Consider the following 562,893-nt stretch of genomic DNA (forward strand, 5'->3'; position numbering starts at 1 on the left):
TTTATTCATTCATGGGATATGGGTGTTGTTGCTTACCCTAATTGCTGTGTAGAAAATGGTGTTGACCTGCCTTCTCGAGCTGCTAGAATGTGCTGTCATGAAAAGAGTTCCAGGATTTTGACCCAGCAGCAATGAAGAAACAGTGCTATAGTTTCAAGCCAGGATGGTTTGTGGCTTAGAAAAGAATTAGCAGATATTCTTGTGCTTCTAGGTGGTAGAGGTCAGAGGATTGGAAGGTACTCTTGGGAGGGAGGTGAACTTGTACATGGTACACATTGCACATTGGTGCATGTTGAAAGTGATGCATGTGGTTCTAATCAAGCAGCAGTTTTGTCCGTGATAATGTCAAGCTTCTTAGAGTCATAGAGATGTACGGCACAGAAACAGATCTTTTGATCCAACTCACCATGCTGACCAGATATCCTAAATTAATCTAGTCCCATTTGCCAGCATTTGGTCCATATCCCTTTAAACCCTTCCTATTCATATACCCATCCAATGTTGTAATTGTACCAGCCTCCACCACTTCCTCTAGCAGCTCATTTCATATACGCACCACCCTTTTTTGAAAAAGTTGCCCCTTAGGTCCCTCTTGAATCTTTCCCCTCTCATCTTAAACCTATGCCCTCTAGTTCTAGATTCCCCCACCCCAGGGAAAAGACTTTGTGTCTATTTATCCTATTCATGCTCATGATTTTATAAACCTCTATGAGATCACCCCTCAGCCTCTGATGCTCCAGGGGAAACAGCCCCAGCCTATTCAGCCTCTCCCTATAGCTCAAAACCTCCAACCCTGACAACATCCTTGTCAATCTTTTTTGAACCCTTTCGAGTTTCACAACATCCTATAGCAGGGAGACCAGAATTGCACACAATATTCCAAAAGTGGCCTAACCAAGAGTGTTGTTGGAAATGCACTCATCCAGCAAGTGGAAAGTATTCCTTCACATTCCTAACTTGTGTTTGATAGACTGTGGACAGGCATTGGAGACAAGAGGTGAGTTATTCACTGCAGAATTCCTCACCTCTAACCAGCTCTTGTCCCAACAGTATTTTTACAACTGATCCAGTTCAGTTTCTTGTCATTGGTAACCCTCAGGATGTTGATAGTGGGGGAATGTCAAGAGAGGTTAGATTAGATTAGATTACTTACAGTGTGGAAACAGGCCCTTCGGCCCAACAAGTCCACACCGATCCGCCGAAGCGCAACCCACCCAGACCCATTCCCCTACATTTACCCCTTCACCTAACACTGCGGGCAATTTAGCATGGCCAATTCACCTAACCTGCATATTTTTGGATCGTGGGAGGAAACCGGAGCACCCGGAGGAAACCCACGCAGACACGGGGAGAATGTGCATGGACAGGGATAGAAATTATAGCTCTTGATGTTTCTAGCAATCACATTGCCTAATACAGAGAAAAATAAGAGAGATTTAATTAAAGTCAATTTTCTATAGTTTATTAAAAATAGCAGCAAAGTTTAACATGATGATTTAGTGCATTTTTTTAAACATCAAACTCAGAATCAGTTTAGCCCTTTTTAAAAACAAAAACTTGTTAAATTGCTTTGCTTATTCATCTGAGACAACAAATTCTGTACAAATATTTACAACTGATGTTTCTAGTTTACATATTGACAAATTACACAAGCATTTTATACATATTCACCATTCCGTATTGTGAAAAAGAACTCAAATCATTTCTGTACTATAATTAATAGCAATTACTAAAATTAAAGTATATTGTTTGTTTTTATAACTTGCTGGAATACTCAAGAAAGAAAACATGTAAAATAGAAAATGTTTAAAAAATAATACAAAGTAAAAGTTTTTCGTCCTTTCCACATGTAGACTGGAATGTAAGAAAACCAAAATTTGCCTCTCAGTTTCCACGAGTGCAAAACAAAAAGCTTTAATCTTGTTTCTCCTTTTACCAATGTTTCCATTCTGTATACTGCCAAGCAAAACTTGAAAATCTGAAAAGTTGTATTATTGCTTAGTTTTGATAAGTATCTTTAACCACCATATCTCATTTCTACACCACCATCTAAATAGTGCCTAGCCACAGAATAATAGTTAGTTATTTGATCACTCCCTCAGTAGTGATTTATTCCCACAGTTTATGTCCAATTCAGAATCAGCATAGTACAGGCTTTGAAAAGAAAGAGAGTAAAACTGGAGTCAGGGCTTTTATCAAGCCACTCTTTACTTTGTCATTACAAAGTGCACATGTTGAAACTATTATCATATACTGTCTTGGCTAGAAACGTTACTGTAAGAAATGATGGTCTTAGGGCCTAATAAATTATACAAAAATGAGCATTATTAAAATACTTGGCTCACCTCTCCCCTTTCTGACTAAACAAATCTGTAACAGTTCCACAGCACTGCATGGAATTCAAATATGATATATCAAATATTGGAATTCAAATATACCATTATCTAATCAAGACATAACCCTTAAATGAATCTTATGGAAAATCATTCCAAAGCCTGATAGTATGTCTCATGCTCACTGAACTAAAGACAGTCTGGGTAAATTTAACAATATATCCATACAAGAGGTAAGCAAATGAGGGCCAGAATGGAGAGGTCTCCTTTGGATACCTGTACCATGGTAATTGGACATTTGAATGCAGCAACTGAATGAGATGTCCACCAACCACAGAGATCAGATGTATCAACAGATAGGAAGGGAAAATTACTTTGGAGGGGACAAGCTATAGAGCTCAAACCACCTTACCTCATCCAATCGAGTCAAACTGCTCATCTTCCATGGGTCATGAGTCCATTGCCTTTTCCGATACTGTTCTGTTGGATTTGTACTGTTGTTGAAAAAACTACATCATCTTTAACCATCTTGAGCAATTTGTCAACTGTGATTAAATAAATAACTGTACAATATAGCAAATAAATCTGAAGAACATCAAAACTAGCTGAGCTATTCCATCAATTGGTTATCAAAAACTATTGCAGTGCATAACTAAGTCAAGACCATTTTGGGTTTTTATTTCTGGAAAGTGACTTAAATTTGCTCTAACTAAAGCAGTAGTGTGTAACATGATGTTCAGAAATTAGCTGGCGTTTTGCATACCCTTGTCCTAAATTGCACTAAATCCTATTCATTCATTATCCCTGTATTCACTCAATTAAACAATGCGTCAATTTTAAAATTAATATCCTTGTTTCCTGATCCTTCCAAGTACTCAGCTCTCTCTCTAATATCTGTAAACACCTGCAACCCTCCAAGATATTTGCACTCCTTTAATTTTGGCCTCTTGTGAAACCTTTATGTTCATCATTCCACTGTTGGTAACCTTGCCTTAAGGTGCCAAGGTGTTAAAGTATGGAATTCCTCAGATAAACCTCTCCTCCTTTCTTCAAAAATGTTCCTTAAAATCCATTCCATTGATCAAGCTCTTTATCACCTGTTCTAATCTCTCCTAATGTGGACTGGTGTCAAGGTTTGTTTTATAATGCCCCTGTGAAGTATTTTGGGATGCTTTATAATGTAAAAGCTGCTACATAAATACAAGCTGTTTATATATTTGCCAAAGGAAAGCACACTAATATGGTCCCTTTTATACATAAACAGCAGCAGCCAACTACCAACACTACAATAAAGTAACCATGTGCAATAAAAAATTCATTTCATGCAAAATTTTATACAAGATTCAAGTTTCTTTCTAAATATTCCATAGGTTAGGCCCTCTGTAAAGATTATGCTCAATAGAATTTGGTAGATTGATTTTGTTAGCAATAGCAATAATGAACCTGTAGAATGATTGGCATATGGTTTCACAGCTCCGCTCATGGGAGACTGCAAAGTTGCATTGCATTGTTCTCCCTATACACTATCCTGAATGACAATGACAGTGAAGGTCTCAAGAAAACAAAACCATAATAAACATTGATCTCTTGATACAAAGAATGTTGGTAAGTAAGGGAGGAAAATCTATGAAGGCTTCATATAAAAAGAACAGAACAGATAATAGCACAGAAATTGGCCATTTAGTCCAGCACATATATGTTGTTTATGCTCCACAGCCTGTTCCCAATTGACTTCACCTCCATGCAAAAAAAATCACCTCTTGATTTGTTGTTCTCATGTACCTATCTGGCTTTACTTTAAATAGTATTCATCACAACAACTTTACATGATAGCAATTTCCACATTCTAAGCTTTCCCCTGATTTTGATACATGTGGCAAAGTCTTCATTGATATTTCTGCTGTTTCGTGGTGATGAAAGCAATCTGCAAAGATGATGTCTGGCATTGCTACTGGTTCCACTGCACAGCCTGTAGACCAATGTCGAAGCTTGATGCTTTTCAATTTAGTCTGAAGAAATATGAAGCATAAAGATTTCACCTGCAATTCCTGCTTTGTGCATTCTTGTACAAAACTGTAATCAAAACACAAAGAAAATGTTCATTTGCTGTGTTCCATTTGAAGTAAAATTAGCTTGCCTCACTGGAAAGACGAAGACAAAAAAGGAAGGAAAGATGGTATTGGTTAGGACATTGAACTTCTAGGATTAGACATATAAACCAGCCCAGACATCTTGATTCTCTGCCTGCTGTAATGATTCCTAGTGGAGCAGTTTTCAATGCTTTTAACTCCATTCAAACTGAGTGCACATTTGACAGAGTCATAGAGTTGTACAGTATGGAAACAGATCCTTTGGTCCAACTTGTCCATGCTGACCAGATATCCTAAATTAATCTTTACTCATTTGCCAGCACTTGGCCCATATCCCTCGAAACCCTTCTTATTCATATACCCATCCAGATGGTCTTTAAATGTTGCAATTGTCCCAGCTTCCACCACTTCCTCTGACAGCTCATTCCATACACACACCACCTTCTGTGTGAAAAAGTTGCCCTTTACATTCCTTTTAAATCTTTCCCCTCTCACCCTAAACCTATGCTCTCTAGCTCTGGACTCACCCAACCCAGGGAAAATATCTTGTTTATTTACCTTATTCATGCCCCTCATGATTTTATAAAACTTTATAACATCACCCCTCGGCCTCTAATGATCCAGGGAAAACAGACCCACACTATTCAGCCTCTCCCTATAGCTCAAACCCTTCAACCCTGGCTACATCCTTGTAAATAATTTCTGAACCCTTCAAGTTTCACAACATCCTTCCTATAAGAGGGAGACTAAAATTGCACGCAATATTCCAAAAGTGGCCTAACCAATGTCCTGTACAGCTGCAACATGACCTCCCAACTCCTGTACTCAATACTCTGATCAATAAAGGCAAGTGTACCAAACACTTTCTTCACTATTCTCTCTACCTGTGACTCTATTTTCAAGGAACAATGAACCTACACTTCAAGTCTACAGCTTGGTGGTTGGGGAACACTTTCAAAGTTTGTGGACAAGACAAAATTTGAAAGAATTATAAACTGTGAGGATTGGTGCAGAGTTTCAACACAACATTAACATGTTGGTGGATTGGGAGGAGAGATGGCAGGTGAGTTCAATGGAGAGAAATGTGAGGTGATACCTCTTGATGCATGTTACAACATGAAGATTCAATATAAAATATATACTCTAAAGTGTGTGCAGGAGCAGAGAAACCCGAGTGTTTATATGTGCATAAGTCATTAAAAATGGTAGGACAGTTAGAGAGAGAGTTGTTAATATTTATATAGTATTCTAGGCCCTATCAGTAGGGGCATTGAGCACAAGAGTAGGGAAGTTATGCTGAACCAATCTAGGAGGCTGGTTAGACCACACCTGGAGTACTGTTCAGAACATCATACTTTAGCAAGGAATGTGAATGTATTGGAAAGAGTGCAGAATGCATTTACAAGAGTGCTTCTAGGGATGAGAAACCTCATTATGGAGACAGTTTGGAGAAGGTGGAGAGGAAAAGATGAGGGGAGATTTAGCAAAATTCTAGAATACTAGAATTTCGTTCCATTATCTAAGTAAAGATATACTTGCATTAGAGGCAATCCAGAGACGGTTCAGCAGGTTGATTCCGAATACAGAGAGATTTTGGAGAGACTCCTCTCTTCCCTTCCTCAATACCCCTGTTTCATTTTGGGATAGACTGGCCACTATAAACTCACTCCCTGAGTTACATGGACTGTACATTCTCGCACCCTGCTTCCTGTAAAAACTCTGTCGCATTTGTTCCGATGATGCCAACTTTGACAAGGGGGCTCTGAAATGTGCACCTTCTTCCTCAACTGAGGATTTTCAACACCTTTGTTCTCAGGGCCCTCAACCGGGTCTGACCCATCTCCTGCACTTCGGCCCCCACCCCCTCTCTTCACTCCCACAATGGCGATAGGATTCCCCTTGGCCTCACCCACCATCCCACCAGCATCCACATCCAGAGGATCATTAGCTGGCATTTCTGCAACCTCCAGTGTGATGCCATCACCAGATACATATTCCCATTTCCTCCCTTGTCAGCCTTCTGCAGGGATTGTTCCCTCTGGGACACACTGGTCCATACTTCCTTCACTCCCAACACATCCCCGACAGCCCCATGGCACCTTCCCCTGCAACTGCAGAAGGTGTAACACCTGTCTGTTTACTTCCTCCCTCCCCAGTATCCAAGGGCCCAGACATATTTTCCAGATGAAGTAGCACTTTACTTGCACTTCACACAATCTAGTTCACTGCATTCGCTGCTCACAATGTGGTCTCCTCTACATTGGGGAAACGAAGCATAGACTGGGTGACCGCTTCACAGAACAGTTGCATTCTGCCCGTAGTAAAGACCCTGAGCTTCCAGTTGCCTACCACTTCAACAGTCCACCCTGTTCCCTGTCCAACGTCTCTGTTTCAGGTTTGCTGCAGTGCTACAGCAAAGCTCAGCTCAAGCTGAAGGAACAGCACCCCATTTTCTGCCAGAGGACCCTGCAGACCTCTGGACTCAATATCAAGTTCAATAACTTCAGGGCTTGAGCTCTCCTATGTCCTTACCCCAACCCACACAAACAAGACCTTGTAATCACACAGTCTGGTATTACACACCACCCATTACAGTCACCATTAAAAGCTATTAAATCTTTTAGCCAGGTTGTTATCCACTTCTTTGTCTGACCAACTGTTCTTCTCTTCCTTTGGGCTCTATCCCAATCTATCGCTTATTCCTTACCCCTTCTCCCCACCCTACCTTCTACACATAAATCAGCATTTTTCTAGCTACCAGCAGTTCTGAGGAAGGGTCACTCGACCTGAAAAATTAACTCTGATTTCTCCCCACTGCAAAACTTTCCAGCAATTTTTGTTTTTGATTCTTTTATGGAGAGATTTTTTTAGGATAGGTTTAGTGGTTTGGGCTTGCATTCATTGGAATTTAGAAAAATTAGAGAAGATCTTATTAAAATATACAAGATTCTTTGGAGGCTTGATAGGGAAGATGTGGAGATGTTATTTCCTTCAGTGTACCAGCACTGACAGTAGGCAAGAAACCATCCACAAACCAGATGCTCCCTGTTTCTGATTGAAGCATTCCATTGGGAAAGTCTGGTGCTTCTTCTTCAAAATGGAAAGTGGGTGTCACTGGCAAGGCCAACATCTGTTGCCCATCCTAAAGTGCACTTGATCTAAGTGACATGCCAGGCAATTAATGCTGAGGGTGTAAAGTCACATGTGGATCAAACTAGGTAAGGACAATAGATTTAAACATATCATATTTTAATTATATAGTTGTCAGGATCATTGGTGTTAGATTTATATTCCAAATTTGTTGATTGACTTAAAATTCCACAAGTTGCCACAATAGAATTTGAAACCAGATGTCCATTAGCCTGGGTCTCTCGCTTGCTGGATTCATGTCCATCTCCCCTCTAAAGTAGCAAGGGCATAAAAACTAACAACAAAGGACACATTTCTAAATGCTAGCTTCCAAGTATAAATTATGTCATAAATAAGAAGAATGCTATTGAGAAGAAATAGTAAGGAAAGTCATCAAACTCTAACTAACAATTAAGTATTAAAGAGAAGAGAAATTGGTACACTTACTTGAGACTTTACCTGAGTATTAAGAACTGCCTACTGTAAATTAATTCGAACATCAATCTGTTGAATGTGTTCTGACATCCAGTGTGTAATTGTTGGGCTCCATAGCCTGTAGAATGAGAACAGATAGCTGTAAACCATAACACAAACTCCCTCACTGTCTAGCGGGTAAGAACAATGTTCAATGTAACATTTGGGCACACAGATAACAAAGGCTTATCTTAACTAACACGGCAGGATGGCTACAATTGATTTCAACCCCCACTATGAATTCTGTTACTGAATGTTAGGAGTTGTGTGCATCAACAAAACAAAGACACTTGTGCAGGTAAATGTGAATGCTTTCAGTCAAATTGGTTGGTTGATCTAAGCATTGAAACACTATGACTGGGCTCAGTGTCCCTGAGCTGGGGACAGAGAAAAGATCACTGCAGATTTCCTTCCTTGCACAATATCCAATGATCTGTGCCGACGGTTAGGGAAGATCGAGACAGCATGTGGGTGTGAGGGTGAGACAAAGCAGGACCCTAATGACTAGATCATTTTTCTGGATCCCAGCCCCAAAACATGCTCTGGCTTTGGACAGTATTCTGAATGCCCATTCAATGCCCAATTAAGGAGTGAGTTCCTGAACCTGGAAGACCAATAGGAGCCCCTCCATTAGTCTTTCAAAAGAGTAAGGAAGGAAATTAAATAATTATTCAGATCAACCCAGTTTTGAAAATAACATTGTTGGAAGTTCAAAATGCATGGAGTAATGGTGTACTTACCTAATGTACATCCCAAGTATAAAACAAAGGGAAGATTTTAAGAGGGATAGTACAAATTAATCATTTATGAAACTTTGTCAAACTTACCATATTGTCTCAATATGGGGACAATCTTTTAAACTCTGAGTCAGCCTCTGGGCTCCAGTGTCTGTGATTTTATTAAATTTAACACTACAGAAATAAAATAAAAGGGCTCAGTTAACATTACTGTTTGAAAGCCAAGTCTAATTCAAACAAGTAAAACCATTACACTTATATACAGGGCCTCTAAAATGTAATTTCCAATATATTTCACTGTTTTAAAACAAAATGTAATGCTATCAGTCTCACATCTGCTCCTACGTCTTATGGTCTTATTAAGAGCAATGTGGAATACAAGAGCAGGGAGGTTAAAGGAATGGAGAAAAGGCAAGAAAGAGTTGGAAGTTTATCAGATCAGCCATGATCCCACTGAATAGCAGAGCAGATTAGATGGACTGAATAGCTAGTTCTGCTTCTTAGTTTTACGGACTTGGGAACTGCAAATGGACAGAATGGGGTAGAAAATCATTTAAGCTTGTTTTTCAATCCAAAACAGGCAGATGGAGTGCTGTAAACCTGTGCCACAAGTCAGGTGGATGCTTTAACAATAGCGACCATCACATTTCCAGAAACATTTCACCTGAGACTGAGGATCAAACCTGGCTCATGGGCCTTGATCAATATCTCATGTTAACATCTTAGCCTGCACAATGGGTCAAGATCAGGTCAGCAGTGACCTGCTAGGAGGAACACACTTTCCCAATCCCAGCTCTCCAATGGAGAGGGATGTGACAAAGACCCACCTTGTCATTTCTTTGGCAGCATTCAATAAGCATTCCCTTTTGTAACACTCAAGTTGCTGTAGAACTTGTAAACAAAGAGGATCTTCACCAGGTTCACACATAATCACAGATTTAACAGAGTCTTTGGAAACAGACCCAAGATGCTTCTGTGTATTTATGTTGATCCTACACTGCTTCATAATGGAGATACTGGGGTGATCCAAAGCAGCAAGGATCAGAATAATGAGAGCTGTACTCTAGATCACAGCTCAGATGCAGGACTTCAGTCTGTAGAAATCTCTTTATATTGTGCAATTTACACATACCAATTTCGACAATAATTTCAGCAAGGAAGGATCAGTATAGCTAGAAACAAAGAGAGGTGCAAGTAATTACCCCCAGACTTGTTTTTACATAGTTATCACCAACTTGATACTTACTCTAGAACTTTCAACGACTTCATTATCGGGAGTATTTCTGCTAATTTTTCTGCCCCTTTGTCACCAATGATATTGTCATACAGACTGTAAAATAAAGTGAAATGGGATCAGACAAAGGACGGATTAGTAATTAGTTGTATTTTTGACATGGCAGAAGAGGCGACTGAAATTAGTGTTAAATTAAAATAATTAACTTAGCTTGATGCAACCTCAAAAGTATTAGTATGAAAAGAACCCCACCAAATAAAACACTCAAATGATAAAATATTACAGGTGTACAAAGCAAACAGGTTCATTTCAGGATGTTTATAGGTGAAGTATTAAAATCTAATTTCTAATTAACGGTAGGTTAAAAAGCTTGAAATCACCAACTCCAGATTTATTTTCACATAAGGCAGACATATCTATGATCACATTGTGGCAGCAGTGGAGTGTTCTCTTGACATGACACTGTGGAATGGCAGGACAGACACTGGATCTCAACATTGAATGTTTTTCTATGAGTGAATGGATGAGTCAGAAAAACTCATTCACAAGCACTTTTGGAGGAGCAAGGGAACAGGTCACCTGAGAGATGGTTTCAGGACTCTTGAAAGAGGACAGGTTTGTGGGAAAATGTCTGGCAAGATTCAGCAATGTCCTTAAACTGACATGGGAAGTAAAGCAATTGCATGGAACAATTAAAACTGACTTAAATTTTAATAATATTTTTGCCAATTTGTGTTAAACAGATCCTTCCAGCATCTGGGACACATCACTGTAAACTTATGTGTTAATTTTAAAAGTTTAATTAAAATTCCTGGATGTTGCTGCTAGAAAATCCAAAGAGTAAGTTTGATTTGATTTGATTTATTGTTGTCAGATGTAGCTGAGTACAGTTAAAAGTTTTGTTTTGCAAGCAGTACAAGGACATACAGCTCATATGGTGTTTAGACAGAACGAGACATGCAAGGTTACAGCTACACAGGAGGTGCACCAAAGCAAGATCAATGTTAGATTTGAAATTAGAGAGGTCCATAACAGTGGGGAAGTTGTTCTTGAACTTGTTGTTTCATGTGTTTAAGTTCCTGTATCTCCTGCCTGACGGAAGAGATTGGAAGAGAGTATTACTGGGATTGGAAGGGTCTTTGATGTTGTTGGTTGCTTTTCCATGGCAATGAGAAGTCTAAATGGAGTCCATGGCTGGGAGATTGGCTTGCGTGACGAAAAATAAGGTTACACCTTGGGTGTAGGAGCTTCTATGACAAAGTTATTCTCCTAAAATACCTCAAAAAGTATTTACTTTAAAACCTACCTCAGTGTCTTTAAAAACTTCAGGTTGGGAAGTGATCTAGCCAGCTCCTGTGCTCCTCGGTCAGCTATTTGGTTCCGCGACAATCTGAAAAGCAAAATAAAAGCAAGTTACTTCAAAATAATTTGGATATTCAATCAATATTTAAGGATGATAAGAAAATACTGAACTAAGATAGTAATAAATTACGGTGTTGCAGTTTTCCATACTGCAGTTGTAATTTTGGAATACTCTGGAGCTAATCCATGAGTAAAGGCAAACTAGAAAAATGTACTGCTCAATGTACATTTATAATCTATTACTGAATCTGCTGTGACCTTAGTCAGTCAGAGAGAATGGTCCGTTAAGTGTTGTAACAAAGATTACCAAGTTTGCTTGGACTTTTCCTGTGAGGTGTGACTTCTCTTATTCCCTTCCTTCTCTCCCCCTGCCATACTCCTGCTATTTAGTCACCTGAAGAGAGAGGAGAAAGGCTAGGAAGAGAAGGAGGGAAGGAGATGGTGACAACAGGGAAGATGGAGAGGGAGGAGGCACAGAGAGAAGGAGAAGGGGAGGGTGTGGGAATAAAAGATACAAAAAGCAGACACAGGAAAGTTGAGGAGATGGAGAGTACAATGGAAAAGGATAATTGTAAAAGGTTGAGGGAACAGTGACAGGAACAACTGACCTTTAGGTGATTAAGTTTCAGGTACAGCAGAAAAACCTTGGCTTTTAAAATGGGCATTGCACGTAGACAGTAAAAAGTGCACCCAGTCCAGAAATGAATGTAATATTTTTTTTAAAATACACAAATATTGTAATCACTCGTATGTATGGTTTGAAATACAAGACACATTAACATATACAGAACAATCTCGGTTATCTGAACATCAATTAACCGAAGTTTGGATCATCCGAACAAGATCCCAAGGTCCCATAAGTTCTTCCTTTGTTTACGATCATATCCGAACAAAATACTCCCCGCCTGTCTCGTTCGGATAATCAAGGTTGTCCTGTATTTCAAAATGTTGTTGAGTAAATATTTTAACTTACGTCAGTTTTTCTAGCGATGTTAGATTAGACAACACCTTTGCTAGTCTCTCAGCTCCTTCATCTCCAATTTTGTTTTCACTCATTTTAACTTTCTGGGAGCTTGGACCTTCAAGACTAGAAGAAAATATCAGAAGATTTCAGTTGTAAGCGAACCATTCCAGTAATAAAGTATAAAGTTTGGCACAAGTTAAGAATTGTTATAGGTGGAATAGTTTATCTGCTTTTGGTGTGGTGAAATCTAGCCTGTGAACCTGCATTGCTCCAATAAGTGGAGACTTCATTTCCTGCAATGTATTCCATATACAATATTCCTATGGGTTATATTGCGATGCAGATAGGAGGAGATAGAGATAGCTAGACCTAATTATGTAAAGTTAAAGGATATGTTAACAACAGGGAAATTCAAGTCTCATAAGATGCTACATTCTGTTCACTTCCCTGTATGCCTCAGAAAGCTGGACAATAAGTTAAGATCTATGAAAGAACATAGAGGCCTTTGAAATATGAACACCAAGACATATGCTAAAAATTTCATACACAGATCACATAACAAGCAAAGAAGTGTTTGAAATTGCAATTCCTAAAATGTGACACTCAGAAAATAAAATGTCAATCTTTCACTGATGTGGTCAAAGTTGACAAGTGGCAGAGATCTCTTCTAAAAGATAAAGTGGAGGGCAGAAGAAAGCAGGGTCAGTCTAGGTATAGTTGGATGATGGATGTCACTGAACACTTGTGGATACGCTTCAGCAGATGCTTAAGAATGGTGCAAAACAGCCAAGCATGATAGAGTCATACATCACGGAAACAGACCCTTCGGTCCAACCAGTCCATGCTGAACATAATCCCAAACTAAACTAGTCCCACCTGTCTGCTCCTGGCGCATATGCCTCCAAACCTTTCCTATTCATGTACTTATCCAAATGTCTTTTAAACGTTGTAATTGTACCTACATCCACCACTTCCTCAGGAAGTTCATTCCACATGCGAACCGCCCACTGTGTAAAAGAAATTGCTTCCCATGTCTTTTCTAAATCTCTTTCCTCTCACCTTAAAATGTGTCCCCTTGTCTTGAAACTCTCACCCTAAGGAAAGGACAACTATCATTAACTCTATCTATTATTTTATAAACTTTTATCAGGTTACCTCTCAACCTCCTATACTCCAATGATATATCATGATCTCCTGTCATAGGTACAGAAGCAGCACTGTATTACTTGACCTAAGATTTTGCCTTATAGAATAACAGCATTTATGGGGCAAACATTTGTGTAAAAGACTAAATTATAGAACAGCCACCATAAAACCGATATAAAATCAATTAATCGTTCCCTTGGCGATGGACAAACCCAATGTGAAATTGCTTCGATTTTAGACACAATGCATGGAGCAAACACATGACAGACAATTACATTTGAGTCAATACTTCTTCCTACAGAATAATCATATCGCATTGTCTTTATAAACACACCACATTGTAAATAATACAAGTACAGTTCTAAATATAGATGCATTTTGAAATGCATTAATGAAATCCACCTGTGTGTTCTAATTCATTAGCCAAACATTATGGAATGATTCAGTTTAATGTGAAAATACAGCTTTATTATTTATCCAACATTAAGCTAGTTTCTTGTTTCTGTTTAACTCGCACACCAGATAAAGCTGTGATTTTCCAGTTTGATGAAGAATCAGTATGTTTTTATGAAAATACTGGAAATGTCAAATTGAGATTTTCAAATTGAAAATACCAACATTTTCAAATTGGAAATTTTGAATTAGAAATTTTGCAAATGTAAAATAGAAAATAGTGCAAGTTATTAATTAAAATACTAGAAATGTCAAATTGGAAATTTCCAATGGTGCAACAGATTAGATGCTATTAATTGTTTAGATTTTCACTTCAAATAGAGTGAGGTTAATTTATAAGACATACAAAGTAAACCATTGATAAATACATTAAATTTTTACTTACTCTAGATACTTCAAAAATGCCAGAGCTGGTAGAATCTTAGTTAATTTTTGAAACCCCTGAGGTCCATCCACTGGGCCAAGACTGTAAGATTGAAATAGCTATTTTAGTAAGCCACTATTTTGCGACTCTCTATAATAGTAAACAAAGAGTTTTAAAGAACAACATTTATGGGGCAACATCCAAGCAAAAGGCTAGATTACAAAACCGTGAATCATACTGACGACACTGTAAACAAAGTAAAGAGCTGAATGAATCATTGATGAAGGTGGCCAGGAGCAACAGTCAAGTAGCTGTTGATAAAAATGTTAAAAATAAACATGGGATGCTCAGCTTTATGATTAAATAGCGAATATGAGAGTGATGGTGCAATGCTGAATCTTTATAATTTACAGCAGAAAACTGGGATATACTTTTACTTAACAGTACGTTGGGAGTGAGAGAGCCAATTTCTGACCCTAGGGAAGTGGGACTGGAGATAGTTACAATAAAATCATAGACCCCCTACAGTGTGGAAGCTATTTGGCCCTTTGAGTCTACACTGACCCTCTGAAGAGCATCCCAACCAGACCCACACCCCAGCACTATCCCTGTAAACCTAATTCGCACACTTTGGTGCAATTTAACATGGCTAATCGACATAAACTGCACATCTTTGGACTATGGGAGGAAACATGTAGCACACAGTGGAAACCTATGCAGACAGGGAGAAAACATGCAAACTCCACACAGTCAGTTGCCCAAGGCAGGAATTTGAACCAGGCCTTTAGCATTATGCAGCAGTGGTGCTAATTACTGAGCCACTGTAGGGACCAACAACACCAAAGTGCAAACCAATCCCTAAACCTTTGACAGGGAGAATCCATTCCTGAAAGATGGGGAAGAGGGTCTGATCTCAGGTCAGGGTGTCGCAGTGGGAGGTTTGTGTAGAAGTTGGTCTGATGTTGGCCAAGTTTTGGGGTCTGGAGGCAGCTGGCCTCTAATGGCCACAAGCAGTACTGTGTTAGCATTCTCTTTTATTTGTTCACAGGTTATGGACGCTGCTGGCTGGGTCAGGATTTATTTCCAAAAGCCTAAACACCACAGGACAGTTAAAAGTCAACCAAATTGCTCTAGTATTGAATGTAGGTCAGAGCAGGTAAGGATGGCAGATTTCCTTCCTGAAGTGATGTTAGTGAACCTGATAGGCTTTTATGACAATTGTAGCATGGGCACCACTAGACCAGCTTTTAATTCCAGATTTTTAATGAATTCAACTTTCACCATTTGCGATGTTGGGATTCAAAGCCCATGTCCCCCTGAACATTAACATGCTGCTCCAGATTACTAGTCCAATAAAATTACCACTACACCATCCCTCCCCACTTGCTTTCCCCTTGAGGTTATCCGCACATTGCTGCGGCTGCTGGGTTTTCTCCAAGGTTGGGAAACCCAGGCTGTTCACATTTAAAGCTGGAAAGCAGGTTAAATCCGAGGCTTTGAATCTCAGCGACATGTTTAAATTATCACCCTGCCTACAGGCAGTGGGCTGGCCAGTCTCTCTTTACTACACCTCAGTAAAAGCCATAAGGTGATTGCTCAGGACCATCTTTCTGACATGCTGAAAAGGGGGCTCCACTCAAAAAGATGATGGTTGGGACTGGGAAAATGGTGTTGATTTATATGCTGGGTCAACATCTATGGCACAATCTACAAAGCAAAGTGAAACAACTCCACGAAGGCTAGTATCCCATTACCAAGTCACCCTTTACTTACAAGTGCGTAGTCCAATACACTGACCCAGCTAGCTCAAAGCCGGCTTCTAGAGCAAACAGAACCTCTGTTTTTTTTTGTTTATTTTTCTTTTTTTTTATTATCCCCACACTACCGCCTAACTGCGGTAGTGCTTATTTTTCACTCCTGTTTATATCTGTCAGCCAAGGCTCCGTGATTGGACCAGGTTAACAGCCCCATTCAGGAAACTGCTATTTTATGAGGTCCACCTGGCTGATCTTGTTACAATCAGTACACAAAGCAAGGGGAAAGAAAAAGGCAAATTGTTATGATGTCATTTTAAAGAAAAGGCAAATTGTTATGACGTCAAACATCTTTCAAATTAGGAAGAAATAATGTTTAAGAGGAAATTAGTTAAATATTTGAACAGAGATTGTGGATTGAAAAGGAATTCCATTGGGAAAACTGCAAACTGGACCAAACACACTAGTTCTGCACTGCAAGATTCTCTAATAACGGATTCAAAATATTTAGTATCCACCTAATTATAGCAGGCTTTTACTAAAAATATAGTCAAAATTATTCATTGAGAAATGTTATGTTATATTTTCTAAAGTTTGCACCAGCTGTATTCCTGGAGCTAAATTTGTTGTGAAAATTAAGGTATTTTCACAGTGAGTTCACCTGAAATAATTTTCTGGAAGAAGGTTTCTACTGTTCATGGTTAACAGGGAATTTGTTGCCTTGTCTTTGCTGCTTCATTAACAAATTCTGGTGTGAAAAATTTCAAAAATCTTTGTAAAGAAAATCAGTATTTTTTTAAAGGGAGCCAGTGGAAGAAATGCATTTCTTAAAGTATTCACAGAATTTCTTAGCTGAGTAACACAAAAAGATCCTCACTACAAGATTAGAATTTTGCTTTTGCTCTTATCACAGATACAGCAGTGAATAGACCCTCTCAATCCAAGGTTTACCATACAATGGCATAGCTGACTGGTATCACACTAGGACTGTCGTTTCTATCTGAACTGGATGTTCTAAAATGCTAAAGCGTCACTCCTTGAATAATACAGTAGTTTGAAACAAACAGATTTACAAATATTGTTGACAGTACCACGGCTTTCACACTTGTAACCAGCAACTTTAACTTTCTCCATTCAAAACTGGCTTTTTTTTCTCTTTTATGCTACTTAATAGGCGTCATTGACAAACAGAATCAGCTGGAACAACACAGGCTGACAGAGCTTTGTGGCCTCTTTACCTGTGCTGGATGTCCTATGAGCCTGTTACAATGTGGCTAAATAGCCATGGAAAGAACAGTAAGTACCAACTCACATCGCAATCCTCTGCAGGCACTTCCTGAGTTAACAGACACCTTAACCCTAGTCATTGTTATATTCAAACTGAAGAAGCAAGTCAATTCAGAATAATAAAATGATTACTCACGCAAACTCCAGCACCTGTAATGTCCTGACAGCAGGTAGCTCATAGAGTTCACTTCCTGTTGTGTCGTGTGTGCTGTTAGAGGAAAAAATAAGAAAGACAGAAAAGATGAAAATTTCTTTGTTGCACTTCATTACGCAGGGATACCTGTTTGAAATGACATCAGTTTATTTTCTTTCATACTACAGACCTGACACAAAAGCAGAACTATTTTACCTAGACATGTACTGCTTTCTACAAACTTCAAATTCAATTTTCAAATTAAATATCATAATTTAAACAGAAGTAGATGCTTCATGCAAAAAGAAATGAAACAAATAAACTTAGGGAGCAGCCTTCAGAGATCAGGAGCGGGCTACTCAGCCTGTTCTCCATTCAATTAGATCATGGACATCAGATCACCACTGTCTATGGAGTTTGCACATTCTCCCTGTGTCTATGTGGGTTTCCTCCAGTTGCTCCGGTTTCCTCCCACAGTCCAAAAATGTGCAGGTTGGGTGGTAGGCTATAGGAAAGGCAGGGTTACAGGGGTAGAATAGGCGGTTGGGTCTAGGTAGGATACTACTCAGAGGATCAGTGTGGACTTAATGAGCCAAATGGCCTGCTTCCACACTGTGGGAATTCTACGATTCTATGATTCTATGACAGGGTCCCAGGTTCGATTCCAGCCTTGGGTGACTGTGTGGAGTTTGCACATTCTCCCCGTGTCTGCGTGGATTTCCTCCCACAGTCCAAAGATGTGCAGGTTAGGGTGAATTGGCCATGCTAAATTGTCCATAGTGTTAGGTGCATTAGTCAGAGGGAAATGGGTCTGGGTGGGTTACTCTTCGGAGGGTTGGCGTGGACCTGTTGGGCCGAAGGGCCTGTTTCCACACTGTAACCTAAAAACCCGTCCACCCTGATTCTAATAGCCCTTCACTTCTCAGCTGCCCACCCCAACTCTCCCCAAAATCACTGTCTGTGGTGTTATGGTAGCTTTTGATCTTCACATTGGGGTTATGGTGGGAACAAGCTTGTGAAACATTGCCTTAAGTCATTCCCTTCCCCCTTGAAGCATCTCCCTTTTCCTGGATGGCACTGAAGGGCTCCATCTAAAGGTAGAAGTTGGTTACTGCAGGTAGTAGAAAGTGAGGACTGCAGATACTGGGGATCGGAGTCAAGAGTGGTGCTGAAAAGCACAGCAGGTCAGGCAGCATCCGAGGAGTAGGAAAATTGATGTTTCAGGCATGAGCCCTTCATCAGGAATGACTGATGAAGGGCTTATGCCAGAAACGTTGATTCTCCTGCCCCTTGGATGCTACCTAGTCTGCTGTGCTTTTCCAGCACCACACTCTTGACTACTAAAGGTAGTGCCAGGATGGATGAATGAAGTAGCTTTATTATCACGGTGCTGTGAGGCAGCAGTGCTAACCACTGAGCCACCGTGCCGCCCCAAGAGAGTCAAAGATTATTGGGAGTATGTGGGAAAGTGCCGTTGAGGACATAGTCAGATCAGCCATGATCTTATTGACCAGTGGAGCAGGTTGAATTGGTTGTATAGCCTACTCCTGCTCCTAAATTGTATGTAAAGTACAAAAAATATACGTTCCAAAGCAAATTACATTGAGGGGTGTGGGAAGAGAAGGCAGAAACTTTCATCGACTGTCAATTAGAAGTAAGAGGTGCATTTACTTACCTTGAAAGGAATCTTCTATCTTTATGAATTTGTACCAGTAAATCAAGGTCATCGATATCTTTCAAACTCTTAATCTCGAAAGGATTCACAGAAAATTTAAGAAGTGACTGACGAAGCAGCTCACGGAACCCATTTTGCTCCAAATGTTCCCAAAGTTTTATCACATCGCATACCGACACTCTGTTCAGGAAGAACGACAAATGAAAGAATGAAGAGCTCCATCAAATCTCCTCTCAACCGTCTCTAACCATGATGTGGTGGTGCCAGTGTTGGACTGGGGTGGTCAAAGTTAAAAATCACATATCACCAGGTTACAGTCCAACAGGTTTAAATGGAAGTACTAGCTTTCAGAGCACTGCTCCTTCATCAGGTTACCTGGTGTTGTGTGATTTTTAACTTTCTTTACCCATAAGGGTTGTACAATTGGGGATTAAAAACAGTACTTTTCAAAAAGGATAGGAATCAGGTCAAGGAGGTTTAGCAGAATGAGATTTCCACTAGAATTAGATCTCCACATTAACAGTAAAGTAAAGCTAAGTAGGAGGTGTAGGCAGGGCACTATATTCAGTGTACCAATATGGGAGACCTGTGGACAAACCTGAATGAGGTGACATTCCTCAACTCGACAAACTGCTGGATTCCAGGCAAGTCGATGTTTGTTTCCCTCAGGTCGACAGCAAAGTTATTTGGTGAGCTCTGCATCATGTAGAGCAGTACGAAGATGTCAGTTGCAGTCAGCCTCGTGCCTCTGAAGGACAACCTCTGGTCGAGTTTAGCAGCTACCCGTGCAGTCAGCTCAGCGCTCTGCGTTTCATAAACACAGTGACAGAGCTCCACCAACTTACTGGTGCTGAGTGCAGAGACGTCGAGTTCAGCCAAATATTTCTGCAGGCTCTTTTGCTTCTTGCCTTTGACGTTGGCCTTCGGATGATGGGAGAAGCCGTGAAGGAACTCATTTCCTTCCTGAAAAGCCAGTCCTACCAGGAACCTGCGAGCAACGTCGAGCCAGTCCTCCTGAGATTTCCGCTTTCTGTGCTCCAAGGAGATTAGCTTCATCAACCCTTTGCACTTGACATCTTCGGAAAACAACAAGTAAAGTCCCGCCAGGAAGTTCTGCAGACAAGAATGAGAGAAAGTCTTGCCGCACTCCTGCCCCTTTCCTTCGCTATTCATCAGGAAGGGTCTTAGAAGGCCGTGCTTCAAAGCAAAATTGGACATTTCTACTGCTCTGGAGGCCTCACACACACTGTAATGGCACTGGACCCCCGCAAACGCATGTTTGCTCAACTCCAGGATGTTCTGCCTGTGCAAAGCCATGATGTGTTGAGTTTTACCCTGCAACAGGATGTGAAAAATGTTCAGGAACAAACGAGTGAGAGTGGATGGCAATACCAAACGGCCATCTCCAGTCCGGCGCTTGGTTTTGAGAACAAAACAGATGAATCTGCATAGTAAAGGGGTGGAGCAGATGCTGAGCAGGTACCGCTGCTCCTGAAGACAAACCATGGCTTCAGCAGCTAAAGAGGAGTCTTCAAAGTACCTGTGCAGGAACTCCTGCACATGAAGCGGGTGAAACCCCAGCACTTCCACTATTTTGTCCACTCTCCCGAGATACTGGTTGAAGGTTTCTTTTGGCCTTGCTGTAATAAGCATCGTGCAACCCTTCAGCAACTTCCTCTGGAGCAGGCCTGCAAGCAGCTGTTTGACGGTGTGGGGTCTCTCTGCTGAGCCACACACCGAGGACTGCAGCAGGCCATCGTGGTGGTGCAAGTCTTCAAAGTCATCCAAAATGAGCAGGACTTTGCGGGAGTTGTGGCAGAGATACTGAAAGACTTCGTCCGTGTTCTTTAAGGTCGGAAGGAACGGCTGGAAAAGTAGATCTTTTAAAGTGTATTGCTTTGCAAAATTGAGCATCCTGCACTTAAACCAGAAAACAAACTCAAACTGCCTGAAGGACCCATTCACCCAGTCATGGCAGATTTTTTGGACAAGTACACTTTTACCGATCCCTGCTCTCCCCAGTAAGGAAACTATTTTGGTTTCTCTTGGTCGTTTTCCTGAAACATTAAGGAGATTGCTCAAGTTTACAGCAGCTCTTTCTCGCTCTGCTATATCATAGATTTTGCATTCCTTGTCCAAACACTTTGAGGCATTTTTTGCAGACTTATTTTCTGCTTGAACCTCAATCATTGTGACATCCACGTAAATGTCTTCAAGAAGCATTTCGTCATGTTCATGGCAAATATAAGAATGTTGGCTCATGTCTCTCAGATATTCTTTCACCATTTCTGTACAAGCTTCTACACCTCCTGTTGATACAAAAGAGTAAACAACATAAGCACCATCACCTCCACGATGTTGTAATTTCATGCATTTTTTACAGTAATAACCACTAACCAGAAGAGTCTTTGTTGCTGCATATCCAAATAAATTATTGTGGTTTGAACAACCACTTGGAGGTCTCCTGCTGAGAGTAAATAGTTTAGTGGGGATGGATTTAAACTAGTACGGCAGGGAGTGGGTTGATTAATGGAGAAAGTGAGGACTGCAGATGCTGAAGATCAGAGCTGAAAATGTGTTGCTGGAAAAGCGCAGCAGGTCAGGCAGCATCCAAGGAGTAGGAGAATTGACGTTTCGGGCATGAGCCATTCTTCAGGAATGAGGACAGTGTGCCAAGCAGGCAAAGATAAAAGGTAGGGAGGAGAGACTTGGGGGAGGGGCGATGGAAATGCGATAGGTGGAAGGAGGTTAAGGTGAGAGTGATAGGCCGGAGAGGGGGTGGGGGCGGAGAGGTCAGGAAGATGATTGCACGTTAGGAAGGCGGTGCTGAGTTCGAGGGTTGGGACTGAGACAAGGTGGGGGGAGGGGAAATGAGGAAGCTGGAGAAATCTGAGTTCATCCCTTGTGGTTGGAGGGTTCCTAGGCGGAAGATGAGGCGCTCTTCCTCCAACCGTCGTGTTGCTATGGTCTGGTGACGGAGGAGTCCAAGGACCTGCATGTCCTTGGTGGAGTGGGAGGGGGAGTTAAAGTGTTGAGCCACGGGGTGGTTGGGTTAGTTGGTCCGGGTGTCCCAGAGGTGTTCTCTGAAACGTTCCGCAAGTAGGCGGCCTGACTCCCCAATATAGAGGAGGCCACATCGGGTGCAGCGGGTGCAGTAAATGATGTGTGTGGAGGTGCAGGTGAATTTGTGGTGGATATGGAAGGATCCCTTGGGGCCTTGGAGGGAAGTAAGGGGGGAGGTGTGGGCGCAAGTTTTGCATTTCTTGCGGTTGCAGGGGAAGGTGCCAGGAGTGGATGTGGGATTGGTGGGGGGTGTGGACCTGACAAGGGAGTCACGGAGGGAGTGGTCCTTTTGGAACGCTGATAGGGGAGGGGAGGGAAATATATCCCTGGTGGTGGGGTCCGTTTGGAGGTGGCGGAAATGACGACGGATGATCTGATGTATATGGAGGTTGGTGGGGTGGTAGGTGAGGACCAGTGGGGTTCTGTCCTGGTGGCGGTTGGAGGGGCGGGGCTCAAGGACAGAAGAGCGGGAAGTGGAGGAGATGCGGTGGAGAGCATCATCGATCACGTCTGGGGGGAAATTGCGGTCTTTGAAGAAGGAGGCCATCTGGGTTGTTCGGTATTGGAACTGGTCCTCCTGGGAGCAGATGCGGCGGAGACGAAGGAATTAGGAATATGGGATGGCGTTTTTACAGGGGCAGGGTGGGAGGAGGTGTAGTCTAGGTAGCTGTGGGAGTCGGTCGGTTTATAGTAAATGTCTGTGTTGATTCGGTCGCCTGAGATAGAAATGGAGAGGTCTAGGAAGGGGAGGGAGGAGTCTGAGACGGTCCAGGTAAATTTGTGGTCGGGGTGGAAGGTGTTGGTTAAGTGGATGAACTGTTCAACCTCCTCATGGGAGCACGAGGCAGCACCGATTAATGGGTCGAGATTTGGAAGTACAGATACACAATCCTTTATCCTAAACCTTTGGGGCCAACTGGTTTTTGGAATCTGAAAATTTTCAGATTTTGGAATAAGTGACAGTTTAACAGTGAAATTTTAAAAAATCTTACCAAACAGCAGATGCACCTGTGAGTACCACGTGCCATGAGACAGAATTGATGCCTTGCCAATGCCTCCATGTTGCATCAGAGTGAGGTGGGCAGAGTGGGTGGGGAGTTGGGTTAACTGTTTGCACTAGGAGAAAGTGAGGACTGCAGATGCTGGAGATCAGAGCTTAAAAATGTGTTGCTATAAAAGTGCAGCAGCTCAGGCAGCATCAAAGGAACAGGAGAATCGACGTTTCGGGCATTAGAAGGGCTTATGCCCGATACGTCGATTCTCCTGTTCCTTTGATGCTGCCTGACCTGCTGCGCTTTTCCAGCAACACATTTTTGACTGTTTGCCAAACAACCTTGTTAATGAGAGAAAAACTTCACGATAAGCTCTTCAAGTTTCAAGATTTTGGAAAAGGGATGGTCTACCTGTACCAGTGAGGTCAAAAGAGAGAAGATGGGGAAAGGGGTAAGGAAAGTGAGGAAAGGCTTGAGTGTTGATGTGAACAAATAAATACTTGGCTCCCAATGGCAAGAAAAGATAAGGAGAGGATTTAATTGTAAATGCATTGGAGTAGAATGAACAAAATTGGAGAACTGGAAGCAGAAATTGCTTTGGGGGATATGACATAATAGTTTTGACAGAAACTTGGCTCAAGCCAGAATAAGGACTAGTTACTTAACATCCCAGGTTATGTGGCAGGGTAAGTAGAAAGAGAAGAGGTATAGCAGTCTCGGTCAAAGATAGTGTCACAGCCCTTGAATGAAGTGTAGATCCTAAATTAGAATCTATATGGTTGGAGGTGAGAACCAGGAAGCGACTGGTGACCTTGTTGTGTATTTATTATAGACCTCTACGACAGAAGACAGCATCTACTGGCAGATTGTGGGGCATTCTAGGATGAGAGGTCATAGTCTTAGGACAAGGCATAGCAAACTTAAGACAGAGTTGAGGAGAAACTATTTCTCCAAAGGGTTGTGAATCTGGAATTCGCTATCCCAAAGTGCAATGGATGCTAGGACAGTGAGTAAATGTAAGGAGGAGTTAGACAGACTTTTAATTGGTAATGGGGTTATGGGGAGAAGACAGGAAAATGGGGGTGAGGAGCATATCAGCCATAATCGAATGGCGGAGCAGACCTGATGAGCCGAATGGCCTAATTCTGCTCCACTATCTTAAGGATTTATGAATTATGGAAAACTGCAGGACAATTAGTGTTGTAATAGTTGTTTTCAATTACCCAAAAGGGTAGACTGGGAGAAAGGTGGAGTCTAGGGCATGGAAGGAAAGGAATTCCTGCAAGGTGTGCAGGAGAACTTTCTGGAACAGTACATTTTCCAGTCCCACCAGGGAGGAAGCTGTGCTGGATCTGGCCCTAGGAAATGATGAAGCAAACAAGATCCCAGACTGGAAAAGGGTAGATTTTGGGGGTTTAAGACGTTGAACCGGAGCAGATTGATTAGAAACACATTTTGGTGGATAAAGCAACGGGTGAAAAAATGGGGGATTTCAAAAGAGAGATGAATAGGGTGCAAGCTGGGTACATACCCCCGAGAAGTAAATTATGGGGTATCTTAAGCTAGAATACCCTGAACGACTGGGATATTGATGTGAAAATAAAAAAGACCAAGGTCACATATGATGCATATTGTAATAATAATAGAAATCAGGAAGAGTATCTCAAATGTAGGAGAAAGGCTAAGGCTGGGACAGACACAGTGGGTCGAATGGCCTCTTTCTGTACTTAAAAGTCTGTGATTCTATCTGCCAAGGAAAAGTTCCGCCTACTTAGCCAGAGAATTTCTCAAAAACAAAGGTTTCAGTGCAGTTCATAATTCTCAATTTAACACGAAACCCTCTCTGATCGCCATGATGTGAAGGTGCCGGTGTTGGACTGGGGTGTACTGAGTTGAAAATCACACAACATCAGGTTATAGTCCAACAAATTTATTTGGAAGCACTAGCTTTCAGTAGCTGTCCTGATAAAGGAGCAGCGTTCTGAAAGCTAGTACTTCCAAATAAATTTGTTGGACTATAACCTTGTGTGGTGTGATTTTCAAATCTCTGACCTTAACCTCAGGCTTGGGTCAGCCAATTTCAGTTCCTCTTTTCTCCTTGCTCTGTGTAGCAATGGACAAGGTTACAGCTGAAATCAGCATAACTACAGCTAAATCTAACATGCACTTCAATTTCTGACATTACTAAAATTAATCTGTTCATCCCATCCCAAAATCAAGAATAACAAAGTAAAATATGCGCAATAGCATTGGTACTGAGAAGCATTTTCAGTTTTTAATTTTGCAATTTACTTGCTAATTTAACCCATCAGGTAATAAACACAATATTGACCAGCATACAGAGTTTCAGCAGATGTTGATATGTGGAATTAAGTATTTACTTGTTTTGCTGTACGACTTGATTGTTGGACTTGATGGTCCTGATGATTCTTCACCAGATGACTCTGTTTCAAGATCTAGTGTGAAAAGTGATAGTTAGTGTCTTTCCAAGTCAGATATTCTGACTGATGTTTTCTCTCCATGCAGCCTCTTGCTTCTGTGAAGTTCTCACAATCTCTAAACTTCCCACAAACACTGCTAACCTCATTTGACAATAGACAATAGGTGCAGGAGTAGGCCATTCAGCCCTTCGAGCCTACACCGCCATTCAATATAATCATGGCTGATCATTCCTAAACAGTATCCTGTTCCTGCCTTATCTCCATAACCCTTGATTCCACTATCTTTGAGAGCTCTATCCAACTCTTTCTTAAATGAATCCAGAGAGTGGGCCTCCACTGCCCTCTGGGGCAGAGCATTCCACACAGCCACCACTCTCTGGGTGAAGAAGTTTCTCCTGAGCTCTGTCCTAAATGGTCTACCCCGTATTTTTAAGCTGTGTCCTCTGGTTCGGCACTCACCCATCAGTGGAAATATGTTTCCTACTGCCAGAGTGTCCAATCCTTTCATAATCTTATACGTCTCAATCAGATCCCCTCTCAGTCTTCGAAACTCAAGGGTATACAAGCCCAGTCGCTTCATTCTTTCAGTGTAAGGTAATCCTGCCATTCCAGGAATTGACCTCGTGAATCTACGCTGCACTCCCTCAATAGCCAGAATGTCTTTTCTCAAATTTGGAGACCAGAACTGCACACACAGTACTCCAGGTGTGGTCTCACCAGGGCCCTGTACAGCTGCAGAAGCACCTCTTTGCTTCTATACTCAATTCCTCTTGTTATGAAGGCCAGCATGCTATTAGCCTTCTTCACTACCTGCTGTACCTGCATGCTTGCCTTCATTGACTGGTGTACAAGAACATCCAGATCTCTCTGTACTGCCCCTTTACATAAATTGATTCCATTGAGATAGTAGTCTGCCTTCCTGTTCTTGCTGCCAAAGTGGATAACCATACATTTATCCACATTAAACTGCATCTGCCATGCATCTGCCCACTCACCTAACTTGTCCAGGTCACCCTGTAATCTTCTAACATCCTCATCACATTTCACCCTGCCACCCAGCTTTGTATCATCAGCAAATTTGCTAATGTTATTGCTATAACCATCTTCGATATCATTAACATATATTGTAAAAAGCTGCGGTCCCAGCACGGATCCCTGTGGTACCCCACTGGTCACTGCCTGCCATTCCAAAATGGAGCCGTTTATCACTACCCTTTGTTTCCTATTAGCCAACCAATTTTCAATCCAAGTTAGTACTTTGCCCCCAAAACCATGCGCCCTAATTTTACTCACTAACCTCCTGTGTGGGACTTTATCAAAAGCTTTCTGAAAGTCCAGGTACACTACATCTACTGGATTTCCCTCGTCCAACTTCAGAGTTACATCCTCAAAAAATTCAAGAAGATTAGTCAAGCATGATTTCCCCTTCATAAATCCATGCTGACACTGTCCTATCCTGTTACTACTATCCAGATGTGCAGTAATTTCATCCTTTATAATAGACTCCAGCATCTTTCCCACCACTGAGGTCAGACTAACTGGTCTATAATTTCCTGCTTTCTCTCACCCACCTTTCTTAAAAAATGGTATAACATTAGCCACCCTCCAATCCTCAGGAACCGACCCCGAATCCATTGAACTCTGGAAAATTTGACCAAGAGCCAAGTTGCCTGAATGCATCCTTCGGTTCAATTTCCCAGTGTTGTGGACAATTCCATCCCAGACAGAAATAGGCCTCTGCTGGGCTTGGGGAGAGAACTGAGGAAGTGAATTACTGTTTATTCTGGTACAACGCACGTTTCCTTAATGCGAATTCACTGTAACTCGATTGACGAACTGGAGACACTTTCTAAAGCACGAACTTTTAAAATGTGTGTTGACTGTAAAGCAATTACATTGCTCATGCTTTAAGCATTGTTTCTAAAGCACGATTTTTCTATAATGCAGGTTGCACAAGAATGCAACCATTGCATGAAAGCAGAACCAATCTGAAAATTTGTGGAACCAAACCAGATTAAAACGAGTGTCTTATGGTTTTTTTCCATGAAAATGGTCTCATTTATGTTGCAACTGAGAATTAAATATGACATCTTTATAACTTTGATAGAAAGTTACGCAAGAATCTGGAGTTGAGGTTGAAAATATGATCCACCATGGTCTTAATGAAAAGCGGAGCAAGGCCTTTCTTATGTAACTTTGACAATACAGTGTGCATGAAAATCAATCCAGCCTCAAATATTTTGATATGGAATAGCCAGCTGTGCAATAAAGGAGAAAACTGGACAATTTGCCAATAGTCTATAATACTTGATGATTCCCAATTTCCTCCCAGGTCTCCATCCAGATTACTTATTTCAAAAGTATTTCGAATGCCATGAATAACCAGAGTAACTTCATTCATCCTGCAACCCAATCCCTTTGTCTTCCTGCTGTTATCATATGTGGCTAAACCTGGCAGCTCAACTAAATAGAGGGCTCAGAATTGTATCCTTCTTCCATTTGAGATTGCAGGCTGGCTTTCCACTTTGCTGCATAACTGATCTTTAGCTAAATCTTCTCACCCCTCGCAGCATCAATCAAGCTAATGCCAACTTGATTGGTAACTGATTAGATCTCAGTGTAACATACCTAGTCTCTCACTGTCCAAAGAGACTGGAGAGGTTGGACTATCCACAGGCTGAGCATTGGTCACGGACTCTGGTGAGCTATGAACATTGACAGATTGAGGACTGGAGAAGCCTGGACCAGTTGGACTGACTTCAGGACTGGCAGTCTGAGAGTCTGTGTTCACAGTAAGAGCTAGAGCACTCCATGGGTCCACTGGAATATTCTTGGGAGTTGATTCCGGTATTGAGCTCCCTGAAAGACAGAACACATGGAGGTAAGATACCAGAGACCACTTTTCACTCAGTTAAACCTTCAGTTTGAAATCTTAATTTGACGAGCTGATGTCATCAGTAATTTTTAATCAGCAAGCCACTTGAGAATAGCAGCAAGAGAAGGTTGAAGAAATACCACAATGAAAGGCCAATATGTTCCTGATCTCTGCACCGCAAATGATATCTGGATGAAGGGTGGTATCACATTCTGTCCGCATCATAGTTAATTAGCTCCTACTTCAGACGTGCTAAATTCCCAATCTCAGGCAAACTGCTGTGAAGGTAATGAGTTCTTAGGTTTTATGATAGTGACGATGGTGATTTTTAGAAGTCCACTGCTATACCCATAGGACTTGTTTTGTGCAGAATGATCTAACACCTCTCCAGTGACTTCGCTCAGCTGATGCTTCAGTGTAGTAATGCTGGTAAGCTGCATTGTCACAAGTGCCAACATTGGCATGAAACATTAGCCTGGGAGCTTCTCTGCCAACTCAAATTGAAATATATTTCAAAATAAATCCCACCCACTATTCAACAAAGAAACTGGTTGGGATTTCCTGATGTCCAAGGCCATCCCCCACCAACCTACTGCTTTATTTGTGGCTGCATTACAAAGTCAATTCCAACCGTCTACCAGCATTTACGCGGGGAGCATTAGATAAACTGAGCTGGTAGCCCTAATAATAAAATGTTTCAGTAGAAATTGAAATATCCCCAGAATGAGGCTTGAGGCATTGTTTAGGTATTTATCTCATTGTTGAGTGTGTCGTGTGACTTGCAGATATGCCCAAATTATAACATTGGCTACACATCGAAAATTATTGACTGCAAAGTGCTTTGGGATATCTGTAGTTTAAGGGCCAATTTAATTGCACATTGTTCTGTGGTTTTAAATTTTCTCAGACATGGTCATATTTTGATTGATCAAATCCCACTATTTCGTCTGTGGCACAACCAGCCAAACATCTAGGTCAAATTTATCATTTTCCTTGCTTTTTACAAAAGGATACAAAGGCTGTTCGAGTTAAAGCCTCAAAAAACTTAATACAGCTACAACTTGCACCAGATGAGCTACAAACAGGCGCGCTGAAATGGTGGGACTCAGGCTAGTTCACACTAAGTTTTCTGCTTTCTCCTGTTGTTAAAGATGAGCATACTAATTATGAGCAGGAATACATAACTCAGCTTGTAAAAATTACTGTAAAAATGGCTTGTTCTGCCATTTAATAACATCATGGTTAACTTGATGATAACCTCAACACCACCATCCTATCTGATCCCCACTAGCCTTTTGGACTCCTCTTCAATAAGAACTGAAAACTACTCACGTGGTGAATGCAGAGGCGATGTCGATAGTGGTGTTGTAATCTCAAGAGTTGCCAAGCTCTCATTTAGAACTGGAAATCAAAAATATTTTACAAGTTAATTTTCAAGTATGTGTTCCATTGTATAAACAGTCATCTTGTATAATGTGAACAGCCTACATATTTCCTTAGTAAAGAAACACCTTACAGAAGACAGCGCTCACTCACCAGGATGTGCAAGGGCGTTAGCAGCAATGTAGCAGTCTGATGTCCAAGTGAGATTAAATCATTGCAAATCTCCACTGAGCCACAATGTGCCAAAGATGTGGTAAGTGTAGGAAGTGCTAAGATGGCTCAGCAACGTGTAAATGTCAGTAACACAAAAAGCTATCCAGACCAATAAGTCATTCCATTAGATGAGTAAAAGTAAAGTCACCACAGTCCCATTCTCTCAGTAAGCAGTGGTTTAACCTGGGGGTTATCACACCTCAGTAATAGGAGAGGATGTGAAGGGACTCTTTCGTGGTAACCTCAGATACTACAGGAATTGAACCCACACTGTTGGTATCACTCCACATTGCAAACCAGTTGAATTAGATGATCAAATAGATTACCAACACAAAGTGATGATATAATACAAGCCTGATAACATCTAATGAGCATGCACCTACCACTAGTTTGAACTGAAGGAAACAAAACAGCACATGATACTGGACACAGTCAGTAATTTGGAGAATGTTAGAATATTGCAATAACAAAGCAGACCATCTGCTCTCATCCCAATTTCCAGAAGTCTCCCATTAACTTTTCATATTCCCCTTCTTAATGAACTGCATGAATTACTTTTAAAAGTATTTCTTGATTCTGTTTCAATAATGGTCCCAGAGAGTTCAACATATAATCACCTTGTCTATAAGAATTTTTGTAAGTCTTACCTGTAACTCTTTGTGATTATCCTAAATTTTTGTTCATTGCTTACCATCCCTCAGACAAGGAAGGAGTTGAAAAGGAAATAATGTAATACTCAAAACAGACTCTGCTTTCTACATCTATCCAAGTTCACCTTTTATACCTCAAATATGGAGCCTGGATTCTGATCTCCAGAATCTTAGCTACATATATGATTGTTGTTGTAAATGTAAATGGTTCTGGGAGGTTAACGTTGGGGACTGCATTAAGCTCCATTGAATCTGATGATGTCTAAGGACTTGTGCAGGGAAAGGCAGAACACTTTGGCATCTCGAAGAGATCAGATCTGATATCCTAGGTCTCCCCACAGTCTTTGTAGCAACATCTATTTCACTAGTGTAACTTGTACCTGATGCTATCGTGCAAAAAGTTACACCCTGTTTACAATAACAGCCTATTCACATTGCAACTCACTAGTAGCTTTCTTCTACCACTGTAAACCAATGAGGCCCATCAATCCAGTCAAGTAAAGAGGTTGATGGCAGTAACGTACCTCAAACACAAGTTGGTAATGGTTGGCATCACAGGGCATACAACAGTCACCTTTATCAACTTGCCTATCTACATGCCAACAGCTTCTTTGGCTCCACTTGAAACTCAAATTTAACAAAGTAAATTTATTTTACTTATATTTTCTTTCATCTTTGTACCCCATCCCACCTCTCACCCATCAGCAAATCTCAGCAGTAAACCATGGAATGATATTCTTGAGTTATCTAAACTTAACACAAATGTGCTATCCTGATTCTATTTACTTGAAGATCTCTGATGGGTTTATTTACAATTAAACTAATGTCTATTGTACAGAATAATTTCTAGACACAGCTTTTGCCTAGAGTGCTACAGTACAGAGAACCTAATACTGTGGTCATGTGATAATATCCAGGTACATGATTCATCTGTATGTTGTGCAGTTAAAGGGGTATCACTCCACAGGTGATAACAAAACTTCCCTTTTCTTTCAAGAATTGCTCTTGTATAAGTGATAACACATCAACATTGGGTAATAACAAAATTAGATACACAGAGATAGCAATGAACAGGGTCTATATATGTTTCAGCAGTTTAATAACACTTGAGATTTCATATTCCAGATAACTCACATGTACAGTTTCTGAGAGAACCTCCAACGCAAGCTCCTTGGGAACATCACTCGTAATCTTAGTTCTTTTCTTTCTGCCCTAGAATCAGATGTCTTGATTTATTTGGCCCCACTCCCTTATCCTGTGCCATTCCCTTTAGATGACTAATGCAGTAACATTACCATATACCACCAGATGAGAGGCCTGGAGTAATGTCCTGCAGTCTTGAGTTCAAATCCAACTGTAGATGATGGCATTTAGATTCAATTAACATATTTGATTACCTTACAAAAATCTGGAATTGAAAGCTAGTCAGGCAACATGAAATTATCATTGATTTTCACAAGTCATAGAGATGTACAGCACGGAAACAGACCCTTTGGTCCAACTCATCTATACTGACCTGATATCCTAAATTAATTTAATCACATTTCCCAGCATTTGGCCCATATCTCTCTAAACACTTCCTATTCGTATACCCATCCAGATGCCTTTTAAATGCTGTAATTGTACCAGCATCCACCACTTCCTCTGGTAGTTTATTCCATACATGCACCACCCTCTGCGTGAAAACGTTGCACCTCAGGTCCCTTTTAAATCTTTCCCTTCTCACCCTAAACCTATGCCCTCTAGTTCTGGACTCCCCCACCCCAGGGAAACGATCTTGTCTATTTACCCCATCCATGTACCTCATGATTTTATAAATATCCTCAGCCTCCGACGTTCCAGGGAAAACAGTCCCAGCGTATTCCGCCTTCGCTATAGCTCAAACCCTCCAACAAGGGAAATACTGCAACATCATCTGTGACTCCAAACCCACAGCCCTGTGGTGGATTTTTAATATGTATCATGGCACTTCTGAACAGGTTGATTAAAAACAAAAGTGGGCAAGAGCGGGGCTATTCATCAATGGGGAATTGGCTTCAGGACAAAGAGTCATAGAGTCAGAGATATACAGCATGGAAACAGATCCTTCGGTCCAACCCGTCCATGCCAACCAGATATCCCAACCCAGCTAGTACCCGGCCCATATCCCTCCAAACCCTTCCTATTCATATACCCATTCAAATGCTGCAATTGTACCAGCCTCCACCATTTCCTCTGGCAGCACATTCCATACATGTACCACCCTCTATGTGAAAAGGTTGCACCTTAGGTCTCTTTTATATCTTTCCCCTCTCATCCTAAACCTATGCCCTCCAGTTCTGGACTCCCCCACCCCAGGGAAAAGACTTTGTCTATTTATCCTATCTATGCCCCTCATAATTTTGTAAACCTCTATAAGGTCACCCCTCAGCCTCCGATGCTCCATGGAAAACAGCCCCAGCCTGTTCAGCCTCTCCCGAGAGCTCAAATCCTCCAACCCTGGCAACATCCTTGTAAATCTTTTCTGAACCCTTTCAAGTTTCACAATGTCTTTCCGATAGGAAGGAGACCAGAGTTCATGCAATATTCCAACAGTGGTCTAACCAATGTCCTGTACAGCTGCAACATGTACCCTGAAATTTGGCCACAGAACTACCTATCTACTCCCCTCAGAATAGAATCCCCTATGACTATGGCCCTCCGAATCTTTTTCCTGCCCTTCTAAACAGCAGTGCCCACCACAGTGCCACGATCTTGGCAACTGCTTCCCTCCCCAGGTGAGCCATCTCCCCCAACAGTATCCAAAACGGTATACCTATTTTGGAGGGAGATGGCCACAGGGGACACCTGCACTGCCTTCCTACTCTTTTTCTGTCTTTTGGTCACCCATTCACTGTCTCCCTCAGCAATTCTAACCTGCGGTGTGACCAGTTCACTAAACGTGCTTTCCACGACCTCCTCAGCATCGCGAATGCTCCACAGTGAGTCCATCCCCAGCTCCAAAGCCATCATGCGGTCAAACAAGAGCTGCAGCTGGACACACTTCTTGCAAGTGTAAGAGTCAGGAGTGTCAGACACGTTCCTAAGTTCCTACATCAAGCAAGAGGCACATGCCATGAGTTTGAGGTCCCCTGCCATTGTAAGCTTAGCTTTATATGAACTAACTAAAACCAAACAATGCACTTAAATATATGAAAAAGAAAGATAAAGAAAAAATAAAAGCCTTACCTTACTGAGTCTTTTTCTTCCAGTTAGGGGAGAGGGGCAGGTGGAAGATACTACACATATTGTATCTCGGGTTTAGCCACTGCCCAAATATAAATTAAGCCCTTACCCTCCCGGCAGCCCTTGCTTCACTCCACCTTCTCTTCTAACTGCGCTATCAAAATGGAGACCCGACTCCCGAGGTAAGTGCCTTTTTAAGTGGGAAAAGTTACCCTTCCCAGCAGCCCTCGCTTCACTCCTCCTTCTCTCCTCACCACGCTGTCAAAATTGAGGTAATCTGAGGTAACCTTCTTCGCTGTCCACTACACCTCCAATTTTGGTGTCATCTGCAAACTTACTAACTATACCTCTTATGCTCACGTCCAAATCACTTATATAAATGACAAAAAGTAGTGGACCCAGTACCTATCCTTGTGGCACTCCACTGGTCACAGGGCTCCAGTCTGAAAAACAACCCTTCACCACCACCCTCTGTTTTCTACCTTTGAGCCAGTTCTGTATTCAAATGGCTAGTTCTCCCTGTACTCCATGAGATCTAAACTTGCTAATCAGTCTCCCATGGGGAACCTTGTTGAACGCCTTGTTGAACGTTCATATAAATCACATCTACTGCTCTGCCCTCATCGATCCTCTTTGATACTTCTTCAACAAACTCAATCAAGTTTTTGAGATATGATTTCCCACGCACAAAGCTATGTTGACTATCCCGAATCAGTCCTTGCTTTTCCAAATACATGTACATCCTTGGAAAAGATCCAGCATGGAGAGGCAGAACCTCATGGGTCTCAACCAGGATCTTGGGTTCATGCCACACTACAGGTGACCCCACTGCATTATACACTCTCTCAATCACGTACACATACCCCATCACAATCACACACACAGTTTACCAAGCTTGCACACACGTGCATACTCTCTTATTGGCACTTCCACTCACACAGTCACATGCATACACTCACTCTGTTCCTCCTGCATACGCACATACACATAAGTTTATGGGGTAAATTTGTATTTTCAGAATTATTTTTGCAGATACATTCTATTTTGCTCAAAAAATGCAGAATCGATGTAATATTTTGTAAATTCCTACTTTGGAAATAGAAACAGTCGGACTCAAGATTGGGATACAGACAGACTCTAACCTCACTCCTTTAAGACATTGTCTGAGTTGAGATGTCATCTTTTTTTATAAAACCTTAAGTTATCTTGAGAATGTGACTTAAAAGAAGTTCTGGGATTTACATATTAAAAAACCGAAACCAGCAAACCCATTCCAAAAGACGAAAGACTTAACAGTCTAGGTTTGTTCATTATATCATTTCAGCTGTATGAGACTGTAATCTTTTGCTATAAATTCTGTGTCTTATGGTCCTGCTTCACAACCACCTGATGAAGAAGCAGCAGTTCGAAAGCTAGTGCTTCCATATAAACTCTCCTTCCTGGGGAAAAGACCTTGAATATTCACCCTATGTCTCTCATGATTTTAAAAATCTCTATAAGGTCATCCCTCAGCCTCGGATGCTCCAGGAGAAATAGCTCCAGCCTATTTAGCCTCTCCCTATAGCTCAAACACTCCAACCCTGGCAACATCATTGTAAATCTTTTCTGAACCCTTTCAAATTTCACAACATCTTTCCTATAGCAGGGAGACCAGAATTGAACACATTATTCCAAAGTGGCCTAACCAAAATCCTGTACAGCTGTGGTATGACATCTCAACTCCTATATTCAATGCACTGACTAATAAAGGGGGCATGATGGCTCAGTGGTTAGCACTGCTGCCTCACAGCACCAGGGACCCGGATTCAATTCCACCCTCAGGTGACTGCCTGTGTGGAGTTTGCACATTCTCCCCATGCCTGTGTGGGAAATGCAGAGTTATAGGGATGGGGTAGGTGAACGGGTCTGAGTGCAATGCTGTTTGGGGGGGTCTTTGTGGACTTGTTGGACTGAGTAGCCTGTTTCCACCCTGTAGGGATCCTTTTGATTCAGTACCAAATGCCTTCTTCACTACCCTGTCTACCTGCAACTCCTACTTTCAAGAAACTATGAACCTGGACTCTAAGGTCTTTTTGTTCAGCAACAATAGAAGTGGCAGCAAAAGCACAGTTTTGGAGACTGACCTAAAAAGCAGGTGGAGGCTCTTGAATGTACAGCTCCATTGACAGGCACCTTGACGACTTGCTGTGGTACTGCATATGATGGGAAAAACTGGAAACCAGCAGAACTGACAGCTGGACTGTTCATGATCGATTCATCACCTTTGACTGAAACAAAGCAAATACGAAATGCAGAGACTACAAACCTCATTCCTAATGGTTAATTTTCTTTTCACATTTCAACTTACTTTTCTTATATCTCCCTTCTGCTTGATGATCCAAACCCCAGTTTAATTCCCTGGCAGAGGAATGATTTGGAGATGCCAGTTTTGGACTGGTGTGTACAAAGTTACAAATCCCTGTCTGTGCCATAATGTTTAGACTGATTCTAATCTAAAAAGTGATTTAACAGAGTCTTACATGGATTCAGGGAACATGAACTCAGGGATTCATGGATTACAGGGAACACCGGGGGCTAACACCTTCAACATCTTATCTGCGCTGACACCAATTGTTACAGTTAACCTGAGAATGTAACTTTTAAAAAAAAGGTTTTGTGGTTTACATGTGAAAGAAGTGAAACTATCATGGTCATTCTAACAGATGAGAGACTTAACAAATAATCAAGGTATTTTTCAATGTATAATTTCAGTTACATCACACTGTAAACTTTGCTATAAATCCTGTGTCTTACAAATGTGCACTCCACAACCACCTGATGAAGGAGTGGTGCTCCGAAAGCTAGTGCTTCCAATTAAACCTGTTGGACTATAACCTGGTGTTGTTTGATTTGTAACTCTGGCAGAGGAAATTTGTCTTAGTTATTGCCATTCTGAGATAGGACACTGGATGGCAGACATGAGCAAAACTCATTTCTTCCATATCTCAGGGCAAGTGCCAATATTTGATTCAGTTCCAATCAGTTCACTTTATAGCAATTACAAGCATGAACACGCATTTCAACATTCCAAGGTACGTTTATTTGTTGCTATAACAGCCTTCCTGTGCAATCAACAATAACAATTTGTCATCACAAAGGAACTTTTGTGTTATGATTCATCCCAAAGAGCTTCAGAGGGATGTTTCTAAATAAGCTCCACAAGATGGTATTGGACAGATTAGCCAAAGACTTTGGACAATGAGTTAAAAATTAAAATTACAACAGTTTAGGTTTAAAGTGGAATGGCTGCATTCAAGGTGAATATTCAAATCCATATAATATCCTCATCAAGCAAAGAACAAGACCATCTGGTTGGATATAATTTGGTTAGACCAAGGGAAGACACAAATTTAATCTGACCAATCATATTGCAAAAAGAGTTTGCAGCTCTCCAGACCTGAGTTTAAGGAAGCGTCTGATCCAATCTGGGCAACATGGTTTTTCAGTTCCTTCAGATGGTTGATGTCCGAAAGGTAGATGGTTGGAGACAAGATGTCCGCTGAATTGTTGGAATGTTCTGGAGAAGGAGGTAGATTCTCTTCATCTAAAATTATAATCAAATGCATTGGTACGTATTTCTAGTTCTGGGGCAGTACAGAATTTGAAAACTGCTGAATCAGAATGGCAGAAGCGTTATGATGCAGATGGAGGTACACTGACCTATTGCCTCATGAAACGAACATCATTACCTTATAGGATTATAAGGCATAGCAGTAGAAGTAGGCCATTCAGACCATCAAGCCTGGGCAAGGGCAGTGTTTATGGGAAGACAAGCCAAAGAGTTCAGTACACTTCACACCTACACTTAGTGGTGAGAGGTCCCTGCTGTAGGATTAAACAAACAAGGATCCAAGAAGTGAGGGGAAAGTTTTAAAATTCAATTTCAATGATAATTTACTAGAAGTGAAATATTTTCCTCATGGTAGCATCTCAGGAATATTCAGTTTTTTTAAGCCAATCAGCAAAGAAATGGGAATCTGGATCCATTATGTCAGGGCTCCATCATCACAATGTTGCCCCAAGATTTCCAGTGCTTCTGCTCATGGACATAACTGGGACAACACAGGAATAGGGTGAGATAGTGATGAGACAATGGGAAAGAGCATCTCACTTTTCCGAAAGTGCCTCTCAGGCAACCAAACAGAGGAAGTTTTGTGACCGGCCAAAAGATTACTGATACCCATGTTCACTTTGGGCTTTTATCTTCTTTCTTATCCATTAAAGAAGCTTTTGCTGTCTGACTTGTTATTATTTGCTTTTTTATCCCCAAAGTTTATTTTCTCCTTTTTTTAGGTCTGTTTTTGTTGGTTTAGAAAGCTTTCCAATTCTTGGACTTTAGCACTAATCTCTGCCACATTGGATGATTTTTTTTCTTTAAATTTTATGCTACTGTTACATGCCTTAATAAACTACGGTTAGCTTTCCCCTTCTTACAATCTTTCTTTCTCATCAGGATATATCTTTGCTGTGAATCATGAACTACTTTCTTAAACGCCTGCTATTTTTGCATCCAATGTCTTTGCTGCTGAACCCTTTTGTCAGTCCACTCCAGATAACTCTACCCTCATTCTTTTTGTCACTTTTATTTACAGTTTATTTACAGCTTAAAGTTTATTCCCTCGCAATCCTGGTCTTCTGGCCTCAGTACCATTTGGCCCAACATCCCACAATGGGCCTACAGGAAAAATTGGTGAACTCCCTGATCGACAGCTCCCCCTCCTCCTGAAAGGATACATCTGTTTCAGAGAACTGAGGAGTGAGTGCCGAGAGGAAAACCCCTCCCTGCTTTGTTCAGAAACTGGAAGGAGAATTCTCGATCCAAGGTCTAGAATTCTCAAAAAACAAATTCATTTTATTATTCTTACAATGTTCACTTCGGATAAATCTTTGCTGTTCAACAATGTCTGGTGGGGAGTGGAGATTTGGTTTTGCACTTGTTTCATTATCTTTGGTTTTAGCTTCTGTTAAAAGATTTTTTTGAAAGGACGTCATATCCAAAAGTGGAAACTGTCCTGTACTTAAGCCAGCTAGATGGTGTTTCCCAACTGAATGTATTCACAACACTTCCGTACCCACCCCCAAACTATTATATCAACAGGAGCTGGATTTGCTCTTTCCAAGTCGCTCATTCTTGTAACCTATGCGTGACTGGTTGCACTGGGTAGAAAACTGGGGGAGTCATGATCAGGCCTTCAATTCTGGGTGTATTGCCTTAATGGTAAAAATTAAGGGACAGTGTGCAAAGATAAAGCATCACAGTGAGAGAAATAGAGGGAGACACGCACAGAGACAAAGAAAGATGGACAGAAAGATGGAGAGGCACAAAAAGAGAGAGACTCACAGAGAGAGAAAGAGTGAGAGAGATGCACATGGAGAGAGTGACAGAGAGAGAGAAAAAAAAAAGAGGGAAAGGCCATTATTCCTATGGACCACGGAATCAAAATTGGCTTTCAGCATGTCTCTGATATTGGGTGAGCTGCATTTGAAGGGGAGGTCAGTAAATTTGCTTCAGTGTGCCTTTGAGAACCTGTGACTGGTCGAGGTGTTCAGGATGGGGATCAGTTCCAATGTCACCCCCTACATTCAAAGCTGAATGACTCAGGTAAGGGTTTCCTTTGCGAAGTGTCCTCTGCAAAGCACTGATCCCTGGAAGTATTTTGTGAACAGTTGTTTTATGTTATATTGTCATGAAGCCCACTGCAGCAAGTTGTTCAAGTTGGAGTAGGGTTGGGTGGGGTGGCAATTAAATGTGGTAGGGGTGAGGGTGGGGAAGGGGGATGCGAATCAACAAATTTCACAAAGATAAAAGTTTGATATAACAGTGGAGATGAATTTCAGAAGAATCCATTTAAATGAGTAATTAATTAAAACGTGACCATCAAAAAGAGTCAAACAGCAGAGCTAACTAATAAAACCCTTTTTGTTTTTCTTTTCAGTTGAGAAGCAGAGGTAGAGAGAGAAAGAAACTGGGCCTTGCATCCTAATCACCAGGGGAGGAGTTGAGGGCTTGGGCCGAGTTAATAAGCCAGTTTTAAAAAGTGCTGATCCTGGTTAATTGCTGCTGGGGCAGACTCTAAATAGCTTTGGCAGAATCCACATGGAAGAGATGTCTGGAAATGGGTCGTCCTTTCAGTCTAGGTGTTCTGGCCTGCTTGATGGATGGGTTTTAGGGCTGGGGTCTCGGAGACAATGAGCATCTGCCTGGCCCCTCATTGTTCTCTTACGTCTCCTACCACCACCGCCACCACAATGACGGCTCCTATTCCCTGCTGCTCTCCGGCAACCAGCCTGTTGTTCCCCCTCCTCCTTCTCTCCCAGCTGGTGTGCCCCAATCACCTACCCCCGCAGCAGCTCCAGACCTCGGCTTCATCTGGCACTGCTCCAAAAATCAGGGACTGCTTCTTTCCTGCATCTGCTACTGAGTGGGCCAATTAGAAACAAATATGGGAGAGAAGAGGCGTTTGATTGGAGGAGTAACTCATTTCAACATCTTCTGGAGTGGAGAAGACTTAGTGATATGGTCGAGACCCAGCTAATGTTCCGGGGACCAGGGTTCGAATCCTATCACGACAGATGGTGGAATTTGAATTTAATTTAAAAATCTGGAATTAAGAGTCTAATGGTGACCATGAATCCAATGTTGGGGAAAAAAAATCCATTTGGTTCACTAATATCCTTTAGGAAAGGAAACTGCTGTCTTTGACCTACAAGTGACTCCAGACCCACAGCAATGTAATTGTCTCTTAACTGCCCTCTGGACAATTAGGTGCAGACAATAAATGCTGGCCTAGCCAGTGGTGTCCATATCCCACAAATGAGGTCTCTACCTCTGAGTCAGGAGGCCTGGATCCAAGTCCCACCTGTGCTATAACACATCTGAGCAGGCTGCTTAAAATATTGTAGCTCTGGTGTTTAGAAAAGATGGGCTTGATAGAGACCAAATTAGAAACTGAGCCAGTTTAAGGTTTAGATTTTAAAGACACATAATTGTGGGTTCCTCACCTCCTCTTAAACACTTGGCTCTCGGAGCATCTGAGAAACTAGTGGAATCTTGAGATGGAATTCCCGAAGCACTTGGACAATCTCCATTGGCCGCTGAAATAAAGGAGAGGAAACACAATATGGCTTCAAACAAATTGAAAAAAAAATTGTCAAACTGCAGCTTACTTAAGCAACATCCAAGATCAATTAGACATAAATAAATATTCTTTTTTTAAGGGCATATTTTTATTGTAAAAATTGATTTTTTAATATTACAAGTACAAAACAATACAATTCAAAACAGTACAAAAAACCCAAATAATAAAAAAAATCCCCAACCCACCTTCATGTACAAATGTATAAACATATATAGAAAAATATAGAATTAAAAAAAAACCTAGGCTGGCTATTTCACTAAAATAAATAAATAAATAAATAATCAACAACAAACTAATAAATAGTAATAACTCAGCCCAGCCAAACAGCTCATGCGTTCACAGTTCCTCCTCCCTGGATATCGGACTTGTAAAATACAATCCTTACGGCTATATAAAAGCCCTTGTTAGTGTGGCAGATAAATCTGTGTCAAGGTATTCGAAAAAGGGCTGCCATGTCTTGTAAAAATTCTCAGTTTTGTGGTGGACCATATTTATGAGAAAATCCAAGGCAATATGCTCTATAACAATCTTCCGCCAACCCGACAGACCCGGGGGGGTTTTCAGATATCCAACCTAGCAAGATATTCTTTCTTGCACAGAACTTGAGAATATTGAAAAGTTTTTTCTTATGCACATCTGCAGGAAATACAGTGGGCAGGCCCAAAAGGAGAGAGATAGGGTCCTTCTCCACCCTTACACCCAAAATCCTCTCCATTGTGCCTGCTACAGCACTCCAATATGTTTGAAGCCTATCACAAGACCAAAGACAATGGGTAAGAGTGCCTGTGCAGACCTTGCACTTGGGACAAGCTGAAGATACCCCTGGTTTAAATTTTGACAAACGGTCTGGGGCTAGGTGGACCCTGTGGAGAATCTTCAACTGTAAAGCATGGGTCCTATTGCAAATTGATACCTTCCTTGCATTCTCCCAAATATTCTCTCATGCCTCTGAGGAGATTTCAACACCGACCTCTCTTTCCCACATCTTGCAGAGTCGATCAGACTTATCTGGGGTGGCACCCCTCAATTGATGATATAAAGTACTGACAGAGAGTGTATTCTTAGTCCTTAGCACCTCCCCCGTCCATGTCAGATTTGCAGGGATCAGTCAAAAGTGTGGTCTGTTTTTGAATAAAATCCCTAACTTGAAAAAAAAACTAAAGAGGTCTCCATTAGATAACTCGTACTTCCGTACTAACTGATCGAAGGACATCATTACATCTCCCTCAAATAAATCGCCCATGCATGACACACCCCTAGATGCCCAACGTTTAACTCCTGAATCTATCATACCTGGTTGAAAACTTGGCATACCCACTAAAGGTGTAAACAAAGATGTTTTGCCAATATTGCCTTCCCTCTGCTGAATTGTCCTCCATGCTTTAACAGTATTGATGATTATTGGGTTATGGCAATATCCCCTAACTGTCCTCATCTTGTCCAAAAACAGCAAACTGGTAAGGGGGCACCATGCCTGGGAGGCTTCGATATCTAGCCATATTGAAAGAGGATCTCCACAAATCCAATTTCTCACGTAGGACAAAAGCAAGCTTAATTGGTAATATTTAATGTCTGGAGGTCCACTCCCCCAATCTATGAGGCAACTACAGTTTGGCTAATTTAATGAGGGGTCGCTTACGATGCCAAAAAAGGAGCCAAACCAGCCGTTCAGCCTCCTGAGTTTTTCCTTACTGAAAATCGGGGGAGCATCCGTATAGGGTATAGCAAAAGAGATGGTGGGAGACAATTATCTTATTAAGCGCTATCCAACCCAACCACGAGATTAGAAGTGCCTCCCATCTTTGAAGATCTTGTTTAATTTTTCCAAATCATTGAATAAAATTGTCTTTGAGTAGCCAACTCAGAACTGGAGTAATGAATATGCCCAAATACACAAAACCCCTCTATGACCACCTAAATGGGAATCTATAGTAGCCCTCAACAGCTAGCTCCCTCGTAAGACCACCTGTAGGCATAGCCTCTGATTTAGCAAAGTTAATCTTATACCCTGAAAAAGCACCAAACGCGTGAATACATTGTATCAGGCGAGGCACTGAAACTGCTGGATTTGTCAAAAAAATTAGGACATTGTCTGCATACAACAAAATCTTATGGAATTTTGACCCCACTTCTGGAGTTGATGTATTGAGATCCCCATGAATGGCCACCGCCAATGGTTCAATCACCAACGTAAAAAGCAATGGCGAAAGGGGGCAGCCCTGCCCCCTGTCCCTAAAAATATTAAAATTGCTTGATCATACCCCGTTGGTGATGACCGCTGTGAGAGGTACAACGTAGAGAACCTTTACCCATCTTATGAAGACTTTGCCCAAACCAAACCGCTCTAGAATATAGAAAAGGTATGGACACTCAACTCAGTCAAATACCTTCTCTGCATCTAAAGAAATCACCAATCCCTGTACTGACTGCTGTTGGCAGGCTTGAATTACATTAAGCTGCCTCCTAACATTATTGGAGGATTTGCAACCCTTTATAAAGCCCATCTGATCCTCTTTAATAATAGAAGGTAACGCAGTCTCCAGCCTTAATGCGAGAGTCTTAGAGAGGATTTTAAAGTCAACATTTAAGAGCGAGATGGGCCTGTATGAAGCACAGTCTTCCAGGTCCTTCTCTTTTTTTAAGGATAAGTGAAATATTGGCTTCTCTCAGAGATGGTGGGAGACAATCATGACAGTATGAATCATTAAACATATTGAGCATCGGGCCAGACAGTATACTTATAAATTCTTGACAGAATTCACTGGGAAGTCCGTCAGGACCAGGCATCTTTCCACTCTGAAGCTGCCTCACAGCTTCCTGCACTTCTTGCTCTGATAAAGGGGCATTGAGAAAGGTCTGCCGCTTCCTGTTGGTGGAATATGAAATAACTAACCCCCTCGCATAAGCTTTCGCAGTTTCCCAGAAAATGGATGAGCTATCAACGGAGCCTATGTTGATATCTAGGAACACCCAAAATTCCCAAGAGAAATACTCCACAAACTTATTATCCTTGAGGATAAAGGGATCCATTTGCCAGTATCTCAAACCTACTGCAGGGGTCAGAAAAAAAATCAATCCTCATGTGACATCTGTGCGAATTGGAGAAAAATGTAAAATCCCTGCCTGTAGGGTGGAGACACCTCCAGACGTCCACCAACCCTAACTCCACACACAGACCCACTAACTGTTTAGTTTGTACAGAGGGTATCGAGGGACCATTGGGCAACCTGTCTACTGTGAGATCCATGAGAAAATTAAAATCTCTCTCTATAATGATGTGCCGGGACTTGAGACTTATCAGTTTAGAAAAAACATCTACCAAAACTTTAAGGGGATGAGCTGGAGGGCAATAAACATTTAAAACACCGTATTCTTCCCCATTTATCAAGGCTTTAAGAACTACAAACATCCTGTGTGTGTCTTTAACACACTCCAACAATTTAAATGGGAGATTTTTCCTAACCAATATAGCTGTTCCCCTACTTCTGGTATTATATGATGAAAAATAGACTCAGTCACAGCCATTCTGCTGTAATCTCAGATGCTCCTTGTCATCCAAATGTGTCTCCTGTAACAAAGCAATATCCACCTTCTCCTTTCTAAGACTCAAGAGTACCTTCTTCCTCTTAACTGGTGAGTGACTTCCCTTGATATTCCAGGTATACCATTTAATCAAATCATTAGCCATAATCTTTTGCAAAAATATTTAAATTCCAGACAGGAGGAACCCAAACCACAAACTGCTGAGCTTTAGTGTCACATGATCCACCAAATATAAAAACTACATAAACTAAAACCACTACATTTAACAAACCTACAAAAGTATTGAGGATAAAAAAATAACAAAAAATAAACCAACATATAAAGTGCCAACAGAGCTGAGTAGGGGAACTCACTCCCTGCCCGGAGGGGGCAACTACCCATAAGAAGGCATCTAACCATCCCAACCACCTTCAGTTCTCCCAGCTAGAGGCGCACCACAAACACAAGCTGAAAAGAATAAACACCCCATAGAATATTGATATGAATTTAAAAAGTTTCTTTAAAAATAGGGGAATAAACACCCCATCCATCTTTTGGTATATCCTAACTTGGAAATTGAAAATGTACATCTCAACCACTGCCAGACATAGTTTAAACAAATTATTATCAATAGAGGAAAAAAAAAGAAAAAAAAAGCTCCAACCAGACTTCCTCCGTTTCTTTTACAATGATAAACACATACCCAAACAACACTATTCAGATGTACTGAAATTGTTCAAATTAGGTTAGTTTGTCCACAAAGTCTCTTGCCTTCTCCAACATATCAAAGAGATGTCTGGATCCACCTAATATGATCTGAAGCACCGCCGGATACCTCAAGGAGTACTGAATCCCAAGCTCCCTCAGTCTTCTCTTGACACTGTCATAAGATTTTCGTTTCTGGATACACCGCCACTGAGAAGTCCTGAAAGAACATGATCTTAGAGCCCTCATAAATTAGGACCTTTGGATCCTTCCCCTGGACTCTGAAAGCCTCCATGACTCTCACCTTATCCCGGTAATGATGAGGACGTTGACCCAGCCCTGATCTTCGCGCTGCAACCCAGTGAGCCCTGTCTATCTTCAATCCTCTCATGCCAGCCTCTCAAGTCAAGGAATTTTGGCAGCCAATCCTCAACAAATTTCGCAGGCCACTCACCTTCCTTACCCTCTGGCAGACTTATGATCCGAATATTTTTTCTCCTGCCCCTGTTCTCAAGATCATCCACTTGGTCACACAAATTACGGACCTGCATTTTCAGGGCCTGGATCTCAGCCTTGGATGAACTGGCATCAGCTTCCACCACTGTGACCCTGTGCTCCACCTCATCTGTCCTCTTCTCCAGGTCTCCCAGTTGCTGCTCATGCTTCTGCAGCATGAGTAGATTGGGGCCAGCTTCTCTTCAATCTGTTTCCCCAGCATTTTGCGAGATTTCAAGAGCTGGCTCACCCCCGGTCCTGGAGAGTAATCGGCTCCGAGGCTGCTGCAGGCTGAACTGCAGACCTGGCCTCGGATGCTCCTCCTCCCTTTTAGGCATCTCTGGACGGCTGGAAACACAGGTAAGTTAATTTTTAGAAGTTTCTTGGGAATCCACGATCTTTCCAGATTCCCAAGATATCATGATGGCCTGGGTTGGGCAGGTTAAAGATTGTCCTGCTTGTGCTGCGATGTGAAGCTCTGCAGTGCGATCTTCTCAGATCACCGCCATCTTGGATCCCCCATAAATAAATATTCTAATGGTTGAGGAAGCGCATCTGCCCAGAAGGTTACCATTGGGTAGGTGATTTTCCATATGGATTGGCTACACCAGCTCCGTCTCCGACAATCTACAGAGTGAGGGTTTAACAAGTCAGCCGTCCACAGGGCAGCAAACACCCAACTACAGAGCAGGTTTCTTCACCTTGCTCTGTATCAGCAGCACTGGGGTAATTCCACCAGCAACATCTCCATCGCATTCTCCAGATTCGATGGGAGCACTGTCTGACAAATGCCAGTATCCTTCTAGAAACCAGCTCTACAAGTACTCTGGCTAAACCCCTGCAAAAAGCCAACTTTGATGGACTGGACATTGCGTCCAAATGTCCTGCTGCCCAGATTCTAGTTTCTCAAACAGTCAGCATTCCAGGGGAGGAGAGAAAAAACGCTGCACAGATACTTTCATGCTCTCCATGAGGCGTGGCTCTGTTGGTCGTTAAACGATTGGGAGGAGCTCACTGACAATCGATCAAAAATGAAGACAACTTGCCCATCCAGCTGAGTTACTGATGAGGCAGAGCTGCGGCCGTCAGGGTCTCTCTGACTCCGGAACGTTGTGTCCCATGGGACACTGGCCTGCGGGTTCAGAATCGGCCTCTACATTCATAAGAGCAGCCGTGGCAGAAACATATGAGCTCAGCCTCGAATTCAGGGAGGCCCAGTGACAACTGGCTGAGATTCTGCATCTCTTCTTGCAATGGCACCTGTCCAGTTGTTACAGGTTTCTCCAAGAGCTTATCTAGAGTCATAGAGTCCTACAGCAAGGAGACAGGCCCTTGGGCCTGAGCTGGTCCATGCTGACCAAAATGTCCATCCACACTGACCCCATTTGCCTGCACTTGGTTCCTATCCTTCTAATACTTTCCTATCCATGTATTTATCCAAATGCCTTTTAAATATTGTTAATGTACCTGCCTCAACTACTTCCACTGGCAGCTCATTCCATATGCGTACCACCCTGTGTAAAAAAGTTGCCCGACAGGTTCCCTTTTATTCGTTCCCCTCTAACCTTAAACTGATGCCCTCTCGTCCTCAATTCCCCAACCCTGGGAAAAAGACTGAGTGCATTCACCCTATCCATGCCTCTCATGATCTTATATACTTCTATAAGGTCCCCCCTCAGTCTCCTATGCTCTACACAGCTTATCCAACCTCTCCCTATAATTCAGTCCCTTGAGTCCTGGCAACATTCTTGTAAATCCTTGTAGTTGGCTAAAATGAGTCATGGGACTTTCAGATGAGGAAGGCCACATCAAACGTACTGCACAGGAACAGGCCATCCTGCCTGTCTAATCATATACATTCTACAGCAAACCCTTCCACCCTTGAATTAATCTTCCACTTTATCTAACTCCGTTCAGAATCTGATACAAAGACTAGCTCCTGGTCAATTTGTTAATCTCATTGACTAACATTAGGGATGTGGTAGTTGACCATAAAAGTCCTGGATCAGGAAGATGACTGCTCCTGGCAAAGATCCAACAATTCTTGCTGAACTTTGGTGGAGGGCGCGATCAATGTGATGGTTCTCGTAGTTGAATGGAGTGCAGGCACTGTACGTTGGAAGCTGGAAAGGCACCTTGGAGATTTGAAAACTCAACTTTCAGTCAAGATTATGAAGGAACCTGAGGACCAACTTTCATGAGGAGAGTTTCAGAATTTTGGAATATTCAAACAAGGTTGGGTCGTAGTGTTTGAGTTGTGGTAAATTAAGGCAATGGACAGGAGGAGGGTTTGAGGAAAACTCAGCCCTGCCTGGCTCAGGCTAAATACAGAGGGCTGGAAGCAGATTGATGTGACGTGCTCCAATCATGCGTGGTACCAAAAGGAGATGCAGAGTGACTTGTACATAACTGTTCCTGTGAGGACAGAGCCTTTTTCACAGAGCCATAACACCACAGGAGGCCACCCATCGGTATTTCAAGTCTTATTTAAATTTGTCAGCAAATTGGTTGCTCTTCTGGACTAGACCTCCAATCAAAGTGGAGCTGGTGTGCATGGAGTGGGGGTGGTTTGAGTATGGGGGTGTTTGAGAAACCAAGCCACTCACTGTACTCTGTTGGTGGCACAGTTCAGAAATGTGTCCCTGGACACGGTTCCCTGAAATCCTCCACTGCTACTCCCACAGAGTGTAAAAACTACAAAAATAAACACAGTGAAAGAAATATCTCAAACACAAATAATAAAAAAGAGGAACAACACAAACCACAAGTTCTGCTCTTACTTTTGAAGCCATCAGTCAACTTCTTTATTCCAAGTATTGCATTGCATGATTAGATTAGATTCCCTACAGTGTGGAAAAAGGCCCTTCGGCCCAACAAGTCCACACCAACCCTCCGAAGAGTAACCCACCCAGAACCATTCCTCTCTGACTAATGCACCTAACACTATAGGCAATTTAGCATGGCCAATTCACCTGACCTGCACATCTTTGGACTGGGGGAGGAAACCCACGCAGACACGGGGAGAACATGCAAACTCAGGGAAAGATCATTTTATGTCCAGGAACTGTATTATCTACCTTTTCTCACCGGTAATCAATATTCTGGGATCTGATGGTCTCATTAACTAATAGCTGGACAGTGCTGAATGATGAACTTACATCTTTTTCTGCTGTATGTGTTCACCTCAGATGGAGAAACGGGACTCTGGCAGGTGGCTTTGGTGTCTGAAAAATGCATGCCACAGACTGATGCTAGAAGGTTAAAAAGCACAGTTTAAAAATAACCACGACAAGTGATCTATTTCTGTCCTGGTGCCCCACAAATCACATTAGATTCTAACTTCTAACACTACAAATGAGATAGTCACAACTAAAACCAACAAGGAATTCTAGAGAAATTTGAACCACACCAGGGGAGTGATTAACATGTGGAAGTATTTTGCTTCTGCAGTACTAAGTGAGTTACATTAATGAATTTAAGGGGAATCTAGATAAACATAAGTGAGGAAGTCGTGGAAGAATATGTTGATAGGTTGAGAATTCCCTGTATAGACGAATGAATGAAGTAAAACTGAATATTGTACAGGTCTGCATGATAGCATATGGAATCCTAGAAAAAAGACTGAATTTAGAGAGAGATATTCAGCACAGAAAGAGGCATTTGGTCCAAATGGTCTATGGGTCTGGCTGGTCCATTGACTGGAGAAGATCCAAACTCTATTGTCTATCCCCGAGCAAGCACCAAGTCCTATTCACCCATCAGCCCTGTGGTCACTGATTTACATTGGCCCTAAAGTCATAGAGTTTGTCCAGCTTATTGTGTCCACACTGGTCATCAAGCATTTATTCTAAACCCATGTTGTTTTTAGCAGTTGTCCCATAGCTTTGTATGTTATGGCATTTAACTCTTGTTAAACAAAGCCTTGGCGTTGAAATTCCAGTCTTGTTTTCATGGCCTTTTCCCCTCTGTACTTGTGTCTACTCTTACATCTCTCCATTCCACCCGGTCTGGAGTCTGAGCATCCCTGATTTTAACTGCCCCACCATCGGCAGCCATGCTTTCAGCTGTTAATTCCCTTCTTGTGCCTCTCTTCCACTTGAAGATGCTGCTCAAAACTTATTTCTTTCAGCAAGCTTTTGGCCAGTACAATTGCAACATTTAAAAGGCATCTGGACAGGTATATGAATAGATATGGGCCATGTGCTGGCAAATCAGACTAGATTAAGTTAGGATATCTGGTCAGCATTGATGAGTTGGACCAAAGGGTCTATTTCCATGTTGTACATCTCTGTGATGCCATGACTCTTCACATGGATATATAAATTAGGAGGAGGAGTAGGCCACTCATTCCCTCAAGCCTGCTAATGTGGCTCAATGTCCATATTTGTTTCAACAACCTCCCTTAAGATATTTAAGATCTACTTAGATGAGTGCTTGAAATGCCATAGCATACAAGACAATAGGTAAAATGCTGGAAAATTGGCTGGTGTTTGATGGCCGGTGCAGACACAATGGGCTGAAGGATCTCTTTCCATGCATCAAAACCTCAATGACTCAAGCTCAGTAGATGGTCCTGTAACTGAGTAGACTCTCTTTTGCCTCGACATCAGGGATTTCCAAACTGTGGATCAACGGGACAGGCAACAGGGCTGATGCCACAATGGTGGCTGTGGAGTGAAGACCGGGACTTGACAGTCTTGGGATTGGCTGCGAGGTCCCTTTAGATATACACGAGTTTATTTTATGCCAGTTAGAATGGCCTAATCCCTAAGGCCTGATCACTGACACCAAGATATCCTGCAAAATGATAGATATCTTGGTTGTTTTGATTACCCTGTGTCTATTGATTGCTTGCACTCCCTCCCCAATATCTCCCCCAATACTCTATGCCTATCCCTATAGGCCCCTACTCTCAGCTAGCCTCCTTAACCCGTACCCAATGTATTCCAAACCACCCCCCGCCCCTACCCCCCAACCTACCAACCCACCAGTCATCCTTCATACCCCTGCAACAAAATTTCAATTCAGGATCGCACTATATGTGAAGCCTTAAAATAAGAGTCACGACAAAAGACAATTTGGAAGCTCTGCCTAATGTTTGCCCCTGCATTTTCAATAGTAATGATGGAACTCACAGGCAGTACCCTTGAGTGGAGTGCTCTTGACTGTCACTTCCTGTGTTTCCAGTAATATTTCATCATCTATAAAAAGATACAATAAAAGGCATTATGAGTTCATTAATATTTAACTCTGTTTTGCCCAGGAAGGAACTCTTACCAGTGGTGTAATGGTAATGTCAATGGACTAATTAATCTCAAGTCTCAGGTCCATCAGTTCTGGGTCCATCAGTTCAAACTTCAGCATGGCAGCTGGTAAAGTCTGAATTGATTAAAAGCTGGAATAAAAGGCTAGCTCAATGGACAGTATGGTGGCTCAATGGTTAGCACTGCTGCCTCACGTCACCAGGGACTGGGTTCGATTCCAGCCTCGGGCAACTGTGTTTGCACATTCTCCCTGTGTCTGTGTGGGTTTCCTCCTTCAATCCAAAGGTGTGCAGGTCAGGTAAATTAAACATGATAGGTTGCCCAAAGTGTTAGGTGCATTAGTCAGGCATAAATATAGGTTAGGGGAATGGGTCTGGCTGAGTTATTCTTCAGAAGTTTGGTGTGGACTTGTTGGGCCGAACGGCCTGTTTCCATACTGTAGGGAATCTAATCAATGGCAATTGTTTATTGTTGTTGCTTAAAAAGCCACGTGGTTTAGTAACACCCTTTGGGGAAATCCACATTCCTAAATGTGTGACACAGTGTGGTTGACTCTTACTTGCCCTCTGGGGGATTGGGAATGTGTAATTAATTTCTGGATTAGTCATGGATAGGTGGAAAAGGAGATAGGCAGGTAGGACAAGTCCGGACAAATCATGGGGACAGTGCTGAGCTGGAAGTTTAAAACTAGGGTGAGGTGGGGGAAGGGGAAATGAGGAAACTGTTGAAGTCCACATTGATGCCCTAGGGTTGAAGTGTTCCGAGGCAGAAGAGGTGGTGAGGAAGAAGTCCCCATGACTTGTCCGGACTTGTCCTACCTGCCTATCTCCTTTTCCACCTATCCACTCCACCCTCTCCTCCCTGACCTATCACCTTCATCCCCTCCCCCACTCACCCATTGTACTCTATGCTACTTTCTCCCCACTCCCACCCTCCTCTAGCTTATCTGTCCATGTTCCAGGCTCACTGCCTTTATTCCTGATGAAGGGCTTTTGCCCGAAACATCGATTTCGAAGCTCCTTGGATGCTGCCTGAACTGCTGTGCTCTTCCAGCACCACTAATCCAGAATCTGGTTTCCAGCATCTGCAGTCATTGTTTTTACCAATGTGTAATTAATACTGACCAACGATGAATAAATCAATGAGTGTTCTTCTTAAATATCCGCATTTGGTAAAAATGCATTGAAATAATTGGAACAAAAATCAGTCAGATTCTATCAGAAATAATTGATACTTTTTACTTTAACAACGGTATTTTCATCAAGACCATTTTTGCTACTTGAACGTTTAATCCATTTCTGCACTTTCTGCTTCTTCCCAATCCCCTGCCATATATAATTACTGTTCTGTACTTTGATACGAGTAAGCAATACAGAACAACCAGGAACTCTTAATTATCGTTGTTTCCAGTGGATAATTGTACAGCACCCTGCAGCAGACAGATCTTTATATTCAATGTCTCTAAACTGTTAGAGACTAAAGTTTGAATTTTGCAGAAAACCAGGCACTCAAAGAGCTAGGCAAGCATGCTCACCAAAATATTGTTCAAGTTCTATTGCATTTAGTGGCCGTGGGTCCTGCAAATACTTCAAAATTCCTTCTGCAAAACAAAAGTCACACCTTTGTTAGCCTGGACACAGTAGAGTGTGTCTATTCCTAAGCTTAATGGTTCGTTTGCAGGCAAGAAAGTTTGAGTCAAGATAACAAAACCTACCAATGCCAACGTCGCATGGTTCATAAGTTCTATCCAGTTCACAAAAGTCCTCTAAAATCTCTTTGTAAAGGTCGCAATGATTACTGTCAAGACCTGCAACACATTGCAAAAAAGAACACTGAAATCATGGTATCGCAGATGTTGGAAAGATGTTGGATGTTTAAAAGTACAAAGCAGTGGGAATACTCAGTAACTGGCAGCAGCTCTTGGAATAAACATTTTGAGTTGAGGGCGACTCCCCTTCAAAACGGAAGATTTCCTGAAGTGTAAGGTAGCCAGAACGGAAAGCGGGTGGTGGGGTTTATGTCAGTGGATGTGGGGTAAAAACAACAGGAGTTCTGGGTTGAAAAGATTAAATGACAAAGGTGTCCTACAACCATTACATAAGACCATAAGCTATTGGCGTGGCAGAAGGCCATTCGGCTCATCGAGACTATTCCATTATTAGATCATGGCTGATATGTTTCTCAACCCCATTCTTCTGCCTCTCCCTGTAACCCTTGATCCCCTTACTAATCAGGAACATGCCTATCTCTGTTTTAAATACACTCAATAACTTGCACCCCACAGTCTTCTGAGTTCTACAGATTCATCACCCCCAGTGAAGAAATCCCTCCTTCATCTCAACTCTAAAGGGTCATCCCTTCACTCTGAGGCTGCGCCCTCAGCACCTAATCTCTCTCACTGGTGGGAACATCTTCTCCATCCATGTCCAGACCTCTCAGTATTCTGTAAGTTTCTATCATATCCCCTCTTAAACTTCTAAACTCCATTGAGTACAGACCCAGAGCCCTCAACTGCTCTTCATATGACGAGCCCTTCATTCCCACAATCATTTTTGTAAACCTCCTCTGGACACCCTCCAACATCAGCACATCCTCCCTTAGGTAGGAGGCCCAAAACTTCTCACAATGTTCCACATCCATATTTCAGAGAATAGGAAGTGATCTTATTCAGAACATTTAAGATTCTGAGAGGACTTGACAAAGTGGATCCTAAGAGAGGGCTCCCACTTGTGGCAGAAGGGCTCTGCCATTTTAAGATGGAGATAATGAAATGGGCTTTTCCTCAGAGATTCAATGGTCTGTGGAATTCTCTTCCCCAGACAGTAGGGGAGTCAGAATCATTGAGTATATTAAAGGCTGAGTGAGACAGATTTCTGAAAGGAAATTGCAACAGAAAACACAATCATTCAGCCATATATTATCGAAAGCAGAGCAGGCTTGTGGGGCTGAATGGTCGTCTCCTGCTCTCTTGTTTTCTTGTGTTGTGTCAGTGACCAAAAGGTAAAGGGAGTGGCAATGAATGTGTTCAAGAAACAAAACAGAATGACTGTGAATAGCAGAATAACAAGCAGCTCTGTCCAAAAGCACAACATGAAAAGCAAGATTAAACCTGGCACTTGGCAAAAGTGCACTATCAAAACAAGTTGGTGGTTGTGGTGGTGGTGTCGGGGTGTGCACATCATGGCCTGAAATTGCTGAACTCAATGCAAAAATGCCAAATTGCAAGATGAATTCCTGTTCCTGTCCAAATTGTTTTCCATTTTTGATCAGAGGTAAACCAGCTCAATTAAAATAGGTCTGATTCTGCTTATACACAAATGCTTTTAAAGAAACTGCCTGCAGATGTATATTACTGATAATACACAAGACTATTTTATTTCCAGACCTGTTCCACAAGTTACTTCTCCATTCTGACCGCAGGTGCTTGACATAGCCATCTGTGCTGAACAATGTTCCTCCTGAAGCAGAGCCAAGTAGCTGTGGTCTTTTAGTGATGGCAACTGTATGGTGCAGCTTTGGCTTCTCATGTCTGGTAACAGAAACAGAGGAGGCAGAAATTGAAGACGATGGAACAAAATATTAGCATCATGGAGACCAAACACTTGAGAGCAAAGCAACGCAAATTTGGTGAACTGGAACTTCTCTAACTTTAACACTTGGCAAAAGAACAAATGGACTTTCAAATATACGGATATGTAATGTAACATAAAACGATAAACAATATAAAATCCTCTTGGTAAAATAAAACTGAAACTAACTAAAGACAAAACGCTGTCGATCAAGTCAAGTTGAAACATGTTTTTCTCAATGAAATCAATAGCTAGCAAGAGAAGGGCTTTTGCAAATTTTAAACATAGCAAGTGACTGCAGAGTATGTAACACTTTATGCAAGAAATATTTAGTAATTTCAGATGCCAGCATGTAGGCTTTCGATTTGGGCAGTTCATTGCCACCAGTCCTCTGTCCATTCTGCTGAGTGTAGAGTTTGGTTAATTATCAGTAGAGGGAAGACCATTTGCCTTGGCTAACCATGTGGTTTATTGCTTCAAAATTGGAGATACACCTATTATTGGATGTAACGATTTATGACTCTCAGGAGCTGCACAAAATTTGCGAGATCCATGTGAAGGCCAGTGTGGAACTCAACTGCCTCCAAAGATGGTCTGGCCTACATGTGACTCCAACATGAATATTAACTGCTTCAGAGCATAATCTTATACAACAATATGTACTTTTGTCATGAGATGGCAACAGGAACTAGGACATATTTGTTGATAATCCTGCTTTTAGGGCTTTTGAGGTGCAGCGGTAGTGTGTCTACCTCTGAGCTTGGAGGTCCAGGTTTGCGTCTTACTTGCTCCAGAGATGAACCATCATTTCTCTGCACAGGTTAATTTTTACCCAAACATCTATTGTCATGTTCCCCTGGACAGGGGCATGTCACCAACAGAGAACCTCCGATCCAGCAGAGGTTATATTTTAACTCAGGAGATCAGAGTGGGTCAGACAGCATCCATGGAGAGAGAGAAAGCTAATGTTTCGAGTCTAGATGATGTCTAGATAAAGAGTCTTGCTCTCTCTCTATGGATGCCGTCTGACCCACTGTAATCTCCAGCATTTGTTGTTTTCAGTACAGATTCCAGCATCTGCAGTAATTTGTTCCTTATATTTTAACTCGGTTGTATTGACTCTTCCTCCACAAGTCTGTGGACAGGGCTGTGGAAAGGATTTACTCCAGCGATATCAGTAAATGTTGCGCATTGTTCCCTTTGGTGGCTGCATAGTCCATCGTACTTCAATCCGGACAAATTCATTCAGTACTACTGCAGTTCTGCTTTCCTGAGTTAACTGTGAAAGTTTGCCACTGTTACAAAGTATATCTGGTTAAAGTGATTCATCCGTACAAAGGCCTCCTTAGACCACACGGAGTATTGGCAGCAACTCAAGGTACTTCACCTTGAGAAGGCTGGATTCGATTTGGATGGAGAACAGCATGGTTTTGCCAGAGGATTGTGTTCCTGTGTGACACTGCACAAAGAGGAGCACTTTCTGTACATGCACAGATGCAGTTACAGTATTGTCACCTTGCTACTATATGCCACCCTCAAGATGGCCTAGTGGTATAATCACTAATCCTGAGACCCACATAATGTTCTGGAGTTCAGGGTTCAAATCCTACCATTGTAAATTCAATTTTAAAAAGTTTTAAATAAATATCTGTAATAAAGAGTCCACCGATGACCAGGAATCCTTTGTTGATTGTTGAAAAAACCCATCTGGTTAACTAATGTCCCTTAGGGAAGAAAACTACCATCCTTACCTGGTCTGGCCTACATGTGACTCCAGACCCATAGCAATGTGATTGGCTCTTAACTACCCTCTCTAACTACATGTAGGCCAAACCAAATAAGGATGGCAGCTTCCTTCCCTAAAGGGGATTTTGAACCAGATGGGTTTTCCAACAACAGTTTCCATGGAGACCATTAGACTCTTAATTCTGGATTTCTTTTACAGACTTCAAATTCCAAAATCCATCATGGTGGGATTGAAACCCAGGGCCTCAGAGAATTACCTGGTTCAGTGAATTAATAGTCTACTGATATAGTCTACTGTCCACTAGGCCATCACCTCCCCGATTGCCACTGGGAATTATGACCCTCTTTTCAAGACCTTAAATTGTGAACTTGTGTTGTGCCATTAGGAATCTTGCACGGTTAAGCACCCCAACATATTTTGCTTCTCATTCTCAGAAACAACACAAGATTGTGCCCAACATTATCATTGCTGGCGCTGTCCTATCATTCTCGTCAGCTATGTTAGGGATTTGCTATGCTGATCTTCATTTGTGAGGCACAGTAACAATTACAATATGATTAGTACTGCTGTCTCACAGCACTAAGGGCCTGGGTTCAATTCCACCCTTGGGTAACTGTCTGTGTGGGGTTTGTACATTCTTCCTGTGTCTGCATATGGGTATGGGTTGTGTGTGGGTGGGATGCTTTTCAGAGAGTCAGTGTGAACTTGTTGGGCTGAATGACCTGTTTCCATGCAGTAGGGATTCTTAAAGCAATGTTTTAAAATATTAGCAATGCTCCTGCAACTGGCCAGCACTGTTTGTTCAAATGCACCAAGGGGTGGAAGAGCGACTTGGCTCCAGTTTGGATGTGCATCAAGACACAAAAGCACTCGCACGCTCATAATCTTTTACAAGTGACCAGCTACACAATTTTGTGCACTGCAGGATGGGTGTCAGGACCTAGGAAGGGATTCAGAGAATATTTACCAGGGTGTTACAAAAGCGAAATACCACAAAACATGCAAATATGAAATGTAAAAACAGGAAATCCTGGAATTTCTTAGCAGGTCTCTAAGAGAAGTAAACATAACCAACATTTCAGATTAATGGTCTATCATCAGACAATACCGCACAAACTGATGACTGTCTCTAACATTTTACATCTTTACCAAAAGAAGGATTTTAGTTACACAGAGAAATTGGAGGAGCTGGGATTATTCCCCTTAAAACAGAGAATATTAAGGGGAAACCTAACACAGTTATTCAGAATTATAAGAGTTTTTTTGATGAAGACTCTGGGAGAATATTCCCCCTGTGAGTAGGTCAGTACTTGATTTAAGATAATTGGCAAAAAAGGGGCAGTAATGAGTTGTGACATCCTGGGGGAGCATTAGCTGAAAGGGTGATGGGATTAGATTCTATTGGAATGTTCCAAAGGCAACTGGATATATATTTGGAGAGAACAGGGGGAAAAGCTGGAGGTAGGGACTAAATTAGACAGCCATTTCAAAGAACTGGCATGGAGACAATGGGCCGAAAGGTATCCTTCTGTTACGTGAAGATTCTGTTTATCTCTGTGCTGCTTCAATGAAACTCTGTGAAAATGAACTGCGCTCATGGAGAGGGACTAATCGCAAGCATTTCTCACGTATTTTGTTCTGAATAATATTGCCAATTTACACGACATATGACCACAAACACCAAATGCAACATCAATCCTGCTCAGGATGGACGAACCAACGTCATGGGTCATACATGAACAAGCTGCAGCTGTAATCAAGTGCATCGGCACATAAAAGATGCAGCATTTGCTCGAAGAGATCACTGCAACTGAGTCACTGCTTGTCATGTGGAGATATCACATTCATACACAGAGATTAATGAACAGTATTGCATGAAAAATCTCAAAGGAAGCCAGAACTGAATTGACATTTGGATAAGGCCTACTAACCAATGGTAGGTAAATCCAAACACAGGATTTCCGGTTTGATTAAGTTTTACGACATCCAAGGACATAATACATAGCTTTCGTCTCCTCCAATCCCGTACCTTCAGCCTCAGTTCTGCCTGGTCATTTGCCAATTTATTTTAAATACTTGCCCAGCTGACCTAATGGTAATACAGGTAAAACAAATTAAACACTGCTTGAAATGTCAACTCCACTTTCTCTCCATTGATGCGGCCAGACCTACAGAGTTTCGCCAGTGTGTTTGTGTTATGAAAGTATGTAAATAACTGCAGATTTTTTCCCAACACTTGGGGCTGATGCCAATCAATTGGGACCTTAATGCATGAAAACAATTTATTTCAAAACTATCCGTCTCTGTTTATTCAAGACATTGAAAAGGTCTTACAACCACAGAATTAAGTGATTTCCTCTTTAAATTCAATACAAAGAGAACTTCCCAAGGTATGGTGCTTTGTATCCTCTGTTCACAGTTTCATTCAGTAATTCCTGAACTCTTGTACTTTATATCAACAAACATTCCCAATGACAACTTATTGGCAGTGAAATCCATTTTCAACCTGTGATATTATTGAGCAATTACATCCTTTAATGGACTTCAGACAGTTTCCGTCTACCCATTCAACCTCCACTTTCTGTGGATAGAATCACAGAATCTTAGAATCGCTCCAGTGTGGAAGCAGGCTATTCAGCCCATCAAGTCCACACTGACCCTCTGAAGAACATACCACCCAGAACCCCCTACCCTCAAACTCTGCAGTTCCCATGGCTAACCCACCTAGCCTGCACATCCTTAGACATTATGGTGATTTAAGATGGTCAATCCACCTAACCTGCGCATCTTTGGATTGTGGGAGCAAAGAGGAGCACTCAGAGGAATCCCACACAGACACGGGGAGAACGTGCAAACTCCACACAGACAGTCACACAAGGGTGGAATCAAACCCAGGTCCCTGGCGCTGTGAGGCAGCGGTGCTAACCACTGAGCCACTGTGCCACCCCAATGCCCATGATCAGCTAAAATGTGACTTAGTTACTGTCTTTACTGTGAAATCTGTATGTATTTTGGTTAAATTTCAAATGAGCCTCCTGCTTGCTCTCTTCGTTGCATCTTGTCAACTTGACATTCTCGTCCTTTTCCTTCATGTTTTTCATCAGATAGCCCTTAAATGAATTGTATAGATCTGGACTTCCCAAACCGTGGCTCGCAGGCCACAATGGGATGGTGAGACTTAATGCATTAAATGCATTAATATTGCTTCCCAAACCATTAGCCATCATGGTGTCATTGTTAGCTGTAAAGTCAGGGGAGGGCAAAGGCTTTAACTTTCAGGGGTTCTAACAACCCCCTATCGCTCTGGCCCTTTTGGAGCAGGATTCAGGCCTCGGGCCTCAAAGTTTCTTCAGTAGACCAGGCCTACCATTCAGAAAAGCAAGGATTTAAAGTGCCCGTTCGGAGTTGGTGACCCCAGAAATGAGTCTCACCATCCCATTGTGGCCTGCGAGCCACAGTTTGGGAAGTCCTGATCTATACAATTCATTTTAAAAACTCCTTCTTGTGGCAAGTTCCACCATCTAACTCCTCTCTGGCTACAGAATCTCCTCTTCAATTCCCTGTTGAGCCGATTGGTGATTACCGTAATCTGATGACCTCTAGTTCTTGATATTCGCACAATAGAGTCATTGAGTCATATAGGCTCTTCGGTCCAACCTTCTATAATCCCAAACTAAGCTAGTGAAAGTAACTTTTCTACTTCCACTCCATCAAATCTATTCATAATCTTAAAGACCGCAATCAGATCAGGGCTCAGCCTTCTCTACTCTGGAGGAGAACTAGCTTTCAGAGTGCTAATCCTTCATCAGGGAAGCTCCGAAAGCTAGTGCTTCCAACGAAACCTGTTGGACTATAACCTGGTGTAGTGCAATTTCTAACTTAGTTCACCCCGTCTAACACCGGCTCCTCCAAAGCATGGCTACTCTGGGGAAGAAAGCCCCAGTCAGTTCTCTCTCTCTCTCTCCCCCTCCTGATGGGGATAACCCCTTGCTTTCTGGTATCGCTCTTATAAAGAGGCTGACCACCAAGGATCCAGGTGAAACTCCTGTAAGATTCAACATACCACCCCCTCCACCACCCAAGCTCCAGGGCATTTCATTATCAATTTATCACCTCAATCCATTTTCAATCCAGCTGGCGAATCTGGCATCCACTTCATGGCAATCTAGCCAACTGAGCTGGCCAAGGTTACCATAACCTTTCCTGATGAAGAGCTTTTGCCCGAAACGTCAATTTTCCTGCTCCTCAGATGCTGCCTGACCTGCTGTGCTTTTCCAGCACCACTCTGATCTAAACTCTGGTTTCCAGCATCTGCAGTCCTCACTTTTGCCAAGGTTACCATGACGACCCTCCTTCTCAATCTCAGCTCTCGCCTGAGGCCTGGGGAGCCTCAGGTTAAAGCACCACCAGCCGTCTCTCTCTTTCTAATGAGAGAGCAACCCTTTACTGTTTTATCATAAAAAAGAATATCTTGAGGGAAATTAGTGCAAAATACTGTCCATTATATGTCATCATCTCAGGGCCTGACATTTCCATTGAAAGTTGGATAGAAATGAAATGCAGGGATATAAAAAATATAGGAGGAGACTGGCACTAGGTTAGACAGCCAATGTGCAATGGTCCTCTTCTGTGCTATAATAATTCTGAGGTTCTGTAAAGGGTGGGGTACCTGGATTAATGTGATCCAGGAAAGTTGACTCTCCATAATCATTGAAAGTAGGCACATAAGTGCAGCAGCAAAAGCCAAATGGAATGTGGTCCTCCACAGCGAGAGGATTCACATACAAGAGCTGAGGTGGCCTTGCTGCAATTATCCAGGGGTGTGGTGAGACCACACCCAGGGTAGTGTGTGCAGTTTTGGTCTCTGTATCTGAGGAAAGATAATCTGGCTTTGGGGAGCACACAAGGAAGATTTAGCAGATTGATTCCTAGGATGGGCAGGACTGACCCATAAAGAGAGGCTGGCTCGATTAGGGCCTTATTTACTGGAATTTCAAAGAATGATGGGGAATCTTACAGATGCTTATAAAATTCCAACACAACCAAACAGGGTAAATGCAAGAATGATGTTTCTGATGACTGGGAAGTCCAGACCAAGGGTCGCAGTCTAAGGATATGGGATGAGATGAGGAACAATTTCTTCACCCAGAGAGTGGTGAGCCTGTGGCATTCTCTACCACAAAGTGGTTGAGCCCAAAACATTGAATGTTTTGAAGAAGGAGTTAGATATAATTCTAAGGGCTAAGGGGATTAGAAAGTATCAGAAGAATGCCGGAAGAGGGGATTGAGCTGGATGATCCGCCATGGACATCATGGATGGTGGAGCAGGCTTGAAGGGCCGAAAGGTCATTTTCTGTGTTTCTATGTAGAGTACATGCTGCAATCATCTGGATTGGATCTTTCCCAGGGCTCAGCAGCCTGTACAAAATATCAGGCAAGTTTGAACTCCCCTCACCAAACCTTTTCAATGAAATAGCGACATACCTTCATTCAGTAAGACCACAGATCAACCGTGGAAGTGGAGACTCAATATAAAATGCTATTGATTTTTTTGAAAATCCTTACTGATTTAAGGAAGGACATATTAGCCATAGAGGGAATGCAATGAAGGTTCATCAGACTATCCCTGGAATGGTGGTATGGTCCTAAATTGAGAGAATGAGGAGACTGAGTCGACATTTTGTCTATAGTTTAGAAGATGAGGTGATCCCATTGGTGCAGATGAAATCCTTACACTATACAACAGCATAGATTGTTATGGACAAGGCCAGACCCCCCTCAAATTATTTTAAGAAGGTAGTCCAGACACTAACTATTTCTTATTTTAAAGACAGATGTGATGCAGCTGGTCAAACCACTCAACTTTAAGCAAAATAGAATTTACTTAAACACTACAGTTGAAACGCAAACAAAATAAAACAGAATTTAGAATAACTTAATTATTTGAAAACCCAACTGACTCGATGTAGCAGCTTAACCATGAGGGAGCTGTTTCAATTCCCGTTACAGCCCATAATCACATCCCTTGGCAAAAAGTAAATTCAAACTCAGGTACTGGGAACAACTTCCAAAGGAATTTCAGAGAAAAAGCCGAAGCTTGGAACCTTTCTTCACTGCAGTAGCTTCTGACCGTCTGCTAAAACCAAGCCAAACTAGAAAAAACCCTGAACCGGGAGAACTGGCCACTCTCCTGCCATGGTTAAAGTAGACATTTCAGCACCTCTGCCTTTACCACCTCTCTTGGACAAAAAAACACTGACAAAATGACCTTTTTAAAGTGACAGCGTCATCACAAGATACAGAAAGGATGATGTCCTTGGTTGGGATGAGTGTGGAGGGGTCTGGAACCAAGAAAACCAGTTTCAGATTAAAGAACATGTCTTTGGAATTGAAACACTCAGAAGGAGGAATTTCTTTACTCAAAAGATGGTGAATCTTTGGAATTGTTGACTCTGTAGAGCTATGGAGGTTCAGTCACTGATTACATTCAAGACTGATATCGATACATTCCTACATAGTAAAGATACCAAGGTTGCTGAGTTGAATATCAGCCATGATCCAGTTGAATGGTGAACCAGAGGGGCTGAATGGCCTACAACTGTGCCTATTTCCTATGTTCCTATGAACACTCCACTAGGTAAGCCTATAGGTCAGAGGTACTCCTCCACCAAGGATAATATCTTCAAGTTAACAATTTTCATAGCTCATTATACTGGAATACTCAGATATATCAAACACCACCACCTTAAAAAATTCCATTGGTTCAAGGATGGAATACACTCTGACCAAATACAACACCCACACACGATGAAAACATTTGTTTTAAAAATCCCTGCTACTGATTTCTCACCAAACAAAACCAATTGAAGGTCAGGTTAAACACCTCTACACTGATGAATCAAACTCTTGAGTTTAAAATTGATTACTTTATGACAGTGTAGGGGATTTTAAATACAGCGGCCAGTCATACTGGAAAGATTTGTGTAAGCTCTACCCGACAATATACGTCACATGACCTGAGGTCCACCTTTTTAAAAAGTACACATTCGTCAGGATCAAAGAACATGTGACATGATCATCATTACTACTGCTACACAAAATTAACATAAGTAATTGTCAACAATTACTTCATTTCGTGTATAATGTATAATGTTGTAATAATTACTGTTCTTTTACTGTCATAGAATGGTGACATTTCTGCAGTGTCAAAAATAATGTACTTTAGGAGATGAGTCAAAGTTTGGATACCTTCAACAGGAAAGCCTCAATATCAGATGACAGCATAGTGGGACTGCAGCATGAAAAGTACATATACATAGTTTCATTCATAAATTGCGTGTAGAATTGAATTGTGTAAAGATAAACAGAGTGCATGGCCCATACAGGACTGATACCAAAACCCATTAAATCAGCATTTAACCTCCATTGACCATACTTAGCCTTGATACCTCATGTGCATTATCACATCACTGAGGTTTTTTTTTTAAACCAGTCTAACCTTTTTAAAATCAAATTAAATCGAATCAAATGGATGAGTCGGACCGAAGGGTCTGTTTTCATGCTATATGACTCTATATGATTTATTTTCAAGCACAAGATTTCTACTTTGATTGTATGTTTAATTCAAATTATTGGACAACCTGAGTTCTTGGACCTTTTAAACATTGTAATTGTACCAGCCTTCACCACTCTGGCAGCTCATTCCATACACGCACCACGCTCTGTGTGAAAAAGTTGCCCATTAGGTCCCTTTTAAACATTTCCCCTTTCACACTAAGACCTCTAGTTTTGGACTCCCCAATCTTGGGGAAAGACCTTGTCTATTTACCTCATCCATGCCCCTCATGATTTTATAAACCTCTGTAAGGTTACCCCTCAGCCTCCGACACTCCAGGAAAAACAGCCCCAGCCTATTCAGCCTCTTCCTGTAGTTCAAACCCTTTGACCCTGGCAACATCCTTGTAAATCTTTTCCGAACCCTTTCAAGTTTCACAACATCCTTCCTATGAGCAGCTTCCTATTTGAGTCTCACTGAACAGCAGGGCAAGATAGAAGCAAGTCTGATATCTCTGGCTGAGGGAACAAAGTGCAAAAGGCAAAGGCAATGAAAATGCAACACAAGGCAGGGATGCTTGGGCATTCAGGTAGTTTCAGAGTGAGAAGCATTAGCAGAGCAAGCAAACAGCCCAGGAGATGCAAACCGAAAGAACTATGGATGCTGTAAATCAGAAGCCAAAACAGAAATTGCTGGAGAAGTTCAAGAGGTCTGGCAGCATCTGTGGAGAGAAATCAGAGTTAATGTTTCAGGTCTGGGGTCAGTTCTGAGGAAGGGTCACCCGACCTGAAACATTAACTCTAATTTCTCTTCTCAGATGCTGCCAGACCTGCTGAATTTTTCCAGCAATTTGTGTTGTTGGGCCAGGTGATGCAGCCTGGTCCAGCCCATAATTTCGACAGTGTCCTTCCTGCAGCATTACAACGGGAGCTACTGGTGCAGCACCGAAGGGCAGAAACCTCCTATAAGTGGATCAGAAATACGCCATGGTAAACCTTACAGGCTGGTACATATCAGATGCCAACATCTATGGATGTGGGGGTGCATATGGCACAGTTCCCATGGGTGTGCACTGAGTTGTTGGTGCCACTGTCTAACATTGAGGTCCTTTGGAGCAGATGGGTGTGCTGAACGTGCCAGGTACCTGGTCTGACTTCCATGTCGAGAATTCTCGATATTGAGCTTGTTTGGCAACTTTGGTAAAATAATGAGGTGAATATCAATTAGGCGAACTGAGTCATCTTTTGCGCATTTAACGAGTAATGATCCCACTTCACTGGCAACTTACTACTGTCTAGCAGGAATCTCGGCAAACCACTTGGAAAAGCATAAAGGATGGAGCAAGATGACATCTGGTGAAACTACTTCCTCCAGAAAGGCATAAACAATTCTACGCTGTTTCATAGGGTGTTAGGGTCACTCAATTCAGGTTTTCAACGTAACATTCTTCAGTTGGTAGCACAGCATCTTGGGCACTCCTTTCTCTATGCAACTGTTTAAAAAGGGTCAGTATGATACAACCTTTAAAACAACCTTGAGCCCGGAGATGGACAGATAGGCAGATGAGCACCTTACCATTCTGGGTTCCTGACCTGTATTCATTGGTTAGGATGATGATTGACATTGGGTATACCACCTATCCCTAGATAAACAAACAAGGAACAATGAACATTCCTGATGAAGGGCTTGTGCCCAAAACATCAGCTGCCCTGCTCCTCAGATGCTACCTGACCTGCTGTGCTTTTCTAGCACCACACTTTCTTGACTGATTCTCCAGCATCTGCCGTCCTCACTTTCTCCTAGAAACAAGAGTTGGCTACTTGGTCCTTCGAGCTTGCTCTACCATTTAATAAGATCATGGTTGATCTGATTTTAATCTTAACTCTACACTCCTGCATATCCCCGATAACGTTTCATCCTCTCGGTAATCAAAAATCTATCTACTGCTGCCTTAAAGCTAAATAAAGATTGAGCATCCACTACATTTTGATGAAGTGAATTCTAAACATTTTCAATCAACTGAGAGAAAATGTTTCCCCATCTCTGCTTTAAATGGCCACTCTGTATTTTTAAACAGTGACCCCTAGTTCTAGATTCTCCCACAAGAGAAACACCTTTTCCACATCCACCCGGTAAAGCCCCCTCAGGATCTTAGACATTTCAATGAAATCCCCTCAGACTCTTTTAAACTCCAGAGGATACAGAGCTTTCCTCATTTCTACAATCTTTTGGGACAGCATGATAGCTCAGTGGCTAGCACCACTGTTTCACAGCGCCAGGGGCTCAGGTTCGATTCCACCCTTGGGTGACTTTGTACTGTTTACACATTGTCCCCATGTCTGCGTGGGCTTCTTTCAGGTGCTCCAGTTTCCTACTACTGTCCAAAGATGTGGAAGTTAACTGGACTGGCCAGATTAAATTGCTTTTGTGCCCATAAACGCTCAGTAGATGACCCAATTCGCTTTATCGTTAGCCAAGGGAAATGCAGGGTTACATAGATAGGATAAGGGTAAGGGTGGGTGGGTGCCCTTCGGAGCGTTGGTGTGGACCTAATAGGCCGAATGGCCTGCCTCCACACTGTAGGAATTCTATAATTCTAAGGCAAACCACTCATTCCAGATAGAACTGTAGTAACCTTTTCTGAACCACTTTCAACACAATAATGTCCTTCTGTGAATATGGGAGCCAGTATTAGTAATAGTATTGATGTGATCTCACCACTGCCATGTGTGAACTGAACCATATATAAAGTATATTACGGAGTGCTTAGAGACAGGGGAGCAGTTTTTATCAGATAGCTGGGCCAGTCAGGTACCTTCCTCCTTCAGATGGAAGGTGGACCAAGAAAGATGGAGGAAGGCCACAGGAAGAGTTCCCTAAACAAATTGGCTGGGGAGTAACATGCTGTCATCATTGGTTAATATTCTGTGTTAACACCAACCGTTCATACTCTGGGATCAATGAACTATCAACCATCAACTATCACTGCATGTGTTGCCTGTCTACTTTGCTAATGTGTCATATCTAAACTTCTGCTTACGAATAAAATATCTGAAAATTACTGATGGATAGTCAACTGCCTTTTGTAGGTGCAAGAAGTGTCTCTCCCACTTAATACCTTACATTATTAACTGAAACCGTTTACTCAGTTTCTTTCAAAATGACCTGCTGAATTGTATCAGCATTAGCTGCTTTGGTTTCAGATTTCTCACAGCCACTATATTTTGCCTGTCACTTAAAGGTGTTTGACCACTTTTGTCAGTATTTGTGAAGTGGGGAATGATAACCAGGATACCATGGGTTATCCATATCTCTCTACGAATGGTTTCATCACATTTTCTTTTCACAGTTAGTTCAATAGGCAGACCAAATCTGGTTAGTATTCCATCAGAAAATGACTCCCTTCAATTGTGCAGCAAGCCCTCAGGGGAGTGTCTTCCAGTAGGGTTTTAACCTGTCACCTTGTTTTGGAAGAGAGCAAGCCAGTTAGTATTTACAACTGAATCAAATGAATGGATTTAATGTGTAAACTATTACAGCTAATGGATATGGAACAGTAGCCTGTGTAGTTCTTAGTAATTCTTCACTCTGAAGGTGACAGTATTCAGAATTAACTACCTCAAAGGATTGTGGAGTCTCTATTGTTGAGTATCCCACAGATTGATAGCCTTCTAGGTACTAAAAAGATCGAAGATTACAGGAACGGTACAGAAAAATGGTGTTGACGTAAATCAAGCGTTATCTAATTGAATGATGGAACAGATTTGCAGGGCTGAATGGCCTACTCCTGCTTATATTCTTTATTTTCTTATGATTATATGGGCATATTAAAAGTGTGTTGTTTGGCATATGATGTAAATTCTGCATATTGCTTCATGTTATTGTAAGCAGTACTTTGGAGTACTTTCATTGGTGACATGCAGATACAAAATGTATTTATTGGGCAATCTAAAGTTGGATGAATTTAATAGAAGTCTTATACTAACTGGTGTGTTTCATGTTTTATGATTATAGTTAGCACTTCTAAAGTTTAAATGCTTTGTTTCTAGAATATCTAAATGTACATGTGGAGTAATTTGGCATTTTGTTAGTCAGCTAACATGAACAGAAGCCTTTCATTAACCTTAATGCCCTTGCAACAAGCTGCTGAGCTTAAATAGTCTTCATTTTCCTGACACTTTCTTCAAACAGGAACAAATCCCTCTTACTGAATCCCACAAAAACTAGCAACAGCATATCGCTTTGAGCTGTATTACACTCAAGTGGTGCAATGCAATTAAACTGTTATTGTTTAATTACTATCATCAGGCATTCAACTAGCCATTGCTGCGCTAACAAACTTCAGGCAGTTTGCATCTGGGGTCACACTTCCTATTATAAATTTGTAGGAAATCAAAACTCTGTAAAGCATCTAATTCTTTAGGTCCCATTAATCAATCAATGTGCTGGATGGGGAATCATCAACTGGGCCTCAGAAACATTGGGGGTTAACTTGGTTCTTGTTCTCTATTACCAATGTGACACCACAAAACCAAGGTAATTCCAAAGATATTTCTTTCATTCTATTCCTTGCAACGCAGTCTCAAAGTTCTGACAACTTAGTGTCCCATTAAACCAAATGTAATCAACTGATAATCCACATTGAAATGTTATAGCATGTCAACTTTTGCCCTTCACTACATCAGAAGCACTGTATTAAATAATACACTCCTGCAGAAATTTGCTCTGAACACCTTTTATTCATATCAATGATTTGGATGAGAATGTACAAGGCATGATTAGTAAGTTGCAGAAGACACTAAAATAGGCGGTAGCGTGGACAGTAAAGGAGGTTATCAGAAGTTGCAGCAGGACCTCAATCAGCTGGGGAAGTGGGCCAGGAAATGGCAAGTGGAGTTTAATATAGCTAAATGTGAGGTCTTGCATTTTGGAAAATCAAATCAAGGTAGGAATTTCATGGTGAATAGTAAGGCCTTAAGGAATGTAGTGAAACAAAGAGACATAGGTGTTCAGGTACACGATTCTCTGAAAGTGGAGTCACGCGTACACAGAGCAGTGAAGAAGGCTTTTGACACACTGGCCTTCATCAGTCAGGGCATTGAGGATAGAAGTTGGGAAGTTATGTTGCAGGTGTACAGGACATTAGTGAGGCTACACTTGGGGTAACTGGAAAGAGTGCAGAAAAAAATTTACAAGAATGTTGCCTGGACTCAACAGTCTGAGCTATAGGGAGGGGTTAGACAAGCTAGCACTTTTTTTTTAGAGCATAGGAGACTGAGGGGGGACTTTATAGAAGTGTATAAGATCATGAGAGGCATGGATAGGGTGAATGCACTCAGTCTTTTTCCCAGGGTTGGGGAATTGAGGACTAAAGGGCATCAGTTTAAGGTGAGAGGGGAAAGAATAAAAAGGAATCTGAGGGGCAATCTTTTTAAACAGAGGGTGGTACACATATGGAATGAGCTGCCAGTGGAAGTGGCTGAGGCAGGTACATTAACAACATTTAAAAGGCATTTGGACAAACACCTGGATAGGAAAGGATTAGAAGGATATGGGCCAAGTGCAGGGAAATAAGGTTAGCATGGGTGGACATTTTGGTCAGCATGGACCAGTTTGAGCCAAAGGGCCTGTCTCTGTGCTGTAGGACTCTATGACTCTAGGCTGTAATTACTAAGATGTTTCAAAACGTAGGCTGCGGTTACCCTTTATAACTTTCTGAGACTGGGTGACAAAGTGAAATTTGCAGCTGGAAAGAGCCGTTACTTTTGATTTGGTGTAAAACTGCATCACCTTTCTTCTTCTGTGTTATCTGTGCACACGTCCACATACATATTAACCAACTCCGAACATCATTAAAACTGTCCGCACATGTTGGAAGATTAGTTTTCACAAAATGTTAGAGCAAAGACTTTACATCAAATTTAGAGATGCTTTGCGAGATTCAAAAAACATTTTATTAGCATAGTTTTTCATAAAATTGGATCTAAATTCACACCACACTAGCACCAGGCAATGATTAGCAAACAGAAAGATTTTAATCAGGTCCCTGTGACATTCAGTGCTATTATTATCATTAATCCCCAACTAACAGTGTGCTGGGGATTACCATTGACCAAAAACCAAACTGGACTAGCCACATAAATACCGTTACTACAAAAGTGGGCTAGAGGCTGTGAATTCTGAGATTAATAACTCAACTCTTTAGTCCAGCAAAGCCTGTCCATTTCCAATAATCAATACAGGAGTGTGATAGAATACACACTGGATGAGTACAGGTCCAACAACACTCATGTTTGACATCAACTTGCTTAACAGCCACTCCATCCACCACCATTTACTCTCTCCACTATCAGTGCACAGTGCTAGAGAGTATATCATGGACAAGATGTACTACAGTAACTTGCCAAGTTTATTGCAAAAGCACCTTCTCAACCTTGAAGGACAAGCACAGCAGAGGCACTGGCACACCACTGTAGTGGAAGCCAGCTAGGACTTCAAAGGATTAACTGAAATCACAAGTAAGTTGTGTCCATCAGAGTATAAAGGAATGTTTCTGGGAGGACCTAACCAGTTCTCCAAATATATGACTCAGTGATTATTCTTAGTGTGTTAGAAGTATCTAGCTGTAGTGGGTGATGTGTACTTTATCCTAAGGCATGCCTGAAGCCTAACAATCCAAAAATGTGCAGGTTAGGTGAATTGGCCATGCTAAATTGCCCGTAGTGTTAGGTGAAGGGGTAAATGTAGGGGAATGGGTCTGGGTGGGTTGCGTTTCGGCGGGTCGGTGTGGACTTGTTAGGTCGAAGAGCCTGTTCCCACACTGTAAGTAATCTAATCTAATCTAATCTAACAAGAGAATATCACGCATCTCAGATGCAGTGTAACTACTCATTAAGTAATACATAATAAACTTATCCACTGTTCACGAAGGTTGAACTAGTTTTCTGCATGAGTCATGTGGCCATGTTTTTGAATACTGCTCACTAGTTTAAACTAATACCAGCAAAGAGGAATGGGGGTGGCAAATCTACCCGAGGAATCCAGAAGACAGCTGTATCTTTATAAGACCATCACCGGCAATGTTCCCTTCTGAGCCACACACCAACATGACATGGGACTATATCTGTTCCCTCTCTGGCACTGGGTCAAAATCCAGGAACTCCCTCCCTATCAGCTTTGTGAATGTTCCTTCACCCAATGGGCAGCAATGGCTCAGAAAGGAGACTCAGAGGTCAGGTCCAGATGGGGCACAAGTCGGTGCCAGAATAGATTAAAAAAGAAACATGGAAATCACACAAATGATGGAGAGAGTTTTTACATCCTTTTCCAATTAAATCAACTTAGCCTCAGACATTTACAGCATAGAAGGGGGCCATTCGCCCCATTGTGTCTACACCGACTCCAGACTCTAACTACACTCCTTCTCCAACATTTGGTATATAGCCCTGGTGGCTATACCAGCGCAAGTGAATATCTAAACACTGCTTAAACGTTATGAGAGTTTCTGAATCTATCACACTTTCAGGCAGAATGTTTCAAACACCCACTACCCTCTGCATGAAAACACGTTTATCCTCTTCGCTTTCTACCGCTCTCCTTAAATCTACATATCTTGGTTACTGACCCTTGTACTAACAGAGATGTAATATTTCACAGTCCTCTGCCCTGCTATCTATACCTGTATCCTGCTTTTCTATTGTGAAAGTCAATGCAACATATCCGTTGAGAATTGTGCCTATGACTTCAGCACTCTGGGCTCTGGACCACACACAATGATGAAATAGGGATCATATTTTCTCTTCAACTGGGTGGTTGGGTTTTGAATGAGTTGAAGTCATATGGGTGTCTATTTCTACACAAACATAGATGATAGCATGTGATACTTCCCTTCAGATTCTGGGCAGGGTACATGTGCCTGCTCCTGTTCTGACAAAGGACGCTGTCTCAGAGACAGAATGTTAAATGTCAAGTAGTGGTGAACTTCTGATTACACAGCACTCTATTTAAAAATCAGTGATGTGGAGATGCCGGTGTTAAACTGGGGTGGACAAAGTTAAAAATCACACCTCAACAGGTTATACTCCAATAGGTTTATCTGGAAGTACTAGGCACGGTGGCTCAGTAGTTAGCACTGCTGCCTCACAGCGTTAAGGAACCGGGTTCAATTCCCATCTTGGGCAACTGTCTGTGTGGAGTTTGCACATTCTCCCCGTGTCTGCGTGGGTTTCCTCCCACAGCACCAACGATGTGCAGGTGAGGTGAATTGGTCGTGCTAAATTGCCCATAGTGTTAGGTGAAGGGGAATGGGTCTGGGTGGGTCGCTCTTCGGAGGGTCAGTGTAGACTTGTTGGGCCGAAGGACCTGTTTCCATACTGTAGGGAATCTAACCTACTAGCTTCAGGAGCGCTGCTCCTTTCTCACGTAGCTACCACACTTTCAGGCAGAATGTTTCAAACTCCCACTACCGTCTGCATGAAAAACAATGTATCCTCATCAGGTACCTAGTGAAGGAGCAGCGCTCGGAAAGCTAGTGTTTCCAAATAAACCCGTTTGGACTATAACCTGGTGTTGTGCATTTTTTTTTGTATTTTTAAAAAGTAAAAGACAGATAAATTTAGGAACCATTAACGAAAAGAGAAATTGCTGGAAAAGTTAAACGGGTTAACTCTGATTTCTGCTCACAGGTGCTGCCAGACCTGCTGAGTTTTTCCAGCAACTTCTGATTTGCAGCATCCGCAGTTCTTTCGGTTTAAATTCAGGAACCATTCCCTGGCAATTGGAAAAACAAGGTGACAATTGTGCGCAATATTATTGAGGGGGAGGCAGCAGGCGGAGACTCAGCGCAAGTCGCGGGGCATCTCTCTCTCTCTCTCAGTCTCTGATCAATTTCACTGGGGGCAAAAGCAGAAATTGCGCTCACCGCTGGAAAAGGCGGCAGTATTAATTCGTCTAGCTTCTGCAGATAACATGAAGCGTGGAAGTACGATTCTAGCCTCAGCTGGCCTTACTATCAGTTTCCCGGAATTCGTCACATGGTTTACAGTAACAGACTGCTCCAACACCAGTGCTCAGATTTCAGCGCTTCTCAATCCCCATTTCTGACGATATCTGCTTCTTTTTTTGGTCACGATGACTTATTTTTTTGCACAGACCTAAACCATCACATTGAAAGAACACCGTCTGTTCACTGTGAAAGTAAATACAAGGGAATCGATACTGGAGCTTAACAAAATAAACTCCCCCCGCTAAAGAACTGCGGATGCTGGAAATCAGAGACAAAAGCAGGCATTCCTGGAGAAACTGGCGGAAAGGGTCGTCCAATCGACTGCCATTTCAACATGATCCCCGTCCAACATCTCTGTCTCAGAGTCAAAAAAAAACCCTGCAGATGCTGGAATCCAAAGTGGACAGGCAGGAGGCTGGAAGAACACAGCAAGCCAGGCAGCATCAGGAGGGGGAGAAGTCGACGTGACCCTTCTTCGGGACTACTCCACCTCCTGATGCTGCCTGGCTTGCTGTGTTCTTCCAGGCTCCTGCCTGTCAACATCTCTGTCTCAGGCTCGCTGCAGTGCTCCAGGGAAGCTCAGCACAAGCTGGAAAAATAGCACCTCGTTTTCCGCTTGGGGACCCTGCAACCTTCAGCACTCAATTTCGAGATCATGAATCTTAGGGCCTGCACTTGTCCCATGTCCTGACCCCAACCCCCATAACACCAGGCCTTGTCATCACACCGACTGCTACCAAAAGCACCCCATTGTCCGTCACTAAAGGTCCCCATTAGCAGCTTTTCATTCTCCCAGTCTGACCCTTACCCATTCCTTTATCAAACTGTTCTTCTCTATATAATTCCTGAAATGTTCAATCTGCTTTCTCCCCACAGATGCTGCCAGACCTGCTGAGTTTTCCCCACAGCTATTGGAGCTGTCTTCTAGATTCTGCCTAATTAAAACAAACCCTCAGGCGATTGTCTGTGTGAAGTTTGCACATTCCCCTTGTGCCTCCGAGGGTCTCCCCCGAGTGCTCCGGTTTCCTCCCACAGTCACAAGATGTGCAGGTTAGGGTGAATTGGCCACGCTAAATTGCCCATAGTGTCTAGGGATATGCAGGCTAGGTGGATTAGTCATGGCAAATGCAAGGTTACAGGGATAGGGTGAGATTAGGTGATATGGGATGAGTCTGGGAGGAGTGGAATGAATCTGAGTGGGATGGGGTGAGTCTGGAGGAATAGGATGGTTTGGGAGGAATAGGGTGAGTCTGGGAGGAATAGGGTGAGTCTGGGAGGGATGGGGTGAGTCTGGGAGGGATGGGGTGAGTCTGGGAGGGATGGGGTACTAGCAAACGAGTCGCTCATCCTGCAGCGACTCGTTTGCTAGTACTGATCTCCACTTTAAAATAAACAATCAGTCAATTCCTGTCTGAACTGCACCCAACATTGAAGCGCATATGCCTCCATAGCTCCCTGCGAATGATTATAACAACCCATGCTCCCTTTCCAAGTCACCTCTTTCACTTGCTGTTTGTGTCCAGGAGAGACCTTTCGTTTCAAACAGGGCGTAGGTTTCTACACTTCGCGCGTTAACGACCGGCCAGGAGAGAAAATAAAACACACAGAATAAAAACCAAACGCAGGGCTGCCAAGTCTGCTGCTCTCCAAATTCAGCACCGTGTGCAACCTCTGCTTACCAGCTGTCCTGAGTCTTTATGTGTGGGTGTTTTTTTTAAAAGACTCTATAAATGAATAAAGCAGAGGTTCACAGGTGGCGATAGTAGCGCACCCACAGTCAGATTTAACCGCTCTGTGCTTTATTTTTAAATAAAACTGAACGAAATCTCTGGGAACAGGAGGATAAACACTAAACACAAAAGTCTAATTGAAAACCGCATACCAATGTCACCAATAGTTTGACCATCCAGAGCTCCTCACGCTCAATGAGTGCGGCGCCGCTACACTAATCCCCTCCTCTCAGACATCAGCACCAATTTTACACCAACTTACCAAGAGTTCACCACCGACCGAAAGCCATAAGGAACAATGTTCGAGAATGGGGAAAGCCCCTTTCTCAAGTGCGCCGGCGCACTGCCCGGGTTACACAGCAAGCTTCTAAAGAAACATTGGCGAAGTGCGCAAGGTAAAAGTCGGAGCGATCCTGCTGGAGCTAAGTTTCACTTTTGTTCTCTTGCTAAGCAGATACAACCGTCTCTCTCTCTCCTCTCAGCCTCATGCCACAAATACGTGGGTTTGTGAAATAGTATTAAAAATACATACACACACAGACTGGCCCTGTATTCTGAAGAAGGGTCTCTGGACTTGAGAAGTTAACTTTGTTTTCTTTGCACACTGTCAGACTTGGCGAGTTCCTCACTTGCTTTCACATCTCTCAGTGCAATGCCATTCTTAGTCATGACTTAGTGAATCCAGAACCTGATTAATTTCAGAATAATCCATAGGGTCTCATCGACAACATTGGCTGGATACTACCTCAGTAGCATCTGAACTGTGTCATGATGAAGAAAACATTCCTTATCTTGTAATCTTAGTCCATCATTATACTTAGCTTCTTTGGATTTCTCCCATTCCTGCCCCCACTCCACCACACACTCTCACACACACAAACTTGGCCCATGTACTGAAGGAGGGTCACTGGACTGGAAACATTAACTCCGTTTCTCTCTTCAGAGAAGATGCCAGACCTGCCAGCAATTTCTGCTTTATTTTTTCAGATTTCCAGCATCTGCAGTTCTTTGTTTTATTTTCTGGCCTGATCTCTCCCTTTTTGTCCCACAGTTGAAAGTGCTGGATCAGAGCACAACGAGGAGAGCAAGAGGTTCTGGGGGAGGGATGGAAAGCTTCAGCTTTTGGAGCAGGTTATGAGCAGACAGAGTCCTATGGGATAGAAATATGGTAAATAGGAGCATGAGTAGGCCATTCTAAGAGCCAGAGTCTTTGAGCCAGAGTCTTCAGATATCAAGGTAATTGGTGCAGGTTTCACTAATGGAGAGACTGAGGTTGTTATGGAGCTGAATGGAATTGTGCAATATTTGTCAAGGAGAGGGTGATGGGATTACGAAATGCCGGGAAATGTTCAGTGTTTGTGGAGAGAGAATGTGGAATTAACAGTGGGCTGAATTTGACTAGTCCCCTTAAGACGAGATGAGTGTCATGTCAAATGGCAGCACTGTATAACAGCAGATTGTTGATCCTGAGGTCCAGGTAATATTTGGGAAACCTCAGTTCAAATCAAATGGTGGAATTTGAATTCAGTAAAAATCTGGAATTGAAAGTTTACTGATGACCATGAAACTGTTGATTGTCAGAAAACACCAGTATTTGGTCTGGCCAACATGTGACTGGCCAACCTACTGGACATACAGAACAGACAACAAGACGGTGAACCTATCTACAAAGACTGCATACTCAAACTACTGGACCTGTGCCTCACAACACACTTCACATTCAATAACCAAATATGTGAACAAATCAACGGCACACCCATGGGCACACCCATCTCTAGACTCATAGCAGAGTCGATCACATCTTCTGATTTGATAAATTCTTCATTTGTTTTAAATGATTTAAGTTACAGTGACACCAAAAGCGCTGCTTTGTCTCTTTTAATTATTTTGTTTGATTTGGTTATTCTTTTTAAAATCTGAAATGCTCCCCAATATGGTGTGGATTTCAGGGAATCAGGATTCAGAAGGAAAATGTGGAAACTGATGTTGAGACTATACTGTAGATCTATCTCCAAAAGTTTGTAAATCTCAAAGTTTTCTGCTGCCTAATTCAACATGTGGTATCAGTGTTTGAAACAATGCACATGGTGAAATCTCAAATCTAGTTAAAGGGAGAATGCACTTGAAGCTAGAAGGTGTTAATGGTGGATTCCATCAGATTTAATTGTGCTTTCCTGGAATGATTACTGGGTGTACAGCAGGGACTTTGTTAGTCCACAGTGGTGACAGGAAGAAACCAGCAGCTCTCACCAAAAGACCATGATGGGAGGAACAAGGCAGTGGAAGTCAAGAGCAATGTCTGATTTTCTACCCTCTCCAGTATTCATACTCCTGGATTGGGATCAACAAAGGCCTCTCTACTCCATTCATTCTGGGCCCTAGGCAGGCAGTCACTGAGCCATAGAGATATACAGCGTGGAAACAGACCCTTCAGTTTACCTCATCCAGGCCAATCCGATATCCCAATCTAATTTAGTCCCATTTGCCAGCACTTGGCCCATATCCCTCCAAACCTTTCCTATTCATGTGCTCATCCAGATGCCTTTTAAATGCTGTAATTGTACTAGCCTCTACCACTTCCTCTGGCAGCTTATTTCATAAACACACTACCCTTTGCGTGAAAATGTTGCCTCTTAGGTCCCTTTTATATTTTTCCTCCCTCATCCTAAACCTATGCCCTCTAGTTCTGGACTCCCCCACCCCAGATAAAAGACCTTTTCTGTTTAGCTTATCCACGCCGCTCATGATTTTATAAACCTCTCTAAGGTCACCCCTCAGCCTCTGACACTTCAGGGAAAACAGCCCCAGCCTAATCAGCCTCTCCCTGTAGCTCAAATCCTTCAACCCTGGCAACTTCCTTGTAAATCTTTTCTAAACTCTTTCAAGTTTCACTACATCCTTCAGATGGGAAGAAGACCAGTATTGCACGCAGTATTCCAAAGTAGCCTAACCAATGTCCTGTACAGCCACATGTGACCTCCCAACTCTTTTAATTAATGCTCTTACCAATAAAGGAAACTAGATCTAAGGGGCAACGTTTTCATACAGAGAGTGGTGCGTTTGTCGAATAAGCTGCCTGATGAAGTGGTGGAAGCTTACAATTGCAATATTTAAAAGGCATCTAGATGGGTGTGTGAATAGGAAGGGTTTGGAGGGATATGGGCCAAGTGCTGGCAAATGGGACTAGATTAGGTTACGATATCTGGTTGGCATGGACTACTTGGACTGAAAGGTCTGTTTTCATGTTGTACGTCTCTATGACTCTATGCCAGGAGCAGGCTAAGGTCCTTTAATCGTCATTAATTGAGCACAGTTGCCCATGAACCTTCCCACACAGAATGTTATGAATGAGATGGCAAAAAGTGGAATGTTATTTCTCCAGTGCTAACCTCTCTGATTATCTGCCCTTCCCATCACCCAATACTAGAGGGGGTGAAACCCATCCATTGAGTTTAATTGCCAATTTGCCTATATCCCATGATGAACACTGACAACTTTGTCATAATTAGCATAATTTCCTCAAATGGAAACTGCAGAGTGGCTTCCTTTGAGTTCTCTATCAGTTCAGTTGTATGTTGAGTTATTAATAGGCACAGCAGTGCATTATACCATCTTTCCCTTCATATTTTATTTGCACCCTGTTAGGAAGCTTTGCTAGTTATTGTTTCTGTGACTTAAGTCAGGAAACGGCCCACTGGGAAACTGTAGGGGTAACCCCACAGTGTGACCCCATTTCCGTCACCTATCTTAGTAAATAGTCATTCAGCCTCACACCTACCCACTGCCCACTAAATCCTGTCACATAGTGACATGAGAAATGAAGCCAATGAAAAACTTGAGCTCGACAAGCGTCAATCACCGAGGCTCCACATTTCCACTTCATCGAGATTAGTGTATTCCATAATATCACTTAAATGTCAGTAGACTCCAGGGTTAACTTTCCTTTCATTTCTTCACTTATCCTCCCACCATTTCCATTCACCCTAATCCATATGCCATCTGACACAACTGATAACCACCCTCACCAAATCACCATCATGCTTATTTTCAACAGCCATGTTCTGACTTTATTCCATCAATGATGAAGTGGAACAGAGATAATTGAAATTTCTGAGTTTTCCAAAACTATTTCATATCCATTAGACCACAAGGCTGGTTAGGTTGGGATTTTTTACACTGGAGCATGGGAAGTTGAAAGGTGATCTTATATAGTCGAGGTTTATAAAATTATGAGGAATTTATGGTAGGGTTAATGTGAGGTATCGCTTCCCTAAGATGAGGGATCTTCAATACTATGAGGCATATGTTTAAGGTGAGAGGATAGAGATTTAAAAATGATACGAGGGGCAAATGATCTTATGTAGAGTTTTCATGTGAAATGAACTTTCTGAGAAAGTGGTGGATGTAGGCACTGTAACAATGCCAAAAAGACACATAGATACATACATGAATAGGAAAGATTTGGAGGTATAAGGGCCAGGAGCAGGCAGGTGGCATTATTTAGTTTGGAACCAAATGCGGCATGAACTGGTTGGACCGAAGGCTTTGTTTCTGTTCTCTGTAACTCCATGACTCGAAGACGTTAAGACCGGAAGAAGATATTTCGGTCCATCAAATCTGCTCTATCATTCAACGAAATAATGGCAGATAATTCTCAACTCCAATTTTCTACCTTCTCTACAAATCCTTTGATTCCCTTACTGATTAAAAAAAATCTGATTAATAATGATTAACAATGGACTCAAACTTTACTTTGTTTCTCTCCACAGATGCTGCCAGATCTGCTGTTTGCCCAGCATTCTACAAGTTTTGTTTCTAATTATGAACTTGCCTACTATTCTAATTTTAAAATTAAATGGAAAAGTTAGTGCTTTTAACACAAAAAGTGATATAAACTGAACTTCTTAGAGCCAAAACATCAAATTTAAAAGTATGGAGTCTCATTCCCGCAGGAAAATAAAATAGATTGCAGGGTTAAGAAAAATTTACTTCATTCCCATGTGCATGACCTAAGTTTTATTTAACTTCCTGAAAAGTAAATGAGAATGTAGTTTGTACCTCCTCTGTTAATAACTTCCTGATTTGATATCGCTGCTCCTCACAGATGCCACATATCCCCTCTAGAGGGTGTTGAACACAACGAGGATCCTGTTTCACTTAAAAGGCTGCAAAAACTTTGTGGAAAACTGTACTGGAGACAAATGGCAAAAGCAATTCATTTGTTATTCATGGCAACACCCAGGCCAATAGAGGGAGAAAATGCTAGACCCTTACAGAAGAAGAACAATGTTGCATTTGCTACAATGTCCTCTTCCGTAGTCATGATGTGGAGGTGCCAGTGTTGAACCGGGGTATGCAAAGTTAAAAATCACACAACACCAGGTTATAGTCCAACAGGTTTGTTTGGAAGCACTAGGTGGTTGATGAAGGAACAGCGCTCCGAAAGCTAGTGCTTTCAATTAAACCTGTTGGACTATAACCTGGTGTTGTGTGATTTTTAACTCTTCCGTAGTTTTTGTTTAACCAAAGAAAAAAGTTCTATTTTTATTTACTGCTTTTATTCAGCGGATATTACTGACTTCCCTCAATGTGGAAAACTTAAGGAGAGCTTCAATCGGCTGTATGCAATAGATAATGCTCTCACTTCAGATCCTCATTGCAGAGGCATTGGCACTGGCACATAATCTACACTGACACTAGCACTGACAGAGTGCTGCACTGTTGTAGATGACACCTTTTGATTGAAACATTAAGCCAAGCCAAAGAACACTCAGATAGAGCAAATGAGGTTTAGTCCAATGCACTATTTCACAGAAGAGCCGGGAATTATCCCTACTGTCCAAGCTAACGTGTAACAATCAATCAACATTTTATGCTCTAAACAGTTATGGCAAACACACAACTTTGATTATCACTGATCCACTTCATCATTGATGGAATAAAGTCAGAATGAGGCGGTTGAAAATTAACATGATGTTGGTTTGGTGAGGGGGATAATCAATATTACTAAAGCAACTTATCAGGCCATGCTGAAGAAGGGTCACTGGACCCAAAATGTTACTCTGCTCTCTCTCCACAGATGCTGCCAGACCTGCTGAGTTTCTCCAACAATTTCTGTCTTTGTTATCTGACCATTTATTGGCCGTAGTCCTTGAGTTACCAAGCAAATTGGATGCAGCAACATCTGTCACATTACAACAGTGAGTAGACTGCAAGAAGTAATCATCTGGGCTGTTAAAGTATTTTGAGAGCAGTTTGAGAATGTGAAAGTTTCTGCAGACATGTGCAGACTTTATTTTCTTTTAGCTGACTGGCTAGAAAAGGCACAACCCTTTCTCTTTCTTCAGAGTTGTGCCTTGCATTTTACAAACTAAAACATTTTTCAGCCAATAGGAGGCCATCTATTAAATGAGTATAACAGCATAATGGTTAGATTAATGGATTAGTAATCCAGCAACCTAGAATCAGCTAATTAAATAAACATGGAATTAAAAGCTTGTGTCAGCCTAATGGTGACTGTGAAAGTCCCAGATTGTTGCAAAATCCCACCAAGTTCAGTAAATATAATTTAGGGAACTAAAACTGGCACCCATGCCCATTGACTGTAGATCCCATATCAATTTGGTTGACTCTCAACAGCCCTCTGAAATAGCTAGCAACACAGTTATATCAAAACCTCTATGACAACTTACAAAGATTCAGAAGAATACCCAATACTGACCAAGGAAAGGACACATGCTCGGACAGAGGAGACCAATCTGGTTGGTCCAATGAGGAGGTAGCGGGGAGACCATGCCTGGAGCAACATCAGACAGGCAGTCCATGAGTGTGTGTCATCTACAAGGTGCGATGCAGAAATTCACCAAAGATCCACCAAGGGCGGCACGGTGGCACAGTGGCAGCACTGCTGCCTCACAGCGCGAGAGACCCCAGGTTCAATTCCCGACTCAGGCGACTGACTGTGTGGAGTTTGCACATTCTCCCCGTGTCTGCGTGGGTTTCCTCCGGGTGCTCTGGTTTCCTCCCACAGTCCAAAGATGTGCAGGTCAGGTGAATTGGCCATGCTAATTTGCCTGTAGTGTTAGGTAGGGGGGTAAATGTAGGGGAATGGGTGGGTTGTGCTTCAGCGGGTCGGTGTGGACTTGTTGGGCCGAAGGGCCTGTTTCCACACTGTAAGTCATCTAATCTAATCTAATCTAATCATCCTTTGGCCGTCCTAACCCATGGCTCCTTCCCTGGACACAGATGTATGGGAACACCACCAACAGCAGGTTTCCCTCCAAGCCACTTACCATCCCGACTTTTCTTTATTCATTCGTGGGATGAGGGTGTTGCTGACTAGGCAGCATCTATTGCCCATCCCTAATTGCCCAGAGGGCAATTAAGAGTCAACCCCATTGTTGTGGGCCTGGGGTCACACTTAGGCAGACCAGGTGAGGGTGGCATTTTCCTTCCCTGAAGGGCATTAGTGAACCAGATGGGTTTTTATGACAATTGGCAATGGATCCATGGTCATCATTAGATTTTTAATGCTGAAAATGTGTTGCTGGAAAAGCGCAGCAGGTCAGGCAGCATCCAAGGAGCAGGAGAATCGACGTTTCGGGCACAAGCCCTTCTTCAGGAATGAGCCCTTCCTCATTCCTGAAGAAGGGCTCATGCCCGAAATGTCAATTCTCCTGCTCCTTGGATGCTGCCTGACCTGCTGCGCTTTTCCAGCAACACATTTTCAGCTCTGATCTCCTGTTCTCACTTTCTCCTAGAAGCTTTTTAATTCCAGGTATTCTATTGAATTCAAATTCCACCATCTGCCACGGCAGGATTTGAACCTGAGTCTCCAGAATATTATCTGGGTCTGAGGGTTAACATTCCAGTGGTAATACCACTAGGCCATCGTCTCCCCTAGGGAATATATTGCCGTTTCTCCAGTTGCTGGGGCAAAATCCTGGAAGTCCGTCCCCAAGGATATTGCATGGAGACTGCAGCAACTCATGAAGACAGCTCACCACCACCTTCTCAAGGGCAGTTAGGGATGGGCAAAAACTGCTGGCCCACCCAGTGAGACCCACATCCCAAGAGTGAATAAAGAAACTGAGATGCTGGCGGGGTGAGGGAACAGAGCAGTACTACCTGCCTGCTAAACGTTGGAAGCTGCATCTGTGGACAGAGCTAAGCTAAACCACAACCAATGGATCAGATCAAAACCCAGTCACAAATGGTGGTGGGCGATTAAACCACTAAGGAGGAAGAAGGGATTGTGAATCCCTTCCAATGACTACAGAGACCAGTATAGGCACAGTGGGCTCAGTGGTTTGCACTGCTGCCTCACAGCGCCAGGGACCTGAGTTTGATTCCAGCCTCGGGAGACTGTCTGTGTGGAGTTTGCACATTCTCCCAGTGTCTGCGTGGGTTTCCTTCGGGCGCTCCAGTTTCCTCCCACAACTCAAAGATGTACAGATTAGGTGAATTGGCCATGCTAAATTGCCCACAATGTTCAGAGATGTGTAGGTTAAGTTTCCACACTGTAGGGATTCTATGATTCTGTAGGAATTTACATACGATCCATGTTAACTTCTTCCTGGATACTACCCCTGCAGTGTTGTAAATGTCAATCTTCAGCCAATTCTATTCATGTCACATGATCTCTACAAACAGCTGAAGGCATTGGATATCGCACAGACTATGGGCCCTGGCCACATCCTGGCAAGAACACTGAAGAATTGTACTTCAGAACTAGGTTCACCTCTAGCCAAGCTGTTCCTGTACAACTACAATATTGGGATCTACCCGGCAATGTAGACAATTGTCCAGGTATATCCCCAAAAGGCAGAACAATACAATCTGATCAATCACTGCCATAACAGGCTACTCTCAACCCGAGTGATAGAAGGTCTCTTTGATGGCAGGATCAAGTAGAATTTATACATCAGTAATTTGCTCACCAGTGCTCAGTTTGGGCTTTTAGATTTCAGTTCTCATTACTGCCTTGATCCAAGTATGGATAAAAGAGCTGAATTCCAGAAGTGAGTTACTGAGTGATTGTTCCTGACACAAAGGCAACATTTCAGTGAATGTGACTTCAAAACAAGCATCACAAAAAATGAAGTCAATGGGAAGCCAAGGCGTAGGGGATCTTTTCACTGCTTAGAGTTGTGTGTAAAATATGGCTGTAATTGCTAGAGACCGATCGCTTCAGTCCCAGGAAATTCCTCGGGGTAGTTCTTAGTTCCAACCATCTTGACATTATTCAGTTCAACTTGCAAAGAAGCAGTCTGCATTCACGCTCAGGAAGATCTGGTCTTGTTTGATAAGCAGTACACAGGTGTCAATCAAGGACAACCTCCAACAAGAAAAAAAATGTAACCACTCCATCTAACAGTCAACAGCATTTCCATTGTTGAATCCCCACCAGGCACCACTGATCAGGAATTGAACTGGACCAGCTACGTACATACCCTGGAAACCAGGAGGTTTGTGATAAATAAATTCCTACCCGTAAAGCAACTGCTGACTGTCCAAAATCTGCCTGCTTTCTACAGTGCAAGCAGAGTCAATCCCCTCTCCATGCTCAATGTATACATTTAGATCCATTTCTTTAAAACTAAAGCCACTGAAGATGGCTTCCACAGCTGTTCCTGGTCTGGCATCCAATTACTAGAAATTGCCTAGACACTTACTAGACACTTCTCTTTTGCAATTTGAACAGATTAATATTTCATTTCAGTGGAATTGTCTGTGTTTAAGAACAAAGACTGTCACAACAAATACAGGTATAAAGAGCTGGAAAACAGGAAGAAAGGAAAATAAATTAAAAATGAGCGAGTAGCCATTTTGAAAACAGAATTGCCAGAACTGGCAGCCATCAGTTTCTTCACTAGCTACTTCAAAGAGAAGCAACACTTTGAAAGTAATATAGCATTCAAAGGGATGATGCAGCAGTATTATAAAACAAGATAATACTGGGGCCAGTGGCAAGAAGTTTGGTCAAAGAGGTGATAGCCTAGTGGTATTATCACTAGATTATTAATCCAGAGACCCAGGTAATGTTCTGGGATACAGGCTTGAATCCCACCATAGTAGATGGATGGAAATTGAATCCAATTTTTAAAAGTCTGTAATAAAGAGTCTAATAATGACAAAGGGTCATTTGTTGGAAAAACCCATCTGATATATTAATTCCCCTTTAGGGAAGGAAATCCTTACCTAGTCTGGCCTACATGTGACTCCAGACTCACAGCAATGTGGTTGACTCTTAACTACCCTTTGGGGCAATTGTTGATGAACAATGAATCCCATGAATGAATTTTTAAAAAAGTATGTTTTAAGGAGGATAGAGAAATGGTGAGGTGGAGAGAGTGAATTTAATAGCTTGAGGATAAGGCAAGAGCTACCAACCATGGAATCATTATAATTGGGAATGCATAATTAGTGAATTAGAGAAATGTGTGACACTGTGATTCTGGGTCAGTCCCACTGTTAAGTTGCATTAACTAATGCTCTTGATGCTGAATGCTTTCTGTAACTCACTGTAATCATTATCTTTGACCACATGGTAGTCTGGATTTTCAGATTGCAATGAAAGCAAAACTGTCAGTGTTTTCCAGCATTGCAAGGTGAAACTAAGAGTGACTTCCAATGATCACATATGTAGTAAAATGTGAAAAACCTAAAGTCACTGCTCTTGTTTACAGTGTGCTGCTGAAATCTTCCACAGAAGGCAGTTTTTCAAAGTCACTTGAACTGATGGGAACATCCGCTTTTATGTTGTATAATTGTTAAGAAACCCTGAGAAGACACACTTTTTTGAATATAAATATAGCTAAGCTATTTACTAATGAACAACCCCTCTGACCTCAAAAATTAAACTAATTTTATAATTGTAGGACATCACATATCTTCATAAGATAGCTTAATTGGTCTTGAATTTATTTTTTAGAAGTGTGGTATTTTTCTTCTATCTTCTTCCTCTGTAAAATGCTCTGCAAAATATATGAAACATCGACAATAATCTGTGCATTTCACTCACTGGTGTACTCAGTGAGACTTCTTCAATGTGATTGTCTATTTAACTGGTTTCATTAATCACTGTTACTGAACATCTTATGATCCTTTGACTCAGCACAATCTAATTAAACTGGGAAAGTGGAACTTTATGCTAAAGCTCAGTCGATCTTCCACCAGGTTAATGGTGGGCATCATCACCTTACCAGTAACAGCAAAACACAGGCCACTATAATGGTGGGCATCATCACCTTACCAGTAACAGCAAAACACAGCCCACTATAATGATGGGCATCATCACCTTACCATGAACAGCAAAACCCAGGCCACTATAATGAATCAGTTGATTGGTTTATTATAATTTTGCTTATCATTTAATGAAATGATCACCCTCCTGAAATTCCACAGTAACAATTGCAGGCATTTAATTTTCTTTAAACTACGAGCAGTCCTCAGCAAGAAATGGAGATGCAGTTGTTACCATGGTGATCACCATTCATTTCAACATTACCATTTCCAGTCAGAATGCTATAACTGGGACAGTTGGTAACAACCAGGCAGCATTCTTGGGAAAGAGGAAGCAGCAATATTCCTGGTAATGTTCAAGGATGCCCTCCAAATCAACATAACGATAGATTTGGAAATGAGCAGTGAGGAAAATCAAGACTTGTACTCAGTAAGACATCAAGAAAACACTGGACAGGAGACATTGAATGCAATAGAACTGAAGATAGAACTTCAGCATCCATGGTAGATATGAAAGTTGGAGATTCACATCTTGGTTTCATTGTTGATCCAGCTGCAGCAGTATCTGTTACCTCAAAAGAAGGTACAATAAATATCCAACTCTCAATCCCTTATGCTGTTGTGAAACTGACCAGTTAACCCAGCAACTCAAGTCCCACATTAGTGACAGATTGGAAGGTATCTGCAGTCATTGTTTTTACCTACAGATTGGAAGATGATGATGCATCCTATTACTTGTCATTAGTCATAGGATGGACCAAAGCCTCCATGATCAGAAGGAAGTGGCTTAAGAAAATATGGTTAAACCTGACCAAGCTATTTACAGTAAGTCCCAGGAAGAGTCTGTCTGTTTGAAAAAGTGGTCATGAGAATGAGGACAACGTGATAAAATTAGACATCATGGGTCTGAAATCAAAGTAAGAGACACTGTATATCTGGCATTTTGCAAGTCTAAGCAAGTCATAACTTATACTGTTGGAAACAGTAAGCAAATAATTGGATTGATTAAAAAGAACAGAGGCAATAAAGGAAGCAAACATTTATAAAGTGTATCTCTGAAGTAGCATTGTTCCACACAAATTCCAGGCAATGACCATCTTCAATAAGTGTCAAGATTAGAGTGGTGCTGGAAAAGTACAGCAGGTCAGGCAGTATCTGAGGAGCAGAAAAATCGACATTTCGGGTAAAAGCCCTTCATCAGGAAATTGCAATCTTGACATTCAATGGAGATATGATCAGTAGTTCCCCATTATCAACTTTCGGGGGGGGGTTACCATTGACTAGAAACTCAACTGATTTGATTTGACTTATTGTTGTCACATGTACCAAGATACAGTGAGAAGTGTTGTTTTGCGGGCTGTCCAGCCAGTTTGTACCATATAAAGTGCATCAGGATAACAGAACAGAGTGCAGAATACAGTATTACAGCTGCAGATTAGGTGCAGAGGGAGAGAGAGAGCATGCGATCAATATTAGCATTTGAGAAGTCCATTCAAAACGCTGATAATAGTGGGGAAGTAGTTGACCCTGAGTTTGTTTGAACATGCATTCAAATTTTTATATCTTCTGTCTGACGGAAGAAGGTGAAATAGAGTATAACTGGGGCTGGAGGGGTCTTTGATTATGTTGATTGCTTTTCCAAGGCAGTGGGAGGTAGTGATGAAGTCAATGGTTGAGGTGGTTGGTTTGCGTGATGGACTGGGCTGTGGTTATGACTCTCTGTAGTTTCTTGCAGTCTTGAGAACAGCAGTTGCTATACCACACTGTGATGCATCCAGACAGGATGTTTTCTATGGTGCATCTATAAAAATAGGCAAGAGTCTTCATGAACATGTCAAATTTCTTTATCGCCTTTTAACATGCTGGCCACAACAGCAAGCCAAAGCTACACATCCACAAGAATTCACTTCCTGCATCTTCAGTGTTCAGGAGCAGCAGTGCGTACTATCTATAAGATGCATTGCAGAACTTCACCAAAGATCTCAGACAGCATCTTCTAAACCCACAAACACTTCCATCTAGAAGATAAGGGCAGCAAATACATGGGAACACCATCACTAGTAAGTTGTCTTCCGAGTCAGTCTCCATCCTGACTTGGAAATATATCACTATTCCTTCACTGTCACTGGGTTAAAATCCTGGAATTCTCTCCCTAAGGACAGTACGGGTCTACCTACAGCACACGGACCAAGAGGTTCAAGAAGGCAATTCATCACCACCTTCTCAAAAGCACCTAGGGACAGGCAATAAATGCTGGAGAGCCAGTGACACCAATGTCCCATGGATGGATAAAAAATTAGAAATGGTCCAACCGTAGTTCCTTTCATTTCATGGTCAAGCACAAGAAATACATTAGAATGGATAAATGTTTGAGGAGGAGGTGGATCACACTCTTCTTTTGGTTAGTAATTAGGAACTGCGTAAATGTTGCTCATGCCACAAGTGCCAAAACTATTCAGATTTTGAGAATTTGGTTTGCAAGTTTTGGCTTGTCAGAGATGTTAGTATGAAGTGGTGAATCACATTTTACATAAGAAGATTGGAAATATTTGATTAAGACTGCAGTGGAACAGTCTAAACCCATAATATCATTCAGCATGGAACAGTGCTGCAGAACGAATTGTACAAATTTTAAAAAGGTCATTGCAGAAATAATTGCTATGTGGTATTCATGTTTCTCTCTCACAAACCAGCCACACAGTCTATATCAGGTTGTTCATCTTAAGTACTAGTTTTTAAGCACACTCCTGGGACAAGGATTAGTTTGTATCACCTTGATGTCAATAGTAAAGAATAGTGAAGCAATAAAAAAAACTGACAAAATGGAGATGAGCCACCAGTTTATTGTTGGTGGGATGGTCATGATGAAACCACTGAGCTGGTTTAGAAATGTATATGATTGCAGTTACTGTCAAAGAGATTAGATGCATTCACAGATCCTAGTGAAGATTGGAAGGAATCTCCATCATGGAGACATACAACACAGAAACAGACCCTTCGGTCTATGCCAACATAGTCCCAAACTAAACTAGTACCACCTGCCTGCACTTGGCTCATATCCCTCCTAACATTTCTTACTCATGAACTTATCACAATGTCCTTTAAATGTTATAATTGTAACTGCATCCACCACTTCTTCTGGAAGCTGATTCCACACATGAACCACTCTCTGTGTAAGAAAAATGACCCTCAGGTCTTATTTAACATTTTTCTCCTCTTACCTTAAAAATATTTCCCCAAGTCTTGAAATCTCCCACCCGAGGGAAAAGACACCTGCCATCCATCTTACCTATGCCCTTCATTATTTTACAAACCACTATTTAGTCACCACTCAACCTCCTACGCCCCAGTGAAAAAGTCCCAGCCTATCCAGCCTCTCCTTATAACTCAGCCCTCCATTCCCAGCAGCAAACTGGTAAATATTTTATGAATAATAATATCCTTCCTGCAACAAGGAGATCAGAACTGGACATAGTACTCCAGAGGAAGCTTCATGAATGTCTTGTTCAACTTCAACATAATGCCCCAACTCCCATACTCAAAGCTCTGAGTCAGATGTCACCCTACACCAGGTTATAATCCAACAGGTTTATTTGAAATCACAAGCTTTCAGAGAACTGCTCCTTCATCACCTTGAACTTCTGACTGTGTCCACCCCAGTCTAATACCAGCACCTCCATATCAAAGATCTGAGCAATGAAGCTGCCCTCCAATGCATCTCGTCTACATCCCGCACCTCCGCCCTCAGACCCCACTCCTCCAACCGTAACAAGGACAGAACGCCCCTGGTGCTCACCTTCCACCCTACCAACCTTCGCATAAACCAAATCATCCGCCAACATTTCCGCCACCTCCAAACAGACCCCACCACGAAGAATATATTTCCCTCCCCACCCCTTTCCACAAAGACCGTTCCCGCCGTGACTACCTGGTCAGGTCCACGCCCCCTTACAACCCACCCTCCCATCCTGGCACTTTCCCCTGCCACCGCAGGAACTGTAAAACCTGCGCCCACACCTCCTCCCTCACCTCTATCCAAGGCCCCAAAGGAGCCTTCCACATCCATCAAAGTTTCACCTGCACATCCACTAATATCATTTATTGTATCTGTTGCTCCCGATGCGGTCTCCTCTACATTGGGGAGACTGGGCGCCTCCTAGCAGAGCGCTTTAGGGAACATCTCCGGGACACCTGCACCAATCAACCACACCGCCCCGTGGCCCAACATTTCAACTCCCCCTCCCACTCTGCCGAGGGTATGGAGGTCCTGGGCCTCCTTCACCGCCGCTCCCTCACCACCAGACGCCTGGAGGAAGAACGCCTCATCTTCCGCCTCGGAACACTTCAACCCCAGGGCATCAATATGGACTTCAACAGTTTCCTCATTTCTCCTTCCCCCACCTCACCCTAGTTCCAAACTTCCAGCCCAGCACTGTCCCTATGACATGTCCGGACTTATCCTACCTTCCTATCTCCTTTTCCACCTATCCACTCCACCCTCTCCTCCCTGACCTATCACCCTCATCCCCTCCCCCACTCACCCATTGTACTCTATGCTACTTTCTTCCACCCCCACCCTCCTCTAGCTGATCTCTCCATGCTTCAGACTCTCTGCCTTTATTCCTGATGAAGGGCTTTTGCCCGAAATGTCGATTTCGAAGCTCCTTGGATGCTGCCTGAACTGCTAAGCTCTTCCAGCTCCACTAATCCAGAATCTGGTTTCCAGTTGAAATTTAAGGTCAGATTTCACACAGAGATTGAGAATGCAGAGTCAAGCTGATAGAAATGGAAGATGATACACTGACAGAAAGTAGCCAAATGGAGGGAGGAAGAAGGAAATTATTTCTAAAAATTATTTCTTGTCAAATATTATTTTTTGTGAACTACGTTGGTATTAAGGGAAAAGAAAAAAATATGCTGGTAAATTTGGTCATATACATTTTGGTTCACATTGTATTTTGTCATATTTTATTCTGGAAATTATGTGTATATATTGTGCAAGTTGTTTAAATGTTTTGATGAACTGTTCTGATGAACAAAACATTAACTCTGTTTTTCTCTCTGCTGACCGACTGAGTTTCTGTAGCACTTTCTGTTTTTGTTTCAGATCTCCAGCATTTGTAGTTGTTTGTTTTATTATGCAAGATGCTTGATTAGGTTGGCAGGAAGTGCAATACATTAGCTGATCACCACCTTCTCCAGGGTAACGAAGGATCAGTAATAAGTTAGTCATAGAATCATAAGAGATATACAGCATGGATACAGACCCTTTGGTCCAACTTGTCCATGCCAACCAGATATCCTAAATAAATCTCATCCCAGTTGCCAGCATTAGGCCCATATCCATCTGAATCCATGTTGTAATGTTGTAATTGAACCAGACTCTACCACTTCCTCTGGCAGCTCATTCCATACACAATTGTAGCCTAACCAGCAATTCTGATATCCCATGAATAAAGAAATAAAAATCAAGCATTGTGTAGTACTACTCTTTCTGTTAAGGTGATGTAAATAAAGTTAGTTCTGGCTAATAGGTATTAGGCTTACTCAGTGCAATGCGCAACATGGGTACTCAGATAAATTGCAGGCCCCAATCCATCACTGTGCTGGGAGCTTCATACAACAGCAATGTTGCTTTGATTGGGCAATTAGAGTACAGAGTACACACTCACAGCACAATTAAGGACATCAGTTGGGCTGCCACATCAATATCATGTCACAAATCAAAACACCTTCACATGCATTCTTTCTATTTTCTCACACCAATTTATTTCAAGCTGGATTGAAAAAGACAAGTTACTTACTGCCTGGTTGTCCATTTCTCCATGTTTGATCCTTGTTGTTGGAAACTTGTTGAAACACCCCACAAATCCACGGAAAATGGGAGCAGAGAAGGGAGAGAAATGCTTGACAGTAACTTTCCTCTTTGCCAAGAACAGATACAAGGATGGTCCGCGGCAAGTCCTCGGGCTCACATTGGTTGTAATGCCGATAGCCATCCTTCGTTAAAAGGCCCTTTTCCAACAAGTCACTCAGTAAATCTTGGAATTTTGAAGGAGGTGCTTGCGAAAGTACATTAATCAAGCCAAGTAGGTCTTTTCTGGAGTGAATCATTCCTAAAAATGGAAGATGATTATTGGTCACAAAAATATCAAAATAGTTGAAATAAATGCTGGTGTTTTGGCTGGTTTGTTTCTAATTGCAAGTGTTAGCTCTTGTGAAATAATGTTTAGTTGGTTCAGCTTGAACGATTACCAAATGTATAAATCAATTGTGAACTATCAGGGTACTGTGTTGTAGGAATATAAAGCAGGGAGTTTTTTATTTGCAGTTACATCACAGCATAAAATATGTTTCTCTCAGAGGATTGTGTGCTCAGGAACTCTCTGACTCAGAGGGTGGTGCAGGTGGTATCATTGAATATTTCTACAGCAGTGGTAGATAGATTCTTGTCAGGAAATGGAATTGAAGGTCATATTAGGTAGTTGTGAATGTGAAACTCAAACCACAAACAAATCAGCCATGATCTTTTTGAATGGTAGAGCAGATTTGAGGGGCTGCTTTTGCTTCTAGTTCATACAATTATCATAAATGATCTATTATTTTGACAGAGATGGGAGAGATACACTGTCTTTCTCCAGTCCCAATACTCAATGGATCACAGCATATTTTAATTATTTGATTCCCAAAATAGCCAATTGTAGGCTTTCTCTATATTAGACTTAGCATTAAAAGCTCCATCAACCAGGTTACTTTAATGAACACAAAATTGTTGACTGACTGTAAAACAAAACTTATTCAATAAATTAGTTAAGTGATGAACACATTTAGCTTGGAACATGGAACAAGCACTGTCATCATCACCTCTTTATTGCTACCTTTGTTTCTGGAGCCATGACTCACCTTCTCTCAGCCTCGTATAAATACCTCCCTATTTCTCCCTTTTTTTTAGCTTTGACAAAGGGTCAGTTAGACTCGAAACATGAGCTATTTTCTCTCCTTACAGATGCTGCCAGACCTGCTGAGATTTTCCAGCATTTTCTCTTTTGGTTATGAAAATTTAAATGTTTACCCTTGAATATCACATACACATTGAATAAAAAAAGAGCAAAAGTGGATTTCTCTCTGCAGAATTTCACATTAAAAAAACATTTTTGGCCAATAAGCCCTGGTTCCTGGAGGCAAAAGGGATGAGTTTTCAGATGTTCAGAAGACTTTCAATCTGACGTTCAGGTGGACAAAGACTGATGTTGCAGAACATATGCAGTTGTCACTGGAGACTTTTGCAGCTGTAGGCATTATTGCAAACTCTGAGAGCCCCTGGACCAGGACAGCAAGGACGATGGATCCATAATCAGGATTCTTTCCAAGAAACATAAGAAATGAGACAGGGAACTTCCTTTTTTCCCCAGCATGCTTCTCTCCAGTGAGAATTCAAACAAACAGCCACAAAACCCAGAGGTAAAGACAGTCAGGTGTTTTCCCTTGTGTAAGCCCAGCACTTATCTGGAACCATGTGGTTTCCAAGAAATATCTTGTTAAAAAAAATTCCAATGTGTCTTTTCATTGACCTTTTAAGACGAACTATAAAATCCCAGTATTATCATAGAATTTCAAAAAATCAGTTTTTCCACAAGCCTTCGAAATGCAAGTCCAAACAAAAAATGAAGTCTTGAGAATACTATGGGGAGCAATAGCATAGTGATTAAATTATCGGACCAGTAATCCAGAGACCAGGCATAATGGTCAGATATATAAATTCAAATCCTACCAAAATAGATGGGGGAGGTATAAAGCTGAAACAGAAAGTTAGTATAGGATAGTGGGGACTGGGTGACAACTGGATTGTTTCTCCAGCACACCCGCACCAATCAACCTCACCGCCCCACGGCCGAACATTTCAATTCCCCCCTCCTACTCTGCCGAGACCTGCAGGTTCTGGGCCTCCTCCACTGCCACTCCCTCACCACCCGATGCCTCATCTTCCGCCTTGGAACACTTCAACCCCAGGTCATCAATGTGGACTTCACCAATTTCCTCATTTCCCCTCCCCCCACCTTATCCCAGTTCCAACCTTCCAGCTCAGCACCATCCTCTTGACCTGTCCTACCTGCAAATCTTCCTTTCCCCCCATCCGCTCGACCCGCCTTTCCGACCTATCACCTTCACCCCACCTCCATCCACCTATTGTACTCTTGGCTACCTTCTCCCCAGCCCCACACCCCTCCCATTTATCTCTCCACCCCGGAGGCTCCCAGCCTCATTCCTGAGTAAGGACCTTTGCCCAAAACGCCGATTTTCCTGCTCCTCGGATGCTGCCTAACCTGCTATGCTTTTCCAACACCACTCTAGACCCTGATCTCCAGCATCTGCAGTCCTCACTTTGTTAAAATCTGTTTTACTAATGTTCATTGGGGAAGGAAATCCACTGTCCTTATCAGCCTGACCTGGACTTCAAACCCACAGCTTGACCCCTGACTGGAGAGTCATAGAGTCATACAGCACAGAAACAGTCCCTTGGGTCAAACTTGTCCATGTCGACTAACTAGTATCCCAAACTAATCTAGTCCCATTTTCCTGCATTTGGCCCATACCCCTCTAAACATTCCCTATTCATGTACCTGTTCAAATGTCTTCTAAATGTTGTAACTGTTCCTGCATCTATCGCTTCCTCTGGTAGATCATTCAACATACGAACCACCCTCTGTGTGAAAAGTTGCCCCTCAGGTCTTTTTAAAATCTTTCTCCTCTCCCCTTAGAAATACGCCCCATACTTTTGAACTACCCCACCCATCTTACACCAACTTTATGATTTTCATGAGTGATATGGTGAGCATCTCGCTAGGCAGTGGCACGTTGAGAATTATTGGGATTATTGCTTGTTAAATGCTTCGTAGATGGCTGAACTCACATCATTAATATCCAGCTTCCTACCTTCCCAAAGATGCCAAACAAGTGTGGAAGTCAGAATGGATACTTGGCAGATCCAGCTCACCAACTTGCTCCAAAGGACCTCCAGACTGGACATTGGACACCAACATCTCAACACATGCCCCATGGGCACTGGCCACTTACACCCCACCCAGAGACATTGGCATTCAACATGCCAGGCTCTAAGAAACCTCATGGCCCATCTCTGATCCACTTACAGGAGGCTATGCACTTTAACGCTGCACCTTGGGCTGTACCAGTGCAGGAGCAAGTGATGCCGGTGAGTTCAAGTAATAGAGATGTACAGGATGGAAACAGACCCTTCAGTCCAACTCGTGCATGCTGACCAGATATCCTAAATTATTGCAGTTCCATTTGCTAGCATTTGGCCCATATCCCTCTAATCCCTTTTTATTCATGTATCCATCCAGATGTCTTTTAAATTTTGTAATTATACCAGCCTCCACCACTTCCTCTAATAGTTCATTCCATACATTTGTGGGATATTTTCTGAGTTGCAAGTGTTTCTGGGGAATGGAACGTGGTAAAATGGAATTAGAATTAGACTGTAGGGGTAGGGTAGACAGGTAATGAGGCGAGTTTGATAAAATATGGTGAGGAATTTGGTAAAATATTTTGAAATCCCTCCAAAAGAGAAACTCCACACAACTCGGACTCAGCCAAAGAATGGTATGATTCAGCCCAATGTCATCTTAACATGGGTGGCACAGTGGCTGAGTGGTGTCTCAGAGCGCCAGGGACCTGGGTTCAATTCCAGCCTTGGGTGACTGTCTGCATGGGTTTCCTCTGGGTGCTTCAGCCTGTATTATTAGCCATGGGAAATATAGGATAATGTGATAAGAGGGTAAGTCTTGTTGGGGTGCTCTTCAGAGAGTTGTTGGGTCAACTGGCCTTTTTCCACACTGAAGGGATCCTATGAATGTTGCTGTGGAACTTTGTACATCCTGCACACTGCAGTGACTGTATTTCTCATTCAGAATCTGCCAACGCTGGTAAGCATGCTAACAGAACTGGTAATTCTGCTGCCTGCAAGGTGAAAACCAGAAACAAATGTCAAAAAGTATATTCTAGTAACATTAGCCCACTTTGAATGCAATCTCATTTGCTAGAGGGGTGTAGGGTATGAGGTTCACAGCTGATTTACCTTGGCACTTGCACCACATTGAAAGTAAAATCAACATTTATCATCTCTCTGCTGAGGGTCAGGTGTGGCATCTAAAATATGAGGAAGCAGCCAGCAGTTGAAATGTGGCCCTTTATGGAATGCAAATGAAATTACTTTGAAATGCACACATGCAATGTAACTGCAAATAACACGTCAACCTTTCATTATTTTAATGAGGAATAATTAATAACATCAATGGATTTGGTAATCTGTTTGTTGGTTAAACTAGTCGACAGGATCAAAACATTTCCTGAGAGTAATACAAATATTCAGACTGCCTAAACATTGATGCCAAAGCAGTACATTTCACAGAGCAGATGCATATGAGGAAGATTATCTCCCAGTTATACACTTCAATCACTCCATCATACTGAATCTTTAATAACTTGTCTCCCCTACAATTAGCTGCTCCATTCTCTGTGAAAATATTTTGTGATGTCCATCCTTTCTGCCATTTACTAGTTCACACTTGTCTCTCCCAGATCACATTTTGATTTGAAATCACAATCTTTTCTCAGTATGTATTAACGGTTTGTTATGACTATTATCTCTTAACATATGTAAATGAGCCATTTGTAAGTACAGAAAATTATGGTATGCCAGGTCTTTAAAATTACACTCCTGTATGGGATTGCGTTTGTAAATATCGTTTGTAAGTTCTATGTTTAGAAATTGGGAATTGCACTTTAAAAACAGTTGGAGCATATCTTCGGAATCCATGTACAATGCATGCCAGTGTATTGTTGAAAAGATGTTTGGATAATTACTAACAGCCACGGAATGATACATGGAGGAAGGCCGTTAGGCCCATCAGTGACTGTGTCCACCTTCCAATTCCTATTCCTTCCATACTCTTTCCCCAAAGCCTCGCAAATGTTTCCACATCATGTTCAGAAGTCACATAACACCAGGTTATAGTCCAACAAGTTTATTTGAAATCACAAGCTTTTGGAGTGCTGCCATCAACAGCTTTCTGCTTCTTCCCTTTGGTTCCACTCTGCTTCCATAGCCCTTTCAGGAAGTACGTTCTACACAATAATTTTCTTTGTTGTTATTCTCTTTTTAATTATTACTGTTGGTTCTTTTGCCAATGGCACCGATTGCAACAAAAATAAATGAGAAGACAAACCATTGTAGAGGAATGAATCAGATAGTGACTTGTGCTGTCTGCACATGCCCAATTAAATATGCCTCACTCCTTGAGAACATCACTATATTTCCAAGAGACACAACAATGACACGAAACACCTCAACCTGCCCATTAGGCACTTGCCAAACTGCCAGAAGCACTTAGTGCTTGACCATATCAAAGTGTAAGGAATTTTGAAGCAAATTAAGAAGACTTCATCAACAGCAAAAAAAAACAAAGTTAGCCACTGAAAACAAACTATTGTGTGTCAGTCATAGATCAGCTGGCAGCACATTCTCTCCTGTGTTCTCGAGTCATAGAGATGTACAACACAGAAACAGATCCTTCGATCCAACTCACCCATGCTGACCAAATATTCTAACCTAATCTAGTCCCATTTAGAGTGATAGAGTCATAGAGATGTACAGCATGGAAACAGATTCTTCGGTCCAACCCGTCCATGCCGACCAGATATCCCAACCCAATCTAGTCCCACCTGCCAGCACCTGGTCCATATCCCTCCAAACCCTTCCTATTCATACACCCATCCAAATGCCTCTTAAATGTTGCAATTGTACCAGCCTTCACCACATCCTCTGGCAGCTCATTCCATACATGTACCACCCTCTGCATGAAAAAATTGCCCTTTAGGTCACTTTTTTGTCTTTCCCCTCTCACCTTAAACTTGTGCCCTCTAGTTTTGGACTCCCTGCAGTGGGAAAAAGACCATGGACTCACCCTATCTATGTCCCTCATGATTTTATCAACCTCTATAAGGTCACCCCTCAGCCTCTGACATGCCTGGGAAAATACCCCCTGCCTATTCAGCCTCGCCCTCCAGCTCAAACCCTCAAACCCTGGCAACATCCTTGTAAATCAGTTCTCCACCATCTCCAATTTAACAACATCTTTCCTGTAGCAAGGAGTCCAGAACTGAATGCTAGTTTCCAAAAGTGGCCTCACCAATGTCCTGTACAGTCAGAAGGTTCCATCTCTGAATTCCATTCCAGGACATTGAACATCAAACACAAAAGAGGCTGACAGCCTAGTGGATTCCAAGGAAATGCAGCACCACTACATAGAATCCCTAGGGTGTGGAAGCAGGCCATTCAGCCCATCGAGTCCACACTGACCCTCTGAAGAGCATCCCTCCCAGACCCATCCTCATCCCTTCTAAAGGAGTCACACTGTGTCAGAGGCTAGGCGGAAGTGGGTACTGCAGATGCTGGAGATTAGAGTCAAGATTAGAGTAGTGCTGGAAAAGCACAGCAGGTCAGTCAGCATCCAAGGAGCAGGAAAATCGACGTTTCAGGCAAAAGCCCTTAGACCTCATTCCTGATGAAGGGCTTTTGTCCGGGACGTCAATTTTCCTGCTCCTTGGATACTGTATCAGAGGCTGAAAATGTGTTGCTGGAAAAGCGCAGCAGGTCAGGCAGCATCCAAGGAGCTCCTTGGATGCTGCCTGACCTGCTGCGCTTTTCCAGCAACACATTTTCAGCTCTGATCTCCAGCATCTGCAGTCCTCACTTTCTCCTACTGTGTTAGAGGCTGTCTACCAAATAAGATAACAGACCGAGACCCCATATATCCCTCAGGCAGACAACAGTATAGGCCCTGCCAGCAATGTTCACATCTCACAAGAGAACAGAAAAGACTTTCTAAAATGTCTGTCCCCAGTGGATTGGTCAACATTTACCTACAAATCAGAAAAAGAGATAATTTGTTTATTGCCACATGGTTTTTTAACGGGAGTATGCTGTGTGAAAGTTTGTTGCCATGTTATTACAGCACAACAGCAAGTATGCTTCCAAAATGTTTTCTTGACTGCGACCTTTGGACATCCACTAGTCATGAAAGGTGCCAAATACCTGCTGAGTTTATTGTCCACAACTGAGCCTAGAGATGTGGTAGCTCATTCAACTTTTATTTGTCATTGTTTTTAATCAGTTCTTCTATCTCTTAACCTCACCTTTGTTTATCACATTTTCTATACACCATCTGTCACTGAATGTATACTTCCCATTTTGGACTGTGCGGTCAAATATTTACTGTGACAAGTTTTTGGAGGGCAAGGGGAAGTGCTGTGATTGAGAAACTCATTCTTGTGCGTTTTAGTTTTAAGAACAGATTCTTGATTGGGAGGCCAGGCTGGTTGACAGGTGTGGCTTCCTGTGAGGCAAGGAACACTGAAACATAGGGAAGCCCAGGCCCAGGTAATTGTAGCAACTACTGGGGAGTGTTGGTGATCAGTCAGAGGGAGTGGATTGGCAGTGATTGGATAGTGCGAAGATCTTGATATTGGGATGCAAACATGCCTGCTCCTCCTGATCAGAACCATCCCTAGTGTATGATGAATCAGGGTCCCCCAATATGTGTACTTTGGGGGAACATAATTACCTGTGCTGAAAACATGCAATCACCTTGGAAAAGTCCCCTCTGGAGGTGTGTGTGTGTATGGGGGGGGGCAGCTAATCAGGGAAGAGTTACCATGGGTAAACAGAACCGTCAGAACCTGCAAGGAGATTTACATCCAATCAGAGACTGCTTCTGTCCCATATGTGCTGCTGATAGGCTCAATCTGTGATCAAGCAAATAACATGGCTATGAGCTTGTCAGCTGGGGACTGGAAATGAAGTCACAACTGGAGGGAGAACATCAAGAGATAGAGGTAGGGAGGCTGAAGAGCTAGGGACTGAAACTAGGGACACAGTGTGATTTACCCTGGGCCCTGCTCTCCCTATGGGTGGCTGGGCTCCTGACCCACAAGCAGTGCTGCAAAAGGTGTGTCAGTAATCGATCCAGCGCTGTTTACCTCTGTTTAACTGCTTCCTAATCTTCAAAAGGGAAGGAACGGATCCTCCTCCATGATTCAATGGCTAACCTGCTTCCTGAGAGTGAATTGGTTACTCACCCCATTATCATGACTCTTCTGAAACTGGAAGTGGCTGAGTTTGAGGTGGGTTAGGTTCCTCTTTCAGATTGTGCATGTTCTAAATTCTACTCAATCCAAACTAACCCATTGCTGTGAGTTAAAATGACCCTTCTATGTCCCCAATTCATTCTGATTCATGAGGGAAATCCAGACACCAGTGTGTGAGATCCTCTGTAGACTGCACCATGCAGCTTTGGTTTTCTTATCACCAGCATTCTACCATGCATTCTCATGACTATAAAGGGAGTAGGCCTCCAGATATTTGCTTGGTTTGACATCATTACAAGGAGCAAATTACACTTCCTGAAACACGTAACCATAAGCTAGTTTGTTTCACAGCCAAACAGGGGAGAATAGATGTCTTATTGAACAATTGCAGGAACAACTTCAGTAAACTCTGATGAAGAGTCATCTAGACTTGAAATGTTAGCTTGCTCCCTCTCCATTATTGCTGCCTGACCTGCTGTGATCGCCAGAATTTGTTGTTTCCAGCAAATGTACATACTGCAGCCCGAAATATTAGACTCTGAGCTTGCGTTCAAGTGTCTAGAGGCACTAGTTTCACATGAGACAATCTATGAAACATTGTGGAGTTTGTACATGGCATAGGAGTTGCAGGATGTCCTATATCTTGCTTATAAATTGAACTAAGTGGTCTGTATCTGAGCTTTAATATAAATGGGGCAATGGCCTATGGTATTATTGCTAGACTTTAATCCAGAAACTCAGCTCATGTTCTGGTCACCTAAGTTCAAATCTTGCCATGGTAGATGGTGGAATTTGAAATCAATCCAAAAACAAAAATCTGGAATGACCATGAACCATTGTTGATTGTCAGGAAAAACCCATCTGGCTCACTCATGTCCTTCAGGGAAGGAAATCTGCCTTCCTCACCTGGTCTGCCCTACATGTGACTCCAGACTCACAGCAATGTGGTTGACTCTCAAGTGTCCACTGAAATGGCCTCACAAGCTTCTCAGTTCTAGGGCAGCTATGGGTGAGCAATAAATGCTGGCCAGTGAATAAAAAGAATGGATGACATCCATCTACCTCAGGACATGAAAGACTGTATCAGTATCTGTGTCAGGAAACTGGTGACATATAGGTTACACCTGCAGTAAATCTCAGCTGAGGACACAGTTCAAATCACACCATATTGTAATTTAAATTCAACGTTTTTAAAAAAGTGTGAATTTTGAGTGAATGTAACACTGAAATTATCACCATTTTTGGTTAAAATCTTATCTGGTTCATTAATGAACTTGAGGGAAGGAAATTTGCCTTGCTTACCTTGTCTGACTTATATACAATTCCAGTTGCACAGCAATGTGGTTGACACTGAACTGGCCTCTGAAATGTTCTTGCAAACCACTAGTACAAGAAAAATTAATATTGGACAACACACACTGGTCTTGCCAGCAACATCCATGTCCCATGAAAAAATAAGGAAGAGGGAGGCACAGTGGCTCAGTGGTTAGCACTCCTGCCTCACAGCGCCAGCGACCTGGGTTCGATTCCAGGCTTCGGCAACGATCTGTGTGGAGTTTGCATGTTCTCCCTGTGTCTGTATGAGTATCCTCTGCATTCCCCGGTTGCCTCCCACAATCCAAAGATGTGCAAGTTAGATGGATTGGCCAAGCTAAATTGCTCACAGTATTCAGGGTTGCATAGGTTAGGTGCATTAGTCAGGGGAAACGTAGAGTGATAGGATAGGGGAATGGGTCTGGGTGGGTGACACTTCAGAGGGTCAGTGTGGACTTGTTGGGCCAAAGGTCCTGTTTCCACACATTAAACATTGTGTGCTGTCGCTGAGATTGATAGACAATAGTGTTGGGTATTAGAGTCATAGAGATGTACAGCACAGAAACAGACCCTTCTGTCCAACTTGTCCATGACGACCAGATATCCCAACCCAATCTAGTCCCACCTGCCAGCACCCAGCCCAAACCCTTCCTGTTCATATACCCACCCAAATGCCTTTTAAATGTTGCAATTGTACCAGCCTCCACCACTTCCTCTGGCAGCTCATTCCATACACGTACCACCCTTTGCATGAAAAAGGTGCCCCTTAGATCTCATTTATATCTTTCCCCTCTCACCCTAAACCTATGTCCTCTAGTTCTAGACTCCCTCACCTTTCCCTCCAGGGAAAGGAATTTGTCTATTTATCCTATCCATGCTCCTCATGATTTTATAAACCTCTCTAAGGTCACCCCTCAGCCTCTGATGCTCCAGGGAAAACAGCCCTAGCCTATTCAACCTCTCCCCATAGCTCAAATCCTCCAACCCCGGCAACATCCATATAAATCTTTTCTGAACCCTTTCAAGTTTCACAACATCTTTCCGATAGGAAGGAGACAGAATTGCATGCAATATTCCAACAGTGACCTAACCAATGTCCTGTACAGCTGCAACTTGACCTCCCAACTCCTGTACTCAATACTCTGACCAATAAAGGAAAGCATACCAAATGCCTTCTTCACTATCCTATCTACTGCGACTCCACTTTCAAGGAGCTATGAACCTGCACTCCAAGGTCTCTTTGTTTAGTAACACTTTCTGGGACCTTACCATTAAGTGTATAAGGAGGAAGTGAGGTCTGCAGATGCTGGAGATCAGAGCTGAAAATTTGTTGCTGGAACAGCGCAGCAGGTCAGACAGCATCCAGGGAACAGGAGAATCGACATTTCGGGCATAAGCCTGAAGAAGGGCTTATGCCCGAAACGTCGATTCTCCTGTTCCCTGGATGCTGTCTGACCTGCTGCGCTATTTCAGCAACACATTTTCAGCATTAAGTGTATAAGTCCTGCTAGGATTTTGTGGCTATTGTTGTACATGTGTGTCATTATCCCCAAATATTTACCTTTTCATCAAATTTGTAAAGTATGTTATTTAATAACAAATTTGAACTGCCAAGTAAAGATCAAAAATTCTTAACACAGTACACGACACTGTGAGGTGCCTCGCTACATTTGCAATAAGTCATATTTACATTTCATGCCAAACGCTCCCTAGCACCTATAACTCAACAGATCTAATAGAGGTACAGGTCCCTCAGTACACTATGGCAGAGAAATTTAAAACTGTTGCCTTAACCCTTTGAGTATCTACCCCAATCTTGAGAGTACCTCTGTGCTGGTACAGTACCTCAATGTTAATCTTGCTTTTAGAGCACCTTCCTTGCAGCTGAAACTTTATATTCCTCGTTTTGTTCAATCACTGTAAGATCTGCCTTACCGCACACAAAACAAAATTTTTACTGTGCTTAGATGAATGTGACATCAATAAATCAAATCAAATCAAATCAATTCTGGCATCCTCAGGACTAAGGCCATGTCACATTTTCGATATTTCTGGATTTTGGATCAGGTAGCTTTGACTATGGGTAGTTCAGGTTAAGCCAGACTGAATGGGACCAGGGGGTCACTTGGATTCCAGGATAGATTGGGTCTGGTAATGAGTTTGAAACCATGTTGTAGTGATGCAGCACATAGTTCAATTGTCTAGGTGTAGGAATCTTGTTAATTTTTTTATTAATTCATAAATAAAATGCTGGTAAGTCAGCATTTATTGCCCATCCCTAATTGCCCAGAGAGCAACCACCAAATCTGATATTAGCAGATTTGCTTCCCAAGGGACATTAATGAACCAGATGGGTTTTTCTTGACAATTGACAATGGACTACGCAAAAGTGAGGACTGCAGATGCTGGAGATTAGAATCGAGTGTGTGGTGCTGGAAAAGCACAGCAGGTCAGGCAGTATCCGAGGAGCAGGAAAATTGATGTTTTGGGCAAAAGCTCTTCATCAGGAATCAGACAATGGACTGTTGATTCCAGATTTTTAACTGAATCCAAATTACACCATCTGCCATGGCAAGATTTAAGCCGTGGATTAATAATCTAATGTTAATACCACAAGGTACTTTTACATAATTAAAATGCATGTAATAAGTGTTGAGTTTCTGGACAATTCTGGTTTTTAGTTAGTTGGATTTGAGTATTGTATTTGTACATGATATTTGATCACGAATAATTCTTTAGAACTGCAAGCCAGTCTGACTCATCTCTTTCTAAACTTTAAATAAAGAACCATATAACAATTGAATTTCATAACAAGAAGTGTCATTGCTGACTTGCTTAGTTAGTTTCTATATTACTTGATAATAAATAACGTGATTTATATACCAAATGTTAGCGAGAGAAAGCAGATGTTGTCATACTGAGAAAACCAGTACCCATCCTTCAACGACAATGACAAATTGGCAGTTCTCACCAAATGTCATATTAAAAGCATTAAGAATTTAAGGCAAGGAATTAATGTTTAAGACTTTTCTGACTGTATTTAAAATTAGTTTTGTTTATTATCCATTGGTTGCACACACCAAAAGCAATGAGCTATAACTGCAAGCATTTGCAAATACAAGCTGGATTTCCAGACAAAAGTTGGAGCAGTCATTTACACAGTAGTAACTGATGAACAGGTCGATGACCTCTGGAAAGATGTCCAAAGAGAAATAAAACTAGTTTCAAAACACAACATGTTACTGCTGAAATTCATACACCACATTACCTTCTTGTGTGATAAGGCCGAACATCTTTTTTGGCTTCACAGCAGCATCCTGTTGGTTAGCTCTGTTGACTGGGGTGCTGGTTTGAACTGCAGAGTGATGCCAACAATGTGGGCTCCTGCACCAGCTGAGGTCAACATGAAGATCCTGCCTCCTGCCCTTTGCCTGAGTTAAGGTGACCCTCAGAATAAACTCACCATCAACTGTCACTTTTTCTTACAAGAAAGTGAGACCACAGTGACTTCACCTCTACCTTCGTGGTAAAGTACTTCTTGTGTTATGACTGCATAGTAGCAAGTGAAACCACGAGCTTCAGCTGTTGCTCAAATGTTTAAGATATGTCACCCTTCAGGGTTACCTGAGGTAGACTGGGCAGTTCTCAGGACCAAAGCAATCAGCTTTAGGGCTATTCATGAGTTTGCACAAGATACGTATAATTGCAGTATAGTTTTGAGGTGTCCTATTTCAGTATCAGTCTTGCAAAGTAAGCAGGTGGCCCTTGCCCTATTTAATAGCAGGTGCTGCAGAGAGAAACATGGGACTTGCAATAACCGAAGAAAGAGCATGTCGAAGAGATGGAAAAGCATGGGCTAACACAGGATCATAGAGTAATGCAGAGGGGGGCAACTTAGTCTGCTGTGCTTGTGCCAGCCCTCTGAAGTCAGTTATACTACTCTGCTCTTTTCCTCAAGGTCCTGCAGTTATTTTAGATTAGATTAGATTCTCTACAGTGTGGAAACAGACCCTTTGGTCCAATAAGTCCACACCAATCCTCTGAAGAGCTACCCACCCAGACCCATTCCCTCACATTTACCCCTGACTAATGCACCCAACACTATGGGCAATCTAGCATGGCCAATTCACCTAACCTGCACATCTTTGGACTGTGGGAGGAAACTGGAGCACCTGGAGGAAAACTCACGCAGACGCGGAGAAAATGTGCAAACGCCACACAGACAGTGGCCTGAAGTGAGAATCAAACCCGGGTCCTGGCGCTGTGAGGTAGCAGTGCTAACCACTGAGCCACCGTGCAACCCCAATTTATTTTTTCCTTCAGTTATTTATTGTCATTTCTTTTCTGAAAGTTATTACATCAGCTTCCATCTCCCTTTCAAGCAATTTTACATCAATTTGTATGAACGGCAAATACTGGTGAGATCTGAAATAAAAACAAAAAGTGCTGCAGAAACTTAACAGGACTTAGAAGAAATCATACTGGACTCAAAACATTAACCCTACTTCTCTCTCCACAGATGAAGTCAGAACTGCAGAGTTTCTCTGTTTTTGTTTCAGGTAATTTTTTGTTTGTTATGTCACCTTTGGCCTTTTTTGCCAATGACCTTAATGTTGGTGTCCTCTGGTTACATATGCTCCTGTCACTGGAAGCATATGCTCCTGCATACACTGATCAAAACTCATGATTCTAAACATCTCTGGCAAATCTCCCCATAAATTTAAACTAGAGGCTTTTAAACTAGTCTGGCAGAGGGTGGGGACACAGAATATCGATGAAACAGGGACACGTCATGTTACATGATGGATCTGGTTCTAGGGAAAGAAACCAGACAAGTGATTGATGTGGCATTTGGAGGAACATTTAGGCAATAGCACAAGGTAAGTTCAAATTTGTCTGGACAAGGAAAAGGTTGATCTGCAAAAGATGGCTTTGGATTGGAAGAAGGCAGCTTTTATTAACATAAAACAGGCTCTGCTCACAGTAGACTGGGAACAGCTCCTTACGGGTAGGTTTACAGCAAAGCAATGGGAGGACAGTGGGCAGCTGGGGAGAGTACATATTCAACACGTACCCTTCAGAGGGAAATGTAGGAACAAAACATTCAAGGAACCTTGGATGTCTAGGACAACTCGGGACCGGGTAAAGAAGAAGAGAATGTCTTTTAGTAAGTCAAAAGGGAGCAATTCATCTGTGGTCTGAAAGAAATACAGGAAGTGCAGGAGGGAACTTCAGAAAGCGATTAGAAGATTAAAAAGAGGGCCTGTGAAAGGACTTGCGAACAGGATTTGGGAGAATACTAGGATATTTTATCAATACATTAAAGGGAAGAGGTTGACAAGGGAAAGAGTATGGTTCATTAGGAACCAAAGGGGGCAACGTGTCTGTGAAACCACAGGATATTGGAAGGATGTTGAATGAATACTTCCCTTTGGTCTTCTCTCTGGAAAAGGAGAACATAGGTAGAGAATTCAGGAACCGGGACTATGAGGAATTTGCACAGCTTGGTATAGGAAATGGGGAGGTACTGGAAACTCTGTCAGGCTTAAAAACAGATAAGTACCCCTGACCTGGACAAATTATATCCCAGGCTGCTGTGGGAGGCAAGAGAGGAAATCGCAGTGGCTCTGACGCAGATTTTTAATTCCTTTCTGGCCATGGGGGAAGTGCACGAATATTGGAAGATGGCTGAAGTGGTTCCATTTTTCAAGAAAGTTAGTAGAGATGAACCAAAAACATACAGACCCATGAATGTTACATCAGTGATAGGGAACCTATAGGAGAAAATTCTGAAGGAGTGAATTAATACTCACTTGAAAAGGCATGGGTTAATTAAGGATTGTCAGCATAGTTTTGTCAGACGGAGGTCATGCCTAACATATTGTTAGAAGTTTTTGAAAATGTGATGAAATGTGTGGATGAGGGAAGTTCAGTTGATGTGGTTTATATGGATTTTAGTAAAGCTTTTGACAAGGCCCCACATGGGAGACTGATTGAGAAGGTTAAAACACATGGAACTGCGGGAAACCTGACAAGATGGATCAGAAACTGGATTAGTAACAGGACATAAAGGGTAGTGGTAGAAAGCTGTTTGAGGGATTGGAGGCCAGTGTCCAGCAGTGAATCACAGGGATCAGTATGGGACTCTTATTGTTTGTTAGATACATAAATGATAGAGATGAAAATATGGGGGGTATGTTAAACAAATATGCAGTTAACACCAAGATTGGTTGAGTGGTTAATAGTGAAGACAATGGTTGCAGGTTACAGGAAGATATGGATGGGTTAGTCAGATGGGCAGATCCATGGCAGATGGTATTTAACCCTGATAGGTGTGAGGGTGATGCACTTTGGGAGGAGAAACAAGATGAGGTAGTCTTTAATGAACAGCAGGACACTGGGCAGCTTGGAGGAGCAGAGGGATCTTTGGGTAATTATTCACAGGATAGTTAAGGAGGCAGATGGGTCACTTACTTTCATCAGTAATGGCAATGAGCATAAGAGCAAGAAGTTAATGTTAGAATTGTACAGAGCATTGGTTAGGCCACAGTCAGAGTACTGTGTGCAGTTCTGGTCACCTCACTACAGGAAGAATGTAATAGCACTTGAGTGGGTACACAGGAGGTTCACCAGGATGTTGCCTGGGATGGAGATATTGAGTTTTGGGACAGACTAGATGGGCTTGGATTGTTTTGTTTAGAGCAGAGAAGGCTGAGGGAGGACATGATTGAGGTGTCTAGGATTATGGGGGGATTGACAGAGTGGAAAGATAACAGCTGTTCCCCTGGGTTGAGAGGTCAGTCACGAGAGGGCATAGTTTTGGGGTAAGGAGCAGGAGATTCAGAGAGGGTTTGAGAAAAATCTTTTTCACTCAGTGGATGGTGGGAATTGGAATGTACTGCCTGGGTAGTGGAGGCCGGAAACCTTACAACCTTTTAAAAATATTTGGATGAACACTTCAGTATCATAACATTTAAGGATATGGGACAAGTAGTTATGTTGGTGCAGACCCGATGGGCTGAAGAGCCTTTTTTTGCACTGTATGAATCTATGAATCTATAGACGTCTCTAATCTTTGGAGAACAACTGTGGAGTTTGTATAGTGACCCAGTGTGACAGAAATTCTTGTTTCCCGGTATCATTCTAGTAAATCTCTTCCACAACTTCTCAAAAGCCTTGCTAATCTTCTGACAATCTGGTCCTAAAGATTTATCACAATCCTACAGTTGAGGCTTAAGCAGTGATTTAGAACCAACGAGGATACGTTACTTGCTTTTTGCCCAAGTGATTCTATTTAAAGAAGCAAAGATCCTGGGGTTATTTCTAAGCGCCTTCTCAACCTGTATTCCCAGCTGCAAAGATATACAGGTTTCCATCTGTTTCTGGACACATTTTACAATTTCATTTATTTTGCATGTCTTCACTCTCCTTACCAGATAAATCTGTACACACATTTCTGCGTTAAATTTCATCCGACATATGCTTGAGAATATCACCAGCCAATTCTTAACCATAGAGGATTGTTTAGGCTGGGTCGCTAAACCTTATCAGTCTGTGAGCTGCAGATGCATCTATCCATGAGCGTATTGGTGAGAGTGACCATCACACTGTCCTTGTGGATCCAAAGTCCCACCTTCACATTGAGAATACCTTCCATCATGTTACTTGGTACTATCACTGTGCTAAAGTGGGCGGCACGGTGGCACAGTGGTTAGCACTGCTGCCTCACAGCGCCTGAGACCCGGGTTCAATTCCCGCCTCAGGCGACTGACTGTGTGGAGTTTGCACGTTCTCCCCGTGTCTGCGTGGGTTTCCTCCGGGTGCTCCGGTTTCCTCCCACAGTCCAAAAGATGTGCAGGGTCAGGTGAATTGGCCATGCTAAATTGCCCGTAGTGTTAGGTAAGGGGTAAATGTAGGTGTATGGGTGGGTTTCGCTTCGGCGGGTCGGTGTGGACTTGTTGGGCCGAAGGGCCTGTTTCCACACTGTAATGTAATCTAAATGGGACAGCCTTTGAAGAGATCTAGCAACTCAAGACCATGAGGTGATGTGGGCCATCAACATCACAATCTGTAACCTCATGGCCCACATATCCCCCACTCAACCATTACCATCAAGCCAGGGGATTGACACTGGTTCAATAAGAGTGCATGCCAGGAGTGGCACCAGGCATTCCTGAAGATGAGATATCAACCTGGTGAAGCCACCAAACAGGACTACTTGCATGCCAACAGCCGAAGGAGCAAGTGATAGACACAGCTAAGTAATCCCAAAACCGATAAATCAGATCTGAGCTCTGTAGTCCTGCTACATCCAGTCGTGAATGGTGGTGGATGATAAAACAACTCACTGGAAAAGAACTCCACAAATATCCCCATCCTCAATGATGAAAAAGCCCAGCACATCAGTGCAAAATGTAAGGCTGAATCATTTGCAGCAATCTTCAGCCAGAAGTGCCAAGTGGATGATTCATCTCGGCCTCCACCAGTGGTCCTCCACATCACAGGTACCGGTCTTCAGCCAATTCAATTCACCCTACATGACATTAAGGAATGGTTAGACGCACTGGATGCAAAGGTTATGGCCCTGCTAATATTCCAGCAATAGAACTGAAAACTTGTGTTCCAGAACTTGCTGCTCTCCTAGGCAAACTGTTCCAGTACAGTTACAATACTGGCAACTATCTGACAATGTGAAAAATTGCCCAAATATGTCCTGTACATAAAAAAGTCAAACCCAACCTCACTAATTACGAGATTAAAGTGGTGCTGGAAATGTGCAGCAGGTCAGGCAGTATCCGAGGAGCAGGAAAATCGACGTTTCAGACAGGAGCCCTTCATCAGGAATGAATGATGAAGGGCTCCTGCCCGAAACGTCGATTTTCCTGCTCCTCAAATGCTGCTTGACCTGCTGTGCATTTTCAGCACCACTCTAATCTTGACTCTAATCTCCAGCATCTGCAGTCCTCACTTTTGCCCACTAATTACTATCCCATTTGTCTACTTTCAATCATCAGCAAAGTAACTGAAGGTCTTTTTTTAATGACGAGTTGCTTGGATCTCATCAGCCTTGTTTTCCCACCATTTCCTGGTGATTTCTTGGGTGTGAGCATTTTGCATTTCATCTGGAAGCTTTGGATCTGTCTTTGTCGCTGTTGATCAAATAGTCTTGATACTTCCACTTAAAGTATCCTAGGATCTCAGATGCCATGCTGTAAGTAATATCCTTGAAAGGTTTCCAAAAATCTTCAATGGCAATATTGTCTTTTGGGTTATCAGCAATTCCTGTGACAAATTTGTTTTTCAGTTCCTGTCGGTCAGATCTTTAAGGATAGTTTTAGAAAGCTACCTCTCTTACATGACTCTGTGCCAAAGCATGTTAGGATTTGTCTTAAAAGATACAGTACACGTGAAGTAAATTCAGCTAAAATCACATAACTTATTGTAAATGCTGTTTTGAATCAGATGTTCTAAATGACTGTTGCCTTAAAAAAAGTCAAATCTTCATAGATTTGAAAATTAGAATCCATCTTTCCTCCAGTTTAAAACTCAAGTAACCAAATAATCACAATAGATTATTAATCTTTATCTCAGCATTGGCAAGCTAAACTCTAATAACCGACTCCTTTTCTCGAAGTACACATTGAGTTTTATCTAACAGTCACAAGCAGCCAACCAGAAATCAACATTGATGCACTCTAGAAATTAAATACTGGCACAAGTTGCACTGTGCTTTTGTACATCAGAGAAATCTCAAGGCGATAGACCGAAATCTGACCTAAGGCCCTCTCCCTTGAGCTTGTCAGAGATAATCATGACAAGTTTCCTGCACTAAAGCAAGGTAGAGGTACCGAGCCCAGTATCTCTGGGTAAGGAGAGTGCAACAAAGCAAAGCAATGTAAGGCAGCATTCAGGTGATTTCGAGTCAAGTGTGCACAAAGACAGCAAGCAAACAGCCATGAGATGTAGCCTGGTCCTCTCCCTGAGCTGGAAGTTTGTCCCTGCATATGTGAAGTGTCCCTACAGCAGCACTGCAATGTTAGTTGCATCTCAAGATGCACTTTTAAAGTGGAGGAGAGTTCTTTAAGTTGATCGGAGATGTACCATGATGATGCAGAGTGACCCAGGGTGGCAAGTGACCCAGGGTGTGAAAGACCACAGTGTGCCTTAGGTTACTGGTGATGGAGGTCAAGATGGAGGTCAGGATGAGTGAGTGGTCAGGGATCTGCTCTCACTTTCTTGTCAAGAATTCTTAGCGTTGTGTTTCCTCATGGTTGATGGTAGAATAGGGAGCAGTTAATGTGGCTGACAACAAGCAATATTCCTGGTTAATAAGCATCCCACCAATGCCTAAAGAGAATCGCATTTCAACACCTGGATCTTAGTTGGAAAATACAGCTTATTGTTACCAACATCAAGAAAGACCTCACTTGGAGCCCTGTAAAAATCTGTCCTTTTTATTCTTTTGTTAAAACTACATTGGCAGCTATTTATGAATGCATTAAGTGACTGACCTTCACAGTAATATAAATTAACAATAAAACTCATGGCTTATCAAACCAGATGTCATATTTGGATTAGCCGGGATGATAACAATACCATGGTGTCCTAATATTCCTTTCCATGTATAACAGACTGTGCCCAATCAGGTACAGTGTATTGGCATCACTAAGAATAATGAATTTACTCTGATGGCAACACCTCTAAATATCATGCTGACCAATCATTGATCATCTCTTTGACCTTATGCAGATTGCCATTGCTCAATGATAGGGAATACTGAGATTTCCATGCTGGTTATTGGCATGACTGAAATGAAAAACCACGATTGAAATTTACAAACTTAGAATGGGCATAATGAAAGACCAAAGTAGTCAGGTAATTGAATATGAGCAAATGGTAGAAAGAATATTTGGAAGATCAATACAATGTATCGCTACATAATGACAAATCAATTGGTTCTGGGATGCTACCCCACTCAAATGAAAGCGAATTGATAATCTATGGTATTCCAGACAAACTTGTCAGATTGGTATAATAAATGTTTGCTCAGTCCCCAAATTATGTTAGGGAAAAGACAAATAGTTTGATTCAACAGCAGAGTTAAGACAAAGATGGACACTGTTGTCTGATTTATTTGACTTAGAACTGGGAACAGCAATAATCACCTTCCCTTAAAAGCTTATCCTTATGTAACAAGATTTCGATGACATTGATCTTGGATAGTACCATCTATGACAGATTTGCAGAGACTGGCTAATAAGCTGTACTTTATGAGTACAGAATTTGGATTGCAGGTTAGCAGTAAAATGGCCAGGAATGTGTATCTGGAAAGTATAAGGAAAATGTACATGTTACATTTGGAGGGGTTGTAGTAGGACAGGCAGAAATTATTGTTTATACTTGGTAGGTTGGTGTCAGAAAATTTAAAACATTTTCCATGAAAGATATATCAAAATAAGGAGTGGACTTATTTCTTCAGCATTTTACATGTTTAAGTAGGATACAGAAGCCAACAGTTATTTTATTCCACTATTCTGACGTGTATCCCCTGTTTAGTTCATGAAGACTGTGTTTTTCACTGACGTTAACATTTTATACAGATGGTTCCCTTTTTTAAAAGGACAGTTGTTAACTTGTCTGAAAAAAAGAGGAAGGACTTTTTTCCATGAAGTATGATGTATCACAATATTTTCTTTTACAAAAGCTCTTTCTTTGGGACCTTTGGCATTATCCAAACCTTCATTCATAATAATCTTTTTAATTTTATCATTTTTAACCCTTAATTATCCCTTACTAATAGTATTCAGAACAAATGGAATTGAGACACTTTTAGCAGATATGTCATATAACTCGTGAGATTCGGGAATATTTGACACTTTGTTCGATACGTTATATTTTTCAGCAATAATGATATAACACGACAAAATAGAGTAAATACTTTGTTGGTTAGGGAGCAAAATTTTCTCTTAGAAAAGTGAACAAAGGTTTAAGTTGCAATAAGTAAAACAAGTGAATAAGTGAACAAAACCCAAGGCCATTTGAGCCTGTCGCACTAAATTTTAAACTCAGTACCACTAAGTGAGTGGTCAATGTGACTTTTGCATATCAGTCATTCTTTGTTCCTGCCAGGAACCTAAAAACAACTATGTACAGCGATAAAGAAAATCAATAGCCTCTACAATTCCTGACCATTACTAAAAAAACCATGGCATGCAAGAATTTGTTTTTTTATTCATTCACAGGATGAGGGCATTGCTAGCTAGGCTAGCATTTATTGCCCATCCCTATTTACTCAGAGGGCTGTTAAGAATGAACCACATTGTTGTGAGTCTGGAGTCACATGTAGACCAGACCAGGTAAAGTTGGCAGTTTACTTTCCTAAAGGGTATTAGTGAACCAGGTGGGTTTTTCCGACAATTGGCAATGGATTCAGGTTATCATTGGACACTTGAATTCAATTTTTAAAAAATGGAATTAAATTCCACCATCTGCTGTGGTGGCATTCAGATATCAAAGGCACAGAATTGATTATCCATTCCCAAGGATGTACTTTCCTGGAAAACCTTAAATCTTTTGCATTACAAATGATGAATTCAGGTAAATCTGAATATATGATAATTGATACACACATTGTCTAATTTTAAAAAAGAAAAAAATTGAGATGGATTATAAACTGGCCAATCAAAGTAGCACTTCCCCAAAAGTTATATCCAGAAATTCAAACTCACTCCCTGTTCAAGTTCAGCGAGGGAGACTATGTTCTGTCCAAGTTACTTGCCTTTCAATGGCAAACTATAGTATTTATCACCTAACTCATTCCCAATCTTTCTCTTCTCATTGCTTCCCATTCCTTTTCCTTTTCACTTTTATTGATAACTATTTTTCTTCCTCAGCTTCTTTTGCTCTACTTTCTCAATTAGGGATCACCTATCTGTCCCATATCTCTCACAAAAATACACTTCACTGAATGCTGCTGATGTTGGAAGTAGTCACCCATCCTGGCACAACGGGCTCAAATGGTTTTGTTCACTTCTTTTCCTGTTTTAGAGGATTTCACTCAAAAGCGAATCTGGACAAGAATGATTCACAGTAGCAATGAAGAGTGACATGAGTGTTGGACATTTTCCATAAATCAGTACAAGGAGTTCTTCTATAATGCAATGGTTATGTTGTTGTGCGAACCCGCATTGTAGAAAAATCATACTTTAGAAACAGCACTTAAAGTGCTGGCAATGTAATCGCGTTACAACCAAGACATGTTTTAAAAGTTCGCACTTTTGAAACAGTGTCCCCAGTTCGTCAATCCTGTTACAGTGAATTCACATTAACGAAACGCGCCTTATAGCAGAATGATCTATAGACTTAAATTCCATTGCCTGATTCAAAAAGTTGCATTGTGACATGAACCAATTTGTTACTAAGGATGCAAAACCAAACTTCTCTTTTGAGAGGTGAATTGAGTCTAGTTGTGCCTGTCTCCATCATCTTTACTCAAAAAGATAGAACAGCATAGCAATCAGCCAGTTGGTCTAATTGATCTGTTAAAGAAAACGTTTTGCTTACCAAGCTCCATGCAATAATAGAAAATTTAGGCAATAAAAGAAATTCATTTGCTTAATTTATATTCTATCAAAAATGGAAAATCTTTGCTGGGACTGGGACAAGTCTGCTTCTAAAGTCTGACTGGCTCTTAAAATACCAGCAAAAGATGAAACAGATATGCGAATATCAAGACTTCACCATTGCAACACATACATGGATCTCTTCTAATCAGCCCTTCAGAGATGTTAGAATACACCTCTGGAACAGGTGGAACTTGAACCCAAGCCTCTTGACTCAGTGGTAAGGGCAATAGCCTTGATGACAAGGAAACTATGGCAGGTGAGCACCTAGAACTGATCATTACCACTAAAGAGGTAGTGTTGGGCAAGCTAATTGGGCTAAAGGTAGATAAGTCTTCTGGCCCTGATGGAATATATCCCACGTTACAAAAAGAGATGGTGGGGAGATAGTAAATGTACTCGTGGTATCTTACCAAAGTTCGGTGGACTCTGGGACAGTCCTGGTAGATTGGAAAACAGCAAAAATGGACAAAAGATGGGTAACTATAGGCCTGCTAGCTTAACTTCTGTAGTGGGGAAAATGCTAGAATCTATCATCAAGGAAGAAATTGCAAGATATCTAGAGAGAAATTGTCCCATCAGGCAGACACAGCATGGGTTCTTGAAAGGCAGGTCATGTTTAACTAATTTAATGGAATTCATTGAGGACATTACGAGCACGGTGGACAATGAGGAACCAGTGGATGAGGTGTATCTGGATTTCCAAAAGGCATTCATCAAGGTACCACACAATAGGCTGCTGCATAAGATAAAGATGCATGGCATTACAGGTAATGAAGAAGATTAGACAGAAGATTGATTAACAGAAAGCAAAGAGTGAGAATAAATGGGTGTTTTTCTGGTTGGTGATCAGTGCTTAGAGGTGTGCCTCAGAGATCAGAGCTGGGACTGCAAGTGTTTATAATTTACATAGATGATTTAGAGTTGTGGACCAAGTGTACTGTGTCAAAGTTTGCAGATGACACTAAAATGAGTGGTAGAGCAAAGTGTGCAGACGACACTGAAAGTCTACAGAAGGATATAGATAGATTAAGTGAGTGGGCAAGGGTCTGGCAGATGGAGGACAATGTTGGTAAATGTGAGGTCATCCATTTTGTGAGAGATAACAGCAAAATGGACTGTTATTTAAATGGTGAAAAATTGCAGCATGCTGCTGTGCAGCGGGACCTGGATGTCCTTGTGCCTGGATGTTCTTGTGCATGAAGTTGCTTTGCAGCGGGTAACTAGGAAGGCAAATGGAATATTGTCCTTCATTGGTAGAGGGATGGAGTTTAAAACCAGGAAGGTTATGCTGCAACTGTATAGGGTGCTGGTGAGGCCACACCTGAAGTTCTGTGTACAGTTTTGGTCTCCTTACTAGAGAAAGGATGTACTGGCACTGGAGGGTGTGCAGAGGAGATTCATTAGGTTGATTCTGGAAATGAGAGTGTTGGTTTATGCGGAGAGATTGAGTAGACTGGGACTGTACTCACTGGAATTTCAAAAAATGGCGGAGAATCTTATAGAAACATATATAGTTATGAAGGGAAAAGATAGGATAGAAGTAGGGAAGTTGTTTCGACAGGCAGGTGAAACTATAACTAGGGGGCATAGCCTCAAAATAAGGGGGAGCAGATTCAGGACTGAGTTGAGGAGAAACTTCTTCACCCAAAGGGTGGTGTATCTGTGGAATTCCCTGTCCAATGAAGCAGTTGAGGCTACCTCGTTGAATGTTTTTAAAGCAAAGGTAGATAAATATTTGAGCAGTAAAGGCATTAAGAGTTATGGTGTGCGGGTGGGTAAATGGAGCTGAGTCCGCGAAAAGATCAGTCATGATCTTACTGAATGGCAGAGCAGGCTCAACGGGCCAAATAGCCTACTCCTGCTCCTACTTCTCATGTATTCCTGTACCACAAGAGCCCTCACATGTGTGGAATGGGACTGATTTTAACTCGCTTAACTCTCATAGAATTCAAATCAATCAATACTGGATGTGTAGGTATTTTAATTAACCTGTTCAGACATTCTGCAACACCCCTCCAGGGTGGATGGGATTTGAACTTAATCCTTTAGCGCAGTGATACGAGATACCACAAGACTCCAGCATCAGATGTGCACACTGAGCCTGATTTTAACTCACTTAATTCCAGGTCAATGACACAAAATTAAAATCAGATCAGTGCCCAATGAGGTCACCCATGTTATGTTGGTCCTTACTGACACTCTATCCCTCTGCTCATTTATGAAATGTTCAAATCACTAAGATATTGTTGTGTGCATTCCTGAGTAATTCTCTGTGGAGCCAGGCTTTCAGATAAGTGTGAAAGTTTGATTTGAAAGGATTAGGTGGAGATTAAACAGACACAGATTAAACAGGCAGGCAATTTAACAGACACACAGATTAAACAGGCAGATATACTGACGAAACAGACAACACAGATTAAACAGGCAGATGGAAGGATTAAACAGACAGGCATTTTAACCAGGCAAAAACACAGATTAAACAAACAAACAGATTTAACCGACACACAGATTAAACAGACAGACCGACATAAATGAAACATTGCTAACTGGCAGAAATGGCACCTGTATCGGTTCCAGTAATGTTTTAATGGATCGGCCAAAATGAGGATGCGGGAACAACTCTATAAATATAGTTACATTGATCCCTGTCAAAAACAGAGGCATATACATATTGAATAAATAAATACTTAAAAGCAGAAAACACTGTAGTTTCCATAGTGAGAGAAACAGAGTTAATGTTTTGAGTCCTATAGGACTCCTCTTCATTTGTCTCTCCACAGAAGCTGTTGAATTGTTCCAGCACTTTGTTTTCATTTTTATATCTCTGGGATCCACAATGTTTAATATTCTAACCATGTTCTCGTGTTCATCCTTTCAGATTTTTGTCAAAAGGTTTCTGACCTGTGAACTTCCTAAAATAATCAGTTACTCTCTTGGCTCTGTTTGGAGGAGCTGTAGATTGGGCCAGTTGTTCAAGCAGGAATTGGGACTCATTTTAATTGCCTTATGTGGATAAATTGTCACAAGCTACTTTTAATTTGGCTACTTAATAAGAAATCACACAGACAGTCAAGTACTGAACTAATGATTTAAACTTTATTGGATGTAGCAAACAAACCAAAACTCCTCGAGTAAGCAAGTTAAGCTTTAAAATGCAACTTGGCTATTACCCGATTAATGGTGGAATTTAGTGATGATTCGAACCAGCAATTATTGTTTCTGATGTCCAGGGTTTGATCCTTGTGCAGTCTTGTTCTTCAAAGTTCTGCTAAGGGAGAGTTCTGGGGAATTGTTTTATTACATTTGTTTTCATCCTTTGGGTCTATGCTGTAATATTACTGAGGATTCTTTAGATTCTTTCATCCAAAATATGAATTACTTATTTGGAGTCCTTGGGTCTGCAGCTTGTTTCTTTATCAGAAGTCACTCCTTCGTCCCTTATTACATGCAGTGTTAGCTGTCTGCTTGAAGATACAGCTTTCCTGTGATTAACTCCTTAAATTCTTCTGCAGGGCTAGCATTTGTCCCTGAGGCATAAGGCACCCAGTTATCAAGCAATTGATAAAATAATTCTATTTATGTAGCTTCGAATCCTTCTTCTCCCAAACATGGCTAACTGATTTTAATGAGCTTTGTAATAGAATAGAATAGATAGAACAGAAAAGTACAGCACAGAACAGGCCCTTTGGCCCATGATGTGCGGAAGTTTAATCCTAATGTAAAATATAGTAACTTAACCTACGCACCCCACAACTCACTGCTATCCATGTGCATATCCAGCAGTCGCTTAAATGTCCCCAATGACTTCGCTTCCACTACCTCAGCTGGCAACGCATTCCATGCATTCACAACTCTCTGCATAAAGAACCTACCTCTGACCTCTCCTCTATACCTTCTTCCTAATATCTTCAGACTATGACTCCTGGTACCAGTCAATCCTGCCTTGGGGAAAATTCTCTAGCTATTGACTCTATCTATTCCACTCATTATTTTGTATACCTCGATCATGTCTCCTCTCTTCCTCCTTCTCTTCAGAGAGAAAGGTCCAAGCTTATTCAACCTTTCTTCATAAGGCAAGCCTTCCAGTCCAGGCAGCATCCTGGTAAACCTTCTTTGCACCCTCTCCAAAGCCTCTGTATCTTTCCTATAGTAGGGCGACCAGAACTGGACACAATATTCCAAGTGTGGTCTCATCAGGGACTTGTAGAGCTGCAGCAAAACCTCGCGGCTCTTAAACACGATCCCCCTGTCAATGAAAGCCAAAACACCTTATGCTTTCTTAACAACCCTATCCACTTGGGTGGCAACTTTGAGGGATCTATGTACTTGCACACCCAGATCCCTCTGTTCCTCCACACTGCCAATAATCCTGTCTTTAATTCTATATTCAGCATTCGGGTTCGATCTTCCAAAATGTATCACTTTGCATTTATCCAGGTTGAACTCCATCTGCCATTTCTCAGCCCAGCTCTTCATCCTGTCTATGTCGTGCTGCAGCCTGCAGTAGCCCTCTATACTATCGACAACACCATCCAACCTTTGTGTCATCTGCAAATTTACTAACACACCCCTCAACCTACTCATCAAAGTCATTTATAAAAAACTACAAAGAGCAGAGGCCCAAGAAAAGAACCCTGCAGGACCCCACTCAACACTGACCTCCAGACAGAATACTTTCCATCTACAACCACTCTCTGCCTTCTGTCAGCCAACCAATTCGGAATCCAGATAGCCAAATCTCCCTGTATCCCATACTTACTGACTTTATGAATGAGCTTACCATGGGGAACCTTATCAAATGACTCGCTGAAGTCCATATACACCACATCCACTGCTCGACCTTTGTCGACCTGTATTGACGCTTCTTCAAAGAACTAATAGTTTGTCTTTATCCCTTAATAAATTAGTCCAGACAGAATAGTTGCAGATCTCTTCATGTGTGCAGTCAGTTCTGCTATAAGGCGCATTTCTTCAATGCAAATTGGCTATAACATGATTGAAGAATTTCGACCATTATTTGTAGAATGCAAACTTTCCTTACCTGTATTGGCTATAATGCGATTCTGGTCCCGTTGGTTTAAATGGTGCTGCTATTACACAATTTTCTTATAACACGGGATTGCATGGGAATGGAACTATCAGATTATATCAGAACAGACTGTAACAGTTTATCTTTCTTGATTCTTTCAGTCCATATATGATTGTTAAAATTCTGAAGTTTATAATATCACAGCCTGCATCTGGAAGCTAGCTCTGATAATTAGCTGAGCAGTTGCCAAGCCCTGTCTTTGCCGATGATTGAATTTTCTTTGAAGTTACACTGGGGTGATTCTAATACCATTTATAAGGGCATTGCTTCTGTGATGATGCTGAATTGAATTCTGAGTGGTTTAAGATTAACCATCAGATTATAATCCAAAACTTGTTCCAAAAAGTGCTTTAGATGCCTTCTAATTGACCTGTTCAAAGATAATCAGCAGTTCAACCTAGATAAATGCGAAGTGATTCATTTTGGAACAACAAATTTGAATGCAGAATACAGGGTTAAAGACAGGATTCTTGGCAGTGTGGAGGAACAGTGGGATCTTGGGGTCCATGTGCATAGATCCCTCAAAGTTGCCACTCAAGTTGATAGGGTTGTTAAGAAAATGTATGGTGTTTTGGCATGATTTTTCTGCAGCTCTATAAAACTCTGGTTAGACCACACTTGGAATATTGTGTCCAGTTCTGGTCGCCTCATTATAGGAAGGATGTAGATGCTTTAGAGAGGGTGCAGAGGAGATTTACCAGGATGCTGCCAGGATTGGAGGGCTTGTGTGATGAAAAGAGGTTGAGTTAGCTGGGGCTTTTCACACTGGAGAGAATAAAAGGAAGAGAGGTGGCTTGAAGGAGGTATACAAGGTAATCAGAGGCATAGATAGAGTGGATAGCCAGAGACTTTTCCCCAGGGCAGAAATAGCTGTCATGAGGGGTTGTAATTTTAAGGCGATTAGAAGAAGGTACAGGGGAGATGCACAGAGAGTGGTGGAATGCACTACTGGTTGTAGAGCCAGAGACATTATGGAATTTACGTGACTGCTGGACAAGCATATGGATGGCAGTAGATTGAGGTGTATATAGGTTAAGTTGATCTTAGATTAAGATAAATGCTTGGCACAACGTTGTGGGCCGGAAAGCCTGTACTGTGCTATATTGTTCTATGTTCTATATTATGCGGCACCTCTGGGACAGATGGGCTTGAACTGAGGTTTCTCAGTCCAGAGCTAGTGACACTTCAACATACCTCAAGGATGCTCATAAAGTGCTTTACATTGTACTTTCAAATCCTTGCTGTGTCAGGACAATGATTAATCATTGTCTTTGCCACCAACCCTTCTCACTTTATAAATTGTCTGCTCATCCAATGAAAGCTAATTTTTCTATTTGGCGGGACTTCTTAAATCCACCACCAACTTGGAGCAGGAACCATGAATTATAGACAGCTCCAAGGTGTTATGAGCAGTTAAGTGATCAATTCTTTCCCAGAATCAAAATCAATTCTACATCAGTCCAACTGTGCATGCAATACATCATATTTGTAATCTCCAGAGTTCAAATGTAAGAGAAATTAAACCACTCAATCAATATTGTCTAAACTGCAGAGTTGTTGGGAAGATACATCCTGCTATGTAATTGAGACAAAACACGTTCACCTTTTCGTCAACAATACCAAGGTTCTTAACTATCACATGACACATTTATTTTTAAGAATGTGATAAAATATCATTCCTTTCAGACTCTAAAGTCTTCTACCAGTCAGGAAACCTTTCTTTCTGCATTTTTCGGATGTGAGTGTCACTGGTTGTGCCAGCATTTATTGCCCATCCTTGGTTGCTTTTGAGAAGGTGGTGGTGAGCTGCCTTCTTGAACCACTGATGCAGACTTAATTAGATTAGATCCCCATCATTGTGGAAACAGGCCCTTCAGCCCAACAAGTCCACACTGACCCTCCGAAGAGTAACCCACCCAGTCCCATTTCCCTCTGGCTAATGTGCCTAACACTATGGGCAATTTAGCTGACCTGCACATCTTTGTGACTGTGGGAGGAAACCAGAGCACCCGGAGGAAACTCGCGCAGACACGGGGAGAATGTGCAAACACCACACAGACAGTCCCCCGAGGGAATTGAACCTGGGACCTTGGTGCTGTGAGGCAACAGTGCTAACCACTGAGCCACTATGCTGCCATGATTGGAAACATTAACTCTGTTATCTTCCCACAGACGCTGCCAGAACTGCTGAGGTCTGCCAGCAGTTTCAGATCTCTAGCATCCATAGTTCTTTGTTTTATAATAGATGGTGCTAGTTGTGCATTTGGAAGGTGCTGTCTGAGGATCTTTAGTGAATTTCTGTAGCACATATTGTAGATGATACACACTACTGCTACTGAGATGGCAGAGTTAATGTTTTTGGTGGTGGTGAAAGGAGTGGGTGTTTGTGGGTGTGGTACCAATCAAGCAGGGTGCTTTGTCCTGGATGGTGTCAAGCTTCTTGAGTGTTGTTGGAACTGCACCCAACCAGGCCAGTGGGGAGTATTCCATTACACCCCTGGCTTGTGCCTTGTAGATGGTAGACAGGCTTTGGGGAGTCAGGAGACTTGCTGCAGTATTCCTAGCCTCTGATCTGCTCTTGTAGCTTTTTTTTAAATGTGGTGAGTCCAGTTGAGTTTCTGGTCAATTATAACCCCAGGGATGTTGATAGTGGGGTATTCAGTGATGGTACTGCCATTGAATGTCAAGGGGTGATGGTTAGATTCCCCCATGTTGGAAATGGTTATTGCAATTGGAAAGAGATTGATGCATAAATGTATTGGGATGAAGGAAACTATATACTTCTGGGATCGGCTGAAGACCAGTGACGGTCCTCTGTTACAAATCCGGATATCTCACTGCGTGGTTCCATCAAAATATCACCAACCCAACTCCCTATAATAAACCGCATGCTTTCCCTTCTCTATGCCCACCCCAATGATTAGCGTGGCTCACACCACCAGCTATCCACACTAATTCGTCTATTTCCAACACACATTGCCCCGTTCAAACTCATTATATTGGATTTGGCGCAACCACGTTTTATTTTGTCAATACCTTAAGTCAACGATAACCTCAAGTCAAATCATCAAGTGCATTTTATAAAAAGATGTAATTGTCAATAATGGCTCCAGAAATGAAAATAAAAGAGCCTTACCTTCTCCCAATGCTAACGGCTCGGCTTCACGGAGTTAGTTCATATTCTGGATGACAGACCCTGCTGGTTCCGAGCGGTATGTTATTGGGTGTCTGTATTTGAGGCTGTGTATCACTGTGTGTGTTTGTCTGTGGGAGGGGTGGGGGTGTACTTGTGTCTGTAGCTGGCTGTGTGAGCGTACCTGTCTGTGTGTCACTGTATATATTTCTGTGTCTCCCTGTGTCTCTGTGTACCTATCTGTGTGTCGATCTGTGTCTCCCTTTGTCTCTCTGTGTACCTGTCCTGTCTCTCTGTAGTTTTTGTGCGTAGCTGCCTGTGTGACTCTCTGTGCACCTCTGTCTCTATGTGACTGTAATTATCTATATGTGTCTGTATCTACATCTGTCTTTATATCTCTGTGAGCATATGTGTGTCTGTTCCTCTCGGTGTCTCAATATGTACATCTGTGTGTATACCTGTCTCTGGATCTCTCTGTTCTGCCTGTCCCTCCCGGTGTCCCTGACTGTAGCTGTGATGTCGGCTGGGCAACTTCGGCAAAAGCTAACTTTTCCGGAATGACACGCCTCCTGAACTATTATTCTATTACTCTTTTGTTATTGGACCAAAAATACTCCCTCGCCTTTGTTCGAGAGTGATTTCCCTTTTTTTTTCAGACATGTCCCATGGCCTTAAAGGAAATCCCCAAATTGTCCAATCTGGGCACCAATTCAGAAAAAAAAACAAGCTCTGTGAGGTTAATTCAGCAAATATTTGTGTTATATTTAGCTCCCGTAAATGACTCGGGTCAGATTAAGAAAATCCCGCCATACACACGTGCGAATATGACTGATCTCAACTGTTGGGGAAAAAATTCCAAAACCTTTTTTTTGTCTCTTGTGAGAACAGTTTTCTTAGCAAATAAAAATAAAACTCAAGGTGGCTCTGACTCTGAGCAACGACAGTGACGGTCGGTTTGATCTGGAATAGAGATCGATATTAAAGATTGGTTACATTGTACCTGACTGTTACAAAGGTATTTCCCTAAAATACACCGGCTGGCCCTGAAATGACTTTCTAAACAATGTCTACTTCAGGCAAATACTGCACTCAATGTCACATTAGAGTCGGGAAGAAATGTCTGGCGTTGGAACTGTGAATGGCTTGCGGAGTTCGACTGAACAGGTAGCTCCCCTTGAGTTTCATGAACATTTGTTCTATCTGCACATTTGTTTTCAGTGAAACAAACAGAGACAAAAGAAAAACACAGAAAACAAACACCAAAACATTCTGAGATATGCTGGAGATCTCAACAGGTTGGAGAGACTCACGATCTGGCAGTATCGGTGGAGAGAGAACCCCAGATCTCCGATCGTTTCCGATTTCCAGCATCCGCTGTATTTTATTTCTAGTGACAGTGACTGTGGGAGATTTTGGACTGGGACACACCAGTTTAACTGCCTTTTTAATGAGGAGTTCTGCATTCCAGTAATGCCATTCAGCGTCTCCACCCTGGGCTGAGAACAATTATAATTGCTATGTCTTTTAATCTGACATAAATTTCAAATGTAAATTAAAAACTACAGTCTTACTCCTCATTTCAGCCTGCCTATACCCCTCACTCTTAGCCAAGCTGTTTCCCACCTTTATTTCTCTCTACTGAAGGATGGCTTCATTGTCTGTGAGGGACTTGCTTCCAACTGTCAAAATGGAGACAACTTGTCCATCAAATTGCACCATCCTTTGAGTACAAAGGCCTTATTGATGGAGCAGAGTGGTGGCAGAGGTAAGAAAGGGAAGTAAATCCTGCTCTCAGGCTCCCACTACCTCATGGGAGATCCTGCTCCACGTGTCTAAAGATCTGTGGGTTGAGAATTGGTCGATGCAGTCACACAAAGACCCACAGCAGAAACGCACTAATCTGAGTATACATCATCCTTAATTGAGGAACAGGTGATAACAGGAGATCTACTTTGACAATTATTCATTTTATTGCTGGGGAGGCAATAGCCGAGTGGTATTACTGCGAGACTATTAATTCAGTGATGATAACCGACAATCTGACCTGAACTTCACACATAGGTGCAACAGTCAAGAAGGCACAAAAGTGCCTCTTCTTTCTCAGGCAGCTCAGGAAATGTGGCATGTCCATAATGACCCTCACCAACTTTTACAATGCACCACTGAAAGCATACCAGCTGTGTGCGTAACAGCCTGGTATGGTAACTGCTTAGTCCACAACTATAAGAAATTAAGAAGCTTGTGTGCACAGCCCAGACCATAGCGGAAGCCAATCTCCCATCCATGGACTCCATTTACATGGCTCGTTGCCATGGAAAGGCTGCCAACAACATCAAAGATCCCTCCCACCCCAATAATGCTCTCCTACAACTTATTCTGTCATGCAGAAGATACAGAAGCTACAAGACACACATCAGCTGGTTCAAGAACAGCTTCTTCCCTGCTGTTATTAGATTGATGAATGACTTTCTAGCTTCAAATAATGCTGATCTTACTGATGTTGATATTACGTAGTGCACATCCTGTGCGATGTAATGTGAATGCTTCTGTCCAGGTTTTTTTTCACCCTATGTTCTTGCTCACTATGATCTGCCTGTACTGCTCATAAACAAAGCTTTTTGCTGTACTTAGGGACACATGACAATAAATCAATCAAATAAATCAAGTCAAAGCAGCTCAGCTAATATTCTGGGGACCTGAATTAAAATCCCATCATGGCAGATGGAATTTGAATTCAATTTAAAACAATAATATCTGGAATAAGGAAAAATCCATCTGGCTCATAAATGTCCTTCAGGGAAGGAAATCTGCTGTCCTCAACTGATCTGGCTTACATATGATTTCAATGTGGTTGACTCGTAACTGCCCTCTGAAATTACCTCGTAAGCTCCTCACTTCAAGGCAATAACATGCAAAAAATGCTGGCTAGCCAAAGATGCCCATATCCCACAAGTGTATTGAAAAAAAATTAAGGCCTATTGTGGCCAGTAGAAGTGTCTCTACTCCTGGACTAGGAGGCTTGGGTTCAAGTCCATCTGCTCTGGGGATGTATGACAACATTTCAGAACAGGATGGTTAGAAAAATAGGCTAAACTTAAAAAATAGTTCCTTCTATATTCACATGGAATCACAACTCTGCTAACTGATTATATAATATAGAACATAGATCATTACAGCGCAGTACAGGCCCTTCGGCCCTCAATATTGTGCCCACCTGTCATACCAATCTGAAGCTCATCTAACCTACACTATTCCATGTACGTCCATATGCTTGTCCAATGACGACTTAAATGTACTTAAAGTTGGCAAACCTATTACCATTGCAGGCAAAGCATTCCATACCCTTACTACTCTCTGAGTAAAGAAACTACCTCTGACATCTGTCCTATATCTGTCACCCCTCAATTTAAAGCTATGCCCCCTCGTGCTCGCCGTCACCATACTTGGAAAAAGGCTCTCCCTGTCCACCCTATCTAACCCTCTGATTATCTTATATGTCTCTATTAAGTCACCTGTCAACCTTCTTCTCTCGAATGAAAACAGCCTCAAGTCCCTCAGCCTTTCCTCATAAGACCTTCCCTCCATACCAGGCAACATCCTAGTAAATCTCCTCTGCACCCTTTCCAAAGCTTCCACACCCTTCTGTGCTGACCAGAACTGTACACAATACTCCAAGTGCGGCCGCGCCAGAGTTTTGTACAGCTGTAGCATAACCTCATGGTTCCGGAACTCGATCCCTCTATTAATAAAAGCTAAAACACTGTATGCCTTGTTAACAACCCTGTCAACCTGGGTGGCAACTTTGAAGGATCTGTGTACCTGGACACCGAGATCTCTCTGCTCACCTACACTACCAAGAATCTTACCATTAGCCCAGTACTTTGCATTCCGGTTACTCCGACCAAAGTGAATCACCTCACACTTGTCCACATTAAACTCCATTTGTCACCTCTCAGCCCAGCTCTGCAGCTTATCGATGTTTCTCTGTAACCTACAACATCCTTCGTCACTATCCACAACTCCACCGACCTTAGTCTTGTCTGCAAATTTACTAACCCACCCTTCTACGCCCTCATCCAGGTCGTTTATATAAATGACGAACAGCAGTGCACCCAACACCGACCCTTGTGGTACACCACTGGGAACTGGACTCCAGGATGAACATTTCCCATCAACCTCCACCCTCTGTCTTCTTTCAGCCAGCCAATTACTGATCCAAACTGCTATATCTCCCACAATCTCATTCCTCCGCATTTTGTACAATAGCCTACTGTGGGGAACCTTATCAAATGCCTTGCTGAAATCAATATACACCACATCAACCGGTTTACTCTCATCTACCTGTTTGGTCACCTTCTCAAAGAACTCAATAAGGTTTATGAGGCATGACCTACGCTTCACAAAACCGTGCTGACTATCCCTAATCAAATTATTCTTTTCTAGATGATTATAAATCCTATCTCTTACAACCTTTTCCAACACTTTACCAACAATAGTTTTACATTATTTCATTTTTATATCTATTGCGCTATATCAATTGATCTCTGACAAAAACATTGCAAATGTTTCTTTATTTAAAACTGAGGAGCTTAGAATTAAAACTGATGTGTTAAAAAAACTGGTGAAGGCCCCCTTGTGGTACAGTGGTAGTGTCCCTAGACCAAGAGACCCAGGTTCAAGTCCCACTTGCCTCCAGAGGTACATAATAACATTTCTGAACAGATTGATTAGAAACTATGTTAAGTAACAAAAAGACAACTTCAAAAACTTTTCTCTCTCACATCATAATAAAAAAACATTGAGAAAAGGCGCTTCGTGCAGTGGTAATATTCCTACCCCCTAGACTGGGACACCTGGGCTCAAGTCCTACCTGCTCTAGAGGTGTGTAAAAACATCTCCAAACAGAATGATTAGAAAAATAGGCTAACAGAAAAAAGTAGCATTTTGGAAGGGTGCTTATGGTGCAGTGATAGTGTCCTTACCCCTGTACCAGGAGGCCTGGGTTCAAGTCCCATCAACTCCAGACGCGTGTAAAAACATCTCCGAACAGGTTGATTTGAAAATGTTTACACTTGAATTGGTGACTCTGGCAGCACAGTAATAAAAAAAAATCTGCCATGGGCCCTGTTATGGCACAATGGTGGTGACCTGGGTTCAAGTCCCCCCAAAAATCTGTTGTGGTGTAGTGGTAATGTCCCTACCCCTGGAATTGGAGGCCCAGGTTCAAATCCCACCTGCTCCAGATATGTGTAATAACATCTTTGAAGAGGTTGATTAGGAAAAATAGGTTAAAAAAATGCAGATCTGAAGAAGAAAAAAAATCTGCTGGGGGCCCCCTTGAGGCACAGAGATATTGTCCCTACTCCTCTACCAAGAGTTCTGGGTTTAAGTCCCACCTGCTCCAGAGGTCATAGAGTCCTACAGCACGGAGACAGGCCTTTGGCCCAATATGGTCTATGCTGACCAAATGCCTGTCCACACTAACCCCATTTCCCTGCACTTGGCTCATATCCTTCTAATCTTTTCCCATCCATGTATTTGCCCAATTGCTTTTTAAATGTTGTTAACATACCTGCCTCAACCATTTCCACTTGCAACTCATTCCATACGGTACCACCCTCTGTGTAAAAAAAGTTGCCCCTCAAATTTCCTTTCCTTCTTTCATCTCTAACCTTAAACTGATGCCTTCTAGTTCTTGATTCCCCAACCCTGGGAAAAAGACTGAATGCATTCACTTTATCCATGCCTCTCATTATCTTATACACCTCTATAAGGTTCCCCTCAGTCTCCTACGCTCTAAAAAAAAGTCCTAGCTTGTCTAGCCTATCCCTATAACTCAGATAATTGAGTCCAGGCAACATCCTTGCAAATTTCTTCTGCATTCTTTCCAGTTTAGAAACATGTTTCCTATAGCAAGATGACCAACACTGAACACAATACTCCAAGTGCGGCTTCACTAACATTCTGTCAACTGCAACATAACCTCCCAACTCCTGTACTCAGTCCCCTGGCTGATGAAGGCCAGTGTGTCTAAAGCCTTCTTCACTGTCCTGTCTACCCGTGACTCCATTTTCAGAACTCCAAGATCCTTCTGTTTCACCACACTTCAAAATGCCCTACCATTCACCCTGAAACTCCTACCTTGATTGTCCAAAATGCAAGACCTCACACTTCTTTATATTAAACTCCATTTGCCATTTCTTGGCCCACTTCCCCAGCAGATCAAGGTCCTACTGCAATTTCTGATAACCTGACTCAATGTCCACAATAGCTCCTATTTTAGTGTCATCTGCAAACTTACTAAACATGCCTTGTAAATTCACATCCAAATCATTAATATAGATAACAAACAGTAACGGGCCCAGTACTGACTCCAAAGACACTCCACTAGTCACAGGCTTCCAGTCCGACAAGCATCCTTCCACTATTACCCTCTGCTTCCTAACATCAATCCAATTGTGTATCCAGTTTGCCAGCTCCTCCTGGATTCCATGTGATCTAGCCTTCCAGAGCTGCCTACCATGTGCAACCTTATCAAAGGCCTTACTGAAATCCATATAGACTATGTCTACCACTGAGAAATTCTATAGCCTTAAAACTTGTCTTTAAACATTTAGACTAAAACGTAATGTTGAATTATAGAACACATTTATTGTACTAGAAAATAGACAGGCAGTAAGGCTCAGAAAAAAAGAGGGAACTCAAGGAATGCAGAGGACAGGGACATTTGGGCTCACCAAGTGATAACAGGATGCTGTAAGGCAATTAAGAACATTTGTCTTAGCATCAGTGAATCTGGCTGAACAGGACACCAAGTGATTCATTGTCGTTCCCTTGTGAAATTAATGACAGTGTTTGATTCTGACCCTGAAACGAAACTCGGTACTATCAAAAGCTTTGTAATTAATGGTCAGATGCTGTTAATTATAATGGATCCTTATTTCCCCCTTGCAAGTGGGGCAGACACAGAGAGAAAAAAACTTTGCTGTTACAAAACCCTGACTTGAGAGTTCAAAAGGACACTAGAGAGAGAGAGAGAGAGAGACCATCTTAGTGCTGAGGCTGTTGAATGCAGTAGAAAATGAACTCTTAGTGCTTATCTGCTTTGGATTGAATTTAATTGCATTTTGAGATTTTTTGATGATTTTGAGTAGCCAGTTCTGGTTATGAAATGTAAACTCTGTAAAAGTGAATATTGGAGGAGAAAGTGAGGTCTGCAGATGCTGGAGATCAAAGTTGAAACTTTATTGCTGGAACAGCACAGCAGGTCAGGCAGCATCCAGGGAACAGGAGATTCGACGTTTCGGGCACAGGCCCTTCCTCAGGAATGAACAGAGAGTGTTCAGCAGGAGAAGATAAAAGGTAGGGAGGAGGGACTTGGAGGAGGGGAGTTGGAAATGTGATAGGTGGAAAGAGGTCAAGGTGAGGGTGATAGGTCGGAGTAGGATGGAGGCGGAGAGGTCAAGAAGAAGACTGAAGGTCAGGAAGGCGGTGCCGGGCTGGAGGGATCCGGCTGAGACAAGGTGGGGGGAGGGGGGATGAAGAAACTGGTGAAGTCCAAGTTCATCCCCTGCGGTGAACCCTCCAACCGCAGGGGATGAACTTGGACTTCACCAGTTTCTTCATCCCCCCTCCCCCCACCTTGTCTCAGCCGGATCCCTCCAGCCCGGCACCGCCTTCCTGACCTGCAGTCTTCTTCTTGACCTCTCCGCCTCCATCCTACTCCGACCTATCACCCTCACCTTGACCTCTTTCCACCTATCACATTTCCAACTCCCCTCCTCCAAGTCCCTCCTCCCTACCTTTTATCTTCTCCTGCTGAACACTCTCTGCTCATTCCTGAGGAAGGGCCTGTGCCCGAAACGTCGAATCTCCTGTTCCCTGGATGCTGCCTGACCTGCTGTGCTGTTCCAGCAATAAAGTTTCAAAAGTGAATATTGATAAAGCTTTAACTTACTTGCTGTTCTTGCAGACCACTCTACAGACCTTACATACTGCCCCACTGTCAATTCGAACTAATCAGATCTTATGTCTTCTTTGAATTTGAATCACAACCCTGAAAAGAAAGTATGTTAATTCAAAGACTAATGAGTCAGTTTAAATGCAACCTTATGGTAACATTTCAGCCTCAGGTACAGAATGATTCAGTGCTTAAAAAGCAGGAGTATTCTAAGTGTAATATTGAAGAGATTCTGGCACAATGCGTCAAGTAAACATTTTATGGTCAAAAGTTTTCCCTCCTTGCTAAGAAGCCATGTTGTAAAATACTTGTATCAGACGTGTGAACTGTGCAAGGTTACTTTATGAACTCTCCAATTAGCTTAGACTGGTACCTCTTTATGATAGTAGTTTATCTCACTAGCAGGTGCCTAACTCAGCTGGGTATGTTTTTCCCATCTGATGAATGGCTTAGGGTCAGTAGGAGTGATTAGTCAAGCGTACACAGACCTGTCAATTAACTTTCTGTCCTAACAAATTATTGCCTTCACTGTTATCTGTCTAATTAAGAATATGCAATTTAAAAAAAACTTTAGTATAAAGGACGCCACTTTGTATCAGTACATCGGGGTAGCCTGCTGTGGCATTTGAAGAGCTGGTACCCTACTCTCCTACGTTATTAGAACCTAGTTAGTTTAGTTTATAAGTATCAGTGTTGTGCTGTAACAATGATGCTATAAGTGAATAAAGAGGATGGCTAAAATTAAACTAAACTGTCTGTAAGAGGTTTTTATTCCAGACTTCCAAAGAATACGATCTCCGGGATGAACCAAGAGAGAGGCTTAACAGGTCTGAGTCCACAAGGGATTCTCTGGGCTGTCTCAAATCTGTACTTTAACACTGCCTTGCCCTTGTCAACCTTCCTGGTCACTTAATTAAAGAACTCTAACAAATTTGTGAGGCATGATCTCCCACTCACAAAGCCATGCTGATACTACTAATAAAACCCTGACTTTCCAAATGCATGTATATCTTATCATTCAGAATCTTATGAAGTAACTTACCCATGACAGATGTTAAGCTTGCTGGTCTATAGCTCCCAGGCTTTTCTTTGCAGCTCTTCTTGAATAATGGCACAACATTCACTACCCTCCAGTCTCCCAGCATGTCACCTGTGGCTAACAATGATGCAAAAATATCAGCCAGGGTCCCTGTTGGTGTGCAATAATATCTCTGAACAGATTAATTTGAAAAATTGGTTAATGGGAAAAAAAGACATTGTGAATAGGTACTTGTGGTGCAATGGTAATGTCTCTATCCCTGGACTGGGAGGCCTGGGTTCAAATCCCACCTACTCCAGAGGTGAGTATTAATACCTCTGAACAAGGTTAAGTGGAAAAACAGGTTAAATAGTAAAAATGCTGTTCAAGGCAGACTATTCCAGGAAATCACAAGTGAACAATAAACTGTTGTTGCAGTAAAAACTGGGCAAGTTCAATGTTTAGTTACCAAACGGGATTGTGCAGGAATATGAAAAAAAACACAAAGTGCCAAGCAGCAGATGCATGCGTTGAATTTTAACATCTACCTGTAGACCCAACCGATTTACCAAATCGAGATTCTTCACTCATATGTTTCAAAAATAGATCATTTGTATTTGTTAATAATTATTGCATCATCTCTGTTTACATAAAATGGGAAGTGAATTATAGAAACAATGGAGAAAACACATCAGGAGTGACTAACACTGTTTAGTGTTAAACAAATGGAACATTTTGAAATGGAAGCCTCACAAAGTATGCCGAGAGTATTATGAATGGTAGTTAAACATAGCATTTATTTATTTTATCATAATATCAACAAAAATATTATAAGTTGGTGTACCAAAAGATTATCACAGCCAGCATTTATAAAGATGCCTACCTTTTCAATGTATATTAGTTTTAGAAAGCACCAAAACATAATATTTTGAAAAAATGAAGTATATTGCTGCAATGATGTTTATAAAATTACAAAAGCATTTTTAAAAAGTCTTTCCTTCATTAAATTAATTTTACTCTTCCAATGATCCCTGTTTCCCTATCATTCCTGAAGACATGAACACCTTGGTAAGGTTCCATGCCTCTTGCTGCCCTCCTAAGCTTTAACAAAGTTGCTACTTTTTATATGTGACACAAGGTAATGTGTTAGTTTACAGTCTCATTGCACTATGTTTCACAGTAAGGCTGATTCTATTCTAGCTGAACTACACACTTTGGCATGCCGTTGTTAGATGATAACCTGGCCAGGGAGGTACAGTAGACTGGTTTTCCTCCTCACTAGCACAGAGTACTAAGCAATTGTAACACAGATACTGCGAATGAGGCTGAAATCAGCTAAATCATTCCTAGTTTGTTTATCTTTATTTGATTTAATTGTGTATCAGATAATCTTGTGGAGCCTTTGGGTGAGTTCATTTTTCCAATGGGCAAGCTGCCTCCCTTGTCTATTTTTCTTTAAAATTGTCACCAAAATCAACAATAAATCATAAACCATAAACTGGCAACTATAACTATCATAAAATCTTAGAATATTACAGCATAGAAAGAGGCCATTCAATCCACTGTGTGTGTGCTAGCCACCTGAAAGAACAATTAACTTAGTGCCACTCTTTTCTACTTATCCCTGTAAATATTAACTTTTCAGATAATATTTTATTTCCCTTTTGAAAGCTCAAATGGCTCAGGCTCCACTCTTGTGTAATATAGTGAATTCTAGATCCTAACTGCTCACTGTATGAAAATGTACTTCTTCATATTGCCGTTGCTTCTTTTGCTAATGCCCTTAAATCTACCCACTCATTCTTGATCCTTCTAACCAAGGGAACAGTTTCTTGCTATCTAGCCTGTCCAAAACCTTCATGACTTTGAATATCACTGTAGAATCCATCGCAACCTTCTCTTCTCCAAAGACAATAGTCCAAACTTCTGCAATCTATCTACAAAACTGAAGTTCTTCATCCCTGGAACCAATCTCATTAATCTGCTTCTGCAATCTCTCTAACAACTGTACATTTTTGGTAAAGGATGATGCCCAGAAGTGGATGCAGTTCTCCAGTTGCAGCTACCTGACCCTCTGACATTATTTTCCCGCAGAAAATACATACAGTGTTTTCTATAGGTTTAACATCACTTACTGATAAAAGCCAGGAGGCTGTAGATTTTCCTTTAGCTGCTCTTTCAACCTGCTCTTTCAAGCTGCTCTTTCAATTATTTATACACGTACACACCTTGATTGGGAAATGGTATTTTTGTGTTTTGAAAATTACAGTTGCTATTTATATATTTATTTTATGGCTGCTTGCAGTTTTTTTTTAATTTGCCAATTCCCTCCCTATCCATGCCATTCCTGAAGGTATATACCCATTTGTAGACTATGGTGCCATGCCCCTTGTTTGCCTCTGAGACTTTATCAAAATAGCTATGCAACTTGGTACAATGCTAGAATCCAGGCATGTATTTGCTTTGATAGATTATAATTAAGAAATCTGAGGAATTTTATTAAGTTAAAAATCACACAACACCAGGTTACAGTCCAACAGGTTTAATTGGAAGCACACTGGCTTTCGGAGCAATTCTCCTTCATCAGGTGGTACCACCTGATGAAAGAGCGTCGCTCCGAAAGCTAGTGTGCTTCCAATTAAACCTGTTGGACTATAACCTGGTGTTGTGTGATTTTTAACTTTGTACACCCCAGTCCAACACCGGTATCTCCAAATCATGAGGAATTTTATGATACTCTGAAGTAAATATGAAGGCTTATTGTTATTATTTTACATTGCGGACAAACACTTGATTCGTTTGTGATCAAGATTCTAAATTTATATCTAGTAATGAAAAACGTCACATGGTGTCTTATTGGAAGTTCATTCTTGTCAGATGTAAATCAATGTCTCATTGAGGTTTTTATATCAATAGCTTTCTGGCCAATTGGGACTGAAGCTTTGTTCATAGGTCACTTCCAAACTCAATCTTAATAAACTCTTGGATCTAAACAATGAATATTCATGATACGGCCGACATAGCACTGACCACTAAATAAAGGCAACACCTTGAAAAACTACTGCATGGTGATAAACATCATTTTGTGAGTTCACCATGTGAGAAACTATAGATCTGGCTAAATCCATGGCTTGCCTTTTATGAATTTATTATTTGTTCATGGGATGTGGGCGTCACTGGCTAGACCAGCATTTATTGCCCATTCCCCTGCAGGCAATTAACTACTTTGTTGTGGGTTTGGAGTCACATGTTGTCCAGACCATGTAAGGAAGGCAATTTCTTTCTCTAAAGGTCAGCAATCAACATGGTTGCCAGTAGACCAGAATTTTAATCCCAGATTTTCTTTTGTTGAATTGAAATTTTACCATCTATCCATGGTTTTGAACCTATGTCACAGGACGTTAGCCTGGGATTCTGGATTACCTAGTCCAGTGGCATTATGATTCAACACTGCCTCCCTGTTATGGTCCAATGTATTTTGATTTTAGCGCATCACATCACATGCTGGCCTTAAAGGCATTGTGGCTATGTTTTATGCTGAAAGAAAATTCAGTTTGTTATCAGGTTTAGAGGGTGGATTAGAGAAAAATTAATGTTACCCTAGGGAGAAGAAATAAACTGGGCTTTCTGTAAATTAATTGTGAATTTGCAAGAAAATCTAGCCGAATTTGTGCATAGAATGTTCAAGGAAGGTGCAACCATTAGATATTAGCAACTTCTTCTGGTTGAGTTGAAACCAAGGTCCCATCTGCTCCTTCAATTGGATATAAAAGATCCCAAGATACCATTTTGAAGAGGAGTAGTCCTGGTCTCATGATTAATCCCATTGTCCTTTGAGAGGGTGGTGGTCATGTGTTTGTAAGGTACTGTCTAAGAATCCTTGTTGAATTTCTGCAGTGTGTCTGCTAGTACACACTGCTGCTACTAAGCATAAGTGGTGGAGGGAGTTAATGTTTGTAGACATGACACCAATCAAGCAAGCTGCTTTGTCCTGGATGGTGTCAAGTAGTCTGCGTGTATTTGGAATTACATCCATCCAAGGGAGGGTAGGTATTCCATCTCCATCTCACTCCTCATTTGTGTATTACAGATGGTGGAAAAGCCTTGGAGAGTCAGGAGGTGAATTACTTGTTGCAGGATCCCTCACTACTGACCTGCTCTTTTAACATTAGCATTTATATGGATAGTTCAGATCAGTTTTTAGTCAGGATGTCAAAAGTGGGGAATTCAACAATGGTAATGTTATTGAATATCAAGGTGTGATGGTTAGATTCTCTCTTGTTGGGGATAATCATTGCCTGGCATTTGTGTAGTGCAAATGCTACTTGTCATTTGTCAGTCCAAATTGAATAGTGCCCAGGTGTTGCTGTATTTCTATATTGACTGTTTCTGTACCTGAAGAGTCATGAATAGTGCTGATGACCATGCGATCATTAGAGAATATCTCCACCTCAGACTTTATGATGAAGAGAAAATCATTAATGAAGGAGCTGAAGATGATTAGGCCTAGGACACTATTCCTGAGGAACTCCTGCAGAGATGCCGGGATCTAATTTTCCCCTGATTCCCATTGACTTTAGTTCTGATGAGGCTCCTAAATGCTACACTTGGTCAAATATGACCTTGATATCAAAGCAGTCAGTCCCAACTTAACTCTGGACTTGAGCTCTTTGACCATGTTTGAATCAACGTTGTATTGATTTCAGGAGCTGACTGATCCTGGCAGAGACCAGACTGAATGTCAGTGAGCAGGTTATTGCTAATGAAGGGCTTATGCCTGAAACATCGATTCTCCTGCTCCTCGGATGCTGCCTGACCTGCTGTGCTTTTCCAGCACCATACTTTTCAATTCTGATCTCCAGCATCTGCAGTCCAGACTTTCTCCTAGATTATTGCTAAGCAAGTGCTGATGACACCTTAGATCATTTTATTGATGATCAAGAGAAGAATGATGGGGTGGTAATTTCTATTAATGTCCCCAAATCTAAGGAAAGACATACTAGTATTTGAGGCAGTCCAGAAAAGATCTACTAGATAGATCCAGGGTATGGAGGGATTTTCTTGTGAGGAGAAATTAAGCAGACTGAGTCTTTACTCATTGGAGTTTAGAAAAATGAAAGGCAACCCAACTGAAACATATTAGGTTCTCAAGTGGTAATCCCCATGGAGATGCAGAGAGATTATTGCCCTTTGTAATAGAGTATAGAACCGGAAGATATAATCTCCGAGTAAGAAGTCAACTAATTAGGACAGCAGTAAGGAGGAATTTCTTTTTCAGAGGGTAGTGAATCTGTGGGATGCTTTACCACAGAGCGCTGTCAAGGTTGGGTCGTTAAGAATTTACAAGACTGAGACAGACAAATTTTAATCAGTAAGGGATTCAAGGATTTTGGGGAAAAGACAGAAAAATGCAGTTGAGGATTATAAAATCAACCATCATCTCATTCAATGGCAGAGCAGACTCAATGGGCAAATGGTCCACTTCTGCTCCTATGTTTTGTGGTCTTACAATATTCACCATTTATGAGAAATAGGCAAAAAGATAAAAGGAGGTGGGGTATTGCTAACAATAAGAGGTAGAATCAGAGTATATGTGACAGACAATATCCAATCAGATGTACATGATTTAGAATCAACTTGGGCAGAGCTATGGAATAGCAAAGGGCAACAAACATTAGTAATTTATAGGTCACAAAACAGTAGTAGTAATGTATGGCATGATATACATCAGGAAATTAGAGACACATATAGCAAAGTAAGTGCATGGGTGACTTTAATGTACATATTGATTGGATAAATCTAATGAGCTGTTTGCAATAGTTTTCTGGAGCAATAAGAGGCAATCTGTTCAGGAAAACCAACTAGAGCAGAGGTTATTTGAGATCTAGTTTATGAAATGAGAAGGAGCTACTTAATAACCTTGGTGTAAAAGTACCTTTAGTGATCATTGTATGATGGAATTTAAAAAGGTTCAATCTGAAGTAATTATGGAGGTATGAGAAAGAAGTTGGTTGTAGTAAATTGGAAAAATATATTACAAGGTTTGACAGCAGATTCTCAGTGCGTAGTATTTAAATAATTAATGCTTGGCTTTCAAAAAGAATACATTGTTTTAAGGCAAAACTGCTTGAAGGAAAAGGGTTTGAGACATAACCACCAAGGCAGTATGTACGACAATGACAGAATTAGATCAAAGGCAGAGGCTTGTAATGTTGGCAAAAAATGTTGTAAGGCTAAGAATTGAGAGAATTTTATCGTTCAGCAAAGAAGGACCAAGAAATCGATGCGGGAAGGGAGAAAGAAAGGAATGTAAAACAGGCCTAAATGTAAATATTAGCTGTAAAAGCATCTATAGGTACATAAAAGGGAAAATATTATCCAACACAAATTTAAGTTCATTTCCAGGCAGAGGCAAGAGAATTTATGATAGGAAATAAAGAAATGCCAGACATGCTAAATACATACTTTGAGTCTCACAGCAGAAGACACAAGAAGTCTCTCTAAAATAGTTAAAATCAAATAGTCTAATGACAGTGTGGAATTGAAGGAAATTAGTGTTTTAAAAAAAGTAGTTTCGAGGAATTAATGGGACTGAAAGTTGACAAGTTTGCAGGATCCAATCACCTTCACCTGAAATGTGAAGGTGCTGGTGTTGGCTTGGTGGAAAAGGTCAGAAGTCACATGACAGCAGGTTATAGTCCGACAGGTTTAGTTGGAATCAGAAGCTTTCAGAGCGCTGCCCTTTGGCAGATGACAAAGGGCAGCATTCCAAAAGCCTATTGGACTATAATCTGCTGTCATGTGACTTCTGACCTTCTTCACCTTAGAGTGTTGAAAGAGATAACTACTGATTTGTTAGTGATCATCTATCAAAATTCTATTAATTCTGCAATAGCATCTGCAAATTGAAAGGTTGGAATTGTAACCTTATTGTTTAAAAAAGGAGAGAGAACACAGAAAACCACAGAACTGTTAGCTTGATGTCAGTAGTAGAGTAAGTACTAAAAGCTATTATCAAGGATATGATCATTGGCTATTTCGAAAGTAATTATCTGATGGACAGAATTAACATGGATTTAGTAGAAGTAGACCATTCGGCCTGTCAAGCCTGCTCAGAAATCATGCTTGATAAACTTAATAGAGTTTTTTGGGGACGTTACTGACAGAGTCATAAGGGGGAACAAATGGATGTAGTATATGTGGATTTTCAGAAAGCTTTTGATAAAGAAGGTTAAAAACAAAATAAAGCTTCTGAAATTTGAGGGTAATATGCCAGCATGGATTGAGGATTGGTTAACAGGCAGAACGCAGAGTGTAGGAACATATAGGTCAATGTCAAGTTTGCAGATGATATAAAATTTGATAGGAAAGTGAGTCGTGAGGATAATACAAAGAAGCTTCAAGGTAATTTAGTCACTTCTGACACCTCACCAATGATGGCTTTGCTTTTGGCCATTAAAGCTCTAACACTAGAATTCCCTCCCAAAGCATCTCCACTTTTTTATCTACCTCAATATTTTTCAGCTAATTGTGCTCTTCTGAAGTGCTGTGGAATATTTTTTAACTACTTTCAAGGTGTTATATAAATGCAAGTTGTTGTTCTTAATATAAATAAGAATAGGAATTTAAACTGCCTCACTGTATCTTTAACTCATTTACATTATCTACTTCAACCGCCTGTTCTATAAAGCTATTCCATAACACTCTTTATGTACACTTGAATGAAAATATGCACATGAAAACTTTGGAAGTTTTATCTGTAGGGTGAGTAATAACGTGAATGAAATTACTGTCTGCTCCCTCCTGTTTTCAGCTCAGTTTTCAGTGCAAGAGCATCACCATACAGAAGTCTCTTTTTATTAATTTTGGCTAAGCCAGCACTAATCGCCTATTCCTAATTGCCCAAAAAGTAGTTAAAGTCCTGATTGCTGAGGTTCTGAAGTCACATTTAGGCCAGGTAAGGACAGATTTCCTTCCCTAAAGGAATGAAACAAATGGGCTTTTCCTGACGATCAACAATTGTTTCATAGTCATTGTTTGACTCTTAATTCCAGATTTTTATTGAATTCAAATTTCACCATCTGCCACAGCAGGATTCAAACCTGAGTCTCCAGAACATTATCTGGGTCTCTAGATTAATTGTCTAGCAATAATGCCACTAGGCAATTACCTCCCCTTAGTTAAATGATGAGAAATGAGCAGGAAGCACAGTATTAATTCTATCATAAACTCAGTGTAATTAGCGACGAGCAGGCTAATGTTCTTGGACATGGACTCGGATCTAAACACAGCAACTAGTGGAATTTAAATTCAGTGAATAAAATGTTGAATTGAATGGTAATGGTGACCACAAAACTATCATCGATCATTATCAAAACCCATCTGGTTCATTGATGTACTTTAGTAAGGAAATCTGGCATCCTTATGTGGTCTGAAGTACACGTGACTCTAGATCCACAAACATATATTTGGCTCTTAAACCGTCCCCAGAAATGGCCAAACAAGTCGCAGAGTTTAAGGACAGTTAGGGAATGGGCAACAGTTACCTGCATTATTAGAAATGCCTACATTTCATGAAAAATTAAATACAAATGTCTTGCTGTACACATTTGCCTTTATTGAAATCAAATATTAGAAAGGTTGAAGAAAGTTTCTAAAAGCAGATGGAAATTGGAACAGGAGATATCAATATTTAAATTATTCCTACTAAGGCCGACAATAATGAAGAAGGAACAAAAGTTCACTCAGTCTTGATAACTGAAATCTTAAGGACAGATGGATTTCTTCTCGGTACTTAAATTAAATTTAGATTCAGGATTTTGAGTAGTTTCTGAGAATTTAACATTTGAGATAGTAGGAACCTGGGAATCCACATAGTTCAACAAGCACAGGGGTACTGGGTAAGTGGGATGTGGTGGAGAATGGGATAATTTTCAAAAGACATTTGATTTGACTTAATAACATCAAAGTTTATTGTAAAAAATGAAAAGGTCAAAGTGCAGTGGATAGCATATTAGTTGCATGTATAGAAGGTTGGCCAGCTAACACTGAGCTGGAAGAAAGAATAAGTGGATCTTTTTCAGATTGGCAAGATGTAATGATTCTTTTATTCACTCAAAGGATGTGGGCATCATTAGGCAGGCCAGCATTTATTGCCTGTTCCTAGGTGCCCTTAAACCGAATGGCTTGCTGGGCTATCTCAGAGGGCAACTGAGAGTCAGCCACATTACTGTGGAGTCACATGTAGGCCAGACCAGGTGAGAATGGCAGATTTCCTTCCTTAAAGGATATTAGTGAGCCTAGATGGGCTTTTCCTGACAATCCACAATGGTTTCATAGCCATCAGTAGCTTCTTAATTCTTTTCAAATTCCACCATCTGTCATGTTGGCATTCGAACATGGCTCCCCAGAACATTAGCTGAGTTTTTGGATTCATAGTCTAGCAATAATACCACCACGCCATTGCCTCCCCCCAACTCTCCCGCAATGATTGGTGTATCAGAAGGACTTGTACAGGGACCTCAACTGTTTACAGATTACAAAAAAAAGATTAGGATTAAAGGATGGAAGGTGCAGTGCCAAATTTGCTGAAAACACAAAGATAGATACGAAAGTAAGTTGTGAAGAAGGTGCAAGGAGGATTCAAAAAAGTATAAATAAGTTAACTGAATGGGTAAAGGTGTGACAAATGGAGTTACATTGTGGAAAATTGTGCATTTTGGCAGGAGGAATAAAATAGAAATATTATCTAAATGGTGAGAAATTGCAATATCTGAGTTGCAGAAGAATTTGGCTGTCTTATTGTTAGAAACAAAATCAATAAAATTTTAGACGAGACCAACAAATTTGGAAACAAGACAATTTATTATGGGCTTGCAAGTACGGCTGCAACTGCACAAAGCAATTGAGCGAATTAGACTTGGGTTAGTTTACAATTATACCTTTGAGCTGAGTGAGGTCACCTCTCCAGACTCCTAATTACCCAATCTCTCTTACTAGGCTATACAACTGTCCATCTTCGCTCCACCCTTGTTACTTCCCCTTCCCCATGTTGGCAACTTTCCTCCCTGTTATTGCTGACATTCTCATTATTTTGTAGTACATCAAGATATAGTTTAACATTTTGTATCAATACTGCTGGTACGTTCCATTCTCCATACACTTCATCAATTTTGTATCATTTTTGTACAGCTCAGGCATTTTAGTTATCTCAGTTTTTTTGCAAAATTTATTTTAAAAGAGTTAACTTGCTTATATTATATTCCAGAATTAGTATTTAATTAACCATAATTAAAAGTGAAGATACACTTCCCTAAGTACCTGCAGAGTTAATATTTTTTCTGCTGGACCCCTTTCCTTCTTGTTTTTTTTATATCTGCAAAAACAACACTTCTTTTCATTTCTAACATTATGCATGAATCTTATAAGATTGGTGTATAGCTACAGCAAGTTATTAGGAAATCTAACAAAATGTTTTGATTCATCATGAGGGAAATTGAATATAAAAGCAGGGAGGTTATGCTTCAGTTATACAGGCCACTGGTTCATGATTATTTAAGGAAGATGTAAATGCATTGGAGGCAGTTCAGAGGAGACTTACCAGACTAATATCTGGAATAAGTGGCTTGTCTTGTGAGGAAAGGTCAGTTAAGTTAGCATTTTATCCACTGGAGTTTAAAAGAGGGGATTTGATTCAAACATATAAGACCCCGCGGTCTTGACAGAGTAAATTGTGAAGCGGATGTTTCCTCTTACGGGAGAATCTAGAATTAGAATGTAATCATTGTTTAAAAATAAAGGATCACCTTCTTAAAACATAGTCAACATGATTTTTGTTCTTTGAGTGTTGTGAATCCTTGGAACTCTCTTCCTGAAATAGGGAGGTAAGTTGAGTCCTTGAATATTTTGAAGGCAGAGGTAGATATATTCTTGTTAAACAAGAAGATAAAATGTTATCAGGGTAGGTAGGAATGTGGATTTGAGGTTACAATCAAATCAGACATGGTTTTGTGTCACAGTGGAGCAGGCCAGAGGGGGTGAATTGCCTTTTCCTGCTCCTAATTCATATGTTCAATTGTTTGTGACTGGGAGAACAGAAGAATTTGGATGAGTTGACATTTATGCAAGATGGAAGTTAGGAGGAAGACCAGAAGAACATTGCAAATCAAATGTGGAAGGGACAAAGGCATGGATGAGAACTTTAGCAGCAAAAGTGCTAAAGTAGATAGGAGATGGGCAATACTATGTCATTTGGTATCTTTAAGAATAGGAAGATCTGATGTTGGGAGTTCAGACTGATACCAAACAGCATTCCAAGGTTACAAATAATCAGAGAGAGTTAGTATGGAAAGGGATGGAACTAGAGGCATTTGCAGTTTGTGACAGTGACCAAAAATAATAGTCCTGCTTTTATTAATGTTTAATCTGACAAGTTTGTGGTTCATCCAACACATGATGTCAGCTAAGCAAACATAGAAGCAGTGGTAGTATACAAAGAAGCAATGGAGACTAAAAACTGAGGGTCACTGCAGTCCCATGTCTTTAGAAGCTGTCAATGAAGGACAGCAAGGAGCAGTATGTAGGTAAGGATGAAGAGAGGGCCAACTAGGATAACGCCTTGGAGACGTTCAGACCAAGAAATGGACAATTTGTTGTTGAAGATGCTGTGACTATGACTGGATAGGTAGTGATGGTGTATTCCACACCTGGACAACAGAGGAAGAAGTTGCTGAAACCTGAGAAGAGTACAAATTGTCAAAGGAAGGATAATGTATCATGGCTACAATTACAGAAGTCTGCAACATTTTTGACTTTGGTTCGAACTTTTTTCAGTGGTGCGACGGGGCAGACAATTGAATGATTTAAACGTAAATTGCAGAAAATATTTTTGGTAATTGTAGGTGATAATATATCATATTGACTGGATTATTCTATGCAATAATTATAATAATAATTTTCCTTTTCTAACTGCATCTTCATCAATGAAACAAGATTCCTGTTTGCTGTTTCAGTATGAATTACCCTATTTATCCACATTAAGAATGGTCTGCTGTTTTTTTTTTAGGAACCTATTTGCTCCAGATACTTCCAAATCCCATTAACCCCTTTTGTAACATACTCCCAACACATTGTTTAGTATTATTAGCAGATCTGACTAGTCAAATGTTATCATTTGAGAAACAGTCTTAACCATCTCAATGTAAAGTCCAAATTAAGACAACTGGCAAAAGGTGGGAGTTAAAAAAAAACACACAGCGAGCTGTTATGGTTTTAAGGTAAAGATAAAGTCACCATTGTCTGAAAGGATCAAAGTGCTACTCTTTAATTAGAGAGCGATGACTGGTGGTAATTTAACCGAAGGGTCACACCGAGGGGGACCTGGGACCTTCTTGGTAACCTCATGATTTTAAACATACTGACTGAAAGGATGGTATAAGTAGAATGGGAATGATAATCTTCCAAAAGGGGGGATGACTCAGCAGGTCTGGCAACATCAAAGGAGAGAAAGAAGATGTCTCCTCTCCACAGACATGCTGAGTTTTCCTAGCAATTTTTGTTCTTGTTTCTGATTTCCAGTATCTGCATTTAATTGTCTTTTTTAACCTTTCAAATGGGGTTGGATCAATACTTGGAGTGGGTAGAATCATCCCTTCAGTATGGAAGCAGGCCATTCAGCCCATCAAGTCCACACCGACAGTCCAAAGAACATCCCTCCCAAACCCAACCACCCACCATATCCCCTAACCTTACATCTACTATGGCTAATCCACTTTGCCTACTCACCCCAGAACTCTATGACAATTTCAGCATGGCCAGTCCACCTAACCTGCATATCTTTGGACTGTAGGAGGAAACTGGAGCACCTGGAGGAAACCCATGCAGAGTCAAAGAGTGATACAGCATGGAAACAGATCCTCAGCCCAACAAATCTACATCGATCAAAATTCCAAATAATCTAGTCCCACCTGCCTGTTCCTGGCCCATATCCCTCCAATCCTTTCCTATTCATATACTTTTAAATGTCTTTTAAATATTGTAGTTGTACCCACATCCACCACTTCCTTTGGAAGTTAATTCCACTCGTGAATCACCCATTGTCTAAAAAATTGCCTCCTATCGTCTTTTAAAATTCTCTTTCCTCTCGCCTTAAAAAGGCGCCCCCAAGTCTTGAAGTCCCCCATCCTAGGGAAGAGACAACCACCATGAACTATGTCTATACCTCTCATTACTGTGCAAACTCCGCACAGACAGTCACCCTGAGACTGGAATCGAACCCGGCTCCCTGGCACTGTGAGGCAGCAGCGCTGACCAACCATCTGCAGGGTTTGGGTTGGGTTGGGTGGCACGATGGGCAGAATGGCCAGCTCTCTCGGTGGTACAGTTCACTGGATTGCTGTGTTTTTCAGTGGTGAGGAGGCAGGGCGGGGAATGCTGATCATTTGGTTGCTGTGCTGGGGTCGATGTGAATGATAGATGTTGCTGCCCATGAGTTACGGTGAACGCTGCTCGTGCTCTCCTCTCCCCTCCCTCCCTGGGCTGCGCTCGCGCCGGATCCGTTTAACTGCCGTACAGGCCCCTTGGCAACCGGCCCCTTCCCTTGACAACTGGTCCCCCTTCGCAAACGGTCTCCCTTGACAACCGGCCATTGCTGTGACAGGAGGCGGAGGAGGCTTACGGCTCCGACACCGGGGATCATGAGGCAGGTGAGGAAGGCCCGGCATCTTTCTTCCTTCTCCTCCTCGTCGTCGTCACCGCGGCCCCGGCTCCTTCCAGACCCCACCCGGCCCTCTCTCCGTGTTTTTATTAATTAACCCCACCCCCTCTTAACTGTCTCCAGGCTCTCGTCGACGACACCGAGGACGTGTCCCTGGATTTCGGCACCGAGGAGGAGGAGGAGCTGGCGCTGAGGAAAAACAGGATCAGGTAAACGTGGCGCCGGGGGGTAACACTAACCGCTTCCCATGGGCTACAGGTGAGCTCAGGGTAACACTGACTGCCCACTGGGCTACAGGTGAGCTCAGTGTAACACTGACTGCCCACTGGGCTACAGGTGTGTCTGGGGTAACACTGACCGCTCTTAGGGCTTCAGGTGTGTCTGGGGTAACACTGCTCGTGCCTAGGGCTACAGGTGTGTCTGGGGTAACACTGCTCGCGCCTAGGGCTACAGGTGTGTCTGGAGTAACACTGACTGCCCACTGGGCTACAGGTGAGCTCAGGGTAACGCCAATAGCCCCCTGGGCTACAGGTGTGTCTGGGGTAACACTGTCCGCGCCTAGGGCTACAGGTGTGCTCAAGGTAACACTGACCACCCCCTGAGCTACAGGTATGCTTGGGGTAACACTGACAGCCCCCTGGGCTATAGGTATATCTGGAGTAACACTGACTACCCACTGGGCTACAGATGAACGCAGGGTAACACTGACAGCCCCCTGGGCTACAGGTGTGTCTGGACTGCCCACTGGGCTACAGGTGAGCTCTGGGTAACACTGACAGCCCCCTGGGCTATAGGTGTGTCTGGAGTAACACTGACTGCCCCCTGGGCTACATTTGTGGCTGGGGTAACACTGACCACCCCCTGGGCTGCAGGTATGCCCGGGTAACACAGACCACCTCCAGGCTACAGGTATGTCCGAGGTAATACTGACCGCTCCCTGGGCTACAGGTGTGTCCAGGGTAACACTGACTGCTCCCTGGGCTACAGGTGTGTGGGGGGTAACACTGGTAGCCCCCTGGGCTACAGGTGTGTCTGGAGTAATACTGACTACCCACTGGGCTACAGGTGAACTCAGGGTAACACTGACAGCCCCCTGGGCTATAGGTGTGTCTGGAGTAACACTGACTGCCCCCTGGGCTACATTTGTGGCTGGGGTAACACTGACCACCCCCTGGGCTGCAGGTATGCCCGGGTAACACTGACCACCTCCAGGCTACAGGTATGTCCGAGGTAACACTGACTGCTCCCTGGGCTACAGGTGTGTCCGGGGTAACACTGACTGCTCCCTGGGCTACAGGTGTGTGGGGGGTAACACTGGTAGCCCCCTGGGCTACAGGTGTGTCTGGAGTAATACTGACTACCCACTGGGCTACAGGTGAACTCAGGGTAACACTGACAGCCCCCTGGGCTACAGATGTGTCTGGAGTAACACTGACTGCTCACTGGGCTACAGGTGAGCTCAGGGTAACACTGACAGCCCCCTGGGCTACAGGTGTGTCTGGAGTAACACTGACTGCCCCCTGGGCTACAGGTGTGTCTGGAGTAACACTGACTGCCCCCTGGGCTACAGGTGTGTCTGGAGTAACACTGACTGCTCTTAGGGCTACAGGTGTGTCTGGAGTAACACTGACTGCCCCCTGGGCTACAGGTGTGTCTGGAGTAACACTGACTGCCCACTGGGCTACAGGTGTGTCTGGAGTAACACTGACTGTCCCTGGTCTACAGGTGAGCTCAGGGTAACACTGACAGCCCCCTGGGCTACAGGTGAGCTCAGGGTAACACTGACAGCCCCCTGGGCTACATGTGTGTAGCTAACTGATCTATAATTCAGGAAATTATAGACCAGTTAGTCTGACCTCAGTGGTGGGAAAGATGCTGGAGTCTATTATAAAGGATGAAATTACTGCACATCTGGATAGTAGTAACAGGATAGGACAGAGTCAGCATGGATTTATGAAGGGGAAATCATGCTTGACTAATCTTCTTGAATTTTTTGAGGATGTAACTATGAAGTTGGACGAGGGAAATCCAGTAGATGTAGTGTACCTGGACTTTCAGAAAGCTTTTGATAAAGTCCCACACAGGAGGTTAGTGAGTAAAATTAGGGCGCATGGTATTGGGGGCAAAGTACTAGATTGGATTGAAAATTGGTTGGCTAATAGGAAACAAAGGGTAGTGATAAATGGCTCCATTTCGGAATGGCAGGCAGTGACCAGTGGGGTACCGCAGGGATCCGTGCTGGGACCGCAGCTTTTTACAATATATGTTAATGATATCGAAGATGGTTATAGCAATAACATTAGCAAATTTGCTGATGATACAAAGCTGGGTGGCAGGGTGAAATGTGATGAGGATGTTAGGAGATTACAGGGTGACCTGGACAAGTTAGGTGAGTGGGCAGATGCATGGCAGATGCAGTTTAATGTGGATAAATGTATGGTTATCCACTTTGGCAGCAAGAACAGGAAGGCAGACTACTACCTCAATGGAATCAATTTATGTAAAGGGGCAGTACAGAGAGATCTGGGTGTTCTTGTGCACCAGTCAATGAAGGCAAGCATGCAGGTACAGCAGGTAGTGAAGAAGGCTAATAGCATGCTGGCCTTCATAACAAGAGGAATTGAGTATAGAAGCAAAGAGGTGCTTCTGCAGCTGTACAGGGCCCTGGTGAGACCACACCTGGAGTACTGCGTGCAGTTCTGGTCTCCAAATTTGAGAAAAGACATTCTGGCTATTGAGGGAGTGCAGCGTAGATTCACGAGGTCAATTCCTGGAATGGCAGGATTACCTTACACTGAAAGACTGAAGCGACTGGGCTTGTATCCCTTGAGTTTCGAAGATCGAGAGGGGATCTGATTGAGACGTATAAGATTATGAAAGGATTGGACACTCTGGCAGTAGGAAACATATTTCCACTGATGGGTGAGTGCCGAACCAGAGGACACAGCTTAAAAATATGGGGTAGACCATTTAGGACAGAGCTCAGGAGAAACCTCTTCACCCAGAGAGTGGTGGCTGTGTGGAATGCTCTGCCCCAGAGGGTAGTGGAGGCCCACTCTCTGGATTCATTTAAGAAAGAGTTGGATGGAGTTCTCAAAGATAGTGGAATCAAGGGTTATGGAGATAAGGCAGGAACAGGATACTGATTAGGAATGATCAGCCATGATTATATTGAATGGCAGTGCAGGCTCGAAGGGCTGAATGGCCTACTCCTGCACCTATTGTCTATTGTGTGTCTGGAGTAACACTGACTGCCCACTTGGCTACAGGTGAGCTCAGGGTAACACTGACTGCCCCCTGGGCTACAGGTGTGTCCGGGGTAACACTGACTGCTCCCTGGGCTACAGGTGTGTCTGGGGTAACACTGCTCCCTGGGCTACAGGTGTGTCTGGAGTAATACTGACTGCCCACTGGGCTGCAGGTATGCCTGAGTAACACTGACCACCCCCGGGCTACAGGTATGTCTGAGGTAACACTGGCCGCTCCCTGGGCTACAGGTGTGTCCGGGGTAACACTGACTGCTCCTTGGGCTACAGGTGTGTCTGGGGTAACACTGACTGCTCCCTGGGCTACAGGTGTGTCTGGGGTAACACTGACTGCTCCCTGGGCTACAGGTGTGTCCGGGGTAGCACTGACTGCTCCCTGGGCTACAGGTGTGTCCGGGGTAACACTGACTGCTCCCTGGGCTACAGGTGTGTCCGGGGTAACACTGACTGCTCTTAGGGCTACAGATGTGTCTGGGGTAACACTGACTGCCCACTGGGCTACAGGTGTGCTCAAGGTAACACTGACCACCCCCTTAGTTACAGGTATGCCTGGGGTAACACTGACAGCCGCCTGAGTTACAGGTATGCCTGGGGTAACACTGACAGCCCCCTGAGTTACAGGTATGCCTGGGGTAACACTGACAGCCCCCTGAGTTACAGGTATGCCTGGGGTAACACTGACAGCCCCCTGAGTTACAGGTATGCCTGGGGTAACACTGACAGCCCCCTGAGTTACAGGTATGCCTGGGGTAACACTGACAGCCCCCTGGGCTACAGGTGTGTCTGGAGTAACACTGACTGCCCCCTGGGCTACATTTGTGGCTGGGGTAACACTGACCACCCCCTGGGCTGCAGGTATGCCCGGGCTAACACTGACTGCGCCTGGGGTACAGATGTGTCTGGAGTAACACTGACCACCCCCTGGGCTACAGGTGTGTCTGGAATAACACTGACTGCCCATTGGGTTGCAGGTATGCCTGAGTAACACTGACCACCCCCAGGCTACAGGTATGTCCGAGGTAACACTGACAGCCCCCTGGGCTACAGGTGTGCCTGAGTAAGACTGACCACCCTCCTGGGCTACAGGTGTGTCCGGGGTAACACTGACTGCTCCCAGGGCTACAGGTGTGTCTGGAGTAACACTGACCACCCTCCTGGGCTACAGGTGTGTGCGGGTTAAAACTGACCGCTCCCTGCGCTATAGGTGTGTCTGGGGTAACACTAACCGCCTCCTGAACTCAGGTGTGCCTGGGATAACACTGATCACCCCCTGGGATACAGGTGTGGCCGGGGTAACACTGACTGCCCCCTAGGCTACAGGTGTACCTGGAGAAACACTGACTGCTCCCTGGGCTACAGGTCTGTGCGGGGTAACACTGACTGCCCCCTGGGCTACCGGTGTGTCTGGAGTAACACTGACCACTCCCTGGGCTACAGGTGTGTGCGGGCTAACACTGACAGCCCCCTGGGCTACAGGTGAGCTCAGGGTAACACTGACTGCCCACTGGGCTACAGGTGAGCTCAGGGTAACACTGACTGCTCCCTGGGCTACAGGTGTGCTCAGGGTAACACTAACCGCCTCCTGGACTCAGGTGTGCCTGGGCTACAGGTGTCACCGGGGTAACACTGACCACCCCCTGGGCTACAGCTGTACCTGGAGAAACACTGACCGCCCCCTGGGCTACAGGTGTGCCCAGGTAACACTGACTGCCCCCTGGGTTACAGGTGTGCCCAGTAACATCTTGGTTCTGGAAAGTTAGTCCAGTGATAATTTTCCTAACCCCTTATATATTAGAAAAACTGTATGAGAAGTATTACACTGTATTCACCTTTTACTTGGTATAAGGGCCAAGAGTTTCCAGGCCAAAAGTACCCTGACTGAGTGTTGTCATCCTGGCCAAACCTGGCTCAGGCAGCCAATGTCATGCAGGCACACCCAAGACTGTTTAATCCAATGGTCAATTTATGTATTTTTTTAAACTATGGGTCTTTTATGTTATTGGACTTCTGAATTTTTGTCATTTACATTTAAACAGCTCAGCAATGAAGCATGTCATGTGCGTGTTTCCCAATTTTAAATGTGTCTTGAAGAAATAACTGCAGTTAGAAAGTACTATTGTCATATCCTTCGACTTGACTCAGGAACTGTTCTGGATAACTTATAGATCGTATTTTACAGCTGAGAGAGGGACCTTTTAGTGCCTGTGCTGATATTCTGAAAGAAGTTTTAAACTAGACCCAGTCTACCTCGATAATACTTTGCTAATGTCAACTCTTTAAGAAGTAATCAAGAGGTCTACTTTGTGGGTATATTTTTCAATAGGAAAGGAACAAATGCAGGTAAACCGAGCAGAGCTGCACATCAGGCATGAATTTGAATGGCTTGTTGATATTTGGCTAGTTCCTATGTTGTCCTTTCACTTATGTATTTGGACTCCTGAGTTGCTCTGCTACTTTCTTTTTGATAGTTAGACATTTAGTCTAGAAGTCAAAATGAGCTGAAATTATTTGCTTAGAGATATATTAGTTAACTAAAGGCAGTTGGGAAGGATTTTTAAAAAATAAATAAAGTGAGAAAAATTTATTGGAGCAGTATTGCCAACAGATTTGTAGTGCAAATTAACTTTCAAATTTGATATGGTGGATGGAGTCTTACAGCACAGGAACACAAACTGATCCACACTGACCAGACATCCCAATCTGACTAGTCCTGTTTGTCAGCATTTGGCCCGTATCCCTCTAAACCCTTCTTATTCATAAACCTATCAGATGCTTTTTAAATGTTGTAATTGTACTTGCCTACACCATCTCCTCTGGCAACACATTCCATAAAGCACCACTCTTTGTGTGAAAATGTTACCCTTCAGGTCCTTTTTAAATCTTTCCTCTCTCTCCATAAATCTATGCAGTCTAGTTTTGACTTCCCACACTGGGAAAAAGTCCTCAGCTATTCACCCTAAAAATGCCCTCTCATGATTTTATAAACTTCTATAATGTCACCTCGCAACCTCCGATGCTCCAGGGCAAGTGACCCCAGCCTATCCAGCCTCTCCCAATAACTCAAACTCTCCAGTCCTGGCAGCAGCCTTTTCTGCACTCTTCCAAGTTTAGCAGTATGTTACTGAATTCGAGGTGTACAATAAAGGGAATGTGACAGAATGGATAAAAGGTTGGCTTTAGACTTAGAGTAATTGTTAATGGATGTATTAGGCTAGAGGAATGTAAGAATCAAATTTGGAACCATTTCTGTTTTTTTAATAATTTATGCTTTTAAAACAATACAAAAATTTAAAAAAATCAAATGATAGAAATATTCAAAAGAGTATGCATATTGTGGATGGAGAATATTAACTTTTTTAGTTAACATTTCAGGTTTTGTCAGAACAGTGGCTGCATGTAGGCATTGTGGTAGTTGTGATTATGTTTTAAAATAATTTTACAAGAGGGTCACAGGGTATAGGGAGTAGACAGGAAATGAAAAGCTACAATCACATTAGCTACAATAAGCTAAATAGGTGATACACCTTTTTCGAATGTTCAGATGATTGTCGTCAAACATTTCATGTAAATATTTATCAAAATTACTTGACATCTTTCAGCTTCCATGCGAAAGTATTGTAATTAACTTTAAGGTACATGGATTACGGAAGGGGCTCAATCAGAGTTCTTTGTCTTTCAGGTGATGGCAGAGGGAGTGGGGTGGCAAGGTGGGGAACCTCTGCATGAAGGTGATCGTTGGGTCAGAATGTAATCAGATTTGGCTGTATATAATTTTTTCCTCCCACCGTATCCATGAATTAGCCTAATTATTATCATTGTTCACCTCTATACAGCATACTAAAGGCTAACTATTGCTGACAGTTTCACCTTGAATCACTGCCCTAGGAAGAGGAGAAATCTGAGTGATACAGTCATTAATCTCATAGTATCTCTATGTTTTAAGACTGATAACTAGAAAGCCTTCTTGGTGTGATTTTTGATTCTTGAGCATTTATGTTAACTAAAATTCTTGTTTGTAATTTATTTTGTTTCTTGAGCATTTATAATGATGGAAATTCTTGTCTCTTTGGTGTATGCTTGCTCAGCCTCTGATATTCATAAGGGTACTACCAACATTTTCTCTCACACCTAATTTCAAACAGACAGCTGCAGCATAACAACAGCTGCTGAAAATTCTCTATTCTATTAAATCTGTAGGCGATTTAAAAGAAAAATCAGCATTTTATCTGATGCTGATTTGAATAAGCTAATTGAATTAAGTTGTAAGTAACCTAGCAGAAAATGTAATGTCTGTAAATTGTACTTTATGAATGCATTTCAGCCTCGATTTCCAGCATAACTCTGTGCGGAAGCATACTAAAATGGAAAAGGCAATATTTGTCTGTCTTGTAAAAGATTAAAATGCATGGAAACTATTGTCTTCTGAAAATATTTGCATTATATTTTCTCAGAAAATGATACTTCCTTATGGGTTGAGTGATAGAATAACTATGCACAAGTATCATCACAAATTTAATTAATAAATTTCTGTGTGGAATGTAAAAGGACACAGCTATTTTTAATGGACTATTTATTTTCAATACAAGTGTGATTGTAGAATGACAGAAAAATGAACATCACCCCTCACCATCTGATGTAATTTAGCACCTTGGAATTTCCCACATTTGTTTAAAACTAACAAAATGTGGATGATCTTGATCTTTGCCGTAATGGTCTTTTAAATGGTTATGGAACATAGAACAGTACTGCACAGTACCTTTGTGCCAATCTTTTATCCGACTCTCAGATCAAACTAAGCTACATACCCTTCATTTTACTATCATCCGTATGCCTATCCAAGAGTTGCTTAAAAACCGCTAATGTAGCTGACTCTATTACCACTGCTGGCAGTGCATTCTATGCACCCATCACTCTCTGTGTAAACAACCTACCTCTGACATCTCCCTAAACCTTCCTCCAATCACCTTAAAATTATGCCTCTTCATGAGAGCCATTTCTGTCCTAGGAAAAAAAGTGCTGACTATCCATTCTGCCTATGCCTCTCATCACCTTGTACACCTCTATCAAGTCACCTCTCATACTTCTTTGCTCCAATGAGAAAAGTCTGAGCTCCCTCAACCTTTCTTCATAAGACATGCCCTTCAGTCCAGGCAGCATCCTAGTAAATCTCCTCTGCACCCTGTCGAAAGCTTCCACATCCTTCTATACTGAGATGACCAGAACTGAACACAATATTCGAACTGTAGTTTAACCAGGGCTTTATAGAGCTGCAACATAACCTTCTAGCTCTTAAACTCTATCCCCCTGCTAATGAGAGCAAACACATTATATGCCTTCTTAACAACCCTATCAACTTGGATGGAAACTTTGAGGGGTCTGTGGATGTGGACCCCAAGATTCCTCGGTTGATCCACACTGCCACGAATCCTGCCTTTAACTCTGTAATCTGCATTCAAATTTGACCTTCAAAAATGAATCACTTCACACTTTTCCAGGTTGAACTCCATCTTAGCCCAGCTCTGCATCTTGTCAATGTCCCATGGCAACCTACAACAGCCCTCCACACTATCCACAACTCCACCAACCTTTGTGTCATTGGCAAACCTACCACCCCACCTTTCACTTCATCATCCAAGTTATTTATAAAAATCACAAAGAGCAAAGGTCCCAGAACAGATCCCTGCGGAACAGTACTGTCAACGAGCTCCAGTCTGAATACTTTCCATCTACTACCACACTTGTCTTCTATGAGCCAGCCAAGTCTGGATCCAGACAGCCAAATTTCCTGTATTCCATGCCTCCTTACTTTCTGAATAAGCCCACCATGGGGAACCTCATCAAACGCTTTGCTAAAATCCATTTACACCACATCCACTGCTCTCCCTTCATCAATGTGTTTTGTCACATCCTCAAATAATTCAATAAGGCTTGTGAGGCATGACCTGCTCCTCACAAAACCATGCTGGATATCTCTAATCAAACTATCCTTTTCCAAATAATAATAAATCCTGTCTCTCAGAATCCTCTCCAGTAATTTGCCCAATATAATAGAAGAGAAAGTGAGGTCTGCAGATGCTGGAGATCAGAGATGGAAATGTGTTGCTGGAAAAGCGCAGCAGGTCAGGCAGCATCTAGGGAACAGGAGAATCGACGTTTCGGGCATTAGCTCTTCTTCAGGAATTCCTGAAGAAGGGCTAATGCCCGAAACGTCGATTCTCCTGTTCCCTAGATGCTGCCTGACCTGCTGCGCTTTTCCAGCAACACATTTCCAATATAATAGAGTGCTTATCAATATAATTAGCGTGTTTTAGAGACTTAACAATCAAGGACTTGGGAGTCTGCATCTGTCCCATTATAAAAATAAGTTATTTCATATTTCTATTCCTTGGAAAGACTTGAGACTAACTGGTATGTGAATGTACACCTGTGGTGTCACATTTATGGCTGTGCTACAGTTAGGCATCGAGCACCAATGTGTCAAATGAGGAGAGCTGAATGAAATATACTTGGTGAAGCTGTAGTGTTTTGAGGGTAAAGGTGTATTTATTATGAACTTGTGAGGCCTAGAGAGGTAATATATAGTGCACATACGTTCTTGTGTTCAATGGATAAGAATTGTTCTCTGGTCACTTCTTTATCTTACTATGTCAAACACTCTTGTGAATGAGTGACTTGCTTCCAGTCCACCATCGATATTACTCATTAGCTAGCTTCTAAAGGAGTTGCACAAAGCTGACTTTCCATTGAAACCTTTGCCAATTTGCTCTCTCTCTCCATTAAGATTGTGAGCAGGAACTCAGCAGAAAGAGGAGTAAACTATTACATTTTTACCCACTGCTACTGTACATTGCTTTTGTAAAGAGCTGTAAAACTCTGCCTTGTGAAAGTACTCACCTTCCCCTCGATGTGGAATGGTGAACAAGAAATGAGGCGTGAGGAAATTAAATTCATAGACGTTTTATCATACAGCCATGCAATAATTAGCAATACATTTATGTTGTGGCATTGCAACTTAGCTGTGGCACCTTTGGTTTTAATAATCAACTATGTAAATTGGCCTGGGAACTGGTGCAGCAACGTTTTATTTTCAGTGCCAACTTCCGCAATGCAGTGAGTGGCATATGTGGAAATAAACCTGAAAGCTGCTTAATACAGCATGGATGACAACTTGGAACATAATGCTGCTTGGCTGCTCCATTATGTCTGTGAATGCTGCAATGTAATTTGGAGAACTAAATATTAATTTCTAAGAAGGAAAAAGATGTAATAAGTTGACATTGAAAAACAAGGTGGCTGGTCATCAAGCTGGTTTTAATCTTACTAAATCTCATACAGAAGCATTATATAAAATGCTGAAGTAACATTATTTACGTTGGCTAATGGTTTATGATTCCACTTCTTTAAAAATGCTCAGAATATCCATATGCACTATCTGTTTCTGCATTTTGTGAAATTGCGATAACCATCGTATAACAGTAGAAATTCCCCCTTTTGCTTGCACAGATGGCACAGAAACATAACATTCCGACCAACATTTTTAAGCTGGTGTTTTTGGTCTGCATGAGCCTCTTACAACCTTGCATCCTCTTGCTTTATCACTATTACCTGCTATTTTGTTTCTCTTATGTACTTATCCAGTTTTTCATTAAATGCACCTCTGCTATTAACCGCAAACATGCCATGTTTTATTGAGTTGTACACTCTTACTATCCCCAGAGTAAAGAATTTCTCCTCAATTCCTTTATTGAACTTATTAATAACTATATTGTATTTATTGATTTAAATATTAGGTTCCCCTATCAGTGGAAGCATCTCCATGTCCACTCTATTGAACCCATTTATGGATTTAAAGACTTAAATTAGGTCATTTCAGCCTTTCTTCTGTGGAGGAAAGAGCCTCAGCCTGTTTAGTTTATACTAAGTTGCACTCTGTCAGTTCTTGTGTCATTTTTTGTATATCGTGTTTAGATATTCTCCTTTGTTCCCATGACCTTTTGTAATATGGAGACCAGAACTATATGTACTAAGTGTGGTCTAACCACAGTTCTACACCTGTTTAATATAATTTTCAAACTCTTATCTTCTAGAAATGAAATACCAGAAGAAAAGTTGCATTCTTTCAGTTCTTGTGTCATCTTTTGTACATCTTATTTATGTCCTCTCCATTGTTTCCTTGATCTTTTGTAATATGGAGACCAGAACTATACTCACTAAGTCTGGCCTAACCACAATTCTACACCTGTTTAACATAACTTTCAAATTCTTATCCTTTAGGAATGCAATCTCAGAAGAAAGGTTAATTGTGTAGTGCTGCTTCAGACAGTACTACAGAGAGTAGATGATTTGACAGGTGGAGACAAAGCTCTTAGCCACTAGCTGTGTGACTAACACCTGTTTCTTTAATTATATAAATGAAGAAATCCACTAGGGCCCACAGGTAGCACACATCTCTCAGGAATGGGTGCTTGAAGTGGTACTTTGCAATCAAGATTGTCCTTTTGCAGTGCTTTATTTGCACTCTCTCTGACTTTACTAACCTACATTGCTATTTGTAATGATTTCTGAATCTGTACCCTGAATCACTTTGCACCTCTATTGCAATTAGATTCTTATTTTTCATTCAAAGTTGTGCCATTTCACATTAGTTTTCCATCTATATGTCCACTCTGAGTTTTTTAAATGTTGCCTTGTTGTGGCCTTCCTCTCAGAATTAATGTAAGCCAGATTTAACTCTTGCAACACTTGCAAAAGCATAATTTAGTCACTGATGCCCAGTTTGGGTTCTGCCAAGACCACTTGGCTCTTGACTTCATTATAACCTTGGTCCAAACATGGACAAAAGAGCTGAGTGCCAAACGTGAGGTCAGACTGACTGACCTTGACATCAAAGAAGCATTTGACTAAGTGTGGCATCAAGGATCCTTAGCAGAACTGGAGTCAATAAAAAAATAGAACAGAAAGCTTTTCTCTGTTAGAGTTATACCTAACACAAAGGAAAATAGTTTTGTTGGTGGCGAATCATTCCAGCCCCAGGACAGTACTGTAGAAATACTTCAGGATGGGTCCTCGGCTCAACCATCTTCAGTTGCTTCATCGATGACATCTCCATCAAAATAAGAATGTATGCTGACAGTACAACGTTCAGTACCATTGACTAGGCTTATGTGGACAGGAAATCTAAGCATCTCCCCTTGAGTTTCAATGGCATTATGATTGCTGAATCTCCCTCTATTGAACATCCTGGAGGTTACCATTAACCAGAAACTGAACTGAATTAGCCATATTAATACTGTGGCTATGAGAACAGATCAGGGGCTAGGAATCCTGCATAACTTCTCTCCTGATTCCTCAAAGTGTCTCCACTTTCTACAAATTGCAAGTTAAGAGTGTGATGAAATGCTGTCTACTTGCCTGAATGAACAAAGCATGCAACAACAATCAAGAGGTTTGACATCATCCAGGACAAAGCTACCAATTTGATTTACGCCTCACCCATCATATTACCATTCACTTCCTTCACCGCCAGCACACAATGGCAGCAGTGTTCCAAAGCTCCTTCAACAGCTCCTTCCAAACCCACAATCTCTACCACCTAAAAGGGCAAGGGTCTGGGTCAAAATTCTGCAACTCCCTTCCAAACAGTACTGTAATTGTCCCTGCACCCCAAGGACTACAGTTGTTCAAGAAGGAAGCTCACCACACCTTCTGAAGAATAAAGGACGGTCAACACCCAGCAACAACCCACTATCTATGTACAAGTACAATTAATCATTTGTGAATTTTTTATTAGATTACTTACAGTGTGGAAATAGGCCCTTCGGCCCAACAAGTCCATACTGACCCTCCGAAGAGCAACTCACGTGGACCCATTCCCCTAACACTATGGGCAATTTAGCATGGCCAATTCACCTAACCTGCACATTTTGGACTGTGGGAGGAAACTGGAGCACCCGGAGGAAACCCACGCAGACACTGGGAGAACGTGCAAACTCCACACAGACAGTTCCCTGAGGCAGGAATTGAACCCGGGTCTCTGGCGCTGTGAGGCAGCAGTGCTAGCCACCGTGCCACCCACAAAGTTGCATGTTGGTTTGCACAAATTAGCTCCAACAAGAATGAATTCACTGACTCCTGACAAAGGGCAGGACGTGACCAGAAACAGAAGTTGCTGGAGAAGTTCAGCAGGTCTGGCAGCATCTGTGAAGAGAAATCAAAGTTAACATTTGGGTCCGGTGACCTTTTCTCAGAACGGATGGTAGCTAGGAAAATGTTGGTTTATATGCAGAAGATGGAGTGGGGAGGGGGTAAGGAGTAAATGTTAAGTAGGAATAGAGCCCAAAAAGTGGGAAGAACAGTTGGATAGACAAAGGAATCGATAACGATCTGACTGGGAGGGTGAATGTTAGTGGCAGGGGGCGAGGTCATGGGGTAATTCAGGCCCTAAAATTATTGAACTTGATAGAGTCAAGAGGGCTTCAGGGTCCCCAAGCGGAAAACAAGGTGGTGTTCTTCCAGTTTGTACTGAGCTTCGCTGGAGCACTGCAGCAAGCCTGAGACAGAGATGTTAGCCAGAGAACAGGGTGGTCTGTTAAAACAGCAGGTAACTGAAAGCTCAGAGTCTTATTTGCAGGCAGAATGTAGATGTGGTCACCCAGTCTGTGAAGTGGTCGCCCAGTCTATGCTTCATTTACCCAATGTAGAGACCACATTGTGAGCAGCAAATGCAGTAGACTAGATTGTGAGAAGTGCAGGCAAAGTGCTGCTTCACCTAGAAGGTATGTTTGGGCCCTTGGATACCAAAGAAGTAGGTAAATGGGCAGGTGTGTTTGCTTCTGATTCCCAAGCCCAAATCATTTATGTCACCAGCAAACAACAGTAATCCAAACACCTCATCCCACCTTCTAACAAGTAATTTTTGTTACAATTACATTTTTGCTGGTTATTTTATTATTTTGATGTATTCTACTTTTAAATGAATGGAACAAATGAAACTTGAAACTAATATCAAGTTGCTTGCTATCCTTTCCAGAGTTTTTCTTTAAAAAATGAAAAACTTGGACTGAACCCAGAAGTAAAATTAATTTCTGTGAGTAGCTAAATGATTTAGTGGAGTAATTATTTGCCAAATAATCAACCATAGAAGGCTGGTGGTTTTGTCCAGTTCAGGTGGTAGATTAGCTCAGTGGTAACTCAGGGAAATAAATATTGATGTTTTCAAAACAGTTCACATTACAAAAGAGGAAGTGTTGAAAGTCTTAGAAAACATAAAGGTAGATAAATCTCCTGGGCCTGATCCTAGGACGTTGTGGAAGTTAGGGAGGAAATTGTAGAGACCAGCAGAAATATTTGTATCATTTGTAAACATGAGTGAAGCGCCAGGGTATAATATTGTGCCGTTGTTTAAGGAAGGTTGTAAGGAGAAGCTTAGGGACTAAAGACCTGTGAGTCTGACGTTGGTGGTGGGTACGTTGCTGGAGATGATTCTGAAAGGTAGTATTTACATGCATTTAGAGAGGTAGGATTGACTAAAAAGAGTCGAGAGGTGAGAAGGAGGAGCGAAGAACTTCTGGGAAGGTGAGTCTAATGGTTTAAAAACCTTAGTGCAGGCGTCGGGGCCTCCATTTGCCGAGAGGTGTGAGGGAGGAGCAAAGGACTTCTGGGGAGTTTTTAAGTGGGTGAGATCCTGCAGAATGTGGCAGGTGAGAGACATTTCACATGTTTCTGTCGACTACATCTGCAGGAAGTGCACCCAACTCCAGCTCCTCGAAAACTGAGTTAGGGATCTGGAGCTGAAGCTGGATGAACAATGGATCATCCGGGAGGCTGAGGGGGAAATTGAGAGGATGTACAGGGAGGTGATCACTCCCCAGACACAGGATAAGGATAGCTGGGTTACTGTCAGGGGGAGGAAAGGGAACCGACGGTCAGAGCAGGGATCCTCTGTGGCCGTTCCCCTCAACAATAAATATACCATTTTGGATACTGCTAGTGGGGACAGCCTACCGGGGAAAGCCATAGTTGTCAGATCTCTGGCACTGAGCCTGGCACTGTGGCTCAGAAGGGAAGGGGGATGGAATAGAAAAGCGCTAGTGGTAGGGGACTCGATAGTTAGACGGATTGACAGGAGATTTTGTGGTCAGGAGCGGGACTCCCGGAAGGTAAGTTGCCTCCCTGGTGCCAGGGTTCAGAATGTCGCTGATCAGGTTTACAAGATTCTGAAGGGGGAGGGGGAGCAGCCAGAAATCGTGGTACATATTGGCACCAATGATATAGCCAGGAAAGGGATTGAGGATCTGAAGAGTGACTACAGAGAGTTAGGATGGAAGCTGAAGAGCAGGATGAGTAGAGTAATGATCTCGGGTTTGCTACCGGTGCCACGAGATGGTGAGATGAGGAACAGTCAGTGAATGCAACTTAACACGTTGCTGCGAGGCTGATGCAGGAAGGAGGGTTTCAGATACCTTGACCATTGGGATATCTTCTGGAGAAGGTGGGATCTGTACATGAAGGACGGGTTGCACCTAAACTGGAGGGGTACAAATGTCCTGGGTGGGAGATTTGCTCATGCGATTCGGGAGGATTTAAACTAGTTTGGCAGGGGGGAATCGGAGCCACATTTCTGAGAGGGGGTCAGTTGCAGACAGGACAGTGACAGGATATATTGAATCTATCAGGAAGGTTTCTCGTGTGATGAAACAAAGGGATCAGTTAAAGTGTGTCTGCTTTAATGCAAGGAGTGTCCGGAATAAGAGTGGTAAACTTAGTACTTGGGGCTACGGTGTTGTGGCCATAACGGAGACGTGGGTTTCACAGGGTCAGGGATGGTTGTTTGATGTTCCAGGATTTAGAACGTTTAAAAAGAACAGGGAGGGTGGAAAATGAGGAGGAGGTGTAGCATTGCTAATCAGAGAGTGTATCACAGCTACAGAAACGAAGGTTGTTGAGGAAGGTTTGTCTACTGAGTCTACTGGGTGGAAGTTAGGAACAGAAAGGGAACAGCCACCACATTGGGGGTTTACTACTGACCACCTAGTAGCAGTAGAGAGATTGAAGATCTATCGGCGGGCAGATTCTGGAAAAATGCAAAAGTAGCAGGGTTGTTGTTATGGGTGATTTCAACTTTCCCCATATCAACTGGAACCTCCTAAGTGCAGATGGTTTGGATGGAGCCATTTTTGTCAGGTGTGTTCAGGAGGGTTTCCTTACTCAGTGTGTAGACAGACTGATGAGGAGAGAGGCCATTTTGGATTTGGTGCTCAGCAACGAGCCAGGACAGGTGTCATATCTCGCGGTGGGAGAGCACTTTGGTGAAAGTGATCACAACTGCCTCACATTCAGCATAGTCTTGGAGTGTGAAAGGTGTAGTTACTGAGGGAAGATATTTAATTGGGGAAAAGGATGCTATCAGACAGGAGTTGGGAAGTACAGACTGGCATCAATTGTTCCACAGAAAGGGCACAACAGACATGTGGAGATTATTTAAGGAGCAGTTGTTGCAAGTGTTGCACAAATTTGTTCCTCTGAGACAGGTAAGAAGGGGTAAGATTAAGGAACCTTGGATGACGAGAATAGAGGAGCTTCTCGTCAAAAGGAAGAAGGCAGCTTACGTAAGGTGGAGAAAGCAAGAATCCAGCACAGCTTTAAAGGATTACAGACTTGCTAGAAAGGAGCTCAGAAATGGACTGAGGAGAGCCAGGAGGGGGCACGAAAAAGGTTTGGCAAGAAGTATTAGGGAGAACCCAAAGGCGTTTTACTCATACGTGAGGAATAAGAGAATGATCAGGGAGAAGGTAGGGCCGATCAGGGATAACGGAGGGAACTTGTGCCTGGAGTCTGAGCAGATAGGGGAAGCCCTAAATGAGTTGTTTGCTTATGTTTTCACCAAGGAAGGGGAACTTGTTGTGAATGAAAACTTAGAGGAGCTAGGATACAGTTTTGACCAGGTCAAGATTGGTGAAGATGATGTGCTAGAAATTTTGGAAAACATTAAGATTGATAAGTCCCCAGGGCCAGACCAGATTTATCCTAGGCTGCTCTGGGAAGCGAGAAAGGTTGCTGAGCCGCTGGCGAGGATCTTTGCCTCCTCACTCTCCACTGGAGTCGTACCGGAGGATTGGAAGGAAGTGAATGTTGTTTCACTTTTCAAGAAGGGTAATAGGGAAATCCCTGGCAATTACAGACCAGTCAGTCTCATGTCTGTGGTCAGCAAAGTTGTGGAAAGAATTCTGAGGGATAGGATTTATGACTATTTGGCAAAGCATAGTGTGATTAAAGGCAGTCAGCATGGCTTTGTGAGGGGCAGGTCATGCCTCACAAATCTTATTGAGTTCTTTGAAGAGGTGTCAAGACAGGTTGATGACGGTCGAGCAGTGGATGTGGTGTATGTAGATTTCAACAAAGCATTTGATTGGGTTCCCTATGGTAGACTCATTCATAAAGTCAGGAAGTATGGGATACAGGGAGATTTGGCTGTCTGGATTCCGAATTGGCTGGCTGACAGAAGGCAGAGAGTGGTTGTAGATGGAAAGTATTCTGCCTGGAAGACCGTGTTGAGTGGGGTCCCGCAGGGCTCTGTTCTTGGGCCTCTGCTCTTTGTCGTTTTTATAAATGACTTGGATGAGGAGGTTGAGGGGTGGGTTAGTAAATTTGCAGATGACACAAAGGTTGGAGGTGCCATTGATAGTATAGAGGGCTGCTGCGGGCTGCAATGCGACATAGACAGGATGCAGAGCTGGGCTAAGAAACGGCAGATGGAGTTCAACCTGGATAAATGCGAAGTGATGCATTTTGGAAGGTCGAATTCGAATGGTGAATATAGAATTAAAGACAGGATTATTGGCAGTGTGGAGGAACAGAGGGATCTGGGTGTGCAAGTACATAGATCCCTCAAAGTTGCCACCCAAGTGGATAGGGTTGTTAAGATAGCATATGGTATTTTGGCTTTCATTGATAGAGGTATCGAGTTTCAGCTCTACAAGTCCTTGGTGAGACCACACTTGGAATATTGTGTCCAGTTCTGGTCGCCCTACTATAGGAAAGATACAGAGGCTTTGGAGAGGATGCAAAGAAGGTTTACTAGGATGCTGCCTGGACTGGAGGGTTTGCCTTATGACGAAAGGTTGAATAAGCTCAGGCTTTTCTTTCTGGAGAGAAGGAGACCTGATCGAGGTATACAAAATAATGAGTGGAATAGGTAGAGTCAATAGCCAGAGACTTTTTCCCCAGGGCAGGATTGACTGGTATGAGGAGTCATAGTTTGAAGATATTAGGAGGAAGGTATAAAGGAGACATCAGAGGTAGGTTCTTTATTTTTTTTTTCCTTTTTTTTCCCCCACACTACCACCTAAGTGTGGTAGTGCTTATTATATTTTTTTTTCCCAGCACCCATGGTGTGTGTGTGCGCAGGTGAGAGACACAAAGTGCACGAATCTTTATTCAATTTCCACCACCAGGAAGATAGGAAAACACCCGGGTGGCCAGTGACAAACACTGCCCTTCACATCAAAGGGCAGTGCTGTGTGATCAAACCAGTGAAGGGGAGGGTAGGGACTAAATCAAAATAGAATTGGAGGGAGAAATGATGCACTCCACTCCCTGCGGCGCCCACCTCTCCCTGAACAACTCCAGGGTGTTGGTGGTAGGTTCTTTATGCAGAGAGTTGTGAATGCATGGAATGCATTGCCAGCTGAGGTGGTGGAAGCGAAGTCATTGGGGCCATTTAAGCGGCTGCTGGACATGCATATGAGTTGAGGGGTGTGTAGGTTAAGTTACTATATTTTACATTCGTATAAAGTCTCGTCACAACATCGTGGGCCTAAGGACCTGTTCTGTGCTGTACTTTTCTATGTTCTTTGCTCTAAGAGTCAGCATGGTTTTGTGTAAGGAAAATCGTGTCTCACAAACTTGATTGAGTTTTTTAATGAAGTAACCAAAAAGATGGATGTAGGCAGAGTGGTAGACATGTTTACTTGGACTTTAAAGAACAAAGAAAATTTACAGTCCAGGAACAGGCCCTTCGGCCTTCCTGATAAAGGGCTTTTGCCCAAAACGTCGACTTTACTGCTCCTCAGATGCTGCCTGAACTGCTGTGCTTTTCCAGCACCACTCTAATCTTGACTCTGGTTTCCAGCATATGCAGTCATTGTTTTACCCTTCGGCCCTCCAAGCCTGAGCCAATCTAAATCCACTGTCTAAACCTGTTGCCCAGTTCTTAAGCTCCCCACCTACTCATACATCTGTCCAGATGCATCTTAAATGATGCCTGCCTCTCCTACCTCTGCTGGCAATGCTTTCCAGACACCTACCACCCTCTGTATAAAGTAATTGCCACATGCATCCCCCTTAAGCTTTTCACCTCTCACCTTGAAAGCGTGATCTCCTGATATTGAATCCTTCACCCTGGGAAAAGGCTTATCTCTATCTACCCTGTCCATACCCTTCATGATTTTGTAGACCTCAATCAGGTCCCTCCTCAATCTCCTTTTCTTGAATGAAAACAATCCGAACCTACTCAACCTCTCTTCATAACTGGCATCTTCCATACCAGGCAACATCCTCATAAACCTTCTCTGCAAGCTCTCCAAAGCATCCACATCCTTTTGGTAATGTGGCAACCAGAACTGGACACAATATTCTAAATGTGGCCGAACCAGTGTCTTATACAATTTAACATGACCTAACAGCTCTTATACTCAATACCCTGTCCGATGAAGGCAAGCATACCATATGCTTTCCTGACCACACTGTCCACATGTGCAGCAACCTTCAGGGGACAATGGACCTGAACTCCCAGATCTCTCTGCTCATCAACTTTCCCAATGCTTTTCCATTTACTGTATAATTTACTCTAGAATTAGATTTCCCAAAATGCATCACCTCACATTTGCCTGCATTGAACTCCATCTGCTACTTCTCCGCCCAACTCACCAGTCTATCTAAATTCTCCTGTATTCTTTGACAGTTCCCTCTGCTTTCTGTTACTCTACCAATCTTTGTGTCATCTGCAAACTTGCTGATCAGACCAACAGAGTCCTCTTCCAGATCATTTATGTATATCACAAACAACAGTGGCCCTAGCACTAATCCCTGTGGAACACCACTGGTCACCTTTCTCCATTTCGAGAAGCCTCTTCAACTACTACTCTCTGTCTCCTGTTGCTGAGCCAGTTCTTTATCCACCTAGCTAGAACACCCTGCACACCATGTGACTTCACTATTTCCATTAGTTTACCATAGGGAACCTTATCAAATGCCTTACTAAAGTCCAAGCATATGTTTAAGACCATAAGACATAGGAGCAGAAATTAGGCCATTCAGCCCATTGAATCTGCTCTGTCATTCAATCATGGCTAAGTTTCTCAACTCTATTCTCCTGCTTTCTACCCATAGCCTTTGATACCCTTGATACTCAGGAACCTACCTATCTCAGTCTTAAATGTACTCAATGACCTGGCCTTATAGAGTCTCAGAAATACATCCTCGTGAAATAAATGCCATCATCGCATTTGCCTTCCCAACTTCTGACTCAACCTGAAAATTTATCTTGAGAGAATCCTGGACTAGAATGTCCAAGTCTCTTTGCATTTCAGAGTCTGAATTTTCTACCCATTTAAAAAATAGTCCATGCCTCTATTCTTCCTACCAAAATGCATGATCTCACACTTTTCAGTTTGACTCCATCTGCACTTCTTTGCCCACTCTCCTAACCTGTCTAAATCCTTCTGCAGCCTCCCCACCTCCTCAATGCTACCTGTCCCACTATAGTTGTATTGTCTGTGAACCAAGCCAGAATGCCCTTAGTACCTTCATCTAGATTACTTAGTGAAGCTTTTGACAAGGTTCCACATGGTAAACTAATAGTAAAGTTAGATCATATGGGATTCGGGGTCAACTTGCAAATTGAATACAAAATTGGCTTTAAGGTAGAAGTCAGAAGTTGGTGGTGGAGGGTTGTTTTTCAAACTGGAGGCCTGTGACCAGCGGTGTTCCTCAGGGACTAGTGTTGATTTTGTTTGTTATTTATATAATGATTTGAATGAGAATAGAGGAGGCATGGTTAGTAAGTTTGGTGATATAGTGGACAGTGAAGAAGGTTATCTAAGATTGCAAAGAGGTCTTGATCAATTAGGTCAATAGGCTGAGGAGTGGCAGATGGAGTTTAATTTGGATAAATGTGAGATATTGCTTCTTAATAATACACACAAGGACAAGACTTACACAATTAATGGTAGGGCCCTGGGTAGTCATAGTCTTAGAATTATATAATCATACAGCACAGAAACAGTAATGATGTTTAAAAGATATTTCAGAAGTTCATAAGATATTGGAGCAGAATTAGACCATTCGGCCCAGCGGGTCTGCTCCTCTATTCGATCATGGCTAATATGCTCCTCACCCCCATTTTCCTGCCTTCTCCCTTAACCTTTCAACATATTACCAATTAAAAATCTTTCTAACTCCTCCTTACATTTATTCACTGTTCCAGCATCCACGACACTTTGAAGCAGCGAATTCCACAGATTCAGATTCCTTTGGGGGAAGTAGCTTCTCAACTCTTTTAAATTTGCTAGCCCTTATCCTAAGACTATGACTGCTCGTCTACAATTCCCCACAAGAGGAAGCATTCGTTCGATTAGATTAGATTCCCTACAGTGTGGAAACAGGTCCTTTGGCCCAACCGGTCCACACCGACCCTCCGAAGAGAAACCCACCCAGACCCATTTCCCTCTGACTAATGCACCTAACACTATGGGAAATTTAGCATGGCCAATTCACCTGACCTGCACATCTTTGGACTGTGGGAGGAAATTGGAGCACCTGGAGGAAACCCACACAGAGACTGGGAGAATAGTCAAACTCCACACAGTCACCTGAGGTTGGAATCAAACCTGGGACCCTGGTGTTGTGAGGCAGCAGTGCTAACCACTGAACCATTGTGCTACCCCTTCAACCCACTTCCCTGTCATACAAGTTTAAATCCATTCCCACTAAACTATTTACTGTCAGCCTTAGGTCTCTTTTATATCTTTCCCCTCTCACCCAAAACCTATGCTGTCAAGTTCTGGATTCCCCCACCCCAGGGAAAAGACTTTATCTGTTTATCCTATCCATGCCCATCATGGTTTTATAAACCTCTATAAGGTCACTCGTCACCTTCCGACGCTCGAGGGAAAATAGCCCCAGCCTATTCAGCATCTCCCTATAGCTCAAACCTTCCAACCCTGGCAACATCCTTACAAATCTTTTCTGAACCCTTTCAAGTTTCACAACATCCTTCCTATAGGAGGGAGACCAGAATTGCACATAATATTTCAGAAGTGGTTTAAGTAATGTCCTGTACAGCCACAAAATGACCTCCCAATTCCTATAATAAATTTAGGGCCTAATTGCCTTCTCATACGTCCTTACCCTAACCCCCAAACAGCAGACTTTGTCATCAAATAGGCTACTACCACAAACAACCCATTGTCAGCCACTAGTGGCGTCCACTAGCGGCTATTCATTCTCCCAAGCTGACCTCTATCCTTTCCTTAGTAAGCACAACTGTTTTTCTCTCTCTCTCTGGGTTTCATCTCCACCTATTGTCTAATTCTGCCCACTCCTACCACTGCACCTTCAGCATATATACCATGTTTTCCTAATTAAAATCAATTTTGAAGAAGGAACTCTGCTTTCCTCCCCACAGATACAACCACATCTGCGGAGTTTTTCCAGCAATTTTAGTTTTTGTTTCTGATTTTCAGCATCCGTAGTTCTTCAATTTTTTTTGACCAATCTAAGAGGCTTGCTGTAAACACGTTTGAGACTAAGTCATTGATATTACACAAATGAAAACACCTGTTCATTGAAACAGAATGCTGTACTCTGGTTTTTGAAATCCAATTTCCTTCTGGGCTGAAGTCCTTACAAGCAGTTAAAAATAATATCCGAAGCCTCCCTATATTTCCCTCGCTAGTCCAGGAAGCATTGAAGCTGGTTGAAGCTTATTGAGATTAAGTGTCAAGCATGGGTTTTTTTCCTTTTATGAATCATTTATTGACCAACTGAATCGTCAAGGAAACAACTTATTGCTTAAGAAGGGAAATGTATTCCGTTTGTATTCCTTGAGACGTCAAGGTGATTGGAACATCTAAGCAAGCACCTTTTATGAAACCCTCAGGAGTGCTATGAAATAGTGAATGTCTTAATCTTTTCTCAGCCGGTGCTATTTAGCAATGTGTGTTGTATTGTAGCCAACTATCTTAACCTCCTTCCCTTTCGTGGTTAACTAAGTTTTGTAATCTACAAACTTCTCATGAGAAGTAGAAATTAAAAGTCCCTGGTGTGTTCTTTAGTTCACTGAAATTGAATGTAAAGCATATTGAGTGGAAATATGAGAGAAAACAATGAATGAAAAGATGTGGAACCAAACTTTCCCAATGGAAATAACCTTGATTTTGGTTCATATTGGGGGTTATGGAGACTGGATTAGCAAGGTTAAGGTAGATGCAAATAGTTGAACTAAACTGGTAATCCCCTAATGAACTTTCAGCCATTGTCATAAGAGCAAAAATAGCCAGAATGTTGCAACGTTCTTCTGAATTGTTTTTAAAAATCCTTATTATTTGGTAGAAGAATAGTTCAATAAGTAAGTAATTGTTGAGAATAGAGGGTTTTGAGAAGATTTGTAGCTCAGGTTGAGGTTCTGGATGTAGGTTTGCTTGCTGAGCTGGAAGGTTCATTTCCAGATGTTTCGTAACCCTACTAGGTAACATCTTCAGTGGGCCTCCAGGCGAAGCATTGTTGACGATTCCTGCTTTCTATTTATATGTCTAACTTGATCTACCACCCCCTGAGAAAAAGAACAGGAAATGACATCACCAACCCAAAGCAATCCAAACATATAAATAGAAAGCAGGAATCATCAACAGTTTGTAACACTCTCTTTTTGTTCTCTCAGAGAGCACTTTGGAATTACTGAATTATCTTTGAAACGTAGTTCACACTTGGTTAGCAAATGCAGAATTGAATTGAATTGAATTTATTGTCATGTGTACTGAGGCACAGTGAAAAGCCTTGTCTTGCGAGTTATACAGGCAGATCACACAGTTAAATAGCACAGATAAGTAAATAATAGGTAAACAGCAGCAAAAACGAAGACACAAGTACAGGCGAATGCTAAGATTTTGTGAGTCTATTCAGTATTCTAACAATAGTAGGGTAGAAACTGTTTCGAAAATGGCTGATGCGTGTGTTTAGGCTTCTGCACCTTCTCCACAATGATAGAGGTTGTAGAAAAGCATTGTCAGGGCGAGATGGATCTTTGAGAGTGCTGGCGGCCTTTCCTTGACAGCGGGCCTGGTAGATGGATTCGATAGATGGGAGATCAACCTTTGTGATTGTCCTGATCGAGTTCACCACTCTCTGTAACCGTCTCTGATCTTGAATAGTACAGTTGCCATCAGTTAATGACCGCATCTAACAGAGGTCACTGATCAACCATCAAGTGATTATTGTTGAGATTTGTCCCAGGCAACTTCATGACACAGGACTCTGTGCTCTATGGGCTGTTCCCAGAACACACACTGTGACAAACATAGACTTCACCTGGTGTATACCATCAATTCAGAGAAACACGCTCTTCCGTCTGCCTAAAACTTGTTGGTCTTTCAGTGTAAAGAGTTGACCTCAATCAAACGTGACAGATTGGCACATTCCAAGGTCCAGGATTGTGTGTGGAGGGATGTGCTAAAGCTTGGGGAAAGATTGCTGTCTAGGGTCTTTCTACCAAAGTATAATGGAGGTCTGTTCAGTTGACAACCTCTGTTGGTGCCTCAAAATGATCATAATAGTTACATACATAAGTAGGAAATGCCTATTTATTTTCAACTGTAAAGAAACTTTGGAGCAGCACGATTGCGCAGTGGTTAGCACTGTTGTCTCACAGTGCCAGGAACCCGTGTTCGATTCCAGCCTCGGGTGACTGTCTGTGTGGAGTTTGCACATTCTCCCCATATCAGTGTGGGTTTCCACCGGGTGCTCTGGTTTCCTTGCACAGTTCAAAGGTGTGCAGGTTAGGTGAATTGGCCATGCTAAATTCCCTAGTGTCCAAGGATGTGTAGTTTAGGTGCGTTAGTATAAATGTAAAATAGTAGGGGAATGGGTCTGGGGGGGGTTACTCTTCGGAGCATCGGTGTGGACTTGTTGGGCCAAAGGGCCTGTTTCCATGCTGTAGGGATTCTATTAAAAAAAAACTCTGAGAAATGGGAATATTCCAGTGTTTTGTTTTATTCCTCTCTGCAAAGACTGTCCAGATATAATTTAGAATCTTTGCATGTACTTATAGATATTTTTATGAATAAAGTATATTTTTGAAATAAGTGTTTTCTGTAGTTTAGCTGATAATTCACACACACTCTTGTTAATACTCCTACTGCCACCCTGACAGAGATCATGTAAATTAGCGCAATCTTGGTCTGCATGGGTTAGTTCAGCACTGACTTAAACATCTGCAAAAGTATGCCTTGTATATAATTCTTATTTAAAGGAGTTTTGAATAGTCCTTTCAGTATCTGGAGAATTGCCAACTGAGTTTATGGAACATGAGCAAACTTCTTGAATGTGCTAATTCAATTAATTACCTTGAGGCTCAGTGCTACTTTAATTCAAGCCATCAGCATTCATCATTTTAAACAATTTTGACCATATTTTTAATGAAAATGGCAATTTTAAAATCAGTACACTGTTCCTTGTGATTCTTCATGATTTGAGTCACTTCTATTACTTCCCCTTATAAGAGGAAGCTAGTATTCTCTGGAATATTTATAGCTAGTTCTAGCAGCTCACTTTGCCTCTCTTCAATTGGAATCCAGCTACCTATTTAGGAATATTTAGGATGAAGGGACTGGGGGCGTTGTAGCAAAGTTTGCCGATGATACGAAGTGGGTAGGCGGGTAGTACTGAGGAAGTGGGGAGGCTGCAGAAGGATCTAGACAGTTTGGGAGAGTGGTCCAGGAAATGGCTGATGGAATTCAATGTGAGCAAATGCGAGGTCTTGCACTTTGGAAAAAAGAATACAAGCATGGACTACTTTCTAAACGGTGAGAAAATTCATAAAGCCAAAGTACAAAGGGATCTGGGAGTGCTAGTCGAGGATTCTCTAAAGATAAACATGCAGGTTGAGTCTGTGATTAAGAAAGCGAATGCAATGTTGTCATTTATCTCCAGAGGGTTGGAATATAAAAGCACCATTGTGCTACTGAGACTTTATAAAGCTCTCATTGGGCCCCATTTGGAGTACTGTGTCCAGTTTTTGTCCCCACACCTCAGGAAGGACATACTGGCACTGGAACGTGTCCAGCGGAGATTCACACGGATAATCACTGGAGTGGTAGGTCTAACATACGAGGAATGGCTGAGGATCCTGGGATTGTATTCATTGGAATTTAGAAGATTAAGGGGAGATCTAATAGAAACTTACAAGATAATACATGGCTTGGAAAGGGTGGACGCGAGGAAATTGTTTCCATTAGGAGAGGAGACTAGGACCCGTGGACACAGCCTTAGAATTAGAGGGGGTAAATTCAGAACAGAAATGCGGAGACATTTCTTCAGCCAGAGAGTGGTGGGCCTATGGAATTCATTGCCGCAGAGTGCAGTGGAGGCCAGGACGCTAAATGTCTTCAAGGCAGAGATTGATAAATTTTTGATGTCACAAGAAATTAAGGGCTACGGGGAGAATGCGGGTAAGTGGAGTTGAAATGCCCATCAGCCATGATTGAATGGCGGAGTGGACTCGATAGGCCGAATGGCCTTACTTCCACTCCTATGTCTTATAGTCTTACGGAATATAATTTTCCCTGAATACACCTAACCTGTGAGAGTGTGTGTAACCACAGCAACTTGGCCTCTCTAAGTTATCTGCAGCACTACCATCGAGGTAAAAACAATGACTGCAGATGCTGGAAAATGCAGCACTACCATAACAACCGGCTTCTGCAAAATTGCTTGTGCACTATTGTAGAATGATAATCAACTTACTGACTAATAAAATAGCAGACAAAAGTATTTTATATTATTATCATCTCACATAGTACTCGACCAAGCATTAAACTTTTCACTGTCTCATCAACAATAGAGGATCCAATGTTGCTTATGACCTTGCACTTGTGTTCACAAAACATATGCTTGACAAACAAATCACAACATTTGTTCTTGTAATTAACCAGATCAGAATAATTTTGGCTGACTATCCTGTTTCTTCAGTTTTACCATGATAATCAGCATTTATCTGGGACCTTATTAGGCGTAATCATTATATTTGCTCTGCAATATTATTAAATTAGTCACCAAATGAATGTTTCAGGTGAGAAATACTTAATTGTTTCAAAAGGGTAATGAAGAATGTTTACAGAGAAAAATCTGCTACTGCTGAAATATTGTAATAGCAAAATATACCAGGGAGTGTTGCTGTCAGCATTTAATTGATTTTAACTTGGCTCTAGTGTATCAAATTTATAACAGCTATGAAATATCTCAGTTCCCTAGTCCAACTTCACATTTCCTTAACAAAAATAGACACAAACAATCTCGAGGCACTGTGGATACAGAATCTAGCAAATGATGAGACTTAAAAGAAGCAACAAACATGAGAAAACTCAAATTGAAAATAAGAAATGTTGAAATTTTGCAGACACTTGGTTACTAATTCCAAACAGAATTTTTTCTTTCTCCACAAATGCTGCTAGACTTGTTGCAAAATTTCTGTTTTTATTATAATTATTGGAGTTTTGTGTGACTCTTCCATTATTCTTCAATTTTGATGATGATGTAGACACCAAAATGTAAACAACTAGTCTTTCCTCTCTACAATGCTGACTGATCAGCTGTATGTTACTGGTACTATCTAATTTAGTTCAGTTATTGTGGACATTTTTTACATTCATGTTTATAATAAATACTTAGGTTGGAAAGTGGCAACAAAATTAAAAACCTTGCTCTGCATCAATAACATTGTAGGTGCTCTTCATAAATTTTGTATGTTATAAATTATAACAAGTAGTATATAACATAATTTGGAATAATAGTCCTCACTATTATAGTAAATGATTGTGGTAATAGATATCCAGAGATTGAAATACAGAAATACATTTTGAATTTTTTTTTATTCTTTGAATCCCTGCTGTTAATATTTTAATATCTTGAACCTTTTTCAGACATCCACTGGCAACATTTTTCCACCTGTTTTTCCGTGTAAGTGCCATCATTACTTACCTCTTCTGTGATTGGTTCAGCAGAAGCTTTGTTGCCTGTTTTGTGATGATACTGCTCCTCTTGTCCTTTGACTTCTGGTCAGTAAAGGTAAGAAATATGGATCTGATGACTACATGCCACAGCTTATGTACTTATGTTAAATGTGATCTGCAGCTGTGGTGGTCTTTGGTAATCTGGTTTAAATAAGAATTCCTCTGTTACTAGCCAAAAAGAGAGATGTAAAGTTACATACTCTAACACGGCAGTAAAGTACCTTGCTGAGATTTTTATTTTTTTTAATGGGATGTAGGCATCACTAAATTGGTCAGTTTTTGCTTTGAACTGAGTAGCTTGCTAGGTCATCACAGAGGGTAGTTAAGGGTCAACCACGTTGCTCATGTAACATAGATGCCAAAGTAGATAAGGGCAACAGTTTTCTCTTATGAACCAGATAGGCGTTAGTAACAGTTGACAATGGTTGTATAGTAACCATTAGACTATCCTTTAATCCAGATTTATGTTGAATTCAACTGCCATGTCCCCACAATGTTATTCTGAAATTCTGGATCACCAATTTTGATTACAAGCCCAGTGTTCCTTCCCCTTCCCCACTCTATTTCTTTGTGTGATGAGGCCTCTGTCAGAAATATTTTGAATTAAAAGTATTCAAGATGAGCCCCCAGCATCGCCTTTCCAAAACTCTACCCTTGGGACAATGGGGACACGGACTATAACCATGGGTACTGCTGAACTGGAATATGGCCATCTTGGCTTTGTGATTGAGCATACTAGGCAAGACGTTCCTTTTATTTTGTAACTTCGCCTTAGTTTTGCTGCTTATGACATTCATGAAAATATGCCAGATGATCTTTTCTCATTGTTACTGCATAATTAGCTCTCACTGTCCATACATGGGTTGAAATATTCGACATCTGCCTTAATTTCTGGCAGGAAGTTCCATAAGTAATAACACAATTCCAGGGACAACTGTTCCTTGGCAGCCAGAAGCCACACCCAAAACATTATCCATACAGAAGAAAACACTGACCTCTGGTTTCTGGGTTCAAATACTGGCAGCTTGTTTGTGCTGACTTTGCTTTTGCCATGGTGAGGGGCCTGCTATTACTTATCCAGTTAGTAGTTTTTTTTTATTCCTCGATAAGCTGATATTTTTTGATAGGTGCAAAACTGACAAATTCTCCATTGTACAACAAGCCTACCACCTATTGGCTAAGCAGTAGATGACATGACTCAGTGATGAAAATAGACGCACCCACGAACAATTTTATCATGTTATTAGTTATACAGTAAACGGGCAAATGGATTGTAAAATTCTTGCCTTAATAACAATTTTTAAAAATCCATATTTTCAAATATTTAATTCAAAACTAATAATTCTTTCATAACTTTAGATTAGATTCCCTACAGTATGGAAACAACTCCACACCGACCCTCTGAAGAGCAACCCACCCAGACCCATTCCCCAACCCTATATTCACCTCTGACTAATGCACCTAACACTATGGGCAATTAAGCATGGCCAATCCATCTGACCTGCACATCTTTTGGATTGTGGAAGGAAATCGGAGCACCTGGAGGAAACTCATGCAGAGACAGGGGCAAACTCCACACAGTGGTGTTCAGTGGAATCAAACCCGGGTCCGTGGCACTGTGGGGTAGCAGTGCTAACCACTGAGCCACCTGTTCTGCCCATTTACTCACGGACTATTCATTGGGAGAAAAATGCAGTTTTGTGTTCTTTGAAAAATAACTTTTGATTTATATATTTCCTCTAGACAACATAACGGAATTCAAATATGTTTGTGATAACTTGTAATTATTTCTAATTCACAAAACCTTACCATAATCCCATCTTTTAAATCTATCCTGCTGGTGAATCTATGGATTTAAAGTTTCTTATATCTCTGCTATAAGAAGTACAAAACTTAGGATGCACTTTGTCAAAATTCTACAAAAATTATTAAAGTGCTTTGCATACTTCAAAATGCTGAGAGTATGTAACACTTGAAAGCTTTTTATGCACAGTAAGATTCCACAAAGAATAATGAGGACGAGTACTAGTTTATCTACTTTGGTTGAATTGGTTGCCTCAACTGCAATCTTTATGCCTCACCCAAATGTAACCCCCACAAAATCTTCCATTTACCTTGACTTGATCCTTCAGTTTTATGCCCACACTCTAATCTCTCTAAGCATATCTCTTTTGTAAACACAACCAGTTGTTCTCTTGATATCCCACTCAAATCTTGACTAAGTAACCAGTTTTCCTGACCTTCATACTTGCAAATGATTCACTGGTGCCATTCCTATTTCTTTCCAAACCACTGTGATCAATTTGCATCTCAAAAACCTCAATTCAGGTATCCTATATCCTGAATTTGAATACTTTTCTGCAGTCTTTGGCATGCTGGAATTTCCAAATCCCAAAGGAAGCTAAGGGGTGATTTTGATCCAAGCTGTCAAGAAATTGACAAGACCAGTTAAGATCAACAGTTTCTACATGTACTGGTTGGCAGCTTATGACTCAAAAACATTGTTTAAAAATTAAATTTCAGACATTACAGCATTGAAATTGGACTCTACTTCTATACATGAGGACAGGTGATTAATTTTAAAATAGATGGCTGAGTCTTTGTAAACATACTATTAAGAGGTGTGTAGCAAAGGCAGATACCTGAATTTACATCACAGATCAGCCATGATCTCGCTGAATCAGAGAACAGGCTCATAGGAGCAGGAGTTAGCCATTTAACTTTTCAAGCTGCTCTGCCGTTCCAGATCATGGCTGATCATCTACCTCAACACCATTTTCCCACGAGTACACTGTGATGTCATTAGTTTCCAGAAATCTATGGATCTTTGTCTTGAATATATTCAATACTGAAGCTTCCACAGCCCCCTCGGATTTGAGAATGCATCATGCTTTGAAGAATTTCCTGCTCATCTTAGTCTTTAATGGCTACAAGAACAGGTCAGCATCTAGGAATTCTGAGACTAGTAACTCACCTCCTGACTCCCCAGACCCTGTACATCGCCTACAGCTCATGTGAGGAGTGTGGTGGAATGCTTGTCATTGGCCAGGATGGGCACCTGGCAGCTCTGATAATGCTCCAGCTCAACACCGTGTAGGACAAAGTATCCTGCTTGATTAACATCCCATCCTTGGACATTGGACATTTATTCCACCACCTTAGTCATGCATCATCTTCAACATCGACACACTTTGACAGGAGTGTGTAACATTTACAAGATGCACTGCAGAAGCTCCCCAAGGCTCCTTTAATAGCATCATTCAGACCCATGACTTTGACAACCTAGAAGGTTGAGAGCAGCAGATGTATCGGTACACCACCAACTAAATTCCCCTCCAAGTCAGTCACCAGGCTGACACTGCATGGACCACAACTAAGAAGTAGGAGCAGGAGTAGGTAGTTCAGTCCCTTGAACCTACTCCGACATTTTGATACAATCATGGCTGATCTTATCTTGGCCTCAACTTGACTTCCCTGCCCACTTTCTATGACTCTTCAACCCTTTACTAATTAAAAATCTGTCTTATCTAATCTTTGGTGACAGTTCAAGAAAGCAGCTCACCACCACTTTTTCCAGGGCAATTAGGAATGGGCAATGGCCAGTGACAGTCACATTCTATGAACGAAAAAACGTGCAATGGTTCTCTCAAGTCTAAATAGAAACTGAATTTTAAGAGCCTCCTTGAAGTTCAACAGCCGAATGCAATCAATGGAAACTCGCAATAGTGATTCATCTGATCTTACAGTCGACAGAGCTGGCTTTTAGAAAATGTTTTTAAACTAGTGCAAAAGATTGCAGAAGCTCAATTTATGTGTAACTTGTACCTGTAAATTCGTTGGTATTTGCACTGTTTTTGCACTGATTTGGTTAACTTAATACTAAAATATACTGAACAAATTATACAACCTAGTGGAAACTACTGCTTTAAAATATTTAATATTATTTTGAGTTTTGAAAATAAAATTGTTTCTCTGCTATTATCAGTGTGTTAATATTTTGATTGATGTTGTGCAACTTAATAAAGTTAAGCCTGGAACCTCATGGTCCTATATGGAAAACCTGTAGAATTATTCACTGAACTACAAATTACTTGAATTAAGTTAATGTTTCTCTGCCAACTGCCAGATACAGAGCTACTTGTGGGAGTGAACAAATAATTTCTAAATACATTTACTGTGTATAGATACAAACCCTTTTCCAGCATTACTAACTGAATGAATCCTTCTGGCTGCGTCTCCGTATAAGATTAAGGGATCATAATGAAAAAAGGGATGAGTTTTTGTGAATTTATAATGTGTTGTTTCTGTAGAATATAACTGGAAGGCTCTTGGTTGGTTTACGCTGGTGGAACCAGATTGATGAAGATGGAAAAAGCCACTGGCTTTTTGAAGCCAAAAAGGTATACAGCTTCATCATAGTCCCATTGTGTAAGTAAGGATTCAAAGAATTACAGGATAATGTGAAATCCCAGCGCAGTACATTTACGATAGCGCTATTCTCTGGCACTCCAGGTAATTAACTCTAGCCAAATTGAAAATTAGGTTCTATTCAAGGATCTCTTTGTCAGCAATAAAATTGATGTTTTATGAAAAGATGATGGTGCTGTCGTTTTCTTGCATAGAAGAGAATCATTATAAGTAAAAAAGAACTATCCCTAGTCTTTTCTCCTTTGAATTACTTTCTGAAGAAACCCAATGGGTTTAGCAAGTATCCATTGTGATCTCTCGTACCACCCATCCTTGATCAATCAAGCCCTTTCTCTCCATCTTATTACACATTCTTGATATCTCTTTTCATGTCAACCCTCACCTTGGGATAGTCTGTTAATGTCACCTGTCCCCACCCTGCTCTCTCATCCCTCTTGCTTGATCTTTCTTCACTTCCTTGCGCTCGATCTCTCCAAACCCATGCTGTCCATCTTTTCTTCCCTCTCCTTGGCTCTCCTCTCCTCTTTTCCATTTCTGTATATGCTCCCTTTCTGTCTCTTTGCCTCCCTCAGGTATTCATTCTGTCATTTTTAAATTTGGGATGAGAAATATAGTCAATATACTAAACTCTTCTGTTTCTTCACAGACTACCCCTAAAAATAGAGCATCATCGACTGAAGCAGAAGCTCAGATCTTCTGGCTTGGCCTAATTGTCTGTCCCCTAATATGGACCGTGTTTCTTTTCAGTACTTTGTTCTCCCTGAAGCTGAAGTGGCTGGTAAGACATTCTAAAAGAAATGTTGGAGGAAGATGAACCAAATTATTTGTTATTTTTTCTTGTTCTTTTAAGAATGCAATTACCTTCTCTCATCTCTACTGGATAGACCCTACCTCTCTGTGTGGTCTGGCAGACAAATCAATAAGATTTGGTGGGCGGCACGGTGGCATAGCAGTTAGCACTGCTGCCTCACAGCGCCTGAGACCTGGGTTCAATTCCCGCCTCAGGCGACTGGCTGTGTGGAGTTTGTACGTTCTCCCCGTGTCTGTGTGGGTTTCCTCCGGGTGCTCCGGTTTCCTCCCACAGTCCAAAGATGTGCAGGTCAGGTGAATTGGCCATGCTAAATTGCCCGTAGTGTTAGGTTAGGGGTATGGGTGAGTCACGCTTCGGCGGGTCGGTGTGGACTTGTTGGGCTGAAGGGCCTGTTTCCACACTGTAATGTAATCTAATCTAATGTAATGTAATGTAATGATCACCTCCCATTTTTCTGAACTCCAATGAGTACATGTCCAATCTTCTCAACCTTTCCTCATTAAATAACATCTTTTAACTCCGGAATCAGCCTGGTAAATCTTCCCTGAATAGCTTCCAAAGCAAGTATTGCCCTCCTTAATGAAGGAGACCAAATCTGTGCAGAGTATTACTTCAGGTGCAATCTCCCCAAAACTCTCGATTCTTGATGTAAGACTTCCCTACTTTAATAAAAGGCTTCAATTCCATTTGTCTTCCTCATTACTTGTTATTTCTCTATGCTAACCTTTTGTGATTCATGTTTAAGGACACCTATATCCCTTTGTACTGTAGCATTATGAGGATTATCTCCATTTAAATAATCTTTTTAAAAATTTTATTGTTTAAGTGAACAGCGTCATATTTTCCCACATTATTCTCCATCTGCTAATATATCACCCCAAAACTATGAGCTCTTGCCTTGTGCAATAATCTTTTATGTGGCACATTATCAGATTTCAATTTAATTAGAGAGAATATGAAATATAATTGTCTAATAGTGGTAATGAAAATACTTGGTAGTCATAAAAAAACCAAGTTCATTGATGTTCTTTAGGGAAGCAAATCTGCTATCCAGATTTAGTCTGGTTCACATTCTTGGAAAGGAGACAGCCGGACCTGCAGGAGACACCTCTACTTGGGGCGATTTGGCAGCCGGTCTGATTGTGAACCGAAAACCAAGAGTAACATCATAGGAAAAATGTAGGTGTATCATTGCCGAGAAGTTGCTGTTGAGGACAGAGTTAAATAGTTTAAAGCTAGAACAATGTATAATTTAGAAAGAAGTAGCTGCTACTTGGGATTTCAGTAAGGAGCACCACCAAAAGGGAAGCAAAGTTAAATCAAGTCAAAACAAAATAATAAAGTAGACTGAAGGAAAATTGAGCAAATGTAGGTGGAGTTTTTTTTTAATTTACCATAAGAGTAGCCAATAGTGTTTAGAGTTATGGGATGGCAGCTCGGCTGAGCCAAGTTGTGAACATACCCTGTGTCCTAGGCAGACACATCTGCACAAAATGTCACTGACTGCACAAGATTGAGCTTCAGGTTTTGAAACTTGAGCAGTGGCTAGAATCTCTGTTGCACATCCATAAGGCAGAGGCCTATGTGGTTTGCAGGTATACAGAGCTGGTCACACTACAAGTCATACCTATGCGGGTAGAGATGAAATGGGTGACTGCCAGGCAGTCTCAGAGAAACAGGCAGGTAGTGCAGGCGTCCCCTGAGTCTGTTCTGCTTGCTAACTGGTTATTTCAGTTTGGTTACTGATCAGGGAATGGATGTCTCAACTATATGGAGAAGTTGGGGGAGGGATGTACAAAGAAGAATGGATGGACTGTAGTGCTATGGGATTCCACTGCCAGGGAATCATTGAAATGCTTTATGTGGCACATGACTCGAGGATAGTGTGTTGCCTTCCCTGGTGCCAGGGTCCAGGTTGTCATGGAGCAGCTACAGGATATCCTTCTTGGGAGAGGGAAGTCAGCCAGAGGTTGTGACCTTGACACAGTGAAACAGGGGGATGAGGTCCTGAAAACAGATTTTAAGGATTAAGGAAGAAAATTTTAAAAGCAGGACCTGAAGAGCAGTAGTCTCAGGATTTCTTGCAGTGTCCTATGTTAATTTGCATACTAGCAGGAGGATTGGTTGATTGAATACATGGCTGGAGACTGCTATAGAAGGATGGCATCAGATTTCGGGATGGCATCGGGACCATCTTTGGAACAAGTGGGGCTTGTACATTGTAACAGGACTGGAACAGATATCAGATATTCTTGCAAAGAAATTTGTTAGTTTAAACCCATCCCAACAGCACTATCTTGTCAGAGGGATGGGAGTCTGAGAAATAACTCTGAGGAAATAAAGTTGGTAACCGGAAATATAAAAGCTGCCATAGAGACTAGAACACAGGAGAAATAAAACCAAGCAGTGAGTATGCTTCGAAAGCAGAATGAAATCAAAAAGACATAGTTGAGGGCATTTGAATGCACACAACATTTATGACAAGGTAAATGATCTAGAGGCTGAAATAAAGGTGGATCTGATCTAATTGCTATTACAGAAACATGGCTGCATGGTGACTAGGAACTGAATAATAAAGATATTTAATGTTTATGAAGGAAACAATGTGTCAATCCTGTTTGGGTAGAAATAAGAAACAGCAAGGGCCAAGCAGGCACTGCTTGGAGTTATTTGTAGACCACTAATTAGTAGTGAAATTGTGGGAATGGTATTTATCAGAAGAGGAGAGATGTATATAGAATAGGCAACACAGTAATCATGGGTGACATCAATCTTCAAATAGAATAGGTAAACCAATTGAGCAATAAAGCTATGGAGGATGCGTTAATGGAATGTGTTAGGGATGGTTTTCTAGAGCATGATGTTGAGGGATTGACTAGGGGACACCTATTTTGGATTTAATATTATGTAATGTAAAAGGGCTAATTAACAATCTTGTTGAAGAAGAGTCTGATGTGTACAATGACCTCCTGCTAGGCACACTTCCCCCTTGAGAACATTCTGCACCCTCTGAGACATCCTTGATCCTGGCACCACGAAGGCAATACACCATTCTGATTTTTCACTGCTGGCCACAGAAACGTCTGTCTGTGCCTTGCTGTAGAGAGTCCCCTAACACAATCAATCTCTTGGAACCTGATGTACCCCTCATTGCATTAGAGCCAGTCTCAATACCAGAAACTTGGCTGTTCATGCTTCCCCTCAGAATCCATCACTCCCTACATTTTCCAAAACAGCATACTTATTGTAGAAGATTCCTGTACTACCTATCTACCTCTCTTAAATTTCTGGAACAACCATAATTCTATTAGTTTTAAAATAGTGATGGAAAAGGATAGACCAGATCGAAAAGTTGAAGTTCTAAATTGCAGGAAGGGTAATTTTGATGGTATTAGGCAAGAACTTTCAAAAGCTGATTGGGGGCAAATGTTCGCAGGTAAAGGGATGGCTGGAAAATTGGAAGCCTTCAGAAATGAGATATTGAGAATCCAGAGACAGTGTATTCCTATTAGGGTGAAAGGAAAGGCTGGTAGATGTAGGGAATGCTGGATGACTAGAGAAATTGAGGGTTTGGTTAAGAAAAAGAAGGAAGCATATGTCAGGATAGATTAGTGAATCCTTAGAGTACAAAGGCAGTAGGAGTATACTTAAGAGGGGAATCCGGAGGGCAAAAAGGGGACATGAGATCGCTTTGGCAAATAGGGTGAAGAAGAATCCAAAGGGATTTTACATATACATTATGGACAAACGAGTAATTAGGGAGCGAATAGGGCCCTCCAAGATCAGCAAGGCAGCCTTTGTGTGGAGCAGCAGGAAATGGAGAAATACTAAACAAGTATTTTGCATCAGTGTTTACTGTGGAGAAGGACATGGAAGATATAAAATGTGGAGAAATAGATGGTGACATCTTAAAAAAAATCCATATTACAGAGAAGGAAGTGCTGAATGTCTTGGAATGCATAAAAGTGGATAAATCCCCAGGACCTGGTCAGGTGCACCCTAGAACTCTGTGGGAAGCTAGGAAGATGATTGCTGGGCCCCTTGCTGAGATACTTGTATCATCGATAGTACAGGTGAGGTGCTGGAAGACTGGAGGTTGGCTAACGCAGTGCCACTATTTAAGAAAGGTGGTAAGGACAACCCAGGTGAGCCTGATGTCGGTGGTGGGCAAGTTGTTGGAGGGAATCCTGAGGGACAGGATGTACATGTATTTGGAAAAGCAAGGACTGATTAGGGATAGTCAACATTGCTTTCTATTTGGGAAATCACGTCTCACGAATTTGGTTGAGCTTTTTGAGGAAGTAACAAAGACGATTGATGAGGGCAGACTGGATCTATATGGACTTCAGTAAGGTGTTCGACAAGATTCCGCACGGGAGACTGGTCAGCAATGTTAGATCTCATGGAATACAGGGAGCACTAGCCATTTGGACACACAACTGGCTTAAAGGTAGAAGACAGAAGGTGGTGGTGGTGGAGGGTTTTTTTTATCAGACTGGAGGCCTGTGACCAGTGGAGTGCCACAAGAATCGGTGCTGGGTCCACTACTTTTTGTCATTTATGTAAATGATTTGGATGTAAGCATAAGAGGTATAGTTAGTAGGTTTGCAGATGACACCAAAATTGGAGGTGTAGTGGACAGCAAAGAAGGTTACCTCAGATTACAGCGGGATTTTGATCAGATGGGCCAATGGGCTGAGCAATAGGAGATGAAGTTTATTCCATTTGTGGAATATTGCATGCATTTCTGGTCTCCTTCCTATCGGAAAGATGTTATGAAACTTGAAAGGGTTCAGAAAAGATTTACAATGATGTTGCCAGGGTTGGAGGAATTTGAGCTATAAGGAGAGGTTGAATAGGCTGGGGCTGTTTTCCCTGGAGCGTCGGAGGCTGAGGGGACCTTATAGGGGTTTATAAAATCATGGGGGGGCATGGATAGGATAAATTGACAAAGTCTTTTCCCTGGAATGGGGGACTCCAGAACTAGACGGCATTGGTTTAGGGTGAGAGGGGAAAGATATAAAAGAGACCTAAGGGACAACTTTTTCACGCAGAGGTTGATATGTATATGAAATGAGCTGCCAGAGGAAGTTGAGGCTAGTACAATTGCAACATTTAAAAGGCATCTGGATGGGTATATGAATAGGAAGGGTTTGGAAGGATATGGGCTGGGTGCTGGCAAGTGGGACTAGATTAGGATAGGATATTTCTGATTGGCATGGACAAGTTGGACCGAAGGGTCTATTTCCGTGCTGTACATCTCTATGACTCTGACTCTGAGGATTGTAAATCTTTGGAATTCTTTACCACAGAGAGGTGTGGAAGCTCAGTCTTCAAATATGTTTAAGATAGAGATTGATAGATTTTTCATTACCAATGGTATAAAAGGCTATGGGGATAATGGAGGTAAAAGGAGTTGGGTCAGCCATGATTGTATTTAAAGGTGGAGAAGGCTCAATGAGTTGAATGATCAATGTTCTTGTTCCTATGGCCTACATGTGACTGCAGCAAAATGGTTGATTCTTACCAGTTTTGTGAAGTAGCCTAGCAGGCCACATGGGCAATTAGAAATGGGCAGTAAATACTAGCCTTTTGAGCAATGCCCATACACCATCAAAGAATAAAAAAAAGTACAATAGCTGGTAATTTGCCTTTTTTTTTTAATTCACTCTCCCATCACCAACCTTCAGTCATTGGCTGGCCATAGATGATGTAAAATTGTGAAATTGTTGTGTTCACCTTTTAAGCTACATTGCATCATTTAATGCTTATCACATTAGTCTGACCTTCTATCTCTTAGTAATCATCATTTGAAGTGTACTTGAGATATACTGTCCTGGGCCTCAAAGTAATTATCTTATTCAGCAAAGTGTAATTATGTCAAACGTTTTGTACTGGCATTCATGGATTTTAAAAAGTTAAAAACATTGAACAGCTTTCCAAATGAGCGCAGGAGAACTCAGGTGTTTGGCCATCTATTCTTATTGAAACAATTTCTAGGAGGCCTCTTTATGCGTACTTGACTGATCTCTAAGATATTCAAATAGATTTGCTAAGCAAGGATTCTGTTTAATTGTATTGCTGCATTTGATCTTCATATATTCAGAGGAAGAAATTGCATTGACTTTAATTAATGAAAGGAGGAATGAACTATTGTGTCCATTTGATTTTATTTAACATTTAATATGTTGCTATTTCATTTGACTTCTATATCTTCCATTAATTAATGTGCTTTTATCTTGTAGGCCTTGGTGATAGCAGGACTTTCCTTACAAGCTGCTAATCTATATGGATATATCCGTTGCAAGCTTGGGGGAAACAAGAACGTTACAAAAGCAGCTTCAACATATCTAGGCCAACAACTCTTCCAAAGGGTAAGGTTAAAATTATTAATTTTAATTAGCATTGATGGATGTTTTTAAAGAATTTTGTGCTCTCAGCAGAATTTCCTATTAAATTAGAAAAAGTGTATCATATTGAAAGCCAAAATATTCGAAGCCAGTAAGTTGAGAGTTAGAGATTATCTTAAACTGGTGAACATAAGCTTAAGCTCCAACTTCCAAGTGAGTTCCATTTTTTGGATATTTTATTATGTCAAGGGCATGACATAAGTTGTTTGTTTTCAAACAGTAACTTTTTGAGTTAAAGTGATTTATTGAAAACAAAAAGTCAAATCTTTTTCTCTGTTGAAGTATTTCTCCAGCTGTCTGTGACCTGAATAATGCTAACAGTGAGTGCTCAGACATGCATGGATCAAACTAACCTTTCCTTCCAACTAAATAAGTACTAGCCAAATACAGAGTTTAGTATTCCAGCCTTGGAAAAGCTATGGCAATTGGGACTAGATCATTTTAGAATATCTGGTAGTAAGGACAAATTGGACCAAAGAGTCTGTTTCCATGCTGTATGACTCTATGCAGTGTTTTAAGGTCCAACTTAGCATAATAACTGCTGGTTAGGTTAATAAGATCATTAAAAACATAGCTAAATATAAAGCTGATTAAATAATTAAGGATTAAAACACATTAGGTTGGCAGGATAGGTGATGTATCTCAATTGCCTCATGTTGGAGTTCCGGCATTCCAGTTTGGTTCAGAGCAGAGTATACAACATGTTTCACTGTATTTTGTAACAAAATGCACATGACAATGAATAAATCAAATTGAAGAGCATGCAAGTCTGCAGCAAGTGATTAAAGTTTAGTAGATTCAGCTCACATCTTGTGAACTCGAGACTGAACTACAGACATTGTGACATGTCGAGGAAGGGAAGGAATTACCTGGATTCTTGAAGCGGAGACAATCTCACAGTTAAGAATTGGATCCTTCAATTTGGTCAGTATTCAGGGACAGGAGAGTGTGAGGCAAGTAAAGGGACCCAGAGGGTAGGGGCACAGGAGCCTCAGTCTTTGAAATTGTTCCACAGGCTTGAGGTTCTTTCAGCTTGTCCGAATGACAGTTGGGACTACAATGGGGATGAGCTAACTTTCCATGGGATTGTGGTACAGCGAGCCCCTTGAGGGGGAAGTAAGAAAGAATGCAGTAACAGTGGACAGTATAGTGTGGGGTAGTGACATTGTTCTCTGCAGTAAGGAATGTGAATGAAAAACCAAAAGAAAAAGCAAATGCTGGAATTCGGAAACCAAAGCAAAAAACAGAAATTACTGGAAAAACTCAGCAGGTTTGGCAGCATTTGTGAAGAGAAGTCAGAGTTAATGTTTCAGGTCCAGTGACCCTTCTTCATAATGGAGTCCAGATGGTTGTTATGCCTGCCCAGTACCAGGGTTTAGGACACATACTTAAGTATGGAGAGGAACTTGCAAGAGGAGGGGTAGGATCCCTTTATGATCCATATAAGTACTAATAAAGGAGGTTCTACATAGTCCAGATGAGGAACAAGGCAATAAATTAAGCAGCACAATCATAAAGTCTTAGTCTCTGTGGTACTACCTGATCCAAGAGCAAATTAGGATAGGGTAAATCAGATTAGAGAGATGTCTGCATGACTCAAAGATTGGTGCATGAGAATTGGTTTCTGTTTGGAATCTAAGAGGCAACCATCAGGTAAGTCTAGAATTTACAAAGAGCAAGAGGAAAAACTAGGGGCTCCATATCTGAATGCACATGGCATTTCAAAACAAAACAGCTAAACAGAAATGAATAAGTACAATCTGGTAGCCATTACAGAGACATATCTACAGGATGAAATGAATTAGGACCTGAATCGAAGGGTGCAGGACATTTAGGAATGATAGGAAACTATGAACAAGTGACTCTGTGAGTTAATGATGGCATTAGCTCAATGAAGAGAAATGACTAAGTTCAGGAAACCAACATGTGGGAACAGTTTAAGGAGAAATGTGAAATGATAAGGATAAGAGTGACTTGTATGAGGTGTACAGACCTCCTAACAATAACCACACATTAGAGTAGAGCCTAAAGAAATAATGAAAGCTTGTCAGAAAGGCACATGAAAATCAAGGGAGAATTTACTCTGAATAGACTATAAAAGTTAGGTAATGTTAGCCTAGATGAGGAATTCATGGGATTTTTTCAAGATAGTTTCTTAGAATAGCATGTTCTGGAACCACCTAGAGAACAGGCTACTCTAGACCTGTACAGTGAGAAAGCACTAATTAATATTCCATGGTGAAAGTGCCCATAGGTAGCAGTGATCCTAATTTGATTGAATTTTACATTCAGTTTGAGAGAGAGAAGTGAGTCTGAGACTTTTTTTTAAGTTTAAATAAGGGGAATTATGAAGGCATTAAAGCAGAGCTAATTAAAGTGAATTGGCAAATTAAGTTAAAGAATAGGTAATTCATGCTGCAGTAGTGGACATTCAAGGGAATATTTCAGTATGAAGGAATAGATTTCAACAAGTAAGAAAAATTCCAAGGGACTGACTTACTGTCCATGGCTAAATAGAAATGTTAAAGGTAGTATCTAACTAAAAGAAAAAGCTTAAATAGGTGGCAGGACAGAATATAAACACAGAAAAGAATGACCAGAAAATTTAATAAAGAGGGAAAAATTAGTGTTTAAGAGAAAGCTAGATAGAAATATAACTGGTGGCTAGCAGGAAGCAAAGAATAGGCATCAGGTGCTGGGGCTGCATGTGATGTCAATTTACAAATGACTTTGATGAAGGGATGGGTCCTTTTGTCGCACAGCAGTAGTGTTCCTACCCATGGACCAGGAGCCCAGATTCAAGCTCCAGTTGCTCCAGAAGTGTGTAATGACATCTCTGGACAAGTTGATTAGAAGAATAGGTTAAAAAGAACAAAATTTAGATGAAGGAATAGAAGGTACGGTTGCTAAATCCCAAAATGATTGCAAGTGCAGCATGTAATTAAGAAAGCTTATAGAAGGCAATCATTGGGTGACGGGGGCCTGGTCTGGACGCTGTGGCAGGACATAGTGATCAGGGCAGTGGTAGACGTCCAATCCGTGGCCACTGCCATTCGACGCCTTAAAATGACGGTGCTTGGACCTGAGGTAGTGCATCAGTTGGCGGATGCTCAGGTGTGTGGTAGAATCCCATTTGCGCTCACCCCTGCCCGGACGGAATTTCACATTGGCCCAAAGGTCCCGTACTTCCCCCGGAAACCTCTGCCCCACAACCTGAGCCACCTCCGGAATTTTAGTTTTGTCCCTTTTAGGGGCATAAAATGGCGGGCCATGTACAGACTGCTGTTGCACACAGTCCACATCTTTTCCCTGATCCACCGCCCAGACATGCCTTGGCGTGCCCATTTACCACCGGGCGGTGGGGATCCCCAGTGGAGGGCTCTCTATGCGGGAGTCCTCCCCCTTTCTCTTGGAGATCTGGGGTGGAGGGTGCTGCACATGGCAGTCCCCTGCAACCGCAGATTGCAGTGGTTCACGGACCCCCGGCCCAACTGCTTGTTCTGTGGTGCTGTGGAGTCTGTGAACCATGTATATATTGGGAGTGGGCACTTGCAGTCCCTTTTTGATTTTCTTAAAAACCTCCTCTGTTTTTGGTTGCACTTCAGTCCCACGCTCCTGATCTTTGGGCACCCGGTACAGAGGGGGGAAGGCAGGTCTGAGGACCTTCTTGTGGGTCTGCTCCTGGGCCTGGTCAAACTGGCCATACACCTCCTCCCTCACCTCCATCCAAGGCCCTAAAGGAGCCTTCCACATCCATCAAAGTTTTACCTGCACATCCACCAATATCATTTATTGTATCCGTTGTTCCTGATGCGGTCTCTACATTGGGGAGACTGGACGCCTCCTAGCAGAGCGCTTTAGGGAACACCTCTGGGACACCCGCACCAATCAACCACACCGCCCTGTGGCCCAACATTTCAACTCCCCCTCCCACTCAGCCGAGGACATGGAGGTCCTGGGCCTCCTTCACCGCCGCTCCCTCACCACCTGACGCCTGGAGGAAGAACGCCTCATCTTCCGCCTCGGAACACTTCAACCCCAGGGCATCAATGTGGACTTCACCAGTTTCCTCATTTCCCTGCCCCCCCCACCTCCAAACTTCCAACTCAGCACTGTCCCTATGACTTGTCCTACCTGCCTATCTTCCTTTCCACCTATCCACTCCATTCTCCTCTCTGACCTATCACCTTCATCCCACCCCATCCACCCATTATATTCTTTGCTACCTTCCCCCACCCTCCTCCCTGACCTATCACCTTCATCCCCACCCCCATTCACCTATGGTACTCTATGCTACTTTCTCCCCGCCCCCACCCTCCTCTCATTTATCTCTCCACCCTTCAGGCACTCTGCCTGTATTCCTGATGAAGGGCTTTTGCCCGAAATGTCGATTTTCCTGCTCCTCGGATGCTGCCTAAACTGCTGTGCTTTTCCAGCACCACTCTACTCCAGAATCTGGTTTCCAGCATCTGCAGTCATTGTTTTTACCTACCAAACTGGCCATAAACAGGTCCAGAGAGGGGGGTCGTTAGGGCTGATTGCCTGCCCCCTCTTCTGCAATTACGTTAGAGTTCGGGTGTCTCTGGAGAAGGAGCACGTGGTGCCCACCAACACCCTTGAGCTGTTCAGGAAGAGGTGGGCGTCGCAGTGAGTGGAGTGTATTATTTCCCCGTCCAATTCTATTTTGATTTAATCCCTGCCCTCCCCTTCACTGTTCGATCACACAGCATTGCCCTTTGATGTGAAGGGCACTGCTTGTCACTGGCCACTTGGGTGTTTGTTTTCTTCCTGGTGGTGGAAATTGAATAAAAATTTGTGCACCTTGTGTCTTTCACTGTGTCTCGCACCTACACACACACACAACATGGGTGTGGGGAAAAAATAAGCACTACCGCAGTTAGACAGTAATGTGGGGGTAATAGAAACAGAAAGGGAAAAAAAATTAACTTGGGATTTAGAATCTCCTCAGTTCAGAGGACTGACTCTGCGCTGGCTGATCATAGCCAGTACACTGCACAAGTAAATAGAGGATGACTTGGTGGTTGTATGCTGGCCTGTTATTTCAGCAGGGGAAATGTACCTATATAGGTGGCACTTGCATCTGCAGGAGAAAGAGAAAAGCAAAAAAAGAAAAAGAAAAAAATGGAATGCTATCATTTATTGCAAGTAAAATTGAATATAAGAGTAGGGATGTTATCTGTCAATCATACAGGACACTGGTGAGACTGCATCTGGAATATTGTGTGTTGTATTTGGTTATCTTATTTGAGGAAGTATGGAGGCAGTTCAGAGAAGATTTACTTGAGTAATACTTGGCATGGGGAGGCTATTTTATATGGAAATGTTGGACAGCTTAGGCTTGTATTTGCTGGGCTTTAGAATATTAAGGTGATATGATTGAGGAGTCTTGACAGGGTAAATGTGGAGAGAATGTTTGGTCTTGTGGGAAAATCTAGAACTAGGGATTACTGTTTAAAAATCAGGGGTGGCTCATTTAATGCAGAAATGAAACAAAATGTTTTTCTCTTGGAGGGTTGAGTATCTTTGGAACATGTTTCCTGAAAAGGAAGCTTAGTCCATGAAACATTTTTAAGGCAGAGGTGGGCTGGCTACTTTTAAGTAAGGAGACAGAACGTTATCATGGGTAGGTGGGAATGTGGATTTACAATCAAATCAGCTATGATCAAGGGGCTGTTCGTCCCACTCCTGCTCCGAGTTCGTGTTTTTGTATTTTCTAATATGATGAGAAGCCAAGTTATGCTTAATGTATATCAAAAGCATCTAAAATGGAATACTGTACTTCTCTTAATTGATTAAACTGATCATTTTCCTGTACTACCTATTCAATTACTCAAATAGAATGCTCTGACTAACATTATACATACATGTTTGTTGGTGTTAGTGCAAGTGTCAAACGATTCAGGGACATTTGCAGAAAGACTTTGTACTTAGGTATGTAGCAAATTTGTCAGGAAGACTAAGTGTTCATACCCATAGTGAGTTTAAAGATTGTTTCAGTTCAATTATTTAGTCATCTACCATGCCTGAATGTGATTTTAGCAACACCACCTCAGGGTTTCTAACACTCTGCCTACCTGTTTTGAGTATTTGGAAATCACATTATGATTGTACTTACGTATCCTGCGAAGGTTGCTTTATTTGTGGGGATGTTGTTTATTTGTAACATCTTGATCAACATACAGTAGAGATGTTCAAGAGAGCCCCCAGGGTCAGATGCATATATGTCCTGCATTGATCTACCCATACTCCTCGTCGTTTATTCCTTTCTTCTTTACACACTTTGAGCAAGGTTGCTTTCAACTTAACTTCAAAAGATGGCGCACAAGAATCTGAAATGGGCAACAGAGTTATTGCAGGTGAAAAATGGTGCTATCCTTAATATAACTAACACCTGTCTGATTGTGCTTAGGAAGACCAGAAGTACTGGTTGCCACTAAAAGAATCATAAAGGGTTGTCATTAACAGGCAAATTTGTAGAATAGATTTCCCTGGAGGAGAGTGATTAATGTCTTTGTCAGCTTTGTATTGATGTCTGCATTGTATTCTGAATATCTTTCATAATATATAAACCTATGACAAAGAAAATTTCCAGAAGAGTGTTAACTAAATTCTTGTATCTGAACAGCCCATGTCACTAATTCTGATCATTTTTTTCAGTCGGACATCATATTTGGAGAGCTGTAAACTACAGGTAATGCACCAGTTAGTGTTGACATCTCACTTTTCTCTCAGGTGAAGCAAAGAATCAACTATTTTTAAAATAAAAATTTGGTTCAACTAATTTAAATTCAGTTAACATGGCATGATTTTGTCAAATGACTGATTACCTTTTAATGGGTAGCATTGTCCAGAACTCAAATGTGTATCTTATATTAAGCAGTGAGGATCATTTTTAGGTTAGTGTTGGTTTACACAATATTGCTTCAGTGAAATCAATCACATTGAACAAGTGAAAGATCTACTTTTCGGGAGAGCTTACTATATTTTCCAGTGTTTATGATAGCTTGAAAGAGTGAAATTTAAAATTTGCATTAATCTATACACCATCTTTCTGTGCTGTTCTCAACTTTTAACATTCCTTGCCTACATACTCTTGCCCACAGAGAAAAATTACAGAAAACAGAGGGGCTTTTATTTCCTGAATAAGATTCTTAATTGATATCACTTTCTCACCATCTTAAGTCAGAGCTTGCTTTTCAATTGTAATTTATAATTAATAAAAGATTGCGTCCAAAATACTTCACGATAAATGACATTCATGGGTTAACAAAAAATACAAGGAGAGCTTGCTATTGCTAAAGACTTTATTTTTGAGATTCTTCCTTACCGATATGAAAAACACAAAAGACTATTTGACCTATAGGAGCAACAAATGAATGGAAATTAGAAAAACAAGAGAACTCAAAAACAAATCAGAAGGGAAAGGGAGCTGCGGAGACTCACCGGGAAAGTAAAAAAACAGAAAGAACTCAAAGATATGAGTACTAGCCACAGTGCAACAACTACTTGCATTTTCATAGAATCCCAACAGTGTGGAAACAGGTCATTTGGCCCAACAAGTCCACACCGCTCCTCCGAAAAGTAACCCACCCAGACGCATTCCCCTATCCTATAACTCTACATTTTCCCCTGATTAATGCACCTACCTACACGTGCCTGAACACTACTGTGGGAGGAAACTGGAGCAACTGGAGGAAACCCACCAGACACTGGGACAATGTGAAAACTGTACACAGACAGTCGCCTGAGGCTGGAATCAAACCCGGGTCCTTGGTGCTGTGAGGCAGCAGTGCTAACCACTGAGCCACCATGCTGCCCATAAACAAAGGCTAGCACTGTCAGGAAATGCTCTTTTTGCCAAAATCTGGGATTGAACGAGGGACCTTTTACATCTTCAGTCGTCTTGGTGGATTATCCAAAGGTGCTTGATAGGATAACAATTAGACAGCAACTTAATACAAACCAAAGAAAGAGATATTACAGGTCTATTTTAAAGAACATCTAAAAGAAGCAGTGAAAGAGAGAGGTTTACGGATGGAATTTCAAAGCTTTGAGCTCTATTGAGTTTGTTTAGTGGAGAAACAGACCAGTATTAATGCAGAGTTGGATAAGGTACCAGTTTGGGTTGGCATTGGTCATGGAGGAATAAGTACTTTGAAAAGTGTCAAGTTTAAATCAGCAAGTCCAGGTGAGTGAGTGAGCAGGCCTCGGTGAGAATTATTATACTGGTTGAAGAGTCAGTTGGATTAGTTCCATCTTATAGAGGATAGAATATGTCATACTGATCAGGGCAGTATTGAGATAGTTGGCCATGGACAAGGCTGTCAACAGTAGATGTGTTGAGGCGGGGGTGATATGGAAATAGTAATGAGGAACAAAAACAGAAATTGCTGGAAAAGCTAAGCAGTCTAACAGCATCTGTGGAGAGAAATCAGAGTTCACATTTCAGGTTGAGTAACCCTTCCGCCAAAGGGTCACTTTGTGGTAATAAGGAAATTGGATTCAATTAAATATGATGTTGAGTTTGAAAATAATCTACCGTAGATCAACCTGAGATAGTGGCTAGGTCACAGAGTAGCACAGGGTTGAAGATTATAACTTGAGTCTTCCCAGTATTTAATTGGAAAATATTTGAATTTCTATTTAGAATTTTATCATTGGCACAAATGAGTTGAGCAAATGGTCTGTTTCTCTGTTGTAGCTTTCGAGATCAGACAAATCTGAGACATTGTAGTAGCTGAGAGAGATAGGTGATGAAACAGAACAGGATGTTACCAGCACACATGTAAACTTGGTCTGTTTTCTGATTGATTCTGTGAAAGGCAGCATTAGATAAGTGGCGAGGACGAGGTGGGGGGAAGCAAGGATAGATCTTTGGGTGACTTGGAGATAGTGAGGACTGGAGATGCTAGAAAGTCGGAGTCAATAAAATGTGAAGCTCATAAAAGCACAGCAGGTCAAGCAGCATTAGAGGAGCAGAAGAGTCGACATATTTGGCAGTACAAGAAAAAGTGATACCAAAGACAATTCTATTCAGCTGGACGTGGGGGATTTTGGTGTGAACAACAGTGTCAAATTCTGCAAAATAGTGGCAAGGATTTGGAGGGATAACACTCTGTAACTAGTTGCAGAGGATGTCATTTCTGACTTTGGTCAGAGCCACATCAGTGCAATGGGAGTGGTGGAGAGTAAACTGGAGAGGTTTAGGTATGAGATGGCATAGATTTTGAAGCTGACAACACATTTAACACTTTGGAAAGGAATGGGAGGTTGGTGATAAGGGTGATAGTTGGCAAGACTAGAGAATTCAAGGATGGTTTGCAAGGAGGGTGATAATTTAAATTAGAATCTGTACATGAATCATGAACTTTGAATGGTTATAACTATTTTCATAATTGTCAATAGAAAACAAGAGCCTGAATGATTATTGTGGTTTTACAGAGCTAATGAAGTGTAAGTTCTTAATCACAGAAGTAATGGTATTTTCCAACTATGTACAATAATGTATAAACCCATTAGTTATCAAGTGCACCATTTATTTTTGTTGTCTAATGTATATTTTTCATTTTAACTAATGCTATCAGTGATGTTAAGGTAAGAATCAATGTTTTCAAAAATTTTAGTCTAAGCCAAATACATGACTTAAAAATGTGAACCAAACCATTGAGTGCTTACCTTAGAATTCCCAGCAAGCTTAAATATCATATTTATGTTCACTGCAGTCTTTAAGTAATAGATAATGATATAATCTAATTGATTAATGATACATGATTCATTAAAATTAAATCACTGCATGGCTGGAGATATGAAATAAAAACATAAAATGCTGGAGAAACTCAGCTAGATTGGGGTCAGCTATGGTGAGAGAAGCATTTCTGTTCTCAGCTACTGTAGTGTTCCACTGAAGTGTAACACAAGCTGGAAGAATACAGCCTCATTTTCCTCTTAGGCATTTTATATCCTCAGAACTCAACATTTATTTCAGACCATGAACTCTGTGCTCAATTTTGATTACCATCCCCGCTCCCCACCTTACTGTTTTGATTGTATGGAAACAAAAGCAGAAACTGTTGGAAAAACTCAGCAGGTCTGGCAGCATCTGAGGAGAAAAATCAGAATTAAACTTTTAGGGTTCAGTGACCCTTCCTCAGAAGTGATGGTATCTAGGAAAACGTTGGTTTTATGCATAAGATAGGGTGGGGGGAGATAGAGCTCCAAGAGAGAGAACAGTTGGACAAAGGAGTGGGTAATGGTCAACCTTGGAGAATGAATAGCTACTAATGAAGACAATTAGTGGCCAGCAATGGGTTGTGTGTAACAGCAGGCCATGTAATAATAAGGCCTTGTGTGCAGGAATTAGGGTAAGGACATGGGAGAAGGTGCCTCATGTCCGAATATAGTTGAACTTGATATTGAGTCCAGAAGGCTGTTGAATTCTCAAGCAGAAAACTGTTCTTCTCTGCTTGGGCTGTATCTCCACTTAGTGCTTACTCCTTACTGCTCCCCCAACCTATCATCTGCATAAAAATTAACTTTTTTTCTTCGCTACCAACAGTTCTGAAGAAGGATCACTGAATCCAAAACGTTAACTCTTAATTTCTCTCCATAGATGCTGCCAAACGTGCTGAGCTTTTCCAGCAATTTGTTTTTGTTTCTGATTTACAGCACCTACAGTTCTTTCGATTTTTTTTTAGATTCCCTTAGATTAGACTCCCTACAGTATGGAAACAGGCTCTTCGGCCCAACAAGTCCACACTGACCCGTCGAAGCGCAACCCACCCAGACCCAATCCCCTACATTTACCCCTTCACTTAACACTATGGGCAATTTAGCGTGGCCAATTCACCTAACCTGCACATATTTGGACTGTGGGAGGAAACTGGAGCACCCGGAGGAAACCCACGCAGACACTGGGAGAATGTGCAAACTCTACACAGTCAGTCGCCTGAGATGGGAATTGAACCTGGGTCTCTGGCGCTATGAGGCAGCAGTGCTAAACACTGTGCCACCGTGATTATAATGGTTTGCACTTGGCAAAACTGAGTTATTTTTAATTATTAACACTGACTCTTCATCCATATATATTTATTACTAATCTCACTCCCTTGGCCTTTTGGTCTGGCATCTCACCACTTGGTCTTCCTGCCAACTATCCAACAGCATAAAAAGAAACTTTTCCAGCCTTGTCCAGTTCTGAACAAGAAATAGCAGACTAAACTTGCATTGTTTCTCTCTCTACAGATGCATCCAGGTTTGTGGAATATCTCCAGTATTTTCTTTCCAATCATGAAATAGCTGTTAATATCTGTTATGTACTCAGTGACTTCAGCATATGTGGAAACATAAATAACAAGAATGAGAGAATCATTTTTTAATGTGTATGGAAACTATTTTATTCTCCATCAAAAGCACCAGTATCAAAGTACAATAATCCATGTAGCCTAGATTAACCCTAGCTTTACTATTTATTCTTTTGTAAAATCATAATTCTTTTAAAAAATCTATTTATTTTGCAGATATTTTTCAAATAATATAGATTCTGGGATAGCTTTGTGTCACAATAGAAACTTAGTATAAAATTCTGTTCTGACACCCCAAAGGTATTTGGCAGCTAAGCGTTTTGGTTAATGTTTTCCAAATAGGAATTTTTTTATTAATACAAAACTATGTGACTTGAAATGGTTCCCATACAACATTGAAATAATAGAAAAAGACCAGAATGCAAGAGAGTATCATCTATTGATTGATATATTATCCCTGAGAAAACCCCAATAATAAATTGTGGGGGAAAAAGTGCTGGTGAGAATAGATAAACAAAAGGGACTAAGTTCATGTTTCATTCATTAGTGGAGACCTAGGAAAATCAGCTAAATCAAAAAGATGTAAATCAAGTAGAATTGTGTGCATACATCAATACATTTATATCCCCTCTCGACAGAACAATAGCATTATTGTTTTAACATTTTTTCTAATAAGTTTGGGGTTTAGTAGTAGCACTCTCAGCATTAAGAAAGTTGCGGCATCAAGTAACATTCCAGAGACTTGAACGCAGTCTAAGTGGACATACAGCTGACGTTTTAAGGGATTCTGCACTGTCAAGCATAATGTGCTTCAGATGAGCCATTAAACTGTCTGAAGTCTCATGTAAAAGATCCTAGGAGATTTAAAGAGCAGAGAGATTTTCCTGTATTTCTGGCCATTATTTATCTACACCTCTGAACAGGTTGATGAAAGTTTTTTGTTTCAATCTCATAATCACCGATTAAAACTGATTAACTGGCTGTCATCAGATTTCGGTTTTTGGGACCCCACTATACACAAACAAGCTACTATTTACAACAGTGACTAAGTCAGGTTCTTTAAGCTACTGTAAAATTCTTGGGATCTTCTCTGGCTGAGAAAAATGCCTTTGATATTTTCATAAGTTTGCCCATCAAAACCCCTGTGCTTTGTACTTCCTTAAGAATGTGCAAAGAGACCTTTGTTCTTCTATGCTATGCGTGGTGTTACTTTTGGTTTTATTGATGGGTGAAGCACTTCTCCAGTGACAGAGAAATAATTTTGCATCGAGTATTTAAATATTTTGGTTTGGTCCAAAGCTACAGAGGTTGCCATGACTTTTGGGACTAAAAGAAGTGGTGAAGGAGATAGTGGATCCATTGGTTACAATATTCCAAAGATTCCTTGAACACTGAAAACGTTCCAATAGATTGGAAAAATGCTAATGTAATGCCCTTATTCAAAAAGGAAGGCAGGCAAAATGTGGTAAATTACAGACCAGTTCGTTTAACATCTTGATGGGAAGTGTTAAATCAGTTATCAAGATGGCAATATCAGGACATGTGGAAAGTCAAAACGCTATCTTCAGAGTCAGCATGGTTTTATGAAGGACAAATCATACTTGACTAATTTGCTTGAGTTCTTTGAAGATGTTATAAGCAAAGTGGATAATGGGGATCCTGTAGATGTAATATATCTGGACTTTCAGAAGGCATTTGATAAGGTACCGCACAAAAGGTTAATTCACAAAGTTGCATCATATAAGATTGGGGTAATTTATTACCTTGAATAGATGACTGGCTGATGGACAGATGACAGAGAGTTGGGATAAATGAATTTTTTTCTGGATGGTAAGATATAACTAGTGGGGTGCTACAGGGTTCAGTCCTTGGACCCAAAGTGAATAGAATATAAAGGTAAGGAAGTATTGTTGCAACTATACAGGCATTGGTGAGACCACACCTGGAATACTGTGCACAGCTTTGGTCCCCTTATTTGAGGAAAGATGTAGTGGCATTGGAGGCACTTCAGACAAAGTTCCCTAGATTGAGGTTCACTAGATTGAGCTGAAAAATGTGTTGCTGGAAAAGCGCAGCAGGTCAGGCAGCAGCCAAGGAGCAGGAGAATTGACGTTTCGGGAATAAGCCCTTCTTCCTGAAGAAGGACTTATGCCCGAAACGTCGATTCTCCTTCTCCTTGGATGCTGCCTGACCTGCTGCGCTTTTCTAGCAACACATTTTTCAGCTCTGATCTCCAGCATCTGCAGTCCTCACTTTCTCCTAGTTCACTAGATTGATCCCAGATATGAGGGGTTTGTCGTATGAAGAGAGATTGAACAGTTTAGGCTGATACTCTCTGGAATTTAGAAGAATGAGGGGAGATCAAATTGAAGTATTCAAGATGATAAAAGGCAAGGATAAAATAGACATGAAGTGGATGCTTCCTCTTGTGGGACAGTCTAGGGCAAGAGGTCATAGACTTTGGTTTAAATTTGCTACTCCTTATCCTGAGTTGAAGAGAAGCTACTTCTCCCAAAGAGTTGGGAATCTATGAAATTTGCTATCCCAAAGTGCGGTGGATGCTGGGCTAGAGAGTAAATTTAAGGAGTTGACAGATTTTTAATTGGTAATGGGTTGAAGGTATTTGAGGAGAAGGCAGGAAAACGGGGGTGAGGAGCATATCAATCATGATCAAATAGCGGAGCTAACTCAACTCAACTAATTCTGCTCCTATATCTTATGACTTTTGGTTTTACCATTGTGTTCACTGCACTTGTGATGCCCACACCTACAAGGTTATGGACGTGTTGAAAAATAGAATTAAAATAGTTATATGGTTGTTTTTTACCATTGTGAATATGATGGACTGAAGGACCTTTTTCTGTGCTGTAGACCTCTTTAAAGTGCATGCTGAGGATAAGTAAATATTGCATAAATTACCTTTACTGTAGAATCTGAATTGTTAGTTAGTTTGGCATCTGATGGAATATAGGAGAAGCAGTTCTAAGTGATTTGCCTGTAGAAACAATAAACTTCATTTGAGGTCAACTCCAAATCAGTTTTATTCCAGTTTTACCCTCAATTTAAAATTACTTTCTTTTTTTTTACAACATTGCTTATATAATCAACATATTCGTGCAAAAGAATGTTAATCACATTTGGATCAAAACCAGTTCTTCTCTGTTTGCAAAGATATTGCATGGATAATGTGCAATTGATGACTAGTGTCTGATAATAACACTAAAGCACGATTAATTTATGAATTCAGAAATAAATTTATGAAATGTTAACATTCAGAAAAAGAAATGAAGCAAAATAAGTTGAGGAAGAGAAACAAACTGCATAATTTTCCTTTCTCACCTTTCAAACACCAGAGGATTTATAAACGAGAAAATTAGATTATTAGTAGATTGGCAACATTTTATATTGGGTACCAACTGCTTGTGTCTTGAAGCACTGGAAAGTTTTAAAGTTTTGTAATTCAAAGTAATGATCGTTAATGCAAAACCCCCACTCCAAATATAGCTGTAATTAATTCTATAAATGGAGCAAATACTTCCTATAAAAATACATTTATCGGTTATTCGTTCTCATGAAATATCTGTACAATACTTTAAGAATGACTTAAATATCTAAGAGTTTCCTTCTATAATTGGTCATCAGCTGACTTTCACATTTTCTCATCCTTAGATGTCAGCAGGGAAATTTAAGCTGCTCATGCCTAAAAATTAAATAACAATTAATAGAATGTTTGTTACTGAGTTCTAACCTCCAGGTAAATCATTAGAACAAAAATTGACCTTAAATGTTTACACAAAGTACTAACTCAGCTTATGCTTCCTGCTGATCGTTAATTGAATTGATTTATAACTTAAAAATTTGTTCAATACAAGTAAATTGTTAATGTCAGTTCAGCATCTCTCTCCTGGATCCCAATACTCAATCCAGCAAACTGGCCTCTGTTTGAGAGCTTCAAGAGTTGTGTTTTTTTACAGCTAGTCACAGGTAGGAATTCTGAAGAAATATGCAGAATTAGGATAGATATTTCTAATCAACCTGTTCAGACATGTTACGACACAGATCTGGAGCAGGTAGGACTTGAACCCAAGAACACAAAGTTAATGTGCATGTTTAGAAAGCTATTAAGAGGGCAACTAACATGTAACCTTATTGCAAGGGGATAGGTGGACATTAATAAGGACGTTGTGCCGCAATTGTGTAGAGTTTTAGGTTTCTCCACCTGAAATACCATACAATTTTGCTGCTGTTATTTAAGGAAGGATACACTTACCTTGGAATTGATAAAGCAGAGTCTTCACCAAATTGTTTCATAGGATGAGAGGGTTGTTCTAGGAGGAGAAACTGAACAAATTGGGCTTTTGCTCTGGAGTGTAATAGAATGAAAGGTAATCACCCTCATTGAATCATACAGGATTCTGAAGGGACTTTCATATGGAGGGTTGTTTCCCCTAGCTGGGATATTTAGAACACTGAGCACAGTCTCAGGATAATGTGTTGATTATTTAGGAGGGAGCAGAGAGTTTTCTTTGCTAAATGTTGTGAATCTATGAAATTCTTTGCCTTGGAGACAGGGTTACAGATACCCTATATTCAATACTGAGAAGTTTGGGGCCTCATGAAGTCAAATGTAGGGAAAGTGAGGTGGGGACATAGGAAAATGGCATTGAGGCATAAGATCAGCTACAGTCATAATGAATGACTGAGCAGGTTTATGGATTCTTATGTGACCAGGATTGAGTGAGAAGAGGGCAACACACTGCAGGGCTATTTCTGTTGGCAGAAAGGAAGTAATGGCAAAGATAACAATTCACTTGAAGAAATCCATTATCGTTCGTGGAAAATGATTTATTTAACATTTATTTCTATTAAGCTGCCCCAATTCCTCAAATGATCTAGGTCTTTCCTTCTTGCCCTCCATGATGTCACCTTAAAGTCTATGTATGTGATAACTGTGTATCATTGATAAAGATTGATTCCTGGTCCTGCAGGGTTCCACTTGCTACCCCTGTTCAGAGCCTGTTTTTGATCACTCACCCAATTTTAAATTCATCTTAGTACATTGCCAGCACTAGCAGCTGCATGGGTTTGCCATACTGATTTTTTGAACAGTCTGTCTTACTAAAATTCATGATTTGGAGATTGATGTTTGACGAAATGATAATTAACCAGACTGCCCTAATTTTATTTTAGATATGATAGTGTACTTGCTATTTTCTTAAAATATCTCTGCCACCGCTGTACTAGTTTGTCCAAAGCTGCTACCGGTAGGATATATACCCCAACCCCACTAGTGGCATTATTTACTTAGCTGGATATTTGAACAAGATCCATCAATTCAGTACTAAGGTTGATTTTATTCACTATCTTGAAACAACCGTATGTATTTTTCAATTGTAATCTGGATTAATGTTCTAGAGCACCCCACTTAGTAGCCAAGGGAATTTAAATTTAATTAAATAAATAAATCTGGAACAAAAAGCTGTCAGATTGTCGTAAACACTTATCTGGTCCCCATTGGGGAAGGAAACTAATTCCCCTTACCCAGTATGACCTATGGGGCTATATAGGACCCTGTGTACAAAGATCTGTAGAGAAATGGATTTAATCTCTTCATGAACTCCACTATATATTGGTTCTTTTCAAATAGTATAGCTGTAGTGTTGAGACCAAATCAGTTTTCCAACCAGTAGAAAAATATTTCAGGAACTCTTACTCCAGTGGAACCATTCTGTTGAACATTCTGTATTTAAAAAAACTATCTAGTTAGACACAGGTTTTCATTACAACATCAGCACCAATTCCATGGTCTGTTCTGATCAGAACAATGAGTCAATTAAAACTCATCACAAAGGGTCTAATCATTTTTGCTATTTCTTTCCACACCAGACACATTGGAACAGCAATGACAAGAAACAGAAGTCCTTCAAATAAGTTTTGTTTGGTACCATGGAGATTAATCTACTGCATCAACCAGATGGATTTGTTTCTAAATCGTCTGTAGTAGCCACAATGCATATGTTCTGAATGGGACTGCAAGTGATAATTATGCCAATGCCAAGAGTAGATATGTAAGCTAAAGATATTTTATTTATGTTGTAAATTTTGAAAAACACTTTGTTCTGAAAGCACAGTGCCTTTCTCACCTCTGAGGTCAGGTTTATTAAAGTGTCAACATACAAGTTCAATGTACATTACATTAATTTACACGATTACTATTATGATCTTACAACATTTTAACAAAACTGAGAATCCAACTTTGTCGTGTATCTTGCAGGATGGAGCACAGATTTTGGGATCCACTTAATCCGTCAGATTGCAGACTGGCTAATCATCTAATCTAAACACAAACAGTACACAAAATCAAAGATTTGGGCTTTAGCCTAATTGACTCAACATTTGGACAAAGTGAAAGTAACTGAAAATAGTGAGGACAGCGATAAAAGTGAAGCTTTTAATCATTATTAACACAATTATTTCCACATCATACTAACACAGATTTATCACGTGGAACTGCTTTGACTTGAGGTATCAAAATTGCATTAATCAAGTAAACAGTATTTAGCATTGACATCTGAAGAAAACTCCAAATAGTATTAACAATTTTCTAAAAGGATGTTGTCAGTTTGGAAACAAAAAAGCCACTATAATCAAATGAGTAATTTGGCTTTTATTGGAGGAGATTGAAGGAGACCAGAGTCTTCCTTTGGGGTTCAAATTAGCTCTTGAGGAGTTGTTTAAATATATAATTCACAATCAGAGACTCAGCAGCAATATCAAAAATTACTGGTGACGGAGAGCTGAAATGCAGATTTAAATGTGAAGATAACACATTGTAGCTAGAAGGTAGCTATCATGTAACTTTTTCTCTCAACACATCGTCACAAAACCCAGCAGAAAGCAGAGGAGTAAAATTCTGTGTTGTATTTGAGTATAGAGTTCCTGCTCGCTGAGTCAAAGGCTTGGTATGGTGATTCTATTGCTGTTTCCTGAAAGGGCATTATATCTGGGCAGCCCTGAGTACAATTTGCTTTTTCCTTCACTGGTTCCCCCCACTATACACTAGGGTATGGCTAAATAAGGGAAATAATTCTATATTTAACTCCCCTTTGCATCATGATTAGACCACTCAATCAAAAATGTCTTTCTCCACTGGCAGTGCAACAAATATAAAAAGACTCTTTATTAGAAATCCTTATGTCCATCATTCTATTCCATTAAAGTAATTTAAACAAATCTAAAATGAGAGCTTCACTGAGTATAGCAGTAGAGCCAAGATAGCAAAGAATTATCTTGAAGTTCAGAGATTACGAATGAAAACTGAAAATATGCAGTCAGAGTAAATTCAGCTTCAGCTGTGGTTTCCTCCACTGGCCAAATTCGCTCAGCAGATTGCAGAAAATCTTTTGATACATTAGGCGGTTGCTTCTACATCAGATTGATGAGTGGCACAGTGTTCTTGGATTCCTGTTTAGGAAGCAATTTCTTTCATTAATTACAAATTTAAAGCATTCAACATATCTTGTACTTCACTACAAGTAGAATCATAGACTAAATGGCCTCTTTCTGCAATATGTGGACTCTATCAAATCTGCACTGATCATCCAAGGAGCATCCCATCCATTCCAAGCCTACCCTATGTCTGTAACCCCACATTTCCCATGGCTAATCCACCCAGTTTGCACATCCCTGGACACTACGGGGTAATTTAACATACAAATCCACCTAACCAGTACATCTATGGGAGGAAACCGGAGCATCTGCAGGAACCCCATACTGACCGTCACCAGAGAATGGAATTGAACCTGGGTTCCTGGCACTGTGAGGCAGCACTGCTAACCACTGAGGCACCATGACAGTCCTAAAAAGTAGTTACCTTTTCTATGTGAGCAACATCCAGGACCGTTTCAAGGTTTAGTGGGGGTCTTGGATTGCCTGTGATTTTCCACCATGTGCTGGAAATTGGTAAGGAACCCCTGATACAAACTCAGGAAAATCTAGGCTTGAATGCTTTATCATTTGTCACTTCACTTCAGGAAAGGCGATTGTATTTAGTGAACTGGTGCAGCTGTTGTGGAGTTTGCTGTAAACATATTTCTAACCCTTCTTGATTATTTTTTTAAAATGAACATCCAGAAGGGATTTTCACCCAGTCAAAGCTTGCACACAGTTCCATTCCATTCTTGGTCCTTTTTGAACAGATTTCTGTATAAAAAGCATTGCCAGACAAATGCTCATCTAGTTCTTAGAGCTTATCCAATGCGCTTGGATAAACATTAAGAACATTAAACCAAATTTAGCCACTATAATCACTCCTTTCAGAAAAGGCTATATCAAAAATCAGCTTGGAGATAAAATCTAAATTGAACCTGATCCATTCAAATGACATTACTTTCATGCAGCTGATGAATTCTAAGACCAAATATAAGCCTGTAGAGCTATTCTGAAAGTAGGTATTACTTACGATGAATGATATCCTTGTAGACAACAGTTGCAGAAGAACCTGGAATTTCTGTCAAAAATGACTTGCCTTCATCACAACTCTTTCCTTTAACAAAAATAAAATAAAAAGGTATTAATTAAATCAAAAATTTCATGCGGCATAAACTTCAGAAGAATTTCACCAATTTCAAGTTTTACTAAATAGTCATTATGAACTGTGACAGTATAACTAACATGTTACTTTATTTACATTGTAATGCTGAACACAAGGAAGTTACTTAACCCTCTTTCCAAACCCCTCGGTTCAGACCGTTTAATCAGTTCCAACACCTATTATGCATCCTTTCAGTGGTTTAGGGAAGGATTTCCAACGTTACTGATTAAGACAATGTCATCAATGGTGGAGCAATATAATGGACCTATCCTATATGTAGCTGTTCAATGTTCAGTTATGCTGAGGATAAAAATCCTCAAAAGCTTTGTTCCAGTGTATTTTAAAAAGTAATCATTCATGGAATATGAATATGTTGGCAAGGTGAACAGTTACTGCCTCTCACTAATTGCCCATAGAAAATGATGGGAAACCATATTTAACACATAAATCTGATGATGCTTGATCAGTATCAGTCTCCAGGATCAAAAGCTCACTATTGAAAGTTGCTGTATAAGGCTGGTGTCTCATCTATGCAGGGCTACTCACCTCACCACACACACCCAAATCGAATTAGAAATGTCAGTTTGTTGTTTGGTGAATAAAGTTCAGTGGACTGACCATAGTTCATGGCTTTGTCTTTGACATAATTTTTAAATACAGGCAACCTCTAGATAGAGATCTCAGACTGGTTTCATGGCAGATGGAGTTTAATTCAGATAAATGCGAGGTGCTGCATTTTGGGAAAGCAAATCTTAGCAGGACTTATACACTTAATGGGAAAGTCCTAGGGAGTGTTGCTGAACAAAGAGACCTTGGAGTGCAGGTTCATAGCTCCTTGAAAGTGGAGTTGCAGGTAGATAGGATAGTGAAGAAGGCGTTTGGTATGCTTTCCTTTATTGGTCAGAGTATTGAGTACAGGAGTTGGGAGGTCATGTTGTGGCTGTACAGGACATTGGTTAGACCACTGTTGGAATATTGCGTGCAATTCTGGGCTCCTTCCTATCGGAAAGATGTTGTGAAGCTTGAAAGGGTTCAGAAAAGATTTACAAGGATGTTTCCAGGGTTGGAGGATTTGAGCTATAGGGAGAGGTTGAACAGGCTGGGGCTGTTTTCCCTGGAGCGTCGGAGGCTGAGGGGTGACCTTATAGAGGTTTACAAAATTATGAGGGGCATGGATAGGATAAATAGACAAAGTCTTTTCCCTGGGATCGGGGAGTCCAGAACTAGATGGCATAGGTTTAGGGTGAGAGGGGAAAGATATAAGAGAGACCTAAGGGGCAACTTTTTCACGCAGAGGGTGGTAAGTGTATGGAATGAGCTGCCAGACGATGTGGTGGAGGCTGGTACAATTACAACATTTAAGAGGCATTTGGATGGGTATATGAATAGGAAGGGTTTGGAGGGACATGGACCGGGTGCTGGCAGGTGGTACTAGATTGGTTTGGGATATCTGGTCGGCGTGGACAAGTTGAACCGAAGGGTCTGTTTCCATGCTGTACATCTCTATGACTCTAAGTACATCAGTTAGTAAAGTCAGTATAACAGTATTAACTTCCAAAGGTTCTTATTTAGCTTTGGACAATCAGGCTTGTTCTTTAGCAGTCTGTAGGACATACCTATCCTAGGATCCAAGGGCACTTTACCAAGGAAGGGAATGCTTAAATCTTTACACATCTTCATGGCACCTCCTGTAGTTGGTGGAAAAATCTGAGATTCATGCTGTAAATGTGCAAAATATAGAAGTAATTATATTCTATGCCAATAATTTGAAAACAAGAAAGACTAGAGGAATGTAAGACCTATTCAAGACTCAATTTATCCTACATTCTTTGGCAACTCAGTCCAGTGAAAGCCAATCTTTCACAGTTCCCATCCCAGAGGCCTTTACTGCACTTTCTGAAGTGATATGGTCATATGCATTGATGGCTACTCACTAAGCTCCTACATTAACACAAAACTAATCTAAACACAGCCACATTTTCACTGGAAGTTCTACTTTCTGTCCCTCCCTATTCCTCTGAACATTATTGTATATGACTAATAGGTGGGTTTGTTAGAGTTTTCACAGTTCTCCTCACAAATACTGTTGGAACAAATGTGCATATGACAAATTCATTTTGAAACTTATAAGGCCGCATGCGCTAGTGAGCTACTACCTTGCTTGGTTTTATCTCAATGTATGGTGACCAACAAAACACCATTAGGGTTAAAAGCCATTGACAACATGATTTCCTTCAACACGCAGTCATACCCAGTGCTTCCATGGGAAAGCAAGCAATTCCTACATCAGAGGGGAAAGAGTGACAGAACCTGGCCTATGTTAGTTTAGAAAACATTTATTTTGAAAGGAACATCTGCAATAAGCCTGAGAGCAAGCTGCTTGGTCCTCTTCAAGATTGTGGTTTAATACATCAAGAGCTAGAACAGGGATAAGAGGCTGAAACTGGCTTACAATTTTAAAATAATTTCATTCAGAATGAAACATCTCACCTGGCACTTTGGACACACAAAGCCACTCATATTTTCTACAACCCCAATTATAGGCAAATTCACTTTCCGACAGAAGTTAATTTCCTTTCTCACATCCTGTAGCGACACTTCCTATTATAGGATCAAAGTAAAATTTACAGTTGTGAGTATCAATAGCAGATTAGAAATTAACTTTTAAAGGCATTTAATAATAACACCAAATCAATTCAACATCCCTTCCATCAGATTTCAAAGTACCACATGTGGTACTTTGAAAACAAAGATGTTTTCCCAAAAATGTCTAAGCATTTCTTAAGAACAATTCAGAATTTTAAGAACTCTGCGGAGATTACACAGGCTCAATTCAAGGGCAGCGAAAGATCTTTCCACTTCAAGATTGGAAAGTTGCAGAATTTGCACTGCTTGAATATTTATAAACCTCAAAATGGTCTACTTACATTATCTCAGGTTCCAATGCACTACCACAAGTATACTTTCTTCATAAATATGTCCAAAATGGAGATTATGTAGCCCTAAGTGGAAAGTGCCAGTTTCTGATTCAGTTTCTTTCTAAAATTCCATATTATAAATGTTACAGTTTGGTGTCTGGACAACACATTTTGGAGCATTTGCTGTGAGTACTTTTCACCGAAAACCCAAGAAAAGGAACTAAATCCGGCTTACTCAGCTTACACTAAACATTTTTAAACCCACAGTCAGATCAGTCTGTGGTGCTGAAAGAAGGTTTCTCGTGTTTGAAAGCCAATTCAAAGGTAAGAACTCTAAGCTCCCTAAGCAATGACCAATCCACTAATCTTATGAGCTGGCCCACAAACTGGGCTTTCTGATTAACTGGAATAGTGGTGAAGTGAACACAGAGGATGCTGGAGAAGCTCAGTAAGTTTGGCAGCGTTTAGTGCCAGAGGTAAATTGTTCAGCAGTTGTATGATATACTTTAAATTGCCAGTTTAAACCTCTGATTATACAGACATCTGGAAGGAGACCAATGGTTTAACCAGCTTTTTCCAACAAAAATCTCAAGATTGCAGAAACATCCAACCATGACCTTAGTATCTTTCTGGGCAAGTTATGACTGCATGAGAAGGGAATGTTCTTGATTTCTTCACTCTCAGTGAAGACTTTTTAAAATTCTTCATTGCCTCTTGCAGGAGAGGGCATACTCCATATGGGATGGGCTCTGTAATGTGATAGGAGAAGACCACGTGTTGTGATGGATGGAGAGTGCACATGATGGCTGGATATATGCATTGTAATGCATGAGGCTTTTCTGTGTCAGGAAGCTTTTCAACATGAATTACATGCTTGTTTGAATTGAGCCAAATATGCAGAATTCAGATGCATTTGAATTGGATATGCTTTACAACACACACGGTAATGGGCAGAGTGTCAGTTAGACCCAAAGTCTCCAAAGTCGATTAATATAAAGCAATTGCTTCAAAACAATATAAAACAATATGAATATTAAGTGGTGAAATTCCTGAAGGTTTCATTGCATCACCAACTCTCACTACCAACCACCCCACCAGGCCTAAAGTCTTTACCACCCTGTCTCCACTACTAAGAAAAAACTTTAATTTTAATCTTTAACTCCTGGAGGCTTGACAACACTGGGGGTGTTCTGTTTTCATAATGCAGCCTACCTGTGGAGTGGTAATGATCACAGCTCCATCGACTTGTGTGGCGCTCAGGTACTGTACAATGGAAAGATGTTCATCAGAGGTACCAGGTGGTGTATCAACAATCAGATAATCTACTTCACCCCAGTCCACATCTCGTAAGAACTGCTTGATTAAACCTAAAAGAAGAAAAACTTTATTAATACCAACAAATGAGGATGGCAAACTAAAAATCATTCTGTCAGCTGATTTCCATGCCTCAAAGCATAAAATCTCTTGAATGTAGTTAAGGCCCATAACCCTGATTCCTCGCAGACCTGTGTTTCCAACCTGAAATCACAGGATTGCTAATATGTGTGAGGCAGAGCCCGGGTGCTTTCTTACTGTTAAGGCAGTGAGACATTAGTGAAACAATCACCCTTGAATATCTCTCTCACACAGCTTCAGTGGATAACTCCTAAGGTGCCTGCAAGTAGAGCCCATGCTGTCTCAATTATGGTACAAGGTGAAATGGGGAAAAAAAACTTTTAGAAAAGGAATATTACCAGAATATTAATGCAAACGTTCACGTTTAATACTGCTTGTGCTAGATCAAATTATATTCTATTTTACAGTGGCAAGAGGGAACAAAAAATGTTATTATTCTATCACCAAAGTTGATCTGGGCTTAAGATCATTTTACCTTTGAAGACAAGAATATAAAATTGCTCTAAACATTAAACTCCATTTGCCACCTCTTTGCAGCCTATCTATGTCTCTCTGTAACCTGCAACATCCTTCGGCACTATCCACAACTCCACCATAGTATCCACTTTAGTATCATCTGAAAATTTATTAACCCATGATTCTATGCCCTCATCCAGGTCATTTATAAAAATGACAAACAGAAGTGGTCCCAAAACACATCTTTGTGGTACACCACTAGTAACTGAACTCCAGAATGAACATCTCCCATCAACCACCACCCTCTGTCTACTTTCGGCTAGCCAATTTCTGATCCAAACCGCTAAATTGCCCTTAATCACATTCCTCCGTATTTTGTGCGACAGCCTACTGTGGGGAACTTGATCAAACACTTTAGTGAAATCCATATACACCACATCAACCACTTTATCCTCATCCACCTATTTGGTCATCTTCTCAAAGAACACAGTAAGATTTGTGAGGCACAACCTACTCTTCACAAAACAGTGTTGATTATTCCCTAATCAAATTATTCCTTTCTAGATGATTATAAATCCTATCTCTTATAACCCTTTCCAACACTTTACCCACAACCGAAGTAAGGCTCACTGGTCTATAATTTCCAGGGTTGTCTCTATTCCCCTCTTTGAACAAGGGGACAACATTTGCTATCCTCCAGTCTTCTGGCATTATTCCTGTAGACAATGACAACACGAAGATTAAAGCCAAAGGTTCTGCAATCTCCTCCCTAGCTTCCCAGAGAATCCTACGATAAATCCCATCTGGCCCAGGGGACTTACCTATTTTCACACTTTCCAGAATTGCTCACACCTCCTCCTCATGAACCTCAATCCCATCTAGTCTAGTAGCCTGTATCTCACTATTCTCCTCAGCAACATTGCCTTTTTCCAGTGTGAATATTGTCGAAAAATATTCATTTAGTGCCTCTCTTATCTCCTTGGACACCATGCACAACTTCCCATTATTACCCTTGACTGATTCTAATCTTACTCTAGTCATTCTTTTATTTCTGACATAGAAAGCTTTAGGGTTTTCCTTGATCATACCTGCCAAAGACTTCTCATGTCCCCTCCTTGCTCTTCTTAGCTCTTTCCTTAGGTCCTTCCTGGCTAACTTAGAACTCTCAACTGCTCTAACTGAACCTTCACATCTGATCTTTACATAAATCTCCTTTTCTGCTTGACAAGAGATTCAACTTCTTTAGTAAATCATGGTTCCCTCGCTTGACCACTTCCTCCCTGCTTGACAGGTACATACTTATCAAGGACATGCAGTAGCTGTTCCTTGAACAAGCTCATTTCAAATGTGCCCATTTCCTGCAGTTTCGTTCCCCATCCAACCTTACCTAATTGCATTGTAATTGCTTTTCCCCCGCTATAACTCTTGCCCTGCAGTATATACCTATCCCTTCCTATTGCTAAAGTAAATGGAACCAAATTGTGGTCACTATCACCAAAGTGCTCCAACTACCTCCAAATCTAACACCTGGCCTGGTTCATTATCCAGTACCAAATCTAATGTGGCTTTGCCTCTTGTTGACCTGTCTACATACTGTGTCAGGAAACCCTCCTGCACACATTGGACAAAAACTGACCCATCTAAAGTACTTGAACTCTAGTGATTCCAAACAATATTTGGTAAGTTAAGGCCCCCCATAACAACTATCCTGTCATTTTAGATAGATAGGTTTTTTAATATCAAGGGAATTAAGGATTACAGGAAGAAAGCAGGAGAATGGGGTTGAGAAACTTATCAGCCATGTTAGAATGGCATAGCAGACTCGACGGGCTAAATGACCTAATTTCTGCTCCTATGTCTCCTGTTCTGCTGTAGTCATGTGACCTCTATCATGAGGCACATCTCACTAAGCAGACATTTTAAGTTCACTTCAATGAAGATCATTATGTTGAACACATGGCCGTGTTGTAGATACAAAGCAAACATTTTGTACAGTGCCCTGGTCAGAGGACATCTTGAATAAAGTGAGACCATCAAGGGACCTTCAAGAAATCACCATTCCACTCAGTTCAGACTAGAGTGTCTTCAGGCTGATCGATAGTGTCAATGGGATGGGTTGATGAGGAAAAAAAAGAGAGAAATAAGGGTGGTTCAACCCTAAAAAGAGGAATCTAAGAAGTGGCCTTAAAGGTAAATAATATAATAAATAGTATAGGAACAGATAAATTTGGAAAATTACTTCAAAATAGTGAGTAAGGTAAAAGTAAAGTCAATATATTCCCCTTCATAGGGGTTGCTCTCTCATTAGAGAGGGACGATTCGTGGTGGTTTAACCTGAGGGTAAAGAGCAAGGGAGAGGTTCAGAAGGAGAATCCTTCATGGTAATCTTAACTAGTGCAGGAACTGAACCTACTTTGTTGGCTTCACTCTGCATTGAAAACCAACCATCCAGCCAACTGAGCTAACTGATCCCCCAAAATAGTGAGTAGACATAACTAAACACTAATTGAAGATTAATGAAGGACCAGCACATGTATGTTTTTCTTCAGCCAAATTTAAGATTCATCCTCAGAATTCCGTAAATAGTGAAGGCAGAAAACTCAGATTCATTTAAGAAATGGACAGTACAGATAGGTTGGGGATCCTTCTGAATGGGTCAAATAAAATATGCCAATTGGAGAGATAAATATCTTGTGATAGCAATGAACGTGAAGCAGCTCAGCAATCTGTATCAAACGAAGACAAACAGTCCCTTCACAAGTTCATTTCAGCAGAGGGTTCATAAAAGAGAGGTATTGCAACAATACTGAATTCAGCATAATATAGAACATAGAGCATTGCAGCGCAGTACAGGCCCTTTGGCCCTCGATGTTGCGCCGACTTGTCATACCAAACTGAAGGCCATCTAACCTACACCACTCCATGTACATTCATATGCTTGTCCAATGATGACATAAATGTACTTAAAGTTGGTGAATCTACTACCATTGCAGGCAAAGCATTCCATACCCTTACTACTCTCTGAGTAAAGAAACTACCTCTGACATCTGTCCTATATCTATCACCCCTCAATTTAAAGCTATGCCCCTTGTGCTCGCTGTCACCATTCTTAGAAAAAGGCTCGCCCTTCCACCCTATCTAACCCTCTGATTATCTTATATATCTCTATTAAGTCACCTCTCAACCTTCTTCTCTCTAATGAAAACAGCCTCAAGTCCCTCGGCCTTTCCTCGTAAGACCTTCCCTCCATACCAGGCAACATCCTAGTAAATCTCCTCTGCACCCTTTCCAAAGCTTCCACATTGTTCTTATAATGCGGTGACCAGAACTGTACACAATACTCCAAGTGCGGCCGCAGTGGAGTGGAGTTACTTGGAATAACTCTCAACACGTGGCTGCAATTCTATTCCCTCCAGTAGGAAATTTGGAGTTTAAATGCAATAGTCAGAAGCTGATGCACAGTTTGCAATCAATGACTGATATCAGAAATAAGTGCTTCTGCTTTTGGCACTCTGAATCTGATGTCTGAAATGACATCAGAAACCACAGGTTGGCATCCACATTATTAAATTGTTTCCACAGACATCATTGCTGTTAAAATAAAGTGCAAACAAGCACATGACTTCCAGTTAAATTACAGTGGCTTTTTTTGAGTTGTGCATGTCAAGTATACAGCAATTGATCTTTGGTCTATACTAAATTGGCTTCTCCTTTGAAACCACCAATTCAACAGCTACATGCATGACTGGCTTGAAAAGAGGAAGAAAATGATTATTTTTCATCCCTGTATCCTAAACCATGCAACATCTGACCATGACCAACATAACTAATGTCCCTCTGAAGATGGACAAGGGAGATCCAGTAGATGTAGTGTACCTGGACTTTCAGAAAGCTTTTGATAAAGTCACACGTAGGAGGTTAGTGAACAAAATTAGGGCGCATGGTATTGGGGGCAAAGTACTAACTTGGATTGAAAGTTGGTTGGCTGACAGGAAACAAAGAGTAGTGATAAACGGCTCCATTTCGGAATGGCAGGCAGTGACCAGTGGGGTACCGCAGGGATCAGTGCTGGGACCACAGCTTTTTACAATATATATTAATGATATAGAAGATGGCATTAGTAATAACATTAGCAAATTTGCTGATGATACTAAGCTGGGTGGCAGGGTGAAATGTGAGGAGGATGTTAGGAGATTACAGGGTGTCCTGGACAGGTTAGATGAGTGGTCAGATGCATGGCAGATGCAGTTTAATGTGGATAAATGTATGGTTATCCACTTTGGTGGCAAGAACAGGAAGGCAGATTACTACCTAAATGGAATCAATTTAGGTAAAGGGGCAGTACAGAGAGATCTGGGTGTTCTTGTATACCAGTCAATGAAGGTAAGCATGCAGGTACAGCAGGTAGTGATGGCGGCTAATAGCATGCTGGCCTTCATAACAAGAGGGATTGAGTACAGAAGCAAAGAGGTTCTTCTGCAACTGTACAGAGCCCTAGTGAGACCACACCTGGAGTACTGTGTGCAGTTCTGGTCTCCAAATTTGAGGAAAGACATTCTGACTATTGAGGGAGTGCAGCGTAGGTTCACGAGGTCAATTCCTGGAATGGCGGGACTACCTTACGCTGAAAGACTGGAGCGACTGGGCTTGTATACCCTTGAGTTCAGAAGACTGAGAGAGGATCTGATTGAGACATATAAGATTATTAAAGGATTGGACACTCTGGAGGCAGGAAACATGTTTCCGCTGATGGGTGAGTGCCAAACCAGAGGACACAGCTTAAAAATATAGGGTAGACCATTTAGGACAGAGATGAGAAACTTCTTCACACGGAGAGTGGTAGCTGTGTGAAATGCTCTGCCCCAGAGGGCAGTGGAGGCCCAGTCTCTGGATTCATTTAAGAAAGAGTTGGATAGAGCTCTCAAGGATAGCGGAATCAAGGGTTATGGAGATAAGGCAGGAACAGGATACTGATTACGGATGATCAGCCATGATCATATTGAATGGTGGTGCAGGCTCGAAGGGCAGAATGGCCTACTCCTGCACCTATTGTCTATTGTCTAACTGTACAAATTCAGTCAATGACCCTCTGAAGCAGGTATGGTTCAAAGAAATTCAATCTCTGTTTTCCTCTCTCCTTGTGGACAAACTCCATTTAGTTTCTATTCTCTTCTAATATTCAATTCTTATTTTAAAAGAAATGCCTATTTTATACTGATACATCCATGCAATTTTTCTTCAATGGCACTGTCAACTCTTCCAAAGCTATCAATCTAACTAGCGAAGAGCTGGAAGGGTACAAAAGCTCCCTGTCTTTAAGATGGAAACTCTTCAATTTCTCACACCAGCTACCCAAGTTATTCTGAGCAGAAGGAATTGAAGGTGCAATGTTTTCTTTGTGCAGGTAAAACCTAACACAGCACATTTGTTGGGAATGCATATATATTTACAGATTACGGGAATTAGAAAATGGACATTTGGAAATTACTGGGTTGCAAAGAATTTATCATCTGATTATTTAGAACTGGATAGCCAAGAGTTTGAATGAAACTATGATCAATTCAGTGTCTCCAACAAGTTGAGCAAGACAGAATTTTGTTGCTTTAATTGTTGAGCAAACTCATACTAATGGATCTATGTTTCCTGATGTTGCCCGAAACGTCAATTCTCCTGCTCTTCAGATGCTGCCTGACCAGCTGTGCTTTTCCAGCACCACACTCTTGACTCTGATCACCAGCATCTGCAATCCTCACTTTCTCCAGCTATCACCTCGCCGCAGCCTCTGGATTGAGATAACTGGTGCTTTTTCAGCACGCACTTAGAAACTCTGGGCAGTTCCTAGGGAAATTTGCAAGGGTGTAGCACTCACTCTCCTTTTCAGGCTACGAGAGTCAGAGCTTGAAGCTGAAGGCAGCATTCTCTAGATGTCTCTCAGTGAAGTAGTTTGGAAAACCTTACAAGGCTTCAAATACCTAACAATTTCTCAGCTGACTCTGAGATCTCTTCTGAAGATTTTCCATTATTCTGTCGCTGTTAGCAACTGCATCTCAGTGACAACAATTCAAAGGAGCTACAAGAAGTTGACCCATTTTTGTTGTCTGATTTTGCCCCTTGACAAACAGGGACATTGTGGTTTCATTCCCCTTTTGGCCCATTGTTTCCCATGCTTGACAACACTATGTCTTTGCCTGTATGAAGACATTTGGGATTAAAAGGGATATGGTTTCATTCACAGAGCAGCTTAGTTAACAATTAGTTTCCCACTTGTTTGAAGACTATGTTTGTAATAAACATGTTGAGTCACAGGTAGAATACTGAAAAAGGCATTTGGAATGCTTTCCTTTATTGATCAGAGCATTGAGTATAAGGGTTGGGAGGTCATGTTGTGGCTATACAGGACATTGGTTAGGCCACTTTTAAAATATTGTGTGCAATTCTGGTCTCCTTCCTATCGGATGTTTGTTGTGAGACTTGAAAAGGTTCAGAAAAGATTTACAAGGATGTTGCCAGCGTTGGAGGGTTTGAGCGATAGGGAGAGGCTGAATAAGCTGGGGCTGTTTTCCTTGGAGTGTTGGAGGCTGAGGGGTGACCTTTATAGAGGTTTATAAAATCATGAGGGGCATGGATTGGATAAACAGACAAGATTTTTTCCCTGGGGTTGGAAGTCCAGAATTAGAGGCATAGGTTTAGGGTGAGGGGGGAAAAATTTAAAAGGGACCTAAGGTGCAGCTTTTTCACACAGTGGGTGGTACGTGTATGGAATGAGCTTCCAGAGGAAGTGGGGGAGACTGGTACAATTATAACATTTAAAAGGCATCTGGATGGGTATACAAATAGGAAGGGTTTAGAGGGACATGGGCCAATTGCTGGTAAATGGGACTTGCTTATGTTGGGATATCTGGTCGGCATGGACGAGTTGGACTGAAAGGTCTGATTGCATGTTGTACATCTCTATGATTATATTACTTCAGAATTTATTGAGAAACATGGTGAAAAGTCTCTTTTATTCTCATTAATAATGAGGAGGAGGAACAAAGTGACTATTTTGTTGATGGAATAAAGCATTTACACTTTCATACAGCTCATCAAATAGTGGAGAAAGTTCCGACTGCAGATGCTGGCATAAGCCCTTCATCAGAAATGTCGGTGCTCTCGCTCCTAGGATGCTGCCTGACTTGCTGTGCTTTTCCAGCCCCACAATCTCAACTCATCAAATAGTGGAACTTGATTTCCAGCATATGGCTCCAACCAGAGTCATAATGTTCCAGAATAATATATTCATCCAATCTTTGACTCGTCCTTTGACCACACTGTGCCCACGTGTATTTTCATCTATGATATGGTTCTTATACCTTCCCATTCAGACTCCATAAAATACATTAGGAATGAGAGACATTATTGCCCTGAATGCTATACATGTCACAGAGGACACTTGTTAAGCCATAAAGGATAAACTCAACAAAAATAAACTAACCATTTTTCTTTGGCCCCCTCCAAATTACAGCGTCATCAAGGCTGCTGAGCAAAAATCCAATTGACATTATACCCAGATTTTCTTCCACATACTGTAAGAAACAAATCAAAAGAGAGAAACATCAATATGGCTTGTAGCAATGTGGTTAGGGTGAAGTTCAACAAATTTTCACAAATGCGCAGTAAAGCAATATTCTAATAAAATTGAGTTGGAGGCACAATGAACGTAACAAATATAAAATGGAGAACTTGTATAAAATCTCCAATGATGGGAGAATCCTGTGCTTATATTTGAAACCACTGTATAACAGAAAACAAATCAATAGGGGCCAACAAGGAAGCAAATTGAACACTGGGTGTGAGCGTCTCTTAATGGACCTGCATTTATTGCACATCCCCAACTGAGCAGAGGGCAGCTAAGAGTCAACCACATTGCTGTGGGTCTGGAGTCACATGGAGGCTATATCAGGTGAGGATGGCAGATTTCCTTCCCTAAAGGACACTAGTGAACCAGACGGGTTTTTCTGACAATTGACAATGGAATTAAGAGTCTAATGATCATAAACCCAGATTTTTCTTTTACTGAATTCAAATTTGACCATCTACTGTGACAAGATTTGAACCCAGAACCTTAGCCAAGTTTCTAGATTAATAGTCCAGCGATAATACCACTAGGCCATTGCTTCCCCTTTTGTGGTTGTCTGCAGGGAAATTCTGGAATGTCACATCCACATGGAGTCTGGGAAGCGATAATGAGACGGATGATTACCATCAGAGATAATGACGAGCTAAACTCCACCCAGCAGGAACCCATCTCCGGCAGACATGTTTGTGTTTTGCTCTACCAGAAATACGCAAAAACAGTAGTTTAAAATCAAGCTTCAACTCAGTCAGCATGCATTAGCGGCCTGACGTTCTTCTGAGTGGATTACTGTACTGTGAAGGTCACAGGTATGAGAACCGGAACTAAACATCCCTGCATTGCAGGTAAAGAAAGAGATAAAACATTCTCTTGAATGTAACACTTGAGTGTTATCAACCAGTCCCAAAGGAAGGAACAGGACAAAATAATTTCAATTAACTGCAAAGACAAGAAACCTGAAATAATCTGATCAACCACCAACCTTAATGCTATCAGTGATAATCACTGCAATGGCTGCAACATTCTACTATCTACTCTTCATGAATGACTCTCAGACACACTGTACATTTTCAAATTTTATTTTAGATTTATTTTTTATTCCAAATCTGTGTTTAGGTGTGCTGCATTATTATTTCTTCTCGCATTTTATAACTAACAAATTCACTTTTGTTAACTGAACACAGCCAGGTTAAATGGACTCCTTTTCAAACATACATCTCCGCAAGGTTAAGAGATACTTCTTAAATTAATCTTATTGCAACCAACAGACGGGTGGGGAGAGGGGAGGGGTCAGTAAAGGAGGGGGATTGGTTCATCCCTCCTCACTCAGGACCTTAAATAAATTGGGGTATTCCATATAGAACTATAATAAATTGGGGAACCTTGCCTGAAAACTGGTCTTAACAAAAAGCACTGAAATCGCAGCCGTTATGATATATTAGGTAAATTGATTCATTTAGAAGTGTTTGTTAATAATATTCAGCGTTTTTCAAAAGCCTCATATGATGGGGTCAGGGCTCGAAATGTTAACTCTGTTCTTCTCTCTTCAGATGTTTTCAAACCTACTGAGTTTCTCCAGCACTTTCTGATTTTGTTTTAGATCTCCAGTGCTTGCAGTTCTCTGTTTTATATTACCCATCCAACAGGTGCATTGTATGAGGATGGGATTAAAAACGGTAATAATTTCAGTTCTGCAAAGCACTTCCCACAAGCCTGGCTGCCTACATGTCAGAATGTTTAGACCATTCACAAGCCAGTGATTCAACAAAGTAATACATACCACTGGAGACCATCCTGACCCACTCTGGTGTACCTGTGAGAACAGAAGGGAAGGAAAAAGTTTAATTAATATAATTTCTTTTAAATCCTTAGCATACACAGATTGCTTACATTAAAGATTGGGAATATATATGTGGAAGAGAAGGATATTTGCTGCTGTAAATTGCATTCATGACCATGTTATTTTGTTGCTAAATCAAATGAAGCTCCTTTATAATATGACATTGGTTAATTGGTGTTTCTTCCCCCAATTAAATATTTCCCTGATATCAGCGAGCCACATCATTGTGGGTCTGGAGTCAAACGTAGGCCAGACCAGCTAAGGATGGCAGATTTCCTCCCCTAAGGGATACAAGTGAACTGGATTAGCCTTCATTACAGCAAGTGATGGTAATGTCATGGCTACCATTGTTCTAACTGTGACTAGCCTTAATTCCAAGATTTTTAATTGAATTTAAATGTCACCAGCTGTTGTGATGCGATTTGAACTTGTGCCTCCGAGTGTCAGCCTGTGGCTTTTGGTAATGTCCAGTGACATTATCCCCACCCTTTTTTTAAATAGAATACCTACAATCCAAAGATGTGCAGGTTAGGTGAATTGGCCATGCTAAATTGCCCCATAGTGTTCAGGGATGTGCACGTTAGGTGCATTAGTCAGGGGTAAATCTACTTTAATAAAATCTTTTAAAACAGGCACACATTAGGGGTTGTGTACTGTAAGTTTAGCGACGTTCAGCAATAAAGTCTGGATGTGTTATCAAAAAAGGTGAGTGTAGGCAGTGTACAGGACTAGGCTAAGTTCTGAGGAAAGGTCACTTGACCTGAAAAGTGAACTTTGATTTCTCTTCACAGATGCTGCTAGACCTGCTGAGCTTTTTCAGCAACTTCTGTTTTGGTGTCAGCTAAGATCCAGTGCACTGCTGTAATGGGGGGATGCAGAGAGACTGAAAGAGAATGAGATGTAACTCGCCACAGAACTTTCTTAAACCAAAGGAATCTTATGTCACAAGGACTGCCTCTAGCAACACAATGTACCAATTTTAATGTGATAATTTCTCATTTCTCTGCCTTAAAGTACGTAAACTAATTTGGCCACAGAGCACTTCTTGTCCTGGAGGCTGTGTAGTCAATCAATTTGTAATCTAATCTGCTGAATTAAAGTTTAACCAAGTTAAACATCAACTCCAATATAAGCATCTAACCAAAAATACAAAACAGCATTTTCACAGCAAACTACTCTTTGTACTGCAGTGGAACTATTAAAAAAAAAGTCCTTTTAATTTTATATTCCAGATGGTTGTAAGTAAATAGTCCCCATTTGATAGGGTACAGTAAAAGAACAGAAATATTAGCAATATTCACAAAAGCGGTTCATAAAATATTTTGGTGGAACGAAGTACAGAATTATGATTATCTCTGATCTACTGCAGTATAAGCAAGGTGCAGCAGGTGGTGCTGCTGAGCAGTCAATTTCTCCCTCAGACTCTAACACTGCAAATGCTGGAGATCACAGTGGGTCACACAGTATCCATGGGGAGAGAGCAAGCTAATGATTTGAGACTAGATGACTTTTCATCAGAGCTGAAGTGAAGTGTGGAGGGTACAGCATGTGTGCTATAGTTTGGAGGGGGGGAGCTGGGGTAGTGGGTGTAGGGTGCTGATGGAGAAAAGGCATTGATAGTTCAGATTAACTGATTGGAATGTGACAATAGCAGAACAATGGTGTGTCTCCAGTCCCCACTGGGATGAGAGGGAGGGGAGAGAGGACAATCTAAAAGTAAAGGAATAAATGGGAGCTGGTTCACAATGTGAAGGTGTTGAACTCAATACCAATATACAAACTCAATATGAAATCCAGAAGGCTATAAAATGTCTAGTCTGAGGATGTATTTGTTGCTCCTCCAGTTTGCGCTGTGATTCACTGGAACACTGCAGCATGCCGAGGACAGACAAATGAGAATGCGAACAGGAGGCTATGGGAAGGTCAGGATCCTGCCTGCGCAGACTGGAGGTTGCAAAGTGGTCACTCAGTCTGCGTTTGGTTTCTCCAATGTGGAGTCGGCCACAAGACTGGAGGAGGTACAGGTGAAATTCTGCTTCACCTGGAAAGACTGCATAGGCCCTTGGATGGTGAGTACCAAGGAGGGGAAGGGGCAGGTGTTGCACCATCCTCTGAGTGGAAAAGTTGCCCCTTAGGTCTCTTTTAAATCTTTCCCCTCTCACCTTATACCTATGCCCTTCAGTTTTGGACGCCCCCACCCTGGGGAAAAGACCTTGTCTATTTATCCTAGCCATGCCTCTCATGATTTTATAAACCTCAAGAAGGTCACCCCTCAGCCTCTGATGCTCCAGGGAAAACAGGCCCAGGCTATTCAGCCTCTCTGTGTATGCTCAAACCCTCCAACCCTGGCAACATCCTTGTAAATCTTTTCTGAACACTTCCAAGTTTCACAACATCCTTCCGATAGCATGGTCGAGTATGGGAGCCAATGACCCAGCATTATCACTTGATAATTAATCCAGAGACCCAGATCATGTTCCTGAAGTAGGGCTTATGCCCGAAACGTCGATTCTCCTGCTCCTTTGATGCTGCCTGACCTGCTGCGCTTTTCCAGCAACACATTTTTAAGCTCTGATCTCCAGCATCTGCAGTCCTCACTTTCTCCATGTTCTGGGGACCCAGGTTCGAATCCCACTGTGGCAGACTGTGCAATTTGAATTCAATTAAGTGTATAAACATGAAACCATTGCCAATTGTTGGAAAATCTTACCTGGTTCACTAATGTCCTTTAGAGAAGGAAGTCTGCCATCCTTAGTGTATGTCTGACTCCAGACTCACAGCAATATTAACTACCCCCTGGGCAATTAGGGACGGGCAATAAATGCTGGCCTAGCCATCCGTGATTAAAAACAAATTCTTAACAGAGGTCAAAAAGAAACGTTTAAACCAAATCTATGAAGAACAATTTCTTCAGATTGGAAATCAGGATGCTCTAAAACACTTGACAATGAACAAAGTACTCTTTGAAGTACTGTAGTTATTGTTATAATATAGGAAAGTTGGTATCGGATTTGTACATAGAAAGCTCCCAAAAACAGTAAGGTGCTAATGACCAGCTATTGTTTTTCAATGATGTTACTGACCAGGAATGATGTTACTGAACTCCTCTTTGAAATAGGGCAAGGGAATCTTTTATTTCAGCTCAGTATTGCACCGAGTTTCAGCCTAGACTTCTGTGTCCAAGTCACTGAAGTGGGGTTTGAACATATCACCTTCTGGTTTGAAGACAAACATGCTACTCACTGAGCCACCACCGATACACAGGGTTGCTGTAGGTAAGAAGTTGACGACGTAAAGCCATCACGGTTTCTGAACTAACTAAATATTCATACTGGCACCTCCAAACTTTCCTTTCCCCTCAATCTGAGAATTCCACCCCGACCATGATGGACAGAGTCATTGACTGCATCCATCCCATTTCCTTCATTTCTATTCCCATTCATTTTCCAAGACCACAATAGGGTTTTCCTTGTTCTCATGTTTACTCCACCAGCTTCCATTTACAATTGTCCTACACTATCACCAAGCACATCTGATTCTCTTTCAGCATTCTAGAAAGGTTTTAGTATAATCTCTATTTCACCTGTGTGGGCCTTGTCCACCTTAAAGCCTCTTTCAACACTCCTCCTCGTTCTCTTGCATCTTTCCACACAAGCAGGGCAGTAGTGGTGTCATGACCCGGTCTAGCTTACATGTGATGCCACAGCAATATGATTGGCTCTTAACTGCCCTCTGGACAATTAGGGACAGGTGATAAATACTGGCCAGTAATGCCCATGTCTATGAACAAATTTTACGAAGTGTACATGTGACACCAGCCCTTTTACCTCTTCAAGATCCAGAACACATTGTCCAGGTGAAACTTTCAACTTAGCATACATAGTTCGCTGCTCACAATGCTGTTCACAGGGGAGACCAAATCTGAATTGGATGACCACTTTTGTACAATCAAGGTCATTTATCCCTGCAATTCCCTGCTTTGCTCTGATACTGACCTCTCTATCCTCGGCTTCCTGTTTGCTCCAATAAAGTTCAACATAACGTCAAGGATATTCCAATGTAAACTGGTTCACTTTCTCAATTCAAACCTCCTAACATTCTGCTCACTGCACTATCCAGTTTATGATCCTGAAATTCAACATGTTTAATCTGTATTACAGAATCCAAGACCAGCTAACTTAAGTCAGTAAAATTCAATTCAAACAACACTATGCTTTTCTATGAGCTACACTGTAATCACTATACTGTACTGAAATATGCTGTGATCATTATAGTGTACTGACATACGCTGTGATCATTGTACCGTAGTGAAATACACTGTGAGCATTATAACATAGCAAAATACACTGTGATCATTACACTGTACTGAAATATGCTGTGATCATTATACTGTACTGAAATACACTGTGATCGTTATAACATAGCAAAATACACTGTGATCATTACACTGCACTGAAATATGCTGTGATCATTATACTGTACTGAAATACGCTGTGATCGTTATACTGTACTGAAATACACTGTGATCATTATACTGTACTGAATGACGCTATGATCACTATACTGTACTGAAATACGCTGTGATCATTATACTGTACTGAACTACATTGTGATCATTATACTATACTGAACGACGTTGCGATCGTTATATTGTACTGAACTACGCTGTGATCGTTATACTATACTGAACTACGCTGTGATCACTATACTGTACTGAACTACGCTGTGATCGTTATACTATACTGAACTACGCTGTGATCACTATACTGTACTGAACTACGCTGTGATCACCATACTGTACTGAAATATGCTACGCACATTATACTGTACTGAACTATGCGGTGATCACTATACTGTACTGAACAACGCTGCGATCACTATACTGTACTAAATATGCTGTGATCACTATACTGTACTGAACTACAGTGCGATCGTTATACTGTAATGAACTACATGGTGATCGTTATACTGTATTGAAACAAGCTGTGATCACTGTACTGAACTACGCTGAGATCACTATACTGTACTGAATTACGCTGTGATTGATATACTGTACTGAAATATGCTGCGAGCGTTATACTGTACTGAAATATGCTGTGATCACTATACTGTAGTGAACAACACTGTGATCGTTATACGGTACTGAACTACGCTGTGATCGTTATACTGTACTGAACTACGCTGCGATCGTTATACTGTACTGAAATATGCTGTGATCACTATACTGTACTGAACTACGCTGTAATCGTTAGACTGTACTGAACTACGCTGCGATCGTTATACTGTACTGAAATACGCTGTGATCACTATACTGTACTGAACTAAGCTGTGATCGTTATACTGTACTGAACTACGTTGCGATCGTTATACTGTACTGAAATACGCTGTGATCACTATACTGTACAGAACTACACTGTCATCGTTATACTGTACTGAACTATACTGCGATTGTTATACTGTACTGAACTACGCTGTAATCGTTATACTGTACTGAACTATGCTGTGATCATTATACTGTACTGAACTATGCTGTGATCACTATACTGTACTGAAGTATACTGTGATCACTATACTGTTCTAAACTACGCTGTGAACACTATACTGTAATGAACTACACTGTGATCACTATACTGTAGTGAACTACGCTGTGATCACTATACTGTACTGAAATACACTGTGATCACTATACTGTACTGAACTACGTGTGATCGTTATACTGGAATGAAATACACTATGATTGTTATACTATACTGAAACACGCTGTGATCGTTATACTGTACTGAACTACGCTGTGATCGTCATACTGTATGAAATACACTGCGATTGTTAGACTGTACTGAACTACACGGTGATCATTATACTGTACTGAACTACGCTGTGATCGTTATACTATAATGAAACACGCTGTGATCGTTATACTGTACTGAATTACACTGTGATCGTTATACTGTATTGAAGCAAGCTGTGATCACTATACTGTACTGAACTACGCTGCGATCGTTATACTGTACTGAAATACGCTGTGATCACTATACTGTACAGAACTACACTGTCATCGTTATACTATACTGAACTACACTGCGATTGTTATACTGTACTGAAATATGCTGTGATCACTATACTGTACTGAACGACACTGTGATCGTTATACTGTACTGAACTACGTTGCGATCGTTATACTGTACTGAAATACGCTGTGATCACTATACTGTACAGAACTACACTGTCATCGTTATACTGTACTGAACTACGCTGTAATCGTTATACTGTACTGAACTATGCTGTGATCACTATACTGTACTGAAATATACTGTGATCACTATACTGTTCTAAATTACGCTGTGAACACTATACTGTAATGAACTACACTGTGATCACTATACTGTAATGAACTATGCTGCGATCACTATATTGTAGTGAACTACGCTGTGATCGTTATGCTGTACTGAAACACGCTGTGATCGTTATACTGTACTGAAACAAGCTGTGATCACTATACTGTACTGAACTATGCTGCTATCGTCATACTGTACTGAAATACACTGTGATCGTTATACTATACTGAACTACGTTGCGATCACTATACTGTACTGAACTACATTGCGATCGTTATACTGTACTGAAATACGCTGCGATCACTATACTGTACTGAACTACGCTGAGATTGTTATACTGTACTGATATACGTTGTGATCATTATACTGTACTGAACTACGCTGTGATCACTATACTGTACTGAAAAAACGCTGCAATCACTATACTGTACTGAAGTATGCTGCAATCACTATCCTGTACTGAACTACGCTGTGATCACTATATTGAAATATGTTGTGATCGTTATACTGTACTGAACTACGCTGTGATCTCTATACTGGACTGAACTACGCTGCGATCATTATACTGTACTGAAATACTCTGTGATCGTTATACTGGACTGAACTACGCTGTGATCACTATCCTGTACTGAACTACGCTGTGATCACTATACTGTAATGAACTACGCTGTGATCACTATACTGTACTGAAATACACTGTGATCACTATACTGTACTGAACTACGTGTGATCGTTATACTGGAATGAAATACACTATGATTGTTATACTATACTGAAACACGCTGTGATCGTTATACTGTACTGAACTACGCTGTGATCGTTATACTGTATGAAATACACTGCGATCGTTAGACTGTACTGAACTACACGGTGATCGTTATACTGTACTGAACTACGCTGCGATCACTATACTGTAATGAACTATGCTGCGATCACTATATTGTAGTGAACTACGCTGTGATCGTTATGCTGTACTGAAACACGCTGTGATCGTTATACTGTACTGAAACAAGCTGTGATCACTATACTGTACTGAACTATGCTGCTATCGTCATACTGTACTGAAATACACTGTGATCGTTATACTATACTGAACTACGTTGCGATCACTATACTGTACTGAACTACATTGCGATCGTTATACTGTACTGAAATACGCTGCGATCACTATACTGTACTGAACTACGCTGAGATTGTTATACTGTACTGATATACGTTGTGATCATTATACTGTACTGAACTACGCTGTGATCACTATACTGTACTGAAAAAACGCTGCAATCACTATACTGTACTGAAGTATGCTGCAATCACTATCCTGTACTGAACTACGCTGTGATCACTATATTGAAATATGTTGTGATCGTTATACTGTACTGAACTACGCTGTGATCTCTATACTGGACTGAACTACGCTGCGATCATTATACTGTACTGAAATACTCTGTGATCGTTATACTGGACTGAACTACGCTGTGATCACTATCCTGTACTGAACTACGCTGTGATCGTTATACTGTACTGAATTACACTGCGATCGTTATACTGTAATGAACTACACTGTGATCGTTATACTGTATTGAAGCAAGCTGTGATCACTATACTGTACAGAACTACACTGTCATCGTTATACTGTACTGAACTACACTGCGATTGTTATACTGTACTGAAATACACTGTGATCTTTATACTATACTGAAACACGCTGTGATCGTTATACTGTACTGAACTACGCTGCGATCGTTATACTGTACTGAAATACACTGCGATCGTTATACTGTACTGAAATACGCTGCGATCACTATACTGTACTGAACTACGCTGCGATTGTTATACTGTACTGATATACGTTGTGATCATTATACTGTACTGAACTACGCTGTGATCGTTATACTGGACTGAACTACGCTGCGATCACTATACTGTAGTGAACTACGCTGTGATCGTTATACTGGACTGAATTACACTGCGATCGTTATACTGTAATGAACTACACTGTGATCGTTATACTGTATTGAAGCAAGCTGTGATCACTATACTGTACAGAACTACACTGTCATCATTATACTGTACTGAACTATACTGCGATTGTTATACTGTACTGAAATACACTGTGATCCTTATACTATACTGAAACACGCTGTGATCGTTATACTGTACTGAACTACGCTGCGATCGTTATACTGTACTGAAATACACTGCGATCGTTATACTGTACTGAAATACGCTGCGATCACTATACTGTACTGAACTACGCTGCGATTGTTATACTGTACTGATATACGTTGTGATCATTATACTGTACTGAACTACGCTGTGATCGTTATACTGTACTGAACTACACTGCGATTGTTATACTGTACTGAAATACACTGTGATCTTTATACTATACTGAAACACGCTGTGATCGTTATACTGTACTGAACTACGCTGCGATCGTTATACTGTACTGAAATACACTGCGATCGTTATACTGTACTGAAATACGCTGCGATCACTATACTGTACTGAACTACGCTGCGATTGTTATACTGTACTGATATACGTTGTGATCAATATACTGTACTGAACTACGCTGTGATCGTTATACTGGACTGAACTACGCTGTGATCACTATACTGTACTGAAATATGCTGTGATCACTATCCTGTACTGAAATACGCTGCGAGCACCATACTGTACTGAACTACATTGCGATCGTTATACTGTACTGATATACTATGTGATCATTATACTGTACTGAACTACGCTGTGATCGTTATACTGGACTGAACTACGCTGTGATCATTATACCGTACTGAAATACACTGCGATCACTATACTGTACTGAACTACGCGTGATCGGGATACTGTACTGAAATACACTGTAATCGTTATGCTGTACTGGACTATGCTGTGATCATTATACTGTACTGAACTATGCTGTGATCACTATACTGTACTGAAATATACTGTGATCACTATACTGTACTAAACTACGCTGTGATCACTATACTGTACTGAACTACGCTGCTATCGTCATACTGTACTGAAATACACTGTGATCGTAATACTATACTGAACTATGTTGCGATCACTATACTGTACTGAACTACATTGCGATCGTTATACTGTACTGAAATACGCTGCGATCACTATACTGTACTGAACTAGGCTGAGATTGTTATACTGTATTGATATACGTTGTGATCATTTTACTGTACTGAACTACGCTGTGATCACTATACTGTACTGAAAAACACTGCGATCACTATACCGTACTGAAATATGCTGCAATCACTATCCTGTACTGAACTACGCTGTGATCACTATACTGAAATATGCTGTGATAGTTATACTGTACTGAACTACGCTGTGATCTCTATACTTGACTGAACTATGCTGCGATCATTATACTGTACTGAAATACGCTGTGATCGTTATACTGGACTGAACTACGCTGTGATCACTATCCTGTACTGAACTACGCTGTGATCACTATACTGTAATGAACTACGCTGTGATCACTATACTGTACTGAAATACACTGTGATCACTATACTGTACTGAACTACGTGTGATCGTTATACTGGACTGAAATACACTATGATTGTTATACTATACTGAAACACGCTGTGATCGGTATACTGTACTGAACTACGCTGTGATCGTTACACTGTACTGAAATACATTGCGATCGTTAGACTGTACTGAACTACACAGTGATCGTTATACTGTACTGAACTACGCTGCGATCACTATACTGTAGTGAACTACACGGTGATCGTTATACTGTACTGAAACACGCTGTGATCGTTATACTGTACTGAATTACACTGCGAATGTTATACTATACTGAACTACACTGTGATTGTTATACTGTATTGAAGCAAGCTGTGATCACTATACTGTACTGAACTACGCTATCGTTATACTGTACTGAACTACACTGTGATTGTTATACTGTATTGAAGCAAGCTGTGATCACTATACTGTACTGAACTACGCTATCGTTATACTGTACTGAACTACACAGTGATCGGTATACTGTACTGAACTACGCTGCGATCACTATACTGTAGTGAACTACACGGTGATCGTTATACTGTACTGAAACACGCTGTCATCGTTATACTGTACTGAACTACGCTGCGATCGTTATACTGTACTGAAATACACTGTGATCGTTATACTATACTGAAACACGCTGTGATCGTTATACTGTACTGAACTACGCTGCGATCGTTATACTGTACTGAAATACACTGTGATCGTTATACTGTACTGAAATACGCTGCGATCACTATACTGTACTGAACTACGCTGCGATTGTTATACTGTACTGATATACGTTGTGATCATTATACTGTACTGAACTACGCTGTGATCGTTATACTGGACTGAACTACGCTGTGTTCACTATACTGTACTGAAATATGCTGTGATCACTATCCTGTACTGAAATACGCTGCGAACACCATACTGTACTGAACTACATTGCGATCGTTATACTGTACTGATATACTATGTGATCATTATACTGTACTGAACTACGCTGTGATCGTTATACTGGACTGAACTACGCTGTGATCATTATACAGTACTGAAATACACTGTGATCACTATACTGTACTGAACTACGCTATGATCATTATACTGTACTGAACTAAGCCGTTATCTCTATACTGTAATGAACTACGCTGCGATCACAATACTGGACTGAACTACGCTGTGATCACTATACTGTACTGAAATATGCTGCGATCACTATACTGTACTGAAATACGCTGTGATCATTATACTGTACTGAACTACGCTGCGATCACAATACTGTACTGAACTACGCTGTGATCACTATACTGTACTGAATTATGCTGCGATCATTATACTGTACTGAAATACACTGAGATCGTTATACTGTACGGAAACACGCTGTGATCGTTATACTGAACTATGCGGTGATTGTTATACTGTACTGAAATACACTGCGATCGTTATACTGTACTGAACTACACTGATTGTTATACTGTACTGAAACACGCTGTGATCGTTATACTGTACTGAACTATGCTGTGATCGTTATATTGTACTGAAATATGCTGTGATCACTATACTGTACTGAACTACGCTAAGAGCACTATACTGTACTGAACTACGATGTGATCGTTAAATTATACTGAACTACGCTGCGATCACTATACTGTAATGAACTACGCTATGATCATTATACTGTACTGAAACACGCTGTGATCGTTATACTGTACTGAACTACACTATGATGATTATACTGTACTGAAATACACTGTGATCACTACACTGTACTGAAACATGCTTGATGGTTATACTGTACAGAAATAAGCTGCGATCACTATACTGTACAGAAATACGCTGCAATTGTTATACTGCACTGAACTACGATGTGATCGTTATACTGTACTGAACTACGCTGTGATCGTTATACTGTACTGAACTACACTATGATGATTATACTGTACTGAAATACACTGTGATCACTACACTGTACTGAAACATGCTTGATCGTTATACTGTACAGAAATAAGCTGCGATCACTATACTGTACAGAAATACGCTGCAATTGTTATACTGCACTGAACTACGATGTGATCACTATACTGTACTGAACTATGCTAAGATCACTATACTGTACTGAACTACGATGTGATCGTTATATTATACTGAACTACGCTGCGATCACTATACTGTAATGAACTACGCTATGATCGTTATACTGTACTGAAATACACTGTGATCATTATACTGTACTGAAACACGCTGTGATCGTTATACTGTACTGAACTACGCTGTGATCACTATACTGTACTGAACTACGCTGTGATCGTTATACTGGACTGAACTACGCTGTGATCACTATACTGTACTGAAATATGCTGTGATCACTATCCTGTACTGAAATACGCTGCGAGCACCATACTGTACTGAACTACATTGCGATCGTTATACTGTACTGATATACTATGTGATCATTATACTGTACTGAACTACGCTGTGATCGTTATACTGGACTGAACTACGCTGTGATCATTATACCGTACTGAAATACACTGCGATCACTATACTGTACTGAATTACGCGTGATCGGGATACTGTACTGAAATACACTGTAATCGTTATACTACAATTAAACACGCTGTGATCGTTATACTACACTGAAACACACTGCGATCATTATACTGTACAGAAATACACTGCGATCGTTATACTGTACTGAACTACGCTGTAATCGTTATGCTGTACTGGACTATGCTGTGATCATTATACTGTACTGAACTATGCTGTGATCACTATACTGTACTGAAATATACTGTGATCACTATACTGTACTAAACTACGCTGTGATCACTATACTGTACTGAACTACGCTGCTATCGTCATACTGTACTGAAATACACTGTGATCGTAATACTATACTGAACTATGTTGCGATCACTATACTGTACTGAACTACATTGCGATCGTTATACTGTACTGAAATACGCTGCGATCACTATACTGTACTGAACTAGGCTGAGATTGTTATACTGTATTGATATACGTTGTGATCATTTTACTGTACTGAACTACGCTGTGATCACTATACTGTACTGAAAAACACTGCGATCACTATACCGTACTGAAATATGCTGCAATCACTATCCTGTACTGAACTACGCTGTGATCACTATACTGAAATATGCTGTGATAGTTATACTGTACTGAACTACGCTGTGATCTCTATACTTGACTGAACTATGCTGCGATCATTATACTGTACTGAAATACACTGTGATCACTACACTGTACTGAAACATGCTTGATCGTTATACTGTACAGAAATACACTGCGATCGTTATACTGTACTGAAATACGCTGCGATCACTATACTGTACTGAACTACGCTGCGATTGTTATACTGTACTGATATACGTTGTGATCATTATACTGTACTGAACTACGCTGTGATCGTTATACTGGACTGAACTACGCTGTGTTCACTATACTGTACTGAAATATGCTGTGATCACTATCCTGTACTGAAATACGCTGCGAACACCATACTGTACTGAACTACATTGCGATCGTTATACTGTACTGATATACTATGTGATCATTATACTGTACTGAACTACGCTGTGATCGTTATACTGGACTGAACTACGCTGTGATCATTATACAGTACTGAAATACACTGTGATCACTATACTGTACTGAACTACGCTATAATCATTATACTGTACTGAACTAAGCCGTTATCTCTATACTGTAATGAACTACGCTGCGATCACAATACTGTACTGAACTACGCTGTGATCACTATACTGTACTGAAATATGCTGCGATCACTATACTGTACTGAAATACGCTGTGATCATTATACTGTACTGAACTACGCTGCGATCACAATACTGTACTGAACTACGCTGTGATCACTATACTGTACTGAATTATGCTGCGATCATTATACTGTACTGAAATACACTGAGATCATTATACTGTACGGAAACACGCTGTGATCGTTATACTGAACTATGCGGTGATTGTTATACTGTACTGAAATACACTGCGATCGTTATACTGTACTGAACTACACTGATTGTTATACTGTACTGAAACACGCTGTGATCGTTATACTGTACTGAACTATGCTGTGATCGTTATATTGTACTGAAATATGCTGTGATCACTATACTGTACTGAACTACGCTAAGAGCACTATACTGTACTGAACTACGATGTGATCGTTAAATTATACTGAACTACGCTGCGATCACTATACTGTAATGAACTACGCTATGATCGTTATACTGTACTGAAACACGCTGTGATCGTTATACTGTACTGAACTACGCTGTGATCGTTATACTGTACTGAACTACGCTATGATGATTATACTGTACTGAAATACACTGTGATCACTACACTGTACTGAAACATGCTTGATCGTTATACTGTACAGAAATAAGCTGCGATCACTATACTGTACAGAAATACGCTGCAATTGTTAGACTGCACTGAACTACGATGTGATCGTTATACTGTACTGAACTACGCTGTGATCACTATACTGTACTGAACTACGCTAAGATCACTATACTGTACTGAACTACAATGTGATTGTTATATTATACTGAACTACGCTGCGATCACTATACTGTAATGAACTACGCTATGATCGTTATACTGTACTGAAATACACTGTGATCATTATACTGTACTGAAACACGCTGTGATCGTTATACTGTACTGAACAACCACGCTGTGATCGCTATACTGTACTGAACTACGCTATGATCATTATACTGTACTGAAATACACTGTGATCACTACACTGTACTGAAACATGCTTGATCGTTATACTGTACAGAAATAAGCTGCGATCACTATACTGTACAGAAATACGCTGCAATTGTTATACTGCACTGAACTACGATGTGATCGGTATACTGTACTGAAATACGCTGTGATCACTATACTGTACTGAAATACGCTGTGATCGTTATACTGTACTGAACTACGCTGTGATCGCTATACTATACTGAACTACACTATGATCATTATACTGTACTGAAATACACTGTGATCACTACACTGTACTGAAACATGCTTGATCGTTATACTGTACAGAAATAAGCTGCGATCACTATACTGTACAGAAATATGCTGCAATTGTTATAATGCACTGAACTACGATGTGTATATACTATAGTGAACTAAGCTGCGATCATTATACTGTACTGAACTACTGTATGATCATTATACTGTAATGAAATACACTGCGATCACTATACTGTACTGAACTAAGCTGCGATCGTCATACTGTACTGAACTAAGCAGCGATCGTTATACTGTACTGAACTACGCTGTGATCACTATACTGTACAGAACTGAGCTGCGATCGTTATACTGTACTGAACTACGCTGTGATCACTATACTGTACAGAACTGAGCTGCGATCATTATACTGTACTGAACTACTGTATGATCATTATAATGTAATGAAATACACTGCGATCACTATACTGTACTGAACTAAGCTGCGATCGTCATACTGCACTGAACTAAGCAGCGATCGTTATACTGTACTGAACTACGCTGTGATCGTTATACTGTACTGAAATACAATGTGATCATTATACGATACTGAAACACGCTGTGATCGTTATACTGTACTGAACTACGCTGTGAACGTTGTACTATAATGGACTACACTGTGATTGTTGTACTATACTGAAACACGCTGTGATCGTTATACTGTACTGAACTACACGGTGATTGTTATACTGTACTGAAACACACTGTGATCGTTATACTGTACTGAACTACGCTGTGATCGTCATACTGTACTGAACTAAGCAGCGATCGTTATACTGTACTGAACTACGCTGTGATCACTATACTGTACAGAACTGAGCTGCGATCGTTATACTGTACTGAACTATGCTGTGATCACTATGCTGTACTGAACTACGCTGTGATCACTATACTGTAATGAACTACGCGGTGATCACTATACTGTACTGAAATACACTGCGATCACTATACTGTATTGAACTACGCGTGATTATTATACTGTACTGAACTACGCTGTGATCACTATACTGTAATGAACTACGCTGTGATCACTATACTGTACTGAAATACACTGCGATCAGTATACTGTACTGAACTACGCGTGATCGTTATACTGTACTGAAATACACTGATCGTTATACTGTACGGAAACACGCTGTGATCGTTATACTGTACTGAACTACGCGGTGATTGTTATACTGTACTGAAATACACTGCGATCGTTATACTGTACTGAACTACACTGTGATCGTTATACTGTACTAAAACACGCTGTGATCATTATACTGTACTGAACAATGCTGTGATCATTATACTGTACTGAAGTATGCTGTGATCATTATACTGTACTGAAACACACTGTGATCGTTATACTGTACTGAACTACGCTGTGATCGTTATACTGTACTGAAATACACTGTGATCACTACACTGGACTGAAACATGCTTGATCGTTATACTGTACAGAAATGAGCTGCGATCACTATACTGTACAGAAATACGCTGCAATTGTTATACTGCACTGAACTACGATGTGATCGTTATACTGTACTGAACTACGCTGTGATCACTATACTGTAGTGAACTAAGCTGCGATCATTATACTGTACTGAACTACTGTATGATCATTATACTGTAATGAAATACACTGCGATCACTATACTGTACTGAACTAAGCTGCGATCGTCATACTGTACTGAACTAAGCAGCGATCGTTATACTGTACTGAACTACGCTGTGATCACTATACTGTACAGAACTGAGCTGCGATCGTTATACTGTACTGAACTATGCTGTGATCACTATGCTGTACTGAACTACGCTGTGATCACTATACTGTAATGAACTACGCGGTGATCACTATAGTGTACTGAAATACACTGCGATTACTATACTGTATTGAACTACGCGTGATTGTTATACTGTACTGAAATACACTGTGATCATTATACGATACTGAAACACGCTGTGATCGTTATACTGTATTGAACTACGTTGTGAACGTTGTACTGTAATGGACTACACTGTGATTGTTGTACAATACTGAACTACGCTGTGATCGTTATACTGTACTGAAATACACTGTGATCACTACACTGTACTGAAACATGCTTGATCGTTATACTGTACAGAAATAAGCTGCGATCACTATACTGTACAGAAATACGCTGCAATTGTTATACTGCACTGAACTACGATGTGATCGTTATACTGTACTGAACTACGCTGTGATCACTATACTGTAGTGAACTAAGCTGCGATCATTATACTGTACTGAACTACTGTATGATCATTATAATGTAATGAAATACACTGCGATCACTATACTGTACTGAACTAAGCTGCGATCGTCATACTGCACTGAACTAAGCAGCGATCGTTATACTGTACTGAACTACACTGTGATCACTATACTGTACAGAACTGAGCTGCGATCGTTATACTGTACTGAACTATGCTGTGATCACTATGCTGTACTGAACTACGCTGTGATCACTATACTGTAATGAACTACGCGGTGATCACTATACTGTACTGAAATACACTGTGATCATTATACTGTACTGAAACACGCTGTGATCGTTATACTGTACTGAACTACGCTGTGATCGTTATACTGTACTGAAATACACTGTGATCACTACACTGTACTGAAACATGCTTGATCGTTATACTGTACAGAAATAAGCTGCGATCACTATACTGTACAGAAATACGCTGCAATTGTTATAATGCACTGAACTACGATGTGATCGTTATACTGTACTGAACTACGCTGTGATCGTTATACTGTAGTGAACTAAGCTGCGATCATTATACTGTACTGAACTACTGTATGATCATTATACTGTAATGAAATACACTGCGATCACTATGCTGTACTGAACTAAGCTGCGATCGTCATACTGTACTGAACTAAGCAGCGATCGTTATACTGTACTGAACTACGCTGTGATCACTATACTGTACAGAACTGAGCTGCGATCGTTATACTGTACTGAACTATGCTGTGATCACTATGCTGTACTGAACTACGCTGTGATCACTATACTGTAATGAACTACGCGGTGATCACTATACTGTACTGAAATACACTGCGATCACTATACTGTATTGAACTACGCGTGATTATTATACTGTACTGAACTACGCTGTGATCACTATACTGTAATGAACTACGCTGTGATCACTATACTGTACTGAAATACACTGCGATCAGTATACTGTACTGAACTACGCGTGATCGTTATACTGTACTGAAATACACTGATCGTTATACTGTACGGAAACACGCTGTGATCGTTATACTGTACTGAACTACGCGGTGATTGTTATACTGTACTGAAATACACTGCGATCGTTATACTGTACTGAACTACACTGTGATCGTTATACTGTACTAAAACACGCTGTGATCATTATACTGTACTGAACAATGCTGTGATCATTATACTGTACTGAAGTATGCTGTGATCATTATACTGTACTGAAACACAGTGATCGTTATACTGTACTGAACTACGCTGTGATCGTTATACTGTACTGAAATACACTGTGATCACTACACTGTACTGAAACATGCTTGATCGTTATACTGTACAGAAATAAGCTGCGATCACTATACTGTACAGAAATACGCTGCAGTTGTTATACTGCACTGAACTACGATGTGATCGTTATACTGTACTGAACTACGCTGTGATCACTATACTGTAGTGAACTAAGCTGCGATCATTATACTGTACTGAACTACTGTATGATCATTATAATGTAATGAAATACACTGCGATCACTATACTGTACTGAACTAAGCTGCGATCGTCATACTGTACTGAACTAAGCAGCGATCGTTATACTGTACTGAACTACGCTGTGATCACTATACTGTACAGAACTGAGCTGCGATCGTTATACTGTACTGAACTATGCTGTGATTACTATGCTGTACTAAACTACGCTGTGATCACTATACTGTAATGAACTACGCAGTGATCACTATACTGTACTGAAATACACTGCGATCACTATACTGTATTGAACTACGCGTGATTGTTATACTGTACTGAAATACACTGTGATCATTATACGATACTGAAACACGCTGTGATCGTTATACTGTACTGAACTACGTTGTACTGTAATGGACTACACTGTGATTGTTGTACTATACTGAACTACGCTGTGATCGTTATACTGTACTGAAATACACTGTGATCACTATACTGTATTGAACTACGCGTGACTGTTATACTGTACTGAAATACACTGTGATCATTATACGATACTGAAACACGCTGTGATCGTTATACTGTACTGAACTACGTTGTGAACGTTGTACTGTAATGGACTACACTGTGATTGTTGTACTATACTGAAACACGCTGTGATCGTTATACTGTACTGAACTATACGGTGATTGTTGTACTATACTGAAACACGCTGTGATCGTTATACTGTACTGAACTACACGGTGATTGTTATACTGTACTGAAACACACTGTGATCGTTATACTGTACTGAACTACGCTGTGATCGTAATACTGTACTGAAATACACTGTGATCATTATACGATACTGAAACACGCTGTGATCGTTATACTGTACTGAACTACGCTGTGAACGTTGTACTGTAATGGACTACACTGTGATTGTTGTACTATACTGAAACACGCTGTGATCGTTATACTGTACTGAACTACACGGTGATTGTTATACTGTACTGAAACACACTGTGATCGTTATACTGTACTGAACTACGCTGTGATCGTCATACTGTACTGAACTAAGCAGCGATCGTTATACTGTACTGAACTACGCTGTGATCACTATACTGTACAGAACTGAGCTGCGATCATTATACTGTACTGAACTATGCTGTGATCACTATGCTGTACTGAACTACGCTGTGATCACTATACTGTAATGAACTACGCGGTGATCACTATAGTGTACTGAAATACACTGCGATTACTATACTGTATTGAACTACGCGTGATTGTTATACTGTACTGAAATACACTGTGATCATTATACGATACTGAAACACGCTGTGATCGTTATACTGTACTGAACTACTTTGTGAACGTTGTACTGTAATGGACTACACTGTGATTGTTGTACTATACTGAACTACGCTGTGATCGTTATACTGTACTGAAATACACTGTGATCACTACACTGTACTGAAACATGCTTGATGGTTATACTGTACAGAAATAAGCTGCGATCACTATACTGTACAGAAATACGCTGCAATTGTTATACTGCACTGAACTACGATGTGATCGTTATACTGTAATGAACTACGCTGTGATCACTATACTGTAGTGAACTAAGCTGCGATCATTATACAGTACTGAACTACTGTATGATCATTATAATGTAATGAAATACACTGCGATCACTATACTGTACTGAACTAAGTTGCGATCGTCATACTGTACTGAACTAAGCAGCGATTGTTATACTGTACTGAACTACGCTGTGATCACTATACTGTACAGAACTGAGCTGCGATCGTTATACTATACTGAACTATGCTGTGATCACTATACTGTACTGAAATACACTGCGATCACTATACTGTATTGAACTACGCGTGATTGTTATACTGTACTGAACTACGCTGTGATCACTATACTGTAATGAACTACGCTGTGATCACTATACTGTACTGAAATACACTGCGATCAGTATACTGTACTGAACTACGCGTGATCGTTATACTGTACTGAAACACACTGAGATCGTTATACTGTACGGAAACACGCTGTGATCGTTATACTGTACTGAACTACGCTGAGATCACAACACTGTACTGAAATACACTGCAATCGTTATACTGTACTGAACTACACTGATTGTTATACTGTACTGAAACACGCTGTGATCGTTATACTGTACTGAACTATGCTGTGATCGTTATATTGTACTTAAATATGCTGTGATCACTATACTGTACTAAACTACGCTGTGATCACTATACTGTAATGAAATACGCTGTGATCACTATACTGGAATGAAATACGCTGTGATCACAATACTGTACTGAACTACGCTAAGATCACTATACTGTACTGAACTACGATGTGATCGTTATATTATACTGAACTACGCTGCGATCACTATACTGTAATGAACTACGCTATGATCGTTATACTGTACTGAAATACACTGTGATCATTATACTGTACTGAAACACGCTGTGATCGTTATACTGTACTGAACTACGTTTGATCGTTATACTGTACTGAACTACGCTATGGTCGTTATACTGTACTGAAATACACTGTGATCATTATACTGTACTGAAACATGCTTGATCGTTATACTGTACAGAAATAAGCTGCGATCACTATACTGTACAGAAATACGCTGCAATTGTTATACTGCACTGAACTACAATGTGATCGTTATACTGTACTGAACTACGCTGTGATCACTATACTGTAGTGAACTAAGCTGCGATCATTATACTGTACTGAACTACTGTATGATCATAGTGTAATGAAATACACTGTGATCACTATACTGTACAGAACTGAGCTGCGATCGTTATACTGTACTGAACTATGCTGTGATCACTATGCTGTACTGAAATACACTGCGATCACTATACTGTATTGAACTATGCGTGATTGTTATACTGTACTGAACTACGCTGTGATCACTATACTGTAATGAACTACGCTGTGATCACTATACTGTACTGAAATACACTGCGATCACTATACTGTACTGAACTACCCTGTGATCACTATACTGTACTGAAATATGCTGCGATCACTATACTGTACTGAAATACGCTTCGAGCTCCATACTGTACTGAACTACCCTGTGATCACTATATTGTACTGAAATATGCTGCGATCACTATACTGTACTGAAATACGCTGTGAGCTCCATACTGTACTGAACTACATTGCGATCGTTATACTGTACTGAACTACGCTGTGATCACTATACTGTACTGAAAAAACGCTGCGATCACTATACTGTACTGAAATACGCTGTGATCATTCTACTGTACTGAACTACGCTGTGATCTCTATACTGTACTGAAGTACGCTGCGATCACTATCCTGTACTGAACTACGCTGTGATCACTATACTGTAATGAACTACGCTGTGATTGTTATAGTGTACTGAAATATGCTGTGATCACCATACTGTACTTAAATGCACTGCCATCACTATACTGTACTGAACTACGCTGAGATCGGTATACTGTACTGAAATACACTGCCATCACTATACTGTACTGAACTAAGCTGCGATCGTTATACTGTACTGAAATACACTGCAATCACTGTACTGTACTGAAATACACTGTGATCACTATAGTGTACTGAACTATGCTGTGATCACTATACTATAATCAACTACGCTGTGATCACTGTACTGTACTGAACTACACTGCGATCACTATAATGTACTAAAATACACTGTGATCTTTATACTGTACTGAACTACGCTGTGATCGTTATACTGTACTGAAATATACTGTGATCATTATATTGTACTGAAACACGCTGTGATCGTTATACTGTACTGAAATACACTGTGATTGTTATACTGTACTGAAACAAGCTGTGATTGTTATACTGTACTGAACTATGCTGTGATCACTATACTGTACTGAAACACGCTTGATCGTTATACTGTATACTGAAATACGCTGTGATCACTATCCAGTACTGAACTACGCTGTGATCACTATAATATACTGAAATATGTTGTGATCGTTATACTGTACTGATCTACACTGTGATCACTATCCTGTACTGAACTACGCTGTGATCACTATACTGAAATATGCTGTGATCGTTATACTGTACTGAACTACGCTGCGATCACTATACCGTACTGAAATACGCTGCAATCGTTATGCTGTAATGAACTATGCTGTGATCTCTATACTGTACTGAACTACGCTGTGATCATTATACTGTACTGAAATACAGTGATCACTATACTGTACTGAACTACGTGTGATCGTTATACTGTTCTGAAATATACTGTGATCATTATACTATACTGAAACACGCTGTGATCGTTATACTGTAATGAACTATGCTGTGATCGTTATACTGTACTGAAATATGCTGTGATCACTATACTGTAGTGAACTACGCTGTGATCGTAATACTGTACTGAAACACGCTGTGATCATTATACTGTACTGAATTACACTGCGATCGTTATACTGTATTGAAGCAAGCTGTGATCACTATACTGTACTGAACTACGCTGCTATCATTATACTGCACTAAAATACACTGCGATCGTTATACTATACTGAACTATGTTGCGATCACCATACTATACTGAAATACGCTGCAATCGGTATACTGTACTGAAATACGCTGTGATCACTATACTGTACTGAAATACGCTGTGATCGTTATACTGTACTGAAATACGCTGTGATCACTATACTGTACTGAAAAACGCTGCGATCACTATACTGTACTGAAATACGCTGTGATCATTCTACTGTACTGAACTACGCTGTGATCTCTATACTGTACTGAAGTACGCTGCGATCACTATCCTGTACTGAAGTACGCTGCGATCACTATCCTGTACTGAACTACGCTGTGATCACTATACTGTAATGAACTACGCTGTGATCGTTATAGTGTACTGAAATATGCTGTACTTAAATACACTGCCATCACTATACTGTACTGAACTACGCTGAGATCGGTATACTGTACTGAAATACACTGCCATCACTGTACTGTACTGAAATACGCTGCAATCACTATACCATAGTAAACTACGCTGTGATCACTATACTGAAATATGCTGTGATCGTTATACTGTACTGAACTACTCTGCGATCACTATACTGTACTGAAATACGCTGCAATCGTTATACTGTAATGAACTACGCTGTGATCTCTATACTGTACTGAACTACACTGCGATCATTATACTGTGAACTACACTGTGATCACTATACTGTACTGAACTACGCGTGATCGTTATACTGTTCTGAAATACACTGTGATCGTTATACTATACTGAAACAGGCTGTGATCGTTATAATGTACTGAACTACATGGTGATCGTTATACTGTACTGAAATATGCTGTGATCACAATACTGTACTGAAATATACTGTGATCACTATACTGTACTGAACTACGCTGCGATCACTATAATGTACTGAAATACACTGCGATTGTTATACTATACCGAACTACGCTGCGATCACTATACTGTAATGAACTACGCCATGATCGTTATAATGTACTGAAATACACTGCGATCGTTATACTGTACTGAACTACATAGTGATCGTTATACTATACTGAAACACGCTGTGATCGTTATACTGTACTGAACTAGGCTGTGATCGTTATATTGTACTGAAATATGCTGTTATCACTATACTGAAATATACTGTGATCACTATACTGTACTAAACTACGCAGTGATCACCATACTGTAATGAACTACGCTGTGATCACTATACTGTACTGAACTACGCTGCGATCACTATAATGTACTGAAATACACTGCGATTGTTATACTATACTGAACTACGCTGCGAGCACTATACTGTAATGAACTACGCTATGATCGTTATACTGTACTGAAATACACTGTGATCACTACACTGTACTGAACTACGCTGCGATTGTTATACTGTACTGAAATACACTGGGATCGTTATACTATTCTGAAATACACTGCGATCGTTACACTGTACTGAACTACACGGTGATCGTTATACTATACTGAAACACGCTGTGATCGTTATACTGTACTGAACTACGCTGTGATTGTTATACTGTACTGAAACACACTGTGATCATTATACTGTACTGAAATACACTGCGATCACTATATTGTATTGAACTATGCTGCGATTGTTATACTGTACTGAAATACGCTGTGATCACTATACTCTAAAATATGCTGCAAGCACCATACTGTACTGAACTACATTGCGATCGTTATACTGTACTGAAATACGCTGCGATCACTATACTGTACTGAACCAAACTGCGATCACTATACCGTACTGAAATACGCTGCAATCACTATACTGTAGTAAACTACGCTGCCATCACTATACTGTACTGAAATATGCTGCGATCACTATACTGTACTGAACTACACTGTGATCGTTATATTGCACTGAACTACGCTGCGATCACCACACTGTACTAAAACACGCTGCGATCACTATACTGTACTGAACTAAACTGCGATCACTATACTGTACTGAAATACGCTGTGATCATTATACTATACTGAACTAAGCCGTTATCTTTATACTGTAATGAACTACGCTGCGATCACAATACTGTACTGAACAACGCTGTGATCACTATACTGTACTGAAATATGCTGCGATCACTATACTGTACTGAAATACGCTGTGATCATTATACTGTACTGAACTACGCTGCGATCACAATACTGTACTGAACTACGCTGTGATCACTATACTGTACTGAAATATGCTGCGATCACTACACTGTACTGAAATACACTGAGATCGTTATACTGTACGGAAACACGCTGTGATCGTTATACTGAACTATACGGTGATTGTTATACTGTACTGAAATACACTGCGATCGTTATACTGTACTGAACTACACTGATTGTTATACTGTACTGAAACACGCTGTGATCGTTATACTGTACTGAACTATGCTGTGATCGTTATATTATACTGAAATATGCTGTGATCACTATACTGTACTAAACTACACTGTGATCACTATACTGTACTGAACTACGCTGTGATCACTATACTGTACTGAACTACGATGTGATCGTTATATTATACTGAACTACGCTGCGATCACTATACTGTAATGAACTACGCTATGATCGTTATACTGTACTGAAACACGCTGTGATCGTTATACTGTACTGAACTACGCTGTGATCGTTATACTGTACTGAACTACGCTGTGATCACTATACTGTACTGAACTACGATGTGATCGTTATATTATACTGAACTACGCTGCGATCACTATACTGTAATGAACTATGCTATGATCGTTATACTGTATTGAAATACACTGTGATCATTATACTGTACTGAAACACGCTGTGATCGTTATACTGTACTGAACCACGCTGTGATCGTTATACTGTACTGAAACACGCTGTGATCGTTATACTGTACTGAACCACGCTGTGATCGTTATACTGTACTGAACTACGCTATGATGATTATACTGTACTGAAATACACTGTGATCACTACACTGTACTGAAACATGCTTGATGGTTATACTGTACAGAAATAAGCTGCGATCACCATACTGTACAGAAATACGCTGCAATTGTTATACTGCACTGAACTACGATGTGATCGTTATACTGTACTGAACTACGCTGTGATCACTATACTGTACTGAACTACGATGTGATCGTTATATTATACTGAACTACGCTGCGATCACTATACTGTAATGAACTATGCTATGATCGTTATACTGTATTGAAATACACTGTGATCATTATACTGTACTGAAACACGCTGTGATCACTATACTGTACTGAACTATGATGTGATCGTTATATTATACTGAACTACGCTGCGATCACTATACTGTAATGAACTATGCTATGATCGTTATACTGTATTGAAATACACTGTGATCATTATACTGTACTGAAACACGCTGTGATCGTTATACTGTACTGAACTACGCTGTGATCGCTATACTGTACTGAACTACGCTATGATCATTATACTGTACTGAAATACACTGTGATCACTACACTGTACTGAAAAATGCTTGATGGTTATACTGTACAGAAATAAGCTGCGATCACTATACTGTACAGAAATACGCTGCAATTGTTATAATGCACTGAACTACGATGTGATCGTTATACTGTACTGACCTACGCTGTGATCGTTATACTGTAGTGAACTAAGCTGCGATCATTATACTGTACTGAACTACTGTATGATCATTATACTGTAATGAAATACACTGCGATCACTATACTGTACTGAACTAAGCTGCGATCGTCATACTGTACTGAACTAAGCAGCGATCGTTATACTGTACTGAACTAGGCTGTGATCACTATACTGTACAGAACTGAGCTGCGATCGTTATACTGTACTGAACTATGCTGTGATCACTATGCTGTACTGAACTACGCTGTGATCACTATACTGTAATGAACTACGCGGTGATCACTATACTGTACTGAAATACACTGCGATCACTATACTGTATTGAACTACGCGTGATTATTATACTGTACTGAACTACGCTGTGATCACTATACTGTAATGAACTACGCTGTGATCACTATACTGTACTGAAATACACTGCGATCAGTATACTGTACTGAACTACGCGTGATCGTTATACTGTACTGAAATACACTGTGATCATTATACTGTACGGAAACACGCTGTGATCGTTATACTGTACTGAACTACGCGGTGATTGTTATACTGTACTGAAATACACTGCGATCGTTATACTGTACTGAACTACACTGTGATCGTTATACTGTACTAAAACACGCTGTGATCATTATACTGTACTGAACAATGCTGTGATCATTATACTGTACTGAAGTATGCTGTGATCATTATACTGTACTGAAACACACTGTGATCGTTATACTGTACTGAACTACGCTGTGATCGTTATACTGTACTGAAATACACTGTGATCACTACACTGTACTGAAACATGCTTGATCGTTATACTGTACAGAAATAAGCTGCGATCACTATACTGTACAGAAATACGCTGCAGTTGTTATACTGCACTGAACTACGATGTGATCGTTATACTGTACTGAACTACGCTGTGATCACTATACTGTAGTGAACTAAGCTGCGATCATTATACTGTACTGAACTACTGTATGATCATTATAATGTAATGAAATACACTGCGATCACTATACTGTACTGAACTAAGCTGCGATCGTCATACTGTACTGAACTAAGCAGCGATCGTTATACTGTACTGAACTACGCTGTGATCACTATACTGTACAGAACTGAGCTGCGATCGTTATACTGTACTGAACTATGCTGTGATTACTATGCTGTACTGAACTACGCTGTGATCACTATACTGTAATGAACTACGCGGTGATCACTATACTGTACTGAAATACACTGCGATCACTATACTGTATTGAACTACGCGTGATTGTTATACTGTACTGAAATACACTGTGATCATTATACGATACTGAAACACGCTGTGATCGTTATACTGTACTGAACTACGTTGTACTGTAATGGACTACACTGTGATTGTTGTACTATACTGAACTACGCTGTGATCGTTATACTGTACTGAAATACACTGTGATCACTATACTGTATTGAACTACGCGTGATTGTTATACTGTACTGAAATACACTGTGATCATTATACGATACTGAAACACGCTGTGATCGTTATACTGTACTGAACTACGTTGTGAACGTTGTACTGTAATGGACTACGCTGTGATTGTTGTACTATACTGAACTATGCTGTGATCGTTATACTGTACTGAACTACACGGTGATTGTTATTCTGTACTGAAACACACTGTGATCGTTATACTGTACTGAACTACGCTGTGATCGTTATACAGTACTGAAATACACTGTGATCATTATACGATACTGAAACACGCTGTGATCGTTATACTGTACTGAACTACGCTGTGAACGTTGTACTGTAATGGACTACACTGTGATTGTTGTGCTATACTGAAACACGCTGTGATCGTTATACTGTACTGAACTACACGGTGATTGTTATACTGTACTGAAACACACTGTGATCGTTATACTGTACTGAACTACGCTGTGATCGTCATACTGTACTGAACTAAGCAGCGATCGTTATACTGTACTGAACTACGCTGTGATCACTATACTGTACAGAACTGAGCTGCGATCGTTATACTGTACTGAACTATGCTGTGATCACTATGCTGTACTGAACTACGCTGTGATCACTATACTGTAATGAACTACGCGGTGATCACTATACTGTACTGAAATACACTGCGATCACTATACTGTATTGAACTACGCGTGATTGTTATACTGTACTGAAATACACTGTGATCATTATACGATACTGAAACACGCTGTGATCGTTATACTGTACTGAACTACGTTGTACTGTAATGGACTACACTGTGATTGTTGTACTATACTGAACTACGCTGTGATCGTTATACTGTACTGAAATACACTGTGATCACTATACTGTATTGAACTACGCGTGATTGTTATACTGTACTGAAATACACTGTGGTCATTATACGATACTGAAACACGCTGTGATCGTTATACTGTACTGAACTACGTTGTGAACGTTGTACTGTAATGGACTACGCTGTGATTGTTGTACTATACTGAACTATGCTGTGATCGTTATACTGTACTGAACTACACGGTGATTGTTATTCTGTACTGAAACACACTGTGATCGTTATACTGTACTGAACTACGCTGTGATCGTTATACAGTACTGAAATACACTGTGATCATTATACGATACTGAAACACGCTGTGATCGTTATACTGTACTGAACTACGCTGTGAACGTTGTACTGTAATGGACTACACTGTGATTGTTGTGCTATACTGAAACACGCTGTGATCGTTATACTGTACTGAACTACACGGTGATTGTTATACTGTACTGAAACACACTGTGATCGTTATACTGTACTGAACTACGCTGTGATCGTCATACTGTACTGAACTAAGCAGCGATCGTTATACTGTACTGAACTACGCTGTGATCACTATACTGTACAGAACTGAGCTGCGATCGTTATACTGTACTGAACTATGCTGTGATCACTATGCTGTACTGAACTACGCTGTGATCACTATACTGTAATGAACTACGCGGTGATCACTATACTGTACTGAAATACACTGCGATCACTATACTGTATTGAACTACGTGTGATTATTATACTGTACTGAACTACGCTGTGATCACTATACTGTAATGAACTACGCTGTGATCACTATACTGTACTGAAATACACTGCGATCAGTATACTGTACTGAACTACGCGTGATCGTTATACTGTACTGAAATACACTGTGATCGTTATACTGTACGGAAACACGCTGTGATCGTTATACTGTACTGAACTACGCGGTGATTGTTATACTGTACTGAAATACACTGCGATCGTTATACTGTACTGAACTACACTGTGATCGTTATACTGTACTAAAACATGCTGTGATTATACTGTACTGAACAATGCTGTGATCATTATACTGTACTGCAGTATGCTGTGATCATTATACTGTACTGAAACACACTGTGATTGTTATACTGTACTGAACTACGCTGTGATCGTTATACTGTACTGAAATACACTGTGATCACTACACTGTACTGAAACATGCTTGATGGTTATACTGTACAGAAATAAGCTGCGATCACTATACTGTACAGAAATACACTGCAATTGTTATACTGCACTGAACTACGATGTGATCACTATACTGTAGTGAACTAAGCTGCGATCATTATACTGTACTGAACTACTGTACTGTGTGGGTGGCACGGTGGCACAGTGGTTAGCACTGCTGCCTCACAGCACCAGAGACCCGGGTTCAATTCCCGCCTCAGGCGACTGACTGTGTGGAGTTTGCACGTTCTCCCCGTGTCTGCGTGGGTTTCCTCCGGGTGCTCCGGTTTCCTCCCACATCACAAAGATGTGCAGGGTCAGGTGAATTGGCCATGCTAAATTGCCTGTAGTGCTAGGTAAGGGGTAAATGTAGGGGTATGGGTGGGTTTCGCTTCGGCGGGTCGGTGTGGACTTGTTGGGCTGAAGGGCCTGTTTCCACACTGTAATCTAATCTAATCTAATCATCTACACGTTTACTGTATGATCATTATAATGTAATGAAATACACTGCGATCACTATACTGTACTGAACTAAGCTGCAATCGTCATACTATACTGAACTACGCTGTGATCACTATACTGTACAGAACTGAGCTGCGTTCGTTATACTGTACTGAACTATGCTGTGATCACTATGCTGTACTGAACTACGCTGTGATCACTATACTGTAATGAACTACGCGGTGATCACTATACTGTACTGAAATACACTGCGATCACTATACTATTGAACTACGCGTGATTGTTATACTGTACTGAAATACACTGTGATCATTATACGATACTGAAACACGCTGTGATCGTTATACTGTACTAAACACGCTGTGATCGTTATACTGTACTGAACTACGTTGTGATCGTTATACTGTACTGAACTACACGGTGATCGTTATACTGTACTGAACTACGTTGTGATCGTTATACTGTACTGAACTACACGGTGATTGTTATACTGTACTGAAACACACTGTGATCGTTATACTGTACTGAACTACGCTGTGATCGTTATACTGTACTGAACTACGCTGTGATCACTACAGTGTACTGAAAAATGCTTGATCGTTATACTGTACAGAAATAAGCTGCGATCACTACACTGTACAGAAATACGCTGCAATTGTTATACTGCATTGAACTACGATGTGATCGTTATACTGTACTGAAATACACTGTGATCACTACACTGTACTGAAAAATGCTTGATCGTTATACTGTACAGAAATAAGCTGCGATCACTATACTGTACAGAAATACGCTGCAATTGTTATACTGCACTGAACTACGCTGTGATCGTTATACTGTACTGAAATACACTGTGATCACTACACTGTACTGAAAAATGCTTGATCGTTATACTGTACAGAAATAAGCTGCGATCACTATACTGTACTGAACTACGCTGTGATCGTTATACTGTACTGAACTACGCCATGATCGTTATACTGTACTGAAATACACTGTGATCACTACACTGCACTAAAACATGCTTGATCGTTATACTGTACAGAAATAAGCTGCGATCACTATACTGTACAGAAATACGCTGCAATTGTTATACTGCACTGAACTACGATGTGATCGTTATACTGTACTGAACTACGCTGTGATCACTATACTGTAGTGAACTAAGCTGCGATCATTATACTGTACTGAACTACTGTATGATCATTATACTGTAATGAAATACACTGCGATCACTATACTGTACTGAACTAAGCTGCGATCGTCATACTGTACTGAACTAAGCAGCGATCGTTATACTGTACTGAACTACGCTGTGATCACTATACTGTACAGAACTGAGCTGCGATCGTTATACTATACTGAACTATGCTGTGATCACTATACTGTACTGAAATACACTGCGATCACTATACTGTATTGAACTACGCGTGATTGTTATACTGTACTGAACTACGCTGTGATCACTATACTGTAATGAACTACGCTGTGATCACTATACTGTACTGAAATACACTGCGATCAGTATACTGTACTGAACCACGCGTGATCGTTATACTGTACTGAAACACGCTGTGATCGTTATACTGTACTGAACTATGGTGTGATTATATTGTACTGAACTACGCTGAGATCACAACACTGTACTAAAATACGCTGCGATCACTATACTGTACTGAACTACGCTGTGATCATACTGTACTGAACTGAAATACGCTGTGATCGTTGTACTGTACTGAACTACGCTGTGATCTCTATACTGTACTGAACTATGCTGTGATCACTATACTGTACTGAAATACACTGCGATCAGTATACTGTACTGAACTACGCGTGATCGTTATACTGTATTGAAATACACTGAGATCGTTATACTGTACGGAAACACGCTGTGATCGTTATACTGTACTGAACTATGCGGTGATTGTTATACTGTACTGAAATACACTGCAATCGTTATACTGTACTGAACTACACTGATTGTTATACTGTACTGAAACACGCTGTGATCGTTATACTGTACTGAACTATGCTGTGATCGTTATATTGTACTTAAATATGCTGTGATCACTATACTGTACTAAACTACGCTGTGATCACTATACTGTAATGAAATACGCTGTGATCACTATACTGGAATGAAATACGCTGTGATCACTATACTGTACTGAACTACGCTAAGATCACTATACTGTACTGAACTATGATGTGATCGTTATATTATACTGAACTACGCTGCGATCACTATACTGTAATGAACTACGCTATGATCGTTATACTGTATTGAAATATACTGTGATCATTATACTGTACTGAAACACGCTGTGATCGTTATACTGTACTGAACTACGCTGTGATCGTTATACTGTCCTGAACTACGCTATGGTCGTTATACTGTACTGAAATACACTGTGATCATTATACTGTACTGAAACATGCTTGATCGTTATACTGTACAGAAATAAGCTGCGATCACTATACTGTACAGAAATACGCTGCAATTGTTATACTGCACTGAACTACAATGTGATCGTTATACTGTACTGAACTACGCTGTGATCACTATACTGTAGTGAACTAAGCTGCGATCATTATACTGTACTGAACTACTGTATGATCATTATAGTGTAATGAAATACACTGTGATCACTATACTGTACAGAACTGAGCTGCGATCGTTATACTGTACTGAACTATGCTGTGATCACTATGCTGTACTGAAATACACTGCGATCACTATACTGTATTGAACTATGCGTGATTGTTATACTGTACTGAACTACGCTGTGATCACTATACTGTAATGAACTACGCTGTGATCACTATACTGTACTGAAATACACTGCGATCAGTATACTGTACTGAACTACGCGTGGTCATTATACTGTACTGAAATACACTGATTGTTATACTGTACGGAAACACGCTGTGATCGTTATACTGTACTGAACTATGCTGTGATCGTTATACTGTACTGAAATATGCTGTGATCACTATACAGTACTAAAGTACGCTGTGATCACTATACTGTACTGAACTATGCTATGATCTCTATAATGTACTGAACTACGCTACGATCGCTATACTGTACTGAACTACGATGTGATCGTTATACTGAACTGAAATACACTGCAATCACTATACTGTACTGAACTATGCTGCCATCACTATACTGTACTGAAATACGCTGCGATCGTCATAGCATACTGAACTATGCTGCGATCGTTATACTGTACTGAAATACGCTGCGATCGTTATACTGTATTGAAATACGCTGTGATCATTATACTGTACTGAACTACGGTGTGATCATTATATTGTACTGAACTACGCTGTGATCATACTGTACTGAAATACGCTGCGATTGTTGTACTGTACTGAACTACGCTGTGATCTCTGTACTGTACTGAACTATGCTGCGATCACTATACTGTACCGAACTACGCTGTGATCACTATACTGTACTGAAATACACTGCGATCAGTATACTGTACTGAACTACGCGTGATCGTTATACTGTACTGAAATACACTGAGATCGTTATACTGTACGGAAACACGCTGTGATCGTTATACTGTACTGAACTATGCTGTGATCGTTATATTGTACTGAAATATGCTGTGATCACTATACTGTACTAAACTACGCTGTGATCACTATACTGTAATGAAATATGCTGTGATCACTATACTGTACTGAACTACGCTAAGATCACTATACTGTACTGAACTACGATGTGATCGTTATATTATACTGAACTACGCTGCGATCACTATACTGTAATAAACTACACTATGATTGTTATACTGTACTGAAATACACTGATCATTATACTGTACTGAAACACATTGTGATCGTTATACTGTACTGAACTACGCTGTGATCGTTATACTGTACTGAAATACACTGTGATCACTACACTGTACTGAAACATGCTTGATCGTTATACTGTACAGAAATAAGCTGCGATCACTATACTGTAGTGAACTAAGCTGCGATCATTATACTGTACTGAACTACTGTATGATCATTATACTGTAATGAAATACACTGCGATCACTATACTGTACTGAACTAAGCTGCGATCGTCATACTGTACTGAACTAAGCAGCGATCGTTATACTGTACTGAACTACGCTGTGATCACTATACTGTACAGAACTGAGCTGCGATCGTTATACTGTACTGAACTATGCTGTGATCACTATGCTGTACTGAACTACGCTGTGATCACTATACTGTAATGAACTACGCTGTGATCACTATACTGTACTGAAATACACTGCGATCAGTATACTGTACTGAACTACGCGTGATCGTTATACTGTACTGAAATACACTGTGATCGTTATACTGTACGGAAACACGCTGTGATCGTTATACTGTACTGAACTACGCTACGATCTCTATACTGTACTGAACTACGATGTGATCGTTATACTATACTGAACTACGCTGTGATCGTTATACTGTACTGAAATACACTGCAATCACTATACTGTACTGAACTATGCTGCTATCACTATACTGTACTGAAATATGCTGCGAACGTTATACTGTACTGAACAACGCTGTGATCACTGTATTGAACTATGCTGTGATCACTATACTGTACTGAACTAAACTGCGATCGTCATGCTATACTGAACTACGCTGCGATCGTTATACTGTACTGAAATACGCTGCGATCGTTTTACTGTATTGAAATACGCTGTGATCATTATACTGTACTGAACTACGCTGTGATCATTATATTGTACTGAACTACGCTGCAATCACAACACTAATAAAATACGCTGCGATCACTATACTGTACTGAACTACGCTGTGATCATACTGTACTGAACTGAAATACGCTGTGATCGTTGTACTGTACTGAACTACGCTGTGATCTCTATACTGTACTGAACTATGCTGCGATCACTATACTGTAATGAACTACGCTGTGATCACTATACTGTACTGAAATACACTGCACTGAACTATGCGTGATCGTTATACTGTACTAAAATACACTGCGATCAGTATACTGTACTGAACTATGCGTGATCGTTATACTGTACTGAAATACACTGATCGTTATACTGTACGGAAACACGCTGTGATCGTTATACTGTACTTAACTACGCGGTGATTGTTATACTGTACTGAAATACACTGCAATGGTTATTCTGTACTGAACTACACTGTGATCGTTATACTGTACTGAAATATGCTGTGATCACTATACTGTACTAAACTACGCTGTGATCACTATACTGTAATGAAATACGCTGTGATCACTATACTGTACTGAACTACGCTACGATTACTATACTGTACTGAACTACGATGTGATTGTTATATTATACTGAACTACGCTGCGATCACTATACTGTGATGAACTACGCTATGATCGTTATACTGTACTGAAACACACTGATCATTATACTGTACAGAAATACACTGTGATCATTATACTGTACTGAAACACGCTGTGATCTTTATACTGTACTGAACTACGCTGTGATCGTTATACTGTACTGAACTACGCTATGATCGTTATACTGTACTGAAATACAGTGATCACTATACTGTAGTGAAATATGCTTGATCACTATACTGTAATGAACTACGCTGTGATCACTATACTGTACTGAAATACACTATACTGTATTGAACTAAGCGTGATTGTAATACTGTACTGAAATACACTGTGATCATTATACTATACTGAAACACGCTGTGATCGTTATACTGTACTGAACTACGCTGTGAACGTTGTACTGTAATGGACTACACTGTGATTGTTATACTATACTGAAACACGCTGTGATCGTTATACTGTACTGAACTATGCTGTGATCGTTGTAGTGTACTGAAATGTGCTGTGATCACTATATTGTACTGAAATATACTGTGATCACTATACTGTACTGAACTACGCTGTGATCACTATACTGTAATGAACTACGCTGTGATCACTATACTGTACTGAACTACGCTGCGATCGTTATACTGTACTGAAATATGCTGTGATCACTATACTGTACTAAACTACGCCATGATCACCATACTGTAATGAACTACGCTGTGATCACTATACTGTACTGAACTATGCTGCGATCACTATAATGTACTGAAATACACTGTGATCGTTATACTATACTAAACTACGCTGTGATCGTTATACTGTACTGAACTACGCTGTGATCATTATACTTTACTGAAATACACTGCGATCGTTATACTGTACTGAACTAAACTGCGATCGTTATACTGTACCGAACTACACAGTGATCGTTATAGTGTACTGAAACACGCTGTGATCGTTATACTGTACTGAACTATGCTGTGATCGTTATAGTGTACTGAAATATGCTGTGATCACTATACTGTACTGAAAAATGCTGCAATTGGTATACTGTACTGAACTATGCTGCGATCTCGATACTGTACTGAACTAAGCTGTGATCGTTATATTGTACTGAACTACTGTATGATCGTTATAGTGTACTGAAATACACTGCGATAACTATACTGTACTGAACTAAGCTGCGATCGTCATACTGTACTGAACTAAGCAGCGATCGTTATACTGTACTGAACTACGCTGTGATCACTATAAAGTACTGAACTACGCTGCGATCATAATACAGGATTGAGCTGCACTGATCACTATACTGTACTGCAATACACTGTGATCGTTATACTGTACTGAACTACGCTATGATCGTTATACTGTACTGAACTACACCGTGATCACTATACTATACTGAACTACGCTGTGATCACTATACTGTACTCAACTACGCTGTGATCGTTATACTGTACTGAACTACGCTGTGATCACTATGCTATACTGAACTACGCTGTGATCACTATACTGTACTGAACTACGCAGTGATCACTATAATGTACTGAACTACGCTGCGATCATTATACTGGATTGAACTACACTGATCACTATACATTACTGAAATACACTGTGATCGTTATACTGTATTGAACCACACTGTGATCACTATACTGTACTGAACTACGCTGTGATCACTATACTATACTGAACTACGCTGTGATCACTATACTGTACTGATATACGCTATGATCACTATACTGTACTGAAATACACTGTGATCGTGAAACTGTATGGAAATACACTGCGATCACTATACTGTACTGAACTACGGTGCGATCAGTATAATGTACTGAACTACACTTCGATCATTATAGTGTACTGTACTGAAATACACTGTGATCGTCATACTGTACTGAACTACGCTATGATCGTTATACTGTACTGAACTACGCTGCGATCGTTATACTGTACTGAAATACACTGTGATCACTACTGTACTGAACTACGCTGTGAGTTACACTGTACTGAAATACGCTATGATCGTTATACTGTACTGAACTACGCTGTGATCACTACACTGTACTGAACTAAGCTGCAATTGTTATACTGAACTGAACTACGCTGTGATCACTATAATGTACTGAACTATGCTGCGATCGTTATACTGGATTGAACAACACTGATCTCTATACTGTACTGAAATACACTGTGATCGTTATACTATACAAAGCTGCGATCGTTATACTGTACTGAACTACACTGTGATCACTATACTGTACTGAAATACACTGCGATCATTATACTGTACTGAAATACGCTGTGATCACTACTGTACTGAAATACACTGTGATCACTGTACTGTACTACGCTATGATCGTTATACTATACTCAACTACACTGTGATCGTTATACTGTACTGAACTACGCTGTGATCTCTATACTGTACTGAACTACGCTGCAATCTATATACTGTACTGAAATACGCTATGATCGTTATACGTAGTGGACTACCCTGTGATCACCAAACTGTACTGAAATACGCTGTGATCACTATACTGTACTGAACTAAGCTGCGATCGTTATACTGTACTGCACTACGCTGTGATTGTTATACTGTACTCAATTACGCTGTGATCACTGTACTGAACTATGCTGTGATCGTTATACTATACTGAACTACGCGGTGATTGTTATACTGTACTGAAATATGCTGTGATCACTATACTGTACTGAAATATGCTGTGATCACTATACTGTACTGAACTAAGCTGCGATCGTTATACTGTACTGAACTACGTTATGATCGTTATACTGTGCTGAACTACGCTGTGATCACTATAATGTACTGAACTACACTGCAATCGTTATACTGTATTGAACTACACAGATCACTATACTGTACTGAAATACACTGATCGTTATACTGTACTGAACTACGCTGTGATCACTATACTGTACTGAACTACGCTGTGATCACTATACTGTACTGAAATACACTGCGATCATTATACTGTACTGATCTATGCTGTGATAGTTATACTGTACTGAACTACGCTGTGATCACTATACAGTATTGAAATACGCTGTGATCACTATACAGTATTGAAATACGCTGTGATCACTATATAGTATTGAAACACGCTGTGATCACTATGTTGTAGTGTACTACGCTGTGATCAGTATACTGTACCAAAATACACTGTGATAGGTATACTGTATCAAAATACGCTGTGTTCATTATACTGTACTGAAATACGCTGTGATAACTATACACTGTTGAACTACGCTGTGATCACTACACTGTACTGAACGATGATGTGATCACTATACTGTACTGAAATACGCTGTGATCATTGTACTGTACTGGAATACACTGATCCATATACTGTGCTGAAATAAGCTGTGATCACTTTACAATACTGAACTACACAGTAATAACTATACCACACTGAACTGGCCTGCAATCTTTATAGTGTATTGAACTATGTTGTGATCATTATGCTATACTGAACTACGCTAAACACACTATGCTAGACTGAATGATACTATGATTACTATAACACACTGTACTATACTTTAATCACTATGTTATACTTAACGATGCTGCAATCGTGTGTTATGGGGTTCATTCTGTCCTGCAGGAAGAATGAAGAACTTTCCCATGGACACAATGAGCAGTTTCCTCTGATCCCTGCATGAATTCTCTCTCTGAAAGGGGAAAGCCATGATACTATGAATCTCCAATTCACAGTTATTTTATTAGTACAAGTGTATGCTGCTTACAAAATAACCTGAAAGTATCGATTATAAAAATGACTTGATTTACTAATCACAAGGATTTGAGAATTGGATGAACTCAGTGAGGGATTGTAAACAGATCCAATCTATAATGAAAGATTTGGATTAAGTTTTAATAAGTTGCCTATGGCTCTGCTGAACTTTTGACTTCATTCCCCCTCCACTAAGAGTTGATTTTGTTAATAATGACTATGGGTTTGGTTAAGTCCATAGAATTTGAAACTTTATTGCTGGAACAGCACAGCAGGTCAGGCAGCATCCAGGGAACAGGAGATTCGACGTTTCGGGCACAGGCCCTTCTTCAGGAAAGTCCATAGAATGTCAGGGGACCACTCACTAAGTGGATACAAACAGTGCTCCAATAGATGGGCCATGTTTAGTGACAAACATTCTGAATTGGATCTTGGTATATCATTAATGACTGTCACCGTGCCAGGCTGCACAACCAACAATCTGAACAGAAATAAAAAGGAGATACCACAGAAAGCCAGATGTTGTACTGTCAGACTACACCCCTGTTGACATTCACAATAAACTTTCACTTTTTAAAAAAAGTGTCTTCCATATGTGACACTGTGCACTGTGTTGCACTGAGTTGTGTGAAGTGATACAAGGAAATGGTTTACAACTGAGCTAGCAAATCCATCATGGCAACCAAGAAATTTAGTTGATTGAACAAATTTGGAAAGCTAGCATCGTTAATGGTGAAACCACTGGGTTGCCATTAAACATAAACAGAAATTGCTGATAAAGCTCAGCAGGTCTGGCAGCATCTGTGGAGAGAAATCAGTTCTGACCCGAAACGTTAGCTCTAATTTCTCTCCACAGAAACTGCCAGACTTGCTGAGCTGTTCCAGCAACTTCACTTTTTGTTTCTGATTCAAGCAGCCGTAGTTCTGTTGGTTTGCCATTAAAACCCATCTGGATACCCATACTAATGTCCTTTAAGGAAGGCAATCTTTTATCCAGTCTGGCTTATATGTGACTCTAAATTCTGGTTAACATAGGACTCGAGAACCACAGCCAAAATGTTATGAGATATGGCATCGTTGGTTAGAGCAGCACTGTTTTGCCCATCCCAAACTGCCATTTCTAGCTTATTCCCGGTGCAGTTAAGAACCAATCACATTGCTGTGGACCTGGAGTCTCCTGTCGTGCAAGCTGGAAAAGGGTGGCAGATATCCTTTTTGAACAGAGAACATAGAAATAGAACAGTACAGCACAGTACAGGCCCTTCAGCCCATGATGTTGTGCTGAGCATTTATCTTAATCTAAGATCAACCTAACCTACACAATCCCCCAAATTAATATAGTGATCACAGCGTGTTTCAGTACAGTATAATGATCACAGCGTAGTTCAGGACAGTATAACGTGCTTGTCTGGAAAGATCACTAGTGAACTGGATGGGGTTTTACAACAATCAACAATAGCTTCATGGCTGAGCCTAACTTTCAGTTCTAGATTTTATTATTAGAGTTTAATTTCCCCAGGGATTACAAGTCTGGTGACATTACACTATGCCACCATCTCCTGATTGGCTTTCTAGGGCATTGTGGAGACATACTCAGTTATCTCCTCAGTCTTGTTCACATCTGATAGCAGATATAGTAGTCACCCTAGCCAATTAGAATTTTGAAAAGCTTCCATTTAGTCCAATGTTCACAAAAGAATATTCAATCCCTCAACAATTGAGGAACTCCTCTCTTACTTGTTCACCTTCCACTCCCATTATTTTTGGAATGGATGGACCACACATGTCAGCGTCCAGAAGAGCAACCTGTAATCAGAAAAAATATAAAGAATGAAAACCGTGCTCATGTAAACCAGGGCCTTTTGAATTGCATTGCACAAACACAGAAATAAAACTACAGGACGAGGATACTATTTTTAATAAATCTACTGTTTAGCTTCTTCACTGCAAAATATCTCCCATTTGCTGTTCTCTAGAATAATGTATGCTCATCAAGACAAGCACAGGATATTTTTGAGCATGTCCTCATTTTGTTATAAAAGTTAAACATGAATAAAGTCTGTTGTTTATTAACAAAAAGGTGCAAATACATGGATCGACACGGTGGCTTAGTAGTTAGCACTGCTGCCTCACAGGGCCAGGAACCTGGTTCAATTCCACCCTCGGGTGACTGTCTGTGTGGCACATTCTCCCCGTGTCTGTGTGGGTTTCCTCCGGGTGCTCCGGTTTCCCCCCCACAGTCCAAATATGTGCAGGGCAGGTGGATCGGCTATGCTAAGTTGTCCCATAGTGTTCAGGGCTGAAAAATGTGTTGCTGGAAAAGCGCAGCAGGTCAGGCAGCATCAAAGGAGCAGGAGAATCGACATTTCAGGCATAAGCCCTTCTTCAGGGGCTTATGCCTGAAACGTCGATTCTCCTTCTCCTTTGATGCTGCCTGACCTGCTGCGCTTTTCCAGCAACACATTTTTTAGCTCTGATCTCCAGCATCTGCAGTCCTCACTTTTACCCATAGTGTTCAGGGATGTGCAGGCTAGGTGGATTAGCCGTGGGAAATGCAGAGTTACAGGAATGGGGTTGGGTCCGGGTGGGAAGCTCTTCGGAGGCTCAGTGTGGACTTGATGGGCTGAATGGCTTGTGTCCACACTGTAGGGATTCTAAATAAAATTGTTGGAGACACTGAACGATTCAATCTGTGTTTGTGGAGAGAAACAGCGAAGTTGATTTTATTTTTTTTAAGTGTGATCAGAATTTCCTTTATTTAAATAGGGAACACTGCAGGAAATTGATGCTCTGAGACAGAAGTATTATGGGTTGACTCAAGATGGGTCAGGGTTTCTATTCTTGATTGTGTAAGAGGATAAAACAGTAAAAGCGAAGAACCTATTAATATGCTGATATGCTAGCAGTCACCTCTGTAGGGATAGCTCCCGGGTACTTTGAAAATGCAAAGAAAAACAAACAACTTTGTACTAAGAGTTGTCTAAACGCAATCTTTTTTCTCCAATCTCAACCGCAGAGGGAAGCCTTATTGAATGGAATTCAGCAATTTCCCAGAAATGATATCAAGGAATTTTCACACCCAGAGTACTGCTGTGAAATGCCAATGAAAATCTAACCCTCTGCAGCAAATTTATTAAAGAACAGCAGATGGAGCTGGCTCCTCAGGACAACACTCGGCATTTTACTGAAGGCAACTTGAAGCAAGAAGTCCAGAACCATAAAATGGCTAGGTTAATTTAAAAATTATTTACAAACAGGACATTCTACAAACATTGTCAGCATCAAAACTAGGCATCAATCACTACTTCAAAAGACCAGATCAGCCTGAGAGAGGCAAACATTATTTTAAAGGCTGATTTAGCGTTCTGCTCTAAAGCAAAGCTGGTCAGGCGTGTGGGTGAGAGTGTCGTGAAGTTGATGTAGTTTATATAGATTTCGGTAGAGTCTTTGACAGGGTCCTAGATGTGAGACCTATCATGAAGTTGGGATCCAGTGTTACAGGGTAATTTGGCAAATTGGATGCAAAGGTGGCTTTGTGGTTGGAGACAGAGTGTGGTGGTAAAGGAACTTATCCATCCAAGGCAATATCCTGGTGAATCCCTTCTGCTCCCCCTCCAGTACAAACACGTCCTTCCTGATATAGTGCAGTGACAAGAACTGCACACACTACAGTGGCCAAACCAAAGTTCTATACAGCATCATCACTTCCTCCCTACTCTTATAATCTGTACCTCGACTGAAAAAGGCAAGTGTCCCATTTGTTTTTTCAACTACTGTATTAACTTGTGGTGCCAGCTTCTGGGATCTACAAACATGTCCTCCAAGCTCTCGGAGCTTCCTTGTGCACTCACTTTTCTTATTACTTCTTGCTATGTGCATCACTGCACGTTACAGAATTCAATTCCACCTGACCAGTCCTCCTGTAACCTAAGATCTTCTTCCTCTCTGTAAACCACACGGCCAATCTTCATGTCATTTGCAAACACACTTACCACCACCACCATCTCCTCCTCCTCCTCCTCCTCCTCCTCCTCCTCCTCCTCCTCCCCACCAGACCAATGCACACATATACACATTTAGTTCTATATTGTTTTTATATATCACAAACAGTAGGGGTCCCAGCATTGGCTCCTGTCATATGCCACTGGAAACAACCTCCAGTCACATGAACAGCCTACCAACTCTCTCTCTTTCTCATTCCACTAGTTGGGATTTCTTATTGGCAACACTTTGGGTGGTACGGTGGCTCAGTGGTTAGCACTGCTGCATCATAGCACCAGGGAGCTGGATTCAATTCTAGCCTCGGGCAAATGTCTGTGTGGAGTTTGTACAGTCTTCACATGTCTCCGTGAGTTTCCTCTGGGTGCACATGGTTTTCTCTCACAGTCCATAGATGTGCAGGTTAGGGTGGATTGACCATGAAAAGTTGGTCATGGTATTCAGGGATTAGATTAGATTCCCTACAGTGTGGAAACAGGCCCTTCGGCCCAACAAGTCCACACCAACCCTCCAAAGAGTAACCCATTTCCCTCTGCTACGGGCAATCTAGCATGGCCAATTCACCTAACCTGCACATCTTTGGACCGTGGGAGGAAACCGGAGCACCCGGAGGAAACCCACGCAGACACAAGGAGAATGTGCAAACTCCACACAGACAGTTTGCCCGAGGCTGGAATCACACCCGGGTCCCTGGCACTGTGAGGCAGCAGTGCTAACCACTGAGCCACCGTGCCGCCCATATGTCTAGGTTAGTTGGATTAGCTTGGGGATTTCAGAGGTACAGGGATAGGGTATGGTTAGGTCAGGACGGGATACCCTTCGGAGGCTCGATGTGGACTCAATGGGCCGAATGGCCTGGTTCCACACGGTAGGGATTCTACGATTCTATTCTATGATCAGTGGCATTGTTAGGTGGCCCACAGTGAGAGCAGACACAGTGTTCCAGGGCTGCATCACTGCCACCACATGTGCCTGTCACAAAAAAAAACATGCTACCCAAATATTCACAGGGCAGCCCTGGTAACATCATTCTTGCATTGAGACAAACAGCCAAGAATTGGCAAGAGTTTCTGGGAGTAATTCAGGAGACACAGCAGAGATTCATCCCAAGGGAAAAGAAGCACAGTATAGGGAGGATGAGGCAACCATGGCTGACTAGGGAAGTCAGGGTTAGCATAAAAGCAAAAGAGAAAGCTTACAATGTGGTGAAGGGCAGTGGGAAACCAGAGGATTGGGAAGTTTACAAAGACCAACACAGGATATAAAAAAACGAAATAAGCAGGGAGAAGATTAAATATGAGGGTAAGCTATCCAGTAATAAAAAGGAAGATTGTAAGAGTTTCTTTCGATATAGAAAGGGCAAAGGTGAACATTGAAAATGACGCTGGAGAGATAGTAGTGGGAAACAAGGAAATGTGGGCCCTCTGTTGGCATTTGTAAGATTCCCAATCTTCTGGTTTGCCACTGCCTTTCGCCACATTATATGCTTTCTCTTTTCCTCTTCTGCTAACCTTGACTTCCCTAGTCAGCCATGGTTGCTTCATCCTCCCAGTACCATGAGGAACTGAATAATTACTTTGTATCAGTCTTCATGGTAAAAGACTCAAGTAAATACCAAAAATTCAGGAGAGAGAGGGGGCAGGATTGAGTATGGTGGACATCACAAAGGAGAAGGTGCTAGAAAACTGAAAGGCCTGAAAATGGATAAATAAACCTGGAGCAGATGGACTACACCCTAGTGTTCAGACAGTGGAGGCATTAGTGATGATCTTTCAGGAATCATAGATTCAGGGAGGGTCCCAGAGAACTGGAAAATTGCTAATGTGACATCTCTGTTTAAAAATGGAGTAATGCAAAACATGGAGAATTACAGACCAATTAGCCTAACCACAGTTGTGGGTTAGATCCTGAAATCCATTGTGAAGGATGAGATTTCTGAATACTTCCAAGTGCATGGTAAAATAGGGCAAAGTCAGCAGGGTTTCATCAAGGGGAGGTCATGCCTGACAAATCTGCTAGAATTCTTTGAGGAAGTAATGACCAGGTTAAACCAAGGAGAGTCAATGGATGTTATCTATTTGGACTTCAAGAAGACTTTTGAGAAGGTGCCACACAGGAGGGTACTGAAGGTAAGGGCCCATGGTGTCAGATGCAAGGTGCTAGCATGGATAGAAGCTTGGCTGTCTAGTAGAAAGCAGAGGGTGAGGAGAAAAGAGTCCTTCTCAGGATGGCAGTTGTGTGTTGCGCAAGGCTCAGTGTTGGGACCATAACTTTTCACTTTATACATTAACGATCGAGAGTCATAGAGGCATTAAGTCATAGAGATACACAGCACGGAAACAGACCCTTCAGTCCAACTCGCCCATGATGACCAGCTATCCGAACGTAGTCTAGTACCATTTGCCAGCACTTGGCCCATATCTCCCTAAACCCTCCCTATTCATATATTCATCCAAATGCCTATTAAATGCTGTAATTGTACCTGCCGCCATCATTTCCTCTGACAGCTCATCCCTTACACACACAACCTGTGTGCGAAAAGTTGTCCCTTCGGTCTCTTTTATATCTTTCCCCTCTCACCCTAAACCTATGACCTCTAGTTCTGCATCCCCTACCCCTGGAAAAATACTTGTCAATTTATCCTGTCCATGCCTCTAATGATTTTATAAACCTCTATAAGGTCACTCCTCAGCCTCCAACGCTCCAGGGAAAACAGCCCCAGCCTATTCAGCCTCTCCCTATAGCTGGCAACACCCTTGTAAATCTTTTCTGAACCCTTTCAAGTTTCACAACATCTTTCTAATAGGAAGACCAGAATTGCACGCAATATTCCAACAGCGGCCAAACCAACATCCTGTACAGACGCAACATGACCGTCCAACATCTACACTTAATGCTCTAACCAGGAAAGAAAAAGCATACCAAACGCCTCCTTCACTATCCTATCTACCTGCGACTCAACTTTCAAGGAGCTATGAACCTGCACTCCAAGGTCTCTTTGTTCAGCAACACTCCCTAGGACCTTACCATAAGTGTATAAGTCCCGCTCTGATTTGCTTTTCCAAAATGCAGCACATCACATTTATCTAAATTAAACTCCATTTACCATTCCTCAGCCCATTGGCCAATCTGATCAAGATCCCGTTGTACTCTGAAGTAACCTTCCTTGCTGTCCACTGCAACCCCATTCATAACACAGCTTTGAAAAAGCAGGGTTTTGTGTCATCTGTAAACTTACTAACTCTGCCTCCTATGTTCACATCCAAATAATTTATATAAATGATGGAAAGTAGTGGACCCAGCACCGATCCTTGTGGCACTCCACTGGTCACAGGCCTCCAGTCTGAAAAACAACCCTCCACCACCACCCTCTGTCTTCGATCTTCAAATGGCCAGTTCTCCCTGTGTTCCATGAGATCGCACCTGGCTAAATAGTCTCCCATGAGGAACGCCTTTCTTAAGTCCATAAAGATCCTGTCTACTGCTCCGCCATCATCAATCCTCTTTGTTATTAGATGAAGCAACTGTGCATTCTGCCTAAGTTTGCTGACAATTGAGGAGGCAGAAAGGCTGCAGAAGGATTTGAACAGCTTTGGAGACTGGATAAAGTGGCAGACAGAGTACAAAGTGGGTAAGTGTGAGGTCATGTATTTTGGTAGGAAGAACAGAGGCATGGACTATTTTCTAAATGGGGAGAAAATTCAGAAGTCTGAAGTGAAAAGAGACTTGGGAGTTCTAGTCCAGGATTTTCTCAAGGTAAACTGGCAGGTTGAGTCTGTAGTTAGGAAGGCAAATGCAATGACGGCATTTATTCTGAGAGGACTTGAATATGAAAGCAGGGATGTACTACTGAGGCTCTATAAGGCTCTAGTCAGACCACATTTGGGGTATTGTGCCCAGTTTTGGACGCCATATCTCAGGAAGGATGAACTGGCCCTGGAGTGTGTTCAGAGGAGGTTCATGAGAATGATCCCAGAAATGAACAACTTAATATATGAGGAATGTTTCAGGGTCCTGGGTCTATACTCAATGGAGTTTAGAAGGATCTAACTGGAACATACAGAATACTGAATGGCCTGGACAGAGTAGATATTGGGAAGATGTCTCCATTGGTAGGCGAGACTAGGACACGAGAGCACAGCCTTAGAGTAAAGGGAAGACTTCTAGAACTGAGATAAGGAAAAACTTCTTCAGCCAGAGTGGTGAGTCTATGGAATTCATTGCCACAGAAGGCTGTGGAGGCCAGGTCATTGAGTATATTTAAGACGGAGTTAGATAGGTTCTTGAGTATCAAAGGGATCAAGGGTTACGGGGGAGAAAGGGGATGAGAAATGTATCAGCCATGATTGAATGGCAGTGCAGACTGGATGGGCTGAATGGCTGCAAGATCTCAGCGAGCATGTTTAGTGCTGGGGACACAAAACCCTGCTTTTTCAAAGCTGTGTTATGAATGAAGAATGATCATGTTTTTGAAAAGAGAACTTCCTAGAATATATTCCAAAGTGTTCTCAAAAATTGCTAACTCCAAAGAAGTCTTTGTAAAATTCATTGGCAGAATGTGAGCATCACTGGCAAAGCCAACATTTAGACTTTTTTAAAAATCAACCTATGCACAGATGTTATTATACTCCTCTGGAGCAGGAGGAACTTGAACCCAAGGCTTTTGGCTCAGAGGTAGGGACACTATCACTGTACCACAGGAATTTCTAAAACTAGCATTCATTGTATTTTTACATTGTCTCATCAACCTGTTCAGAGATGACATTATACATATCTGCAATAAGTTGGGCTTGAACCTGGACCTGCTGGACCAGAGGTAGCGACACTACGACTGTGCCATAACAATCCTAACACCAGTAATTAATCAACCTGTTCAGATAAATGTGGCTAGTTTAAGTATTTTCTAAACAACTTGTTCAGAGATGTTATTACACACCTCTTGAAGAGCTCGGATTTGACCTGTACCTCTTAGTTCATACCTAGGGACACTACCACGGTGCCAGAAGGGTCAAAGATCGGCATTTATTGTCCATTGCTCAATTGAATTGCTTGCTATGTCATCCAACAGTGTAGTTAAGAGTCAACCATATGACTGAAAGCCTGGAGTCATATGTAGGCCAGACCAAGTAAGGATGACAGATTACCTGCCCTTAAAAAAGGAATATTAGAGAACAAAATGATTTTTTTAAAAAATCCAATCCAATCATTTTATGGTCACCATTACTGAGACTAGTTTTACATTTATATAATTAATTGAATTTAATTTCACCAGCTCATGTGATAGAATTTGAACTCATGTCCAGGTCTCTGCATTATTACTCCAGAACCTTAACCACTGTGCCCCTGTTCCTTTATAATGAAGATACATTTCAGGGATGCTCCACTGTGCAGACCACTGATTCCCACCAATCATGGCTGTGGAACTCAGGGAGTGAATAAAGAAGGAGGGACGTGACCGCTGCACACAAGATTCCTAATATGCATATTCCCCAAAAATTAATTTCCCAAAATTAATTTCATACCGGGGAAGCATGTACTTGACTAAAAACGCTTAGTAACTGATTCCCACATCTCAATAACAGTCGAATGACAGCCCGGGAGTTTTGTCACTTTGAATTCACTGAACAGTACAATCCTAGGTGTGCATGGGACATTGGCTAGGATTGAATAGAGTCATAGACAGCACAGAAACAGACCTTTTGATTCAACCCGTTCCATGCTGACCAGATATCCTAACCTGATCTAGTCCCATCTGCAAGCATTTGGCCTAATCTCTCTAAACCCTTCCTATTCATGTACCTATCCTAATGCCTCCTAAATGGTGTAACTGTACCAGCCTCCACTACTGCCTCTGGCAGCTCATTCTATACACGTACCACCCTCTGTGTGAAAAAGTTGCCTCTAGTTTCCTTTTACATCTTTCCTCTCTCAACTTAAACCTATTCTAGTTTTGGACTCCACTCTTCCAGGAAAACAAGCCTTGGCTATTTATCCTATCCATGCCCCTCATGATTTTATGAACCTCTATAAGGTCATCTCTGAGCTCCAGGGAAAACAGCCCCAGCTTATTCAGTCTCTCCCTAAAGCTCAAACCCTCCAACCCTGGCAACATCCTTGTAAATCTTTTCTGTACCCTTTCCAGTAGCAGGGAGACCAGAATTGCATGTAGTATTCCAAAAGTGGCCTAACCAATGTCCTGTACATTGAATAATTAGATGTAGGGTCATGGAATATGGATCAGGGGTTAATGTAATGGTCAGAGCTCCTGGCCTTTTTAGCTAACTAGTGGCCTCTGCTTAAAATCATGTACATGTGCACAAAGGCCATGCAGAAAGTCATCAATGACCTGAACAACCCACCAGCACTCATCGTTGAGGATCTGACTCCCAGCTGAAGTGAGCGACAAACAGAAAGACTGACAAATGTTCATGTGATGTGTAGCCATTCAATGTGCCCCAATTTTTTCTTTCTACATGTTTAAAATTCTCTCATGGCATGTGAATGTTGCTGGCTGGGTCAGCTTTCATTACCTGCCCCTATGTGCCTTGCAGAAGATGGTGGTGAGCTGCCTTTTTGAACTGCTGCAGTCCATTCAGTGTGGTTAGACCCACAATGCCATCAGAGAGAGAGTCCCAGGATTTTGACCCACTGACAGGATGTCAGTGGTGACAGGAATGTTGATAGGAGTCAGAGTGGTGAGTGGCTTGGGAAAAAAACTTGCAGGTGGTGGCATTCCCATGTATCTGCTACCCTTGTCCTTCTAGATGTTAGTGGTCATGGGTTTGAAAGATGCTGTCAAAGGATCATTGATGAATTTCTGCAATATGGCTTGTAGATGGTGTACTCAACTGCTAATGAACATGAGTGGTGGAAGGAGTGGATGCTTGTGGATGTTGTGCCAATTAAATGGGTTGCTATAGCTGGGATGGTGTCAAGCTTGAGTGTTGTCGGAGCTGCACCCATCCAGGCAAGAGGGGAGTCATAGAGTCATAGAGATGTACAGCCTGTCCATGCTGAACAGATATCCCAACCCAATCTAGTCCCACCTGCCAGCACCCGGCCCATATTCCTCCAAACCCTTCCTATTCATATATCCACCCAAATGCCTTTTAAATGTTGCAATTGTACCAACCTCCACCACTTCCTCTGCAGTTCATTCCATACACGTGCCACCTTCTGTGTGAAAACGTTGCCCCTTAGGTCCCTTTTATATCTTTCCCCTCTCACCCTAAACCTATGTCCTCTCGTTCTGGACTCTCCCACCCCAGGGAAAAGACTATGTCTATTTATCCTACCCATGCGCCTCATGATTTTGTAAACCTCTATAAGATCACTCCTCAGCCTCTGACACTCCAGGGAAAACAGCCGTAGCCTATTCAACTTCTGGAGTATTCTATCACACTCCTGACTTGTGCCTTGTAGATGGTGGATAGACTTTGGGGTGTCAGATGGTGAATTACTTGCTGCAGGTTTCCCAGCCTCTGGCCTGCATTTGCAGCGATAGTATTTACATGGCTGATCCAGTTGAGTTTCCGGTCGATGATAATACCCAGGATATTGTTAGTGGGCTAAGGCTGCTATCCAGAAGCGGTTTCTTAATGGATTAAGCTGAGTTCTCTCTTTTCTGCAGTTTTTTTGATGAAAGTAAAATTGATCCATGAACAAGATGAGTGCGATGCTTCCAGTTGTTTCAAGGCCATCTGCAGTTCATCTCCATTTCCGTAGGATTCGGTGATACCAAGAGTCGTAGATTTAGAAACATCAGGTAAAGTGAATCAAGGGGTCTCATAAGCAGTTGGGACAATGACAGATAGTCTACATCGAAAGAAATCCAAGCCAATTTAGATAGTGAAGGAATCTTTACAGACAAGCACTTTCTAAAGAAAGACTTTCCCTGTCACACTTCAGTGATTCATCACTTCACTGATTCATCACTTCACTAAAATTATAACTATTAGGACTGTTTGAGGACTGGTCAAGTGACTGTGAGATCATTCAGCTGACACAGCCACAAACAACAACAGTAACTGCTTCCGTGAAGAAAAGGGGAAATTCATCATCTGTCATTTTCTGCTCAGTCACAGAAAGTTAGCATGTGAGCCAGTTTAGTCAATACTGAGTCCAAACGAATGTTCTATTTAGTAACACGTTTTAGTCATAGAGTTATGCTGCTTGGGAACAGAATCTTTGGACCAACCAGTCTGTGCCGACCATAATCCCAAAGTAAACTAGTCCCACCAGCCTGCACTTAGAACATAGAACATTACAGCACAGTACAGGCCCTTCAGCCCTCAGTGTTGCGCCTACCTGTGGAATCAATCTGAAGCCTATCTATCCAAAACTGTTCTATTTTCATCCATATGTTTACCCAACTTGGCCCGTATCCCACCAAACATTTCTTACTCATGTCCTTCCTTAATTGTCTTTTTAATGTAATCGTACCCACATCCACCACTTTCTCTGGAAGTTCATTCCACACATGGATCACTCTCTATGTAAAAAAAAAGCCCCTCATGTCTTTTGTAAAATCTTTCACTTCTCGCCTTAAAAGTGTACTGCCTTGTCTTGAAACCACCCCCCGCCCCCCTCACTAGGGAAAGGCCACCTTCCATTCATCTCATCTATACCCCTCATGATTTTATAAACCTCTATAAGGTCACCCCTCAACCTAAGCTCCAGTGAAAAAAAGTCCCAGCCTCTCTTTATAATTCAAACCCTCCATTCCTGGCACATCCTGGCTAATCTGTCTGACCAGTCTCCAGTTTAACAATATCGTTCCTATAACAGGGAGACCAGAACTGGACACAATACTTCAGAAGAGGCCTCATCTATGTCCTGTACAACCTTAACAAAACATCCCAACTCCTCTAATCAAAGGTCTGAGCATTGAAAACAAATCACCTTATGTACTTGAGATGCAAACTTCAAAGAATTTTGCACCTGAAGCTCTGCTCTACAATACTATTCAAGGCCCAACTTTTAATTATATTTGTTTGTTTTACCAAAATGTAATAGCTCGCCAAATTAAACTCTACAATCTATTGACTCAATTGATCAAGATCTCTTTGTATTCTTAGATAACCTTCTTCACTGTCAACAATACCACCTATCTAAAAAATGTGTTGCTGGAAAAGCACAGCAGGTCAGGCAGCATCCAAGGAGCAGGAGAATCGACGCTTGGGGCATAAGCCCTTCTTATGCCCAAAACCTATCTTAGTATTATCATAAATTTAATAATCATGCTTTCTATATTTTGATCAAAATCATTTATAAAAAGGACATGGTAGAGTGGACCCAGCACTGATCCCGATGGAACACCACTGATCACAGGACTCCAGTCCCAAAAACAATCCACCATCACTCTGTCTCCTGCCATTAAGCCAATTTTGTACCCAACTGTCAAGCTCACCCTGAACCCCATGAGATTTAACTTTACTAATTAGTCTAACATGCAGAACAAGGTTAGATCTCATGGAATATAAAGAGAACTAGCCATTTGGATACAGAACTGGCTCAAAGATAAAAGACAGAGGGTGGTGGTGGAGGGTTGTTTTTCAGACTGGAGGCCTGTGACCAGTGGAGTGCCACAAGGATCGGTGATGGGTCCACTTCTTCTAAAGCATTTATATAAATTATTTGGATGTGAGCATAAGAGGTACAGTCAGTAAGTTTGCAGATAACATAAAAATTGGAGGTGTAGCCGACAACGAAGAAGATTACCTCAGATTACAACGGTATCTTGATCAGATGGGCCAATGGGCTGAGAAGTGGCAGATGGAGTTTAATTCAGATAAATGCAAGATGCTGCATTTTGGGAAAGCAAATCATAGCAGGACTTATACACTTAATGGTAAGGTCCTAGGGTGTGTTGCTGAACAAAAAGACCTTGGAGTGCAGGTTCATAGCTCCCTTGAAAGTAGAGTCGCAGGTAGATAGGATAGTGAAGGAGGCGTTTGGTATGCTTTCCTTTATTGGTCAGAGTATTGAGTACAGGAGTTGGGAGGTCATCTTGCGGCTGTACAGGACATTGGTTAGGCCACTGTTGGAATATTGAGTGCAATTCTGGTCTCCTTCCTATTGGAAAGATGGTGTGAAACTTGAAAGGGTTCAGAAAAGATTTACAAGGATGTTACCAGGGTTGGAGGATTTGAGCTACAGGGAGAGGCTGAACAGGCTGGGGCTGTTTTCCCTGGAGTGTCGGAGGTTGAGGGGTGACCTGATAGAGGTTTACAAAATTATGAGGGGCATGGATAGGATAAATAGACAAAGTCTTTTCCCTGGGGTGGCGGAATCCAGTACTAGAGGGCATATGTTTAGGGTGAGAGGGGAAAGATATAAAAGGGATCTAAGGGCAACTTTTTCACACAGAAGGTGGCACGTGTGTGGAATGAGCTGCCAGAGGAAGTGGTGGAGGCTAGTACAACTGCAACATTTAAAAGGCATCTGGATAGGTAGATGAATAGGAAGGGTTTGGAAGGATATGGGCTGGGTGCTGGCAGGTGGGACTAGATTGGGTTGGGATATCTGGTTGGCATGGACGGGTCAGACGAAGGGTCTGTTTCCATGCTGTACATCTCTATGACTCTAAAAGCTTTACTAAAGTCCATGTAAACAGTTTTTACTGCTCTGCCCTCATCAGTTGTCTTGGTTACATCCTCAAAACACTCATTGAAGTTTGAGAGATGCGAATTTCCTTGCACAAAACCATAATCCTTCCAAATTAATTCATTTATATGGAGTATTAGGTGATTGGGGTGGGTTTATTTACTTTGTGGAGAGGCATGCCAATCCAAACCATGACAGTTGGCAGTGGAAAGGAACTTTCAAACTGTCAGGCACCTAACCAGATACCACTAAACAGAACACAAGACTACACACAGAAGATCCAATCATAATTGGATTTAAAGTTTGAGACCTCGCTCAGAAATACCATAAGAGCAATCCAGGTGGAACATATAGAAGTTATTGGTGAGGAGCATTCATATTGAAGCAAAGTTTGATCTACATTTAATGCAAAGGGGGAGAGAAGGTTCACACAATCTAAAAACATCCTGAAACCTACTCAGTTAGACTGGAAGTGTTTTATGTTTTATTTAATTTATTAGTTAATGGGAAGTAGATATCTCTGGCTATCTACTGCCCATCCTTTATTACCCCTGAGGTGGTGAAGGTAAGCTGCCATCTTGAAATGCTGTAGTCCATTGGGGGAAAGGTGCATGGCACAATGCTGACAGGGAAAGGATGCCAGAATTCTTATCCTGCAACAGTGAAAGAATAGCGAAAACATTCCTAGTCAGGATGCTGAGTGGCTTGGAGAGGAACTTGTAAAGTGGTGAAGTTTGCATTTTCCTGCTGCACTTATGGTAGAAGTCAGAGATTTGGCAGGTGCTGTTGAAGGAACCTTGCATCTTGTAGATGGGACACACTGATATATGTGAAAGGTAGTGGCACCAAACGTATCCCTACATTGCAGCAGTGATTAAAATTTCAAAACTGCGTTCCTCGAGACTCCTGTTTGTCTATTTTGTAAAGCATTTCGGTTTGCCCATCAATCATTCCTATTATACCTGTGGAAGCTCCTTCTTTCTCTCCCTTGAGGTATTAATGATCTACAAAATTCCTGCTGCCAACCACAAAACTGTAGGTAGCCATCCAGTACAATTCAGGGGCTTACTGAACGACAGCCCCCACAGAACCATACTGACAGCAAGGTGCCACTGGCACCCATCCCATCTGGCTGACTTCAGGCATGAGATGACTAGTCAGAGGAAAACTCATGTCGTAAAAGCTGACTCATGTGGTCCACGCTGCATTCCTCATAAAACAGCCCTATCCCACACATTGAATTTCCTGTGTAAATAAAGGCTTCTAACTAGTGTGCCCTATCTACAAGGCTATAACTCATGAAACAATAAAGGTTTCTTGGAAGGGAACAGAGCCTGGAGTTTTAACTTCAATCAATATATTACCAACACATTCTCAGAATGGGTGAGTTCCTTTTCCCAGAAACTCCAACACTGCCCCCCCCCACCTTTATTTTTCTCCAATCTGTAATAATCACAAGGAGAAGCTGATCAGTAAAGTGCGAGAGATGTTGGGCATGAAATCCAAGTCAGTATTTGCATAAATACATGCTTGGACAGGTTCCTTCCACCGTCACAATGCTGCATTACATTTTAATTGCAGGTTAATTTGACACGTGTGCATATCTAAAACATTTTTAAATTCTATGGGGCTGCCTGTCACTTTGTTTGACTTCTAAATCACTATTTAAACGAAGTCAGCCTTTATGACAAGTGTAAAGAAAGCATTTCTGTAGTTAGTTGACATGTTCAATATCCAGTTAGTATGTTAGTCAATATTCATTATACTGCAAAAGCAGCTTTTTAACAATTCAGCCATCACTGCTTCAAACTGTAGGAGAAAGTGGGAATTGCTTGGGAGCTCCCGGCAGAAATCTGTTCACATTTCCAGATACTATGGCAAAACCAGACACAAATTAAAAATTTTATGATTGTCGCTACAGTGCAATACTCGGAATTTGCCCTCAAAGTTCACCAGCAGTTGACATTAGAGGCAAAAATGAGCACACCAAGTCCCAGTTGCTGGTGTCGTACCCAGGCAAAACTAAGGTCTGACTCTATATCCCATTATGGTGCTTGAACACGACTTCTTGATTTTTACCTATCCAGCATGCAAATGAGTTTTATTTAAAAGAAATTTAACCTTTTCAACATTGATCTACCTATTCTTGTAAAGAACAAAATGAGGACAAATCTTTTCTTAAGTGCTACACTAGGTGTACAACTTGCATAAAGACTTAAATTAGTAAAGAACATTCATTGGTTACACTCAACAATAGATGTATTATGATTAAATACAAACTGGGAACGCGACTGTCCATGACGATGAGTGTACAGTCAATACGCTACAACAGTGTTGCACATAACTATAGATCAATCATACCACAGACAGTTCAGTCCAAATGGTACGTGCCAGTGTTATGTTGTGTGGGAGGCTCCTCCCATCCTTCCTCTTCCAAGATAACCACTAATTTCCTCACGTCTTTATCCAGCTTCCCCTTAAATGCATCTGTACTATCAGCCTCAACCATTCGCTATGATAGAGCACATTCTAAGAATTAGGGCCAGGCTATGCAGGAGAGATGTTAGAAAGCACTTCTACATGCAAACACTAGTGGAGATTTGGAATGCTGTTCCTCAAATGGTAGTCTATGCTAACTAAATCATTAAATTTAAATCTGAGATATACAATTTTTTATTAAGCAAGAGTATCAAAGGTTATGGGCCCAAGGCAAGCAAACAGAGTTTTCCAAGGTCACACGACACCAGATTATAGTCCAACAGGTTTATTTGAAATCATAAGCTTTTGGAGCACTAATCCTTCATTCGGTGAAGGAACGGTGTTCTGAAAGCTTGCGATTTCAAATAAACCTTTTGGACTATAATCTGGTGTTGTGTGACTTCTGACCTTGTCTACCGCAGTCCCACACTGGCACCTCCACATTATTACTGAATGGCCAAGCAGGCTGAAGGAGCTGAATGGCCCTACTAATCTACCTTTGGCAGGTTCCACATTCTCACCACTCTCTCGATAAAGGAGTTTCTTCTGAATTCCCTACTGGATTTCTTGTTTGCTATCTTCTGTTGATGGCCCATAGCTTTTCCCTCTCCTGCAAGTGGAAGCCTCCTCTGTGTGTTCACTCCATCAAAACATTTCATCATTTTAAACAATTTCACGGTGGCAGTGGGCGGCACGGTGGTTAGCACTGCTGCCTCACAGTGCCAGAGACCCGGGTTCAATTCCCTCCTCAGGCGACTCTCTGTGTGGAGTTTGCACATTCTCTCCGTGTCTGCGTGGGTTTCCTCCGGGTGCTCCGGTTTCCTCCCACAATCCAAAAACGTGCAGGTTAGGTGGATTGTCCATGCTAAATTGCCCATAGTGTTAGGTAAATGTAGGGGAATGGGTCTTGGTGGGTCGGTGTGGGCTTGTTGGGCCGAAGGGCCTGTTTCCACACTAAGTAATTTAATCTAATCTAAATAATCTAATCTAATCATCCCTCGGCCTTCTCTCTTTGTGAAGACAGCCAGCCAACTTGTACATCTCTGCCTAGTAAGAATAACCACACAGCTCTGTCAGCGATCAAAAAGACAAAACAAAATAACTTTGCAATGCATGGATTTCTGCCAATGGTTAAGGTCACACATATAGTGCACACCTCCATTGGTAGCTGGAGCAAGCAAAGCTCAAAACCTGCAGGTCCCCACATATTACCTACAGAACACCACCAATGGACTCCAATGCATTATCCAAAGCAATGGGAAATGCACTCAATTTCAGTTATAAAGAGGGGACAGTCCATTAGTGAGGATGAAATATGCTTGTGTTTTATTGCATGATTTAACATCCTTCAGGTGCGGGGATGTGATGAAAGAATCTTACTAAATAGCAATTGTAAATAGGTCAGAACATAAACAGTTTAAACCATCATCATTCCGCACAAACGCCAATGTCGTAAACATAAGGGGCGGCACGGTGGCACAGTGGTTAGCACTGCTGCCTCACAGCACCAGGGACCCGGGTTCAATTCCTGCCTCGGACAACTGTCTGTGTGGAGTTTGCACATTCTCCCCGTGTCTGTGTGGGTTTCCTCCGGGTGCTCCTATTTCCTCCCACAGTCCAAAGATGTGCAGGTTAGGTGAATTGGCCATGCTAAATTGCCCGTAGTGTTAGGTGAAGGGGTAAATGTAGGGGAATGGGTCTGGGTGGGTTGCTCTTCGGAGGGTTGGTGTGGACTTGTTGGGCCGAAGGGCCTGTTTCTACACTGTAAGTAATCTAATCTAATCTAATCATAAAACCTCAAGATCTAGGAGGAAATGTAGGCCATTCAGCCCTGCTCCACTATTCAATGAGATCATAGCTGACCTGATGATTCTCAACTCCACTCTGCTGCCTTTTCTCCACAACCCTCCAGTCCCTTACGGATTAAAAAATCTCTATTTCTCAACGATCCAGCCTCCAACAACTTCCTGCTATAAATCTGTGGAATTCCTGACTCTCCTGACATTGCATAGCACAGCACAAAGTCATGCCTTATTCAAGGGTAACCTATCAAAACTGAGACTTTCTCCTTAGAAAATATCAAAGCTTGTTTTGAGATGTACTGACTGCTCAAGCACACATACCAGAGTCTGATAAAATAACTTGCTTTGTTCAATGTTGCGCACACTAATGAACTGATATGAAACAGCTACATTATTGCTGCTTTTTCGTATCATTACAATGGTCCCTTATAAAACTGTGGATAAATCTTTGTTCAAACTCGCATTGAGATAAATACATAACATGCAATATAACTTCTATCCGTGAATGAGTCTGCCTAATAACTGCAATGTTGGGTACTGGTCTCTCATACCACCTTATCTGAAATCTCTTCCAATCCTAAAATCGCCAACATTTTTAAATTTCCCCAATTCCGGTTTCTTGTGCATCCCTTATTTTTGATTCATTTCACCACCGGTGGACAGGCTTTTAGCTACTGAGACATTGAACATTGAATTCACTCTCTAAACCTCTCAGCATCCCTCAACTGCAGATTCTGCTTAAGTAACAAAGCAAATCATCATTAAAGTTCAATGTAAAACAGGAGCCATATTAAAGAAGATTCCGTAACATTTCAGTGCTGCTACTGGTTTTCCTCCATCACACTCGCTTCATGTTGTAAATTTTGAGACATTGACTCCATGAAATAAAGGAAAAGGATTCGTCAGGATGGTATTTACACCTGCTGAAAATGCATAAATATCAAATGTGAACCATTGCTCAGCTGACATTATTTCATTGCTTTGTTTCCAACTCATGTAGTCTTCCCTCCAAGCTATGAAAGACTGGTGGGAAAGGGTCAAGTAATGGCCATTTTTAACCATCCTCTATCAGCTTATGATCAAGGACTTCAAGCACCTGGATTTATTCCCGAATTACTTAAGTGAGCCCTTCAACAACAAATAACCCCTAGTGTGTTTGAGGATTACATGAATGTTTCTGGCTAAGACTCAAAACCACCTTTGAAAAGGTCTTTCAATGTAAACAAAATTATCCTGTTCCTTTCAAAATGGAGGGGGGGGGGGGGGTTACTGCATCGGGTAATGTTACATGGACAGGATTGTGATTGCCGGATTTCTGCAGGAAGTCCACAGATACCAGTGGAAGCAGAATACAATATGCTGACTCAGTTAACACATACTGTCCCAACAACCTGATGAAAGGTATTTTTCTAACTCTGTTTTCTGGCTGCATCACTGACACACTGAGAAAGTAATTCTCCCTGATTGCTTTATTTATCACATTACAATGTACGTTAAAGTAAAATTTCAAGAGAAAGGACTGTGGTTAGAGTACCTCATCTTCATACCCAGGCCTGTGTTTCAAATAAGAGTCTTTCAATGAGATATGGGTTTGGCAAAGTGGGTATCTCCGACAGAATGTTCCACCCAAGTATCTGGTCAAATAAGAGCGTTGCACATTTCTGTCCACATTACAGTTTAACAATGGTATTTTCTTCTTCTCAGGTTCTCTGCCTGAAGCAGGTCTGACCCACAGAACTGCAATCCCCACCACAGGAGGGGCAAGGAGACAGATCCTGAATCAACCCCCCAAGCTGGAACGGGGATCCAACAATCTGTTGTTGGCACCAATCTGATCCACGCTGGCTATCCTGCCGAGTCTGTCAATCATACTAACTGCTTTTCTCCCCATTACCACAAACTCATTGAAGGAGCCAGAGTTCCCATGGCAACACAGCCTGAAGTTATGGATAGAGATTACTGAGGCTTCGAATTCTATGTATCACGTGATTGGCCAGGAATCTCTCCCACTCTTACCACCCGCTATTGCGTGCATTGGAAAGATTTACGAATTAATTGTCAACCTGCTTGGCTGGGCTGTTAACACACCTTCTTGGGCCAAGACGTCTTGCAGATTGGACTTGAACCTGCGCCTTCTGGCTCAAAGACAGAGCCTTGCAAACATCACCTCAGGGGAAACATCCAGAACCTCATCACCTCAGGGGAAAACCGCGGAGGCTAAACGCCAGCTCGCGGACACCTCCTCCTACTGCCCCCTTGACCATGACCCCACCTCCCACCACCAAACCATCATCTCCCAGACCATCCATAACCTCATCACCTCAGGGGATCTCCCATCCACCGCCTCCAACCTCATAGTCCCACAACCCCGCACCGCCCGTTTCTACCTCCTGCCCAAAATCCATAAACCTGACTGCCCCGGCCGACCCATTGTCTCAGCCTGCTCCTGCCCCACCGAACTCATCTCTGCATACCTCGACACGGTCCTGTCCCCCTTAGTCCAAGAACTCCCCATCTACGTTCGGGACACCACCCACGCCCTCCACCTCCATGATTTTCGCTTCCCCGGTCCCCAACACCTTATCTTCACCATGGACATCCAGTCCCTGTACACCTCCATCCCCCATCACGAAGGACATAAAGCCCTCCGCTTCTTCCTTTCCCGCCGTACCAACCAGTACCCTTCCACCGACACCCTCCTTCGACTGATTGAACTGGTCCTCACCCTGAACAACTTCTCTTTCCAATCCTCCCACTTCCTCCAACTTCCTCCATCTTCCGCAGCTACACTGGCACCACTCCCCATCTTTTCCTCCGCTACATCGATGACTGTATCGGTGCTGCCTCGTGCTCCCACGAGGAGGTTAAACAGTTCATCCACTTTACCAACACCTTCCACCCCGACCTCAAATTCACCTGGACCGTCTCAGACTCCTCCCTCCCCTTCCTAGACCTTTCCATTTCTATCTCGGGTGACCGAATCGACACGGACATTTACTATAAACCGACCGACTCCCACAGCTACCTAGACTACACCTCTTCCCACCCTGCCCCCTGTAAAAACGCCATCCCATATTCCCAATTCCTTCGTCTCCGCCGCATCTGCTCCCAGGAGGACCAGTTCCAAAACTGTACAACCCAGATGGCCTCCTTCTTCAAGGACCGCAATTTCCCGCCAGACGTAGTCGACGATGCCCTCCACCGCATCTTTTCCACTTCCCGCTCCTCCGCTCTTGAGCCCCGCCTCTCCAACCGCCACCAGGACAGAACCCCACTGGTCCTCACCTACCACCCCACCAACCTCCATGTACAACGTATCATCCACCGTCATTTCCGCCACCTCCAAACGGACCCCACTACCAGGGATATATTTCCCTCCCCTATCAGCGTTCCGAAAAGACCACTCCCTCCGTGACTCCCTCGTCAGGTCCACACCCCCCACCAACCCAACCTCCACTCCCGGTACCTTCCCCTGCAACTGCAAGAAATGCAAAACTTGCGCCCACACCTCCCCCCTTACTTCCCTCCAAGGCCCCAAGGGACACTTCCATATCCGCCACAAATTCACCTGCACCTCCACACATATCACCTATTGCATCCGCTGCACCCGATGTGGCCTCCTCTATATTGGCGAGACAGGCCGCCTACTTGCGGAACGTTTCAGAGAACACCTCGGGACACCCGGACCAACCAACCCAACCACCCCGTAGCCCAACACTTTAACTCCCCCTCCCACTCCACCAAGGACATGCAGGGCCTTGGACTCCTCCATCGCCAGACCATGGCAACACGACGGTTGGAGGAAGAGCGCCTCATCTTCTGCCTAGGAACCCTCCAACCACAAGGGATGAACTCAGATTTCTCCAGTTTCCTCATTTCCCCTCCCCCCACCTTGTCTCAGTCAAATCCCTCGAACTCAGCACCGCCTTCCTAACCTGCAATCTTCTTCCTGACCTCTCCGCCCCCACCCCACTCCGGCCTATCACCCTCACCTTGACCTCCCTCCACCTATCGTAATTCCAACGCCCCTCCCCTAAGTCCCTCCTCCCTACCTTTTATCTTAGCCTGCTGGACACACTTTCCTCATTCCTGAAGAAGGGCTTATGCCCGAAACGTCGATTCTCCTGTTCCTTGGATGCTGCCTGACCTGCTGCGCTTTTCCAGCAACACATTTTCAGCTCAAACCCATCACCAACTTCACCACAAGATCTGCTCATACGTCATTTACTTGAAAATGTTTCAAAGATAAAGAGGAGACTTTTCTCGACTTATGCATACAGTGAACTTGATAAAGGAAGCACGCAATATTCTTCCTCAGGAATTCGAAAGAGTCTGTCGAGTGACTAGCAGCCATTTCAGTTCAGAAAAGGCTTTGAAGCGTATGTACAAAGCAAGTCAGAGCCACATTATTGGAAACTTGCATGGACTAGACAAAATGTTGAAATATGCTGATCTTTACAAAGGGTCAGCCACACCATCACAGAGACACAAGAAAGGCCAGTTTGTCTTGGCAGATAGGCATAAGTGAATACTGCAGATGCTGGAGATTAGAGTGGTGCTGGAAGAGCACAGCATGTCAGGCAGCATCCGAGGAGCTGGAAAATCGACTTTTCGGGCAAAAGACTTTTGTTACTGGGATATTAGATAACAGAGAATTTTAAAGCGGTACAAGAACTCTGAACAAATCTCTGGACTTTCAGAGATGGTTTGAGATAACTCATCAGAAAAAGAAGCTAAATGAGGAAATCTATGACATACTTGAACCAAAAGTTGATGAACATTTAACAATTTCAGATTTCAGCATTAAGATGTTTCCTCCAATATCTGCATAAATTGAATTTTCTTCTGTATGTTTGATCTAATGAGCAATCCATATCGGCTTATTCTACCATAATTCCTGCAAAATGCCCAAAGATAATCCATTCAGGAACTTAGTTTAAGCAAAAGTATAAATCACTAAAGTAAACACCATTTCTTATTTTCAGGTAAGTAGCTTTATCTCTTCAATGCACAAGGTGACATTTGATATTGTTGTGACTGTAGTGTAATGAACGTGTACTTGATTCAATTAGGATTGAAAATTAAGCACTGAAATGAGATCAAGCAAAGTATTCCTATTCAGATCCGCTATAACAAACAATTTAGCCACAAATTACCAAACTAACAAAATAGCTCCATACTACCTGTAATGTTAATCCACTCCAAATTTTACCCAGGAGCAGCCAAATGTTCTAGATGGCTAACTACATTTGTATCAACTATTCATTTTCAATTAGCATTTTTGCTTTACCAGCCTTAATGAATTTGACTAATGATTTTCAAAATTACCTTCTTAGGATAGAGAAATGCAAACTTCCCGATTTAAGTACCTCAGCAAACTAATGATCGGTCATCAGGAGTCAGTAATGCTCAGAATGTCCCATCAGGAAAGTTTACCATGCACCTAGACTGGGGGTCAGATCAGCAATTGATCAAAGCAATGGTAAAAGGCTTTACCAGCTGCAAACTACTATTTAATTTATTACATTCTGTAGTCACCTCTGTTAAATACCATCATCTTACTAAAATCTAGTGTACATGCATCAACAGGAGCAAAGGTAGACCATTCAGTCCATCGAGTCTACTCTGTCATTTGATGAGATCATGACTGTTCTGAAATCCTCAACTGCACTTTCCTGCCTTTCCCATAATTCTTGAACCAACCCCTTACTGATTAAAAGTTTGTCCATCTCAGCCTTGAACATACTTAATGACCCAGACATTCTGTGGCTGTCTCCAATAAAGAATTCCACAGGTTCACTGCCCCGAGAGAGAAGAGATTGCTCCTCATCCCTGTCCTAATGATACAAGTCTTTACTCTGCTGTTACTCCCTCTTGTCCTAGGTTCTCCCTTTCGGCATCTACCTTGTCAAATCCCCTGAGAATCTTGTACGCTTCAATAATTCTAATGAGTGCATGACCAACCAAGCCAAGCTCTCCTTAAAGGAGGATGCCTCCATGTCCAGCACCAACCTAGTGAAACTGCCATGGACTGCTTCACATGCCAGTGTATCTGTCCATAGAGAAGAGGACCAAACTGTTCGCAGTACTGTAGGTGTGGTCTGACAAATACCTTGTATAGTTTTATATTACCTTTGCCCATAACACTACCTGATATTGAAATATTTATCGACTGTAGCTTAATGAACTCCCTCTCATTTCAAATTGGATTCAAAATTAAGCACTGATACAAGAATATTTCTTCATCAAGAGAGTCGAATTCTTCGCACCGGAAAGCAATTGAGACCAAAATAATAAATGTTTTCAAGGAGTTAGATAGAGTTTTTAGGATTCAAGGGATTAAAGGTTATGGGGAGAACATGGGAACAGGGGACTGATCAGCCATGGTCATATTTAACAGTGTAGCTGCACCAAAGGGCTGAATGGCCTATTCCTGCTCCAATTTTCTATGTTTCTATGAAATACAATCAAGCAAAGTTTTCCCATTCACTTCTGTTATAATAGTGTAGACAATTTAAATCACAAATAACCAATCTAAATAACAATGTTTTCCTCAGCAGGCAGATACTAAGTCAAAAAGCAGTAATAAAAACATTAAGAAAGATAACAGTATTGATAAAAAAGGAAGCAAATCTATATTATAAATCTACAACCTCAAGGAACATAGTTGGGATCTGGAATGTGTAGTGGAGACCAGTTTATTGAGGTATTCAAAAGTCAAATTGATGGGGAACGGCATTAAGTAACTTGTTCCTCTGGAACGCCAATGCAGAGACAATGGGCCAAATGGTCTCTTACTGTGTTGGAACAATTCCGTATTTCTGTGTTAATCATTAACTTGCAGCCAAACTAATCTGGGCTTGGAAAAGTATACTTTCAGAACTGCCAAAATATACAATGGGATAAGATGTGTGTTATCATTTCATTGCTTCTACCAGGTTTGTGAAGGTTTGTACCTCAGGTTGAGGTTTAGGGTGTAGGTTTGCTCACTGAGCTGTAGGTTGATATCCAGATGTTTCATTACCTGGCTAGGTAACATCATCAGTGGCAACCTCCAAGTGAAGTGAAGCTGTTGTCTCCTGCTAGGACAACACATCTATCCTGGGACAGGCTAAGCAAAGACATGCCAGAGAATTCCTAGAGGCCTGGCACTCCAACCACAACGCCATAAACAAACACATAGATTTAGATACCATCTATCAACCGTTCAGAAAACAAACAGGAAATGACATCACTACAAACCCCAAGAACCCCATCCAGGACAAACATATAAATAGAAAGCAGGAGACAACAGCTTCGCTTCACTTGGAGGTCGCCACTGATGATGTTACCTAGCCAGATAATCAAACGTCTGGATATCAAACCTACAGCTCAGCGAGCAAACCTACACCCCCATTGCTTCTACCATCAAGGACTCTTCTGCAGAGCTACCAAAATGTTCAAATGTTGACATTTTTAATTTGTCATTGTTCTTAATGCACACTGCAGTGAGAGGTGTATGACAACATTTAATTCACACAATTTTCCAACTTTTACTTATGATTACCTTCTGAGGCAAATACATTTTAAGAATATCTTCCACACCACTTGTTGACTGATACTCAACATCGAGATGAGAATCATAAATCCCAGCAGTTCATAAATCTGAGTTGTTCCATCCCACAACCTGATCTTTCCCCATAGCACTTCCAAACTTCCTCTCTACAAGCATTCGTCCAATTCCCCTTTGAATGTTGCTACTGAATCTGCTTCCAGCATAATTTCAAGTGCACTTTGTCACATACTGTCTCACAATTAAAATAAACAGATATTCTGAACCAGAGTGTCAGAGGAGCTTCCCTACCAGTCCAGACAAGTTAAAGTGAGTCAGAAAACATACAGGTTTAGAACATAGGGCTGCTTCTTGTACTAATACAGATATATATCAGAAACTAGTTTCTTCACAACAAATATGAAGAGAAATCCTTTTAGTTTAAAAACTTTTGTGGGAGCACGTGTTACACCAGAATCACCTTACAGAAAGGAACTGAAACAGCTTTCATTATTCCCTGTGATCTTTCTGTCAATCGTGGCTAATAGCAGACCCCACCAGAGAGATAATTAGGTCACTTTTATATTGTTCTCGAGTTGCAAGCTGTAATAACCCGAACGTATTTCACCACCTCAAAGTAAAATGACTGCCTTTTGTTAGACTGACAGTCAGGAAAACCCACATTTCACTTTCACATGTCGCAGCGAGAGGCCAATGTACTTCAGGCCACCAAAATGCTGTACTAGCAGTGAAGTGATGTTGATGTAATTTCAAAACAATTCCTGTGGTTATCCTACAGTTGTAGGAGGCCATTCTGTCTAGGTCAACTCTGTGAAAGAGCTGTCCAATTTGTAACACACCCCTGCTATTTCACCATCGACCTATATATCTTTCCCAAGTATTTATCCAATTATCTTTCGAAAGTAATCTGAATCCAGTTCCGCTGCCCTGTTAGTCAATGCTTTCCAGATCAATTTAATCTTCTGCACTAAAACAAAATACCTCAATTCTGGGTCTTTAGGCTACTGCTTTTGAGACAATATTTGATTAGGGGCAGGATAGCAAGGAATATTTGAGAGTTCTTTATAATGTTTATGGAATAACTAGTTGGCTTTAACAATGTTTGAAATGGGATTTTAAGAGTTTAAATTAATTGTAAGGTGATTGATTATAATTCCCTTTAATAAGAAATTTTTATCATACAACCTGCGATCCTTAACCTGGAAGCAATACCAACATAAGGGAAGTTAAGATAAGGAGGCCATGTGGGCAGCCTCAAAAAAGAGCTACAGATGAGAGTCTGCAACCTGAATATAGGCTGAATTAGAACAGAATACAGGCTGAGTTGGAAAATGGAAACTCATGACCTATGCCTATGCGACTAATGCAGCTAGAGACAAAATGGTTCCCTGCGCCTACGTGACTAGCTGCATTGTCACATAGGCATAGGTCATGAGTTTTCATGTTCTAACTCAGCCTATACTGAGGTTTCAGATTCTCACAAACACAAAAGAAGAGCTGAAGACAGTATGAGTTCAGCACATAACTGCAGATAGGGACCGGAAAAGGAACTCAGAATTCTTGTGAGAATCTTCAATCTCTCAGGAAAAAGACAGAAAAGGAGACAAAACTTCTTCAAGGCACTGCGCATACTGGTTCCTAGGGTGCAATGCCCTGAAGTCCATAGATATTAAAGAACTGGCTGTTATACCAGAAGTGACTAAATCGTAAAGTGGGGTGTTATTGTTTGGTCTGCTGAAAGAACCTACAGAAAGTTGTACTACAGGGATTGTCGAGACCCAAGGGAAAGAGGATGTGTAGAAGCGTGCCGTGCTATTGATAATGGAGTTCGGAGTTGAAAGCTGCTGTTAGATTCACAACGATCCTGTTGAACTGAGTAGCTATATCATACCACATTCGGTAAGGAGTACAGTGGCTGGAAATATATCTTTATTGTACCAACTATTCAGAGAGAAATCTACCTTTTTATTTGAGGTATAGCTTGCCGGTCAATTCATGTTTAATTTACGCTGCTGCTGATTCATGTTGAAGTTATGAAAAATGTAATTTTGTTGGTAATTCCTTCATTTATGATTCATTCAGTAATTTTTTAAAAGTTCGATTTAAATGGTTTTCCCACCAGTATTGTGACACCTTCAAACTGCGTCCACTAGTTATTGAACCTTCTGCCACTAGAAACAAACTCTCTTCATTCACTTTACCAAAACCCCTAATTGATTTTGTACACCTTCATTAAATCAATTCTTACTGTTCTCCGTCCAGGACTTCAATCTCTTTGCATAACTGCAATGTGTTATTCCCGGTGTCATTTCAGTTAATCTCCTCTGACCAAGGCCTTGATATATTTGGCAACATTCCCCTGGCACCACTAACATGATATAGTTATACCACAAGTCATTATTTTATACCAGACAATTACCTTGTAAATGCAGTGGCCAATTTATTGTGGTCGCTTTCAAGCCATATAATACTCTCATTGCATATTGCTGCTGATTCAGAGGAAGAGAACTGGATGCAGTTCCAATGTTGAAGATTGTTCAATTAAGTGCCAAAACATTGCTTGTAAAATATCTGCTTATAAGTGCAAACAACTTAACATTGTGTCGCAGGCTCTGGTCTCCACTTGGAGGCATAGCCCTGTCATGTCGAACATTTATAAACTCAAGACTCACTTTCAATCTTGTCTAAATCAGCACATGCAAAATAGTGAAGATGCTAGAAATGTGATTTAAAAAGAGATGGGGGAAATACTAAGGACAGATGGCACTTGTTGAGCGAGAGAGAATATCTCAGGGCAATGACTCTTTTTCTCAGAACAGGACAATGTTGGGGGTATGATATGATGAAATTGTTGTGTCCAGAATGCTGTAAAATGTCAAGGTGATAAAGACATCTGTTAAACTTAGTTAGAACAGTGTAGGAGTGATCAGCGAGTGAACAATTAAAAACGCAAGTGACCAGAAGCTCAGGGTCTTGCTTATGGACTGAATTGCACCTCTCCCACAAACTTATCACTGATTTGCACTTGGTCTCCACAACGTAACCCATAAGTAACGTTTAAGGTGTAATAATTGGAGTACATCCAAATTATTATTGCTGCAGGAAGGAATGATTGGTGTGAAGGGTACAAGTGAAAGATACACAGGATGTAACTCTGCTGTGCTTACAGTAGGAAAGCTGCAGTGGGAAGAGGAGAGTTTGCTGAGAGGGGTGTGGTAGGGGTGGTGACCAGAATGTCACAAAGGGAATGATGCCTTCAGAGTACTGAGAGGCAAGGGAAGAGGAATATGCATTTAATTGCAGCATCTTGGTGGAGCTGACAGGCATGTTGAAGAATGACCCTTTGAATGTGAGGGCTGGTGGGGTGGAAGGTGTGGATAAGTGAAATTTATGATAGTTCTGGTCATGATTCTGGGAGGGTTGGGTAAGAAAAGCCCTGGACAAAGTGGAGGGGTCTGTCAACCACGAAGGAGAGTGTTTTGTTGAAGAAAAAAGATGACATCTGAAGCAATGTTATGGAAAATGACATTGTCAAAATGGATGCAATGGACATGAAGAAAGTGAAAGAATTGAATAAAGTCCTTGAAAGAAATGGGAGGGAGGAAATGTAATCCTGTGGCCAAATATCTCTATTTTGGTGTCTTAAAGACTAAGAGAGGGACTGTGTGTTCAAATAGGCTTTTGACTCTGGAATGTGGTCTCAAACCCACTTTAATAAAGAAGTTAAAGGTCTCCTCTTGCTGCAATGGTCTCACATATATGAACGTTCAGACAAATTCATGCAATTCCATTCTACACTATAAAATTGACAACAATTTAATACAAATCTCAAAAGCCACCAGGGTTAGTTCAGGAAGCTGGAAGTTTATTCAGCACTTGCTATTAGAAAAGCAAGAAAGTCCCCAATTTATAACAGGGAATTTCAAATAGAAACGTGGGGTGAATGGTACATAGAAGTAACTGGACATTTGTCAACTCAGAGGTCTCTGAACAAAACTAAAGCAGAATTCCAAATTAGCGATTACTTTGACTTGCAAAATACTGTTGCTGTAGTCGGCAAATGTTTCGTGGTTTGTGGTTTGAAATCTGTAGGAACAGTCAAATTGTCTCTGACCATGGATATTTTTAATGCAAATCATCCTCTTTGACCTGGTTGCTAAGTAAGTCACAACAGAAAATGAGTCAACATGGCAACAGATTTCAAACACTTTTTATCAGGCTGGATGGAAAGTACCCTCAGCTTTCCCTTAACCAGGCATATGGTGGAACCCAACATGCTTTGATAACACGTACAATTCAGTTCAATATCAGCGGAAACAAAATAAGGTGCAACTTTGATATAATTCCATGAAAAATGTTTTAATGTGTTACTCAAATTCTGCTGCCATTAAAAACAACATTTTTCTCAATAAAGACAAGAGCATGCACTCAGTACACTTCTAACTCTGTTGGCTCCACCTGATCAGATCAAACAACAGATAACTCACATCTGCGTCTGCCAACTCTACACATAAACAGGTATCAGCAGGTTTGAATGATTTGAAGCCTCCCCTTATACTATTAGTTTACAGCAGCAGAATCCCAGTAACCATGGTTCGAAGATTACATATGACAATTAATTACAGTTCCATTCCTGAAGTCAAATAATTTTTCTGATAACTAAACATTTGCAGCTAGAAAACATACTTTGAGTTTAATTATGGTTTAATTATGTTAATGAAACAATATTTCGATTAAACTCTCTCATTAAGAATCATATCATAGTTTAACAAAAAGGGCCATGAATTGAATTAATTTTAATTAAATAATTAATTACATTAATAATTGCAATTTAATTACAATTGCAACATTTAAAAGGCATTTGGATGGGTATATGAACAGGAAGGGTTTGGAGGGATATGGGCCGGGTGCTGGCAGGTGGGACTAGATTGAATTGGGATACCTGGTCATCATGGATGAGTTGGATCGAAGGGTCTGTTTCGGTGCTGTACATCTCTATGACTCTAAATACCAAATTCCACAGTCCAAGACAAACTTTGTCGTTGTCTTAATACAAAGCTTTAAACATCAGAATTTGCCAGGGTCTCTTGTATGTTATTCACCAAAATCATCATAAACCCATTAACACTGTTTCTTCGTGGAACCCGATTGCTACTGTCATGAGCAGCATCAAGATCCATTGGTGAGAGGCAGCAACCATTTCCCAATGTTGTGACCTGAGGACCTTGGCGAATGTTAACTTCAGTGTGGAAATTTCTCCAATTTAATAATATTCTTCCTACAGTAGGGCGACTAGAGTTCCCTCCCCCATCATACTTGCTCAAACCCCTCAACTCAAACCTTGCCCCCCCCCATTTAATTTAATTTATTACTATCAGATGTGCCGAGATATAGGAGTTGGGACATCATGTTGTGGTTGTACAGAATGTTGATGAGGCCACTTTGGTGTACTATGTACAGTTCTGGTCATCCTGCAATAGGAAGGATATTATTAAATTAAAGTGGGTACAAAAAAGATTTACAAGGATGTTACCAAGACCGGAGGATTTGAGTGACAATGAGAGACTGGATAGGCTGGGACTTTTTTCACTGAAGCGTGGGAGGTTGATAAAATCATGAGGGGCATAGATAAGTGATAGCAAACGTCTTTTCCCGAGGGTAGGGGCATTCAAAACTAGAGGCCATAAGTTTAAGGTGAGAGGAGAAAGATTTAAAAGGGATCCGAGGAGCAACTGCTTCACACAGAGGTGGGTCATACGTGGAATGAACTGCCAGAGGAAGTGGCAGACGCAAATATAGTTCCAACATTTGAAAGACATTTGGACGGGTACATAAATAGGAAAGGTTTAGAAGGATATAGGTGAAATGCAGATAAATGGGACTAGTTTAGTTTGGGATATCTGGTTGGCATGAATGAGTTGGACTGAAGGATCTGTTTTCGTGCTGTATGACTCTATGACTATATACTGCTGCTTAACCCAGAGAGAGATTTTAAAACAATTAACCATTTCGCAAATCTGGAGGCAGAAAAATTGATTCCTTTAATAAGAAACTCTGCCTCACTGGAGTTAGACAGCCAACAGCCTGTGTTCCATTTGAATTTCTTATCAATGGAGTGATTTTTAAAAACTTGGATATAAGAATAAGTTTATAGTATCAAAGAATTGCAAAGAGATAAGACAAAGTTTACAGAAGCATTTTTACAATTTAGAATCTGTGTTTTGCAACATTACATAAAGACCCATTTCACAATGAGGACATACTGCCAAAGTACAAAATAAGATAGAATCAGTTTCCTCCTGAGGTCCCCATCCTCTCAAAATTTAGATCTCAATAAACATGATTCACGTCATGTGACGTCAAGAAATTGCTAGATATAAAGACTCGCCTAGGCTATGAGAGCCAACAATATCATTACTGCAATACAGCTGACTTGTGCTCCAGGGCTAGTCATACCTCCAGCCAAGCTGTGTGAACATAGTGACAACACTGGCACCTAAATGACAATGGAAAATTGCCCAGAAAGCAAATGGGACTAGATTAGGTTGAGAGATCTGGTCGGCATGGACAAGTTGGACAGAATGGTCTGTTTCCATGCTGTACATTTCTATGAATCTCTGACTATGATTCTATATGTTCTGTTCACACGTCCAATTCATCAGGTTACTGCCCTAGCAATCTCCTTCTTATTATTAAAGAAATGGAAAATATCATCATTATTAAATGACACTTACTCATTCAAATCAGCTTCTGCCAGAATTACCCAGTTGCAAAAATGAACGCTAAGCTAAATTCCTGCAGAGGTGAGAATGACTGTCTTTGACATCGAGACCGAATTTGACTGACTGATGAAGTATCTTGAGTAAACATGAAGTGAATGGGAATCTGGGCCTAAATTCTTCAATGTCTGGAATCGTTGGAGGCCAATTATTTCAGCCCCAGGGCAATGCAAGAGTTTCTCAGGATAATGTCCCTGATCCAACCATCTTCATTTGCTTCATGAAATAATCATCTGTCCAGCATGAAGTTCAAAGTAAGGACGCTTAATGTTAAGACACCAATTTTCAGTTCCACCCGCAACTTCTGAGTCACGAAGCAGTCTATGCTTGCATTCAAGACCTGGATGGCATGCAGGCTGAGGCTAATAGCTGGGAAGTAACATTTGAGCCACTTGAGTGCTTCACAATGAGCATCTCCAACAAGGGAAAGTCTAATTGCATCTCTTTGACATTCAATGGCATTACCATTGCTGCATTCCCCTAAACTATCAACTTCATGAGGTTCAGAGGCTGAGAATTATACAGTAGATAACTCTTTTTCTGACCCAGAGTCATACAACACATAAACAAATCCTCCCGCCCAACTCATCCAACCGAACGAGACCCATTTGCCCGAGTTTCACTCAAAACCATTGAAACCTTGTCTATTCATGTACCTGTCCAAATGTCTTCTAAATGTTGTAACTGTAATCATCTCTGCCACATCCTCTGGCATCTCATTCAATACACGCACCATCTTCTGTATGAAGATGTTGCCCCTCAGGCCCCTTTTAAATCTTTCCCCTCTCACCGTAAACTGATCCCCCCTAGTTTTACACTCCCATATTTTGGGGAAAAGACCTTGGCCGCTCACTGTGTCTATGGCTCTCATGATTTTATAAACCTCTATAAGGTCAACTCTCAGTCTCCTTTGCTCCAGGGAAAAAGTCCGAACCTATCCAGCCTCCCCTTATTACTCAAACCCTGCAGTGTTGGTAATATCCTTGTAAATCATCTTTTTTGCAGTTTTAATAACATCCTTCCTGTAGCAGGGCAACCAGAATTGTATGTAGTTATTCCAAATGTGGCCTTTCCAATGTCTTGTGCAGCTGCATCATGATGTTCCAACTTCTATATTCAATACTCTGACCGATAAAGACAAACGTGCCAAATGTCTACCAACCTATCTACTGTGATGACACTTTCAAGGAACCATGTATCTGCACCCCTAGGTCTCTCTGTTAACAACACTACGCAGGGCCCTACCATTAACTGTGTAAGTCCTGCCCTGGTTTATTTTACTAAAATGCAGCATTTCACATTTGTCTAAATTAATCCCCATCTACCATTCCTCAGCCCAGTGGCCCAGTTGATCACCATCCCATTCTCTGCTTAGATAATCTTCTTCACGGTTTACAATAGCACATCTTTTGGTGCCATCCGTAAACTTATGAACCATACCTCCTATATTTTCATACAAATTGTTCATATAAATGATGAACAACAATGGAAATCCTTGCGGCACACTGCTGGTCACAGCTTCCACCCTGAATAACAACCCTACACCACCACCCCGTCTCCTACCATCAAGCCAATTTTGAATCCAGTTGGCTAGCTCCCCCTGGATCCCATGTGATCTAACCTTACTAACTAGACTACCATGTGGAAGGCCTTGCTAAAGTCTATGTAGACAATGTCCACCTTCATTTATCTTCTTGGTTACCGCTTCAAAAAAACTCAGTCAAGTTTGTGAGACACGACTTCCCAAGCACAAAGTCATGCTGACTATCTCTAATCAGTTCTTGCCTTTCCAAATGCACGTATATCCTGTGTCTCAGAATTCCCTCCAATAGTCTGGATGGCACAGTGGCTAGCATTGCTGCCCCACAGCAGCACGGATCCGGGTTTGATTCCAGCCTCAGCGACTGTCTGTGTGGAGTTTGCACTTTCTCACTGTGTCTGCATGGGCTTCTTTCAGGTGCTCTGGTTTCCTCTCTCAGTCCAAGGATTTGCAGATTAGATGAATTGGTCATGCTAAATTGCCCAGTGTCCTGGATAGATGGATTAGCCATGGAAAATGCAGGGTTACAGGTATAGAATAGAGGGCTAGGGATGGGTCTTTATGGGATGCTTTTCAGAGAGTCAGTGTGGACTCATGGGCCAAATGGCCTACTTCCACACTCTAATGACTCTACGATTCTATGAATTTAACCACCACTGATGTCCGGTTCACTGGTCTTTAGCTCCCTGGCTTTTCCTTGAAGCTTTTCTTAAATAGTGGCACAACATTAGCCACTCTCCAGTCTTTGGCCCCTCACCCGTGGCTGTTGTTGACACAAATATCTCTGCTAGGGGTTCGGCAATTTCTTCACTAGCTTCCCACATGGTATACGCTTGATCATATACCAGGGATTTATTCTAAGAAATTCGAAATTAACTCTCCAAGGCCTTTTCATCATCTAAAGGTCAAAGGTCGTGGGTGAGTGATGGAATCCTCTGCAGTTGTTGGATGAGTGTGACTTTAGTAATTTAATAATTTAATGACACCACACCTGACAAAGCAGCCTGCTTGATTAGCACTACACGGACCATCTTAAATATTCACTCCATCCACCGCCACCTCACTGTGGCTGTATCAAAGCTTCCTCAACATTATATCCCAAATCTGCAATCTCTACCAATTGGGAGGACAAGATTGGCAGGTAGATGGGAACACTACCATCTCCCAGTAACATATCATCCTGACTTGAAACTATATTGCTAATTCTTCACTGTCATTTAGGTTAAAATCATAACTAACTTCACAGTGTGTGAACCTTCACTACACAAAGTGCTGTCATTTAAGAAGCCCATTCTCCACCGCTACTTCAGAGGCAATTAAAGGCGGACAATAAATCAATGAATAGTGACACTACCATCTGTGGTTGTACCTACACCAAGTGGACTGCAGAGGTTCAAGAAAGCAGCTCATCATCACCTTCACAAGGATAACTCGGGATGGGCAGTAAACGCTGGTTCAGCCAGTGATGCCCACATGCCCTGAATGAATTTTTAAAAATACACGATGCTTGGGCAAGAAATATTAAAATGGGATCTGGTAGGGTAAAGCAAGGACACTACAAAGATCTATATGGCCAAATGGCCTTTTCAGTCCTGTAAATCTCAATGTAATTCTACAGGAATATTTTTCCAAACTTTGTTACTTTAGTGAGCAATAAAACAGCCTCTGAATGGACAAAACCCAGTACACTTTCTAATTTTATATTTCTATACTCCATAATAACCACACAAAGATAAAAACTGAGAAAATCTTCTACCATGCGTAGCAATTTTTGATGCAAATTTTCTCCACTTCACAACAAAGTGTACATTATAGTTTAATAACAACCGACCGTGACTATTCCTCCCCTATCCTCCTTCACTAATGCCACAGAAGGTTTTGGAACAAGTTTGCGCCATTGTGTCTTCCCCATTACTCCTCCGGCACAAATTGCTGAAATACTTTGCTGTATTTTCTTCCTTGGCAACACTTGTTGTCAAGTGTGGTTAAGTCGTGGAAACAGGGTGGAGAATGCAAGGAGCCCATTACACGCCGAGGCTCACGTGTGGTCAGTTTGTCAGCACTTGCAGTATTTTTGGAAAGATGGGTAAAACCCTGTAATTTGGAGTGATTGTGGGGAAAGATTTTACTTTGAACAGAAATTCTTTCACACGCAATCATACTGGTGAATCACTCAAATTTATTCCATTATTTACTTTGCAATTTGGGAACAGTTCAGACAGCGCAGTCAAGATGTGGGAGTGGAGGCAAATGCTTCTTTCTGCAATGACAGATCAACTTACAGTCACTTCAGGGAGAGGAATGCATTTTTCCCACGTGTTTCAGAACAAAACTCCTTTGCAATCCTAAGTGTGTACTTCCTTAGCTGCCAACTTACTCCGTACGCTCTCCCCGTCTAGAATGGTATTCTAACAGCTTGAGGAAGTAGGCCCAGTCACTGGAAAAAGAGTCACCCAGATGCAAGATATGTAGGCATTCTCAGTTCTCATTAAAACAATCACAATCACGGAAAAGCCCTGAACACACATCTTCACAATTCTACCAGTAAGGAAGATTTAAAGCATTTTGTTTAAAGAATTAGTAGTCACTATGGGGAAGCATGCCGGTCTCTACATTCAGTTTCTTTACTGGGAGTTGAAGACAAATCCACCTGATCTCAGCACAGAACAGAAGGAAGCCATTCAGCTCTTCTAACCTTTTCTACCATTCAATGAGATCATGGCTGAACTTTATTCCAATTCCATCAATCACTTTCCTTGTTCTATTCGTTGAGCTAACAAAAAACTATTCATCTCAGATTTCAAGTTTTTACTGAGCTACAACAACTTGAATTTATACAGTGGCATGTAGGAAGGCTGGGTCATGGTCAAGGAGAGGAAAGGGAGGCTGGATGTAGGCTTGTGGTTTACAAGTGCCGAAGGGTCAAGGCTATGTTTTTATGAACAGATTTGAAGGCGAGAGTGACATGATCTGAATAACAACAATAGCAGCTAATATTCAAGTCAAGAGGAGACGTTTTGTGGTTGGGAGTAAGGCCAAGGGAGTGGATGGCATGGACAAAATCTTTCTAAGAGGAGAAATTAGTGGAAGGGAAACCTTAGGAGCAGTTAAGAAAGAAAGTTTCAGAGACAATTGGTAGAATCCTTAGCGATCTGTTCACGAGCACCTCGGACTTATTGCAGACTAGCACAGACAGATGGAGAGAGGAATTCAAGAAAATGGTTTGCAGTGAGAATAGAAGTCAAGAGCTATCGTTGAATTTCAAGATGATTCTGGAGTCAAGAGCAGTTTGACAGAAAACAGCAAGATCTGATAGTGTCTTATCTGGGTTAGAGTGGTGCTGGAAAAGCACAGCAGGTCAGGCAGCATCCGAGGAGCAGGAAAATCAACGTTTTGGGCAAAGGCCCTTCATCAGGTTCCATCGATTTTCCTGCTCCGTGGATGCTGCCTGACCTGCTGTGCTTTTCCAGCACCACTCTAACGTAAACTCTGGTTTCCAGTATCTGCAGTCCTCACTTTTGCCGAGTGTCTTATCTGGTCTACCCCGACCTGGTAATCAATGGAGAAACCATTTGACTGCAATATATGTTCGAGTCTGTGTGATATGCGCTGAAGGGAGTAGGCTTGGGGGCCATGCCGGTGGAATGACCAGGGCGAGATAGAAAGAGGGTAATGTTTTTAACACAGATGAGGGAATCATAGGTGAGGTTATGATGAAGCAGATCAGCAGCTGTAGAAGTGTTATGGTGATTAGAGAGACAAAGATAACTTGGCTGGAGATTTGAAAGGACAATTAAATGTGACTTTGCAGAGCAGGCACGTTTTCCATGTGCTTACAGAAGGAAGTATGGTTGGGAGATGGAAGGGGAGGTGGGTGTATGGAAGTGATCGGAGAGGGCTTTCTCTGTGTTTGGCACAACTGAAGTAGCAGGGTCAAGTAAGATAGTGAGGTTGAGCAAGTGGTCAGGAATATGGGTAGAGAGGTTTTTAATGGAAGGAGAGATTAAGGAAGGATAGCAGAACAGTAAATTCAGAGTGCAGGGAGCATAACGAGTTGAGATTGACCTTCAAATCATCTCAGATGAAAAGTCACTCAGTGCAGAGTCCAGGAGGAGGAGAATAGAAGCAAAGTTTACTCGATGGAAATCTAGACATGGCACCTGGGTAGGTAGCAGAGAATGTGAATTTTATCATGAGAAGGGAAAGGTGTGAGATAAGGTTAGACACTCAAAAGGAGAACGTCTATCCGAGTAGAGAACAAATTAATTGCAGTCTGGTGATTTGAGCAGAGTGATGAAGAAATGTATAATCAGGAGATGCTTCTTCAAGGGAGATGTCATTACCATCAGCCATGCTGCTGTCCAGACCATGCTAGGCAAAAGTGAGGACTGCAGATGCTGGAAACCAGAGTTTAGATCAGAGTGGTGCTGGAAAAGCACAGCAGGTCAGGCAGCATCCGAGGAGCAGGAAAATTGACATTTCAGGCAAAAGCCCTTCATCAGGAATAGGACTGATGAAGGGCTTTTGCCCGAAACGTCGATTTTCCTGCTTCAGAGCATGGCGTCAATGCACTTATCCACAGTACAAGTAAATGGTCATTCTGAAGGGAAATGAGAGCGCAGTGGGGAAAGCTGACCTACTCTCAATGTCCATAGGGTCATAATTTGGGATTGGTGACTGGGACAGGAAGGAGGTCGGAAAGGTGACATCCCAGAGGGAATGCTGGGCTGGAAGGCCAGTGAGAGAGCAGGGCAGGGCACTAGGGGTTGCTGCTGAAATGATGACACCAATGGAGTGCCTTAATAGGCCCTTCAGAGGATGCCAAGAGAGGCACAGAGGGAATCTAGAGGCAACATGAGTGTAGGAAAGTCAAGGAACACTGAAGGCTGGTGCAGGATTTGTGTAGGCAGATTACCTGCAATAGGACAAAATGAAAGGAGGTGCAACAACAGGAGAGGAGGACCTAGGAGGGGTAAAGAATAAAGAATGAAACGAGAGAAAAATGGGACATAGCAGCAAGGACGTTAGGCTGATGCAGCAGGCAAAACAAGGAGAGGAGGAGCAAGCTGGTATCGTAAGGTTTTAAAATTCTTCAGGAAATAACACTCCTCTTGTGCTGGAAGTTGCAAAATCAAGAAACAGACATAACAAAACTTTGATCCTCTACCTGCTTACTGTCATCACTTGCTATTCCGTGGGCTAAGTGCGCACTGAAAGTGCTCTTGCCAACACCTCCTTTTCCAGATAAAACCAAGATTTTATGCTTTACAGATGCCATCTTATCCTTAATCTCTTGAATGGCTGCAAGGAAAAACAAACAAAAGAAAGTAATTTCACATTCACGAAAGCATCCACATTAGTTAGTTTAAGGTGAGCAAAGTTTCTCTTTAAAATGTACCTGGATCTGTAGCTTTGGATGCACCTGAGGCACAGAAAGCTTGATTGGGACAGCCCTGGCAGGCTGAAGCTTTACCAGCATTATCACTGCCTGTTCCTGGACAATCTGGAACATATTAGAAAATATATAAAGCCACTATCAACTACATGTAACAGGTAACATTGATTAGTATCTTACTGTGCATGCCAGAGTATTGGACAAGTGGAATAAACTGACATAAAAGGATAGGGATTATCCACTGGCCACTAGTTATTTCGGGGTGGATGGGTGTTGCACACAGGGACCCTGTGGAATCCTAACTATTAAAGACTCTGAAGGAACTGCACTAGAGATTGAAGATTTCACTGAGCAATTCCCCATGTCTAGAACCTTCTGAAAGTACCCAGTTAAATCAGAGAATTTAGAGATTGTGATAAAATGAAGTAAAACAGCTAGTCGAGATTATGACATTTATTGTCTAACTCCTGAATGGTTGACTGACCCACACCTACCTCAACACCCCCATGCAACATGCACCCCTCCCCCCGACATAACCATTCCTCGTGCCCCCTCTCCTTTTCCCACTCTGGACCAACATCTCCCATTCCCTACTGCCAGACCTGACACCCTCTCCCTGTTCAAGATCCACACCACACCCCCATTCCCAGTGAAGTCTGAAAAAGACAGGGAATGTGAAGGTCCAGATCAAACCTGCAGATGAATGGTGGTATTTTAAATGTCCTGTATGTGTTTGGTCTTTACACTGAAGAGGAGAGCAATTTGTGAGCAGAAAATATACAACACTATATTTGAAAAGTCGAGGTCACCCTATTCCATCCATGGGGTTTGTTTGAGGACCTGGTCCTGGGTTGAGGTAAAAGAACAGGCATTGCATTTCTGGCACTTTCACAAGAAACGCAGTGAGAAGAAAAGGTAGTGATGGGGGGGGATTCTGGAGTTGGCAGGGGCATCGCAGAGGGAATGGCCCCTTCAGAATGCTGAACGTCTTGGCTAACAACACAGTCAAAGGTAATTGCGTTGGTAAGAATATGGATTTAAACCCAATAGCTTGTGACTGGCAGAGCAGGCTGAATGGCCTACAATTTCTCCTCTATTTGTAAGAAAGGTGAAAAGGAAAGATGTGGCATCATGCATGAGGTGATGAAAATGGAGGAGGATAATTTATTAATTGCAGAGGCTGGTGGGAAAGGAAGCTGAGGGTGAGGTGAACTGCATCATGGTCTACGGGGAAAGATAGGATAAGAATTGAAATGTAGAAAATGGAATGGACGTTGCTGAGGGTTCTGTCAACTAGTGTATCGTGGAATTCTTGGTTAACGTGAAAGGATGATGCACTGGATGCAGTGCTATACAACAAATGCAACAGAGACAAAGAAATTGAAAGAGTGGAAGCGAATCTTCAAAGGAAGCAGGACCAGGAAGATGTATTTTCATTGTAGCTTTGGAAGTCAGTGGGCTTATGGTGAGTATAGGTTGTTAACCTGCTCTGAGAAATGGAGATGGACAAGTTGAAGGGGAAGAATTAGAAATGGATTATTTGAAGAAAGGGTGAAAATTGGAAACCAAATTGATTCAATTCTCTCATTCTGGATGAAGGGAAACAAAGGATGGTCGATGAGAACTGATGGGGCCTCTGTCCAAACCAGAAGTAGAGGTCTCTCAGGCCATCTTCCTGTGCATCAAGGAGATTTACTAGTCAATCTCCCATTACACTCCACGTAATAGTCAGAATGTGTTTAGCTTTAAGATGAAGCAACATTCGAAATCAGAGTATTCAAGCATAGCTCAATCTCCACCTTAATGCCGAAATTTTGGCATTTACCTTACTTTTCCAATGACAAATTACTATGACCACATTTACGTTGCAGACTGCCAAGATAAATTCGTTAAGTTATAATTGAAGCATTCCATCAGTATGTGTGACTGAAGCACCTCCAAAGAGTCTAGTGAGAAGGGCAAGAATGTAAAGATAATATACATAGACAGTTTTCAGTAGAAATGTGGATCCAGGAATTTATAATAAAAAATTAACAAGAGGAAGACAAACGCACAGGTTTAATGTATGAGTTTATCTCTTTTGCTAACCACCCCTCAGCACATTCCGCCTCCCTTAACACCTACTACCTCTATCAACTCCCACTTCCTGGCTCAGAAACACCACCACAAAGGCAAATAGGGATGGGCAATAAATTCTGGCCAGCCAGCAATACCCACGTCCTATGAATTTAAAAAATAAAATGCAGCGTACTTTCAATGGTGCGTAATCTCTCCTTCTCAACTTTATAACCTAGCTGCCTGCCTTCATTCCCTTCCTTAATCATCCGCGACTTAACATGTCTCTTTCCTGGCAATCACTCTCAGAAGCTCCCTCGTTCAATACTGTTTGTCAGTCACTCTTTGCTCCAGCTCTCATTCTTTTCATTCCTTTTCTCTCTCTCAATGACATCTCCTCTGCATCACTTACTGAAAGGTCCTCTTTTCCAATGTGTCTGCCTCCTCACAACATTGCTTTTAAAACTCAATAACTTCAAAACAAAAATCAAAGTAAAATCAGCAAAGAAACCAAACATCTTTCCACGCAAGACTTTGTACCTGCGACATGGATTTATACAAATTAGAATCTCAGCCTCAGAATAATCTCTGAGCAATACCATTTTTTTGTTGTGAAATTACAGGTGGGGATAATGATTTGACATTAAATTTAAGTTGCTTTATTACTGAGTGGACAACAGCATGAGAAAGGATCACTTCTCATTTTCTCAGCTTAATACAATTTGAAATTTTCACAACAAAAACAAGAGTTGCAGGTATGTCAGTAGCACACTCCATACTCTTCAGTAACATAGATGTGTTCTCTTTTACAAAAAGTCTCCAGATAAATTTGACTTCAATTACTTATATAAAATATGCCCTACTCTTCTTCAAATTATTGCAAAGTGGTAGGAACTGAAGATGATGTCAGATCTGCAAAGCACCTCGGAATATACAGGCCCTACAATGCTCAGAGAGCACAATCCAAGTTCATTCACAGGATCAGACAGCTTGCAAAAATAAGCTGCAGGGTCACACTGTTGAAACAGACTGAAACATTCAAGCCAGAAATGAAACAGCGGCATCAAAAGACAACTTAATGCATACATTTAATCACTTTAAGTTGACAAAAACACAAGTCTCATCTTGATTAAACTCTCCTTCAGCATTATGACAGCAGTTTACAGAAATACTGGATGAGTGAAATCACAGACTGAAACCTGGCTGGATAGACCTTCTGCAATTTGGTTACCACGGTGGTCAGTAATTTAACATGTGCACATGAGCCTGACAACGTACTTTCAACAAAAGCACAAGTTTATTACACAAAATATTTTTTCAAATCTAATTTGGAAAGATCTTTCAAGCAGCAAAAAGATTCAACCTTTCTCTCCCAACAATATGCTTTCCTCTCAGCCCAATGAAATATCGTTCCTATCTTTATTCTTTAATTTCTTAATCAACTGATGAGGTCACAAGTGTTTCCTTTCAGTACCTTTCTAATATGTGGTTCTCTTCCTCAGGCATACAATCACAGGCTAAACACACTTGATTTTCTCACCAATTTCAATGAGATTCTTTTTCCAGGTATTTTGATGCTGCTAAACAGCACATTTGTATTTGGATCTTTTCTTCAAAACAGAAACTGCTTCAAGCCTCTGATCTTTTTTTCTCTGGATCCTAAAAGATCAACTAAGTCAACACTCCAGCAATTATTTCAGCAGGTAACTTGCCTATTCATTTCACTTGTCACACGATTACCAGAAATGCCATTTTGACACACTGCTATTAAAAAATTTCTGACTTGTTGCAACAAAACAAGCCATCTTCACAGAGCTGAAAGCCAAAAACCCATTTCCGTCTATTCTGAAACCGAAGTTTACAAATAATATGATACATTCTAAACCTTCATCACATCAAACATTAGAAACTTCAGGTGCTGAAAAACGTACTGATTAAAAAAGTATTTTTTGAACGATTTGTGGAAATCTGGTGGCCATGTGGGAAAAAACATGACTATTTTCGGGCAAAATCCACTTAGAGTCATAGAGATGTACAGCACGGAAACAGACCCTTCGGTCCAACTTGTCCATGCCGACCAGATATCCCAACCCAATCTAGTCCCACCTGCCAGCACCTGGCCCATATCCCTCCAAACCCTTCCTATTCATCCAAATGCGTTTTAAATGTTGCAATTGTACCAGCCTCTACCACATCCTCTGGCAGCTCATTCCATACACGTACCACCCTGTGTGTGAAAAAGCTGCCCCTTAGATCTCTTTTATATCTTTCCCCTCTCACCCTAAACCTATGTCCTCTAGTTCTAGATTCCCACATCCCAGCGAAACAACTTTGTCTTTTTATCCTATCCATGCCCCTCATGGTTTTGTAAACCTCTATAAGGTCACACCTCAGTTTCCGACACTCCAGGGAAAATAGTCCTAGACTATTCAACCTCTCCCTATAGATCAAATCCTCCAACTCTGGCAACATCCTTGTAAAGCTTTTCTAAACCTTTCACGTTTCACAACATCTTTCTGATAGGAAAGAGACCAGAATTCTACGCAATATTCCAACAGTGGCCTAACCAATGTCCTCCTTCTACCAATGTTCTACAATTTTCATTGTTGATATGGGAATTGATAGTTGGCACATTATATGATTCAACCAAGAAGTGTACAGATATAGTGATATTGAGTTTGAGGATATGTCTTACACCGTGTGCAATATATTTTTTGGAAACAATTGTGATACAAAGATAGATAACATTTTTATGCACAGCCTTGTGCCTGCTTCATTTGAATTCATTAATTGTATACACATATGGAAAGTGCAATTTGGCTGCCTATATTGCTGTAAATTTAAGCACGTAGTTAATATTATCTCAACATTTTTTTTTAAATGTCTATGGTTTGAAGGTTTTCAGAAATCATAGAATCCCTACAGTATGGAAACAAGTCCTTCAGCCCAACATGACCACACCACCTCTGAAGAGTAACCCAGCCAAACCCATTACCCTATCCTTTATTTACCCTTGACCAATGCACCTAACCTATGCATTTCTGAACACTATGAGCAATTTTAGCATGACTAATTCACCTAACCTGCACATTTTTGGAATATGGGGGGAATCCAGAGCACCCGGAGGAAACACACGCAGACATGGGGAGAATGTGCAAACTCCGCACAGACAGTTGCCCGAGGCTGGGATGAAACCCTGGTCCCTGGCGCTGTGAGGCAGCAGTGTGAACCACTGAGACACCGTGACGCTGACGAAGATCAGTTCGAGAAAGGAATTACGTCACATCCAGAGGGATGGAAACAGCCAGTTCAACCTCATCAGTCTGTGTTAGCGTAAACCTTCAAAATGAATCATACTCCAAACACAATATTTTTATTTCACTTAAAGTTTAAGACGTTAGAATTTTCCAACGTAGAGAAAAAAACGTCAGATAATCAGTTTATAACTCTCCCCTCCTTCAACCTATTTGTAAATGTCAAAATGATCTCTGTTTTAATTTCTGGTAGTATTTTCCACAGTCTCAAAACCCTTGATGTAAAAATACTTCCGTCAGTCAGAAACTCATATTTAATCTTAAACATACCTTTCTTGGTCCATGACTCCCCCAAAACTCTAAAAGCTCCGTGTCATCCTTTTAATCTTTAAATTATCCCCTAAAGTCCCTAGCACTAATAAAAACAGCAGTAAATTTTCATACTTGTATTCACATTTGCATTTTGTCACAGCAGACAATGGATTAGATTGGCTTTGCTAGTGATTAAGAAGAGTTGTTCTTTTCAGTTAGAAAATGCCTTTGAAATTAACCAAAGAAGCCTTTAAGTATATTGAACAATTTCCCTGTACTTATATATATTTGTAATCAAACTATTTGAGCTTATGATGAAAATTGAGGATGCGAGGGAGCCAGAAACAAAGGAATACTGAGGTCTTATGAGAGTTGTAGGCTTGGCCAAGATTACAGAGATTATGATGGTGTGGTCATGGAAGGAGATGAATTGGAAAACGGACAGGTTGCCAGAGGAGGTTGAATATATACCAAGTATCTGACGACAAGTAAATGGGAGTTGGTGGAAGCTTGGAGAGAGTCATAAGTGTTCGGAAAATCTTACACTTATTGAAGATGAACAATTGGAGTCAAGCAATTGAATAATCAAATGAGTAACTGGCTCCAATCAGTAACCAGTCACCATTCAGTGACAATGCCAGGGTAAGTGGCTGGTATTCATTCTGCTCAGTGTTCAGGGTCAGTGACTGACCCTCACACTCTGACCATTCCCAGGTCAGTGACTGACTCTCACTCTCTGACCATTCCCAGGGTCACACACTGATCCTCACTCTCTCGCCATTCCCAGGGTCACACACTGACCCTCAGTGACTGACCCTCACTCTGACCATTCCCAGGGTCAGTGACTAACCCTCACTCTCTGACCATTTCCAGGGTCACACACTGACCCTCACTCTCTGACCACTCCCAGGGTCACACACTGACCCTCACTCTCTGACCACTCCCAGGGTCACACACTGACCTTCACACACTCTGACCATTTCCAGGGTCACACACTGACCCTCACTCTCTGACAATTCCCAGGGTCACACACTGACCTTCACACTCTGACATTCCCAGGGTCAGTGACTGACCCTCACTCTCTGACCATTCCCAGGGTCAGTGACATACCCTCAGTCTCTGATCACTTCCAGGGTCAGTGACATACCCTCAGTCTCTGACTATTCCCAGTGTCACTTACTGACCCTCACTCTCTGACCGTTCCCAGGGTCACACACTGACCCTCACTCTCTGACCATTCCCAGGGTCAGTGACTGACCCTCACTCTCTGACCATTCCCAGGGTCAGTGACATACCCTCACTCTCTGACTATTCCCAGTGTCACTCACTGACCCTCACTCTCTGACCATTGCCAGGGTCAGTGACATACCCTCACTCTCTGACTATTCCCAGTGTCACTCTCTGACCATTCCCAGGGTCACACACTGACCCTCACTCTCTGACCATTCCCAGGGTCAGTGACATACCCTCACTCTCTGACTATTCCCAGGGTCACTCTCTGACCACTCCCAGGGTCACACACTGACCCTCACTCTCTGACCATTCCCAGGGTCAGTGACATACCCTCACTCTCTGACTATTCCCAGTGTCACTCTCTGACCCTCACACTCTGACTATTCCCAGGGTCAGTGACTGACCCTCACTCTCTGACCATTCCCAGGGTCAGTGACTGACCCTCACTCTCTGACCATTCCCAGGGTCAGTGACATACCCTCACTCTCTGACCATTCCCAGGGTCAGTGACATACCCTCACTCTCTGACCATTCCCAGGGTCAGTGACATACCCTCACTCTCTGACTATTCCCAGGGTCACTCTCTGACCACTCCCAGGGTCACACACTGACCCTCACTCTCTGACCATTCCCAGGGTCAGTGACATACCCTCACTCTCTGACTATTCCCAGTGTCACTCTCTGACCCTCACACTCTGACTATTCCCAGGGTCAGTGACTGACCCTCACTCTCTGACCATTCCCAGGGTCAGTGACTGACCCTCACTCTCTGACCATTCCCAGGGTCAGTGACTGACCCTCACTCTCTGACCATTCCCAGGGTCAGTGACATACCCTCACTCTCTGACTATTCCCAGTGTCACTCTCTGACCACTCCCAGGGTCACACACTGACCCTCACACTCTGACCGTTCCCAGGGTCACTCACTGACCCTCACTGTCTCCGTGTGGCCGCGGGGAAGGTGATTACTGTTGGTCCTGTTTCCGGTCCCCTCTTCCCAATCTCGGGGTCTCCCTGGAAACTTCAATAATCTATTTCCCGGGAATCTCGCTCCACTCCTGACCCCACACTCACGTGATGGCGCGTTGCTTGGAACGTCCGCCATGATCGCGTTGTCCTGGAACTGCACTTCCGGTTCCAGGACAACAGAGAAGTGTTCCGGCCTCCGCCAGTGCTCCCCACAAACGTTCCTCTTGAGACTAGCATCACTCCTCATTGTGAATGCTGAAAGTTATTGCCATCCAAAATCTGCAACAGTGTTTCCTCCATCTTATCCATAGATTTGAATCAAATTGGGACATTCAGAATGATTATTTCCATTGAATGCATTCGCTGGTTTTGCATGCAGCTGACATCAGGGATTTTACTTTGTGTGTCTATAGAAGTGTCTTTGGGCAGGTGAATTTAACTAACTACCTGTTTCACTAGTTCCTTTCTCTCCCCTGCCCCTGGTCCAGGGAAAACCAAGCTGTTCATAACCTGTCCTTCATAAAACGTAAAGTCGAGTTTCTAACTGCATAAAGCAAAAGCGGTTTTGCAAGCTGGTGATCTCAAATGAAAGCACAAATTGCAGGAAAAGCTCAGCAGGTATGGTAGCATCTCTAGAGTAGAAACATAGCAAATAAGGGCAGGAGTAGGTCATTTGACCCTTCGAGCTTGATCTGCCTTTCAATATGATCATCCAACTCAGAACTGCATTCCTACTTTCTCCCCATCCCTTTAGCCCTAAGAACTATCTAACTTTTTTTTTGAAGGTATTGAATTTAAGCATTTTATGTTGGAGGGAATTCCACATGCTCCCCAGCAGGGTGAAGGAATTTTTCTCATGTCAGTCCTAAATGGCATACTCTGTATTCTTTGACTGTCACCTGTGTTTCTCAACTCCCTAAGCATCAGGATCAACCTTTCTGCATTTACCCTGTCTAGTCTCGTTTGAATTTTATCGGTTTCTTTGAGATCCCCTCCTTTTTTTAAAACTCCAGTGAATAAAGTCCAAACTTATCCAGTCTCTCTGATACTTCAGTCCAACTATTCCAGGAAACAGTATGATTGTACTCCCTCCATAGCCAGAACATCCTTCCTCAAATGAGGAGAACAAAACTGCACACCATACTCTTGGTGTGGTCTCACCAAGACCCAGTACAATTGCAGCAAGACATCCCTGCTCCTGTACTCCAATCCTCTTGCTATGTGGGTCAATGTACCATCTGCCTTCTTCACCACCTGCTGCACTTGCATGCTTATTTTCAGCAACTGGTATACAAGGACACTCAGTTCCCAATGCACTATAATTTCCCAATCTATCGCCATTCAGATCATAACCTGCCTTTTTATTTTTGCTACCAAAGTGGATAATCTCACCTATATCCACATTGTACTTCATCCACCAAAATGAGAGAAAGGAGCAATGAAATGGTATTGGATTTAAAATACTAACTGTTTCTCTCTCTCATAGATGCTGCCAGACTGGCTGATTGGATTATCCAGCACTTCTGTTTTTACTCCATGCAGGGCCTCCATTACAAAGGCTTTTAGCTTTTCCCTCTGTAATCTCTCACCAAACCTCAACCATGCATTTTCAGCACTAAACTGAACTGTCCAACGTCCCCAAGCCACTTCAATATTGTCACTGTACATGCTGATCGACAATATCTGGTTCCTAAACTACTAAAACTTCCTCAATCGTGTATGAATACCCTGACGTGACTTTATCTCTGGAATCGCCTCACTTCTTGCAATGCCTTCATTCCTTTATCTAGGTATCCTCAGTTATTTACAGCTCATGAGTTATTCAGCCCCACGAGTCCATGATTGCTCTCCATGGTGAAATCAAATCAGTCCAACTTTCCTGCTCGATATCCTTTTTGCCATGCACATTTAATTCCTTCAACTGCCCTCTTAATTTTTGTTTAATGGGTGGCATTGCAGCTTATTGGATAGCACTGCTGCCTCATAGCACCAGAGATCCAGGTTCAATTCCAGCTTTGGGTAACTGTCCATGTGGAGTTTGCACATTCTCTCTGTGTCTGTGCAGGTTTCATCTGAGTGCTCTGGCTTCCTCCCACAGTCAAAAGATGTGCAGGCGGATTGGCCACGCTAAATTGCCCATAGTGTCTAGAAATGTGTAGATTGGGTGAATTAGCTATGGGAGATGCAGGGTTATTGGGTAAGGGTTGGGTGGGATGCTCTCAGAGAGTCGTTGTGGAGACAAAAGGTGAATGACTTGTTCCCACACTATAGGATCTGATGATTAAATCAATGATGGCTCCAGCTCATTGCTACTCATTGCATAGTAAAGTTCCTTCTCACATTCTCTCTACGTCTGTTCTTATAACCTTCAATCTATGCCCCATAGTCTAACTAACAGCTATTAGGGACAGTTTTATTCCTTGTCAACCTTAACAAACCTGCCATAATCTTTTACACTTTTAGCAAATCTCCACTCAATTTCTGCCTTCGCACCAAGGAGAACAAATGCACTCTTCTAACCAAACCTTGTAATTAAAATCCTCTAACTCTGGAACAACTATGCCTATGACTTGAAGTACGATGACTGGATCTAAGTGTAATATTCCAGTTATGAGGCCTTAACGGAGATTTGTAAAGGTTCATTATGACTCCTTTGGTTTTGTAATCACTTACTCTTTTTAGGAAGCCCATGATTTTACATGTTTTGCTAATTACTCTCTCAATAGCTCCCGCCAAATTCAAAGTTCAAGAGATTTTAACACATCCACATCCCCCCAATCAGGATCCCATTCCTGTTGTGGGAAGTAATGGTTCTGAAGGGGTTAATGTTTATATTATACTGGATCCACCCTTTCAACTGTTACCGCACGGAGTCTGTGGATGGAGACAAGGAGGTCAACTCTAGCTTTGGGAACGAGTAGATGTATCTTTACCAGCTCCCCAAAGTCTGAGTAATGATGCCCGAAGTTGGACTTATTGTTATCATGCGATAAATCTTTCTATTATCTAAGAACGCAGACTTTTCTGCAGACACTCTGCAGTGATGTATCCTTGACTGCTAATTGCTAGATAATTCCTGAAGAAGGGCTTATGCCCGAAACGTCGATTCTCCTGCTCCTTGGATGCTGCCTGACCTGCTGCGCTTTTCCAGCAACACATTTTTCAGCTCTGATCTCCAGCATCTGCAGTCCTCACTTTCTCCTAATTGTTAGATAGGCCCAAGACATAGCAAAATGGGTAACAGTGAAGTATATCAAGCAACTTATACAAACTACAATCTGGTAAAGGTGGCAAATATGACATGCTATCAAGAGGGCAGTACGGTGGCTCAGTGGTTAGCACTGCTTCCTCATGGCGCCAGGGACCTGGGTTTGATTCCAGCCTTGGGTGACTGTGTGGAGTTTGCAGGTTTTCCCTGTGTCTGCGTGGCCTTGCGCTGGTTTCCTCCCACAGTCCAAAGATATCCAGATGAGGTGGATTGGCCATGCTAGAGTATCCTGTAGTTTCCAGGGATATGCAGGCTAGGTGGATTAGCCATGGGAAATGTGGGGTTACAGGGAGAGGATGGGGGTTGGGTCTGGCTGGAATGCTTAGAGAGTCGGTGCAGACTTGATGGGCTGATCACAGATCATAGAATTCCTATAGTGTGGAAACAAGCCATTTGGCCCAACAAGTCCACACCAACCCGCCAAAGAGTAACCCACCCAGATCCATTCCACTACCCTATTAAACTCCATTTCCCCCGACTAACCTATCTCTCCTTGAACACTATGGGCAATTTACCACAACCAATTCACCTAACCTGCACATCTTTGGAAAGTGGAAGGAAACCCAACACAGACATGGGGAGAGTGTACAAACTCCACACAGACAGTTGCCTGAGGCTGGAATTGAACCTGGGTCCCTGGCGCTGTGAGACAGCAGTGCTAAGCACTAAGCCACCGGGTCGAATGGCCTTTTTCCCAATTGTAGGGATTTTATGAGAGATCCTCATTGTTATGATGCTGGATCATAACCCTGATTACCCATGGACATACGTACTTTTTTAAAAAAAATGAAATAAAATGACATGTTGACTATAGACGTGAATTAAATGGCAAGGTAGAGAGAGAGAAAAAAAAATCTTGAATGTTACACCTGACAAGATGCCAAAGAAACTTCAAAATGAGACAATGCATGACAAACTGACCTTGTAATCTCTTGGGAATATCTCAGAATGTAAACATGATACTCATGAAAAAAAGACAGCTGAGAAACAGGTTTGCTTTACCCCTTGAAGGAATATATAAGTCCTGGTTTGTGCACATTTATGACCTGATGTTCTTGTGTATGGATTAGGTTGCTGTGAGGGTCACAGCTCTCAGGACATGCTGTGACAGTGCTGCTCCTTTAACAAGGTTGTGTTGTCCTTGATTTTTTTCAAAAGTGTTGTACAAGGCAGAGTAGCCGAAATGTCTGGGTTGGTCTACATGAAGAAGCTTTTAAGATGTAAGAAAAACGCTTGTACAATGAAAGGGGAGTGGTCAGTTCTCCAAGCTCAGATTTTGCTCTGGTTTGGTTTAGTTGGTTTTGGCAATCTGACTGTTCAGAGCAAGCAGTCAGTCAATTTTGAGGCTACTGATCATGGAAGAACAGCTACATGGAAGAAGGTGTTCCATGCTGAATCACTCTGCCATCTCTCTTGCTCTCCTGTAAGACCCCGTGTTTAATTTTACCTTTTTTGCCTAGGGGTGTTTAAAGGGGATTGTTGCAGGAATTTGGAAGAACATTATTAAATTGGGATAACCTGTTGGGTTTGTGGATAGGTTAAGTCATTCTGTATTCTGTTCTATTTTGTGTGTGTTTCATTTGGTAATCTTGAAAATAAATTCTGTTTTGTTTGAAACTAAGTGGTTGGCCCAGCTGTATCACTCCTGGAATATCCACGTAACACCTGTTTTAAAAACAACCGGCAAAGTTAGGTGTCCAGGCTACCTTCTTGAAATGTTTTTGAAGAGATCTGGCCTGATCCAAGACAAGCTATTTACACCTGGTACTGCAGGTAAAGCAGTGAGAAAAAGCTCTCTCTCACTCTGAATTCTGAGAGTCAGCCACTGCCAAAAGGAATTGGGAAAGAAAGAGCTTCAATCAACCTACAAATCCAAGAATCTTGAAATCAACTGTTCAGCTACCAAAGAGGAGAAAGTGAGGACTGCAGATACTGGAGATCAGAGTCAAGACTGTGGTGCTGGAAAAGCACAGCTGGTCAGGCAGCACCCGAGAAGCAGGAGAATTGACATTTTGGGCATAAGCCCTTTATCAGGCTTATGCCCAAAATATCGATTCTCCTGCTCCTCAAATGCTGCTTGAACTGCTGTGCTTTTTCAGCACCACGCTATTCAAATACCAACATCATTACAACTGATAATGGCATCAATATGATGGCCATATTGTTCAGCTATCTGCTGTTCAAGAACAATTCAGAGACTGATCCATTTTTAAAAAAAGTTTCATGACTCCTCTTTTCTTTCTGGTCCATGAATATGTGTGTAATATTACTATTTCATATTGTGTTTCGTAATGAATAAAATCGCTGTTTTTGTTCATTCTGCTGCCACTTGTCATTATCTGATTGAACCATAGTGATCCTCTCTTATTCAAGAGACAAAGCTGGCGGTGGTTTAACCTGGAAGTCACTACGGCTCAGGCAAGGGGAGAGATTGAGAAGGAGAGTCCTTCATGGTAACCTCTGTCAATGTAGGAATTGACCTCATGCTGCTGGCATTACACTGATTTACAAGCCAGACTTCCAGAAAACTGAGCTAACCACTCCACATTTAAAGTGTCTATACTCTTGCAGACCATAGGGCTGGTCGCTCATTAGAAAGAGATAACTGATGGTGAGTTAACCCAAAGATCACCACCCATCAGGTGAGGGGAGAGTTTGAGAAGGCGATTCCTTCATGATGCATTTGGGTTTGTATCTCCCTCACTGTTCGCCACTCCTCCATGTTTGGTCTCATCAATAACTTTTGAAATTCTCTCTATCTTCCAAAATTGAGGAAGCAATGATCTTCATACTGACGACGCAGGATTATGATGTATCTGCTATCCTCCTGTCTGTAAAATAACCATTTATCACTGTTTTCTATCTTTAAAACAGTTTTTCAGCCAGTTGGTCACTGACCATCTGATTCCATGTGAGCTCTGATGAAGAGTCGAACCATTAGCTTGCTGTCTCTCTCCAGAGTTGCTGCCTGACCCGCCGAGATTTCCAGCATTTTTTTTCAGTACAGATTCCAGCATCTACAGTAATTTGTTCCTCCATGTGGGATTTGGTTAGCTCAGTTGGCTGGTTTGTGCTGTAGAGTGGAACAAGCAGCATGGGGTCAATCCTTGCACAGGCTGACATTACAGTGAAATTCTCACCCTGCGTTTGCTTGAGGTGTGGTGACCCCAGGTTAAACTCAGCCCCAGACACCTGTCTCCAATGAAAGAATAGGATGATGCCAACTTTATCTTTACCTACGATTCCGCTGGTTTCAATTTTGTTAATTGACATTAGCAGTATTATTTTGTCATTTTTAAAAAATCCATAAAGACAACAATCAGAAATTAGGGAGAAGGGAATGGGCAAAGACTGATCCTTGCAGGACACCAATGTTTCAAAGTTATAGTGATTGGAACCAAGTGGATCTTATTGACAATGAGATCCTTGATTGGGGTTGCTAACCTGGGACAGTCAGGGAGCCTTGGCTGCCAGATATAAACAGGGGATTCAGAGAGTCTCCTGACTTCAGGGACTGACTCTGAGCTGGTTGACCACAGTCAGTGTACTGTGCACATGTAAATAAAGGGTGACTTATTGTCACCCCAGCCTCTTTGCAGTTATATAAAAAAAAACAACATTACAAGTGATGCTGTGGTTACAAATCGATTGATAAGGGTGGAACAAGATCAGAATGGTCCTACTCAACTGAAGAGGCATTGAACTCTCATGTTCAAAGGCTGCAGACAGTCAAGAGGATGTTTACCTTCATCATGGCCATGTGGACTGTCATTTCAGACTTTGAGCAGTTTTGTTACTGTGGTAAACTGATTGGAGGGATTCAAACTTGGAATTCTATGGAGAACAGGGACAAATTCAGGAGGAGCCATCACATTAAAGGATTGTGGTTGGAAATAGACCCATGAGGCTGACATGCAGGTGTTGGATAGGGATGGACAAAGTTAAGAATCACACAACACCAGGTTTTAGTCAAACAGGTTTATTTAAAAGTACGAGCTTTTGGAGCACTGCTCCTTCACCAGATTGGGTCTGTATTTTGAAAGAGGCAGTGGAGTCAATGGTTCATTTTTCAAAAGGAAGGGTGACTATTGAGAGATTTAATACAAGGCCTGAACAGAGAGGGTGTGACGATACCGTGGCTTTAGAAGGTGTACTTTGTCCTGAGTTTTTCTCTTTGAAGAGAGACTTTAAGGCAGAGCTGATGATCAGACTACTTGACACTCTTGAGTAAATAGTTTGCAAGACCTTGGGGATTATTGTTTTTAAATTGGAACAATAGAAGCAGCCTGAATGGGTGTCTTGAAGCATTCACATCACCAGCATTTTTACTTTCAGATTTTAGCAGATGCTGTTGGAGTCTTAAAGAAGTGGAAACTATGTTTTCCTTCTCTCAGTTACAGCTAAAAGCTGGGGGCTGTCTTCTTGCTACTGGAGGTTTTTTTAGATTTTTATTGTCACGTATACTCTAGTATAGAACTACAGGAGTACAGTGAAAAGTGCATAATGTGGCAACACAAGGCGTCATCTTAGGCACAAATACCAAGGTACAGAATCTTAAGAACAAGGAAGAAAGAAAGAACAAAGTTAGACAGACTGCACCTGAGTTGGAAAGGGCTAGTATATTAGCAAGTTTTGAAAGGATTTGTAGCTCAGGTTGAGGTTCTGGATGTAGGTTTGCTTGCTGAGCTGGAAGGTTTATTTCCAGACATTTCATCACCCTACTAGGTAACATCATTAGTGGGCCTCCGGGTGAAACATTGCTGATAATTCCTGCTTTCTATTTATATGTTTGGGTTTCTTTGGGTTGGTGGTGTCATCTCCTGTGGTGATGTCATTTTCTGTGATGATGTCACTTCCGGTTCTTTTTCTCAGCGGGTGCTAGATGGGGGTCTAACTCGATGTGTTTTTTGATGGAATGGAATGCCATGCTTTTAGGAATTCTCGTGCGTGGCTCTGCTTGGCTTGTCCTAGGATGGATGTGTTGCCCCAGTCGAAGTGGTGTCCTTCCTTATCTGTATGTAAGGATACTAGTGAGAGAGGATCATGTCGTTTTGTGGCTAGTTGATGTTCATGTATCCTGGTGGCTAGTTTTCTGCCTGTTTGTCCAATGTAGTGTTTGTTACAGTTCTTGCACAGTATTTTGTAAATGACATTAGTTTTGCTTGTTGTCTGTATCGGGTCTTTCAAGTTCAATAGCTGCTGTTTTAGTGTGTTGGTGGGTTTACGGACTATTGAACTTGAAAGTATCATCAACAGTGCTTCACCTGGAGGCCCACTGAAGATGTTATCTAGTAGGGTGACGAAACGTCTGGAAATGAACCTTCCACCTCAGCGATCAAACCTACATCTAGGGCTAGTATATTGGTGGGGAGGTTGTTAAACTAGAAAGGTGGGGCGGGGGATGGTGGGAGTGGGACTCAGGGAGATAGTGAGGAAAGAGATCAGTCCAAAATTGTACAGTTGAGAAAAGGAGCAAGTCAAACAGTCAGGGTAGGCAGGAACAAAGCAGAGACTGAGATAGGACTGATAAATTAAACTACATTTATTTCAATGCAAGAGGCCTAACAGGTAAGGCAGATGAACCAAGGGAATGGTCAGGAACATGGGACTGGGATATCATAGCAAGTACAGAGGCATGGCTCAGGGATTCACAAGACTGGCAGCTTAGTGTTCCATGATACTAATGCTTTAGGAAGGATAGAAGGGGGTGGGGAGGTGGTGGTGCAAGAGAGGAGAGAATGTGGCACTTTTGATTCAGGATAATATTACGGCTGTATTTCGGGAAGATGTTCCTGGGAATACATTCGGGTAAGTTATTTGAGTGGAACTGAGGAATAAGAAAGAGATGATCACCTTATTAGGATTGTACTATAGACTCCCCCACTGGTCAGTGGGAAATTGAGAAACTAATTTGTAAGAAGATCTTAGTCATCTGTAAGAATAACAGGGTGGTTATAACACTGCCATAGTATTAAGGGCTTCAATGGAGAGGAATTTGTTAAGAGTGTACAAGAAAATTTTTGATTCACTGTGTAGATTACTTATCAGAGATGGTGCAAAACTTGACCTACTCTTGAGAAATACGGAAGGGCAGGTGACTGAAGTGTCAGTGGGGGAGCACTTTGGGGCCAGCGACCATAATTCTATTAGTTTTTAAATAGTGATGTAAAGGGATAGACCAGGCCTAACAGGAAAGCAAGAACTTATTAGGAAAGAATTTTCAAAAGCTGACTGGGGGCAGTTGTTTGCAGGTAAAGGAACAGCTGGAAAATGGGAAGCCTTCAAAAATGAGATAACAAGAGCCTAGAGACAGTGTAGTCCTGTTAGGGTGAAAGGCAAGGCTGGTAAATGCTGGATGACTAGAGAAATTGAGGGATTGGTTAAGTAAAAGAAGGAAGCTTATGTTATGTATAAATAACAGAGATTGAGTGAATCCTTAGAGTATAAAGGCAGTAGGAATATACTTAAGAAGGAATTCAGGAGGGCAAAAACACGACATGAGATGGCTTTGGCAAATAGGGTTCAGGAGAATTCAAAGGGATTTTATAAATAAGGCTGAGGGGTGACCTTATAGAGGTTTACAACATCATGAGGGGTATGGATTGGATGAAAAGACCTCAGGTCTTTTTCCTGAGGTGGAGGAGTCCAGAACTAGAGGGCATAGGCTTAAGGTGAGAGGAGAAAGATTTAAAAAGGACCGAAGGGGCAACTTTTTCACACAGAGGGTGGCGCATGTATGGAATGAGCTGACAGAGGAAGTGGTGGAGGCTGGTATAATTGCAACATTTAAAAGGCATCTGGATGGGTACTATGAATAGGAAGGGTTTAGAGGGATTTGGGCTAAGTGCTGTCAAATGGGAATAAATATATTTAGAACTGAAGGGTCTGTTTCCATACTGTACATCTCTATGTCTGTAAATATTCAGGGGAGATGGTGATGTAACAGTAATGCCATTGGAACAGTGAGCTAGAGAACCAAAGTGATGTTTTACTGCCATGAGTTCGAATCCCACAGCTGGAGGAATTTCAATTCAATTAATTAATCTGAAATGTAAAACATGTCCCACTATGGGAATTATCATGGGAAAATCTCATCCAGTTCACCATTATCTTTAAGGTTAAATATTGCAGTAATTATAGTACAATGTAAAACATAGGAAATAAGGTTAAAAGTTACACATTGTCGACCTGTTTGTTTTTGAATAAAAAATAAGCCATAAGTATTAAGTAAGCCATAAGAGGCAACCTCAATTATTTGAAGACACTGGCGGGGAGTATTCTGTTCAGATAATTAAATGTTCAGATAATTGAATGCTCAAATACAGTTTACCCAAGTATTGGGACCTTGAGATCTTGTTTGGATAATCCAAAATTCAGATAATCAACGTTCAGATAATTGAGGTTGTATTAAGTTAGGCTGGAGCAGTGTTTTGTAGAGGAATAAGATGGTACTATTTTCTGAGTCTGTAGATTGGAAGATGCAAAAATGGCCCTTAGTAAAGTGATATGCTCTTCTTGTCGGATGTGGGAGCTTAGGGAGAGTTTACGTGTTACTGAGGATTATATCTGCAATAAATGCCATTGGTTGCGAATCATATCAGATTGAATGGATCAGTTGGAACGACAGTTAAAAGCAATGAGGAATTTATAGGAGCAAGAGGGTGCGATGGATGACAGTTATAGGAAGGGAGAAAAGTCGCAGATAAAGTCACAGGGAAATAGTGAGGAAAGAGGTCAATCTGAGACTGGTACAGTTGTGAAAAGGAGCGAGTCGAACAGTCAAGGTAGGCAGGGACAAAGCATAGAACAAGGTAGCACTAATAAATTAAACTGCATTTATTTCAATGTAAGAGGCCTAACAGGGAAGGCAGATGAACTCAGGACATGGTTGGGAACATGGGACTGGGATATCATAGCAATCAGAGAAATATGGCTCAGGAATGGACAGGACTGGCAGCTTAATGTTCCAGGATACAAATGCTACAGGAAGGATAGAAAGGGAGGCAAGGTGGGGGCGGAAGGGGAGCGGGGACGATGGCATTTTTGATAAGAGATAGTATTACAGCTGTACTGAGGGAGGATATTCCTGAAAATACATCCAGGGAAGTTATTTGGATGGAACTGAGAAATAGGAAAGGGATCAGTGCTGGGCCCTCTACCTTTTGTCATTTATGTAAATAATTTGGATGTGAGCATAAGAGGTACAGTTAGTAAGTTTGCAGATGACACCAAAATTGGAGGTGTAGTGGACAGCGAAGAGGGTTACCTCAGATTACAACAGGATCTGGACCAGATGGGCCAATAGGCTGAGAAGTAGCAGATGGAGCTTAATTCAGATAAATGCGAGGTGCTTCATTTTGGGAAAGCAAATCATAGCAGGACTTATACACTTAATGGTAGGGTCCTAGGGATTGTTGCTGAACAAAGAGATCTTGGAGTGCAGGTTCATAGCTCCTTGAAAGTAGAGTCGCAGGTAGATAGGATAGTGAAGAAGGCGTTTGGTATGCTTTCCTTTATTGATCAGGGTATTGAGTACGGGAGTTGGGAGGTCATGTTGCGGTTGTACAAGACATGGGTTAGGCCACTGTTGGAATATTGTGTGCAATTCTGGTCTCCTTCCTATCGGAAAGATGTTGTGAAACTTGAAGGTGTTCAGAAAAGATTTACAAAGATGTTGCCAGGGTTGGAGGATTTGAGCTACAGGGAGAGGCTGAACAGGCTGGGGCTGTTTTCCCTGGAGTGTCGGAGGCTGAGAGGTGACCTTATAGAAGTTTACAAAATTATGAGGGGCATGGATAGGATAAATAGACAAAGTCTTTTCCCTGGGGTCGGAGAGTCCAGAACTAGAGGGCATAGGTTTAGGGTGAGAGGGGAAAGATATAAAAGAGATCTAAGGGGCAACGTTTTCACGCAGAGGGTGATACGTGTATGGAATGAGCTGCAGAGGAAGTGGAGGAGGTTGGTACAATTGCAACATTTAAGAGGCATTTGGATGGGTATATGAATAGGAAGGGTTTGGAGGGATATGGGCCAGGTGCTGGCAGGTGGGACTAGATTGGGTTGGGATATCTGCTCGACATGGACAAGATGGAGCGAAGGGTTTGTTTCCATGCTGTACATCTCTATGATTCTATGACTTGATTGGAATTGTATTATAGAAATTGAGAAACAAATTTGTAAGGAGATTTCAGTTATCTGTGAGAATAATAGGGTGGTTATGGTAGGGGATTTTTAACTTTCCAAACATAGACTGGGACTGCCATAGTGTTAAGGGTTTAGATGGAGAGGAATTTGTTAAGTGTGTACAAGAAAATTTTCTGATTCAGTATGTGGAAGTACCTACTAGAGAAGGTGCAAAATTTGACGTATTGTTGGGAAATAAGCCAGGGCAGGTGACTGAGGTGTCAGTGGAGGAGCACTTTGGGATCAGTGACCATAATTTTATTAGTTTTAAAATAGTGATTGAAAGGGATAGACCAGATCTAAAAGTTGAAGTTTTAAATTTGGAGAAAGGCTAATATTGATGGTATTAGGCAAGAACTTGCAAAAGCTGATTGGTGGCAGATGTTCGCAGGTAAAGGGACAGCTGGAAAATGGGAAGCCTTCAGAAATGAGGTAACAAGAGTCCAGAGAAAATATATTCCTGTTAAGGTGAAAGGAAAGGCTGGTAGGGAAATGGATGACTAGAAAAATTGAGGGTTTGGTGAAGAAAAAGAAGGAAGCATATGTCAAGTATAGACAGGAGAGATTAAGTGAATCCTTAGAAGAGTATAAAGGCAGTAAGAGTGTACTTAAGAGAGAAATCAGGAGGGCAAAAAGCAGACATGAGATGGCTTTGACAAAAAAGACATTAAGGACATAAGGGTAACTAGGGAGAGAATAGGGCCCCTCAAAGATCAGCATGGCTGCCTTTGTCTGGAGCCACAGGAGATGGGGGAGTTACTAAATGAGTACTAAACAGTGTTTACTGTGGAGAAAGACATGGAAGATATAGAATGTAGGGACATTGATGGTGACATCTTGAAAAATGTCCATATTACAGAGGAGGAAGTTTTGGATGTCTTGAAACATATAAAAGTGGATAAATCCCTAGGACCAGATCAGGTGTACCCTAGAACTCTGTGGGAAGCTAGGGAATTGATTGCTGGGCCCCTTGCTGAGCTATTTGTATCATCGATAGTCACAGGTGAGGTGGCAGAAGACTGGAGATTGGCTAACGTGATGACAATGTTTAAGAAAGGTGATAAGGACAAACCAGGGAACTATAGACCGGTAAGCCTGACATCAGTGGTGGGCAAGTTGTTGGAGGGAATCCTGAGAGGCAGGATGTACATGTATTTGGAAAGGCAAGGACTGACATCTTCCAAGAATGCCTACATTGAAGAAGTTCTTCTCCTCTCTCTACAAAGATCTCAGTGAGTCTCTCTCTTACTGCAACACCCAGGTCATCTCTCTGCCTTGATGTTCTTCAGCCACACCCTGAAACAGTCTCGATACCACAGACACATCTCATTCCTCAGGACCTGCCTATGGAACCAATTTATCCAATCTCCCAGCTCAGCACTGCCCTCATGACCAGTCCCACTTCTCCATCTTCCTTCCCACCTATCTGCTCCATCCTCCCCTCCAACCTATCACCTTTACCCCCACCTGCATTCACCTTTTGCACTCCCAGCTACCTTCTCCCCAGCCCCACCCCCCTCCCATTTATCTCTCCACCTCCGAGGCTCCCAACCTCATTCCTGATGAATGGCTTTTGCCCAAAACGTCGATTTACCTGCTCCTCAGATGCTACCAGATTTGCTGTGCTTTTCCAGCACCACACTCTCGACTCTGATTAGGGATAGTCAGCATGGCTTTGTGCATGGGAAGTCATGTCTCACGAACTTGATTGAGTTTTTTGAAGAAGTAACAAAGAGGATTGATGAGGGCAGAGCGGTAGATGTGATCTATATGGACTTCAGTAAGGCGTTCAACAAGGTTCCCCTTGGGAGACTGGTTAGCAAGGTTAGATCTCACAGAATACAGGAGAACTAGCCGTTTGGATACAGAACTAGCTCAAAGATAGAAGACAGAGGGTGTTTGGTGAAGGGTTGTTTTTCACTGATCCACTGATTATTGCCATTTATATAAATGATTTGGGTGTGAGCATAAGAGGTATAGTTAGTAAGTTTGCAGCTGGCACCAAAATTAAAGGTGTAGTGGACAGCGAAGAAGGTTACCTCAGATTACAATGGAATCTTGATCAGATGGGCTGAGGAGTGGCAGATGGAGTTTAATTTAGATAAATGCGAGGTGCTGCATTTTGGGAAAGCAAATCTTAGCAGGACTTATACACTTAATGGTAAGGTCCTACTGAGTGTTGCTGAACATAGAGACCTTGGAGTACACGTTCATAGCTCCTTGAAAATAGTGTTGCAGGCAGATAGAATAGTGAAGAATGTGGTTGGTATGCTTTCCTTTATTGGTCAGGAGCTGAGAGGTCATGGTGTGGCTGTACAGGACATCGGTTATGCCACTTTTGGAATATTGCGTTCAATTCTGGTCTCCTTCCTATCAGAAGGATGTTGTGAAAGGTTTATAATAGGTTTATAAAGGTTTATAAAATCATGAGGGGCATATATAGGATAAATAGCCAAGGTCTTTTCCCTGGGGTGGGTGAGTCCAGAACTAGATGGCATAGGTTTAAAGTGAGAGGGGAAAGATATAAAAGAGACCTAAGGGACAACGTCTTTGTACAGAGTGTGGTACCTGTCTGGAATGAGCTGCCAGAGGAAGTAATAGAGGCTAGTACAATTGTAACTTTTAAAAGACACCTGGATGGGTATATGAATAGAAAGGGTTTGGAGGTATATGGGCCAGGTGTGGGGAAGTGGGATTAGATTGGGTTGGGATATTTGGTCAGCATGGACAAGTTGGATCAAAGGGTCTGCTTCCATGCTGTACACCTCTATGACTCTATGAGTTGCACGTGTCTGTGTCTGAATTTGCCTTTTGCCAAGGATGTGTTAATGGGATGTTACTATATTGGAACAGTTAATTAGTAATAGTTACTGTGTCTATTGTCCTATTAAGTTTTCCAATACAATTAAGTTATTCCAATTACTTCTTTCTTTTACTGTATTTTAACTATAGTGGATGACTAAAGTGTGCTTTTCTTTAAACCCAGTAGTTTGACTATTCGAATTACATCTGCACCGCAACACCTTACATTTACTTTTCAAATAAGAAAGAGTTAAGGTCTCGATTATCTTCTGAATATTTTGAGGGAATTTGATCTGATCGATAGCATGGTTCATCAATAATATTGGCTCAGACAGGGACAGGGGGTTTTGAGTGTTTAGGTGTGGGACTAAGGCCACTGGAGTAGGACAGGATGAAGTGAGAGAGGGCATGATGGGTGATAGGAGAGAAGTTTGCGAAACATGTGAGTTCAAGACTGATGCAGGGTATAGATTTAGAGGAGTGTTGGTTTGTGGGCAGCTGATCAGATATCATCCTCAACTGTATTAATCCTCTCAATAAGCACAGGGTGGCTCAGTGGTGAGCACTATTGCCTCACAGCACCAGGGACCCGTGGCTGATTCCAGCCTCGGACGACTATCTATGTGGAGTTTGCATATTCTCTCTGTGTCTGCATGGGTTTCCTCTGGGTGCCCCAATTTCCTCCCATAGTCCAATGATATGCAAGTTAGGTGAATTGGCCATGCTAAATTGCCCATAGTGTTCAGGAATGTGTAGGCTAGGTGCATTAGTCAGAGGAAATGTAGAGCAATAGTGCAGGGGAATGGGTCTGAGTGGGATACTCTTTGGAGAGTCAGTGCAGACTTGTTGGACCAAATGGCCTGTTTCCATACTGTAGGGGTTGTATGAATTATTAGAATTAAGAAGCCCCAACAAACACTGGTGCCTCATTTATGGCACATGAATTTAGTCATGACAACCAGAGGATTTCAGACTTAATTGAAACTGTTATTTACATCCAGTTTTCTGAAGTTTCTAGTTAAGGCAGGTGTAAATTACACACTAAAGGTGAGAGTGAAATTGCATACAAAATGAATTTAATGGGCTGCAGGGGATTAATGACGTCTATCACAATCAGAGCACAGCAATTCTGCAGGCATGCAGGCAGTTGGAGAGTTGTAAAGGGCTCTGGAGAACATGAGTAACTTTTGTTAAGTTTGAAGGTAAGAGAATAAAAGCCAGGAACAAATGAAAGGAAAGGAAACAAAATGTATTCTAGAGCCTGCAGAGAATTGATACAGTTGCCTGACATCTCACCTCTGTTTAATTGTTGTTGAATCTAGGGGGTGGGTGTATGCCACTATTCCAATGCAACGTTGTGAAATGACTGCAAAGAACGTTTTTTTTAAAACTTTGTTCTTCCATGGGTTGTGGATGTCACTGGCAAGGCCAATTGTGTTGTCTATCTCTACTTGTCCTTCAACTGAATGGTCTGCTCGGCTTTCAAAGGACAATTAATAGGCAGCCACAACATTTGGAGTCATATGTGTGTCGGGCCAGTTAATAACTACAGATTTTTAAGTCATAAGGATAACACAAAAGAGTCTAACAGAGCAGATTAGACTGGTTTAGTGAGTAGACACAATTTTTCCAGATGGAATATAATGTGGGAAAGAGTGAAGTTATGCAATTTAGCACAAAGAATAGAGAGCTTGATATCATTTAGATAGGGAAATATTGCAAAGCACAGTGGGATTTGGCAGGTCTCATTTATGAATCACAATAAAACTAGCATAGAACTTCCGTAGATAATAGGCAAGACTTTTATATCATAGGGAATGGAGTATAAAAATAGCAAAGGGCAGAAGTGGGTATTGCAGATGCTGGAGATCAGAGTCAAGATTAGAGTGGTGCTGGAAAAGCACAGCAGGTCAGGCAGCATCTGAGGAACAGGAAACATTGAAGTTTCAGGCATCCTGATGAAGGGCTTTTGCCCGAAACATCGATTTTTCCTGCTGCTCAGATGCTGCCTGACCTGCTGTGTTTTTCCAGCACCACTCTAATCTTGACCCTAATCTCCAGCATCTGCAGTACCCACTTCTGCCTAGTTGATTTCCTGATGAAGGGCTTTTGCCCGAAACATCGATTTTCCTGCTCCTCGGATGCTGCCTGACCTGCTGTGCTTTTCCAGCATCACTCTAACCTTGACTATAAAAATAGTGAAGTCTTGTTAAAACTATAAGTGGCTCTAGCCAGTCCATGTCAGAATACTGTGAACAGTTTTGGTTGTCTTATCTCAGGAAAGGTGTACTGACATGGGAGACTGTCCAGAGGGGTTTGACCCTGGGCATGGAGGGATTTACTTATGACAGGCTGAGTAGATTGGGCCTGTACTCATTGGGAGGTTAGAAGAATGGGAGACCTTATTGAAACATATCAGGTTCTTAGAGGGCTGAGCATGGTGGATACATGTTGGAGATTCTGGCACCAGAGAGTAAGGGAACAGACAGAGATGAGGAGGAATTTCTTCTCTCAGAGAGTAATGAATCTGTGGAATTCTTCACTGCAGAGGGCTGCTGAGGCTGGGTCATTGAGCATATTCAAAGCTGAGACAGACAGATTTTTAATCAGGAAGGAAAGCAAAGATTATGTGGAAAAGGCTGGAAAATGGAGTTGAGGGTTATCAGATCAGTAGAGCCAACCTGATGGGCTGAATGGCCTACATCTATTCCCACCTTGTGTGTTCCTATATTATCTATATTAGTGAACCAGGTGTTTTTTCCTGACAATCATGGTCACCAGCGCAGAGATGAACTTTCAATTCCATTTTATCAATTGAATTTAAATTCCACTGGCTTCAATTATTGGAGTTGAATCTGTACCTGGATGCCCGTATTACTAGCCTTGTGATCATGGTCATTGTCTTTTCAGGCCACATGGATTTTATCCCTTGCCTTACATCCTACTTTCTCCTTTGTAGGAAATGCTCTGAATAAGACTGGACCATTCAGCCTTTGGGAAAGATTTCTCATTCGGTTAGATTATGACTGAATAAAAATTTGAAGAGGAAAACCCATGGAGTTTGAGGAAAAGAATCCTCCATCCTTTGTGTATGACATTATAATGAAAAAGTAGCACCATAAAGCTGCTTTTTAGCTGCATACATTAACCAGTATATCAGTGTCAGCAATAACATATGGGAAGTGTTTCCACTTCTGAGGTTGCCATAATTGATAAGTGAAAACACTAGTAAAAAAAAATCTGGTCAGTATATGTTTCTGTATCTTAATCAGATGTATCTCAAGTCTTTCCTGTTTTTTAAAAAAATGGTTACTTTGCATTTACATTTCCTATATGCACCATTAAAATATACCAAGGAACAAATACAGGCTTTATAATATACTTCCTCATGTTGTGTCTGCAGACCAGTTTACTTTCAAAATGCTTATCACCTTACTAACCCTCTGTCATATTTTCCAATTTCTTTCACAATATATAGTTTGTTTCTTCTCCTTCTGTTTCTTTATTTATTTTTGCTGTCTACTTATTTTCTAAGTCTCTTGCTCCTATGATCGCTCCGTGTTTCTAATGGTCAATATTCCCATGTTTTCCCCTCCCTGTGCCCCTCAGTCTCTCACTGTTACTGAAGTAGCTCTTATCCTGGTAAGGTTTGCTCTGGCCCTCTCACACTGTATCAGCCTTTTATCTTCGTGATATAATCTCCCCCACAAGTATCTTCCTTGAAAAATTATTCTGAGGTGATGACTGTAGCTGGCAATGCCAGTATATATTGCCCATCCTTAACTGCCCATGAACTAAATGGCTTGCCACACCACTGATGGGATTTTGCCTCCAATTGTGTGTTTCACATGATGCAACAATGCTTATGCTATTCCTCATAAGAAACTAGTGAATAAGAATCCAATAGAAACATATTCCCCCTTACTATTATTTACAAACATTACATTCGCAGGCTCATAGACGTCTGGATTAAAATTAGATTACAACATCTAAGTTTACAAAGAGATCTTGATCAATGGGTTGAAGAGTGGCAGATGGAGTTTAATTTGGATAAATGTGAGGTATTGCATTTTGGTAATACAAACAAGGGTAAGACTTATACAATTAAAAGTAGGGCCTTAGGTAGTGTCATGGAATAGACTGCCCTAGGGGTTCAGGTACATAATTTTTTGAAATTTACATCACATACAGATAATTGAGAAAGCATTTAGCACGTTTACAATCATTGCTCAGACCTTTGAGTACACGAGTTGGGACTTTATGTTGAGGTTGTACAAGGCGTTGGTGAGACCTGTTCTGCAGTACTGTGCCCAGTTCAGGTCATCCTGCTGTAGGAAAGTTATTGTTCAGCTGGAGAGGGTTCAAAAGAGATTTACCAGAATATGCTGAGAATGGAGAGTAATGTTATAAGGAGTGGCTGGATAGTCTGCGCCTTTTTTAATTGCAGCGTTGAAGGTTGAGAGGTGACCTTCTAGAGGTTTATAAAATCATGAGGGGTAAAGATAAGGTGAATGGTCACTTTTGGAATACTGCATTGAATGGAATTGAATTCAATAAAAAAAAATTGAAATTAAGAGTCTAACAATGAACATGAATCCAATTTTGATTGATGGAAAAACTCATCTAGTTTGCTCATGCCCTTTTGGGAAGGAACCTGGTTTGGCCCACATGTGACTCCAGACCTACAGCAATGTTGATTCTTTAACTGCCCTCTGGGCAAGTAGGGATGGGCAATAAATGCTGGCTAGATAATGCACCTCATCTTGTGAACGAATAAAAAAAAACGATGTAAGAAACGTTTAGATCAAATGGTGAGCAGCAAAGTCCTCTATCTGTGACATGGAGAGTCATAGAGATGTACAACACAGAAACAGACCCTTTGGTCCAACTCATCTATGCCAATACCCTCACACTGAGATAACCTATTTCTTAACTTTTCTGAACTAACTGCTTTCGCTAGGAGAAACCGTTTCATACGCCCAGCTGCAGCAAGGATGCCTGTGAACTGAAAATCGAAAACTTTCCAAACTGTGGGCTTTTCTCCAAAGCAAAAAAAAAACTTCTAAACTGAAAGCACATTACTGGTCCTCAATCTTTACTCCATCCACTCATAAAACTCTCCCAATGTAAACACATTTCCATTGTTACCCAAGGGGCTCCCGTTCTCATGATGTTTAACAAAACAAAATACATTTTCAAGTTACTCATTGAACCCCTTCATACATGCAGACCAAAAGAACATTCTACTAGTTCAAAATCAAAACCCTACAATAAATTATATTAAAAGTATACATATATTTTATGTAGAAATCACAAACATTACATTACAGAAAGGAGATTACACAGAATGCTCCAAGTCTCACCTCTCACCAAGGCTCTGTGCCACTGCAATAAGCATTCTCAGCTCCTGTGCTCAAACTCTCTTACAATATAAGCCAATATACCACTTATTTTCCTAGCTACTCCCTGGACATCTTCATTGTTTGCTTTCAAAAACCATTGTACAAGTTTACCTTATGTCACTTGTACATCAACATTTCCCAATCTATTATCATTTCAATGAAACCTGACAAATTTAATTTCTTCACACTTGTCCACATTATACAGCACCTGCCAAACATTTGTCCGATCTATTAAGTTGATAAAATCACCTTCAAGGCTGTTTGCATCCTTCTCATCACTCACAATCCCCCCTAGTTTTGTGTCTTCATCAAACTTGGAAATATTACATTTGATTCTCTCATCCAAATCTTTGCTATATTTGTGAATACCTGATCCCTGTTGTACCTCTCTTGTCTCTGCCTTCCAGACTGGAAAAGATAAATTTGTTCCTATTCTCATTTTCCTGTGCGTTAACCGAACCTCAATCCACCTTCAGTATGTTACCTCCAATCTCATGACCTTTAATTTTTGCACACTCATTTAATATGTGTGACTTTATAAAAAGCTTTTGAAAAATCCAAATGCACTACATCCCCTGATCATCCTTCATCTATTCTACTGAGTTACCTCCAAAATGCTCCAATGTATAACTGTTGAAATGTATGCAGTCATTCCTTATCTATTAACCTTGAGCTATTCACTGTCATTTTTTCCAACGAGTTTCCCAGCACAATTATCAAAAGTGATTTTTGATAACTGCACAATGTTCAGCACAATTTGCGATTCTTCAGATACTGATGTAGTCCCATGCCCAAATACAGCAAGACCTGGACAATATCCAGGTCTGGACTAATGAGTAGTGAGTTAGAGTCATGCTATAGAAGTGTCAGGCAACGACCACCCCCAACAAGCAAGAATCTAACCATTCAATGGTATGACAATCTCCCTATTATCAATATCCTGTGGGCTACCATTGATCAGAAACTGAGCAGGACCAGTCATAGAATCCCAAAAAACTGTAGATGCTGGAAATCTGAAATTAAAATAGAAGAAGCTCAGTTCTGAAGAAGGTCACTGTAACTGCAACATTAATTCTGATTTCTCTTCACAGATGCTGCCAGATCTGCTGAAATTTTCCAACAATTTCTGCTTTCATTTCAGCCAAAGAGTACAATAGGTTACAGGAACAAATCAGAGAACTTGGGAGCTTTTCTGCCATCTACAAGTCAGGAGTCTGATGAGACATTCTTGTATTTGCCTGGATGAGTGCAGCCCAACAACACTCAAGAAGATTGACACAATCCTGGACAAAACAGCTGCTTTATTGTCATCAAATCCGCAAGAATCCACTCCCTCTGCCACCAATGCTCAGTAGCAGCAGTGTGTACCAACTACAAGATGCACCGCAGGAAATTCGCCAAGTTTTCTCAGATAGCACCATCCAACCCCATTTCCATTTGGGGGTCAAGGACAACAGATACATGAGAACAACAAACTTTAGCAAGTGCCACTCCAAGTCACTCACTATCTTGACTTAGAAATAAAATAGTTCCTTCAATGTAACTGAGTTGAAATCCTAGAATTTCCTTCCTGACAGTTTTGTGGAGGCATTTACACCAAATAGACTTCAGTGAATCAAGAAGGCAGTTTATCACCACCTTCTCAAGGTGGCTATGATTGCCTGTCTAGCCAGTGATGCCCATTTCCCTTGAACGAATGAAAAAAACTTTCCCCTTATACATTTGTTTACATTTGGGACCCTAGTATTGAATTGGACTATTCCACTTTTCATCCCAATGAAGATTTATACGGTCAATTCTTCCTAAAAGATCTCTCAGAATAAGATTAGTAATTCAATCCTTCACATTGGTCAAAACTAAATCTAGGGTAGCGTGTTCTCTAGTTGGTTCTGTGATGTACTGATTTAAAAAAACCTTGTACACGGTCCAGGAGTTCACCAGCCAGTATATTATTGCTAATAGGATTTGCCCAGTCTCTGTGTAGATTAAAGATATGCAGATTACTGTGGCACCCATGTAACTTGTATCTCTAACTTCCAGTTTAATGCCATTCTCTACATTACCACTACTGTTTGGAGCTCTATAGACAATGCCCACAAATGTTTTCCACCACTTGTTATTCCTTAGTTCCTGCTAGATTGTGCCCAAGTCTAGATTTTCTGCTCCTATATTCTTTCTCATTATTGCACTGGTTTAATCTTTCATTGTCAATGACACCTAAAGTCCTTTTGCTTTCATCCTATACTTCCTGAATGCTAAACTCCTTAGATGTTCAGTTCCCAGCCTTGGTCAGTCAGCAGCCATGTATCTCTAATTGCAAACATATTATATGAGTTTACAACTTTTTGTTCTCTTCATTCACCTACCTCATCGCAAGTGCTCTTTACATGCAAACATAATACCTTGAGGTTTGAGTTTCAACAAAGCATTATTACATTTGGCATACTTCTGAATGCTTCTACCAATCTCTTCTATTGTGCTGATCCTGCTGGTTATATGTATTAAAGATGATGGGGAAAAAAGAGAAGGGACATGGCATAATGAGACAAGGTGGCGCAGTTGTTAGCACTGCTGCCTCACAGCGCCAGAAGTCCTGGTTTGATTCCAACCTCGGGTGATTGTCTGTGTGGAGTTTGCACATTCTCCCCATGTCTGCGTGGGTTTCCTCTGGGTGCTCCAGTTTCCTGCCTCAGTCCAAAGGTGTGTGCTTGAGGGTGGATTGGCTAAATTGCCTATAGTATCCAGGGATGTATAGTCCATGTGGATTAGCCATGGAAAATGCAGGGTTACCGGGATAGAGGTGGGATGTTCTTCAGAGGGTCAATTGGACTGAATGGGCTGTAAGAATTCTACACTGTAAGAATTCTATGATTCTATTCTGTGATCAGGAGTAATAACAATCAGGGGTTTGTACTCTTGGCTCCACTGGCACAAAAATTGGGTATACTATTATGAATTTTTATTTTTGTCCAACAAACAAAATCAGTAAACAAAGGATTGCAATGAGATAAACAATGAATATGAACAGTCCAACCAATTCAAGGCAATTAATTAAATCCTTAATGTGCTTCATTTACATTTGCTAGAAGCCATATACACAAGGACTCGTCCTCTGCAAACAAGAGGAATATATTCAAGCATTACAACATTTTTGATTTACAAGGAATGAGAGGCTTGAATTATGAAAAAAGGTGGGACAGATTGGATTGAAATTTGCTGCAGATTGGAATATGAGGAGGCTTGATTGAAGTATATAGATCCTGACTGGTCGTGGCAGGTTGAATGTGGAAAGCATGTTTACTCTTTTGGGAGAATCTAGAAGTTGAGCTCACTGCTTAAAAATCAGATGCCATCATTTAAAAGGGAAGTTAGGCAAATTGTTTCTTCACAGAGGGTCATGGGTCTTACAAAGTCTTTGCAGAAAAGTGGTTAATACAGAGCACTTGAATATTTTCAAGGTTAAGTTAGATAGTCTTAAGGTCATAGATTCATACAGCACTGAAACAGACCCTTTGGTCCAACTCGTCTGCACCGACCAGACATCCCAATCTGACCTAGTCCCATTAGCCAGCATTTGGCCCATATCCCTCTAACCCCTGCCTATTCATATACCCATCCAGATGCCTTTTAAATGTTGTAATTGTACCAGCCTCCACCACTTCCTCTGGCAGCTCATTCCATACACGCACCACCCTCTGTGTGAAAAAGTTGCCTCTTAGGCCCCTTTTATATCTTTCCCCTCTCACCTTGAACTTATGCCCTCTAGTTTTGGACTCCCTCACCCTAGGAGAAAGATCTTGTCTATTTACCCTATCCATGCCCTTCATGATTTTATAAACTTCTATAAGGTCAACCCTCAGCTTTCGACACACTAGGGAACAAAGCCCCAGCCTATTCAGCCTCTCCAAATGATTTAGACCCAAGTGAAGTTGCAGGTAGACAGGGTGGTGATGAAAGTGTTTAGCATGCTTGCCTTCATCAATCAGGTCACTGAGAACATGAGTGGGACATTATGCTGCAGCTGTACAGCACACCAGTGAGGCCGCTCCTAGAATACTGCGCACAATTCTGGGCAATGTTCCCGAACGCATACAATTAAGAAAGAAGCCAAAGCAACTGTCGAATCCTAAAGGAATTGTTGCTTCATGTCTTGTTAAGCAATGTTTTGAATGGTTATCAAGGATAGACAGGAATGAGGATTCAAGGTTAAAGTCAGTTCAGTCATGATTTTGTTGAATGGCAAGTTAGTCTGAATGGCTTATTCCTGCTCCTTGTTTGTATGCTTAAATGTATCTGGAAGGATGGGAGGCATATACAAGTATCTCTTCTATAACGCAGTGGTTGGATTCTTGTGCAACACCACATTATAGAAGAATCATCCTTTAGAAACAGTGCTTAAAGTGTTGGCGATGTAATCATGTTACATCTGACACATGTCTTAAAAGTTCATGCTTTAGAAACAGCATGGTGTTTGTCAATGGTGTTATAGCAAATTCGCCTTAATGAAAAGCTCATTATAGCAGAATGACCTGTAGTTCCCCATAGCATTCTACATGGTGACACCTTGACCAATCAGAGCTGACTTGTTGAATGATCATCAGCCTTTCTTACTCTGCTGGTATAAATTGTTTTGATTGTTTGAAATTTGGAAATCTTGCATTTGTCTTGACCAGTGCAGATTTATAACACCATGAGAGGCAATGACAGAGTAAATAGACAAGGTGTTTTCCCTGGTATGAGTCATGGGTGAGAGGGGAAAGATTTAAAAGAGACCTAAAGGTGCAACCTTTTCATGCAAAGGGTGGTGTGTGTACGGAATGAAAGGAAGTGGTGAAGGGTGGTACAATTATAACATTTAAAAGGCATCTGGATGGGTATTTAATAGGAAGGGTTTGGAGGGATATGGACTGGGTGCTGGCAAATGGGACTAGATTACAAAGTTAAAAATCACACAACACCAGGTTATAGTCCAACAGATTTATTTGGAAGCACTAGCCTTCTGAGTGCTGCCTATTCATCAGGTGGTTGTGGCTATCGATACTAGATTAGTTTAGGATGAATGGTTGGTATAGACAAGTTGAACCGAAGGGTCTGCTTCCATGCTGTGAATCTCTGTGACTTTATGACTAGATGCTTCAACATCCTGACTTTCAGCCATATTGACGTGTGAGTGTGCACTTTAAAGAGGTGAGGAGTACTTGGCAAGAACCACCCATCTACCTAGAAATTAGCCCAAATATTTATTCAGGCAATCAAGGCTGACCACCAACTCTCAACATTATTACTACGTTACACCACTGCATGCATATTTTACACACATTTAAGTTTACTTTTATAATTGTTCTACTATTCTATATGACTGTTGCAATTTGCACTTAACCACTTCTGTGCACTGGCCTTTAGCCTCCCCGTGGGCATATAAACAAGTGGCTTTCAAAGCTAGACTCAATAGGGGCTCCTGTGCATCTAAGTGAATAGAGCAGTTTCACAGTCCAAGGGAGTCTGGGATGGGGTCAGCTTTCTGCTGAACTCTGAGTGGCTCTGTGAGAATAGCAGCCAGTGCCAACAGCTGATTGAGATGGAGAGGGAGAGAGAGGGAGGGCAGCCAGGTTGGCTGGAGGATGGAAACAAGTGATAACCGAAAAAGCACCTCAAGCTCTTCATTTGCGCTTTTCTCTCAGAGAGAAGGTCAAAATTCACTAGGAGCGGGAGGCTTGGGGGGGGGGGGGAGAATGAGAACCGGGGGCAGCTGCTTCAGCAGTGGCTGCAGATCTGACACACAAAATATACACGAGATATGAAAAGCTTCAGGCTGAAGGTGGGGGAGTGGATGCCTGGCAAATGGGCAGCGGATACCGTTCACTTCAACCCCTCTCTCACATCAATCATTTTCTCAGTGACTGCTAGAGGCGTCAACATGGAGGAGAGAGCTGGAGCCCCTGACTCGAGTAGGGAATTTGCTGCAAGCCGTCTCATCCCGGGCTTCGTGATTTTTATTTTCTACTCCCACTTTGGCTTTCTCCAGTCCTCCCCTCTGCCAACCTTTTGCGCTCCATGCAACTGGCTGCAGTTGCTAAGGTCGGGGATGTTGCAGCGTCCATAGCAACCGGCAGCTCCAGAGCACATCTGCACTGAGCACAGATGTAGCAGTATCGGATCAGCTCTCTCTCTCTCTCTCTCCCTCCCTCTCTCTCTCACACACACAGCGATATCAGACAGAAAGATGCAGCAGCGCTCCCGTTTACTTCTACGTGTGAGCTCATGGGGTTATAATAAGCCCGTTAACTCGGAAGTGGTTCGCTATGAGGCATGGACGCCCCTCTACATGTTTGTGATGTGATTAATGATTTTTGTTAATGTCCGTGTGTTAGAACATCTGCACTAGGTGCAGTCCACATCTGCAGACCAGACCTGGCGCCGTTTTAAACACTGGATCTGGACTAATTGCGAGAATGTCAGTATGGCTGGTGGTGGGGGGAGGAGGATTTCGAGAGTTTCATAATGAGCTGCTATTTTACTAGCCAGCTTTATGATGTTGCGTATGTCATAATGCATCGCAAGAAAGTTTTATGATAACCACATTATGTCATTACTATAATTGGATGAGGCTTGACCAGTTATTGCTTAGCGTTTCCTAGTTTGACGTTCTCTCTGTCTCTCTGTCTCTCTCTTTTAATTTCAAGCCTTGGTAGCCTCAGTTTGTCTTAGGACTGCAGAGATAGTGATTTGTCACAATTCCAAAACTAATAGGATAACCGTTTGTTTTCTAGGAACTGTGGTCACCATGTATGGCAGATGTTGTACAGCAGATCTGGAGACAAGGTGCAGTAGTGTCAACTTGCCATGGAGACCCAGCACCTACTACAAGGTGGCAGGTGTCAATACCACCCTTGGACCCTACACTAGAAATTTGTGTGGGAGGCAGTACCCGGTGATGACATCTTATCCACCAATAACCTCCTGCCCATCAGTGACCGGGGGTCCTATCATCAACTGCCCCGTGCCTTCTTACCCTGTCATGCATTCATGCCCTGCAATAACACCCCGGCCACCAGTAAACTGCCCTGTCGTTAATCCTTGCTCTGTGATAGATCCATGCCCTTCGATGGATCCGTGTGCCCCGGGTACCTCTAACCGTATTGCCCTGTTCAGCAGATACACCCAAGGTGAATGGGTGGAGTCCAACCACAACAATTACAAGCAATCCGAATGTTCCAGGCACAATGCTGAGAAGCTCAGGGAGGACACGACCAGACTCATCCAGGACAAGGCTCAGCTGACAAGGAAGATCCAGAATGACACCAGCAACAACATTGGAGAGAGGGTGCAAGACATCAGCTTCTGGAAATCTGAGCTTGATCATGAACTTGACCAAATTATCATGGAGACGCACGCTCTCAGTCAAGTGAAGAAAAAAGTGGAGAAAGCATTAGAAGAGACAGATGCGCACCTACAGGTCAGAGTGATAACCCTTATCAGCTGTAGATTGTTTCTTGATAGGTTTTGGTAATGACATCACAATCATTGGTCCTTCAGTATGAGATCAAATACATACCAATGGCACCTAACACTGACATTCACTTTTGTCAGAAAGCTAAACCAAAGTCTCTTGACTTTTAAAACTAAATAACTTTAATTTTATAGGGCAGCTTTCAGTCTGGATTTTTAAAAATATAGCTGTAGGTGATTTCAGGTGTTAACCAAAACAACTTTGGGTTTGGTTTTTGAGTTCATGATATAATTTAAGCCCTTTTGAATTATTACTCTCTTGATTTCCTGATTATTCATTACTTTGGTGTTAATGTGATTATTTTACATATTAAATTAATCTGAACAGGCAGAATGATTTTTGGTACATAGTTTGATGGAGAAGATTGTGTTTAACTTGTGTGGGCATACAAATTTATAAAATTATTTAAATTGGTAAATGTCACATTCTTCTAAAGGATCATTAACTATTAAAATTAAAAGTTTAGTGAACGGAAATAATACCATAGTGATATCCAATATCCAATGCACTTTATGGCTTTTGCATTTTCTCTTGTATGGGATACACAGGACTTTTCCTTCTTGATTACTTAACATGGAGTTTAATTAGTCGTTAAATGAATTTGCTCATACTGTGCAAAACATGTAACAAACTAAAATACCTGGGGCATGATGTCAAACATGTGGCAGAGTGCTTGAGGAAGAGTGTTTACAAAATCATCAGATTTGGAGAAGTTATGCCAAGGGATCAGAAGCATTAAAACAATGAAGGCATTCAACCAGAAATCAGCAAATATCGATGAAGCTGAAAAGTGGTCTGACCCAGGTGAATTGGAAACAAAGATTGGCAGGTAAAATAGAAACTGGGCAAGGGTAAGCTATCATGAATGAGATATTTCAGGTACAGATTAAATACGTTTCTGTTTGGACGGGAGAGGAAAGGAAAAGCCACCCAAGTTGGAGTTTGCGGAATGACTAAGGAAGCAGTTATAAATCAACCAGTAAAGATGGATAGTTGCCAGGTTCATAATACAGTTGCAAACACAAAAGAACAGGAGAACATTGAGAAAGGAAAGAAGAGAATCAAAATCTATTTATGAAAAAAAGATTTGCGTAAAACGTAAAATATGACATTAATGTCAGGTATAGACCGGATAGATCGAGTGAATCCTTAGAAGAGTATAAAGGCAGTAGGAGTATACTTAAGAGGGAAATCAGGAGGGCAAAACGGGGACATGAGATAGCTTTGGCAAATAGAATTAAGGACAATCCAAAGGGATTTTACAAATATATTAAGGACAAAAGGGTAACTAGGGAGAGAATAGGGCCCCTCAAAGATCAGCAAGGCGGTCTTTGTGTGGAGCCACAGAAAATGGGGGAAATACTAAATGAATATTTTGCATCAGTATTTACTGTGGAAAAGGATATGGAAGATATAGACTGTAGGGAAATAGATGGTGACATCTTGAAAAATGTCCAGATTACAGAGGAGGAAGTGCTAGATAAAGGTGGATAAATCCCCAAGACCTGATCAGGTGTACCCGAGAACTCTGTGGGAAGCTAGAGAAGTGATTGCTGGGCCTCTTGCTGAGATATTTGTATCATCGATAGTTATAGGTGAGGTGCCGGAAGACTGGAGGTTGGCAAACGTAGTGCCACTGTTTAAAGAAGGGTGGTAAAGACCGGAACTATAGACCGGTGAGCCTGACCTCGGTGGTGGGCAAGTTGTTGGAGGGAATCCTGAGGGACAGGATGTCCATGTATTTGGAAAGGCAAGGACTGATTTGGGATAGTCAACATGGATTTGTGCGTGGGAAATCATGTCTCACAAACGTGATTGAGTTTTTTGAAGAATTAACAATGAAGATTGATGAGGGCAGAGCAATAGATGTGATCTATATGGGCTTCAGTAAGGTGTTCGACAAGGTTCCCCATGGGAGACTGATTAGCAAGGTTAGATCTCATGGAATACAGGGAGAACTAGCAATTTGGAAACAAAACTGGATCAAAGGTAGAAGACAGAGGGTGGTGGTGGAGGGTTGTTTTTCAGACTGGAGGCCTGTGACCAGTGGAGTGCCACAAGGATCGGTGCTGGGCCCTCTACTTTTTGTCATTTACATAAATGATTTGGATGCAAGCATAAGAGGTACAGTTAGTAAGTTTGCAGATGTCACCAAATTTGGAGGTGTAGTGGACAGTGAAGAGGGTTACCTCAGATTACAACAGGATATGGACCAGATGGGCCAATGGGCTGAGAAGTGGCAGATGGAGTTTAATTCAGATAAATGCAAGGTGCTGCATTTTGGGAAAGCAAATCTTAGCAGGACTTATACACTAAATGGTAAGGTCCTAGGGAGTGTTGCTGAACAAAGAGACCTTGGAGTGCAGGTTCATAGCTCCTTGAAAGTGGAGTCACAGGTAGATAGGATAGTGAAGAAGGTGTTTGGTATGCTTTCCTTTATTGGTCAGAGTACTGAGTACAGGAGTTGGGAGGTCATGTTACAGCTGTACAGGACATTGGTTAGCCACTGTTGGAATATTATGTGCAATTCTGGGCTCCTTCCTATTGGAAAGATGTTGTGAAACTTGAAAGGGTTCAGAAAAGATTTACAAGGATGTCGCCAGGGTTGGAGGATCTGAGCTACAGGGAGAGGCTGAACAGGCTGGGGCTGTTTTCCCTAGAGCATTGGAGGCTGAGAGGTGACCTTACAGAGGTTTACAAAATTATGAGGGGCATGGATAGGATAAATGGGCAAAGTCTTTTCCCTGGGGTTGGGGAGTCCAGAACTAGAGGGCATAGGTTTAGGGTGAGAGGGGAAAGATATAAAAGAGATCTAAGGGGCAACGTTTTCACGCAGAGGGTGTTACGTGTATGGAATGAGCCGTCAGAGGATGTGGTAGAGGCTGGTACAATTGCAACATTTAAAAGGCATTTGAATGGGTATATGAATAGGAAGGGTTTGGAGGGATATGGGCCGGGTGCTGGCAGGTGGGACTAGATTGGGTTGGGATATCTGGTTGGCATGGACAGGTTGGAGCGAAGGGTCTGTTTCGATGCTGTACATCTCCATGATCTATGACTCTATTTTATAAATAGAGAAAAAAAAGATAATTAAAGGCGAGGGGAGTAGCTAATGAGACACCAAAATCATCTTATGGAAGCAGAGAACCAGGTTGAGATACTGAGTATTTTTTAATCTATCTTCACAATAGTAGTGAATGTTGTCAACTTTTCAATAGAGAAGGCGGGAGCAAAAATGACAAGATGAGGCTTATTACATAATTGGCAGCACTTGAATGTAGTAAAGTTGCTCCATTCATATGGGATGGACTTGCAAGACCTTGAAGCAGGAAGAGACAGTTTTAAGCCCTTGAGTCTGTAGCGTACTTCAGTAAGATTACTTGATCTTTGACCACAATTCCACTTCAACGCTCTAGCCCCATAACTCTTGATGCTCCTTGACTTCAGCCTTGATGTTGTTTAAACACTATGCCCCAACAGCAGCCCTTGAATTCCAATGATCCACAATACTCTCAGTGAAGAACCTCCCCCTTGTTTTAGTATGAAATGATTAACTGCTCATCCTTGGACTGTGCCATCTAGCTCTTTACTCTCCTATCAGAGGAAACATCCTCTCAGCATTTACCCTTTCATATCCCTGAGAGGCTTTCAAGTTTCATTGAGATTACCTCTCATTTTCTTAAACTCCTAAGGGTATAATGCTGATCTGCTTATCTACTCATCATAGGACAATATTGCCATCCCTGGAAACAAGCTAGTAAACCTGTGCGGCAGCTCCTCCAATCCTTCCTGAGGTAAGCAGATCCTAACTGTACAGTTCTCAAGTGTAGTCTCACCAAAGTCCAACACAACCTTATTGAGACCTCCTCAATCTTGAACTACTATTGCCAATAACGTGACATTCACCTTCCTAATTGATTGCTGTACTTGGATTCTAACTCTTGTACTCAGACATCAAATCTCATTGAATGTCAACCTTAAAAGTTTCTCACCGTTCAACACATATTCACTTTTCTATTCTTCCTATGGGGAGGTCGTTGTGGGGCAATAGGTTGAGTCCTTGCCTCTGAACTGGGTTCTAGTCCCATTCCAGGACTTGGTGCCCATGGAAGGTGTGTCATAATGCAGTCAAGCAGGTTGATTATTAACATAAAACAGAGTTCTGCAGATCTGAAACAAAACCAGAAATTGCTGGCAAGACTCTATAGGTCTGGCATCATCTGTGGGGAGAAAGCAGAATTAATGCTTCGAATCCAGTGACTCTATCAGAACTGATAGCAGCTAGGAAAAAAAGTGGTATTTATGCTGAAGATGAGGTTGGGGTGGCGGGGGGGTGGGGGGGGGCACGGGAGGAGAGCTGAGCACATAGGTGGAGACGGAGCTCGTAAACAGAGAGATATATGAAAGCGATAGGCGAACAAGGAGTATAAGTATACACTTATGCAGCTTCTTTTCTGTTCTGGCCTACAATCAATAATCTCCTTGTTTGCACCCCCCACCCCCGTCTCGCGGATCCCTGTTGATTACTAACCTGTAGGTCCTTCTGATCGTCTTACAACATGCAATAAAAGTGGGAGAGTTCACTGGTCAGCTATGCTTAATGTGGAGTGTCACCCTTTAAGTGACAGCCTCCAGTGGTGACCTATTCCAGATAAATACTCGGCATGGAAATAAACCTAAACACATGGTCATGCACTAGGAGGTGAGAAAAGAGGGAAGAAGAAAAAGATCCTCCTACTAAAGTGGATAACTTCACGTTTCCCATGTACATTATTTGCAAACCAACTACTTACTCCCTTAACCTGCAAATATGTTCCTCACAACCATACTATCACTCGGCTTTATTTCAATATTCTGGGGCTAGTTTGGAATTTGGTGTACTTTGGAAGACCACCATCACATATTCCTTCCCTAGGCCATCACATTCAAGGGATTTGTCTTATTTTTTATCTGAAATTAAAAAAAAACTCTATTGCAACTGGAATCAACTACAAAAGGGATACAATAAACAGGGCGAAAAAGTTGAGAGCAGCAGTCTGTTGCTTGGTCCAGTGGCAAGAGGTGTGTGTGTGTGTGTGTGTGTGTGTGTCCTCCTCCTCAGCTCCTTCTGTAGCCTCTTCCCCTCCTCCTCAGCTCCTTCTGTAGCCTCTTCCCCTCCCTCCTTCTTCTCAGGTGGTTTCTCATACGTCTTCTCCAAGGGCGTGACTGTCACTCCATCCCAAGTGGACATATCCACAGCTAGACTGCTGGCGTCTCCTTCTAACCTGAGGATTTTCCTGTACCCTCCATGAGACAGGATGCGGACCAGGGTCTGCGCTGTGAAACACACAGTGTCCTGCTTTTCCAGTGTCACCACTGTATGCACTCGGAGGTTTCCACTTTCACAAGAGTCTGCAATTCCAACTGATCCTGGCAGGAACAATCCTGCTGCAAGGAACTGTAGGCAGTGCCTGAAGTCAACATTGAGTGCCAACTGGATGGGTTGTTCATTACAATGGAATTGCCCAGAAGGTCAATGATCCAATGTGTCAAAGGCTCAAATCCAGGAAACCGACATCTCAAATCCTTCATCAGCTGTATCAGCACTTTTACTGTGGACTGAGACGAGTTCTCTTCAAACCAATGGGCGTGTCGGATTGCTGCCAGAGCACTCTACAAGACTTTGATGTCCAGATGGAACTCTGGGTCAAGGTTACGTAGGTTGGGTGGGACAGTGGTGATGAGGATTTTGACAGTGGCATCAGGAGAGCTGATCTCAAAACGAGTCTCATTGGTGAACTCAGAGGGTTCCTGTGCCTGGAGAATTTCTGCCACTTTGTTACCCAGAGCAACAACAGCTTCCAAAGTTGGCGAGATCTTTAGATGACAACAAGATCAGCAACATTATGATCTGTCATCATTGTTCCTTTCTTGTAGGAGCCAACTTGACACACTTTCTTGATATGCACTTCAAAGTTGCCTGGAGCCACAATCAGATTATCAATCACATTGTTAATCTAGGTAACTAAAGCTAGTATGGAGGCCTGTTCAGATGGAGTGGGGACAGATCCTGGTTCTGTTTCAGTAAGGCTTCACTCAAAGTGGTTTCATCAGGGGCAGGCTTCACTCAGGGAAAGGTCATTTCACACACATAAAAGTCGAATGGGATGTGAGGGACAAATGGTCTGAACCTCATTTTTCCTTTGGCAGCTCCAAAACTTCCAGAACAAGATTTGTCTCATTTTAATCTCTTTACAACTCCAATACATCTCAACTGGCATTAATTACTTTGGGTTCCTTACTGTCATTGGTCTCTCAGATCCTCACTCTTTTTGATATGCATCCGAGGTTGCTGAAGGAAGTAAGGATGGAAATATTGGCGGTTTCGCCCACAATCTTTTGATCCTTATTGGATATGAGAGTGATGCCAAAAGGCTGGAGGGGTGCAAACGTTCTAAAAAGGGAAGAGAGCTGATCTTGGTAACTACAGGCTGATCAGCTAATGATAGGGCTAACACTGGAGCAGTGCTTTGCAAACCTTGGCCCACAGTGATTCTGTTTCGAGGCTCGGAAATTATTGTGACCCCTCAGTGTGAACGGTGAGAGTGCGAGCCTGTTAAAGTGGGAGCACGGCTGGTGTAACTTGGTCTCAGTCCCATTACAGCCTCCAAACTTGCAAACCCAAAAATCTAGCTCTGGGCCTCCCCATTTTGGGAAGCCCTGCCCTAGAAATTATATTCTGGGAAAATTAATTGTCTTTTGGAAAGCCACACATGAAAAAATGACAGTCAATATGAATTTGTCGCAGGTAAATCATGTCCTCCAAATGTGAGGGAGCTACTTGAAGGGAAGGTTGATAAAGGTAATGAATTTGATGTTGTGGATTTGGATTTTCAAAAGATGTCTTATAAAGTTAATCGGTTTATTAGCAAAACTGAAGCTCATTAGAGATACAAGGCAACATGAAGACATGTTTATAAGAGATAGAAAGCAGAGATGAATGGTGAATGGTGGGAGAGAGGGTGGGGTGTTTTGGTCACAGCTGATGAAGTTAAAAATCTAGAATGGAGTTAAAATACCTGCCTAAATTATGATGTAAAGTCTCAATGATACTGCAGAGTGAAGCTGGAATTGTGTGGATCCTGTATCAGACATTTAGGTAAAGATTAAGTTCATCATCAGCATTAATTTAGCACTGAGTTTACAGCATTTGGGTGGAAATCATTAGTACCAAACACTTGATTATAAATCACTACAGGCAGTTCGAACTTGTCGGAGTTATCAGCTGGACACTACTCTGCAGTTCTTCCTCCAGCTCTTTTATTATACATTTAATATTCTGATATACATTTAATATTCTGATATACAGTTAACATACAGTTAAACAGTTAATATACTGATATACAAGTTAATATACAGTTAAACAGTTAATATACTGATATACAGTTAACATACAGTTAAACAGTTAATATATTGCACAGAATCATAGCCTTAAGATATTAGCTGACAGCATTGTGTCATTTAAGAGTTGGGTAGTATCGATAGATGGACAAAGCACTTGTGATTTTATGGTACATTATCCACTAAGTACAAGGAATTACTCTTTCATTAGAATTCAACTTGCTTAACCAGTCAACCGTTATTTTTCACACTTGACTTCCAAGAAATCTTCTAATCTGGAGCAGGGGAGGCAGGCAAAACACAGCCTTTTACACCTTTATTTTGCCAAGTAAGTTTTAAAATATTCATTCCTCATTGAATGTAAGTGTCACTGGCTATGCCATCATTTATTGCCAATCCCTAATTGCCCTTGAGAAGGTAATGGTGAGCCACCTTGCAGTGTACAAACACATGCAATACTGTCTGGGATGGAGTTCCAAATCTTGACCCAACAAAAGTGAAGGAAATGTGATATATTCCCATGTCAGATCATACATGACTTGAGGGGAACTTGCAGGTGATGGTGTTCCCATGTACCCGCTGCCCTTGTTCTTCTGAGTTCACGGGTTTGGAAGGTGCTGTTGGAGGAGCCTTGGTGAGTTACTGCTGTGCATGTTGTTAATGGTACACACTGCTACCACTACGCGACACTAATGAAGGAAGTGAATGGGGTCGGCAATGGATAGAATGTCAACCAAGTGGACTGGATTGGGCTAAACATTTTGAGTATTATTGGAGCTGTACTTATCCAGGCAATTATTCCATCACACTCCTGATGTGTGCCATCATAAGCCTGACTTGTACCTTGATGGGGAACGGGTTTTCGGTAGTCAGGAGGTGGGTAACTTGCTGCAAAATTCCCAGCCTCTGACCTGCTCTTGTAGCCACAGAATTTATACGGCTGGTCCAGTTTAGTTTCTGGTCAATGATATCCCTGAGGATATTGATAGTAAAGGATTCAGTGATGGTAATGACATTGATCATTAAGAGGGAAATGGTTAGATTTTCTCTTGTTCAAGATGGTTTCTCTGTGATCCAAATGTTACTTGCCATCACAAATTTGAAATTTAAATTATGAAGGGCAAGACAGGGTAGACTGGAAAAATGCCCTTCTTTTAGTGGGGGGATCAATGACAGGGGGGTAGGTTAATGGTAAGAAGCAGGAGGTTTGCAGGTGATGTTATGAATTTATTTTTTACCCAGAGGATGGTGGGAATTTGGAATTCATTGAATTGTATGGCTGGTCAAGTTAGAAACCCTCATAACATTGAAGGGGGATTCAGATACTGTGGGCCAGATGTTGAAATTGGGATTAGAAATTTAGGTGGCTATTTTTCAATGGTGCAAACTAGATGGACTGAGGGCCACTTTCTGTGCTGTAGACCTCTATGACTGTAGTTGTCTAGGTCTTGCTGCATAGCAACACAGACTGCTTTGGTATCTAAGATAGTACTGAGCATTATATAATCATTGTGTGCTGGAGGGAAGGTCATTGATGAAGCAAGTGAAGGCCATGACACCATCCCGGGAAACTGCTACAATAATGTTCTGAGCTGAGTGATTGACCTCCAACAACTACAGCCATCTTCCTTTGTGTCAGGTCTGACTCCAACAAACGGACCATTTTCCTCCTGATTCTCATCGACTCCAGTTTTGCTCGGGCTTCTTGATACCACAGTTGGTTTAGATGCCACCTTAGTATCATTCTTCCTTCAGCTCTGGAGCTCAGCTCTTTTGTCCATGTCTGAACCAAAGTTGTAATGAGGTTAAAAGCTGAGAGCCCTTGCAGAACCCAAACTGTGTATCAGTGAGTGGTTCATTACTTTTCAAATACTGCTTATAACACTGTTGATAATCTTTTGTATCACTTTACTAATGAATGACACAGATTGATAGCGAGTACAGTAATAGGCCAAGGTGCTTTTGCTCTGCTTTTTGTACATAGGATACAGCTGGGCAATTTTCCACAAGGTTGAGTAGATGCTAGCGTTGTAGCAGTACTGGAACAGCTTGGCTAGGAGTATGGTGAGTTCTAGAGCACAAGTTGTCAGTAGTATTGCCAGAATGGTATAAGGGCCTATACCCTTTGCAGAGTTCGGTACCTTCAGACATTCTGGATATCACATGGAATGGACTTAATCTTTTGAAGACTGGAATCTGTGATGCTGGGGACTCCAGGAGGAAGTAATGGTAGATCATCCACTCATAACTTTTGGCTGAAATTTAGAGTCATAGAGTCATACAGTATAGAAACAAATCCTTTTGTCCAACCCATCCATGCTGAACATAATCCCAAACTATGTTTTTGGATTAGTGGTGCTGGAAGAGCACAGCAGTTCAGGCAGCATCCGAGGAGCAGCAAAATTTACGTTTCGGGCTTCCTGATGAAGGGCTTTTGCCCGAAACGTCAATTTTGCTGCTCCTCGGATGCTGCCTGAACTGCTGTGCTCTTCCAGCACCACTAATCCAAAATCTGGTTTCCAGCATCTGCAGTCATTGTTTTTACCTATAATCCCAAACTAAACCAGTCCCACTTGCCTGCTCCTGGACCATATCCCTCCAAACCATTTCTATTCACGCTAGGCTGCCACAGCATTGAGGATGAGGATTTTGTGGAACCTCCAACTGTCCTGTTAGTTGTTTAATTGTCCATCACCATTCAAGAGTGGGTGTGGCAGGACTGCAGGGCTCAGATTTGATTAATTCGTTATGGAATAGCTTAGCTCTATCTGTTGTGTGTAGTTTCCTTTGTTCGAATGCAAGTAATCCTGTATTGTAGCTGATCTGGGTTGATGCCTAATTTTTAATTATGCCTGTTGCTGCTTCTGGCTTGCCCTCCTGCACTCTTTATTGAACCAATCTTGATCTCCTTGACTCATTGGCAGAATGGGGGGTTATGTTGGGTCAAATACGAATTGTATTTGAAAATAATTTTTCTGCTGTTGATGGCCCATAGCGCCTCATGGATGCCATGATTTGAGTTTCTAGATCTCGAGATGAAGTCTGTCCTATTGACAGGGGTTGGTACTACCAATGTAACGTATTCACAGTATCAAAGTAGGCTATTGTCTCCACAATGACTGTACAGCGTTCACTTTGACCAATACTGTCAATACTGTCATCTATGTCAGGTAGATGGATGAGGATGAGGTCAAGTAGGTGTTTCCCTCTGTTTGGTTCTCTCACCACTTACCACCGACCCAGTCTAGAAGCTATGCCTTTTACCTTTGACCATCTTAGTCAGTGGTGTTGCTACTGAACCACAATTGGTGATGGACATTGAAGTCACCCACACTTCATACATTCAATATCTGATGTAGTGTTCAAAATGGAGGAGAAATGAGTCATCAGTTGGGGCAGGAGGAGTTCATGAGGGCAATACATGGGAATCAGCAGGAGATTTCTTTGCTTACGCTTGACTTGATGCTATGTGACCTCATGGGGCCTGGAGTCAATACTGAGAAACCCAAAGGCATCCCTTCCAGGTAACATTTTGCCGCCATCTCTAAAGGGTCTGTCCTGCTGGTGGATGATTGTGATGTCTGGCACAGACTCACTGATTACTATTTGAGAGACAACGTCAGACTGTTGCTTGACTTGTCTGGAAGAAAGCTCTCTCAATTTTGATGCAAGCCCTTGGTGTTTGTAAGGAAGATCTGAAAGGGCTGTGATTGCCTTTGTTATTTCCAGTACATTGGTCAATGCCAGGTGGTCCAATTAGTTTCATTCTTCTGTATCGAGTTCATTGGGGTTTAAGACCGTAAAGCATAGGAACAGAAATAGGCCTTTCCGCCTATCCAGATTCTAGATTAGAGTGGTGCTGGAAAAGCACAGCAGTTCAGGCAGCATCCGAGGAGCAGGAAAATCAACATTTCAGGCAAAAGCCCTTCAGGAATAGAGAACGCTGTGCTTTTCCAGCACCACTCTAATCTAGAATCTGGTTTCCATCATCTGCAGTTCTTGTTTTTACCATTCGGCCTATCCAGTCTTCTCTACCATTTGATGAGATTATGAATAATCTGAAAAATGACAATTCCATTTTCTTGCCTTTTTCCCGTAGCCCTTGACACTGATGATACATCTGAGTGATGTCCCAAGTTAAGGGCCATAAAATCCCATCACCCCAACTGATGAATCAGTTATCCTCCATTTTGAACACTACTTCTGCTATTGAATGCATGCTATGTAGGTGACCTCAATGTCCATCACCAATTGTGGCTCAGCAACAACACCACTGACTAAGATGGTCAAATTTAAAGGGCATAGCTTCTAGACTGGGTCTGTGGCAAGTGATGGGGAACAAAGAACAAAGAACAAACAAAATTTACAGCCCAGGAACAGGCTCTTTGGCCCTCCAAGCCGATCCAAGTGGGTGGCACCATGGCACAGTAGTTAATACCGCTGCCACACAGTGCCAGAGACCCGGGTTCAATTCCCTCCTCAGGCGACTGACTGTGTGGAGTTTGCACATTCTCCCCGTGACTGCGTGGGTTTCCTCCGGGTGCTCCGGTTCCCTCCTACAATCCAAAAATGTACAGGTTAGGTGGATTGGCCATGTTAAATTGCCCGTAGTGTTAGGTGAAGGGGTAAATGTAGGGGAATGGGTCTGGGTGGGTTGTGCTTCGGCGGGTCGGTGTGGACTTGTTGGGCCAAAGGGCCTGTTTCCACAATGTAAGTAATCTAAGTAAAGTCCACTGTCTAAACCTATCGCCCAATTCCTAAGGATCTGTATCCCTCTGCTCCCCACCTACTCATGGATCTGTCCAGACACACCTTAAATGAATCTACCGTGCCTACCTCTGCTGGCAATGCATTCCAGGCACCTACCACCCTCTGTGTAAAGTACTTTCTGCGTGTATCCCCCTTAAACTTTTTATCTCTCACCTTGAACGAGTGACCTCTCGTTATTAAATCCCTCACCCTGGGAAAAAGCTTATTTCTATTCACCCTGTCCGTACCCTTCATGATTTTGTAGACCTCAAACAGGTCCCCTCTCAATCTCCTTTTATCTAATGGGGAACCTTATCAAACACCTTACTAAAGTCCATGTATATGACATCTGCAGCCCTTCCTTCATCTATCAACTTGGTCACTTCCTTAAAGAACTCCATTAAGTTGGTATGGCACGATCTCTCTCACACAAAACCATGTTGCCTATCGCTGAGAAGCCCATTCTTTTCCAAATATAAATAGACTTTATCCCTCAGTACCTTCTCCAACAACTTTCTCACCACTGACATCAGGCTCACTGGTCTGGGAAAGGGGAAAGGCCCTTCGGCACAACAAGTCCACACCAACTCTTCGAACCGTATCCCATCCCATCCCATTCCTCATTACTCTCCATTTACCTCTGACTAATGCACCTAACCTACACATCCCTGAACACGATGGGCAATTTAGCATTGCCAATTCACCTAACCTGCACATCTTTGGATTGGAGCACCCGGAGGAAACCCGCACAGACATGGGAGAGCGTGCAAACTCCATACGACAGTCATTCAAGGCTGGAATTGAACCTGGATCCCTGGTGCTGTAAGGCAGCAGTGCTAACCACTGAGCCACTGTGGCACCACAGAGTCACATATAGGCCAGACTAGGCAAAGCTGGCAGATGTCCTTCCCCAAAGATTGTTGTGAACCAGATGGATTTTTGTAACCAGTGGTTGCATGTTCAGCATTAAACTAGAGATTTTAATTAAACTTTTTTTTAATTGAATTCAAATTTCACCATCTGCCTTGATGGGCTTTGAGCCCTTGTCCGCAACACATTAGTCTGTAGCTCTGGATGTGACAACATCATTATGTCTCTGCCTCCCCAATTTCACTTAAAAGGCAGGGCCATTAGTAACTGATCCGAGATGACAAACTTTGTCAAATAGCCTCTTGACAGGTGATATTCAAATAGTCTGATAGCCGTCTGAAATGATAATCAGCAGGTATAAATGATTTTAATGAAAGGCAAGGTGTTTGTTATGTGCTGTACTCTGTTGCTTTACTGCTGAAAGCAGTGTTATAATAACAGTGCCTTTGATATAAATTGCCTCACAAAATGTGCTTGTACTGTGAATCACATTGCCTTATTGATGAGACAGAATGGCAGCAACAGGAAGGAAGGAAAAGGAAGCAAATCTTTTACTCTGGGTCAAATCTTGTGCATCCTGCCCCATGGGCCCAAAGACCTGTGGGTGAAGAATTGGTCTGTCCAGTCACGTGAAGACCCAAAGCAGAAACTCATCACTCTGTGTAGGCATCACTCTTGAATCCAGGAACAGACAGTGGCTTATTTACATCATCCAAATAATTGTGATTCAGAAACAGAAATTGTTGGAAAAGCTCAGCAGGTCTGGCAGCATCTGTGGACAGAAATCAGAGTTCGCGTTCCAAACAGTTCTGAGGAAGGATCCCTGATTTCTCTCCACAGATGCTGCCAGACCTGCTGAGCTTTTCCAGCAATTTCTGCTTTTGTTTCTGATTTACAGCGTCCATTTTCAGTTCTTATTTAGCATTGTGAATTAATCTATTGTCTGCAATTGAATAGATTTTAGCTCATGCTAGTTTATTAACAGTAAAACTTCTTTGCTTGAGACAACCTTGCAAAATTCCAGGATTTCAGTTTTAATTTTCCTGGTATGTGTCCATTGCCGTACATTCTTCAGCTCCCACTGGGAACAATGTTCCTTATTTTACCTTACTTTGGATGCCGCCATTTGTGTGAAAGACTGTTTTAGGTAAGATTTGTCAGTACTTTTAAGTAAGATACTTGAAGTTGATCACCACCCACTATCTGAGTGCTACTCTGCCTGGGCAGCATGCATGCCCTGAGCTGATTTTCATTCTATTGGTATTAGTGGGTTTCACTAATTTAGCAGTTTCTGTAAATAGCATGTGTTCCACCTCCAATCAATTGCTGTAAACTTGAAAATCTCTTTCACCTACAATGAATTTCAATCTTTGGAACCAAATCATCACTGAATTCCTTTTCCACAACAGCAGCTAGAAACTCTCAAAATTCCTCCCAAGCCTTATTTCACTTCATTGGACAGCGACCAGTTGGCCTGAGATTTGCTAGTCTTTAACTGAGTTATCTTTATCTCATGAAATTCAAAGTCCTCCAGGATGTTTCATGTGCTCAAAAGCATTGTATATTGGGTATTATTATTGATAAATACCGAGCAAACACCTCAAAGTGAAAAAAAAGACAAGAATTAATGAAAGAGTATATCGATTAAGAGAAAAGAAGTGTTAAACAAAGTAGAACTTTGAAAATGTTTTCAAACAACATCTTAATATTGCACATGGGTATGCAGTCTGATAAAATGGAAAGTGAGCATGTACTATTACAATTGGATTGTTGGTGTCAGCACACATATGGTAATATTTTCACCCTTGACTCACTTGGTGTATTTATTATCGATTTAATCATTGTATGCAGACTTCCTGAATTTCCTGGGGGCAGGCAGTGACTGGACCACCGTGTGGTTTGTGCCATGCCCATCAGTAGGATCAATAGAGAAGGTAAGGTGAGCTGCTCAGGTAGTGACCACTGCACTGCTTAGTCTGTGGAAATCAATATAAGGTTCATGCGATCAAATGTCTCCTCTCATTGTTTATTCCAATGAGATCACTTTGCACTCTTCTGAACTCCAGACAACATCAGCCTATTCTACTTTATGGCGTGTAAACAGGTTTTCTTGTGTACTGTCTTAGTCAAGGTGTTGCATTGTATCCCACAGCCAGTATGTCAGTACAAGTTTCGATCTTCACTGTATGACAGCGTGTGATCTGAGGATATAAAACTCTCATGCTTTATCTTACTGAGGATCACTTGAAGCATGACATTCCACTGGAATCTTGCTGCTCTATTGTAACCTGAGAGTCTAATGTCCTACCTCCTCCCTTCATGATTTTGTAGCCTTCATCTCTCTTCCAACTCCCCCAACCCTTTGCAACTTCCGTGTCACCTCCTTGTGGTCTTCCTGTCTTCTCCCAACCATGTTCTGATCTCCTTGTAGTCCTCCCATCCACACATGCACACAGACAGACACACACACACACAACACGCGCATACACACATAGACACATGGACACACACACACTCTCTCTCACACACACACACACACATTCTCACACACACATGGACACACGCACTCACACACACATGGACACACACACAGACACGCACTCACACACATATGCATTCACGCGCGTGCAAACACACAATCAAACACACACCACATGCATAGGCACACACAAACACACCTACACCCACACACGGACACAGTCACATGCATGCACATACATACACACACGCACACAGTCAAACACACACATCACACACACACACCACGCACTTATCCACGCATACAGACACACACACAAACACACACCCACACACACAGACAGACATACAGACGCATGCATACACACACCACATGTACACCAGCACATACAGATGCACATACCCACACATATACAGACACACACAAGATACATGCGTAACACACATACTCACCAGATACACATGCGCACACACACACACAACACACACATGCGCACACACACACACATGCACATCTCCCATATACACATATGCACGAGCATACACAGATAAACACACCAGATATACGCACACACTCAGAAGGCAGAAGCAAGTAAGCGGTCCTATCACCATATCACTCAACCATATTGGCCTATATGATGCCCGACTTCCAAATTTGGATCACATGATGCAAGTGGATGCATTCCCCATCACCAAAGAACAAGGTGTTTAGCTGCAAAAAAGGACCAATGCTTCAATGAATAGACACCTGGTGTGCATACAACGTACAACAAAGATGCTGAGGATCTGAAACCAAAATAGAAATTGCTGGAGAAGATCTGGCAGAAGCCTTATGGAGAGAAAGCACAGTTAATGTTTTGAGATCAATGACGCTTTGTCTGAAGAACAGTCACTGGATTGAAACATCAACTTTGCTTTCTTTTCACAGATGATGCCAGATCGGCAGAGTTTCTCCATTAGTTCCTGTCTTGGTGCAGATATTGTCATTTTGTGTGGCTTCCACAATTTTGAAGTCTTGACTCTGAGGTGTGTGTTTTTGGGACTCGGGGGAATCTTGCATCTGTCTAGGAATATTGATGTGGTCTCATAAGAGAGGGCAAAGGCCTTGGTGACATGTGAAAACAAGGGCTGTAGTGGTATCTCTGGGCCAGTGAGGTGATGGGCAGATGGAGCAGAGAGTTTGGAAGGGGCAAATCTGCATAGTACCACCTTGTCCTACAAAGAGAGAAGGAAGAACACTCATGATTGTGTTGTGCTATGTTTGGGTGATGGTCACAACTGAATTGCTAGCGGCATACGGATTTGGTGTAATCTGGATGTGAGGCTGGCATCATCAGAATGTATGTGAAAGTGAACAAATTATCTGGATATTGTGGTGTGAGTCAAGAGCGCTGGACTTGCTGATGAATGAGTGATGGTAGTGAGAGACATTGGGCAACATGAGACATTGCTGTTGGTGTGGGTCAGATCTCCCATATAAAGCATGCATAAATTGATCTTGATCGTCAACATTTTATGAGTTTGCTGCGAAGTCTTAGGAATTGATTTCCCTGGCTACTGCGTTTACTATCTTTCACCTGTACTCCACGAAGACCTCCAGACGCCTCATGTAAACGTGGCATCTCTATTCTCGCCCACCTTTGCACTCTGGCTTCCAAGGCCGCATTCAGGATCCTTTCTGGTCTTCAAATGTTCTTGCATACAATTGCAGCAACAGTATTCAGCAGCTTCCTCCTGTAATGTAATGTCACTTAGGGGAGAAAGTGAGGTCTGCAGATGCTGGAGATCAGAGCTGAAAATGTGTTGCTGGAAAAGCGCAGCAGGTCAGGCAGCATCCAGGGAACAGGAGAATCGACGTTTCGGGCATTAGCCCTTAGGGTCAGACTGCCTTTAGGAACAGCTGCAGCACATGTTATTAGTGCATGTAACTTGCCCCCCACCACTGAGGTAGCCAGTGGCAAAGGAACTGCTTTCTTCAATAATACTTTCAGGGATAAATGAGGAGACAGCACTAGATCTTCGCAGCCACCCACTCTGATTTGCAACCTTCCTAAGCCCAGGGAATGATGCACGCCAATATTTAACCCTACGGACTTGTCCCAAGTCCTCATTTCCATAGATTTTACAGAAAGACAGAGGTTGTAATTATAAATCATTTAATTCTTCGAACAAGTGCTCCACAACTAATAAAGTATTTCCATGTATTGTCAGCTGAAATCCAGGTACAGTTCTCCGATTCTGTGATTGTATCAACTTCCAAATGGACACTTCCAAACAGGGCTAGCAGTGAAAATACTGACATCATTCTTACTGACCCATATCAGTTCTACTAAGAAAGCCCTCTTGAAATCTTTAGCTTATTTATACAATGCTGCCTACTCAAAGTATTCCAAAAGCAGGACATGGATATGAGGATTTTATTCTTGTAATTGTTTTTTTTTTGCTCATTTCAGATGGTTCAAGAATGTTTATATCACCGTGAAAAAAGAATAGGTATCGATTTGGTCCATGATGAAGTGGAGACCCAACTACTTGAGGTGAGTTACTCACAGAGATACTGATGCCTCTATGGACATGAGCAAATTCACATCTGGACAGGCTGTAGGAGCTCATTAGTACTTCCAATAGATTCCAAGTTTTACCAGCAGCTAGAAACCCTCCATTGTCCATTCAGTACCAATGAACAAAACTAACTTCTTGCACTGTTTGTTACTGTAAAGCTTCATTGACAATTCAATGATTGACTTTAAACTCCCATATTTCATTGCCACTATCTGTATTAGAATGTAGTCCCAAGAGTTGGTAAAACTGCACTGCAGTCTATTTGCTGAATGAAATGAAAGTATTTTGAGAAATGAATGCGCACTGTAGCCTTCATGCAGTTTTATATGTCAGACAGTTATATAGCGGGAGATAATAATGAATGATTCGGAGTGACATATACTGCAGGAGCACAATCAAGGGGTCTGAGTGGTATCATAAATAAGCCAGGGATCAATGGAGCCCTGAGATTAATGCCTTTCACTGCTCATTAATTATCTGATTATTGCAACTTGTATTTCAATGATATAAACTGCCTGAACAGTCATAAACCCATTAGCTCGTGCATGCATCTTGTAGCTCAGCCCTGTTCATTGACCAGCGTGAATTTATCAGAAAATGATTCTTTTTTTTTGGCCTGCATTGCCTACAGATAGGCTGGCATCAGCGGGTTGAGTGTTAATGAAATTGAGAGTGAATCTCTTTGCACACTTGTGAGATGAATAACTGGATCATCTCTTGATTCGTGACTTATAGATTTGGTCTAGACAAACTTTTCTGCTTTGGTTTTTCGCTATGGTGATTAAGGTTGAACATTAGCTGTGGAAAACCTGATTTGCAGCAGAATCAGTTTACTTTTTGTCTACAAAGTGCAGTTTCAATTAACTGAAATCCGTGTGAAATAGATATTGCCTCTAACAACATCTTGCATTGATGTAGCACCTTAAAATGTCTCATCGCACTTCACAGCAGAGCAATCAAGCAAAATGTAACTTTTTTAAAATCATGGGATGTGGGCATCGCTGGCTGGGCCAGCACTTATTGCCTGTCCCTAGTTGCCCCTTGAAAAGGTGGGGGTGAGCTGCCTTCTTGAACCCCTGCCGTCCAATTGTTGGTTGACCCACAATGCCCTTAGGGAGGGATTTCCAGGATTTTGACCCAGCAGCAGTGAAGGAATGGGGATATAGTTCCAAGTCAGGATGGTGAGTGGCTTGAACAGGAACTTGCATGTGGTGGTGTTCCCATGTATCTGCTGCCTGTGTGCTTTTAGATGGAAGTGGTTGTGGGTTTGGATGGTGCTGTCTGAGGATCTGTGGTGAATTTGTGCAATGTACATTGTAGATAATGCAAGCTGCTACTACTGAGTGCTGGTGGTGGAGTGACCAAATATTAAGGATGTGGTGCCAATCAAACAGGCTTAAAGATCTGTTGGGACAGGAGATCGATATTTGGGCGAAAGACAATTTTTTTCCTCAGGACTTAAGGAAGAAGAGAAAGATAGAAACCTTAAGAGCTAGGGAAAGAAAATTCCAAACTTTAGGACCAAAGCAGAGCTGCCAAAAACGGATTGATGAAAACGGAGATAAGCAGAAAGTTAGAATTATAGGAGAGTGGAGATTTTAAAAAGGCCTTGAGGAAGTTATACTGACAGGGGCAGGTGAGGCCAAGGGAAGATTTGAAAAGGGCAAAGGTTATAGAATTGATGTGAAGCTGAATTAATGGACAATGTGGATCACTGAGTAGCAGATGTGATGGATGAACAACCCTTGGTGTGGGTTAAGATTTGAGTGGCAGAGTTTTGGACGAGGTCAGGTTTACAATCCTTCCTCAGTATTGAACTTTGATATGTTATGAATGAGAATTCCTCTTTGTGGAAATTTCTGTCTGCAGCCAAGTTCCAGAGAAGCATCAACCACAGCGTTAGAGTTGATTGCAAAGTACAGAGCCTTCACTGCCAATTTTCATGATCTGAATATTGATTCCTGATGCCAAGCACAGATGGCACGTTTGAAATCTGAAATGCATGAAAAATCCAGAATGCCGACCTATGTCTCATTTGATGGCACAGTACCTGCCACTATGTGTTATTTTATAAAGAGGCAATGTCTAGGAAAGGTAGCAATTCACACTTTGGAGTTTAAGGTCTTAAATTTCACAAATGTTTGATGTCTGTCACAGTAGTGGGAAGGTTGGGCTATTCATGGAGCAGAGTACTGCCCTTGATGCGGCTTGTTTTGCACTGCTACCAGGGAATGCACCCAGTGAGGGTCCAATACTTTGGCAGTGCTGTCCATTACCACTGACTTGTCCCATTCCCCTTCAACCATCATGTGTTGGCCCTGACACTTCACTCCCCCCCTCACCACCCCCCCCCCCAACCACCACCACCACCATACCACCATCACTCCAAAGTATTGTCTGGGGTGAGGGTTCGTTATTTGAGCTTAGTGGATCCTTGGTGAAAGTTTGTCCTGCATAAGACCCTCCTGCCAATGTAGGCCCGAGGCTACTGCAATGGGGTTATGGCTCCATGACCAAAGGCACACTATGGGACCTTTTGTAGAGTCTAGTGCACCTCAAATGTTCGGAATTAAGTCAAGGCTGTCGGCAATGAGTGATGTCTTCAGCAGTACAATGGTGAATTCCATTTGAAGAAAGGGAAGTTTTTTTCTTAATTTCCAAGAGGATGTGAGTGGGGTTCAGGTCTCCTTTTGTTACCCACCTCTAATTGCCCTTAAACTAAGTGGCCTGCCATGGTCATTTCAGAGGGAACTTAAGAATGAACCACAATCCTATGGGTGTGGAGATATATGTGGGCCAGACCAGGTGAGGATGACAGATTTCCTTCTTTAAGGACACTAGTCCTCCAAATAGGTTTTCTTTAAAAATGTTATAATTTCATAGTGATCCTTACTGATATAATTTCATAGTGATCCTTACTGAGACCAGCTTCATGTTTCCAGAGTTATTCATTGCATTTTAAATTCCACAAGCTGTCTTTGCGGGATTTGAATCCACATTCCCAGGGCTTTCTACTGACTAGAGTGACATTATCAATGCACCATCACTTTCCAGTCCACCACCCAATGTCGTCTCCTTCAACTGGGGAAGCATAAGGCTTTATTTCTGTTCTCCACAGTCACTGTCCCCTACGGCAGCCTTGGGAAGCAGGGGAGATGAAAGGAAAATCAGGATATCCCATAGAATTTGCAGATGCCAAGTCGAATCCTCTGCATGGTGGGAAGCAGTAAATCCTGGTTGAGGTAGTGGAGTGCACAGACTCTTGTGCTTGCTGTATGTATGGAATGTCCTTCTTCTCACCCTCAGAGAAGTACATTTTCTGTTATGAACCATTAATCAATTTTTAGAAAAAAATTATAAAATGCTTCTCTAATCCTCAAGAACCCAATTTGCTTTGCTGGGTCTGGACTTGCTCATTGAGTTGGAAACAGATTATTCTCATTTCATGAAATGGCAAACTTCCATCACACACCCAGATACCTGAGAGTCTAAGTCTTTTTGCTCTGTGCCCTTTCCATTACTGATCTAATAAGTTGGGGGCAGAGAATCTTAGCTCCTTTTCAGATTGAGCGGACTTTCCCAGGATTGTCCAATGGGTGTGGGAGAGCCTTGAAGACTAACCACCTCGCTATTACTCCATTTGTGTCAGGTGTGTACCACGATTTGCATCCCAAGCATTTTGTTAAGATGCAACTTGAACAAAAAAATGCACTAAGTTTTCTGTTTTAATCTCAAAGGAAATGAGAATAGTCAAATGTGTTCAAGAAAGATTGAAGAGAGGCATCGAGAGAGCTACTTCACAACTTTCGTAAGTAAAGCTTTATGTTTTAATCCTGCTGCTACATTTTAGAAAATTTACCTTGTGGATGCTTTGAGGATATATTTTCTGATGCCTTGGACAATGTGGGTATGCTTTGGGAAGTTGTGGGAAGATTTGTGAACAAACATTTCACAATAACTGATTTGAAGATTAATTCTATTGATTGTCAGTATGCTCAGCTAAGTAAATGTTTGGATAGGTGCATAGATAGGAAGGGTTTAGAGTGATATGAACCAAATGCAGGCAATTGGAACGAGCCAAGTGGGCACATAGTCAGCATGGACCAATTTGGGTTGAAGGGCCTGTTTCCATGCTGTATTAATCTATGACTCTATGATTGGTGTGTGCTGCAGAATAACACCATTAACGTGGGTTCTATCAATGTTGAGAGTGTGATGCTGGAAAAGCACAGCAGGTCAGGCAGCATCCGAGGAATGAATGACGTATCTACATTCTATCAATGTAGATCCCTTCTGGCTCATACCTTCCTACTTTGCCCCGTGTTGATGAAGCATTAATCATGACTAATAACCCATGGGAGCCAAGCATACTGTGTGAGGTGGGAGAAATGTATGAGTCAAGAACAAAGGATTTAGGACAGGAGTAGGCCATTTGGTTTGTTGAGTCAGCTCACTATTCAATATGGTTCCACTTTTCTGTCTGTATTCCTATGACCCTTCACTCCCTTGTCCATCAAAAAGCTAATAAACTCAACCTTGAATCAATTTAATGACCCAGCCTCCACTACCTTCTGGGAAAGAGAATTCCACATTCTAATGACTGAGAGAGACAAAAAACCTCATCCCTGCCTTTATAGGGAGGACCCTTATTCTGAAATGATCTTCCCTAGTTTTAGCCTCCCTCACAAGAAGAAACACCCTCTCAGTATCAGTATCTACAATCTTTCCTCATAAGATAAGCCCTTCATCAAATAAATGAGTTGAGTGAGCTTTTTCTGAACTACCTCTGAAGTTTTTTTAATACAGAGACCCAAAAGCATCTGTAGTACTTCAGATGTGATCTCATCAACACTTCTTTAACTGGCCTCTTTCCCTTTGCAAGCTCTCTACCTTCTCTTGATTATTTGCTTTCCTACTAACATGGTGTCATTGGCAAATTTCACCGCCTTAAATTTGGATCCCCTCAATCAAGTAATTGGTATAGGTTGTGAATAGTTCAGGCTACAGCACTAATCATGTGGCACACCAAATGTCTCAGCTAGCTAACCTTATACAGACCCTTGCTTGCTGTTAGTGAAATAAAATCCCTCACCCATGCTATTATATGACTTGTATACCATGTACTCTTGAGGTTGATTGGATGTGTCTCTATTTTCCCAAGACGTGCAAGGTTCATTCACGGTATTGAGCCTCAATTATACAACAGCAGATTTTGCCCAATTTCTTATCTCAGCTGTAGCTTTAGAGGGAGGAGTCAAATAGTGACCAGTTGTTTATTTTCACTATATTTGTTAGGCCTTGATTATCACTTGTATCTCCTAATAGTTGGCCCACACTTGACAATAGCAGAAGCTCAAGTGCTCTGTTTGTGTTTTGAATTCCACATTTGCACTTGCTCCCTGCACCCTCAGTAACTTTCGATTTGATAAGATCTGGAGAGATTCCTGTTCAGGATGTGATGGAAATAAATTGGAGCCTCCAATATTGTTATTCATAGTTCCAAGCTACACCACACATGTAAAAGCAATTTGAACAGTGCACAGCAACAAACGCGCAGATAAAGTAATAAATGTGCCATTACAGTGTTAAGGAATCTACACTATTCTGCTTAGGATCAGACTTGGAGAATATGAGAATTAATACATGTTGTAGCTCCCTAATTCGTGCTCTGGAGGCTAGCTCTCACAGTGCTTTGGTTTTTCAAAGCACTCGGAGGGCTTCCAATTTCCAGATACAAAATATGATGGAAATTCATCAAAGACCAAATGCAAGAGACAAATCAAGCTGTAAGATTGGTTTAGGAAGACAAATAAGGACATACTCACAGTGGCTCAGTGGTTAGCACTACTGCCTCACACCACCAGGGACCCAATTTCGATTCCAGCCTCAGGCGACTGTCTGTGTGGAGCTTGCACATTTTCCCCGTGTCTGCGTGGGTTTCCTCTGTGTGCTCCAGTTTCCTCCCACAGTCCAAAGATGTGCAAGTTAAGTGAATTGGCCGTGCTAAATTGCCCGTAGTGTTCAGGGATGTGTAGGTTAGGTGTATTAGTCAGGGGTAAACATAGGGTAGGGGAATGGGTCTGGGTGGGATACTCTTTGGAGCATTGGTGTGGAATTGTTGGGCTGAAGGGCCTGTTTCCACACTGTAGGGATTCTTTGAGAATGGTCACCCATCCTCTGCAAATGCCTTTTCCTGTGTGATAATGCCCTGGTCAATTAACCCATTGAGGGTCAGTATCAGAAGGTTAAGTGGCTTCATGTAAGTCAATACTTTCAGGAGATTAGAAGATAGGGCAGGTGTAGACAAAGGGATGGTTTGAAAACTTCTGTGCTGACCTCTGGTGTATGACCTTATGTGATCCAGCAAATTCTCTGGTCTGGGAAAGGCCTGGACCTGAGGCAGTCTGTCCTGATGATGATTGACTGTCGGCTGCTTGGAATATTGGAGGTCCACAATTGGAAACATTCAACCGATGCATTAAGAGAGAGATATGAAATCAAGGAGAAATATTGCAGGAAGTAATTTCAATATAAGATCCTGGAGGTTGCTTCTTGCATCTTTGCATAGAGGGGATCAGGGAAAATCCTCTAAAGCCAATTCTTCAGGTGGCTTGGAATCCTGTTGGCTGGCTTTTAAAATGTAACTTTCTAGATGCCATTATTTAACGATGCTCCATCCCGTGCAGTAGAGTAAATAACACACATAATGCAATTCCTGTTTGGCATTCAGCATATGTGTCCTAATTAATTCCATTGGAACTGGGAGTGAATGAATGAGCACATGATTCAATTTAATTGACTGAAAATGCTACAAATTTGATAACGAGGAATTTGGAGAGATTAATTAGTTGACATTATTGGCCGAATTTTCTTTTCAGTGAGGATTGGTGGGTGTGGGGAGGGTTATGTATCTAAGATTGCTTAAGCTTGGCTCTGGTGCTGATGCTGTAATCACTGGAGTTGGTAGTGTTAGGAGTTGGTAGTATTAGTCAGTAATATTAGTGGTACAGAAATGTGGAGAATGTCAGCAAGGAAATTGTCTCACATGGTCCATGAGAAATGCCAAGCTTTCTCTTGCTTTGTCATCTACTTGCAATAGGGTGGACAAGGTACAGCCCAATAACTCCACACCATACGGAACTTGCCTGGACACCCGTGTGAAGCTGTTGTATAGACAAGACCCATGTATTTATCTAGACATCTCTATCTAGAGGTACATGAGAACTCTTATGCAACCTCAGGTATGCCGTTGGGCTATCTTGCAAAGAACCACGCTGCTCCAAACTAAGAAAAAGTCAAAGACAGAGGCAGAGAGAAAACAGGGCAATAATTAAAGCGCCATCACTTTACGATACATAACTCTCTCATTCCCATCAGAGGCCTAAGGTAAAGTCTGGCTTTGGCTTTTGAACCTTTATTAGATTTTGACTAAACATTTTGCCAACACTGGTATGAGGGCCCTGATAACTGATCATTGAGACAGAGTGAGTAAGGTGCAGAATGCAATGGTTATTCAATCTTGTGGACATGGCAGCTAATGGAATTCACCATAAGACCATAAGACATAGGAGCAGAAGTATTCAGCCTATTGAGTCTGCTCTGCCATTCAATGAGATGACAGCTGATCTGATAATCCTCAACTCCACTTTCTAGCCTTTCCCCATAACCCTTGATTCCCTTACTGATTAAAAATCTGTCTATCCCTGCCTTGATATGACCATTGATGATACGACCATGGTCCAAAGATGTGCAGGTTAGGTGCATTTGCCATCATTAATTGCTCACAGTGTCCTGCGATGTGTAGGTTAAGCAAATGACCCATGGGAAATGCAGGGTTACGGGGACAGGGTAGGGTGTGGGCCTGGGTAGGATAATCTTTGGCAGGTGAGTAAGGACCTGATGGGCCAAATGGCCTGCTTCCAAATTATGGGCTGTCTGATTCTGGATTCTATAACACAAAGGAGCAGAAGTAGGCCATTCAGTCTATCAGATCTGTTTCACCATTTACCACGTGAATGTTCAGCTTTGCCCCATGACAGAGCAATGCACCCAATGGAACATAAATCTCTTGTTCATTATTGATTGGAAATCTTTATTTCTTAGCTCCTTCCTTTTGATGAGCAAGGAAGTTGCACTGTACTGTGAATGAGCAAACCTTTATGAGCAAGGTGGAACATATGGTTTTTGCAACTGTTGACAGTAAGCATGACAAATAACAGTCAGCATTAATCAAATCCAAACTTCCCCTTCAGTCTGCAATAATGAGGCCTCAGATCAGTATTTTGCTTATGATCTTGAGTATTTTGTTTTGAGGGGGTGGGTGCATTAGTTTTGTATTTTTCAATGCTATAGATTTTTCCGCTAGGCAAGGCCTTGAGCACCCTCTATCTTGTGACATTTACAAAACTTAATGCGGAAAGGAAATATTTATTGGTTTTGTCTGGCCATTCCTCGCCATCTTGATTAGATGAGCAAAGCAATGTGTGAAATCAAGTTTCATCGCAAATGCTTCTAAGCACACAGTCCATTCCTATATTCGCTTACAGGGAAAGATTGAGTTTTGTACATTCCTTTGTCAAGTAAGCTTGTTAAATATGAACACCCTTTTCTTATTAAAACAGAAACAACAGAGCAGCTCAGCATGAACTGGAGCGGGATCTGTGTGACAAATGTGCAGCTTACTGGATTGATGATAAAGTGCACCAGTTGAAGAACACATCAGATGGTATCAGCTATTACTGTGGAATTGAACAAGTGAATGCCACGTAAGTGTCAACTTTAACCTAACATAGTTCTCATCTCAGTAAAAATTTAAATCTAAGGTTCAGACTTTCAAAGTCAATCATCAAAATAGTACGCCATGCACAAAGGGACTAGTTGTAACTCATTGTGCAGGAATAGCTGGGAGGAGAATTGCAGTTATAATATTAAAGCAATGGAAAAGCAACTCTGATGCTGAGGTAGAATAAAACACCACATTCGAGAAACTGCCTTTGGTGGGATTGATGGAAATAGAGTAGCTCATGATTTCACAGAGCAGTATAAGCCAGATAATAGTGAGTCTGGTTTCCACCTCCCTCCACTTTTGTTCCCAATGAATTTGAGGAAATGACAATCTGAAGTCCAACCAAGATATAAATTGAGATAATTGCAAAACAGATTGCTGACTTGCTAAAAAACACATTTGGGCAGAGTCGAGATCTAACCCCCCAACCTTCCCCATTGCTGGGAATAATACCTATTTCTTCAGAAATATCATTTTGAGACATTAGCATGTTGTAGGATTTTGATGGTATAGGTTTGGGAGAGCTTTACCCACCATCTGATTTGTACTGTACCAGGTCTACGAGTGCTTGATTTTGGTAGTGAAGTCTGTTTTTTTCATGTTAATGGGAAAATCAGAATAGAATAGCTCTGTGCCACAATGCCAGAGAGTACTCAGTACTCAGAGACTAGGCTGTGCCAAAGCTTCTAAGGGTGTCAGCGTCCCAACATGTGAATAGCACGTCTACTTTAGATGTGTTGACGGAAAACAGTGTAGTGTGGCAAGAGTCTCTGCTGTCCTGGAATGTTCTCGAGTAGAATTCTCCTCTTCTTTGGAAAGAGCCTTCCCATTCCTTTATGGTGTGCTAGCCAGATGGTAAAACTTCTGGTGAAGCAGAGACATTGGGGCTGTATTTCCCCTGGCATTCCCAGAAAGGTGACGGCAAATCGAGGCCACATCACCACATCACACAGCTCATTTCTCAACCTCCAGAGGGATAGCAATCTGGTGCTTTCTACCTGCGAGCGAGGGTCTCTTACAAGGGAATGTAGGTGGAAGGATGAAGTTAAACACCTAGACAACATGGAACAATGAGATGAAGTTTATGTAAACAATTCAAAATTGAACTAAAAGCATAGAATTACATGGAGCTACAAATATGAAAACAAAAAAGATTTATATTGGCTCATGTCCCTCTAAGAACCCATTAGTGCAGTTCAGGTCCCAGGATTCTTAGCAAAGTGATTGTACACAGGCTAAGTGTTAGGAATATTTGGCATCTGACCACATTTAAGTACTTAATCCATTACCTGTCCTCCTAAATCATGCCTTAGAATATTGGAGTATTTTCATTATGAATAGAAAATTGTCTTGCCTTTCAGTAAGGAGATCCTTCACCTGATAAATTACTCTCCAAACGTATACTCTGAGATGAGAATATTCCAGAAAGCCTGACTGTTTCAACTAATCACTTTTTTAAAAGATACTTCTGTGTAACTGGTGCCAAGCTTTATTTGCCTGGGCGGTGACTCACCTGGGATTGGTGAAAATGCTATAGTTTTGTGTGCACGATCATTAACCCATTTCTAACATTTCCTGTAGAATGTTCTCTGCTCCCTTTTTTGAAATTTCCTTTGTATCATTCAACCTCCTGTCCACGCATGAACAAATTGTGACCATCAGGAATCACTGAAATGGCAAACAGTCCCCAGTCCCTCAAAAGGCCACTTTGAAATGCCTGACCTCATCATGAAAGAGGTCAGACAGGTTTGACATATTCTGGTCATGAGTCCATAACAAAATGTGGACAAAATAAAGTTGGGGAAGTAATTTCCTCTTAGAATGGATACAGCATCAGAGCCTAATCAGCTCGTCATCTTTGTGACCGAATTCTGCAAGAACCACTAAACCATTCCCACTCACCTATCTTTTTCCTCTCTTTAGTTTATCATCTAATTCATTTATGAAAGCTTCAATTAAATCTGCCTTCACATTCTCAGATAATCTATTCCAGATCGTAATTTCTCACAACGTAAAAATGCACTTTCTCATGTCAACTCTAGTTCTTTTGCCATTTGCTTCAGAATAGTGTCCTTCCACCAATGGAAATGGATCATCCGAATCTATTCTTTTCTGAAAACTCACAGCTTTGAATGTTTCTTTCCAATTTCTTTCTCATCTTCTCTCAGAAAAAAATACCCAGCTTTTCTCATCTGTTATCATAACTGAAGTCCTGCATCCCTCAAATCATTCTTGAAAATTTTGGCTTCACCTCACAAATGCCTTCACATCCTGCCTAAAGTATGATATCCAGTACTCAACATAATATTCCAGCTAATGCCAAACCAGTGTTTTATAAAGATTCATCAGAACTTCCAAGATTTTCTTCTCTATTTTTCTACTGATAACCTCCAGGGCCCCAGGTGATTTATTAATATCTTTCCTATCTGATCCCCCCACCTCCAATGATTTATGCACTTTTATCTCCAGGTCCCTCTACTCCTGATCTTCTGTGGAATGGCATCCTTTAAAATATATTGCCTTTTCTCTTTCATCCTTCAAAATAAATCATTTTACACTTTCCTACATTAAATATCAGCTGCCGTGCTCTCAACTATTCCACCAACTTGTTTATGACCTCTTATGGTCTATTAGTAGCCTCTTCTCAGTGCACGATACTTTGAAGTTTTATATCATCCTCAGATTTTGAAATTGTGCCCTAGACACTCAAGTCTTGATCATTCATATGGATCAAGAAAAAAGTGATTCAAACACAAAAACCTGGGGAATCCCATTATACACTTGCCTCCAGTCTGAAAACAAATGTTCACCACTACTCTCTGTTTCCTTTCATTCCACCAACTTCATATCCATGCTGCTATTTCCTTTTTTATTTCATGAACGTTAACTTTTCAGAGAATCCTGGTCTGTCGCATTTTATCAAATGCCTTTTAGAAGTCCATGTACACCTGACATTACCTTCACAAAGTCTGAAACTTCACCAAAAAGCTCAAGCAAATTAGTTAAATGTAATTTGCACTTCACAAATGCTTGCTGGCCTCCCTAAATTATTCCACATCTGTCCAAGTGACTGTTACATTTTGTTCCAGATTATCATTTCTAAAATATTTTACACCATCAAAGTTAAACTCATTGGTCTTTGGTTACTGAGTTTATTCTTACACCCTTCTTATACAAGGGGTTGTAATGATTTGCTGGAGACTTTAGGGGGTGAGGTGAGAGGAGGGGGCATGAGTTGAGTTCCTTCAGGGAAAGAGTGAAGGACAATGGTTAAAATTAGCCATTTAAAACTGAATAAACCAAGGTGTTGCATCTTTCCAAATTCTGTGTAGACTATATTGCAATTTTAAAGCAGTATAGAATCCATCCATTTTTGGTTAAATAGTTCCATGTGACTTACTGTTGCACTAACTTGCTGGTTCCTGTATGAGTGGAGATGATAGAGGGTTTCCAAAGGGAGTACAGACAGATGTTTTCCAGGAATTTGCCCTGGTGCTACACATTTTCTGTCTGAGTGAGGAAGAGGCTGGGAGTAAATTGAGCAATATTGTTCATCTGTGTGAGGAATCACGGCTGGATATGTCTTTCCGTTGACAATGGCTTCCAGTAAAAACGTACGAGATCATTTGTTGAAGGAAGGAGCCATTTACAAACATACACGGTTTTATTTATACAATGCACTAATTGTATAAGTCTCTAGTGATGCAAATGGATACAATTGTTTCTCTGTCACAAGCTCATCTTTCATTGCTGATTGTCAGTGTGACTACTTAATCATGTGGGCATGGGTTTCATTAGTTCTGCCAAAGGATGGTTTTGTTGAATGACTTCTGTTAGCAGAAAGTTCCATCGTGCAGTTAATATAAACTGATTGTAGCCGTCTTGGTAAGTTGCTTGTTTACTGCTTGTCAAATGAGCTCGGCTTTGGTATTGGCCATGGAATATCTGTGGCCTTTGACTTCCCAGATGAAAGAACCAGCAAGCATGTGGTGTCATGTTTTTGAAGAGGAAAACCGCAGAGGGAATGCAATAACGTTGTACATATTTCCTGCCCTGAACATCATTTTCCAATCAAGAGCAGCTGGCCCTCTCTCCAAATACTTGGCAGTGAGATCTCGCATCACTATGTTGGTTAACTCGCTAGCCATTCCCCTCTCCTACTGACAGAGTAGTAGAGTGCATATTTTACCACAAAAAACTCTCAACGTTGTTGTGCTTCCAGTCTTTTCTGGTATATCTGTGCAAGAAAAAAATCAATCTGTTGCCTTTCTCCATCCTTGCAATCTGTAAATAAGATCTGGAGATGATCAGGACATAAAAAGTAAAGTCTTCCTTCTATTCATATACTTTGGCTTGGTGCATAAACAAACCATAAGCAGTGAAATCAAAAGCACAAGCAATGTCTTTCTGTGTTACACTGGAAGAGGTAAAGATGCTATTTGGACAAACACGCCTGCCTTGATCCTTTTGAATATTCTGAACTGTTGGCTGTGGGTGTTTGGAGGGAGACATTTTGTGAACATACATTTCCTTACCACAAAGCAAACAAATTTTCTGTCTCCCGCAGTGCCTGCTGACTCAAATGTTCCTAAGCAGAAACAGTTTTTAAGTGGTCCACTTTACTCAGGGCGTTCTGATCATTTGTAAAATACCAATTCCACTCTGTCATTTTCACTCAAATGCAAGTGAAAAAAAAATAGCAAAACTTGCTTACTGATTAATTGGACTTTATGAGAATGAATGTAACAGCTCATAATTCTGCACAGAATTTAGTAATGTCTGTTTTTCAACAAGGCTTTAAATGATCAACTCTGTATAAAAGGGCTTTTTCCTTCTGTTGATCTGTTCATGTATATTGAATTTTATTTTGTTAGCATCTCCACCCCTGATTCCTGGTTAAAGTATACAGAAGACAACATATTGCGTTCGCAGTGTGAACGGGCAGCATCAGCAAGACTGCGAGATGAGCTTGAGAAACTCCTCGCTGCTACTTCAGAGGAATTGTGGAAACAGTTTAACAACGTCAACCTTGCATTTACACATCGCATCTTTGAAATTGGAGATGCTAAGAAAAAGTTACAGATGCATCTTTCAAAGGTAAGGGGTTATACCTGTACATGTATAGTGTTTGAGATACAAGCAACATTCAGAAGGATGCATTTGCTCACTCTCCCTAGAGCAGACAGTGTCTTCTTCCTGAGTTGTTGGAGATCTCATGGCAATGATGCTCCCATGGTGGTGTTAGGGAATTCCAGGGTTTTGACTAAGAGATTCCTAAAGAATGGCAATATATGTCCGAGCCAGGATACAACTTGAATGGGAATGAGGGGGTAATAGTATTTTCAATACAGTGCTGCCTTTGTCCTTCTTGATCACAAAGACCATGGGCTTGTGAAGGTACTCTTGTGTTAAACTTCTTGGGCTGCTTCAGTCCTTACTGTAGATGGTAGTTGTTGTAGTTATCATGCACATGTGGTGGGAAAATAGAAGGAAGTGGTGTTTTCAGGCAGAAAGACCAATCAACCAAATTCCTCTGTTCGAGATGGTGCTGAGCTTCTACAGTGATGTTGAGGTAACACCTATTCTGTCCAATGATGAGTTTTCTATTACACTGCACACTTGAGAGCTTTGATGTTTACAATTGGGCTTATCCGAACCCAATATATAAGCTAATATCTCTCACTTGGGTTATAAATCTCCACTATAGTGAGAAATGGCACACTGGATTGGACCACTTTTCCTATTCCTTCTGGGACCTTGGGAATCACTTCTAGATCGAGGATGGATTGGGCATATTTGTTGTTGAAATGTAATGACATCCACAACACCAATAATTACAGACATATGCATTTACAAAGCATTTACCATGGTGATGGTGTGTACATACATAATTTCTGAAGTGAAACTGCTACCCACTGTCCTGGTATGGTCATCTTAAAATAGACATCCTTATGTTTGGTAAATATGTTGTTGCATAACTTCTGCTTGATGCCATTGTTACCAAGTGAAATTGTCCTGAGTATATTAAGTTAAAAATCACACAACACCAGGTTATAGTCCAACAGGTTTAATTGGAAGCACTAGCTTTTGGAGCGCTGTTCTTTCATCAGGTGGTTGTGGAATACCTGATGAAGGAGCAGCGCTCAGAAAGCTAGTGCTTCCAAATAAACCTGTTGGACTATAACCTGGTGCTGTGTGATTTTTAACTTTGTCCACACCAGTCCAACACCGGTATCTCCGAATCCTGAGGATATAAGCTGACATTGGTTGGCTATATTCAGGTAAATGACATCTGATTGGAAGTCCTTACAAGGAACTGCTAAAGGCTGCTATCTAAAGGATTTTTAAAAAAATGCTGAATGCAGATCTGAGGGAGGCATGTGTGTCCTTACTGGCTCTAATTTCAAAAACATAGGCTGCTGGACATCACTGCCGTTCCCCTGCTAATCACTCCATCCACCATCCTTCCAGTCACCCACTCCACCTCCCTTCCCTGCCTGATTACTTCCTCCACTCAAAGGCCTTGTCTTTGGAAAGGAAACATCACCTATGCTATAATACAAGCTGTGGGTTCACAGTGACCCCATTTGTTATAAATAGTGAAGTCAAATTTTATCCTGTTTGTATTTATAAAACCCATGGTATCCAAACGGCTACACTGTATTTTACTTCAAGTCACGATATTTCCTATATTCAAACAGGACTCACCTTACTGGAATTTATTTGTGATTTTCATCCGTTAATTAATGTTCAACTGATTTGACTAACCTGCTAGATTTAACAACGCCCTTTATTTGAATGCTGTCTGGTGGTTGTGAGAGAGGATGTTGCTGCTGTTCCTTTGACAGTGCTGATGCATTGTTATCTCATTTGGCAAAACAGCTCAAACTAACAGCAATTCGGATCTGTAATAAAAGACAAATTCATTGCAGAGACAGATTCATCTGCATCACCCCATTCATCTCAGCAAACCTGATTCCCAAATAGGAACAATTTCAGTTTTCTTTTTGGATAAGGATTGACTAGGTTGATTCATGCTGGGAATTTGAACAGTTGTAAGCATTTGTTTTTGGTGTATGTAAGCTTGCTGTATTCAGCTGTAGTCAAATTACGTGAAGACAGACAGGAAAATGTGAAGGGCCGGCATTTACATCGAGCTTGTCACAACCACCCGACGTTGCAAAATCTTTCACTGCGAATGAAGTATTTATGTAATGTCAGGGAAAACACAAGTAATTCTCACAGAATGAAACATCGTAGTGACCTGGCTTTAACATTGATTGACGGATAAACACTGCAAGTTTATGATGAAAGCTGCTTTACTTTAAATTAATTACGTCGTGACTCGTTCTGTCCACTCAAGTAAGCAGGTGGTGCCTCCGTTTTAACATCTCTTCTGAAAGATGTTGCTGCACCCTCTCAGTATACACTGGGAGTGTCAGCCGTGATTCTTTTACTGGACGTGTTAATAATGTGCGATAACTGATGATGATCTGCACCTTTCATGTTGTGACACTGGTGTTAGCTCCTAAACATAAATGAGGAATATGGGAGACACAGTAATGATGAATTGAATTAACTTTTATCAGAGCGCCTGGTTTTTACTACAGTCACAGACTGTAGTGTAACAGAAAACAACAAGTTTTTACTGGAGAAACTCAGCAGGTCTGGCAGTATCTGTGGGGACACAAAGAGTTAATGTCTGGAGTCTTGCGTAATTCTTCTCACTCTGAAGAAGAGTCACCTTGGAAATGAAATATTTCTCTCCCCACAGCCCTGCTGAGTTTCTGTTTTTGTTTCAGATTTCCAGCATCTACAGAATTTTGCTTTCGGGTACATCCATCTTTGGGCTTTCCCAAGGAATACTGGCATCTCAGGTGCTGGCCCCATGGTACCCCAGCCAAGAATGCTGGTCAGGCATTGGCAGTCTGCAGTTGTCCTTCACCATCAATGTCACAGCACAGCAGTCACAAAGCAGTGGCCCTCAAGGCATATAAGTGGCATAGGGGTCACCTTCTTGCACATGTTCCTACACTGTGGCTGTGTCAGTATCAGGACCACCCAAATCACCGGTCCTCAGCTGCATCATAACCTACAGGCTTCTCTGAATCACTGCTGCACTTTTCAGAGCACCCAATGTAAATTAGCATCTTATCAGTGACAAATACAGATCCCTTACATACAGGAAAGGCTTCAGTACAGCATGCTGTGCACTTCCAACGATTAACTTTTACTTACAATCACCAAAAATGAAAAAAATTAAGAAAAAAGTGCACTTTCCTCTCAGAACACCAACAGACTGTTCGCATGTTGAGCATTTTACAGTCAATGAATGATCACTGCTCCCAGCTACTGGAACTTGGTATCAAGAAACTCCTGTCTGGTTTGTAGTGCCCAACACAGCTGCACTATTATGCAGAAGGTAATGTTCCTTCTGGTCAATGTCCTAATCTTCCTCATCAGAAGATTGCTCTTGCTCATCTAGCTTCCATCACATCTCCTCCTTGCCTGTTCCATGGAGTCATAGAGATGTACAACATGGAAACAGACCCTTCAGTCCAACTCATCCATGCCAACCAGATATCCTAAATTAATCTTCTCCCATTTGCCAGCATGTGGTCAATATCCCTCTAAACCCTTCCTATTAATGTACTCTCCAGATGCCTTTTAAATGTTGTAATTGTACCAGCCTCCACCATTTTCTCTGGCAGCTCATTGCATACACACACCACCTTCTGTGTGAAAAAGTTGCCCCTTAGGTCCTTTTTAAATCTTTCCCCTCTCATCTTAAACCTATGCCCTCTAGTTCTGGAGCACAGCATGCTAGATTATGCAGCTCGCTGTCCAGATTATACTGCAACATTTCACCTACCTGACCCAAGCAGCAGAACCTTCCACTATTGTATGCTCTATCAAAGCCCTGGTCAAAGAATGGACTGCACTATATCCTCACGCTTGTGTAACTAATTCATCAACCATGGTTACAGACAGCAGCCCTTGTCTCCGAGTAACCATCCTCAAAGCATCCTGCCTCTCAAACACAGAAGGAACCTGAGAGTTCTCAAGAATGTAGGCATCATAGCAGCTCCCCGGGTCCTGGGTGCATATGTCAGAGATGTGGTACCGATGATCACTTTTTGATGGACTTGAACTCTGTTCTATTGAAGAACTCAGCTGTCTTATGATATGGTCTGCTTAGCATCATGTGTGTCAGTTTAACGTCCACCGCACCAGCAGAGTGCCAGCTATGTTGCTGGATCCTACTGCCTGGACTGCAACATTGATCTTGTCATGTGGAAACAAGGTGATGTGGTGTGATCTGGCACAAGTTACATTGATCACAGCCTTGGTGGATCCCTGGGTTGGTGATCGAGAGATCCCATACTGTAGCTGCTTGGCATGAGCCAGTTGTATAACAGTTCAAACGCTTACGTCACCTTGCAATGGGATGGCCACTCACTCCTTTATAGAATCATAGAATCCTTACACTTTGGAAGCAGACCATTCAGCCCATCAAGTCCATACTGACCCTCCGAAGAGCAGCCCACCTAGACCCACACCCACACCCCTAACCTATCCCTGTAAGCTTGCATTTCCTATGGCCAATCCACCTAGCCTGCACATATTTGGACTGGGGCACCCAGAGGAAACCCATACAGACACTGGGAGAATGTGCAAACTCTAGGCAGACAGTCGCCTGAGGCTGGAATCAAACCCAGGTCCCTAGCATTGTCAGGCAGCAATGCTAAGTACTGTGCCACCCTTAGTCACAGGTTCTGCTCCAGTGGTTAGCACAGTTCAGTCGTCATGTCCTGGGACATCCTCAGCCTGCACTGGCAGTATGTCTTGCTCATGAAGAGGAAACAGCTTGAAGAATGAAAGTGTCTGGCCCTCCTGTGCCTCCCTAAAGAGCCCTTCCCCTACTTCTGCCCTTGTATTAGGACGCTGTCTAGATTCTCCTGGAGCTTGCTGACACATCTGTGACAATGACCATGAAGTCTCTCTGTATTTTGCAAGGACCAGTGACATGTGTGAACCAAAGCTTGTGCCATAAATTGTGGTGTAAATGGAATAGCATTAAATAGGATTGCCCATTACATTTAGTTGTGGTTTCAAGCAACGGAAGATGGATTGGAATGTAAGTTCAATTAGTAATTGGCAAAATTCCTGAGAAGATAGCATGACAGCCAGTTTTAGTTACTCAAACCATTCCTTTGGCGTCTCCATTCTAAAAAAAGTCTTCCATCGGATGTGGGTATCATTGGCAAGGCCTGAGTTGCCCTTGATCTGAGTGGCTTATGAGGGGCATTTTCAGAGGGTAATAAAGAGTCAACTACATTGTTCTGAATCTGGAGTCACATGTAGGGAACACCATACCCTGTGGGTTCCTCTCAAAGCCACTCATCATCCTGACTTTGAACTACATTGCCGTTCCTTCACTGTGGCTGGGTTAAAATCCTGGAATTCCCTCTCTAATGGCATTGTGGGTCAACCCACAGCACATGGACTGCAGTGGTTCAAGAAGGCAGCTCACCACCACCTTCTCAAGGGTAAATAGAGATGGGCAATAAATGCTGACCCAGCCAGCGGTGCCCTCATCACATGAGTATACAAAAAACAAAAGGTCAGACCAAGTAAGGATGGCAGATTTCCTTCCCTAATGGACATTAGTGAACAGATGGTTTTTTTTTTACAAAGATCAATGTCTGTCTTCACTGAGCTTAGCTTTATATTATAATTGTATGAATTCATTTCAAATTCTACCAGTAACTGTGGTGGGATTTGAATCCCAAAACTCCAAATCATTAGCCTGAACCTATGGACTACTAGTCCATCAGCATTACCCTATCCACCACCTCCTTGTTTAATCACTAAAGATTTATCCATTGAAATACCAGAGGTAACTCTCTAGTCAGAATCAGAAGCAAGTGATTTGACTGCTGGTTTATGAAATGGAAACTTTGAAGTTAGAATGAGACCAACACAAAGGAACCTAGTTTCATGTTTGGCCCAGACCATGACCCAGCCTTTGTCAGTCTATTGCCTGTTCAGGTGCTGCCTGATTTTCAGTCCCTGGGGAAAGGGAAAGTACGTGGTACACATTGCAATTAGCCAATTGAAACTGCTAAAATTATCAACCATGCCAAAAGTGGAGTAAACTGCTCCCCACAAGAGATCAGCTCACACGCTTTGTGTCAGGGAGTGCAACAGTCTGTATCTGTGTAGCAAGGTGAGAACACCATCCAGACGTGGGGCTGATAGGAACATTTGCACCATACAAATTCAAGACAATGACCATCTCCAATAGGACAGAAGCTGGAACCATCTCCCCTTGACATTCAAAGGCATTAACATTGCTGAATTACCCACTGTATACATCCCAGGGGTTTCCACTGACCTGAAACTGAACTATTTCAGCCATGTAAATATTATAGCTACTCTGCCAGAGATTAAGACTTCCGCAGCAAGTAAGTCACCTCCTGACTCCTCAAAACTGTTCACAATCCAAAAGGCACAAGTCAGGAGTGTGATGGGATACTCTGGGCTTACCTGGATGCATGCAGGTTAATCAACACCAAAGAAACTCATCTTTAGCTAGAGCAAAGCAGCCTGCTTGATTGGCACCATAGCCACCACGTTCAAAATTCACTTGTTTGAGCACTGATGCAGTGTACCAGAAGTGTACCATCTACAAGGTGTACTGCAGTAACACACCCAGATTACTTCAACAGCACCTTTTAAACCCGTTACCTAGAAGGGCTAGAATAGCAGGCGTGTGGGAACACCATCACTCCCCATCCTTCCGAAAACACTGTGTATCGCATCCCAAAGACTTTAGAAGACAGCTCATTACCACTTTTTCCAGGCTAGTCAGGGAGTGGCAACAGGTTGTTTGCCTAGCCAGTAACAGCCACATCGTGAATTTAAAAAAACAATTACATCATTTTTAAATGAGAGAGAATCCAAATGATGATAAACTGTGAGATTCCTGGCAGTTGTACCTGGCAATCAGCCACTGGAAGAGACGGGAATGAAATTGCCCTGTTATTTCACACTGCACCTTAAAGATGGTCTGACTGAGACTGAAAACTGACAGCATGAGTGTGTCCTTGCGGGAGTGGGCGGGTGACCTTGGGGAAGGTGGTGATCTATCCTTGAGGCATGGGCATGTGTGCCCTGGGGGACTGCATTTGGTGAGTGGGACTCACAAGTTTACATCCCTGCAATCTCGGTGGCCCCACTACAAAACAACATGATGATGATGATGATGACTGTCATGATCATAGATCATTCATCTCCTAAAATGCTGATGTTACGAGATATCAGAACCACAATGTAAAGGGAGCCTGAAGGAAAACTGAAAAACATATGTCTGTTGGCTCGTAGCAAGTAGACAAACAGGAGGCTGGAAGAACACAGCAAGCCTCCTGATACTTGCTGTGTTCTTCCAGCCTACTTAGGATTCTAGCATCTGCAGTTGTTTTTTAAATCTCTAGTAGCAAGTTGACTAACCAGGATATAATATCAAGCCTATTGCTTCTTATTATTGAAATATGTAAATCAGAAAGGTGTGCCGAGCAAAACATTCATAACGTTTCAAAGGGTGTGGCAACTTACTTGAACATTTTGACCTCTTAAATGCTCAAAAACCTGATTAGCAACTTCTGGCATCCCTGCAAGTTTATTCTCGTCAAGTCTAAGGGTGCTAAAGTTATGCTAACAGCTTCTACAATAATAATCTTCCTCCCCTTCAACAACAGCTTTGACATATTTACTTTTAGATTACATACAATGTGTGTTTGATGGTGAGAATCATGCCTACGTCAGCATTCCACCCCACAATTTCAGAACAAACTTCAAAGAAATTATAAGCCAAAAGAAGATAACATTACCTATTACGCATTCAGACTCAATGTATATGATAATCTTACCAGTTTCTAATCTTACTGTTATTTTAAGACCTACTGCGTCTTCTTTAGCTGTTCATGTCCAAATGCCCTCTAAATTCACCAAATTCAACAAAGGTCTTTAGACAGCATCTTCAAACCCATGGCCACTTCCTTTTAGAAGGGCAAGGGCAGCAGGTACATGGGAACACCATCACCTGCAATTTCCCCTCCAAGCCACTTACCATCCTGACTTGGAGATATATCGCCATTCTGTCACTGTCGCTGGGTCAGAATCCTGGAATTCCCTCATCAAGAACATTATGGATCTATCTAGAGCACATGGACTGCAGTGGTTCAAAAAGGCAGCTCACCACCGCCTTCTCAAGGCTAACTAGGGATAGGCAATAAATGCTGGGCCCAGCCAGTGATGCACATGTCCCATGAGTGAATAAAACAAACCGTTTAACTCCACCCAGACTGTGCTATTTATACCAGTGAGATAAAGCTTCATAACATCCTAGCAAAGTTAATAGAAATCATAGAAACAGAAAACAAATAGGACCAGGGTTAGGCCAGTCGGCCCTTTGAAGCCTGTTCCAGCATTCAGTTTATCCAACTCAAATATCCTGTTCCCATTCCCCACCCACCATACTCTGATCCCTTTAGCCCTAAGAGCTATATCTAACTCCTTGAACACATGCACTGTTTTGGCCCTAATCGCTTTTTGTGATAGAGAATTCGACAGGCTCACCATTCTCAGGGTGGATACATTCCTTCCCATCTCAGTCAGGTTGCTTCAGCATCTTGTAGCCCTCATAACAACAGTAACAAGGGACCAATTTGCTACCGCACATTTTGCATTCTCCCAGGGTTCAAGCTTTGAGAAGATTTGTAGCTCAGGTTGATGATAAGTCTGTACGTTTGCTTGCTGAGCTGGAAGATTTGTTTTCAGATTTTTCGTCACCATGGCTAGGTCACATCATCAGTGAGACTCGCTGGTGAATCAATGGTGTTTTGTCCTGCTTCTCTGTTTATAGATCTTGGTTTCTTAAGGTGGGTGATATAATTTCCATTTTGTTTTGAGGAAAGGTAGATAGGATGTAAATCGATGTGTTTATTGATGGAGTTCTGGTTAGAATGCCATGCCTCTAAGAATTCTCATGCGTGTCTTTGTCTGGCCTGTCCTAGGATGTGTGTGTTGTCCCAAAGCGGTGTCCTTCTTTGTCTGTATGTATGGAATCTAGTGATAGTGGGTCGTGTCTTTTGGTGGCCAGTTGATGTTCATGAATCTCTCAATGACGGAAGAGGTTTGATGTTACTTTGGCCCTATTTTTGAAAAAAATACCTACAGAAGCGGAATAAATCTCAGGTTGTAAATGACCCCCAAAACTGTGCTATATTTCTAATTGCGGGCCTCAATTTCCAGGGTGTGTTGGTCACCTGTCTGAAACTGATAGTCGAAAAATGTAGCACTGGAAAAGCACAGTGGGTCAGGCAGCATCTGAGGAGCAGGAGAGTCAACGTTGTAGGCATAAGCCCTCCCTCAGGAATGTTGCCCATCAGATATGGGCTTATGCCCGAAACGTCGATTCTCCTGCTCCTCGATGCTGCCTGACCTGCTGTGCTTTTCCAGCACTACACTCTCAACTCTGATCTCCAGCATCTGCAGTCCTCACTTCCTCCTGTCTGAAACCGATAGTATGATAGGAATAAAAACCTTGCCAAATTTAATAGTGGTCTGAGCACATGTCCAGATTGTGAATTTCATTGTTACATTTGTCTTTCCTGTGCCTACTGATGGCTATAAAGCAGGAGGGACAGTGGGAAATTCAGGGGGGGGCTCATCCCTGACAGTACCTGGTGATGGTTTACTTGAGCACACATAGCATTGCTGTTCCCTCATTTCGCCAATGATTAAGCTTGGTGGTGGTGGAGGGATGTGGGAATGGGGAGAAACTCATGATCTACCCCTTACTCTCCTCTCAATGCAAGGACCGATTCTGTCAAGTAGGTTCTGGTAGTAGCTTTGGAGCGAGAAATAGAGTTTGTGTTTCAGTTCTATGACTTTTCATCAGAATTGGGGAAAAGATTGAGATGCAATAAGTGTTCAGCAAGGGGTGGGTGAACCATAGAGTCATAGAGCTCTGTACAGCATGGAAATAGACCCTTCGGTCTGACTTGTCCATGCCGACCAGATATCCTAAATTAATCTAGGTAATTGCCAACAATTTGCTCATATCCCTCCAAGTCCTTCCTATTTGTGTACCCATCCAGATGCCTTTTAAATGTTATGGTAATCCAAGATGCCTTTTAAATGTTGTGATAATCCAAGATGGAGGACAGGAAAAAATTGTGCCTCCTTTTTGTTGAGGTATTTTCAGTGTTGGAGCTGATTTCCTTGAATGTTTGGAGCAGTAATTACTGAACTTGGACAGCATTTGAAGTGAACATGCAGTTGATAAACAGAGGAACAGCCTGTCCCTGTCCAGCAGCCAGCAATGGTAGAACTAACTTAGTTGTTGCCCATAATGATGTCAATTTAATGATCGTAAACCAAAGTCTAAAAAAGACACTTTTACTGGGCACACCACTATAGCCATGAGCTGACTTGTCAATGGAAATGCCTTTGAAGCACAATTGGGGAGATACCAATCTGGCGGATCTTCACCTCTTTCTCATTGATGATGCACACCACAAAACAGATTTTTGTGAAGGACACTATGGAGGAAAATTGACCTTGAGTTTTCTTTTAATTCAGCAATGGCCAACTTGCCTAAGGATAGTCTGCTTAGACCTGTATGAAAGCAAGAAAAACTACTCACATTTAAGCAGTGCTTTTAATGCAATGAAATGTCCTAAGACACTTCACTGCAGCATTGCATAATAGAGTCATACAGCATGCAAACAGACCCTTCAGTCCGTGCTGACTAAGTTTCTCAAAATAAACTAGTTCCACTTGTCTGTGTTTGGACCATGTCCCTTGAAACCTTTCCTATTCATGTACCTGTCCAAATGACTTTCAAATATTGCAACTGTACCTGCATCTGTCACTTCCACTGGAAGTTCATTCCATGAATGAACCACCCTCTGTTTGAAAACGTTTCCCCTCAGATCCCTTTTAAATCTTTTGCCAATTTTGATGTTGTCCACAAACTTAATAACCATGCCTTCTACATTTTCATTCAAATTGTTTATATAAATGACAAACAACAGTGGACCCAGCACCGATCACTATGGAACACTGCTAGTCATAAGCCTTCAGTCTGAAAAGCAATCCTCCACCGTTACCCTCTATCTCCTACCGTCAAGCCAATTTTGTATTCAAATGGCAAGCTGTCCCTGAATCCCATGTGATCTAACTTTACTAATCAGTCTACCATGCAGAACCTTGTTAAAGGCTTTATTAAAGTCCATGTAGATAATGTCTACCACTCTGCCTGATGGGCTGAATGGCTTGCTTCTACACTGTAGCGATTCTATGATTTTATGATTAACCACTCTGTAATCTTCTGGGGCTATAAATGATACAGCTATCTCTGCTAGAGGCCCTGTAATATCTTCCTTAGTTTCCCACAACTTCCTGGGATGCAAAGCCACGTGAGAATCATTACCTAACAAAGGACTATTGGGTGCTGAAAATTAGACACAAAACTGGAAATTGGTGGAGGAACTCAGCATGTCTGGCAATTCTGTGGAGAGAAATCAAAGCTAATGGTGTATGTGTGGCCCCTTGATACCCTTGCTTGATAAAATTTGTCGATCTCAGATCTAAATTTAACATATGAATTAACATCAGCTACCATTTGAAGAAGAAAGTTCTGAATCGCCATTCTTTCAAACATACCTTCTGAAAGGAAAGGCCTGGCCCTAATTCTTCCACCATGGCCCTGGTTCTAGAATAGTCAACCTGTGGAAATTGTTTATCTTTATCTTCCTATCTCTCCCAGTTAATATCCTGAAGGCCTTGATTAGATCACCCTTAAACATCTAAATTCGAGAGAATAAAGATTAGATTAGATTAGATTAGTTTCCCTACAGTATGGAAACAGGCCCTTCGGCACAACAAGTCCATACCAACCCTCTGAAGAGTAATCCACCCAGACCCATTCCCCATATTTATCCCTGACAAATGCACCTAATGCTACAGGCAATTTAGCATGGCCAGTTCACCTAACCTGCACATCTTGGGACTGTGGGAGGAAACCAGAGCACCTAGAAGAAACCCACACAGACACAGGGAGAATGTGCAAACTCCACACAGACAGTCACTCAGGGTGGGAATTGAACCCAGGTCTGTGACACCACTGAGCCACCGTGCTGCCCAAGGCCTAACTTGTCCAATCACTCCCCATAACTTAACCCCTAAAGTCCAGTTGTCTTCCTTGTAAACCTGTGCTGACTCCCCCTAAGGCCAAACATTCCTCCTAAGGTGTGGTGCCCAGATATGCTTACAGTACTCTAAGTGGGATCTAACGAGGGTTTTGTTTAACTGCAGCATTTTGGCTGTATCCCTATATTCCAGGCTTTTAGATATGAAGACCAACATTCCATTAGCCTTCTCGACTACTTTCAGCACCTATACCTGGTATTCTTTAAGAGCTATGCACCAGGACCCCTAAATCTGGTTGGCAGTCAGCTGTATTTAACTTTTAAAAAATACCCTGATCTACATTTCACCTGATGAAGGAGCAGTGCTCTGAACACTTATGATTTCAAATAAACCTGTTGGTCTATAATCTGGTGTCATGTGACTTCCGACTTTCTCCACCTCAGTCGAACACCGGCACCTCCACTTCCCGATCTATCCTGTTCATTCCAAAATGCATAACCTCACAGTTGCTTATATTAAAATCCATCTAATCTATCAATATCAATAATGCTGTATTGAATGATGTCTACAATGCTGACCAATTTTGTGTCTTCAGTAAATTTGGATGCTTGACTTTTCATGCCATTATCCCATTGTCTTTGCTTCTCAAATCTTGGCCTCTGGTTCATTTGCAGTCTGAATCATTGTATCATAAACAACATCAGTCTTCAAACATTGCCTCTGTTTCTCTCTCCACAGATGCTGGAGATCTGCTGAGTTTCTCTGGCATTTTCTGTTTTTCTTCAGATTTCCAGTATCCCATAGTATTTTGCCTTTACTGACCAGATCATCTGCTTTTTCTTGATGTTAGGTCGGGGATAAATGTTGGTGGGGAAGAAATCTATTGAAATAATGCAGTGGGATATTTTACATTCTGCATCTCATTTGAAAGATAGTTTTCCCTGACAGTGTGCAATCTACTCTCTATTGCACTGGAGTGCCAGTTTAGAATTTGTCACTGGATTGGGATTTGAACCCAGGGTTGAATGACTCAGGGCTAAGCAGGCTGCCCATGGAGCCAAGGTTAAAATCTTCATTTCCCCACTCAATTAAAACAAAAGAAAACAGATGTCAAAATGGAATCAGAGGCGGCTTCACTAATTCTCTTATGATTCATCTTAGACACTGGATATGCCAATAATTTGTTCTTGGCTGAGGTGTTTTAGGGAGCAGCTTGATGGAATTATGCATAACATCCGTTTTGTTCTAAAGGTCCTGCAGGAAATCTTCCAAACGGAATGCACCATTGAGGAGTTGAAGATGGCCATTAGGCAGAAGGAAGCTCCCATGAAGGTTGCGCAGACCCGTCTGGAGGAGAGGATCAAGAGGCCTAACATGGAGCTGGTGTGTGACCAGCCACAACACAGGTGAGTACCATGGCAACGCTGGCTCAGCTGTCATGGGGAGAGAATATGCTGTTGAAGTCTCCTTAGATTTGTCATTGGCCCAGCGTGGATGGGTGCAGTCAGCAAACATGATCACGCTGAGTCAAGATTAGAGTGGTGCTGGAAAAGCACAGCAAGAATGGCAGCATCTGAGTATGCAGCCTGACTTGGATGCTGCCTGAGCTGATGGGTTTTTCCAGTACCACTCTAATCTTGACTCTGATCTTCAGCATTTACAGTCCTCACTTTCGTCAACATGATCACGCTGAGTCTGTGCCTATAAGAAAACACCATTGTGTGACTGTCCTTTCAGCTCTTTGATTTGCCTTGTCCTCCTCAATCTTTCCATTGAGGACCTCAGACAATCCCTACTTTGATGTTCCACTTGCAAATTTTTTTTTTGCCAGCATGTACTTTATCGTAAAAACTGAAAGAACTGCAGATGTTGCAAATCTGAGACACCAAAGCTCATTGGGGAAGCCTCAAAGGTTCTGAGGAAGAGTTACCGGGCCGAAGCGTTAACTCTGGTTTCTCTTCACAGATGTTGCCAGGCCTGCTGAAGGAAGCTTACTTAAGGTTGAGGAAGCAAGGATCAGAGAGCGCTCTAGAGGGTTACAAGGTTGCCAGGAAGGAACTGAAGAATGGACTTGGGAGAGCTAGAATAGGCCATGAAAAAGCCTTGGTGGTTAGGATTAAGGAAACCCCAAGATGTTCTACACTTAAGTGATGAATAAGAGGATGGCCAGAGGGTAGGGCCAATCAGGAATAGTGGAGAGAACTTGTGCCTGGAATTGGAGGAGGTAAGGGAGGTCCTAAATGAATACTTTGCTTAAGTATTCACTAATGAGAGGGGACCTTGTCGTTTGTGATGACAGCATGAAACGCATAAACAGGTTGATGTTAAGAAGGAGGATGTGCTAGAAATGTTGAAAAACATGAGAATAGATAAGTCCCCTGGGCCAGACGGGATATACCCAAGGATACTACATGAAGCGAGGGAAGAGATTGCTGTGCCTTTGGTGATGATTTTTGCATCTTTATTGTACTTTGGAGTAGTACCAGATGATTGGAGGGTGGCAAATGTTATTCCCTTGTTTAAGAGAGGGAATAGGAATAACCACAGGAATTACAGACCAGTCAGTCTTACGTCTATGAAGGGCAAATTATTGGAGAGGATTCTGAGAGACAAGATTTATCATTATTTGGAAAAGCATAGTTTGATTAGAGCTAGTCAGCTTGGCTTTGTGAGGGGCAGGACATGCCTCACAAGCCTTATTGAATTATTTGAAGAAGGTAGAGCAGTGGATGTGGTTTTTGTAATTTAGCAAGGCATTTGATAAGCTTCCCCATGATAGGCTTATTCAGAAAGTAAGGAGGCATGGATGCATGGAAATTTGGCTGTCTGGATACAGAATTGACTGGCACATTCAAGACAGAGCATGGTAGTAGATGGAAAGTATTCAGGCTGGAGCTTGGTGACCAGTGGTGTTCCACAGGGATCTGATCTGGGACCTCTGCTCTTTGTGATTTTTATAAATTACTTGGATGAGGAAGTGGAAGGGTGGGTTAGTAAATTTGCTGATGACACAAAGGTTGGTGGAGTTGTGGACAGTGTGGAGGCCTGTTGTAGGTTGCAACAGGTCATTGACAGGTTGCAGAGCTGGGCTGAGGAGTGGCAGATGGAGTTCAACCTGGAAAGGTGTGAAGTGATTCATTTTGGAAGGTGGAATTTTAATGCAGAATACAGGGTTAAAGGCAGGATTCCTGGCAGAGTGGAGGAACAGAGGGATCTTGGAGTCCCCGTACATAGATCCCTCAAAGTTGCCACCCAAGTTGATAGGGTTGTTAAGAAGGCGTATGGTGTGTTGGCTTTCATTAGCAAGGGGATTGAGTTTAAGAGCTGTGACGTAATGCTGCAGCTCTATAGAACCGTGGTTAGACCACAGTGCGAATATTGTGTTCAGTTCTGGTCACCTCATTATAGGAAGGTTGTGGAACCTTTAGACAGGGTGCAGAGGACATTTGCAAGGATGCTGCCTGGACTGGAGGTCATGCCTTGTGAAGAAAGGTTGATGGAGCTAAGGCTTTTCTTATTGGAGCCAGGAAGGATGAGAGGTGACTTAGAGGTATACAAGATGATGAGAGGCATAGATGGAGTGGATAGCTAGAGACCTTTTCCCAGGGTGGAAGGGTCTATCATGAGGGGCCATAACTTTAAGGTGACTGGAGGAAGGTTTGGGGAGATGTCAGAGATAGGTTCTTTACACAGAGAATGGTGGGTATGTGGAATGCACTGCCAGCGGTGGTGGTTGAGTCAGATACGTTCGGGACATTTAAGTGACGCTTGGATGGGCACATGGATGATAGTAAAATGGAGGATATGTAGGTTAGTCTGATCTTAGAGTAAGCAAGAGGTCGAGGGCTGAAGGGACTGAACTGAGCTGTACTGTTCTATGTTCTATGTTCTTTGTTTTCCAGCAATTTCTAGTTTTGTACTTTACCATCCTCGAAAGGCTTCCATTTTAATTAACAATGTATATTTTTGGGTGGCATGGTGGCACAGTGGTTAATGCTGTTGCCTCACAGCACACAGGTACAATTCCACCCTCAGGTGACTGTCTGCATGGAGTTTGTACATTCTGCCCGTGTCTATGTGGATTTCTGCTGGGCGCTCTGGTTTCTCCCCACAATCCAAAGGTGTGCAGGTCAGGTGGATTGGTCATGCTAACAATTGCTCTGTAGTGTCCAGGGATGTGCAGGTTAGGTGTGTTAGCCATCATAAACAAAACCGTGGGTGGAGTCGGTCTGGGTGGGATGCTCTTCAAAGGATTGGTGCAGACTTGAAGGGCTAAATGTCCTCTTTCCACATTGTAGGGATTCCATATTACGTTGTACTCAGCTTTTCATGGCCTGTTACTACATGTGGAGCCTCCATCTTGTCTCATTATAACCACAGCACCTTTTCAGACAGCACTCAAACCCTCCTGCATGTTTAAAGAAAACTTGCATTTGTATGGCAACTTCTGCAAAGATGCCTCAAAGTGCTTTACAGCCTGTGAAGGTGCTTTTGAACTGTCGCTGAGCAGGAAATGCAGTTGTCAGTTTGTACTTATTAAACTCCCCCAGTGTAATCATGGTGAGATGATGTTGGCTGAGAGATAAATATTGATCAGGGAATCAGAGATGCTTCAAAATAGCACCAGGGGACCTGTTATATCTATCCAAACAGGACCTTGGTTTCACATTTCATTCGATAGGCAGCACTTTTGACAGGACCATGCTTCCTTGGCCCTGCAGCAGAGGCTGAGACTGGAGGTTTATACTCAAACCTTGGGGTCTGTCTTAAACCCTTCGGAATGAAAAGTGAGAGCACAACCCACAGGGCTGTGGCTGACTCGCCAGGGTTAGGCTGTCACTATGGTAATAAAATGTTGGCAGAGTATATTCCCTTTCCCAGCTTCGCTATTTTACTCCTCTAGACTATGGGCTAGGTTTGGACAAAGCAGCGGCTAACAGCTCAGAGGGGAGACCCCACAGTGGAACAACAGTAAATGCAGGCCTGATGTGCCCAGTGGGAGCAGAGGCCAGTGGCAGCATTACACTAGGGACTGTCACTGGCTTCCTTGTGGGAAGTAAGTGTGGGTAGGAGGGGTTAGTGGAGAGAGGTCTGACTGGCTGATGGGGGTATGGAGATGGAGTAACATTTTGGGGAGGTTTTCCAATGGAAAGAAGCCTCCTCCCACTCCCAGTACCAGCCCAGTTAAAACATCTCACACTGGAATGGACTGACTGGCACCACCCTCCCACATCCCATCCACTAATTATAGTGGGGGAGGAATATGTATACAAGTGACAGCTGGCTGCCTGTGGAGGTGTTAAATCCAGTCATAAAATTTATTGAAAATACATTCAGTTATTGGGCAGAGCTTAGAGGTGTCCAGGCCACAATCTAAACTTCTGGGACAGTGAGAAATCTGAAAGAAAATCAAATAAAGTGTCACATCCACGTGGAAACAGTTAACAGGCTCCGAGGTTTACCATGCTTATTGATAGGGCAACATTGATGATGATCAAAGATTATTGCTGCTTTTTAGCTGCAGTGGGTGGTCAGGGGTGTGGACTGATGGTTGGTTGTCTGGAGAGAAGGTCTATTGGAGTATATCTGGGAGTCAGCCCAGGGATGGTCAGGAGAGTAAGGCTGATAAGTGTGGGTCTGGGGAGTAGGCCGATGGGTGTGGGTCTGGGTAAAGGATAATGGGTGTGGGTCTGGGGAGTAGGCCAATGGGTGTGGGTCTGTGTAAAGGCTGATGAGTGTGGCTCTGTGTAAAGGGTGATGGGTGTGGATCCAGGGAGTAGGCCAATAAGTGTAGGTCTATGTAAAGGGCGATGGGTGTGGGTCTATGTAAAGGCTGACGCTTGTGGGTCTGGGTAAAGGCCAATGGGTGTGGGTCTGGGGAATAGGCTGATGGGTATAGGTCTAGTGAGTAGGCCGATAGGTGTGGGTCTGTGTAAAGGGTGATGGGTGTGGATCCAGGGAGTAGGCCAATAAGTGTAGGTCTATGTAAAGGGCGATGGGTATGGGTCTATGTAAAGGCCGACGCTTGTGGGTCTGGGTAAAGGCCAATGGGTGTGGGTCTGGGGAATAGGCTGATGGGTGTAGGTCTAGTGAGTAGGCCAATAGGTGTGGGTCTGTGTAAAGGGTGATGGGTGTGGATCCAGGGAGTAGGCCAATAAGTGTAGGTCTATGTAAAGGGCGATGGGTATGGGTCTATGTAAAGGCCGACGCTTGTGGGTCTGGGTAAAGGCCAATGGGTGTGGGTCTGGGGAATAGGCTGATGGGTGTAGGTCTAGTGAGTAGGCCAATAGGTGTGGGTCTGTGTAAAGGGTGATGGGTGTAGATCCAGGGAGTAGGCTGATAGGTATAGGTCTATGTAAAGGGCGATGGGTGTGGGTCTGGGTAAAGGCCAATGGGTGTGGGTCTGTGTAAAGGGTGATGGTTGTGGGTCTAGGGAGTAGGCCCATAGGTGTAGGTCTATGTAAATGGTGATGGGTGTGGGGCTGGGGAGTAGGTTGATGGATTTGGGTCTGGGTAAAGGGCGCTGGGTGTGGGTCTGTGTAAAGGGCAATGGATGTGGGTCTGTGTAAATGACAATGGGTGTCAGTCTGGGAGTAGGCTGATGGGTGTTGGTCTAGGTAAAGGCCAATGGGTGTGGGTCTGTGTAAAGGGTGATGGTTGTGGGTCTGAGTAAATTCTCCATTTACCTAATGAGCTTTGGGTTTCCAATGGATTGGTCCACACATATGGGCAAAGTCCTGCAGTGATTAGCCATTGGCATTGCCCACTGACTTGCTTTCACTCCTACATCTAAGGGCTAGTCAGGAAACTCTCCAATTTTTACCGCCTGTCCATCAGGCATATTGGAAGGACTTTCAAGCTTTAATCATGGCCACGTTAACAAATGGTTGACCGTTGCTGGTATGGCACTCAAAACCCAGAGCTTCTGGTCCAGAGGTAAGAATGCTATAACCATGCCTCGGGTTTACCTTAAGTGAATAATAGGAATACAGAAAACCTTAAAGCCATTCAAAATAGATCGGCTTGGAACAGGTGCAGGTAGTCTTCAAATTCATCGAGAAGTTGTCCAATATGTGTTCTGATTGGCTAAACAATTCAGAAGATGTCCAAATTCAAAACCTTTTAAAGCTGTTGAGAGCTCTCTCAAAAATGGAGGCCCCTCTCACCCTGACCTGGAAGAGTAGGCTGCAACACCTTGCATACTGATGATCCTGCTTCTGGCTCTCCAGCATCAGGAACCTACCTCTCACCCTTACTTGGACACCGAGCTCACCCTCCTGTCACTAATTGGCCAATTCAGAGAAAACCACTGTTGAGTGACTGTTTCTTGTCCAGTGTGGAGTCCACACACACCCATTTGACACATACGTCAGGACGTTGACCCCAAATGCCAAATTGTGCTTCAGCTCACAGAATCCCATACAGTGTGGAAACAGGCTATTGAGCCTGCACTAACCCTCCAAAGAGCTTCCAACCCAGACCCATAATCCTACATTTACCATGGCTAACACACCTAAACTGCACATCTTTGGACTGTGGGAGGAAACTGGAGAACCCAGAGGTCGAGGAGAACACTGAGGTACAGGCTACTAGACTAGATGGGATTGAGGTGCATAAAGAAGAGGTGTTAGCAATTCTGGAAAGTGTGAAAATAGATAAGTCCCCTGGGCCAGATAGGGTTTATCCAAGGATTCTCTGGGAAGCCGGGGAAGAGATTGTTGAGCCTTTGGCTTTGATCTTTATGTCGTCATAGTCTACAGGAACAGTGCCAGAAGACTGGAGGATAGCAAATGTTGTCCTCTTGTTCAAGAAGGAAAGTAGAGACAATCCTGGAAATTACAGACATGTGAACCTTACTTCACTTGTGGGAAAAGTGTTAGAAAGGGTTATAAGAGTTAGGATTTATAATCATCTAGACAGGAATAAGTTGATTACGGATAGTCAACACGGTTTTGTGAAGAGTAGGTCGTGCCTGACAAATCTTGTTGAGTTCTTTGAGAAGGTGACCTTACAGATAGATGAGAGTAAATCAGCTGATGTGGTGTATATGGATTTCAGTAAGGTATTTGATAAGGTTCCCCATGGTAGGCTATTGCACAAAATACAGAAGCATGTAATTGAGGGCGATTTAGCAGTTTGGATCAGAAATTAGCCAGGTGAAAGAAGACAGAGGGTAGTGGTTGATGGGAAATATACATCCTGGAATTCAGTTATTATTGGAGTACCACAAGGATCTATTTTGGGTCCACTGTTGTTTGTCATTTTTATAAATGACCTGGATGAGGACATAGAAGGATAGGTTAGTAAATTTGCAGATGATACTAAGGTTGATAGAGTTGTGGATATTGCTGAAGGATGTTGTAGGTTACAGAGAGACATAGATAAGCTGCAGAGCTGGGCTGAGAGGTGGCAAATGGAGTTTAATGCAGAAAAGTGTGAGGTGATTCACTTTGGAAGGAGTAACAGGAATGCAAAGTACTGGGCTAATGGTAAGATTCTTGGTCATGTAGATGAGCAGAGAGATCTTAGTGTCTAGGTACATAGATCCCTGAAAGTTGTCACCCAGGTTAATAGAATTGTTAAGAAGGCATATGATGTGTTAGCTTTTATTGGTAGAGAGATTAACTTTTGGAACGATGAGATCATGCTGCAGCTGTACAAAACTCTGGTGCAGCCACATTTGGAGTATTGCGTACAGTTCTGCTGACTGCATTATAGGAAGAATGTGGAAGCTTTGGAAAGGGTTTAGAGGAGATTTACTAGGATGCTACCTGGTATGGAGGGAAGGTCTTATGAGGAAAGGCTGAAGGACTTGAGGCTGTTTTCGTTAGAGAGGAGGTTGAGACGTGACTTAATTGAGACATATGAGATAATCAGAGGATTAGATAGGTTGGACAATGAGATAAATATAGGACAGATGTCAGAGGTAGTTTCTTTACTCAGAGAGTAGTAGAATGGAATGCACTGCCCATAACAGTAGTAGACTTAACTTTAAGGGCATTTAAATGGTCATTGGATAAGCATACGGATGAGAATGGAATAGTGTAGGTTAGATGGGCTTCAATTGGTTACACAGGTCGGCAAAACATCAAGGGCCGAAGAGCCTGTTCTGCTCTATGTTCTATGAAACCCATACAGACACGGGGAGAATGTGCAAACTCCACACTGACAGTTGCATGAGGGTGGAATCGAACCCGTGTCCCTGGTACTGTGAGGCAGCAGTGCTAACCACTGAGCCACCATTTTAAATGATGGGCAAGGTAGAGCTTCATACTGTCCCAAGCAGCGTCCATGAAAACAGTGAGTTTGTTACTGTTCAATCACATTTACAAGATAAAAAGAGGAAGTACAGGAGAAACTCAACAAGTCTGGCAGCATCTCTGGAGAGGGAATGAGAGTTAATGTTTGGAGAATGACATGACCCGTCTTTGGAACAGAAGTTCCAGAACTCCAGTTCTGATGAAGAGTCATGCTGGACTCGAAAGGTTAACACTGTTTCTCTCTCCACAGATGCTGCCAGATTTGCTGAGTTTCTCCTGCACTTTCTGTTCTTATTTCAGATTTCCAGTGTTCATGGTATTTTTCTCTGATTAGAACATTACAAGATAACTTGTCCAGACATCCTTGTCCCATTTGTAGGGGTCAATTTTTGACTTCTCATCATGAACTCAGTGCAGGATCTAACACCCTGTGTAAGAACTGCTCAATTCTCAATCCTCCTCGAGAATGATAGAGATTAGTTTCTAACCAATTTGTCTTGCGATTTTCTTTCTTCTGCTAAAGCTGCATTCAACGATTTACTTTCATCAAGTGCTGTTTAAATGCAGCAACATTTTTATGTTCTAGAAAGGACATTGTGCTGTTTGGCTTCTGATAAATCATGTTTTGAGGTGGCATGAATATCAATTTACCTGCCTTATTGTGAAGAATCTTCACCTTCTGATGAACTCTTGGGAGGGGCTTTTATTTTATGTTTGCCTTATTTTTGACAATGATTTGGATGTTCATCTGTGAACAAGAGCATTTTCTTAAAGTCAAATTTAAACGGAACCCAAATGACTCCACAATTCATTGAAGAAGCATTAATTTAAATTAACAATTTTGTGCAGTCTCACTTGGCAGATCCAGCACCAATTTGTCCTTGCACTCAAACATCGGAGATTTTGAACTTGGGAAATAGAAGCAGGATTAGGCCATTCAGCCCTTCAATCCTGCTCCACCATTCAATATGACCATGGCTGATGATCCAACTCATTACTCAGTTCCTTCTTTGTCCCCATATCCTTTGATTCCTTTAGCCCTAAGACTGATGGTGGGTCTTGTTAGCAAACACTTGACATTAATGCCAGTACATGTGGAATTAAAAACAGGCTCACAATCCAAAAGAAAATACTGGCATCATTCAAAGGACAAAGGAGGAGAGCAGGTCCTGAATACCCAAATTCCATTGATGGAACCAATACTGAAGGCTGGACGATATGTACTTAGTAGAAAATCTGTTGTCTGCAAAATTTCTCAAATATTTCATATTAGCTACAATGGAATGTCACTGGCAATGACAGGGGTCCAGGGCCTCTGTTTCTTGGCTGAGGATGATAGCTGGTCTTTTATTAAAGGGAAAGGAGGAAAACACATGAATACTGGACTATTTCAACCCAGTCCTTAGTGAAAGAGCTTTCACAATTATGACCATTAAATGATCAGTGTCAGGACACAAGGTGAGCCAAGCCTGGGAAATGAAAAATGACATACTTCTGATGCCAGAACTCTTTAAAAAAAAAAGTTTTATTGGATAAAATTCTACTCTTTCAACTTGTGCCAGTAAATGTATCTCAGGATTCAGATAAAGAAAAGCCTTTCAGCATTAAAAAGTCCAAACTTTGTTCAGATCTTGGCACAGAAACCAAATGTCAATAGTGGAAATGCTAATGAGAGGACAAGATGATGCAAGATGCTTTTAAAATCATTTTTACAGTTTTCCCTGTTGCAACGCTTTCACTTTCTTGAGAACAACTGTGGAGTTTCTATTGACAATGTGAGAGATACTGGATGAGGCTACAATGGCGGACACCAAGTTGCCCAGTTGGGTAATGTTAGTTCCTTGTCCTTGCCTCACCAGGAGCACCGATACATTTAACAACATGGCTCACAGAGCAGTGAGGAAGAGAAGGAACCTAGGTTAATTTTTCCCTTCTTAGGTAAGGAGGCAAAGAGAAGGCAATATTAGTGCCCTCTACAGCCAATACAGTAAAGATCAGGAATCAATGCTAGCTCTGTATGACTCAGCTCCTCCAGGGAAAATGTTTACCGATGCAACAATGGCAGAAGAGTGACTTTAATGTCTGTCAAGTATAGCTTTTATTAAAACAAATGTCCTTCAAAAGGGAAAATATTATTTCACAATATAAATACCTTATATAATTCTGTAAAAGTTGAATGTTTGAGACTTTTTTTTCGGTTATAAGCCATGGGATTTATCGATGATGGAATATGGCTGTTGCTGGATTGGCCACCATGAATTGACATTCTTTTTACCCTTCTTAGAAGTATTGAGCTTCTTTCTTCAACCACTGCAGTCATGTGTCCAAAGTGATGTTAGGAAGTGAGTTACAGGATTTGACCCAGCGACAGTGGCGATATTGGCCCAAGTCAGGATGGTGTGTGGCTTGGAGGGGAACTTGCAGGTGGTGGCGCTCTCATGTATTTGCTGCTCTTGTCCTTCTAGGTGCTAGAGGTCACGTTTTGGAAGGTGCTGTTGAAGGAGAATTGGTGAGTTGCTGCAGTGCATCTTGTAGATGGTACAAACAGCCTCCACTGTGCCTGATGGTAAGGGGAGTTAATGTGGAAGCTGGATGGTGGGCACCAATCAGGCATGCCACTTTCTCCTGGATAGTGCTGAGTTTCCTGAGTACTTTTGGAGCTGCACCCATCCATCCAGGGAGGTGGGGAGTATTCCATTACAATCCTGACTGGTGCCTTGTAGATGGTGGACAGCAACTGGGGAGAGCAGACGTGAGTGACTCACCACAGAATTTCCAGCCTCTGACAGGCCCTTGTAGCCACTGTATCTATATCATTTAATTCAATTTAAATTAGATTAGATTACATTACAGTGTTAGTTTCTGGTCAGTGCAGCCCCAAGATATTGATAGCAATAGCAATGTGATTGATTGCCAGGGAATGATGGTTAGATTCTGTGAGATGGTCACGGCCTGACAAATATATCTTGCAAATGTTACTTGCCACTTATAATGACAGAGCTGAAAATGTGTTGCTGGAAAAGCGCAGCAGGCCAGACAGCATCCAAGGTGCAGGAGACTCGACATTTCAGGCATGAGCCCTTCTTCAGGAATGAGGAAAGTGTGCCAAGCAGGCTAAGATAAAAGGTAGGGAGGAGGGACTTGGGGGAGAGGCGTTGGAAATGCGATAGGTGGAAGGAGGTTAAGGTGAGGGTGATAGGCCGGATTGGGGGTGGGTGCGGAGAGGTCGGGAAGAAGATTGCAGGTTAGGAAGGTGGTGCTGAATTCGAGGGTTGGGACTGAGACAAGGTGGGGGGAGGGGAAATGAGGAAACTGGAGAAATATGGATTCATCCCTTGTGGTTGGAAGGTTCCTAGGCGGAAGATGAGGCGCTCTTCCTCCAGCCGTCGTGTTACTATGGACTGGCGATAGAGGGATCCAAGGACCTGCATGTCCTTGGTGGAGTGGGAGGGGGAGTTGAAGTGTTGAGCTACGGGATGGTTGGGTTGGTTGGTCCGGGTGTCCCAGAGGTGTTCTTTGAAACGTTCCGCAAGTAGACGGCCTGTCTCCCCAATATAGAGGAGGCCACATCGGGTGCAGTGGATGCAATAGATGATGTGTGTGGAGGTGCAGGTGAATTTGTGGCGGATTTGGAAGGATCCCTTGGGGCCTTGGAGGGAAGTAAGGGGGGAGGTGAGGGCGCAAGTTTTGCAATTCTTGTGGTTGCAGGGGAAGGTGCCGGGAGTGGAGGTTGGGTTGGTGGGGGGTGTGGACCTGACGAGGGAGTCACGGAGGGAGTGGTCTTTTCGGAACGCTGATAGGGGAGGGGAGGGAAATATATCCCTGGTGGTGGGGTCTGTTTGGAGGTGGCGGAAAATACGACGGATGATACGATGTATATGGAGGTTGGTGGGGTGATAGGTGAGGACCAGTGGGGTTCTGTCCTGGTGGCGATTGGAGGGCCGGGGCTCAAGGGCGGAGGAGCGGGAAGTGGAGGAGACCCACACCAGATCCTAGTTCCCAGCCCTGCTGTTTTCACCATCCCTCCAGAACTACCCCTCTCTGAGGATGAAAGATCAGTCCTCAGCAGAGGCCTCACCTTCATTCCCCTACGCTCTCGGATCAACGAGTTCAACCCGCGCTGAGACATCGAACAATTCTTCCGCTGCCTTCGCCTCCGTGCCTACTTCTTCAACCAAGACTCTCGCCCACCCTCTGACGACCCCTTCTCCCACCTCCAACACACCCCATCCACCTGGACACCTCGTGCTGGCCTCTTACCTGCCCTCGATCTCTTCATAGCCAACTGCCGCCGCGTCATTAACCACCTCAACCTCTCCACCCCGCTCACCCACTCCAACCTCTCACCATTGGAACGTGCAACCCTCCACTCCCTCCGTTCCAACCCCAACCTCACTATCAAACCAGCAGACAAGGGAGGCGCGGTAGTAGTTTGGCGCACCGACCTTTACACCACTGAGGCTAAACGCCAGCTCGCGTACACCTCCTCCTACTGCCCTCTTGACCATGACCCCACCCCCCACCACCAAACCATCATCTCCCAGACCATCCATAACCTCATCACCTCAGGGGATCTCCCATCCACCGCCTCCAACCTCATAGTCCCACAACCCCGCACCGCCCGTTTCTACCTCCTGCCCAAAATCCACAAACCTGACTGCCCCGGCCGACCCATTGTCTCAGCCTGCTCCTGCCCAACCGAACTCATCTCTGCATACCTCGACACGGTCCTGTCCCCCTTAGTCCAAGAACTCCCCATCTACGTTCGGGACACCACCCACGCCCTCCACCTCCATGATTTTCGCTTCCCCGGTCCCCAACGCTTTATCTTCACCATGGACATCCAGTCCCTGTACACCTCCATTCCCCCATCACAAAGGACTCAAAGCCCTCTGCTTCTTCCTTTCCTGCCGTACCAAACAGTACCCTTCCACTGACACCCTCCTTTGACTGACTAAACTGGTCCTCACTCTGAACAACTTCTCTTTCCAATCCTCCCACTTCCTCCAAACCAAAGGAGTAGCCATGGGCACCCGCATGGGCCCTAGCTATGCCTGCCTCTTTGTGGATATGTGGAACAGTACATCTTCCACAGCTATATTGGCACCACCCCTCACCTTTTCCTCCGCTACATCGATGACTGTATCGGCGCTGCCTCGTGCTCCCACGAGGAGGTTGAACAGTTCATCCATTTTACCAACACCTTCCACCCCAACCTCAAATTTACCTGGACCGTCTCAGACTCCTCCCTCCCCTGCCTGGATCTCTCCATTTCTATCTCGCGACCGAATCAACACGGACATTTACTATAAACTGACCGACTCCCACAGCTACCTAGACTACACCTCTTCCCACCCTGCCCCCTGTAAAAACGCCATCCCATATTCCCAATTCCTTCGTCTCCGCCACATCTGCTCCCAGGAGGACCAGTTCCAATACCGTACAACCCAGATAGCCTCCTTTTTCAAAGACCACAATTTCCCCCGAGACGTGATCGACAATGCTCTCCACCGCATCTCCTCCACTTCCCGCTCTTCCACCCTTGAACCCCGCCCCTCCAATCGCCACCAGGACAGAACTACACTGGTCCTCACCTACAACCCCACCAACCTCCATATACATCGTATCATCCGTCGTCATTTCCGCCACCTCCAAACGGACCCCACCAACATGGATATATTTCCCTCCCCTCCCCTATCAGCGTTCTGAAAAGACCACTCCCTCCGTGACTCCCTCGTCAGATCCACACCCCCCACCAACCCAACCTCCACTCCCGGCACCTTCCCCTGCAACCGCAAGAAGTGCAAAACTTGCGCCCTCACCTCCCCCCTTACTTCCCTCCAAGGCCCCAAGGGATCCTTCCATATTGGCCACAAATTCACCTGCACCTCCACACACATTTACTGCATCCGTTGCACCCGATGTGGCCTCCTCTATATTGGGGAGACAGGCCGCCTACTTGCGGAACATTTCAGAGAACACCTCTGGGACACCCGGACCAACTAACCCAACCAACCTGTGGCTCAACACTTCAACTCCCCCTCCCACTCCACCAAGGACATGCAGGTCCTTGGACTCCTCCATCGCCAGACCATAGCAACACGACGGCTGGAGGAAGAGCGCCTCATCTTCCGCCTAGGAACCTTCCAACCACAAGGGATGAACTCAGATTTCTCCAGTTTCCTAATTTCCCCTCCCCCCACCTTGTCTCAGTCCCAACCTTCGAACTCAGCACCACCTTCCTAACCTGCAATCTTCTTCCTGACCTCTCCGCCCCCACCCCCACTCCGGCCTATCACCCTCACCTTAACCTCCTTCCACCTATCGCATTTCCAACACCCCTCCCCCAAGTCCCTCCTCCCTACCTTTTATCTTAGCCTGCTTGGCACACTTTCCTCATTCCTGAAGAAGGGCTCATGCCTGAAATGTCGATTCTCCGCTCCTTGGATGCTGCCTGACCTGCTGTGCTTTTCCAGCAACACATTTTCCACTCTGATCTCCAGCATCTGCCGTCCTCACTTTCTTTCACTTATAATGACAGGCATGAATGGTGTCCAGGGCTCCCTGCATGTTTATACAGACTGTTTCACTATCTGAGGTATCTCAAATAATGCTGAACATTGTGGATTCATCAGTAAATGTCCCCACTTCTGACCTTATAATGGTCATTGATAGAAGGTCATTGATGAAGATGGTTGTGCCTCAGACACTATACTGAGGAGCTCCTGCAGGGTTGTCCTGGAACTGACATGATTGACCTCTGCCAACTGCAGCCATCTTTCTGTGTGCCAGGAATGACTCCAATGAGCAGAAGCCTTTCTCTAAGATTCTCATTGACTTCAGTTTTGCCAGGCTCCGTTGATGCCGCACTGGCCGGCCTTGATGTCAGGAGCAGTCACTCTCACCTCACCTCTGGAGTTCAGCTGTTTTCTCCGTGTTTGGTAATGCTACAATGAGGTCAGGATAACAGCGCACTGGCAGAACCCAATGAGCAAGAGTGAGCAGGTTATTGCCAAGTCAATGCAGGGGCTTGATAGTATTGTTGATTTTACCTTCTGTCACTTCACTGAAATTCATGAGTAGACTGACGGGGCTGCAATTGGTCAGGTTGTTATTTTATGTACAGGGCACACCTGAGCAATTTTTCACATGGTTGAGTAGATGCTGTTGTTGTAGTTGTACTGGAACAGCTTTAGTTGGGGCACAACAGATCCTGGAGAACAAGCCTTCAGTACTATTGCCGGAATGTCTGAAGGATCCATAGTCTTTGCAGTTTCCTGTCCCTAAGCCATGTCTTGATAGAACGTGGAGTGAATCAAATTCGTTGACAAGTGGCATCCATAAAGCTAGATACCTCAGAAGGAGGACAAGATGGAACATCCAGTCAACATTTCTGCACTGAAATCACCAAAATTGGAAAGCTCTGTCACAATCAACGATTGGAAAGCAACCTAGAATTTATCCATGACTTTGTCAGCATTGGTCACAGTAAGGGCAGACACACTAAGGGGAGTTTGCTTATTACCATGCAGGAGGGGCTTAATCTCTACTAGTCAATCATTAGCAACATTGGGAAGGCACGTCAACTTACTGACTAGTTGGCTCACGACAGCAAAGCCCACACTAAATTCCCAGCCATCTTCTTATTTTCATTTTCTTTTTTTTGGTGTCTTTCATTGTTCATTTTCTCCGAACAATAAGAATGAAAATGCAGTTCTTGTCATAGCGCATTTGCAAAAAAAAAAACAGCAAACTCAACAGGTCTGGCAGCATCTGTGGAGACAGAAAGCAGAGTTAACATTTCAGGTCACGTGACCCTTCTTCAGAAGTTACCTTCAGCGTTGTAAGTAGGGAGGGAATGAGGTGGGAAATGTGAATGAGAAAATTAATCCAGAAGGTCAGCCAGTGTCTTCCAGTAACTTCCTCCTTGCAGCAAGAAGATACCATACTTTAGTAAAGCCATTGTGACTTACTTAACTGCTATGGAAGCATGGAAACCAAACTCTTGTCGACCAGTGGTAGTGTCTCTACTTCTGAGTCAGGACTTGAGCCTGCACTCCAGTCTCATCTGCTCCAGAGGTATGTCTTAATACATTGATAGGTTATAGAGTCACAGAGATGTACAACATGGAAACAAACCCTTCGGTCCAACTCGTCCATGCTGACCAGATATCCCAACCCAATCTAGTCCCACCTGTCAGCACCCGGTCCATATCCCTCCAAACCCCCCCTATTCATATATCCATCCAAATGCCTTTTAAATGTTGCAATTGTACCAGCCTCCACTACTTCCTCTGGCAGCTCATTCCATACAAGTACCATCCTCCGTGTGAAAAAGTTGCCCCTTAGGTCTCTTTTATATCTTACCCCTGTCACCCTAAACCTATGCCCTCTAGTTCTGGACTCCCTGACCCCAGGGAAAAGACTTTGTCTATTTATCTTATCGATGCCCCTCATAATTTTGTAAACCTCTATAAGGTCACCCCTCAGCATCTGACGCCTCCAGAAAGCAGCCCCAGCCTGTTCAGCCTCTCCCTGTAGCTCAGATCCTCCAACCCCTGGCGACATCCTTGTAAATCTTTTCTGAACTCTTTCAAGTTTCACAACATCTTTCCAATAGGAAGGAGTCCAGAATTGCACATAATATTCCAACAGTGGCTAACCAATGTCCTGTACAGTCGTAACATGACCTCCCAACTCTTGTACTCAATACTCTGACCAATAAAGGAAAGCATACCAAACGCCTTCTTCACTATCCTATCTACCTGCAACTCCACTTTCAAGAAGCTATGAATCTGCACTCCAAGGTCTATTTGTTCAGTAACACTCCCTAGGACCTTACCATTTAGTGTATAAGTCCTGCTAAAATTTGCTTTCCCAAAATGCAGCACCTTGCATTTATCTGAATTAAACTCCATCTGCCACTTCTCAGCCCATTGGCCCATCTGGTCAAGATCCTGCTGTAATCTGAGGTAACCTTCTTTGCTGTCCACCACATCTCCAATTTTAGTGTGTCATCTGCAAACTTTTTAACCATACTTCTTATGTTCGCATCCAAATCATTTATATAAATGACAAAAAGTAGAGGACCCAGCACCGATCCTTGTGGCACTCCACTGGTCACAGGCCTCCAGTCTGAAAAAGAATCCTCCACCACCACCCTCTGTCTTCTACCTTTGATCCAGTTCTGTATCCAAATGGCTAGTTATTCCTGTATTGTGTGAGATTTAACCTTGCCAACCAGTCTCCCATGGGCAATCTTGTTGAATGCCTTACTGAAGTCCATATGGATCACGTCTACTGCTCTGCCCTCATCAATCCTCTTTGTTACTTCTTCAAAAAACTCAATCAAGTTTGTGAGATATGATTTCCCATGCACAAAGCCATGTTGACTATCCCTAATCAGTCCTTGCCTTTCCAAATACATGTACATCCTGTCCCTCAGGATTCCCTCCAACTTGCTCACCACCAATGTCAGGCTCACTGGTCTATAGTTCCCTGGCTTGTCCTTACCACCTTTCTTAAACAGTGGCACCACGTTAGCCAACTTCCAGTCTTCTGGCACCTCACCTGTGACTATTGCTGATACAGATATCTCAGCAAGAGGCCCAGCAATTACTTCTCTAGCTTCCCACAGAATTCTAGGGTATACCTGATCAGGTCTTGGGGATTTATCCATCTTTATGCATTTCAAGACATCCAGCACTTCGTCCTCTGTAATATGGGCATTTTTCAAGGTGTCACTATCTATTTCCCTACATTCTATATCTTCCATATCCTTTTCCACAGTAAATACTGATGCAAAATACTCAAAGAACAAAGAAGAACAAAGAAAATTTTCAGCCCAGGAACAGGCCCTTCAGCCCTCCAAGCCTGAGCCAATCCAAACCCACTGTATAAACCTGTCGCCCAATTCCTAAGCATCTGTTTCCCTCTACTCCCCACCTACTCATGCATCTGTCCAGACGCATCTTAAATGAATCTACCGTGCCTGCCTCTACCACCTCTGCTGGCAACGCATTTCAGATGCCCACCACCCTCTGTGTGAAGTAATTGCCACATGTATCCCCCTTAAACTTTCCACCTCTCACCTGGAAAGAGTGACGTCTTGTTATTGAATCCTTCCCCCTGGGGAAGGATTGTCTCTATCCACCCTGTCTATACCCTTCATGATTTTGTAAACCTCAATCAGGTCCCCCCTCAATCTCCTTTTTTCTAATGAAAACAAACCTAACCTACTCTACCTCTCTTCATAGCTAGCACCTTCCATACCAGGCAACATTCTCGTAAACCTTCTCTGCACCCTCTTCAAAACGTCCACCTCCTTTTGGTAATGTGGCGACCAGAACTGTATACAGTATTCTAAATGCAGCTGGACCAATATCTTATACAATTTTAACATGATTTGCCAGCTCTTATACTCAGTACCCTGTCCAATAAAGGCAAGCATACTATATGCCTTCTTGACCACTCTATCCACCTGTGCAGCAACCTTCAGGGTACAGTGGACCTGCACTCCCAGATCTCTCTGCCCATCAACTTCTCCCAAGGCTCTTCCACTCATTGTGTAATTCGCTCCAGAATTAGTCTTGCCTAAATGCATCACCTCACATTTGTCTGGAATGAAATCCATCTGCCACTTTTCCGCCCAACTCTCCAGTCTATCGATATCCTCCTATATTCTCTGACAGTCCCTTATGCTTTCTGCTATCCACAAATCTTCATGTCATCTGCAAACTTGCTGATCATGCCAATAGTGCCCTCTTCCAGATCATTTATGTATATCACAAACAACAATGGCCCCAACACTGATCCCTGTGGAACACCACTGGTCACCTTTCTCCATTTCCAGAAACTCCCTTCAACTACTACTCTCTGTCTCCTGTTGCTCAACCAGTTCTTTATCCACCTAGCTAGAATACCCTGCACACCATGTGACTTCACTTTCTCCATTAGTCTACCATGGGGAACCCTTATCAAACGCCTTACTAAAGTCCATGTATATGACATCAACAGTCCTTCCTTCATCTATCAACTTGGTCACTTCCTCGAAGAACTCTATTAATTGGTAAGGCATGATCTCCCCCGCACAAAACCATGTTGCCTATCACTGATAAGCCCGTTCTTTTCTAAATATAAATAGATCCTATCCCTCAGTACACTCTCCAGCAACTTTCCCACCACTGACATCAGGCTAACTGGTCTGTAGTCACTTGGAATATCCTATTACCCTTCTTGTACAGGGGGACAACATGAGCAACCTTCCAGTCCTCCAGCACCTCACCTGTGTTTAAGGATGCCACAAAAATATCTGTCAGGACTCCAGCTATTTCCTCTCTCACCTCTCTAAGCAACTGGGATAGATCCCATCCAGTCCTGGGAATTTGTCCACCTTAATAACCTCTAGCCTACCCAACACATCTTCCCTACTTATGTCAACTCATTTAGTATCTCCACCAATTTCTGCGGCTCCACAAAGGCCACCTTGCTGATCTTTGAGGGGCCCTTTTCGCTCCTTAGTTACCCTTTTGTCCTTAATGTATTTGTAAAAACCCTTTGGATTCTCCTTAATTCTATTTGCTAAAGCTATCTCATGTCCCTTTTTTGCCCTCCTGATTTCCCTCTTAAGTATACTCCTACTTCCTTCATACTCTTCTGAGGATTCATTCGATCTATCCTGTCTACACCTGACATATGCTTTCTTCTTTTTCTTAACCAAACCCTCAATTTCTTTAGTCATCCAGCATTCCCTATACCTACCAGCCTTTCCTTTCACCCTAACAGGAATATATTTTCTCTGGATTCTCATTATCTCATTTCTGAAGGCTTTTGAAGGTGATTAAAATTATCTATAAAATGCCATTTTAATCCCAAATAGCCTTTAAAAACCTACTGATCCTGGAGGTAAATATTTTCTTCGTTTTAATGTTTACACAACAGGATAAAAAAAAAACCTGTCCTTTTATGTCTTGGTCACAGCTGTTGTACAATTATACCCTTCGCGTTTTGATCTCTATGGGAAAGCTATAGCTAGCTACCAATTACCAGTTATGCACATCCTCCTCATATCTCTGGTGCCCAATTCCAGATAAGAATGTAGCTCCCCTGAAAGCAACAAAAAGTTGCCTTAAATGATGCATTTTTTTCATTTCTGAGTGAAGTGTTCTATTTCAAAATCAAATTGTGAAAGGTCCTGTTTACAGGAGCCTTTAATTGGACAGACAGTTCATTCTGTTGGAATCATGTCATCAATATTACCTGTCACCTAAATGTATGTGGCAATTAACTCATGTCCATCGAGACAGATGTGATTCATCTGCCTCTTTGAAGTGACATTAACGTGTGTGACAAACTAACAAGTACCAACCCTATCTTTTTCTTTATTCTTTACCATATCGATGTGGATATCACTGGCAAGGCCAGCATTTGTCCATCCCTAATTGCCATTGAATTATTTGACTTGCTGGGCCATTTCAGAGGGCAATTAAGAGTTTGGCTGTTGTGTGGAGTCACATGTAGATGGATTGGGTAAGGACAGCAAATTTCCTCCACTGTACGACATTGAAGGGTGCTTTTGCAGTCACATTCACTGAGTTTAGCTTTAATTGACAGATTTATCAATTGAATTCAAATTGCACCAGTTGCCACAGTGGGATCTGAACCCATGCCTTCGGGGAATTAGCCTGGACTTCTTGGCTTATTAATCCAAGAGAGCAAAAATGGCAGGAGTTTGTGGGTAAAATTGAGGACACAGTACAGAGGTTCATCCCCAAGAAGAGAAAGATTATCCGGGGAGGGATTAGACAGCCATGGCTGACAAAGGAAGTCAGGAAATCTACCAAAGAAAAAGAGAGAGCCTATAAAGTGGCTAAGAGCACTGAGAAATTAGAAGATTGGGAAGGCTACAAAAACAAACAGAGGATAACAAAGAGAGAAATAAGGAAGGAGAGGATCAAATATGAAGGTAGGCTAGCCAGTAATATTAGAAATGATAGTAAAAGTTTCTTTCAACACATAAGAAACAAATGACAGGCAAGAGTAGACATTGGGCCACTTCAAACTGATGCTGGAAGCCTAGTGATGGGAGATAAGGAAATAGCAGGAGAACTTAATAAGTACTTTGCGTCAGTCTTCACAGTGGAAGACATGAGTAATATCCCAACAATTAAAGGAAGTCAGGGGGCTGAGTTGAGTATGGTTGCCATTACAAAAGAGAAAGTGCTAGAAAAGCTAAAAGGTCTTAAAATTGATAAATCTCCTGGCCCTGATGGGTTACATCCTAGAGTTCTGAGGGAGGTGGCTGAGGAAATAGCGGAGGCATTGGTTGAGATCTTTCAAAAGTCACTGGAGTCAGGGAAAGTCCCGGATGATTGGAAGATCGCTGTTGTAACCCCCTTGTTCAAGAAAGGATCAAGGCAAAAGATGGAAAATTATAGGCCAATTAGCCTAACCTCGGTTGTTGGTAAAATTCTAGAATCCATCATTAAGGATGAGGTTTCTAAATTCTTGGAAGAGCAGGGTTGGATTAGAACAAGTCAACATGGATTTAGTAAGGGGAGGTCGTGCCTGAGTTCTTTGAAGAGGTGACAAGTAGGTTAGACCGGGGAAACCCAGTGGATGTGGTCTACCTAGACTTCCAAAAGGCCTTTGATAAGGTGCCACACGGGAGGCTGCTGAGCAAGGTGAGGGCCCATGGTGTTCGAGGTGAGCTACTGGTATGGATTGAGGATTGGCTGTCTGACAGAAGGCAGAGTGTTGGGATAAAAGGTTCTTTTTCGGAATGGCAGCCGGTGACAAGCGGTGTCCCGCAGGGTTCAGTGTTGGGGCCGCAGCTGTTCACATTATATATTAATGATCTGGATGAAGGGATTGGGGGCATTCTAGCGAAGTTTGCCGATGATACAAAGTTAGGTAGACAGGCAGGTAGTACTGAGGAAGTGGTGAGGCTGCAGAAGGATCTAGACAGTTTGGAGGAGTGGTCCAGGAAATGGCTGATGGAATTCAATGTGAGCAAATGCGAGGTCTTGCACTTTGGAAAAAAGAATAGAAGCATGGATTACTTTCTAAATGGTGAGAATATTTGTAAAGCCAAAGTACAGAGGGATCTGGGAGTGCTAGTTGAGGATTCTCTAAAGGTAAACATGCAGGTTGAGTCCGTGATTAAGAAAGCGAATGCAATGTTGTCAATTATCTCAAGAGGGTTGGCATATAAAAGCACTGTTGTGCTACTGAGACTTTATAAAGCTCTGGTTAGGCCCCATTTGGAGTACTGTGTCCAGTTTTGGTCCCCACACCTCAGGAAGGACATACTGGCACTGGAGCATGTCCAGCGGAGATTCACAAGGATAATCCCTGGAGTGGTAGGTCTAACATACGAGGAACGGCTGAGGATCCTGGGATTGTATTCATTGGAGTTTAGAAGATTAAGGGGAGATCTAATAGAAACTTACAAGATAATACATGGCTTGGAGAGGGTGGACGCTGGGAAATTGTTTCCGTTACGCAAGGAGACTAGGACCCGTGGACACAGCCTTAGAATTAGAGGGGGTAAATTCAGAACAGAAATGCGGAGACATTTCTTCAGCCAGAGAGTGGTGGGCCTGTGGAATTCATTGCCACAGAGTGCAGTGGAGGCTGGCACGCTAAATGTCTTCAAGGCAGAAATTGATAAATTCTTGATTAAGGGCTACGGGGAGAATGCGGGTAAGTGGAGTTGAAATGCCCATCAGCCATAATTGAATGGCGGAGTGGACTCGATGGGCCGAATGGCCTTACTTCCGCTCCTATGTCTTATGGTCTAATCCAGTGACACTATCATCATCCCTCCTAATCTAGGCCCAGGAAAAAGTGAGGACTTCAGATGCTGAGAGTGTGGCACTGGAAAAGCATAGCAGGTCAGGCAGCATCTGAGGAGCAGGAGAGCCGACGTTACAGGCATAAGCCCTTTATCAGGAATTCCTGAAATGCTTATGCCCGAAACGTCGATTTTCCTGCTCCTCGGATGCTGCTTGACCTAATCTAGTCCCAGCCAGCAATAAAAAGCCAGAAGACTACCAATATTCAGTACAGACTTTTTTTTAGGAAGGAAACTTGAATATATGGCAGTGGGCGGCACGGTGGCAGTGGGCGGCACGGTGGCACAGTGGTTAGCACTGTTGCCTCACAGCGCCAGAGACCCAGGTTCAATTCCTGACTCAGGCGACGGACTGTGTGGAGTTTGCACATTCTCCCCGTGTCTGCGTGGGTTTCCTCCGGGTGCTCCGGTTTCCTCCCACAGTCCAAAAGATGTGCAGGTCAGGTGAATTGGCCATGCTAAATTGCCTGTAGTGTTAGGTAAGAAGGGGTAAATGTAGGGGTATGGGTGGGTTGCGCTTCGGCGGGTCGGCGTGGACAGGTTGGGCTGAAGGGCCTGTTTCCACACTGTAAGTAATCTAATCTAATCTAATTTCATATTATCATTGTCCAGTCATTTTACATGTATTTGGAAATGAAGAAGTTTGTTCTGTAATTCCCTGCACTGTTTCTATTGGAGCCTCACCTAACTAGATAGAGTCAGGTTCATGAGCATTTGAAATGGTTCAACCACCATAAGGCTAGACCAGAATTACCTGTAAAACCTGAGGGCTGGACTAGATGTTAGATTTGATAGGTGATCATGAGAATTGCATGATTGATCGGATGTAGAATAGACTGTGGGAGGCTCGATAGAACTTGCTGTTACATCATTACACTAAATGATTCGACAGCATGGGTAGACTAGATTTGGCTGTACCACAACAGTCTGGATTAGAATGAGCTACAAGAAGAAGCTGATTAAAATTGGGAGTGACAGAGAAGAGTAATATAGAAATGGCTATGACACATGGATTACACATTCCATAGGGATGACATTGCAATGAGCAATCAGTTTTGAATGCTGTATGTTTCAAGACCCTGGATTGTAATTTTGGCAAGGACTCAACAACTCACAATCTTTATCTTTGTGAACATGAACTGTCAACAATAGACCAAAGTGGGAGGAGGGAGTCTTTTGAGGTGTCTCAGGCAACACTGTGTGATGATAATCCTTCCGTTTTAGCCATATTTCAAACTGAAACGCCCAACATTTGATACTTGCTTTGCTGTCACTGCTGCAACAAGGGGAATCAGTGAGTCACAAATGCATAAAAAATTGTCTCCAGGGAGATAAAGTATTGAGTGAATTGTGGAACTAAACCACAAATGCCCTGAATGGAAAACAGCAATCCCCATAGTGTTTTTGGATTAGAATCCCTACATTGTGGAAACAGACCCCTCAGTCCAACAAGTCCACACCAACCCTCTGATGAGTAAAGCACCCAGACCTTTTCCCCTACCATATATTTACCCCTAACTAATGCACCTAACCTACATATCCCTGAACATTATGGGCAATTTAGCACGGCCAGTTCACCCAACCTGCACATCTTTGGACTGTGGGAGGAAACCAGAGCACCCAGAGGAAACCGACGCAAAGATGGGGAGAATGTGCAAACTCCACGTGGACAGTTGCCTGAGGTTGGAATCGAATATGGGTCCCTGGCACTGTAAGCCACCATGCCACCCGACACTTCATAGTAACAGGAGTAGGCCATTCAGCCCATTGAACTGCTGTGTTCAAATGCAGTAAATTTGATTTTGTAGAAGTGACCTTCATAATGACCCCTTGAGTCCAGGTATGTCTTCCTCAGGGACTGATTGATCATCTAATGGGGTTGACCTACATGAGATATCATTGAAAATGTTGTGCTAAGGGCCCCAATGCCCTAACTAACCTTGAAGATTTTGTCCGGCTCTCAAAGATTAGAAAGGGATGTCAGCAAATCTCCCATTTTCCAGATATGTGGATGAAGATAAGAAATAGGAGCAAGAGTAAACAATTGAGCCTGCTCCGTAAATCAATCCTATCATGGCTGATTTATGGATTCAACTCCATTGCTTACCCACTCCCTTTGATTCCTCAAGCCCAAATATATTTCATGTTGCAGTGTTCACGACTCCCTGAGAATTATAACCATTTAAGTGAAGAAATTTCTCCTCATTTTAAAAATTTCATTCACGGGATGTGAGAATCACTGGTTAGGCCACCATTTATTGGCCATCCCTCGTTGGGTAGTTAAGACTCAATCACATTTCTGTTGGTCTGGAGTCACACATAGGCCAGACCAGGTATGCTTAGCAGTTTCCTTCCCTAAAGGACATTAGTGAACCAAATGGGTTTTCTCCACAATTGACAGTGGATTCATGGTCATCATGAGACTCTTAATTCCAGATTTTTTTATTTGATTGAATTCAAATTTCACCATGACAGGATTTCAACCCAGATCCACAGGATATTACCTAGGTATCTGGATTAAGAGTCAAAGAGTGTGGTGCTGGAGAAGCACTGCCGGTCAGGCAGCATCTGAGGAGCAGGAGAAGCTGATTCCTGATGAAGGGCTTATGCCTGAAACATGGATTCTCCTGCTCCTCGGATGCTGCCTGACCAGCTGTGCTTTTCCAGCGTCACACTCTTTGACTCTGATCCCCAGCATCTGGAGTCCTCACTTTCTCCTTTCTGGATTAAGAGTCCAGCGATAATACCACTAGTCTATCACCTCCCCTACTGATCACCTAGTGATCACCCCTTATTCTAAGATAGTGCCCCATTGTTCCAGACTCTCTAGTCAAGGGAAATAATCCTTTCAGAATCTTATATCTTTCCATGAGATCACTTCTCAGTGTTCTGAACACCAGAGAATGTGGAGCCAATTTATTCAGCCTCCTATCATTGGACAGCACTTCCCTCCCCCACCTCATCCCCAGGGACCTTTGCTGTCATTCCTCCAAAGTTTTTTTTCTTTCTTGAACTAACAAAGAGGATCAGAAAGATTAGAGAATGTTGGCCTGTGGCAACTACACAGTTGATTGTGGCTACTCAACAAAATCGTGACTTTCTCAAATGGTTGAAAGCCATCTTAATGTAAAAACAAGGTGCCAGACTGTAAGTCCATCAGAGCTCAAATTTGCATGACTTAAACACCAGATGTGCTCAACCCTTTCAATGGCAGCGGAGAATACCCAAGGGGGAGTAGGGAGGCAATTTGCAATACCACTGAATTCAGAAGTTGTTGAAGTGTAGAGTCCAGGAATATTATCCATGTTCCTGAATTGTGAACTTACCACCATTTAATCCTGAAATTGTTGGGACCAATGGGGGGAGAATGTTGGGATGAGTGCGTGGTTGGGACACTTCTTTAGTGATAGAATCTTAGGGCTAAGGAGAAGGTAGTTGGTATTCAAGATTCAACAGAAATGATTCCAGCGATGGGTTTAATTGATTGAATTGATGAAACCGGATGAAGGAAGAAACACAGGACTCTAAAACAATTTGTTTTTCACTCATGTTACCAAAGATGGTATTGACCCTCACATTCAAATAACCCCTCTTCTGATTTCAGGGGTGGGATGAAGGTGATGGGCAAAAGGTCGGCAGAAGATCTGCAGTTGCCCAGACTCACCCCTCCCATCCATACCATGGGTTTTATGGCCTTTAGTGAGATCCTACAGACTAAAGTCATTCTGAATGCAAATACTATTTTTGAACATGGAATAAAAATGGCCACAGAGATTTCTTAAGTATTGTGCTGGAGGATTAAATCCTTTCAGTGGAAATACTTCATGTGGATTATAGACTCATAGATGTTTATAGCAGATCAGGCGGCACTTTGGCCCATCATATCAACACAGTTCTGATGATACTCATCCATTTTATAATCATGGCCCATGAGCGAGTGACTTTAGCAACACAAGAGAATCAGTAAATATTGCTTAGATGTTACAAAGGTCTCTTGACACAGTCACACTTTCAGGCAGTGACTTCCAGACACTCACCACCCTGTGGGCGAATCCTCCTGTTAGCTTGCCACCAAACCTATGCCCCTTGCTTGAGAAAAAAAAAGAGTTGCTCATGGTAATCTCAGGAATTGAACCCATGCTGTTAGCATTTCTGTGCCTCATAATCCAGCTGTCCAGCCAACTGAGCTGATCAACTCCCACAAAAGGGAATATGCCATGGGCCTACCAGACTGTAGGCTGCTCTCTCATTAGAAAGAGAGAGACTACTGGTGGTGATTTAACCTTATGTCACTGCACCTCTGGTGAGGGGGAGAAGGACAATCTGCCACAATACCAGCCGGTGCAGGGATTGAACCCACATTGTTGGTATCACTCTGCACCCCAAACCAGTCGTCCACCAACTGCCCAACTAGCAAACCCCCTTCATCTTTTCCAACTCTTCTTAGTTTGTAGCTCTTCAGGTTAAGGCAATTCAAGGATCTATCCAAGTATTTTCTAAAGTCAGTGAGGATTTCTATCACTATCCTCATTTTAGACTTTGAGATCTAGACCCTTGCCAGAAACTGGGTGATAATGAAAAACATTATCTGCTGTAATCCTCCTATCAGTTAATTTAAACGTATACACCCTTGTTATTGACGTTTCTGCTGCAGGAAGCAAGTCCTTTCAATCATCTTATCTAGACCTCTCATAATCTTATACACTTCAATTAAGTCTCCCCTCAGTGTCCTCTATTCCAAAGAAAACAAGACCAGTACATGAGAAACAGGATATTAACAACGTCAAAATATTTCCAAAGAAGAACTTTTAATTCCAAGCAGCTTCAGAAGGAAGAACAGAAAGTCTACAGCATCAAATAAAACTTTGAGACTGAATATTGATGAAGAGTTACAACCAAGTACAAAGTTATTTTGTTCTTTATTAAGATCTTTAACAATCTGCTGGACATTTCAATCTTTATTTTAAAGTGATATTTTAAGCCTAGAACCAAAGATGGACAGTAATAGTGAACATAAGATAATAGTACATAATAGTTCCTCCGTCACATTGATGACTGTATCGGCGCTACCTCGTGCTCCCACGAGGAGGTTGAAGAGTTCATCCACTTTACTAACACCTTCCACCCCGACCTCAAATTTACCTGGACCATCTCAGACTCCTCCCTCCCCTTTCTAGACTTCTCCATTTCTATCTCGAGCGACCGACTCAACATGGACATTTACTATAAATCGACCGACTCCCACAGCTACCTAGATTACACCTCCTCCCACCCTGCCCCCTGTAAAAACGCCGTCCCATATTCCCAATTCCTTCGCCTCCGCCGCATCTGCTCCCAGGAGGACCAATTCCAATATCGAACAACCCAGATGGCCTCCTTCTTCAAAGACCGCAAACGTGGTTGACAATGCTCTCCACCACATCTCCTCCACTTCCCGCTTCTCCGCCCTTGAACCCTGCCCCTCCAATCGCCACCAGGACAGAACCCCACTGGTCCTCACCTACCACCCCACCAACCTCCACATACATCGTATCATCCTTCGTCATTTCTGCCACCTCCAGACAGATCCCACCACCAAGGATATATTTCCCTCCCCTCCCCTATCAGCGTTCCAGAAAGACCACTCCCTCCACGACTCCCTCGTCAGGTCCACACCCCCCACCAACCCAACCTCCACTCCCAGCACCTTCCCCTGCAACCACAAGAAATGCAAAACCTGTGCCCACACCTCCCCCCTCACTTCCCTCCAAGGCCCCAAGGGATCCTTCCATATCCATCACAAATTCACCTGCACCTCCACACACATCATTTACTGCATCTGCTGCACCCGATGTGGCCTCCTCTACATTGGGGAGACAGGCCACCTACTTGTGGGGCGTTTCAGAGAACACCTCTGGGACACCCGCACCAACCAACCCAACCGCCCCCTGGTGGAACACTTTAACTCCCCCTCCCACTCCGCCAAGGACATGCAGGTCCTTGGCCTCCTCCATCGCCAGACCATGGCAACTCGACGCCTGGAGGAAGAGCGCCTCATCTTCCGCCTAAGAACCCTCCAACTACAAGGGATGAATGCAGATTTCTCCAGCTTCCTCATTTCCCCTCCCCCTACCATATCTCAGTCCCAACCCTCGGACTCAGCACTGCCTTCATGACCTGCAATCTTCTTCCCGACCTCTCCACCCCCACCCCCTCTCCGGCCTATCACCCTCACCTTAACCTCCTTCCACCTATCGCATTCCCAATGCCCCTCCCCCAAGTCCCTCCTCCCTACCTTTTATCTTAGCCTGCTTGGCACACCTTCCTCATTTCTGAAGAAGGGCTTATGTCCGAAACGTCGATTCTCCTGCTTCTTGGATGCTGCCTGACCTGCTGCGCTTTTCCAGCAACACATTTTTCAACTCTGATCTCCAGCATCTGCTGTCCTCACTTTCTCCTAACAAAATGCTGGCCCAGCCAGCGACGCCCACATCTCAGAAATGAATTAAAATCATACACTTTCTCTTGGAGATTTGTCAGTCTCCTAATGACATTGAAGTAGTAGACTAGGAGTCTCCCCAGCAGGACAAGAATGTAAGAACATAAGAACTCGGAGCAGGAGTAGGCCATCTTATCCCTCCAGCCTGCTCCACCATTCAATAAAGTCATGGCTGATCTTTATCATGGACTCAACTCTTCTAACCCATCTGCTCAGCATAACCCTTAATTTCTTTACTGTTCAAAAATATATCTATCTTCACCTTAAAACCACTCAATGAGGTAGTCTCAACTGCTTCACTGAGCAAGGAATTCCACAGATTTACAACTCTTTGGGTGAAGATGTTCCTCCTCAACTCAGACCTAAATCTGCTCCCTCTTGTTTTGAGGCTATGCCCCCTACTTCTAGTTTCACCTGCCAGTGGAAACAAACTCCCTGCTTCTATCTTATCTATTCCCTTCATAATTTTATATTTTTCGATAAGATCTCCCCTCATTCTTCTAAATTTAAATGAGTATAGTCCTAGTCTACTCAATCTCTCCACATAAGCCAACCCCCTCAACTCCAGAATCAACCTAGTGAACCTCCTCTGCAACCCCTCCAGTACTTTTCTCAAGTAAAGGTACCAAAACTACACACAGTACTCCAGGTGTGGCCTCACCAGCACCCCACACAGTTGTAGCATAACCTTCCTGGTTTTAAATTCCATCCATCTAGCAATGAAGGACAATATTCCATCTTCTTTCTGAATTACCTGCTGCACCTGCAGACCAATTTTTTGTGATTCATGCACCGAGGGACTTTGGGAAGCAGTCATGTCTATTGCCAATCTCAAAAAAACTCCAATTCTTATGAGCACATGCTTTCTTTTCGTACAGAAACCAAATGCTTCTAAAAGCATTTAGAGTTATAGAGTCATAGAGATGTACAACATGGAAACAGACCCTTCGGTCCAACCCATCCATGCTGACCAGATATCCCAACCCAATCTAGTTTCACCTGCCAGCATCCGGCCCATATTCCTCCAAACCCTTCCTATTCATATACCCATCCAAATGCCTCTTAAATGTTGCAATTGTACCAGTCTCCACCACTTCCTCTGGCAGCTCATTCCATACAAGTACCACCCTCTGTGTGAAAAAATTGCCTCTCTCACCCAAAAGCCGCTAGTTCTGGACTCCCCAACCCCAGGGAAAATACTTTGTCTATTTATCCTATCCATATCCCTCATAATTTTGTAAAACTCTATAAGGTCACCCCTCAGCTTCCGACGCTCCAGGGAAAACAGCCCCAGCCTGTTCAGCCACTCCCTGTAGCTCAAATCCTCCAACCCTGGCAACATCCTTGTAAATCTTTTCTGAACCCTTTCAAGTTTCATAACATCTTTCCGACAGGAAGGAGACCAGAATTGCACACAATATTCCAACAGTGGCCTATGAGGAAAGTCAATTTATTTATTTTCCCCATAGCAAATCAACTCAAACTCTAGAAACACACTCTTGACTAAACTTTAGAACCTCACTGACTCACATTTCAGACTCAAGGTGTTAGCCACGATCAGCCAGCTGTGAATATTCAGTTTGGAATTAGTTTATTCACTGTTCGGAACATTTGCACAGTAGGAGGGATGCAATGAAACATGTTTCAGTGTGCTGAGGTTTGATTTTTGACATCATTTGTTGTTTGGAAACAACATCAATGTTGCTCATTATGTTGTCACCCTGCAAATTATGTTATTTATATTGAGAATATGTTAACACAGGAAAGCTTTGCTAAATACTCCCTTCTGATGTCAGAGTCTAATGACCAAATTACTGATGCAGTAGAAACAAAGGTGCAGTTACACTGATATCTAAGATATGTATTTGTATGATACACACACACACAGGCGATGTATTATACATGCTGACACTTAACTGGATTTTGCCAATGATAGCGAATGCTGAATAAGATAAATTCAGTGCTGTTGTGCACCCATAGGGAGCTGCAATCAAATGATCACATGAGTAAGAGAATGGAGGCCCTGTCTCTGACAGAAGGTTCTTTTTAATAAAGCTCGGTGGAACCACTTAGGCCCTGAGTCAGAATATTGTGGGTTCAAGCCCCACACCAGCAACTTGTACATAGAATCTTGGCTGGCACTTGGATCTAACCCCGACGGATATATGTTTTAGAGATGCCATATTTCAGAGGAGATGGTGAACCAATGCTTCATCTGCCCTAAGAGTGACTGTAAAAGCTCCCAAAGAGCAACTTTAAATAAGAAAAGGGGTGTTTCCCCAGTGTCTGAACCAATATTTACCCCTCTCCCATGAACAGATGAGCTAATATCACATTTGGTGTTTGCATGGTCTTTCAGGCAGGTTTCCTACAGCAATGAATAAACTTCAAAAGAGCCTTGATTGGCTGCCCTGGTATGTCCTAGGGTTGGGAAAGGTGCTATATGAATGCACATCCTTTATTCCTCAGGAAGAGGATGAGCACTAAATTTATCATTTCTTCCAATACAAGATGGAACTTAGATCTTTACCTCCCTCCCGTGGGAAAAAAAGAGTGAGGCTGTCTCCTTAAATGGTCCTGCGCGTGCGCATTTTGAAAAGTGATCCTTTTCTCTGTGCAGGTTGGTCTGTGAAGTGTACACCATCGATGCGACCATACAGACATTGAAACAACGTCTGCAAGAGGCACAGAATGCTTTGCAACTCCTGGTCCAAACCAAGTCCGTGCTGGAATATGACATCAGTGTGAAAGCCAACTCCCTCTTCATTGATCAGGAGAAATGCATGGGGATGCGTAGAACCCTTCCCAACACCCCACGCTTGATCGGTTGCACTCAGCTGAACATGGGCACTTACTGTGCTCCCCCAGCCCCTGAGAAGAAGCCTTGCAACTGTGGCTGCAAAAATAAAAAAAAAGTAACATAAATGAATGAAAACCAATGGAGCCCCAGGCTTCAGATAAATGCATGCTTTGTTCTGTTTTGGAAAACAATGCTCAAATATTGTGGAAACATAAAATAAAGAAAATTGGTGGTTTAACAGTAATGTTCTCGTCCTCTGTGTGTTTGCCACATTTATGAGTCCACCTTTCTCTGACTTGTCGCTGCGTGAACTTCATTCGATATTTTCCTCTTATTGTAAATTTATAATGCTTCAAGACAACCACCTGAATGAACACCTCAACACTTAGCCTACAAAGAAGCTTAATTTTAATAAAAGCAAAATGCTAAGGGTGCTGGAAATTAAATGGCAGCATCTGTGAAGAGAGAAACAGAGTTACGGCCCAATATGACTCTTCTTCAGAACTGAAAGGAGCTGGAAAATGACATTTTTTAAATGTTGTAGACAGAGGGGAAGGAGAGGAAAGTGATATAGATTGTGAGAGAGCCCATAGCAAAGGAGAAAGGTGGTCATAATGCAGATGACGGAGTGATGGGTGTAATAGGTGCAAACGTTAGCTGTTACAAGGAGGAAATAAGTCTGCTGTGCTAAGATTAAAGCTAACAAGGCACTGTCGGGGAAGTGTGGGTCAGGTGGGGTGTAAGAAAATGTAGAGAAACGCAGAGATCATAATCTGACGTGATGGAAATCCATATTGAATCCCAGAGGCTGTGAAATGGCTAAGTAGAGAATGGGATGTTCCTCCACCTTACATTGAGCTAAATTGGGACATTGGAGGAGGCTGAGGATGGAAATGTTAGCATGAGAGCAAGCTGGGACAAAGTGAAGACTGCAGATGCTGGAAATCCGAGTCAAAGAGTGTGGTGCTGGAAAAGCACAGCCGGTCAGGCAGCATCTGAGGAGCAGGAGAATTGACTTTTTGAGCATAAGCTTTTCCTGATGAAACATCACTTCTCCTTGGATGCTGCCTGACCAGCTGTGCTTTTCCAGCACCACACTCTTCGAAGCATGAGAGCAAGGTGGTTAATTGTGATAGCAAGGAACAGGAAGTTTGGGGTCATTCCTACAGAGTAGTTTTTAAATGGTTAATCACAGGATGGGGTGTCCTTGGTTGCACTAGCATTTAATGCCCATCCCTAATTGCCCAGAGAGTAAGTAAGAGTCAACCGCATTGTTGTGTGCTTGGAGGAACATGTCGGTCAGGATGGCAGATTTCCTTTCCTAAAGGACATGCATGAACAAGAAGAGCTTTTCCTGACAATTGACAATGGTTTCATGGTCATCATTAGACTCTTAATTCCAGATTTCTTTCTATTGAATTCCCCCATCTGCTGTGGCAGGATTTGAAGCTAGTATCCCTAGAATATTACCTGGGTGCCCAGATGAATAGTCTCACGATAATACATCAAGCCATCAACCCTCACCCATCCAACTTGTGTTCACATAGTCTGTGTAAATATGTGCCAGTGCCATTCTTGAACTGATTTCCTACACTTTGATAAGCACTGTCCAGGCTTCATTCCTGATGAAGGACTTTTGCCCGAAACGTCGATTTTCCTGCTCCTCGGATGCTGCCTGACCTGCTGTGCTTTTCCAGCACCACTCTAATCTAAATTCTGGTTTCCAGGATCTGCAGTCCTCACTTTTGCCTGAGTTGCCTTTCATTTAAGGTAAGATGTAAATGGGTCTAATGTGCCATCTCTCCATCATCACTGAGTCAAAGTCCTGGTCATCTGAATCTTACACAATGTCACCACAAGATTTACGAGTCAAGAAAGCCCACTGCAAGGCATCTCCTCAAGACAATGGTAGCCTGGTTCCTGAACAATTTAGCATTCAACTTAGTTTTCACTTTAGTGTCAGAGACCGAGAGATGACCTGATAGAAGTGTGTAAAATTATGAGAACTATTAATAGGGTGGCAAGTGGGAGTCTTTTTCCCAGGGTAGAAATGTCAAATACTAGGGACATGGGTTTAAGAGGGGGATGTTTAAAGGAGACACTTTTGTTTTTGCAAAAAGGTATCTGCAACTTGCTGCCGGGGGAGATGGTAGAAGCGAAACATTGTCAAAATTTAAGAGGCAAGCAACGAGGCTGGGAATAGAAGGAAGCAGCCCAGGTGCAGGCAATTGGGATTAGTTTAGAATGGCATCATGCTCAGCACAGACATCGTGGGCTGAATGGCCTGTTTCTGTGCTATACTGTTCTATGTTCTATGTATGACAGCTTTTTGGATAAACCAATGAGGTTAAGTAAACTGGCACTTCTCATTTTTAATTCCTGTGAAGCGTATTAAAAATACATTGTCGTTATCTCAAATTACCCTGTCCTGTTGTGAATGGAACCTGTACAGTAAAAGTCAATCAATCAACAACAGGAAGCAACATTTTGTGAACACAAATATGAAAGCTGGGTGGCAACAAGATCTCCAGGTTTTGAAATACTTCATCTTGCAGAAGCTTTGAAACTTCCTCCAAGCGAACCATTAATTATGCTGTTTATAAAAAATAATACTGAACCTGTAATCTCCTTACAATTTCTTACATTGCCAAATTACTGGAATTGTCATTCTCCAAACATAGAACAGATTTGAGGTAATGACCATTTTGCTGTGCTCTGAAAGGATGTGCACTCAATTGTAAAATGTCTTTTTTGGTGCATTCTTCTTCTTAGTTGGATTGTCAAGTTTAGTGTTTGAGATAATTTGTGCTATGATGAATCTTTGAGGAAGATTGATAATGAAGCCTCTGAGGAATCAATTTACTAAGCTGCATTGCCCATGGTTATCTTCAGATTCTTTCATTCAGGGAGTACATTTTGAGCATGGTAACATGTAAAGACTTTAATTAATGGAAGCCAGTTCTGAGACTGGTGTTCCACACACTGTAGCAGGAAATCTGGCTAGAAAGCTGGGAATTACTTGCACAAATAGAGAAAGCAATAGCCTTCAGATTTGCTTTGTGATTCAGAGCTGGGAGCACATCTTTGAACATTGCAAGTATTTCAAATAATTCTGGGATATTTTGGATCAGAAAGAAGAGTTTATCAAGCTCATGACCTAAGCTCTATTGTGTTCAGTTTCTTCCTCAATGTCCAGTATAAGGTCAGAAGCTTTGTGGGGGCTGTTGGTTGATGTTTGGGCTGGAGTTGAACCTTGCAATCATTCAGATAATGAAACAGTTCACACACACTTGGAGCAAGAACCTGGGCAATTGCATGGCTTGGTACATAGTAGGTAACATTGTACAGCACAGTTACCACAAACAACCATCTCTACTGAGCAATACTAACTTTGCCAACAAATATTCTGGGAGAAAATGAACAACCACTTGTGCATGAGGAGAGATCGTGTCAAGAGCAAGTGATTCATGTTTGCCTATGCAATCTTAGAAGGTCTTTAAACTAGCGTGCTGGAGAACTCGTGGGGTGGGAAGATAACACCTCATAGGATAGGATAGATCCTGAAGCAATGGCTCAGTAATTGTAGATTTTTACAGTAGAGAAGGGAGCCATTTGGCCTATTGCACTGGCTCCCGAAAGAACGAACTAATGAGTCCTATTCTCCATCTCTATCTGTGTAGCTCTCTAAAATCATTACTTAGAAATATTTATCCAGCTCTCTTTTTAAACGTCCTATGGAATCTGCCTCCACCACTCTGCCAGGCAACTCATTCTAAATTCTAACAACACTCTGAGTAAAGAAGTTTCTCCTCAGCTCAAGCCAAGTTCTCTTGGTGACAATCTTGAAACTGTGACCCCTAGTTACTGACATACCAACCAGTAGAAACAGAATATCCCTCTTTACATTGTCAACGTTGTCCATAATTCTAAACACCTGAATAAGGCCACCTCTTTTTTCTGCTCCGTGAAGAATAAGGTCAGTTTCTCCCATCTTTCCTTGTGTATAAAATCATTCCTTGCGTCATTCTCATAAATCTCCTTTGAACTCTCTCCAAGCTTCCTTAAATAATGTGCCCAGAACTGAACCCAATATTCCAAAAGTAGCCTGGCTAATGATTTGTAGAGGCGTGGCATCGCCTCCTTGCTTTTAAACTTTAAACTTCTGTTTACCAACCCAAGAATCTTAACAAGCCACCTTAACAACTGTCTGGCCATCTTCAGAAAATTATGCACTTGCACCCTCAAAGTTGTACTGATAATCATTTGGAGGACAGATTGCTGGATTGTGGGCGGCACGGTAGCACAGTGGTTAGCACTGCTGCCTCACAACGCCAGAGACCTGGGTTCAATTCCCGCCTCAGGCGACTGACTGTGTGGAGTTTGCACGTTCTCCCCGTGTCTGCGTGGGTTTCCTCCGGGTGATCCGGTTTCCTCCCACAGTCCAAAGATGTGCAGGTTAGGTGAGTTGGCCATGCTAAATTGCCCATAGTGTTAGGTAAGGGGTAAATGTAGGGGTATGGGTGGGTTGCGCTTCGGCGGGTCAGTGTGGACTTGTTGGGCCGAAGGGCCTGTTTCCACACTGTAATGTAATCTAAATTGTCGATGGAGTCTGTAAGCCCCTTTGTCCAAAGTAATCCACACTGATAATAGCAGCAGGACAATCTTGCATGACTACATTTTTAGCTGCCACAGCAAACCTTGTGACAAACTCCTTGTGAATCCAAAGAAGCTGAGGTGCTGGTTGTCACACACTGCCTCTTGGCTGGGTTCACAAGTGTGCAAACAGATTTGAATACCACCCCTGCACTGGAAATAATGGGTTCCAAGTTTCCTGCAAAGGGCAGCACAGTGGCTCAGTGGTTAGCACTGCTGCCTCACAGCACCAGGGACCCAGGTTCGATCCAGCCTCGGGCAACTGTCTGTATGTAGTTTGCATATTCTCCCTGTGTCTGTGCAGGTTTCCTCCAGGTGCTCTGGTTTCCTCCCACAGTCCAAAGATGTGCAGGTCAGGTGAATTGGCCATGCTAAATTGTCCATAGTGTGCAGGGATGTGTCAGCTAGGTGCATTCGTCAGGGGTAAATGTAGAGTAGTGGGGAATGGATCTGGGTGGGATACTCTTCGGAGGGTCAGTGTGGACTTGTTGGGGTGAATGGCCTATTTCCACACTATAGGGATTCTATGAAATTCTATGCAAAAGTCTGTACGTGTTGGATTCTTCCACACAGGGATAACATTAATCATAGGTTTTCTAGCAAGTCTGCCCATCCATTAGACATTTCATTGGACCCATCAGTGCTCTTCAGTAGGATTCCCCATCTAAACTTATGTACAGTGTTCATCCTTACTTAAGGAAGGATATATTTGCAATGGTGACAGCTTAGAGAAGATTCACTGGGTCAATTCCTGGGACAGAAGCGTTGCTTATGAAGAGAGGTTGGCCCCAAACTCGTTAGGAGTTAGAAGAATGAGAGGTGATCTTATTGAAGTATATAAGTTTCTGAGGAGGTTTGATGGACTGGATATTGAGGAGATAATTCAATTTGTGGGGAAATATGAACCAGGGAGTCAGAGTTCGAAAAGAAGGAGTCTCCCATTTAAAATGCAGGTCAGAAGCAACTTCTTCTCTTGGGGTTTGTTAATTTTTGGAAATTAATGGAGGTTGGGATACTGAATAGTTTTGATGCTAAGTTATATCGATATTTGATTGACAAGATGTCAAGTGCTGTGATTCCAACCGATGTCAACAAATCAGTGAAATCTGGCTTATTCAATCCTAATTTTGTTCTTTTTTTTGTATGTATGAAGGTCAGTTACAGAACACACTCACAAGAGGCAGTCAGTCTGCTTCTAACACAAAGAATAAAATGTGTATTATAAAGAGAAAAAAGAAACATGTGCAATATTATACTGGACAAGACAAAAGGATGGAAAGATTTCATTGCAGACATCAGAAGAGATTTACTTTCACACTATCCTGAGACAGCCGAAACAATTGCAAACTATGTTCATTACTATTTTTAATTTCAAAGCAAACATGAGCTTCATAAACTCAGCTGTCCAGATGCCTTATCTGTACTTCCAAACTATGGCCAAGACGAACTCTCCATTCATGGCTTCCTGTCACTGGGCAACAACAGCTTTTTTTTCTGTCTACATTTATTTGCACACTTCACTGTTCACTTCAATTAAAATGCATGCAAACAAATTGCCAGGCTTCCTGGTACCAATCCAAGTGAAATTAAATCTTACCTGTCCTCCCTGTAAAATATAGGCAATCAATTCAGCTTCTACTGTCAAACACTATTTGAATATAAGTGTTATGGAGTTAAGCAGTAATGAGGAATTAAGGTCACAATCATATCAGGCAGGATCTTATCGAATGATGGAATAGGCTTGATGGGATGAATTACCTACTCCTATTTCTTATGATCTTATGAACTAAATTATGATTGGTGTCTTCTGTATCATAAAATCACAGTTATACAGCATGGAGGAATCAGACCTGCTGGTACAACTTGTCAGCACCACTAGATATCCTGAATTAATCTAGTTCCATTTCCAACATTTGGCTCATATCCCTCCAAATGTTTCCTACTCATGTACCCATCTAAATGCCTTTTAAATGTTGTAACTGTACCCACCTCCACCACCTCCTGTGGCAGCTCATTCCAAACATACACCACCCTCTGTATGAAAAAGTTACCCCTTACGTCTCTGTCTTTCCTCTCTCACTTTAACCCTATGCCTTCTAGTTTTGGACTTCCCTATCCTGGGAAAAAGACTTTGTCTATTTATCCATATCCCTTATGATTTTATAAACCTCTATCAGGTCACCCCTCAGCCTCCAACGCTCCAGAGAAAACAGCATCAGCCTATTCAGCCTCTCCCTACAGCTCAAGCATTCGAATTTTGGCAACATCCTTGTAAATCTTTTCTGAACCTTTGCAAGTTTAACAATATCTTTCTACAGCAGGGAGACCAGAACTGAATGCAGTATTCTAAAAGTGGGCTAACAAATGTCCTATACTGCTGCAACATGACATTCCAACACCTAAACTTGATGCATTGATCAATAAAGACAAACATACCAAATGCCTTCTTCACTATCCTATCTACCTGTCATGATTTGGAGATGCCGGTGTTGGACTGGAGTGTACAAAGTTAAAAATCATACAACACCAGATTATAGTCCAACAGGTTTAATTGTGCTTCCAATTAAACCTGTTGGACTATAGCCTGGTGCTGTGTGATTTTTAACTATCTACCTGTGTCTTCACTTGTGAGGAACAATGAACCTTGTACTCTAAGTCCCTTTGTTCGGCAACACTCCCCAAAACCTTACCATTAAGTGCATACATCCTGCCCTGGTTTGTTTTACCAAAATGCAACACCTCACATTTATCTAAATTAAACTCCCTCACCCATTGGCCCATCTGATCAAGGTCCCATTGTACTCTGAGATAACCTTCTTCACTGTCCATTACATTAACAATGTCATCTACAAACTTGCTAACCTCCTATATTCACATCCAAGTCATTGGTATAAATGACAAAAAGCAGTGGACCATGTGAGACGTGGGTTTCTGGAGCCCTGGCTCATGTGTGATCTTTACTCCTGTTTAAACTGCAGTGCCTACGGTGGCCACTAATTATGCAGGGAATGCCAGACACCAGAATTCCAGTGGAGCAGACAGATATCATGAATGTTGGACTGTGCGTGGAGGTGATGCTTCCACAAGCTGAGACACAATGGCTCAACTTTAGGCACTGCTGCCTCACAGTGCCATGGACCTGGGCTCAATTCCAGCCTTGGGGAGCTCTCTGTGTCGAGTTTGCATGTTCTCCCTGTGTCTGTGTGACTTTCCAACGGATGCTCTGTTGTCCTTCCACAGCCCAACAATGTGCAGGTTAGGTGGATTGGCCATGGGAAATAACGCTGTAGTGTCCAGTAATGTGTAGGCTAGATGGGTTAGCCTATAGGCCCACGGGGGGTGGGATGCTCTTCTGAGCAATCAGTGCAGATTGGCCAAATGGCCTCTATGGTCTGATATGTCCACTTCTTAAGAATTCTGTTCAAGAGTCATTTTGGACTCTAAATGTTAAGTCAGTCTTTCTCTATCTCTCTTGCTGAAATTTTGCAGCAGTTTCTGTTTTTGTTAGCTCGAGAATGGTAGAGCAGGCTTGAGGGGCTGAATAGCCTCTTACTACTCACATGTTTCTATGTCTCACAACATAATTACCCACTTTGTGCCACTTACTTGGGCCAGTGTTTATATATTCAGAGTCTATTCACCTGTACAGAGTTAATTTTGGACCCTTCTATACACACATGGGAGACTTAAGCTATTACAACAGATGTCTGGCAGTGTGTTTGCCTGCACACAAAGAAAGGTGGTATGAATTTCTTACTCTAAGTACTGCAAGCCTTTTAGCCCTCGGAAAAGATGACTCATTTCCTGGCAGTGTAATCTCTTAGACTTGGCAATGCCTGTACCTGTGGAACCTCAGTCCAGATGCTGTTAACAAAACCCTGAAGAGCACAAACTATAGAGCATCTGTGTCTGTTTAATTAGCATGATTACTTGATGAGAATCATTGATTTTCATACAAGCGGTTCAAGGTGAATTAGTGCTAATGCTGTGTTGTTCTGAGACACAGCGACGTTCAGTTGGATTTCAATTGAGTTGTTTCAAAACTGAATACATTCTGTTCCAAACACCTCGGCATTTTCAAATTAAAATTCCTTTCAAGCATCCAACTAAACTAGGACACAGACAAGGATGGAAACTCCTGCCAGTGAAAGGACTTGGTTGTCTGCAGTCTCTCTTGTACAGAAAGTGAGAAAGAGTCATTATGAAGGGAAATTCAATATACGCAGGGGCATAATGAGGAAATCTTGAGTAGCCTGCTCTACTGGCCCAATCATAACCAAAAAGGACAATAGCAACTTACATTTATGAAGCGCCTACAACATAGTAAGACTTCTAGAGGTGTTTCACAGGAATGTTAACAATCAAAATGGGATAGCGAGCCACATTAAGAGGTATCAGGACTGGTGAGGGACCAAATTATTGCAGATGCTGGAATCTGTACTGAAAACAACATGACTTCGGAGAATAGTAAACATGGAGGACACATTGTGGCACAGAGTATAAGACCAGGGAGGATCATGTTGGAGTTGTACAGAGCGTTGGTTCAGTCACAGCTGGAGTACTGTGTGCAGTTGTGGTCACTTCTCTACAGGAAAGATGTGATAGCACCAATGGGGGTACACAGGAGGTTCACCAGGATGTTGCCTGGGATGGAGATATTGAGTTTTGGGAGAGACTGGACGGGCTTGGATTGTTTTGTTTAGAACAGAGAAGGCTGAAGGAGTACACGATTGAGGTGTCTAAGATAATGGGGGGGGGGGGGGAGGGTGGACAGGGTGGATAGCGAGCAGCTGTTCCCATTGGTTGAGGGGTCAGTCACAACAGTAGAAGATTCAGAGGGGGTGTATGAAAATGCCTCTTCACTCAGCAGGTTAAATCTGGAATGCACAAAATGCACAATCTGGGAAGGTGGTGGAAACCTTACATCCTTAAAAAGATATTTGGATGAGCACTTCAAATATCATAACATTCAAGGATATGGGACAGGTGCAAGCAATTGGGATTAGTGCACTTTTAGGGATAGATTTGATGGGTCAAAAAGCATTCTTCACACTGTATGAATCTATGACAGTGTAGAACTTCAAAAGGATTGTGATTCTGAGTGGGAGGATAGATGATTGATCAAGTTCAATGTGGAGAAGTGAGAGGTGATGCATTTTAATACAAAGAACATGGAGAGGAAGTCAAAAGTAAAAATACATAGAAACATAGAAGAAAGGAGCATGAGTAGGCCACTCAGCCCCTCAAGTGTGTTCTGTCATTCAATATGATCATGCTTAATTAACAAGTTCAATTCCCTAATTCCACTCTCCCCTTCCCACATCCTTATCTGCCACCTTCATGAAAACGCATAATGTTTTGGCAGTGCACAGAAGCGGAAAGACCTGGATGTATATGTGCATAAATTATTAAAAGCTGTAGGACAGGTACAGAAAGCTGTTAATAAAATATTCTATATTTTATAAAGAGGGGCACAGTACAACGGAAAGGAGGTTATGACGAATTTACGTAAAACACTGGTTAGATCTCAGCTGGAGTATGTGCACAATTTTGGGTACCATACAATAGCTGTGTGTGTTTTTTACTCACTGGTGGGATGTGGGTGTTACTGGCTGGGCCAGCATTTATTACTTGTGAATGTAGGTTTGCTCACTGAGCTGGAAGGTTCACTTTCAGACGTTTCGTCACCATACTTGGTAACATCCTCATTCGCCTGCTCCTTGGATGCTGCCTGACCTGCTGCGCTTTTCCAGCAACACATTTTCAACATCTTCATTGAGCCTCCAGGTGAAGCACTAGTGGTGTAGCCCGCTTTCTATTCATGTGTTTGGGTTTCCTTGGGTTGGTGATGTCCCTTCCTCTGGTGATGTTACCTGAAGATGTTACCTAGTATGGTGACGAAATGTCTGAAAACCAACCTTCCAGCTCAGCGAGCAAACCTACATCCAGAGCCACAACCTGAGCTACAAATCTTCTCAAAATTTATTACCTGTCCCTAATTTCCCTTGAGAAGGTGGTGGTGAGCTGCCTTATTGAACCACTGCAGTCTATGTGCTGTAGGTTGACCCACAATATGCTTAGGGAGGGAATTCCAGGATTCTGACCCAGTGACAGTGAAGGAACGGCAGGATGGGGAGTGGCTTGGAGGTGGAACCTGCAGGTGGTGGTTAATAAAATATTCTAAGCTTCATAAACATGGGCAGAGTACAAGAGAAGGGAAGTTAAAACAAACTTATGTAAATTTCTGGTTAGAGCGCAGTTCACAGTTACTGGGCACCATACCATAGGAAGGATGTGACGCTTTGGAGAAAGTGTAGATAAGGTTTACAAAAATGATTCTAAGAATGTGGCATGTCAGTTGTGAAGACAAAGTGTGGGTGGGAAGGCTGAAAGGAAACTTGATAAATGTTTTCAAAATCATGATGGGGCTGGACGCACTGTTGCTATTCATAAATGGATCGAAAACTAGAGGGCACAGTCTTAAAATGTTTTGCAAAAGAAACAAAAACAAAGTGAGAAAGATCTTTTCCCACGGTGAGGAGTTAGGGTATGGAATGTACTGCCTGGGAAGGTGATCGAAGCTCATTTTATTTCGAACCTAACTTGCCTTTTCGTGCTGAGACAAAGCCAGGCAGTTTGTCATGGCTGTCACTAGTAATCAGTCAATGAGGTTGACATGTGGTTGTACAGCACTGTGCTACATTAATGTTTCACTTGCACCATGTGCCAGCAGCGTATGCTCCAAACACTCTGAATGTGCTTCAAGCAAACGTCCTTGCCTCAAAGTCTAAGTGGAGTAATCTCCTGTCAAGTCCAGGGAGATACTCTTCGGTCAGCAGGTCCTGGCACAGTAATTCAATGACAGGCTCCAATGGCAACGCATGGGTTTGGACTCTCTCAGTCAGCAGCTCGGGTCACGGGTTACATGTTTCCGTGGTCCAGTCCAAAGAGTCATAGAGTCATACAGCACGAAAACAGACCCTTCGGTCCAACCAATCCATGCCGACCCATAATCCCAAACTAAACTAATCCCACTTGACTGCTTTTGGCTCATATCCCTCCAAACCTTTCCTATTCATGTACTTATCCAAATGTCTTTGAAATGTTGCAACTGTACCCACATCCATCACTTCCTCTGGAGGTTCATTCCACATGTGAATTACCCTCTATGTAAAACATTTGTCCCTCATGTCTTTTTTAAATCTCTCTCCTCTCACCTTAAACATGTGCCCCCTAGTCTTGAAATCCCCCATCCTAGGGAAAAGACAACTACCATTAACTCTATCTGTGCCCCTCATTATTTTATAAATTTCTAACAGGTCACCTCTCAACCTGCTAGGCTCCAATGAAAGAAGCCCCAGCCTTTGCAGCCTTTCATTATAACTCAAACGTTTCATACCCGGCAATGTCTTTGTAAATCTCTTCTGAACCCTCTCCAAGTTACGTGAAGGCAGTTAGGGGACTGTGACATGTGACAGGGATCTGGCTATTCATCGTTTGGATATAATATGTGAATGTGAGGCCTTTCAAAAGGTAACTACTTTACACAGATACCCATATACACAGGGGAGATGAAGGCTTAATAGTATTATTACTGGACTCTTAATCCAGAGACCCAGGTAATGTTCTGAGGACCCAGGTAATGTTCAAACCCTGCCACGGCAGATGGTGGAATTTGAATGCAATAAAAATCTGGAATTAAGAATCCAATGATGACCAGGAATGCATTGTTGGAAAAACCCATCTGGTTCACTAATGCCCTTTAGGGAAGGAATCTGCCATCCTTGACTCCAGACCCACAGCAACATGGGTTGACTTTTAACTGCCGCCTGGGTCATTATAGATGGATAGTGATGCCCTCATTCTGTGAAAAGCTAAACCACAGGTGTGGGCACTACGTAGAGAGTATAACCTTTGACGTCAACCAACCAGAGATAGCATGAGTGTGAGGTAGTGGAGAGAAGAAGGTGACACTCACTCTGTGGAGTGGAGAAGGTCAATGTCTGTCTTCCCATCATCCAGATGGTTGACTCTGCACTGATCCCAGTAGCCACCTCAGACTAGTCTGGCAAGGTCAGGAGTTATGTCCTTCTCTGTTGGACCATTCTGTACCACCCTGTCCATCAGGACCTCCAGGTTCTTGCCTGCATAGTGGACACTGATCGATCGTGTCTGGGGGTAACTGTCTCAAGTCATGCTGGGCAGCTCCAGACTGCCAGCATTACACTTGGGCGGACTTTTAAATACAGCTCTGGTGTCCAGAGACCTGGGACATCCTAGCAAAGGCAAATTGTTCTTCCTGTTGCAGGATTAGATCCGGGCTAGTGAGAGAGAACTGGGCTAGCACAGGATGAGCCAAGTGCTACAGGGACTTAGCTAATGAGGAGAGTGGAAGCTGGGGAAAAGCAGCTAGGCCCATGGAATGAAACCCTCCATGAAATGTAATGAAACTGACACTTAACTGATTTCCATTAAGATTCTGCCCCATGTGTAGGGTTACAGGAAGAAGGCAGGAGATTAGAAGTTAAAATGTTCAGAGTCAATGCATACAAGAGGGACTGAATGGCCTCTTTCTGCACCAGAACCCTTTTGTGATTCTGTCAGCGAGGAGGACATTCAAAATCCAAATGTAATTACTTATGTTCTCACTTTCTCCTCGTGCTCTCTACACAGTATTTCCCTTAGTGTTGACTTATCAGGAAAGGCTTGTCATACCTGACTCTCATATTTCCAGGCAGCTATTTCAGCACAGTGGCATTTACAGGGCCAGCTGTTTGTAGAGGATCTGTTGCTGTTGTTTCAACAACAATCTGCCCACTTGAAGCTAGAGTCAATCTGTGTGAATACGGATGATAGTTGTCACATCACCGAAGTCTCAGGACCTCTGCATGCAGCTTACCAGGGGTTAGGTTGGTATGATAGCAATGAGATTTACTTCTTGGCTTTATAGCGAGATCTTACCAGCTTCACTAAGACTGGGTGAACTTGGAGCTCACCACCCGAAGATGGAATATCCCTCAAAGGACTTTTCACTGTCAGCTGCCTCAAAGTACAATGTATCTGCTCTAAGATCTAGTTTTTAACCAGCCTTACTTTGGCAACTTTACTATTATCCCTAAACTCAGATTGCCACCTAAATTATAAATTCTTCAATCCAGCAGCCACCACGTTATCTACTGTTACAATCATGGTTACACAGGTACAAACCTATATAATGCAAATCAATAACGTGCAAAACATGAATGCATTTGTATGATTACAAGCTCCAGGAGTAACTGAGTTCAGCTAAGAATTGTCCCTAGGTCCTGGAGATGTATAGGAGTAGGGACTTGGGACTGAAAGAAATCATTACAGAATAAAATGAAAACGGATGAATGGAAGGGTGGACGTGGTAGAGGAGTGGCACAAATATGCAGCATCACTTGGTTATAGTCAGGTGCTATGAAGCAGAGTATTATTTGATGTCAGTAATCATCAATGCTAGAGACTCTAATGGGTTGAAGTTATTACAACCACAATGCTCAGGTGCAATGTTCTGTATCGAGTCTCTGGTTACATTGATGAACCATTAGCGTCAGACAACAACAGCAACAGAATACAGAAAAAGCGCTTCCCACTCGTCCAAATCTAATCACAACTCTACAGAAAACTTCTGTGCTAAGGTGAGCAAAGAAAGTGCCAACGTTTTAATTAAAACATGAGAACTTGGTTTTGTGATGGACAGAATATTGGTTAGGGAGGAGAGAATGCCAGGTGGACAATCACCTGGACAATCACCTGAGGAAGGAGCAGCACTCCAAAAGGTGGTGCTTCCAAATAAACCTGTTGGACTATAACCTGGTGCTGTGTGATTTTTGACTTCTTTTTTCATCAACTTCTTCAGGTGTACCATGACATACCTCCAGAGCAGGTAGGGTTTGAATGCAGGTGTTCCAACCCAGAGGTAGGACAATACCATACCACCACAGGGCCATGAGATTAGTGCCTGTGACTGATACAATTGGTGCAATTAATTTCGGATTAAATTCCTTAGTCAGCAGACTAGCATTGGACTGTCAGTTTATTGAATCTGTTGAAATCATACTGCTGTTGGTCGGTGATGTTTTCAGATCTTTGATAACTTTCTCTGGCAAGCACATGATTGAGCTGATCTTCCTGTCTTAGGTTGATAGCATTAGCTACTGGAACATTATGCTGATGAATGTGATTGTTAACAGCTACCTCCTGCACTCTATTCTGGCGGATTATCCCTTACACATGAGTAACTAACCCAGCTTTTAACTGTCACCTCCTTGGTGTCACACAACTTGTGCAATTAAGGAGCACATTTACATCCACCTGTAGCTGACTGATACAGACATGCAATCTGACTTGCGTCTCTCACTCCTGGTTTGGGTTGTAGCTTGGCAGTGCAAATATTACCCGTCTTTATCTGTTAGTAAAGGCTGCCGCAGAAAAGTTTTGGAATCAATGTCCAACAAAAACAGAAAGAGTTTTCGACAAAATAAATGAAAAGAGTCCGAAAATCATTACAATAAAAGGCCCATCAGAAGCTGTGACAACTATCTTCTTAAATACTGTGAATTCAAAGGAATATTTTCTTGCATCCAGTTTGGCTACTGTGGGCCACATAGGCTCGAAGAATTATTTTCCCTTGATCACCTCAGTCAGCCAAGCAAATAAGTTGGAAGGTCTTGATTTAATGAACCATACATGCTGAGGCACTGGGCTTTTGTGGTGCAGTGGTAAGGTCCCTACCTCTGGGCCAGAAGGGTTGGTTCCAAGTCTTTCCTGCTCCAAAGGTGTGTCCAATCACAAGTTGTTTACAAATATCTATACTTTCCTAGGAATGCCAGACATCAACATATACCCTTTCTTTAATGTGCAGAGCTCCTCATTGAACAGGATCACACAAGCCACGACATACTCACATCTCAGTAATGATTATCCCTGAGCACAGTCCTTAATTCTGAACTCCTTAGTGCAAAGAATGTCCTGTTATACAAGCCTTCTTGGAAATTGTAATTAGTATCAATTTCCCAGACACTTGCCAGCATTCAGTTTAGCTGCTGTCTCCATTTCTTCTGACACCTTTTAGCCAAAACTTTGTTTTGAGAACACATCATCTGAGCAACAGGGGGGAGAATGCCAGAGGAGGGGAGGAGGAGAATGCATTGCAGAACAAGGTGGCAGAATGCTTGGCAATGGGAAAGTAATGGACAGAATTCCTAATAACAAGAAAACAGGGAACCTCTTGCATGGACAGAGAAGGGGACAAAATGTGTGAGGAGAGAACAGATCCTGGATGAATGGTAACAAAGGGGAACAAAAAAATGAAAGAGGGAGAACAAAGTGGGACAGAAGGGATAAATTGATTAAAAGAATGTTAATCACAGGAAAGGGGCACCTGGGAGCTTTAATTTTTGCAGGAATAAAAAGTGCCACCATTAATTGGGAAAGTTGGTTTTGGTGCCACTGGGGAATGAGTCCCAAGGAGAACAAAGAGGAATGTTAGGAGGTTGGATGTGAAAGAGGAACAAGTTAACTTTCAGAGTGTGGGTGGTCTGATTTGTCTGTTGAAAATCTAAATATCCATGTTTCTTTGTTTTCTAACTGACATGAAGATGGATCAGAATTTAAAAGTACTTAAAGGCATTTTCCACTCAATTCCAAAATGCGTTATTTTTAAAAAGGAGGACTGCGACAGAAAAAGCTGGAGATTTTAATTCAGTGATTGTCTGGAAAAGTTCTGTGTCCAGCCCAATGTTGTTCGTCAACATTGTCTGAGAAATGTCAAATAGGCTGGACTACGATCTTTTGTGACTTCAAAGAGAATGACAGGCTGATGAGTACTTGCTCAACAGCAAGCCAAACCCTCCTCCAACCCCCACCGCCAACCCCACACCCACACCCACCCCCACCCTAGATTATGTCCCAAACTGCAGATATATTTGGTGTCTTTGAGGAATGTACCAGGCTCGGAGTGGAAATGTCAGTTTCAAGTCTATTGGGGAGTGTTCGTGGAACTGAACACTCTAGCATGTATCAGCCTGTGTTTGAGCATTAGTGTGTGTGGAGGCTAAGAGTTATCACAGTTACCTGTGCGGCAGGTAAACACCTTCCCTCACTCCCAGTGTTGCAGACCGGTTAAAAAAGGAATGAGGATAAATGAATTCACTCAGCCTATAAAACCAAAAATCTCAAAAGATGCCTGTTTACCTGCCAACGTCAACACCAGCAGTGCAACCCATTAGTGGCTACAACATTATCTTATCTCCTGTCATTCAACAAATTAGAAACAGATCTGTATAACCCATCTTTTACTTTTCACTTTTAACTGTCTGGATTCACTTCCTATTTCTAGTCTGTGTGAATGTGCGTTGCATTAGTAATTTTTTTCTTTGATGTAGCAATTTACTGAACTCACTTCCATTGTTAATAAAAAAAAGCCTAAACCATAAATCCATTTGGCTCTGGGAGAAACAAATCCGCAAGAAAAGGTATCCTTTTTAAGATTTTGGAGTCAATCAAAGTGGTGGGTAAACAAAGACGGGGACCAGTCCATCCATCTGCAATAAGATATTATAGCACAGAAACCTGCCCTTTGGCCCATAGTGTCCACACTGGTCATCGTGCTATCTACTCCAACCCCATTTCCCAATGGTTGGCCCCTAGCCTCAGATGCTGTGGTGCTTTATGTGATCATCTGATTATTTCTTAACTGTGGTGATGCTTCCTATCTCTACCACCCTTTCAGGCAGTGGGTTCCAGATACCCATCGCTCTCTGGGTGAAAACACTTTTCCTTAAATCCCCTCTAAACCTTCTGCTCTTTACCTTCAACCTGCGACCCCTGGTTACTGATCCCTCTCCGAAAGGGGAACATTTCTTCCTATCTCAGCTGCCTATGTCTCTCATAATTTTGTACACCTCAATGAGATTCCCCCTCTGCTCTAAAGAAAACAACTCCAGCGTATCTACTCTCTTCACAGCTGAATCACTCAGTGCTTTCATTTTTTGATGAATCTCCTTTGTACCCTCTCTAGTGCCAGCACATCCTCCTGATAGGTTGGTGCAGCACTGCAGACAGTCCTCCAGCTGTGGCCTAACTACATTGCATACAGCTCCAGCATAGCTTCCCTGCTGTTGTATTCAATACCTTGACTAATAAATGTGACTATTCTTTTTGTCTTCTTAACCACCTTATCAAACAGCCCTGATGCCTTCAATGATCAATGGACATGCACACCAAGGCCCCTCTGACCCTCTGTACTTCCCAGGTCCTGCTATTCATTGTGTATGCTTTTGCCTTGTTTATCCTCTCAAATAGAATCAGCTCACACCAATTAGGATTAAACACTACCCTTGGATGACTGGCTGTGTAGAGTTTGCATGTTCTCCCCATATCTGCATGGGTTTCCTCCGGGTGCTCTGGTTTCCTCCCACAGTCCAAAGATGTGCAGCTTGGATGGGTTGGCATGCTAAATTGCCCATATATCCAGAGATGTGTAGTTTATGTGGATTAGCCATGGGAAGTGCAGGGTTACAGGGATAGGGTAGATGGAGTAAGTCTGGGTGGGATGCTGTTTGGAAGGTCGATGTGGACATAATGGGCTGAATGGCCTGCTTCCACACTGTAGGGATTCTATGACTATCCTTGATAAATCCTTGTTTCTTAAAGTGGACAATAATTCTATGCCTCAGAAGTTTTCCAAAAGTTTTTACCTACTGCTGGAATCATTGAGAAACAATTGTAAAGCTTAAAAATGGATGGTCCGTGCATTCTAAAATTCTCAGCCCGGGTTTATCGCTAGTTGTGAGTATTAGAATACAATGATTAACTTCACTGTGACTGCATACTTTCAAACATGCACAGGCTTGGCACTACGCCCAAACACTTCTCCAGCCAGAAAATAGGCTAACAATGAGCACATTTGTCACCACCATTTCAGAACTACACTCCTACAGGAGAACATATGAAAACAGATAATAAGAGAGGCCTGCCAACTCACACATCTCTATCGCTCAAAAACCCAGAGTAGAGGAAGACGTCATACAATCTCGCTTAAACACATCAAGAGGAAGTCAGTTAGAATTACCACGCATACAGATTACAAGCTTTTAGTTTTTGGCTTAGAGTTGAAACACTTTCAGATACTATTTCTGGTAAAGGTTTAGAAGTGGTCTTGGTGAAATAATATGAATGGAAGCTATTTGAGAAGATGCATACAGTGCCTATAGATGATGAGGAGGAGAAAGTTGGTTGCGTTCCATGAGCTGGGTAGATGTTAGCCATGACGTCGAGGTGCCGGTCTTGGAATCAGGTGGACAAAGTCAGAAATCACACGACACTAGGTTTTGGCCCAACAGGTTTATTTAAAATCACAAGCTTTTTGAGCGCTGCTCCTTCATCAGGCGAATTGTGGAATCACCTGACTAAGGAGCAGCGCTCTGAAAGCCTGTGATTTTAAATAAACCTGTTGGACTTTAACTTGGTGTCATGTGATTTCTGACTGGGCTGGTGTAGCAATCAAAAAAAGGGTCATGGGCATCAGACCAGCATCAAGAATGTTTGCAGCAGGCAATAGGTTGACCATCTCCAAGTAGCTGCTCCTTTTGCTCATTCTGTATAGAGTCATACAGCATGGAAACAGACCCTTTGGCCCAACTCGTTGATGCTGACTTATAAATACAAATACGTCGAGTAAATATTAAAAACAAACTTAGCTATTTTGTTTTCTTGTTAACTGCAAACTGCTGGTCAACTATCTTTGCAACAAATTAATCATGATCTAAAATTATTTTTAACATGATGCAACACTCAGATAATTAATCAAACGGATTGGGCCTTAGTCACTGCGTTAATACAAAGGATTGGCTCACACCCACTCTTGCCTGGCTTTCACAAGCAAGTTACAGGAAGCCCTGGAAACACGATTTAGATATTAAAGTCAGGATTGGGTGCAAATATCACTGGAATTGAGTGATTAGTAAACATTAATTGCCAAGCTACTTCTCCTGAGTGTGTCACTTGCACACTGTCTGATGCGTTCCAGTAAAATAAGGAAGTCCACATGTTGAAGTTGGATTCCTGATGCTGCCAATTTTGTGGGTTTACACCTTCAAATGCACCCAAGCCCATACAATCCTGCAGGTAAAATTCAGCCCTGTGACTCAGATCAGATAGATTGGGATGTTGCCAGGCCTGAAAGATCCCAAGGAGATAATGGCAGATTTTTTTTTCTGTTTAAAGTACAAGTCCAGTAATTTGCAAATCTGCTGCAAAACAATGTGACATCAATGGGACATTAGTCAGATCCAAATCTGAGTTTCAAATCTTATCCGACGTGCTTGGCATTTCATGACAACTTCAGAAGTGCCAAGTGGCACTTATTTGGCGCTAACAACCTGTTGTTGGATACCTGATATACTTTCCCTGGTAACATTATGCAATACTCAAAAGCCACACAAACCCTATGAAAACAACCCCAATTTTCAGTGCACATTTTGGTGAGGTACTAGTGAAACTGCTCTCACATGAAAAGCAGTGATTATAAGCTTGTTCCCATATTCCAGTGCATGCACACAACATGATTTTACATGGTATGTTTTAATAGCCAATAAAAGTTTCTGATTTCTAAAGTGTTTTTTGTGCTTGAGGACAATTATGTGGTTGAGAAGCAAGATGCTTCAAAATAATAAAAAAAACTTACACTTGCATCATCCAAAAATGCTTCCCACGATGAAATTCTTCCCCCACGCAACAAGCACTGTGATTGCCTCCCACATACACATGATTTGGCAGAGGGACGTGTTATATGTATACCTTCTCTTTAAGACAGTTCACCTTTAAGAAGTCTATGTGCTGAGTGCATACAATGTTGAGACTCTGCCTGCTGTGAGCTTGAAGCTGTTTTGCTGTAATCTCTGTTTCATAATTTGTAATGCGTATTATTGTCCCAAGTTAACTAACCCAGAATCATAAGAATGTAAGAACAGAAGAACGAGAAACAGGAGTAGGCCATCTGGCCCTACTCCTGGGTGGTACGGTGGCTCAGTGGTTAGCATTGCTGCTCTCTGTGTGGAGTTTGTACATTCTCCCCGTGTCTGCGTGGGTTTCCTCTGGGTGCTCCGGTTTGCTCCCACAATCCAAAGATGCATAGGTTAGGTGAACTGGCCATGCTAAATTGCCCATAGTACTAGGTACAATAGTCAGGGGTAAATATAGGGTAGGGGAATGGGTCTGGCTGGGTTACTCTCCAGAGGGTCAGTGTGGACTTGTTGGGCTGAAGGGCCTGTTTCCACACTGTAGGGGATCTAATCTGATGCCTGCTCCACCATTCAATAAGATCATGGCTGATCTTTTCGTGGCCTCAGCTCCACTTACCCGCCCTCTCACCGTGTCCCTTCATTGTTCAAAATAAAATCTATCTTGAATGAACTAGTGTCAACCACTTCACTGGGCAGGGAATTCCATAGATTCACAATCTTCCGGGTGAGGACATTCCTTCTCAATTCAGTCCTAAATCTACTCCTCCTAATTTTGAGGCTAAGCCCTTTGTCCGAGTTTCACCTGCCAGTGGAAACATCCCCTCTCTGTTTATCTTATCTATTCCCTTCATTATTTTATATGTTGCTGTAAGATGTCCCCTCATTCTTCTAAATTTCAAAGAATATAATCCCAGTCTACTCAGTCTCTCCTCATAAGCCAACCCCCCTCAACTCTGGAATCAACTTAGTGTACCTCCTCTGCAGCCCCTTCAGTGTCAGTATATCCTGATGAGCGATTGATGGACCATTATCCTGACATGACAGGACCTTGGCTCCAGATCTCTGTCCCTTCTCTGCTCACTCCTGTTTCAATTACCCTTCCTCTTTTCCAGGACTGTCAAATAAATGAGAGGCAGAGGTGAAGGGTGGAGTCACCGCACAATTACAGAAGTGTTATGGTGTAGAAGAAGACTATTTGGCTTATCATGCCTGCTCCAGGTCTTCAAACAAGCATTATTACCAAGTGCCAATCTCCTGCCATACATTTGCAGACTCTTTCGATCGAAGTAATCATGCAATGCCCTCTTGTATACTTCAGCTGAAACTGCCTCTACCACTCTTCTAGGCAGTGTATTTCATACCAGGAGATAGTGAGGACTGCAGATGCTGGAGAAATCAGAGTCGATTTAATCAGAGACAAGCTAGCGAGAAGGTATTCCTGTTTCTGAAAGGAGAAAGAACAAGAGAGCATAGATTTAAAGCCTCGCGCAAAAGAACCAAAGGTGATGTGAGAAAAAAAACATTTTCATTCAGTGGGTAGTTGGGGAATGAAATATATTCTCCATAAAGTGTAGCACTGGAAAAAGCACAGCAGGTCAGGCAGCACCTGAGGAACAAGAGAGTCGATGCTTTGGACATAACCCTTCATCAGGACTAGTGAAGTTTGTCCAGCCCCGATGAAGAGTTGTGCCTGAAATGTTAACGCTCCTGTTCCTCAGATGCTGCCTGACCTGCTGTGCTTTTTCCAGCACCACACTTTATGGAGAGTATATTTCATTCCCCAACTACCCACTGAATGAAAATGTTTTTTTTTCTCACATCAACCTTGGTTTTTTTGCATGTCACTTTAAATTTATGCTCTCTTGTTCTTTTTCCTTTCAGAAACAGGAATACCTTCTCCCTCGCTAGTCTATCCAGCCCACTCATAATTTTGACCTTCACCAAATCTCCTTGAAGCCTTCTACTCTCCAAGGACAACATCTGCAATGCATTCTCATCTCTGAAGTTCCCCACACCCTTCTTGTAAATTGCTTCTGCATCTCTCCAATGTGTTCACATCCTTCCAATAATGTGGTGTCCACATCTGTACATAATACTTCAGCTAAAGGCTAAGCAATGGGCTTGCATGGAGTGAATGGAAGGAGAGAGATCAGAAAAGATTCCTATACCCTCACATTGTTCATTGTGGAAGGCTTTGTTTGTGGTTCTGCTGCTGTAGGGTGCTACTGTCTTTAGCAAGTAGAATAAAGGAGAACCCGAAGGTGAGGTGCTGCATTTTGGGATAACAAATCTCAGCTTGTACACTTAATGGTAAGATCCTTAGGAGTGTTGCTGAACAAAGAGACCTTGGAGTGCAGGTTCATAGCTCCTTGAAAGTAGAGCCGCAGGTAGATAGATTGGGAAGAAGGCATTTGGTATGCTTTCCTTTGTTGGTCAGAGTATTGAGTAGAAGAGTTGGGAGGTCATGTTGCGGCTGTACAGGACATTGGTTAGGCCACTTTTGGATATTGCGTTCAATTCTGGTCTCCTTCCTATTGGAAAGATGTTGTGAAACCTGAAAGGGTTCAGAAAAGATTTATATGGATGTTGCCAGGATTGCAGGATTTGAGCTATCGGGAGAGGTTGAATAGGCTGGGGCTGTTTTCCCTGGAGTGTCGGAGGCTAAGGGTGACCTTATAGAGGTTTATAAAATCATGAGGGGCATGGATAGGATAAATATACAAAGTCTCTTCCCTGGGGTGGGGGAGTCAAGAACTAGAGGACATAGGTTTAGGGTGAGAGAGGAAAGATATAAAAGAGACCTAAGGGATAACTTTTTCATGCAGAGGGTGGTACGTGTATGGAATGAGCTGCCAGAGGAAGTGGTGGAGGCTGGTACAATTGCAACATTTAAAAGGCATCTGGATGGGTATATGAATAGGAAGGGTTTGGAGGGATATGGGCTGGGTGCTGGCAGGTAGGACTAGATTGAGTTGGGATATCTGGTCGGCATGGACAAGTTGGACCAAAGGGTCTGTTTCTGTGCTGTACATCTCTATGACTCTATGACACTTGAGGGCATAGGTTTAGGGTGAGAGGGGAAAGATATAAAAAAGACCTAAGAGGCAACGTTTTCAAGCTGAGGCTGGTACATGTATGGAATAAGCTGCCAGAGGAAGTGGTGGAGGCTGGTACAATTGCAACATTTAAAAGGCATCTGGATGGGTATATGAATAGGAAGGGTTTGGAGGGATATGGGCTGGGTGCTGGCAGGTGGGACTAGATTGAGTTGGGATAGCTGGTCGGCATGGATGGGTTGGGCTGCAGGGTCTGTTTCTGTGCTGTACATCTCTGTGACTCTATGACTGGAAGATTGCAAATGTTGTGCCATTGTTCAAGGGCTGGTAACCCAGATAATTACAGACCAGTGAGCCTTACATCTGTTGTTGAAAAAGTCTTAGAATGGATTATAAGAGACAGGATTTATAAACATCTAGCAAGCAACAATTTGATTGGAGATAGTCAACATGGTTTCCTCAAGGACAGGTCATGTCTCACAAACCTCACTGAGTGTTTTGAGAAGGTGACCAAGCATGTGGATGAGGCTAGTGCAGTTGACGTGGTGTACAAGGACTTCAGTAAAGCCTTTGATAAGGTTCTACATGGCAAGTTTTTGGAGAATCTGTTCTCAGTGGGAGAAGAAGGCTAAGAGGGGATTTAATAGAGACATACAAGATGATCAAAGGATTAGATAGGGTGGACAGTGAGAGTCTTTTTCCTAGGATGATGGCCTTGGCTTGTACAGGGGTAAGGTTGCATAGCTGCAAATAATGGGCTGATAGATTTAAATTAGATGACAGAGGCAGGTTATTTACCCAAAGAGTGGTAAGGGCGTGGAATGCCCTGCCTGCCAATATTATTAACTTAGCCACATTAGAGGCATTGAAACAGTCCTTGGATAAGCACATGGATGATAATGGGATTAGTTCACAGGTCAGCGCAACATTAAGGGCCGAAGGGCTTGTTCTGCTCTGGATTGTTCTATGTTCTATGTTCTATGATTTTCCCAGTGGGGTCCCGCCTCCCTATGGGAACATTCTAACTGCCTGGTAATGCCAACCACACCACCTTTCCTGTGCACCACACCACCCCCACCCCTCCCCCATCCAAGATGGAAACTGGGTACTGGTGGGTCAAAGTGGGGATCAATTTTCTTCGGGAGAAGATCAGGACGTCCAGCTCCCAGTCATCACAAGTCACATGATCATTGAACATCTTTGTGGAGCGAGCAGGATGAAGAGTCAGGTTCTCTCCAGTCAGCAGAGCGGGTTTGTCTAACGCACTGTATCCTGCTCCAGTTGAGAGGGTGGAGTTGTCTGCATTTCTTGCAGTGACTCTGTTCTGAGTGAAGGGGGTTACCAGCATGAGCCATCTTCCTGTAAATCCATTCCAGGCCAGCTGTCAGAGCTGCTTCTTCTCAGTACAACTCCAAAGGATGAAATTGTCGATTTCTCCAGCCCACAAACCCCTAGCAGCCACTTGATGAATCACAGAGTGAAAACCACTCCCTGAAGTGAAGTGGCTCGTACAGTGAATGTAGAAAGGTCTCACTTCTTGATGGTATATGTGACTCAGTTTGTGGCTGTTGACACCAAATAAATTATAGAATTACTGCAGTGTGTATGTGTTTTTATTAAAGGAAGCTTTTAAAAATGCAATTAATCATGTGCAATTCTGAGAAACCCCTTTAAAACGCTGTTTTTTTTAATGGTATTTTTACTGGATGGTGTAAGGGAGAGTGATTCATCAATGACTCAAAAGTCAAGCCCTTCCAACTGCTTAATCCATTGAACCATCTCACCACTGTTGTATTTTGATTGAAGATTGTACAGTTTTATATGGCTTTGAAAAATTACTGACATTTCCTGGCAGTCAGTAACTCCAATTGATTTACATTGAACATTGTAGTTTGATTTTGCACTGAAGGCACTCTTCGGAGCTGAAACTGGTGAGCGAGTGGGGAGATGGGTTCCACTCATATTTATAAACAGCTTCTTGCTATCTTAGGGATCCGCTGTTCAGGGAGAAAGTACATTTCTGTTATGAGTAAATGGCATAGGAGGACAGGGAGGAGAAAGTGAGGACTGCAGATGCTGGAGATGAGAGTTGAAAAATGTGATGTTGGTAAAACACAGCAGGCCAGGCAGCATCCGAGGAGCAGGAGAATCGGCGTTTCGGGCATAAGCCCTTCTTCAGGCATAGGAGGACAGCTAATATGTGCAGATATGATCCCCATTGAACAGAGTGAACTATACCACAATACGGTCACCTCATTGCTCCTTAAGGTTTTTGATACATCGCAACAGACATGCCTTAACTGAGAAGGCTGCAGGCAGTGTTGTGAAGAAATTGTTTTCAAGTCTCTTAAAAATACAGCACACACCCAACAATCGGGGTGTGGATAACAAGAGATTTTTTTTAAAAAGATCATGCCATAACCTTTTCTGATGTTCAATGCCAATGTTGATTTAAAATTTGGAAGGTATTTGAAATGCTGCAAAACAAAAGAAGCCTTGCGGCCTGTGTCCAAGTTAACTCATACATGCTATCTCACTGCTACACTGACTGTAAATCATATGCATTATGCTTCATTAAGCAATGCAAAATAACCCCCTTTAAAATTGCACTGTGCCACATCTTCAACACCATAAATGAACACAGGCCAATAGCTGAACAGCAAGGCTTCTTGGTTTGTAGTAAGGTTCTAGTGCTGGTTTGAGCTACTGGGAGTCTTTTTCAAAGATCCAATTCTTATACTATTCCAATTGTTTGGCTTTACCAGCATTGTTCTTCATACAGGGGGTCAGTGAGAACCATCTCAGATGATTATCCTTAAATATTGCTCTCCTCATGAAAATCGGAGGGTTTATAACCTCAGGAGCTAACATTTGGGGAGTTGTTATCTGTGGTGTTAAGGCTGAGGGCTGGGGTGGGAAATTTCTGCTGACCATTCCACAGGCAGTACCTACCCAATGACTCAATGGGTTCTCAACTGTCCTTGTGAGTTTGCCAAAAGCAGGAGAACAGAAGTAGCAAAAATTTCTCAACATGTACGTTATATAAATTTTAAAAAGCCAGACAGCACTGGGCCAGTATTTTTTGTCTGTTCTGCCGTTTCCACCAATGGCATGATGTTGTGAAATTGCACAAATGTAGATGTTTGCCTTGATCCTACCCTTCCAGATGAAAGGTCCTGCTGTAACTTAACAATCTTGCTTCAAATTATTTCCTTCACCTAACAACACGAGATGCAGTCATGTACAAGGTGAATCATAGAAGCATAGAAAATAGGTGAAGGAATCGGCCATTCGGCCCTTCGAACCTGTACCCCCATTCAATATGATCATGGCTGATAATGCAACTTCAATATCGCTTTCCCATTTTCTCTCCATACCTCTTGATCCCTTTAGCCACAATGGCCATGTCCAGTTCCCTCCTGAATTTATCTAATGAACTGGCCCCAATAGCTTACTGTGGGAGAGAATTCCACAGGTTCACAACTCTTTGGGTGAAGAAATTCTTCCTCATCTCAGTCCTGAATGGCTTACCCCCTATTCTTAGACTGTCCTATGTTGCAGAGCTAATTGTACTGTCATGTGGCACATGACACTACTCTGCTTTCATTGCTTTCTTTAACTGTAGGGTAGGTCTTTATGTAACATTGCCCCATTTAATATAATCACATTTCTTTGTTGGGTGGATAATGACTGCTGTAATCTCATTGAACTAATGTCCTTTAGGGAAGGAATATTGCTGTTCTAACCTAGTTTGGTCTACAGACCCATAGCAGTGTGGCTGACTCTTCCTTAACTGCCCTCTGGGCATTACATGTTGGCCTAGCTAGTGATGTCCAGCTTTTGTGAATGCTTTTTTTGCATATTGCATGATTCACTTCAGCATTATTTCCAGTCTGACACACAAAAGGCTAAGCCAAACATGATAAGATTCAGCCTGTGGTCTTTACATTGTGTTATTAATATGGTAGTTGAGACAAGTTGTCTAAAGTTATGTATTGAAACCAAAGAATAAAAAAACCCAGCCAAAACCTGCAGTGAGTTTTCATTTAATATTTCCCCATTTCACATTACTCCACTTTAATGTCTTGTTGTTTGTTGGACCTGAAATTTTGTTTAACATTGCGAGATTAATTTTAATATTGTTTCTAGTCTGACGTGATTTTTGTTTTGCACATCAGTCACAAAGCAGTTCCTTTATCATTGCTACCAAAAAAAATCCCCTTGTACTAAATGGTTCCTCCAACATCTCTGAGTAAGCTTGATCACGTGCTCTACGCTTAAAGTAACTTCCCCAGTACAATGCTGGAGATCCAACATCAGCAATTGCTTGAGAAATGAATGACGCCAGTGAGATGCAGGAAAACCTGTTAGTGTTTTTAAAACACTGTGCTGCTGGTGTCTTAATATTTACTCATGAGCAGGAGTATTGTCTAATAGACGGAAGTGGGTACTGCAGATGCCGGAGATTAGAGTCAAAATTAGAGCGGTGCTGGAAAAGCACAGCAGGTCAGGCAGCATCCGAGGAGCAGGAGAATCCATGTTTCAGGCATAAGCCCTTCATCAGGAATCCTTCATCAGGCTTATTCCCGAAACGTCGATTTTCCTGCTCCTCGAATGCTGCCTGACCTGCTATGCTTTTCCAGCACCACTCTGATCCTGACTATTGTCTAACAGAGGTAAAAACAATGACTGCAGATGCTGGAAACCAGATTCTGGATCAGTGGTGCTGGAAGAGCACAGCAATTCAGGCAGCAACCGACGAGTAGCAAAATCGACGTTTCGGGCAAAAGCCCTTCATCAGGAATAAAGGCAGAGAGCCTGAAGCGTGGAGAGATAAGCTAGAGGAGGGTGGCTGTGCTCTTCCAGCACCACTGATCCAGATATTGTCTAATAGAATCAACCCAGAAAAGAAATGATGAGAATGAGTGCAACTCAATATCTCAATTACTTCTCCAATGGCTCTGTGTAAATCTTTGTTGCTGTGATGTGCCTGGGGACATTTTGCTACATTAAAGATGTTTTTATGAATGTATGCTGGTGTTGTTGGAAGGGTCGGAGCAGCAAACAGGAGTCTGTTCTTCCGACTGGCTCACTATGGATCCCCTGCTTTCTCTGAGAGGAGTAATATCTCAGGCTTCAGCAATACGGGGTGAGAGGGTGTCACCTGCTACAGCCACAACTCAGACCATGCACCAGAGCATGTGTGCAGCAATGCTAAGATCAGCTACTGAAAGTTCCCCCAAAACCTTAAACATACCTTTCAAAGTTACATAAGATAATCAGAAGTACTGGTATTTGGAAACCCTATCAGGTCTTCTGGAAAACACAATATCCAGAGGGGGACTTCCATCATCCAGAATGCAATCCTTACTGACTCCCTCAGTCCGCAACTTTAACCATAGGTTCTCCTGTCAGGCAGTGTAGTGGTGCCCACACTCATACCGTGGTTCACCGTTGTACCAGCGGGGTCACCGAGATTGTCTGTAGCAGTAAGCAGAACGCCTACATCTCCTGCTTCAAGATGGAACAGCACTGTGTCGCTTTAATTTTGCAGACCATCTCATTGCCTTCAACTGCAATCACATTCCCTTGCATATCCCCAGCATAAGGGTCAATCATTTTGCTATGGGCCTGGAGTCACAGGAAGCAGCTTTCCTTCCCTTAAGGAAGGGCATTAGTGAACTAGGTTTTTTTTACAGCAATGATTACCGTTAGGCTAGCTTTTAATTCCAGATTTTATTGTCCTGGAATTTCACCATTCACCCTGGTAGGTTTCAAACCCTTGCCCCTATAATATTAACCTGGATTTCTGGATTACTATTCCAATGACTTTACCACCACACCATTACCTCCCCTTGTCTTTGTCAGTAGCAATTGCTTTCATTTCTTATACATTTTCTTGTTTGTAGGTCAGTTTCCCGACAAGAATCAAGGATTGTTTGTTCTGTGACAGTCCTCCATGACCCCCTTTATTGCAATCACTCTGCAAGTTCACAAGTTGGCTCCTGGAGGGAGTAAGGGTCAGTGACAATTTCAGAGGTGGCTCGCAATACTTATCAGGTGCCCAAGACCAGATAGAGAGGAGACCGATCGTGAGAGTTATGTTGTCACCAGGGATGTTATCAAGCAGACAGTTGGTGCTATCAAAAAAACTTGAAAGGGTTCAGAGAAGATTTACAAGCATGTTGACAGGGTTGGAGGGTTTGAGCTGTAGGGAGATGCTGAATAGGCTGGAGTGTTGGAGGCTGAGGGAACCTTATAGAGGTTTATAAAATCATGAGGTGCAAAGATAGGATGAATAGTCAAGGTCTTTTTCCCAGGGTGGAGGAGTCCAAAACTAGAGGGCATAGGTTTAAGGTGAGAGGGGAAAGATTGAAAAAGGGATCTGAGGGGCAACTTATTCACAAAGAAGGCAGTGCGTGTATGGAATGAGCTGCCAGAGGAAGTGGTGGCACAATTGTAACATTTAAAGGCATCTGGATAAATATATAAATAGAAATGGTTTAGAGGGATATGGACTAAATGCTGGCAACTGGGGCTAGATTAATTTAGGATATCTGGTTGGCATGGATGAGTTGGACCGAAGGGTCTGTTTCCATGTTATACAGCTCTATGACTATAGCTCTACAATACATCTGCTGTCCAGATCACTCTGCAGCAGGGATACAGTACACTGCTGGCTTGGCATTGTCCTCTACTTTATATTCGATAACTTTGCCTTTGTAAGAGATCGACTCATCCCACCATCCATGCAATGAGGAGGATGTGTGTGTGTCTGTGGGGGGAGGGTTGGGTGGTGGTGAGAGGAGGATATGGAGAAAAGCAGTGAAGGGGAATCACATGAAAAGCAGTGATCTACATTACCAGAACTCTCAAGTAGCAGCATATCTAAAAATAATTCACGTGAACCATGGCATCCATCTCCAGAATGCCAATGGACACTTTCAATCATGATTGTTACCTGGACGAGGTCATTGACCTTCATGCACCATTTTAGCTGTTACAACGGTTAGCAAGTTTTGCGAAGATTTATATCTCAGGTTGCGGTTCTGGATGCAGTGGTTTGCTCGCTGAGGTGGAAGGTTCATTTTTCAGACGTTTCGTCACCATACTAGGTAACATCTTCAGTGAGCCTCTGAATGAAACTGTTACAACTGTGATGGGAGATATGCTGATAATTAATCCACACTATGCCACCAGTCACAACATGGCTTTCAATGTATTAATTCAATCACCAAAATGGTACCATTTTGCGCTACAATCCAGAAAACAAAGTGACATCCACCAGGCTTCTTCAATAACCTCAAAGTAATCTGCTTATTCTGACATAATCTTAACCTCCACATCCACCTGATGAAGGAGCAGCGCTCCGAAAGCTAGTGCTTCCAAATAAATCTGTTGGACTATAACCTGGTGTTGTGTGATTTTTAACTTTATTCTGACAAAATAATATTAATATCACTTTGATATTAAAGCAAGTGGCAAATATTGGTGAAGACTGAAGCTCAGATCTAAAATTAAAACCATAATCCCACACACAGACACATGCACACAACACAAAAAGATAAGTCTCTGCAGAGACAATGGTCCTTTTAAGGGAAACAAAAACAATCCAATGATCTAGAAACAAATATAAGGTGATGATTTCTCATATCCATGCAATTTCCTGTCAACAAAGTCAAATTGTGGACAACAGTAGACTGATGGTAGAACTTTAGTTCCCGATTATAAGCAACCAGGATTTGTGTCCTTAGGCTGGGGCATGGTCTAGCTTTTCAGGTTTTACAAGATAGGCAGGAATACTCGTTTTAGAAACCCTCTCAGATTCTCAGAAACTTCTACTGAGGGCACAAATTCCAGAGAAAGACTTTCAACTTCTAGAACATCACCTTTACTGACTCCTGTAAAACAGGTTTCTAAATCCAGAAAGTGTACGAGGCAACTGTTAGCACAGAACCCCCCAAATTCTTTTCAAAACCATGTCTTTCAGTAATTAAGGCAATAAACCACATCTCAGCTCACTGAAAGCTCCTAGATTTTTCTACAAACTGCCGGTAGCTTACAGCACATATTGATGAAACCTGGTTTCATGTAGAAAATGTCCAAACTGTTCCAAATTTTCCATATAGTCCATAATATCAACTTATTCTCCCATGGCCTTCTCCTGGACACTAGGATTCTGGCATTCCCTCTTTCAATTGCTTCTTCTCATAAGTAGCTTACATGTTGTTTGCAGGTTTTCTGTTGTCTTGAGGAGACAGGCCACTGTACAAGAGCTTCAAAGATAATATCACAGAATCAGGAGTCCTTATCAGTGTTAAATTCACACAGTAATCCATTGTAAAGTATTTTCTTATCTTTATAACAGTATAGGTGCAGGCGTCGAATGTGTCAGTTCAGCCCTATATCTGGCTCCATGAAACAGGCATGGAGCAGTTGTAGTAACTTCTTGACCATAGGAGACTCTGTCTAGGTTTAAGATTGTTTATTTAAGTGAATGCATGGAGGCTGTCACTCTATACAAGCTAGAATAAAGTCCGAGGAATACAGAACAACTCCTTTATACCATTTTAGCTATGCAAAGATCTCATAATCCAAATTCTAATCTCAATTCGTACAAACATAAGAAACTATATTCTGGTCATAGGTTAATACTTTACACACCCAGTTGGGGATCGCTTAATCTTTATCCTGAAGAAGGGCTTATGCCCGAAACGTCGATTCTCCTGTTCCCTGGATGCTGCCTGACCTGCTGCGCTTCTCCAGCAACACATTTTCAGCTCTAATCTTTATCCTAGCCTGGTATTGTTTGTTCCATTTCTAATCAGTATCTGTTTATCCTCTTCATCTCCTCAACTCTACAGACTCTAAGGTCTTTATGGGATTTTCTGTTGACACTAGTATTCCTGACATAGGAGGGTTGCCTGGAGATTAGCTTAATGTGCACATTAACCCTTATCGTTCAACTTACTCTTACACAGCCAATGCACAGTGGCTCAGTGGTTAGCACTGCTGCCTCACAGTGCCAAGGACCCAAGTTTGATTCCACCCACAGAAAACTCCTGTGAGGAGTTTGAATTTTCTCCCTGTGTCTGCCTGGACTTCCTCTAGATGGTCCGATTTCCTTCCACAGTCCAAAGATGTGCAGATTAGGTGGATTGGCCATGCAAAATTGCCCATAGTGTCCAGGGATGTGCAAGCCAGGTGGATTAGCCATGGGAAATGCAGGGTGACGGAGATATGGTAGGTGGGAGGGTCTGGGTGGGATGCTCCTCAGAGTTGGTGTGGACTCAATGGGCCGAATGGCCTGCTTCCACGCTTTAGGAATTCTATTCAATCCTAACATGGTTACTGTTCACCTGTCACATTATAATGAGGACCCAGTAACAATTGCAGCCAGTGGCTGAGATCAGGCAGAGACAGCCTGTAAATGGCAAATCTGGCCCCTCATATTTAGTCACAATCCAATTTCAGGCTAATCTGTTTAATAGGGAGAGAACTTTAAGAACATGGAAATGCAGTCCAATTGACGCCTTTTGGTTATGTTCGAAAATAAGTTTTGAAGGCTCAATGTGAGAGCTACAGTGTCTTCTGTTGACCCATTCACCAAGCCACTTGTAACGGACCATTTATTAGGCCTCTTGCTTTTATTGAATAGTGCAGTTTGGTGATGTTGCTTCTACATTGCACACCACAAAATGTAGTTTCTCAGCTTAACAGTTCCGAGTTTGTCCGCAGGCTAAGCAAAAATAAATCATGAAGGAGGAATTTTAAATAGCATTGGACATGCCTGAACTGATTGCTGGTGCCTGGGAAAACTACAGTGAAGGTGAGAGATTGACACCAGCATACACATTGTGTGGGTTTAAATACATGAAAAGATAACACTCCTGCTAAAAGGCATGCCTTTCATAACATTCACTGCAAGATAGGTTTGAAAGAATTTTGCTTGTGTCAGAAGATTGAACCAATAATTATTTAATATTCATTATTTTCATTTGATTACAAATGCAGTTACCTTTGCAAACTAACATACTAATTAGGAGCAGAAGTAGGCCATCAGCCCCTTCTGCCATTCAATAGTAGCATGGTTGACCTGATTGTCACCTCAATCACCTTTCCCCCTCCTTTCCTTGATAAGTTTTGAGCCTTTCTGACACTTGCTGCAATTTGAGAAATCAAAATATTGTGGTAGTTACACACAGATGACTGAGTGTTTTAAGTGTGGTTCAGTTTTGATGTTGGTTAAACCAGAGCAAACAGAAAAAATTGCCGTGATTGAACATGAAGGATGAATATAGGGTATAATCGAGGGTTAGGGAGAAAAATATTCTGAAACACTGATCCACTGTGAATCTCATTGCACCACCTCATTTGCCTTTTCCATCTGGTTTTCATTTTACTGACCATAAGATGCTTCATATATTCCCCTTCTCGGTGGTCACCATCCAACTTGAAACTACAACACTGTTCGTTTGTTATGCTGGGTCAAAGTTCTGGAAGTCCCTCCCTAATAGCTGGGGATATCTGGGATCAGGGATAACTGAACAGAGAGCTCTGTATTCAGGGTGGGCTGTGATCAGGGAATGCTGGGATCAGGAAGCGCTGTGATCGGGCAGCTCTGGGATCAGGGACTCTGAGATTAGGGAAAGTGGAGATCAGGGAGGGCTGTGATCAGGGAGGGCTGTGATCAGGAAGCTCTGTGATCAGGGAGCTCTGTGATCAGGGAGGACTGTGATCAGGGAGCGCTGTGATCAGGGAGGGCTGTGATCAGGGAGAGCTGAGATAGGAAGCTCTGTGATCAGGGAGCGCTGTGATCAGGGAGGACTGTGATCAGGGAGCGCTGTGATCAGGGAGAGCTGAGATAGGAAACTCTGTGATCAGGGAGCGCTGTGATCAGGGAGCGCTGTGATCAGGGAGCTCTGTGATCAGGGAGCGCTGTGATCAGGGAGCGCTATGATCAGGGAGTGCTGTGATCAGGGAGGTCTGTGATCAGGGAGTGCTGAGATAGGGAGCTCTGTGATCAGGGAGCTCTGGGATCAGGGAGCTCAGTGATCAGGGAGCTCAGTGATCAGGGAGCTCTGTGATCAGGGAGCGCTGTGATCAGGGAGCGCTGTGATCAGGGAGCGCTGTGATCAGGGAGGTCTGTGATCAGGGAGTGCTGAGATAGGGAGCTCTGTGATCAGGGAGCTCTGGGATCAGGGAGCTCAGTGATCAGGGAGCTCTGGGATCAGGGAGCTCTGTGACCAGGGAGGACTGTGATCAGGAAGCTCTGTGATCAGAGAGCTCTGTGATCAGGGAGGGCTGTGATCAGGGAGCTCTGAGATCTAGGAGTGCTAGGATCAGGGAGCTCTGGGATTATTGAGCACTGTGAGCAGGGATTTCTGTGATCATAGAATTCTGGGATCTGAAAGCTCTGCGATCAGGGAGTGCTGGAATCAGGGAGTGTTGGGATCAGGTAACGTTGGAATCAGGGAGCACTAGGATCAGGGGATTCTGGGATTAAGGAGTGCTGTGGTCAGGGAGTGCTGTGATAAGGGAGCTCTGGGATCAGGGATTGCTGGCATTAGGGAATGCTGGGATCAGGAATTGCTGGGATCGGGAAGCACTAGGATTAGGAAGTTCTTGGATCAGAGAGCTCTGGGATCATGGTGTTCTGCTCGGAGACCTCTGTGATCAGAGAGTGCCGGGATCAGAGGGCTCTGCGACTAAGGATTGCATGCATTAGGGATTGCAGGGATCAGGGATTGCTGGGATCAGTTAGTTTTAGGATCAGGAAACACTGTGATCAGGGAGCTCTGTGATCAGGAAGCCCTGTGGTCAGAGAGTGCCAGGATCAGGGAGCGCGGTGATTAGGGAGGTCTGGGATCAGGGAGGTCTGTGATTAGGGAGCTCTGGGATCAGGGAGTGCTGTGATCAGGGAGGTCTGTGATCAGGGAGCGCTGTGATCAGGAGCTCTGTGATCAGGGAGCTCTGTGATCAGGGGGCTCTGTGATCAGGGAGGGCTGTGATCAGGGAGCTCTGTGATCAGGGAGCTCTGTGATCAGAGAGCTCTGTGATTAGGGAGGTCTGGGATCAGGGAGGTCTGTGATCAGGGGGCTCTGTGATCAGGGAGCTCTGTGATCAGGGAGCGCTGTGATCAGGGGGATCTGGGATCAGTGAGTACTTTGATTGGGAGAGCTGGGATCAAGGAATTCTGGGATCAGGGCATGTTGGGATTAGGGAGCTCTGTGATTAGGGAGCTCTGAGATCAGGGAGTGCTGTGTTAAGGAAGCTTTGTGATCGGGCAGCTCTGCGATCAGGGGGTTCTGTAATCAGGGGGCCAAGGAGCTCTAGGATCAGGGAGTGTTGGGATCAGGGAGCTCTGTGATCAGAGAGTGCTGGGATCAGGGAGAGCTGTGTCTGGGATTGCTGGCATTAAGGATTACTGGTGTCAGGGATTGTTGGGATCAGGGAGCTCTTTGATCAGGGAGCTCTGTAATCAGGGAATTCTGGATCAGGGAATGTTAGGATCAGGGGGCCAAGGGATCAGGGAGCTCTGGGATCAGATAATTCTGGGATCAGAGAGTGCTGGGATCAGGGAGAGCTGTGTCTGGGATTGCTGGCATTAAGGATTGCTGGTGTCAGGGATTGTTGGGATCAGGGAGCTCTTTGATCAGGGAGCTCTGTGATCAGAGAGCTCTGTGATCAGAGAATTCTGGGATCAGGGAGTGTTGGGATCAGGGAGCGCTGTGATCAGAGGACTCTGGGATCAGGTAGTGCTGTGATCATGGAGCACTGTGATCAGGGGGCTCTGGGATCAGAGAATGCTAGGATCAGTGAATGCTGTGATCAGGGAGCTCTGTGATCAGGGATTGCAGGGTTGAGGGAGCTCTAGGATCAGGGAGCTCAGGGATCATTGAGCACTGCAATCAGGGAGTTCTGTGATCAGTGTTGGGGTCAGGGAATTCTGGAATCAGGGAGTGATGGGATCAGGGAGCTCTGCGGTCAGGTAGCTCTGTGATCAAGCAGTGCTGGGAAAGGGAGTGTTACGACCAGGGAATGTTAGGATCAGGGAGCGCTAGGATCAGGGAATGCTGGGATAAAGTAGCATTGTGATCAGGAAACTCTGGGATTAGTGACTGCTGTGATCAGGGGGTTCTGTGATCAGCGAGCTCTTTAATCAGAAAGGGCTGTGATCAGCGAGCTCTGTGATCAGAAAGGGCTGTGATCAGGGAGGTCTGTGATCAGGGAGGTCTGTGATCAGGGAGGTCTGTGATCAGGGAGGGCTGTGATCAGGGAGCTCTGTGATCAGGGAACTCTGTGATCAGCGAGTTCTGTGATCAGGGAGTGCTGTGATCAGGGAGCTCTGTATCAGGGAGCTCTGTGATCAGGGAGCTCTATGGACAAGGAACTATGTGATTGGGGAGCACTGCGATCAGGGAGGTTTGTGATCATGGAGGGCTGTGATCAGGGAGGGCTGTGATCAGTGAGGGCTGTGATCAGGGAGCACTGAGATCAGGGAGTGCTGGGATCAGGGAGTGTTGGGATCAGATAACATTGGAATCAGGGAGCGCTAGGATCAGGGGATTCTGGGATTAAGGAGTGCTGTGGTCAGGAAGTGCTGTGATAAGGGAGCTCTGGGATCAGGGATTGCTGGCATTAGGGAATGCTGGGATCGGGAAGCACTAGGATTAGGAAGTTCTTGGATGAGGCAGCTCTGTGATCAGGGAGCTCTGGGATCAGGGTGTTCTGATCGGACACCTCTGAGATCAGAGAGTGCCGGGATCAGGTAGCGATGTGGCCAAGGATTGCATGCATTAGGGATTGCAGGGATCAGGGATTGCTGGGATCAGGGATTGCTAGGATCAGTTAGTTTTAGGATCAGGGAACACTGTGATGAGGGAGCTCTGTGATCAGGAAGCACTGTGGTCAGAGAGTGCCAGGATCAGGGAGTTCTAGGGAACAGGGGGCTCTGTGATTAGGGAGCTCTGTGATCAGGGAGCTCTATGGTGAGGGAGCTCTGTGATGAGGGAGCTGTGCGATCAGGGAGCTCTGTGATCAGGGAGCTCTGTGATCAGGGAGCTCTGTGATCAGGGGGCGCTGTGATCAGGGAGCTCTATGGTGAGGGAGCTCTGTGATCAGGGAGCTCTGTGATCAGGGAGCTCTGTGATCAGGGGGCGCTGTGATCAGGGAGCTCTGTGATGAGGGAGAACTGTGAACAGGGAGCTCTGTGATCAGGGAGCTCTGCGATCAGGGAGGTCTGGGATCAAGGAGCTCTGCGATCAGGGAGCTCTGTCATCAGGGAGGGCTGTGATCAGAGGACTCTGGGATCAGGTAGTGCTGTGATCACGGAGCACTGTGATCAGGGGGCTCTGGGATCTGGGAATGCTGGGATCAGTGAAAGCTGGGATCAGGGACATCTGTGATCAGGAAGCACTGTGATCAGGGAGCTATGTGATCAGGGATTGCAGCGTTGATGGAGCTCTAGGATCAGGGAGCTCAGGGATCATTGAGCACTGTAATCAGGGAGTTCTGTGATCAGTGTTGGGATCAGGGAATTCTGGGATCAGGGAGTGATGGGATCAGGGTGCTCTGCGGTCAGGTAGCTCTGTGATCAAGCAGTGCTGGGAAAGGGAGTGTTACGACCAGGGAATGTTAGGATCAGGGAGCGCTAGGATTAGGGAATGCTGGGATAAAGTAGCATTGTGATCAGGAAGCTCTGGGATTAGTGAGTGCTGTGATCAGGGGGTTCTGTGATCAGCGAGCTCTTTAATCAGAAAGGGCTGTGATCAGGGAGCTCTGTGATCAGAAAGGGCTGTGATCAGGGAGGTCTGTGATCAGGGAGCTCTGCGATCAGGGAGCTCTGTGATCAGGGAGCTCTGTATCCAGGAGCTCTGTGATCAGGGAGCTCTGTATGAAGGAGCACTGTGATCAGGGAGCTCTGTGAAAAGGGAGCTCTGTGGTCAGGGAACTCTGGGATCAGGGAGCGCTGTGATAAGGGAACACTGTGATCAGGGAACTCCGTGATCAGCGAACTCTGTGATTGGGGAGCAGTGCGATCAGGGAGGTTTGTGATCAGGGAGCACTGAGATAAGGGAGCGGTGTGATCAGGGAACTCCGTGATCAGCGAACTCTGTGATTGGGGAGCACTGCGATCAGGGAGGTTTGTGATCAGGGAGCTATATGATCATGGAGGGCTGTGATCAGGGAGGGCTGTGATCAGGGAGCACTGAGATCAGGGAGTGCTGGGATCAGGGTGTGTTGGGATCAGGTAACATTGGAATCAGGGAGTGCTAGGATCAGGGGATTCTGGGATTAAGGAGTGCTGTGGTCAGGGAATGCTGTGATCAGGGAGCTCTGGGATCAGGGTTTGCTGGCATTAGGGAATGCTGGGATCAGGAATTGCTGGGATCGGGAAACTGTAGGATTAGGAAGTTCTTGGATGAGGCAGCACGGTGATCAGGGAGCTCTGGGATCAGGGTGTTCTAATCGGAGACCTCTGAGATCAGAGAGTGCCGGAATCAGGGAGCGCTGTGACCAAGGATTGCATACATTAGGGATTTCAGGGATCAGGGATTGCTGGGATCAGTTAGTTTTAGGATCAGGGAACACTGTGATCAGGGAGCTCTACGATCAGGAAGCCCTGTGGTCAGAGAGTGCCAGGATCAAGGAGCGCTGTGATCAGGGAGGTCTGGGATCAGGGTGCTCTGTGATTAGGGAGCTCTGGGATCAGGGAGTTCTGTGATCAGGGAGCTTTGTGATCAGGGAGCTCTGTGATCAGGGAGCTCTGTGATCAGGGAGCTTTGTGATCAGGGAGCTCTGTGATCAGGGAGGGCTGTGATCAGGGAGGTCTATGATCAGGGAGCTCTGTGATCAGGGAGCTCTGTGATCAGGGAGCTCTGGTGATCAGGGAGTGCTGTGATCAGGGAGCTTTGTGATCAGGGAGCTCTGTGATCAGGGAGGTCTATGATCGGGGAGCGCTGTGATCAGGGTGCACTGTGATCAGGGAGGTCTGTGATCGGGGAGTGCCGAGATCAGGGAATGCTGGGAATAGGGAGCTCTGTGATCAGGGAGCTCTGTGATCAGGGAGCCCCGTGATCAAGGAGCTCTGTGATCAGGGAGCTCAGTGATGAGGGGGCTCTGTGATCAGGGAGCTCTGTGATCAGGGAGTGCTGTGATCAGGGAGGGCTGTGATCGGGGAGTGCTGTGATCGGGGAGTGCTGTGATCAGGGAGCTCTGTGATGAGGGAGCCCTGTGATCAGGGAGCTCAGTGATCAGGGAGCTCTGTGATCAGGGAGCTCTGAGATCAGGGAGCTCTGTGGTCATGGAGCTCTGTAATCAGGGAGCTCTGTGATCAAGGAGTGCTGTGATCAGGGAGGTCTGTGATCGGGGAATGCTGTGATCAGGCAATGCTGGGAATAGGGAGCTCTGTGATCAGGGAGCTCTGTGATCTGGGATCTCTGTGATCGGGGATCTCTGTGTTCAGGGAGCTGTGTTATCAGGGAGCTGTGTGCTCAGGGAGCACTGTGATCAGGCATCTCTGCGATCAGGGAGCTCTGTGATCAGGGAGTGCTGGAATCAGGGAGTGTTGGGATCAGGTAACGTTGGAATCAGGGAGCACTAGGATCAGGGGATTCTGGGATTAAGGAGTGCTGTGGTCAGGGAGTGCTGTGATAAGGGAGCTCTGGGATCAGGGATTGCTGGCATTAGGGAATGCTGGGATCAGGAATTGCTGGGATCGGGAAGCACTAGGATTAGGAAGTTCTTGGATCAGAGAGCTCTGGGATCATGGTGTTCTGCTCGGAGACCTCTGTGATCAGAGAGTGCCGGGATCAGAGGGCTCTGCGACTAAGGATTGCATGCATTAGGGATTGCAGGGATCAGGGATTGCTGGGATCAGTTAGTTTTAGGATCAGGAAACACTGTGATCAGGGAGCTCTGTGATCAGGAAGCCCTGTGGTCAGAGAGTGCCAGGATCAGGGAGCGCGGTGATTAGGGAGGTCTGGGATCAGGGAGGTCTGTGATTAGGGAGCTCTGGGATCAGGGAGTGCTGTGATCAGGGAGGTCTGTGATCAGGGAGCGCTGTGATCAGGAGCTCTGTGATCAGGGAGCTCTGTGATCAGGGGGCTCTGTGATCAGGGAGGGCTGTGATCAGGGAGCTCTGTGATCAGGGAGCTCTGTGATCAGGGAGCTCTGTGATTAGGGAGGTCTGGGATCAGGGAGCTCTGTGATCAGGGGGCTCTGTGATCAGGGAGCTCTGTGATCAGGGAGCGCTGTGATCAGGGGGATCTGGGATCAGTGAGTACTTTGATTGGGAGAGCTGGGATCAAGGAATTCTGGGATCAGGGCATGTTGGGATTAGGGAGCTCTGTGATTAGGGAGCTCTGAGATCAGGGAGTGCTGTGTTAAGGAAGCTTTGTGATCGGGCAGCTCTGCGATCAGGGGGTTCTGTAATCAGGGGGCCAAGGAGCTCTAGGATCAGGGAGTGTTGGGATCAGGGAGCTCTGTGATCAGAGAGTGCTGGGATCAGGGAATTCTGGATCAGGGAATGTTAGGATCAGGGGGCCAAGGGATCAGGGAGCTCTGGGATCAGATAATTCTGGGATCAGAGAGTGCTGGGATCAGGGAGAGCTGTGTCTGGGATTGCTGGCATTAAGGATTACTGGTGTCAGGGATTGTTGGGATCAGGGAGCTCTTTGATCAGGGAGCTCTGTTATCAGGGAATTCTGGATCAGGGAATGTTAGGATCAGGGGGCCAAGGGATCAGGGAGCTCTGGGATCAGATAATTCTGGGATCAGAGAGTGCTGGGATCAGGGAGAGCTGTGTCTGGGATTGCTGGCATTAAGGATTGCTGGTGTCAGGGATTGTTGGGATCAGGGAGCTCTTTGATCAGGGAGCTCTGTGATCAGGGAATTCTGGGATCAGGGAATTCTGGGATCAGGGAATGTTAGGATCAGGGGGCCCTGTGATCAGAGGGCCCTGAGATCAGAGAGCTCTGTGATCAGAGAATTCTGGGATCAGGGAGTGTTGGGATCAGGGAGCGCTGTGATCAGAGGACTCTGGGATCAGGTAGTGCTGTGATCATGGAGCACTGTGATCAGGGGGCTCTGGGATCAGAGAATGCTAGGATCAGTGAATGCTGTGATCAGGGAGCTCTGTGATCAGGGATTGCAGGGTTGAGGGAGCTCTAGGATCAGGGAGCTCAGGGATCATTGAGCACTGCAATCAGGGAGTTCTGTGATCAGTGTTGGGGTCAGGGAATTCTGCGATCAGGGAGTGATGGGATCAGGGAGCTCTGCGGTCAGGTAGCTCTGTGATCAAGCAGTGCTGGGAAAGGGAGTGTTACGACCAGGGAATGTTAGGATCAGGGAGCGCTAGGATCAGGGAATGCTGGGATAAAGTAGCATTGTGATCAGGAAGCTCTGGGATTAGTGACTGCTGTGATCAGGGGGTTCTGTGATCAGCGAGCTCTTTAATCAGAAAGGGATGTGATCAGCGAGCTCTGTGATCAGAAAGGGCTGTGATCAGGGAGGTCTGTGATCAGGGAGGTCTGTGATCAGGGAGGGCTGTGATCAGGGAGCTCTGTGATCAGGGAACTCTGTGATCAGCGAGTTCTGTGATCAGGGAGTGCTGTGATCAGGGAGCTCTGTATCAGGGAGCTCTGTGATCAGGGAGCTCTATGGACAAGGAACTATGTGATTGGGGAGCACTGCGATCAGGGAGGTTTGTGATCATGGAGGGCTGTGATCAGGGAGGGCTGTGATCAGTGAGGGCTGTGATCAGGGAGCACTGAGATCAGGGAGTGCTGGGATCAGGGAGTGTTGGGATCAGATAACATTGGAATCAGGGAGCGCTAGGATCAGGGGATTCTGGGATTAAGGAGTGCTGTGGTCAGGAAGTGCTGTGATAAGGGAGCTCTGGGATCAGGGATTGCTGGCATTAGGGAATGCTGGGATCGGGAAGCACTAGGATTAGGAAGTTCTTGGATGAGGCAGCTCTGTGATCAGGGAGCTCTGGGATCAGGGTGTTCTGATCGGACACCTCTGAGATCAGAGAGTGCCGGGATCAGGTAGCGATGTGGCCAAGGATTGCATGCATTAGGGATTGCAGGGATCAGGGATTGCTGGGATCAGGGATTGCTAGGATCAGTTAGTTTTAGGATCAGGGAACACTGTGATGAGGGAGCTCTGTGATCAGGAAGCACTGTGGTCAGAGAGTGCCAGGATCAGGGAGTTCTAGGGAACAGGGGGCTCTGTGATTAGGGAGCTCTGTGATCAGGGAGCTCTATGGTGAGGGAGCTCTGTGATGAGGGAGCTGTGCGATCAGGGAGCTCTGTGAACAGGGAGCTCTGTGATCAGGGAGCTCTATGGTGAGGGAGCTCTGTGATCAGGGAGCTCTGTGATCAGGGAGCTCTGTGATCAGGGGGCGCTGTGAACAGGGAGCTCTGTGATCAGGGAGCTCTGCGATCAGGGAGCTCTGTCATCAGGGAGGGCTGTGATCAGAGGACTCTGGGATCAGGTAGTGCTGTGATCACGGAGCACTGTGATCAGGGGGCTCTGGGATCTGGGAATGCTGGGATCAGTGAAAGCTGGGATCAGGGACATCTGTGATCAGGAAGCACTGTGATCAGGGAGCTATGTGATCAGGGATTGCAGCGTTGATGGAGCTCTAGGATCAGGGAGCTCAGGGATCATTGAGCACTGTAATCAGGGAGTTCTGTGATCAGTGTTGGGATCAGGGAATTCTGGGATCAGGGAGTGATGGGATCAGGGTGCTCTGCGGTCAGGTAGCTCTGTGATCAAGCAGTGCTGGGAAAGGGAGTGTTACGACCAGGGAATGTTAGGATCAGGGAGCGCTAGGATTAGGGAATGCTGGGATAAAGTAGCATTGTGATCAGGAAGCTCTGGGATTAGTGAGTGCTGTGATCAGGGGGTTCTGTGATCAGCGAGCTCTTTAATCAGAAAGGGCTGTGATCAGGGAGCTCTGTGATCAGAAAGGGCTGTGATCAGGGAGGTCTGTGATCAGGGAGCTCTGCGATCAGGGAGCTCTGTGATCAGGGAGCTCTGTATCCAGGAGCTCTGTGATCAGGGAGCTCTGTATGAAGGAGCACTGTGATCAGGGAGCTCTGTGAAAAGGGAGCTCTGTGGTCAGGGAACTCTGGGATCAGGGAGCGCTGTGATAAGGGAACACTGTGATCAGGGAACTCCGTGATCAGCGAACTCTGTGATTGGGGAGCAGTGCGATCAGGGAGGTTTGTGATCAGGGAGCACTGAGATAAGGGAGCGGTGTGATCAGGGAACTCCGTGATCAGCGAACTCTGTGATTGGGGAGCACTGCGATCAGGGAGGTTTGTGATCAGGGAGCTATATGATCATGGAGGGCTGTGATCAGGGAGGGCTGTGATCAGGGAGCACTGAGATCAGAGAGTGCTGGGATCAGGGTGTGTTGGGATCAGGTAACATTGGAATCAGGGAGTGCTAGGATCAGGGGATTCTGGGATTAAGGAGTGCTGTGGTCAGGGAATGCTGTGATCAGGGAGCTCTGGGATCAGGGTTTGCTGGCATTAGGGAATGCTGGGATCAGGAATTGCTGGGATCGGGAAACTGTAGGATTAGGAAGTTCTTGGATGAGGCAGCACGGTGATCAGGGAGCTCTGGGATCAGGGTGTTCTAATCGGAGACCTCTGAGATCAGAGAGTGCCGGAATCAGGGAGCGCTGTGACCAAGGATTGCATGCATTAGGGATTTCAGGGATCAGGGATTGCTGGGATCAGTTAGTTTTAGGATCAGGGAACACTGTGATCAGGGAGCTCTACGATCAGGAAGCCCTGTGGTCAGAGAGTGCCAGGATCAAGGAGCGCTGTGATCAGGGAGGTCTGGGATCAGGGTGCTCTGTGATTAGGGAGCTCTGGGATCAGGGAGTTCTGTGATCAGGGAGCTTTGTGATCAGGGAGCTCTGTGATCAGGGAGCTCTGTGATCAGGGAGCTTTGTGATCAGGGAGCTCTGTGATCAGGGAGGGCTGTGATCAGGGAGGTCTATGATCAGGGAGCTCTGTGATCAGGGAGCTCTGTGATCAGGGAGCTCTGGTGATCAGGGAGTGCTGTGATCAGGGAGCTTTGTGATCAGGGAGCTCTGTGATCAGGGAGGTCTATGATCGGGGAGCGCTGTGATCAGGGTGCACTGTGATCAGGGAGGTCTGTGATCGGGGAGTGCCGAGATCAGGGAATGCTGGGAATAGGGAGCTCTGTGATCAGGGAGCTCTGTGATCAGGGAGCTCAGTGATGAGGGGGCTCTGTGATCAGGGAGCTCTGTGATCAGGGAGGGCTGTGATCAGGGAGGGCTGTGATCGGGGAGTGCTGTGATCGGGGAGTGCTGTGATCAGGGAGGGCTGTGATCGGGGAGTGCTGTGATCAGGCAATGCTGGGAATAGGGAGCTCTGTGATCAGGGAGCTCTGTGATCTGGGATCTCTGTGATCGGGGATCTCTGTGTTCAGGGAGCTGTGTTATCAGGGAGCTGTGTGCTCAGGGAGCACTGTGATCAGGCATCTCTGCGATCAGGGAGCTCTGTGATCAGGGAGCACTGTGATCAGGGAGTGCTGTGATCGGGGAGTGCTGTGATCAGGGGCTACGTGATCAGGGAGCTCTATGATCAGGGAGCTTTGTGATCAGGGAGTGCTGTGATCAGGGAGATCTGTGATCAGGGAGCACCGTTTTCCGGGAGCTCAGGGATCAGGGAGCTCTGGGATCAGGGAGCTCTGGGATCACGGACCTCAGTGATCAGGGAACTCTGATCAGGGATCTCTGTGATCAGGGAGCTCTGTAATCTAGGAGTGCTGTGATCAGAGATCACTATGATCAGGGAGCACTGTGATCATGGAGTATGGGAATCAGGGAGCTCTGTGATCAGGGATCTCTGTGATCAGGGAGCGCTGTGATCAGGGAGCTCTGTGAACAGGGAGCTCTGTGATCAGGGATCTCTGTGATCAGGGAGATCTGTGATCAGGGAGCTCTGTGATCAGGGATCTCTGTGATCAGGGAGCTCTGTGATCAGGGAGTTCTGTGATCAGGGAGCGCTGGGATCAGGGAGCTCTGTGATCAGGGATCTCAGTGATCAGGGAGGGCTGTGATCAGGGAGCGCTGGGATCATGGACCTCTGTGATCAGGGAGCGCTGGGATCAGGGAGCTCTGTGATCAGGGAGCTCTGTGATCAGGGAGATCTGTGATCAGGGATCTCTGCGATCAGGGAGCTCTGTGATCTGGGAACACTGTGATCAGAGAGTGCTATGATCGGTGAGCTCTGTGATCAGGGAGCACTGTGATCAGGGAGTGTGGGGCTCAGGGAGATCTGTGATCAAGGAGCTCAGTGATCAGGGAGCTCTGTGATGAGGGAGCTCAGTGATCAGGGGGCTCTGTGACCAGGAAGGGCTGTGATCAGGGAGCTCTGTGATCGGCGAGCACTGTGATCAGGGAGGTCTATGATCGGTCGGCGCTGTGATCAGGGAGCTCAGTGATCAGGGAGGTCTGTGATCAGGGAGCTCTGCGATCAGGGAGCTCTGTGATCAGGGGGCTCTGTGATCAGGGAGCACTGTGATCAGGGAGGTCTGTGATCGGGGAGTGCTGTGATCAGGGAATGCTGGGAAGAGGGAGCTCTATGATCAGGGAGCTCTGTGATCAGGGAGCTCAGTGATCAGTGGGCTCTGTGATCAGGGAGCTCTGTGATCAGGGAGTGCTGTGATCAGGGACCTCTGTGATCAGATAGTACTGAGATTGGGGGCTCTGTGATCAGTGAATGCTGGTATCAGCAAATGCTGGGAACAGGGAGCTCAGAGATCAGGGAGCTCTGTGATTAGGGAGCTCTGAGATCAGGAAGCTCTGAGATCAGGAAGCTCAGAGATCAGGGAGCTCTGAGATCAGGGAGCTCTGTGATTAGGGAGCACTGAGATCAGGAAGCTCTGAGATCAGGAAGCTCTGTGATTAGGGAGCTCTGAGATCAGGGAGCTCTGTGATCAGGGAGCCCTGTGATCAGGGAGCTCTGTGATTGGGGAGTGCTGTGATCAGGGAGCCCTGTGATCAGGGAGCTCTGTTATCGGGGAGTGCTGTTATCAGGAGCTCTGTGGTCAGGGAGCTCTGTGATTAGGGAGCTCTGAGATCAGGAAGCTCCTAGATCAGGAAGCTCTGAGATCAGGGAGCTCTGTGATTAGGGAGCGCTGTGATCAGGGAGCTCTGAGGTCAGGGAGCTCTGAGATCAGGGAGCTCTGAGATCAGGGAGCTCTGTGATCAGGCTGCTCTGTGATCAGGGAGCTCTGTGATCAGAGAGCTCTGTGATCGGGGATCTCTGTGTTCAGGGAGCTGTGTTATCAGGGAGCTGTGTGCTCAGGGAGCGCTGTGATCAGGCATCTCTGCGATCAGGGAGCTCTGTGATCAGGGAGCACTGTGATCAGGGAGGTCTGAGGTCAGGGAGCTCTGAGATCAGGGAGCTCTGAGATCAGGGAGCTCTGTGATCAGGCTGCTCTGTGATCAGGGAGCTCTGTGATCAGGGAGCGCTGTGATCAGGGAGCTCTGTGAACAGGGAGCTCTGTGAACAGGGAGCTCTGTGATCAGGGATCTCTGTGATCAGGGAGATCTGTGATCAGGGAGCTCTGTGATCAGGGAGCTCTGTGATCAGGGAGCACTGTGATCAGGGAGGTCTGTGATCGGGGAGTGCTGTGATCAGGGAGATCTGTGATCAGGGAGCACCGTTATCCAGGAGCTCAGGGATCAGGGAGCTCTATGATCAGGGAGCTCTGGGATCACGGACCTCAGTGATCAGGGAACTCTGTGATCAGGGATCTCTGTGATCAGGGAGCTTTGTAATCAAGGAGTGCTGTGATCAGAGAGCACTATGATCAGGGAGCACTGTGATCAGGGAGTATGGGAATCAGGGAGCTCTGTGATCAGGGATCTCTGTGATCAGGGAGCGCTGTGATCAGGGAGCTCTGTGAACAGGGAGCTGTGTGAACAGGGAGCTCTGTGATCAGGGATCTCTGTGATCAGGGAGATCTGTGATCAGGGAGCTCTGTGATCAGGGATCTCTGTGATCAGGGAGCTCTGTGATCAGGGAGTTCTGTGATCAGGGAGTTCTGCAATCAGGGATCTCTGATCAGGGAGCTCTGTGATCAGGGAGCTCTGTGATCAGGGAGATCTGTGATCAGGGAGCGCTGTGATCAGGGAGCGCTGGGATCATGGACCTCTGTGATCAGGGAGCGCTGGGATCAGGGAGCTCTGTGATCAGGGAGCTCTGTGATCAGGGAGCTCTGTGATCAGGGAGCGCTGGGATCAGGGGGCTCTGTGATCAGGGAGATCTGTGATCAGGGATCTCTGCGATCAGGGAGCTCTGTGACCTGGGGACACTGTGATCAGAGAGTGCTACGATCGGGGAGCTCTGTGATCAGGGAGCACTGTGATCAGGGAGTGTGGGGCTCAGGGAGATCTGTGATCAAGGAGCTCAGTGATCAGGGAGCTCTGTGATGAGGGAGCTCAGTGATCAGGGGGCTCTGTGACCAGGAAGGGCTGTGATCAGGGACCTCTGTGATCAGATAGTACTGAGATCAGGGGGCTCTGTGATCAGTGAATGCTGGTATCAGGGAATGCTGGGAACAGGATGCTCTGTGATCAGGGAGCTCTGTGATCAGGGAGCTCTGTGACCAAGGAGTGCTGTGATCAGGGAGCTCTGAGATCAGGGAGCTCAGAGATCAGGGGGCTCTGTGACCAGGAAGGGCTGTGATCAGGGAGCTCTGTGATCGGCGAGCACTGTGATCAGGGAGGTCTATGATCGGTCGGCGCTGTGATCAGGGAGCACTGTGATCAGGGAGGTCTGTGATCGGGGAGTGCTGTGATCAGGGAATGCAGGGAAGAGGGACCTCTATGATCAGGGAGCTCTGTGATCAGGGAGCTCAGTGATCAGAGGGCTCTGTGATCAGGGAGCTCTGTGATCAGGGAGTGCTGTGATCAGGAACCTCTGTGATCAGATAGTACTGAGATCAGGTGGCTCTGTGATCAGTGAATGCTGGTATCAGGGAATGCTGGGAACAGGGAGCTCTGTGATCAGGGAGCTCTGTAATCAGGGGGCTCTGTAATCAGGGAGCTCTGTGATGAAGGAGTGCTGTGATCAGGGAGCTCTGAGATCAGGGAGCTCAGAGATCAGGGATCTCTGTGAATAGGGAGCTCTGAGATCAGGAAGCTCTGAGATCAGGAAGCTCTGAGATCAGGGAGCTCTGAGATCAGGGAGCTCTGACATCAGGGAGCTCTGTGATTAGGGAGCACTGAGATCAGGAAGCTCTGAGATCAGGAAGCTCTGTGATTAGGGAGCTCTGAGATCAGGGAACTCTGTGATCAGGGTGCCCTGTGATCAGTGAATGCTGGTATCAGGGAATGCTGGGAACAGGGAGCTCTGTGATCAGGGAGTGCTGGGATCATGGACCTCTGTGATCAGGGAGCGCTGGGATCAAGGAGCTCTGTGATCAGGGAGCTCTGTGATCAGGGATCTCTGCGATCAGGCAGCTCTGTGATCAGGGAGCTCTGTGATCAGGGAGCTCTGTGATTAGTAAGCTCTGAGATCAGGAAGCTCTGAGATCAGGGAGCTCTGTGATCAGGGAGCTCTGTGATCAGGGAGCTCTGTGATCGGGGATCTCTGTGTTCAGGGAGCTGTGTTATCAGGGAGCTGTGTGCTCAGGGAGCACTGTGATCAGGCATCTCTGCGATCAGGGAGCTCTGTGATCAGGGAGCACTGTGATCAGGGAGGTCTGTGATCGGGGAGTGCTGTGATCAGGGGGCTACGAGTTCAGGGAGCTCTATGATCAGGGAGCTTTGTGATCAGGGAGTGCTGTGATCAGGGAGATCTGTGATCAGGAAGCAGTGTTATCCGGGAGCTCAGGGATCAGGGAGCTCTGGGATCAGGGAGCTCTGGGATCACGGACCTCAGTGATCAGGGAACTCTGTGATCAGGGATCTCTGTAATCAGGGAGCTCTGTAATCAAGGAGTGCTGTGATCAGAGAGTACTATGATCAGGGAGCACTGTGATCAGGGAGTATGGGAATCAGGGAGCTCTGTGATCAGGGATCTCTGTGATCAGGGAGCTCTGTGATCAGGGATCTCTGTGATCAGGGAGATCTGTGATCAGGGAGCTCTGTGATCAGGGATCTCTGTGATCAGGGAGCTCTGTGATCAGGGAGTTCTGCGATCAGGGATCTCTGTGATCAGGGAGCTCTGTGATCATGGACCTCTGTGATCAGGGAGCGCTGGGATCAGGGAGCTCTGTGATTAGGGAGCTCAGTGATCAGGGGGCTCTGTGACCAGGAAGGGCTGAGATCCGGGAGCTCTGTGATCGGCGAGTGCTGTGATCAGGGAATGCTGGGAATAGGGAGCTCTATGATCAGGGAGCTCTGTGATCAGGGAGCTCAGTGATCAGGGATCTCTGCGATCAGGGAGCTCTGTGATCAGGGAGCTCTGTGATCAGGGAGCTCTGTGATTAGTAAGCTCTGAGATCAGGAAGCTCCTAGATCAGGAAGCTCTGAGATCAGGGAGATCTGTGATCAGGGAGGGCTGTGATCAGGGAGTGCTGGGATCATGGACCTCTGTGATCAGGGAGCGCTGGGATCAGGGAGCTCTGTGATCAGGGAGCTCTGTGATCAGGGAGCCCTGTGATCAGGGAGCTCTGTAATCAGGGAGCTCTGTAATCAGGGAGCTCTGTGATCAAGGAGTGCTGTGATCAGGGAGCTCTGAGATCAGGGAGCTCAGAGATCAGGGATCTCTGTGATTAGGGAGCTCTGAGATCAGGAGGCTCTGAGATCAGGAAGCTCTGAGATCAGGGAGCTCTGTGATTAGGGAGCTCTGAGATCAGGAAGCTCTGAGATCAGGAAGCTCTGTGATTAGGGAGCTCTGAGATCAGGGAGCTCTGTGATCAGGGAGCCCTGTGATCAGGGAGCTCTGTGATTGGGGAGTGCTGTGATCAGGGAGCCCTGTGATCAGGGAGCTCTGTTATCGGGGAGTGCTGTGATCAGGGAGCTCTGTGATCAGGGAGCTCTGTGATTAGGAAGCTCTGAGATCAGGAATCTCCTAGATCAGGAAGCTCTGAGATCAGGGAGCTCTGTGATTAGGGAGCGCTGTGATCAGGGAGCTCTGAGGTCAGGGAGCTCTGAGATCAGGGAGCTCTGAGATCAGGGAGCTCTGTGATCAGGGAGCACCGTGAACAGGGAGGTCTGTGATCGGGGAGTGCTGTGATCAGGGATCTCTGTGATCAGGGAGCTCTGTGATCAGGGATCTCTGTGATCAGGGAGATCTGTGATCAGGGAGCTCTGTGATCAGGGATCTCTGTGATCAGGGAGCTCTGTGATCAGGGAGTTCTGTGATCAGGGAGTTCTGCGATCAGGGATCTCTGTGATCAGGGAGCTCTGTGATCATGGACCTCTGTGATCAGGGAGCGCTGGGATCAGGGAGCTCTGTGATGAGGGAGCTCAGTGATCAGGGGGCTCTGTGACCAGGAAGGGCTGAGATCCGGGAGCTCTGTGATCGGCGAGTGCTGTGATCAGGGAATGCTGGGAATAGGGAGCTCTATGATCAGGGAGCTCTGTGATCAGGGAGCTCAGTGATCAGGGATCTCTGCGATATGGGAGCTCTGTGATCAGGGAGCTCTGTGATCAGGGAGCTCTGTGATTAGTAAGCTCTGAGATCAGGAAGCTCCTAGATCAGGAAGCTCTGTGATCAGGGAGATCTGTGATCAGGGAGGGCTGTGATCAGGGAGTGCTGGGATCATGGACCTCTGTGATCAGGGAGCGCTGGGATCAGGGAGCTCTGTGATCAGGGAGCTCTGTGATCAGGGAGCCCTGTGATCAGGGAGCGCTGGGGTCAGGGAGCTCTGTGATCAGGGAGATCTGTGATCAGGGATCTCTGCGATCAGGGAGCTCTGTGATCAGGGAGCTCTGTGATCAGGGAGCTCTGTGATTAGTAAGCTCTGAGATCAGGAAGCTCCTAGATCAGGAAGCTCTGAGGTCAGGGAGCTCTGAGATCAGGGAGCTCTGAGATCAGGGAGCTCTGTGATCAGGCTGCTCTGTGATCAGGGAGCTCTGCGATCAGGGAGCTCTGTGATCAGGAAGCTCTGTGATCGGGGATCTCTGTGTTCAGGGAGCTGTGTTATCAGGGAGCTGTGTGCTCAGGGAGCACTGTGATCAGGCATCTCTGCGATCAGGGAGCTCTGTGATCAGGGAGCACTGTGATCAGGGAGGTCTGTGATCGGGGAGTGCTGTGATCAGGGGGCTACGTGATCAGGGAGCTCTATGATCAGGGAGCTTTGTGATCAGGGAGCTCTGTGAACAGGGAGCTCTGAGATCAGGGAGCTCTGTGATTAGGGAGCTCTGAGATCAGGCAGCTCTGAGATCAGGAAACTCTGTGATTAGGGAGCTCTGAGATCAGGAGGCTCTGTGATCAGGGAGCTATGAGATCAGGGAGCTCTGTGTTTAGGGAGCTCTGAGATCAGGAAGCTCTGAGATCAGGAAGCTCTGTGATTAGGGAGCTCTGAGATCAGGGAGCTCTGTGATCAGGGAGCCCTGTGATCAGGGAGCTCTGTGATTGGGGAGTGCTGTGATCAGGGAGCTCTGTGATTAGGGAGCTCTGTGATCAGGGAGCCCTGTGATCAGGGAGCTCTGTGATCGGGGAGTGCTGTGATCAGGGAGCTTTCTGATCAGGGAGCTCTGTGATCAGGGAGCTCTGAGATCAGGGAGCTCTGAGATCAGGGAGCTCTGTGATTAGGTAGCTCTGAGATCAGGAAGCTCCTAGATGAGGAAGCTTTCTGATCAGGGAGCTCTGTGATCAGGGAGCTCTGAGATCAGGGAGCTCTGAGATCAGGGAGCTCTGAGATCAGGCAGCTCTGTGATTAGGAAGCTCTGTGATCAGGGAAATCTTTGATCGGGGAGCTCTGCGATCAGCGAGCTGTGTGATCAGGGAGCACTGCAATCAGGAAGCTCTGAGATCAGGGAGCTCTGAGATCAGGGAGCTCAGAGATCAGGGAGCTCTGTGATTAGGGAGCTCTGAGATCAGGAAGCTCTTAGATCATGAAGCTCTGTGATCAGGCAGCTCTGTGATCAGGGAGCTCTATGATTAGGGAGCTCTGAGATCAGGAAGCTCTGAGATCAGGAAGCTCTGAGATCAGGGAGCTCTGAGATCAGTGATCTCTGTGATCAGGGACCTCAGTGATCAGGTAGCTCTGTAATCAGGGTTCTCTGTGATCGGGGATCTCTGTGATCAGGAAGCTCTGTAATTAGGGAGCTGTCTGATCAGGGAGCTCTGTGATCAGGGAGCGCTATGATCAGACAGCCCTGTGATCAGGGAGCTCTGGGATCAGTGATCTCTGTGATCAGAGAGCTCTGTGATTAGGGAGCTGTGTGATCAGGGAGCTCTGTGATCAGGGAGCGCTATGATCAGACAGCCCTGTGATCAGGGAGCTCTGGGATCAGTGATCTCTGTGATCAGAGAGCTCTGTGATTAGGGAGCTGTGTGATCAGGGAGCATTGTGATCAGGGAGCTCTGTGATCGGGGAGCTCTGTGATCAGGGAACTCTGTGATCAGGGGGATCTGGGATCAGGGAGCTCTGAGATCAGGGAGCTCTGAGATTAGGGAGCTCTGAGATCAGGAAGCTCTGAGATCAGGAAGCTCTGTGATAAGGGAGCTCTGAGATCAGGGAGCTCTGAGATCAGGGAGATCTGTGATTAGGGAGCTCTGAGATCAGGAAGCTCTGTGATTAGGGAGCTCTGTGATCAGGGAGCCCTGTGATCAGGGAGCTCTGTGATTGGGGAGTGCTGTGATCAGGGAGCTCTGTGATTATGGAGCTCTGTGATCAAGGAGCCCTTTGATCAGGGAGCTCTGTGATCGGGGAGTGCTGTGATCAGGGAGCTTTGTGATCAGGGAGCTCTGTGATTAGGGAGCTCTGGGATCAGGGAGTTCTGAGATCAGGGAGCTTTGTGATCAGGGAACTCTGGGATCAGGGATCTCTGGGATCAGGGACCTCAGTAATCAGGTAGCTCTGTAATCAGGGATCTCTGTGATCGGGGATCTCTGTGATCAGGAAGCTCTGTGATTAGGGAGCTGTCTGATCAGGGAGCTCTATGATCAGGGAGCGCTATGATCAGACAGCCCGCTGATCAGGGAGCTCTGGGATCAGTGATCTCTGTGATCAGAGAGCTCTGTGATTAGGGAGCTGTGTGATCAGGGAGCATTGTGATCAGGGAGCTCTGTGATCGGGGAGCTCTGTGATCAGGGAACTCTGTGATCAGGGGGATCTGGGATCAGGGAGCTCTGAGATCAGGGAGCTCTGTGATTAGGGAGCTCTGAGATCAGGAAGCTCTGTGATCAGGAAGCTCTGTGATCAGGGAGCTCTGAGATCAGGGAGCTCTGAGATCAGGGAGCTCTGTGATTAGGGAGCTCTGAGATCAGGAAGCTCTGTGATTAGGGAGCTCTGTGATCAGGGAGCTCTGTGATCAGGGAGCTCTGTGATCAGGGTGCGCTGTGATCAGGGAGCTCTGTGATGAGGGAGAACTGTGAACAGGGAGCTCTGTGATCAGGGAGCTCTATGGTGAGGGAGCTCTGTGATCAGGGAGCTCTGTGATCAGGGAGCTCTGTGATCAGGGGGCGCTGTGAACAGGGAGCTCTGTGATCAGGGAGCTCTGCGATCAGGGAGCTCTGTCATCAGGGAGGGCTGTGATCAGAGGACTCTGGGATCAGGTAGTGCTGTGATCACGGAGCACTGTGATCAGGGGGCTCTGGGATCTGGGAATGCTGGGATCAGTGAAAGCTGGGATCAGGGACATCTGTGATCAGGAAGCACTGTGATCAGGGAGCTATGTGATCAGGGATTGCAGCGTTGATGGAGCTCTAGGATCAGGGAGCTCAGGGATCATTGAGCACTGTAATCAGGGAGTTCTGTGATCAGTGTTGGGATCAGGGAATTCTGGGATCAGGGAGTGATGGGATCAGGGTGCTCTGCGGTCAGGTAGCTCTGTGATCAAGCAGTGCTGGGAAAGGGAGTGTTACGACCAGGGAATGTTAGGATCAGGGAGCGCTAGGATTAGGGAATGCTGGGATAAAGTAGCATTGTGATCAGGAAGCTCTGGGATTAGTGAGTGCTGTGATCAGGGGGTTCTGTGATCAGCGAGCTCTTTAATCAGAAAGGGCTGTGATCAGGGAGCTCTGTGATCAGAAAGGGCTGTGATCAGGGAGGTCTGTGATCAGGGAGCTCTGCGATCAGGGAGCTCTGTGATCAGGGAGCTCTGTATCCAGGAGCTCTGTGATCAGGGAGCTCTGTATGAAGGAGCACTGTGATCAGGGAGCTCTGTGAAAAGGGAGCTCTGTGGTCAGGGAACTCTGGGATCAGGGAGCGCTGTGATAAGGGAACACTGTGATCAGGGAACTCCGTGATCAGCGAACTCTGTGATTGGGGAGCAGTGCGATCAGGGAGGTTTGTGATCAGGGAGCACTGAGATAAGGGAGCGGTGTGATCAGGGAACTCCGTGATCAGCGAACTCTGTGATTGGGGAGCACTGCGATCAGGGAGGTTTGTGATCAGGGAGCTATATGATCATGGAGGGCTGTGATCAGGGAGGGCTGTGATCAGGGAGCACTGAGATCAGAGAGTGCTGGGATCAGGGTGTGTTGGGATCAGGTAACATTGGAATCAGGGAGTGCTAGGATCAGGGGATTCTGGGATTAAGGAGTGCTGTGGTCAGGGAATGCTGTGATCAGGGAGCTCTGGGATCAGGGTTTGCTGGCATTAGGGAATGCTGGGATCAGGAATTGCTGGGATCGGGAAACTGTAGGATTAGGAAGTTCTTGGATGAGGCAGCACGGTGATCAGGGAGCTCTGGGATCAGGGTGTTCTAATCGGAGACCTCTGAGATCAGAGAGTGCCGGAATCAGGGAGCGCTGTGACCAAGGATTGCATGCATTAGGGATTTCAGGGATCAGGGATTGCTGGGATCAGTTAGTTTTAGGATCAGGGAACACTGTGATCAGGGAGCTCTACGATCAGGAAGCCCTGTGGTCAGAGAGTGCCAGGATCAAGGAACGCTGTGATCAGGGAGGTCTGGGATCAGGGTGCTCTGTGATTAGGGAGCTCTGGGATCAGGGAGTTCTGTGATCAGGGAGCTTTGTGATCAGGGAGCTCTGTGATCAGGGAGCTCTGTGATCAGGGAGCTTTGTGATCAGGGAGCTCTGTGATCAGGGAGGGCTGTGATCAGGGAGGTCTATGATCAGGGAGCTCTGTGATCAGGGAGCTCTGTGATCAGGGAGCTCTGGTGATCAGGGAGTGCTGTGATCAGGGAGCTTTGTGATCAGGGAGCTCTGTGATCAGGGAGGTCTATGATCGGGGAGCGCTGTGATCAGGGTGCACTGTGATCAGGGAGGTCTGTGATCGGGGAGTGCCGAGATCAGGGAATGCTGGGAATAGGGAGCTCTGTGATCAGGGAGCTCTGTGATCAGGGAGCTCAGTGATGAGGGGGCTCTGTGATCAGGGAGCTCTGTGATCAGGGAGGGCTGTGATCAGGGAGGGCTGTGATCGGGGAGTGCTGTGATCGGGGAGTGCTGTGATCAGGGAGGGCTGTGATCGGGGAGTGCTGTGATCAGGCAATGCTGGGAATAGGGAGCTCTGTGATCAGGGAGCTCTGTGATCTGGGATCTCTGTGATCGGGGATCTCTGTGTTCAGGGAGCTGTGTTATCAGGGAGCTGTGTGCTCAGGGAGCACTGTGATCAGGCATCTCTGCGATCAGGGAGCTCTGTGATCAGGGAGCACTGTGATCAGGGAGTGCTGTGATCGGGGAGTGCTGTGATCAGGGGCTACGTGATCAGGGAGCTCTATGATCAGGGAGCTTTGTGATCAGGGAGTGCTGTGATCAGGGAGATCTGTGATCAGGGAGCACCGTTTTCCGGGAGCTCAGGGATCAGGGAGCTCTGGGATCAGGGAGCTCTGGGATCACGGACCTCAGTGATCAGGGAACTCTGATCAGGGATCTCTGTGATCAGGGAGCTCTGTAATCTAGGAGTGCTGTGATCAGAGATCACTATGATCAGGGAGCACTGTGATCATGGAGTATGGGAATCAGGGAGCTCTGTGATCAGGGATCTCTGTGATCAGGGAGCGCTGTGATCAGGGAGCTCTGTGAACAGGGAGCTCTGTGATCAGGGATCTCTGTGATCAGGGAGATCTGTGATCAGGGAGCTCTGTGATCAGGGATCTCTGTGATCAGGGAGCTCTGTGATCAGGGAGTTCTGTGATCAGGGAGTTCTGCGATCAGGGATCTCTGTGATCAGGGAGATCTGTGATCAGGGAGCGCTGGGATCAGGGAGCTCTGTGATCAGGGATCTCAGTGATCAGGGAGGGCTGTGATCAGGGAGCGCTGGGATCATGGACCTCTGTGATCAGGGAGCGCTGGGATCAGGGAGCTCTGTGATCAGGGAGCTCTGTGATCAGGGAGATCTGTGATCAGGGATCTCTGCGATCAGGGAGCTCTGTGATCTGGGAACACTGTGATCAGAGAGTGCTATGATCGGTGAGCTCTGTGATCAGGGAGCACTGTGATCAGGGAGTGTGGGGCTCAGGGAGATCTGTGATCAAGGAGCTCAGTGATCAGGGAGCTCTGTGATGAGGGAGCTCAGTGATCAGGGGGCTCTGTGACCAGGAAGGGCTGTGATCAGGGAGCTCTGTGATCGGCGAGCACTGTGATCAGGGAGGTCTATGATCGGTCGGCGCTGTGATCAGGGAGCTCAGTGATCAGGGAGGTCTGTGATCAGGGAGCTCTGCGATCAGGGAGCTCTGTGATCAGGGGGCTCTGTGATCAGGGAGCACTGTGATCAGGGAGGTCTGTGATCGGGGAGTGCTGTGATCAGGGAATGCTGGGAAGAGGGAGCTCTATGATCAGGGAGCTCTGTGATCAGGGAGCTCAGTGATCAGTGGCCTCTGTGATCAGGGAGCTCTGTGATCAGGGAGTGCTGTGATCAGGGACCTCTGTGATCAGATAGTACTGAGATTGGGGGCTCTGTGATCAGTGAATGCTGGTATCAGCGAATGCTGGGAACAGGGAGCTCAGAGATCAGGGAGCTCTGTGATTAGGGAGCTCTGAGATCAGGAAGCTCTGAGATCAGGAAGCTCAGAGATCAGGGAGCTCTGAGATCAGGGAGCTCTGTGATTAGGGAGCACTGAGATCAGGAAGCTCTGAGATCAGGAAGCTCTGTGATTAGGGAGCTCTGAGATCAGGGAGCTCTGTGATCAGGGAGCCCTGTGATCAGGGAGCTCTGTGATTGGGGAGTGCTGTGATCAGGGAGCCCTGTGATCAGGGAGCTCTGTTATCGGGGAGTGCTGTTATCAGGAGCTCTGTGGTCAGGGAGCTCTGTGATTAGGGAGCTCTGAGATCAGGAAGCTCCTAGATCAGGAAGCTCTGAGATCAGTGAGCTCTGTGATTAGGGAGCGCTGTGATCAGGGAGCTCTGAGGTCAGGGAGCTCTGAGATCAGGGAGCTCTGAGATCAGGGAGCTCTGTGATCAGGCTGCTCTGTGATCAGGGAGCTCTGTGATCAGAGAGCTCTGTGATCGGGGATCTCTGTGTTCAGGGAGCTGTGTTATCAGGGAGCTGTGTGCTCAGGGAGCGCTGTGATCAGGCATCTCTGCGATCAGGGAGCTCTGTGATCAGGGAGCACTGTGATCAGGGAGGTCTGAGGTCAGGGAGCTCTGAGATCAGGGAGCTCTGAGATCAGGGAGCTCTGTGATCAGGCTGCTCTGTGATCAGGGAGCTCTGTGATCAGGGAGCGCTGTGATCAGGGAGCTCTGTGAACAGGGAGCTCTGTGAACAGGGAGCTCTGTGATCAGGGATCTCTGTGATCAGGGAGATCTGTGATCAGGGAGCTCTGTGATCAGGGAGCTCTGTGATCAGGGAGCACTGTGATCAGGGAGGTCTGTGATCGGGGAGTGCTGTGATCAGGGAGATCTGTGATCAGGGAGCACCGTTATCCAGGAGCTCAGGGATCAGGGAGCTCTATGATCAGGGAGCTCTGGGATCACGGACCTCAGTGATCAGGGAACTCTGTGATCAGGGATCTCTGTGATCAGGGAGCTTTGTAATCAAGGAGTGCTGTGATCAGAGAGCACTATGATCAGGGAGCACTGTGATCAGGGAGTATGGGAATCAGGGAGCTCTGTGATCAGGGATCTCTGTGATCAGGGAGCGCTGTGATCAGGGAGCTCTGTGAACAGGGAGCTGTGTGAACAGGGAGCTCTGTGATCAGGGATCTCTGTGATCAGGGAGATCTGTGATCAGGGAGCTCTGTGATCAGGGATCTCTGTGATCAGGGAGCTCTGTGATCAGGGAGTTCTGTGATCAGGGAGTTCTGCAATCAGGGATCTCTGATCAGGGAGCTCTGTGATCAGGGAGCTCTGTGATCAGGGAGATCTGTGATCAGGGAGCGCTGTGATCAGGGAGCGCTGGGATCATGGACCTCTGTGATCAGGGAGCGCTGGGATCAGGGAGCTCTGTGATCAGGGAGCTCTGTGATCAGGGAGCTCTGTGATCAGGGAGCGCTGGGATCAGGGGGCTCTGTGATCAGGGAGATCTGTGATCAGGGATCTCTGCGATCAGGGAGCTCTGTGACCTGGGGACACTGTGATCAGAGAGTGCTACGATCGGGGAGCTCTGTGATCAGGGAGCACTGTGATCAGGGAGTGTGGGGCTCAGGGAGATCTGTGATCAAGGAGCTCAGTGATCAGGGAGCTCTGTGATGAGGGAGCTCAGTGATCAGGGGGCTCTGTGACCAGGAAGGGCTGTGATCAGGGACCTCTGTGATCAGATAGTACTGAGATCAGGGGGCTCTGTGATCAGTGAATGCTGGTATCAGGGAATGCTGGGAACAGGATGCTCTGTGATCAGGGAGCTCTGTGATCAGGGAGCTCTGTGACCAAGGAGTGCTGTGATCAGGGAGCTCTGAGATCAGGGAGCTCAGAGATCAGGGGGCTCTGTGACCAGGAAGGGCTGTGATCAGGGAGCTCTGTGATCGGCGAGCACTGTGATCAGGGAGGTCTATGATCGGTCGGCGCTGTGATCAGGGAGCACTGTGATCAGGGAGGTCTGTGATCGGGGAGTGCTGTGATCAGGGAATGCAGGGAAGAGGGACCTCTATGATCAGGGAGCTCTGTGATCAGGGAGCTCAGTGATCAGAGGGCTCTGTGATCAGGGAGCTCTGTGATCAGGGAGTGCTGTGATCAGGAACCTCTGTGATCAGATAGTACTGAGATCAGGTGGCTCTGTGATCAGTGAATGCTGGTATCAGGGAATGCTGGGAACAGGGAGCTCTGTGATCAGGGAGCTCTGTAATCAGGGGGCTCTGTAATCAGGGAGCTCTGTGATGAAGGAGTGCTGTGATCAGGGAGCTCTGAGATCAGGGAGCTCAGAGATCAGGGATCTCTGTGAATAGGGAGCTCTGAGATCAGGAAGCTCTGAGATCAGGAAGCTCTGAGATCAGGGAGCTCTGAGATCAGGGAGCTCTGACATCAGGGAGCTCTGTGATTAGGGAGCACTGAGATCAGGAAGCTCTGAGATCAGGAAGCTCTGTGATTAGGGAGCTCTGAGATCAGGGAACTCTGTGATCAGGGTGCCCTGTGATCAGTGAATGCTGGTATCAGGGAATGCTGGGAACAGGGAGCTCTGTGATCAGGGAGTGCTGGGATCATGGACCTCTGTGATCAGGGAGCGCTGGGATCAAGGAGCTCTGTGATCAGGGAGCTCTGTGATCAGGGATCTCTGCGATCAGGCAGCTCTGTGATCAGGGAGCTCTGTGATCAGGGAGCTCTGTGATTAGTAAGCTCTGAGATCAGGAAGCTCTGAGATCAGGGAGCTCTGTGATCAGGGAGCTCTGTGATCAGGGAGCTCTGTGATCGGGGATCTCTGTGTTCAGGGAGCTGTGTTATCAGGGAGCTGTGTGCTCAGGGAGCACTGTGATCAGGCATCTCTGCGATCAGGGAGCTCTGTGATCAGGGAGCACTGTGATCAGGGAGGTCTGTGATCGGGGAGTGCTGTGATCAGGGGGCTACGAGTTCAGGGAGCTCTATGATCAGGGAGCTTTGTGATCAGGGAGTGCTGTGATCAGGGAGATCTGTGATCAGGAAGCAGTGTTATCCGGGAGCTCAGGGATCAGGGAGCTCTGGGATCAGGGAGCTCTGGGATCACGGACCTCAGTGATCAGGGAACTCTGTGATCAGGGATCTCTGTAATCAGGGAGCTCTGTAATCAAGGAGTGCTGTGATCAGAGAGTACTATGATCAGGGAGCACTGTGATCAGGGAGTATGGGAATCAGGGAGCTCTGTGATCAGGGATCTCTGTGATCAGGGAGCTCTGTGATCAGGGATCTCTGTGATCAGGGAGATCTGTGATCAGGGAGCTCTGTGATCAGGGATCTCTGTGATCAGGGAGCTCTGTGATCAGGGAGTTCTGCGATCAGGGATCTCTGTGATCAGGGAGCTCTGTGATCATGGACCTCTGTGATCAGGGAGCGCTGGGATCAGGGAGCTCTGTGATTAGGGAGCTCAGTGATCAGGGGGCTCTGTGACCAGGAAGGGCTGAGATCCGGGAGCTCTGTGATCGGCGAGTGCTGTGATCAGGGAATGCTGGGAATAGGGAGCTCTATGATCAGGGAGCTCTGTGATCAGGGAGCTCAGTGATCAGGGATCTCTGCGATCAGGGAGCTCTGTGATCAGGGAGCTCTGTGATCAGGGAGCTCTGTGATTAGTAAGCTCTGAGATCAGGAAGCTCCTAGATCAGGAAGCTCTGAGATCAGGGAGATCTGTGATCAGGGAGGGCTGTGATCAGGGAGTGCTGGGATCATGGACCTCTGTGATCAGGGAGCGCTGGGATCAGGGAGCTCTGTGATCAGGGAGCTCTGTGATCAGGGAGCCCTGTGATCAGGGAGCTCTGTAATCAGGGAGCTCTGTAATCAGGGAGCTCTGTGATCAAGGAGTGCTGTGATCAGGGAGCTCTGAGATCAGGGAGCTCAGAGATCAGGGATCTCTGTGATTAGGGAGCTCTGAGATCAGGAGGCTCTGAGATCAGGAAGCTCTGAGATCAGGGAGCTCTGTGATTAGGGAGCTCTGAGATCAGGAAGCTCTGAGATCAGGAAGCTCTGTGATTAGGGAGCTCTGAGATCAGGGAGCTCTGTGATCAGGGAGCCCTGTGATCAGGGAGCTCTGTGATTGGGGAGTGCTGTGATCAGGGAGCCCTGTGATCAGGGAGCTCTGTTATCGGGGAGTGCTGTGATCAGGGAGCTCTGTGATCAGGGAGCTCTGTGATTAGGAAGCTCTGAGATCAGGAATCTCCTAGATCAGGAAGCTCTGAGATCAGGGAGCTCTGTGATTAGGGAGCGCTGTGATCAGGGAGCTCTGAGGTCAGGGAGCTCTGAGATCAGGGAGCTCTGAGATCAGGGAGCTCTGTGATCAGGGAGCACCGTGAACAGGGAGGTCTGTGATCGGGGAGTGCTGTGATCAGGGATCTCTGTGATCAGGGAGCTCTGTGATCAGGGATCTCTGTGATCAGGGAGATCTGTGATCAGGGAGCTCTGTGATCAGGGATCTCTGTGATCAGGGAGCTCTGTGATCAGGGAGTTCTGTGATCAGGGAGTTCTGCGATCAGGGATCTCTGTGATCAGGGAGCTCTGTGATCATGGACCTCTGTGATCAGGGAGCGCTGGGATCAGGGAGCTCTGTGATGAGGGAGCTCAGTGATCAGGGGGCTCTGTGACCAGGAAGGGCTGAGATCCGGGAGCTCTGTGATCGGCGAGTGCTGTGATCAGGGAATGCTGGGAATAGGGAGCTCTATGATCAGGGAGCTCTGTGATCAGGGAGCTCAGTGATCAGGGATCTCTGCGATATGGGAGCTCTGTGATCAGGGAGCTCTGTGATCAGGGAGCTCTGTGATTAGTAAGCTCTGAGATCAGGAAGCTCCTAGATCAGGAAGCTCTGTGATCAGGGAGATCTGTGATCAGGGAGGGCTGTGATCAGGGAGTGCTGGGATCATGGACCTCTGTGATCAGGGAGCGCTGGGATCAGGGAGCTCTGTGATCAGGGAGCTCTGTGATCAGGGAGCCCTGTGATCAGGGAGCGCTGGGGTCAGGGAGCTCTGTGATCAGGGAGATCTGTGATCAGGGATCTCTGCGATCAGGGAGCTCTGTGATCAGGGAGCTCTGTGATCAGGGAGCTCTGTGATTAGTAAGCTCTGAGATCAGGAAGCTCCTAGATCAGGAAGCTCTGAGGTCAGGGAGCTCTGAGATCAGGGAGCTCTGAGATCAGGGAGCTCTGTGATCAGGCTGCTCTGTGATCAGGGAGCTCTGCGATCAGGGAGCTCTGTGATCAGGAAGCTCTGTGATCGGGGATCTCTGTGTTCAGGGAGCTGTGTTATCAGGGAGCTGTGTGCTCAGGGAGCACTGTGATCAGGCATCTCTGCGATCAGGGAGCTCTGTGATCAGGGAGCACTGTGATCAGGGAGGTCTGTGATCGGGGAGTGCTGTGATCAGGGGGCTACGTGATCAGGGAGCTCTATGATCAGGGAGCTTTGTGATCAGGGAGCTCTGTGAACAGGGAGCTCTGAGATCAGGGAGCTCTGTGATTAGGGAGCTCTGAGATCAGGCAGCTCTGAGATCAGGAAACTCTGTGATTAGGGAGCTCTGAGATCAGGAGGCTCTGTGATCAGGGAGCTATGAGATCAGGGAGCTCTGTGTTTAGGGAGCTCTGAGATCAGGAAGCTCTGAGATCAGGAAGCTCTGTGATTAGGGAGCTCTGAGATCAGGGAGCTCTGTGATCAGGGAGCCCTGTGATCAGGGAGCTCTGTGATTGGGGAGTGCTGTGATCAGGGAGCTCTGTGATTAGGGAGCTCTGTGATCAGGGAGCCCTGTGATCAGGGAGCTCTGTGATCGGGGAGTGCTGTGATCAGGGAGCTTTCTGATCAGGGAGCTCTGTGATCAGGGAGCTCTGAGATCAGGGAGCTCTGAGATCAGGGAGCTCTGTGATTAGGTAGCTCTGAGATCAGGAAGCTCCTAGATGAGGAAGCTTTCTGATCAGGGAGCTCTGTGATCAGGGAGCTCTGAGATCAGGGAGCTCTGAGATCAGGGAGCTCTGAGATCAGGCAGCTCTGTGATTAGGAAGCTCTGTGATCAGGGAAATCTTTGATCGGGGAGCTCTGCGATCAGCGAGCTGTGTGATCAGGGAGCACTGCGATCAGGAAGCTCTGAGATCAGGGAGCTCTGAGATCAGGGAGCTCAGAGATCAGGGAGCTCTGTGATTAGGGAGCTCTGAGATCAGGAAGCTCTTAGATCATGAAGCTCTGTGATCAGGCAGCTCTGTGATCAGGGAGCTCTATGATTAGGGAGCTCTGAGATCAGGAAGCTCTGAGATCAGGAAGCTCTGAGATCAGGGAGCTCTGAGATCAGTGATCTCTGTGATCAGGGACCTCAGTGATCAGGTAGCTCTGTAATCAGGGTTCTCTGTGATCGGGGATCTCTGTGATCAGGAAGCTCTGTAATTAGGGAGCTGTCTGATCAGGGAGCTCTGTGATCAGGGAGCGCTATGATCAGACAGCCCTGTGATCAGGGAGCTCTGGGATCAGTGATCTCTGTGATCAGAGAGCTCTGTGATTAGGGAGCTGTGTGATCAGGGAGCTCTGTGATCAGGGAGCGCTATGATCAGACAGCCCTGTGATCAGGGAGCTCTGGGATCAGTGATCTCTGTGATCAGAGAGCTCTGTGATTAGGGAGCTGTGTGATCAGGGAGCATTGTGATCAGGGAGCTCTGTGATCGGGGAGCTCTGTGATCAGGGAACTCTGTGATCAGGGGGATCTGGGATCAGGGAGCTCTGAGATCAGGGAGCTCTGAGATTAGGGAGCTCTGAGATCAGGAAGCTCTGAGATCAGGAAGCTCTGTGATAAGGGAGCTCTGAGATCAGGGAGCTCTGAGATCAGGGAGATCTGTGATTAGGGAGCTCTGAGATCAGGAAGCTCTGTGATTAGGGAGCTCTGTGATCAGGGAGCCCTGTGATCAGGGAGCTCTGTGATTGGGGAGTGCTGTGATCAGGGAGCTCTGTGATTATGGAGCTCTGTGATCAAGGAGCCCTTTGATCAGGGAGCTCTGTGATCGGGGAGTGCTGTGATCAGGGAGCTTTGTGATCAGGGAGCTCTGTGATTAGGGAGCTCTGGGATCAGGGAGTTCTGAGATCAGGGAGCTTTGTGATCAGGGAACTCTGGGATCAGGGATCTCTGGGATCAGGGACCTCAGTAATCAGGTAGCTCTGTAATCAGGGATCTCTGTGATCGGGGATCTCTGTGATCAGGAAGCTCTGTGATTAGGGAGCTGTCTGATCAGGGAGCTCTATGATCAGGGAGCGCTATGATCAGACAGCCCGCTGATCAGGGAGCTCTGGGATCAGTGATCTCTGTGATCAGAGAGCTCTGTGATTAGGGAGCTGTGTGATCAGGGAGCATTGTGATCAGGGAGCTCTGTGATCGGGGAGCTCTGTGATCAGGGAACTCTGTGATCAGGGGGATCTGGGATCAGGGAGCTCTGAGATCAGGGAGCTCTGTGATTAGGGAGCTCTGAGATCAGGAAGCTCTGTGATCAGGAAGCTCTGTGATCAGGGAGCTCTGAGATCAGGGAGCTCTGAGATCAGGGAGCTCTGTGATTAGGGAGCTCTGAGATCAGGAAGCTCTGTGATTAGGGAGCTCTGTGATCAAGGAGTGCTGTGATCAGGAAGCTCTATGATTAGGGAGCTCTGTGATTGGGGAGTGCTGTGATCAGGGAGCTCTGTGATTAGGGAGCTCTGTGATCAAGGAGCCCTGTGATCAGGGAGCTCTGTGATCGGGGAGTGCTGTGAACAGGGAGCTTTGTGATCAGGGAGCTCTGTGATTAGGGAGCTCTGAGATCAGGATGCTCCTAGATCAAGAAGCTCGGAGATCAGGGAGCTCTGTGATTAGGGAGCGCTGTGATCAGGGAGCTCTGTGGTCAGGGAGCTCTGAGATCAGGGAGCTCTGTGATCAGGGAGGTCTGTGATCAGGGAGCTATGAGATCAGGGAGCTCTGTGATTAGGGAGCTCTGAGATCAGGGAGCTCTGTGATTAGGGAGCTCTGTGATCAGGGAGCTCTGTGATTAGGGAGCTCTGAGATCAGGAAGCTCTGAGATCAGGAAGCTCTGTGAGCAAGAAGCTCTGAGATCAGGGAGCTCTGTGATTAGGGAGCTCTGAGATCAGGGAGCTCGGAGATCAGGGAGCTCTGTGATTAGGGAGCTCTGGGAACAGGGAGCTCTGAGATTAGGGAGCTTTGTGATCAGGGATCTCTGGGATCAGGGACCTCAGTGATCAGGGAGCTCTGTGATCAGGGATCTCTGTGATCGGGGATCTCTGTGATCAGGAAGCTCTGTGATTAGGGAGCAGTGTGATCAAGGAGTGTGGGGATCAGGGAGATCTGTGATCAAGGGGCTCAGTGATCAGGGAGCTCTGTGATCAGACAGCCCTGTGATCAGAGAGCTCTGGGATCAGTGATCTGTGTGATCAGGGAGCTCTGTGATCAGGGAGCTCTGTGATCAGGGAGCGCTATGATCAGACAGCCCTGTGATCAGGGAGCTCTGGGATCAGTGATCTCTGTGATCAGAGAGCTCTGTGATTAGGGAGCTGTGTGATCAGGGAGCATTGTGATCAGGGAGCTCTGTGATCAGGGGGATCTGGGATCAGGGAGCTCTGAGATCAGGGAGCTCTGTGATTAGGGAGCTCTGAGATCAGGCAGCTCTGAGATCAGGAAACTCTGTGATTAGGGAGCTCTGAGATCAGGAGGCTCTGTGATCAGGGAGCTATGAGATCAGGGAGCTCTGTGTTTAGGGAGCTCTGAGATCAGGAAGCTCTGAGATCAGGAAGCTCTGTGATTAGGGAGCTCTGAGATTAGGGAGCTCTGTGATCAGGGAGCCCTGTGATCAGGGAGCTCTGTGATTGGGGAGTGCTGTGATCAGGGAGCTCTGTGATTGGGGAGCTCTGTGATCAGGGAGCCCTGTGATCAGGGAGCTCTGTGATCGGGGAGTGCTGTGATCAGGGAGCTTTCTGATCAGGGAGCTCTGTGATCAGGGAGCTCTGAGATCAGGGAGCTCTGAGATCAGGGAGCTCTGTGATTAGGGAGCTCTGAGATCAGGAAGCTCCTAGATCAGGAAGCTCTGTGATCAGGAAGCTCTGAGATCAGGGAGCTCTGTGATCAGGGAGCTCTGAGATCAGGGAGCTCTGTGATTAGGGAGCTCTGAGATCAGGGAGCTCTGAGATCAGGGAGCTAGGAGATCAGGGAGCTCTGAGATCAGGGAGCTCTGAGATCAGGCAGCTCTGTGATTAGGAAGCTCTGTGATCAGGGAAATCTTTGATCGGGGAGCTCTGCGATCAGCGAGCTGTGTGATCAGGGAGCACTGCGATCAGGGAGCTCTGAGATCAGGGAGCTCTGAGATCAGGGAGCTCTGAGATCAGGGAGCTGTGTGATTAGGGAGCTCTGAGATCAGGAAGCTCTGAGATCATGAAGCTCTGTGATCAGGGAGCTCTGAGATCAGGGAGCTCTGTGATTAGGGAGCTCTGAGATCAGGAAGCTCTGAGATCAGGAAGCTCTGTGATTAGGGAGCTCTGAGATCAGTGAGCTCTGTGATTAAGGACTCTGGGATCAGGGAGCTCTGAGATCAGGGAGCTCTGTGATCAGGGAGCTCTGTGATCAGGGATCTCTTGGATCAGGGGCCTCAGTGATCAGGGATCTCAGTGATCGGGGATCTCTGTGATCAGGAAGCTCTGTGATTAGGGAGCTGTCTGATCAGGGAGCTCTGTGATCAGGGAGCGCTATGATCAGACAGCCCTGTGATCAGGGAGCTCTGGGATCAGTGATCTCAGTGTTCAGAGAGCTCTGTGATTAGGGAGCTGTGTGATCAGGGAGCATTGTGATCAGGGAGCTCTGTGATCAGGGAGCATTGTGATCAGGGAGCTCTGTGATCGGGGAGCTCTGTGATCAGGGAACTCTGTGATTAGGGAGCTCTGGGATCAGGGAGCTCTGAGATCAGGGAGCTCAGAGATCAGGGATCTCTGTGAATAGGGAGCTCTGAGATCAGGAAGCTCTGAGATCAGGAAGCTCTGAGATCAGGAAGCTCTGACATCAGGGAGCTCTGTGATTAGGGAGCACTGAGATCAGGAAGCTCTGAGATCAGGAAGCTCTGTGATTAGGGAGCTCTGAGATCAGGGAACTCTGTGATCAGGGTGCCCTGTGATCAGTGAATGCTGGTATCATGGACTGCTGGGAACAGGGAGCTCTGTGATCAGGGAGTGCTGGGATCATGGACCTCTGTGATCAGGGAGCGCTGGGATCAGGGAGCTCTGTGATCAGGGAGCTCTGTGATCAGGGATCTCTGCGATCAGGGAGCTCTGTGATCAGGGAGCTCTGTGATCAGGGAGCTCTGTGATTAGTAAGCTCTGAGATCAGGAAGCTCTGAGATCAGGGAGCTCTGTGATCAGGGAGCTCTGTGATCAGGGAGCTCTGTGATCGGGGATCTCTGTGTTCAGGGAACTGTGTTATCAGGGAGCTGTGTGCTCAGGGAGCACTGGGATGAGGCATCTCTGCGATCAGGGAGCTCTGTGATCAGGGAGCACTGTGATCAGGGAGGTCTGTGATCGGGGAGTGCTGTGATCAGGGGGCTACGAGTTCAGGGAGCTCTATGATCAGGGAGCTTTGTGATCAGGGAGTGCTGTGATCAGGGAGATCTGTGATCAGGAAGCAGTGTTATCCGGGAGCTCAGGGATCAGGGAGCTCTGGGATCAGGGAGCTCTGGGATCACGGACCTCAGTGATCGGGGAACTCTGTGATCAGGGATCTCTGTAATCAGGGAGCTCTGTAATCAAGGAGTGCTGTGATCAGAGAGTACTATGATCAGGGAGCACTGTGATCAGGGAGTATGGGAATCAGGGAGCTCTGTGATCAGGAAACTCTGTGATCAGGGAGCGCTGTGATCAGGGAGCTCTGTGATCAGGGAGCTCTGTATGAAGGAGCACTGTGATCAGGGAGCTCTGTGATCAGGAATCTCTGTGATCAGGGAGCGCTGTGATCAGGGAGCTCTGTGATCAGGGAGCTCTGTATCAGGGAGCACTGTGATCAGGGAGCTCTGTGAAAAGGGAGCTCTGTGGTCAGGGAACTCTGGGATCAGGGAGCGCTGTGATAAGGGAACACTGTGATCAGGGAACTCCGTGATCAGCGAACTCTGTGATTGGGGAGCAGTGCGGTCAGGGAGGTTTGTGATCAGGGAGCACTGAGATAAGGGAGCGGTGTGATCAGGGAACTCCGTGATCAGCGAACTCTGTGATTGGGGAGCACTGCGATCAGGGAGGTTTGTGATCAGGGAGCTATATGATCATGGAGGGCTGTGATCAGGGAGGGCTGTGATCAGGGAGCACTGAGATCAGGGAGTGCTGGGATCAGGGTGTGTTGGGATCAGGTAACGTTGGAATCAGGGAGCGCTAGGATCAGGGGATTCTGGGATTAGGGAGCTCTGAGATCAGGGAGCTCTGTGATCAGGGAGCCCTGTGATCAGGGAGCTCTGTGATTGGGGAGCTCTGCGATCAGCGAGCTGTGTGATCAGGGAGCACTGCGATCAGGGAGCTCTGAGATCAGGGAGCTCTGAGATCAGGGAGCTCTGAGATCAGGGAGCTGTGTGATTAGGGAGCTCTGAGATCAGGAAGCTCTGAGATCATGAAGCTCTGTGATCAGGGAGCTCTAAGATCAGGGAGCTCTGTGATTAGGGAGCTCTGAGATCAGGAAGCTCTGAGATCAGGAAGCTCTGTGATTAGGGAGCTCTGAGATCAGTGAGCTCTGTGATTAGGGAGCTCTGGGATCAGGGAGCTCTGAGATCAGGGAGCTCTGTGATCAGGGATCTCTTGGATCAGGGACCTCAGTGATCAGGGATCTCAGTGATCGGGGATCTCTGTGATCAGGAAGCTCTGTGATTAGGGAGCTGTCTGATCAGGGAGCTCAGAGATCAGGGATCTCTGTGAATAGGGAGCTCTGAGATCAGGAAGCTCTGAGATCAGGAAGCTCTGTGATTAGGGAGCTCTGAGATCAGGAGGCTCTGTGATCAGGGAGCTATGAGATCAGGGAGCTCTGTGTTTAGGGAGCTCTGAAATCAGGAAGCTCTGAGATCAGGAAGCTCTGTGATTAGGGAGCTCTGAGATCAGGGAGCTCTGTGATCAGGGAGCCCTGTGATCAGGGAGCTCTGTGATTGGGGAGTGCTGTGATCAGGGAGCTCTGTGATTAGGGAGCTCTGTGATCAGGGAGCCCTGTGATCAGGGAGCTCTGTGATCGGGGAGTGCTGTGATAAGGGAGCTTTCTGATCAGGGAGCTCTGTGATCAGGGAGCTCTGATATCAGGGAGCTCTGAGATCAGGGAGCTCTGTGATTAGGTAGCTCTGAGATCAGGAAGCTCCGAGATCAGGAAGCTCTGTGATCAGGAAGCTCTGAGATCAGGGAGCTCTGTGATCAGGGAGCTCGGAGATCAGGGAGCTCTGAGATCAGGGAGCTCTGAGATCAGGCAGCTCTGTGATTAGGAAGCTCTGTGATCAGGGAAATCTTTGATCGGGGAGCTCTGCGATCAGCGAGCTGTGTGATCAGGGAGCACTGCGATCAGGAAGCTCTGAGATCAGGGAGCTCTGAGATCATGAAGCTCTGTGATCAGGCAGCTCTGTGATCAGGGAGCTCTATGATTAGGGAGCTCTGAGATCAGGAAGCTCTGAGATCAGGAAGCTCTGAGATCAGGGAGCTCTGAGATCAGTGATCTCTGTGATCAGGGACCTCAGTGATCAGGTAGCTCTGTAATCAGGGTTCTCTGTGATCGGGGATCTCTGTGATCAGGAAGCTCTGTAATTAGGGAGCTGTCTGATCAGGGAGCTCTGTGATCAGGGAGCGCTATGATCAGACAGCCCTGTGATCAGGGAGCTCTGGGATCAGTGATCTCTGTGATCAGAGAGCTCTGTGATTAGGGAGCTCTGAGATCAGGGAGCTCTGTGATTAGGGAGCTCTGTGATCAGGGAGCTCTGTGATTAGGGAGCTCTGAGATCAGGAAGCTCTGAGATCAGGAAGCTCTGTGAGCAAGAAGCTCTGAGATCAGGGAGCTCTGTGATTAGGGAGCTCTGAGATCAGGGAGCTCAGAGATCAGGGAGCTCTGTGATTAGGGAGCTCTGGGAACAGGGAGCTCTGAGATTAGGCAGCTTTGTGATCAGGGATCTCTGGGATCAGGGACCTCAGTGATCAGGGAGCTCTGTGATCAGGGATCTCTGTGATCGGGGATCTCTGTGATCAGGAAGCTCTGTGATTAGGGAGCAGTGTGATCAAGGAGTGTGGGGATCAGGGAGATCTGTGATCAAGGAGCTCAGTGATCAGGGAGCTCTGTGATCAGACAGCCCTGTGATCAGAGAGCTCTGGGATCAGAGATCTGTGTGATCAGGGAGCTCTGTGATCAGGGAGCTCTGTGATCAGGGAGCGCTATGATCAGACAGCCCTGTGATCAGGGAGCTCTGGGATCAGTGATCTCTGTGATCAGAGAGCTCTGTGATTAGGGAGCTGTGTGATCAGGGAGCATTGTGATCAGGGAGCTCTGTGATCAGGGGGATCTGGGATCAGGGAGCTCTGAGATCAGGGAGCTCTGTGATTAGGGAGCTCTGAGATCAGGCAGCTCTGAGATCAGGAAACTCTGTGATTAGGGAGCTCTGAGATCAGGAGGCTCTGTGATCAGGGAGCTATGAGATCAGGGAGCTCTGTGTTTAGGGAGCTCTGAGATCAGGAAGCTCTGAGATCAGGAAGCTCTGTGATCAGGGAGCACTGCGATCAGGGAGCTCTGAGATCAGGGAGCTCTGAGATCAGGGAGCTCTGAGATCAGGGAGCTGTGTGATTAGGGAGCTCTGAGATCAGGAATCTCTGAGATCATGAAGCTCTGTGATCAGGGAGCTCTAAGATCAGGGAGCTCTGTGATTAGGGAGCTCTGAGATCAGGAAGCTCTGAGATCAGGAAGCTCTGTGATTAGGGAGCTCTGAGATCAGTGAGCTCTGTGATTAGGGAGCTCTGGGATCAGGGAGCTCTGAGATCAGGGAGCTCTGTGATCAGGGATCTCTTGGATCAGGGACCTCAGTGATCAGGGATCTCAGTGATCGGGGATCTCTGTGATCAGGAAGCTCTGTGATTAGGGAGCTGTCTGATCAGGGAGCTCAGAGATCAGGGATCTCTGTGAATAGGGAGCTCTGAGATCAGGAAGCTCTGAGATCAGGAAGCTCTGTGATTAGGGAGCTCTGAGATCAGGAGGCTCTGTGATCAGGGAGCTATGAGATCAGGGAGCTCTGTGTTTAGGGAGCTCTGAGATCAGGAAGCTCTGAGATCAGGAAGCTCTGTGATTAGGGAGCTCTGAGATCAGGGAGCTCTGTGATCAGGGAGCCCTGTGATCAGGGAGCTCTGTGATTGGGGAGTGCTGTGATCAGGGAGCTCTGTGATTAGGGAGCTCTGTGATCAGGGAGCCCTGTGATCAGGGAGCTCTGTGATCGGGGAGTGCTGTGATAAGGGAGCTTTTTGATCAGGGAGCTCTGTGATCAGGGAGCTCTGATATCAGGGAGCTCTGAGATCAGGGAGCTCTGTGATTAGGTAGCTCTGAGATCAGGAAGCTCCGAGATCAGGAAGCTCTGTGATCAGGAAGCTCTGAGATCAGGGAGCTCTGTGATCAGGGAGCTCGGAGATCAGGGAGCTCTGAGATCAGGGAGCTCTGAGATCAGGCAGCTCTGTGATTAGGAAGCTCTGTGATCAGGGAAATCTTTGATCGGGGAGCTCTGCGATCAGCGAGCTGTGTGATCAGGGAGCACTGCGATCAGGAAGCTCTGAGATCAGGGAGCTCTGAGATCATGAAGCTCTGTGATCAGGCAGCTCTGTGATCAGGGAGCTCTATGATTAGGGAGCTCTGAGATCAGGAAGCTCTGAGATCAGGAAGCTCTGAGATCAGGGAGCTCTGAGATCAGTGATCTCTGTGATCAGGGACCTCAGTGATCAGGTAGCTCTGTAATCAGGGTTCTCTGTGATCGGGGATCTCTGTGATCAGGAAGCTCTGTAATTAGGGAGCTGTCTGATCAGGGAGCTCTGTGATCAGGGAGCGCTATGATCAGACAGCCCTGTGATCAGGGAGCTCTGGGATCAGTGATCTCTGTGATCAGAGAGCTCTGTGATTAGGGAGCTGTGTGATCAGGGAGCATTGTGATCAGGGAGCTCTGTGATCAGGGAGCATTGTGATCAGGGAGCTCTGTGATCGGGGAGCTCTGTGATCAGGGAACTCTGTGATTAGGGAGCTCTGGGATCAGGGAGCTCTGAGATCAGGGAGCTCAGAGATCAGGGATCTCTGTGATCAGGGAGCTCTGAGATCAGGGAGCTCTGAGATCAGTGATCTCTGTGATCAGGGACCTCAGTGATCAGGTAGCTCTGTAATCAGGGTTCTCTGTGATCGGGGATCTCTGTGATCAGGAAGCTCTGTAATTAGGGAGCTGTCTGATCAGGGAGCTCTGTGATCAGGGAGCGCTATGATCAGACAGCCCTGTGATCAGGGAGCTCTGGGATCAGTGATCTCTGTGATCAGAGAGCTCTGTGATTAGGGAGCTCTGAGATCAGGGAGCTCTGTGATTAGGGAGCTCTGTGATCAGGGAGCTCTGTGATTAGGGAGCTCTGAGATCAGGAAGCTCTGAGATCAGGAAGCTCTGTGAGCAAGAAGCTCTGAGATCAGGGAGCTCTGTGATTAGGGAGCTCTGAGATCAGGGAGCTCGGAGATCAGGGAGCTCTGTGATTAGGGAGCTCTGGGAACAGGGAGCTCTGAGATTAGGCAGCTTTGTGATCAGGGATCTCTGGGATCAGGGACCTCAGTGATCAGGGAGCTCTGTGATCAGGGATCTCTGTGATCGGGGATCTCTGTGATCAGGAAGCTCTGTGATTAGGGAGCAGTGTGATCAAGGAGTGTGGGGATCAGGGAGATCTGTGATCAAGGAGCTCAGTGATCAGGGAGCTCTGTGATCAGACAGCCCTGTGATCAGAGAGCTCTGGGATCAGTGATCTCTGTGATCAGAGAGCTCTGTGATTAGGGAGCTGTGTGATCAGGGAGCATTGTGATCAGGGAGCTCTGTGATCAGGGGGATCTGGGATCAGGGAGCTCTGAGATCAGGGAGCTCTGTGATTAGGGAGCTCTGAGATCAGGCAGCTCTGAGATCAGGAAACTCTGTGATTAGGGAGCTCTGAGATCAGGAGGCTCTGTGATCAGGGAGCTATGAGATCAGGGAGCTCTGTGTTTAGGGAGCTCTGAGATCAGGAAGCTCTGAGATCAGGAAGCTCTGTGATCAGGGAGCACTGCGATCAGGGAGCTCTGAGATCAGGGAGCTCTGAGATCAGGGAGCTCTGAGATCAGGGAGCTGTGTGATTAGGGGGCTCTGAGATCAGGAAGCTCTGAGATCATGAAGCTCTGTGATCAGGGAGCTCTAAGATCAGGGAGCTCTGTGATTAGGGAGCTCTGAGATCAGGAAGCTCTGAGATCAGGAAGCTCTGTGATTAGGGAGCTCTGAGATCAGTGAGCTCTGTGATTAGGGAGCTCTGGGATCAGGGAGCTCTGAGATCAGGGAGCTCTGTGATCAGGGATCTCTTGGATCAGGGACCTCAGTGATCAGGGATCTCAGTGATCGGGGATCTCTGTGATCAGGAAGCTCTGTGATTAGGGAGCTGTCTGATCAGGGAGCTCAGAGATCAGGGATCTCTGTGAATAGGGAGCTCTGAGATCAGGAAGCTCTGAGATCAGGAAGCTCTGTGATTAGGGAGCTCTGAGATCAGGAGGCTCTGTGATCAGGGAGCTATGAGATCAGGGAGCTCTGTGTTTAGGGAGCTCTGAGATCAGGAAGCTCTGAGATCAGGAAGCTCTGTGATTAGGGACCTCAGTGATCAGGTAGCTCTGTAATCAGGGTTCTCTGTGATCGGGGATCTCTGTGATCAGGAAGCTCTGTAATTAGGGAGCTGTCTGATCAGGGAGCTCTGTGATCAGGGAGCGCTATGATCAGACAGCCCTGTGATCAGGGAGCTCTGGGATCAGTGATCTCTGTGATCAGAGAGCTCTGTGATTAGGGAGCTGTGTGATCAGGGAGCATTGTGATCAGGGAGCTCTGTGATCAGGGAGCATTGTGATCAGGGAGCTCTGTGATCGGGGAGCTCTGTGATCAGGGAACTCTGTGATTAGGGAGCTCTGGGATCAGGGAGCTCTGAGATCAGGGATCTCAGAGATCAGGGATCTCTGTGATCAGGGAGCTCTGAGATCAGGGAGCTCTGAGATCAGGGAGCTCTGTGATTAGGGAGCTCTGAGATCAGGAAGCTCTGTGATTAGGGAGCTCTGTGATTAGGGAGCGCTGAGATCAGGAAGCTCTGAGATCAGGGAGCTCTGTGATTGGGGAGTGCTGTGATCAGGGAGCTCTGTGATTAGGGAGCTCTGTGATCAAGGAGCCCTGTGATCAGGGAGCTCTGTGATCGGGGAGTGCTGTGAACAGGGAGCTTTGTGATCAGGGAGCTCTGTGATTAGGGAGCTCTGAGATCAGGATGCTCCTAGATCAAGAAGCTCGGAGATCAGGGAGCTCTGTGATTCGGGAGTGCTGTGATCAGGGAGCTCTGTGGTCAGGGAGCTCTGAGATCAGGGAGCTCTGTGATCAGGGAGGTCTGTGATCAGGGAGCTATGAGATCAGGGAGCTCTGTGATTAGGGAGCTCTGAGATCAGGGAGCTCTGTGATTAGGGAGCTCTGTGATCAGGGAGCTCTGTGATTAGGGAGCTCTGAGATCAGGAAGCTCTGAGATCAGGAAGCTCTGTGAGCAAGAAGCTCTGAGATCAGGGAGCTCTGTGATTAGGGAGCTCTGAGATCAGGGAGCTCGGAGATCAAGGAGCTCTGTGATTAGGGAGCTCTGGGAACAGGGAGCTCTGAGATTAGGGAGCTTTGTGATCAGGGATCTCTGGGATCAGGGACCTCAGTGATCAGGGAGCTCTGTGATCAGGGATCTCTGTGATCGGGGATCTCTGTGATCAGGAAGCTCTGTGATTAGGGAGCAGTGTGATCAAGGAGTGTGGGGATCAGGGAGATCTGTGATCAAGGAGCTCTGTGATCAGACAGCCCTGTGATCAGAGAGCTCTGGGATCAGTGATCTGTGTGATCAGGGAGCTCTGTGATCAGGGAGCTCTGTGATCAGGGAGCGCTATGATCAGACAGCCCTGTGATCAGGGAGCTCTGGGATCAGTGATCTCTGTGATCAGAGAGCTCTGTGATTAGGGAGCTGTGTGATCAGGGAGCATTGTGATCAGGGAGCTCTGTGATCAGGGGGATCTGGGATCAGGGAGCTCTGAGATCAGGGAGCTCTGTGATTAGGGAGCTCTGAGATCAGGCAGCTCTGAGATCAGGAAACTCTGTGATTAGGGAGCTCTGAGATCAGGAGGCTCTGTGATCAGGGAGCTATGAGATCAGGGAGCTCTGTGTTTAGGGAGCTCTGAGATCAGGAAGCTCTGAGATCAGGAAGCTCTGTGATTAGGGAGCTCTGAGATCAGGGAGCTCTGTGATCAGGGAGCCCTGTGATCAGGGAGCTCTGTGATTGGGGAGTGCTGTGATCAGGGAGCTCTGTGATTAGGGAGCTCTGTGATCAGGGAGCCCTGTGATCAGGGAGCTCTGTGATCGGGGAGTGCTGTGATCAGGGAGCTTTCTGATCAGGGAGCTCTGTGATCAGGGAGCTCTGAGATCAGGGAGCTCTGAGATCAGGGAGCTCTGTGATTAGGGAGCTCTGAGATCAGGAAGCTCCTAGATCAGGAAGCTCTGTGATCAGGAAGCTCTGAGATCAGGGAGCTCTGTGATCAGGGAGCTCTGAGATCAGGGAGCTCTGTGATTAGGGAGCTCTGAGATCAGGGAGCTCTGAGATCAGGGAGCTAGGAGATCAGGGAGCTCTGAGATCAGGGAGCTCTGAGATCAGGCAGCTCTGTGATTAGGAAGCTCTGTGATCAGGGAAATCTTTGATCGGGGAGCTCTGCGATCAGCGAGCTGTGTGATCAGGGAGCACTGCGATCAGGGAGCTCTGAGATCAGGGAGCTCTGAGATCAGGGAGCTCTGAGATCAGGGAGCTGTGTGATTAGGGAGCTCTGAGATCAGGAAGCTCTGAGATCATGAAGCTCTGTGATCAGGGAGCTCTGAGATCAGGGAGCTCTGTGATTAGGGAGCTCTGAGATCAGGAAGCTCTGAGATCAGGAAGCTCTGTGATTAGGGAGCTCTGAGATCAGTGAGCTCTGTGATTAGGGAGCTCTGGGATCAGGGAGCTCTGAGATCAGGGAGCTCTGTGATCAGGGAGCTCTGTGATCAGGAACCTCAGTGATCAGGGATCTCAGTGATCAGGGATCTCAGTGATCGGGGATCTCTGTGATCAGGAAGCTCTGTGATTGGGGAGCTGTCTGATCAGGGAGCTCTGTGATCAGGGAGCGCTATGATCAGACAGCCCTGTGATCAGGGAGCTCTGGGATCAGTGATCTCTGTGTTCAGAGAGCTCTGTGATTAGGGAGCTGTGTGATCAGGGAGCATTGTGATCAGGGAGCTCTGTGATCAGGGAGCATTGTGATCAGGGAGCTCTGTGATCGGGGAGCTCTGTGATCAGGGAACTCTGTGATTAGGGAGCTCTGGGATCAGGGAGCTCTGAGATCAGGGAGCTCAGAGATCAGGGATCTCTGTGAATAGGGAGCTCTGAGATCAGGAAGCTCTGAGATCAGGAAGCTCTGAGATCAGGAAGCTCTGACATCAGGGAGCTCTGTGATTAGGGAGCACTGAGATCAGGAAGCTCTGAGATCAGGAAGCTCTGTGATTAGGGAGCTCTGAGATCAGGGAACTCTGTGATCAGGGTGCCCTGTGATCAGTGAATGCTGGTATCATAGACTGCTGGGAACAGGGAGCTCTGTGATCAGGGAGTGCTGGGATCATGGACCTCTGTGATCAGGGAGCGCTGGGATCAGGGAGCTCTGTGATCAGGGAGCTCTGTGATCAGGGATCTCTGCGATCAGGGAGCTCTGTGATCAGGGAGCTCTGTGATCAGGGAGCTCTGTGATTAGTAAGCTCTGAGATCAGGAAGCTCTGAGATCAGGGAGCTCTGTGATCAGGGAGCTCTGTGATCAGGGAGCTCTGTGATCGGGGATCTCTGTGTTCAGGGAACTGTGTTATCAGGGAGCTGTGTGCTCAGGGAGCACTGTGATGAGGCATCTCTGCGATCAGGGAGCTCTGTGATCAGGGAGCACTGTGATCAGGGAGGTCTGTGATCGGGGAGTGCTGTGATCAGGGGGCTACGAGTTCAGGGAGCTCTATGATCAGGGAGCTTTGTGATCAGGGAGTGCTGTGATCAGGGAGATCTGTGATCAGGAAGCAGTGTTATCCGGGAGCTCAGGGATCAGGGAGCTCTGGGATCAGGGAGCTCTGGGATCACGGACCTCAGTGATCGGGGAACTCTGTGATCAGGGATCTCTGTAATCAGGGAGCTCTGTAATCAAGGAGTGCTGTGATCAGAGAGTACTATGATCAGGGAGCACTGTGATCAGGGAGTATGGGAATCAGGGAGCTCTGTGATCAGGAAACTCTGTGATCAGGGAGCGCTGTGATCAGGGAGCTCTGTGATCAGGGAGCTCTGTATGAAGGAGCACTGTGATCAGGGAGCTCTGTGATCAGGAATCTCTGTGATCAGGGAGCGCTGTGATCAGGGAGCTCTGTGATCAGGGAGCTCTGTATCAGGGAGCACTGTGATCAGGGAGCTCTGTGAAAAGGGAGCTCTGTGGTCAGGGAACTCTGGGATCAGGGAGCGCTGTGATAAGGGAACACTGTGATCAGGGAACACCGTGATCAGCGAACTCTGTGATTGGGGAGCAGTGCGGTCAGGGAGGTTTGTGATCAGGGAGCACTGAGATAAGGGAGCGGTGTGATCAGGGAACTCCGTGATCAGCGAACTCTGTGATTGGGGAGCACTGCGATCAGGGAGGTTTGTGATCAGGGAGCTATATGATCATGGAGGGCTGTGATCAGGGAGGGCTGTGATCAGGGAGCACTGAGATCAGGGAGTGCTGGGATCAGGGTGTGTTGGGATCAGGTAACGTTGGAATCAGGGAGCGCTAGGATCAGGGGATTCTGGGATTAGGGAGCTCTGAGATCAGGGAGCTCTGTGATCAGGGAGCCCTGTGATCAGGGAGCTCTGTGATTGGGGAGCTCTGCGATCAGCGAGCTGTGTGATCAGGGAGCACTGCGATCAGGGAGCTCTGAGATCAGGGAGCTCTGAGATCAGGGAGCTCTGAGATCAGGGAGCTGTGTGATTAGGGAGCTCTGAGATCAGGAAGCTCTGAGATCATGAAGCTCTGTGATCAGGGAGCTCTGAGATCAGGGAGCTCTGTGATTAGGGAGCTCTGAGATCAGGAAGCTCTGAGATAAGGAAGCTCTGTGATTAGGGAGCTCTGAGATCAGTGAGCTCTGTGATTAGGGAGCTCTGGGATCAGGGAGCTCTGAGATCAGGGAGCTCTGTGATCAGGGATCTCTTGGATCAGGAACCTCAGTGATCAGGGATCTCAGTGATCGGGGATCTCTGTGATCAGGAAGCTCTGTGATTAGGGAGCTGTCTGATCAGGGAGCTCAGAGATCAGGGATCTCTGTGAATAGGGAGCTCTGAGATCAGGAAGCTCTGAGATCAGGAAGCTCTGAGATCAGGGAGCTCTGACATCAGGGAGCTCTGTGATTAGGGAGCACTGAGATCAGGAAGCTCTGAGATCAGGAAGCTCTGTGATTAGGCAGCTCTGAGATCAGGGAACTCTGTGATCAGGGTGCCCTGTGATCAGTGAATGCTGGTATCAGGGAATGCTGGGAACAGGGAGCTCTGTGATCAGGGAGTGCTGGGATCATGGACCTCTGTGATCAGGGAGCGCTGGGATCAGGGAGCTCTGTGATCAGGGAGCTCTGTGATCAGGGATCTCTGCGATCAGGGAGCTCTGTGATCAGGGAGCTCTGTGATCAGGGAGCTCTGTGATTAGTAAGCTCTGAGATCAGGAAGCTCTGAGATCAGGGAGCTCTGTGATCAGGGAGCTCTGTGATCAGGGAGCTCTGTGATCGGGGATCTCTGTGTTCAGGGAACTGTGTTATCAGGGAGCTGTGTGCTCAGGGAGCACTGTGATGAGGCATCTCTGCGATCAGGGAGCTCTGTGATCAGGGAGCACTGTGATCAGGGAGGTCTGTGATCGGGGAGTGCTGTGATCAGGGGGCTACGAGTTCAGGGAGCTCTATGATCAGGGAGCTTTGTGATCAGGGAGTGCTGTGATCAGGGAGATCTGTGATCAGGAAGCAGTGTTATCCGGGAGCTCAGGGATCAGGGAGCTCTGGGATCAGGGAGCTCTGGGATCACGGACCTCAGTGATCGGGGAACTCTGTGATCAGGGATCTCTGTAATCAGGGAGCTCTGTAATCAAGGAGTGCTGTGATCAGAGAGTACTATGATCAGGGAGCACTGTGATCAGGGAGTATGGGAATCAGGGAGCTCTGTGATCAGGAAACTCTGTGATCAGGGAGCGCTGTGATCAGGGAGCTCTGTGATCAGGGAGCTCTGTATGAAGGAGCACTGTGATCAGGGAGCTCTGTGATCAGGAATCTCTGTGATCAGGGAGCGCTGTGATCAGGGAGCTCTGTGATCAGGGAGCTCTGTATCAGGGAGCACTGTGATCAGGGAGCTCTGTGAAAAGGGAGCTCTGTGGTCAGGGAACTCTGGGATCAGGGAGCGCTGTGATAAGGGAACACTGTGATCAGGGAACTCCGTGATCAGCGAACTCTGTGATTGGGGAGCAGTGCGGTCAGGGAGGTTTGTGATCAGGGAGCACTGAGATAAGGGAGCGGTGTGATCAGGGAACTCCGTGATCAGCGAACTCTGTGATTGGGGAGCACTGCGATCAGGGAGGTTTGTGATCAGGGAGCTATATGATCATGGAGGGCTGTGATCATGGAGGGCTGTGATCAGGGAGGGCTGTGATCAGGGAGCACTGAGATCAGGGAGTGCTGGGATCAGGGTGTGTTGGGATCAGGTAACGTTGGAATCAGGGAGCGCTAGGATCAGGGGATTCTGGGATTAGGGAGCTCTGAGATCAGGGAGCTCTGTGATCAGGGAGCCCTGTGATCAGGGAGCTCTGTGATTGGGGAGTGCTGTGATCAGGGAGCCCTGTGATCAGGGAGCTCTGTTATCGGGGAGTGCTGTGATCAGGGAGCTGTGTGATCAGGGAGCTCTGTGATTAGTAAGCTCTGAGATCAGGAAGCTCCTAGATCAGGGAGCTCTGTGATTAGGGAGCGCTGTGATCAGGGAGCTCTGAGGTCAGGGAGCTCTGAGATCAGGGAGCTCTGAGATCAGGGAGCTCTGTGATCAGGGAGCACCGTGAACAGGGATCTCTGTGATCGGGGAGTGCTGTGATCAGGGATCTCTGTGATCAGGGAGCTCTGTGATCAGGGATCTCTGTGATCAGGGAGATCTGTGATCAGGGAGCTCTGTGATCAGGGATCTCTGTGATCAGGGAGCTCTGTGATCAGGGAGTTCTGCGATCAGGGATCTCTGTGATCAGGGAGCTCTGTGATCATGGACCTCTGTGATCAGGGAGCGCTGGGATCAGGGAGCTCTGTGATGAGGGAGCTCAGTGATCAGGGGGCTCTGTGACCAGGAAGGGCTGAGATCCGGGAGCTCTGTGATCGGCGAGTGCTGTGATCAGGGAATGCTGGGAATAGAGAGCTCTATGATCAGGGAGCTCTGTGATCAGGGAGCTCAGTGATCAGGGGGCTCTGTGATCAGGGAGCTCTGTGATCAGGGAGTGCTGTGATCAGGGACCTCTGTGATTAGATAGTACTGAGATCAGGGGGCTCTGTGATCAGTGAATGCTGGTATCAGGGAATGCTGGGAACAGGGAGCTCTGTGATCAGGGAGTGCTGGGATCATGGACCTCTGTGGTCAGGGAGCGCTGGGATCAGGGAGCTCTGTGATCAGGGAGCTCTGTGATCAGGGATCTCTGCGATCAGGGAGCTCTGTGATCAGGGAGCTCTGTGATTAGTAAGCTCTGAGATCAGGAAGCTCCTAGATCAGGAAGCTCTGAGATCAGGGAGATCTGTGATCAGGGAGGGCTGTGATCAGGGAGTGCTGGGATCATGGACCTCTGTGATCAGGGAGCGCTGGGATCAGGGAGCTCTGTGATCAGGGAGCTCTGTGATCAGGGAGCCCTGTGATCAGGGAGCGCTGGGGTCAGGGAGCTCTGTGATCAGGGAGATCTGTGATCAGGGATCTCTGCGATCAGGGAGCTCTGTGATCAGGGAGCTCTGTGATCAGGGAGCTCTGTGATTAGTAAGCTCTGAGATCAGGAAGCTCCTAGATCAGGAAGCTCTGAGGTCAGGGAGCTCTGAGATCAGGGAGCTCTGAGATCATGGAGCTCTGTGATCAGGCTGCTCTGTGATCAGGGAGCTCTGCGATCAGGGAGCTCTGTGATCAGGGAGCTCTGTGATCGGGGATCTCTGTGTTCAGGGAGCTGTGTTATCAGGGAGCTGTGTGCTCAGGGAGCACTGTGATCAGGCATCTCTGCGATCAGGGAGCTCTGTGATCAGGGAGCACTGTGATCAGGGAGGTCTGTGATCGGGGAGTGCTGTGATCAGGGGGCTACGTGATCAGGGAGCTCTATGATCAGGGAGCTTTGTGATCAGGGAGCTCTGTGAACAGGGAGCTCTGAGATCAGGGAGCTCTGTGATTAGGGAGCTCTGAGATCAGGCAGCTCTGAGATCAGGAAACTCTGTGATTAGGGAGCTCTGAGATCAGGAGGCTCTGTGATCAGGGAGCTATGAGATCAGGGAGCTCTGTGTTTAGGGAGCTCTGAGATCAGGAAGCTCTGAGATCAGGAAGCTCTGTGATTAGGGAGCTCTGAGATCAGGGAGCTCTGTGATCAGGGAGCCCTGTGATCAGGGAGCTCTGTGATTGGGGAGTGCTGTGATCAGGGAGCTCTGTGATTAGGGAGCTCTGTGATCAGGGAGCCCTGTGATCAGGGAGGTCTGTGATCGGGGAGTGCTGTGATCATGGAGCTTTCTGATCAGGGAGCTCTGTGATCAGGGAGCTCTGAGATCAGGGAGCTCTGAGATCAGGGAGCTCTGTGATTAGGTAGCTCTGAGATCAGGAAGCTCCTAGATCAGGAAGCTCTGTGATCAGGGAGCTCTGTGATCAGGGAGCTCTGTGATCAGGGAGCTCTGAGATCAGGGAGCTCTGTGATCAGGGAGCTCGGAGATCAGGGAGCTCTGAGATCAGGGAGCTCTGAGATCAGGCAGCTCTGTGATTAGGAAGCTCTGTGATCAGGGAAATCTTTGATCGGGGAGATCTGCGATCAGCGAGCTGTGTGATCAGGGAGCACTGCGATCAGGAAGCTCTGAGATCAGGGAGCTCTGAGATCAGGGAGCTCAGAGATCAGGGAGCTCTGTGATTAGGGAGCTCTGAGATCAGGAAGCTCTGAGATCATGAAGCTCTGTGATCAGGGAGCTCTGAGATCAGGGAGCTCTATGATTAGGGAGCTCTGAGATCAGGAAGCTCTGAGATCAGGAAACTCTGAGATTGGGGATCTCTGTGATCAGGAAGCTCTGTGATTAGGGAGCTGTCTGATCAGGGAGCTCTGTGATCAGGGAGCGCTATGATCAGACAGCCCTGTGATCAGGGAGCTCTGGGATCAGTGATCTCTGTGATCAGAGAGCTCTGTGATTAGGGAGCTGTGTGATCAGGGAGCATTGTGATCAGGGAGCTCTGTGATCGGGGAGCTCTGTGATCAGGGAGCTCTGTGATCAGGGGGATCTGGGATCAGGGAGCTCTGAGATCAGGGAGCTCTGAGATTAGGGAGCTCTGAGATCAGGAAGCTCTGAGATCAGGAAGCTCTGTGATTAGGCAGCTCTGAGATCAGGGAACTCTGTGATCAGGGTGCCCTGTGATCAGTGAATGCTGGTATCAGGGAATGCTGGGAACAGGGAGCTCTGTGATCAGGGAGTGCTGGGATCATGGACCTCTGTGATCAGGGAGCGCTGGGATCAGGGAGCTCTGTGATCAGGGAGCTCTGTGATCAGGGATCTCTGCGATCAGGGAGCTCTGTGATCAGGGAGCTCTGTGATCAGGGAGCTCTGTGATTAGTAAGCTCTGAGATCAGGAAGCTCTGAGATCAGGGAGCTCTGTGATCAGGGAGCTCTGTGATCAGGGAGCTCTGTGATCGGGGATCTCTGTGTTCAGGGAACTGTGTTATCAGGGAGCTGTGTGCTCAGGGAGCACTGTGATGAGGCATCTCTGCGATCAGGGAGCTCTGTGATCAGGGAGCACTGTGATCAGGGAGGTCTGTGATCGGGGAGTGCTGTGATCAGGGGGCTACGAGTTCAGGGAGCTCTATGATCAGGGAGCTTTGTGATCAGGGAGTGCTGTGATCAGGGAGATCTGTGATCAGGAAGCAGTGTTATCCGGGAGCTCAGGGATCAGGGAGCTCTGGGATCAGGGAGCTCTGGGATCACGGACCTCAGTGATCGGGGAACTCTGTGATCAGGGATCTCTGTAATCAGGGAGCTCTGTAATCAAGGAGTGCTGTGATCAGAGAGTACTATGATCAGGGAGCACTGTGATCAGGGAGTATGGGAATCAGGGAGCTCTGTGATCAGGAAACTCTGTGATCAGGGAGCGCTGTGATCAGGGAGCTCTGTGATCAGGGAGCTCTGTATGAAGGAGCACTGTGATCAGGGAGCTCTGTGATCAGGAATCTCTGTGATCAGGGAGCGCTGTGATCAGGGAGCTCTGTGATCAGGGAGCTCTGTATCAGGGAGCACTGTGATCAGGGAGCTCTGTGAAAAGGGAGCTCTGTGGTCAGGGAACTCTGGGATCAGGGAGCGCTGTGATAAGGGAACACTGTGATCAGGGAACTCCGTGATCAGCGAACTCTGTGATTGGGGAGCAGTGCGGTCAGGGAGGTTTGTGATCAGGGAGCACTGAGATAAGGGAGCGGTGTGATCAGGGAACTCCGTGATCAGCGAACTCTGTGATTGGGGAGCACTGCGATCAGGGGGGTTTGTGATCAGGGAGCTATATGATCATGGAGGGCTGTGATCATGGAGGGCTGTGATCAGGGAGGGCTGTGATCAGGGAGCACTGAGATCAGGGAGTGCTGGGATCAGGGTGTGTTGGGATCAGGTAACGTTGGAATCAGGGAGCGCTAGGATCAGGGGATTCTGGGATTAGGGAGCTCTGTTATCGGGGAGTGCTGTGATCAGGGAGCTCTGTGATCAGGGAGCTCTGTGATTAGTAAGCTCCTAGATCAGGAAGCTCTGAGATCAGGGAGCTCTGTGATTAGGGAGCGCTGTGATCAGGGAGCTCTGAGGTCAGGGAGCTCTGAGATCAGGGAGCTCTGAGATCAGGGAGCTCTGTGATCAGGGAGCACCGTGAACAGGGAGGTCTGTGATCGGGGAGTGCTGTGATCAGGGATCTCTGTGATCAGGGAGCTCTGTGATCAGGGATCTCTGTGATCAGGGAGATCTGTGATCAGGGAGTTCTGTGATCAGGGATCTCTGTGATCAGGGAGCTCTGTGATCAGGGAGTTCTGTGATCAGGGAGTTCTGCGATCAGGGAGCTCTGTGATCAGGGAGCTCTGTGATCATGGACCTCTGTGATCAGGGAGCACTGGGATCAGGGAGCTCTGTGATGAGGGAGCTCAGTGATCAGGGGGCTCTGTGACCAGGAAGGGCTGAGATCCGGGAGCTCTGTGATCGGCGAGTGCTGTGATCAGGGAATGCTGGGAATAGGGAGCTCTATGATCAGGGAGCTCTGTGATCAGGGAGCTCAGTGATCAGGGGGCTCTGTGATCAGGGAGCTCTGTGATCAGGGAGTGCTGTGATCAGGGACCTCTGTGATTAGATAGTACTGAGATCAGGGGGCTCTGTGATCAGTGAATGCTGGTATCAGGGAATGCTGGGAACAGGGAGCTCTTTGATCAGGGAGTGCTGGGATCATGGACCTCTGTGATCAGGGAGCGCTGGGATCAGGGAGCTCTGTGATCAGGGAGCTCTGTGATCAGGGATCTCTGCGATCAGGGAGCTCTGTGATCAGGGAGCTCTGTGATCAGGGAGCTCTGTGATTAGTAAGCTCTGAGATCAGGAAGCTCCTAGATCAGGAAGCTCTGAGATCAGGGAGATCTGTGATCAGGGAGGGCTGTGATCAGGGAGTGCTGGGATCATGGACCTCTGTGATCAGGGAGCGCTGAGATCAGGGAGCTCTGTGATCAGGGAGCTCTGTGATCAGGGAGCCCTGTGATCAGGGAGCCTGGGGTCAGGGAGCTCTGTGATCAGGGAGATCTGTGATCAGGGATCTCTGCGATCAGGGAGCTCTGTGATCAGGGAGCTCTGTGATCAGGGAGCTCTGTGATTAGTAAGCTCTGAGATCAGGAAGCTCCTAGATCAGGAAGCTCTGAGGTCAGGGAGCTCTGAGATCAGGGAGCTCTGAGATCAGGGAGCTCTGTGATCAGGCTGCTCTGTGATCAGGGAGCTCTGCGATCAGGGAGCTCTGTGATCAGGGAGCTCTGTGATCGGGGATCTCTGTGTTCAGGGAGCTGTGTTATCAGGGAGCTGTGTGCTCAGGGAGCACTGTGATCAGGCATCTCTGCGATCAGGGAGCTCTGTGATCAGGGAGCACTATGATCAGGGAGGTCTGTGATCGGGGAGTGCTGTGATCAGGGGGCTACGTGATCAGGGAGCTCTATGATCAGGGAGCTTTGTGATCAGGGAGCTCTGTGAACAGGGAGCTCTGAGATCAGGGAGCTCTGTGATTAGGGAGCTCTGAGATCAGGCAGCTCTGAGATCAGGAAATTCTGTGATTAGGGAGCTCTGAGATCAGGAGGCTCTGTGATCAGGGAGCTATGAGATCAGGGAGCTCTGTGTTTAGGGAGCTCTGAGATCAGGAAGCTCTGAGATCAGGAAGCTCTATGATTAGGGAGCTCTGAGATCAGGGAGCTCTGTGATCAGGGAGCACTGTGATCAGGGAGCTCTGTGATTGGGGAGTGCTGTGATCAGGGAGATCTGTGATTAGGGAGCTCTGGGATCAGGGAGCCCTGTGATCAGGGAGCTCTGTGATCGGGGAGTGCTGTGATCAGGGAGCTTTCTGATCAGGGAGCTCTGTGATCAGGGAGCTCTGAGATCAGGGAGCTCTGAGATCAGGGAGCTCTGTGATTAGGTAGCTCTGAGATCAGGAAGCTCCTAGATCAGGAATCTCTGTGATCAGGAAGCTCTGAGATCAGGGAGCTCTGTGATCAGGGAGCTCTGAGATCAGGGAGCTCTGAGATCAGGGAGCTCTGAGATCAGGCAGCTCTGTGATTAGGAAGCTCTGTGATCAGGGAAATCTTTGATCGGGGAGCTCTGCGATCAGCGAGCTGTGTGATCAGGGAGCACTGCGATCAGGAAGCTCTGAGATCAGGGAGCTCTGAGATCAGGGAGCTCAGAGATCAGGGAGCTCTGTGATTAGGGTGCTCTGAGATCAGGAAGTTCTGAGATCATGAAGCTCTGTGATCAGGGAGCTCTGAGATCAGGAAGCTCTGAGATCAGGAAGCTCTGAGATTGGGGATCTCTGTGACCAGGAAGCTCTGTGATTAGGGAGCTGTCTGATCAGGGAGCTCTGTGATCAGGGAGCGCGATGATCAGACAGCCCTGTGATCAGGGAGCTCTGGGATCAGTGATCTCTGTGATCAGAGAGCTCTGTGATGAGGGAGCTGTGTGATCAGGGAGCATTGTGATCAGGGAGCTCTGTGATCGGGGAGCTCTGTGATCAGGGAGCTCTGTGATCAGGGGGATCTGGGATCAGGGAGCTCTGAGATCAGGGAGCTCTGAGATTAGGGAGCTCTGAGATCAGGAAACTCTGAGATCAGGAAGCTCTGTGATTAGGGAGCTCTGAGATCAGGGAGCTCTGAGATCAGGGAGCTCTGTGATTAGGGAGCTCTGAGATCAGGAAGCTCTGTGATTAGGGAGCTCTATGATCAGGGATCCCTGTGATCAGGGAGCTCTGTGATTGGGGAGTGCTGTGATCAGGGAGCTCTGTGATTATGGAGCTCTGTGATCAAGGAGCCCTTTGATCAGGGAGCTCTGTGATCGGGGAGTGCTGTGATCAGGGAGCTTTGTGATCAGGGAGCTCTGTGATCAGGGAGCTCGGAGATCAGGGAGCTCTGTGATTAGGGAGCTCTGGGATCAGGGAGTTCTGAGATCAGGGAGCTTTGTGATCAGGGAACTCTGGGATCAGGGAACTCTGTGATCAGGGACCTCAGTGATCAGGTAGCTCTGTAATCAGGGTTCTCTGTGATCGGGGATCTCTGTGATCAGGAAGCTCTGTGATTAGGGAGCTGTCTGATCAGGGAGCTCTATGATCAGGGAGCGCTATGATCAGACAGCCCGCTGATCAGGGAGCTCTGGGATCAGTGATCTCTGTGATCAGAGAGCTCTGTGATTAGGGAGCTGTGTGATCAGGGAGCATTGTGATCAGGGAGCTCTGTGATCGGGGAGCTCTGTGATCAGGGAGCTCTGTGATTAGGGGGATCTGGGATCAGGAAGCTCTGAGATCAGGAAGCTCTGTGATTAGGGAGCTCTGAGATCAGGAAGCTCTGAGATCAGGGAGCTCTGTGATTAGGGAGCTCTGTGATCAAGGAGTGCTGTGATCAGGGAGAACTGACATCAGGGAGCTCAGAGATCAGGGAGCTCTGTGATTAGGGAGCTCTGAGATCAGGAAGCTCTGAGATCAGGGAGCTCTGTGATTGGGGAGTGCTGTGATCAGGGAGCTCTGTGATTAGGGAGCTCTGTGATCAAGGAGCCATGTGATCAGGGAGCTCTGTGATCGGGGAGTGCTGTGAACAGGGAGCTTTGTGATCAGGGAGCTCTGTGATTAGGGAGCTCTGAGATCAGGATGCTCCTAGATCAAGAAGCTCGGAGATCAGGGAGCTCTGTGATTAGGGAGCGCTGTGATCAGGGAGCTCTGTGGTCAGGGAGCTCTGTGATCAGGGAGCCCTGTGATCAGGGAGCCTGGGGTCAGGGAGCTCTGTGATCAGGGAGATCTGTGATCAGGGATCTCTGCGATCAGGGAGCTCTGTGATCAGGGTGCTCTGTGATCAGGGAGCTCTGTGATTAGTAAGCTCTGAGATCAGGAAGCTCCTAGATCAGGAAGCTCTGAGGTCAGGGAGCTCTGAGATCAGGGAGCTCTGAGATCAGGGAGCTCTGTGATCAGGCTGCTCTGTGATCAGGGAGCTCTGCGATCAGGGAGCTCTGTGATCAGGGAGCTCTGTGATCGGGGATCTCTGTGTTCAGGGAGCTGTGTTATCAGGGAGCTGTGTGCTCAGGGAGCACTGTGATCAGGCATCTCTGCGATCAGGGAGCTCTGTGATCAGGGAGCACTGTGATCAGGGAGGTCTGTGATCGGGGAGTGCTGTGATCAGGGGGCTACGTGATCAGGGAGCTCTATGATCAGGGAGCTTTGTGATCAGGGAGCTCTGTGAACAGGGAGCTCTGAGATCAGGGAGCTCTGTGATTAGGGAGCTCTGAGATCAGGCAGCTCTGAGATCAGGAAATTCTGTGATTAGGGAGCTCTGAGATCAGGAGGCTCTGTGATCAGGGAGCTATGAGATCAGGGAGCTCTGTGTTTAGGGAGCTCTGAGATCAGGAAGCTCTGAGATCAGGAAGCTCTATGATTAGGGAGCTCTGAGATCAGGGAGCTCTGTGATCAGGGAGCCCTGTGATCAGGGAGCTCTGTGATTGGGGAGTGCTGTGATCAGGGAGATCTGTGATTAGGGAGCTCTGGGATCAGGGAGCCCTGTGATCAGGGAGATCTGTGATCGGGGAGTGCTGTGATCAGGGAGCTTTCTGATCAGGGAGCTCTGTGATCAGGGAGCTCTGAGATCAGGGAGCTCTGAGATCAGGGAGCTCTGTGATTAGGTAGCTCTGAGATCAGGAAGCTCCTAGATCAGGAAGCTCTGTGATCAGGAAGCTCTGAGATCAGGGAGCTCTGTGATCAGGGAGCTCGGAGATCAGGGAGCTCTGAGATCAGGGAGCTCTGAGATCAGGCAGCTCTGTGATTAGGAAGCTCTGTGATCAGGGAAATCTTTGATCGGGGAGCTCTGCGATCAGCGAGCTGTGTGATCAGGGAGCACTGCGATCAGGAAGCTCTGAGATCAGGGAGCTCTGAGATCAGGGAGCTCAGAGATCAGGGAGCTCTGTGATTAGGGAGCTCTGAGATCAGGAAGCTCTGAGATCAGGAAGCTCTGAGATTGGGGATCTCTGTGACCAGGAAGCTCTGTGATTAGGGAGCTGTCTGATCAGGGAGCTCTGTGATCAGGGAGCGCTATGATCAGACAGCCCTGTGATCAGGGAGCTCTGGGATCAGTGATCTCTGTGATCAGAGAGCTCTGTGATTAGGGAGCTGTGTGATCAGGGAGCATTGTGATCAGGGAGCTCTGTGATCGGGGAGCTCTGAGATCAGGGAGCTCTGAGATTAGGGAGCTCTGAGATTAGGGAGCTCTGAGATCAGGAAGCTCTGAGATCAGGAAGCTCTGTGATTAGGGAGCTCTGAGATCAGGGAGCTCTGAGATCAGGGAGCTCTGAGATTAGGGAGCTCTGAGATCAGGAAGCTCTGAGATCAGGAAGCTCTGTGATTAGGGAGCTCTGAGATCAGGGAGCTCTGAGATCAGGGAGCTCTGTGATTAGGGAGCTCTGAGATCAGGAAGCTCTGTGATTAGGGAGCTCTGTGATCAGGGATCCCTGTGATCAGGGAGCTCTGTGATTGGGGAGTGCTGTGATCAGGGAGCTCTGTGATTAGGGAGCTCTGTGATCAAGGAGCCCTTTGATCAGGGAGCTCTGTGATCGGGGAGTGCTGTGATCAGGGAGCTTTGTGATCAGGGAGCTCTGTGATCAGGGAGCTCGGAGATCAGGGAGCTCTGTGATTAGGGAGCTCTGGGATCAGGGAGTTCTGAGATCAGGGAGCTTTGTGATCAGGGAACTCTGGGATCAGGGATCTCTGGGATCAGGGACCTCAGTGATCAGGTAGCTCTGTAATCAGGGTTCTCTGTGATCGGGGATCTCTGTGATCAGGCAGCTCTGTGATTAGGAAGCTCTGTGATCAGGGAAATCTTTGATCGGGGAGCTCTGCGATCAGCGAGCTGTGTGATCAGGGAGCACTGCGATCAGGAAGCTCTGAGATCAGGGAGCTCTGAGATCAGGGAGCTCAGAGATCAGGGAGCTCTGTGATTAGGGAGCTCTGAGATCAGGAAGCTCTTAGATCATGAAGCTCTGTGATCAGGCAGCTCTGTGATCAGGGAGCTCTATGATTAGGGAGCTCTGAGATCAGGAAGCTCTGAGATCAGGAAGCTCTGAGATCAGGGAGCTCTGAGATCAGTGATCTCTGTGATCAGGGACCTCAGTGATCAGGTAGCTCTGTAATCAGGGTTCTCTGTGATCGGGGATCTCTGTGATCAGGAAGCTCTGTAATTAGGGAGCTGTCTGATCAGGGAGCTCTGTGATCAGGGAGCGCTATGATCAGACAGCCCTGTGATCAGGGAGCTCTGGGATCAGTGATCTCTGTGATCAGAGAGCTCTGTGATTAGGGAGCTGTGTGATCAGGGAGCTCTGTGATCAGGGAGCTCTGAGATCAGGAAGCTCTGAGATCAGGAAGCTCTGAGATTGGGGATCTCTGTGACCAGGAAGCTCTGTGATTAGGAAGCTGTCTGATCAGGGAGCTCTGTGATCAGGGAGCGCTATGATCAGACAGCCCTGTGATCAGGGAGCTCTGGGATCAGTGATCTCTGTGATCAGAGAGCTCTGTGATTAGGGAGCTGTGTGATCAGGGAGCATTGTGATCAGGGAGCTCTGTGATCGGGGAGCTCTGTGATCAGGGAGCTCTGTGATCAGGGGGATCTGGGATCAGGGAGCTCTGAGATCAGGGAGCTCTGAGATTAGGGAGCTCTGAGATCAGGAAGCTCTGAGATCAGGAAGCTCTGTGATTAGGGAGCTCTGAGATCAGGGAGCTCTGAGATCAGGGAGCTCTGTGATTAGGGAGCTCTGAGATCAGGAAGCTCTGTGATTAGGGAGCTCTGTGATCAGGGATCCCTGTGATCAGGGAGCTCTGTGATTGGGGAGTGCTGTGATCAGGGAGCTCTGTGATTAGGGAGCTCTGTGATCAAGGAGCCCTTTGATCAGGGAGCTCTGTGATCGGGGAGTGCTGTGATCAGGGAGCTTTGTGATCAGGAAGCTCTGTGATCAGGGAGCTCGGAGATCAAGGAGCTCTGTGATTAGGGAGCTCTGGGATCAGGGAGTTCTGAGATCAGGGAGCTTTGTGATCAGGGAACTCTGGGATCAGGGATCTCTGGGATCAGGGACCTCAGTGATCAGGTAGCTCTGTAATCAGGGTTCTCTGTGATCGGGGATCTCTGTGATCAGGAAGCTCTGTGATTAGGGAGCTGTCTGATCAGGGAGCTCTATGATCAGGGAGCGCTATGATCAGACAGCCCGCTGATCAGGGAGCTCTGGGATCAGTGATCTCTGTGATCAGAGAGCTCTGTGATTAGGGAGCTGTGTGATCAGGGAGCATTGTGATCAGGGAGCTCTGTGATCGGGGAGCTCTGTGATCAGGGAGCTCTGTGATTAGGGGGATCTGGGATCAGGAAGCTCTGAGATCAGGAAGCTCTGTGATTAGGGAGCTCTGAGATCAGGAAGCTCTGAGATCAGGGAGCTCTGTGATTAGGGAGCTCTGTGATCAAGGAGTGCTGTGATCAGGGAGAACTGACATCAGGGAGCTCAGAGATCAGGGAGCTCTGTGATTAGGGAGCTCTGAGATCAGGAAGCTCTGAGATCAGGGAGCTCTGTGATTGGGGAGTGCTGTGATCAGGGAGCTCTGTGATTAGGGAGCTCTGTGATCAAGGAGCCATGTGATCAGGGAGCTCTGTGATCGGGGAGTGCTGTGAACAGGGAGCTTTGTGATCAGGGAGCTCTGTGATTAGGGAGCTCTGAGATCAGGATGCTCCTAGATCAAGAAGCTCGGAGATCAGGGAGCTCTGTGATTAGGGAGCGCTGTGATCAGGGAGCTCTGTGGTCAGGGAGCTCTGTGATCAGGGAGCCCTGTGATCAGGGAGCCTGGGGTCAGGGAGCTCTGTGATCAGGGAGATCTGTGATCAGGGATCTCTGCGATCAGGGAGCTCTGTGATCAGGGTGCTCTGTGATCAGGGAGCTCTGTGATTAGTAAGCTCTGAGATCAGGAAGCTCCTAGATCAGGAAGCTCTGAGGTCAGGGAGCTCTGAGATCAGGGAGCTCTGAGATCAGGGAGCTCTGTGATCAGGCTGCTCTGTGATCAGGGAGCTCTGCGATCAGGGAGCTCTGTGATCAGGGAGCTCTGTTATCGGGGATCTCTGTGTTCAGGGAGCTGTGTTATCAGGGAGCTGTGTGCTCAGGGAGCACTGTGATCAGGCATCTCTGCGATCAGGGAGCTCTGTGATCAGGGAGCACTGTGATCAGGGAGGTCTGTGATCGGGGAGTGCTGTGATCAGGGGGCTACGTGATCAGGGAGCTCTATGATCAGGGAGCTTTGTGATCAGGGAGCTCTGTGAACAGGGAGCTCTGAGATCAGGGAGCTCTGTGATTAGGGAGCTCTGAGATCAGGCAGCTCTGAGATCAGGAAATTCTGTGATTAGGGAGCTCTGAGATCAGGAGGCTCTGTGATCAGGGAGCTATGAGATCAGGGAGCTCTGTGTTTAGGGAGCTCTGAGATCAGGAAGCTCTGAGATCAGGAAGCTCTATGATTAGGGAGCTCTGAGATCAGGGAGCTCTGTGATCAGGGAGCCCTGTGATCAGGGAGCTCTGTGATTGGGGAGTGCTGTGATCAGGGAGATCTGTGATTAGGGAGTTAAGGGATCAGGGAGCCCTGTGATCAGGGAGATCTGTGATCGGGGAGTGCTGTGATCAGGGAGCTTTCTGATCAGGGAGCTCTGTGATCAGGGAGCTCTGAGATCAGGGAGCTCTGAGATCAGGGAGCTCTGTGATTAGGTAGCTCTGAGATCAGGAAGCTCCTAGATCAGGAAGCTCTGTGATCAGGAAGCTCTGAGATCAGGGAGCTCTGTGATCAGGGAGCTCGGAGATCAGGGAGCTCTGAGATCAGGGAGCTCTGAGATCAGGCAGCTCTGTGATTAGGAAGCTCTGTGATCAGGGAAATCTTTGATCGGGGAGCTCTGCGATCAGCGAGCTGTGTGATCAGGGAGCACTGCGATCAGGAAGCTCTGAGATCAGGGAGCTCTGAGATCAGGGAGCTCAGAGATCAGGGAGCTCTGTGATTAGGGAGCTCTGAGATCAGGAAGTTCTGAGATCATGAAGCTCTGTGATCAGGGAGCTCTGAGATCAGGAAGCTCTGAGATCAGGAAGCTCTGAGATTGGGGATCTCTGTGACCAGGAAGCTCTGTGATTAGGGAGCTGTCTGATCAGGGAGCTCTGTGATCAGGGAGCGCTATGATCAGACAGCCCTGTGATCAGGGAGCTCTGGGATCAGTGATCTCTGTGATCAGAGAGCTCTGTGATTAGGGAGCTGTGTGATCAGGGAGCATTGTGATCAGGGAGCTCTGTGATCGGGGAGCTCTGTGATCAGGGAGCTCTGTGATCAGGGGGATCTGGGATCAGGGAGCTCTGAGATCAGGGAGCTCTGAGATTAGGGAGCTCTGAGATCAGGAAGCTCTGAGATCAGGAAGCTCTGTGATTCGGGAGCTCTGAGATCAGGGAGCTCTGAGATCAGGGAGCTCTGTGATTAGGGAGCTCTGAGATCAGGAAGCTCTGTGATTAGGGAGCTCTGTGATCAGGGATCCCTGTGATCAGGGAGCTCTGTGATTGGGGAGTGCTGTGATCAGGGAGCTCTGTGATTAGGGAGCTCTGTGATCAAGGAGCCCTTTGATCAGGGAGCTCTGTGATCGGGGAGTGCTGTGATCAGGGAGCTTTGTGATCAGGGAGCTCTGTGATCAGGGAGCTCGGAGATCAGGGAGCTCTGTGATTAGGGAGCTCTGAGATCGGGGAGTTCTGAGATCAGGGAGCTTTGTGATCAGGGAACTCTGGGATCAGGGATCTCTGGGATCAGGGACCTCAGTGATCAGGTAGCTCTGTAATCAGGGTTCTCTGTGATCGGGGATCTCTGTGATCAGGAAGCTCTGTGATTAGGGAGCTGTCTGATCAGGGAGCTCTATGATCAGGGAGCGCTATGATCAGACAGCCCGCTGATCAGGGAGCTCTGGGATCAGTGATCTCTGTGATCAGAGAGCTCTGTGATTAGGGAGCTGTGTGATCAGGGAGCATTGTGATCAGGGAGCTCTGTGATCGGGGAGCTCTGTGATCAGGGAGCTCTGTGATTAGGGGGATCTGGGATCAGGAAGCTCTGAGATCAGGAAGCTCTGTGATTAGGGAGCTCTGAGATCAGGAAGCTCTGAGATCAGGGAGCTCTGTGATTAGGGAGCTCTGTGATCAAGGAGTGCTGTGATCAGGGAGAACTGACATCAGGGAGCTCAGAGATCAGGGAGCTCTGTGATTAGGGAGCTCTGAGATCAGGAAGCTCTGAGATCAGGGAGCTCTGTGATTGGGGAGTGCTGTGATCAGGGAGCTCTGTGATTAGGGAGCTCTGTGATCAAGGAGCCATGTGATCAGGGAGCTCTGTGATCGGGGAGTGCTGTGAACAGGGAGCTTTGTGATCAGGGAGCTCTGTGATTAGGGAGCTCTGAGATCAGGATGCTCCTAGATCAAGAAGCTCGGAGATCAGGGAGCTCTGTGATTAGGGAGTGCTGTGATCAGGGAGCTCTGTGGTCAGGGAGCTCTGAGATCAGGGAGCTCTGTGATCAGGGAGGTCTGTGATCAGGGAGCTATGAGATCAGGGAGCTCTGTGATTAGGGAGCTCTGAGATCAGGGAGCTCTGTGATTAGGGAGCTCTGTGATCAGGGAGCTCTGTGATTAGGGAGCTCTGAGATCAGGAAGCTCTGAGATCAGGAAGCTCTGTGAGCAAGAAGCTCTGAGATCAGGAAGCTCTGTGATTAGGGAGCTCTGAGATCAGGGAGCTCGGAGATCAGGGAGCTCTGTGATTAGGGAGCTCTGGGAACAGGGAGCTCTGAGATTAGGGAGCTTTGTGATCAGGGATCTCTGGGATCAGGGACCTCAGTGATCAGGGAGATCTGTGATCAGAGATCTCTGTGATCGGGGATCTCTGTGATCAGGAAGCTCTGTGATTAGAGAGCAGTGTGATCAGGGAGTGTGGGGATCAGGGAGATCTGTGATCAAGGAGCTCAGTGATCAGGGAGCTCTGTGATCAGACAGCCCTGTGATCAGGGAGCTCTGGGATCAGTGATCTGTGTGATCAGGGAGCTCTGTGATGAGGGAGCTGCGTGATCAGGGAGCATTGTGATCAGGGAGCTCTGTGATCGGGGAGCTCTGTGATCAGGGAGCTCTGTGATCAGGGGGATATGGGATCAGGGAGCTCTGAGATCAGGGAGCTCTGTGATTAGGGAGCTCTGACATCAGGCAGCTCTGAGATCAGGAAACTCTGTGATTAGGGAGCTCTGAGATCAGGAGGCTCTGTGATCAGGGAGCTATGAGATCAGGGAGCTCTGTGTTTAGGGAGCTCTGAGATCAGGAAGCTCTGAGATCAGGAAGCTCTGTGATTAGGGAGCTCTGAGATCAGGGAGCTCTGTGATCAGGGAGCCCTGTGATCAGGGAGCTCTGTGATTGGGGAGTGCTGTGATCAGGGAGATCTGTGATTGGGGAGATCTGTGATCAGGGAGCCCTGTGATCAGGGATCTCTGTGATCGGGGAGTGCTGTGATCAGGGAGCTTTCTGATCAGGGAGCTCTGTGATCAGGGAGCTTTGAGATCAGGGAGCTCTGAGATCAGGGAACTCTGTGATCAGGGGGATCTGGGATCAGGGAGCTCTGAGATCAGGGAGCTCTGAGATCAGGAAGCTCTGAGATCAGGAAGCTCTGTGATTAGGGAGCTCTGAGATCAGGGAGCTCTGAGATCAGGGAGCTCTGTGGTCAGGGAGCTCTGAGATCAGTGAGCACTGAGATCAGGAAGCTCTGTGATTAGGGAGCTCTGTGATCAGGGAGCCCTGTGATCAGGGAGCTCTGTGATTGGGGAGTGCTGTGATCTGGGAGCTCTGTGATTAGGGAGCTCTGTGATCAAGGAGCCCTTTGATCAGGGAGCTCTGTGATCGGGGAGTGCTGTGATCAGGGAGCTTTGTGATCAGGGAGCTCTGTGATCAGGGAGCTCGGAGATCAGGGAGCTCTGTGATTAGGGAGCTCTGGGATCAGGGAGTTCTGAGATCAGGGAGCTTTGTGATCAGGGAACTCTGGGATCAGGGATCTCTGGGATCAGGGACCTCAGTGATCAGGTAGCTCTGTAATCAGGGTTCTCTGTGATCGGGGATCTCTGTGATCAGGAAGCTCTGTGATTAGGGAGCTGTCTGATCAGGGAGCTCTATGATCAGGGAGCGCTATGATCAGACAGCCCGCTGATCAGGGAGCTCTGGGATCAGTGATCTCTGTGATCAGAGAGCTCTGTGATTAGGGAGCTGTGTGATCAGGGAGCATTGTGATCAGGGAGCTCTGTGATCGGGGAGCTCTGTGATCAGGGAACTCTGTGATCAGGGGGATCTGGGATCAGGGAGCTCTGAGATCAGGGAGCTCTGTGATTAGGGAGCTCTGAGATCAGGAAGCTCTGAGATCAGGAAGCTCTGTGATTAGGGAGCTCTGAGATCAGGAAGCTCTGAGATCAGGAAGCTCTGTGATTAGGGAGCTCAGAGATCAGGAAGCTCTGAGATCAGGAAGCTCTGTGATCAGGGAGCTCTGAGATCAGGGAGCTCTGTGATTGGGGAGTGCTGTGATCAGGGAGATCTGTGATTAGGGAGCTCTGTGATCAAGGAGCCCTGTGATCAGGGAGCTCTGTGATCGGGGAGTGCTGTGAACAGGGAGCTTTGTGATCAGGGAGCTCTGTGATTAGGGAGCTCTGAGATCAGGATGCTCCTAGATCAAGAAGCTCGGAGATCAGGGAGCTCTGTGATTAGGGAGCGCTGTGATCAGGGAGCTCTGTGGTCAGGGAGCTCTGAGATCAGGGAGGTCTGTGATCAGGGAGCTATGAGATCAGGGAGCTCTGTGATTAGGGAGCTCTGAGATCAGGGAGCTCTGTGATTAGGGAGCTCTGTGATCAGGGAGCTCTGTGATTAGTGAGCTCTGAGATCAGGAAGCTCTGAGATCAGGAAGCTCTGTGAGCAAGAAGCTCTGAGATCAGGAAGCTCTGTGATTAGGGAGCTCTGAGATCAGGGAGCTCGGAGATCAGGGAGCTCTGTGATTAGGGAGCTCTGGGAACAGGGAGCTCTGAGATTAGGGAGCTTTGTGATCAGGGATCTCTGGGATCAGGGACCTCAGTGATCAGGGAGCTCTGTGATCAGGGATCTCTGTGATCGGGGATCTCTGTGATCAGGAAGCTCTGTGATTAGGGAGCAGTGTGATCAGGGAGTGTGGGGATCAGGGAGATCTGTGATCAAGGAGCTCAGTGATCAGGGAGCTCTGTGATCAGACAGCCCTGTGATCAGGGAATCTGGGATCAGTGATCTGTGTGATCAGGGAGCTCTGTGATTAGGGAGCTGTGTGATCAGGGAGCATTGTGATCAGGGAGCTCTGTGATCGGGGAGCTCTGTGATCAGGGAGCTCTGTGATCAGGGGGATCTGGGATCAGGGAGCTCTGAGATCAGGGAGCTCTGTGATTAGGGAGCTCTGAGATCAGGCAGCTCTGAGATCAGGCAGCTCTGAGATCAGGAAACTCTGTGATTAGGGTGCTCTGAGATCAGGAGGCTCTGTGATCAGGGAGCTATGAGATCAGGGAGCTCTGTGTTTAGGGAGCTCTGAGATCAGGAAGCTCTGAGATCAGGAAGCTCTGTGATTAGGGAGCTCTGAGATCAGGGAGCTCTGTGATCAGGGAGCCCTGTGATCAGGGAGCTCTGTGATTGGGGAGTGCTGTGATCAGGGAGCTCTGTGATTAGGGAGCTCTGTGATCAGGGAGCCCTGTGATCAGGGAGCTCTGTGTTCGGGGAGTGCTGTGATCAGGGAGCTTTCTGATCAGGGAGCTCTGTGATCAGGGAGCTCTGAGATCAGGGAGCTCTGAGATCAGGGAGCTGTGTGATTAGGTAGCTCTGAGATCAGGAAGCTCCTAGATCAGGAAGCTCTGTGATCAGGAAGCTCTGAGATCAGGGAGCTCTGTGATCAGGGAGCTCGGAGATCAGGGAGCTCTGAGATCAGGGAGCTCTGAGATCAGGCAGCTCTGTGATTAGGAAGCTCTGTGATCAGGGAAATCTTTGATCGGGGAGCTCTGCGATCAGCGAGCTGTGTGATCAGGGAGCACTGCGATCAGGAAGCTCTGAGATCAGGGAGCTCTGAGATCAGGGAGCTCAGAGATCAGGGAGCTCTGTGATTAGGGAGCTCTGAGATCAGGAAGCTCTGAGATCATGAAGCTCTGTGATCAGGGAGCTCTGAGATCAGGGAGCTCTATGATTAGGGAGCTCTGAGATCAGGAAGCTCTGAGATCAGGAAGCTCTGAGATTGGGGATCTCTGTGATCAGGAAGCTCTGTGATTAGGGAGCTGTCTGATCAGGGAGCGCTATGATCAGACAGCCCTGTGATCAGGGAGCTCTGGGATCAGTGATCTCTGTGATCAGAGAGCTCTGTGATTAGGGAGCTGTGTGATCAGGGAGCATTGTGATCAGGGGGATCTGGGATCAGGGAGCTCAGAGATCAGGGAGCTCTGAGATTAGGGAGCTCTGAGATCAGGAAGCTCTGAGATCAGGAAGCTCTGTGATTAGGGAGCTCTGAGATCAGGAAGCTCGGAGATCAGGAAGCTCTGTGATCAGGGAGCTCTGAGATCAGGGAGCTCTGAGATCAGGGAGCTCTGTGATTAGGGAGCTCTGAGATCAGGAAGCTCTGTGATGAGGGAGCTCTGTGATCAGGGAGCCCTGTGATCAGGGAGCTCTGTGATTGGGGAGTGCTGTGATCAGGGAGCTCTGTGATTAGGGAGCTCTGTGATCAAGGTGCCCTTTGATCAGGGAGCTCTGTGATCGGGGAGTGCTATGATCAGGGAGCTTTGTGATCAGGGAGCTCTGTGATCAGGGAGCTCGGAGATCAGGGAGCTCTGTGATTAGGGAGCTCTGGGATCAGGGAGTTCTGAGATCAGGGAGCTTTGTGATCAGGGAACTCTGGGATCAGGGATCTCTGTGATCAGGGACCTCAGTGATCAGGTAGCTCTGTAATCAGGGTTCTCTGTGATCGGGGATCTCTGTGATCAGGAAGCTCTGTGATTAGGGAGCTGTCTGATCAGGGAGCTCTATGATCAGGGAGCGCTATGATCAGACAGCCCGCTGATCAGGGAGCTCTGGGATCAGTGATCTCTGTGATCAGAGAGCTCTGTGATTAGGGAGCTGTGTGATCAGGGAGCATTGTGATCAGGGAGCTCTGTGATCGGGGAGCTCTGTGATCAGGGAGCTCTGTGATTAGGGGGATCTGGGATCAGGAAGCTCTGAGATCAGGAAGCTCTGTGATTAGGGAGCTCTGAGATCAGGAAGCTCTGAGATCAGGGAGCTCTGTGATTAGGGAGCTCTGAGATCAGGAAGCTCTGTGATTAGGGAGCTCTGTGATCAAGGAGTGCTGTGATCAGTGAGAACTGACATCAGGGAGCTCAGAGATCAGGGAGCACTGTGATTAGGGAGCTCTGAGATCAGGAAGCTCTGAGATCAGGGAGCTCTGTGATTGGGGAGTGCTGTGATCAGGGAGCTCTGTGATTAGGGAGCTCTGTGATCAAGGAGCCCTGTGATCAGGGAGCTCTGTGATCGGGGAGTGCTGTGAACAGGGAGCTTTGTGATCAGGGAGCTCTGTGATTAGGGAGCTCTGAGATCAGGATGCTCCTAGATCAGGGAGCTCGGAGATCAGGGAGCTCTGTGATTAGGGAGCTCTGTGATTAGGGAGCTCTGTGATCAGGGAGCTCTGTGATTAGGGAGCTCTGAGATCAGGAAGCTCTGAGATCAGGAAGCTCTGTGAGCAAGAAGCTCTGAGATCAGGAAGCTCTGTGATTAGGGAGCTCTGAGATCAGGGAGCTCGGAGATCAGGGAGCTCTGTGATTAGGGAGCTCTGGGAACAGGGAGCTCTGAGATTAGGGAGCTTTGTGATCAGGGATCTCTGGGATCAGGGACCTCAGTGATCAGGGAGCTCTCTGATCAGGGATCTCTGTGATCGGGGATCTCTGTGATCAGGAAGCTCTGTGATTAGGGAGCAGTGAGATCAGGGAGTGTGGGGATCAGGGAGATCTGTGATCAAGGAGCTCAGTGATCAGGGAGCTCTGTGATCAGACAGCCCTGTGATCAGGGAGCCCTGGGATCAGTGATCTGTGTGATCAGGGAGCTCTGTGATTAGGGAGCTGTGTGATCAGGGAGCATTGTGATCAGGGAGCTCTGTGATCGGGGAGCTCTGTGATCAGGGGGATCTGGGATCAGGGAGCTCTGAGATCAGGGAGCTCTGTGATTAGGGAGCTCTGACATCAGGCAGCTCTGAGATCAGGAAACTCTGTGATTAGGGAGCTCTGAGATCAGGAGGCTCTGTGATCAGGGAGCTATGAGATCAGGGAGCTCTGTGTTTAGGGAGCTCTGAGATCAGGAAGCTCTGAGATCAGGAAGCTCTGTGATTAGGGAGCTCTGAGATCAGGGAGCTCTGTGATCAGGGAGCCCTGTGATCAGGGAGCTCTGTGATTGGGGAGTGCTGTGATCAGGAAGCTCTGTGATTGGGGAGCCCTGTGATCAGGGAGCCCTGTGATCAGGGAGCTCAGTGATCGGGGAGTGCTGTGATCAGGGAGCTTTCTGATCAGGGAGCTCTGTGATCAGGGAGCTCTGAGATCAGGGAGCCCTGTGATCAGGGAGCTCTGTGATCGGGAAGTGCTGTGATCAGGGAGCTTTCTGATCATGGAGCTCTGTGATCAGGGAGCTCTGAGATCAGGGAGCTCTGAGATCAGGGAGCTCTGAGATCAGGGAGCTCTGAGATCAGGAAGCTCTGAGATCAGGAAGCTCTGTGATTAGGGAGCTCTGAGATCAGGAAGCTCTGAGATCAGGAAGCTCTGAGATCAGGAAGCTCTGAGATTGGGGATCTCTGTGATCAGGAAGCTCTGTGATTAGGGAGCTGTCTGATCAGGGAGCGCTATGATCAGACAGCCCTGTGATCAGGGAGATCTGGGATCAGTGATCTCTGTGATCAGAGAGCTCTGTGATTAGGGAGCTGTGTGATCAGGGAGCATTGTGATCAGGGGGATCTGGGATCAGGGAGCTCTGAGATCAGGGAGCTCTGAGATTAGGGAGCTCTGAGATCAGGAAGCTCTGAGATCAGGAAGCTCTGTGATTAGGGAGCTCTGAGATCAGGAAGCTCTGAGATCAGGAAGCTCTGTGATCAGGGAGCTCTGAGATCAGGGAGCTCTGAGATCAGGGAGCTCTGTGATTAGGGAGCTCTGAGATCAGGAAGCTCTGTGATGAGGGAGCTCTGTGATCAGGGAGCCCTGTGATCAGGGAGCTCTGTGATTGGGGAGTGCTGTGATCAGGGAGCTCTGTGATTAGGGAGCTCTGTGATCAAGGTGCCCTTTGATCAGGGAGCTCTGTGATCGGGGAGTGCTATGATCAGGGAGCTTTGTGATCAGGGAGCTCTGTGATCAGGGAGCTCGGAGATCAGGGAGCTCTGTGATTAGGGAGCTCTGGGATCAGGGAGTTCTGAGATCAGGGAGCTTTGTGATCAGGGAACTCTGGGATCAGGGATCTCTGTGATCAGGGACCTCAGTGATCAGGTAGCTCTGTAATCAGGGTTCTCTGTGATCGGGGATCTCTGTGATCAGGAAGCTCTGTGATTAGGGAGCTGTCTGATCAGGGAGCTCTATGATCAGGGAGCGCTATGATCAGACAGCCCGCTGATCAGGGAGCTCTGGGATCAGTGATCTCTGTGATCAGAGAGCTCTGTGATTAGGGAGCTGTGTGATCAGGGAGCATTGTGATCAGGGAGCTCTGTGATCGGGGAGCTCTGTGATCAGGGAGCTCTGTGATTAGGGGGATCTGGGATCAGGAAGCTCTGAGATCAGGAAGCTCTGTGATTAGGGAGCTCTGAGATCAGGAAGCTCTGAGATCAGGGAGCTCTGTGATTAGGGAGCTCTGAGATCAGGAAGCTCTGTGATTAGGGAGCTCTGTGATCAAGGAGTGCTGTGATCAGTGAGAACTGACATCAGGGAGCTCAGAGATCAGGGAGCACTGTGATTAGGGAGCTCTGAGATCAGGAAGCTCTGAGATCAGGGAGCTCTGTGATTGGGGAGTGCTGTGATCAGGGAGCTCTGTGATTAGGGAGCTCTGTGATCAAGGAGCCCTGTGATCAGGGAGCTCTGTGATCGGGGAGTGCTGTGAACAGGGAGCTTTGTGATCAGGGAGCTCTGTGATTAGGGAGCTCTGAGATCAGGATGCTCCTAGATCAGGGAGCTCGGAGATCAGGGAGCTCTGTGATTAGGGAGCTCTGTGATTAGGGAGCTCTGTGATCAGGGAGCTCTGTGATTAGGGAGCTCTGAGATCAGGAAGCTCTGAGATCAGGAAGCTCTGTGAGCAAGAAGCTCTGAGATCAGGAAGCTCTGTGATTAGGGAGCTCTGAGATCAGGGAGCTCGGAGATCAGGGAGCTCTGTGATTAGGGAGCTCTGGGAACAGGGAGCTCTGAGATTAGGGAGCTTTGTGATCAGGGATCTCTGGGATCAGGGACCTCAGTGATCAGGGAGCTCTCTGATCAGGGATCTCTGTGATCGGGGATCTCTGTGATCAGGAAGCTCTGTGATTAGGGAGCAGTGAGATCAGGGAGTGTGGGGATCAGGGAGATCTGTGATCAAGGAGCTCAGTGATCAGGGAGCTCTGTGATCAGACAGCCCTGTGATCAGGGAGCCCTGGGATCAGTGATCTGTGTGATCAGGGAGCTCTGTGATTAGGGAGCTGTGTGATCAGGGAGCATTGTGATCAGGGAGCTCTGTGATCGGGGAGCTCTGTGATCAGGGGGATCTGGGATCAGGGAGCTCTGAGATCAGGGAGCTCTGTGATTAGGGAGCTCTGACATCAGGCAGCTCTGAGATCAGGAAACTCTGTGATTAGGGAGCTCTGAGATCAGGAGGCTCTGTGATCAGGGAGCTATGAGATCAGGGAGCTCTGTGTTTAGGGAGCTCTGAGATCAGGAAGCTCTGAGATCAGGAAGCTCTGTGATTAGGGAGCTCTGAGATCAGGGAGCTCTGTGATCAGGGAGCCCTGTGATCAGGGAGCTCTGTGATTGGGGAGTGCTGTGATCAGGAAGCTCTGTGATTGGGGAGCCCTGTGATCAGGGAGCCCTGTGATCAGGGAGCTCAGTGATCGGGGAGTGCTGTGATCAGGGAGCTTTCTGATCAGGGAGCTCTGTGATCAGGGAGCTCTGAGATCAGGGAGCCCTGTGATCAGGGAGCTCTGTGATCGGGAAGTGCTGTGATCAGGGAGCTTTCTGATCATGGAGCTCTGTGATCAGGGAGCTCTGAGATCAGGGAGCTCTGAGATCAGGGAGCTCTGAGATCAGGGAGCTCTGAGATCAGGAAGCTCTGAGATCAGGAAGCTCTGTGATTAGGGAGCTCTGAGATCAGGAAGCTCTGAGATCAGGAAGCTCTGTGATCAGGGAGCTCTGAGATCAGGGAGCTCTGTGGTCAGGGAGCTCTGAGATCAGGGAGCTCTGAGATCAGGAATCTCTGTGATTAGGGAGCTCTGTGATCAGGGAGCCCTGTGATCAGGGAGCTCTGTGATTGGGGAGTGCTGTGATCAGGGAGCTCTGTGATTAGGGAGCTCTGTGATCAAGGAGCCCTTTGATCAGGGAGCTCTGTGATCGGGGAGTGCTGTGATCAGGGAGCTTTGTGATCAGGGAGCTCTGTGATCAGGGAGCTCGGAGATCAGGGAGCTCTGTGATTAGGGAGCTCTGGGATCAGGGAGTTCTGAGATCAGGGAGCTTTGTGATCAGGGAACTCTGGGATCAGGGATCTCTGGGATCAGGGACCTCAGTGATCAGGTAGCTCTGTAATCAGGGTTCTCTGTGATCGGGGATCTCTGTGATCAGGAAGCTCTGTGATTAGGGAGCTGTCTGATCAGGGAGCTCTATGATCAGGGAGCGCTATGATCAGACAGCCCGCTGATCAGGGAGCTCTGGGATCAGTGATCTCTGTGATCAGAGAGCTCTGTGATTAGGGAGCTGTGTGATCAGGGAGCATTGTGATCAGGGAGCTCAGTGATCGGGGAGTGCTGTGATCAGGGAGCTTTCTGATCAGGGAGCTCTGTGATCAGGGAGCTCTGAGATCAGGGAGCCCTGTGATCAGGGAGCTCTGTGATCGGGAAGTGCTGTGATCAGGGAGCTTTCTGATCATGGAGCTCTGTGATCAGGGAGCTCTGAGATCAGGGAGCTCTGAGATCAGGGAGCTCTGAGATCAGGGAGCTCTGAGATCAGGAAGCTCTGAGATCAGGGAGCTCTGTGATTGGGGAGTGCTGTGATCAGGGAGCTCTGTGATTAGGGAGCTCTGTGATCAAGGAGCCCTGTGATTAGGGAGCTCTGAGATCAGGAAGCTCTGAGATCAGGAAGCTCTGTGATTGGGGAGTGCTGTGATCAGGGAGCTCTGTGATTAGGGAGCTCTGTGATCAGGGAGCTCTGTGATTAGGGAGCTCTGAGATCAGGAAGCTCTGAGATCAGGAAGCTCTGTGAGCAAGAAGCTCTGAGATCAGGAAGCTCTGTGATTAGGGAGCTCTGAGATCAGGGAGCTCGGAGATCAGGGAGCTCTGTGATTAGGGAGCTCTGGGAACAGGGAGCTCTGAGATTAGGGAGCTTTGTGATCAGGGATCTCTGGGATCAGGGACCTCAGTGATCAGGGAGCTCTCTGATCAGGGATCTCTGTGATCGGGGATCTCTGTGATCAGGAAGCTCTGTGATTAGGGAGCAGTGAGATCAGGGAGTGTGGGGATCAGGGAGATCTGTGATCAAGGAGCTCAGTGATCAGGGAGCTCTGTGATCAGACAGCCCTGTGATCAGGGAGCCCTGGGATCAGTGATCTGTGTGATCAGGGAGCTCTGTGATTAGGGAGCTGTGTGATCAGGGAGCATTGTGATCAGGGAGCTCTGTGATCGGGGAGCTCTGTGATCAGGGGGATCTGGGATCAGGGAGCTCTGAGATCAGGGAGCTCTGTGATTAGGGAGCTCTGACATCAGGCAGCTCTGAGATCAGGAAACTCTGTGAATAGGGAGCTCTGAGATCAGGAGGCTCTGTGATCAGGGAGCTATGAGATCAGGGAGCTCTGAGTTTAGGGAGCTCTGAGATCAGGAAGCTCTGAGATCAGGAAGCTCTGTGATTAGGGAGCTCTGAGATCAGGGAGCTCTGTGATCAGGGAGCCCTGTGATCAGGGAGCTCTGTGATTGGGGAGTGCTGTGATCAGGAAGCTCTGTGATTGGGGAGCCCTGTGATCAGGGAGCCCTGTGATCAGGGAGCTCAGTGATCGGGGAGTGCTGTGATCAGGGAGCTTTCTGATCAGGGAGCTCTGTGATCAGGGAGCTCTGAGATCAGGGAGCCCTGTGATCAGGGAGCTCTGTGATCGGGAAGTGCTGTGATCAGGGAGCTTTCTGATCATGGAGCTCTGTGATCAGGGAGCTCTGAGATCAGGGAGCTCTGAGATCAGGGAGCTCTGAGATCAGGGAGCTCTGAGATCAGGAAGCTCTGAGATCAGGAAGCTCTGTGATTAAGGAGCTCTGAGATCAGGAAGCTCTGAGATCAGGAAGCTCTGTGATCAGGGAGCTCTGAGATCAGGGAGCTCTGTGGTCAGGGAGCTCTGAGATCAGGGAGCTCTGAGATCAGGAATCTCTGTGATTAGGGAGCTCTGTGATCAGGGAGCCCTGTGATCAGGGAGCTCTGTGATTGGGGAGTGCTGTGATCAGGGAGCTCTGTGATTAGGGAGCTCTGTGATCAAGGAGCCCTTTGATCAGGGAGCTCTGTGATCGGGGAGTGCTGTGATCAGGGAGCTTTGTGATCAGGGAGCTCTGTGATCAGGGAGCTCGGAGATCAGGGAGCTCTGTGATTAGGGAGCTCTGGGATCAGGGAGTTCTGAGATCAGGGAGCTTTGTGATCAGGGAACTCTGGGATCAGGGATCTCTGGGATCAGGGACCTCAGTGATCAGGTAGCTCTGTAATCAGGGTTCTCTGAGATCAGGGAGCTCTGTGATCAGGGAGCCCTGTGATCAGGGAGCTCTGTGATTGGGGAGTGCTGTGATCAGGGAGCTTTGTGATCAGGGAGCTCTGTGATCAGGGAGCTCGGAGATCAGGGAGCTCTGAGATTAGGGAGCTTTGTGATCAGGGATCTCTGGGATCAGGGACCTCAGTGATCAGGGAGCTCTGTGATCAGGGATCTCTGTGATCGGGGATCTCTGTGATCAGGGAGCTCTGTGATTAGGGAGCAGTGTGATCAGGGAGTGTGGGGATCAGGGAGATCTGTGATCAAGGAGCTCAGTGATCAGGGAGCTCTGTGATCAGACAGCCCTGTGATCTGGGAGCACTGGGATCAGTGATCTGTGTGATCAGGGAGCTCTGTGATTAGGGAGCTGTGTGATCAGGGAGCATTGTGATCAGGGAGCTCTGTGATCGGGGAGCTCTGTGATCAGGGAGCTCTGTGATCAGGGGGATCTGGGATCAGGGAGCTCTGAGATCAGGGAGCTCTGTGATTAGGGAGCTCTGAGATCAGGCAGCTCTGAGATCAGGAAACTCTGTGATTAGGGAGCTCTGAGATCAGGAGGCTCTGTGATCAGGGAGCTATGTAATCAGGGAGCTCTGTGTTTAGGGAGCTCTGAGATCAGGAAGCTCTGAGATCAGGAAGCTCTGTGATTAGGGAGCTCTGAGATCAGGGAGCTCTGTGATCAGGGAGCCCTGTGATCAGGGAGCTCTGTGATTGGGGAGTGCTGTGATCAGGGAGCTCTGTGATTGGGGAGCTCTGTGATCAGGGAGCCCTGTGATCAGGGAGCTCTGTGATCGGGGAGTGCTGTGATCAGGGAGCTTTCTGATCAGGGAGCTCTGTGATCAGGGAGCTCTGAGATCAGGGAGCTCTGAGATCAGGGAGCTGTGTGATTCGGGAGCTCTGAGATCAGGAAGCTCCTAGATCAGGAAGCTCTGTGATCAGGAAGCTCTGAGATCAGGGAGCTCTGTGATCAGGGAGCTCTGAGGTCAGGGAGCTCTGTGATTTGGGAGCTCTGAGATCAGGCAGCTCTGTGATTAGGAAGCTCTGTGATCAGGGAAATCTTTGATCGGGGAGCTCTGCGATCAGCGAGCTGTGTGATCAGGGAGCACTGCGATCAGGGAGTTCTGAGATCAGGGAGCTCTGAGATCAGGGAGCTCTGAGATCAGGGAGCTGTGTGATTAGGGAGCTCTGAGATCAGGAAGCTCTGAGATCATGAAGCTCTGTGATCAGGGAGCTCTGAGATCAGTGAGCTCTGTGATTAGGGAGCTCTGGGATCAAGGAGCTCTGAGATGAGGGAGCTCTGTGATTAGGGAGCTCTGAGATCAGGAAGCTCTGAGATCAGGAAGCTCTGTGATTAGGGAGCTCTGAGATCAGTGAGCTCTGTGATTAGGGAGCTCTGGGATCAAGGAGCTCTGAGATGAGGGAGCTCTGTGATCAGGGATCTCTTGGATCAGGGACCTCAGTGATCAGGGATCTCAGTGATTGGGGATCTCTGTGATCAGGAAGCTCTGTGATGAGGGAGCTGTCTGATCAGGGAGCTCTGTGATCAGGGAGCGCTATGATCAGACAGCCCTGTGATCAGGGAGCTCTGGGATCAGTGATCTCTGTGATCAGAGAGCTCTGTGATTAGGGAGCTGTGTGATCCGGGAGCATTGTGATCAGGGAGCTCTGTGATCAGGGAGCATTGTGATCAGGGAGCTCTGTGATCGGGGAGCTCTGTGATCAGGGAACTCTGTGATTAGGGAGCTCTGGGATCAGGGAGTTCTGAGATCAGGGAGCTTTTTGATCAGGGAACTCTGGGATCAGGGATCTCTGGGATCAAGGACCTCAGTGTTCAGGTAGCTCTGTAATCAGGGATCTCTGTGATCGGGGATCTCTGTGATCAGGAAGCTCTGTGATTAGGGAGCTCTGAGATCAGGGAGTGTGGGGATCAGGGAGATCTGTGGTCAAGGAGCTCAGTGATTAGGGAGCTCTGTGATCAGACATCCCTGTGATCATGGAGCTCTGGGATCAGTGATCTCTGTGATTAGGGAGCTCTGCGATTAGGGAGCTGTGTGATCAGGGAGCATTGTGATCAGGGAGCTCTGTGATCGGGGAGTGCTGTGATCAGGGAACCACGTGATTAGGGAGCTCTGTGATCAGGGAGCTCTGTGATCGGGGAGTGCTGAGATCAAGGAGCTTTGTGATCAGGGAGCTCTGTGATTGGGGAGTGCTGTGATCAGGGAGCTCTGTGATTAGGGAGCTCTGTGATCAAGGAGCCCTTTGATCAGGGAGCTCTGTGATCGGGGAGTGCTGTGATCAGGGAGCTTTGTGATCAGGGAGCTCTGTGATCAGGGAGCTCGGAGATCAGGGAGCTCTGTGATTAGGAAGCTCTGGGATCAGGGAGCTCTGATATCAGGGAGCTTTGTGATCAGGGAACTCTGGGATCAGGGATCTCTGGGATCAGGGAATTCAGTGATCAGATAGCTCTGTAATCAGGGATCTCTGTGATCGGGGATCTCTGTGATCAGGAAGCTCTGTGATTAGGGAGCAGTGTGATCAGGGAGTGTGGGGATCAAGGAGATCTGTGATCAAGGAGCTCAGTGATCAGGGAGCTCTTTGATCAGACATCCCTGTGATCAGGGAGCTCTGGGATCAGTGATCTCTGTGATCAGGGAGCTCTGCGATTAGGGAGCTGTGTGATCAGGGAGCATTGTGATCAGGGAGCTCTGTGATCGGGGAGCTCTGTGATCAGGGAGCTCTGTGATCAGGGGGATCTGGGATCCGGGAGCTCTGAGATCAGGGAGCTCTGTGATTAGGGAGCTCTGAGATCAGGAAGCTCTGAGATCAGGAAACTCTGTGATTAGGGAGCTCTGAGATCAGGAAGCTCTGTGATCAGGGAGCTATGAGATCAGGGAGCTTTGTGTTTAGGGAACTCTGAGATCAGAAAGCTCTGTCATTAGGGAGCTCTGAGATCAGAGAGCTCTGTGATCAGGGAGCCCTGTGATCAGGGAGCTCTGTGATTGGAGATTGCTGTAATCAGGGAGCTCTGTGATTAGGTAGCTCTGTGATCAGGGAGCCCTGTGATCAGGGAGCTCTGTGATCGGGGAGTGCTGTGATCAAGGAGCTTTGTGATCAGGGATCTCTGTGATCAGGGAGCTCTGAGATCAGGGAGCTCTGAGATTAGGGAGCTCTGTGATTAGGGAGCTCTGAGATCAGGAAGCTCCTAGATCAGGAAGCTCTGTGATCAGGAAGCTCTGAGATCAGGGAGCTCTGTGATCAGGGAGCTCTGAGATCAGGGAGCTCTGTGATTAGTGAGCTCTGTGATCAGGGACCTCTGTGATCAGGGAAATTTTTGATCGGGGAGCTCTGCGATCAGCGAGCTGTGTAATCCGGGAGCACTGCGATCAGAGAGCTCTGTGATCAGGGAGCTTTGAGATCAGGGAGCTCTGAGATCAGGGAGCTCTGTGATTAGGGAGCTCTGAGATCAGGAAGCTCTGAGATCATGAAGCTCTGTGATCAGGCAGCTCTGAGATCAGGGAACTCTATGATTAGGGAGCTCTGAGATCAGGAAGCTCTGTGATTTGGGAGCTCTGAGATCAGTGATCTCAGTGATCAGGGAGCTCTGTCATTAGGGAGCTGTGTGATCAGGGAGCATTGTGATCAGGGAGCTCTGTGATCGGGGAGATCTGTGATCAGGGAGCTCTGTGATCAGGGGGATCTGGGATCAGGGAACACTGAGATCAGGGAGCTTTGTGATTAGGGAGCTCTGAGATCAGGAAGCTCTGAGATCAGGAAGCTCTGTGATTAGGGAGCTCCGAGATCAGGAAGCTCTGTGATTAGGGAGCTCTGGGATCAGGGAACTCTGAGATCACGGAGCTCTGTGATCAGGGATCTCTAGGATCAGGGACCTCAGTGATCAGGGATCTCTGTGATTGGGGATCTCTGTGATCAGGAAGCTCTGTGATTAGGGAGCTGTGTGATCAGGAAGCTCTGTGATCAGGGAGCGCTATGATCGAGGAGCTCTCTGATCAGGGAGCAGTGTGATCAGGGAGTTTGGGGATCAGGGAGATCTGTGATCAAAGATCTCAGTGATCAGGGAGCCCTGTGATCAGACAGCCCTGTGATCAGGGAGCTCAGTGATCAGGGAAATCTTTGATCGGGGAGCTCTGCGATCAGCGAGCTGTGTGATCAGGGTGCTCTGTAATCAGGGAGCTCTGTGATCAAGGAGTGCTGTGATCAGGGAGCACTGAGATCAGGGAGCTCAGAGATCAGGGAGCTTGATGATTAGGGAGCTCTGAGATCAGGGAGCTCCGAGATCAGGAAGCTCTGTGATTAGGGAGCTCTGAGATCAGTGAGCTCTGTGATTAGGGTGCTCTGGGATCAGGGAGCTCTGAGATCAGGGAGCTCTGTGATCAAGGAGCTCAGTGATCAGGGAGCTCTGTGATCAGACAGGCCTGTGATCAGGGAGCTCTGGGATCAGTGATCTCTGTGATCAGGGAGCTCTGTGATTAGGGAGCTGTGTGATCAGGGAGCATTGTGATCAGGGTGCTCTGTGATCGGGGAGCTCTGTGATCAGGAGCTCTGTGATCAGGGGGATTTGGGATCAGGGAGCTCTGCGATCAGGGAGCTCTGTGATTAGGGAGCTCTGAGATCAGGAAGCTCTGAGATCAGGAAACTCTGTGATTAGGGAGCTCTGAGATCAGGAAGCTCTGTGATCAGGGAGCTATGAGATCAGGGAGCTCTGTGTTTAGGGAGCTCTGAGATCAGGAAGCTCTGAGATCAGGAAGCTCTATGATTAGGGAGCTCTGAGATCAGGGAGCTCTGTGATCAGGGAGCCCTGTGATCAGGGAGCTCTGTGATTGGGGAGCTTTGTGATCAGTGAGCTCTGTGATCAGGGAGCTCTGAGATCAGGGAGCTCTGAGATCAGGAAACTCTGTGATCAGGAAGCTCTGTGATCAGGAAGCTCTGAGATCAGGGAGCTCTGTGATCAGGGAGCTCTGATATCAGGGAGCTCTGTGATTAGGGAGCTCTGAGATCAGGCAGCTCTGTGATCAGGGAGCTCTGTGATCAGGGAAATCTTTGATCGGGGAGCTCTGTGATCAGCGAGCTGTGTGATCAGGGAGCACTGCGATCAGGGAGCTCTGTGATCAGGGAGATCTGAGATCAGGGAGCTCTGAGATCAGGGAGCTCTGTGATTAGGGAGCTCTGAGATCAGGAAGCTCTGAGATCATGAAGCTCTGTGATCAGGGAGCTCTGAGATCAGGGAGCTCTATGATTAGGGAGCTCTGAGATCAGGAAGCTCTGAGATCAGGAAGCTCTGTGATTAGGGAGCTCTGAGATCAGTGAGCTCTGTGATTAGGGAGCTCTGGGATCAGGGACCTCTGAGATCAGGGAGCTCTGTGATCAGGGATCTCTGGGATCAGGGACCTCAGTGATCAGGGATCTCAGTGATCGGGGATCTCTGTGATCAGGAAGCTCTGTGATTAGGGAGCTGTCAGATCAGGGAGCTCTGTGATCAGGGAGCGCTATGATCGAGGAGATCTCTGATCAGGGAGCAGTGTGATCAGGGAGTGTGGGGATCAGGGAGATTTGTGATCTAGGATCTCAATGATCAGGAAGCTCTGTGATCAGAAAGCCCTGTGATCAGGGAGCACTGGGATCAGGGATCTCTGTGATCAGGGAGCTCTGGATCAGGGATCTCAGTGATCAGGGAGCTCTGTGATCAGGGAGCTGTGGGATCAGGGAGCACTGTGATCAGCGAGCACAGTGATCAGGGAGCTCTGTGATCAGGGAAATCTTTGATCGGGGAGCTCTGCGATCAGCGAGCTGTGTGATCAACGAGTGCTGTGATCAGGGAGCTCTGAGATCAGGAAGCTCCTACATCAGGAAGCACTGTGATCAGGAGGCTCTGAGATCAGGGAGCTCCGTGATCAGGGAGCTCTGAGATCAGGGAGCACTGTGATTAGGGAGCTCTGAGATCAGGCAGCTCTGTGATCAGGGAGCTCTGTGATCAGGGAAATTTTTGATCGGGGAGCTCTGCGATCAGCGAGCTGTGTGATCAGGGAGTGCTGTGATCAGGGAGCTCTCAGATCAGGGAGGTCAGAGATCAGGGAGCTCTGTGATTAGGGAGCTCTGAGATCAGGAAGCTCTGTGATGAGGGAGCTCTGAGATCAGGGAGCTCTGTGTTTAGGGAGCTCTGAGACCAGGAAGCTCTGAGATCAGGAAGCTCTGTGATTAGGGAGCTCTGAGATCAGGGAGCTCTGTGATCAGGGAGCCCTGTGATCAGGGAGCTCTGTGATCGGGGAGTGCTGTGATCAAGGAGCTTTGTGATCAGGGAGCTCTGTGATTGGGGAGTGCTGTGATCAGGGAGCTCTGTGATTAGGGAGCTCTGTGATCAAGGAGCCCTTTGATCAGGGAGCTCTGTGATCGGGGAGTGCTGTGATCAGGGAGCTTTGTGATCAGGGAGCTCTGTGATCAGGGAGCTCGGAGATCAGGGAGCTCTGTGATTAGGAAGCTCTGGGATCAGGGAGCTCTGATATCAGGGAGCTTTGTGATCAGGGAACTCTGGGTTCAGGGATCTCTGGGATCAGGGAATTCAGTGATCAGATAGCTCTGTAATCAGGGATCTCTGTGATCGGGGATCTCTGTGATCAGGAAGCTCTGTGATTAGGGTGCAGTGTGATCAGGGATTGTGGGGATCAGGGAGATCTGTGATCAAGGAGCTCAGTGATCAGGGAGCTCTGTGATCAGACATCCCTGTGATCAGGGAGCTCTGGGATCAGTGATCTCTGTGATCAGGGAGCTCTGCGATTAGGGAGCTGTGTGATCAGTGAGCATTGTGATCAGGGAGCTCTGTGATCGGGGAGCTCTGTGATCAGGGAGCTCTGTGATCAGGGGGATCTGGGATCAGGGAGCTCTGAGATCAGGGAGCTCTGTGATTAGGGAGCTCTGAGATCAGGAAGCTCTGAGATCAGGAAACTCTGTGATTGGGGAGCTCTGAGATCAGGAAGCTCTGTGATCAGGGAGCTATGAGATCAGGGAGCTTTGTGTTTAGGGAGCTCTGAGATCAGGAAGCTCTGTGATTAGGGAGCTCTGAGATCAGAGAGCTCTGTGATCAGGGAGCCCTGTGATCAGGGAGCTCTGTGATTGGAGATTGCTGTAATCAGGGAGCTCTGTGATTAGGGAGCTCTGTGATCAGGGAGCCCTGTGATCAGGGAGCTCTGTGATCGGGGAGTGCTGTGATCAAGGAGCTTTGTGATCAGGGAGCTCTGTGATCAGGGAGCTCTGAGATCAGGGAGCTCTGAGATTAGGGAGCTCTGTGATTAGGGAGCTCTGAGATCAGGAAGCTCCTAGATCAGGAAGCTCTGTGATCAGGAAGCTCTGAGATCAGGGAGCTCTGTGATCAGGGAGCTCTGAGATCAGGGAGCTCTGTGATTAGGGAGCTCTGTGATCAGGGACCTCTGTGATCAGGGAAATTTTTGATCGGGGAGCTCTGCGATCAGCGAGCTGTGTAATCCGGGAGCACTGCGATCAGAGAGCTCTGTGATCAGGGAGCTTTGAGATCAGGGAGCTCTGAGATCAGGGAGCTCTGTGATTAGGGAGCTCTGAGATCAGGAAGCTCTGAGATCATGAAGCTCTGTGATCAGGCAGCTCTGAGATCAGGGAACTCTATGATAAGGGAGCTCTGAGATCAGGAAGCTCTGAGATCAGGAAGCTCTGTGATTTGGGAGCTCTGAGATCAGTGATCTCTGTGATCAGGGAGCTCTGTCATTAGGGAGCTGTGTGATCAGGGAGCATTGTGATCAGGGAGCTCTGTGATCGGGGAGCTCTGTGATCAGGGAGCTCTGTGATCAGGGGGATCTGGGATCAGGGAGCTCTGAGATCAGGGAGCTTTGTGATTGGGGAGCTCTGAGATCAGGAAGCTCTGAGATCAGGAAGCTCTGTGATTAGGGAGCTCTGAGATCAGTGAGCTCTGTGATTAGGGAGCTCTGAGATCAGGGAGCTCTGTGATTAGGGAGCTCTGAGATCAGTGAGCTCTGAGATCAGGAAGCTCTGAGATCAGGAAGCTCTGTGATTAGGGAGCTCTGAGATCAGTGAGCTCTGTGATTAGGGAGCTCTGGGATCAGGGAACTCTGAGATCACGGAGCTCTGTGATCAGGGATCTCTAGGATCAGGGACCTCAGTGATCAGGGATCTCTGTGATTGGGGATCTCTGTGATCAGGAAGCTCTGTGATTAGGGAGCTGTGTGATCAGGAAGCTCTGTGATCAGGGAGCGCTATGATCGAGGAGCTCTCTGATCAGGGAGCAGTGTGATTAGGGAGTTTGGGGATAAGCGAGATCTGTGATCAAAGATCGCAGTGATCAGGGAGCCCTGTGATCAGACAGCCCTGTGATCAGGGAGCTCTGGGATCAGGGAGCTCTGTGATCAGGGAGCTCTGGGATCAGGCAGCTATGTGATCAGGGAGCACAGTGATCAGGGAGCTCAGTGATCAGGGAAATCTTTGATCGGGGAGCTCTGCGATCAGCGAGCTGTGTGATCAGGGTGCTCTGTAATCAGGGAGCTCTGTGATCAAGGAGTGCAGTGATCAGGGAGCACTGAGATCAGGGAGCTCAGAGATCAGGGAGCTTTATGATTAGGGAGCTCTGAGATCAGGGAGCTCTGAGATCAGGAAGCTCTGTGATTAGGGAGCTCTGAGATCAGTGAGGTCTGTGATTAGGATGCTCTAGGATCAGGGAGCTCTGAGATCAGGGAGCTCTGTGATCAAGGAGCTCAGTGATCAGGGAGCTCTGTGATCAGACATCCCTGTGATCAGGGAGCTCTGGGATCAGTGATCTCTGTGATCAGGGAGCTCTGCGATTAGGGAGCTGTGTGATCAGGGAGCATTGTGATCAGGGAGCTCTGTGATCGGGGAGCTCTGTGATCAGGGAGCTCTGTGATCAGGGGGATCTGGGATCAGGGAGCTCTGAGATCAGGGAGCTCTGTGATTAGGGAGCTCTGAGATCAGGAAGCTCTGAGATCAAGAAACTCTGTGATTGGGGAGCTCTGAGATCAGGAAGCTCTGTGATCAGGGAGCTATGAGATCAGGGAGCTTTGTGTTTAGGGAGCTCTGAGATCAGGAAGCTCTGTGATTAGGGAGCTCTGAGATCAGAGAGCTCTGTGATCAGGGAGCCCTGTGATCAGGGAGCTCTGTGATTGGAGATTGCTGTAATCAGGGAGCTCTGTGATTAGGGAGCTCTGTGATCAGGGAGCCCTGTGATCAGGGAGCTCTGTGATCGGGGAGTGCTGTGATCAAGGAGCTTTGTGATCAGGGAGCTCTGTGATCAGGGAGCTCTGAGATCAGGGAGCTCTGAGATTAGGGAGCTCTGTGATTAGGGAGCTCTGAGATCAGGAAGCTCCTAGATCAGGAAGCTCTGTGATCAGGAAGCTCTGAGATCAGGGAGCTCTGTGATCAGGGAGCTCTGAGATCAGGGAGCTCTGTGATGAGGGAGCTCTGTGATCAGGGACCTCTGTGATCAGGGAAATTTTTGATCGGGGAGCTCTGCGATCAGCGAGCTGTGTAATCCGGGAGCACTGCGATCAGAGAGCTCTGTGATCAGGGAGCTTTGAGATCAGGGAGCTCTGAGATCAGGGAGCTCTGTGATTAGGGAGCTCTGAGATCAGGAAGCTCTGAGATCATGAAGCTCTGTGATCAGGCAGCTCTGAGATCAGGGAACTCTATGATAAGGGAGCTCTGAGATCAGGAAGCTCTGAGATCAGGAAGCTCTGTGATTTGGGAGCTCTGAGATCAGTGATCTCTGTGATCAGGGAGCTCTGTCATTAGGGAGCTGTGTGATCAGGGAGCATTGTGATCAGGGAGCTCTGTGATCGGGGAGCTCTGTGATCAGGGAGCTCTGTGATCAGGGGGATCTGGGATCAGGGAGCTCTGAGATCAGGGAGCTTTGTGATTGGGGAGCTCTGAGATCAGGAAGCTCTGAGATCAGGAAGCTCTGTGATTAGGGAGCTCTGAGATCAGTGAGCTCTGTGATTAGGGAGCTCTGAGATCAGGGAGCTCTGTGATTAGGGAGCTCTGAGATCAGTGAGCTCTGAGATCAGGAAGCTCTGAGATCAGGAAGCTCTGTGATTAGGGAGCTCTGAGATCAGTGAGCTCTGTGATTAGGGAGCTCTGGGATCAGGGAACTCTGAGATCACGGAGCTCTGTGATCAGGGATCTCTAGGATCAGGGACCTCAGTGATCAGGGATCTCTGTGATTGGGGATCTCTGTGATCAGGAAGCTCTGTGATTAGGGAGCTGTGTGATCAGGAAGCTCTGTGATCAGGGAGCGCTATGATCGAGGAGCTCTCTGATCAGGGAGCAGTGTGATTAGGGAGTTTGGGGATCAGCGAGATCTGTGATCAAAGATCGCAGTGATCAGGGAGCCCTGTGATCAGACAGCCCTGTGATCAGGGAGCTCTGGGATCAGGGAGCTCTGTGATCAGGGAGCTCTGGGATCAGGCAGCTATGTGATCAGGGAGCACAGTGATCAGGGAGCTCAGTGATCAGGGAAATCTTTGATCGGGGAGCTCTGCGATCAGCGAGCTGTGTGATCAGGGTGCTCTGTAATCAGGGAGCTCTGTGATCAAGGAGTGCTGTGATCAGGGAGCACTGAGATCAGGGAGCTCAGAGATCAGGGAGCTTTATGATTAGGGAGCTCTGAGATCAGGGAGCTCTGAGATCAGGAAGCTCTGTGATTAGGGAGCTCTGAGATCAGTGAGGTCTGTGATTAGGATGCTCTAGGATCAGGGAGCTCTGAGATCAGGGAGCTCTGTGATCAAGGAGCTCAGTGATCAGGGAGCTCTGTGATCAGACATCCCTGTGATCAGGGAGCTCTGGGATCAGTGATCTCTGTGATCAGGGAGCTCTGCGATTAGGGAGCTGTGTGATCAGGGAGCATTGTGATCAGGGAGCTCTGTGATCGGGGAGCTCTGTGATCAGGGAGCTCTGTGATCAGGGGGATCTGGGATCAGGGAGCTCTGAGATCAGGGAGCTCTGTGATTAGGGAGCTCTGAGATCAGGAAGCTCTGAGATCAGGAAACTCTGTGATTAGGGAGCTCTGAGATCAGGAAGCTCTGTGATTAGGGAGCTCTGAGATCAGAGAGCTCTGTGATCAGGGAGCCCTGTGATCAGGGAGCTCTGTGATTGGAGATTGCTGTAATCAGGGAGCTCTGTGATTAGGGAGCTCTGTGATCAGGGAGGCCTGTGATCAGGGAGCTCTGATCGGGGAGTGCTGTGATCAAGGAGCTTTGTGATCAGGGAGCTCTGTGATCAGGGAGCTCTGAGATCAGGGAGCTCTGAGATTAGGGAGCTCTGTGATTAGGGAGCTCTGAGATCAGGAAGCTCCTAGATCAGGAAGCTCTGTGATCAGGAAGCTCTGAGATCAGGGAGCTCTGTGATCAGGGAGCTCTGAGATCAGGGAGCTCTGTGATGAGGGAGCTCTGTGATCAGGGACCTCTGTGATCAGGGAAATTTTTGATCGGGGAGCTCTGCGATCAGCGAGCTGTGTAATCCGGGAGCACTGCGATCAGAGAGCTCTGTGATCAGGGAGCTTTGAGATCAGGGAGCTCTGAGATCAGGGAGCTCTGTGATTAGGGAGCTCTGAGATCAGGAAGCTCTGAGATCATGAAGCTCTGTGATCAGGCAGCTCTGAGATCAGGGAACTCTATGATAAGGGAGCTCTGAGATCAGGAAGCTCTGAGATCAGGAAGCTCTGTGATTTGGGAGCTCTGAGATCAGTGATCTCTGTGATCAGGGAGCTCTGTCATTAGGGAGCTGTGTGATCAGGGAGCATTGTGATCAGGGAGCTCTGTGATCGGGGAGCTCTGTGATCAGGGAGCTCTGTGATCAGGGGGATCTGGGATCAGGGAGCTCTGAGATCAGGGAGCTTTGTGATTAGGGAGCTCTGAGATCAGGGAACTCTGAGATCACGGAGCTCTGTGATCAGGGATCTCTAGGATCAGGGACCTCAGTGATCAGGGATCTCTGTGATTGGGGATCTCTGTGATCAGGAAGCTCTGTGATTAGGGAGCTGTGTGATCAGGAAGCTCTGTGATCAGGGAGCGCTATGATCGAGGAGCTCTCTGATCAGGGAGCAGTGTGATCAGGGAGTTTGGGGATCAGGGAGATCTGTGATCAAAGTTCTCAGTGATCAGGGAGCCCTGTGATCAGACAGCCCTGTGATCAGGGAGCTCTGGGATCAGGGAGCTCTGTGATCAGGGAGCTCTGGGATCAGGCAGCTATGTGATCAGGGAGCACAGTGATCAGGGAGCTCAGTGATCAGGGAAATCTTTGATCGGGGAGCTCTGCGATCAGCGAGCTGTGTGATCAGGGTGCTCTGTAATCAGGGAGCTCTGTGATCAAGGAGTGCTGTGATAAGGGAGCACTGAGATCAGGGAGCTCAGAGATCAGGGAGCTTTATGATTAGGGAGCTCTGAGATCAGGGAGCTCTGAGATCAGGAAGCTCTGTGATTAGGGAGCTCTGAGATCAGTGAGGTCTGTGATTAGGGTGCTCTAGGATCAGGGAGCTCTGAGATCAGGGAGCTCTGTGATCAAGGAGCTCAGTGATCAGGGAGCTCTGTGATCAGACAGGCCTGTGATCAGGGAGTTCTGGGATCAGTGATCTCTGTGATCAGGGAGCTCTGTGATTAGGGAGCTGTGTGATCAGGGAGCATTGTGATCAGGGTGCTCTGTGATCGGGGAGCTCTGTGATCAGGAGCTCTGTGATCAGGGGGATTTGGGATCAGGGAGCTCTGCGATCAGGGAGCTCTGTGATTAGGGAGCTCTGAGATCAGGAAGCTCTGAGATCAGGAAACTCTGTGATTAGGGAGCTCTGAGATCAGGAAGCTCTGTGATCAGGGAGCTATGAGATCAGGGAGCTCTGTGTTTAGGGAGCTCTGAGATCAGGAAGCTCTGAGATCAGGAAGCTCTATGATTAGGGAGCTCTGAGATCAGGGAGCTCTGTGATCAGGGAGCCCTGTGATCAGGGAGCTCTGTGATTGGGGAGCTTTGTGATCAGTGAGCTCTGTGATCAGGGAGCTCTGAGATCAGGGAGCTCTGAGATCAGGAAACTCTGTGATCAGGAAGCTCTGTGATCAGGAAGCTCTGAGATCAGGGAGCTCTGTGATCAGGGAGCTCTGATATCAGGGAGCTCTGTGATTAGGGAGCTCTGAGATCAGGCAGCTCTGTGATCAGGGAGCTCTGTGATCAGGGAAATCTTTGATCGGGGAGCTCTGTGATCAGCGAGCTGTGTGATCAGGGAGCACTGCGATCAGGGAGCTCTGTGATCAGGGAGATCTGAGATCAGGGAGCTCTGAGATCAGGGAGCTCTGTGATTAGGGAGCTCTGAGATCAGGAAGCTCTGAGATCATGAAGCTCTGTGATCAGGGAGCTCTGAGATCAGGGAGCTCTATGATTAGGGAGCTCTGAGATCAGGAAGCTCTGAGATCAGGAAGCTCTGTGATTAGGGAGCTCTGAGATCAGTGAGCTCTGTGATTAGGGAGCTCTGGGATCAGGGACCTCTGAGATCAGGGATCTCAGTGATCGGGGATCTCTGTGATCAGGAAGCTCTGTGATTAGGGAGCTGTCAGATCAGGGAGCTCTGTGATCAGGGAGCGCTATGATCGAGGAGATCTCTGATCAGGGAGCAGTGTGATCAGGGAGTGTGGGGATCAGGGAGATTTGTGATCTAGGATCTCAATGATCAGGAAGCTCTGTGATCAGAAAGCCCTGTGATCAGGGAGCACTGGGATCAGGGATCTCTGTGATCAGGGAGCTCTGGGATCAGGGATCTCAGTGATCAGGGAGCTCTGTGATCAGGGAGCTGTGGGATCAGGGAGCACTGTGATCAGCGAGCACAGTGATCAGGGAGCTCTGTGATCAGGGAAATCTTTGATCGGGGAGCTCTGCGATCAGCGAGCTGTGTGATCAACGAGTGCTGTGATCAGGGAGCTCTGAGATCAGGAAGCTCCTACATCAGGAAGCACTGTGATCAGGAGGCTCTGAGATCAGGGAGCTCCGTGATCAGGGAGCTCTGAGATCAGGGAGCACTGTGATTAGGGAGCTCTGAGATCAGGCAGCTCTGTGATCAGGGAGCTCTGTGATCAGGGAAATTTTTGATCGGGGAGCTCTGCGATCAGCGAGCTGTGTGATCAGGGAGTGCTGTGATCAGGGAGCTCTCAGATCAGGGAGGTCAGAGATCAGGGAGCTCTGTGATTAGGGAGCTCTGAGATCAGGAAGCTCTGTGATGAGGGAGCTCTGAGATCAGGGAGCTCTGTGTTTAGGGAGCTCTGAGACCAGGAAGCTCTGAGATCAGGAAGCTCTGTGATTAGGGAGCTCTGAGATCAGGGAGCTCTGTGATCAGGGAGCCCTGTGATCAGGGAGCTCTGTGATCGGGGAGTGCTGTGATCAAGGAGCTTTGTGATCAGGGAGCTCTGTGATTGGGGAGTGCTGTGATCAGGGAGCTCTGTGATTAGGGAGCTCTGTGATCAAGGAGCCCTTTGATCAGGGAGCTCTGTGATCGGGGAGTGCTGTGATCAGGGAGCTTTGTGATCAGGGAGCTCTGTGATCAGGGAGCTCGGAGATCAGGGAGCTCTGTGATTAGGAAGCTCTGGGATCAGGGAGCTCTGATATCAGGGAGCTTTGTGATCAGGGAACTCTGGGTTCAGGGATCTCTGGGATCAGGGAATTCAGTGATCAGATAGCTCTGTAATCAGGGATCTCTGTGATCGGGGATCTCTGTGATCAGGAAGCTCTGTGATTAGGGTGCAGTGTGATCAGGGATTGTGGGGATCAGGGAGATCTGTGATCAAGGAGCTCAGTGATCAGGGAGCTCTGTGATCAGACATCCCTGTGATCAGGGAGCTCTGGGATCAGTGATCTCTGTGATCAGGGAGCTCTGCGATTAGGGAGCTGTGTGATCAGGGAGCATTGTGATCAGGGAGCTCTGTGATCGGGGAGCTCTGTGATCAGGGAGCTCTGTGATCAGGGGGATCTGGGATCAGGGAGCTCTGAGATCAGGGAGCTCTGTGATTAGGGAGCTCTGAGATCAGGAAGCTCTGAGATCAGGAAACTCTGTGATTGGGGAGCTCTGAGATCAGGAAGCTCTGTGATCAGGGAGCTATGAGATCAGGGAGCTTTGTGTTTAGGGAGCTCTGAGATCAGGAAGCTCTGTGATTAGGGAGCTCTGAGATCAGAGAGCTCTGTGATCAGGGAGCCCTGTGATCAGGGAGCTCTGTGATTGGAGATTGCTGTAATCAGGGAGCTCTGTGATTAGGGAGCTCTGTGATCAGGGAGCCCTGTGATCAGGGAGCTCTGTGATCGGGGAGTGCTGTGATCAAGGAGCTTTGTGATCAGGGAGCTCTGTGATCAGGGAGCTCTGAGATCAGGGAGCTCTGAGATTAGGGAGCTCTGTGATTAGGGAGCTCTGAGATCAGGAAGCTCCTAGATCAGGAAGCTCTGTGATCAGGAAGCTCTGAGATCAGGGAGCTCTGTGATCAGGGAGCTCTGAGATCAGGGAGCTCTGTGATTAGGGAGCTCTGTGATCAGGGACCTCTGTGATCAGGGAAATTTTTGATCGGGGAGCTCTGCGATCAGCGAGCTGTGTAATCCGGGAGCACTGCGATCAGAGAGCTCTGTGATCAGGGAGCTTTGAGATCAGGGAGCTCTGAGATCAGGGAGCTCTGTGATTAGGGAGCTCTGAGATCAGGAAGCTCTGAGATCATGAAGCTCTGTGATCAGGCAGCTCTGAGATCAGGGAACTCTATGATAAGGGAGCTCTGAGATCAGGAAGCTCTGAGATCAGGAAGCTCTGTGATTTGGGAGCTCTGAGATCAGTGATCTCTGTGATCAGGGAGCTCTGTCATTAGGGAGCTGTGTGATCAGGGAGCATTGTGATCAGGGAGCTCTGTGATCGGGGAGCTCTGTGATCAGGGAGCTCTGTGATCAGGGGGATCTGGGATCAGGGAGCTCTGAGATCAGGGAGCTTTGTGATTGGGGAGCTCTGAGATCAGGAAGCTCTGAGATCAGGAAGCTCTGTGATTAGGGAGCTCTGAGATCAGTGAGCTCTGTGATTAGGGAGCTCTGAGATCAGGGAGCTCTGTGATTAGGGAGCTCTGAGATCAGTGAGCTCTGAGATCAGGAAGCTCTGAGATCAGGAAGCTCTGTGATTAGGGAGCTCTGAGATCAGTGAGCTCTGTGATTAGGGAGCTCTGGGATCAGGGAACTCTGAGATCACGGAGCTCTGTGATCAGGGATCTCTAGGATCAGGGACCTCAGTGATCAGGGATCTCTGTGATTGGGGATCTCTGTGATCAGGAAGCTCTGTGATTAGGGAGCTGTGTGATCAGGAAGCTCTGTGATCAGGGAGCGCTATGATCGAGGAGCTCTCTGATCAGGGAGCAGTGTGATTAGGGAGTTTGGGGATCAGCGAGATCTGTGATCAAAGATCGCAGTGATCAGGGAGCCCTGTGATCAGACAGCCCTGTGATCAGGGAGCTCTGGGATCAGGGAGCTCTGTGATCAGGGAGCTCTGGGATCAGGCAGCTATGTGATCAGGGAGCACAGTGATCAGGGAGCTCAGTGATCAGGGAAATCTTTGATCGGGGAGCTCTGCGATCAGCGAGCTGTGTGATCAGGGTGCTCTGTAATCAGGGAGCTCTGTGATCAAGGAGTGCTGTGATCAGGGAGCACTGAGATCAGGGAGCTCAGAGATCAGGGAGCTTTATGATTAGGGAGCTCTGAGATCAGGGAGCTCTGAGATCAGGAAGCTCTGTGATTAGGGAGCTCTGAGATCAGTGAGGTCTGTGATTAGGATGCTCTAGGATCAGGGAGCTCTGAGATCAGGGAGCTCTGTGATCAAGGAGCTCAGTGATCAGGGAGCTCTGTGATCAGACATCCCTGTGATCAGGGAGCTCTGGGATCAGTGATCTCTGTGATCAGGGAGCTCTGCGATTAGGGAGCTGTGTGATCAGGGAGCATTGTGATCAGGGAGCTCTGTGATCGGGGAGCTCTGTGATCAGGGAGCTCTGTGATCAGGGGGATCTGGGATCAGGGAGCTCTGAGATCAGGGAGCTCTGTGATTAGGGAGCTCTGAGATCAGGAAGCTCTGAGATCAGGAAACTCTGTGATTGGGGAGCTCTGAGATCAGGAAGCTCTGTGATCAGGGAGCTATGAGATCAGGGAGCTTTGTGTTTAGGGAGCTCTGAGATCAGGAAGCTCTGTGATTAGGGAGCTCTGAGATCAGAGAGCTCTGTGATCAGGGAGCCCTGTGATCAGGGAGCTCTGTGATTGGAGATTGCTGTAATCAGGGAGCTCTGTGATTAGGGAGCTCTGTGATCAGGGAGCCCTGTGATCAGGGAGCTCTGTGATCGGGGAGTGCTGTGATCAAGGAGCTTTGTGATCAGGGAGCTCTGTGATCAGGGAGCTCTGAGATCAGGGAGCTCTGAGATTAGGGAGCTCTGTGATTAGGGAGCTCTGAGATCAGGAAGCTCCTAGATCAGGAAGCTCTGTGATCAGGAAGCTCTGAGATCAGGGAGCTCTGTGATCAGGGAGCTCTGAGATCAGGGAGCTCTGTGATTAGGGAGCTCTGTGATCAGGGACCTCTGTGATCAGGGAAATTTTTGATCGGGGAGCTCTGCGATCAGCGAGCTGTGTAATCCGGGAGCACTGCGATCAGAGAGCTCTGTGATCAGGGAGCTTTGAGATCAGGGAGCTCTGAGATCAGGGAGCTCTGTGATTAGGGAGCTCTGAGATCAGGAAGCTCTGAGATCATGAAGCTCTGTGATCAGGCAGCTCTGAGATCAGGGAACTCTATGATAAGGGAGCTCTGAGATCATGAAGCTCTGTGATTTGGGAGCTCTGAGATCAGTGATCTCTGTGATCAGGGAGCTCTGTCATTAGGGAGCTGTGTGATCAGGGAGCATTGTGATCAGGGAGCTCTGTGATCGGGGAGCTCTGTGATCAGGGAGCTCTGTGATCAGGGGGATCTGGGATCAGGGAGCTCTGAGATCAGGGAGCTTTGTGATTGGGGAGCTCTGAGATCAGGAAGCTCTGAGATCAGGAAGCTCTGTGATTAGGGAGCTCTGAGATCAGTGAGCTCTGTGATTAGGGAGCTCTGAGATCAGGGAGCTCTGTGATTAGGGAGCTCTGAGATCAGTGAGCTCTGAGATCAGGAAGCTCTGAGATCAGGAAGCTCTGTGATTAGGGAGCTCTGAGATCAGTGAGCTCTGTGATTAGGGAGCTCTGGGATCAGGGAACTCTGAGATCACGGAGCTCTGTGATCAGGGATCTCTAGGATCAGGGACCTCAGTGATCAGGGATCTCTGTGATTGGGGATCTCTGTGATCAGGAAGCTCTGTGATTAGGGAGCTGTGTGATCAGGAAGCTCTGTGATCAGGGAGCGCTATGATCGAGGAGCTCTCTGATCAGGGAGCAGTGTGATTAGGGAGTTTGGGGATCAGCGAGATCTGTGATCAAAGATCGCAGTGATCAGGGAGCCCTGTGATCAGACAGCCCTGTGATCAGGGAGCTCTGGGATCAGGGAGCTCTGTGATCAGGGAGCTCTGGGATCAGGCAGCTATGTGATCAGGGAGCACAGTGATCAGGGAGCTCAGTGATCAGGGAAATCTTTGATCGGGGAGCTCTGCGATCAGCGAGCTGTGTGATCAGGGTGCTCTGTAATCAGGGAGCTCTGTGATCAAGGAGTGCTGTGATCAGGGAGCACTGAGATCAGGGAGCTCAGAGATCAGGGAGCTTTATGATTAGGGAGCTCTGAGATCAGGGAGCTCTGAGATCAGGAAGCTCTGTGATTAGGGAGCTCTGAGATCAGTGAGGTCTGTGATTAGGATGCTCTAGGATCAGGGAGCTCTGAGATCAGGGAGCTCTGTGATCAAGGAGCTCAGTGATCAGGGAGCTCTGTGATCAGACATCCCTGTGATCAGGGAGCTCTGGGATCAGTGATCTCTGTGATCAGGGAGCTCTGCGATTAGGGAGCTGTGTGATCAGGGAGCATTGTGATCAGGGAGCTCTGTGATCGGGGAGCTCTGTGATCAGGGAGCTCTGTGATCAGGGGGATCTGGGATCAGGGAGCTCTGAGATCAGGGAGCTCTGTGATTAGGGAGCTCTGAGATCAGGAAGCTCTGAGATCAGGAAACTCTGTGATTGGGGAGCTCTGAGATCAGGAAGCTCTGTGATCAGGGAGCTATGAGATCAGGGAGCTTTGTGTTTAGGGAGCTCTGAGATCAGGAAGCTCTGTGATTAGGGAGCTCTGAGATAAGAGAGCTCTGTGATCAGGGAGCCCTGTGATCAGGGAGCTCTGTGATTGGAGATTGCTGTAATCAGGGAGCTCTGTGATTAGGGAGCTCTGTGATCAGGGAGCCCTGTGATCAGGGAGCTCTGTGATCGGGGAGTGCTGTGATCAAGGAGCTTTGTGATCAGGGAGCTCTGTGATCAGGGAGCTCTGAGATCAGGGAGCTCTGAGATTAGGGAGCTCTGTGATTAGGGAGCTCTGAGATCAGGAAGCTCCTAGATCAGGAAGCTCTGTGATCAGGAAGCTCTGAGATCAGGGAGCTCTGTGATCAGGGAGCTCTGAGATCAGGGAGCTCTGTGATTAGGGAGCTCTGTGATCAGGGACCTCTGTGATCAGGGAAATTTTTGATCGGGGAGCTCTGCGATCAGCGAGCTGTGTAATCCGGGAGCACTGCGATCAGAGAGCTCTGTGATCAGGGAGCTTTGAGATCAGGGAGCTCTGAGATCAGGGAGCTCTGTGATTAGGGAGCTCTGAGATCAGGAAGCTCTGAGATCATGGAGCTCTGTGATCAGGCAGCTCTGAGATCAGGGAACTCTATGATAAGGGAGCTCTGAGATCAGGAAGCTCTGAGATCAGGAAGCTCTGTGATTTGGGAGCTCTGAGATCAGTGATCTCTGTGATCAGGGAGCTCTGTCATTAGGGAGCTGTGTGATCAGGGAGCATTGTGATCAGGGAGCTCTGTGATCGGGGAGCTCTGTGATCAGGGAGCTCTGTGATCAGGGGGATCTGGGATCAGGGAGCTCTGAGATCAGGGAGCTTTGTGATTGGGGAGCTCTGAGATCAGGAAGCTCTGAGATCAGGAAGCTCTGTGATTAGGGAGCTCTGAGATCAGTGAGCTCTGTGATTAGGGAGCTCTGAGATCAGGGAGCTCTGTGATTAGGGAGCTCTGAGATCAGTGAGCTCTGAGATCAGGAAGCTCTGAGATCAGGAAGCTCTGTGATTAGGGAGCTCTGAGATCAGTGAGCTCTGTGATTAGGGAGCTCTGGGATCAGGGAACTCTGAGATCACGGAGCTCTGTGATCAGGGATCTCTAGGATCAGGGACCTCAGTGATCAGGGATCTCTGTGATTGGGGATCTCTGTGATCAGGAAGCTCTGTGATTAGGGAGCTGTGTGATCAGGAAGCTCTGTGATCAGGGAGCGCTATGATCGAGGAGCTCTCTGATCAGGGAGCAGTGTGATTAGGGAGTTTGGGGATCAGCGAGATCTGTGATCAAAGATCGCAGTGATCAGGGAGCCCTGTGATCAGACAGCCCTGTGATCAGGGAGCTCTGGGATCAGGGAGCTCTGTGATCAGGGAGCTCTGGGATCAGGCAGCTATGTGATCAGGGAGCACAGTGATCAGGGAGCTCAGTGATCAGGGAAATCTTTGATCGGGGAGCTCTGCGATCAGCGAGCTGTGTGATCAGGGTGCTCTGTAATCAGGGAGCTCTGTGATCAAGGAGTGCTGTGATCAGGGAGCACTGAGATCAGGGAGCTCAGAGATCAGGGAGCTTTATGATTAGGGAGCTCTGAGATCAGGGAGCTCTGAGATCAGGAAGCTCTGTGATTAGGGAGCTCTGAGATCAGTGAGGTCTGTGATTAGGATGCTCTAGGATCAGGGAGCTCTGAGATCAGGGAGCTCTGTGATCAAGGAGCTCAGTGATCAGGGAGCTCTGTGATCAGACATCCCTGTGATCAGGGAGCTCTGGGATCAGTGATCTCTGTGATCAGGGAGCTCTGCGATTAGGGAGCTGTGTGATCAGGGAGCATTGTGATCAGGGAGCTCTGTGATCGGGGAGCTCTGTGATCAGGGAGCTCTGTGATCAGGGGGATCTGGGATCAGGGAGCTCTGAGATCAGGGAGCTCTGTGATTAGGGAGCTCTGAGATCAGGAAGCTCTGAGATCAGGAAACTCTGTGATTAGGGAGCTCTGAGATCAGGAAGCTCTGTGATTAGGGAGCTCTGAGATCAGAGAGCTCTGTGATCAGGGAGCCCTGTGATCAGGGAGCTCTGTGATTGGAGATTGCTGTAATCAGGGAGCTCTGTGATTAGGGAGCTCTGTGATCAGACAGGCCTGTGATCAGGGAGCTCTGATCGGGGAGTGCTGTGATCAAGGAGCTTTGTGATCAGGGAGCTCTGTGATCAGGGAGCTCTGAGATCAGGGAGCTCTGAGATTAGGGAGCTCTGTGATTAGGGAGCTCTGAGATCAGGAAGCTCCTAGATCAGGAAGCTCTGTGATCAGGAAGCTCTGAGATCAGGGAGCTCTGTGATCAGGGAGCTCTGAGATCAGGGAGCTCTGTGATGAGGGAGCTCTGTGATCAGGGACCTCTGTGATCAGGGAAATTTTTGATCGGGGAGCTCTGCGATCAGCGAGCTGTGTAATCCGGGAGCACTGCGATCAGAGAGCTCTGTGATCAGGGAGCTTTGAGATCAGGGAGCTCTGAGATCAGGGAGCTCTGTGATTAGGGAGCTCTGAGATCAGGAAGCTCTGAGATCATGAAGCTCTGTGATCAGGCAGCTCTGAGATCAGGGAACTCTATGATAAGGGAGCTCTGAGATCAGGAAGCTCTGAGATCAGGAAGCTCTGTGATTTGGGAGCTCTGAGATCAGTGATCTCTGTGATCAGGGAGCTCTGTCATTAGGGAGCTGTGTGATCAGGGAGCATTGTGATCAGGGAGCTCTGTGATCGGGGAGCTCTGTGATCAGGGAGCTCTGTGATCAGGGGGATCTGGGATCAGGGAGCTCTGAGATCAGGGAGCTTTGTGATTAGGGAGCTCTGAGATCAGGGAACTCTGAGATCACGGAGCTCTGTGATCAGGGATCTCTAGGATCAGGGACCTCAGTGATCAGGGATCTCTGTGATTGGGGATCTCTGTGATCAGGAAGCTCTGTGATTAGGGAGCTGTGTGATCAGGAAGCTCTGTGATCAGGGAGCGCTATGATCGAGGAGCTCTCTGATCAGGGAGCAGTGTGATCAGGGAGTTTGGGGATCAGGGAGATCTGTGATCAAAGATCTCAGTGATCAGGGAGCCCTGTGATCAGACAGCCCTGTGATCAGGGAGCTCTGGGATCAGGGAGCTCTGTGATCAGGGAGCTCTGGGATCAGGCAGCTATGTGATCAGGGAGCACAGTGATCAGGGAGCTCAGTGATCAGGGAAATCTTTGATCGGGGAGCTCTGCGATCAGCGAGCTGTGTGATCAGGGTGCTCTGTAATCAGGGAGCTCTGTGATCAAGGAGTGCTGTGATAAGGGAGCACTGAGATCAGGGAGCTCAGAGATCAGGGAGCTTTATGATTAGGGAGCTCTGAGATCAGGGAGCTCTGAGATCAGGAAGCTCTGTGATTAGGGAGCTCTGAGATCAGTGAGGTCTGTGATTAGGGTGCTCTAGGATCAGGGAGCTCTGAGATCAGGGAGCTCTGTGATCAAGGAGCTCAGTGATCAGGGAGCTCTGTGATCAGACAGGCCTGTGATCAGGGAGTTCTGGGATCAGTGATCTCTGTGATCAGGGAGCTCTGTGATTAGGGAGCTGTGTGATCAGGGAGCATTGTGATCAGGGTGCTCTGTGATCGGGGAGCTCTGTGATCAGGAGCTCTGTGATCAGGGGGATCTGGGATCAGGGAGCTCTGTGATTAGGGAGCTCTGAGATCAGGAAGCTCTGAGATCAGGAAACTCTGTGATTAGGGAGCTCTGAGATCAGGAAGCTCTGTGATCAGGGAGCTATGAGATCAGGGAGCTCTGTGTTTAGGGAGCTCTGAGATCAGGAAGCTCTGAGATCAGGAAGCTCTATGATTAGGGAGCTCTGAGATCAGGGAGCTCTGTGATCAGGGAGCCCTGTGATCAGGGAGCTCTGTGATTGGGGAGCTTTGTGATCAGTGAGCTCTGTGATCAGGGAGCTCTGAGATCAGGGAGCTCTGAGATCAGGGAGCTATGTGATTAGGGAGCTCTGAGATCAGGAAACTCTGTGATCAGGAAGCTCTGTGATCAGGAAGCTCTGAGATCAGGGAGCGCTGTGATCAGGGAGCTCTGAGATCAGGGAGCTCTGTGATTAGGGTGCTCTGAGATCAGGCCGCTCTGTGATCAGGGAGCTCTGTGATCAGGGAAATCTTTGATCGGGGAGCTCTGTGATCAGCGAGCTGTGTGATCAGGGAGCACTGCGATCAGGGAGCTCTGTGATCAGGGAGATCTGAGATCAGGGAGCTCTGAGATCAGGGAGCTCTGTGATTAGGGAGCTCTGAGATCAGGAAGCTCTGAGATCATGAAGCTCTGTGATCAGGGAGCTCTGAGATCAGGGAGCTCTATGATTAGGGAGCTCTGGGATCAGGGACCTCTGAGATCAGGGAGCTCTGTGATCAGGGATCTCTGGGATCAGGGACCTCAGTGATCAGGGATCTCAGTGATCGGGGATCTCTGTGATCAGGAAGCTCTGTGATTAGGGAGCTGTCAGATCAGGGAGCTCTGTGATCAGGGAGCGCTATGATCGAGGAGATCTCTGATCAGGGAGCAGTGTGATCAGGGAGTGTGGGGATCAGGGAGATCTGTGATCTAGGATCTCAATGATCAGGAAGCTGTGTGATCAGAAAGCCCTGTGATCAGGGAGCACTGGGATCAGGGATCTCTGTGATCAGGGAGCTCTGGGATCAGGGATCTCAGTGATCAGGGAGCTCTGTGATCAGGGAGCTCTGGGATCAGGGAACGATGTGATCACCGAGCACAGTGATCAGGGAGCTCTGTGATCAGGGAAATCTTTGATCGGGGAGCTCTGCGATCAGCGAGCTGTGTGATCAACGAGTGCTGTGATCAGGGAGCTCTGAGATCAGGAAGCTCCTACATCAGGAAGCACTGTGATTAGGGAGCTCTGAGATCAGGAAGCTCTGAGATCAGGAAGCTCTGTGATTAGGGAGCTCTGAGATCAGGGAGCTCTGTGATCAGGGAGCCCTGTGATCAGGGAGCTCTGTGATTGGGGAGGGTTGTGATCAGGGAGCTCTGTGATTAGGAGGCTCTGTGATCAGGGAGCCCTGTGATCAGGGAGCTCTGTGATCGGGGAGTGCTGTGATCAGGGAGCTTTGTGATCAGGGAGCTCTGTGATTAGGGAGCTCTGAGATCAGGACGCTCCTAGATCAGGAAGCTCTGAGGTCAGGGAGCTCTGTGATTTGGGAGCGCTGTGATCAGGGAGCTCTGAGATCAGGGGGCTCTGAGATCAGGAAGCTCTGTGATTAGGGAGCTCTGTGATCAGGGAGCTATGAAATCAGGGAGCTCTGTGATCAGGGTGCTCTGAGATCAGGGAGCTCTGTGATTCGGGAGCTCTGTGATCAGGGAGCTCTGTGATTAGGGAGCTCTGAGATCAGGAAGCTCTGAGATCAGGAAGCTCTGTGATCAAGAAGCTCTGAGATCAGGAAGCTCTGTGATTAGGGAGCTCTGAGATCAGGGAGCTCTGAGATCAGGGAGCTCTGTGATTAGCGAGCTCGTGGATCAGGGAGCTCTGAGATCAGGGAATTTGTGATCAGGGATCTCTGGGATCAGGGATCTCTGGGATCAGGGACCTCAGTGATCAGGGAGCTCTGTGATCAGGGATCTCTGTGATCGGGGATCTCTGTGATCAGGAAACTCTGTGATTTGGGAGCTGTGTGATCAGGGAGTGTGGGGATCAGGGAGATCTGTGATCAAGGAGCTTAGTGATCAGGGTGCTCTGTGATCTGTCCGCCCTGTGATCAGGGAGCTCTGGGATCAGTGATCTCTGTGATCAGGGAGCTCTGTGATTAGGGAACTGTGTGATCAGGGAGCATTGTGATCAGGGAGCTCTGTGATCGGGGAGCTCTGAGATCAGGGAGCTCTGTGATAAGGGAGCTCTGAGATCAGGGAGCTCTGAGATCAGGGAGCTCTATGATTAGGGAGCTCTGAAATCAGGAAGCTCTGAGATCAGGAAGCTCTGTGATTAGGGAGCTCTGAGATCAGTGAGCTCTGTGATTAGGGAGCTCTGGGATCAGGGAGCTCTGAGATCACGGAGCTCTGTGATCAGGGATCTCTAGGATCAGGGACCTCAGTGATCAGGGAGTACTGTGATCAGGGAGATCTGTGATCAAGGATCTCAGTGATCAGGGAGCTCTATGATCAGGCAGCCCTGTGATCAGGGAGCTCTGGAATCAGGGAGCTCTGTGATCAGGGAGTGCTGTGATCAGGGATCTCTGTGATCAGGGAACCCCGGGGTCAGGGAGCTCTGTGATCAGGGAGCTCTGTGATCAGGGAGCACTGCGATCAGAGAGCTCTGTGATCAGGGAAATCTTTGACCGGGGAGCTCTGTGATCAGCGAGCTGTGTGATCAGGGAGCTCTGTGATCAGGGAGCTCTGAGATCAGGAAGCTCTGGGATCAGGGATCTCAGTGATCAGGGAGGTCTGGGATCAGGGATCTCAGTGATCAGGGAGCCCTGTAATCAGGGAGCCCTGGGATCAGGGAGCTCTGTGATCCGGGGGCACTGTGATCAGGGAGCTCTGTGATCAGGGAAATCTTTGGTCAGGGAGCTCTGCGATCAGCGAGCTCTGCAATCAGGGATCTCTGTTTTCAGGGAACTTTGTGATCAGGGAACTCTGTGATCGGGGACGGCTGTGATCAGAGAGCACGTTGAAAAGGGGGCTCTGGGATGAGGGAATGCAGTTATCAGGGAATGCTGGGATGAGGGAGCTCTGTGATCAGGTAGCACTGTGATCAGGGAGGGCTATGATCGGGGAGCTCTGTGAACAGGGAATGCTGTGATCAGGGAGCGCTGTGATCAGGGAGCTGTGTGATCGGGAGCGCTGTGATCAGAGAGTGCTGTGATCAGGGAACTCAGTGATCAGGGATTGCAGGCTTAAGGGAGCTCTAGGATCAGGGAGCTCTGGGATCATTGAGCCCTGTAATCAGGGAGTTCTGTGATCAGAGCTGGGATCAGGGAATTCTGGGATCAGGGAGTGTTGGGATCAGAGAGCTCTGCGATCAGGAAGCTCTGTGATCGGGCAGTGCTGGGACCAGGGAGAGTTAGGATCAGGGAGCGCTAGGATCGGGGAGCACTAGGATCAGGGAATGCTTGGATAAAGGAGCATTGTGATCAGGAAGCTCTGGGATTAGGGAGTGCTGTGATTTGGGATTACAGCCATTAGGGAGCGCTAGGACCTGGAATATCTGGGATCAGTGAGTACTGTGATTGGGGAGAGATGGGATCAAGGAATTGGGGGATCATGGGAATGTTGGGATTAGGGAACTCTGTGATCAGCGAGCTCTGGGATCAGGGGGTTCTGTGATATGAGATTGCTGACAATAGGCATTGCTGGGATCAGGGATTGCTAGGATCAGGGAGCACAAGGATGAGGGAGTCCTGGGAGCTGGGAGCTCTGTGATCAGAGACTGCTGGGATCAGGGAGTGCTGTGTCTGGGATTGCTGTCATTAATGATTGCTGGTGTCAGGGATTGTTGGGATCAGGGAGCTCTGTGATCAGGGAGCTCTATGATCAGGGAGTGCTGTGAGCAGGGAGGGCTGTGATCAGGGATCTCAGTGATCAGGGATCTCTGTGATCAGGGAGATCTGCGATCAGGGAGCTCTGTAATCAGGGAGCTCTGTGATCAGGGATCTCTGTGATCAGGGAGATCTGTGGTCAGGGAGCTCTGTGATCAGGGAGCTCTGTGATCAGGGATCTCTGTGATCAGGGAGATCTGTGGTCAGGGAGCTCTGTGATCAGGGATCTCTGTGATCAGGGAGATCTGTGATCAGGGAGCGCTGGGATCAGGGAGCTCTGTGATAAGGGGAGATCTGTGATCAGGGAGCTCTGTGATCAGGGAGTTCTGTGATCAGGGAGCTCTGTGATCAGGGAGCTCTGTGATCAGGGATCTCTGTGATCAGGGAGATCTGTGATCAGGGAGCGCTGGGATCAGGGAGCTCTGTGATAAGGGGAGATCTGTGATCAGGGAGCTCTGTGATCAGGGAGTTCTGCGATCGGGGATCTCTGTGTTCAGGGAGCTGTGTGATCAGGGAGCTGTGTGCTCAGGGAGATCTGTGATCAGGGAGCTCTGTGATCAGGGATCTCTGTGATCGGTGATCTCTGTGTTCAGGGAGCTGTGTGATCAGGGAACTGTGTGCTCAGGGAGCACTGTGATCAGGGATCTCTGCGATCAGAGAACTCTGTGATCTGGGAACACTGTGATCAGAGAGCGCAATGATCGGGGAGCTCTGTGATCAGAGAGCACTGTGATCAGGGAGCACTGTGATCAGGGAGTGTGGGGATCAGGGAGATCTGTGATCAAGGAGCTCAGTGATCAGGGAGCTCTGTGACCAGAGAGTGCTGTGATCAGGGAGGACTGTGATCAGGGAGCCCTGTGATCAGGGAGCTCTGTGATCAGGGAGCTCTGTGATCAGGGAGCTCTGTGATCAGGGAACTCTGTGATCTGGGAGCTCTGTGATCAGGGAGCTTTGTGATCAGGGAGTGCTGTGATCAGGGACCTCTGTGATCACGGAGCACTGTGATCAGGGAGTGTGGGGATCAGGGAGATCTGTGATCAAGGAGCTCAGTGATCAGGGAGCTCTGTGACCAGAGAGTGCTGTGATCAGGGAGGACTGTGATCAGGGAGTGTGGGGATCAGGGAGATCTGTGATCAAGGAGCTCAGTGATCAGGGAGCTCTGTGACCAGAGAGTGCTGTGATCAGGGAGGACTGTGATCAGGGAGCCCTGTGATCAGGGAGCTCTGTGATCAGGGAGCTCTGTGATCAGGGAGCTCTGTGATCTGGGAGCTCTGTGATCTGGGAGCTTTGTGATCAGGGAGTGCTGTGATCAGGGACCTCTGTGATCAGGGAGTACTGAGATCAGGGGGCCTGTGATCAGGGAATGCTGGTATCAGGGAATGCTGGGAATAGAGAGCAATGTGATCAGGGAGTTCCGTGATCAGGGAGCACTGTGATCAGGGAGCTCTGGGATCAGGGAGCTTTGTGATCAGGGAGCTCTGTGATCAGGAAGCTCGGTGATTAGGGAGCAGTGTGATCAGGGAGCTCTGTGATCAGGGAGCGCTATGATCGAGGAGCTCTATTATCAGGGAGCAGTGTGATCAGGGAGTGTGGGGATCAGGGAGATCTGTGATCAAGGAGCTCAGTGATCAGGGAGCTCTATGATCAGGCAGCCCTGTGATCAGGGAGCTCTGGGATCAGGGATCTCAGTGATCAGGGAGTGCTGTGATCAGGGATCTCTGTGATCAGGGAACTCTGGGATCAGGGAGCTCTGTGATCAGGGAGCTCAGTGATCAGGGAGCACTGCGATCAGGGAGCTCTGTGATCAGGGAAATCTTTGACCGTGGAGCTCTGTGATCAGCGAGCTGTGTGATCAGGGAGCTCTGTGATCAGGGAGCTCTGAGATCAGGAAGCTCTGGGATCAGGAATATCAGTGATCAGGGAGGTCTGGGATCAGGGATCTCAGTGATCAGGGAGCCCTGTGATCAGGGAGCCCTGGGATCAGGGAGCTCTGTGATCAGGGAAATCTTTGATCAGGGAGCTCTGCGATCAGCGAGCTCTGCAATCAGGGATCTCTGTTTTCAGGGAACTTTGTGATCAGGGAACTCTGTGATCGGGGACGGCTGTGATCAGAGAGCACGTTGAAAAGGGGGCTCTGGGATGAGGGAATGCAGTTATCAGGGAATGCTGGGATGAGGGAGCTCTGTGATCAGGTAGCACTGTGATCAGGGAGGGCTATGATCGGGGAGCTCTGTAAACAGGGAATGCTGTGATCAGGGAGCGCTGCGATCAGGGAGCTCTGTGATCAGGGAGGGCTGTGATCAGGGATCTCTGTGATCAGGGAGCTCTGAGAACAGGGAGCTCTGTGATTAGGGAGTTCTGTGATTAGGGAGCACTGTGATCAGGGAAATCTGTTATCGGAGATTTCTGTGACCAGGGAGCTGTGTGATCAGGGAGCTCTGCGATCAGGGAGCTCTGAGATCAGGAGTGTGGGGATCAGGCAGCTCTGTGATCAGGGAGCACTGTGATCAGGGAGCTCTGTGATCAGGGAGCGCTGTGATCAGGGAGCGCTGTGATCTGGGAGCTCTGTGGTTAGGGAGCTCTGTGATCAGGGAGCGCTGTGATCAGGGAGCTCTGTGATTAGGGAGCTCAGTGGTCAGGGAGCACTGTGATCAGGGAGCGCTGTGAACGGGGAGCTCTGTGACCAGGGAGCTTTGTGATCAGGGAGCTCTGTGAACGGGGAACTTTGAGATCAGGGAACTCGGTGATCGGGAGGCTCTGGGATCAGGGAATGCTGGGATCAGGGAATGCTGGGAATAGGGAGCTCTGTGATCAGGGAGTTCTGTGATCATGGGGCTCTGGGATCAGGTAATGCTGGGATCAGGGAATGCTGGGATCAGGTAATGCAGGGATCAGGGAATGCTGGCAATAGGCAGCTCTGTGATGAGGGAGCGCTGTGATCAGAGGATTCTGGGATCAGGGAGCACTGTGATCAGGGAGCTCTGTGATCAGGGAGCTACGTGATCAGGGAGCTCCACGATCAGGGAGCTTTGTGATCATGGAGTGCTGTGATCAGGGAGTATTGTGATCAGGGTGCTCTGTGATCAGAGAATGTTGGTATCAGGGAATGCTGGGAATAGGGAGCAATGTGATCAGGGAGTTCTGTGATCAGGGAGCTCTGTGATCAGGGAGCTCTGTGATCAGGGAGCTCTATGATCAGGGAGCTCTGTGATCAGGGAGTTCTGTGATCAGGGAGCTCTGTGATCAGGGAGTTCTGTGATCAGGGATCTCTGTGATCAGGGAGTTCTGTGATCAGGGAGCACTGTGATCAGGGAGTTCTGTGATCAGGGAGCACTGTGATCAGGGAGCTCTGTGATCAGGGAGTTCTGTGATCAGGGAGCACTGTGATCAGGGAGTTCTGTGATCAGGGAGCTCTCTGATCAGGGATCTCTGTGATCAGGGAGTTCTGTGATCAGGGAGCACTGTGATCAGGGAGTTCTGTGATCAGGGAGCTCTCTGATCAGGGATCTCTGTGATCAGGGAGCACTGTGATCAGGGAGCGCTGTGATCAGGGAGCGCTGTGATCAGGGAGCTCTGTGATCAGGGAGTTCTGTGATCAGGGAGCTCTCTGATCAGGGATCTCTGTGATCAGGGAGTTCTGTGATCAGGGAGCACTGTGATCAGGGAGCTCTGTGATCAGGGAGTTCTGTGATCAGGGAGCACTGTGATCAGGGAGTTCTGTGATCAGGGAGCTCTGTGATCAGGGAGTTCTGTGATCAGGGAGCTCTGTGATCAGGGAGTTCTGTGATCAGGGATCTCTGTGATCAGGGAGTTCTGTGATCAGGGAGCACTGTGATCAGGGAGTTCTGTGATCAGGGAGCACTGTGATCAGGGAGCGCTGTGATCAGGGAATGCTGGGATCAGTTAGCTCTTTGATCAGTGAGTACCGGGATCAGGAAGCACAGGCATCAGGAAGCTCAGTGATCAGGGACTGTGGGGATCAGGGAGTGTTGTGGTTTTGACAATGGTGCTGACGTGAAGTGGCAAAATGAAAATACAGCCAAGAATCCTTCATCTTATCCCAAAAATATTTCTCACATGGATGCTACTTGCTCATTGACATGGAATACAGGAACGTCATGTTCCTTCTATGCATTAGCTAAAACAAAGCAACCTCAGCCTGATATTCAGTCACAAAGTGTTCATCTCAGAGTTTCCTCTCAGTGAACTCCACTTTCTTGACTGCAATGTGATTTGTACAATTTCCTTATTGAAGTCAATGTGCTTGGCATAAATAAACAGTGTGAGAAAATGCCAGCATTGTTCTGGCTGCAGTGAATACCTGGCGTGATTCCATTGTAAATTACGGGAAAGTCAGATTTGTATTTGTTCTGAAAACAGTTAAGGATCTAAGTTTTGATCCAGCGACACACATTTGTTGCAAAAAAGCATAAGTGCTGCTCTCCATGTGAAAATCAAACAGCAGCCTCGAGGTCAGCTTCTAAATTGAATTTTAAAACCCTTTCCAGGCTCAGAAGTAAGACAGAAACAGTCCGTGCATTCCCTGTTCCCAGGTGATGGGTTAGTTATTGCAACTGAACCTGAACGCAGAGTCTAATCTGACACTTAAGATACACTGAACATACTCCGCTGTTGGAGACAATGTCCTTAAATGTGGCTTTCTCCTTGGATGCTCTGTGATGGCTCTGGTGGAGACTAAAGGTCACTCAACACTTCTCAAAAAACAAGAGTAGAAAGATTCTGCAGTGTCCTGGCAAACAATGCTTCCTCAAGGATTGTAAAGATTTGTATCCAGGGTGCTGGTTGCCATGGTTGTGGGTATGTTCGCCGAGCTGGGAAGTCGATTTACAGACATTTTGTCCCCTGTCTAGGTGATATCTTCAGTGCTTTGGGGCCTCCTGTGAAGCGCTGCTGTACTGTGTCTTCAGGGATTTATTTGGTTCCGTTCCTGCTGCTTCCGGTTGGCAGTTCCAGTAGTTCGTTGTGGTGGCCGATTTTTCTAAACAGAGTACAGCCAGAGAATTTCTCGAAGCATGGCACTCATCCATCAACAAACACATAGGCCGAGACCCAATATACCGCCCACTACATAGAATGACTGACACCAGCAACCGGAAGCAGCAGGAACAGAGCCAAATAAATTCCAGAAGACACAGTTCAGCAGTGTATCACAGGAGGCTTCAAAGCACTGAAGATATCACCTGGACAGGGGACGAAACACCTGCAAATCACCTTCCCGGCTCGGCGAACATACCCACAACCGCGGCAATTGCTTCCTCGGTCTGAAGCTCTCATGCCTTAAAAACTATTACAAGCTTAACTTAAAACACAGTGGACGTTTTAACGATGGCACCTATGGGACCAGGAGTGCGCTGGTTGATCTAATATTCTGGATAATCAACAAGTTCACATAATCAATGTCAAGACACACATTAAGTAATAGAAACGTAAATACACATCACTGTTACTCTGTATTTCCAGCATTAATCACTTCAATAATAATGCAATGTTGCCCTAAATAAAACTTACAAGCAGTGAGCCTTCTCACTCGCACCCTCAACTGAGTACTCAGAGATGGCAGTATTTGAGAAGTCGTTGACTCGAAATTGAACCATTTGTTGATATTTCATGTGACCACTCAATTGACCAATGTTTATGTTGAGGTAAATTAATTTAAAAATAACAAGTCATGCAAGATTGTACAAACTATTTAAGACAGAGAGATCATAACATGTTACCAAGGTGAAGGTGTCAAAACAGTACAGGGAGGAAGATTTTACAAATACAGAACAGTATGATGCAGTTACATGTTGCCTCTCTAATTTGTCTGTTCAGTTTGGATTACTTGTTATTTTGGTTAGACCCTCGGCATGTGACTCTTATACCTACCATGTTATTCCAGCTATTTGGATTGTCTCCAGCATGAAATTATCTATAATGTTTTGTAATTATTTCTGCGCCTCAATTAATCGGATCATAGGTCGTCCCTTCACTTGCTGTTCAGCTGTTGACACTTTACTCACACTGTCTGACACTTTTGATTCGCTAGGTGAAAGTGGATACTGCAGATGCTGGAGATTAGAGTCAAGATTAGATGGAAAAGTACAGCAGGTCAGGCAGCATCCGAGGGGCAGGAAAATCGACATTTTGGGCAAAGCAGCAGAGACTTGTTAATCAGCTGGTCAACACACTGCTCACATCATTTGCATGATCTTTTGATCTCTCTGCCTATAAATTCTGTGCCTGTGTTTTTCTCTGCATTTCACCTGATGAAGGGACAGAGCTCTGAAAGCGTGTGCTTTCAAATAAACCTGTTGGAGTTTAACCTGGTGTCATGTGACTTCTGACCTTGACCACCTCAGTCCAACACTGGCACCTCTACATCATGGATTCTATGATTCTATGATTTCTTTGCAATTGCAATTAAACTGCCTTGCTGCCATGATAGTGTTTGAACTTGTATTTCTGAATAATTAGACCAAAGAACTAGATTACATACTTGATGGGCCAATGGGGTCCTTTTGTACTGTATGAGTCTATAAAAGCTCAGTGTTAGCTCACCTCTATGAATCTCCTCCAAAAGAAAATAACATTCATTCAGCGCATTGCTTCCTGAGGATGACACAATTAAGACGTAAAGGTAGAGGTTCTATTTTAAAGGTATTAATTTGACATGAAGTGACTTGACATAGTGTTCAAGGATGTGATGGAGTGCCTTATAAATGCAAGGCTTGCTTTCTTTCTAGCTCCGTCTTCAAACCCAGCAAAACGTTATGTCTAACAGTACACAGCACCCTTTGAAGAAAACTCAGAGAGCATTTTAAAATTGGAAAGTAATGAGGAAACAGACTGATGTATTGGGCAAGGCAAACTTTCAGATTGAGTTAATCATTAGACAGAATCAACACAATTAGCTTGCACTCCAGTCACCTTTTTTGAATAACCATTTGTAGATTTATTCCACATTTACAAAGGCAGTGAGGTGACAAGAGGAGAGAAAAAAAAATGATATCAAAATGGAACAAATGCATACTAAGAGCAAACAGAGACCTGGCACTCCTTGGGCTCATTAATCTTTGTGACACCAGTTGGATGTAAGATTTATTTGGGGGAAAGTCGATATTTTGTCTGCATTTTGTGCAGTTCTATGCATTCCGTCCTTTTAAATAAAGAAATTCAGAAGTCTAGTCAAAAGTAATTAAAAAAATTCCAATATTTTTGTGTTGAGGGCTTTGTTGAAGAAAGCAGTTATGGAGCCAGCTTAATGTTCCAGGACACAAATGCTACAGGAAGGACAGAAAGGGAGGTAAGAGAGGAGGGGGAGTGGCGTTTTTGATAAGGAATAGCATTACAGCTGTACTTAGGGAGATTATTCCTGGAAATACATCCAGGGACGTTACTTGGGTGGAATTGAGAAATAAGAAAGGGATGATCACCTTATTGGGATTGTATTATAGATTGTATTATAATAGTCAGAGGGAAACTGTGAAACAAATTTGTAAGGACATTTCAGTTATCTGTCAGAATAATACGGTGGTTATGGTAGGGAATTTTAACTTTCCAAACACAGACTGGGACTGCCATAGTGTTAAGGGTTTAGATGGAGAGGAATTTGTTAAGAATGTACAAGAAAATTTTCTGAGTCTGTATGTGGATGTTCCTATCAGAGAAGGTGTAAAACTTGACCCACTCTTGCGAAATAAGGCAGGGCAGGTGACTGAGGGGTCAGTGGGGGAGCACTTTGGGGCCAGTGATCATAATTCTATTAGTTTCAAAATACTGATGTAAAAGGATAGACCAGATCTAACAGTTGAAGTTCTAAATTGAAGGAAGGCTAAATTTGACGGTATTAGGCAAGAAATTTCAAACGTTGACTGGGGCAGATGTTCGCAGGTAAAGGGACGGCTGGAAAATGGGAAGTTTTCAGAAATGTAATAACAAGAGTCCAGAGACAGTATATTCCTGTTAGGGAAAAGGAAAGGCTGGTAGGTGCAGGGAATGCTGGATGACTAAAGAAATTGAGGGTTTGGTTAAGAAAAAGAAGGAAGCGTATGTCAGGTATAGACAGGATAGATCGAGTGAATCCTTAGAAGAGTATGAAGGTAGTAGGATTATACTTAAGAGGGAAATCAGGAGGGCAAAAAAGGGGACATGAGATAGCTTTGGCAAACAGGGTTAAGGAGAATCCAAAGGGCTTTTACAAATACATTAAGGATAAAAGGGTATCTAGGGAATGAATAGGGCCCCTCAATGAGGGACAGGATTTACACGTATTTGGAAAGGCAAGGACTGATTAGGGATAGTCAACATAGTTTTGTGCATGGGAAATCATGTCTCACAAACTTGATTGAGTTTTTTTGACAAAGTAACAAAGAGGAGTGATGAGAGCTGAGCAGTAGATATGATCTATATGGACTTCAACAAGGCATTCGACAAGGTTCCCCATGGGAGACTGATTAGCAAGGTTAGATCTCATGGAATACAGGGAGAACTAGCCATTTGGATACAGAACTGGCTCAAAGGAAAGACAGAGGGTGCTGGTGGAGGGTTGGTTTTCAGACTGGAGGCCTGTGACCAGTGGAGTGCCACAAGGATCGGTGCTGGGTCCACTACTTTCAATCATTTATATAAATGATTTGGAGGTATAGTTAGTAAGAGGTATAGTTAGTAAGTTTGCTGATGACACCAAAATTAGAGGTGTTGTGGACAGCGAAGAAGGTTACCTCAGATTACAATGGGATCTTGATCAAATGATCCAATGGGCTGAGAAGTGGCAGACGGAGTTTAATTTAGATAAATACGAGGTGCTGCATTTTGGGAAAGCAAATCTTAGCAGGACTTATACACTTAATGGTCAGGTCCTCGGGTGTGTTGCTGAACAAAGAGATCTTGGAGTGCAAGATCCTTGAAAGTAGAGTCACAGGTAGATAGGATAGTGAAGAAGACATTTGGTATGCTTTCCTTTATTTGTCAGAGTATTGAGTACAGGAGTCGGGAGGTCATGTTGTGGCTGTACAGGACATTGGTTAGGCCATGTTGGAATATTACGTGCAATTCTGGTCTCCTTCCTATCGGAAAGATGTTGTGAAACTTGAAAGGGTTCAGAAAAGATTTACAAGGATGTTGCCAGGGTTGGAGGATCTGAGCTACAGGAAGAGGCTGAACAGGCTGGGGCTGCTTTCCCTGGAGCGTCGGAGGCTGAGGGGTGATCTCATAGAGGTTTATAAAATTATGAGGGGCATGGATAGGATAAATAGGCAAAATCTTTTCTCTGGGGTGGGGTAATCCAGAATTGGAGGGCATAGGTTTAGGGTGAGAGGGGAAAAACATAAAAGGGACCTAAGGTGCAACTTTTTCATGCAGAGGTTAGTGTGTGTATGGAATGAGCTGCCAGAGGAAGTGGTGGAGGCTGGTACAATTGCAACATTTAAAAGGCATCTGGATGGGTATATGAATAGGAAGGGTTTGGAGGGATATGGGCCAAGTGTTAGCAAATGGGACTAGGTGAAGTTGGGATATCTGGTCTGCATGGATGAGTTGGACCGAAAGGTCTGTTTCCATGCTGTACATCTCTATGACTCTTGGACTCTAAATTGGAAAGTGTTCAATTTATTCTCCGTTTGGAATTAGCTGAACAAGCTGCAATGTTTGCAGTTTCGCAACAGCAGTGACAGGACTGAGCTGCCCAGAGGTTCTGTCCATCTGACAGCAGGGATATACAGAAACCACCGGTGGCAGTATGACAGGAGAGCAACAGAAGCTGAAGATCTTAGTATGCATAGGTCTTGAGGGTCACATCACCCACCACAGTTTATCCTCCAGGTCACTCTAAGATCACAAGTTGAATAGAAGAAGGAGGAGACCCAGATTCAGTGGGGTGGGTGTGTGCTGTGGTCAATTATCCATAGGTCAGGATAGTGGTAAACCCCTGCATCCACCTATTGTCAGTCAAGCCTTCAGTATGTTTACATTTTACATCCTAAGAAGCTTCAAGTCATAGAGACATTGCAGGAGGCCTGGTTTTAAGTCAGCACAGAAACAGACCATTTATACTGCATTTTAATCTCTTCCCAACTTTGCTTTCTCTATAATTATCAGCTCTACTCTCTATTCCTTTCCCTCTCATCTTGCCTCACCACAACTACATCTGTACGATTCACTTCAACCATTCTTTGTGAGAGTGAGGTGCACATTCTCAGTGCTGTCTGGGTAAAGACATTTCTTCTGAATTTATTTTTGGATTTCTTTGCGGTTATCTGTCAGTGGGATCTTGGACCTGGTTAACATTCAGAGGCTCAGTTTCAGGATATTGACATCTCCAGGACAGTTTTGCATTTTCAAAGGGATAGTAGTCAAAAAGTGAACAGGGAGGCCACTCATCTTCTATTAATGGACCACTAAATGCCTTAAGGAATTTGTTCAAAGACCTGTTCTGGCACGATCGGAATTTTCAATCATTCATCTAGCAGATCCAAACTCCAGTGCTCTGTTTGCTGCAGGAACACCAGAGATTTCCTCACAGTGGAACGTAAACTGACCTTTCCTGAACCTGCTCCTGTCAGCTTGACTGCTCCACCATCACCTAGCCTGCTCCGCCACTTCCATTTACATCGGTATTACACGCTTTCTTCTTGAGAATTCAACAGCATTCTCCAAGATGACTGCAACCTGCCCTTGTTACTGGTGCCTGTCAGGCAGTTCCCATCTCCTCAGGGTGTATAGTCCCTCTAACTGAGAACCAAGCAGTCTTCTGATCAGTTAGGGCATTTGAAATAGCACCACGGATCTGACAGTGCTTGGGTACAGGCTTGGGCCTGAGTTCATCTCAGTGATCCTGTCCATGCCCAGCTCCTCGGAGTGCATCGGTCAATTGTCTTGTTTGGTTTTTGAACAGCTGAAGACTTATTTCCAGCACGTAAATAACAAACTGCCAGGGATATTAAAAGAACATTAATTCAATTCAGTTTGGCAGTTGGATCATGGAAAAGTATTTGTCAAACTCCTTGCTTTGTTTACTAAACATATTTGCACCACATTGTTTGACTGTGCTGCAAGTACATTACTTCAAGCGCAGGCAAGGGCAGTGTTATCACAATGTCACTCTGACAGTAATCGAGAGGCCCAGACTTGTCCTGGGGACAAGGGCTCAAAAGCCACCGTGGCAGCTAGTGAGATTGTCAACTCAACTCATTTACCAAATCTGGAATTGGAAGCGAGTCTCAGATTTTCAATATCGGCAGTAGTTTGCATTAATTCGATTACTTTGAAAGATATAAGGCTTTTTTATTTCCAGATTTTTGTTCATAATTCTAAGTCAAATTCTTGATCTATCTTGGTGGGATTTGAACTTACATATGATGGATTGTTACTCCTGACCTCTAGATAAGTTAACCACCAGATTCAGTGAGTTGTACTCTGCATGTTTTGGTGGCCAGGGAGAGATTAAAAAACACAAAGTATTTTTCAAAGGTAGAGTCCCAGATTGGTACACCTTGGAAACAGACCCTTCGGTCCAACTCGACCATTCTGACCAGATATCCTAATTAATCTAGTCCTATTTGCCAGCATTTGGCCCATATCCCTGGAAACCTTACCTATTCATATACCCATCCTGACGCCTTTTAAATGTCGTAATTGTATCAGCCTCCCCCATTTCCTCTGGCAGCTCATTCCATACATGCACCACCCTCTGTCTGAAAATGTTGCCCCTTAGGTTCCTTTTAAATCTTTCCCCTCTCAGCTTAAACCTATGCCCTCCCCTACCCTGGGAAAAAGACCTTGTCTATTCACCCTATCCATACCCCTCATGAATTTGTAAACCTCTATAAGGCCATCCCTCAAGCTCTGACGCTCCAGGGAAAATGATCCCAGTCAATGCAGTCTCTCTCTATAGCTCAGACTCTCCAATCCCAGCAACATCTTTGCTTATCTTTCCTGAACAATTTCAAGTTTAACAACATCTTTCCTGTAGCAGGGAGACCAGAACTGAACGCAATATTCCAAAAGTGGCTAAACCACTGATAAGCAGGCAATTCTGCACATGTTCGTGATCACTATTACTACCAAAAAAAATATCTGCTGGTTATTTATCATTAGCTGTATGTTTATTTGATAGGATTGTTGGGAGGGATAGGGAAAAGCATAATGAGGAACCTTAACCAGTTTAGCTTCATCAAAAAGTATGAGAGTGCTAAAACTATACAAGGCACTAGTGACACCACAGCTGGAACAGTTTTGGACCCCTTATCTAAGGAAGGATACCAGATATGGTGGGACTGTCTGATGAGGAGAGGTTGAATAGTTTTGACTCTACTCATTGAAGTTTAGAAGAATGAGAGATAACCTTATTGAAGTGCACAAGATTCTTTGAGAATGTGACAGGTTGTTTTCCCTTAAATAAGAAATTTGGACCACAGGGCATAATCTCAGAAGAAGGGGTCACACATTGAAGACATAGATGAGTAATTTCTTCTCTCAGAGGATGGTGAACATGTGGAGTTCTTAACCACAGAGAGCTTTTGAGGTTGGTTCATTATGTATATTCAAGGTTGAGGTAGACAGACTTTTAATCAGTGAGGGAATCAAAGGTTATAGGGAAAAGGCAGGAAGGTAGAGTTGAAGATTATCAATTCAGCCATGATCACTTTGAATGGCTGAGCAGAGACTCGATGGACTGAATGGCCTATTTCTGTTCTGATGTTCTTATGGTCCTACAACTCGGTGAATGCAGAACTCAAACATTGCTGAGAGAAGGGGCAATGCTTTAGTCTTGCACTTATCAGGACTAATGCAAGAATGCCAAATATCAAATGATCACAACAACAAAAGAGCATTGTGGGGGCTGATTAGTTGGTAGGTTCAGTGTGAATTAGACTTTCCAACCTTCTGCGTTGCTCTGTTATGAACTTCTGTGATCCTTCGGAGTTAGGCATTCTTGTAATTGTCCTGCTGGGTGCAACAAGGAAAGCTTGATAACACGCTTCCTTTTGCATCAGTATTCTATCTTGTGAGTGCCTCCAATGGTCCCACCAAGACTCTTAGAGAGGTCACTCACCATCCAACTGAACAACTCTAGCACACTTTCCCCATTTGTGCCAGGAATTCGTAATCGAGGTTGTACAATTAGCAGAGGATGACCACTTGCATATTTACTTTACCTGTTCCAAGTGTGGAGGAGCCGCAGTTGGACTGGGGTGGATAATGTTAAAAATCACACAACACTAGGTAGTAGTCTGACAGGTTTATTTGGAAGCACTGGCTTTTGGAATGCTGCTCCTTCATCAGATTCATCACCTATAACCTGGTGTTGTGTGATGTTTAACACTGTTCCAGGTGGGCAGGCTGCTGTGCTATTCTGAGGACTACAGCAGATGAGCCTTGGCCCTGAGATGGGTCCCCGAGGTATATTTCCCAGTTTTATCATTGGCCACCCATTTTCAGATGAGATATGGGGGCCTCAGGTTGGATGTGGCACACCTCCCACCCTTGTATTTCAAAACATGCCATTGCCAGAGAAGTCCTTTGACAAGTTGTGAAATAAAAATGTATTAAGTTCAGCAAAGCTATTTCCTCAAATCAGTAGCTGTAGGTTAGACATGCCACTCACAGAGTATAAAAATAACCGCTGAAGAGGCATCACTTAACCTTGTCAGATGTATAATTGCAAAAACAAAAAAAAAATCAATACAGGAGTACAACAGGAGTTGCCCTTAATGGGATGGATTGTAGGTAGTCAGGATTGAGGACTGAAAAGCCGAAGAAAAATGAAAAACATTTAGAAATCTAAAAGAATTTTGATGTTGTTTTCAAGCTATGATAATCCAGGAAATAATTCCATGGGATTTAGGTATGGTTGGTTGGGCCAGCATTTACTGCCTATCTCTAGGTGCCTTTGAGAAGGTAGTGGTGAGCTGCCCTTTTGACTTGCTACAGTCCATTTGGTGTAAGTAGACCCACAGTGCCCATCCATTGACTCCATCTATGCCTCTTGCAGCAGTGGAAAAAGTATAACATAGCTAAGATAAGTGGGAAAACTGAGGACTGGGAAGCTTTTAAAGAGCAACAGAGGATTACTAAGAAGGAAACACGCAGAGGGAAAATGAGGTACGAAGGTAAACTGGCCAAGAATATTAAGGAGGATAGTAAAAGCTTTTTTAGGTATGTGCAAGGCAAAAAAATGGTTAGGACAAAAATTGGGCCCTTGAAGACAGAAACAGGGGAATATATTACTAGGAACAAAGAAATGGCAGAGGAATTAAATGGGTACTTCAGATCTGTGTTCACTTGGGAAGACACAAGCAATCTCCCTGAGGTAACAGTGGCTGAAGGACCTGAACTTAAGGGAATTTATATTTGCCAGGATTTTGTGTTGGAGAGACTGTTAGGTCTGAAGGTTGATAAGTCTCCGGGGCCTGATGGTCTGCATCCCAGGGTACTGAAGGAGGTGGCTCGGGAAATCGTGGATGCGTTGGTGATTATTTTCCAGAGTTCAATAGATTCGGGGTCGGTTCCTGAGGATTGGAGGGTGGCTAATGTTATACCACTTTTTAAGAAAGGTGGGCGAGAGAAAGCAGGAAATTATAGACCAGTTAGTCTGACCTCAGTGGTGGGAAAGATGCTGGAGTCTATTATAAAGGATGAAATTACTGCACATCTGGATAGTAGTAACAGGATAGGACAGAGTCGGCATGGATTTAGGAAGGGGAAATCATGCTTGACTAATCTTCTTGAATTTTTTGAGGATGTAACTAGGAAATTGGACGAGGGAAATCCAGTAGATGTAGTGTACCTGGATTTTCAGAAAGCTTTTGATAAAGTCCCACACAGGAGGTTAGTGAGTAAAATTAGGGTGCATCGTATTGGGGGCAAAGTACTAGATTGGATTGAAAATTGGTTGGCTAATAGGAAACAAAGGGTAGTGATAAACGGCTCCATTTTGGGATGGCAGGCAGTGACCAGTGGGGTACTGCAGGGATCCGTGCTGGGATCACAGCTTTTTACAATATATGTTAATGATATAGAAGATGGTATCAGCAATAACATTAGCAAATTTGCTGATGATACAAAGCTGGGTGGCAGGGTGAAAAGTGATGAGGATGTTAGGAGATTACAAGGTGACCTGGACAAGTTAGGTGAGTGGGCAGATGCATGGCAGATGCAGTTTAATGTGGATAAATGTATGGTTATCCACTTTGGTAGCAAGAACAGGAAGGCAGACTACTACCTCAATGGAATCAATTTATGTAAAGGGGCAGTACAGAGAGATCTGGGTGTTCTTGTACACCAGTCCATGAAGGCAAGCATGCAGGTACAGCAGGTAGTGAAGAAGTCTAATAGCATGCTGGCCTTCATAACAAGAAGAATTGAGTATAGAAGCAAAGAGGTGCTTCTG

General features: G+C 44.1%; 4 protein-coding genes, 2 long non-coding RNA genes and 1 pseudogene across 22 annotated transcripts; 3 read left to right on the forward strand and 4 right to left on the reverse strand.

Annotated features, from left to right (window-relative positions):
- Positions 1–1,192: 1,192 nt before the first annotated feature.
- ciita (class II, major histocompatibility complex, transactivator) lies at positions 1,193–123,792 on the reverse strand. Of its 8 annotated transcripts, none has more exons than XM_087997672.1 (23): positions 123,300–123,792; positions 91,774–92,085; positions 54,506–54,649; positions 52,835–52,927; positions 52,655–52,720; positions 50,992–51,057; positions 49,015–49,080; positions 40,998–41,090; positions 37,393–37,539; positions 36,080–36,223; positions 29,839–29,907; positions 28,260–28,490; positions 25,572–25,646; positions 19,734–21,444; positions 19,136–19,315; positions 17,464–17,535; positions 14,308–14,388; positions 12,333–12,446; positions 11,304–11,387; positions 10,010–10,093; positions 8,854–8,937; positions 8,000–8,105; positions 1,193–4,406 (listed from the first exon to the last, which is right to left on the reverse strand). In XM_087997672.1, the coding sequence occupies exons 2-22, from the start codon at positions 92,081–92,083 to the stop codon at positions 8,030–8,032; spliced, it is 3,990 nt and encodes a 1,329-aa protein (XP_087853798.1). In that variant the 5' UTR covers positions 92,084–92,085; positions 123,300–123,792; the 3' UTR covers positions 1,193–4,406; positions 8,000–8,029. The 8 variants fall into 8 exon arrangements, with proteins under 8 accessions (XP_087853798.1, XP_087853797.1, XP_087853795.1 ...); XM_087997671.1 differs by having other exon boundaries at positions 1,193–4,342; positions 8,012–8,105; positions 49,015–49,107; XM_087997669.1 differs by having other exon boundaries at positions 8,012–8,105; positions 49,015–49,107.
- LOC148146569 (uncharacterized) lies at positions 15,332–54,873 on the forward strand. Its single transcript, XR_015760529.1, has 3 exons — positions 15,332–15,442; positions 17,215–17,336; positions 54,541–54,873. It is a non-coding gene; the product is annotated as an uncharacterized LOC148146569 (long non-coding RNA).
- A 21,687-nt stretch (positions 123,793–145,479) lies between the features above and the next one.
- On the forward strand, positions 145,480–203,692 carry LOC122560851 (Golgi apparatus membrane protein TVP23 homolog A-like). 3 transcript variants are annotated; one of them, XM_043712017.2, is made up of 8 exons: positions 145,519–145,977; positions 146,112–146,197; positions 174,448–174,592; positions 178,848–178,937; positions 179,612–179,743; positions 186,022–186,150; positions 192,865–192,898; positions 203,394–203,692. In XM_043712017.2, the coding sequence occupies exons 1-7, from the start codon at positions 145,969–145,971 to the stop codon at positions 192,889–192,891; spliced, it is 618 nt and encodes a 205-aa protein (XP_043567952.1). In that variant the 5' UTR covers positions 145,519–145,968; the 3' UTR covers positions 192,892–192,898; positions 203,394–203,692. The 3 variants fall into 3 exon arrangements, with proteins under 3 accessions (XP_043567953.1, XP_043567952.1, XP_043567950.1); XM_043712018.2 differs by lacking the exon at positions 192,865–192,898 and having other exon boundaries at positions 145,480–145,977; positions 174,448–174,484; XM_043712015.2 differs by lacking the exon at positions 192,865–192,898 and having other exon boundaries at positions 145,539–145,977.
- On the reverse strand, positions 203,575–308,336 carry nubp1 (nucleotide binding protein 1 (MinD homolog, E. coli)). Of its 2 annotated transcripts, XM_043712012.2 has the most exons (11): positions 308,283–308,336; positions 300,358–300,462; positions 300,127–300,260; positions 261,942–262,010; positions 220,265–220,297; positions 218,344–218,434; positions 210,231–210,385; positions 208,591–208,701; positions 207,717–207,819; positions 205,969–206,052; positions 203,575–204,971 (listed from the first exon to the last, which is right to left on the reverse strand). In XM_043712012.2, exons 1-11 carry the CDS (start codon positions 308,311–308,313, stop codon positions 204,919–204,921), a joined length of 969 nt encoding a protein of 322 aa, XP_043567947.1. In that variant the 5' UTR covers positions 308,314–308,336; the 3' UTR covers positions 203,575–204,918. The 2 variants fall into 2 exon arrangements, with proteins under 2 accessions (XP_043567947.1, XP_043567948.1); XM_043712013.2 differs by lacking the exon at positions 208,591–208,701.
- A 26,398-nt stretch (positions 308,337–334,734) lies between these two features.
- LOC122560853 (tektin-3-like) lies at positions 334,735–414,016 on the forward strand. 6 transcript variants are annotated; one of them, XM_043712020.2, is made up of 8 exons: positions 334,735–334,780; positions 335,603–336,288; positions 354,273–354,356; positions 358,119–358,189; positions 363,003–363,146; positions 368,041–368,263; positions 381,638–381,792; positions 413,599–414,016. In XM_043712020.2, the coding sequence occupies exons 1-8, from the start codon at positions 334,750–334,752 to the stop codon at positions 413,900–413,902; spliced, it is 1,698 nt and encodes a 565-aa protein (XP_043567955.2). In that variant the 5' UTR covers positions 334,735–334,749; the 3' UTR covers positions 413,903–414,016. The 6 variants fall into 6 exon arrangements, with proteins under 6 accessions (XP_043567955.2, XP_043567960.1, XP_043567958.1 ...); XM_043712025.2 differs by lacking the exon at positions 334,735–334,780 and adding an exon at positions 334,931–335,085; XM_043712023.2 differs by lacking the exon at positions 334,735–334,780 and adding an exon at positions 334,965–335,168.
- LOC122560417 (interleukin enhancer-binding factor 2 homolog pseudogene) lies at positions 341,327–342,478 on the reverse strand (annotated as a pseudogene).
- LOC122560855 (uncharacterized) lies at positions 345,385–374,937 on the reverse strand. 2 transcript variants are annotated; one of them, XR_015760530.1, is made up of 4 exons: positions 374,717–374,937; positions 369,935–370,071; positions 360,207–364,219; positions 345,385–345,977 (listed from the first exon to the last, which is right to left on the reverse strand). It is a non-coding gene; the product is annotated as an uncharacterized LOC122560855 (long non-coding RNA). The 2 variants fall into 2 exon arrangements; XR_015760531.1 differs by having other exon boundaries at positions 345,404–345,505.
- Positions 414,017–562,893: the final 148,877 nt, after the last annotated feature.

Source organism: Chiloscyllium plagiosum, unplaced genomic scaffold, assembly GCF_037043375.1.
Source record: "Chiloscyllium plagiosum isolate Xiang-an unplaced genomic scaffold, Cpla_swu_hap1 HiC_scaffold_20, whole genome shotgun sequence".
Taxonomy (NCBI): Eukaryota; Metazoa; Chordata; class Chondrichthyes; order Orectolobiformes; family Hemiscylliidae; genus Chiloscyllium; species Chiloscyllium plagiosum.

Coding starts and splice junctions, on each gene's coding strand:
- ciita (XM_087997671.1), bottom strand. CDS start 92,083: ATGATTCACTCCAGAAAAGACCTACTTGGCTTGATTAATGTACTTTCG. Junction 51,058..52,654: donor AGAACTTGAACAATATTTTG/GTGAGCATGCTT, acceptor ATCTTTTTATAG/ATGATGAAATATTACTGGAA. Junction 12,447..14,307: donor GCATTTTTGAAGTATCTAGA/GTAAGTAAAAAT, acceptor ATTTTCTTCTAG/TCTTGAAGGTCCAAGCTCCC.
- LOC122560851 (XM_043712015.2), top strand. Junction 179,744..186,021: donor CCCTGAAGCTGAAGTGGCTG/GTAAGACATTCT, acceptor TTTATCTTGTAG/GCCTTGGTGATAGCAGGACT. Junction 186,151..203,393: donor GCCAACAACTCTTCCAAAGG/GTAAGGTTAAAA, acceptor TTTCCACACCAG/ACACATTGGAACAGCAATGA.
- nubp1 (XM_043712012.2), bottom strand. CDS start 308,313: ATGGCGGACGTTCCAAGCAACGCGCCATCAC. Junction 300,463..308,282: donor TCCAAGCAACGCGCCATCAC/GTGAGTGTGGGG, acceptor AATATGTTCCAG/ATTGTCCAGGAACAGGCAGT. Junction 300,261..300,357: donor ATCCAAAGCTACAGATCCAG/GTACATTTTAAA, acceptor TTTTCCTTGCAG/CCATTCAAGAGATTAAGGAT.
- LOC122560853 (XM_043712020.2), top strand. CDS start 334,750: ATGGAGGAGAGAGCTGGAGCCCCTGACTCGA. Junction 336,289..354,272: donor AGACAGATGCGCACCTACAG/GTCAGAGTGATA, acceptor TGCTCATTTCAG/ATGGTTCAAGAATGTTTATA. Junction 363,147..368,040: donor ATTGAACAAGTGAATGCCAC/GTAAGTGTCAAC, acceptor TTATTTTGTTAG/CATCTCCACCCCTGATTCCT.